Source organism: Vipera ursinii (genome assembly GCF_947247035.1).
Source record: "Vipera ursinii genome assembly, chromosome: 6".
Lineage (NCBI taxonomy): Eukaryota > Metazoa > Chordata > Lepidosauria > Squamata > Viperidae > Vipera > Vipera ursinii.
The window spans coordinates 34601990-35136465 of NC_139515.1; the positions used below are offsets into that span (position 1 = coordinate 34601990).

The following is a 534476-nucleotide window of genomic DNA, read 5'->3' on the forward strand; positions in this document are numbered from 1 at the left end:
CACTTTCAAATACCCAGATATGTTGGCTTGATTAGGAATAGTTTGTATTTGTATTAAAACTCATTGAGATGTTTTTATTTATGAATATGAACTATAAAATGCAACTTGCATTTTCATAATCTTATGTGATTTATACAAAAATGCTGCATTTGTATATTTTGCTAATATAGGTACAGCTATTCTCAAAATCATATGGTTATACAGCATTCTTACAGTAGCACATTTATCTCTCAGTCAGAAAACCAGAATATAGCTTTTAGCAGAGTATGAAACAGGGTATAGAATGCTACAGAACAGTTAACTTATTTAATAAATGCTAAGTTTAATTTTATTTAAATGGCCCCATCTATTAATTGCAAATTCCCTTTCATAAACACACACACAGATTATTATTGAAAAAGTTTATCTCCAAATATAAAATGTTATATAACAACCTATGGTTGAAGGAATGCTCAGTTTCATTTGCCAATAAATTGGTTTTTCATAACTTGCATCAAGTTTAATTTTAAGTAAGCTTTTATATGTAGATATTTTGTTGAATTTGTACATACACTTAGTGTAGATGCTGTATGCTACTAGGTGTTATAAATAAAAATGTTTTGGTTGTATTGTGTAAGAAGTACTCTAATAAATAAGGTGCTTCATATTTTAAAGCATCTATTAAATACCTATAAATTTGGGACAATAAAAATTTACTGTACCTGTTGCAGTTTTTAGGGTCATGTGCTAAGATTTATTACTGTGTGATGCTTCTGCTTTATCACAAGAATGATTAATGCCTTATTTAGAAATACAGAAATTGTACGGCATTAGTGTGCATCTAATATTTGAGATCACAATATATTTGCAACTTTGATACATATACTGTGTATGTAAAGCAGTTTGCAATGTCTAGAGTACCGAATTTCAAATGAGAGGATAGAAATGGATCCTGCAAATGTGAAAGCTGTATTGGAATGGCAACCCGCTCACAACCATAAACAACAAAAAGCTTTCTGGAGTTTGCTAACTTTTACCACCAATTTATCCTCTCTTCGCAAAGATAGCCATGCCAATAACCAACTTATTGAAAACAGGGAGTGGGGGGAGAAACCCTGACCTTGTCAGCCATTGCCATGGTCCCTAGAATGACAAGCGGCATTCAAGAACTAAAAAGACTTTGTAACTCTTAGGGGAGAACTAGCCTGGAAAGGTACTTACCTTTAAAGCCCTACATGGCTTAGGCCCGGGATACTTGCAGGACCATCTGCTGCCGGGAACGAATTCTCATCGCCCAGTACGCTCACACAGAGAAGGCCTCCTCAAGGTACCGTCAGCTAGGCAATGTCGGCTGGCGACCCCCAGGGGGAGCGCCTTCTCTGTGGGAGCGCCAGTCCTATGGAATCAGCTCCCCCCTGAGCTTCGGATGGCCCAAAATCTCCAATCCTTTCGCCGTGGCCTCAAAACACTCCTATTCCACCAGGCTGACCTGGACTGATAGGCATTTTAATTAATTATATTTACAATTTTTAATTTATTTTTAGTTTTTTAATTGTAATTTATTGCACAGATGATTTTAATTTTATTTTTATCTTAATTTCTGTACTTATTATATGTTTTGTTGTTAGCCACCCTGAGTCCTTCAGGAGATAGAGCGGGATATAAATCCCATTAATAAATAAATAAATAAATAAATAAATAATAAATAAATAAATAAATAAATAAATACATAAATACATACATACATACATACATACAGCCTGCCTGGGGCAGTCCAAGTGAGAGTGGCATCTGTCAGATTAGTCCATAAAATAGACAGTTGGGGAATGTTTGCCAGGGGTTTTGGGGGTTGGGCCAAGTTATTGGTACTCCACCAAAAGGATGCCGAGGTGTTTGCCTGCAAGAGGTGTTCACACCTAAGCTCCCCAGGGCTTTAACAAAACCTTTTCTTTTAAAACAAAGGTTTCCCACTATGGACATAGTCAGGGTCCACATAATGGGTCTATTATGACTTTCCAAGTGAGATTTTGACTGGCCAGGACAGTAAGATTTATTTCATGTGCTTCCCAAGGCCATTGTTCACCCATTTTAGTCTCCCCACAGACATAACAATTAGCTACATTTAGAGATGAAGCAATTCTTTCAGCCAGATTGATAAAAAGATTCTTTGTCACCAAGGGAATCTCAATTGTGGTTTCCAATTCATCATAGAAAGAGTGAAAAACTTGAAAGTGTTTCTGGGACAGTGGTATGATGGTATCAACCCATATTTGCACCCAGGGGCCTGCTCTGGTTCCATCAATAGCTAATCCAAATGATGCTGAGAAGTCCACTGGTCTAGTTATCTTGAAGCACACCAGGTTGCAGATTCAGTGTCATGCTGGGAATTGTGCCAGATTGGGTTACCCCTGTATACCACTTTACAATGCTCCAGGTCAGACACAGTGTAAGACTGTAGCCAAGGTAGGATGTACAGACATATTTGGCATTAAACAAATAGGCCTGTCTCCATCCCAGCGCTCCACACTTAGTCCACTTAGTTTGATTATAGTCAATAACTTTACATGCATCAAAGCAGACTCTGGCACTACCCAGAAGTCTTGTGTCATTGTTTTCCAAGAGGTGTTATCTGTGTGTCCATCCATATGCCCAGATTTTGAAGTTATTGGTAGGGCTTTACTATATTGATAGGATCATAACAAGTGACCCTATCTCCCATTTTGCAAGTGGAACAGGTCCGTCCCTTATACTTGGTGACTGTGATACATTGTTTACACCCTTGATTCTGCGAACCTGTTTTGGAACATCCTGAGGGTCAAACATATTAAGGCAAGTGTTGGACCCATGGTCTGAATCATCCCTCCTTCCAAAGAAGGTATGAGGGAAACAGCAGCAACAGAATGAAAATGTGGCAATACATAATCCAGATACCACAAACGCGACCTCCAGGATAGTCCAGTTCGTTGAAGCATTCTCCAACTCAGATAGAAACAGTTCAACAGGCGAGGCAGGTATTCTTCAAAGTTTCACTTTTAGGCCATCCAGCTACTGTGCTTGCCACAGGAGAGGGGGTGATGGAACTTTCTTGATTCTAGATCCGTGGACCTATGCCTTGATTTCTTCCACTTTCACTGCAGTTAGGGTGCTCAGAAGAACTTGATGGGGCTGGGACCACTTAGGACTGGTACTTATAAGTGACAGTTCTTTTACCAGAACCCACTCTCCAGGAACAGCGAGTGGTGGTGTTTCTGAGACAGGTGTAGGGCAGCCTGGGCCTGTACTTAGATAGAAGACAAACCTGTGCCAGATTATGCTAATACTGAGCAGTTTGAAGGCAACTGCTGCACGTAGAAAGGGCCTTCCTCAGTGACAACAGTGAACCCTGTGAACCATTTTCCACTCCTCACAAAAGAAGATCCATCAGTCCAGAATTGCACTTGAGGGTCTGAAAGTGATCATCCACTAGGACTCAAAAGTCCCTCTCACAGTTACTGTTTATAAGCCAGGTGTCAGGACTTACTTCAACTCACATCTTAAGAAAGCAGAACTCTTGGAGACAGTTTCTTCCAAGCAGGAACGTTTACTAAGAATAAGAGATAGCAGGCATAATAGACAGGATCTGAGGGACTCCCTTGCAGATCGATATTTTCAAAGTGTCCCCAAGCAAACCCTACTCCACAGTTCATCCAGGTAGTTCCAGACTGGCCACTCTCCAGGTGGTAAGTCCATCATGGGAAAGGAAAAATAACATCAATCCAGTTGTATTTGCAGCATGATCTTTCCACAGCTCTTCTCATCTCCTTTGGAGAAATAAACCAGATCCCGGAGGTTTGTGTCTCTTCCCCCACCCCTTTTCCTAGTTGCCCGGTAAGGGAGAAAAAGTTCAGAGAGATGCATAGTATAGAAAGCAATTTGTTACATTGTTATAGATAGCAGACCTGAAGGCGAATAACCAAAAGGTTGCATTTAATGGAGGAAGTGAAAGCAATAAAGCCCGCATGCCTATCCCCTCTCCTCCTTGGGAATATGACAGAATCCAGGGGAACATGAGATTTGGTTTTAGCTCAGAAGAAACAGTTAGAAATGAAATATAAATGGATTCTGACACCAAGTCTCGTCTAATCTGTACTTATACCTTTGATTTTTCCTGCCTAAATGTAAAACTTTGCCTTTCACAACCAGATCACTGGTCATGAAAGGAATGTGGAACTTGGCGAAATGGTTTCAGGACCAATGGGCCAGGTTGTTCATCTGGACCATAGGGCTGTTCTGCTCGCGTATGAGGAAGACTCAGCAAGGGGATCTTTGGCATTTTGGCACCCCCAACAGCCCCTCCCTCATCTTGCACAGGGATGGGGAGCAGAGCGAAGGCTAAATCCAGAGGATTTGGTGCCAGCTTTCTAGCCTGATGTCTTAAACACAACACCAAACTGGCTTTTCAACCTGACTGGTGACAGCTTATTATAACAATCTATAAAAAATACAAAATTATTGTGACTCCTGCAAGTAAAGATTATCTTTTTTACTAGTTTCAGTATTTTATCTTAAAGCACCAAAAGCTCCAATGGAAGGGGGGGAAAACTGACATAGTTTAAGTATGTATGCATATTGTACTCTATCTCTCAGTCTGTGTGTATCAGAATGTATGCATTTTTAAAAAACAAAATGATCACTAACAAAGAACATTCAAAATCCATCCAAACTAATAACAAATAATGTACATGGCAATCAGATATACATGGAATAATCTGCAAAGCAGTTAAGAAAGCAGTCCATATAGGCTCAAAATGCGCATCCACAGTTTTTGGAAAACAGTACATCTTTTAAATGATAATTGAATGGATAATTTACCACCAACATGTCACACTCATTTTGCCACCATGGGCTAGTACTGAAAACAAATATTTTGTTTGCAGTTAGTTCAGCTTCCAGATGGCTGATTGCTTTGGATGTGTCTCAGGTAATGTGAATGGCTAATTGTTCAACAACAACAACAATAACAACAATCACCAGCCTATATTTAAAACATGGTCAAGGCAAGAACAGAAGACTGGATCAATTTTCTCTTGCAGTGATGTGTTATAGAAATAAAGCTGTTCCTAGTTCCTGTCTCTGTTTTATTGTAGGAGAGGATGACTTTCCATTTCTATTTTAAGTTTGTGAATGCATTTCCTGTAGGATATATAAATTTGCTTCCAGTCTTCTGCTGAGCCTGGACATCTCGATTCATGTCTATCATATAAACAGAGCCTAGTCCCCATAGAATGCATCTTTCCCTTTTCCCTTAGCTGTCAAGTAAGTACATCTTAAAATATGTATGATATGGCATGTCCATAATCATCTATATATAGCATTACAATTATTTCTGCAGAAACAGAAACAGCATGGTGTTTGTGTACAATGTTGATACATTCACAGCAAATGGCAGATCATTATATCCTGCATGAAGGCACTGCATTGTATGTACTTGTCTTCTGGAGATTTAACAGTCTTTCGTATTTTGGGGGAGAAAAAGATGCTGGGATAAGTATGTGTGCAAGGTATGTGGGGCAAAGAAAGTCAATATCACAGATGATGGCAAAAAAATAAAAATAAAACCTGTCCTGTAAATTATTCTGCCAACCATCTTTACTCATGGCAATGAACTATTATTATGATAAGAGAGGCATGAAGATACAATAATGAGCATGTCTTTTTCTCTCTCTCTCTCATAAAAAGGAGAAAAATATATACAGAGTAATAATCTTTCTGTAAACCTGCACCATTCACATCAGATATATATTTTTGCAGAAAAAAATTACCAGGAAGTTTTCATCTAAAAGCTAGTGAAGAGAGAAGTATTGTTTTGTTTTATTTCTGGGATACAGTCCTTTACTAAAAATGTTTATTCACTATTTTCCACTTTCTCTCCCCAAGTCATGTGTTTGCATAATTGATATTTCATTGTACAATATATAAACATTCATACCCACTTCTCTCCATACATTTAGAGCCAAGAAGCTGTAAAAGTGCTCCACAATAGCATTTTCATATCAATATGGATATTAATGTGCATAAGGCTACAGAAGTAATTGGCCATTAAAATAAAAACTCCTCTTATGTCTAATCACAGGGGACATATCTCAAAGGACAGGGTGATTACTTAGATTTTCCCATCTGCAACAGCTTATCACTCTAAGAGACCAATTTAACTTCAAATACGTCTATAGAAGATAGTTTGCTAATTTCTTAAAATTACTGTTTTATTTCTGGGATACAGTCCTTTACTAAAAATGTTTATTCACTATTTTCCACTTTCTCTCCCCAAGTCATGTGTTTGCATAATTGATATTTCATTGTACAATATATAAACATTCATACCCACTTCTCTCCATACATTTAGAGCCAAGAAGCTGTAAAAGTGCTCCACAATAGCATTTTCATATCAATATGGATATTAATGTGCATAAGGCTACAGAAGTAATTGGCCATTAAAATAAAAACTCCTCTTATGTCTAATCACAGGGGACATATCTCAAAGGACAGGGTGATTACTTAGATTTTCCCATCTGCAACAGCTTATCACTCTAAGAGACCAATTTAACTTCAAATACGTCTATAGAAGATAGTTTGCTAATTTCTTAAAATTACTGTTTTATTGTATAAGTTTATTAATTAGCTCAGGGTCATTTTCTGAGTTCTTCAAATTCTGCATGTTTTCAACAATCTAAAATATGTCAGAGATAAAGAATGTGAAAGGCATGATAACATTCATTAATTTCACAACATATAGACAATTTAACCATAATTTCAATTGGGAAAATGTGATAATCCTAGACCAGGCCAAATCCAAAAATGCCAGGGAATTTGTAGAAGCCTGGCACTCTGACAAATCAGCCATCAATAGGCACATAGACATTAACAACATCTATAGATTATGCAAAAGAGACAATCAACCAGCCCAAAAGGTATGATTTCCATACCTCTGTGAGGAGATTGGTGGGGAAAAAGAAAAAGCGGCTTGGTGAAGTGAATTGTGGTTAGGATAAGAGAACAGTACGGTAAACCAGTATGGGTAATTCAGGAGGAAGAAAAGAAGAAATGTGTAAAGAAAATAAGAAAGAACCCCAAACTGAACATTGATCCGGGAAGTCCATTAGGAATCCTGCTGGCCAATTGGGGAAAAACCCCCTATAATAAGATCATTATTAAGTTGAATTTGACCAAGGAAGATATGGTAAATTTGTGTTGTTTTATTTGGCGGGAAGACAAGAGAATAGAATGGCCGTGTATGTTGCATGGCAACACTAGTATGAATATGTTAAACAAAAATCATGCAAGTCCTTAGACAATGAACTGCATTATGCCTTAATTTAGACCCCTGATAAGTAGGTAGAACCAGCAGATCTGGTGTATATCACAGTTTGTTTGAACCAAGAGGAAAAAGAAGAGGACAAAGAAGATAGGCAACACCGATATTTCCCCCCTCTATATAACCTGGACTTGTTCCAGAAGTTCAAAACATCCCACAAGGTCCACCCGCTTTGGCAGAGACCAGACCCGAAACTCCTCCAATTACTAAAAAGAAGAATTAAGAAGTATAAAAATCTTAGAAAGGAATTAGAATAGTTTAAAAAAGATATTGAAAATTTGCCCTTCGCTAAAGACAAAGAAATGGAGGACCCAACTTTGTTCCCTTTAAGTGAGGTACCCAATGGAATTGATGCTCAGGGGGTGCCCATAATTAGTTTTGTACAGAAACCCCTTCAGGCGTCTGAGGTATGGGCCTTTAAGACGGAACCTGAAAACCTGATAGAAGATCCCTTAGGAACAGCAGAACAGCTAGAGAATTTATTAGGGCCAAATATTTACATGTGGGATGAAATTATGGCCATTTTGAATACCTTGTTCTCTGCTGAAGAAAGACAACTCATTTGTACGGCAGCAATGAAGATATGGGACAGGAAACATCCCCAGGGAGCGAATAACCCACCACCAAATGGCGAAGCTAAATTTCCATTAATAAGACCAAATTGGAATAATAGTAATCCAGTAGATAGACAGAATATGGAAGATCTAAGAACTATGATTATACGGGGAATGAGGGAAGCTGTGCCAAAGGCACAGAATATATCAAAGGCACTACAAATAGAGCAAGAAAAAGAGGAATCCCCTGCTGCCTTTTTACAAAGACTTAAAGATGGCCTGCGGAAGTGGTCCAGAATGGATCCGGATGAAGCTGCAAATGTGCCACTAGTTAGGGTGCAATTTGTTACTAAATCTTGGCCAGACATCCGAAAGAAGTTACAGAAATTGGATAACTGGACAGGGAGGTCAATTGATTATTTACTGAAAGAAGCGCAGAAAATATATGTGCAGAGAAATAATGAAATTGCTAAACAAAAAGGAAGAATGATGGTTGCAACAGTAAATGAACTCTTAAAGAAGCAATCTGAAAGATCTCAGATGGACCCCTCACCTCGAGTCCCATATGGCAGGGGGAGAGGAAGAAATGGAAACAGAGGAGGACAGTATCAATATCTAAATGGAAGAGGTAGAGGAAGTTTTGGAACGGGATTCAGAAAACGAGCATGTTTTGAGAGTGGACAGAAAGGACACTTTAAGAAAGATTGTCCACAAGTGCAGAAGGATCAGCAAGTGTGTAAATTAATGGAGGAAGATGAAAGTCAATTTTAGGGGTGTCAGGGGCAATTTAGGTCCCACGATGTGCCCTTGATAAATTTAGAAGTGGGACCTGATAGAGAAGAGATAGTGTTTTTAGTTGATACTGGAGCAGCGCACCCCTCTGTGTCTACCTTAAACCTTCAAATGCAACTAAGTGAACAAACAATCAGTGTCAGGGGTAAAAGGGGAAGGCTTTCAATTATGGAAATTAAAATCATTACAAATGAAGCAAAAGATAAGGAGTGGGGAATTGAAATAGAAAGGTTGGGACTTCTTGTTTGGCAGCCGATGGGACGACTGGGAAAAGCCGGCGCCTCGGCTTTCCAGTCTGGTTTCTCTTCGCCTAGCGACCCTTAAAGGGTCAGAAAGTTGCCCTGGAGGGGCAATGAAGAAGGAGGGACACTTCAGGAGCTCAGATCAGGTGGTGACCAATCGGAGCTGACTGCAGTCCCCTCTGAAAAAGTGGAGGAAAGGCTGCTGGGTGAGCCTCCAGCAGGAAGAGAAGCACTGCAAAACAGCTGACTCTCAGCTGTGTGCCGAGGCTGGGTGAGCCAGAATTTTCTTTCCTTCTCCTTGAGGATTATAAATGGAAAAGGGCTGAAAAGTAAAGACCCCCAGAAAGACTAAAGTTAAAAGCGGCAAGTAATTATAAAGAAGGGGAAGTGCTCTTCGTTAAGAATATTGGACATTGATAAATAAGCTGAGGAGGACATCTAGTGGTGAAAGAAGAAACAACAGTACTAATAAATAGTGAGAAATGGAAAAAATGCTTTTACAACAGTGACCTTGGAGGAGACAGCTGCAAATAACAAAAGTGACCTGTTGTGAGATTGCAAGGGAAAAGACTTTTTAAAGTTACTTTTGTTGATTTTGGCTAAACTTAAACAGACACTGTTTTGGCCTTAGACTGTAAGCTGTAAAATGAGTTCATCAAACATTACCAGACTTATGAAAAAACCCCTCTTCTGCACCGTCAGTAGAACAATCTAGTCCAACAACACAGGGATCTATTGAAGCAATGTTGCAATGTGAAAAAATAAGCATTGCTCAAAGCAAAACACAGACTTCATTAAAACTGCTTCAAGAGATGATGCAAAGTAATCAAGAGATGATGCAAAGTAATCAAGAGATGATGCAGAGAAATCATGAAGAGGCACAAAAAACCCCCACAAGAGACACAAAGTAAACTTGAGAAAAGAGAAAAGTGAAGAGAAAAGTGAAGAAATCCTGGATATAAAGGGAAAATTTGAAGCTCAAAATCAAATGAAAATTAAAAATCAACAGAGTACAGAAAGTTGAAGAAAAGTCAGAGGACAATGATAAAAAGATAGAAATGTTATTACAAGAAAATGAAAAATTAGAGAATGCAATTACGATCTTAGAGATGGAAAAAGCAGAACACTATTTAAGATTTCAAAATATTCCTGAGGATAGAGAAGAAAATATAGCAGAGGTGATTATTGACATCTTGGAGGAGGCTTTAAAGGCAGATAGAGGAGAAATTCAATCAGAGGTTGATGAAATATTCTGCATGAACTCAAGCTATGCAAGAAGAAATAAACTGCCAAGAGAAGTACATGTACAGTTTATAAAGAAGACAACAAGAGATGAAGTACTACGGAAAGTTAGAGATGAGCCAATACAATATAAAAATAAAGAAACTGTGGTTTTAAAGCAGATACCCAAGAGAGTAAGAGATACTCGAAGACATTATCATTTCCTAACTACAAAGCTGATTGCCAATAGTATAAATTTTAGATGGCTGATGCTGGAAGGCATTTTAATAAACTGGAACAATACAAGATATCGATTGGATTCAGTCTGGAAAACAGAACATTTTGAAGTAAGGAATAGAGCAATTTTAGATGGAGTGAAACAAAGACAAGGGGAGAGTAAGGAGCAGAAGCAAACAGAAGAGATGACTCAAGAAGCAACTGCACAAACAGGAGATCAGAAAGAGAAAGATGATCAAGAGGGTGAAGGTGAAGGACTTGCCAGAGCACAGAGGACTACTAGATCCACTAGACATAAATATAAATAATGGAAATGGAAATGGAGAAAGAAAATGGAATCTTTTCAGTAAATATAAATGGACTAAATTCCCTAATCAAAAGAAATAAGGTTTTTAGGAAGTTACAGAAATTGAATATAGATATAATTTGTCTACAATAAACACATATAAAAGATCAACATCATAAATTATTGGAATATCCAAAAATTTGGAAACTTTACTATGCATCAGCGCATCAGAAAAAAGAGGGGTCAGTGTATATATTAAAGAGACAATAGATTCTAAATTGGTATATTCAGATAAAGAAGGAAGAATCTTAACGGTAGAAATATATCTGCACCAAAAGCAAACATTGTTAGTGGCAATTTACGCACCAAACAACAATCAAGAAAAAATTTATAAAAACCTACCTAGAAAAATAATAGAAATGGAGTACCCAAATATCTGCTTACTAGGAGATTTCAATCAATAATAGATGGAAAAATTGATTATAAAAGTAATAAAACAGGAAAAATTGGAAGAAGGTTACATAAGACATTTTTTGATATGGCGGAGGAAATTGGAATTCAAGACATCTGGAGGGAGATTAATCCACAGAAATTGCAATACACCTTTTATCCAAATAGCCAAAAATCTTGGTTAAGGATTGATATGATCTGGATGACTACTGACATGAGAATTGAAAATACAGGATATTGAGATAGAAATAGGCACATGGGCAGATCATAACCCTCTGAAAGTGACCTGGAAAAGAATACAAAAAAGACCAAGATGGACTTTAAATCAATCCATGTTAAAAGAAAAAGAATTCATAGAGTTAGCAAAAAAAGAAATTAAATTTTTCTTCAAAGAAAATAAAAAAGAAGATACAACAGTACAAAATGTATGGGATACAGCTAAAGCGTACTTTAGAGGCATAGCTATAACATATATGGCAAGGAAAAATAAACAGAGAAAATAGCAATATGTATTATTAAAAGAAAAATTTGAAAAGTTAGAATTAGAACTGCAAAAAAATCCACCAAAAAAGACTTTGAAAAGAGAAACGAACATAATAAAAGATAAACTAAATGTCAGAATCCATTTATATCCCATTCATAAAATCCTATATATATGTTCTAAAAATCTTACAACCCCACTGGATTCTGACATTTTTCCAAGGAGGAGAAGAGAAGATGTTATAGGCGCAAGGATGTTTATTCAGAATGCCAGGAGGCTGTCTTCAAAGACCAGGGGGAGAACCTTTGAACTAAAACAACAAAGGAAGGGGGAGAAGAGATCTGGTTTGTATCTCCGATTTAAATCTCTAAAGGAAGGGAGTAATTGTTGTAAAGACATGAGAGTTCCCTCTTTCCCCTGGAAGGATTTGACACCTGAATTTTAATTGATCCGGGACAAACCAGTTGGCTTGAAGGGGGGGGTTAGACCGGGGACTCTTTAAAAAGTACCAAACTATAACACAATTTCAGATCCTGTCTAGTATTTCCATCTCCAACATGTTTTAGTAAAAACTCCTTTTGGACAATTTCTGGTTCAAGAGTTCTTTCTTTCCTAAGATGTGGATTGGGGTGGGTCCTGACACTAAATCTGTTGGACTCAGAAAAAGTGGCAGAACAGATAAAGAGCGAAACAGAACTTTTTTGAAAATGCCAATAAACCGGGAAGATGGTTAGTTTATAAACTTAAAAAACAGAAAAAAAATGATACATAACTTACTAGATGGGAAAGGTCATTTATAATATAAAAGTGAAGAAATAAAAAAGATAATCAAAGGATACTATAAGGAATTGTACGATAAGGAGGAAACTTCAAGAGAGAAAAAGGCTTTAACAAGGAGCTACCTTTGGTGGCCAGGTTTAGATAAGGCAGTGGAAGAGCAGGTACACGGATGCTACACTTGTTAAGGGTCCAGATCTGAGATACCCCAAGCGCCTGTCCACAAATGGGAGGCAACACATACACCCTGGTCCAGGGTCCACATAGACTACGCTGGTCCATTCAAAGGACAGCTTTTCCTAATAGTAGTAGATAGCCACTCAGAATGGTTGGAGGTAGTGCCAGTCCCAAATATGACCATGGCCAGAACAATCCAAGTGCTCAGGAGACTTTTTGCCACACATGGTCTGCCTGACGTTTTGGTATCAGATAATGGGGCTCAATTTACCGCTGCTGAATTTCAGGCCTTCATGAGAGCAAACTTGATTAGACATGCCACATCCGTGCCCTTCCACCCGTCGACTAATGGGCAAGCAGAAAGGATGGTGAGAACAACCAAGGACGCACTCAGGCGCATCATCGTCGGTGACTGGCACCACAGGTTGGCAGACTTGTCTCAACACTCCACACCATGTACAGCCACAGGAAAGAGTCCTGCAGAGCTCCGTTGGGGCAGATGCCCCATTACCAAATTGGACAGACTTCACCCTGACAGAGTGGCTTCTGAGGCTGTGCAACCCCAAACCCCAAAACTACACCCTGGTGGCTTGGTTTGGGCCAGGAACTACGGTCCGGGACACTTGTGGATTCCGGGGGTGGTGGTCGACAAAACTGGGCCCTTATCTTACATAGTAGGGGTGGAGGGGGGTCGTCAGGTCAGACGGCACATAGACCAAGTAAGGAAAAGAATTCCAGAACAGTCACCAAGCAACCACAGGGAATATTACCCCTCATTGAGTTTTCAAGCTGGCACACAAGCTAGCTCACATCCTCCCTACCAGCACCACCAACAAACAACTGAGTCTGAGGAGGACCACGTTGACACAGAACTGCACCAAAAGAACCCTGATCAACCAGGACAACAACCCTCCCAGGACCGCTGCGTTAACCCTGCCACAGGGTCTGACTCTGGGGGGGGTGTCAACCAGAAACGGTCAGCCAGAACTTACCTACTGACTCTCCAGTTCAGGTGAACTTGGACTTCCAGGGGATGTTGAGTAAAGTGTTAGTCCACAAGGGGGAAGAACCCCTAAGACGTTCATCCCGGACTCATAAGCCACCCACGTACCTCACTGACTATGTGCGCAAATAAGGGGAAGCAGGATGTCAAGGTCCTTATTGGGCGCGTCTGTTGTCAATGTAATTTCTGGGAAAATAGGGGGCTGTCATAAACCTGAGGGAGGGGTCAATCCTCCAAACCGTTGCATGGGATGGGGAAGGAGAATATACATCTGTTGCATGAGGATAGAGTGTTTAATCCTTAAAGGGGGAAAGGGTGTTATGTATTAGGTTTAAAGGAACACCTAAAGCATTTGTATAACAGTCACCACCAGGATGCATTGAACTATAACTGTTTTGGCGGGAATCTGTTTCAACGGGAAACAGAGGTTCAGTCCGATTGGGCCAGGTATATAAAGAGTGCAGGTAACCCCTATTTCCCAGTACAGTCACTTCCACCTAATAAAGAATTGTTATGCTGTACTCATCGGCCTGGCTTCCTTCCTACTCTCCAAAACCCACAACACAACACAACACCCCTCACCCAAAAATCCAACACAGGACATAGTCCTCAGCCACAACCCAAGAAACAGGACATGACCTTCAAGACATAATAGGATTAACCCACCACCATGCAGTACCAGAAGAGCATACTCAGGCCTGGGTCAACGTTCATGCCACAGGAGCAGGAACAACTCCAAACACAAAAGCCCAAGAAGGTATGAAAACCCACCACTCCCAGCTCCATTTTGTCAGCCAATTCAGAAACACATGCTGTATCACTGAAGTTTCTGGCAACTCAATATACGACCGTCTTTCCTAAAGCAGTCTCCTTTTTCTTATTCCTGGTTTAGACTGGACCTGAAGATTTTTCTTTCAACACTTTTAAAGTAATGGCACAATAATATACAAGGTCGAATATTTAATTCTCACTCTTTATAGTTTTTGTCTCCCACTGCTCCTTTATTTTTCTATTCCTGACATTCGACGCGCAACCCTTCAAGACATTGTTTTTCTGACTCCCCTGCCCGACTAGTCCGCTGAGAGCCAGCAGCTGACTCGATTATTTATTGCCGTCGCTATCCTTTCCTCGCTGCGCGGTGAACTAAATTTCTACACGCCTTAATTCCTTAGGAACAACACTTAGATCGATGGCCGGTGCAAGGCAGATGCTTCGCTAGGGCTTCACTGTGCGACTGAGCATGTGCGAACCGCTGCCTCCCCCAGCATTGAGGCGGCGGGTGGAGTTGCTGCGTCGCTTTTGCATCTGCAATAATGTGTCACCGCGAATAGAGAAGGGATGGGCGGGTGGTGATGGAGTAGGGCGACTCTCTTTGCCATCGACGCGATCTCTCTAGGGGATCTAAGGGGCTGCATCCACGTTGTGCCGGCTGGTTTAATCCCACCACTTCCCACTGACTCCCCCGTCCATAGCTTTTTGCAACCGCCAAGCAGGTTGCAGCGGTTTCTTAGCCCGCAAAGTCCCACTCTGACCCAAAACCGCCGCTCCGATTGCCGGGTCCAAGAGTGACATCATCCTCGTCCAATCGGTACCGGCACTGCCTCAGTTCCCAGCCTCGGCCTGTTGCCCCGATCAGCTCGGTCCGCCCACAGCCCCTCCGGCAACTGTCAAGGCAGTAGGGAGGACGCTCTGGGCTGGAGAAGGCGGGCTGGACAAGCGTGCAGGCAGGACACTCCCAGGTGCTTGCGGTTGAGGCAGGAAGTCTTCAGCTGACAGCACAGCTGTGCGCATCCCTCTGTCAGCAGTTGCTACCTCGTAGGTAGGATATATACTTTTTTTGTTATTCGCTGCATAAATGGAGGTCTGAGGAGCCGCTTTAGTCAGCAGGTGGAAACCCTGCCCAAGGCCAGCGGAGGTGGTGGGTGAGCCAGGGTGAATAATGGTGCCTCAAGCTTTTTAGGGAATGCATGTCACTCGGAGGAAGGGTGTGTCTGAAAAGTAACCTACTAGGGTAAGGCAGAATCTGGTCGGGCAGGGCATCTTCTGGGGGAGGATAGAAGGACGGCAGGTCAACTTTGCCATTCAAAGTCGTCAAGGGTGGTGGTGATGCCAGGTAGATTTTTGCAGTGGGTGCTACAGCAGCAGCAAGAACCTGTGCCTGGAATAATAATCAGCTCCAGCCGGTTTGGGCTGTGAAAATTGGTCAGAGATAGATAATCTAGTGTTATTTCAAAAAAGGGGCTTCCTAGCCCCTTCCCCTTCATTTCCCTCTATAAAGCCTGTCTCTTTCCATATTAGAAGATTTTATTTCAAGGGCACATCATCACAGCCTTGCCACCAGATTATGCATATTTGCTTATTATTATTTATTAAGGAGGCTTGATGGAGCAGTGGGCTAATACCTCCTTAAGTAACACCAGCTGCCTGCAATTAGTGCAGGTTCGCATCCCACCAGGCTCAAGGTTGACTCAGCCTTCCATCCTTCCGAGGTACGTAAAATGAGGACCCAGATTGTTGGGGGCAATAAGCTGACTTTGTAATAATGCCGCTTTGCGAAAGCCCTAATAAGCAGGCATATACATAGAATGAAGGCTATTGCTAAGCACATTGGTTTGTGCTTAAATTGTAAGCCGCCCTGAGTCTTCGGAGAAGAGTGGGATATAAATGGGATTAAAATAAAATAATAAAAATAAAAAATTTCGTTCTATGCATCAAACTGGTATGCAAAACATGTTCTTGACATTTCCTGTCTTCTTTTCTCAATTGCTCATTTTTGCTCTGAAATAGTATCACAGACTGGAATAGCTAGAAAAAGAAAGGCAGGATTTCTCTTCTGCTTATTTGTAGAAGCATAAATATTGTTTGTTTATGATCATTCTCTCCTGCAACAACAAAGCTGTGAAGTTGGATTGGCTGAGGGACTGAAGCTCCTTAGTGGGTTTCCATGATTTGAACCTGAATCTCTGTGCTGCAATCTTAAACTTAGAGGTGACATTTTAAAGGAAACATCAAAACATGATTTAAAGAGAATTGTCTGAATACATAGGAGTTCTTATTGTGAAGATGCAACTTGACTATTTCTTTGAGGTATTTGTGACTTTCCACATCTATTAGAATATGTTACAGCAAAACAAGATGAAGGGTGAAAAGGCTTGTAAATCCTGTCAGAAAAGTATATATATTTTAAAGAAAATGTAATAATATACTAGTTCAGGGAGAAGGGAACGTGATCCAACTTTATAGTTTATGAAAATACATTAAAAAGATTTTTTAGTTTGTGAAAATACATTAAAAAACATTTTTTTAAACTGCAGACACATCTCAACATGAATCTTTAACCTAGATTTATCTATTATTTGCATATCTGTATTATTTGCATATCAACAAAAGGCTACATGGGACAGATAAATACACTTTCTAAAAAATCAGATTACCCAAAACTCTTGCAGAAATATTTGGATTAGAAAGCAGAAATATTTCATGTTTTTAAACCTAGATATTTATTGGCATATATATTTACAGGCATTAATAGTGTTGGTTATAGTTCACATATACATTTTCATATTACTCTTATGATTATGCAGGCGACAAGCATATTGGTTTTTCTGTTTGGTAATTTGTGTCCAATGTTTTATATATTTATAGAATAATTTACAGTTCTACATCTGAACAAAATACATTTGTTTCCTGTCATACTTATCTGAAATGCAAGTATTCTTAAAAATGTTCATACTGCATATGTTATACTTTTAAAGTAATTCCTCTTGATTGTAGTAGCATCTGCTAATAAGAAAAGAAAACTGGTCCCACAGCTACCATTGAGTTCAGAAGAAATGTCCTCATATTAATTAAAATATTATACGTAGGAATACTTTTCAATGCATTTAGGGGAAATGACTGCTTTGATGTGAATACAAGAACCAGTAAAAACATACGTCTTTAGCCATATTTATGTACCATTCAAATCAATAACTTATCAATAATGAACAAAAATAATCCAAAATCAATTATCCATACTGACCAAACACATTGTAGATAACTAAAGCCCACAACCTTTGACTAATACTTTTGACTAATACTATTGTGTTTTGTGGGCTTTAGTTATCTATACTGTTTTACATTATTTTACCAGTATTTGTGGTACAATCTATATGGTATTGACTATAGTGGTAGAATAGTAATAATCTAAGTTTGTTTTCTTAAATAAGGAACAAGTTAAAATTGTTAAATCCCACTTCAGATATTTATTTTTTCCACTGTAAATTGCATTACTGCTAATTACCTACTGAATCAAATAGAACAATGCTCATACAGTGTTCACATAAATTAATAGTTAAACACCAAATCTTTGATGGTTATCTTGATAACATCTGTGATGTATCTGTGATATAACTTTATTGGGTAATCTATCTCTCCATTTCAGAGATGGACAACCTGAGATCTCAGAACCAAGTGGGGCTAGATTCTACAGATCTCTAAATATTGTTATCCCAAATGGAGAATAATTACACTAAGATTGAATGGGTAATGTGGTCAACACTATCAAAAGCCAGTGAGAGATCAAGGGGTGCTAGGATAGATACACCATTCCCATGCTGCCTCTGCCAAAGGTCATTAGCAGGATGGTCAAGGCTGTCTCTGTATTGTATCCTGGCCTGAAACAGACTGAAAGAGATCCAGATAATTTTTAAGTTTATAAAGTTGCAAACTCAAAACAATATAAGTCTGGTGTATAACATTGTTGTTAGTTGCGAAGTCGTGTCCGACCCATCGCGACCCTATGGACAATGTTCCTCCAGGCCTTCCTGTCCTCTACCATCTTCTGGAGTCCATTTAAGCTCACGCCTACTGCTTCAGTGACTCCATCCAGCCACCTCATTCTCTGTGGTCCCCTTCTTCTATTGCCCTCAATCTTTCCCAGCATTAGGCTCTTCTCCAGTGAGTCCTTCCTTCTCATTAGGTGGCCAAAGTATTTGAGTTTTAGCTTCAGGATCTGGCCTTCTAAAGAGCAGTCAGGGTTGATCTCCTCTAGGACTGACCGGTTTGATCGCCTTGCAGTCCAAGGAACTTGCAGGAGTCTTCTCCAGCACCATAGTGCAAAGGCTTCAATTCTTTGGTGCTCAGCCTTTCTTATGGTCCAGCTTTCACTGCCATACATTGCAACTGGGAAGAACATAGCCTTGACTATACGCACTTTTGTTGACAGGGTGATGTCTCTGCTTTTTAGTGTGCTGTCTAGATTTGCCATGGCTTTCCTCCCGAGGAGCAAGCGTCTTTTAATTTCTTGGCTACAGTCCCCATCTGCAGTGATCTTGGAGCCCAGGAAAATAAAATCTGTCACTACCTCCATTTCTTCCCCATCTATTTGCCAGGAATTGAGAGGGCCGGATGCCATGATCTTGGTTTTCTTAATGTTTAGTTTCAACCCAAGTTTTGCACTCTCCTTCTTCACTCACAACAAGAGGCTCTTTAGTTCCTGTTTACTTTCTGCCATTAGAGTGGTATCATCTGCATATCTTAGGTTGTTGATGTTTCTTCCGGCAATCTTAATTCCAACTTTTGATTCATCTAGCCCTGCCTTTCTCATGATGTGCTCTGCATATAAGTTAAATAGGCAAGGCGACAGTATACAGTATACAGTATACAGCCTCCTTTCCCAATTTTGAACCAATCAGTGGTTCCGTGTCCAGTTCTCACTGTTGCTTCTTGGCCCGCATATAGATTTCTCAAGAGACAAATAAGATGGTCTGGTATGCCCATCTCTTTAAGGACTTGCCACAGTTTGTTATGATCCACACAAAGGCTTTAGCATAGTCAATGAAGCAGAAGTAGATGTTTTTCTGGAACTCTCTAGCTTTCTCCATGATCCAGCGTATGTTAGCGATTTGATCTCTAGTTCCTCTGCCTCTTCGAAATCCTGCCTGTACTTCTGGTAGTTCTCGATCCACATACTGCTGGAGTCTAGCTTGTAGAATTTTAAGCATAACTTTACTAGCATGAGAAATGAGTGCAATGGTGTGATAGTTTGAACATTCTTTGGCACTGCCTTTCTTTGGAATTGGAATGTAAACTGATCTTTTCCAATCCTGTGGCCACTGTTGAGTTTTCCAAATTTTCTGGCAAATTGAGTGTAGCACTTTTACTGCATCGTCTTTTAAGATTTTGAATAGCTCAGCTGGAATACTGTCACCTCCACTAGCTTTGTTGTTGCTCAGCTTTTCTAAGGCCCACTTAACTTCACATTCTAGGATGTCTGGCTTGAGGTCAGTGACCACCTCATTGTGATTATCAGGGACCTTAAGCTCATTCTTGTATAGTTCTTGTTAGGCATATGGTGTTAGCCTACAATGTTGGGTTGAAAATATATTAACCATAATGCTATGTCTTTAAGGAGTTAATTGGCCAATGGGTGTGTAAGTGTTCTCATGGCCATAAGAGGAAGCTAGGAACGTAGCTTCTCTCTCTCTCTCTGAATTCACTGATCTCTATTGTTACTGTTTTTGCTCTGCTGTTAGTTTACTACTGTTGTAACCTGAACTGTGTATTGACCTCTGGACTGGTAAGAAGACTTTGTTGTTTTGGATTACTCTTTGGACTGTTGCTATTGTTTATGACCTGGACTGTTTATTTTTTGGACTGTGCATTTTTGTTCTTACACCACCTCAAAGTAAAATACTTTTTGCTTTTAGAACTCAGTGTACTCCTGTGTGTGACTTTTACTACTCTCAGTACCATTCCTTGTCTGTGCAACTCTTTGGTAGCACAAGGAGACCTCTGCACATCAAATTCCTTAACACTGGTTATGGGCCCAGGCCTGTACTGAGAGTAAGTACACACAGTATTCCTAGCTGAGTTTGTGTTAGCTATTCTGGTGTACAATGGCACAGGAACTGTTGTCAGGCATCTCCTGGATAACCCGGTTGGATGGGACAAACTATGTTTCCTGGTCCACAAAATGCTGCTTGCTTTTGTGCAAGGAAGGGCTATGGACTGTTGTAAATAACCCACCAGATACCACTGTTTGGGATCCAGATGACGAAGAGGATGCAAAGAAGTTAGACAACTTTAAACGAAGCAACGAGAAAGCTCTTTGCATTATTGGGCTAACACTGAATGACCAGCAGCTTGTCCATATTCGTGGTGAGGAGTCTGCTGCTAGGTGTTGGGGCGTTTTGTGAAGGCTTTATGTTCGAGACAGTGTGGGTGCACATATACACCTTACACGTAAGCTGTTTAGGGCTCGTCTGCAGAAGAATGGAGATATGCTGACCCATTTAAATTACATGAAGGCAACTTTTCAAGAGCTTCATGAAAAGGAGCTGATTTTTTCAGAGTTGCATCAGGTCTACATTATTCTGTCATCTTTGGATGAGAGTTATGATGGGTATGTTTCTTCTTTGGAAGTCCTGACCAGAGAGGAACTGACATTGACTAACATTACTGGGAGACTGCTGGAAGAGTCCAGAAGAAGGTGTGACAGAGACCAGCTGAGAGAGACACAGCTACAAGAGGAGCAGCCATTTACCACTGCTTACAACGTCAAGAAATGTTTTTCTTGTGGGGCTAGAGGGCATATAGCCAAATTCTGTAGAAAGGGAAGAAAACAGAATGTTAATAGCAGTGGGAAGGCTAAGAAGGACATTGGTTTGGCTGTTTCTGGTGAACCAACATCCAGAAACAATGAATTGTGGGTTGTTGATAGTGGGGCTTCACAATGCATTACTAAAGAGAAAAAGAGGTTTGTTAATATGAAAAACAGCAACCAATATGTTTCACTAGCCAACGGTTGGAGGATGAAGGCCTCTGGTGAAGGTAATTCCTATTGTCCATGCATTGATGAACAGTTACCTATGTTGTATATACCTAAACTAAGATTCAACCTGTTATCTGTAAGGGAATTGGTTAAAGTTGGGTTTGTGGGGAGGGGAGCAATGCACTATTGAGAGGAATGGAACCTGTGTAACTGCTAATTTGAAAAATGGTTTATTTATACTCGTTCTCGTTCTCACAAGTAACCAGGTTAGTACAGTTAAAGCTAACTCAATATGTGAGAACAAGAAGCCACATGATGAATGTATACATTTATTGCATAGGCGGTTAGGGCATATAAACTTTAACTCACTACGTAAAACAGTTGAGTTAGTAGGAATTAAACTGAAGCCATGTAGTAAGTATTTGAATTGCAATGCCTGTAATCAGGAAAAGAGCAAGGCAACTCCTGCAAACAGGATAAACAGCTTCAAAACAACTGTTCCTTTGGAAGTTGTGTTTGCTGACTTAATTGGACCCATGAAACCAAGTTTAGGAGGATCATGTTATATTTTAAGTATCCTGGACCACTACTCTCGTTATGGTTTTTGTTATCTGCTTAAGTCAAAGGCAGACACTTTCCAACAATTTGCAAACTGGCTGAAGTTTGTAGAAAGAAAAACAAAGAGAAAGGTTCAGTGCATAATTACTGATAATGGTACTGAATTTACAAATAAGCGTTTTGTTGATATGCTAGAATCTGCTGGCATTGAGCATAAACGTTCAGCCCTTTATAGGCCTCAACATAATGCTTTTGTTGAGAGACGTGGGCAAACGTTACAAGCCATAATGAGAACCATGTTAAGAGATTCTGGCTTAACAGATAGACTGTGGGGGGAGGCAGCAAAATGTGCAAACCATGTTCTGAATATAGTTGTTAATACTTGTACTGGTAAAATACCATATACAATATGGCATGGTAGAAGACCAAACCTTGATTACCTGCACACATTTGGCACCCCAGCTTGGGTCCACATTCTTGCACAACTCAGGAGTAAAGGCCAACATAGGGCTAGGCAATTAATTATACTTCGTAGGTTATGAAGCTAACCATAGATCCTATCGTTTCTGGGAACGAGGCACAACTAATGTATATAACAGTGCGAGTGCAAAATTCCTTGAGCATGTTGGTTGGGATAGGTTAGAGCAAGAAACTGTTAATACTGATCCTCTAGTGTTTGAGGACTCCCATGATAATGTAACTAGTAATGATAATACATCTCCTGTAAATATAAAAGATGAAGAGGAGATAGGGGAGATAATAGAGGAATCAGAGGAAGGAAAGGAGTCAGAAATTCAAAGCCCTGTAATTCCTTGGCGTTCAACGCGCATCAGACATCCACCTGATCGCTATGAAGCCAGTATAATATGTCAAGTTAGTGTAGAGCCATCTAACTATGATGAGATCAGGATGTATCCTGAAAAGGAACAGGCATCATGGAAAGCTGCGATAAAGATGGCTAATAATGCTGCAGTAAGAACAAGATCTAAATATACTGATCTTCGTTATTTAAATGTCATACAATGTGTCAAAGATAAATTAATACAGCTAGAGTATTGTTCATCTGATGTAAATATTGCAGACCATTTTACGAAGGTACAAAGTGCTGTGAAACACAATGCTGATTGTGAAAGAATGTGCATAAGATTGTAAGAGTTATATATTATTCTACCCAAAGGGGAGAATGTTAGGCATATGGTGTTAGCCTACAATGTTGGGTTGAAAATATATTAACCATAATGCTATGTCTTTAAGGAGTTAATTGGCCAATGGGTGTGTAAGTGTTCTCATGGCCATAAGAGGAAGCTAGGAACGTAGCTTCTCTCTCTCTCTGAATTCACTGATCTCTATTGTTACTGTTTTTGCTCTGCTGTTAGTTTACTACTGTTGTAACCTGAACTGTGTATTGACCTCTGGACTGGTAAGAAGACTTTGTAGTTTTGGATTACTCTTTGGACTGTTGCTATTGTTTATGACCTGGACTGTTTATTTTTTGGACTGTGCATTTTTGTTCTTACACCACCTCAAAGTAAAATACTTTTTGCTTTTAGAACTCAGTGTACTCCTGTGTGTGACTTTTACTACTCTCAGTACCATTCCTTGTCTGTGCAACTCTTTGGTAGCACAAGGAGACCTCTGCACATCAAATTCCTTAACAGTTCTTCTGTGTAATTTTGCCACCTCTTCTTAATCTCTTCTGCCTCTGTTAGGTCGCTGCCATTTTGGTCCTTTATCATGCCCATTTTTGCTTGAAACGTTCCTTTCATCTCTCCAATTTTCTTGAAAAGATCTCTGGTCCTCCCTATTCTATTGTTTTCTTCTATTTCTTTGCATTGTTCATTTAAGAAGGCATTCTTATCTCTTCTAGCTATTCTTTGGAATTCTGCATTTAATTGGGCGTATCTTTCTTTTTCTCCCTTGCCTTTCGCTTCCCTCCTTTCCTCAGCTATTTGCAAAGCTTCCTCAGACAGCCATTTTGCTTTCTTGCATTTCTTTTTCTTTGGGATGGTTTTGGTTGCTACCTGTTGTACAATGTTGCGAACCTCTGTCCATAGTTCTTCAGGCACTCTGTCTATCAGATCTAATTCCTTAAATCTATTTGTCACCTCTACTGTATATTGAACAGGGATATGATTTAATTCATACCTGACTGGCCTACAATAATAATTATATAATGACAACAAAAACAAACCAACATATAAATGCAAAATGTAAAATGGCAACCAAGCACAATATCAAAGGGATATTCCCACTTAACCAATCCCTGATCCCTGTGGGAAAGTGAACTCTTATCATTCAGACTATTATAATAAACAGAGGTCAAGAACAAACCAAATTATGTACAGCCAATTACTATGTTAGTAATTTTAATTCAAATAATTTTTAAGAAAGCAACTTTGCGATCAGTTATAGATAATGTTACTAACATAACCATTAAATGATATTTTATAATTAGGATCTATCCATTATGTCACTGGTTTTTCATGTTTCTATCCTACAGTTGCTGCTGGTTCATTTAATTCTTGTACATCCATTGTTAATAGAAGAATCTAAAATAACCCATGAAGTTGTTTCTCTGATTGGCTTGGAGAGAAATCTTAGGCAGATGACACAATAAACATTAAATTAACAAGTTGTCCCAGACAGATGACAAATATTTTTTTCAAGTGGCAAAATAAAAAGGCATATTCAAAGAGCTTATTAACATTCATCTTTAAACATCTCTCAGCTCAGTCACAGTATAGAACAGGGCTTTTCAACTGGTGGTACACGTACCACCTGTGGTACATTGGCACCTGGCAGGTGGTATGCAATGATCCTAGAGAAATAGCAGGGGAGGGGAATGAGCTGAACCAGTGGCAGCACCGCACAAGCCTAAGCGAGAGACAGCTGGAGCTGCAGGGCTGTCAGGGCTCAGCAGAAGTGCCAAGATCAATGCCAGGGTCCAGCTGATTGGCACTTCTTCTGGACTCAGTGGAAACGCCAGTATCAGCACTGTTTTCCAGCTGATTGGCGCTTCTTTTTTTCTTAAAAAAACAAGTTTTTATTGGTTTTCCAATTTAAAGATTATATATTTAGAAAGCATCATGGTGCCTGGGTAATCATCAATTGAATAACAGAGTTTTCAATACATACAGTCATGGCCGAAATTGTTGGCACCCCAGAAATTTTTCCAGAAAATCAAGGATTTCTCACAGAATAGTATTGCAGGAACACATGTTTTGCTATACACAGGTTTATTCCCTTTGTGTGTATTGGAACACAACAAAAAAGGGAGGAAAAAAAGCAAATTGGACATAATATCAAACAAAACTCCAAAAATGGGCCGGACAAAATTATTGGCACCCTTTCAAAATTGTGGGTAAACAAGATCGTATCAAGCATGTGATGCTCCTTTAAACTCACCTGGGGCAAGTAACAGGTGTGGGCAATATAAAAATCACACCTGAAAGCAGATAAAAAGGAGAGAAGTTCACTTAGTCTTTCCATTGTGTGTCTGTGTGTGCCACACTAAGCAAGGACAACAGAAAGAGGAGAAGAGAACTGTCTGAGGACTTGAGAACCAAAATTGTGGACAAATATCAACAATCTAAAGGTTACAAGTCCATCTCCAGAGATCTAGCTTTGCCTTTGTCCACAGTGCGCAACATTATCAAGAAGTTTGCAACCCATGGCACTGTAGCGAATCTCCCTGGTCGTGGACAGAAGAGAAAAATTGATGAAAGGTTGCAACGCAGGATAGTCCGGATGGTGGATAAGCAGCCCCAAACAAGTTCCAAAGAAATGCAAGCTGTCCTGCAGGCTCAGGGAGCATCAGTGTCGGTGTGAACTATCCGTCAACATTTAAATGACATGAAACGCTATTGCAGGAGACCCAGGAGGACCCCACTGCTGACACAGAGACATAAAAAAGCAAGATTACAGTTTGCCAAAATGTACTTGAGTAAGCCAAAATCCTTCTGGGAAAACGGCTTGTGGACAGATGAGACTAGGATAGAGCTTTTTGGTAAAGCACATCATTTTACTGTTTACCGAAAATGAAATGAGACCTACAAAGAAAAGAACACAGTACCTACAGTGAAATATGGTGGAGGTTCAATGATGTTTTGGGGTTGTTTTGCTACCTGTGGCACTGGGTGCCTTGAATGTGTGCAAGGCATCATGAAATCTGAGGATTACCAAAGGATTTTGGGTCGCACTGTAGAGCCCAGTGTCAGAAAGCTGGGTTTGCATCCGAGATCTTGGGTCTTCCAGCAGGCCAATGACCCCAAACATACGTCAAAAAGCACCCAGAAATGGATGGCAAGAAAGCGCTGGAGAGTTCTGAAGTGGCCAGCAATGAGTCCAGATCTGAATCCTATTGAACACCTGTGGAGAGATCTTAAAATTGCTGTTGGGAAAAGGCGCCCTTCCAATAAGAGAGACCTGGAGCAGTTTGCAAAGGAAGAGTGGTCCAAAATTCTGGGTGAGAGGTGTAAGAAGCTTATTGATGGTTATAGGAAGCGACTGATTTCAGTTATTTTTTCCAAAGGGTGTGCAACCAAATATTAAGTTAAGGGTGCCAATAATTTTGTCCGGCCCATTTTTGGAGTTTTGTTTAACATTATGTCCAATTTGCTTTTTTTTCCTCCCTTTTTTGTTGTGTTCCAATACACACGAAGGGAATAAACCTGTGTATAGCAAAACATGTGTTCCTGCAATACTTTTCTGTGAGAAATACTTGATTTTCTGGGAAAATTTCTGGGGTGCCAACAATTTCGGCCATGACTGTAGTTCGGGTTACATTGTTATAGCATCCTTCTCTATTTCCCTTAACATTCAATGAAACGTATTTAACAAGTTTCTAAGAATAGTATGGTCAATTAAAGAAAAAAATTAGACTAGCGAAAATGTTTAAAAATACTCCAAATGTTTGTTGGAAGTGCAGCCAAAGACCAGGTACCTATTATCACCTCTGGTGGACATGTTCTAAAGCTAAAAGGTTTTGGTTTAAGATACACTTATGGTTGGAGAAGATGATTAAAAAACAAATAGAATTTAAACCAAAATTGTTCCTGCTAGGAATGATAGATCCCAATTATGATAAAGAGACTGGGTATTTAATATTACATGTAGTAAAAACAGCAAGAATTATGTATGCCCAATATTGGAAAAATGAGAATTTACCAACTGAAGAAATGCTAATTAAGAAAATATTAGATTGTGCAGAAATGGATAGATTAGAGATTAAAGAAAAAGAGCATTTAGTCTATTATAGAACTTAGAATAAATTTTATCAATGGCTAGATAAACGATTTAGAGAGAAAGGAATGTGACACTTATCTTTGACCTTATGTCACTAAGAAAAATATCATAGATTGAAAACTTAACATTGTTTATTATAATTTGCTATATCTATTATTGTTATCAATCATTATTCTTACTACTTCTATTGCTATATTCTACCCAGACAATATGATATTTGCTAAATATTGAATGTTATTGGGGGAAACCCCAAACCTTCTCCCAACTTTCCCGCTATTGCGACCCCACACCCTGTCCCTCCATTTTCCTCCCCACCCTTATAAAAACCAATAAAATTTATATATAAAAATCTGGAGGCAATGCAGGTCTGGGTATGGGAAGGAACAGGCTCAGGCTGAACCCCTCCAAGACCAGGTGGCTGTGCATACCGGCATCTCACATTGTCCAACATGTTCCATCTCTTTTGATGGGGGGAGAGCTCTTGCCCCCCTCAGAAAGGGCCCACAACTTGGGTGTCCTCCTGGATTCACGGCTTAACCTGGAAGATCATCTAACCGCTGTGATCAGGGGGGCCTTTGCACAGGTTCGCCTGGTGTGCCAGTTGCGCCCCTTTTTGGACCGAGATGCCCTATGCACGGTCACCCATGCCCTTGTCACTTCTTGCCTGGATTACTGCAATGCTCTCTACATGGGGCTGCCCTTGAAGTGCACCCGGAGGCTTCAGCTGGTGCAAAATGCGGCCGCATGGGTGCTTATGTGAGTATCTTGATACTCCCATGTTACACCTCTCCTGCACGAGCTGCATTGGCTTTTGGTTGCCCTCCGGGTGCGATTCAAGGTGCTGGTAATTATCTTTAAAGCCCTACATGGCTTAGGCCTGGGGTACTTGCGAAACCACCTGCTGCCAATGTCAACCTCCCATCGCCCGGTTCGCTCCCATAGAGTTGGCCTCCTCAGGGTGCTGTCGGCCAGGCAATGCCGGCTGGTGACCCCCAGGGGGAGAGCCTTCTCTGTGGGTGCGCTGACCCTCTGGAATGAACTGCCACTGGAGCTGCGGACGGCCCCTGACCTTTGATCCTTTCGCCGTGACCTGAAGACATGGTTGTTCCAACAAGCGGGCCTGGACTGACCATGGTTTTTAATTTGATTTTTATTGTGTAAATTGTCCCGTATTTCTTATATTCATTGTTTATTTTTTTAAAATTTTTGTATTTTATGTCTCTTAATTTTTATTGTTGTGAGCCGCCCTGAGTCCTTAGGGAGAAGGGCAGCATAAATTTAATAAATCCTAATCCTAAATCCTACTTAACCACATTCTAATTCTATCTTGTAAACATTTTCTATTTCAGATCCTAATAGGTCACAGATTACTAACAAAATGGCCTATAATGATTCTCTAGGCACATTTTTTAAATCTAGCTTTCTTTTTTTGCCAATCAGGTTTCCAGACCAAAGCCTTTAGATTGCCAGATAGGTCTTCCTTCACTCTCATGCATATTATTTCCACCAGAGGAAGCAATCCAACTATCAATAATGCACAAAAGTTAAACCATTTATGGCCATTATATTGTTGCCCTGTTGATTCCACTCTCTTTATTTGCTCTAATATATCTGTCTGCAATTTGGTCTGGATTCTTCTTCCATCTAGGTTCATCTGTTTTGAGTAGAAAGTCTTATCCAATTTTATAGTTAGTAGTTGACTGTCCGGGGTTTCCACAGGCTGTCTTTGTTGGTTTTCAGCGTCCTCTATGTTGACATTGCTATCTTGTGCGTAGTATATTTCTGGAATTGTAAGCCTTTAGAAAAGGTCAAAAGTTGAGTATTAAGTTTTTTCCATAGTTTGTTGTTGGTCTGTAGGGTTGTCTGTCTTAGTAATAGTTCCTTTTACTTTTACGATTGTAGGTTCTTTGAGTGGAGCCAATTTTTGGATATTAAATTTTTCAGTACCTTGTTGTTGCTTATATTCCTCTGTCTCAATAGTGGTTTCTTCCAATTTTGTTATATCCTGAATTGTGAATTATTTGGTTGGAGTCTGGGTTTCAGTTTGTGAATTAGAGTTGGCACCTAAACTTTTGAGTCTGGAGATAGACATCTCAGTGACTTTGCAGATTGTTTCGAGTATAAGCTTATAATCAAGTGAGGTTTGTGGATGATCAGTCTCCATTTTGTAGTAATTATAGATAGTCCCTAGTGGAGGCTAATTTTCAAACAAAAGTCAGAAAGTGTCCACCTCCACAGGTCTAGGCTAAATTCATCTCCAGCTGTTTCAGGTTTTTATCTTAATGCTAAGATCAGTTCCAAGGTATAATAAACAAGTTTGTTTGCCAACAATATTCACTTGCTGTATCAGGCTTGGGCACTAGATGTCCCCAGAGTACTTAAAATCCTTTTCAGACAGAGTACATTTTATCAATTTTTAGTCTTTTTATTTATTTCTTTTTTTCTTTTTTGTCCACTTTTTTAATCAAATAGGTAGAATAGTCCATTTCTGTGAGTTTAGGAATTTTGGGCCAAAAATAGAAAGGCAGTAAGTCCAATTAATTAGCATTATTTAATTCAAACCTTTTTTTTTCTTCTCCCATTCTCGGTGGGCGTGCCTGCCCTTTGGAATCAGCTGCCTGTGGAACTCCGGATGGCCCCCGACCTTCACTCATCTTGCCGGGATCTAAAAACCTGGCTATTTGAGCTTGCCAGCCTGGACTGAGGGTTTGGGTTTTTAGTTTTTAATTTTCGGGGCTATTTAATTTAATTCTATTTTAACTTTGTATATTGTATTGTTTTAATTGCCCTGTAAACTGCCCTGAGTCCTTCAGGAAATGGGCGGTATATAAATCCAAATAACTCAGCCAATTCAAGTAGTGTACTGGATCTCTTTTGTGTGTCTAGAGATAAGGCTGACCTCTTCTCAGAGGTCACAGTACACCTTAGCGACAATAGCGACCATCAGCCTGTAAGTGTGACATTGCGAGGCCGCTCAGATTTAAGACCATATAACATGGCTGATAGATGGCTCACCAAAAAGGTAGAGGTGACCCAAAATAAAAGGTTAATTTGGGCCAAAGTTGATACTAAGGCAATATTAGAATGCCTTAAAACAGAGAATGCTACTAAGTGGGCTAGAACAATACAGTCATCTACTACTGACTGGATGTCAGCCTTCAATGCATTCTCCAATCTTTGTAACATACTGAAGAAACACCAAACAGTTAAACCTACTACAAAAAGAGCCCAAGTGGGTAGACCTCGCTGGTTTGATCATGATTGCCAGCGACAGAAAAAGAAATTGAAGGCAGCCATGAAGCTTGCCCAGAGGAATCCTACTGCCCATATACAAGCTAAGATGCTGCACACAAGAAGGGAATATAAAAAAACTATAACATTAAAGAAAAAACGTTTTGCCATTTCAATCTGGTCAGAACTTGAGTTGGCTGCCAGAAGTCATAATTCAGTATTATCTTGGCACTCTGTAGCAGGTATCCTGAAAGAACGGAGATTTGCGTTTGACATACCAATCTCTGCTGAGGACTGGGAGAATTATTATCAGTGCTTGTTTGCCCCCACCAAACCGGTAAAGAAATTATTTTTAAACAGTGATTTAGTAAACCCTAGAACTCCCCCCCCCCTTGGCCACCAATCTCAGAAAAGGAGATACAGTCCATCATTAAAAGCTTAAAGAGCAATAAAGCCCCAGGAGAGGATTTTTTACCAGAATTATTTAAGAAATTTCCCAACTGGTGGGGCCCTGTATTAGCAGGTCTTTTTACACACATAAATAACACCTGCCATATACCAGACGGGTGGAAGATGGCAATAGTTGTCCCCATATATAAAAAAGAGAATAAAAAGGATCCTAGTAATTACAGGCCCATCAGCCTGATTGACATTGTAGCAAAAATATATGCTAGGTACCTTTTGAACAGAATTGAAATCTGGGTAGAGGAAAACAACATCCTCAGAAAAGAACAAGCAGGTTTTAGACAAAACAGATCTACTATTGATAACTGCTTTGTCTTGAACCATCTAATTACCAAATATGCCTATAAGAGGAGACCCCTGTTTGCTGCTTTCATAGACCTTACAGCAGCATTTGATATGGTAAATAGAGACGTACTATGGAGTAAATTGACATCTCTTAAAATAGAACCCAGACTCCTGGTTTTGATTAAAGCCCTTTACACAAGTACCTGTTTGAGGGTGTGGTATGGGGTTAATGGGGCCCTGACTAACAAAGGGTTAAGGCAAGGGTTATTATTATTTAAAATGGGATGCAGTGGCTCAGTGGGTTAGGATGTTGAGCCTGTTGATCAGAAGGTCAGCAGTTTGGCGGGTCAAATCCCGAGTGCCGCGTAACAGAGTGAGCGCCTGTTACTTGTCCCAGCTTCTGCCAACCTAGCAGTTCGAAAGCACGTAAAAATGCAAGTAGAAAAATAGGGACCACTCCGGTGGGAAGGTAACAGCGTTCCATGCGCCTTTGGCGTCTAGTCATGCCGGCCACATGACCACGGAGACGTCCTCGGACAAGCGCTGTCTCTTCGGCTTTGAAACGGAGATGAGCACCGGCCCCTAGAGTCGGAAACGACTAGCACGCATGTGAGGGGGAACCTTTACCTTTACCTTATTATTATTTAATTTATACATCAATGACTTGCCAGGGTTAATGAAGGATACCATGGTACACATGCCGATGATCCTAAATATTTACTGTAACAGCTTGCTTTATGCTGATGATATGATTTTATTATCATACTCACAAGTAGGATTATGTAGGCTATTAAGAAGATTCAGCTCTTATTGCCAGGATAACTCCCTAATCATTAGCAAATCTAAATAAAAAATAATGGTGTTTGGAAGAAACCATCAGAGACATAAGTGGCAATTGGATGGTGAACCAATTGAGCAGGTTAATACCTTTGTATATTTGGGCGTAACTTTTTCCAAGACTAGATCTTGGGCCTGCCATCATCAACGAAGTACATTTAGAGCAAAAGCCCGTTTGAATTTATTGCTCAAACTAAAGAACCATAGTTACCCAGGGTCCCAAGCCCCATTAATCAAGGTTTATAAGGCTAAGGTTACCACAGTGCTCTTGTATGGAGCAGAAATTTGGGGTCTTTACTACAGTCCTAGAACAAATACAGTCACAGCATTTGAGATGTATTTTGGGTGTAGACCCAAGAACATCTGCTGCAGCCGTTAAAGCTGAATTGGGAATTCATACAATTCATGCATTATCTAAAATTAGAGCTTATAATTACTGGTGCAAAGTTAATGAAATGGAGCCTGATAGACTCCCCAAATTATGCCTACTAGAGCAAATAAAACTACAATCACAAATCTCCTGGATCACCAAACTAACAAATTGTATAACAGGAGAACAATCTAAAAAAAAAGAGTTGCCCAAAGAATTAAGGGTTTAGAAGCACAAACTGATATAGCTATCCTTAGTAAGGTGGGTAACTTGAAATGGCTGAGTAAATACAAACGTACTTTTCAAGTAGACAGTTATTTGAAGTTACAACTCCCAAACCATCTTAGGGAGATATTTATGAGTGCAATATTTGAACAGCTTGACACAATGGTCAGATATGGGAGATTTCATGCTATACCGTACAATGAGCATCTCTGCATTTGCGGAGCGGCAGAGGTAGAGGACCTGGCTCACATCTATTTGACTGTAGCCTGTATAAGAGGGTGAGAGACAGGTATCTTGGTCTATATACCAAACGAATGACCCATTGGGATCCCCATATCAAAACAACTTACCTTATGTCCGGCCAGAACTTGAAAATAACATTTAATGTAGCACAGTACTTAAACAAAATGATCAGGTTGAGATCTGCATATGTGGGACCAGGGCTTTTTTTCTCATAGAACGCTCAGAACAGAGTTCCGGCACCTTTTTTAGATGGAACCTTGTAGGGTAGGCAAGGTGGGTTGTATGACATGTGTGAGTTCCGGCACCTTTTTCTTTTACAAAAAAAGCACTGTGTGGGACTGATTGGGGAGAGTGCAAGGGCGACTCCGAAATACAATGTTATCATATTTTATCTATATCTTAAATTGTATTTTATTTTAATTCCATTTTAAGTTGTATTTTATCAAATTCTGTTTTAAATTGTATTTTATCAAATTCCATTTTAAATTGCCTTTATCAAATTTTAGTAACACTTTGTTGCAAGAACTTTGCACTTTGATATGGCACAATGGCTAATCAATAATCAATAAGTAAAGAAGAGACTAGTTGTCTGAAATGGTACAGGTTGTCCTGCTTGAGCAAGGGGCTGGACTAGAAAACCTCCAAGGTTCTTTCCAGCTCTATTCTATTCAACAACTGCACAGAATCTGTTTTGCCATTTTGTTGTAAAAAAACATTTTGTTGTTAGTTGCAAAGTCGTGTCCGACCCATTGCGACCCCATGGACAATGTTCCTCTAGGCCTTCCTGTCCTCTACCATCTTCTGGAGTCCATTTAGGCTCATGCCTACTGCTTCAGTGACTCTATCCAGCCACCTGATTCTCTGTCGTCCCCTTCTTCTATTGCCCTCAATCCTTCCCAGCTTTAGGCTTTTCTCCAGTGAGTCCTTCCTTTTCATCAGGTGGCCAAAGTATTTGAGTTTCAACTTCAGAATCTGGCCTTCTAAAGAGCAGTCAGGGTTGATTTCCTCTAGGACTGACAAGTTTGAACTCCTTGCAGTCCAAGGGACTCACAGGAGTCTTCTCCAGCACCATAGTTCAAAGGCCTCAATTCTTTGGTGCTCAGCCTTTCTTATGGTCCAACTTTCACAGCCATACATTGCAAATGGTAAAACATGGCCTTGACTATACGCACTTTTGTTGGCAGGGTGGTGTCTCTGCTTTTTAGTATGCTGTCTAGATTTGCCATAGCTTTCCTTCCCAGGAGCAAGCGTCTTTTAATTTCTTGACTGCAGTCCCCATCTGCGATGATCTGGGAGCCCAGGAAAATAAAATGTGTCACTCCCTTCATTTCTTCCCCATCTATTTGCCAGGAATTGAGAGGGCTGGATGCCATGATCTTGGTTTTCTTAATGTTGAGTTTCAAGCCCACTTGTGGACTCTCCTTCTTTACCCACATCAAGAGGCTCTTTAGTTCCTCTTCACTTTCTGCCATTAGAGTGGTATCATTTGCATATCTTAGGTTGTTGATATTTCTCCCAGCAATCTCAGTTCCAACTTTTGATTCATCTAGCCCTGCCTTTCTCATGATGTGCTCTGCATATAAGTTAAATAGGCAGGGCGACAGCCTTGCTGGACTCCTTTCCCAATTTTGAACCAATCAGTGGTTCTGTGTGCAGTTCTCACTTCTTGACTTGCATATAGGTTTCTTAAGAGACAAATAAGATGGTCTGGTACTCCCATCTCTTTAAAAACTTGCCACAATTTGTTGTGATCCACAAAATCAAAGGATTTAGCATAGTCAATGAAGCAGAAGTAGTTGTTTTTCTAGAACTCCCTAACTTTCTCCATGATCCAGTGAATGTTGGTAATTTGATCTCTAGTTCCTCTGCCTCTTCGAAATCCTGCCTGTACTTCTGGTAGTTCTTGATCCACATACTGCTGGAGTCTAGAAAATGCAGTACAGTAATCCTACATATCTACATTTAGATAGACACCCATTAATACTTGAATGAAAAAACCCAGGAATTGCAGTGGCTGAAACTTAGATTGGAAGCTGAAAACAAATCCTGAAGAAAACAGTGGCAAATATTGTTGCCCACAGAACTACATGTAGTCTTCAGAAGTATAGTTCAGCTTTGAGGGAATCTTTACCTGCTTCAGGTAGATGATTTCTGAGAAATATATACACTGACCCAGTGAAAACTAAGGTTGATCAGTGAACAGGAATGTTAAGCTAGGGTAAATTTAAAAGAATAAAATAATTGAAAACTGACTATGTTGTTGACTTTAAAGGTACATGTATATTCTACAGCAGGGGTGTCAAACTCAAATTTCATTGAGGGCCGCATCAGCATTGTGGTTGCCCTCAGGGGGCCGGGTGGGCATGGCTAGGGTGGGCATGGCCTACTGGGTGGGCGTGGCTAGAGTGCGTATGGCATACTGGGTGGGTGTAGACAGCTCTACATCATTCGCATCAAGGGTGCCTATGGGGGCCTGGGCAGCAGTGGGACAGATCTGAGGGTCTCTGGCAGAAGGAGGGTCTCTGGGCCAGGGTCAAGGCAGTGGGGGCCGTTCCCTCACTGTTTCCAGGATGGCTTTGCGGGCCGCATGAAACCACTTCGCGGGCTGAATCCGGCCTTGTGTTTGACATGTCTGTTCTACAGAATAAAAAGGCATATGGATATATAATTTCAGTGTAAGATCATGAATATTAGATGTGTATATATATATGTTGTCTAATAATAGAGTATCACTAAAGCAACTTACTAGTGCCAAATCACTGGTTTTATCCCTTTCTTTCTTTATTAGTCCAGTTGTAAGGGACCTAAGGCTTGATATTCTGGAGGTCCAATAAGGAGCTTCTTTAGCTGTGGCCTCATGTGTTCTGATTTTACGTGCTATACTATGCTACGCTACGCTACGCCACGCCACGCCACATCATACCATCAATTAGGACCGTATAATATTTTGGATCTGATTTCATGTGCAAACACTGAAATAACATCTGTATGCAATCTTTTAAATCATATTTTAAACTGGTAAAGACTTTCACACAGTTGCTATTCTGAATTATCATTTTGGAATTAAATGTAAAGCATTGCGCAGCTCTAATATCTATACATGTAATATAAGCATTCTGATTTTTTATGTTTTAAAAAGGATAGCAAGTAATTGTACATATTGAACACTTGAGTGCATACCATAGTGAAATAAAAATGATTAGCCATTTTAATATAAATCTGATTCTTGTAATTTTAGCCCTGGAACCAGCCAGTAGACTACAAAAGTAAATATTTGTCTTGGTATTTCTTGGTTCTTTACTTTGAGGCAATATCTACAAGCATCAGCATCTGTTAAATTTAAAGTCAAACTACTTCTAGTTGTCTAGAAGCAACTTCACCAAGATGTATGTTGACAAATACCTGAAAATTCTGTAGTTACTTAGCCATGAAACACTAAGAATACCAATGATGCTACTTGGAAAACTATATTGGGGTGAGGAAGTGGCTTGCAAATCAGATTCACATAAACTGTCTTAACTGATGTATAATAATAATTTGAATAATTTCAAACAATTTTATAAAAATGTTAACTAAAAAGTGTCCAAGCCTTCGCAAGTACAATCTTATAACTGCATGTACATCGAATTTTTCTTCTCTAAATGGCAAAACTTTAATGTTATGAGTATCCTGCAATTTCCTAATCTAAGTCATTTATGAAGAGTACAGGGCTCAGGATATTTATGAAGTATTGCATGCTTCTTTCCATAACCCAGCGAGGACCACAACTTAGCTACGATTGTTCAGCCAATTAGGAATTCATCTAGAAGTGGCACCATCCATACCACATTATTTAAATTTTCAGAAGGAAGCTATGATCTATTTTATCAAATGTTTTTTATCAAATGTTTTATTATGTTGTGTGGATATACTACATTATACCCACAGTATTCACTTGGTCCACTAGTTTAGTCACATTGTTAAAGAAAGAAATAAGACTTTTCTGGCACAACTTGTTTTTAGGAAATCCATGCTGGCATCTTACAATTATTGTTCTTTTCTAAGTGCTTACAAACTCACTGCTTGATGACCTTTCCTAGATTTTTCCCTGATATTGATGTCAAGTTGATTGGTCTATAGTTCCCTCTGTCCACATCTAAGTTTCTCCTTAGATCCCAGTTGCTTCTCTCCTTGATCAGTTTCCAACCATTGTTTCTGCTGAACAACCTGACCCCCTCTACCTTGTGGCACCCCTCAGATACTGAAACACTGCTATCATGTCTCCCCTATTTCTTCTTTTCTTTAGACTAGCTAAACCCAAGTCCCGCAGCCGTTCTTTGTATGTTTTAACCTCCAGACCTTTGATCATCCTAGTTGCTCTTCTCTGAATTTTTTCCAAACTCTCAACATCTTTTTTGTAATAAGGTGACCAAAATTGGCTGCAGTATTCCAGGTGTGGTCTTACTAGGGCTTTGTAAAGCGGTATTAGTACTTTGCATGTTCTTGATTCTATACCTCTGTTTATACAACCCAGGATTGTATTAGCTTTTTTGGTTGCTGCTGCACACTGCTGTCTCATAGTCAGGTGATCGTCCACTAGAAAAGGGCTTTTCAACTTTTTCACCCATTGTACTATTGTTAAGATTATGGCAACATCCGAGTACCACCAGTCGCCTAGCAAGGTGTCAAAAACTTGATGACCAAAAAAAAAAAGGAAAAAAGTGATGAAGTACAGGTAGTCCTTGACTTACAACATTTCGCTTAGTGACTGTTCAAGGTTACAATGGCACTGAAAAAGTGCCCCCCAAGCCATGGCCGAGCAAGACACCTGCCTGCCTGCTCAGTGGCACTCTTCCTCCTGTCCAAGATTTTCATTGTTGTGACCTTTTCTGTTGAGGATTGGCAGCAGGGGGTGTGTGGGTGGTGTTTGGTTTTTATTCCCTCCCCATCTACTGGGTGGCTGAAGCAGGTTTTGGTCACTTCACATGATCCTGGGACACTGTGACCGTCATAAATATGAATCAGTTGCCAAGCATCTGAATGTAAATCACAAGACCCTGGAGATGCTGCAACATTCCAGCTGATCGGTGCTTCTTCTGGGCTCAGCAGAAGCGCCAGGATCAGTGCCGAGCTCCAGGTGATCCTGGCACTTCCGCTGAGCCCTGACAGCACTGCAGCTCTAGCCATCTCTCACTCAGGCTTGTGTGCGGTGCTGCCACTGGCTCAGCTCATTCCCCTCCCCTGCTACCACTTTTCTAGGATGATCACGTACCAACTGCTAGGTGCCAATGTACCTCAGGTGGTACCCGCACCACAGGTTGAAAAACCCTGCACTAGGACTCCAAGGTCCCTCTCACAGTTCCTGTTTTTAAGCTGGGATTTGCCCAATATGTTTTTGTGCCTTTGGTTTTTACTGCCTAAGTGTAGGACTTTGCTTTTCTCCATGTTGAAACTCATTTTGTTGGATTGGGCCCATTGTTCAAGTTTGTCCAGATGTTTTTGGATCCTGAGTTTGTCTTCTGGAGTGTTGGGTATTTCTGACAGTATGGTGTCATCTGCAAATTTGATTTCCTTGTCTAAGTCATTTATGAAGATGTCGAAGAGTACCGGACCTAAGACGGAACCTTGGGGTACCCCACTGCTTACTTCTCTCCATGTGTATGTAGTGCTGTTGAGTAGTCCTGTGGTTTGTCAGCCAGCTACAGATCCATCTGGTGGAGATGTTGTCTATTCCAGGTTTCCCAGTTTGTCAATTAGTAGGTTGTGGTCTACTTTGTCAAATGCCTTACTGAAATCTAAGTATAATACATACACTGCGTTTCTCTGGCCTACTAGTTTAGCAGATAATTTCAAATCTATCTTGGAATCTTCTCATAGAAACTGAGCTACTATGACTTCTCCAGTGATGCCATTTTTATTTTAGAACCAGATCAAACTAGATCAATATTAAGGCAAAGGATCTTAGACCAAACAGAAATTGTTGCTTTTTCTCATAATATAACTGTAAATAATAATGACACAACCTAGACTTATATACTGATCCATAGTGCTTTTAATTAGTGGTTTATAATGTCAGCATATTGCCCCCAACAATCTGGGTCATCATTTTACCAAGCTCAGAAAGATGGAAAGCTGATTCAGTGAGGATCAAGCCCTTGGCTGTGGGCAGAATTAGCCTGCAATATGGCATTCTAACCACTTGTGCCACCATGGCTCCTAAATAATCACATTTTAGAGGTTAACCCAGCTTCTCTCTTTCTTTCTTTCTCTGTGCATGTGCACTTACCCTTTTTTAAAAAATGGACTTTTTGATTAAATTTAAGGGCTTGCAACAAATATACACTGTTGAACTATAGAGTTAACTAAAGGCTAGCTATTAAAACTAATTTCAAGTAATTTAAATAATTTCTCACTTAATATAAAATCAGGGTTATGAATTATCAATTCATAAAGAAAAGATTAATTGTATGTATTTTTTCAAGTAATTATTCCTGCATTTTCCCCACAATTTGATTTACCCTACAATTGTATAATTATAGCTTCTGCCATATTTTAATTATCCAGTGAAAGTAGGCAGGTATTTCCTCTCTAGAGTAATATAGTCAGGCCTTTTTTTCTCATAGAATGCTCAGAAAGGCGTTACAGCACCTTTTTTTGCACACAAAAAAAACCCTTTTCCATAAGCTGCGCTACTTCCTCTATTGGCTTTCAAAAGCCAATAGGAATTGCTGCTGAGCATGCCAAAAGACAAAGGCAAGTTGTCTGCAGCGAAGGCAAGTTGGCAAGAAATTTGCACCCCTCCCTGCTCCCCAACTTTCACCATTTCAACTAGGTAAGTGAGGACCAGGAGGCAGGGGTGGTGGCACTGCTGCGGGCAGGGGCGTGGGGGGCGTTGGTGGTAGGCTGTCCCCTGGGGTTGGAGCAGCTGGTGCTGTGGGAGCCACAGGGCCTGCTCTACACGGGGCTGTGTGGAATGGGCGGCGTTGCTGGCGGGGCAGCTTGGGGTGTGTGTGGGGGTGGCGGTGGGTTGCTCCCCAAGGCCAGAGTCAGCACCAGAGCAGCTAGTGTGGCAGCCATGGGGCCCACTCTAAATGGCAGGGCAGGCGGTGCTGCCAGGGTGGCTGCAGATGGGAGCATGGAGGGTGGCGGCAGTGGGCTCCCCCCCGAGGCCGGAGTCGGTGCGAGAGCAGGTAGTGTGGCAGCCATGGGGCCCGCTCTACACAGCGGGGCAGGCGATGCTGCTGGGGCGGCTGCGGGTGGAGTGGCGGTCGGCTGCACCCTGAGGCTGGAGTCAGTGCCGACCTTCTGATCAACAAGCTCAGCATCCTAACCCACTGAGCCACCGCATCCCTTAATAAATATATAAAGTTATATAAATAAAAGATTAACAAGATGAGAGTTCTGGCACCTTTTTTTAGAAAAAAAGCACTGAATATAGTAGTCTGAAGTAGTAATAATTGTCAGTTAAGCTTTTTAGATTTTTATGCAAATTTATATGCTAGTGAGAATATACAAGCTTTAGATATAGATAAGTATCTACAGGAAGCACATATTCCTATGCTCTCAAATGAGCAACGGGAGGAGATGATTCGATTAATCACTTCTGAGGAAATCATTTCAGCAATTAAACAGTTAAAATTGGGTAAGGCTCCTGGTACAGATGGGTTATCATTTATTTATTTATTTATTTATTTATTTATTTATTTATTTATTTATTTATTTTTGGGACTTATATGCCGCCCTATCTCCCGAAGGACTCAGGGAGGCTAACAACAATAAAAATACAATAATACAAAAGTTAAAAAAAGAATTAAACTAGCAGCCCCAATAATAAGTTAAAAACATTTTAAAAATCCCTGTCAGTCCAGGTCAGCCTGATGGAAAAGAAATGTTTTAAGGCCGCGGCAAAAGGACCGGAGATCCGGGGCCATCCGGAGCTCCAGGGGAAGTTGGTTCCACAGGGCTGGCGCTCCCACAGAGAAGGCCCTCCCACTGGGGGTCGCCAGCCGACATTGTCTAGCCGACAGCACCCTGAGGAGGCCCTCCCTGTGTGAGCACACTGGGCGATGGGAAGTCGTTCCCAGCAGTAGATGGTCCTGCAAATATCCCGGAGATGAAAAGCTGGATATCATCAGCATATTGATGATACCTCACCCCGAAACCACGGATGATCTCACCCAGTGGCTTCATGTATATGTTGAACAGGAGGGGCGAGAGGACTGACCCCTGAGGCACCCCACAACTAAGGGGCCTCCGGGTTAACCTCTGCCAACACCGTCTGCGAACGGCCCGAGAGGTAGGAGAACCACCGTAAAACGGTGCCTCCCACTCCCAACCCCTCAAGACGTCGCAGCAAGATACCATGGTCGATGGTATCAAAAGCTGCTGAGAGATCTAATAGGACCAGGACAGAGGAATAACCCCTATCTCGGGCCCGCCAGAGATCATCCACCAGGGCGACCAATGCCGTCTCCGTGCTGTACCGGGGCCTGAAATCCGATTGGTACGGGTCCAGATACTCAGTTTCCTCCAGGACCAAAGGGAGCTGCCGAGCCACCACGCTCTCAACAACCTTCGCAAGGAAGCGAAGGTTGTAGACAGGACGAAAGTTACTTAAAATAGCTGGATCCAAGGCAGGTTTCTTGAGGAGGGGCCTCACCACCGCCTCTTTCAAGGTGGCAGGGAAGCACCCCTCACTCAAGGAAGCATTAATAACTGCCAGGAGCCAGCCTTGTGTAGCCTCCTGAGCCGCATAAACCAGCCAGGAAAGACACGGGTCCAACAAACATGCACTTAATTTCCCCATGATCCTGTCCACTTCATCTGGAGTCACAGGATCAAACTCCTCCCAAATGTTATCGGCCAAACCCATCGTTTCCCCTTCGTCAGACACTGCCCAGTCAGAGTCCAGACCAGCCCGAATCTGAGCGACTTTATCGACCAGATACTGACTAAACTCCTCGGCCCGTCCCCGTAAGGGGTCCTCCCCCGTCTCCTGATTTAAAAGGGAACGGGTCACCCTAAACAGGGCGGCTGGACAGTTATCTACGGACGCAATGAGGGTGGTGAAGTGAGCACGCTTCGTCACCTCCATTGCCACAAGATAAGATCTAGAAAAGGATCTTAACTGTGTTCGGTCAGACTCGGACCGACTGGACCTCCAAATGCTCACTAGGCCCCTTCTCCGGCGCTTCATCTCCCGCAGGTTCATGGATCCCAAAAAGTTGTCTAACATGTATCCTAACCTACAGTCTAAATGCTGGAGATGTGGTAGTTTAGATGCTACTTATTTTCATATGTGGTGGACTTGTAGAAATATAAAGCTTTTTGGATTAAAATTTGGTGGAACATTCAAAAGATTTTTAAGAGAAAGATAAAGTTTTCTCCACAATTGTTTTTATTGGGTATTGTTGTAGATTGTGATACTAAAGAAATCAATTTGATGTTGAACTTCATAACAGCAGCACGGTTACTGGTGGGACAATATTGGAAGAAGGATAGTTTGCCTACTATAGAAGAATGGGTACTTAAGGTATCGAATCTTGCAGAAATGTCTAAGATTTCTGCTTATTTGAAGGATCACTCGCAAGAAAGATATATTTCAGTTTGGAGGAGATGGATAGATTATATTCAGAATAAATATGGGACTAAAAAGTTCCATTTAGCTTATGAGTAGATTTTAGATTGTTATTAATTTTTGTATTAGTATTGATTATATTTTTGTTTAAGTTATTATTATTATGTTTTAAATAATTTGAATGTACCAATGTTAAAGGGGAGTTAAAGCACATTATGAATTTGGTTAATTTTATGATGGATAATTTTAGTTAGAATATGATTATTATATCTATGACCCTGTATTCAGCTCTGGGAAGTGGGGGGGGAAGGGGGGTGGTTGGGGCAGGTGGGTTTTGGGGATATGTATTGTAAAAAATTTTTGTAGAACTCTTTAATAATAATAAAAAAGAAAACCAAGGAGCCAACTGGGATCTGCGCCGGGTCAGAGGCCACAAAGGCACAATGCGGTCGAGAGCCTCTGAAGCAGCCTGTTGCCAGGCATCAACTCAGGGCTCGACCAGGCTGTGGGAAAGGGAGGTAGGAATCAATCCAAGTGCCGTCTGGAACCTATCCGGGTCCATCAGGCGCCTGGGGAAGAACCACCTGGTCAGTTTCGCCTCCCAGCAGTGGGGGGTGGCATGACGGAGGCCCAGCCGCAGGAGATAATGGTCTGTCCATGAAAGGGGTTGAGAGGTTGGAGTAACCCCACCCAGACCATTAAGCCACTGCCCAGAGATAAAAATAAGGTTGGGCGTGTTTCCCCCCTCGTGAGTCGGACTCTGAATAATCTGTGTCAGGTCCAAGGCCATCATGGAAGCCATGAACTCTCGGGCCACCCCCGACGCACTGCCCAGGGAAGGCAGGTTAAAATCCCCCAGAACCATGAGTCTGGGGAACTCAACCGCCAGCCTCAAGAGAGCATCGAGTAGCCCGGGCAGGGCTGTTGCCATGCAGCTGGGAGAAAGGTACGTGAGCAACAGGCCCAACTGACCCCCAGGGCTCCACCTCAGGAGGAGGGACTCACATCTGCCTATCTGAGGGGCAGTGGCCTCCCACGGACAAAGGGCCTCCTTAATAACAACTGCCAACCCCCCGCCCCTACACTGAGCCCGAGGCTGGTGAAGCACACGGAAACCTGGTGGGCATAACTCAAAGGGACTCCTCCCTCCAGGCCCAACCAAGTTTCCGTAATGCATGCCAGGTGTGCGCCTTCCTCCTCAATCAAATCCCAAATGAGGGGAGCTTTTTTCACCACAGACCTGGCATTCAAATAAACCAGCCTGAGCTCAGGTACCTGTCCTCCCCCACCCCCGGAAAAGCAGGATGATGCCAAAGGGTCGAAGCACACCACCGCTCGAAGACAGAGGGGCGCGATCCCAAATTTCGATATGGCCCTCTGTTCATCTGTCTACCGCCATTCCCAATCACCATGGGGATTGCTGTCCCCACCCCATCCCCTTGAGCCCCAAGACCCCCCACCCCACCCCCCTATCGCTGCGACCGTCTACCAACCTGGACTGAGAAAGGTCCAGCAAAATCCCCCCATCTTTCTGCTGGGCCTTACATCCCTCCCCCCTCCCTAACCCATTAAAAAGTTTAAATGAAAAATCCCTAAGCCTCCGTTTTGTGCCATGCCACCTCTCAGGATCCCAGGATCCGTCATTAAGGAACCGGCGGCATAAACCAGAGGGCCACACCTGGGAGAGGGGGGAATCTCTCAGGGCAAGCAGTTTGCCCGTGGAATAGATCATCAATAAAATAAAGGAAGATAAATAAAATAAAAGCAGGAGAAAATGAATCGGCTAGAATCAATACAATGAATATTAATAATAAGACGACAGAGCTGGACAGCGACTCCCGAGCAAGGTCACCCTCTCACAGTGACAAGATCTTCCAGCATCAGGGAAAGACCACTATCCAGCTCCGGGCAGGTCGCAGAGAGGGGAAAAATAAAAATGTCCGATGACTGGGTGGTAGTAATAGTCCATTTGTCGGTGAAGGCATCCATAGCAACTTATTATAAATTATTATTTGCAGAGATGGTAGAACCGTTAAAGGAATTATTTAACAATATCCAGGCTGGAGGGGTGGTGCCTCCGTCCTGGAGAAGGGCTTTTATATCGCTGATTCCAAAGGAGGAGCAAGATCCCACCCAACCAAAGAATTATAGACCTATATCGCTTTTAAATATAGATTATAAAATCTTTGCAAAAATATTGGCAAATAGATTAATGCAGGTTTTGAAACAAAAGATTCATAGTGATCAGTCTGGATTTATAACTGGAAGACATATGAAATATAATGTACCGTAAGACAAATTGTAAATTTAATAAAGTATTTGGATAAGAACAACCAAGTCCCTGCGGCACTGATATTTTTAGATGCTGAAAAAGTGTTTGATCAATTGAATTGGCAATTTTTATTGAAAGTTGTTGATAAGATGAATTTTGGGGATAAATTTTTGCAATCTATTAAGGTTATATATGAACAACAGTCGGCCAAATTATAATTAATGAGGGATTAACAGATGCATTTAAAATTGAAAATGGTACAAGACAGGGATGCCCCCTTTCACCATTGTTGTTTGTTTTAACATTGGAGATTTTATTGATTAAAATTCGTGTATCAACTAAAATAGGGAATAAAAATAAAGCAGAATGATTATAGGTTAAGAGCATTTGCGGATGACTTGGTTGTTACACTATCTCAACCGACTCAATCAGTTACAGATTTAATGGAAATTATAACTCAATATGGGAAAGTTTCTGGTTTTAAGATAAATAATTATAAGAGTAAAATATTATCTAAAAAATATGACTATGAATGAAAAAGAAAAGTTAGTAAAACTAACGGGTTTTGAAATAGTGAAAAAGGTTAAATATTTGGGAGTATATATTTCAGCTTCAAATGTGAAATTATATAAGAACGACTATGAGATATTATGGCAAAAAGTACAAAAGGAGTTAGATAGTTGGAAAAAAAATACAATTATCTCTGTTGGGGAGAATTGCAGCTGTTAAAATGAATGTTCTACCAAAGTTTCTTTTTTTGTTTCAAATGATACCTATATTGAAAAAGGATACCAATTTGGATGAGTGGCAGAAGGGTATTAATAAATTTATTTGGGCAGGGAAAAGACCGAGAGTTAAATTTAAGATCTTACAAGATGTACGGGAAAGAGGAGGACATAAAGTGCCTAATTTGAAATTATATTATGATGCAGTTGTTTTATCAGCGGTTAGTGACTGGCTTAATTTAACAAATGAAAGATTACTTTACCTTGAGGGATGGGACTTATTATATGGGTGGCATGCATATTTAGTTTATGATAAAAAAAGTGGATAAGGCATTTAAATCTCGCATTTTAAGAAGCGCCTTATTGCGCGTATGGAAAAAATATTATTATAAATTATATTATAAAATACCAATTTGGGGGATTCCTGGGCATGCGATAGAGGGTGTATCTGTGGGTGTGAGCTTGGATATGACTTCATATAAGGAGTTACTTAGAGGAATAGGGAATGGTTGGCAATTAAAATCATTAGGTGAGTTAAAACAAGAAAATATTATACAGTCTTGGTTTCAATATACTCAATTGCAAACAAGGTGGAAGATAGATCAGAAAATTGGTATTACATTAACTGATGAAAATTTGGTAAAACGAATTAAAGATCAAAACCGAGCACATATAAAGAGAATATATAATGCTTTAATAGAATTGGATTCTGAAACAGAATTAGTTAAAGATTGTATGATAAAGTGGGCTCAAAATATTCAAGAACCAATTTCATTGGATACATGGGAGGTAATTTGGGTTAGAAATGTGAAATTTACCCAGGCTCAAAATTTAAGAGAAAACTTTTATAAAATGTTTTATAGATGGCATTTGGATCCCAAAAAATTGTCCTGCATGTATCCTAGCTTACAGCCCAAATGTTGAAGATGTGGTCATTTGGATGCTACCTATTATCATATATGGTGGACTAGTACAAATGTTAAAGCTTTTTGGATTAAAATTTGGTGGAATATTCAAAAGACTTTTAAGAGAAAGATAAAATTTTCTCCACAATTGTTTTTATTGGGTATTGTTATAGATTGTGATACTAAAGAAACAAATTTGATGTTGAATTTGATAACAGCAGCAAGGCACTTGGTAGGTCAATATTGGAAGAAAGATAGTTTGCCTACTATAGAAGATTGGTCACTTAAGGTGTCAAATTTGGCAGAAATGGCTAAGATTTCTGCTTATTTGAAGGATCATTCACAAGAAAGATACATTTCGGTCTGGAGAAGATGGATAGATTATATTCAGAACAAATATGGGACTAAAAAGTTCCATCTAGCTTATGAATGAATTATAAAATGATATTATTAATATTAGTATGTTTTTATGGTATTTTTATTAGTTTTTATTATATTTTATTATTATTTTTATTATTAGTATTGTTTAATAATATGGATATTATCTTGTTTTTATGTTATTATTATTATGTTTACTTTTATCTTGTTTGTGTTCATGTTAAAGGGGAGTTAAAGTGCGTTAGGAACTTGGTTACGTATATAGTTGGTTAATGTTATTTAGATTTTGATTGTTATTTTTGTAACCCTGTATTCAGTTCTGGGAAGTGGGGGAGGGGGAGGGGGGTGGTTTGGGGTGGGTTTGTATTGTAACTTTTATTAAACTTTTTAATAAAAAATATAGTCCTTGAGAGATAAATTTTTGTTGTTTTCATTTTTTAAACAGTTTTTTTCCACAGAAGGATTAGGAATAGATACAAACAGTCACAATGCCTTGAAACTATATGAGCTTATTTAAACAAGCTGAACGTGGGTGGCTTTGCTCCTCTTTCTCTTGTGATTTTTTTTCCAGAGGGAGGAAGGAGAGATTAGAAATCTTCTATTTTATTCAGGCCAAATTTATAAGCAGCTTCTGATAAGGTTTATATACCTACAGGATTTTCTGCCAGCCTTTGGCCTTGTTCCTGTTCTTCCCTTGCTACCTACTTGCTGATGCCCTTCATGGCTATTCATATTTGAACGTATGAATAGCAGAGATAAGAACTTAATAATAGAGTAAAGATATTTCTCAGTTAACCCATTCATTCAGTGACCATTTGAAGTTGGACAGTACTGGACAAGGAAATGAAAAGGCTTAAGCCTTACCGTTCCCAAATACCAAGGTTTCCCCTGAGTTTTGCGCGGTTAAACAAACGGCATTTGCGTATTAATGTTTCTCCACGGAGCACAAAATTCGCCCGAATTAAGGAAAGTGGGGAGCTAAAGAATCTGGGGCTACAGGGAATACCTCTGGCATGACAGGCAACCCTGGGAAACACGAGGACAGTAGCGGCACCCTCAGTTCGCACAATCCGATCCAGAAAGTGCCCGGAGGCTCCTTCGTTACTTCTAACAGAATGTCTCCATGTCCCGCCCGCCTCGCCTTTTAAACCCCACCCCCTTTTCCCCTGTAACATTTCCCTGCTCCGACTGCTCTGTGATTTGCCCAGCTTTGCTCCTTCCCCGCCAAATGGGCGCCTTGCCTTCTTTCCTCTGAGCTCTCTCGCTTGGTGCACTGCTGCTCTCAGTTCCACACTCCGTGACCGGGCAAGCAATTCTTCTGGTCGGCGCAGGTCAGGCAGTGCCTTGGCGGGAACAAAGGTGCTCCCTTCCTACTGTTGAGCGGCGTGCCTCTGGGGACCGCCTGCCCGTCCTCTCGTCGGGGACCTGACAGCCAGCATTGGAAGCGCCAGCATGGCCAGTCCTAGAGAGAGCAATGGCGGCAACTGCAGCAGCTGCCCCATGATCTGATGAGAGTTTGCCCTCCATCACCCGTTCGCTGTTGGCCGCTTAACCACGGGTCGCCATCGCCTACCTCCATTCACCCAGCGATCCCACCATCCAGCAGAAAAGATCATAGAGGTGAATAGTATTTTCCAGCGTATAAGACAAATCGGCATATAAGACGACCCCCAACTTTTGAGAAGATTTTCATGGGTTAAAAAGTCGTCTTATATGCCGGAAAATACGGTATCTTTAAAGAATTCTTTAAAAATGGACTTTGTACTGATATGCAATGGAAAATAAAAAAAACACAATATGGCTCGTGTGCAATCAAGACAATATTCACTAACAGCAATCAAAAAGACCTTCTTCAGGGTCTGTTTCCAACTTGGCCCTTCAGGTTTTCCAGTAATATATGCATAGCCAGTGTAATAAAATATATCCACCCTTCAATAGATCTTCCTCTTCTTTCTCTTTCCTTCAAGCTTTCCCAGTATAAGTATTCTTTGTTTAATGACCAGTTGCTTAGCAACCATTCAAAGTTATGATGGACCCCCTCCACCCAAAGGTATTTATGACCCATTCCAGAGTTCTGACAGTGGCACCCACATCCCCAGTGGTCACATGCTACATTTCAGAGGCTTAGAAACCAGCTCACCTTTATGACTCGTTGCAGCATTCTGTGATTATGTTATGTGATTACAACTTTCTTGCACAAGAAGTGCCACCTCCAAGGGGGTGTGGCTGTGTGGCAGAGAGCGGCACAGATTGGAGTTAATGTGTAGAGGGTCAGTGCAGGTCAAGAAAGGTATGGAGGTCAAGGCATTATGTAAGAGGTGCCATGGAGGTCACCTAGTGCACAAGGGCATTGTAAGTTAAAATGAATGCATAGTGTTTGCAAGAATATGAGAGGAGTGGTTACCGATGGTAACACAGGGTGGGCTTGTGGGTTGAGAAGGGTGCCTGGAGGTACTTGGGAGTGTACAAGAGATACCATGCAGATCAGGGATGGTGCACAGGAGGGTTGGATGGATTGGAAAAGGTGTGTGAGAGTGCTGAAGAGGTGCTACATTGGTGGGGAAGGTGCACATGAGAGGTGTGGATTTGTAATGTGTGAGGGATCTGCAAAAGGTGCTGCAGGAGTTCGGAAAGGCCTATGGTGTGGCAAGTATTTGGCACAGGTGAGCAGACTATGTGGATATTGGTATAGGCTGGGAAGGATATATCAGAATTCCTTCCTCTAATTGAATTCTTTTTTGTTTCATGTCTATCAACAAAATCTTGCCAGATGGAGCATTCTGTTCTCCAGCATGACGAGTGGAGAATCCACAGATGGGTTGATCTTGCCTTTCTATCCTAGAGTCAATCAACCTTTGCTACGCCTCTTTTCCTCCGGCTAGGAATTCCCAGTCATGACTTAGTCTTAGCCCTTCCTGATATCAGCGCTGCAATTTAAACCACTGTGAGTCTGAGCAGTTTTTACAGGCTTTGGCTGAAGCTTCAGGATATTTTAGCTTCTAGGCAAGCCACACATGTAGCGGTCACCATTTTGGGCACCGCTTTTGTTGTTCTCAGGCGGATCCTCCCTTCCAGCGAGGGCAATTTAGCTGCAAAATACTTAATTTGGCACATTCAGCTAGCAGTCTTCTTGCCCTGGCCATTGAATCTACTGCCACAATCATTTAATTGTGTCTACCGTCAGAGCAGGAGGTCATTTTACTGGCGGCCACCATTTTGAAAACAGCACGGATCAATCTCAGGTCATTCAGAAGGCCAGAATCACGAGGTGTTTTCTTCAAGGGTGCTTATTCAATTTCAGGCTCCTTGGCAGCTCTTATTATAATCAGTAACAGCAACAACAGCCTCCAGCCTCACAGCTATTACGGAAGTTTTCAATCTCTCCAGGCATTTCCAAAGGCTTCAGGGCGTGGCTGGGTGCCTGCCTTAACTGCCGCCATTTTCTTCAGTTTTTTACTGCTTCTAGTGTGCTGGCTACCCCATTAACTTGGTCTTGCCACCACCAACAGGATTTGAAGTGTGCGGGATGTACCATTAAGTTGGTCTTGCCACCACCAACAGGATCATACGTGTGCTGGCCATACCATTAAGTTGGTTTTGCTGCCACCAACAGGTTCATACGTTTGCTGGCTGTACCATTAAGTTGGTCTTCCCATCACCAACAGGAACATATGTATGCTGGCCGTACCATTAAGTTGGTTGTGCCACCACTTCTAGCCACAACTTGGCTCTTTGCTACTGGGATCACCTCTCTGTTGCAAACACATTGAGATTGTCACTATTGTGATATCTCTGATTTTGCAATGGCAGATAAAACTACAGAAGCTCAGATCTCTCAAGGTGCCTCCAGCAGTTCTTCCAGGCACAAGAAATCCAGATCAGCCAAGCAGGAGGCTGCTGGGAAACTCAGATCCAAAGCTATCTCTGGCAAAAGGTCTTCCAAAGCTGCTGAGAAAGAAGCAAGCAGGAGGCACCAGACATTGGAAAAACAATTCTCCAAAACTGCAAAGCAAAAGAAAGATGCAAAGGTTGGTCAGTTTACTTCTGTTCCCATGGAGGCATCGGTTTTTGGCCCTCAGCAAGCTCCTTCAACCTCTGCTGCTCCAAGTGCCTGGTCTCCAGAAGGAGAAACAGGTCAGTTCATTTTTCCCATGGCAGAACAGGTGGAGATGGTTCCCCTGTCCAGTGAAGGGCTTGGCCTTCAGATCCCTGCTCCTCCCAATACAGCTAGACTTCTGGGCCAGAGGCCACATTCACTCCTATAATGTCAGGGGTTTGCCCTCCAGATGCTCAGGAGACAGAACTATCAGAATAAATGCAGTTTCTGATTTCTCAGGCTATTGCCCAAGGCATAGCTTTGACCCTACACCAGAGAGCTCGACTTGAGTCGATAGTATCAGAGGTTCCATCTCACAGCAATGTATCGTATCTCTCCCAGGCGGAAGCAGCCTTCCTCCAGGAGGAGAATGCCATTCATAGGGGACGAGGAGTAGAAAGAGCAGGGGATGTCAGAAGATGGCAACGTATCTCCTGACCCTCCCTCCATTCATAGCCCTGTTTAATCTGGCCCTCTTTAAATCCTTACTTCACAAGGCCAGGAGCACTGCTCAACTTGGTCCTGAAAGTGTCCCTCAGGCTAAATCTTCCACCAGCCAGGGACGTACCAGTAAGGTCTTTTCAGAACCAATGTTTACCCAACAAGACATTCCCTCTCCACCTCTTTTCCTCAATGTAGTCCACAGACAATGGGGAACGCCACGTACCTTTCCATCCCCGGGGGTGGGGGGGAACTGATAAAAAAGTTATTTGATATGGCTCCAGCACTGTCAGAGGTGCTAGCAGTCCCCACAGTAGATGAGCCCTTAACACCTTGGGTTTCCTCCGTCACTGTGTCTGGGGATATAGCAGAGGTTCTGGAGTCAGAGGATAAGAAAGCGGAGCTTAATTTCCGCAGGACCCATCAAGCCTCAGCATGGGCGGTAAAGGCAGATACATCAACTTCCTTTTTTGCTAGAATTTCACTTCTCTGGCTTCGCCAATTCCAGACTAGGGTCCCACCAAAAGATGTATGGATGCACCAAGATTTAAGCAAAATTAGTGGCTGTATCAGAATACATGGCTGACTCATCATTGCACAGGGCCAGATTTTTCTCCCGGGCATTAGCATCTAATGTTACCTCCTGCAGACTTCTGTGGCTCAGACAGCGGCAAGCGGATGCTAGGTCCAAGTGGTGGTTGGTCTCACCCCCTTACAAGGGAGGCCAGTTGTTGGGAGAGGCACTAAACCCTTATCTGATTGAGAACAAGAATAAGCATAAGGTCATGTCCCATCTTCTCAGGAGAGCAGACAGGTGAGCTACCCCTTATGCTCGCAAGCAGTCCTTTCGCTCAACTGACACCGGAACGGAATTTACTCATTGCTCCCACCCTTATCCTCCCAGAACAGAATGTCAATTCGACAGATCTGGTAACAGGGACAGACCCAGACAGCAATTTCAGGCCAAATGGCCCTTTCGAGGCACGGGAGGCCGTCCTTTCAGAAGGTACAAGTGACAGCAAAGGTACCTCTCCCATAGGTGCAAGTTGGCTCTCTTTGCACACAAATGGGAGAACACCACTACAGATTTCTGGGTCCTCAACACCATCAGATTCAACCTGACTCTAGAGTTCAGTTAACCTCCCTGAGACATTTTGTCTCTTGCCCATCATCCAAAAATCCGGTCAAAAGAAGCCTCATGAAAGAGGCCATTCGACATCTCCTGGAGATCCAGGTCATAGAACTGGTACCGGCAGGGCAGAAGGGATGGGGGTGCTCTACTATTCGGACTGTCATCAGCATTCACAAAGATCCTGGCAGCACTGGCTGTGCATCTGAGGACCATTCTGGTGCATGTCCAGTGTTATCTGGACGACATCCTCATTCAATCCTCCTCAGTCCAATTGGCTCAGTCAGAGCTGGCATTGCCCATCAAGACCCTCCAGGACCACGGGTTTTTAGTAAATTTTCAGAAAAGCCAGACAGTTCCCTCCACGCGCCTCCTTCACCTGGGCACTGCAATAGATACAAGGAAGTGCGAGGTCTACCTGTCTCAAGAACGTCGGGACAGTATCCGATCCCTAGTCACCCAGATTCAAAGGGAGCGAGTATTCACCCTAGCAATCCTTTCTCAACAGCTAGGAAAGATGGTTTCCTGCATAGCAGTTGTTCATTGGGCTCGACTCCATTCCAAAACCCTCCAATGGTTCTTGCTCCCGTTCCAGAACCCTCCAATGGTTCTTGCTCCCGTTCCAGAGACTAGGCACCAGTTCCTTCAACCACAGGGTAAGCATCCCATCACAGACCCTAAAATCCCTCCAGTGGTGGGTCTTCTCAGTGATGGCCAGGGGAACCTTATTCAAGGAGCCCAACTGACTCATCCTAACATTGGATGCCAGTTTGTTTGGCTGGGGAGAGCACCTGGAATTCCAGATGACCCAGGGTCAGTGGTCCCAGTCAGATCTGAAGCACAACATAAACTGCTTGGAGCTCAGAGCTATACATTACTATACATCAGAGCTCTACACTACTTTCACCACACAGTGGCAAGGCAACACATTCTAGTCCTCACGGACAACATCGCGGTGAAAGCCCATATCAACAGGCAAGGGGGTACCCACTCCAGATCCCTCATGGCTGAGGCTCAATTATTAGGAACCTGGGCAGAGACCAACCTCTCATCCTTCAAGGTGGAGCACATCTCGGGGGAGATGAACTGGCAAGCAGATTTCTTGAGCAGGGTAACAGTGGACCACTTCAAGTGTTCCAAGGGAGATATTGGAGAGGTTCAGTGATCCAGCGCTGGACTTGTTCGCTACCCCAACAGATTCCCAGCTTCTGGGATTCTTCTCCTGGTTCCCATCTCCAGGGGCAGAAAGGGTAGATGCCCTCTGCAGCCCATGACCCAGAGCTCCTATATGTGTTCCCTCCTCTCCCTCTGATCCAGGCAGTTATCCAGGAGATACTGCAGGAACGGGCAGAGGTGATACTCATTGCTCTCCACTGGCCACGACGGCCATTGTATGCTGACCTCATAGGTCTATCGATCTCTCCTCTGTGCAGGATACCCCAAGATCGAATCTCCCTCAGCCAGGGGGTTCTACAACATCCAGAGCCTCAGTGGCTCCAGTTAACCACCTGGCAGTTGAAAGGAGACTCCTAACAAAGGAGACCTACTCATCAGACATGATTACCATGATTCAGGCTTCAAGATGGCCTGCAGTTAATAGAATTTATGATTCCACATGGAAGAATTTCTGGTGTGGGAGACAACAATTAGATCCATCTACAAGTCCTTTTCCAGGAATTTTGGATTATTTACTGGAGGGGCTTAAGAAGGGCTTAGCGCCCAACACAAGTCACAGACAAGTTGCTGCCCTGTCCACGGTGCTCACATATGGAAACTCAGAACCCTTGGCTCAACACCCCATAGGTACGTTTCTTTATCAGGGGAGCAATCAACTGCAAACCACCCGTGGTTCATAGATACCCCTCTTGGGACCTGTCCAAGGTTTTACAGGCTTTCAATTCACCTCCATTTGAGCATCAGAACCTCCACTCTATGGTTCTTGACACTCAAGGTTGTCACATTGGCTAGGTGCATCTCGGCATTGGCAGCACTCTCAATTAGAGATGACATGTATTTTTCATAACAACAGGGTGGTCTTACGCTTAGACCCCTCCTTCATCCCCAGAATCAACTCATTGTTTCACAGGGCACAGGAGATTGTGCTGCCAGATTTTTGTCCTGAGCTGTCCCATGATTTGGAACATAAATGGCATACCTTGGCCATTCGTAGAGCCTTGCATCACTGTATTAAGCATCAGTCTTTCCGCAAACCTGAAACTCTATTCATTTCATTCCAGCCCTCTTCAATGGGTCAGAAGGTGACTGCCTCTTCCATCGACAGATGGATTAGGGCTTGCATAGCAGGGGTGAACCAGACGCACTCCTTCCCAGTCCCATGGTGAATTACCGCACACTCTACTCGCAGTGCTGCAACTTCAGCAGCGTGGGCGACACAGGTATCAATAGAAGAGATATGCAAGGTGGCGATGCGGTCGTCCCCTTCCCCATTTGTGAGGCATTATAAATTAGATAAGTTTGCCTCAACAGATGCTTCATGTGGCAGTGACAGTTAGTGGGACACAGGCACAGACTTCTTTCCACCCATAGGGACAATGAGACTTTGGTATGTCCCATCTGTGGATTCTCCACTTGTCATGCTGGAGAAGGGGCATTATCTTACCTGAACGCCTTTTCTCAGCATGACAATGGAGAATCCACTCCCACCCCTAGGATCCATTCGGTCCTGTGTCAGGGGAAATTGAGCCACCACCTTGAATACTCATCAACTGCTGCACCTTCGTTGTGACTGGGGATTCCTAGCCGGAGGAAGAGAGGGGTGGCAAAGGTTGATTGACTTAGTCTCTAGGGCAGAAAGGCCAGATCAACCCCTCTGTGGATTCTCCATCGTCATGCTGAGAAAAGGCTTTCAGGTAAGACAACGCCCCTTATCTGCATCTACAATATTCTGTGTAAACTATTAGGGTGGGGGATGTCTTCGCTCTCTTCCTCTCACACATAATATCTGGATGGAGTCACCTCTTACTCCACTAGAATGCATCCCCTCCTTCCTGAAAATCCACCTCCTCATTACATTCCATCACAAGATTGAATCATGCAATATTTTGAAACACAGAAATTGCTCATATACAATTACTAGACTGGCAGAAATGTAAACATAAAACTGATACAACTTTAGCTAATAGTTTTCTCTATAAAATGTACTGTACTTGGCTTCATTATCTGGATGGCAAATGCACTTGCCATATACAAAATACAATGACAAAGTGAATATTAAACAGATACTTGGGGAGGATGTGAAGAGTGCCATGTGCTATGTGGGCTGAAAATACATTAACAATTCAATCATTCAATTCAATCTTTGTCCGAAGCATATACAACAACTGATAATTGTAATTTATACATTTCTGTTGGCTGGAATATGAGTGGTCTCTAATAATTTGTATATTTTAAGGAAGAGCAATAATAAAATATAATTGGATGATTGTATGAGATGAAAATACAGAAATCATTGGTGATTTGAGAATTGATCTCAGCATGAAATGAGGCCTGATATTGTTGTGCCAAATTTAGGCTCAAGGGATAACCTGTGCACTCTCATCCATCCAGATTTCATAAGTGAAAGTCTACTGTTCTCTCCCCACACTTTTTTAGATTGTGTCTCTCTCTCTGTGTGTGCTTGTTTGTATACACATGACATGTGCATATTCGTGTGTGTGCCTTTGAGTCAATTGTTATTCATAGTAAGTGCCTGGACAATCCCTACAGGTTTTTGGCAACATTTTCCCTTCTTTCTAAAGTTAAAAGACAGTGCTTGACTCAAAGTCACTCAGCCAGCTTCATGCCTAAAGTAGGACTAGAATTTTCTGCTCTTTCTAGTTCAATGCCTTAAATACTAGACCAAACTGGCACTCTCATATGTCTTCTAGGAGATGTCTAATCACAGACAAATGGATGACCTGAGCAACCTCTGTTTCATGTCCTGTGGGTTTATCATTGGAACCAAAGGTCTGGTAGTCTTCTGTTCACTAATTTAGTCCTCCCAATTTCTTATTGAGCTATTAGTAGTGTTCTGTCCATGGAATGGAAACTACTAGGGTTTTGTTTTGTTTTTTAACTTTGGGATTATTTCTTCTCTCCAACACACTATTTTCTGTCATCATAGCTATGTCACAGGTCTTGGCCAAGTACAGATTATAGTCCCTTTTGCTTTTAAGAAGGTTGTGTCTACATCAGGATTAATCTTTTATTTCTTTATCAAAGGTTAGGAGGTTTAAATAAAATCAGCCATTACTGAGTTTACTTGAACTGCAACAAATAGTTACTGTATAGCTTGTAATACTTTAAATTGCAGAAGGGAAGACACAGGAAACAAAGGAAAGAGAAATATGGAAAATAAAAGTTTCTTAAAATCTTAATGATTCCATTAGACTGTGAATAAAATTTATTTCTCTGTCCATGGTTGATACATTCGTAAATGGGATTAAGTGTAGGAGAAAGAAGAAACCAGAAACTTTGGAAGAAATGAAAAATGAAGGGAAGGGAAGTGGCTGGAAATATATATATATATATATATATATATATATATATATATATATATATATATATATATATATATATATATATATATATATACCATATATATATATATATATATATATATATATACCATATATATATATATATATATATACCGTATATATATATATATATACAATACAGATACACATATGCAGTTATATCTTCTAGTGTCTTTTCCTATACCCAATTGAAACAAAGGGTTTGCTGCAATACTTTTTTATCATGGTTAAAAAAGCAGGTATCTTGTCTTATTAATACACCAGTGAGAGAGGAGTAGAAATGAACTACTTATGTCACTTAAAATTCCCAATATTTGTACTTTTATTTTGTTGAAAAAGCTATAGCTAGCTGGGAGTATACATTGTGCTAAGCTAAAAACCAAATGAGGCACATTGTGGGTTTTTCATATAGCATCAGTACACTTAAATTTGATTTATTTCATTGATATTTTAAAGGCCTATTACTGCTAGAGTGATTCACAAAATATAATATGGGTTTTACTTAATTATTTGTTACATGTATATTCAAACCAGTGAAATGCTGTGGACATAGTATACTTAGACTTCAGCAAGGCATTCAACAAAGTAGAGCACAACCTACTTCTTGGTAGGCTAGAAAAAGTGGGATAGATAGCATCACCATCAGATGGATTTGTAACTGGCTGACAAACCATATTCAACAAGAAGTCCTTAATGGTACTACATCTACATGGAGGGAAGTAAGCAGTGGGGTACTACAAGATTCCATCTTAGGCCCAGTATTCTTCAATATCTTCGTAAACGACTTAGATGAGGGAATAGAAAGGGAACTTATCAAATTTGCAGATAATACTAAGCTGGCAGAAATAGCCAACACCCTAGATGATAGGCTCAAGATCCAGATGGATCTTGACAGACTTGAACACTGGGCCCTATCTAACAAAAAAAAATTCTGTATAGAGAAAAGTAAAGTCTTATACCTAGGCAAGAAAAACCAAAACTGTGCATATAGATTGGGTGAAACCAGGCTTGATAGCAGTAACTGTGAGAGGGATCTTGGAGTCTTAATGGACAATCAATTAAACATGAGCCAACAGTGTGCGGTGGCAGCCAAAAAAGCCAATGCAATCCTAAATTGCATTAACAGAAGGATTCAATCAAGTTCTCGTGAAGTATTAATACCACTCTATAAAGCCTTAGTAAGACCACACCTAGAATGCTGCAACCAGTTTTGGTCACCACACTATTAAAAAGATGTTGAGACTAGAAAAAGTGCAGAGAAGAGCAACAAAGATGATTAGGGGCTGGAGGCTAAAACATATGAAGCACGGGTACAGGAACTGGGCATGGCTAGACTAGTAAAGAGAAGAACCAGGGGAGACATGGAAGCAGTGCTCCAATATTTGAGGGGCTGTCACAGAGAGGAGCAGGTTAACCTATTTTCCAAGCAGGTTAACCTATTCTCCAAAGCACCTGAAGGCCAGACAAGAAATAATGGATGGAAATTGATCAAGGAGAGATTCAACCTAGTTTGCTTTCAGAAGTTGTGGGAGCTTCATCACTGGAAGCTTTCAAGAAGAGGCTGGACTGCCATCTGTCAGAAATGTCTAGCTGCCGGTAGACCCTGAGGCAGCAAGGGCCCAGACCGTCATCACCCACAAAGGGGCGTTCCGGGTAAACCGACTGCAATTCGGGGTGAGCGTAGCTCCGGGGATTTTCCAGGAAGTCATGGAAAAAACGCTAAAGGGGATCCCTGGGGTTTGCCCGTATTTTGACGACGTCCTTATAGCGGCCAGCTCGGAGGATGTCCTGGCATCACGGCTAAGAGCGGTACTCGGTCGTTTTAGGGATGTAGGTCTAAGACTGAAAAGGGACAAGTGTAAAATTGGGGTTACAGAGACGGAGTTTCTGGGATTCAGGATAGACGCGCAGGGCATCCACCCGTCAGCCTCCAAGGTGATGGCTATCAAGGAAGCCCCAATTCCCAAAAACAAAGCGGAGCTGCAAGCGTTCCTTGGTCTCTTAAATTTTTATCATACATTCCTGCCGCACAAGGCGACCATCGCGGAGCCCTTGCACAGGCTCCTGGACAAACAAACACCCTGGGACTGGACTACCACACACACAAGCGCATTCAGGACCCTTAAGAACATGCTAGCCGGGGACGCAACGGTCACTCACTTCAGGGAGGACCAGCCCATCTGCCTAGCGTGCGATGCATCCCCTTATGGGATAGGGGCAGTCCTCAGCCACTTAAGGGAGGACGGCTCGCAGGCTCCCATAGCATACTATTCCCGGACCCTGTCAGCGGCGGAGAGAAACTACGCGCAGATAGATAAGGAGGCGCTGGCAGTGGTTGCGGGGGTAAAAAAGTTCCACGACTACCTGTATGGGAGGGAGTTCCTCAGTTACACGGATCACAAGCCCCTGCTGGGATTATTCACCATGGAGAAGCAAACGCCACAGATCCTTTCACCAATGATGCTCGTTTGGTCCATTTTTCTTTCAGCATACTCCTGTAAGCTAATCCATAGACCAGGAAAGGAAATGGGACACGCTGACGGACTCAGCAGACTTCCCCTAAGGGAGGCTGGACCGGATCCCGCTCCTGCTAATCAGATATTAGCAATACAGGAGCTGGCTGAGTGCCCATTAGACGCTAGCGACATAGCAGCCAAAACTCCCAGGGATAAGATTCTTAGCAGAATTCAGTCCTGGGTTAGCAGCGGGTGGCAGGACAAGTCACCGGGACCTGAGTTCACAGCATTTTTTACGCGGCGGCACAAGCTCTCAACCCATAAAGGCTGCCTGCTGTGGGGGAGCAGGGTCATCATCCCCACAAAACTTAGGGAGAAAGTCCTTCAGTCCCTTCACGAGGGTCACCCGGGAGTGGTAAGGATGAAGGCTCTGGCCAGGAGTTACCTGTGGTGGCCTGGGTTGGATAAAGAGATAGAGGGGTTGGTAGCAGGATGTTACACATGCCAAAGGTCTCACCCAGAGCAGGCACACGCTCCAGTCCACAAGTGTGAACAAACTCACACCTCCTGGTCCAGGGTCCATATAGATTATGCGGGGCCATTTCAGGGACACACCTTCTTAGTCATTGTGGATAGTCACTCCAAGTGGTTAGAGGTGGTACCTGTGTCCAACATGACATCAGCAGGCACAATACAGGCACTAAGGGGAGTGTTTGCCACACATGGGCTACCAGATGTAGTAGTATCTGATAACAGAGCGCAATTTACCTCCTCGGATTTCCAAGTGTTCCTGAGGACCTTGGGGATTAAGCATGCCACTTCAGCGCCCTTTCACCCTGCCAGTAACGGGTTGGCAGAGAGGTTCGTGCGGACTACCAAGGATGCACTCAAACGAATAGTACAAGGGGACTGGAAACAGAGACTGGCCACATTCCTCCTCCATCAACACGCAACACCCTGCACAGCCACAGGAAAGAGCCCAGCAGAGCTCAGGTGGGGCAGATGCCTCATAACTACGTTAGACAGACTCCACCGAGACAGGGTATCAGCAGACACAGAACCCCCAACCCTCAAAACCAATTTCAACATAGGGGAGCAGATCTGGGCCAGAAATTACAGCAAAGGCCATCCATGGGTGCCAGGTGAAGTGGTGGAATGGACAAGCCCCCTCTCCTACAGAGTAAGGGTGGAGGGGGGACTCCTGTGGAGGAGACACTTAGATCAACTAAGGAAGAGAGCCCCTGAGAGGACGGGTGGAGAATCAATGGAAACAGCAAGGGAGGAGGCAGAGCAAACACAAACACACACACAGCCACAGTCACAGTCACCCAGAAGAACAGCAGGAAGGGTTTTTGGGGCATCCATCTGCCTGGCAGGGAGCTGACAAGGAAAGTAGGCAAGAGCCTGAGGGCAGCAGGTCACAAAGAGCCAACACAGAAACACATGCACACACACAAATCAGACCAACACAACCAGACCAAGGAACAGGAAGCAGAACCGAAACCACTACAGAGCCAAGCCTGAGAAGATCAAACAGGACACACAGAGCCCCCAGCTACCTCAGTGATTATGTTCGCTCTTAAGCCTGGGGGGAGGTGGAATCTGGAGGGTTAAATGTAAAAATTGTAAATAAGCTGTATATAGTTAAGAAGGAACGACAGAGGATTATCCTCACTATGGGGGAAGGGGTGCAGTGTATGCCTCCCAGCATACACAAAGGACAGCACAGCAGGATGCTGATGGTGCAGATCAGCAGAGGGGCTGGACAGCTCCAGGAGATAACTGCTCAGTCAGGATAAGCCTAATGACTTAAGCTGTTGACAGCCCCAGGCATGGTCAGCCTGGTGGGAAGCTGGGATCTATACCCATTGTCACCTGCACTGGCAGGAAGCCCAGGTTTGAACTGATTGGATGCCATCCACCTGGGCAGGTACAAATAGACGCCAGGCTTCCCTGTTTTCCCAGTTCGTTCTGTTCAGAATAAACTCATCTTTACCCCAGCTCTGTGTCCGTCTCTATGTGAAGCATGCGACTTTACAGCTACCTTCTTTCCACGCTCCAAATTTGATGTTGTTCTATCAGTTTTTAAAAAGTAATTCTGTTAGACAGACAGACATTTGGGGCTGGGGGTTACTTTTCACACTGATAAAAGGAATACAAGAGGAATAGAAAGTGGACAAGAGTTTTACATCCTAAAATTGTCTAAATATGTATATCTCATTCACAAATACAGGACAACATTCCTGTATTGTAAATTTTATATTCCTTCTAATAAATACTTTTCATCAGAATTCTTGGATTCACTCTTCCATGCATTGATTATTTGCAGATCAGGCTGCAAGGAAGAAGATTGAGCCCTCTTACATAATTTCTTTTCAACATGTTTTTGTCACTCATTTATTTATTTATTTATTTATTGATGGGATTTATATCCCGCCCTATCTCCCAAAGGACTCAGGGCGGCTAACAACAAAACATATAATAAGTACAGAAATCAAGATAAAAATAAAATTAAAATCATCTGTGCAATAAATTAAAATTAAAAACTAAAAATAAATTAAAAATTCTAAATATAATTAATTAAAATGCCTGTCAGTCCAGGTCAGCCTGGTGGAAAAGGAGTGTTTTGAGGCTGCGGCGAAAGGATTGGAGATTTTGGGCCATCCGAAGCTCAGGGGGGAGCTGATTCCATAGGGCTGGCGCTCCCACAGAGAAGGCCCTCCCCCTGGGGGTCGCCAGCCGACATTGCCTAGCTGACGGTAGGAGGCCTTCTCTGTGTGAGCGTAATGGACGATGGGAATTTGTTCCCGGCAGCAGATGGTCCTGCAAGTATCCCGGGCCTAAGCCATGTAGGGCTTTAAAGGTAAGTACCAGCACCTTAAATCTCACCTGGAGGGCAACCGGTAGCCAATGCAGCTCATGCAGGAGGGGTGTAATATGGGAGTATCGGGGTGCTCCCATCACAACCCGTGCAGCTGCATTCTGCACCAGCTGAAGCCTCCGGGTGGTCTTCAAGGGCAGCCCCATGTAGAGAGCATTACAGTAATCTATACGGGAGGTAACGAGTGCGTGGGTGACTGTACGTAGGGCATCTCGGTCCAAAAAGGGGCACAATTGGTATATAAGGCGAATCTGTGCAAATGCCCCCCTAGCCACAACTCCAATATGATCTTCAGAACTGAGTTATGAATCTAGGAGGATGCCCAGATTGCGTGCTCTACCAATGGGAGGTAACATCTCTCCTCCTATAGTCAAAGATGGAACCTCTTGGACTAAACGAGCTGACGGTATGTACAGCCACTCTTGGCCGGGTATGTACAGCCAGTCTTGGCCGGGTTGAGTCGAAGCCTGTTTTCTCCCATCCAGATCTGTACCGCTTCCAGGCAACGGGACATCGAGGGCATCACTGGGTTGGTTCGGGTTGGAGATGAATAGCTGGGTATCATCAGCATATTGATGATATTTCACCCCGAAGCCACGGATGATCTCTCCCAGCGGCTTCATATAGATGTTGAACAGGAGGGGCGAGAGCACCGATCCCTGAGGCACTCCACAACTAAGAGGCCTAGGGCTTGACCTCTGCCCTCCTGCCAACACCGTCTGCGAACGGTCCGAGAGGTAGGAGGAGAACCACCGCAGAATGGTGCCTCCCACTCCCAGCCCCTCAAGACGACGCAGTAAGATACCGTGGTCGATGGTATCAAAAGCCGCTGAGAGATCTAATAGGACCAGGACAGAGGAATAACCTCTATCTCGGGCCTGCCAGAGATCATTCACCAGTGCGACCAATGCCGTCTCCGTGCTATGCCCGGGTCTGAAACCCGATTGGTACGGATCTAGATATTCAGCTTCCTCCAGGTTCAAAGGGAGCTGTCGAGCCACCACGCTCTCAACGACCTTCGCCAGGAAGCGAAGGTTGGAGACAGGACGGAAGTTGTTTAAAACAGCTGGGTCCAATGCCGGTTTCTTGAGGAGGGGCCTTACCACCGCCTCTTTCATTACAATAAGAACAACACAATGAGCCCAGACTGACGGGTTTTAATTAAGTTAATTTAATTGGGTTTTAGTTTAACTTCAGGGACTGTAATTTAATTATAATTTTAACTGATTTTAATTTTGTATGCTATGTATTTTAGTTTTCCCTGTAAACCACCCTGAGTCCTACGGGAATAGGGCGTTATATAAATTTAAATAATAAATAATAAATAATAAATTTAAGAGTCACGTGTTTGGCTGAAAAAAACAGCCATCACTATCTTCAACACCTGTTCATCTGTCAAAGCATCTTCAGTAAGTCAAGGGCCCACTGACTGTCAGAGGCACCAAGTGCAACATGATTCCCAAAATCTGATCCAAGGAGTTTGTTAAATGGGTTTCAGACTTCACAAATCTGTATTTAGAGCTGGATCAAAGTAGTAGGAGGTAAGGGCAGAAGTACTTCCTTTTTGAGATTGATGAAAAGAGCCAGACAAAGTCTTTACTGTGTTAAATAATGTGTAAATGAATGTCTCCAATTTCTTTGATGTACATTTATGATATTGGTATGAACAATATGTGGCAGCAATAAGATTATATTAAGACAATAATAAGATATATTAGGTATATATTAACTGCATTAGACCTTTACTTCATGATCAAAAACAACACAACCTTCCTGTGATGGCTCAGAATTCACAGGATAGGTGATATATTTATATATACATTTGTGCTAGTAGAGTTATGAAGCTTTCTCAATAGTCTAGTTTTATACAAGAAGAAAAAAGTGTAAATATGTTTGAGTATACAGTATACATATTTATTTATATGCCATCTAGAGTCTTTGCATAGAGATGGATAATAAATATTATGGCTAAATGCACTGGAGTGGCTTTCAGAGATGATATAGTGATACCACAGCATGCCTCCATAATAACAACTATGCAATTTATATGTATAGTTAGCTACTATTATTCTTAATGATAGCAGAACACAATGGGGTATGTTGGTGAAAAAACTCTTCATACATTTTAAAAATATCTCAAGAAAAAAAAACTGATTAGTGGGAAGTATTTTACATGTTTCCAATAAAATTAAGTAACAAAATAAACAATACATTAATAATGCATTTTAAGAATCTATTCTTAATTATAATAAGAACTTATTCTTTAGAATATTTAGTGGAGTGGCAAAGTTTTAAAAGTATACAAGAAGCAGTGGTAATTAGCTAAATACACATAAATAAACAGAAAATACATCTTTTATCTTTTGTTATCTCTAGAGTTTGAGTACATTTGCCTTTTCACTTATTTTCCCTTTCCTTGTCCACCTCTCGATCTCATTGCCACAATTGGTCATTTCTAAAAGTTTACCTTAGGGAATATCTGTTTGACTGAAGATTTATCTTATGGGATTAATTAAGGTAGTGCCTTGGCTTTTAGATTTGAATTCAGTGACCTTAAATGTTTTTGATCCTTTTAGGCTTTGAGATGGTGGAAAGTAGTACTGGCAATCCAATTAGAGCTTTTTTGCCATAAGCCATGTTAAAAATCAACAAGAACTATCTTACTTTTTTGTTTATTTCGGAGCTCTCTTAAGGTTAGTATTATAGACATTCCTATGTGCAAGAACAACTGAATAAAAAACAGCTACTGAACAACTTCTGTCTAGATTTTGGCTTTCTTCTCTTCCATAAAAAACTTTTGGTTTTTTGGCTCACGTTTCCAGATCTGAATGGAATGATAAAACAGCTTTTATTTATTGAAAATAATGTGAAATACCTTCATAGTAGTTAAACAATCCTAGAATAAATATATTTGAGTAAGGAGACACTGACAGAAAGCTATACCTGCTCCAGAGCATACCCTATTAGCATGGTTTATCTCTAACATTTATTTTCCTAGTATTGGGTGGCTACCATGTGAAAGGGGACGCAGTGGCTCAGTGGGTTAGGACGCTGAGCTTGTTGATCAGAAGGCCGGCAGTTTGGCGGGTCGAATCCCGAGTGCTGCGTAACAGAGTGAGCGCCTGTTACTCGTCCCAGCTTCTGCCAAACTAGCAGTTCGAAAGCACGTAAAAATGCAACTAGAAAAATAGGGACCACTACAGTGGGAAGGTAACAGTGTTCCGTGCGCCTTTGGTGTCTAGTCATGCCAGCCACATGACCACGGAGATGTCCTCGGGCAAACATTGGCTCTTCGGCTTTGAAATGGAGATGAGCACCGGCCCCTAGAGTTGGAAATGACTAGCACGCATGTGCGGGGGAACCTTTACCTTTAGCTTTTTACCATGTGAAAAGACTCAACTACTTTAAGGATATTCTGACTGGCACTGCTTGTATGCCCCTGCTCCCTTTGAAATATCTTATTTGCTTTAGATCTTACATGTTATCCTACAAAATTGTGTATCATTGGCACATTGAATATTTTTGTCAGTTATTCATAAAAATATTGAAAAGTTGCTATGGGATTCAATTATATTAACTATTGTTTAGATCAGGGGTTCCCAATCTTGGCAACATGTGGACATCAGCTCCCAGAATTCCCCAGACAGCATGGCCAGCATGGTTGACTGGGAAATTCTGGGAGTTAAAGTCCATGCACCTTAAAGTTGCCAAGATTGGGAACTCCTGGCTTAGACCAATGTTTTTCAACCTGGGCAACTTTTAAAATGTGGGAACTTCAACATGGGTGGCTGGGAAATTCTGGGAGATGAAGTCAACACATCTTGAAATTGCCAAGGTTGAGAAATACTGGCTTAGACATTTTGGTACAGTCTTCAAGCCAGCTTTAGATCTATTTAATTGTTGTCATCCAGCCCATATTAATTATCTTGCTGATCAGAGTGTCATAGGTATTTTGTCAAATGCTTTGTTGAAGTCCATATTTCCACATACTATCAAAGAATCATTCTGCTGTTGCAATTTCTTGGACTTCATTTTCCATGCTGATTAGCATAGCTAACCCTTTCATGCCTAAAAGAATGTTAATAAGACAAGTCAGAAATGTCCTGAAAGGCTTATATTTGATAGGTTTAATTTAATTTAATTTATTAATATTTCTATACCGCCCTTCTCCCTGAGGACTCAGGGCGGTGTACAGGGCAAGAATAATACACAGAAATGTACAAAAATTAAAAGATAATTAAATACATGCCCGATTAAAATACAGTTAATACATAATAAAAACCCAATAAAAATGATAAACCCCACCAATCCCCCTCATGCCAGGCCGGCTTGCTCAAACAAGTATGTTTTCAGATCGCGGCGAAAGGAGCGCAGATCGGGCGCCGTCCGGAGCTCAACCGGTAACTGGTTCCATAGCTCCGGGGCGCCCACAGAGAAGGATCTCCCCCTGGGGGCCACAAGACGGCATTCTCTGACCGGTGGCACCCTGAGGAGGCCCTCTCTGTGGGAACGCACAGGGCGCAGGGAGCTTGATGCCGGCAGCAGATGTTCCCTGAGGTACTCCGGCCCCATGCCATGAAGGGCTTTAAACACCATTACTAGCACCTTGAATCTCACCCGGAAGACAACTGGCAACCAATGCAGCTCACGGAGCAGAGGTGTCACATGGGAGTATCGGGAGACTCCCAACACAACTCTCGCGGCTGCATTCTGTACCAGTTGGAGCCTCCGGGTGGTCCTCAAAGGAAGCCCCATGTAGAGAGCGTTGCAGTAGTCTAGACGAGAGGTCACGAGCGCGTGAGTGACCGTGCACAAATCATCCCGGCTTAGATAGGGCCGCAACTGGCGCACCAGGCGAACCTGGGCGAAAGCCCCCCTAGTCACGGCCACCATGTGATCTTCCAAGGTAAGCCGTGAATCTAGGAGGACTCCCAAGTTGCGAGCCCTATCTACGGGGGGTAATAATTCACCCCCCATCGAAAGAGATGGAATATCCGAATAGACCCGGGATGAAGGTATGCAAAGCCACTCGGTCTTGTCGGGGTTGAGTCGAAGTCTGTTCCTCCCCATCCAGACCCGAACCGCCTCCAGGCAACGGGACATCACGTTGAGGGCATCACTGGGGTGGTTTGGGGTAGAAAGAAAAAGCTGGGTATCATCAGCATACTGATGATACCCAACTCCAAAGCCACGAATGATCTCACCCAGCGGTTTCATATAGATGTTGAACAGGAGAGGCGAGAGGACCGACCCCTGAGGAACTCCACAAACGAGAGACCTCGCGGTCGACCTCTGCCCTCCTGTCAACACCGACTGCGAGCGTCCCTGGAGATAGGAGGAGAACCACTGTAATACCGTGCCTCCCACTCCCAATCCCCTGAGACGCCGCAGCAAGATACCATGGTCGATGGTATCGAAAGCCGCTGAGAGGTCTAATAGGACTAGAACAGAGGAATGACCCCTGTCCCGAGCCCTCCAGAGATCATTCACCAGCGCGACCAATGCCGTCTCCGTGCTGTGCCCGGGCCTGAAACCCGATTGGTACGGGTCTAGATAATCCGCTTCATCCAGGACCAAGGGGAGCTGATGCGCCACCACACTCTCAACAACCTTCGCAAGAAAGCGAAGGTTGGAGACCGGACGAAAGTTGTTCAATACATCTGGGTCCAAGGCAGGCTTCTTGAGGAGGGGCCTCACCACCGCCTCTTTCAAGACGGCAGGGAAGCTACCCTCACTCAAAGAAGCTGATATAACTGCCTGGAACCAGGTGCGTGTCCTCTCCCGGGCTGCATAAACCAGCCAGGAAGGGCACGGGTCCAATAAACATGTGGTGGAGCTCAGTCTCCCCATAATCCTGTCCACTTCCTCCGGAGTCACAGAATCAAACTCTTCCCAAATGATATCGACAAGACCACCCGCATCCTGATCGCCAGACTCTGCCCAGTCGGAGTCCAAACCGGTCCGAATCCGAGTGATTTTGTCCGACAGATAATTGTTAAACTCCTCGGCACGACCCTGCAAGGGTTCCTCCCTCACCTCCTGATTAAGGAGGGAGCGAGTCACCCTAAACAGAGCGGCCGGGCGATTATCTGCGGACGCGATAAGGGTAGCGAAGTGATTGGACCTCGCCACCCTTATCGCAGCGAGATAAGACCTAATATGGGTTCTTAGTCGCAATCGGTCGGATTCGGATCGGCTGGACCTCCAACCGCTCTCTAGGCCCCGTCTCCGGCGCTTCATCTCCCTGAGCTCCGTGGAGAACCATGGAGCTCGACGGGATCTGCATTGGGTCAGGGGCCGCAAGGGTACAACTCGGTCAAGAGCCTCAGTGGCCGCCCTTTCCCAGGCTTCCACTAAGGCATCTGCCGAGCTGTGAGTGGGGGAGGCAGGTGGGGACCCCAGCGCTGCCTGGAATCTCGCGGAATCCATTAAGCGCCTGGGGCGGTACCATCTAACTGGTTCCACACACCCACGGCGGGGGGAGGCAAAACGGAAGACCAGCCGCAGGAGATGATGATCGGTCCATGACAGGGGCATAATAATTGGAGAGCCCCCACCAAGATCATCTAACCACCGACCAGATAAGAAAACTAGGTCAAGGGTGTGGCCTCCCTCATGAGTCGGTCCTGAAATTACTTGCGTCAGGTCCATGGCCGTCATGGAAGCCATGAACTCCCGAGCCAACTCAGATGATCCTCCCAGAGATGGTAGATTGAAGTCCCCCAAAACTATAAGTTTCGGGAACTCAACCACCAACCCAGAGAGGACATCGAGAAGCTCAGGCAGGGCTGCTGCTGCGTGACTAGGCGAAAGGTACACCAGCAGCAAGCCCAACTGCGCACCAGGGCCGCATCTCAAGAAGAGAGACTCACACCCGACTATCTGCGGAACGGTGGCCTCCCGCGGAGCTAAGGTCTCCCTCATAACAACAGCCACTCCCCCACCCCTACCCTGAGCCCGAGGCCGGTGTAGCACCCGGAAACCCGGTGAGCAGAGATCAGCCAGAGGAATACCGCCCTCTGGGCCCAACCAAGTCTCCGTGATGCAAGCCAGGTCTGCCTGCTCACCCTCGACCAAGTCACGGACGAGAGGAGCTTTATTAACGACAGACCTGGCATTCAGGTACACCAGCCGGAGCTCAGGAGGCTGCACATCCTCACTCCCGGGACCTCGGGGTAGAACAAGAGGGTCGGAACGCCTCACCGCTTGCAAGTAGAGGAGAGGCCTTCCCTGAGATCGATACGGCCCTCTGTTCCGACACCTGCTGCCATTCCCTAACGTCATGGGAATAGGCATTCCCACGACTTGCCCTGGAGCCCCGGGGGCGACCGACCCCCGCTCCTCCCCACCGCGATCAATCCCGGCCCTGGCCTGAACAGTGGTTGCTGGACTGCCCCCCATATCCGAACAACCAAAAGAAATTCCCACCCCCCTCCCTAACCTCCTAAAAAATTTAACCAAAAAACTAACCAGGGGCCTCCTATTTGGCTTATATCGGAGGTCCCTACCCATGCCCAGCCATCTCTCAGGGTCCCAACACTCGGGCCCTTCCTCAAGAGGAGGTGTAAACAATAAGGCGGGTCGCTCCCAGGATGGAGGGGCCCCCCTGAGAGCGTATAAGGTCGTGCTAGAATAAGTCAGACGCATGATCTTAACAAGTCCGACAAAAAAACAGTAAGGCAGACCAGATCAACATGGGAGGATCTCAAAATAAATAAATCGAAGGCAAATGACCAGAGAGCCAGCCCAGCTCCACTGCCACTAGAGCTGGGAAATCCCGGGACAGATCGAATCCCGCCCTCTCACGGCGGTCAAAGCCAGGGGGCAACCTGGTACATACAAACCGGGGGAGCAATACCCCCCAGAGCTCTCACCTCTGGGAGGCAGCAGATGTAAAAAACTTAACCACTCTCCCACAGTGGTTACAACCCGGGCCTTCTATTATAGGGGAGGGGGGAAAAGGGGAGGGAGCTAGAGCAAAGAGTCTATGAAATACATCAGGATTAATAAACCGGCATGGTCACAAAATGGTAGGAGAGATTATGATTATATAAGTCACTTCCATGTTGCAAAAAAAAAAAAGACTAGTTGATAGTCAGTCAAGAAGGGAAACCACAACATGGTCCAATGATTTCCTGGCGGTGCAGAAATTAAATTTTGCCTCACAAATGTCCGAGGCAACAGCGTCCGCGTTCCACCACCAGGCCAGGTCACCATATCAGAGAGGCCCACTCCCTTCACCGTCAGCCATCTCGGAAACCAGGTAAACAACTTCTCCACCACTCCAGCATTTTCACCCCCCCGCTGCTCCAAGCCGCGATTCATAGTCATTCCAACAACACGCGGCTCCCCAAGCAGCAGGAAGGCATTCCGGAGCATCACCGAGCTGTAAACAATTAATCCGGGCGTCACAGATCTCAGGAACACCACCAGGCTCCGTAGAAGGGGTCTCAGGACCTCCGTTACACAAACGGTCAGCCAGTCGGAGCCACGCTGAGCGAAGCTTCAGCAAAAATCAAGATCTTTCCAAATGCCTCAGCAGCCTCCACAGTCTCCATCGGGGCTCCGCCCACCTCCTCCGCCTCGAACAGCCTCCATCTGAGTTCGCCGGGTCCCTGCGGCACCGACAAACAGCTGATCGGCGCCATACAACACAGAGCTCTGCTCGGCTCCTCCGCGGCCACCAAGCCATCCAGGAACTCCCGAAACTCCTCCGGGCTCCTCCAGGCTCCCCCGGGCTCCTCCGGGCCCAGCCGACAGCCCCCAGAAGGTCCCCAGAGAGTCCTCGGAGTCCTCGGAACCCTCGGTGAGTCCAGGCTCCCAGAGCCAGGCAAACCATGTCGCCGTTCTCCAGGCAGGCACCAAAGGCGTTCTCAAGGCAGTTCTCAAAGCAGGCACCAAAGCTCAAAAGCTCAGCTCCCTCGTCCTCATCCTCCTCCTCACCTTCACAGGACCCAAATATCACTGTGAAGCTCCCCAGGGTCGCCACATTGTTAAAATTGCCGAAGGTCCTAACGGAGCTCAGCCGTGGACGTCCGCCATCTTGGGCAGGAAGCCAAGGGTTGTATCTCCTATCAGTTGGTGAAGGAATCAAAATGCCCCATCAAACTATTTTATGCTTATTTGAAAGCTCTACAGTCATCCACATCAACTCTCTGGTTAGGTGAACAGTAACAGACATAATAGACAGAACACATTTGAATTCAAAAACATTATTATATTGTATTGTGGAGTAGCAATGGTAGTATTGTCACAATTACGGTTATCCATTATTATGAGAAAATACATCTCACAGCTTTGGTGTTTTACAGTGACTCATGTCAAGTGTTTTATAAATAGGCTTGCAGTACTTGGACTCTACCAAGTGAGATTCCTTTGGATTACATTGTACATTCCTAACAAAAGTACATAAATTAAGCCATCTATTATTGCTACAGTATACAATAGATTTATAAGACAATCACACAAAGGCTGCTTAAGTTTTATTGAAATAAATAAAAATTAAACAGTCTAAATTTGAGCAAGATTGTCTTGCTTTAAGGACCCAAATTCCTCATGCTTACTGATGCTTATTTCCACTGGTGTGTATTGAAACCCACAGTTTCCACTGAGCATTTGATGGTCAGAAGCTCCACATCTGGGGAGCACAGACTTGAAACCACCTTGGCATTATTGCACCATCTGTCATTTATATAAAAACAGACACTCCCTCCCTGGGATTTGCCACTAAGAGTAAAACACCTGTCCAGCTGAAATGTTGAAAATCCCATCAACCTAACAGCACTATCTGGGACAGAGGGCTTTAATTAAGTTTCTGTTGCAATGATGACACAGCAATTTCTCACCTCCTGTTTTTGTTGTTAAATGCAGCCTCAAGTAATCCATTTTTGGTTCTAAGGAATGAGCATTTGCAAACAAAATAGATGGAAGAGACACTCTGTAGCTTTTAGCCTAGATGTTAGGCTTGCCACACTTCCTCTTACGGTCACACCTCCTCCTTTTTTCCGAGGATAGTCAGCAAAGGAGGGAAACTTCCTAGCTGCAATGGCTGCCCCGCCACTCTGCCCCTGTGGCCCGAAATACTGCCTTTGCTGCTCAAAACACTTAGCATGCTGCTGTTTCCACCTCCAGCAATTTCTTTTCTTCCTCTCCACTCCTACAGACATTGCAGCTGATCTCTCACCCTCCCGTGTCAGCTGCTGTCAACTCCGACGTTGATTTTATCCTCCGTAGTAATTCAAGGCCACGCAGACTCTCCCGAACAGTTTTCTCCAGTCTTTGAAATGGCTAAGGAGGATATCTTCTGGCCAGTTCAGCTTGCTGGTGATTGTTCTGTACCAGCCTGCTACCGGCCTTGCAGAAAAGGCAACCCCTTTACAGACGGCAAAAGGCTGGAATACGTCTGCCAAATTTATTACAAAAACAAACAAAACATGAAACAAGATACCGGAGCTTTGAAACACTATCGGAGCGGTTGCTTTCAGCAAACCAGCCCTCCCCCAAACATTCCCTTTATAAAGAGTTCAGGGCGTGGTCTCTCTTTGCCTCCTTCCGAGAAGTCCCACAGCCTTCCTCTGCTTGCTCCTACTTGACTGCCTCCTGCGTCGGGCGTCCTTGAACAGGGCCAGCTGTGGGTCATCTTCATCCACACTGTCAGGCTCACACAGCTGGGTCTCCACCAGGTAGGAGGGGCCTGGCTGGGGGCTCTGCGGAGCCTCAAAGCCATCATCAGCAAGTTCTTCAACACCCCCCTCCTCCCCCTCATCTGAGTCATCCGACCCAACTGCCGAACCCACAGGCTGACCCTGAATCACAACATTGATGGCTCGGAATACTTGGGTATATTCAGCCACCGCCCGCCTTCCCTGCCTTACTGTTTTGATTCTTTCCCAGGCTTCACGGTCAGCCAAAGGATCCTCAAACTGCCACCTCAAGGAAGACATGAATCGGTTGAAATCGTTGAATTCTGGGGCGTTGGAGTCATGCAGGTTCACCACCCAGTCTGCAGCTGGTCCGTCCAGGGCGGATTGCACAATTCGGATGTGGGTTTTATCACTGGGGATATCCCGTCTGTATTCTTCCATATAGCTGAGGACTTGGGTTAGGAAAAATCCCAACCGTGATGGCTCCCCCTTGAATTTTGCTTCCAGGGAAGGGAATCTTTGACTGGAACATTGTCTGCACCACGGTGGTATCGCTTCTCATCCTGATCCCCGTCTGTGGTTCGGGGGGGGGGTACTGCTGAGGCAATGACTTCTGTTCCAGTGGACGGCCCCGGGGTTGCAGGTGCTGGATCCCCTCCATTGCCTCTCCAGTTGCGGCCCCAAGCGCTGCCTCGGCTGCGGTATTCAGCTTTCTCCTCTCGTAGTTAGGTAAGGGTTGCCTTCATCAGGTCAATAGCTCTTTCTAGTATCTGCTCCTCTTCACCAATGTGCTGGGAGCTCTCCATCTCATGCCTCCATTCCGGTTGGTAGTCGCTCTGCCTCGGGGCCACTTCCCCCGATGCCTTTTCCCACTCACTTTTCCTTCCAATGCCCATCGACCACTGGGGTTTTCGGTCGTGCTGCTCCACCACTTCTTCCCTGGAGGAATATGACGCTTCAGCTTCCCATCGTTTCTGGGATTTTCTTTGGGAGGAAGACTCCTTTTCCATGGGGCTTCCCCCTCTCTTGCTTCATTGCCAGACATTGTATTTAGTGCTAAGTCCCCCGGTAAGGTTTTCCATTCCAGGTTGATTCTTGTAGCAGATCCTGTCTACTGTCAGGACCCACCCCAAGCCACATCTTAGGAAAATAAAGAACTCTTGGAGCCAGGGCTTGTCCAAAAGAAGGTTTTAGTAGGATGTGATCGGTTGTGGAAATACAAGACAGGATCTGGCATTGTGATACAACTTGATACTTTATAAAGAGTTCCCGGTTCAACCCCCTCCCCTCAAAACCCATTTGGTCAGACCCACATCCATTAAACTTCGGTGTCAACCCTTTCGTGGGAAAGAGGGAACTTCCCGTTTCTTTATGATTATTGCCTCCTTCCTTTTCAGATTCAAATGGAGATACAAACCAGATCCCCCCTCCCTTCCCCTCCTTTGTTGTCCTAAGATCAAAAGGGTTTTCTCTAGTCTTTGAATGCAGTCTCCAGCCAGGCTGAATAAACACCTTCTCCTCTCCCCCTCGGAGAAATGGCAGAATCCAGGGAAGGCACAGTATTTTAAACATACATTTATGAATGCTATATAAATGGATTCTGATACTACCTCCATTTCTTCCCCATCTATTTGCCAGGAATTGAGAGGGCCAGATGCCATGATCTTGGTTTTCTTAATGTTTAGTTTCAGCCCAACTTTTGTGCACTCCTTCTTCACTCGCAACAAGAGGCTCTTTAGTTCCTCTTCACTTTCTGCCATCAGAGTGGTATCATCTGCATATCTTAGGTTGTTGATATTTCTCCTGGCAATCTTAATTCTAACTTTTGATTCATCTAGCCCTGCCTTTCAAATGATGTGCTCTGCATATGAGTTAAACAGGCAGGGTGATAGTATACAGCCAAAGTGGTTCCATGTCCAGTTCTCACTGTTACTTCCTGACCCGCATATAGGTTTCTCAAGAGACCAATAAGATGGTCTGATACTCCCATCTCTTTAAGAACTTGCTACAGTTTGTTATGATCCACACAGTCAAATGCTTTAGCATAGTCAATGAAGTAGATGTTTTTCTGGAACTCCCTAGCTTTCTCCATAATCCAGGGTATGTTGGCAATTTGATCTCTAGTTCCTATGCCTCTTTGAAATCCTGCCTGTATTTCTGGTAGTTCTTGATCCACATACTGCTGGAGTCTAGCTTGTAGGATTTTAAGCATAACTTTACTAGCATGTGAAATGAGTGCAATGGTGCGATAGTTTGAACATTCTTTGGCACTGCCTTTGTTTGGAATTGGAATGTAAACTGATCTTTTCCAATCCTGTGGCCACTGTTGAGTTTTTCACATTTGCTGGCAAATTGAGTGTAATACTTTTACTGCATCGTCTTTTAAAATTTTGAATAGCTCAGCTGCAATACTGTCACCTCCACTAGCTTTGTTGTTGCTCAGCTTTTCAAAGGCCCATTTCACTTCACATTCTAGGATGTCTGGCTCGAGGTCAATGACCATCTCATCGTGGTTATCAGGGACGTTAAGCTCATTCTTGTATAGTTCTTCTGTGTAATTTTGCCACCTCTGCTTAATCTTTTCTGCCTCTGTTAGGTCTCTGCCATTTTGGTCCTTTATCATGCCCATTTTTGCATGAAACATTCCCTTCATCTCTCCAATTTTCTTTTTTTTTATTAAAGAGTTATACAGATACATTTTAAATATAAAACCCATCCCTCCCCCACCCCCACCCAATTTCTCCTCCCTCCCCCTCCCCCCCAACTTCCCAGAGCATAATACAGAGTATTAACCCTAACAATCTTAAACTATAATATGCTAACTAACTATAATAACACTTTAAATCCTATCGCACTTTAACTCTCCTTAAAAATAACTAAATAATAATAAATCTTGTAAATCTAATACATATTCAAATGCTAAATGAAACTTTTTAGTCCCATATTAATTCTGAATGTGATCAATCCATTTTCTCCATTCCAAGATATATCTTTGTTGTGAATGGTCTTTCAAATATGCTGAAATTTTTGCCATTTCTGCCAGGTTCGAAACTTTTAAAGTCCATTCTTCTATAGTAGGCAAATCCTCCTTCTTCCAATATTGCGCTACCAAAAGTCTTGCTGCCGTTATTAAGTTCAACATCAATTTAGTTTCTATAGCTGTACAGTCTATAGTAATACCTAGCAAAAATAATTGTGGAGAAAACCTTATCTTTTTCTTAAATATCTTCTGCATTTCCACCAAATTTTAATCCAAAAAGCTTTAACTTTTTTACAAGTCCACCATATATGATAATACGTTACATCATCACACCTCCAGCATTTAGGCTGATAATTTGGATACATACAAGCCAATTTTTAAGGATCTAAATGCCATCTATAAAACATTTTATAAAAGTTCTCTCTTAAGTTTTGTGCCTGTGTAAATTTTACATTTCTGACCCAGATTTTTCCCCAAGTATCCATCGTAATTAGCTCTTGAATATTCTGGGCCCATTTTATCATACAATCTTTAACAAGTTCTGTTTCTGAGTCTATTTCTATCAATGCATTATATATCCTTCTTATATGTGCAGGACTTTATTTATTTTTATTTATTTTAATTCCATTTATATCCCGCCCTTCTCTGAAGACTCAGAGCGGCTTACAAGCTTAGCAGTAGCCTTCATTCTATGTATATACCTGCTTATTAGGGCTTTCCCCCCCCCAGAGGCATTTTTACAAAGTCAGCTTATTTTCCCCAACAATCTGGGTCCTCATTTTACCTACCCCGGAAGGATGGAAGGCTGAGTCAACCTTGAGCCTGGTGGGATGCGAACCTGCACTAATTGCAGGCAGCTGGTGTTACTTAAGGAGGCATTAGCCCACTGCTCCACCAAGGCTCTAATCTCTATTTTGTTTAACCAAATTTTCATCTGCTATGGAAATACCAATTTTCTGATCCTGTTTCCATCTAGCTTGTAACTTCCCATACTGAAACCAAGTTTGTACTATATTTTCTTCTTTTAAAATATTAAATGGCTTTAATTGCCATACATTTCTTTCCAATCTAAGAATTTCTTTATATGTAATCACATCATACTTAAATCCCACATTTATGTTTTCTATCGCATGTTTAGGTATTCCCCAAATTGGAATTTTAAAATTCAACTTATAACGATATTTTTCCCAAACTCGCAACAGGGCATATCTTAATATATGTGTCTTAAAAACATTATCCACTTTTTTGTCATACTATAAGTAAGCATGCCAACCATATAACAAATCATATCCTTCAATATTCAATAATCTCCCTTGTGTTAAGTTAAATCAATTACTAATTGATGATAATGCTGCAGCCTCATAGTATAATTTAAAATTGGACATTTTAAGACCACCCCTTTCACGTACATCTTGCATTATCTTAAGTTTAACTCTCGGTCTCTTCCCTGCCCAAATAAATTTATTAATACCTCTCTGCCATTCCTCCAAATTTAAGTCTTTTTTTAAGTATAGGTATCATTTGTAACAAGAATAAAAATTTGGGTAAAACATTCATTTTCACAGCTGCAATTCTTCCTAATAAGGACAATTGTAATTTTTTCCAACTAACTAGTTCTTTTTGTATTTTTAACCATAACAATTCATAATTATTTTTATATAATTTTGCATTTGAAGCTGAAAGATATACCCCCAAGTATTTAATCTTCTTAACTATTTCAAATCCCGTTAGTTTTCCTAAAACTTCCTTTTGTTCTTTAGTCATATTTTTAGACAATATTTTAGTTTTTTGCCTATTTACCTTAAATCCAGAAACTTGTCCATATTGTAAAATTATTTCCATTAAATCAACCAATTGAGTTGGTTGGCTTAATGTAATAACCAAGTCGTCTGCAAACGCTTTCAATCTATAATCTTGATCTTTAATTTTAATTCCCTTTATTTTCTTTGAATCACGTATTTTTTTATTAAAGAGTTTTACAAAAAAATGTTACAGTACATATCCCCAAAACCCACCTGCCCCAACCACCCCCTTCCCCCCCACTTCTCAGAGCTGAATACAGGGTCATAGATATAATAATCATATTCTAACTAAAATTATCCATTATAAAATTAACCAAATTCATAATGTGCTTTAACTCCCCTTTAACATTGGTACATTCAAATTATTTAAAACATAATAATAATAACTTAAACAAAAATATAATCAATACTAATACTAAAATTAATAACAATCTAAAATCTACTCATAAGCTAAATGGAACGTTTTAGTCCCATATTTATTCTGAATATAATCTATCCATCTCCTCCAAACTGAAATATATCTTTCTTGCGAGTGATCCTTCAAATAAGCAGAAATCTTAGACATTTCTGCAAGATTCAATACCTTAAGTACCCATTCTTCTATAGTAGGCAAACTATCCTTCTTCCAATATTGTCCCACCAGTAACCGTGCTGCTGTTATGAAGTTCAACATCAAATTGATTTCTTTAGTATCACAATCTACAACAATACCCAATAAAAACAATTGTGGAGAAAACTTTATCTTTCTCTTAAAAATCTTTTGAATGTTCCACCAAATTTTAATCCAAAAAGCTTTTATATTTGTACAAGTCCACCACATATGAAAATAAGTAGCATCTAAGCTACCACATCTCCAGCATTTAGACTGTAGGTTAGGATACATGTTAGACAACTTTTTGGGATCCAAATGCCATCTATAAAACATTTTATAAAAATTTTCTCTTAAATTTTGAGCCTGAGTAAATTTAACATTTCTAACCCAGATTACCTCCCAAGTATCCAACGGAATTGATTCCTGTATGTTTTGTGCTCACTTTATCATACAATCTTTAACTAATTCCGTTTCCGAGTCCAATTCAATTAAAACATTATATATCCTCTTTATATGTGCACGATTTAAATCTCCTATTTGTTTTACTAAGTTTTCATCTGTAATTGTAATGCCAACCTTCTGATCCAGCTTCCACCTAGCTTTCAGTTGGGTGTATTGAAACCAAGAGTAACTTATGTTTTCTTGTTTTAACTCATCTAATGATTTAAGTTGCCAATTATTCCCTTCCAATCTAAGTAATTCCTTATAGGAAAACATATCCAAACTCACTCCCATAGATACACCTTCTATCGTGTGTCTGGGAATTCCCCAAATCGGTATTTTATAATTTAACTTATAATAATACTTTTTCCAGACACGCAGCAAGGCACTTCTAAGAATATGAGATTTAAAAGCCCTGTCTACCTTTTTATCATAAAGCAAATATGCATGCCATCCATATACCAAATCCCAACCCTCAAGGTGAAGTATTCTTTTATTAGTTAAATTAAGCCAATCGCTAACCCATGTCATCATAATACAATTTCAAGTTAGGCGCCTTGAGTCCCCGTCTTTCCCTAACATCTTGCAGAATCATAAATTTAACTCTTGGTTTCTTCCCCGCCCAGATAAATTTATTAATACCCTTCTGCCATTCATCAAGGTTGGCATCCTTTTTCAATATAGGTATCATTTGAAACAAAAAAAGAAACTTCGGCAGAACATTCATTTTAACAGCTGCGATTCTTCCCAATACAGATAATTGTAATTTTTTCCAATTATTTAAATCCTTTTGTATCTTCAACCATAGTGTTTCATAGTTATTCTTATACAATTTTGCATTTGAAGCTGCAATATACTCTCCTAAATACTTAACCTTTTTTACTATTTCAAAACCGGTTAATTTAATTAACATTTCCCTTTCACTCATAGACATATTCTTAGACAATATCTTAGTCTTATTACTATTTACCTTAAAACCTGAAACCTTACCATACTGAGTTATAATTTCCATCAAATCTATAACCGATTGTATCAGTTGAGATAATGTCACAACCAAGTCATCAGCAAAAGCTCTCAATCTATAACGTATCTTGATCAACAATATTTCCAATGTTAAAACAAACAATAATGGTGACAGCAGACAACCCTGTCTTGTACCCTTTTCAATTTTACAAGCTTCTGTTAAACTACCATTGATTATTATTTGAGCTGTTTGTTCTTGATATATTGCCCTAATAGGTTGTAAAAACTTATCACCAAACTCCATCTTCTCCAAAACTTTAAATAAAAAATGCCAATTCAATTGATCAAACGCTTTTTCAGCATCCAAAAAAATCAGCACTGCAGGGACTTGATTATTTCTTTCCAAATATTCTAATAAATTTACAATATGTCTCACATTATTTTTCATTTGCCTACCACTTATAAATCCTGTTTGATCAGAGTAAATCATTTGCTGTATAACCCCCATTAATCTATTTGCTAAAATCTTTGCAAATATTTTATAATCATTATTTAAAAGCGATATAGGCCTATAATTTTTAAGTTGAACAAGATCTTGATCTTCCTTCGGAATCAAAGTTATAAATGCTGTTTTCCATGATGGAGGCACTTCTCCTCCAGATTGAATTGTTCTAAATAATTCTTTTAAAGGCTCCACCATTTCTGATTGTAAATTTTTATAATAAATAGCTGTTAAACCATCTGTACCAGGTGCCTTACCCACTTTTAATTGTTTAATTGCTAAAATAATTTCTTCAGCAGTTATCAATTGATTCATCCCTTCCCATTCCTTTTGTGTAAGTATTGGGATATTCACATCTTGTAAATAACTATCCATATCTAAACCTTGCTTTATATCCCTAGCATATAATTTAGAATAAAATTCAACAAAAGCTTTTATAATAAGATTTTGCTGAAACACCTCTTTATCCTTATATTCTATCTTATCAATATTACGTGAAATTTGTTTTTTCCTTAATAAATAAGCTAACCACCTACCCGGCTTATTAGCATTGTTAAAAGTATTATGTTTGGCATATCGTAAATTAGTTGCTACTTGATCTGCCATTAACATATCAAACTGACCTCTTAGCAAAATAATTACTTCTTTCAACCTCTTACCAGATGGGTTCAAAATAAGAGCTTTCTCTTTCATCTTTATTTCCTCCTCTATTTCTTTGCGCTTATATTCCAATCTATATCTATGTTTATTATTCAAATATATTAACACTCCTCTCATATATGCTTTACTTGCATCCCAGACCATTTCAATGGGAGTACCCTTATGCATATTCATAATAAAAAATTATTGCATATGCTTTTTACATTCTACCACATTTTCTTCATATCTAAACAAATTTTCATTTAACCTCCATGATCTTCTATCCCCTTTGCCCTTGTCCAATTCCATCCAAACTGGACTATGATCTGATAGAGTTCTTGGGCATATCTTAATCTTAATCCTAGAAAAGAAATCATTAGTAGTTAATACAAAATCAGTCCTAGAAAAAGATTGATGTCTATCAGAAAAAAAAGTAAAATCCTTTTCTTCCAAATTTCATTCTCTCCAGACATCTCTCAATTCCAAGTCATCTTTCAAATCAAAAAAAGATTTTGGCAATCTAGCGTGGCTTGGAGTATTTTTAAAAGATCCTTTTTTATCTTTCTGAGTATCCAGCACTCCATTCCAATCTCCCATTAAAATACACAATTTATAATCCCATTGAATTATTTTGTTATGTAACAGTTTATAAAATTCTCCTTGCTGTTGATTAGGTGCATATACTCCAATTAAAAGTGTTTTCTTCCCTTCTATTAATAGTTCAATTATAATATATCTTCCTTGTTTATCTACTTCAATTAAATTAGCTGTTAAGTCTTTCTTTACATAAATAACTACTCCATTTTTCTTCTCTGGAGCAGATGCAATAAATTGTATACCCAGTCTAGAATTTATCAAATATTTTTGATCGGATGCACGAATATGCGTTTCTTGCAAACATATAACATCATTTTTAAATTGTTTCAAATACTGAAATACTTTCTTTCTCTTTTGTGGTGAATTTAATCCATTAACATTCCAAGTTAGAAACTTTGTTGCCATCTTTTGTGACTTGAAGCTTTCGGAGCATTTCTTGCAAATCCACAAGCATCTGCCTCTTTGGCCTAGCTCCTCACACTGCTTCACTAGAAGTAGATTTCTGACTTGTAGTTATAGAACACTGTTTCTGTTGTTGTTGTTGTTGTTGTTCCTTACGTCTAGATGCAGCCCGTGTCACTCTTTGAGTCTTAGATTCTTCTAATAAAACCAAGGGTTTCACGGTTTCCAAAATTTGCTGTATTTCTTGTAACTGTCGCTCTCCTTCTTCTTTTCCTCTTTTAACTTCTGAAGATGGCAATGAACCTGCTTTCAATACATTAGAATAAAAATCACTTGCCTTCAGGACTGTATTAAGACGATATCTTACTCAAGCATAATTCACCACAATCCCCATTGTTATCTCTCATCTGAACTGAAGTTGGTTTTTTTTTAATTCATCTGCCAGAAAAACAAAATCTTTCCTTTTTCTCAGAATTCTTGGGGGAATCTCTTTCAGAATCAGAACCTCTTGATTAGCCACTTTAAATCTATTATTGTAAAAAAGCTTGAATGATCTCATTTCTGATCTTTCTCTTTGTAAAATACACAACCACATCTCTTGGCAGTTTCCTTTGCCTAGCAATCCAAGAACTAACATGGAATACTTTATCTATCTCCACAAAAAAATCTTCTGGTTGAATTCCCAAAATAGGTGCCACCAACATCTCCTCCAGATTTTCCTGTGGATTTTCTTTTAAACCTCTTATCCTCAGGGCAAACTCCATGTCTCTATATTGTATCATCACCACTTCATCATCAATTTTATCCATTTTATTCTCAACTTCACACATTTTAGCCTCCACTTCACACATTTTAGCCTCCAGCATCAGATTGTTTTGTTTCACTTCTTCCACACGTTCATCCAGACTCTCAACACAACCTGAGAGCCCCTGAAATGCCAACAGAATATCCTGCCGTATTTCCTTATTTTTCTCTTCAATAGGTTCTGCCACCTGCTCAGATATTTTTTCAGACTGAAGTTTTAAAGCATCTTTTAAAGAATCTTGTAAATCTTTTAAAGTCAATACAGGTGCAGCAGCTGCAGAAGATGACATCAAAGATTGAATTCCAGATTGCTGAACAGGCAATGCCCCCAGACTTTTAGAAATGGGAATTCTAGGCGCTTTGGAAGCCATTTTAACACCTAATTAACTTTTGTTACACACTTTCACTTTTCCGCCCCACTTGCTATTGTAGTTTAACTGTTAAATATCCAAGTCTTATAATCACTTTTAAACAGCTCCAAAGTTTAACAAAATCTTTTAAAGTTTTGAGTATCCACTTTGCATATTCCTCCTCAATATCCAAACGATCACTTTCACTTTGAGAAAAAAACACACCAACCAAACACTTTCAATTCTTGTTACAAAAAAAATCACTCAGGCGCCATCTTTCCCTTCTTTTTTAAAACGATCGTTGAAACAGGAAAAAAGTTGAAGTTCCAGAGTTAAAGTCTTATACTTGCTATTTATACAGCTCCCGCATCCGCTCTGCCTGCTTCAGTTACTCAAGATAGCAATCAAATCCAGCAGGAGTGGATTCAGCATCTTGTTTTGCTTATAGCAGAGAAGTCCTCCCGATCCGGAGTATCTCCGAGCTTCGGGGGAGCTCCCACCCTTCAAGCCCCAGAATAAATATTCTAGGGCTCTAGGGGAGCTCTACCCCTACCCAGAGCGCTCCCCTTCCCCTCTTCGCCCGAGGGGAAGGGTTTTCAAGCCTCAGAACAGCTGATCGTTGCTGTTCTGTGGCTTTAACAAGATCGAGGGACTGGCGGTCGATCCCGACCGTCGCACCGCTGAAGAGCCACCCGGAAGTCCCTCTCCAATTTTCTTGAAGAGATCTCTGGTCCTTCCTATTCTATTGTTTTCTTCTATTTCTTTACACTGTTCATTTAAGAAGGCATTCTTATCTCTTCTAGCTATTCTCTGGAATTCTGCATTCAGTTGGGTGTATCTTTCTTTTTCTCCCTTGCCTTTTGCTTCCCTGCTATCCTCAGCTATTTGCAAAGCTTCCTCAGACAACCATTTTGCTTTCTTGCATTTCTTTTTCTTTGGGATGGTTTTAGTTGCTACTTCTTGTACAATGTTGCGAACCTCTGTCCATAGTTCTTCATGCACTCTGTCTATCAGATCTAATTCCTTAAATCTATTTGTCACCTCTACTGTGTATTCGTCAGGGATATGATTTAGTTCATACCTGAGTGGCCTAGTGCTTTTCCCTACTTTCTTAAGTTTAAGCCTAAATTTTGCAACAAGAAGCTCATGGTCTAAGCCACAATCAGCTCCTGATCTTGTTTTTACTGACTGTATAGAGCTTCTCCATCTTTGGCTGCAGAGCATATAGTCAATCTGATTTCTGTGTTGACCGTCTGGTGATGTCCATGTGTAGAGCCGTCTCTTGGGTTGTTGGAAAAGAGTGTTTGCTATGACCATCGTATTCTCTTGACAAAATTCTATCAGCCTGTGCCCTGCTTCATTTTGTACTCCAAGGCCAAACTTGCCTGTTATTCCGGTTATCTTTTGGTTTCCTACTTTAGCATTCCAATCCCCCATGATGATAAGGACATCATTTTTTGGTGTTAGTTCTATGAGGTGCTGTAGGGCTTCATAGAACCAGTCAATTTCATCCTCTTCAGCACCGGTGGTTGGGGCATAGACTTGGACTACTGTGATATTGAATGGTTTGTCTTGGATTCGAACTGAGATCATTCTGTCATTTTGGGGATTGTATCCCAGTATTGCTTTTCCTACTCTTTTATTGACTATGAAGGCTACTCTATTTCTTCTGAGGGATTCTTGCCCGCAGTAGTATACCTGATGGTCATCTGAATTAAATTCACCCATTCCTGTCCATTTTAGTTCGCTGATTCCTAAGATGTCAATGTTCAGTCTTGTCATCTCTTGTTTGACCACTTCCAGCTTGCCTTGATTCATGGATCTTACATTACAGATTCCTATGGAGAAAAAATCTTTATAGCATCAGACTTTCTTTTCACCACTGATACATCCACAGCTGAGCGTCCTTTCAGCTTTGGCCCAGTCGCTTCATTCTTTCTGGCACTACTAATACTAGCCCTCTGCTCTTCCCCAGTAGCATATTGGATGCCTTCCAACCTGAGGGGCTCATCTTCCAGCGTCATATCTTTTTTCCTTTTGGTACTGTCCATGGGGTTTTCATGGCAAAGATACTGGAGTGGGTTGCCATTTCCTTCTCTACTGTAGTGGATCACGTTTTGTCAGAACTCTGCTATGACCTGTCTGTCTTGGGTGGCCCCGCACAGCATAGCTCATAGCTTCATTGAATTACGCAAGCCCCTTCGCCACGACAAGGCAATAATCCATGAAGGGGTTTATTGTAGTAGATACAGTATATACATACCACCATATGGAGATATTTATTCATAAAAATAATTTATGAGAAAAAGATAAGTGAGAATAGAATTGTCATTGTGTTGTTTATAACCAAAAAGTTCATATTTGATGTCTACATCAGCGCTTTTCAACCAGTGGTACGCGTACCACTGGTGGTACACGAGCACCTGGCTGGTGGTATGCGGCACGACTCAGCTGATCCTGGGCTCCTGCCCAGCTCACTTAGCAAGCAGCCTCTTTTCTGCAAGCAAGTGAGCTGGGCAGAAGCCTGGGATCAGCTGAGTCGTGCTCAGAAATTACGCTCAGAAATGCTGATCCCGGGCTGCTGCACAGCTCATTTAGCAAACAGCCTCTTTTCCGCAAGCAAGTGAGCCGGGCAGGAGCTTGGAATCAGCTGAGTTGTGCTCAGAAGTCACGCTCAGAAATGCTGATCCCGGGCTGCTGCCCTTCTCATTTAGCAAGCAGCCTCTTTTCTGCAAGCAAGTGAGCCGGGCAGAAGCCTGGGATCAGCTGAGTCATGCTCAGAAATTACGCTCAGAAATGCTGATCCCGGGCTGCTGCACAGCTCATTTAGCAAACAGCCTCTTTTCCGCAAGCAAGTGAGCCAGGCAGGAGCTTGGAATCAGCTGAGTTGTGCTCAGAAGTCACGCTCAGAAATGCTGATCTCGGGCTGCTGCCCTTCTCATTTAGCAAGCAGCCTCATTTCCAGAAGCAAGTGAGCTGGGCAGGAGCTTGGAATCAGCTGAGTCGTGCTCAGAAGTCGTGCTCAGAAATGCTGATCCCGGGCTGCTGCCCAGCTCATTTAGCAAGCAGCCTCTTTTCCACAAGCAAGCAGGAGCCCAGGCGACACCAGCACTTGCGGCTTTTCCACAGCACAGACCCAAGGACTGCTTCATTCCCACTAGGCCTCTCACAGGACCCAGGCTGCCTGCACTGGTGGGAAACGTGGCCCTTCTTTTTCTGCAGCGGTGCAGCACAGGCATTGCTTGGGAAAGACTGTGAGACATGCCTTTGCAGCACGTTTCCCCTTCTATTATATATCAGAGCTGCTCCCAGGGCATAAAAGTAGAATCCAAATGTTGAGAGTGTCACAGCTCTCCGACTCTGCTTCAGGCTAAAACAGTCTTAAAGTTGGGTCCAGCGATTACTTGGTGGTGATGTGGGCTTGTTTCCTTTGGAGGTGGGAGAAAAGCATCGCTCTCTTCCTTCGGGCGGGTGCAAATGTAACTTAGGAATGGTAGCAATGTGGCCAGAAATGGGTATCTCTTGACAGCACTGGGGAGAGCTATGGGAAGAACGATGTACACGGAGAGGATTGGGGAACCTGGCTAAATGCTGGGCTCTGGTAGGGGGAAAAATGACTGGGAGAAGTAGCCGGTTCATAATGTAGGTGCCTGAAAACAGGAGGTGAACAGGTGACATCCCCACCCTGCCTGTGTGTGCGTGCAGAGGCTGAGGCGCATGTGCTGTCCTCTGCCTTTGTGCGTGCACAGGCAGGGCCGTGATATCAGTGGTTTTACTTTGCCTGGCCGCTCTGTGTGGAAGAGAATGTGCTGCTACCTGCCAACCAGGCTGGGATCTGGGCGGCATAGCACAGTACAATGGGAGGGAGGGAGGGAGGGAGGGAAGGAAGGAAGAAAGGAAGGGACAATGGGAGAGAGGGAAGGCACCCATCCCAGTCCCACTCCCCTCCACCAGAGACTCATGGATCCTCCCCACAGGCACCCCACAATCTGAGTGATGACCTGGCCATTGATCACATGACCCTGGGACACTGAATGTTATAAGTATGAATCAGTTACCAAGCATCCGAATGTAAATCACATGACCCTGGGGATGCTGCAACAGTCATAAGTGTGAAAAATGGTCATAATTCACTTTTCAGTGCCATTGTAACTTTGAACAGTCACTAAGCGAATTGTTGTAAGTCGAGGACTACTTGTACTTTATCATTTTTTCCTTTTTTTGGTCAAGTTTTTGTCACCTTGCCGGGTGACTGGTCATACTCGGATATTGCCTTATCCTAAAAGTGGTACAATGAGTGAAAAGGTTGAAAAGCCCTGATCTAGAAATACTAATCCAATTGTTTCCCTGGATGCATTTCATAATATTCCAATATGTCCATTATAAGTCTTAAATTATTTTTAATTTGTCTCTTTGGTAGAAATCCATTTTGATCTGGATGTATAAATTCAATTAGAAATCTATTCAGTCTCTCCGCTATTATTGAAGTGAAGATTTTTTTAGTCCACATTTAGTAATATCGAACTGAAATTTTTTATCTGTGTCAGATCTGAATCTTTTGGTATCAAAGTAATATTTGCTTCTTTCCGTGTGTTTGGGAGTTTTGCCTCCAATAAAAATTCATTACACACTGGACTTCCAGTGTGATGCCATGACCAGACAGGTGGAAGAAACCAGAGCTCCAGCTTCTTAGCCCGATTTCGCTCTGTCCAGCGATCCCAAGGGGTCGGAATGTTGCCCTGTGGAGGCAACAAAGAAGAAGGGAAGCTTTGGGAGTCTGGACTAGATGGCAGTCGGTCCAAATGAACCAAGAAACTTCTTCAAATGGATGGAAGAATGGCTCCCTGTAGGCACAGGCAGTCCAAGTCATTGTCAGCTGGGAAAAAAGCGGGGGGCCATGGCAAGCCATCAAACAGCTGATTGTCAACAACATGCTGAAAACTGGTTTAGATTGTTTTATTCCTGTTCCTTATGGACTTGGAAATAGAGATCCCCTGATTGAAAAAAATTCTGAAGCAAAGACCCTGGAAAGATCAGGGAAGAAGGGAGCTAAAAGCAGCAAGAAATTACAAATAGGGGGAAAAATTAAGGAATACAAAAGAATATACAAAATGGAATCTCGACTGATTTAAAGAAAACTTAGTTAACCCTTACAGTGTGGAAAATCTTTTCATATTTAATTTCTGTGATAAATAATTTAAAAAGAACTTTTTAAAAAACTTTTTTTTAAAAAAAACCCAATCTTCTAAGCCTGGATATAGACAATACAATAAATAAGGACATCTAGTGGTGAAAGCAGATATTACAACAATACCAAAATATCAAAAGAACTTGAGAAACTTGAAACAACACCTGGTGTAAACAAAAAGCTTTACATGACTCTATGTTAGAAAAGACTTTCCACGATCATATTTTCTGACCCTGGACATAACTACAACAGAAACTATTTGGAAACAGAGGGATTTTTACATCTTTAATCTAACTGGAACATTTGGATTAGCGAGTTGTGATGGGGGTCTCCTGATACTCCCATGTAACACCTCTACTCCGTGAGCTGCATTGGCTTCCGGTTGCTCTCCGGGTGAGATTCAAAGTGCTGGTGATGACCTATAAAGCCCTAAATGGCTTGGGTCCGGGATATTTGAGGGAACACCTGCTGCCAGCATCAAGTTCCCTTCGTCCAGTGCGCTCGCAGAGGGAGGGTCTTCTCAGGGTGCCGCCGGTAAAAGATTGCCAGCGGATAACACCCAGGGAGAGGGCCTTTTCTGGGGTGTGCCTGCCCTCTGGATCCAGCTGCTCGTAGAGCTCAGGACTGCCCCTGACCTACGCTCATTCCACCAGGACCTGAAGACTTGGCTCTTTGAGCTCTCTGACCCAGGCTGAGAATTTTAACTGGGTTTTATTTTCAGGGATAATTTAATCTTTTAGTTCTCTTTTAACTTTGTATTTTATATTGATGTGATTTTAAAATGCCCTGTAAACCGCCCTGAGTCCTTTGGGAAAGGGCGGTATATAAATCTAATAAAATCTAAAATCTAAAGTAGTCTGCTCATTTTACAGTTGGACATAGCCTAAGGCAGTTGGCTTTTTTTAATCTTGCTTTTCTCCTTGTGGATTTACAAAACTCACTCAAGTGAAAACTGAGTGCACCAAATCTCACTACAATTATGAAAAAAAAACTTCTTCTGCACCCCCTGCTGGAGCACCTAGTTCAGCAAGTCAGGGATCTATTGAAACAATGTTACAGCAAAATAAATAAATAAATACTGTTCAGAGATGCAAGCCACATTACGGCTAATTCAAGAATCAATACAGAAAAATCATGAACAGACAAAAAGCAACTTTCATAAATTAAATGAACCAACATTGGATATAAAGGCACAATTTGATGCCCATCAACAAATTATTACTAAAAATGAACAAAGAATTCAGAAAATGGAAAATAAGTCTGAAGATATTGATAAGAAATGGATGCATTAATGCAAGAAAATAAAAAATTAGAACAAGCAAATCAAAGCTTAGAAGGAGCAGTTGCAGCTTTGGAAATGGAGAAAGCTGTACACTATCTAAGATTCCAAAATATACTGTGTTAGGAATTGTTGTGCAGAGGTCTCCTTGTGCTACCAAAGAGTTGCACAGACAAGGAAAGGTACTGAGAGCAGTAAGAGTCACACAGTAACACAAGAGTACACTGAGTTGTAAAAGCAAAAAGTAATTTACTTTGAGGTGGTGTAAAGTCCAGGTCATACACAATAGAAATAGTCCAAGGAGTAATCCAAAATACAAAGTCTTCTTACCGGTCCAGAGGTCAATACACAGTTCAGGTAACAGAGCAAAAACAGTAACAGTAGAGAGCAGTGAATTCAGAGAGAGAAAGAAGCTACGTTACTAGCTTCCTCTTATGGCCATGAGAACACTTACACACCCATTGGCCAATTAACATCTTAAAGACATAACATCATGGTTAATATATTTTCAACCCAACATTGTAGGCTAACACCATATGCCTAACATTCTCCCCTTTGGGTAGAATAATATATAACTCTTACAATCTTATGCACATTCTTTCACAATTAGCATTGTGTTTCACAGCACTTTGTACCTTCGTAAAATGGTCTGCAATATTTACATGAGATTAACAATACTCTAGCTGTATTAATTTATCTTTGACACATTGTCTGACATTTAAATAATCAAGATCAGTATGTGTGGATCTTGTTCTTACTGCAGCATTATTAGCCATCTGTATCGCAGCTTGATTGTCCTCATATACAATGAATGGATCATTTACATTTAAATCCATATCTAACAATAATTGTTTGTACACTAACAGTTCTGTACATAACACTGATAGACATGAAAATTCAGCCTCCATTGTAGACAAGCTTATGTGTTTTTGTCTAATAGACTTCCATCCAATTAAAGAATCACCCAACATTACAGCCAACCCTGAAGTAGATTTACAAATGCTTGTATCAGAGGCAAAACTCGCATCTGCATATGCAGTGAGGATTAACTCATGATTTGGCTCTAAATATAACGAGTAGTGAATAGTCTGCTTCAAATAACTTAATACTCGTTTAGCTGCTTGCCAGTGTCTAACAGTTGGATCATTGTTGTACCTAGCTAATTGGTTTACACAGTAAGAAATATCAGGTCTAGTCCAAGTACTCAGATACATAAGACTTCCTATCAAAGATTGGTACATAGTCTTATCAAATACAGGACTCTCAACATTAGTGTCCTTAAAATCCATAGCCATCGGAGTTTTTGCTGGTTTACACATTTCCATATTGTATCTCTTTAATAACTGAGATATTTTACTGGCTTGTGAAACCTTAAAACCTCTATTTGTTTTCACAATATCTAACCCCAAATAGTGGCTTATTTCCCCAAGATTCCTAATTGTGAATTTATTTTGCAATCTTGAAATGATAGTTCGTGCTTCTAACTCATTTTTTGTTATTATTGCAATATCATCTGTGAATAATAAAAGAAAAGATAATGCTCCGTTGTGTTCTCTTCTAAACAAACAAGGATCAGCATTACTGGCTACAAAACCTATTGCACTCAACTCATTAACTATACATTTATTCCACTCATAGCCTGATTGTTTCAATCCATAGATGCTTTTCTTTAATTCCCAACAATCATGGTCTCTATCATTGGTCAATCCTGGTGGTGTTTTTAAATAAATAGTATGTTGCAATGGAGCATGTAAATATGCAATTTCAACATCTACATGGTTAACCATATATTGTTTTTTAGCCGCCCATACTAAAGCTGCTCTTAAAGTAGTTGCCCTCAGACTGGGTGCAAACACCTCGTCATAATCCTCAGTAGTTTGGGCAAAACTTTGTGCAACCAAACGTGCCTTATGGGTTACGGTCCCATCTACACCCTTCTTTATTTTATATATCCATTTGCAACCTATAGCTTGCTCACCAGGTGGCAGTTTTGCTTTCTCATAGACCTTAAGATCCTGCAAAGACTTCAACTCCCTGTTCATTGCAGCTTTCCATGATGCCTGTTCCTTTTCAGGATACATCCTGATCTCATCATAGTTAAAAGGCTCTAAAGTAACTTGACATATTACACTGGCTTCATAGCAATCAGGTGGACGTCTGATGCATGTTGAACGCCAAGGAATTACAGGGCTTTGAATTTCTGACTCCTTTCCTTCCTCTGATTCATTTATTTCCCCTATCTCCTCTTCATCTTTTATATTTACAGGAGATGTATTATCATTACTAGTTACATTATCAGAGGAGTCCTCAAACACTAGAGGATCAGTATTAACAGTACCTTGCGCTAACCTATCCCAACCAACGTGCTCAAGGAATTTGGCACTTGCACTATTATATACATTAGTTGTGCCTTGTTCCCAGAAACGATAGGATCTATGGTTAGCTTCGTAACCTATGAAGTATAATTGCCTAGCCCTGTGTGGGCCTTTACTCCTGAGTTGTGCAGGAATGTGGACCCAAGCTGGGGTACCAAACGTGTGAAGGTAATCAAGGTTTGGTTTTCTACCATGCCATATAGTATTTTACCGGTAGAAGTATTAACAACTATATTCAGAACATGATTTGCACATTTTGCTGCCTCCCCCCACAGTCTATCTGTCAAGCCAGAATCTTTTAACATGGTTCTCATCATGGCTTGTAACGTTTGCCCACGTCTCTCAACAAATGCATTATGTTGAGGCCTATAAGGGGCTGAACGTTTATGCTCAATGCCAGCTGATTCTAGCATATCAACAAAGCGCTTGTTTGTAAATTCAGTGCCATTATCAGTAATTATGCACTGAACCTTTCTCTTTGTTTTCCTCTCGACAAACTTCAGCCAGTTTGCAAATTGTTGGAAAGTGTCTGCCTTTGACTTAAGCAGATAACAAAAACCATATTGAGAGTAATGGTCCAGTATACTTAAAATATAACATGATCCTCCTAAACTTGGCTTTATGGGTCCAATTAAATCTGCAAACATAACTTCCAAAGATACAGTTGTTTTGAAGCTGTTTAACCTGTTTGCAGGAGTTGCCTTACTCTTTTCCTGATTACAGGCATTGCAATTCACATACTTACTACATGGCTTCAGTTTAATTCCTTCTACTAACTCAACTGTTTTACGTAGTGAGTTAAAGTTTACATGCCCTAACTGCTTATGCAATAAATGTATACATTAATCACGTGGCTTCTTATTCTCACATATCAAGTTAGCTTTTACTGTACTAACTTGGTTACTTGTGAGAACGAATAAACCATTTTTCAAATTAGCAGTTACACAGGTTCCATTCCTCTCAATAGTGCATTGCTCCCCTCTGAATGTTACCACAAACCCAACTTTAACCAATTCCCTTACAGATAACAGGTTGAATCTTAGTTTAGTTATATATAACATAGGTAACTGTTCATCAATGCATGGACAATAGGAATTACCTTCACCAGAAGCCTTCATCCTCCAGCCGTTGGCTAGTGAAACATATCGGTTGCTGTTTTTCATATTAATAAACCTCTTTTTCTCTTTAGTAATGCATTGTGAAGCCCCACTATCAACAACCCACAATTCATTATTTCTGGATGTTGGTTCAGCAGAAACAGCCAAACAAATGCCCTTCTTAGCCTTCCCACTGCTATTCACATTCTGTTTTTTTTCCTTTCTACAGAATTTGGCTATATGCCCTCTAGCCCCACAAGAATAACATTTCTTGACGTTGTAAGCAGTGGTAAATGGCTGCTCCTCTCGTGGTTGTGTCTCTCTCAGCTGGTCTCTGTCACGCCTTCTCCTGGACTCTTCCAGCAGTCTCCCAGTAATGTTAGTCAATGTCAGTTCCTCTCTGGTCAGGACTTCCAAAGAAGAAACATACCCATCATAACTCTCATCCAAAGATGACAGAATAATGTAGACCTGATGCAACTCTGAAAAAATCAGCTCCTTTTCATGAAGCTCTTGAAAAGTTGCCTTCATGTAGTTTAAATGGGTCAGCATATCTCCATTCTTCTGCAGACGAGCCCTAAACAGCTTACATGTAAGGTGTATATGTGCACCCACACTGTCTTGAACATAAAGCCTTCGCAAAATGCCCCAACACCTAGCAGCAGACTCCTCACCACAAATATGGACAAGCTGCTGGTCATTCAGTGTTAGCCCAATAATGAAAAGAGCTTTCTCATTGTTTCGTTTAAAGTCATCTATCTTCTTTGCATCCTCTTCATTATTTGCATCCCAAGCAGTAGTATCTGGTGGGTTATTTACTACAGTCCATAGTCCTTCCTTGCACAAAAGCAAGCAGCATTTCATGGACCAGGGAACATAGTTTGTCCCATCCAACCGGGTTATCCAGGAGATGCCTGACATCTCTTCTTGTGCCATTTTACACCAAATAGCTAACACAAACTCAGCTAGGAATACTGTGTGTACTTACTCTCAGTATAGGCCTGGGCCCATAACCAGTGTTAGGAATTGTTGTGCAGAGGTCTCCTTGTGCTACCAAAGAGTTGCACAGACAAGGAAAGGCACTGAGAGCAGTAAGAGTCACACAGTAACACAAGAGTACACTGAGTTGTAAAAGCAAAAAGTAATTTACTTTGAGGTGGTGTAAAGTCCAGGTCATACACAATAGCAATAGTCCAAGGAGTAATCCAAAATACAAAGTCTTCTTACCGGTCCAGAGGTCAATACACAGTTCAGGTAACAGAGCAAAAACAGTAACAGTAGAGAGCAGTGAATTCAGAGAAAGAAGCTACGTTACTAGCTCCCTCTTATGGCCATGAGAACACTTACACACCCATTGGCCAATTAACATCTTAAGGCTAACACCATATGCCTAACATTCTTGAAGATAAAGAAGAAGATATAGCACAAGTGATTATTAATGTCATGGTTCTGATAGATGATACCCATCAAAAGAACTTCAAGGCAAAGATCTTCCTTAAAGAATGTTTTATTCAGGAAACAAAGTATCAGCACTACATAGTTGAACCCAAAAACTAAATTCCCTTCCCTCATATACAAAGTAACAAAGTACAATTCCCATCCTCAATAAGCTGTCATAAATCACATTCCCCAATTAGCGAAAAGCATGGGCTTCCTCCCCAGCTCCTCAGCCCACCAAAACGTTATCTGCATGTCATTGGGTTCCCACAGCAGTATTATCATTATGGCTAGCTGATCTTTCATTCCAACCCCCCTCAGTGCTGCACCTCATTCCTAAAAGCAAGAAAAAGCATAGAAAAGGAGACGAGAGAACGGCTGCATTTTCCTCAGTTGTCAAAGTGGGAACATCCGATGTTAGCAGCATTGACATCCACCCCCCCCTTACAAAAAGGACAAGTCCTGCAATTCAAACAAAATTATAGGTTAGGGGTTGCCCCTCGGTTTATTAGGGTGTTTCTCATAGAATTTACTAATGAGCCTGTCGACGTTTACATCATTAGATTTTACCCATGTGGCTTCAGACAATGGATATCCTTTCCACTGCACTAAGTACTGTAACTTTCCTTAAAAACCCTAGAATCTAGAATACACCTCACTTCATAATGAATCTGTCCAGCTGCCACAAGAGGGCCTGATGCCTTCTTAGGGGGAGGTCATATGGTAGAACCCTGAAAAGGTTTCAATACGCTATAGTGGAACACAGGGTGGACTTTCCCTAAGAGTCTGGGAAGCTTCAACTCCACCGTGACTGGGTTAATGATTTTTACGATGGGGAAGGGACCTAGGTACTTTGGTCCTAACTTCTTACTAGGCAATTTAAGTCATAAATACTTCGTGGATAAGTAAACTTTCCCCCCAACTTGGAATGACCTTTGGGGGGGCTCTTTTTATTTGCTTGCTTTTTGTATGTCTCAGAAGCCTTTCTCAAAGCGATTTTTGTTGTTTTCCAAACCTCCTCCCACCCCCTCACCCACTGGTCAAGCGTTTGGTAAGCAGAAGGTCCCTGAGGATATTTGGGTATTGGGTTGAATTCTTTTCTCGTGGCAACTTTAAAAGGCATAAAACCGGTGCTGCTGTGAACCGAATTATTGTAAGCCACCTCTGTGGAGGTCAGACCAGTTCATTTGCTGATAATACACATAGCATCTGAGATACTGTTCCACCATTGAGTTTGCTTTTTCAGCTGCCCCAATTGTAGATTGGTGAAAAGCTGACTCCTTGTGGCGAGCCAATCAACTTGAAGAAACTCCTCCAGAACGTGGCCATAAACTGCACCCCTCAGCCTGAGATTATCCACTTTGGCGTGCCATGCAGCCTGTGAATATGCTTCAGAAACATCTTGGTTAGTCTTTAGGCAGACGGGAGTCCTTTGCAGGTGATGAAATGAGCCTGCTTTGAAAATAGATCTCTCACAGTCCAAATCACCATATTCCCCCTACATTCAGGATTTTACTTGTAAAATCCATAGCAATTTTTTGCCATGGCTGGGAAGGGTCTGCAACCGGTTGTTGTCCAGGGGTTTTTCCTGGAATTCTTTTCATGGTGGCACATACAGCACAGCTCTTAACATAGTTCTCTATGTCCCGTTTCAAACCTGGCCACCAAAATTGTCGATGAACGAGATGCAGTGTTTTTAAATATCCAAAGTGTCCAGCTTGTTTCACTTCATAACCGTGCTGGAAAGCGTTAAGGTGGAGGGTTTCGGGCAAATACAACTTCCCTCCTTTGTAAATCAAACCATCCCTGCACATCAAGGAGGTTTGATTTTCTTTGAACCATCGATCATTAAGGAGTTCCTGTTTTAATTTCCTTGTCCCAGGGTCATCGGGGTTTGGGACTTTCGAAGAGGGGGCTCTCCATGGCATTAGTTGAGAAGCAGCTTACAATATAGATATAATTGCTTCATTAACCTTTTCATGCTGGCTCTTGTATTGAGGTAATCTGGACAAAGCATTAGCTAAAAAGTTTTTTCCCCTGGTATGTACTTCAGGGTGAAGTTAAATTGGTTAAAGTAGTGGGTTACGGCGCACAGGTTGGGGACCCCTGATCAAGAGAACTGGGAGGCACCAGAGCTAAATTTCATGTGTTGTTGCAAAGGGTCTGAATACTTATGCCAATGTGATATTTCTGTTTTTTCTTTTTAATAAATTTACAGACATTTCTAAAATTCTGTTTTCATTTTGTCATTATGGGGTACTGAGTGCAAATTAATGACAAGAAAATGAATTTCAACAACTGTAGAATAAGACTGCAGTGTAATAAAATTGACAAAAGTGAAGGGAGCCTGAATACTTTTTGAATGCACTGTATATTTCTTCATTACCCTTTCCTCATTATTTAATTTATCCTCTTATTTAAAAGTTTAATACTTGAAATATATATACACTTGGAGTTTTATTTTTCCCTAATCTGTAACTGTATTTTGCCTTTTGTACCTGTCACAGTCAATTCTGGGAAAGAATTAATGGCTTAGTAACTTTTTTCTTAAATAAGTGTTTGTCATAAAGATGAGGTAGAGGTTTTCTAACATGGTTAGCTCAAGGGATGGGACTTTAAGTACCACTTGAAAAAGATGCTGGGTTGTTTTGGGGGGCGGATATGTGACATCAAGATCTGAATAAAAAGCATTTTTATTAGTGAAGTGTTTAGTCAAACTGTTACAGAAGCTTGAAAGAAGAAATTCTGACTCATTCTTCCCTGGATGAGTACAGGTCATCTTGAATAGAGTTGCTGAATGGCAAAAGAAAGGAGCAGTTCTGTACTAATGCTTCATCATTCTTATTAGCATAGAGTAGGCTCATACCTGTGTTTGATCATAGTCATTTCTCATCTTTCCTTCTCACTGCTCTAGAAATCATTTCTGCAATTTCATTTCTCAGAATTTTTATGATAAACCATTGACTCCAGAAACTAAGAGAAGCATTTTAGGAAACATTTAGTCCAGCACTATTGTAGCATCCTTATTCTACAGATAAACAAGGCATGTGTCAGCTCTGCCATCTTCGGCTTGGCACCTATCTAGCAGCCTGCCATAGATTGTTAGGAGGGAGGGGAAGGAGAGCAAATGGATAATAAATATGTATGCAGTAAATATGGGAAATAGGAGGGATGACAGTTTGATGGAGGCCAGAAACACAGGAAACCAGCCGGTGCCAGTCTTCAAGGACATGTAGCTTGGAAAAAGAATGTGGATTGCTCGAAACATCCCAGCTGTTTTCAAAATACCTATGCAGGTCGTCATTGGCCATAGATGAACTGTCAAGGGGGGAGGGCTGGGAAGAAGGGGAAAAGTTTGTAACCTTTTGCACAGGAATATTAGTTCTAGCCTGACTTTGCTGCAACCAATATCTTTTAGTAAAAGAACCTATCACTTCAACCAAATGGAGTTGAGGGTCTTTGTTTCCTAGGGACCTAACGGGCAGATCTGACATTATGTGGTAGAACTGCCCATGGTATAAATAAAAAAATATCAGAAACTTAAAAAATGTAAATGCAAAAATATAACAATAGAAATAGATGGTTGTATTTTGGTTTGCGTTATGGTTCAGGAGATACAAATTAGATATACAAATTATGTACATTAATGGTATTTGTAACATGAGTATATTTTTTCACAAAGAGGGTTAGGGATGCTATGCTAAATATTTTTAGATCAAAATAATATCATTAGTCTAGAAGCAGCATTCAATTTTAAGAGAGTCAGCTACAATCCCAAAAATAAGCCTTATGGTATTATTGGAAAGATTGGTATCTTATCTGTTTGAAGTTGGGAATCTGAGAGATTTTTTTGAGAGAGAGTTGAGAAAGAATATTTAAGGCTCAAAACTTGCTAGTCAAATTGTAAATCAATTTCCATCAAATCAATAATATTATAATTAAATTCTTCATACCGTATTTTCCGGCGTATAAGATGACTTTTTAACGCATGAAAATCTTCTCAAAAGTTGGGGGGTCATCTTATACGCCCAGTCGCCTTATACGCCGGAAAATAGTAAATCCTCGGGAGCGGAGCCGTTAGTGGAAACGGAAAAATCCAGTGCTCAAGAATGGCGAAAGACGGCCTCCTCATAAATAAACCGCCCACCCCACCCATACACGCCTACACCCGCCCACTCCCTTTTTCCACCCCACCCTTCCCTGACAATGCCTCCTGCCTCCCGGCATCTTCTGCTCGCCAGGTAAACTTCCATTGTACTCTGGGACCACCTCCTCGTGGCCCACCATTCCTCCCACCACGCCCATCACCCACCAGTGCATGGCCCCCTCCCAGCTCCAGTCCATGGACCCCTCTTCAGCCTTCACGGGCTCTGACGACGACGCGTTCCCAGCCAGGCTAGTAGGTGTAACGGGCACAGCCTCTATCACCGCATTCTGAAGCCGCCGCTCAGCCAGACTGTCGCCGCCAAATGACCCCTCCCACGTTGCGTCCAGGCTTGCTGCGACCCGGATGGGCCCGGTCCCGGGCAAGGATGCCGTGGAGCCCGCTGGCATCGAGTGAATCCCAGCAGAAACGTCCTGCGCATGCACGCGCTGGCCAGCTGCCGGGCGATCTCTAAGGCGGCGTCGGACAGTCGGGAGATGCAGCCGAAGCGCGGGAGAAGGCTGGCTCACAACAAGTCGAGGTGGGCCTGCGTCAGTGGTGTGCGGGGATGGCGGGGGTGGCTCCCGTAGTGAGGAAGGCGCGTCCATGGGGAGACGGGCGAGGCCCGTGCGTTGTGCTGCGAAGAGGGGCCCTGCTGAATGTCGCGCCCGTGGGCCGCAACACCTTCACCTAATTGAGAAGCAGCCCTGACTTCCTACTTACCCGTATTTTCCGGCGTATAAGACTTTAACCCATGAAAATCATCTCAAAAGTTGGGGGTCGTCTTATACGCCCAGTCGTCTTATACGCCGGAAAATACAGTATATCTGTCAAGTATTATGAGGTAATTGTTTCCTTGTGTCCCACATCTTTATTTTTCATCTACAGTATATTCTAAAATTAATTTTTGTTTTTTTAACTAATGTTTTCTTTAAAATTCAATCAGCACTTTATTACATTACATCTGTTTTACATTTGCATCCATTATTTATTTTTGCAGCATAGCCATGTGTCCTCAGTCTTATTGTGCCAAGCTGAAGTAAGTTATTTTAACCTCAGAGTACGTCTGGCTTAAAGCACTTGGTTCCAACCATACAAAGTCTGCTTCAATTGCCTTCTAAAAATTTTATTGCAAATGGAATGTACCAGCTCTCATGACTCCTAGGCTTAATCTCTCTCTCAGGTTTTAAATACTGATCTATTGTCATAAAACTACTCTTAATTCTGCAGTTGTTTTCATATCTCATAGTTACATGTAGGATTTTTTAAATAATTCATTAAAATATGACTCCCAAAAATATGCTTGTGAATTCATATAATATGTTCAGTATATTCATTAAGTATAACAACAGTGTCATTTTCTGGCTGAATAAGCCCAACCAAGCAAAACACTAGAGATATGATGAACTCCAAAGTTAACTTTATTAGTCATAAAACAATCTGGCAAGCTTGAAGGAAAGCTAACTCTGAAGAAATGGTGGGAAACATAATTAAAAGAGTAAAACTCTCCCCCCTCTCTCTGACAGTTCAGGTCACGTTCTCCAATATATCTTCTAGTAATTGTTATAAGAAGAAACTTTAGTTGCCAAAACAACTCTTCAGCTCTCACGGTGATGAGAAGGACCTGTGATTTTCTATTCTTTTCTTCTTTTTCCCAGTGATTTTTACTTCCCTCAGAGTCCTAATATCTGCCTCCTTATATTCTGTCTGTTATCTCAGAAGTATCAGTGTCTTTAACAACCTCTTTTGTAATTTTGTAAACAGGGTGAACTAGAAACACTAGTACATGAAGGCAGGTATGACAGTTGGCATTACAGAAACCTGGTGTGATGAAACCCATCACTAGAATGTACTGATGGATGGATACAAATTGTTCAAAAGAAATAGATCTACAAAAAGAGGAGGAGTTGCACTATATGTAAGAGAACACTACATATCTACAGAAATGTATGTAATCAAAGATAAAATCTCTCCAGAATGTATATGGGTCAGTATAAAAGGGGGAAAAAGTGACATTGCCATAAAGGTATACTACAGGCCACCCAACCAATCAGAAGAAATAGATGAACTCTTTGCCAACCTGTTAACAAATGTGTGTAGGAAACATACCACAGTAGCAATGGGAGACTTCAAATATCCAGATATCAACAGGGAGATGAACTCTGCAGTGAGTGGAAGATCGAACAGATTCTTAACCAACCTAGCTGACAACTTTATCATCCAAAAGGTAGAGGAGGGAACTAGAAGTAAAGCTATACTGGACCTAATCCTTACTAATCGAGAACAGGTGGTAGAGGGAGTTGAGGTTGCTGGAACCTTGGGTGAAAGTGACCATGTCATGCTGAAATTCAATATAATGCAAAACAAAGAATAGAAAATAATTGAACCAGAGTCTTAAACTTCAAAAGAGCTGATTTTAACAAACTCAGAACCTAGAAAAGATTCCATGGATGAAAATCCTAAAGGCGAAAACAACCCAAGAAGTATGGGAAACTGAAAAATGCGACAAGTCATTTGGGTCATTACTGATCTGTTCTCCAAATAGGCCCATTTTATCCTGTGTCAGAAGATCCCAACTGCAAAAAAGTGGCTAAATTGTGCAGCATATCTATCGACTACATGGGGCCGACAGCATATAATATCAGATAAAGTGTCCAATTCACTTTTAAGTTCTGGAAAGCATTTCTGGAATTTAATATAATGCAAACGCTAGCAATAGAAAATAATCCAACCAGTGTCTTAAATGTCAAAGGAGCTGACTTTAACAAACTCAGAGAGAACCTAGGAAAGATCCTATGGATGAAAATCCTAAAGGGGAAAACAACCCAAGAAGTGTGGGAAACGCTGAAAAATGCAATCATAAAAGCCCACACCAGCACAGTACCGTTGAGAAAGAAAAACAAGAAATTCAAGAAGAAACCAGCATATCTGCACAAAGCTCTCTCTGATAAACTGAAGGATAGAAAGGACAAGTACAAAAAATGGAAAGAGGGACACATAACTAAGGCTGACTATCAGCAGACAGCCAGAACATGCAAAGATGAAGTCAGGAAAGCAAAGGCTCAGAATGAATGAAGACTTGCAACAAAAACCAAGGACAATAAACAAAGTTTCTTTCAACATATTAATAACAAGAAAAAAGTTAAGGAAAATGTAGGTCCACTAATTAAAATAAGCAAAAAAAATGGTAAGAGAACACCTATCCAACCTTGCCGAATATAAATCACTGGAACCCAACAGATTAAATCCCAGAGTTCTTAAGGAGATGGCAGATGTTATCTCAGATCCATTGCGCCATATATTTAAAAAATCCTGAAGCACCGGGGAAATACCTGAGGACTGGAAAAGGGCCAATGTGATTCCCATCTTCAAGAAAGGGAAAAAAAGCAGACCCAGGAAACTACAGACCAATCAGTCTAACATCAATACCTGGGAAGATAATAATAATAATAATAATAATAATAATAATAATAATAATAATAATAATAATAATAATAATAATAATAATAATAATAATATAAGTTGGAAGAGACCTTGGAGGTCATCTAGTCCAACCCCCTGCTCAGGCAGGAAACCTTATACCATTTCAGGCAAATGGCTGTCCAGTCTCTTCTTAAAAACCTCCAGTGTTGGAGCATTTACCACCTCTGGAGGCAGGTTGTTCCACTGGTTAATTGTTCTAACTGTCAGGAAGTTTCTCCTTAGTTCTAGGTTGCTTCTCTCCTTGACTAGTTTCCATCCATTGCTTCTTGTCCTGCTTTCAGGTGCTTTGGAGAATAGCTTGACTCCCTCTTCTTTGTGGTATCCCCTGAGATATTGGAACCCTGCTATCATGTCACCCCTCACCCTTCTCTTCGTTAAACTACACATCCCCAATTCCAGCAACCGTTCCCTATATGTTTTAGCCTCCAGCCCCCTAATCATCTTTGTTGCTCTTCTCTGTACCCTTTCTAGAGTCTCGACATGTTTTTCACATCGTGGTGACCAAAACTGGATGCAGTATTCCAGGTGTGGCCTTACCAAAGCATTGTAAAGTGGTATTAGTACTTCACTTGATCTTGATTCTATCCCTCTGTTAATGCAGCCTAGCACTCTGTTGGCTTTTTTGGCAGCTGCAGCACACTGCTGGCTCATATTGAGGTGATTGTCTACTAGGACTCCGAGATCCCTCTCACAGTTACTACTATTGAACAAGGTACCACCTATACCAGGGGTCAGCAACCTGAAACAGTGAAAGAGCCACTCGGAACAGGTTCCCTCACAAAAGGAAAAAGTGGGAGCTGCAAAAAATGTGTGCGCATGTGCATACATGCACGCATGCGCAGAACAGGGTTTGACTGAAGAGTGGAGCCAAGGTGAGATATGCACCTACCCTGCATATTTGAACTGATTGGTTGAACTTTTTTGGTCCCACTTTTTTGGGGGGGGACTGCACATAGCAGAGGACTGGGAGCCACAGGAGACGGCTGAAAGAGCCACATGCGGCTCCGGAGCTGCGGGTTGCAGACCTGTGACCTATACTATACCTGTGCATTTGATTTTTCCTGCCTAAATGTAGAACCTTACTTTTTTCACCATTGAATTTCATTTTGTTAGATAGTGCCCAGTGTTTGAGTCTGTCCAGATCCTTCTGTATCTTAAGCCTATCTTATGGAGTATTGGCTATTCCTGCCAGCTCTGTGTCGTCTGCAAATTTGATGAGTTCCCCATCTATCCCCTCATCCAAATCGTTAATGAAGATATTGAAGAGCACTGGGCCCAGAACAGAGCCCTGGGGCACCCCACTACACACTTCCTTCCATGTAGATGCAGTTCCATTGAGGACCACATGCTGAGTACGGCCTGTCAGCCAGTTACAAATCCATCTGGTGGTGATGCTATCTAACCCACATTTTTCTATCTTATCAAGTAGTAGGTTGTGATCTACTTTATCAAATGCCTTACTGAAGTCCAAGTAAATTATATCTACAGCATTCCTCTGGTCCACTAGTTTTGTCACTTGGTCAAAGAATGTAATAAGATTTGTCTGGCATGATCTGTTTTTGACAAACCCATGTTGGCTTTTAGTGATGACTTTGTTTGCATCAAGGTGTTCGCTGATTTGTTTTTTGATGATCTTTTCCAGAATGGAAAAGATAATCAAAAAAGAGATCTGCAAACAACTAGAAGCAAACAAAGTAATAACCAGTAGCCAGCATGGCTTTGTCAAAAACAGATCATGCTATACCAATCTTATTTCATTCTTTGATAAAGTGACTAAATTAGTAGACCAGCGAAACACTGTGGACATAGTATACTTAGACCTCACTAAGGCATTTGATAAAGTAGACCACAGCCTGCAGCTTAGTAAGCTAGAAAAAGGTGGGATAGACAATAACACCATCAGATAGATCTATAGCTGGCTGACAAACTTTACGCAGTGAATAGTCCTCAGTGACACTACATCCACATGGAGAGAAGTAAGCAGTGGGATAATACAAGGCTCCATCTTAGGCCCAATATCTTCATCAATATCTTCATTAATGACTTAGTTGAGGGAATAGAATTGGAACTCATCAGATTTGCAGATGACACTAAACTGACATGAATAGCCAGTACTCCAGAAGACAAGCTCAGGATCCAAAAAGATCTTGACAAAGTTGAACAATGGGCCCTATCCAACAAAATGAGCTTTAGACAAGAAAAATCAAAGGTATAAGTACAGATTAGTGATACCTGGCTTAAAAACAGCAACTGTGAGAGGGACCTTGGAGTACTAGTGGACAATCACATGACTATGAGCCAGCAGTGTGTAGCAGCAGCCAAAAAAACTAATACAATCCTGGGTTGTATAAACAGAGCCATAGAATCAAGATCACACGAAGTATTAGTACTGCTTTATAAAACCCTAGTGAGACCACACCTGGAATTCTGCAACCAAGTTTGGTCACCATACTACAAAAAATATATTGAGACCTTGGAAAAAGTTCAGAGAAGAGCCACTAAAATGATCAAAGGCCTGGAGACTAAAACATATGAAGAATGGCTGTAGGACTTGGGTTTGGCTAGTCTAAAGAAAAGAAGAAACGGGTGACATGATAGCAATATTCCAGTATCTAAGGTGCAGCCACAAAGAAGTTGTGTAAGGATCTGCCTCAATTATACCTCCCAATAATGTAGAACTTCTGAAAGTGCATCATTTCAAAAGGAACTTTTATTGGAAGATGTTGACAGCAGGAATAGAAGGCAGGATCTGAGGATTTCACACACGAAACAATAGTTTAAAAGAAGCAGTAGAGACCACACCCCAAGTGTCCACCCAGCTGGTTCAAACAGGCCAATCCATAGGTGTGAAATTGTTATGGGAACGAACTGATAAGGCACCGCTTTCAAGGCTGTCAGGTCTCTCATGGCTCTGTTTTCCTGCCCAGAGATAAAGCAGATGGCCAGAGGCACATTCCATTCTCACCCCGAAGAATAGGCTTCAAAGAGGATAGAGCAAGGAACAAAGCAAAGGAAATACACTGTAACAAGTTGGATAGCTCCCCTCCCCCCTAGGAGAACGACAGAACCTGAAAGAGATGAAGACCCAGTATACCCATAGGAAATATAGGGTTCTGACAGGGTTGACAGCACCAAAGGGCAAGACAAGAAACAATGGTTGGAAACTGACCAAAGAGAGAAGCAACCTGGAATTAAGGAGAAACTTCCTAACATTGAGAACAATTAACCAGTGGAACAGCTTGCCTTTAAAAATTGTGGGCACTCCATCACTGGATATTTTTAAGAAGAGACTTGTCTGAAATGATATAGGTTCTCCTGCTCAAGCAGGGGGCTGGACTAGAAGACCTCCAAGGTCCCTTCCAGTTCTATTCTATTCTAAAAGCAATATTAATCTTCCTTTTCTTATATTTTTTTTAAAAATTACAAATCTATAAACTTGTAGTTAAAACTTCTTTTCTAAAAGGATTGAAGAAAATTTATCTAGCGAATTCAATAATACTTGCTATTGTGAAGGTTCTCTAAGCTTTTAAGAAGCAGTTGAAAAGATTAAATTCAAAGTGATTCAGAAGTGAACTTCAGTTGAGCCTAGAGCCCATATAGATTACTTTAATGGCTATAAGCTTGATGGAAACCACAGTTCCCAGCCAATTAGCAAGCCAACTGCAAAAATGTTGGTTTGTGCCATCTGATCACAAAAACAGCTGTCTGGAATACATGTGGGTAATCTTAAAATGTCTCTTTTTTCTGGAGAGATTTCAGCAGTCTGGATCCAGCAGTCGGTTGTCCCTCTATTTAGGACATCAGTTTGATATGGTCACAGGAAGTCTTTCCTTAAAATCACACTTTAAATGATTTCTTAAAATGTAAGACTGTAGGAAATGTCATTAAATATCAAAAGGAAGAATATCCAAGTTTCTTAGATGAAGTGGAAGTATCAAATAGGCTGTTTCCTGAGGCCTAAGGAGCACACTAGTTATTATAGTCAGGCAAAAGGATACGCTGAGAATTATCATCTTCAGATATTTTAAAAAATATTTATCACTCTTTTCCTGAAGGAGCAGGTTTGAGAATCTTGTTGGAATAGCAGATGGAACCCATGGCCAGGGAAACTCCACTCCAGTTCCATTTGATCTGCCTGTTATGATCATTCCTGGAACAAGAGATGCTGAAGACAGATTCATGACATCTTCACAGCAATATACTGAAATATGCTCTACATGGGTTTGTCCCAGAAGATAACCTGGAAGCTACAGCTGGCATAGAATTTGGCGGTCTTCTTGTTCCCGATGTTAAACAGTTCAGCTGAATAATATATTTGTAATAGGCCATGAGAATGTTCTGTGAGACAAGAAGAGGAGCTGCAACCAAGACAACAATTGGACAAAAGGTATCTTTGCTCACAGCTAGCATGGAGGTAAAGAAAGCATCTCAGAAAGGACTCTGTCTAATTCTCTGGAAAGTAAAGGCCAGGGCAGGAGAAGTGCTTTCAGACTTGCAAGATTCTGATATTGTAATTTATAATAAAGGTTTCGTGGTTTGATTTCTTGTCTGAGCTACCCAAAAGGGCTGATAATATTGCAGGAGCTTAGTAATTGTCTCTGGGATCACCTGTTCCAGATAAAATCTGCCCACTCAATATATGCTGGTTGGGAGGGATGTTGAGGATATTTGTCACCCCAAGAGATCCTGGAGCAAAAGTCTACTTTTTCTTTTCCTCACCTGGAGCAGCTTATTCCTCAGGATAAGGATGACCCTCACACTGTTGATATTCAGAAAAACTGTAAAAGTAGTGTTGTTACGCATAGCTTTCAGTATGGAGAATGTCAATTAAGCAGATAGCCAAGATAATTTTTAGTCATGAACTTATAGTATTGGTTTTATGATACTGTGTTTTATGATTTTGAATGTTTTGAGGAGGTATTGCAGCATATACATTACTTATGAACTTGAAATAGCAGTTACAAGTACTTGAAGCAGCAGTTACGAAAGGCAGTCCTGGTGGAGTGAAGTCCATTGGGATATTTTATGCATTTATTATTAGATTTATATCTTTCTTTTGTACTGTTCCCACCTCTTATTTTCCCCACAATAACAATACATGTGAGCTAAGGTGAACTAGGGAGAGAGACTAGCCCAAAGTCACCTATCCAGCTTTCATGCCAAAGAGAGACCACAGTCTCTTAGTTACTAATCCAGCACTTCAACCACTACCCCAGACTCGCTCTCATGTCATGAAAAATTGGAAGCAAATGAATAACCCAGCTTGCTAGAACAAAGAACAATAATGAGCAAAAACAAAGTAGTGTGAATTTGTTTAATAGCCTGAGTGAACAAAACATCCTTTCAGTGCTGTTGAAATTCTGACAGATAAGACAGCAAGTTCTAAATGTGTCAATTCATAGCTATTCACTTGGAAAATGTCCCATTGTCCTGAGTAACCTTGATGGTAAGCACAAACATCCCAGCAAGATCAACAGAAATGTTGTGTTCTGTAGCCAGAATTCAGACATAGTTTGTAAAATTCTGAGTGGTTTTAGGAGAAGACATAGAGAAATACTGAATTAAAGTATACAAATATTCCTTTTCCAGTACAAAGAACTTTTGGATAAATGTTTTATTTCATATTTCAAATGGAGTGTGATTAATATTTTAGGTAGATCTATTTAGATCTGCCTTAAATATTGATCATGTTCTCTATAAAACATCTTTATGCAGGGAAAGACTTAAAATTATTATTAAAATTTAAAATGAATCTGCATTCCCTTTCTCACTATATGTGCATATGCTGTGGCTGGCAATGACATCTACTTTTGATATACATTTTGTATATATTGTTTAGGGTTCTAAAACTTTTTCAAACACTTTTTCAAACACAGTATCTATGAAATAAATATACTGTACATATATAAGTCATTGCTGCCATAGAAAAGACGCCTGCCATGTCCCTCTTAATTTTTTTCAGTTCACAATTTTACTCCATAGGGATTAGATAGGTACCATAAATCCTCTTACAGCTATCTAACCTTACTTGCCCAGTACCGGTGGATTCCTATTCGGAAGGAAGGAAGGAAGGAAGGAAGGAAGGAAGGAAGGAAGGAAGGAAGGAAGGAAGGAAGAAGGAAGGAGGAAGGAAGGAAGGAAGGAACTCAATTATGGTAAGACCCATAGCAATGCTGTGAGAAAGTTGGAACCCCTGAGTTTCCTGTGATGCCTGAGTTGCAGAGGCTATGGGGAATTGAGAGGTATCTGATCCCATTTCAGCCTTCCTTCCAGGATCTGACTCTCTGCAGTGGATATAAGGACAAGACAGACAACAATGTTCCAAGCAATTCCGTAACTCTTCTGCCAGGAAACTATTTTTCCAGGACACACTGAATATCTAATCAAAAGCTAATTGTGTCTAGTATGATTTGGTTCTGTCAGTTCTACACTGATAGAGGTTCAATTTCATCCATTGCTTCAACTGCTTTGGTGAATTGTTTCTTTTTCCTCCCCAATATTCTTCTATCTTTATATTATGTGGTTCAGTATAATTTATTTTGTTAATCTAAGTGGCATTTAAATTAGGATTCCTAGAATATTCTGGCATATCTGATAATCTGAAATATTGTTGAAAGTTTATATTGTATTCATATCTGTACAATTTCTAAAAGTTTAGTGATTTCCTCATTGTTCTGGGACCAAGCTTTCCTCATGGATATTATAGATGGCATAATGAGTAACAGATTTATGGAGTCAATGACAAATACTTAAATCATTCTGCATAGGAATATATATATATAGCCATGTAGCAAATCATTTGTAATTGTTATAATATTATATTAGCATATTCAAGAGATTTACACAGGATTAATCTTTGCAGAGATAGAAGTGTAGTTGATGTAGAATGCTTGCAGAAATGCTAAAGAGGCATTCTGTGGTGGATCAATCAACCTTCTGTTAACTTACTAGCTTTTTAAAAACCTATCTAAGTTAGTAAATATCACTATCTTGTGGTAAAGAATTCCAGAGATAAGTAATCCACCACATGAAGAAATGTTTTATTTTGTCTATTCTCTTTCCAATCAGCTTAGTTTCTGGTTCATCCAGACGGTTATATTCTTTTTAATGTTTTCTTGTTTTAAGTGTAACACTTCAGATAACTTCCAAATCTAACAAACAAACAAATATAATTATTGTTTTTAATTATTGTTAGTTGCTCCAAGTCTGAACCTGAGATGGCTTTACAGCACTCTCTGACTAGTTTACAATGTCAGCATATTGTCCCCAACAATCTGGGTCCTCATTTTACCAACCTCACAGGATGGAAGGCTGAGTCAATCTTGAGTCCTGTCAAAATTGAACTCAAGGCTGTGAGCAGTTTGCCTGCAATACTGCATTTTAACCACTATATCACAATATTAAATTAAACTATGTCATATCTTAATATTAAAGTTAAATTGAGAATTGGACAACAATTGACTTCATTGTGTCATTTTTTTTCTATTACTGTTTTGATCTAATAATGATCAAAGATTATGGCTTAGAATTATGTGTTATGTCCAACCTACCAAAACCAGTGCCATAAAAAACAGAATAGAAACGCAAGTTAAGATAGGCAAGAAAATAGTAAGTGAACACCTATCCAGCCTAGACGAGTTCAAATCACCAGGACCAGATGGATTACACCCCAAAGTTCTCAAGGAACTGGCAGACGTGATCTCAGAACCACTGAACTATATTTTTCAAAGATCCTGGAGCACTGGGGAACTACCAGAGGACTGGAAGAGAGCTGATGTAGTTCCCATCTTCAAAAAAGGGAAAAAAATAGATCCAGGAAACTACAGACCTATCAGCCTGACCTCAATACCTGGGAAGATTCTGGAAAAGATAATCAAACAACAAATCAGTGAACACCTTGATGCAAACAAAGTCATCACTAAAAGTCAACATGGGTTTGTCAAAAACAGATCATGCCAGACAAATTTTATTACATTCTTTGACCAAGTGACAAAATTAGTGGACTAGAGGAATGCTGTAGATATAATTTACTTGGACTTCAGTAAGGCATTTGATAAAGTAGATCACAACCTACTACTTGATAAGATAGAAAAATGTGGGTTAGATAGCATCACCACCAGATGGATTTGTAGCTGGCTGACAGGCTGTACTCAGCGTGTGGTCCTCAATGGAACTGCATCTACATGGAAGGAAGTGTGTAGTGGAGTGCCCCAGGGCTCTGTACTGGGCCCAGTGCTCTTCTTCATTAACAATTTGGATGAGGGGATAAATGGGGAACTCATCAAATTTGCAGATGACACCAAGCTGGCAGGAATAGCCAATACTCCAGAAGATAGGCTTAAATACAGGAGGATCTGGACAGACTCAAACACTGGGCACTATCTAACAAAATGAAATTCAATGGTGAAAAAAGTAAGGTTCTACATTTAGGCAGGAAAAATCAAATGCACAGGTATAGTATAGGTGGTACTTTGCTCAATAGTAGTAACTGTGAGAGGGATCTCAGAGTCCTAGTAGACAATCACCTCAATATGAGCCAGCAGTGTGCTGCAGCTGCCAAAAAAAGCCAACAGAGTGCTAGGCTGCATTAACAGAGGGATAGAATCAAGATCAAGTGAAGTACTAATACCACTTTACAATGCTTTGGTAAGGCCACACCTGGAATACTGCATCCAGTTTTGGTCACCACGATGTGAAAAACATGTCGAGACTCTAGAAAGGGTACAGAGAAGAGCAACAAAGATGATTAGGGGACTGGAGGCTAAAACATATAGGGAACGGTTGCTGGAATTGGGTATGTGTAGTTTAACGAAGAGAAGGGTGAGGGGTGACATGATAGCAGTGTTCCAATATCTCAGCGGCTGCCACAAAGAAGAGGGAATCAAGCTGTTCTCCAGGGCACCTGCGGGCAGGACAAGAAGCAATGGATGGAAACTAGTCAAGGAGAGAAACAACCTAGAACTAAGGAGAAACTTCCTGACAGTTAGAACAATTAACCAGTGGAACAACCTGCCTCCAGAAGTGGTGAATGCTCCAACACTGGAAGTTTTTAAGAAGAGACTGGACAGCCATTTGCCTGAAATGGTATAGGGTTTCCTGCCTGAGCAGGGGGTTGGACTAGATGACCTCCAAGGTCCCTTCCAACATTATTATTATTATTATTATTATTATTATTATTATTATTATTATTATTATTATTATTATTATTATTATTATTATATGGCTGCTAAGTGTTATTTAACAAACTGTGTTTAAATTAACTATAATGTATTGCAAACAATAAACACAGACTGTGTGAAAATCAATATTTTGATGCTTGAAAAGTCTGTAATAGATGTATCATTGTAAGATACTTCATGTGTCATACTGTTTTAGCTGAAGAAAACAATTAATGTTAAGTGAATTCAGCTTTTAAGAAAAATATGCTTTTTTAAAATGTATCAAGAATCCCCAAAGCATTGCTTAACTGATATCCAGTAGACTGTGGAATGAATATCTTTTTTGTAAACAATAAAATAATACTGAAAGATAGACCTCTTTAATTATTTACACACTAAAAGTAATTTCTCTGAATACTGCATTACTGTTTAATATTTGCAGTTTAATATTTTACATTGAAGAAAACCCATGTATCCTATTAATTTGGATTGGAATGAGCTCTTCTGCTAACCACAGAAGAGAACATTCATACAACTTTTTTATTATGCAGTACTCCATATGCTTTGTGTTTTTTTATTGGCAAGAGACTAGTGAGTTTCAGTTTAACAGTATATAAAGTGCTTTGTTTTGGATAAAATTGCCATTACTGGAAACAAAATATAAAGCTAAGATTTATCTGTTAAGAGAGAAGAGACTTACTGTAAAAGAAAAACCCACAACATTTTAAAACAGTAATTGACTATTATACGAATTATACGAATGTGGACACTCAGGATTACTATTAAGAACTACCATCTTCTAAACAATCAGCATCCTATCTCCTCTGTCCTGATGACCACAATCCCAGAACCTTTGCATTGCTTACACATATTGATGTTGATTTGGGAACAACAACAGAAAACCCAGGGTGATATAGCTGACAATGGGGCCACCTCATGCAATATGGGAAAAGGCTAAGCTTTTTCACAGCTTCTTTGTTTTCCACACAAAGCCTCTATGCACCAGATTTGAGGTGCTGAAAAACAAAAGTGGAACAACAGAAAGACAGCTATAGGACTAGCTCCTTTTTATGGCTATTCCTGCATCACACTTTTTTTCTTGGATTACTGGCAACTGAACCATACATTTCCCAAGTTAGGACAAAATATTGGAGTGCAGTTAAGACAATTTATAATCATACCGATTGGCATAATTACAGATTGGAGTTATAATGCTTTTTCTTAACCATAAAACTTGATTCATGACCTGTTTGGATGACACAGAACATACAATTACAATTTGGCTTAGTGAATTATATAACTGTGTACAATAAGTCTATCTTGTGTAGGTTTAACTTTCCTACTCATTTTGTATTTTTCTCTATTTTTTATTTATTAAACATTCTTAACATTTCTAAATTATAGTGAATTGTTAGCAAGTTCACTGTTAAAAATATAAGGCCAATAGTCTATGCTTAATGAATGAATGATTTAAGGAATTATGCATTTGACTGAAGCTCCAGATCCATTGCAAACCATAATGTAATTTATTTATGCCCAACATAATGTGGAAAGAAAAATCTTCATCAGGGTCCAATCCAAGCCAGGAAAAATGGAGACTGCTTTAGAAAGAAGGTTGCAGTTTTTTGAAGAGGAGAGCCAGACAGAAAGATGGCTCAGGACCAAAGCAGGGAGTGGTGGGTTTTTATACTCTCTGGGGCTCTTGAGGCTGTTTCCTGTTTGAGGCTTTGTATTCCCTGTGTCATGTACTTTGGTCTGAGTCTGAGTGTGCCCTTTTGGTATTGGTTGGTTAATCCTATTATGTATCCTGTCCTTAGAATTTGGGTGAGGGTATGTAGATTTTAGGTGTCTTTGTCTTCCTAATAGCTTCCTGGTTCCTACTTTCCTGAATGGATTATTACTTCTGCATTTCTAAAAGCTGGCCTCTGCCTAGTTTCTGCTTGGGGGAGAGGGGCTGGGGCTGGTTTCTGTCTTTTTAAAGATCTTCTCCATTATTCCTTGGGGAAATATATTCTCTTTTTAATATTTCCCAAAATATTTATTTCTCTGGATTCTTCCCACAAGAAATTATATCAAAACTAAAATTATGTAGATATATGAAAAAGATCCCTGGACTCCCCTTGGTTTAAACAGCTCTGTACTATATTAGATTAAAACTACTTATTATATTTTTATTATAGTAATGTAAAATTCCCTGTCTCATGCTTCCATGTGCTGAGATTAGTTTACAGTAAACTCTTCCATATTATAATATATACTTGATGAAATTGAAAAACAAAGGCTATTCTCTATGAGGAGGAGGAGGAGGAGGAGGAGGAATGTCTATGGAGATTTAGCTCTGCTGAAGGAGGAGGAAGAGGATTGTTTTTTAAAAAAAACTTTTTTAGTGAAAAAATGTATAAACCTTTGAGTTTGTTTTGAAAGAATATTTACATACAGAGAAATCTTTGGAAAAAAGGGAACATAAGTGTGAAGAGGGCTGATTAACTGCAGAATTATTCTATTACATTTTCTACTAGAAAAGACATTCTTGATCATGGTGAGAAGTCTCATTTCCAGTTGGAAAGCAGATTTTTTTTCTTCATGTATTAGAATCAATACGAATCAGTTTTCTACAGTAGTTTCCTATTGGGAAGTGGTATTTTGGATGCTCTTGTAAATGTTGGAAAATAATTTTAACAGATATTTACTCCCATTTTACAAAATTCATGGCTATTGTTAATTAATATAGTATGATATAATAATGTTTTCATGTGCGATTATAGAGATTTGTTGACAATTTGAATTGTTCTTTCAAATATTTTATGATTAAAGACATGGAATTTATTGGAACAGGTTGAGACATTAAACTTTATTTGTTACAATGAACCTAATGTAATTTTGAGGATTAAAATGGATTCTGTTTTTGATGTCTTGTGACATTTCTGCAAGCCCTTCTTTTTATTTATTGGTACGTTGTATTCAATTTTAAAGTGAAGCAAATACTTATGTTTAGTGTCCTTAAACAGTTTTCATTTATCAAGCATATTTTTAGAAATGTATCAATTCCCATCTGAAAAGTTGTAACTTTAAAAAATTGTATTTAGAATCTATGTTCTAAAATTATTCCTATTTCATAATTTATTTGATTTGTAACCCATTTTATAAAATTCTGTTTTATGAAAACAGGAAGTTGCTAGGAATACTAGGAGCTACAGCCAACTATCATTAATTGCTGTCAATTTGATAAGGAAATTGAATTGAAGATTATTTAATTTTAAGTGTTGTAATTTTCAAGTCATTTAATCTATGTCTTGATTTCAGTGTAGCAACACAAGTTATAATATATATAAAATGATTAAAGTAACAAACAAAATCTAATGTTATTCTTGTTTTCTGGTCTTAGTAAAATATATCCCATGGCAATAGGAGAAAATCTTTATTCGATAGAATTGAGTATAGTTAATCTAGCAGGATTGATAATACATATTTAGAATAAATTGTGAAAGAAAAAAGAGTAATTGACAATGTATTTTTTCATCCAAAAGTAAGAACAATGTCAGAATCCATTTATATTTCATTTCTAACTCTGCAAATTTAAATCTCACCCCCTTACTGGATTCTGCCATTTCCAAGGAGGAGAAGAGAAGGCAGGGTTGTTAAGAGCCATCTCTATCCCTCAGATGCAAGGTTTGTTTATTCAGCCTGCCTGGAGGCCATCACAAAAGACCAGGGAAGAAACCCTTTGAACTAAGAAGAACAAAGAAAGAGGGAGATGGGGGAACTCTGGTTTGTATCTCCGACTGGAACGTGAAGGGGAGGAAATAATAATGTTGCAAATGTACTGGGGCTCTCCTTTCCCATGAGAAGTTTGACACCTGAAACTTGACCAAATGGACTGAGGGGAGGGGTTTTATTCGGGGACACTTTAAAAGTATCGACCTGTGAGAGAGTTTCCAGATCCTGTCTAGATTATCCACTGTCAACCATGTTTTAGTAAAAGTTCCTGTTGGACAATCTTGTCTCCAAGAGTTCTTCTTTCCTAGGATATGGATTGGGTGGGTCCTGACAGTTATTCTTGTTTTTTGGTCTTAGTAAAATATATCCCGTGGCAATAGGAGAAAATCTTTATTAGATAGAATTGAGTATAAATAATCTAGCAGGACTGATAATACATATTTAGAATAAATTGTGAAAGGAAAAAAGAATAATTGACAATGTATTTTTTCATCCAAAAGTAAGGACAATATATAAAATAAAGATGTGGGAAGAAATTTAGCTGTATCATGCCATACAATTCAGTGCTGCAAGCTGAACCAACTGTTTGCTGCAGTGAGTCAGTGCTTCTTGATTGTTTTAGTAATCTGATCAATATATTTCCATTATGGACTGCAATGCTAGTTGCAGGAAGTATCCTGATTATTTTAATGTATTCATTTTGCATTTTCTTGCTTTAGTCTGTAGACTGAATAATATGGATCTCATTATTATGAAATGATGCTTTGGAGAAAGTGACTGCAGACAAATCAGGCCAGAGCTGTGTGGGGGCTGCTTTTTTAAAAAGAAGATAAATCCTTGAGTTTACCATGCTTAGAACAGCTGATTTAAAAATGTAGCCATCTACAGAGCTAGTTTCCTGCCCCTAGCCTGTTTTCCCCAGAAGATTGGCTGAGAGACAATAGCAGCTGTGCTTTGCTCTGAAGTCACAGCTTAAAATCTCAAGTCATCTCATCTCCCTGTTCCAGTTTTCTCTTTTAATTTGCTTTCTGCCACAGAAGAGAATATGTGAAGTTTTGGGGTGCAGCTATCTGCGTTTCAGAGCATTTATTTAAGATATTTATTATGGACAAAAAGACAAAAAGAAATTCTTCAGCTAAGGTAAATGTGTGTGTGTATACATACTGTATATACACACACCCTTATATATCAATTTAGGAAGACAAAAGGGGTTGAGGCAAGCTTATGGTGATGCTAAGGGCATTTTGGGCATTTCTTTTGTAGCAGGCATCTGAAGAATGATTATAATGTGGAATGCTTCTTGATTATTATTTTTTTTGAAATACTGTTTGTAGTAAATTTGGATCTTTTATTGAAGTCTCACAGGAAGGGGGAATAGTATATTAAGCTGATACAAAAGATCATCTACATATTATCAATACCAGCAATGCTATTAATATTATCTGGACTTGTTGACTACATTGCTTTATTTTCATGCACACCAGGTAAACCATCACCATTTGTTGTTAAAAACATTTGTGGTGCTTGAGATTCTCAAATGGGCAGAGTTTGAATGATACAACTTAGGAAGCATATCTGTATATATCTCTACATAACTTGCAGTTCAGTAATATCTCATTAAAACTTATGAACACTTTCAGTACAATAAATAGCTTATTCTAACTTGAATTCTATTATGTGCAATGTTTTTATAGCTGTTCTTTTCTGTATAAATATTCATTGAATGTTTCTACAGGAACACATTTTGCTTTTACTTTCCTGTTGGAGTCCACTTTATTCTTACTTTCCTCTTATATGTTATTTATTTTATTTAATTGTTAGATTTACATCCCTACTTTTAGTTTAGGAGCTCAAGGTAGTATACACAGTGCTTCCTCTTTTCATTGTCCACCACACAGCATAATTTACTATTGCTTTAAATCCAACACAGAATTTTGTCCTGGGTTTTATATCTTTTCCCCATTTACCACCCTAAATTTGGTTTATTGCCATGTCATACATTTTTCAGTTACAATAGTGCAAAGCTCTAATCCCTTTGTTTCCTCACAATGTGTTAAATTCTGTTCTTCATTTTTTAGTGCACTCCAGTGTTATAAATTAATAGGTTGAAGATAAAATGAAATCTTACTGAGTACTCCTCCTTACATACAAACTTTATTAAATTGCTACAATGGCGTCATACTCCTTTCATAATCCCATAATTATCTGGTTGAGATGAGCAGCTATAAAATTTGAATACATAAGTAAAAATAAAGTTTCTGATAAATTCCTTTTCTCTTTCAAATGACAGCATGGACATCAATTATCTTACCAATCTTTGCCCAATGGAAATGTAAAAGCTGCAGAACAGTGTGAATGATTAAATTAATGTATGAAAGTACAATTTTGCAAAATTGCATGGGAGGAAAAAAAACCTCAAAAGTTTGTAAGAATGAGGTTTAACTCAGTTTTGAATCAATTTAGACATAATGGTCAGTATAAATTTTGACAATTTGCTCTAATACAGTAAGTTGATATGTTAAATACAGGGTATAACTGTACCTAACATATTGCATTTGTGTTTTATCCTTAAGAAATGTCATTTTTATAATAATTTTTTAAAAAACATCTAATTTGCCCTGCATTAAACAAATACATAATCACATTAAAGGTAAAACAAAAAGATTATAAACTTGATCTTTTCAAAAATTATCTTTTTTAAAAAATATGTTTTTAATCTTGCTTTCCACTTGATAAACATAGTACAGATGTTAGCAAAGTTATACTATCGAAATCTCAAATACTTTATGAATATTATTGGTTATTTATTTCAGAGTTATTTATCAATACAGGGATAGGAGGTAAAGTCTTGTTTGAACTGAGCTGATCTTCAAGTGACTATATACATAGAGTTTTCTTGGAAATACTACAGTGGCTTGCCAATATCTTATTCCAGGATTTTATTTTATTTTATTTTTTAATTTCCCAGTCTTGGCTTTTCCAATCAACTGTCATTAAAGTATTAGCCATTTCCAGCCCTGCATAGGTTTTTTTGAGATTAACTATGATATGCATGTGTGCATGCACACACACACGCACACACACACACACACACACACACACACACACACACACACACAGAGAGAGAGAGAGAGAGAGAGAGAGAGAGAGAGAGAGAGAGAGAGAGAGAGAGAGAGAGAGATGGTGTAATGAGGTTCTGGCAGGATATAAAAGGATATAAAGGGAGTAGTTTTAAATTGTCCATTTACTATCATACTGGGTTGTAAAAGCTTAAATCAATTGTCAGCTAATGGCAATGTTCAAGTCAAATGAAACTGCAAGATTCCAAAAAGCACTGCATCTCCAGTCATAGAGTTCAAAGGTCTAGCTCAGTGATGGCAAACCTTTTTGAGACTGAGTGCCCAAATTGCAACCTGAAACCCACTTATGCATCGCCGGGCGCCGGGGGCATGGTCACTGAGTGGGCATGGCCACTGAGTGGGTATGGGTATGGTTTTGCAAATTTGCAAAACCAGTTTGGCCTCTTCTACCAGCTACCGAAGAAGACTCTTTGGGATTTGCTCTTCAGAGAAAATTTCCCAAGTAATTAGTTGCAGGGCAGGGGCATGCAGTGTAAGCAGACAGCCCTTTGAATGTTTGTGTTAGGAAGGCAAGCTGTTTGGGGGGGTGAACAAGTTGGGCTGCCTTTCACGCCACATACACATAGCCTGAGAGAGGCTCACTCCTAAGGGGCAAACGACTTCGGAGGGGGGTGGAAAAAAACAACCAGAAAGGAGCTCCCACCTTTCACGAAGCAAGCTTACTGCCGCATATTCGTTTCTCCCTCCTGCCTTCTGCCAAGTTGGAGCTTTTTCTTTCTTTTTTCCCCTTTGAGGCGCAGATTTTCCCCTCCCAGTAAGGTGCGCATGTAGCAGATAAATCCAACCACTTCCTCGACTCTAACCTTTTTTTTACCACATGGTCTTTGGCCTACAGCCTTGCTCTGTGCAGAGGATGGAGCCCCATCGGAGGCTTCCTGACTGAGGCTGTGGAGGGCTGCCCAGTAGGGCAGGACAGCTGCCTGTGCCCAGAACCCCTGGACGGCCATGGGTGGTGGCAAGGAGACGGCCTGGCTTCCCCTTGTCGCTGCTGGCTGTCTGGGCTCTGCGGCCCATCGCCCCTCCTCCTCCCACAGCTGGTAAGGCCAGGGTTGCGGCTGGAGATCCGTGCTTCTTCTCAGCCTCAGCCCTGGCGGTGTGCTTTCCTCCTGCCGAAGTGCTGCCCACCTTGCCTAGAGCCGCCCCAGCTGGAGGCAAAGATCTGCACCATGACAAAACCGGCCATTAACTGGGACACACAAGGCATGACCCCGACCTTATGAGCTGTGAGGGGAGGGGAGGTGCTGGGCTGCAGAGCCCGGATGGCCAGCAGCAACAAGGGGACCCAGGCTGTCTCCTTGCCGCCACCTGGTAGCTATCCAGGTGGTGGCCTCCAGGCAAGGCGGGCCGTGTTTCGGCAGGAGGCGAGTGTGCTGCCAGGGCTGAGGCTGAGAGGAGGTAAAGATCTGCACCATGCCAAAACCATCCGTTTCCCCCACACACACATCTCCTTTCCCCCACTGCCATTCCTCCCCACCCGCCGCAGATACTCTTTCTCCCGCCGCCATTCCCCCCTTGCATGGATCGCCCTGCCTTCCTTCTGGAGCTCGAATCCATGACCATGGGGTAATTTTACAGCACCTCAGCAGCCCAATCCAAGCTCCAGAGGCTTGGAAAAGGCCTCTGCTGCCTGGATCAGCCATGGGGAAGCCCTGAAAAATCGCTCTGCAGGCTTACCTGGACTTGTGCTGGCAGCTGCCTCCACCATCCAGCCCTGCTCCATGCAGAGTGAGAGAAAGAGAGCACAGGTGCATGTGGACAGGCGGAGGGGAGGAGCCTGGCCCCGCCTTCTTCCGGGGTGATGGTGCGTGTGCCCACAGGTGGCACGCGTGCCATAGGTTCGTCACTCCTAGCTACTATCAAAATAAGAATATTGTGATAGCAAGAACTGAACTTTTAAATTGCAGCAGCTTTAATTACCTTTTTCTCCCATCTAAATGCAGGCTAAACAGCCTTATTTCTTCATCTAGTTAATTTCTGTACTCAACCCTCTACTGTGGATCTTCTGAAGAACTGTGAAGAAGATCATAATCCTCTGTATCAGAATCAGGCTAAGAACTTCAACTGCTCTTTCATGGCTCATACTCAGGTTCAAGAGTAACTTGCAGTATTTCTGGGTTCCCAGGTTCTTTGGCTTAATACTTGATAGATGCAAGTAGGAACTGATGGCTAAGGAGAAAAATTATCTTTATTGTCATTATTAATTTATTCAATTTCTTTATCCACCCATCTTAAACAAGATACTTTTATGTTATATTTAGGCTTTATATAGTGTTGAAAGAAAAATCTTCATCAGAGTCCAGTCCAAGCTGGGAATAAACATAATGGAGCCTGCTTTAGAAAGAAGGTTGTAATTTATTGAAGAGCAGAGACAGACAGAAATGTAGCTTTGGGAAAGCTGACCACATGTAGCTGGGAGTGGTGGGTTTTTATACCTTTGGCTTTTGTGTTTGGAGTAGTTTCCTGTTCCTGTGGCACAAACTTTGACCTAAGCTTTTGAGTGTGTCCTTTTAGTATTCTGGTGGTGGTGGGTTAATCCTATTATGTCCTAAAGGTCATATCCTGCTTCTCTGTGGCTGTGGCTAATGGCTAATGTCCTGTGTTGGATTATTTGGGAGAGGGTGTTGTTGGTTCTAGGGATCTTTGTCTTTCTATCCCATCAGCTCCAGGCTTCCTGGCTACAGTCTTTCTGAAAAGATTATCAAATCTGCATTTCTACAGACCTGGCCTCTGCCTAGTTTCTGCTTGGGGGAGGGAGCCTTGGGGCTGTCTTTGCTAAGATTTTTCATTATTCCTTTGGGGAAATATAATATTCTGTCCTTTTTAATACCCCCCCCCCCCAATATTTCCTTCTCTAGAACGGTGGATGGGTGCTGACTTCCATCAATAGCATAAATTTATAAAGAATAATTATTTTTATTATGTTAAAGAGTCTATATGAGTTCTATTTCCTGAATTGGAAATGCTTTATATCACTGTAACTTTTTAGATAGAATTTGCACTCAGTGTATCCTGTAGAGAATGTGTTAGCTGTCTATTTTCTGCATAGAGTTTCTGAACCAGTGTCAAAACCCATTCCTATTTTATTTTATTTCATTTCTATTTCACCTCACCTCTCCTGGGTTTTGCCATGCTTTCAAGGGGGAGGGGGGATGTGCCTGCAGGGCATTGCTTTCACTTCTTCCCCCTCACTACAATGTAATCCCTTATTTTGTTTATTGGGGGTGTATCCTGTTTCCTGCATTCTCTCTCTCTCTCTGAACTTTTTCTTTTAAACTATCAATTGAGAACAAAGGAAGAGATAGGGATCTAACCTCAGTGCCTGGATTTTGTCTACACTCCCAGAGAAAGGTGGGAACAAGTCGCCGACTCTCACATGAGCTGGAGACAGGCCAATATTATCTCCTCAGTTCCTATAACAGACTTAACACTTGGGGGTTGGCTATCCCACGGGGGGGTGTCGATCTATGGGGTGGGGTCCTGCTTGGGGACACTATAACCTACTATGTTGCGTGGGAAATCTCAGATCCTGTCTATTATGCCTGCTATCTCTATTCTTAATAAAAGTTCCTGCTTGGAAAAAATTGTTTCCAAGATTTCTGCTTTCTTAAGATGTGGGCTTGAATTAGGTCCTGACATTAGACAGGATCTGTAATAATAGCCAACCTGGAAGGAAGACCCTTACCAGGGGACTTTGCAAAAACTACAATGTCAGACACCAAGGCAGGGAAAAAGGAACCCACCACTAAGAGGGAGCCCTCCCTCCAGCCGGGACCCTGCCAGCTGTTGGGATCCAAGATATCCTACACCTCAGAAGAAGTGGGAGATATGTGCAGCCACAAACCTCGGTGGTCGATGGGCATTGGGAAGAAAGACGAGTGGGAGAAGAAATCAAAGAAGGTGATGCTGAGATGTGGCAGCTACCAACACGGATGGAAGCATGAAATGGAGAGATCCCTTCACTTTAGCGAAGAGGAAGGAGATCATGTGCAGCACTTGAAGTGGATCCTAGAGAAAGCTGTTGACCTGATGCAGAAAACCCTCAGCATTCTTGGGGATGAGAAACATGAACCCCATGGCTGCTCCACTACCTTGGACCGCAGCCAGAGAGACACTGAAGGGGAATCTGGTGCTGAAGTCCCGGGGACATCCACTGAGGCAGCAGCCACCATTTCAACAGCCCCCACTCCCCGCCAGCCTGCAATTGCTGATCAGGATGGGAGACAACACCGTTGGCAGCAAAGGTACCGGTCCATCCAAAGATTCCTGCCACTGAATGCAAAATTCGGGGGAGTCACAGCACTTGGGGTTCTTCCTAACCCAAGTCCTGAGCTACATGGAACAGTATGGACGAAACATCCCCAGTGACAAAGCCCGGATCTGTATCATGCAATCTGCTCTGGACGGGGTGGCCGCAGACTGGATAGTGAACCTGCATGATTCTGATGCCCCAGAGCTCCACAACGTCAACCACTTCATGTCCTCTCTGAGAAGGCAATTCGAGGACCCCCTGGCTGACCGGAAAGCCCACAAGAGAATCAAAACAGCGAGACAGGGCAGACGCCCAGTGGCCAAATACACACAAGAATTCCAGGCCATTGCCAACAAGTTGAACTGACCAGAAGACATCCTCCTTAGCCATTTCAAAGACGGCCTAAACTACGACCTGTATGATGTTTGCCTGCCTAGAGGAGACCCAGGGTGACTAGACAAATGGTATGTCCTAGCAGAGGAAGCAGAAATCGATCTACTGAAGAGACACTGCCGAGGAAGACCGTGGGCCCACTCGCCTCCTGAGCCATTGCGTGAACCAGCAAAACCACCAGCCACGGCCAAGAAATCAACAGGCTGCTTCAAATGCAGAAGAGAGGGGCATCGCACCCTAGAGTGTCACTCGAAAGTCCCTCCATGCAACCCAGACCGATCACCAGCCAGGAAGTCGGGGAAGTCCCCAGCCAAGCCATGAGAGCCCACCAAGAGGGCAACAGAGGCTGTAGAGCTCCCACCATCTGCAACGTGTGGGCAGGGAACTCCAGCCTACACCGCAGGGGGGGTGGATACCTCAGACAACAACTCAGAAGGTGAACTTCTGGTAAGTGGACCCATCACTCCTATCCTCAAGACAGTGGCCATATTAGCCCCCTCCATGCCCGAAGCTGTCAAAGTAACAGCTTTATTGGACTCCGGCTGCACCTGCTGTCTCATTAGCCCGACACTAGTGGGGAACTTGGGCATCCTGGTGAGGAGGCTGAGACAACCAATCTCATTCGGCCCATTAGGTGGGTCCTTAGCAGGGGGGTACCAGCTACCCTAGCCACTTTACCAATCCATCTATCCCTGGGGGACCAGGAAGAAGACATGATATTTGTAGTGACCCCAGGCATGGAATGCCCAATGGTCCTGGGATTGGAGTGGCTAAAGAGGTAGAACCCCTGGGCAAATTGGAGGATGGCAGAGCCAGTTTGGTGAAGTATTGAGGCATCAGTTTAGAAACAACGAGACCATGAGTTCTAGCTGGTGATCTTGAGTCAGTCAGTTTTTCTCAACTCTAGAAAGTAGGCAATGGAAAACCACATCTGAAACCTTGCCAAGGAAATTATAGGATAGTCCAGGCAGTCAATATTGTATTAAAAGCATCCAAACAAAAAAAGAGAACAATAAATTTCTCTTTAGATATTTGGTTAGTACTGACAAGGTTTCGAAGAGGCAGAGGAACTAGAGATCAAATTGCCAACATACGCTGGATCATGGAGAAAGCTAGGGTGTTCCAGAAAAACATCTACTTCTGCTTCATTGACTATGCTAAAGCATTTGATTGTGTGAATCACAACAAACTGTGGCAAGTTCTTAAAGAGATGGGAGTACCAGACCACCTTATTTGTATCTTGAGAAACCTATATGCAGGCCAAGATGTAACAGTGAGAACTGGACATGGAACCACTGACTGGTTCAAAATTGGGAAAGGAGTCCGGCAAGGCTGTATACTGTCACCCTGCCTGTTTAACTTATATGCAGAGCACATCATGAAAAAGGCAGGGCTAGATGAATCAAAAGTTGGAATTAAGATTGCCGGGAGAAATATCAACAACCTAAGATATGCAGATGATACCACTCTAATGGCAGAAAGTGAAGGGGAACGAAACAGCCTCTTGTTGTGATTGAAGAAGGAGAGTGCAAACGTTGGGTTGAAACTGAACATTAAGAAAACCAAGATCATGGCATCTGGCCCTCTCAATTCCTGGCAAATAGATAGGGAAGAATTGGAGGTAGTGACAGATTTTATTTTCCTGGGCTCCAAGATCAACGCAGATGGGAACTGCAGCCAAGAAATTAAAAACACGCTTGCTCCTCGGGAGGAAAGCCATGGCAAATCTACACAGCACACTAAAAAGCCGAGACATCACCCTGCCAACAAAAGTGCGTATAGTCAAGGCTATGGTCTTCCCAGTTGCAATGTATGGCAGTGAAAGTTGGACCATAAGAAAGGCTGAGCGCCAAAGAATTGAAGACTTTGAACTATGGTGCTTGAAAAGACTGCTGCGAGTCCCTTGGACTGCAAGGTGATCAAACTGGTCAGTCCTAGAGGAGATCAACCCTGACTGCTCTTTAGAAGGCCAGATCCTGAAGTTGAAACAAATACTTTGGCCACCTTATGAGAAGGAAGGACTCACTGGAGAAGAGCCTAATGCTGGGAAAGGTTGAGGGCAAGAGAAGAAGGGGACGACAGAGAATGAGGTGGCTGGATGGAGTCACTGAAGCAGTAGGCATGAGCCTAAATGGACGCCAGAAGATGGTAGAGGACAGGAAGGCCTGGAGGAATGTTGTCCATAGGGTCGCAATGGATCAGACACGACTTTGCATCTAACAACAACAACGAGAAGGTTATATTTGAAGAGTCAGATAAGCCACAGATAACTGCTTTTATTGTAGATACATCTACTCCTGAATATAGCAGTACAGCATGTTATATATTGCAGAGCCAGGGTTTAAATTTCACATTCCATTCTTATATGGTTATTGTCAGAATCCCCTTATATCCCATTCCTAAATCCCTATCTGTATACCCCCGAATCTCACACCCCTCACTGGATTCTGCCATTCCCAAGGAGGAGAAGAGAATGTGAAGTGAAATGGGCCTTTGGAAAGCTGAGCAACAACAAAGCTAGTGGAGGTGACAGTATTCCAGCTGAGCTATTAAAAATCTTGAAAGATGATGCAGTAAAAGTGCTACACTCAATTTGCCAGCAAATTTGGAAAACTCAACAGTGGCCACAGTATTGGAAAAGATCAGTTTACATTCCAATTCCAAAGAAAGGCAGTGCCAAAGAATGTTCAAACTATCGCACCATTGCACTCATTTCTCATGCTAGTAAGGTTATGCTTAAAATCCTACAAGCTAGACTCCAGCAGTACGTGGATTGAGAACTACCAGAAGTACAGGCAGGATTTCGAAGAGGCAGAGGAACTAGAGATCAAATTGCCAACATACGCTGGATCATGGAGAAAGCTAGAGAGTTCCAGAAAAACATCTACTTCTGCTTCATTGACTATGCTAAAGCCTTTGATTCTGTGGATCATAACAAACTGTGGCAAGTTCTTAAAGAGATGGGCGTACCAGACCATCTTATTTGTCTCTTGAGAAACCTATATGTGTTCTGAACCAGCCTGCTACCGGCCTTGCAGAAAGGCAACCCCTGTACAAACAGTAGAGACTGGAGAGCGTCTGAGGCTGGAAAGCGTCTGCCAAGTTTAATTCACAAGCAAAACAACAGAACATGAAACAAGATACCGGAACTTTGATCCTCAAACGGAACGGTTGCTTTCAGCAACCAGCCCTTCCCCAAACACTCCCTTTATTAGAGTTCAGGGCGTGGCCTCCCTGTGCCTCCTTCCGAGGAGTCCCACAGCCTTTCTCTGCTTGTTCCTGCTTGACTGCCTCCTGCGTCGGGCGTCCTTGAACAGGGCCAGCTGTGGGTCATCATCATCCGCACTGTCGGGCTCGCGCAGCTGAGAAGAGGGCCCTGGCTGGGGGCTCTGCGAAGCCTCCAAGCCATCATCAGCAAGTTCGTCTTCAACACCCTCCTCCTCCCCCTCGTCTGAGTCATCCGAGACATCCGAGCCGGCTGCCGGACCCACAGGCTGGCCCTGAATCACAACAATATGTGGGCCAAGAAGCAACAGTGAAAACTGGACACGGAACCACTGATTGGTTCAAAATTGGGAAAGGAGTCCAGCAAGGCTGTATACTGTCGCTCTGCCTATTTAACTTATATGCAGAGCACATCATGATAAAGGCAGGGCTAGATGAATCAAAAGTTGTAATTAAGATTGCCGGAAGAAATATCAACAACCTAAGATATGCAGATGATACCACTCTAATGGCAGAAAGTGAAGAAGAACTAAAGAGCCTCTTGTTGCGGGTGAAGAAGGAGAGTGCAAAAGTTGGGTTGAAACTTAACATTAAGAAATTTTTATTTTTATTTTTATTTTAATTCCATTTAATTCTCCAAAGACTCAGGGCAGCTTACAAGCTTAGCAGTAGCCTTCATTCTATGTATATGGCTGCTTATTAGGGCTTTCACACACACCCCAAGCGGCATTATTACAAAGTCAGCTTAATTGCCCCCAACAATCTGGGTCCTCATTTTACCTAACTTGGAAGGATGGAAGGCTGAGTCAACCTTGAGCCTGGTGGGATGCGAACCTGCACTAATTGCAGGCAGCTGGTGTTACTTAAGGAGGCATTAGCCCACTGCTCCACCAAGGCTCTTTGTAGTGACCAAAGATCATGGTATCCGGCCCTCTCAATTCCTGGCAAATAGTTGGGGACGAAATGGAGGTAGTGACAGATTTTATTTTCCTGGGCTCCAAGATCACCGCAGATGGGGACTGTAGCCAAGAAATTAAAAGAAGCTTCCTCCTGGAGAGGAAAGCCATGGCAAATCTAGACAGCACACTAAAAAGCCGAGACATCACCCTGCCAACAAAAGTGCGTATAGTCAAGGCTATGGTCTTCCCAGTTGCAATGTATGGCAGTGAAAGGTGGACCATAAAAAAGGCTGACCGCCAAAGAATTGAGGCCTTTGAACTATGGTGCTGGAGAAGACTCCAGCGAGTCCCTTGGACTGCAAGGCGATCAAACCAGTCAGTCCTAGAGGAGATCAACCCTGACTGCTCTTTAGAATGCCAGATCCTGAAGCTAAAACTCAAATACTTTGGCCATCTAATGAGAAGGAAGGACTCACTGGAGAAGAACCTAATGCTGGGAAAGATTGAGGGCAATAGAAGAAGGGGACGACAGAGAATGAGGTGGCTGGATGGAGTCACTGGAGCAGTAGGTGTGAGCTTTAATGGACTCCAGAAGATGGTAGAGGACAGGAAGGCCTGGAGGAACGTTGTCCATAGGGTCGCGATGGGTCGGACATGACTTCTCAGCTAACAACAACAACAACCACAAACTTAATGGACACAGCATTTATGGTCAAATCAGCTTTTTCCCAGTGCCCAGTGGAACTGCTGATGTTAGTGGAGACTATCCATGGTTGAGTGCTCCTGTCAGGGCCAATTAAGTCCGCCACACAACTGTTATGTATGGCCATCAGTTCTCATGAGGAGGCTATTCAGTTCTATATAACCTCCGACCCTCAGATTTATTGGTTCCAGAACTTGGTCACCTTCCAAAGCTTACAATGCATGAACCATACCCGCCATGTCTGTGTGGGCCAGGTGGAGGGTCCCACGGGAATCTCATTACCGTCCAAACTGGCAGATTACGCTGATGTGTTTAGCGAGACTGAGGCAGATCAATTGCCCCCACACAGGCCCTGTGACTGCCCCATTGATTTAGTCCCTGATGCGCCTCTCCCAGTGGAGCATTTGTATTCCATGTTGGACCCAGAGTTGGCCGTGTTGCGGGACTTTCTGGACAAGAATTTGGCTCAGGGTTTTATTCAGCCCTCATCCTCGTCAGTGTCTGCATCCGTGCTCTTTGTCAAAAATAAGTCTGGCTAATTGTGGCTTTGCTGTGATTACAGAAAATTAAACATCACGGTGAATAATCGATACCTGCTGCTCCTCATCCCTGAACTCCTGGAGCGGCTCCGGGAGGCAAAGATTTTCACGAAAGTGGACTTTCATGGAGCTTACAACCTTGTCAGATTTCAGTCAGGTGATGAGTGGAAGATGGCATTTGGTACTCGGTATGGGCACTTTGAGTACACAGTGATGTCGTTTGGGCTGTGTTTCAACATTTTATGAATGACATTTTCTGGAACTTGTTAGATCAGTTAGTCATGATCTACTTGGATAACATTCTGATCTACTCCCCATTGTGAGAGGCACACCATCAGCATATTCGTCTGGTCCTGCAGTGGCTCCAAGAATATCGGTTGTATGCCAAACTGGAGAAGTGCCAGTTCTACCTGAGGACCATTGACCATTGACTGGGTCACCACATTTCTCCTGAGGGCATCGCCATGGAGCCAAGTAAGGTTGAGTCTTTGTGGAGTTGGCAACCCCCACATCATGTTAAAGATGTCCAGCAACTCCTTGGGTTCACCAACTACTATCGGGCTTTCATCCACGGTTTTGCTGCCATGATAGCCCCCCTTCACTCGGCTCCTGCAGAAAAAGACTTGGTTTCAGTGGTCCTTTGCGTGACTTTTGCAGTGGTGGCAGTGCACAGCTGACCTGAGCAGGACAGCTACACAGGGCACAGGCACTGCCTGGGGCCAGAGGGGAGGCTGGGCAGATTGTGGGTGCCACCGCAGATGCCCACAATCTGCCTGGCCTCCCCTCTGCCTGCAGGTAGTGCCTTTGCCCTGTGTGGCTGTCCTGCTTGCACATGTGGCCTCTGCGCTGCTGCTGGTGCCCGCAATCTGCCTGGTTTCCCCTCTGGCCATGGGCAGCGCCTCTGCCCTGTGTGGCTGTCCCACTCGCATGTGCGGCCTCCGTGCTACCACCACTGCCAGCACCCACAATCTGTCCAGCCTCCCCTTCAACCCTGGGCAGTGCCTCTGTCCTGCACAGCTGTCCCACTCGTGGATGCATTCGACCTCTGTGCTGCTGCTGCATGCAATCTACCTGGCCTCCCATCTGGCCCCGGGCAGTGCCTCTGCCCTGTGCGCCTGTCCCATCGCACCTCCAAATGGCCTCCACGCCACCGCTGCTGCTGGTGCCTGCAATATGCCCAGCCTCACCTACATTTGCTTTGTGCAGCTCCTCCTGGCCCCCCCATGCCCACCATTAACCCTCCCACCACCATGCAGGGTTATGTTGCCGCCCTGCCCCTTCCAGATGCCCTCGCCTCCCCCAACCGTTTTTTTACTAACCTGCCTTTCAGCTGCATTCCGTTTCTCCATTTGCTTCTCAGCCTTTTCCTCGTGTTTGTGGGACCATCAGTAAAAAAAAGTTCCATGAGACTTCTAACATTTTGTGAGATCTCGCGAGAAGTTAGAAAGTCTCATGGAACTTTTTTTTGTCCCACAAACATATGGCAAAGGCTGAGAAGTGAATGGAGAAACGGAATGCAGCTGAAAGGAATTTACACTTAGGATTTCAAACATTAGAAAAATATGTAATTGTCATGTCCCCTCAAATGGATTTGCTTATTGCTTATTGCTTGTATTGCTTGTCTTGTATTCATTTTTGGGGCCTGCCATTCTGTTGGGAGGGGGGCTTGTTCATTGGGGAATGTAATTGCCTTGCTCTACCTTGCCCTTCCTTCATGTGGAATGAATTTGGCCTTATCTCCAGACAATGGATCCTGGGACCATTGGGAAATGAAACCATGAGAGACCTTGAGAAGGGCACTAAATTTCTAGGTTCTCAAAACAACATAGTACCTATAGATTGACTGGATTTCAAATGGACAGTTGGACACTGGGGGGAGGAGACCTGAATGGGCATTTTGATGTAATTTTTTGTGTGTGAAATCTTCAGACCTTGCTTTGCCTTCCTGCTATGACTAACTCTCAATAAAAGTTCCTTTTGAAACAATGTCTGTTTCAAGAGTTCTGCTTTCTTGGGAGATCTAGTTGAGGCATATCCTTACATAAAGCAAGTTCTGCAGTAGTGCCCAACCCAGAGATGTGTCTGCCCTACTGTGGAGGGCCGTGCGTGATATGTCTTTGCCTGGCAGTGACATGAGAGAAGCTGGAACCAAGAATTGGAGTGACTTGGCCACCCAGGCCTGTCCAGAAGAAGGCACCTCCAGGTGGTTGGAGGAATCAGCTGCCCAGGAACACTCCAAAAAGCTGAGATGGTCATTTGGCATCGGAAAGAAAGAGGACTGAGAATGAAGAATCCAAAGGGTAACCTTCACAGCATTGTTGGACTCGGAATGCACTTGGTGCCTAATAAGCCCAAACCTAGTCAGAAAACTAAGGGTTCACCTAAGGAAACTCAAAGACCCAATCACTTTCTGTCAACTCAGTGGGTTTGTGGCAGGGGGCATCCCAGTAAGTTTTGTCACTGAGCCCTTGGGACTAACCATGGGAAGCCACACAAAGACTTTAGCTTTCATCATGGTTCCTGGTATGGAGTGGCCTCTTGTGCTTGGGCTAACTTGGTTAAAGAAGTGGAACCACCTTATTGACAAGAGAGAGGGGCGACTAAAATTCCCAAATAAGAGAACTCCTACCCAAAGTATGCATGGTTATAAAGTAGAGGACTTGAAGCAGGAATTGGTGTCTGCCTTGAGCAAGCAAGAGCTGAAGACTATTCCAAAAGAATATCATGACCTGGTCAAGGATTTCAGTGTGAAGAGGTTGGATGAGCTTCCCCATCATCAACCTATTGAGATCATCCCAGGGGCCAAGCTGCCAAAACCGAAGCTATATTCCATGACTCCCAGGGAGTTAGTTGAGCTACGCAAGTTCATTGATAAGAATGTGGCCCAAGGGTTCACCCAACTGGCTAGACCCCGGATAGCAGTCCCTGTTCTATTTTGGGAGAAAAAGGACAGGTCTCTTCACCCTTAGATTATAGATGTTTGAATGTGGTGTCTGTGGAGAATGTGTACCCCTTGCCCCTCATGAGAGACATACTGGCTCACCTGCTGAAAGGGAAAACATTTTCAAAATTAGACCTGCGGGAGGCTTACTATCGTATCAAAATCAAGGAAGGGGATGAATGGAAAAAGGCTTTCAACTGCCCCCTGGGATGTTTCCAGTTAAGGGTGCTCCTCTTTGGAATACAGAGGGCACCAGAGGTGTTCATTAAACTGATCAATGAAGTCCTCCATGAACACCTGTATAAGGGTTTTTGGTGTACTTAGATGATATCTTGATATACACTGAAACCATGGCAGAGCATGTGAAACTGGTTAGAGTGGACTTAAAGAAACTCCACTCTGCCAAACTATGCCAAATTCTCAAAGTGTGAATCTCATAAGGATAGAATTGACTACTTGGGCTGCTGCATTTGGCATGAGTGGGTGGAGATGGATCCAGAGAAGATGTGGGCTGTCCTGGATTGGGCCCTCTCTGCACCAGAAAACAGTTACAAAGTTTTCTGGGGTTTGCCAATTTTTATAGACAATTTATCCCCTCATTTGTGCAGATTGCGCTCCCCATTACAAATTTGTTAAAAACTGATGGGAGAAAGTAAGCCAAAGCCTAACCAGCCATTAAAATAGACTGCAGAATGTCAAGCCACTTTTGAAAAGCTTAAGAGACTTTTTTCTGCAGAGCCGGTGCTCAAGCACCCGGACCCAGAAAAACTGATTGTGATTTGAGCTGATGCTGGTGATGTAGTGGTAGGTGCGGTACCACTTCAAAAGAACCAGGAGGGTCAGTTGCAGCCCTGCACTAACACATCCAAGAAATTAACTGAGACTGAACAGCAGTTTGGGAGAAGGAAGCTTATGCAGTGTGATGGGGTCTCCTAACTTGGAAGTATTTTTTAGAGGGGTGTAGGATCCCTTTTCAGGTCTGGACTGACCATAAGAATCTTGAAGCGCTGAAAACCCAGAGGATGTTGTCTCCGAAACAGGCACGCTGGGCCCAGCATTTCCACTGATTTAACTTCTCCATCCACTATTTGCCGGTGGGGGGGGGATTTCCTAGCTGATGCTTTGTTGAGAATGCTGCAATATAACAGTGTGAAGTCAGGATCGATTAAGCCTCTATTTTCCCTGCACCAACTGGCAGCCCCAGTCACAATGACAGCACAGACTAAGAGCTCTCTACCCTTAGATAATGAAGTGGTCAGGGAGTTCAAAAAGGCACAGGAGAACGATGAGTGGTTTTGGACCCATAAAAACCTCTTTTCAGTGCAAGACAGTTTCACAAGAGTTGGTGGGAAGCTATATGTTCCTGTGAATCAGAGACTAAAGATCATACAGGTATGTCATGATTCAAAGTTAGTGGGTCACTTTGAGTTTGCAAAGACCCTGCACTTACTTAAAAGACCATTTTGGTGGCCCTCTTTAAAAGAGGACATTGAAAGTTATGTGGCTATTTCCCATACCTGAACAGCGGCTAAACTTGCTGTCAGAACCCACTTCAATCTACATCTTAGAAAAGAAGGACTCTTGGAGACAAGGTTGTCCAAGCAGGAACTTTTACTAAGAAATAGAAGTTAACGGGTATAATAGACAGGATCTGAGAAATCCCTTCACAGATCGATATTTTTAAATGTCCCCAAGCAAGCTCCACCCCTCAGTTCATTCGGTCAGTTCTGGATCAGTCAAGTTCCAGGTGGCAAGCCCCTCTTGGGAAGAGGAGAGACATTAGTCCATTCGTAGCAGAATCATTTCCACCCCCTAACATTCCATCTGGAGAAACAAACCAGATTCTGGAAGGTTTCATTCCACCCCATTTCTTAGTTGCCCATAAGATGAGAGGGAAAATGCGTGGTGAGAGAGTAATTGATCTTATTGTGATAGATAGCAGGCAAAAGGTTGCATTTTAGGAAGGAAGTGAAAGCAATAAAACCCATGCTTGTTCCCTCTCCTCCTTGGGAATGGCAGAATCCAGGGGGTGTGGGGAGGTGATATTTGGGTTTGCACAGAAATGAAATATAAATGGATTCTGATACCTTCACAGCAGCTAAACAAAGGCAAGGGAAAACACCAGGGCTCCTACAGCCAGTGGCAACCCCTTCAGCACTCTGGAGAGAGATTTCTATGGATTTTATTGTGGAGCTGTCATTTGGGTCATTACTGATCTGTTCTCCAAACAGGCCCATTTTATCCTGTGTCAGAAGATTTCAACTGCAAAAAAATGGGCTAAATTGTGCAGCATATCTATCGACTACATGGGGCCCACAGCGTATAATATCAGATAAAGTGTCCAATTCACTTTTAAGTTCTGGAAAGCCTTTCTGGAATTTAATATAATGCAAATGCTAGCAATAGAAAATAATCCAACCAGTGTCTTAAATGTCAAAAGAGCTGACTTTAATAAACTCAGAGAGAACCTAGGAAAGATCCTATGGATGAAAATCCTAAAGGGGAAAACAACCCAAGAAGTGTGGGAAACGCTGAAAAATGCAATCATAAAAGCCCACACCAGCACAATACCATTGAGAAAGAAAAACAAGAAATTCAAGAAGAAACCAGCATTGCTGCACAAAGCTCTCTCTGACAAACTAAAAGACAAAAAGGACAAATACAAAAAATGGAAAGAGGAGCACATAACTAAGGCCAATTATCAGTAAACAGCCAGATCATGCAAAGATGAAGCCAGGAAAGCAAAGGCTCAGAACAAACAAAGACTTACAACAGAAATCAAGGATAATAAAGAAAAGTTTCTTCCAACATACTGTATTAACAACAAGAAAAAAGTCAAGGAAACTGTAGGCCCACTAAAGAGAAAAGATGGCAAGGAAATAACAGGCAACAGGGGGAAAGCAGAGCTGCTTAACTCATACTTTGTATCAGTCTTTACACAAAAGAAACTATAGCCCAACATACCAAAAAAAAAACCACTGCAAAAGACATACTAGAAACAAAATAAGCAAAACAATGGTAAGAGAACACCTATCCAATCTTGATGAATATAAATCACCGGGACCTGGCAGATTACATCCCAGAGTTGTGGAGGAGCTAGCAGATGTTATCTCAAAACCATTGCACCACATCTTTCATAAATCCTGGAGCACCGGGGAAGTACCTGAGGATTGGAAAAGAGCTGATGTGGTTCCCATCTTCAAGAAAGGGGAAAAAACGGACCCAAGAAACTACAGACCAATCAGTTTAACATCAATACCTGAGAAGATCCTAGAGAAGATAATCAAAAAAGAGATATGCGAACAACTAGAAGCAAAGTCATAACCAGTAGCCAGCACAGATTTGTTAAAAACAGATCATGCCAAACTAATCTTATTTCATTCTTTGATAAAGTGACTATACTAGTAGACCAGTGAAATGCTATGGACGTAGTATATTTAGATTTCAGTAAGACATTTGATAAAATGTACCACAACCTACTCCTTGGTAAGTTAGCAAAAGGTGGAATAAACAACATCACTACCAGATGGATCTGTAGCTGGCTGACAAACCATACTCAGTAAGTAGTCCTCAATGGCACTACATTCACATGGAGAGAAGTAAGCAGTGGGATACCACAAGGCTCCGTCTTAGGCCCAGTACTCTTCAATATCTTAATAAATGACATAGATGAGGGTATTGAAGGGGAACTCATCAAATTTGCAGATGACACCAAACTGACAAGAGTATCCAACCCCCCAGAAGACATACTCAGGATCCAAAAAAGATCTAGACAACTTGAATAATGTGCCCTATCCAACAAAATGAGTTCTTGAGCTGGAGGCTGGACCACCCTGAGTCCTTTGGGAGAAGGGCGGTATAAAAATTCAATAAAACTAAACTAAAACTAGAAGACTTGGAATGTTGCTTCCAGTTCTATTCTATTCTGTTGAAGATTAATTGGACAATGTGACCTGAACTGTCAGAGAGGAGAGGGAAGGTTTTATTCTTTTAATTAAATTTGTCCTGCCTTATTGCCAGAGCTGGTGTTCTTTCTACTGTATCGGTATGCTATGCCTAATAAAGCTTTACATTATTTATTTATTTATTTATTTATTTATTTATTTATTTATTTATTTGTTTGTTTGTTTGTTTGTTTGTTTTTATATACCGCCCTTCTCCCGAGGGACTCGGGGCGGTGTACAGAGCAAGGTAGGTATACAGTTAAACAAAAACAAATGAAACCCCAAGAGCTATCAGGCCAGGCCGGACTGCTGGAACAGGTAGGTTTTTAAGTCGCACCGGAAGGTGCGAAGGTCGGGGGCCATCCGGATTTCGGTAGGCAAGCAGTTCCAGAGGGTTGGCGCACCTACTGAGAATGCTCTCCCCCTGGGTGCCACCAGCCGGCATTCTCTGACAGGTGGCACCCTGAGGAGGCCCTCTCTGTGGGAGCGCACAGGACGGAGGGGTGTTGTCGCTGGCAGTAGGTGCTCCCGTAGGTAATCCGGACCCATGCCATGTAGGGCTTTGTATGTCATCACTAGTACCTTGAATTTCACTCGGAAGGCAACTGGGAGCCAGTGCAGCTCACGGAGGAGAGGTGTGATATGGGAATATCGGGAAGCCCCCAAAAGTGTTCGTGCAACTGCACTCTGCACCAGCTGAAGCTTCCAAGTGGATCTCAAGGGCAGCCCCATGTAGAGAGCATTGCAGTAGTCAAGGCGAGAGGTCACAAGTGCATGGGTGACTGTACGTAAGGCATCCAGGTCCAGATAGGGTCATAGTTGGCGCACCAGTCGAACCCGAGTGAAGGCCCCCCTGGTCACAGTTCCTATGTGATCTTCCAAGGATAGCTGTGAATCTAGGAGGACACCCAGGTTGCGGGCCTTATCAACGGGGGTAATAACTCACCCCCGATGTTAAGGGATGGAATGCTCTGAGTATCCTGGCATGCCGGTATGTACAGCCATTCAGTCTTGTCCAGGTTGAGTTGAAGCCTGTTCCTCCCCATCCATTCCCGAACCGCTTCCAGGCAACGGGAAATCACGTCGAGGGCATCACTGATGCAGTTTGGAGTCGAGATGAAAAGCTGGGTGTCATCAGCATACTGATGGTACCCTACTCCAAAACCATGAATGATCTCACCTAGCGGTTTCATGTAGATGTTGAACAGGAGAGGCGAGAGGACCGACCCCTGAGGAACTCCACAAACAAGAGGCCTCGGAGTCGACCTCTGTCCCCCTGCCAACACCGACTGCGAGCGTCCCAGGAGAAAGGAGGAGAACCACCGCAGAACCGTTCCTCCCACTCCCAATCCCCTGAGGCGCCGCAGCAAGATACCATGATCGATGGTATCGAAAGCCGCCAAAAGGTCTAATAAGACTAGGACAGAGGAATGGCCCCTGTCCCGGGCCCTCCAGAGATCATTCATCAGAGCGACCAATGCCGTCTCTGTGCTGTAGCCCGGCCTGAAGCCCGATTGGCACGGGTCAAGGTAATCCGCTTCATCCAGGACCTGAGGAAGCTGATGCGCCACCACACTCTCGACAACCTTCGCAAGGAAGCGAAGGTTGGAGACCGGACGAAAGTTAGCTCTCCTTTTCGCCCAATTTCAACAATGGGTGTCCTGAGTCCCTATGCCCTTTCTGGTTACCTCCAGAGGGGTGATGAAGACTCGGGACGATGCCTGATCCAGAGCAGCTGGCTATAGCTGGGTCAGTGTCAGTCAGTGGGACCCCGACCGGAGATGAAGGCAGCTTCAGAAATTCAGCAGCCTTAACCTGCCCCAAGGTACAAGAAGGAATGGAGGGGACCACCACCGATCCTGGAGTGGATGAGTGGAACAGCAGCGTTCAAGTGGCCTTTGCTGGGGAAGTGCCGAGAGGGAGAGTGGAAAGGAACTAGAGCCAAATTCCGTTCTGTACTATCCTCAACTTGAATGGGACTGAGAACCAGAGTGGTGAGAATGAAGGGCCTCGGAATGGGCAATACCTAAAGAGTGCTATTTGCCAACATACGGCAGTCAATCCGTGGAGCTACTGAGGCAGAGGTTCAGCAGCTTGGAGGTCCAAGGGGTGAAGCTGATGTGGAAGCCAGACTCAAGACTGTAGGTGGATGCTCTTCAATTTCTAGCACCAACGCTAGTCCCTTCACCCCAGCCCTTGGTGGAATTGGTAGCTGATGCAGCTGGAGGAATAACTAGCCCACAACCAGGGATATCTCTGCAGCCTGGTCCCAGCCCAGTACTAAGTGTCCATAGTCCACTATCGGCACCTGCCTCTCAACCTCGCAGTCCATGACTGATGCCTGCTCCTCAACCTGTAGCAATGGGCTAGCAACCGCCACTGGTCCCCATGTATGGAGCTCAGCCATGGATGTATCCCTTTGGTGTGGGTGGTGCCAGGACTGTGGCCTGCACTGAGGCCACCCCCACCTCCTCTGTTGAGAGCCACATTTGATGGGAATCCCAAAAAGCTGGTGTTCTTCCTCAAGTAGGTCTGGACACATCTAGACCAGCATGGAGGAGAGTATATCCAGATGGATGTTTTCATTATCATCCTTGAAGGAGAGGCAGCAGAGTGGATTGCAACTCTCCATGATGAAAGCACCCCTGATTTGACAGTTCCAGATGCATATCTGTATGAACTCAGAGCCCAATTTAGCAACCCCATGCAGACCCAACAAGTGGAGACTGAGCTTTGTAAAGTCAAGCACTGGTACCCCCCACCCACGGCTCCTTACCCAGGTTCTTAAGCTAAAATGCTTTTTAAAAAGCATTAAATACTTGCATGTAATACTTGTAGGCACCACAGGGGAATCTCTTGGAAGAGGCCCCAGAGATCTGCCACCTGTGGGTTGGCTGAAAGGTGGGGACCAGGAGGGGAAGCTTCCAAGACCCCCCAGGCTAGCAGAGGTGGTGGCAGAGCAGAGTGAGGGGAGACCCGCCGGGCAGGGAAGAGGTGGGCCTGGGGCACCCCAAGACTGGCCACCCCCACCCATGCAGCAGGTAGAAAAAGGGCCCACTCACCTTTCCAGTCCTCCCGTCTCTTCCTCCGCTGCCACCATGTGCAGTCCAAAGAAGCAAAGAGGTTTGTGGGCAATCCCACAAACAGCTTGTGGGCAGTCCCACAAACCAAAGAAGTTCAACCAATCAATTCAAACTTTGTGAGGTTTTTTTTTCCGTGAGAAGTTTGAATTGATTGGTTGAACTTTTTTAGTCCCACTTTTGGGGGGGGGACTGCACATGGTGGAGGAAAGAGCCACATGCAGCTCTGGAGCTGTGGGTTGCCGACCCGTGGGCTAGACAGTCACTTGTCTGAGATGGTATAGGTTCTCCTACTTGAGCAGGGGGCTGGACTAGAAGACCTGAAAGGTTGCTTCCAGTTCTATTCTATTCTATTGAAGATTAATTGGACAATGTGACCTGAACTGTCAGAGAGGAGGGGGAAGCAACCCCATGCAGACCCAACAAGTGGAGACCGAGCTTTGTAAAGTCAAGCACTGGAACAGGCCTCTAGCAGAGTATATCAGAGAGTTCAGGAAAATTGCAGGGAGGCTCAGACACTGGCCAGAGCGACTCCTGACTCAATACTTCTGAAAAGGGCTAAATCGTGACCTGTTCCATTACTGCCTAGCCCAAGGGATCCTGAACTGGCTTAATGACTGGTACCAGCTGGTGACTGTTGTAGAGCTTGACCTGGCAGAGTACAAGGGCAACAGAAGGTTAGAACCGCAGCTGAAGAGTTGTCAGGAAGTAGGCATTCAGTGAAAAAGAGTGCAATGTCCTACCCCCTCACCACCACACAGATCCTGTCCTATACAGATCCTGCCTGGAGTGAAGCTCCCCAAGCTGAAAATGTATTCCATGACTCTGAAGGAGATAAAGGAACTGAGGGAGTACATCAGGGCTTTTCAACCGGTGGTTCACATACCACTGGTGGTATGCAAGCACTGGGCTGGTGGTACACAGCGTCGCCTTCCTCCCCCCGATCACGCCCATGCACCAGCCTTGCTGCATCGACCCACTGGGAGCTCTCTGTGGACTGGAGCCCGTCAGCGGAGGTCGGGGCCGGTCGTACGCACTGATCAGCTGGCAACTCCATATGGCCGGCCCCAACCTCCGCTGATGGTCTCCAGTCCACAGAGAGCTCCCGGCAGGTCGATGGCTTCCCAGCAGCAGCCCTGGCCAGTGAGGAGGCTGGGAGGGAGGTGGCGGCCCAGCACTGGGGCTGCCAGGGCTGAAGCACCAGGATCAGTGCCGCTTTGCAGCGGTTCAGCACTTTTTCTAGGCTGCGAGGGCTCAGCAAGGATCAGCGCTGCTTTGCAGATGATTGGGGCTTTTTCGGGGCTGCCAGGGCTCAACCGCCAGGATCAGTGCCGCTTTGCAGCTGATTGACACTTTTTCAGGGCTGCCAGGGCTCAGCAAGGATCAGTGCCGCTTTCCAGCTGATCAGGGCTTTTGGGGGGCTGCCAGGGTTCAAGCGCCAGGATCAGTGCTGCTTTGCAGCTGATCGGTGCTTTTTTGGGGCTGCCAGGGCTCAAGCATCAGGATCAGGCAGCTTTCTAGCTAATTGACACTTTTTCGGGGCTGCCAGGGCTCATCAAGGATCAGTGCCGCTTTGCAGCTGATCGGGGCTTTTTTGGGGCTGCCAGGACTCAAGCGCCAGGATCAGGCTGCTTTGCAGCTGATTGGGGATTTTTCGGGGCTGCCAGGGCTCAGCAAGAATCAGTGCTGCTTTCCAGCTGTTTGGCGCTTCTTCAGGGCAGTCAGGGCTCAGAGGAAGTGTCAGGATCAGCACCAGGCTCCAGCTGGAGCTGCTGAGCCCCAAATAAGCACCAATCACCTGGAAAGCAGCACTGATCCCAGTACCTCTGCTGAGCCCCGAAGAAGCACTTATCACCTGGAAAGCAGCATTGATCCCTGCTCACACACACACACACACACACAAGCACTTACAGCTGAAGGCGTTTCAGCCTTCAACTACGGCTCCCAGTCCTCCACCATTTGCAGAGAGAAAGAGAGACAGAGAGGCACTCTCTCTCTCTCTTCATGCCGGCTTGCCCCCTAGCAGGGCTCCTGATTGGCCCTGCGCCCGCTCCTCTCCCATCGCCCTTTGCAGGACATGAAGCGCCCGGGGAAGGAGCCGTGGAGGCAGGCGGGCAGGTAGCAAGTTCCCTCCAAAGAGTTTCCTCCAGGCTCTGCTCCCACCCAACGCCTCCCTCTGCACGTCTCTGATAAGGAGCAAGGCCCCTCGCGTCTTCTGAGGCAGCCAAAGCCCACATGGGAAAGAACAATCTTTATGGAAGCAAAATAAGCCCAATTTTGGGACTTTAAGGGCAACTGCAATGGAAGCATGACTGTGTCTGATACCTCCCTATCTTGGACTTCAGAAAGCAGTTTTCCTAAACCGAGAGTGCCTGGTAGCAAGAGGAAATAATGGGGAAAGGAGATGAGGTGGGGTGGGAGAGTTGGATTAGTTGAAAGCACAATTTCTCGGAGAATGGAGGAGAAAAGAAGAGAAGAAGTGACTCAAAAAATCTTAGGGAAGAACTGGGAAAACAAAAAGGTGACAAAAAAAGAAGCCCAGAACTGTGAACTGCTGAGAATGAACCGAGGTTGGTGGAGGAATAAAAAGAACTTCTTCAAATACGATCAAGTTAAAAGGAAAAAAAACAAGGAAGGAAGGAAAGAAGAAAGGTAGGGACAGTGGGAGAGAGGGAGGGAAGGAAGAAAGGAAGGGAAGAAGAAAGGGACAAAGGGAGGAAAGGAAGAAAGGAAAAAAGGAAAAAAGAAAGGTAGGGATATTTGCCCTTCAGAGTATAAACAGTAACATGCCTACTGAAAAGTTTTGTTTCCCTCCTGCCCATTCACAATAGTAACCCATGGATTACACACACACACACACACACACACACACAGAGGCACCCTGCAACCTGAGGGAGGGTGGGAGGGACAATGGAAGGGAGGGACAGAAGGAAGGAGGAAGGGACAAAGAAGGAGGAAAGAAAGGAAGGAAAGAAGGAAGGAAGAGACAATGGAAGAGAGGGAGGAAGGAGGGCACCCATCCCAGTCCCACCCCCCTCCACCAGAGACCCATGGATTCCCCCCACAGGCACCCTGCAACCTGAGTGATGAGCTGCCCCCCCCGGCCATTGACTTCGCTTGTCAAAAAGTTGCAAAAGGTGATCACATGACCCTGGGACACTGTGACCGTCATAAGCATGAATCAGTTGCCAAGCATCTGAATGTAATTCACATGACCCTGGGGATGCTGCAACTGTCATAAGTGTGAAAAATGGTCATAAGTCACTTTTTCAGTGCCGTCGTAACTTCAAACAGTCACTAAGTGAATTGTTGTAAATCGAGGACTACCTGTATTTTATCATTTTTTCCTCTTTTTTTTTTTGGTCAGGTTTTTGACACCTTGCTGGGCGACTGGTGGTACTTGGACATTGCCTTATCCTAAAAGTGGTACAATGGGTGAAAAGGTTGAAAAGCCCTGGAGTTAGCAAGGAACATCCAGACCATGAAATCTTTAGTGGCCACACTGGTGCTGTTCAAGAAGAAAGATGGGTCATTGAGATTGTGCATTGATTTCTGTGGAATTAACAGTGTGTGTGTGGAAAATATGTAACGCTCCCTCTCATAAAAGTTGGGACATTTAGCCAAAGGGAAATATTTACCAAATTAGACCTGAGAGAGGCGTACTATCGAGTAAGGATCAAGGGAGGTGATGAGTGGAAAACTGTCTCAAACTGCCACCTTGGGAACTATCAATTTATGGTGATGACTTTTGAATACAAGGGGCCCCTGCTGTATTTATGCAGCTCATTAATGAAGTACTACATGAACATTTACATAAGGGGATTTTAGTGTACCTAGATGACATCCGCATTTACTATGAAAGAGCATGTGAAACTTGTGAGATAGGTGCTGAAAAAGCTGTTGGATGCTAAACTGTATGCTAAGCTGTCAAAATGTGAGTTTCACAAGATGAGCCTGGACTATTTGGGTTACCGAGTGTCATGCAATGGGGTGGAGATGGACCCAGGGAAGGTGAAGTCCATCTTGGAGTGGCAGGCCCCTTGTACCCACAAGTAGCTACAGAGCTTCTTGGGTTTTGTGAACTTCTACTGGCAGTTCATTCCCTCTTTCACAAAGATTGCCTTGCCTATCACTGAACTGTTGAAAAGAGGGAAAGGTTGGAAACTCTGGCTGTTGTTGTTGTTGTTAGCTGCGAAGTCGTGTCCGACCCATCGTGACCCTATAGACAACGTTCCTCCAGGCTTTCCTATCCTCTACTATCTTCTGGAGTCCATTTAAGCTCACGCCTACAGCTTCAGTGACTCCATCCAGCCACCTCATTCCCTGTCGTCCCCTTCTTCTATTGCCCTCAATCTTTCCCAGCATTAGGCTCTTCTCCAGTGAGTCCTTCCTTCTCATTAGGTGGCCAAAGTATTTGAGTTTCAACTTCAGGATCTGGCCTTCTAAAGAGCAGTCAGGGTTGATCTCCTGAAGGGGTTGTTTGTGACTGAACCAGTCCTAAAGCACCCAAACCCAGAGGAACTATTTGTGATTCAGGCAGATGCCAGCAATGTTGTTGTGGGTGCAGTTCTCCAGAAGAACAAGGAGGGAACCTTACAGTCATGCATGTACATGTCTTGCAAACTGAATGAAACAGAATGACAGTGGGCTGTTTGGGAGAAGGAGGCTTTTGCAGTACAGTGGGCATTTTTGACATGGAGGCAATTCCTAGAGGGGAGTAAAACCCTATTTGAGGTGTAGACTGACCATAAGAATTTGGAGGTCCTGAAGGTCCCCCATAGACTCTTATCCAAACAAGTCCAATGGCTGCAGTACTTCAATTGATTTGATTTTGAGTTTAAGAACATCCCGGGGGAAAAAATTCTTGCTGACGCCCTATCCCACATGCCTCAGTACAAGAGCACCCGGGAGGAGGTGGTGAGTTCCATCATTCCCACCAAGCAACAAGCGGTGCAAGCTATGACCCGGTGGAAGAGGATGAGCTCACCCCCACCAAAGTGTTTGCCCAAGACTTCCGGTTTGCCGAGCCAGGCAATATGGACATCTGGAGGACGGTTCTCATCTTCCACATCTAGTTTCGCATCGCTGGGGGGTCCTAAAAGGGCTGAAGAGTCGCCCTGGAGGGACTACCAGCAAGAAGGGGCTTTTGCAGAAATGCAGGGGAGCCACAACCCCCTCATTAGTGCCTGCATTCCCTTCGAACTGGTGGATGAAAGACCGGCCATAGCAACATGGCCGGTTACTAGGCTGCAGACAGCCAAAGTCACACTTACCACCAGGCAACATTAAAGCAGCATGGAAGAGACGGGGGTAAGATTCCTCTCTTATACCTTAATCTTCTTCTTTTCACCTAAATAAGCTGCTAAGTACCTTCCCCCCCTGTGGAGAGGGAGGGGGGAATTCAACCCTCCCTTCAAATAAGTGGCAAGCAAGCTCAGGGGTGGTTTTTTTTTAAAAAAAAAAAAGTTGAAAAAAATGGACTAAAAGAAAAGAACTTTCAAAGCACTGGGGGACACCCAATGGCTAAACCTGAAATTGCAATTTGACATTTTCTCTTAAAAAAAAATTAAGAAAATATTTAAGAAAAACAAGATAAGATTAACCTTGAACACGAGATGTGAAACTCCACCATGGAAGAAATACAAAAACAAATCTATGCTATGAGAGAAATATCCTACCAAACTTATCAGTTCCTTTCTACAGCCAGCAATGAAATAAGAGCTTTTGGAAAAGAATTAGAAAGCATCTTGAAGAAAGAAACCCAAAATGTGATTACAGCTAATAATTTATCGGGACAGAACATAACAGAAGAAATTGAATAATCAAATACATTGGCAGAAGAAATAACTACTCAACAAGCACAGACATTTGAAGATCAAAATGAGAAATAGATGGAACAAAGTTTATTCAGTCCAGGACAATTATATCAAGAGGTGAAAATAATGAGAAGATTTGGCACTGTTAATAGAAGCCTGAATCCTTAAAAAATGGAGACTGGAGGGCTACTTCAATATGATACAACAACACAAGATTTCTTTGATGACCCTGAAGCAAAGAAGCAAAAAATGACATGGCAAAGGAAGAAAGCAAGAATAAGATGGACATACTTAAGAGGCTTGAAATAGAATACACCAAAATAGATAGGATTGTAGTTGGATTATGAGAGATTGTTTTGATGAGTAGATAAAAATAATGACTAATTAAAAAAAACATAGATGCATGAATACTAACATTGAAATATTGAGCTGTTTAAATGAAATGGATTAAGATGTATATATATGTTAAGAATGATACAATGTAACTAATATACTTGGATGCAGTGATATGAAAGGATGTAGTAAATGTTGAAAGCGGTGAGGCGCTCCGACCCTCTGTTTCTTCCCCGAGGTCCCGGGAGCGAGGATGCGCAGCCTCCTGAGCTCCGGCTGGTGTACCTGAATGCCAGGTCCGTGCTTAATAAAGCTCCCCTTGTTCGGGATTTAGTTGAGGGTGAGCATGCGGACCTGGCTTGCATCACGGAGACTTGGTTGGGCCCAGAGGGTGGGGTCCCTTTGGTCGATCTCTGCCCAACAGGTTTCCGGGTGCTACAACGGCCCCGGGCTCAAGGTAGGGGCGGGGGAGTGGCGGTAGCTATCAGGGAGACCTTATGTCCGCGGGAGACCACCGTTCCTCAGATAGTCGGGTGTGAGTCTCTCTTTTTGAGATTTGGTCCGGGGGCGCAGTTGGGCTTGCTGCTGGTGTGCTTTTTGCCTAGTCGCGCAGCGGCAGCCCTGCCTGAGCTACTCGATGTCCTCTCTGGGTTGGTGATTGAGTTCCCCAAACTCATAGTTTTGAGTGACTTCAATCTACCATCCCTAGGAGGTTCATCTGAATTAGCTCGGGAGTTCATGGCTTCCATGATGGCCATGGACCTGACGCAAGTAATTTCTGAACCAACTCATGAGGGAGGCCACACCCTTGACCTGGTTTTCTTATCTGGACGGTGGTTTAATGATCTTGGTGGGGGCTCTCCATTTATTATGCCCCTGTCATGGACCGATCATTACCTCCTGCGGCTGGTCTTCCATCTTGCCACCCCCCGCCGTGGGGGTACGGAGCCAACTAGATGGTACTGCCCCAGGCGCTTAATGGATCCTGACGGGTTCCAGGCAGCGCTGGGGTCCCCACCTGCCTCCGTTGCTCACAACTCGGCGGATGCCCTAGTGGAAGCCTGGAAAAGGGCGGCCACTGAGGCACTTGACCGAGTTGTACCCTTGCGGCCCCTGACCCGGTGCAGATCCCAACAAGCTCCATGGTTCTCTGCATAGCTCCGGGAGATGAAGCGTCAAAAATGGGGCCTAGAGAGCTGTTGGAGGTCCAGCCGATCTGAATCCGACCGGTTGCGACTAAGAACCTACATTAGGTCTTATCTCGCAGCAATGAGGGTGGCGAGGTGTAATTACTTCTCTGCCCTCATCGCGTCCGCAGATAATCGCCCGGCCGCCCTGTTTAGGGTGACCCGCTCCCTCCTTAATCAGGAGGTGAGGGAGGAACCCTTGCAGGGTTGTGCCGAGGAGTTTGGTCAACATCTGTTGGATAAAATTGCTCGGATTCGGACCGGTCTGGACTCCAACTGGGCAAAGTCCAACGATCAGGACACGGGCAGTTTGTCGATGTTATCTGGGAGGAGTTTGATTCTGTGACCCCTGAGGAAGTGGACAGGATTATGGGGAGGTTGAGCTCCACCACATGTTTATTGGACCCGTGCCCTTCTTGGCTGGTCTATGCAGCTCGGGAGAGGACACGAGGCTGGTTCCAGGCAGTTATATCTGCTTCTTTGAGTGAGGGTAATTTCCCCGCTGTCTTGAAGGAGGCGGTGGTGAGACCTCTCCTCAAGAAGGCTGCCCTGGACCCAGCTATGTTGAATAACTTTCGTCCGGTCTCCAACCTTCGCTTTCTTGCGAAGGTTGTTGAGAGTGTGGTGGCGTATCAGCTCCCCCTGGTTCTGGATGAAGCGGATTATCTAGACCCGTCCCAATCGGGTTTCAGGCCCGGGTACAGCACGGAGACGGCATTGGTCGCGCTGGTGAATGATCTCTGGAGGGCCCGGGACAGAGGACATTCCTCTGTCCTAGTCCTATTAGACCTCTCGGCGGCTTTTGATACCATCGACCATGGTATCCTGCTGCGGCGTCTCAGGGGATTGGGAGTGGGAGGCACAGTTCTTCAGTGGTTCTCCTCCTATCTCCTGGGACGCTCGCAGTCGGTGTTGGCAGGAGGGCAGAGGTCGACCCCAAGGGCTCTCGTTTGTGGAGTTCCTCAGGGGTCGGTCCTCTCGCCTCTCCTGTTCAACATCTACATGAAACCTCTGGGTGAGATCATTCGTGGTTTTGGAGTTGGGTATCATCAGTACGCCGATGATACCCAGCTTTTCATTTCGACCCCAAACCAACCCAGTGATGCCCTCGATGTGATGTCCCGTTGCCTGGTTCAGGTCTGGATGGGGAGGAACAGACTTCAGCTCAACCCTGACAAGACTGAGTGGCTGTGCATTCCGGCATCCCGGGACATTCAAAATATTCCACCTCTTTCTATGGGGGGGTGAGTTTTTACCCCCCGTGGACAGGGCTCACAACTTGGGAGTCCTCCTAGATTCACAGCTTACCCTGGAAGACCATATAGTAGCCGTGACTAGGGGGGCTTTCGCCCAGGTTTGCCTGGTGCATCAGTTGTGGCCAGTATCTGGACCGGGATGCCCTGTGTACGGTCACTCCTGCGCTCGTGACCTCTCGCCTGGACTACTGCAATGCTCTTTACATGGGGCTCCCCTTGAAGACCACTCGGAGGCTCCAACTGGTACAGAATGCGGCCGCGAGAGTTGTCTTGGGAGTTTCCCAGTACTCCCATGTTACACCTTTGCTCCGCGAGCTGCATTGGTTACCAGTTCCGGGTGAGATTCAAGGTTTTGGTTATGGTCTTTAAGTCCTTACATGGCATGGGTCCGGAGTACCTCGGGGACCACCTGCTGCCGGCGTCAACTTCCCTCCACCCTGTGCATTCCCACAGAGAGGGCCTCCTCAGGGTGCCTCCGGTCAGAGAATGTCGGCTGGTGGCCCCCAGGGGGAGGGCCTTCTCTGTGGGCGCTCCGGCTTTATGGAACCAACTGCCGGTTGAGCTCCGGACGGCACCAGACCTTCGCTCCTTCCGGCGCGGTCTGAAGACCCATTTATTTGAACAAGCTGGCCTGGCCTGATGGGGGATGTTAGGGTTTTTAATGGGTTTTTATATTGTTACTGTTTTATCTGGGCAATTATTTAATTCTCTTTTAATTTTTTGTATTTTCTATTTATATATGCCCTGTTCACCGCCCTGAGTCCTTCGGGAGAAGGGCGGTATTCAAATTTAATAAATGAAATTAATGAAATGAAATGAATGAAATGGGAGAAATTTTGGTTAATTTTCAATATGTGGAAACTATAAATGAGAAACAAGAATATTATATTGTCCTCCTCCTCTTTCTCCTCCTTGCAATTGGTATCTTAATGACTACCATTCTTATATTGTATTACTAATTTGTTAATATGGAAATGAGATAAATAATAAGTGTATTCACATTACTAGGTATCGGAGAAAATTGTGTAAAGGGAAGGGAGGTCACCCAGAAATATGAAAATGAGAAACTTTAAATGTTAAATCTTCAAAAAAGGGGAAAAAATAGATCCAGGAAACTACAGACCTATCAGCCTGACCTCAATACCTGGGAAGATTCTGGAAAAGATAATCAAACAACAAATCAGCGAACACCTAGAGGCAAACAAAGTCATTATCAAAAGCCAACATGGGTTTGTCAAAAACAGATCATGCCAGACAAATCTTATTGCATTCTTTGACAAAATTAGTGGACCAGAAGAATGCTGTAGATATAATTTACTTGGACTTCAGTAAGGCATTTGATAAAGTAGATCACAACCTACTACTTGATAAGATAGAAAAATGTGGGTTAGATAGCATCACCATGAGATGGATTTGTAGCTGGCTGACAGGCTGTACTCAGTGTGTGGTCCTCAATGGAACTGCATCTACATGGAAGGAAGTGTGTACTGGGGTGCCCCAGGGCTCTGCTCTGGGTCCAGTGCCCTTCAACATCTTCATCAATGATTTGGATGAGGGGATAGATGGGGAACTCATCAAATTTGCAGACGACACCAAGCTGGCAGGAATAGCCAATACTATTCCTGCCAGCCAATACTGTCCAGATACAGGAGGATCTGGACAGACTCGAATACTGGGCACTATCTAACAAAATGAAATTCAATGATGAAAAAAGTAAGGTTCTACACTTAGGCAGGAAAAATCAAATGCACAGGTATAGTATAGGTGGTACCTTGCTCAATAGTAGTAACTGTGAGAGGGATCTCAGAGTCCTAGTAGACAATCACTTCAGTATGAGCCAGCAGTGTGCTGTAGCTGCCAAAAAAGCCAACAGAGTGCTAGGCTGCATTAACAGAGGGATAGAAACAAACTTGCAAGAAACAAATCCGAAATACATAGGCCCTTTCCCCAGTGTGAAAGTTATAAACCCAGTGACAGTAGAGCTCAAGTTGCCTAGGATACTAAGGAGAGTGCATCTGGTATTCCACTGTAGCCTACTGAACCCATTTCAGGGGTCCACTATGATGAGGCCAGTGGGAAAAGCAGCGTCCGCACCCATAATGATGGTAGGAGAAACACATTATGAAATCAAATGGATTCTGCACTCCAGAATTCATAAAGGGAAGTTGCAGTACCTAATACAATGGGAGGGCTATTCAGTGTCAGAAGCTACCTGAGTAAAGGCTCACAATGTAAGAGCAGATTGCTCAGTGAAGCGGTTCCACTCTAAATACCCCTGGAGGCCAGGACAAGATAAAGTTAACAATAATGTGTATTCATTTTTTTTCCAGGTTCCCCCAGCTCTCTAGGGGGGCAGCCTGTCAAGCTATGAAGATCCTTGCTTTAGAACTGCCATGCTGTTTCTAGCTTGCCTACAATCTGGGGGCAGGGGCGGAGAAGGTTTAATTTAGAGTGCACAGTTGGTTGCTATCAGTGTGAAAGCTGAGGTCATTGAAGAGATGTTTTGGCAAATAGAGGTTTTCTGAAGGGAAAAGAAAATCAGATGAAGGGAAAGGAATTCAGACCCAGGTCGATAGAGTTGTCCTGAACCAGCCAGGCAGCATTGTCTCCAAAAAGAACTCCCCCGAGCACTGCCCACTGAACTTTTATTCACCTCCATCATTACAAAAAATTACATCAGTCTCATACAAAATAGGATACATAGAAATAATTGGATTACTCAGGTGCCTATGAGATCATACAAAAACAAGATAGCATAAGATGTATGTGAAGTCTTTATCATAGCGTTTCCCAAACCTCCCACATGCTAGCCCCCCTGCCAGCCAGGAGAGTGTGCTCTCACTGAAGCTAACAGAGGGGCCCGCTAGGGGGGAACGGAACTGAAGAGTGAGAAACCAAATTCTTGAGAGACCAAATTCTGACCGTTCCCACATGTCCCCTTTTTTGTGTAATGACAGAAGCAGAATGTTTGAGATAAGCTTGCATAACGTGTGAATCTTTGGCCTTGAAGGTAGAGGTGTGAGATCGTTTTACAAAAAGCGAACGGCATAATGCCAGCAAAGAGGGAATACATTGAATACAGCAACACAAACTAATCAATATGACTATAGTTAAAATACCATAAACAAATAAATGCTTAAGCCAAGCAAAATCCGGTAGCCAAGATGTAAGCCACTGCCAAATACCCCATCCTTTGTCCTGACGAATTTGGTGAACTAATGTGTGCAAAGCAGATATATGGTTACGAATGGCATTAGAATTATCACTTATATTAAAACAGCACATTTCTTCCACTGCTTCACACCCTGTATTATGTAAAAGCATGAGATAATCTATAGCAGCCCTATTTTCTAAAATAGCATGGCGTAATTCCTTCTGTTCATCATTTAATTGTACAATAGCAGAGGAAGTATGGGTCAAGGCTTTAGCTACAAGACATGCAAGAGAATTAATATTTCTGCTATTTCTAGCAGCCAAAGCACGAGGAACAAACAAAGCTAGTGCTAAAATTTCCTCCTTGTTGAAAAGACGTGTGGATGAATCACAGGTGGAGTCTAACTCATCGCCACTGTACGCACGCCTCTTACAATTGACATGAGATGCTTGCCCGATGGTTTTACTGTCAGGGATGATGAGCGCTAGACGGCTCAAACAAAAGAAGGTTGGACTGGACAGATTGGCCGGAATATAATTAAATGTTCTCTGTCCACATGAAAAAAACCATCCACTGGGAAGAGGAATGTGACCTAGAGTGAAGGATACATTAACAATCTGAACACAATTAGTCAAAGCTGAATCACCAAAATTATAACAGTTATGGGTACAATTAATGATTCTAGCACAAGTGATATTCTCATGATGAATAACATTTGGAGTAATAATAGAAAAAGCATTTTTCCTAACTCTATAAGTTGGAAAGTCCCAAGAATACATTGTATCATAGGTAGTAGATATATTAAAATTGGCAAAAAGAGTATAATTTTGAATAGTAGTAGCTGGAGCACAGACAGCAACAATGCAAGAGCTAGTGACTTCATGAGCAGAGGCAGACATTTTTAAGCAAAAATTACTCTGACCAGAAATATTGGCCAGTTGTAGCCACAAATTAAATTGTCCTCTATTCGCTAAATCTTCATGAATTCCTACAGCTGAAAAAATAAAAATCAAAAAACACAGCAACAGTCCAAGTGCTGAATTGATGTTAAGTCATGTGATAAATGCCGACAGGAAAAGTTCTGGGGTCAGCTCTAGCTGCTCAGTAGTAAGGTCACAAAGGGCATCTGCACTGAATGTTTATAACATTCCCCATGTTACTGGTGGCTGAGTTCCTGCTGGCCGCAAAGGTCTTTTACACCTTCGTGGTGTTTCACCCATCGGGTTCGAGCTCAATGTCAGGGCTGGATTGAACTCTGGGAGTGGACTGCTCAGCCTCTGGTGCCAGCTCATGTTTGGCTCAGAATGGCTTCACACACCTGGCAGGCACCCACACCAGTCCTGTAGGAATAAGAACAGATGCAAAACCCCTTCCCCAAGTAATCAATTCAGCTGGTCCCTTCCAGGATGGCTCGGGCAGCTCCTTATATAGCACTTGTGGTCGTTCCAGGGGAAGCTCCTTCCTAAAATGTCTCTCTGCAGGAGTATAAGCTTGATTAGTGATAGTTAAATGATTCAAAGGAAACAACAATACTGGAATCAAGGTTTTAAGATCTGAGGGAGTAATTCCCCTTTCTTTTAAATGTTTAAACAACAAAGCTTTAAATGTACCATGTGCACGTTCCACTATAGCTTGGCCTGAGCTATTGTATGGAATGCCACGTCGGAGAGAAATATCCCAAGTTCTGCAAAATTGAGAAAAAGCATTAGAAGTATACGCAGGAGCGTTGTCAGTCTTTAAGACAAGTGGTCGTCCCATGACAGCCATGGCAGCGAGAAGGTGCTGAATCACATGAGAGGCAGTTTCCCCGCGAAGGGGGGTAACCCACACATAACCAGATTAAGTGTCTATGTAAACGTGAAGATAGGAAGCTGGAGAAAATTGTGGAACGTGAGTAACATCCATCTGCCAGAGGGCATTGGCTTCAGTTCCTCTGGGGTTAACAGCATCAAAGGGAAAAGAGAGGGGGGAGGAAGAGCAAGGAGGACAGGCTGAGATAATATCACGAGCCTGAGAAAGTGGAATGTTAAAGGTAGCATGAAGAGATTTAGCATTCTGGACTTCCAGGTGGCAAGGTTTCGCCGCAGGCTGCCATTCTGGCTGTCAGCCCCGCTGGCTCCGTAGAGCCGCTGAAAACAGCGCCAATCAGCTGTTTTGGTGGCTCTGAAGCCCCCTCCTCAGGAGAAGAGGAGGGGTGAGTGCACAGGTAGGGGTAGAGCTCTCCGGGGCCGCCAGAGCTAAAAGTTTTGGCGGCTGAAGGATTGAGCCCCCCCGAAGCCTGAGTTTGCTCCGGACTGCGGGGCGCCTCTGCTCTGGGTTTTTTGAAGCAGAGCAGGGCATCAGCAACCATCCCTGCCAGCAAGAGAGAACCTTTGAGAACTTGGATGCAGGCAGAGCGATACAGGAGATCCAGGTGAAAGTGAATTTATGATCTTTAACTCAATGGACTTTGTGGAGTTTGAAAGTGAAAGTGCGTAGCAGGCAATAGTGGGTGAAAATGGCTGCCAAATCCTCTAAAGTTCCTAGAAGCACGGGGGCTGCTCCGGTGCAGCAATCTTCGTTACAAGCTTTAATGCCCCCTCCCTCTGCACCTACACCTGCACCTGTACCAACTCTTACAGTTAAAGACTTGCAGGATGTGTTGCAAGAGGCTATGAAAAAGCAATCGCAACAATTAGCTGAGCTTATGGATGAAAAGCTTACAGAGCTTCTGGATGAGAAGTTAACAGAAATAAGGGCAGACATCTTACTTGCATTTCAAGGCAAGTCTATATGCATAGAGCGCTTGGACAAGAGAGTGGAAGATCCCAGCCAAAATAATATCAGATTAGATGCAAAAATGACAGACTGAAAATGTGGTGGAGAAAATTGATAGTGATTTGACCTTGGTACAGTATCATGAGATGCAGTTTGCTGTGAGAATCAGAGGCTTAAAAGAGGATCCTAAAGAAAATTTGAAGAAAATAGTCTCTGAGGCTTTGGAAGGTGTGCTGGGGTGACCAGCAGATGCAATTATGGAACATATAGACAAAATTTTCCGTGTTAATTCGTGGATTGCAAGACAAAGGAAATTACCCAGAGATGTGGTGGTTTATTTTACAAAGAGAGCAATTAGAAATGAGGTTATTCAAGCCTTTTACAATACTAAATTTGCAATTGCTGAGCAAGAAGTTTTGATTTTAAAAGAGATCCCTCCAAGAATCCTAAGGAGAAGGAAGGAATTTGCCTTTTTGGCACAAGAATTAAGACAACGTGATATTAAGTTCAGATGGGAGATACCAGTGGGTATGGTGGTGATGCACGAAGGCATGAGACATCGTCTTACTACAGTGTTGCAGGCACGTGGTTTTTATACTAATGTTTTAAAAGCAGTCCCCATACCACTTTTGGAATCTACAAAGAAGAATGGTGAGGGAGAGCCTCAACTACGCAGTGAGAATTTACAAGGTGCTGAAGGAACAACGCAGATAGATGAGAAAGTTACAGGAGTGGATCAAATTTCAGTATCATCGGAGGAGGCCAGAGACCAGAGGATGACGCGTGCTGCTTCGAGACGAATGAGATGAGAGCAAGAACAAGACCAGCAGAAAGTCATGATGGCACCTCCAAAAATTACTTATAGTGAAGCTGTGGGAGGAGCGCGACCTAAGAGAGTGCAGGTGATTTTGGAAGAAGCGCTCCAAAAGCTTCTGGTCGCGAAGGATGGCGACAAAGTTTCTAATCTGGAATGTTAATGGCTTAAATTCACCACAGAAGAGAAAGAAAGTATTTCAATACTTAAAACAATTTAAGAATGATGTTATTTGTTTACAAGAAACACATATTAGAGTTACGGATCAAAAGTACTTATTAAATTCAAGACTGGGTACACAATTTATTGCCTCTGCAATGGATAAGAAAAATGGAGTGGTTGTTTATGTTAAGAATACTTTGACAGCGGAGTTAATTGAAGCAGATAAACAAGGAAGATATGTTATAATTGAACTGTTAATAGAAGGCAAGAAAACACTTCTGGAGGGATTATATGCTCCTAATCAACAACAAGCAGACTTTTATAGTTTACTACACAGCAAGATTATTCAGTGGGATTATAAATCTCTTATTTTTATGGGAGACTGGAACGGTGTTTTGGATGTACAAATGGACAAGAGTGGTTTTCTAAAAAGTATTCCATGTCATGCTAGACTGCCTAAATCTTTTTTTGAAATGAAGGACGATTTGGAACTGCGAGATATCTGGAGAGAAAGAAATCTGCAAGAGAAGGACTATGCTTTTTTTTCCCGATAGACATCAATCTTTTTCTAGGATTGACTTTATACTAATTACTAATGATTTCTTTTCCAGGATTAAGAAGATTAAGATTTGTCCAAGAACTATGATCATAGTCCAGTCTGGTTAGAGATAGAAAAAGATAATAGAGATAGGCGCTCCTGGAGTCTAAATGAGAACCTGTTTAGAAATCAGGAAAATGTGGAAGAATGTAAAAAACAGATGAAGGATTTTTTTAAAATTAATATGCATAAAGGTACTTCTATTGAAATGGTCTGGGATGCTAGTAAAGCTTATATGAGAGGTGTATTAATATATTTGAATAACAAATATAGACGCAATCTGGAATTCAGGAGGAAGGAATTAGAGAATGAAATTAGGGAAAAAGAAAAGGCTTTAATTTTGAATCCATCGGATGTGAAGATTAAAGAGGTAATTAATTTATTAAGGGGACAGTTCGACAAGTTGATGGCTGATCAAGTGGCAACTAACTTACGGTATGCTAGACATAATACTTTTTGCAATGCCAATAAACAGGTAGATGGTTAGTTTATTTGTTAAGGAAGAAGCAAAGGGCTTCTAATATAGATAGAATAGAATATAAGGGTAAGGTAGTGTATCAGCAGAATCTTATTAAAAAGACTTTTGTTGATTTTTACTCTAAGTTATATGCTAGAGATAAGATTAGTGAGGCAGATATTGATGTATATTTGATGAATGCTAATATTCCTGTTCTTACACAAGAACAAAAGGAAGAGATGAATCAATTGATAACTGAGGAAGAAATTTTTTCAGCAATTAAACAATTGAAAGTGGGTAAGGCACCAGGTACGGATGGATTGACTGCTGTGTATTATAAAAATTTACAGTTAGAGATGGTAAAGCCATTAAGGGAATTGTTTCAGACAATTCAAATGGGAGGAGGGGTGCCCCCGTCCTGGAAAACTGCTTTTATTTCTCTGATTCCGAAGGAAGACCAGGATGTCACCCAAGCAAAAAATTATAGGCCAATATCACTTTTGAATACGGACTATAAGATATTTGCTAAGGTTTTAGCTAACAGATTAATGAGGGTATTGCAACAAGTAATTCATGGTGACCAAACTGGGTTTATAAGTGGTAGACAAATGAAGAACAATGTGAGGCATATAGTTGATTTGTTGGAATTTTTGGAAAGAAACAATCAGATCCCTGCAGCATTGATCTTCTGGGATGCTGAAAAAGCATCAATTGATCAATTGGATTGGCAATTTTTGTTGAAAGTATTAGATAAAATGAACTTTGGGGATAAATTTTTACAACCAATTAGGGCACTATATCAAAAGCAAACAGCTCGTATAATAGTTAATAATAGTTTGATGGAAGTATGTAACATTGAAAAGGGCACAAGGCAGGGGTGCCCGTTGTCACCTTTACTATTTGTTTTAACATTGGAGATAAAATACGGGATTCGGAAAAAATTAGGGGAATTCAAATAAGAGATCAGGATTACAGACTGAGGGCGTTTGCAGATGATCTGGTTGTTACGGTAACTCAGCCTGAAGATTCAGTTGTAGAACTGATGGAGATAATAATGCAATATGGGAAAGTTTCTGGATTCAAGGTTAACATACAAAAAACTAAAATGTTGTCTAAGAATATGACAGTATGACAAAAGGCTGTTTTAGAAGGGCTAACAGGATTTGAAATTGTTAAAAGGGTTAAATATTTGGGGATATATTTGTCACCCTCAAATGTAAAGCTATATAAAAATAATTATGAAAAGTTATGGGGAAAAGTTCAAAAAGAACTGGATAGTTTGAAAAAACTACAATTATCTTTATTGGGAAGAATTGCAGCAGTGAAAATGAATGTTTTGCCGAAATTTTTATTTTTATTTCAAATGATACCTATTCTTAAAAAGGATTCAAACTTGGAGAAATGGCAAAAGGGTATTAATAAATTTGTCTGGGCAGGGAAAAGGCCACGAGTTAAATTTAAGATTATGCAGGATACACGTGAGAGAGGTGGTCTTAAAATGCCTAATCTTAAACTATACTATGAAGCTGCTGCTTTGTCAGCGATAAGTGATTGGATTAATTTAACCCAAGGGAGATTATTAAATCTTGAAGGCCATGATTTGTTATTTGGTTGGCATGCATATTTATTGTATGATAAGAAGGTGGATAATGTGTTCAAGGTACATATTTTAAGACATGCTCTGTTGCGAGTTTGGAAAAAGTGTAGACATAAGTTAAATTATAAGATACCTATATGGGCAATACCGAAACACGCAATAGAAAATATAAGTGTTGGATTTAAACATGATGTGACTACATATAAGGAAATTTTAAGTTTGGAAAGGAATGTATGGCATTTGAAGCCGTATAATATTTTAAGAGAAGAAAAGATTGTACAAACTTGGTTTCAGTATGGGCAATTACAGGCTAGGTGGAAAGAAGACCAGAAAATTGGTTTCTCAATGACTGATGAAAATCTGGTAAAGCAAATTAGAGATCAAGGTCAAGCACATATTAAAAGGATATATCTTGCATTGATAGAAATTGATTCAGAGACAGAACTTGTTAAAGACTGTATGATAAAGTGGGCTCAGAATTTTCAAGAAGTTATTACAATGGATACTTGGGAAAAGATTTGGGTGAGAAATGTAAAATTTACGCAAGCTCAAAACTTAAGAGAGAACTTTTATAAAATGTTTTATAGGTGGCATTTAGATCCTAAAAAATTAGCAAGTATGTATCCGAACTGCCAGCCTAAATGTTGGAGGTGTGGTGGTGAAGATGCAACGTATTTTCATATATGGTGGACCTGTAAAAAGGTTAAAGCTTTTTGGATTAAAATCTGGTGGAATATGCAAAAGATATTTAAGAAAAGGATAAAGTTTTGTCCGCAATTGTTTTTACTGGGCATTATTACTGATACTACTGTTGTGGACACTAAGTTGATGTTGAATTTAATTACGGCAGCAAGACTTTTAGTAAGGCAATATTGGAAGAAAGAAGAACTGCCGACTATAGAAGAATGGACTTTAAAAGGTTCCAACCTGGCGGAAATGGCAAAGATCTCGGCGTACTTGAAAGACCATTCGCAACAGAGATATATTGTGGAGTGGAAAAAATGGATTGATTATATCCAGAATAAATATGGGACTAAAAAGTTTCACCTAGCATTTGAATAAGTATTGATGTGATATTTACATTGCTTGTAGTTATTTTATAAGAGTTAAAGTGTGATAGATTTAATAGTTTATTGTTGTTTGCATAAAGTAGATTATGATTGTATTTTTATACCCTGTATTTAGCTCTGGGAAGTCGGGGAGGGGGGAGGGGGAAGGGAGGGAGGTGTTGGGGAGGGTTGGGGAGAGGGGAGGGGGCTGGGAGGGGTTTTGTTTTGTTAAAAAAATGTATTGTAAAACTTTTCAATAAAAAAAGAGATTTAGCATTCTGGTGAAAATAGGAATGGCTAGTTAAAGGGTCAGTAAAAAGTGGAGCCATCTTAAGAGAATGTAAAGCAGCATCTGCTCTGTGGCTGCCATCAGAAATAGTATCAGAAAAACCTGTATGGGAGCGAATGTGAGCAAAAAAAAATGGAGTAGTTCGGTCACGCAGAAGAGTTTGAAAAGTAAGGAATAAAGAAAGTAAATTACAATCCAAAAGTGGAGACAGGTAAGCAAATGCCATATGATTAAAAAGATTATAAATATATTGGGAGTCTACAATAAGATTAAAAGGAATTGAATCATGCAATTGAAAGGCTAAAATCACTGCAGAAAGTTCAGCACACTGGGCTGAGGTTTGAGAAGCTGTGAACCTAGCTTGCCATTTGCCATCAACTTGCCAAACAAGCACCTCACGGGTACGAGATCCATCTGTAAATAATGTAATAGCATCAGGAAGAGGGGTAGAAACCTGTGCAGATTGATTAAAGGTAATCCCTGTAATAAAATCAAACGTTGGTCCTTGGGGGGATTAAATAATACAGCTCCCACATAATCTACAAAAGCAATCACAAAAGCATGAGACATTTGCATAAAGGAATTATGAAAGAGGGCTGCTGACAATAATCCTAAAAAGGAAGCTCTGTTAACCATAACTTTGTGAAGGGCAGAATTGATTTGATGAAGGCAATGCCGCATCGCCGTGGAGACTGGAATCTGTGCGTCAGGGGTTAAATGACCTTGCAAGGCAATAAAAAGTGGATGCAACAAAGCAGTAGTTAACCCTAAAAATGGTCTAGGCCAATTCAGATGTCCTAAAAAGCTTTGCAATTGTACCAGAGTAAAATGAGATGGAATGCACAGAGTTGAAACAAAAGGAGAAAAAGAAGATTGAAGCATCCGATCACCTAAATATAGAAAGGGAGGTTTATTTTGAACCTTCTCAGGGGCAATGACAAGTCCCGATTTAGCCAAGATTTCCTGTAAGGTTAGTAAACAGTTAACAGGTAAAGGCTTTCCAGTTAGCAAGTTATCATCCATAAAATGGTAAGCAAAGCATTTTTTGTCTTTGGCTGGATGAACTACAGCTGCAAGAGCTGTAGCTAAAAGTTCTGTCTTATGAGATTCAGTTTCAATGTTCTGACACAAATTAATCATTGGAGCAATGGTAATCTTAGGTTTGGAATAAATTGCTTTCAGGGCTGTTTTGCAGTTCTGATTAGTATTTTCAAATGCCAATTGTTTCATCAGAACGTCAGCAGCAGCTTCAATTTGAGCCTTCTCAGGGAGAAGCTCTTGGGTGAAACTGCTTTGCAACCCATTTTCTGTAACACTTCCTTTCAGCTCTTTGTGAACTGCAGATGGAACAGACTCATGGACTTGCTGATTTTTAGCGTTTTGGACCACGGGGCAGACAGCCATTAATGGCAATGCCTCCTGTACATCCTCTGAATTTCCAGAGACCAATGCAGACTGCACCATTTGCTGAAAAGCAGTCTGTGTTTGAGGCTGTTGAAAGTCCAAATTTTGCTGACTCTCAGAGCTCCACTGCCGGAAAGAATTATTATGAGACAGTGGTGGCTGAGGGTCTGGGGGATACAAGATTGGTGCCTCAGGAGTTATTAATTTTGGAGGGTACAATAGAGTATTGGACCACTCAGTAATAGCTTTATAGCAGAGTTGCCAAGTGTGTAGTACTGATACTGGAGTGGTTGCAGCCTGATGCAAATCTTTTCCATTTTCTTGCCAATCATTGGGATTAAGAGATCCATCTGCAGGATACCAAGGGCATAACTTACCAATAATCTTAACCAGCTCTTCTACACCCTCTTTATAAACTTTAACTGTTTGCGTAGTCCTTGTCAACAATTTCCAAAGGTCAGATACCTGTTTTTTCTGTCCTGTTGAAAGAGAAGTCCCCATACTTACCTCGTTGATTCCTCAGAGGGAATGAATAGTTGAACGCGTTCGTTTAGCTCCTGCCGAGCGAAGGTAAGCTAGAAGTTACAGTTGGCCTCACAGCCTCACATGCGGGGACACCAGATGAAGGGAAAAGAAAATCAGACGAAAAGAAAGGAATTCAGACCCGGGTCGATAGAGTTGTCCTGAACCAGCAGGGCAGCCTCGTCTCCAAAAAGAACTCCCCCGAGCACTGCCCACTGAACTTTTATTCATCTCCATCATTACAAAAAACTACATCAGTCTCATACAACATAGGATACATAGAAATAATTGGATTACTCAGGTGCCTATGAGATCACACAAAAACAAGGTAGCATAAGATGTATGTGAAGTCTTTATCATAGCGTTTCCCAAACCTCCCACATGCTAGCCCCCCTGCCAGCCAGGAGAGTGTGCTCTCACTGAAGCTAACAGAGGGGCCTGCTAGGGGGGGAACGGAAAGGCTGAAGAGTGAGAAACCAAATTCTTGAGAGACCAAATTCTGGCCGTTCCCACAGTTTTCTTCTCCTAAGAAATGTTCGAAGACTAATTGGACAATGTGACCTGAACTGTCAAGAGGAGAGGGAAGGTTTTATTCTTTTAATTAACATTTTCCTGCCTTATTGCCAGACCTGGTATTCTTTCTACTGTACTGGTATGCTATGCCTAATAAAGCTTTACATTAGAGATAGCAATTTCTCTGGTGAAATTACTTCGTTGGGCTTTTCAACTGGACCATGACAACAGCTGAGTCAGGCAAGATCTGAAGCAAAACCCCACAAAGCATCAAATTGAAACAAAATCTAGGCCCCACTCCCCTTGTAACTAGGCAATTAGAGTTTTCCAATATTACAATAATATCTTTAAAAAGCAACGTGGTGTCCGGGTTACGATAGTTCAATTTCAGACAAATACATATTATTACAAATCTCCAAGTTATTATAACCAATACTTCCTCTATCTTTATTCCTTTGATATTTTTATTTTATTTTATTTTAATTCCATTTATATCCCGCCCTTCTCCGAAGACTCAGGGCGGCTTACAAGCTTAGCAGTAGCCTTCATTCTATGTATATGCCTGCTTGTTAGGGCTTTCACACACACACCCCCAAGCGGCATTATTACAAAGTCAGCTTAATTGCCCCCAACAATCTGGGTCCTCATTTTACCTACCTCGGAAGGATGGAAGGCTGAGTCAACCTTGATATATACTATCTCTTATCTAAATTAACATATTTCCTATTGCTACCCATCAGTCATTTAATAGTTTTTTTTAATATATATCAATCTTTTAGTATATTTCATATTTTAACATTCCATCTTTAAAACATCAAACACCTTATCTATTTTTCTAGCTTTAATTTTACATTGATATTGAAATTAAAACATGTAAGATTTCTTATTTTCATATTACTATATAACCCCCTTTCACTTTACACAATTCTCTTCAATACCTAGTAATGTAATCCAATTCTTATATATCTCATTTCCATATCCATATCAATTATACAATATTTAAAATAGTAGTCATTAAAATACCAATCACAAGGAGGAGAAAAAAAGAAAAAGAAAAGAAAAAGAAAAAAGAAAAAGGGAGGACAATATAATATTCTTGTTTCTCATTTATAGTTCCCACATGTTAAAAATTAACCAAAATTTATTCCATTTCAACATTTAATACATCCTTTCATGCCTCTACATCCAAGTATATTAGTTACATTCTATCATTTTTAGCATATATACATCTTAACCCATATCATTTAAAGAACTCAATATTTCAATGTTAGCATTCATACATCTGTATTTTATTTTTATTTATTTTTTATGTTTTTGTTAATCAGTATTTTTATCTACTCATCAAAACACTCTCATAATCCCAATAAATTCCTGTCTATTTTAATATTATCTATTTCAGGCCTCTTAAAAATGTTCATATTTCTTCAATCTTATTCTTGCTTTCTTCCTTTGCCATGTCATTTTATGCTTCTTTGCCTCAGGGTCATCAAAGCATTCTTGTATTACTACATCATATTGAAGTGGATCCCCAGTCTCCACCTTTGAAGGATTGAAGAATCCTTCAACAGCACCAAATCTTATTATTTTCACCTCTTGATACAATTGTCCTGGTCCAAATAAACTTCCTTCCATATTTTCTCCATTACAATCTTCAAAAACCTGTATTTGTTGAATATTTAATTCTTCTGCCAATGTATTTAATTGTTCAATTTCTTCTGTTAAGTTCTGTCCCAGTAAAATATTAATTGTAGTCACAGTTTGAATTTTTGGTTTGTTACCTCAAGTTGCTTTCTAATTCTTTTCCAAAAGCTCTTATTTCATCGCCAGCTGTAGAAAGGAACTGATAAGTTTGGTAAGATATTTCCCACAGAGCATGAATTTGTTTTTGAAGCTCTTCCATCGTAAAATTTCACATCTGGTGTTCAAGGTTATTCTTATCTTGTTTTTCTTAAATATTTTCTTGGTTTTTTTAAAGAGAAAGTCAGAATTGCAATTTCAAGTTTAGCCACTGGGTGTCCCCCAAGTACTTTGAGAATTCCTTTCTTTTATTATTTCTTTCTTCAATGTTTTTTTCCCAAAAAACACCCCTGGGCTTGTTCGCCACCTTCCGAAGGGAGGGTTAAATTTCCCCATTCCTCTCCACAGAGGGAAAAATACTTAGCAGCTTAATTAGGTGAAAAGAAGATGATTAAGGTATAAGAGAGGAATCTTACCCCCGTCTCTTCCACGCTGCTTTAATGTTGGCTGATGGTAAGTTTGACTTCGGCTGTCTGCAGCCTAGTAACTGGCCATATTCCTATGGTCAGTCTTTCATCCACCAGTACAAAGGGAATACAGGCACTAATGGGGGTGGGGTTGCTGCTCCCCTGCATTTCTGCAAAAGCCCCTTCTGTCTGGACACCCCTCCAAGGCAACTCTTTGGTCCTTTTAGGACCGTCCCCAGCGATGCAAATCTCGACGTGGAAGATGGGAGCCGTCCTCCAGATGTCCATTGTCGGCTGTTGGCAAACCAGAAGTCTGCTTTTCACCTAGTTTCTTCTCTGCTCTCAATTTGACAACAATAGGGAGGGGGATGGTTGAATAATCTGGGGTGGAAATGGAATGCCAAGAACACATCTGCAGATAGTGAGGCTCTGCTCCCCCCTTCAAGGACATGCTGCGCAAGTGTTTGAATGATCCAGACAGTTCCCATAACAAATGGAACATAGGTGATTGGACAGTGCAATGGACTAAGGGGACCGGCCAAAGGGGGAATTCATGTTTAATTATAAGGACCTTGGAGCAGGAAATTCAGAACTGGTTTTGCTTCTTTTGTGCCAATGTAGCGTATTCAATGAAAGTATTACTTTTGGGAAGAACAATGCCCAGAAGTTCCTTTCTTGGATTTGCTAGCTGGACATCTGACAATATGTTTAAGATTCTTAGGCAACTCCAGTTGTACAGTGACTGGGTTAATTACTTTATCAATGGGGAATGGACCCACATATTTAGCACCCAGTTTCTTTAACTGTTGGGTGGACTGCAAATATCTTGTGGAGAGATAAACTCTTATCACCCACTTCAAAATATTTTGGCTTACACATTTTTTGTTGGCTAGATTCTTATGTGCCTGACATGCATCTTCCAGTGCTTTACAAGCAAGTGGCCAAGTATTCTGGACTTGTGTTATCCACTCTGCTAAGAAGGCTATTTGAGGTTTCTCTTAGGGCAGCTCTGGCATATCTACAAAGTTCTGACCAGAGGCCACCTTAAATGGGGTGTACCTTGTGCTACTCTGTACAGAATTGTTATATGCTACCTCTGCAAAAGGTAAGAAGTTAGTCCAATTATCCTGTTGGTAATTAATGTAGAAGTTGAGGTACTGTTCCAGGACTTCAGGTTTGCCATCACGGCTGCCATGGCCATTTGGAAGGCAAACTCTGTCTTCCATGTCCGATTTCACATTGCTGAGGGACCCTGGAAAGGGTTGAAAGTTGCCCTGTAGGGGTGACCAGCAAGGAGGGGATCCTCGCTTGATCATGGGAGGGCGGTAGCCCTTCCATTCAGTCCGGCGCAGCTCTCCAAACCGGTGGATGAAAGACTGGCCATAGAAATATGGCTTGTCACCAGGCTGCAGACAGCCAAAGTCAAACTTACCACCAGGCACCTACAAAGCAGCACAGATGAGACTGGGTGAGATCTGAACCTCTCTTCAATCCTAACTATTTTGTCCACCTGTATAAGCTTCCCAAAGTATTTTTTCCCCTGTGGAGAGAGGGAAGGGAAATTCTATCCCACTGTCAGAATCCATTTATATTCCATTCCTAAACCCCTATCTGTGCAAACCTAAATCTCATCCCCTTACTGGATTCTGCCATTCCCAAGGAGGGGAAGAGAAGATGTTAATTGGCCATCCCTATCCATTAGATAGGGACGCAGTGGCTCAGTGGGTTAGGATGCTGAGCTTGTTGATCAGAAGGTTGGCAGTTTGGTGGGTCGAATCCCGAGTGTCGCGTAGCAGAGTGAGCGCCTGTTACTCGTCCCAGCTTCTGCTAACCTAGCAGTTCGAAAGCACGTAAAAATGCAAGTAGAAAATAAGGACCACTACGGTGGGAAGGTAACAGTGTTCTGTGCACCTTTGGCGTCTAGTCATGCTGGCCACATGAACACGGAGATGCCCTTGGACAAGCGCTGGCTCTTCGGCTTTGAAACGGAGATGAGCACCGGCCCCTAGAGTTGGAAACGACTAGCACACACACACCTTTACCTTTACTTTTATCCATTAGATGCAAGGTTGTTTATTCAGCCTGCCTGGAGGCCATCATCAAAGACCAGGGAAAGAAACTTTGAACTGAGAAGAACAAAGAAAGGGGGGGGGAATTCTGGTTTGTATCTCCGATTGGAATTTGAATGGGAAGAAGCAAATGTTGTAAATGCATGGAAGATTCCTTTTCCCATGAAGGGTTTTGACACCTGAAACTTAATTGATCCGGGACTGACCAAATGGACTGAGGGGAGGGGTTTTTACTCAGGGACACTTTAAAAGTATCAATCTGCGACACAGTTTCCAGATCCTGTCTAGATTATCCACTGTCAATCATGTTTTAGTAAAAGTTCCTGTTTAGACAATCCTGTCTCCAAGAGTTCTTCTTTCCTAAGATGTGGATTGGATTGGGTCCTAATTTAAGAATTTGAAAGCATAATTTTTTTAATTGGTGAATGCATAATCCAGTATTAAAGGGTAGGATAGCTCAAATCATTTAAAGTAATTGCTAACAAATTATTTGTTTAGAAAATCAAAATAGTTTACTCAAAGCTTTGGCAGTTGGGCAATGTGGAGCTCATTCTTAATCTCCGGAATTTGAAATGTATATTATACATGAAATAATATTGTTAACAGAATATTGACATTCTGATTATATTAAGTTGTAAATAATACTAAAATTAATAAGCATATGTCATTCAGATCTTAATTCATAAACAGTGTGGCATCTATCCTGTTTTATGGATATTACTCAGGCATGCCACAGATTTTGAGATAATGCCAGGAGATGCTCAGAAACAAAATTATTTATTTCTCCCTTTTTGTCTTTATATACAGTTGCAGTCCATTCTTTGAAGTTCAGACATTCTTGTGAATCAACATTCCTGTGAAGATGAAGTTGAGGATTTCAACCAATCATTTTGTTGCATTTTTTTCATTTTTTTATCTGGCAGGTAAGATATATTCTAAATTTTATCAATAATAACTATTATTTTAGCATTTTAACAGGGCTGGAATTGACCCTGTGATCTACTTTCAAGTAAATGTGCAAAGTATTAAAAAGAAAGGCTATAATCCTGTATCAAAATGTTTTGAATATTAACACATGAACGGGTCCATTAGATTCAAAAGCATTCAGATTAATCTCCCTTTCAGAATTGTTCAAATAAAGTTAGAGAAAGAAATAGAATGAATTCAGCCTTGAAGTTTTAATAAATAATTAAATCCGTATAAGAACCAAATTCAACTACTAGAGCTCAAAACAATTATTTGTAATCTTGTCCTTATATGATTTGTCCTTTCTCCCACTAGATAAGTTTATTTTCTTTTAGTTGAACTTGGTCAGCATTTTGTATTCCAGGCAGGATTTGTAGGACCAAAGTGTGAATTTGGATACTTTATCTCACGTTGTAATTCAGGAATTATTCAGTCTCAAGCCTTAACCAGCAGTTTTATCATTTCCATTAATTTAAACCTTTTGATTGACTTGGTTTTTTAAAAAAGTCACTTAAGAGGCCTTAAGAGGCCTCTTCCTCTTGTTTCCTTTTTGTTTCATCTCCTGGACTATTCCTAGCAAGTTTAAAAATAATCAAGAGACTGCTTCTATTTTATAGACAAAATGCAACTGCTTATTCTAAAAAATCCTTTATTCTTCTTTTATTAAAAATAGGTCTGAAATACTCAATTGCTGTTGGAAGTAATGGTGAGTAATGTAGTACTTAGAAATGCCCAGCTTTGTTTTTCTGTAGATTGATGCAAGCATACATTTCAAAGGCATTTGAGGTTCAAACTTTGAAAAATTTGTGCTGGTAATGATGATATAAGCTTGATAAGTAACAATATTGATCATGCATCAAACTAAGCCATAATATAGTTATTGATTTTGGCTTCGTGTATTTTATGAAATAGTCATTGTTGTTTGCAAGCCATGATTTATGGATCAGAGAAAAATCCAATCAATTATTGTTCAACTATTGTTAAGAAACTTGTCCTGTGAAACCAGACTTTAAAAATTTGTAGCATTCTGGCCCAAAACTGAAATTAGCCTTTTTAACAACATCAAAAAACAACCTGAGAAGCAACAATCAAGTAGGATTCCTGCTTAGGAATATTTGTATTTTTTTGTGGCATGTGATCATTTAAGGCTGAATCTTTGCCTCTGATGTCCATGGAAATTTGGCATTTAAATACTACTTTTAGAAATATATTCTTGAATGTTTGATTATATGTAGCAAGGAAGAATCAGCATTCCATTTTCTCAAAGGTGTGATTCAGCCAGTGTCAGGACCCACTTCAATCCCACATCTTAAGAAAGCAGAACTCTTGGAAGCAATTTTTTCCAACAAGAACTTTTATTAAGATTAGTTGATAGCAGGCATAATAGACAGGATCTGAGATTTCCTGTGCAGAATGATAGGTTAAGCAAGCAAGACCCCACTCAATAGTCCGCCCGGCCAGTGTGGAATGGCCAATGCCCAGGTGTTAGGTCCATCGTGGGAAAAGGGGAGATAACATCAGTCTGTCTCCAGTTCACACAACAATGGTCAGTGGCTCTTCACACCTTCCTCTGAGAGTGTAGAAATAAACCAGGCATGGTTGTTACATCCCTAATTCCTTTGTTCTAGCTGACAGTTTAGGGAGAGAAAGTTCAGAGAGAGATATAATGCGGGAAAGCAAAATGTTACATTGTAGCAGATAGAGGAAGCAGAGGCAATAAACGAACCCAGGGAAAGGTGAGATTTGATTTTGGGTCAGAGGAGATAGATAGAAATGAAATGCAATGGGTTCTGACATCCTGCCCCCTTTAAAAATAGGAGAGATCCACCTGTAGAGAAACAAAACAGGTATAGAGGTTAGTTGGGTTTGTTGGGATATTCTGTATGAAACTTTTTTAACAGTTTGGGTGCTCTAATATGACATACGTGGACCCACACATTCTGTGAGGAGGGAAGGTGTTTCCACGCTACTAGGTATTGGGTCGCCCCATGATATTTTCTAGAATCTAGGATTTCTTTTATTTTGAAGTGTTGTTCTCCTTCAACCATGATTGGAGTTGGTGGTGGGGATTTTTGGCTGTAAGAGCGACCGTTGTTCTCGTTTCAGAAGGCTGCAGTGAAAGATTGGGTGTATTTGTCTGAGGTTCTTTGGTAATTCTAATTCTACTGTCACTGGGTTTATGATTCTTTTAATAGGAAAACATCCTATATATTTTGGACCAGGTTTTTTAGAGGTTTGTAGAGATTTTAGGTATTTTGCAGACAAACATACCATTTCTCCTACAGTAAATGGTTTAGGTTTGGCTCTTTTTTATCTGCTTGTGTTTTGTGTGCTTGTCTTGCTTCATCTAAGGCAGGGGTAGGCAACCTGAATTGGTGAAAGAGCCACTTGGAACCGGTTCTCTCACTAAAAAAACCCCTGGGAGCCACAAAATACGCGTGCGCATGCACACATGCGCAGAACAGGATTTGACTAAAGTGGAGCTTACCTAAGCGAGACATACACCGGAGAGGAGGCCGAGTAAATTTCCCCCACCTTGCCAGGCAGGCAAACGGAGGCTTCACACACGCGCACACACACACAAACACGAGGAAAAGGTGCAGAGCAAATTTCCCCCTCCATCCCCAGAGGCGGAACAAAGCAGAGAGGCGAAGAACGTGGAAGAAAAGGAAGGAAAGAAAGAAGATATAACCTTCAGCAAAGCAGCTTCCATGCAGAAGAAACACATTTGCACTTATGTGAGCAAGCATTATCCCCCCACAAGCAGCTCCCCCTCCCCCCAGCCTCCCCTGAGCCAAAAAACTCACCCTGTCTTAATTGCAGGCAAAACCTGCAGAAAGCCCAACCAGCCCATGCAGATGCGTTGCCTGCTTGCCTTTCCAAGGCACTCCAGCCCATATTCTTTGCTCCCTTTTAGCTGGACAACCTTTAAAATTGGCTCCCCCCTCCTTCTCCAAGGCAAGCTGCTCTCCTCTCCATCCTGCGCCCCCACTCCCAAAGAGTTTGGCTGGCAGTTTGTCAATCACAGCTCTTCCTCCTCCTCATCCCCCTCCCCAATCCGGCTTCAGCACAGAGTTTTTGCCTGAAGAAGAAATGGGGTGCTCCCCCCCTCTTCCCATCACTTCTTTGGTGCGTGTTTATCACTGCAGTTGATAAATTAGTATTCAGGTTGTTAAGTGAATCTGGTTTCCCCTTGTGACGGGTAGGTAGCCTTGGCTGTTTTGTGAGTCCTGGGCTTAAACTCCCAGAATTCCTGAGCCAGCATGGAAACCTCTCCATTTCTCCTCAGCATGGCTGGCTCAGGAATTCTGGGAGTTGAAGTCCACAAGTCATAAAAGAGCCAAGGTTGCCTACCCGAGTCCTTGGGGCTGGCAGCCCCACCTGCACCTCCTTACCCAGGTTCTTAAGGTAAAATCCTTTTTAAAAAGCCAGCTTTGCACACAGGTGGCTGTGAGCAGCTCCAAGACCATTTCCCCTCAGCTGCTTGGGAACAAGTAAATGCCCCTCCCATTTGGTGTCTGTTATTATTCATTTATAAGCAAAAGAAGAAGAAAAACAGAAAAATCGAAGAGATAAAAAGGGGGAAAAAACATAATACACCTTTGAAAATCTGAAAAGGAGGGGATGGGGAAGGGGTTCTTTGAAGGATTCCGAGGGCGGGGGAGGGGGGTGCAGACAGAGAAGAATGGGGAGACACCAAGAAGGGGAGATGAGAGAGAGAGAGAGAGAGAGAGAGAGGAAGGGGGGAAAACACCCAAATATCCCCACGGGGGTTACGGATCAAGGAGGGGGCGGCCTGTGCGCCTCTCCGGTCTATGTACAACGTACGTGCGCGCGTGCGCACACACACAGAGAGATCCCATGTCAGCTGCCAGGACTACCCAAAGCCATCCAGCCGAGCCTCGCAGCCTGATCCAAGAACAGAGGGTGAGAAGGAGGAGGAGAAAGAGGGAGGGAAGAAGCCAAGGGTCTTCCTGCCCCCCTCCCGAAGCTCACCAAGCAAGAGAAGCTGCAATTCGATCTCTTGGAGGGGCGGGGGGGGAGAGGAGGAGCTCCCCCTGCAGAGTCTGAAACATTTATTAGAGGGTTGCACAATCTGTGTGAAATATAAAGTCCCTTATAAAATACTCGGTTTGCAGCTCTCTAGAAATCCCGTTACCAACTCAGACCACAATCCCAAACAAGGATAAGCTCTCTGCAATAATAGTGGTAACTTGCTCGTAAGGTCTGCTCTAGAAGTTTCACAAGATAGGAATTTTATAGCTATGGAAACACTTGAAAACTGGACCTAATAAAAATATCAATCACATAACATTTGGATTTAAAATGTTAAGAAGTAGGTCCAGTAACCCAAAATACCAATGGAAAAGCTTTTAAGAATAAATGTGCTTTAGCTATACAACTAAATATAACAATAAACAGAAGGGAGGAATTAAAAGTAGTAAAGTCAGCTCAAGATCGGCTCCAAATATACATACAAATTTAATACAGTAATTGCACAAAATGAAAAAGCAATGTTAGCTGCTTATGATTATCAAAGTTAAAGTTACATGCTTCACAAATGAAGTTTAAATAAAACCCTTAAAATTTGGATATGTCTTTTTTGCTTCCTTAGTGGAAAACCAAGTGCAGAACATTTTTATGAAGCTAGAAACTAATGTGCAAACTAGAGATTAATGTATTAGTTTTTGTGAAAGAGTCAAGTAATGATTCGGTTACATGTTTATGGAGGAACTGTTTCAAGCCTCGCAGAGAGAAGGGGAGGAAAATCGCCCCTTTCTTCTCCCTGCCGGGGCTGCTAGCCACGGCAAGGAGAAGGGGGGAAAAACGGGGCTGCTAGCCACGGCAAGAAGGAGGGGGGGAAAATGCCGCTTCCTTCTCCCTGCCAAGGCTGCTAGCCAGGGCAAGGAGAAGGGGAGGGAAAAACACCCCTTCCTTCTCCCTGCCGGGGCTGCTAACCACAGCAAGGAGAAGGGGGGAAAATTGCCCCTTCCTTCTCCCTGCCGAGGCTGCTAGCCACGGCAAGGAGAAGAGGGGGAGAAAAACACCCCTTCCTTCTCCCTGCTGGGGCTGCTAGCCACGGCAAGGAGAAGGGGGGGAGGAAATCGCCCCTTTCTTCTCCCTGCCGGGGCTGGTAGCCACAGCAAGGAGAAGGGGAGGAAAAACGCCCCTTCCTTCTCCCCATCGGGGCTGCTAGCCTCGGGGAGGAGAAGGAAGGGGGGGGGAAACGAGCCTTCTCCCATGGCGAGGAGAAGGGCGGGAAAAACCCCACCCTACTCACCTTTTTAGTTTTCCCGTCTCTTCCTCCACTCTGCCAAGTGCAGTTAAAAAAACAAAGAGGTTTGTGGGTAGTCCCACAAACGGTTTGTCCCACAAACCAACCAATCAATTTAAACTTTTCAAGTTTTTTTGTGAGAAGTTTAAATTGATTAATTTTTTTAGTGCCACTTTTTTTTAAAAAAAAAAGGAGGAGGAGGCCTGGGAGCCGCATGGGACAGCTCAAAGAGCCGCATGCGGCTCCAGAGCTGTAGATTGCCGACCTGTGCTGTAATCCATGCACAAGCGCAAAGTGCTGTCCTTTTCTCTGAAAAGGACTGGGGTGGCTACTTTGGGCTTGGCATGTTCGATAAATCCCCTTTCTAGATTTTTGTTTATGAATCTTTTCATCTCCTCCTGCTATTTAGGGCTCATGGAGTACAATCTGGGCTTTGAGAGTTTTGCCCCAGTTTTGATTTCTGTGGTACAGTCCATGGGTCGGTGAGGAGGGAACTCATCTGCCCGTTCCTCACTGAAAACTTCAGCAAGGTCGCGGTATTCCTCTGGTATTTTGGGTAACCCCTTTTCCTCTCCCATTGATGCTTTCTCCACTCCTGGGTTTGGTAGGGCTCCTTGGGGTGTCGAGTTCGCATGGTCCCCTTTCAGGAATCTGAGCTCGGCTGTTCTCCAATCTACCCAGGGGTTCCACTTCTTTAGCCACACCAGCCCTAGGATCACTGGGCATTCCATGCCTGGGGTTACTACAAATGTTATGTTTTCCTCATGGTCCCTGAGAGATAAGTGGATTGGTAAAGTGGCTAGGGTAGCTGGCATCCCCCTGCTATGGACCCATATAGCTGACCGAACGAGATTGGCTGTTTCAGACTCCTCACTGGGATGCCCAAGTTCCCCACTAACATCAGGCTAATGAGGCAGCGGGTGCAGCCAAAGTCTATTAGGGCTTTCACTTTGACAGCTTCAGGTGTGGAGGGGGCTAATATAGTCACTGTCTTGAGGATGGGTGTGATGGGTCCACTTACCAGGGGTTCACCCTCCAAATTGTCCAAGGAATCTACCCCTGCAGTGTAGGCCGGAGTTCCCTGCCCACGCCTTGCAGAGGGTGGGAACTCTACAGCCTCTGTTGCCTTCATGGCAGGTTCTTGTGGGCTGGCTGGGGACTTCCTGACTTTCTGGCCAGTGATCGATCTGGTTTGTGTTGAGGGGATTTCAAGCATCACTCTATGCCATGATGTCCCTCTCTCCTACATTTGAAACAGCCTGTTGACTTCTTGGCTGTGGCCGGTGGTTTTGCTGGTTCATGTGATGGTTTAGGGGGTGAGCGGCCCCATGGTTTTCCTTGGCGGTGCCTCTCTGCTTCCTCTGCCAGGATGTTCCATTCGTATAGTCGGCGTGGGTTCCCTCAGGGTAGGGAAGCATCGTACAGGTCATAGTTTAGGCCATCCTTGAAGTGGCTAAGTAGGATGTCTTCCAGCCAGTTCAGTTTGCTTGCGATGGCCCGGAATTCTTGCGTATATTCGGCTACCAGGTGTCTGCCTTGCTTCGCTGTTTTGATCTTCTCACGGGCTTTTTGGTCAGCCAGGGGGTCCTTGAATCACCTTCTCAGTGAGGACATGAAGTGGTTGAAGTTGTGGAGCTCTGAGGCATTGGAATCATGAAGGTCCACCATCCAGTCTTCGGGCACCCCTTCCATAGTCGATTGCTCGATAGGGATATGGGCTTTGTTGTTGGGGATGTCTCATCCATATTCTTCCATGTAGCTGAGGACTTGGGTTAGGAAGAACCCCAAGCATCACGATACTCCCCCGAATTTCACGTCCTGCAGCGGGAATCTTTGGATGGATCGGTGCCTTCATCGTCGTCAGTAGCTGCTGGTTGGCGGGAAGTGGGGGCTGCCGAAGTGGTAGCTGCTGTCTTGGTGGTCTTGGCGGACGTCCCCAGGACTTCAGCTTCTGACTCCCCCTCAGTGTCTCTCTGGCTGCAGCCCAAGGTAATGGTGCAGCCGCAGGGTTCAGGTTTTTCATCCCCGAGAGAGCCGAGGGTTCTTTTCATCAGGTCAATAGCTTTCCCTAGGATCCAATTCGAGTGCTCCATGTGATCTCCTTCCACTTCACTAAGGTGAAGCGATCTCTCCATTTCTTGCTTCCATCTGGGTTGGTGGCTGATTTGTCTCAGGGTTACTTTTCTCGATCTCTTCTCCCACTCGTCTTTCTTTCCAACACCTATCGACCACTAAGGTTTATGGCTGCGCATTTCCACCACTTCTTCCGAGGAGTACGATATCTTGGATCCCAACAGCTGGCAGGGTCCCAGCTGAAGGGAGGGTTCCCCCTTTGCGGTGGGTTCTTCCTTCCCTGCCCCGTTGTCCGACATTGTGGATTTTGCAAAATCCACTGGTGAAAGTCTATCTTCCAGGTTAACTATTACTGCAGATCCTGTCTAATGTCAGGACCCACTTCAATCCCACATCTTAAGAAAGCAGAACTCTTGGAAGCGATTTCTTCCAACAGGAACTTTTATTAAGAGTAGTTGATAGCAGGCATAATAGACAGGATCTGAGATTTCCCATGCAGAATGATAGGTTAAGGCAGGGGTGTCAAACTCAATTTCATTGAGGGCTGCATCAGCATTGCAGTTTCCCTTGGTGGGCCGGGTGGGTGTGGCCTACTGGGTGGGCATGGCCAGCTCTACATCATTCGCATCAAGGGTGCCAATGGGGGCCTGGACAGGAGTGGGACAGATCTGACGGTCTCTGGCAGAAGAAGATGGGACCGGGGCAAGTGCCAAGGCATGGTCCACTGGAGGAGCCTCACTGTTCCTCTCAGGCCATGTGGGGGGGATTGGACGGTGGCACGGAGGTCAAATGCCCAGCCCAGCCATCAAGTACCCACGGCACTAAGCCCAGCCCAACTTCCCCAAGGTGGCGCCCAGCTGCACTTACTTCCTCCTCAAGGCTGTTGCTGCTGTGCTTGCTCTCCTTAGCCAGGTTGCTCATGATGGGTACAAGGGCAAAGTCAAGAGGGAGGCCCACTACCTCTCCATGTGCAGAGACCTGGCTTTGTATCCAAAGTTTCCTTAGCAATAGGATGGGAGACCCCCCCAGGAGGTCAGGAGAAGGGGGCAAAGGGATGGTGAAAGGGCAGCAGGGCACGAATAAGGCAGGACTTCCCTCAGACCCTCCCTCTCCTTCCTTCCCTTCTTCCTTCCTTCCTTCCAAGAACAGAGTGGTAGGAAAATATTTGAGATGAGGGAGGGAGAAAAACAGGCAAGAAACGCAGCTGCAGAAGTGTCATCCTTCGTGAGGCATGGCCCTTGCCTACTTCACATATCCAGATTGGTGGACGCTGGGAGAGGGGATGCCATGAGCAGCATGAGAGTCGATGTTACCTGCACATTGCTGCCCAGCCCCCAGCCTGCCCAGTTTTGGCAGGCAGTGGGGCACTTTCCTGATAGTACCGAGAGGCTGAGCCGGATGGCACGAATGTGAAGAGAAGCGCAACGCTGCCCAGCCCTAGCCTCCCAAAGTAGGCAGGGTTATATGTGGCCACTTCCAGGCGATGATGCATTTCTTAATTTTTCACAAAGGGTGATACCTCCACAGCGTGCGCCCAGGGGGCAGTGCCGATGCGGCATGGGCCGGTCCCTCACTGTTTCCAGATGGCCTTGTGGAGCTAAGACTGAATGTATTTCAGCATAGATGACCACCATGAAATTGTACATTGGCTCCCAGCTGGCCTGGGCCAGGGCCAAGGCAGTGGGGGCCATTCGTTCATTGTTTCCAGGATGGCTTTGCGGGCCACATGAAATCACTTTGTGGGCCGGATCCGGCCCCCGGGCCTTGTGTTTGACATGTCTGGGTTAAGGTATCCCCGAAGCAAGATCCCATCCCATAGTCCACCTGGCCAGTGTGGAACGGCCAATCCCCAGCTGTTAGTTCCATCATGGGAAAAGGAGAAATAACATTGGTCTGTCTCCAGTTCATGCAGCGATGGTCAGCAGCTCTTCATACCTTCATCTGAGAGTGTAGAAATAAACCCGGCATGGAGGTTATATTCCTTATTCCCTCCCTTGTTCTAGCTGACAGTTTAGGGAGAGAAAGTTCAGAGAGAGATATAACATGGGAAAGCAAAATGTTACATTGTAGCAGATAGAGGAATCAGAGGCAATAAACCTGCGGCGCGTCCCCCCTCTCCCTTGGGAGGATGGCAGAACCCAGGGAAAGGTGAGATTTGATTTTGGGTCAGAGGGGATAAATAGAAATGGAATGGAATGGGTTCTGACAGCCAGTATTAAATATTTTTTTAATTGAAAAGTTTTACAATACATTTTAAGCATAAACTCCTTCCCTCCCCTCCCCCCAACCTCCCCTCCCTCCCCCTCCCCCCAAACTTTCCCTCCCTCCCCCTCCCCCCCGACTTCCCAGAGCTGAATACAGGGTATTGCCTCTAACAAACTTGAGCTAAAATATGCTAACCATCTATAAATACACATTAAATCCTATCACACTTTAACTCCACTTGAACATAACTAAATAATAATACATCTTATAATTCTAATACTCATTCATATGCTAAGTGAAATTTTTTAGTCCCATATTTATTCTGAATATAATCGATCCGTCTTCTCTTTTTTTTATTAAAAAATTTAAATTTTATTAAACAAATTTTAAATAAAAAAACAAGAACATTATTACAAAGTACTAAAAAGTGCATCAAATAGAAAAACACCAAAACATCCTAGACACCAAAAAAAACAAAAACAACAACATTAGACAGGACCGGGGAGTGTAGTACTACCCCTAATTTCTTTTTCTCGTACATCCCAGGCTAAGTAACCTTTAATTACCAAATATTAGAAATCTATAATTGTGTATATCTCCAGATTCTATACCTCAAATAATAATACACAATCATCTGGTATTTCCCCCGTTGAGATTAAATATTCTATTTTGTAACCATGAATACCAGGAGTCCCAACTTTTATTGAAAAGTGATTCACTTTTCCCTTTGAGAATATATGTCATTCGATCTGACTCTGCGCATAGTAATACTTTCTCTATTACTTGATAGTCCATTGGGATTTCCATCGTCTTCCAATATTGCGCATAAATCATACGCGCCGCTTTTGTAATATGTATTACTAGATACCAAACATTTTTTGGTACTTCTTGTGGCTTCATCCCCAAGAGGAAAATAGCTGGGTCCAATTGAAGATCATATCCTGTTATTTGAAATAACCAATTTTTTATATTGGTCCAGTAACGCCTAACCTTTGGACAAGTCCACCATTGATGGTAGAAAGTGCCCCTGGCAGAATCACATTTCCAACATTTGTCATTTGCATTGGGAAACATTTTTGAAATTCGTGCGGGAGCTAAGTACCATCTATACAACATTTTGTACGTATTTTCTTTAAATGCTGTTGCTAACGTTAATTTTATATTTTTCTTCCAAATTTGTTCCCACTCTTCTAATTCTATAGTGCGACCAATATTTCTCCCCCAGGCAATCATTATGTCATTTATTGTTCCCCCTTCCATCCCATGGAACAAAAGTAGATTATAGGTCATAGATAGAAATTTAGCATCACTTCCCCATAAAATCTTGTCTAATTCTTGTGGGATTATATTGATTCCAAATTCCTGCTTATCCCTATTAAACCTTGAGCTCATTTGAGAATATGACCACCAATCCAACTCTATACCCCCAGAATGTAACTCCTTCTTGGATTTAAAATTGCCTCTCAGATCTATGAGATCTTTATACCTATAGTTTCTGTCTAGATTGTATAACGTTGAATAAGTTACAGCTTCCAAAGGAGTAAACCAGCCAGGTATCTTTGTATAGATCCACCCTCTCACCATACGCCAAGAGTTTATCAATACATCCCTAATATAATGATTAGAGAAAACTTTATATTGACTATCCTTCCTTGGCCAGAGATAGGCATGCCATCCCTGTGTTAAGTTATATCCTTCAATAGTTAACACCCTCCTTCTAGATAACACAACCCAGTCCCTAATCCAAGCCAAGGCAGAGGCATGGTAATACAGCTCCCAATGTGGGAGCCCCAGTCCTCCCCTTGTTTTGTGCTCCTGCAGCGTTCTTCTTTTAATATGCGGCTTTCGATTATTCCATATGAATCTACCAACTATCTGTTCTAGTTTTTTAAAAAATTTCTTATCTAGTTTTGCAGGAGCAGTTTGGAATAGGTATAACCATTTTGGCAAAATATGAGTCTTAATCACTGTGATTCGTCCTAGGATTGAGAGTTGAATGTTTTTCCAGCTGTCTAATTTCTTCTCCATCTCAGTCATCAATTTTTGATAATTTAATTCCTTTATAGATGGACACCTTGAAGATAGCCAAATACCTAAATATTTAACTTTTTTAACTATTTGGATCCCCATCACCTCTTGTAATTGTACCTTGGATTCAGTTCCAATATTCTTTACCAAAAATTTAGTTTTATCTTGATTAATCTTTAAACCTGCTACTTCTCCAAAAGCACTAATTTCCTCCAATAATTTAGGGCCTGATTCCAATGGGTCTTCCAAAATAAAAACTAAGTCATCAGCAAAAGCTTGAAGCTTATATTGCTGATCATTTATTTTTAATCCTTTAATATTATTATTTTGCCTAATTATAATCAATAGTGGTTCTAAAGTCAAAATAAACAGTAGAGGTGAAAGGGGGGCATCCCTGTCTCGTACCTTTTTGTATATCAATTTTCCCAGTCATTTCACCATTGAATAATACTCGGGCAGATTGCGTAGTATAAATTGTTTGTATAGCTCTTACAAAATTTGGTCCAAATCCCATTTTAATCATCTGACATATTAAAAATTCCCAACTAACCATGTCAAATGCTTTCTGAACGTCAAAAAACATCATTGCCAACTGTTTGCTAGGGTGCATCTCATAATATTCCAACATATTCATCACTATTCTCAAATTATCTCTTATCTGCCGATTTGGAAGAAAACCATTCTGATCTGGATGTATAAATTCTCTTAAGAAAACTTTAAGCCTGCCCGCCAGAATTGACGAAAAACTTTTATAATCTGCATTCAATAGCGAAATGGGTCTATAATTTTTAACCAAGGTACGATCTGAATCTTCCTTTGGGATCAAAGATATATAAGCCTCTGTCCATGACTGGGTATTTTCCCTTCACTCAAAACCTCATTAAATAAATCTTTTAAATGGCCACTAAACATTTCCAACATCTCTTTATATAATTCCGCCGGGAGTCCATCCGTTCCCAGGGTTTTCCCATTCGATTGTTTCCTAATTGCCTCCTTTATTTCCCCTTCTGAGATCTCTGAATTCAAAATTTGTTTTACATTCTTAGGAACCTCCTGTAAATCCACCCTTTCTAAGTAACTTCCAATCCTTTCTTCTAAAATTGGGTCTTTCTTATACAATGCAGTAAAAAATTCCTGAATCACCTTTTTCTTTTGATCATTTGATCCCACCATGTTTCCCATCCCATCCTGTAACCATTCTATTTTTCTCACGATTGCTCGCTTCCTAAGCCTATAGGACAACCATTTTCCAGCCTTGTTGGCATGTTCAAAAAAAATTGTTTATTCCTTTGAATTTTCTCTGCTAATTCATGTTGATCCAGGAGGGAAATCTCGTGTCGCATAATATCTTTTCTCTCCCTCGCTATTACTGAGGATGGGTCTTTCTGAAGAGCCTCCTCGGCCTCTGTCAACATTCCCATCAACTCCAATCTCTTAACCCTCTCTTTCTTCCACTTATATGCCGAATACTTAATTGCTATCCCTCGAGTCACTGCTTTCGCAGTGTCCCATATAATTTGAATTGGTGTATCTTCCCTTCTGTTCTCCTCAAAAAAGTGTCCCATTTCCTGGTTCAACAAGTTTTTGAATTGTTCTTCTTTTAAAAGAGCTGCTCTCATTGTCCATCTATACCTCTTCTTTTCTCCTTTCCAAACCAAGACTAACGGGCTGTGATCTGCCCAGTCATTAGTCGTAATCTCTATTTCCCTAACCATCTCTTTCAATTCATGGGATGCCCATATCATATCAATTCGGGTCCATGTATGATGCCTGGGAGAGAAATAAGTATATTGCCTCTCTTCCCTGTGAAAATCTCGCCATATATCACATATACCTAATTCCTCCCTTACTTGATCCCACACCTTAGGCAATGTTCTTCTTACCCCTTTAAGTAAACGTTGCCCCGGGGTATAGTCTTTATCAACGTCTACTATTGCATTGAAGTCTCCTACGATGCATATATGCTCGTATTCTAACCCTGCTATTACTTTATATAAACCTTGAAAAAAGGCACACTGATTACAATTTGGTGCATACACATTTACCAATAAGATCTTCTTCTGAGCCAATCGAAGTTCTACCATCACAACTCTACCTTCTGTATCTGAATACACCCAGTGGGCCTCAATATTTCGCCGGACGTAAATCACTACTCCCCTTTTCTTTTGTTCTGCCAGGGACACAAAAACTTCCCCCAATTTTGGACACGCTAGTACATTCTGTTGACTTTTAATGATATGGACTTCCTGGATACAAATTATATCACATTTTAATTTACAAAGTTTGGACCAAGTTTTTTTCCTCTTAGTAGGAGCATTAAGACCGTTAATATTAATAGCAGGGGTCTGGAGTACCTTAGGGAACACCTGCTGCCGGCATCAACCTCCCTTCGCCCTGTGCGTTCCCACAGAGAGGGCCTCCTCAGGGTTCCACCGATCAGAGAATGTCGATTGGTGGCCCCCAGGGGGAGATCCTTCTCTGTGGGCGCCCTGGAGCTATGTTACCGGTTGAGCTCCGGATGGCGCCCGATCTTCGCTCCTTTCGCCATGATCTAAAAACATACTTGTTCGAACAAGCCAGCCTGGCCTGATGGGGGATTGGTGGGGTTTTTTATGGTTGTTTTATTGGGGTTTTAATATGGTATTGATTGTTTTTAGTGGGCATGTATTTAATCTTTTTTTAATTTTTGTAATTCTGTATTTTTATTCTTGCCCTGTTCACCGCCCTGAGTCCTTTGGGAGAAGGGCGGTATAGAAATATTATTAAATAAATAAATAAATATTGACAGAAAAAGGCGAACCTCTTCCTGAATGTCACTGCTTCTCTGTATTCTTTATTCTTTTTGCTAACCGTGTCTCCATTTGAGGGCCCGAGCCTCCCAATTCCCCAGTATCTTCCTTATCTATACTCTTCTTTTCTTTTAATCCTCCACTTCTCCCCTTGGAATCCAATTGAACTTCTTCCTGGCTTTTGCCTTCTAACTCCTCCTCACTCTCCTGATTGAACTGAGATTCAAAAAATACATGGGCATCCTGTAAGTTATCAATATGATATCTCTTGTCCTGCCACATAAAAGCCAATCCTTCTGGAATCAGCCATCGGTAGCGAATGTCAAATTTCCTAAACTGACTTGTTAGGAAATCATATTTTTTCTTCTGATCTCTCACTCTTCTTGGTAGCTGCTTAAGAATAATTACTGATCTTCCTTTAAAGGATATAGTCTTCTCTCTTGCTTTCCTTAGGACCTGCTCCCGCACTGATGTTTTATTCAGTCGGACATGTATCTCTCTCGGGAGTTTGTTTCGACGTGCATAACTAGTGTAAACGCAAAATACGTCATCTATATCCCTCAACATCTCTTGTGGGTTCACCTCAAGCACTCCAGCCAAAATCTCTGTCACAATAGTTTCCAACTGCTCCTCTCGGTCCTCTTCAATGTTTTGTAAATGTAGGAAGAAGGCAGATTTATCTAATTCAAGGGCAATTATTTCATCCTCCAGGTGTTTATTAGCTATCACCAGCCGGTGTTCCATACTTTCCACTTTTACATCTGTCTTATCCATTCTCGTTTCTACCACCTGGATCCGTTCCTCTTGACTCACTACCATTGTCTGCATTTCCTGGAGCTTCGTATGTATACTCCTTATTTCTCCCTTTAAACCTTCCATCTGGTTACCCATCTCAGCCTTCATTTCCCTCTTTAACTCCTCAAATCCTATAGCTGTAGTTTCCTGATTTTTCAACATTAAGTCTTGAAGTGACTTAAACATATCCTGAACTCCCTGTATAGATAAAGCGTCCCTGTCACTGTCTCATCCGGAAATTTGCGAGCTGTCAGGGGTGTAGTTGACGGGGATTGTGTGGGCACAGGCACTATGGTCTTCTTCTTGGCAAAAGTTGTTATGGTCGCCATTTCTATTATTCTTTGGTGCTCTTCCAAAATAGCCTACACTTACTCAATCTCCAAGACTCCTCCCCATGCACCTTGTACTCTCAATATTATCCTAATCACCTAATTTCTTCTCTAAGTTTATTAAAGTAGGGGTTAAATATGTTGTTATTATATAAGGCATAAAAAGAAAAATATAGAAAGAATATAGTAAATAGGCCCTATCAATGGCAAAAAAGAAAGGAAATAAGTAATAATATGAATAAGCCAATATTCAAAAAAAGGGGGATGTAACCCAGTTCAGTATATTTAAATTCCTTATTCTTCAAGGGAACGTGGCAGTCCAATTCAGTTCAGTTCAGTTCCTCTTCTCTTCTCTGCTGACAAATGTTACGATGTTAAACCTCCAAGAAAGAAGCAGAAAGAAAAAAAAATGATGCCAGATCAAATAGAAAAGGGGGTCTCTAGGCTGTTATGCATTAACGAGTTAACAAGTCACCATCCAGATCCCAGATATTTCAAAAGGGAAAAAAAACACCTATCAAAATTTAAAGAAAGAGTCTGTCCATCGAAGAAGAACACCAAAGAAGTAACTGGAATCCTCAAATCAGCCTGTTAGTCTCTCTAAGGCGGCTATTGTTAAAAGCCTGTATTGTTGTCTGCCGCTTTAATCAATTAAGGCTGGATAATACTTCACGCTGCTCACCTCTCAAACGATCAACAAATGAAGGGGGGGATTCTCATTCTCTTTTGATATTCACTCTTAACTCTGCCTGGGACGTCAGTAGCTTCCTTCTAAATTGCTGAGTCACAGCTCCAGGGCAGCCATTCTTCAGGTGCCTTCTCTCAATACCGGCACCACGGGAGGATTTCTCACTGCGAAGCAGGGATTTTGCAGGTTCCCTGCAATTGCTAAGCGTCCTCTCTTCTTCGCCTGCTGATCCCCAGCTGGCGATGCCTATATAGAGCCGCACAGTATCGGGAAAACAAGCTGCGATCCGAAGAGATGTTCCAGGACCCACTTGTCTGCTGTGACCTCAGCCCCGGAAGTCCCCATCGATCCATCTTCTCCATTCCAAAATATATCTCTGTTGCGATTGTTCTTTCAAATATACTGAAATTTTGCCATTTCTGCCAGGTTTGAAACTTTTAAAGTCCACTCTTCTATAGTAGGCAGTTCCTCCTTCTTCCAGTATTGCGAAACCAAAAGTCTTGCTGCCATTATTAAATTCAACATCAATTTATTTTATTTTATTTTATTTTTTATTTTAATCCCATTTATATCCCGCCCTTCTCCGAAGACTCAGGGTGGCTTACAAGCTTAGCAGTAGCCTTCATTCTATATATATGCCTGCTTATTAGGGCTTTCGCCCCCCCCCCCCAGCGGCATTATTACAAAGTCAGCTTAATTGCCCCCAACAATCTGGGTCCTCATTTTACCTACCTGGGAAGGATGGAAGGCTGAGTCAACCTTGAGCCTGGTGGGACTCGAACCTGCACTAATGGCAGGCAGCTGGTGTTACTTAAGGAGGCATTAGCCCACTGCTCCACCAAGGCTCTATCTTTAGTTTGTATAACAGTACAATCTGTAATAATACCCAACAGAAATAACTGGAGAAAACTTTATCTTTTTCTTAAATATCTTCTGCATATTCCACCAAATTTTAATCCACAAAGCTGTAACTATTTTACAAGTCCACCATATATGGTAGTACGTTGCATCCTCACAACCACACCTCCAACATTTAGGCTGATAATTTGGATACATACATGCTAATTTATTAGGATTTAAATGCCATCTATAAAACATTTTATAAAAATTCTCTCTTAAATTTTGTGCCTGAGTAAATTTTACATTTCTGACCCAAAGTTTTTCCCAAGTATCCATCGTTATTGGCTCCTGAATATTCTGGGCCCATTTTATCATACAATCTTTAACAAGTTCCGTTCCTGAATCTATTTCTATCAATGCATTATACTGTATATCCTTCTTATATGCGCTTGACTTTGATCTCTAATTTGCTTTACCAAATTTCCATCTGTTGTCGAAATGCCAATTTTCTGATCTTCTTTCCATCTAGTTTGTTATCTGGCCATACTGAAATCAAGTTTCTACTATTTTCCCTTCTTTTAAATTATTAAATGGCTTTAATTGCTATACATTCCTTTCCAGTCTAAGAATATCTTTATATGTAATCACATCATGTTTAAATCCCAAACTTATATTTTCTATCACATGCTTAGGTATTGCCCAAATTGGTATTTTATAATTTAACTTAGATCGATATTTTTTCCAAACTCGCAACAGGGCATACCTTAATATATGTGTCTTAACAACATTATCCACCTTTTTATCATACAATAAATATGCATGCCAGCCATATAAGAAATCACATCCCTCAATATTCAATAATCTTCCTTCTGTTAAATTAAACCAATTACTAATTGACAATAAAGCTGCAGCCTCATAATATAATTTAAAATTGGGCATTTTAAGACCACCTCTTTCACGTATATCTTGTATTATCTTAAGTTTTACTCTCGGTCTTTTCCCTGCCCAAATAAATTTATTAATAGCTTTCTGCCATTCCTCCAAATTTGAATCTTTTTAAGTATAGGTATCATTTGAAACAAAAATAAAAATTTTGGTAAAACATTCATTTTCACTGCTGCAATTCTTCCCAATAAAGACAATTGTAATTTTCTCCAACTATCTAACTCTTTTTGTATTTTTAACCATAACAATTCATAATTATTTTTATATGATTTCGCATTTGAAGCTGAAAGATATACCCCAAATATTTAATCTTTTTAACTATTTCAAATCCTGTGAATTTTTCTAGAACTACCTTTTGTTCTGTAGTCATATTTTTAGACAATATTTTAGTTTTTTGCCTGTTTACCTTAAATCCAGAAACTTGTCCATATTGCAAAATTATTTCCATTAAATCTATAACCGATTGAATCGGTTGACTTAATGTAATAACCAAGTCATCTGCAAATGCTCTCAATCTATAATCTTGATTTTTAATTTTAACTCGCTTTATTTTATTTGAGTCACGTATCTTAATCAATAATATTTCCAATGTTAAAACAAACAACAATGGTGACAACGGACATCCCTGTCTTGTACCCTTTTCAATTTTGCAAGCTTCTGTTAAACTACCATTAATTATTATTTGAGCTGTTTGTTTCTGATATATTGCCCTAATAGGTTGTAAAAACTTATCACCAAACTCCATCTTCTCTAAGACTTTAAATAAAAATTGCCAATTCAATTGATCGAATGCCTTTTCAGCGTCCAAAAAAATCAGCACTGCAGGGACTTGATTATTTCTTTCCAAATATTCTAATAAGTTTACAATATGTCTCACATTATTTTTCATTTGTCTACCACTTATAAATCCTGTTTGATCACTATGAATCATTTGCTGCATAACCTTCATTAATCTATTTGCTAAAATCTTTGCAAATATCTTATAATCAGTATTTAAAAGCGATGTAGCTCTTTAATTTTTAGATTGGGTAAGATCTTGATCTTCCTTTGGAATCAATGTTATAAATGCTGTTTCCCATGATGGAGGCACTTCTCCTCCAGATTTAATTGTTCTAAATAATTCTTTTAAAGGTACCACCAACTCTAATTGTAGGTTTTTATAATAAATGGCTGTCAAACCATCTGTTCCAGGTGCCTTACCCACTTTTAGTTGTTTAATTGCTAAAATAATTTCTTCAGCAGTTATCAGTTGATTCATCCCTTACCTTTGCTCTTGTGTAAGTATAGGGATATTCACTTCTTGTAGATACCTGTCTATATCTAAACCTTGAGTTATATCCCTAGCATATAATTTGGAATAAAATTCAACAAAAGCTTTTTTAATAAGATTTTGCTGAAACACCTCTTTACCCTTATATTCTATCTTATCTATATTATGTGATTTTTGTTTTTTCCTTAACAGATAAGCTAACCATCTACCTGGCTTATTACCATTATAAAAAGTATTATGTTTAACATATCATAAATTAGTTGCCACTTGGTCTGCCATCAACATATCAAACTGCCCTCTTAATAAATTAATTGCTTCTTTCAGCCTCTTATTAGATGAGTTCAAAATAAAAGCCTTCTCTTTCATCTTTATTTCCTCCTCTAATTCTTTATGCTTATATTCCAATCTACATCTATATTTATTATTCAAATATATTAACACTCCTCTCATATAAGCTTTACTTGCATCCCAAACCATTTCAATGGGTGTACCCTTATGCATATTTATAATAAAAAATTCTTTCATTTGTTTTTTTTTTGCATTCTTCCACATTTTCTTCATATCTAAATAAATTTTCATTTAACCTCCAAGATCTCCTATCTCCCTTCCCCTTGTCCAATTCCATCCATACTGGGCTGTGATCTGATAAAGTTCTTGGACATATCTTAATCTTCTTAACCCTAGGAAAAAAATCATTAGTAGTTAATACAAAGTTGATCCTGGAAAAAGATTGATGTCTATCAGAAAAAAAAGTAAAATCCCTTTCTTCCACGTTTCATTCTCTCCAGACATCTCTCAGTTCCAAATCATCTTTCGTATCAAAAACGGATTTGGAGAATCTAGCATGATTTGGAGTACTTTTAAAAGGTCCTTTTTTGTCTTTCTGTGTGTCCAGCACTCCATTCCAGTCTCCCATTAAAATAAACAATTTATAATCCCATTGAATTATTTTATTATGTAAAAGTTTGTAAAATTCTCCTTGTTGTTGATTAGGTGCATATAATCCAATTAAAAGTATTTTCTTCCCTTCTATTAAAAGTTCCATTATGATATATCTTTCTTGTTTATCTGCTTCAATTAGGTTAGCTGTTAAAGTCTTCTTCACATAAATAACTACACCGTTTTTCTTTTGTGGAGCAGATGCAATAAACTGTATACCCAGTCTGGAATTTATCAAATATTTTTGATCAGATACACGGATATGCGTTTCCTGCAAACATATAACATCATTTTTAAATAGTTTCAAATACTGAAATATTTTTTTTCTCTTTTGCGGTGAGTTTAAACCATTAACATTCCATGTTAGAAACTTTGTCGCCATCTTTTGTGACTTGAAGTTTTCGGAGCGTATCTTGCAGATCCACAAGCATCTGCCTCTTTGGTCTCGCTCCTCCCACTGCTTCACTATTAGATTCTTGAGTTGTAATTGTAGAATACTGTTTCTGTTGCTGTTGCTGTTCCTTTCGTCTGGTTGCAGCCTGTGTCACCCTTTGAGCCTTTGATTCTTCTAATGGGACCAAGGGCTGCACAATTTCTAGAGTTTGCTGTGCTTCTTTTGGAATCAGCGAGGTGGTTTCTTCACCTCACTGTATACCTTCCGATTGTATGTCGCACTCCTTCTTCCTTCTCTCTTTTAAATTCTGGGGATGGCGGTGGGTCTGCTTTCAGTCTGTTACAATAAAAATCACGTGCCTTCAGAACTGTATTAAGACGATATCTTGTACCAGCATAATTCACCACTATCCCAGTTGGTATCTCCCATCTGAACTGGATCTGTCATTTTTTAAAACAAACTCTTTCCTTTTTCTTAAAATTCTTGGTGGGATTTCTTTCAAAATCAAGAATTCTTGATCAGCCACGTTAAATCTGTTATTATAAAAGGCTTGAATAATTGCATTTCTGATTTATTTATTTATTTATTTTATTACATTTATATACTGCCCTTTCCCTGAGGACTCAGGGCAGTTTACAGGAAATTAAAAATCAACAATACAAAAGTTAAAACCAATTTTAAAAAGATTAAACTTAACCCTGTGCAATTAAAACCCCAGTTAAAATAAGTTACTCCTCAGCCTGGGCCCAAGAGCTCGAAGAGCCAGGTCTTCAGGCCCCGGCGGAATGAACGGAGGTCGGGGGCAGTCCTCAGCTCCACTGGCAGCTGGTTCCAGAGGGCAGGTGCCCCCACTGAGAAGGCCCTATCCCTGGGTGTCACCCGCCGGCAATCTCTTACCGGTGGGACCCTGAACAGACCCTCCCTGTGGGAGCGCACTGGACGAAGGGCATTTGATGCTGGCAGCAGGTGTTCCCTCAAATACCCTGGACCCAAGCCATGTAGGGCTTTATAGGTAATAACCAGCACCTTGAATCTTACCCGGAGGGCAACCGGAAGCCAATGCAGCTCACGGAGTAGAGGTGTTACATGGGAATATCGGGAGACCCCCATTACAACTTGCGCGGCCGCATTCTGCACCAGTTGAAGCCTCCGAGTGGTCCTCAAGGGCAGCCCCATGTAGAGAGCGTTACAGTAGTCCAAACGGGAGGTCACGAGCGCATGAGTGATCATTCATGATCATGATCATTCTCTTTGTAAAATAATCAACCACATCTCTTGGTAATTTTCTTTACCTAGAAATCCAGGAATTAACACGAAATATTTTATCTATTTCCAATATAAAATCTTCAGCTCACCAACCCAAAATAGGCGCCACAGCTTTTGCCAATATCTCTTCCAAATTTTCTTGTGGATTTTCTTTCAAACCTCTTATCCTCAAAGCAAACTCCATGTCTGTATATTGTATCATTACCACCTCCTCATCAATTTTATCCATTTTATTCTCAACTTCACACATTTTAGCCTCCAATATCAAATTATTTTGCTTAACTCCTTCCACGCGTTTATCCAGACTCTCAGTACAAACTGTCAGTCCCTGAAATGCCAGCAGAATATCCTCTCATATTTCTTTATTTTTCTCATTAATAAGCTCTGCTATTTGCTCAGATATTTGCTCAGATTGAAGTTTTAAAGCATCTTTTAAATCTTTTAGTGTTAATGTGGGTGTAGGTGCTGCAGGGGGTGGCATCAATGTCTGAAGTCCAGATTGTTGAACTGGTGATGTCCCCGCACTTTTAGAAACAGTAAATCTAAGTGGTTTGGAAGCCATTTTAACACCCAATTAACTTTTGTTTCTCACTTTCACTTTTGCGCCCAAATTGCAACTTTGTTGCTTTACTGTTAAATATCCAAATCTTTTAAGTCTCTTTTAAGCCAACCTCAAATGTTTTAACAGTCTTTTACAGCTTTAAAAATCCACTTTCTGTCTTCCTCCTTGATCTTTTATATTATTTTCCTTATTCTTTTGTTCTTCCCTCTTTCTCCAAAAAAATTATTCCAGCACCATCTTCCTCCCCTTCTTTTAAGTTAAACCGGAGTTAAAGATCATATACTTGCTGTTTCAATATTCTCCTGCTCAGCTATGCCTGCGTCCAAGTAATCCAGAATACAATATTGAGTGCAGGGATGGTTGCAGTGTCCTGTTTTAAAACCTTAAAACAGAGGAGTCCCCGAGTCCGGAGTTAATTCAGGCTCTGAGGGAGCTCTCACCCTTCGACCCCCAGATTGAAATTCTGGGGGTCTAGGGGAGCTCTACCTCTACCTGAATGCTCACCCTCCCCTCTTCTCCCGAGGGGAGGATTCCCAAACTGCAAAACAGCTGATTGTTGCTGTTTTCGCGATTTGAACGGAGCAACGGGGATGACAGTCAAAAATGATCGCCATTGATGGAGCCTTGCCATCCGGAAGTCCCAGTATTAAATATTTTTGATGCCTACTAACTTGAGTAAAAAGTACTAAATACGTTTTAGATTTTCTTTACCTGAAACATTTAACTTTGGCTCAACTAGGTTTTTAAAGTTTAAGGAAAAAATGCTCAGATCAAATATAAATACTCAAAATATGGATAAACATCTTTTAATACAGGAAGCAATATTTAAAATATGCCAAACTAGCAGAGTTGAATATGTATTATTAACCCTGTCACTTCTGTCCTATTGCTGTTAAATACAAGAATAAATTTTCGTTCAATTTTCTTTGTCAGTAAACAATTTGGTAAAATACACTGCTGTAACATCTATTCTGATTAAAGTTACTATTTAGTATGCAGGATATTAAGGGTAATATATCAACCTGTATTTTTTTTACATGACCAATTTTTTGCTTATTGCTTTTCTCTTTTCACTGAACCCCAGATTTGTTTAAAATGTCTGGTGCATCCTTGGCAATAAAATAATACTGTATTAAATGATTTCTCTGTAAAGTAATAAACTTTGTTATGTCTTACAGTAGTAGTTATTGACATTTTTAACCTAGGAATTGCTGCTCAGAGGTAGGGGACTCACTGAAAACACTGAAAAAGATAATGTTTTCTTTTTCTATTCCAATACTTAAAGTTCGTGATATGATACATGGAATCACAGTTCACATACGAGGTAAGTGGAGCTCTTCTATTCTTATGGAAAGACTGCATAATTCAGTGAATGATTTTATATCTTAAAAAAAGTTAAAAATTACTAGTCTTGTTTTCAATTTAACAGGCAATAGTATATTCAATGGACAAAGTTGTCCAATTTAAACTGTATTAAATTAAATATAATTACTGCTTGTGAGCCCCAATGACACTCCAAGTAATTTACATGTAATAAAAGAGCAGTTGAAATGAAATGGATCACATTTTGTCAGAACTCTCTGCTATGACCTTTCCGTCTTGGGTGGCCCTGCACGGCATAGCTCATAGCTTCATTGAATTACACAAGCCCCTTCACCACGACAAGGCAGTAATCCATGAAGGGGGAAATAGTTTTAACAATAATTAAAATAAACATTTTTAAAAAACAAAGAAAAAAACTAAAGGTATATGAGACTTATTTTAATATGAGACAATTAGGTTACTTACCTAAGTAATTTCTATTTTGGTTGATAGTTTCTCTTTAGCATCATAGCATGCATTTCCCACTGAAAATTCAATAAATTAAACAGAGGCCCTTTGCATGGAAAAATATGTGTTTTATTTTATAAATTGAATACTTGCCATCATTTTGAAAAATTAATGTCAACCTGAGTTGAGTAGATGTGAGACATGACAAGTAAAAAGTCTCTGCTCTACACTAATAATCATTTGTAATCCTATCTTTGTCTTGAATCTGGAAAACAGAATGAATGCAGAGCTTTTTAACAGAGAACAGGATTAAGAAGATAGCTAGATAAACAAGAAGAAAAATAGTCAATAATATCTTTTGGATTCAAGTAATGTTTGGATGAAAACAATGTTAAAAGAGAATAATAAGGTTCATTTTATATTCTGCAATTCTATAAAAAGAAACCAGTCCACTCCTGCAGGTAGCATACGACTTTTACTGATTTTCCCAAGTGGCACTCTGTGGAAGGTAAACCACTTTTCAATCTCCATGTATTGTTTCTAAAACTCATGGGAATGCCCCGGGGCATGGGTCGGCAACCTGTGGCTCTTTCAGCCTTCTCCTGTGGCTCCCAGTCATCCTCCACCATTTGCAGAGAGAGAGGGACAGAAACAGAGAGAGGCACTTGCGCTTCCCTTTTCTCTCTTTCTCTCTCTCTCTCTCTCTCTCTCTCTCTCTCTCTCTCTCTCTGTGTGTGTGTGTGTAAAAAAAGAGAGTGGGCTCACACTGTTCTCCAACAAGCTCATTGGGTGGGGCTCCTGCCTTTGCTGCGTCTCCTCAGGAAGCAGAAGAAAGCAAAAAGCAGCAGCTCTCTCTCTCTCTCTCTCTCTCTCTTTCACACACACACACACATACACACACACTCACACTCACACTTAGTGGGGGAAGAGGACTGGCAGACCAAGGGCAGGAAAGCCAGCCCAATAAGAATGTGTGTCAGCTTGTTGGAGAACAGCGTGAGGCCAGCTGGCCAGGTGAGCAGAAGATCAGAGAGAGGGAGAGAGAGAGCTTGAGAGAGAGAGAGCTCATGCACAGCAGCCTCTATTTCTTTTTAATTAAACTTCAATCTAGCTTCCCCTCTGTCTCGCATGCACGAGAGAGAGTTTTGCGGCTCCCAGTGTTTTCTTTTCTCTTTTCTCTGGGAAAAGAAGTGGCTCTTTGAGTGTTTAAGGTTGCCCACCCCTGCCCGAGGGATTTAGTTCTAGTCATCATCTGGAAATGAATGGGGGCTGTGAACATTTGAATGGGGTCCTGGAACTATACCTGAGATGTTAAATCAATTATCATTAGGACAATTAGACGGACCTCCTGCCATTTGCTGAGATGGCTTACAACAACTCCGTACATAGCAGCACTGGGTTTCATCCCATTTAAAATGACTATGGGACAAGACTTTGTGTCCATACCCGAATTGCCCCTAGCCACCCCTCCTATCACATCTCTGAAGGATTGGGTTACTCAATTACAGAATACCTGGGGAGTGGTTAGAAAGTCAGTGGAGGAAACAAGAGAAACTTACAAAACACAAGCCAATAAAAAGTGAATGAAGCCCAAAGACTTTAAAGTAGGGACTGTGTTTACCTGTCTACAAAATACCTGCAGTCTGGGCAACCTTCCAAAAAGCTGGGACCAAGTATGTTGGCCCTTTCCCCATTAAGAGGATTATCAACACAGTTACAACAGAACTTGAACTGCCTAAATCACTTAGGCACATCCATCCTATTTTCCATTGCAGCATTTTAAGACCCAAAAATCTGTTCCCATTACACCCAACACCACCACCAGCACTAGAGCCACTCATGATTGAAGGGGAACAGCATTTTGAATCATAAACATTGAGTATTTTGTCACATGCACTTACCTCCCTCTGAAACTGAATGGGTAGACCTTAAACATGTCAAGGCAGCTAAGCTCCTTAAGGTCTTTCATAGCTAATATCCTGATAAACCATATAGCTTGCATACCTAACCATGCATCTGTATTATTTCTCTCTCTCTTTGTTTTTGTCTTGCAATAATAATACATATTAATATTTTTAAGCATGGAAGATGATTTCTTCCAAAACATGTAAATAGAGATAGTATAAAGCTACATCAGCTATTTTTAATTAGGAAAAAGAATTGCAACAAGAAAGTTTCAAAACTTTTGCCATATATTTATTCTGCATTATTTTCCAAAGCTTGCTTCATCATCACCACCTACCATCATCATATATTGTCTTTATATCTACATAGTCCAATAAAAGAACTGCCTAGGGAAAACAACAGCATTTTTGTAGTTCAAATAATTGTGTGTGTGTGTGTGTGTGTGTGTGTGTGTGAGAGAGAGAGAGAGAGAGAGAGAGAGAGAGAGAGAGAGAGAGAGAGAGAGAGAGAGAGAGAGAGAGCTGTGAGTTTTATCTATTCCAAATCCTCAAGAATGAAAAATAAGCATGCTTTACAGCCAAAGAATATCTGGGTGGCACTAGAAGTTACATTGAACATAAGCAAAACATTCCAACCCTACAGATACTTTATGTACATTTCTAGCAGAATTTGTTTTAAATAGTATAATAGTCATTATTTCTTTCTAACACTCCCAGAATTTTTGGCCATTTTGTCTTCCTTACTGCTGTAAAAAGATTGCAGGATTGGTTAAAGGAAATAAAGATCAGATGAAAATAAAAGGACAAAAAAGATTACTATAATTACCTATTTAATTAATTAAGGTATTCTAATTTAAATGCAGTCTTATTTAAAGTACACACATTTTTTTATTGAAAAGTTTTACAGTACATTTTTGAATACAAAACCCCACCCCTACCCCTCCCCTCTCCCCAAACCTCCCCAACTCTCCCCTCCTGTCCCCCCCCCTCCCCGACTTCCCAGAGCTAAATACAGGGTATAAAAATACAAACAAACATAATCTAAAATATGCAAACAACAATAAAATATTAAATTCTATCGCACTTTAACTCTTAATAAAATAACTACAAGCTAGTTATACATCATATAAATCCACTACTTATTCAAATGCTAAGTGAAACTTTTTAGTCCCATATTTATTCTGGATATAATCAATCCATCTTCTCCACTCCACAATATATCTCTGTTGCAATTGGTCTTTCAAATACGCTGAGATCTTTGCCATTTCTGCCAAATTGGAAACTTTTCAAGTCCATTCTTCTATAGTCGGCAGTTCTTCCTTCTTCCAATATTGCGCTACTAAAAGTCTCGCTGCCGTAATTAAATTCAACATCAACTTAGTGTCCACAACGGTAGTATCTGTGATAATACCCAATAAAAACAGTTGCGGACAAAACTTTATCCTTTTCTTGAATATTTTTTGCATATTCCACCAAATTTTAATCCAAAAAGCTTTAACCCTTTTACAAGTCCACCATATATGAAAATACGTTGCATCCTCACAACCACACCTCCAACATTTGGGCTGGCAGTTCGGATACATACTTGCTAGTTTTTTAGGATCTAAATGCCACCTATAAAATATTTTATAAAAGTTCTCTCTTAAGTTTTGAGCTTGCGTAAATTTTACATTTCTCACCCAAATCTTTTCCCAAGTATCCATTGTAATAACTTCTTGAAAATTCTGAGCCCACTTTATCATACAGTCTTTAACAAGTTCCGTCTCTGAATCAATTTCTATCAATGCAAGATATATCCTTTTTATATGAGCTTGACCTTGATCTCTAATTGCTTTACCAAATTTTCACCAATCATTGAAAAACCAGTTTTCTGGTCCTCTTTCCACCTAGCCTGTAATTGCCCATACTGAAACCAGGTTTGTACAATCTTTTCTTCTTTTAAAATGTTATATGACTTTAATTGCCGTACATTCCTTTCCAAACTTAAAATTTCCTTATATGTAGTCACATCATGTTTGAATCCCACATTTATATTTTCTATTGCGTGTTTAGGTATTGCCCAAATAGGTATCTTATAATTTAACTTGTATCTGTACTTTTTCCAAACTCGCAACAGAGCAAACCTTAAAATATGTATCTTAAACACATTATCCACCTTCTTATCATACAATAAATATGCATGCCATCCAAATAACAAATCATGACCCTCAAGATTTAATAATCTCGCTTGTGTTAAATTAAACCAGTCACTTCATAATACAATTTAAAATTAGGCATTTTAAGACCACCTCTTTCACGCGTATCTTGCATTATCTTAAATTTAACTCGTGGCTTTTTCCCTGCCCAAACAAATTTATTAATTCCTTTTTAGGTTTAGGTTTTATTAAATTTTTATACCGCCCTTCTCCCGAAGGACTCAGGGCGGTGAAATTTTGCCATTCCTCCAAATTTAAATCTTTTTTAAGTATAGGTATCATTTGAAACAAAAATAAAAATTTTGGCAAAACATTTATTTTCACTGCTGCAATTTTTCCCAATAAGGATAATTGTAATTTTTTCCAACTATCTAATTCTTTTTGTACTTTTCCCCACAACCTTTCATAATTATTTTTATATAACTTCACATTTGAGGGTGACACATATATCCCCAAATATTTAACCCTTTTAACTATTTCAAATCCTGTTAGCTCTTCTAAAACAGCCTTTTGTGATACTGTCATGTTTTTAGACAACATTTTAGTTTTTTGTATGTTGACCTTAAATCCAGAAACTTTCCCATAGTGCGTTATTATCTCCATGAATTCTACAACTGAATAGTCAGGCTGAGTCACTGTAACAACCAGATCAACTGCAAACACCCTCAATCTATAATCCTGGTCTCTAATTTGAATTCCCTTAATTTTATCCGAATCACGTATTTTATTCAGTAGTATTTCCAATGTTAAAACAAATAATAGAGGTGACAACGGGCACCCCTGCCTTGTACCTTTTTCAATATTACATACTTCAGTCAGACTATTATTAACTATTATGCGGGCTGTTTGCTTTTGATATGTTGCCCTGATTGGTTGTAAAAATTTATCCCCAAATTCCATTTTCTCTAATACTTTCATCAGAAATTGCCAATCCAATTGATCAAAGGCTTTTTCAGCATCCAAAAAGATCAACACTGCAGGGATCTGATTGTTTCTTTCCAAAAATTCCAACAAATCTACTATATGTCTCACATTGTTCTTCATTTGTCTACCACTTATAAACCCAGTTTGATCACCATGAATTACTTGTTGTATTACCCTCATTAATCTGTTAGCTAAAACTTTGGCAAATATCTTGTAGTCTGTATTCAAAAGTGATATTGGCCTATAATTTATTGCTTGGGTGACATCCTGATCTTCCTTCGGGATCAAGGAAATAAAAGCAGTCTTCCAAGACGGAGGTACCCCTCCTCCGATTTGAATTGTCTGAAACAATTCCCTTAAAGGCTTCACCATCTCTAACTGTAAATTTTTATAATACACAGCAGTCAATCCATCCGTACCCGGCGCTTTGCCCACTTTCAGTTGTTTGATTGCTAAAAAAATTTCTTCATCAGTTATCAATTGATTCATCCCTTCCTTTTGTTCTTGCGTAAGAACAGGAATATTAGCTTTTACCAAATAATTATCTATATCTGCTTCTCTAATCTTATCTCTAGCATACAACTTAGAATAAAAATCAACAAAAGTCTTTTTGATAAGACTCTGCTGGTACACTACCTTACCCTTATGTTCTATTCTATCTATAATAGAAGCCCTTTGCTTCTTCCTTAACAAATAAGCTAACCATCTACCTGGTTTATTAGCATTACAAAAAATATTATGTCTAGCATACGTAAATTAGTTGCCACTTGATCTGCCATTAACTTATCAAACTGACCCCTTAATAAAGTAATTACCTCTTTAATCTTCCCATCAGATGGATTCAAAATTAAAGCCTTTTCTTTTTCCTTAATTTCATCCTCTAATTCTTTCCTCCTAAATTCCAATTTACGTCTATATTTATTGTTCAAATATATTAATACACCTCTCATATAAGCTTTACTAGCATCCCAAACTATCTCAATAGAAGTACCTTTATGCATATTAATTTTAAAAAATTCCTTCATCTGTTTTTTACACTCTTCCACATTTTCCTGACATCTAAACAAATTTTCATTTAAGGACCGTCTATCCCTATTATCTTTTTCTATCTCTAACCATACTGGACTATGATCAGACATAGTTATTGGACAAATCTTGATCTTCTTAATCCTAGAGAAAAAATCATTATTAATTAATACAAAGTCAATCCTGGAGAAAGATTTATGCCTGTCGGAGAAAAAAGTATAGTCCTTTTCTTGCAAATTCCTTTCTCTCCAAATGTCTCACAATTCCAAGTCATCCTTCATCTCAAAAAAAGATTTAGGCAGTTTAGCATGACTTGGGGTGCTTTTTAAAAAAAACCCTTGTCCATTTGTACATCCAAAACACCGTTCCAGTCTCCCATCAAAATACAAGATTTATAATCCCACTGAATAATCTTGCTGTGTAATAAACTGTAGAAATCTCCTTGTTGTTGATTAGGAGCATATAGTCCAACCAAAAGCGTTTTCTTGCCTTCTATTAACAGTTCAATTATAACATATATTCCTTGTTTATCTGCTTCAATTAAAGCCGCTGTCAAAGTATTCTTAACATAAATAACCACTCCATTTTTCTTATCAGTTGCAGAAGCGATAAACTGTGTGCCCAACCTTGAGTTTAACAAATACTTTTGATCCGTGGTTCTAATATGTGTTTCTTGTAGACAAATAACATCATTCTTAAATTGCTTTAAGTATTGAAATACTTTCTTTCTCTTCTGTGGTGAATTTAAACCATTAACATTCCAGGTTAGAAACTTTGTCGCCATCTTTCGCGACCAGAAGCTTTTGGAGCGCTTCTTCCAAAATCACCTGCACTCTCTTAGGTCGCGCTCCTCCCACTGCTTCACTGTAAGTAAGTTTTGGAGGTGCCATCATAACTCTCTGCTGTTCTTGTTCTTGCTCTTGTCTCATTTGTCTAGCAGCAGCACGTGTCATTCTCTGGTCTCTAACCTCCTCTGATGATACTGAAATTTGATCCACTCCTGTAACTTTCTGGAATTCTCCATCTTTCATGTGCGTAGCTCCTTCAGCACCTTGTGCATTCTCACTTTGTGATTGACACTCTCCCTCACCATTCTTCTTTTTGGATTCCAAAAGTGGTATGGGGACTGCTTTTAAAACATTAGTATAAAAATCATGTGCCTGTAACACTGTAAGAAGACGATGTCTCATGCCTGCATACATCACCACCATACCCACTGGTATCTCCCATCTGAACTGAATATCCCGTCTTCTTAATTCTTGTGCCAGAAAAGCAAATTCCTTCCTTCTCCTTAGGATTCTTGGAGGGATCTCTTTTAAAATTAAAACTTCTTGTTCAGCAATTGCAAATTTATTATTGTAAAAAGCTTGAATAACCTCATTTCTAATTGCTCTCTTTGTAAAGTAAACCACCACATCTCTGGGTAATTTCCTTTGTCTTGCAATCCACAAATTAACACGAAATATTTTGTCTATATCCTCCATAATTTCTTTTTTTTATTTTTTACTAAAGAGTTTTACAAACTACACCGGCCACGAGCTCAAGGTAGCGGTGGAGGTGTGGCGGTGATCATTAGGGAGACCTTATGTCCGCGGGAGACCACCGTTCTTCAGATAGTTGGGTGTGAGTCTCTCTTTGTGAGATTTGGTTCTGGGGCGCAGTTGGGCTTGCTGCTGGTGTACATTTCGCCTAGTCGCGCAGCGGCAGCCCTGCCCGAGCTGCTCGATATCGGGGTTGGTGGTTGAGTTCCCCAAACTTATAGTTTTGGGAGACTTCAATCTACCATCCCTGGGAGGCTCATCTGAGCTAGCTCGGGAGTTCATGGCTTCCATGACGGCCATGGACCTGACGAAAGTAATTTCTGAACCAACTCATGAGGGAGGCCACACCCTTGACCTGATTTTTTTATCTGGACGGTGGTTGGATGATCTTGGTGGGGGCTTTCCATTTATTATGCCCCTGTCATGGACCGATCATCACCTCCTGCGGCTGGTCTTCCATTTTGCCACCCCCCGCCGTGGGGGTACGGAGCCAATTAGATGGTACTGCCCCAGACGCTTAATGGATCCTGATAGATTCCAAGCGGCGCTGGGGTCCCCACCTGCCTCCATTGCTCACAACTCGGCGGATGCCTTAGTGGAAGCCTGGGAAAGGGCAGCCACTGAGGCACTTGACCGGGTTGTACCCTTGCGGCCCCTGACCCGGTGCAGATCCCAGCGAGCTCCATGGTTCTCCGCGGAGCTCCGGGAGATGAAGCGTCGGAAACGGGGCCTATAGAGCTGTTGGAGGTCCAGCCGATCTAAATCCGACCGGTTGCGGTTAAGAACCTACATTAGGTCTTATCTCGCAGCGATGAGGGCGGCGAGGTGTAATTACTTCTCTACCCTCATTGCGTCCGCAGATAATCGCCCGGCCGCCTTGTTTAGGGTGACTCGCTCCCTTCTTAATCAGGAGGTGAGGGAGGATCCCTTGCAGGGTCGTGCCGAGGAATTTAGTCAACATCTGTCGGTTAAAATCGCTCAAATTCGGACCGGTTTGGACTCCAGCTGGGCAGAATCTGGCGATCAGGACACGGGCGGTCCTATCAATGTTATCTGGGAGGAGTTTGATTCTGTGACCCCTGATGAAGTGGACAGGATTATGGGGAGGCTGAGCTCCACCACATGTTTATTGGATCCGTGCCCTTCTTGGCTGGTTTATGCAGCTAGGGAGAGGACACGAGGCTGGCTCCAGGCGGTTATATCTGCTTCTTTGAATAAGGGTTATTTCCCCACCGTCTTGAAGGAGGCGGTGGTGAGACCTCTCCTCAAGAAGCCTGCCTTGGACCCAGCTGTATTGAACAACTTTCGTCCAGTCTCCAACTTTCGCTTTCTTGCGAAGGTTGTTGAGAGTGTGGTGGCGCATCAGCTCCCTCTGGTCCTGGATGAAGCGGATTATCTGGACCCTTACCAATTGGGTTTCAGGCCCGGGTACAGCACGGAGACGGCATTGGTCGCTCTGGTGAATGATCTCTGGAGGGCTCGGGATAGGGGATACTCCTCTGTCCTAGTCCTATTAGACCTCTCGGCGGCTTTCGATACCATCGACCATGGTATCCTGCTGCAGCGTCTCAGGGGATTGGGAGTGGGAGGCACAGTTTTTCAGTGGTTCTCCTCCTATCTCCTGGGACGCTCGCAGTCGGTGTTGGCAGGGGGGCAGAGGTCGACCCCTAGGACTCTCGCTTGTGGAGTTCCTCAGGGATCGGTCCTCTCGCCTCTCCTGTTCAACATCTATATGAAACCGCTGGGTGAGATCATTCGTGGTTTTCGAGTTGGGTATCATCAATATGCCGATGATACCCAACTTTTCATTTCGACCCCAAACCACCCCAGTGATGCCCTCGCTGTGATGTCCCGTTGCCTGGAGGCGGTTCGGGTCTGGATGGAGAGGAACAGACTTCAACTCAACCCTGACAAGACTGAGTGGCTGTACATTCCGGCGTCCCGGGACATTCAAAATGTTCCATCGCTTTCTATGGGGGGTGAGCTTTTACCCCCTGTGGATAGGGCTCGCAACTTGGGAGTCCTCCTAGATTCACGACTTACTCTGGAAGATCATATAGTGGCCATGACTAGGGGGGCTTTTGCCCAGGTTCGCCTGGTGCGCCAGTTGCGGCCCTATCTGGACCGGGATGCCCTGTGTACGGTCACTCATGCGCTCGTGACCTCTCGCCTAGACTATTGTAATGCTCTCTACATGGGGCTTCCCTTGAAGACTACTCAGAGGCTCCAACTGGTACAGAATGCAGCCGCGAGAGTTGTCTTGGGATTTTCCCGGTACTCCCATGTTACACCTTTGCTCCGCGAGCTACATTGGTTACCAGTTGTCTTCCGGGTAAGGTTCAAGGTCTTGGTTATGATCTTTAAGTCCTTACATGGCAAGGGTCCGCGATACCTCGAGGACCACCTGCTGCCGGCATCAACTCCCCTCCGCCCTGTGCGTGCCCACAGAGAGGGCCTCCTCAGGGTGCCTCCGGTCAGGGAATGTCGACTGGTGGCCCCCAGGGGGAGGGCCTTCTCTGTGGGTGCTCCGGCATTATGGAACCAACTGCCGGTTGAGCTCCGGATGGCATCTGACCTTCGATCCTTCCGTCGCGGGTTGAAGACCCATTTATTTGAATTAGCTGGTCTGGCCTGATAGGGGTATATGGGTTTTTTATTGGTTTTTATTATTTTATCATTGTTGTATTTTAATTGGGCATTGGTTTAATTTTCTTTTAATTTTTGTACTGCTATTTATATATGCCCTGTGAACCGCCCTGAGTCCCTTAGGGAGAAGGGCGGTATAAAAATCTCAATAAAATAAAAAATAAAAATAAAATAAAATACAAAAGCAAAATTTTACAATATATCCCCAAATCCCTCCCACCCCAAACCCACCCACTTCCCAGAGCTAAATACAGGATTATAGTTACAATAATCATATTCTAAATAAAAATTATGCATAATATACAATTAACCAAATTCATAATGTGCTTTAACTCCCCTTTAACATAACTACAAACAAAGTACCAATAACAATATCCCACTAAAATCTACTCATAAGCTAAATGGAAGTTTTTAGTCCCATATTTGTTCTGAATATAATTTATCCATCTCCTCCAAACTGAAATATATCTTTCCTGTGAATGATCTTTCAAATAAGCAGAAATCTTAGACATTTCTGCAAGATTCGAAACTTTAAACACCCATTCTTCTATAGTGGGCAAACTATCCTTCTTCCAATATTGTCTCACCAGTAACCGTCCTGCTGTTATCATGTTCAACATCAAGTTAGTTTCTTTAACATCACAATCTACCACAATACCCAATAAAAACAATTGCGGAGAAAACTTTATCTTTCTCTTAAAAATTAGGATACATTTTGGACAACTTCTTGGGATCCAAATGCCATCTATAAAACATTTTATAAAAAATTTCTCTTAAATTTTGAGCCTGAGTAAATTTAACATTTCTAACCCAAATTATCTCCCAGGTGTCCAACGAAATTGGTTCCTGAATATTTTGTGACCACTTTATCATACAGTCTTTAACCAGTTCCGTTTCCGAATCCAATTCAATTAAAGCATATATCCTCTTTATATGTGCACAATTTAAATCTCTAATTTGTTTTACTAAATTTTGATCTGTAATTGTGATGCCAACCTTTTGATCTGACTTCCACCTAACTTTCAATTGGGTATATTGAAACCAAGAGTAACTTAGGTTTTCTTGTCTTAGCTCCTCTAATGATTTAAGTTGCCAATCAGTCCCTTGCAATCTAAGTAGTTCCTTATAAGAAACCATATCCATACTCACTCCCATAGATATGCCCTCTATCGCGTGTCCAGGAATTCCCCAAATCGGTATTTTATAATTTAACTTATAATAATACTTTTTCCAGACACGCAATAAAGCACTTCTAAGAATATGGGATTTAAAAGCCCTGTCCACCTTCTTATCATAAAGCAAGTATGCATGCCATCCATATACCAAATCCCATCCCTCAAGATGAAGTATTCTCTTGTTAGTTAAATTAAGCCAATCACTAACCCACGTCAAGGCAACCGCATCATAATACAATTTCAAATTCGGCGCCTTGAGTCCCCCTCTTTCCCTAGCATCTTGTAAAATCTTAAATTTAACTCTTGGTTTTTTCCCTGCCCAAATAAATTTGTTAATACCCTTCTGCCATTGATCAAGGTTGGCATCCTTTTTCAATATAGGTATCATTTGAAACAAAAAGAGAAACTTTGGTAGAACATTCATTTTAACAACTGCAATTCTTCCCAGTAATGATAATTGTAATTTTTTCCAATTATTTAAGTCCCTTTGTACCTTCGACCATAGTGTTTCATAATTATTCTTGTACAATTTTACATTTGAGGCTGCAATATATACTCCTAAATATTTAACCTTCTTCACTATTTCAAAACCTGTTAATTTAGATAACATATCCCTTTCACTCATAGATAATTTTAAAGGTCTCTGTTAATCCCCCGTTAACTATAATTTGTGCAGTTTGTTGTTTATATATAACTTTAATAGCATGTAGAAAACCTTATCCAAAATTCATCTCCTCAACAACTCTTAATAAAAATTGCCAATTCAATTGGTCAAAGGCTTTCTGTGCATCCAAAAATATCAATGCTGTGGGGACTTGGTTGTTCTTATCCAAGTATTCAAGCAAGTTAATAATTTGTCTTACATTATATTTCATATACCTCCCAGATATAAATCCCGATTGATCACTATGAATCATTTGTTTCAAAACTTGCATTAATCTATTGGCCAATACTTTAGCAAAAATCTTATAATCTGTATTTAAAAACGATATAGGTCTATAATTTTTAGGTTGAGTAAGGTCTTGATCCTCCTTTGGAATCAACGATACAAAAGCTGTCCTCCATGATGGAGGAACTACACCTCCAGTCTGAATTTCATTAAACAAAATCTTCAAGGGTTCAATCATTTCAGGCAACAACTTTTTATAGTAAATTGCTGTTAAACCATCTGTTCCCGGAGCCTTGCCCAATTTCAACTGTTTAATAACTAAAGAAATTTCTTCTGATGTAATTGGGCAGTTCATCTCAAGGTGTTGTTCTTTTGAAAGTCTTGGAAAATGAGCTCCCTGTAAATACTTGTCTATGTCTAAAGCTTGTATATTTTCTTTAGAATATAATTTCGAATAAAAATCTAAAAAACTCCTCTTAATCAAATTTTGTTGGTAGACTTCATTTCCTTTATATTCTGTTTTATCTATAGTACGTGATTTCTGTTTTTTCCTTAATTGATAAGCCAACCGTCTACCAGGCTTATTGGTGTTACAAAAAGTATTGTGTTTGGCATAGCACAAATTAGTTGCTACTTGATCACCCAGTAGCATATTAAATTGTTGTTTCAATAAATGTATTGAGATCCTTAAATTATTATCCAATGGATTCAAAATGAGCTTTTTCTCCTTAGTTTTAATCTCTTCCTCAATATCTAAACGTTTTTGCATTTGCTTAGGTCCAGAGCAAACTCAGGCTTCGGGGGGGGCTCGATCCTTCAGCCACCAGAGTTTCAACTCTGGCAGCCCGGGAGAGCTCTACCCCTGCCTGGGCGCTCACCCCCTCCTCTTCTCCTAAGGAGCGGGCTTCCGAGCCACCAAAACAGCTGATCGGTGCTGTTTTTGGTGGTTCCACGGAAACAACGGGGCTGACAGCCTGAATGGCTGCCGGCGGCAGAGCCTTGCCACCCGGAAGTCCAAGTACACACATTTTTTTAAATCAGCTGCATTGTATATCCAGAGTGTCAGCAGACTCACTTGAAAGGTTCTCTGATACAGTACAGGACATGCTTAGTTTCCAAAGATACTGGTTATTAGCCAAAATGAAACAAAACAAAAACCGTGTTTCACATTAATACTAGTTTGGCAAGTCACAGTAACATAAGAAAGACAAATCTTTACTGAAGAAACAAACAGCACAATCAGCATTGAAAGCTTTGATTAGGTGTCACAATTTTGTACAAATCATTTGTAATAAGTAAATTATTTAGAGTAAATATAATACTCTCTCAGCTTTTTATGGTTTTAAACAATCTTACCTTTCACCATCTGGATCAGTATTTCTCAATCCCAGCAACTTTAAGTTGTGTAGACCTCAACTCCCATGTTTTCTGGAGAACTGTGGAAATTAAAGTCCCATATCTTAAAACTGCTGAGGTTGAGAAACACTGTTTTAGATGCTGGGATGTAAGTCTTAGAATTCTTACAAAAGTCTGGCCAAGATAGAACATGAGAACCAGTTTATTAACTTTGGGCCAGTCACTGTCCCACAATCCTCACAGGATTGTTGTTCTGGGAAAAATAAGAGAAAGGAATATTATGTGTGTTTGCTACCTTATTTGTAAAAATAATAAAGGCAGGATATAAATAATAATAAAAACATTGTTTCATGCATATTTCTTAGAATATACAAGACTTTTATTTCATTTTGTAACAGAAGTGGTTTTAATCTTTCATATCTGAACCAATTAGAGAATGCAGAGAATGATACTGTAATGAAGAATAATCCTGCACAAGAGAAATCATTTGTAAATGTTTTGAAAATTAAATGATCAAATGATGTTCACTTTATTTGTTTGCATGATGCACAAGATTCTCAAAACTTTTTTTCTATTTTTTCCATACAATAACCTAAGTTTTGAATTTCCTCTTCTAAACATGAAATAAAGAAAATAAACTCTATTGCTTTTAATGGATACCATTTTTCATTTTAATTCATAGATAGCTAGGGAGATTTCACTTAATTGAGAAGCAGTTTAATTGGTTTTCAAGATCAAAACTTTGGAAGCAATCTTTTTAAAAAAATTTTTATTAATTTTCTAAAATTGCATTAACATATTTGAAAAGCAATGTGGCGGCTGAGTACAATAATTTCATTACATTTAAGTATCATCAATACAGATCTCAAAGTGTTACAACAGCTAATTCCCTCTCTTTCCCCCTTTATTTATACTGTCTCATATTCAAGCCAACACAGTTCTTATTCTATCAATCAAACAACAAATAACTTTCTAATATCATCAATAATCTTCAATTTATGTATATTTTAATTAATTTAACATTTCATCTTTTAGACAGTCAATGATCTAATAATTTTTTTTAATTTTAGTTTTCCATTATATTTTAAAATTAACATTTATTCTTTATCATTTGCAAATTTTAAATGACCCCAATTTTTATCACGATTTCCCCACAGTCTAAAGTTCTGTATACACTTCATATCTATATAGGCTTCTCACCATCTACATCAACCAATTAACAATACAAGGTAGTATTCTTATTTTCTAGTAATTCTCAAGTATCTTAAAATCTCCAATTTAATAGCCAAGATTACTTTTATTTCCACACTCATTTCCTCTTTTTTCCTCTTATAGTTTACTATCTCATATTTGATTCAAATCATTTTTAACTATTAACATTTATAACACAAACCAGTATTCAAATTTAATTCTTAGTATTTGTATTTCTAGGTTTAATTTAACCAAATATTTTCTGTCTCAGCTCATTACAATATCTTATATTCGAATCTTAATTATTTTTAACATTCAATCTTTTAACCCATCAGTGACCTAATAAGCCTTTCCCTTAATACTGAAATTTAACATTTAATATTTAGTTTTTCCAGATTTTTAATTGTCCACAATTCCTTTATCATCATTCCTCACAAAATCTAGTATTTAAGATACACAACAATATAAAAATTTTATTTTAATATTTGTACTTCTAAATTTTGCATGACCAAAATCTTCTTTATCTCACACCATTACAATGTCTTATGTTCAGAATACATGTTTTATCTATTTGTGTATATTCTACTTTAAATCTCATGTGTAAATCAAAACCTTATTTATTTTCAGTCTTATTCTAGCTTTTTTCTTAGCCAGATCATCTTCTGTGTCTTTGCTTTTAAATCATCAAGCAGAACTCCTTGTGTTGTTGTAGCTCTTGTTTGGCATTGAAAATACCATCCACTTGCCATTTTTTTTAACAGGACTAGCTGATCTAGCAGATTGTCTCCTTGTTTTTCCATCTGAACGTGGTTGTCCCAAAGTATTTATCTGTTTTTGAATCTTCAGATTCCTTCTGATTTATAAGAAAAGTCCTTTCCTGTTTCTCTATTATCAATTTCTTTTCTGTATCTTCCATTATCTATATTTGTTGAATAGTTGAATCTTTTGTCGTAGCATTTAATTGTTCCACTTTTTTTGTAGACTTCTGTATAGATAATTCTTTAGTTGAAATCATAGTCCAGGCTGCTTTCTTGTTTTTTCTTGCCATTTCTTATTTCATCTCGAGCTGTAAGGAGAGTTTAGACAATCGCTTTTAAGATACAAAGAGTTTGTTGCTGTTCTTCCTTATTAAAACTGAAAGCTTACAGTCAGAAAGTCCACTAAGTGAAAAACAGATCTGAATTTATTACGGCTGATATTTCAAGGTTGGATATATCTTACCTCTTTTCTAAGCTATCAACAAGTCTCTCTTAGACAATAACAGGTTGCAGTCTCAAATTCAGCCAGCAGATGTGACCGTAGAGTTAGTTTGATCTTCAGTAAAAGTAAGGAATAAAAATCAGGGGAAAAATAGAAAATTAAAAATCTTATAATCCACGAATTTTAGAGAACAGAGTTCCAATTAGGATCCTAGTATTTTTTCAACATTTTAAATTCCCCTAGGTAGTTAATCACTGCTATTTCTGGAGGGAGGGCTAAAGTCTCCCTTCCCTCTCCACAGGGGGAAAAATACTTTAGCAGCTTATGCAGCTAAATAAGTAATTAGGATACAAGAGGGGTAGATCTCACCCAGTCTCTTCCACACTGCTTTAAAGATGCCAGATGGTAGATGCGACTTCGGCTGTCTGCAGCCTTGTGGCAGACCATATCTCTATGGTCGGCCTTTTGTCCGCTAGTTTGGAGAGATTCGCTGGCTCTAGCAGGAGCGTTGCCGCTCTCCCGTGATCCAGCGATGGCACCTTCTTGCTGGTCGCCTCTACAGGGCAACTTTCGATCCTTTTCAGGGTCCCCCAGCAATACGAAACTGGGCGAGGGAGACGAGAGTCGTCTTTTACATGTCCATGGCAGCTGCGCAGCGAACTGGAAGAGAACTTTAGAAGCAGTCTCATTGTCTACTGGATTAAAATAAAAACAAAGATTATAATGAGCAATTTATGGGTTGACTATAGGTAGTCCTTGAGTTATGAGTATAATGGAGCCTGCCCATTCCACTCATAACTTGAAAACTTGTGGGAGTGAATCTTGTACCTAAAATGAGGTAACTCACTTGCTCATTAAGGCACATGCTGGTTAAGTGATGAGGTATCTCAAGGTGGGGAAGGCCATGAATGGCCAAGTGATGGAAAGCCTTCCCAACCCACTAAGATACTTCATGCTTCCCCCTCCCTTCCTGCCGCACTGGACTCACCTTTAAAAGATCCATCTCCTCTCTGCAGCAGTTCCTGCTGCTGCCCAGATCTGAAGCCAGGGGACACTTTTGCATGCCTCCGGAGGCTGGATCTGGGCACCAGATGCCTTTTCCAGGCTGCTGCCACCCAGATCTGAGGCTGGGGGACATTTCTGTGGCCCTCCCACTGGTCAGTCACTCACACGGCCTAGTGGCCAATAGTAGTGGGCTCCACCCCACAGGTTGGAGACCCCTGTTCTAATGGGTAGTATACTGACAAGATAAAATAATGAATTGGAAGTTGCAGCCTGTAGTTGTTCCTGTGTTACATCTCTAAAAGAATTTAGAGATGTTTAAACTTTCTGCATTATATACGTACTAATTGGATGACATTATTCAATTACCTTGTCATCTATTTGCAGATGAACTAAAAGGTTACGGACCAATTTTTGAAGAGCAGCCCATTGATACGGTATATCCAGAAGAGTCTCCAGATGCAAAAGTGTCGATGAACTGCAGAGCCAGAGGAATCCCTACACCTACTTACAAGTAACTTGGGTTACTCTCTTAATGTTATATTAATAATACTAATTGTACTAATTCAGTTTAGATCTGAGATTTGGTCCAAAAATAACCCTAGTCAGTTTGGAAAAGTCAGTTTACTAACAACTGCAGAAAACTTAATGATTTAGTTCCAAAGTTTTGTTACTTTTTCAGAAAGGACAGTTTAATTTACAGCCACCTATATCGTTGCTACATGAGTAGCAATGCAAAGTAGCATGCAACGTCAATTGGGAAGCTGGTAGGAAGTCAGAAGTCATGCTAATGATCATGTGAGAACCACACTTAATAATCCACACAATCTTCAGTTAACTAAAAGTAATTGGGGACTGCCATAACTGCTGTTGCTAACTCACATGGTCAAATATCATGCTTTATGACTGCTTCATTTAGCAATGGAAGGTGTCAATTATTATTACTGAGACCTACCTGTATATTATTTTTAGCAAATAAAAGTATACTGTAAAAATGAATAGAAAGCAAGCTGTAAGAGATGAGCAGTGCTGAAATCAATCTGCCCTGCTAAAACTGTTATCTTTCTCCTTTTTTTACATTTATAAATAACAGTACAGTAGAAATCATAGTACTAAGTATTAAGCTCAAAGACTGAAACCTTTTTCAAATGATGAAATAATTCAGTTACATTTTGCTTCTATTTATCAATGTGTCGGATCTACCAGCTTCGGCTTGGCACATTGCTGGTGTTCTGTCATCAATCAGGTAAGGGAGGAGGAACAAATGGGCCATAAAGCTATATACTTTTATTATGGGAAATTTGGAGAGGGGGAATTGACAGTTGAGGAAGAACAGAGCATTTTGGAATCCAGTTTGTGCTGGCACACTGGCATCTTTAAGGCCGTTTGCCCTGAGAGTAGAATTTTACCAACTCAAACACCTCAGCATTTTCCAGAACATTTTGGTGGTGCCAGATTGGCCAGACACGGACAGACCATGGAGGGAAGGCTAGGAGGAACCAGGAGTTTAGTTCTGTACTGGTGCATGGGAATTTTAGATTCCACTTGACTTTATTGCAATCAGCATCTCTTAGTAAAAATGCCTTTTCATTTCAACCAAATAGAGTTGAGAATTTTACTTTCCTAAGAGATCAGACTGGGGCAGGTCTTATATTAAGCAGAATCTGAAATTGTGGTCAACCCAGAAAGGGCATTGCCTGTACCATGGGAACCATGCATGCAATGTCAGCTCAAGGGAGTGACCAGGAAGAAATTGAATGATGGGGAGAGCCTTCATCCAGGCCTGCACAGGCTGGATCTCTCCAAATGGACTAGAGACAGAGAGAGCTGCAGTGACCCACCAAGACCCAGGTGTTCCCTAAGTGTTAGAGAGAAGGAGGACTGGGAAGAGAAGCCAGTGGAGGTGACTTACTTGTGGAAACTGCGGAAGCTTCTGATGGGAACAGAGAATGGAGCTGAAAGAACTGGAGAAGGAGGAGGAGGAGGTGGAGAGCATGGCCAGGGAGGGAGCAAGCCATCAAGTTTATGTGGGGGGTGGATGGGTTGAAAAACCTGAAGGTGCACAAAGCCCTCAACCTCATCTTGCAGCCAGACGATCAGCCACATCCAGCCTCAGTGAACAATGGGGCAAACACATCCACTGCAGCTGGCAAACTGGAAGCTGGATCCGCAGCTCCAGCAGCCTCCACAGCCCCAGCACCTGGAGGGGCAGCCCAGTGTGGGGGCCCTGCAGGACTAGCTCCAGCAAAGAGAAGGAGCTGCAAGACCCCACTACTGAGCGTGAAATTTGATAGTGGTCCTCAGCAACTGGGGAATTTCCTATCCCAGATTTGGACCTTTAAGCAAGAATATGGTCCCAAAATAGCTACAGAGGGCGGCAAGGCAAGATTTGTCATCATGGAAGGGGCTGCAGCAAGGTCACCCTCCATAATGATGACACCATGGAGCTGAGGAACTTCAACTGTTTCATGGCAGCACTTTGAAAACATTTCAAAGACCCCCTTGCTGACCACAAAGCCAGGAACTGGAGGAGAATGGCTGAGTACACCCAGAAGTTCGGCAACATAGTCTGCCAGTTTCATGATTGGCCACAAGATATCTTGATTAGCTGTTTCAAAGACAAGCTAACTGATGAAGTCTACAACCCCTGCATCTCCAGGGACAACCCCCCCCCCTGCTCCGTGGCTGGTATATCCTGGTTGAGGAAGCAGAGATTGATCTTGCCCAAAACAAGCATCTCCCAGGGAGGGGATGGCAAAAATCCTTCCCGGAGAAGAAGGAAACTCCAAAAGCACAAATGGGTGTCCAGAGGCCTCAGCGATGCTCTGCAGCTTGCTTCAAGTCCAGAAAGGAGGGGCACCAGGCCACTAAGTGCAGGTCCAATCTACAGGCCCAGAAAACAACCCTGCAGCTCACCAAAAAGTCTATCAAGCTACTGCCGTGGGTCTGTGGGACAGCCCTGGAAGGAATGGAGGTCATAGAATTCACACCTCCCCCAGGGATGGCAAGAAAACTCTGATTAGAGGTCCAGGGGAGAGCAGTACTGACAATGACCCCCTGGTAAGTGGCCCAATCAGCTCAGTGACAGTCCCCATTAAACTGATAGTCCAATCTTTGGAACATAAAATCAGCCTGATGGCCCTTCTGGACTCAGAATGCAACAGATGTTTGGTCAACCTTGTCCTAATGGAGAAACTGGAGATGAGACTTAGACCACTCAAAGTTCTGGTGGTATTCTTCCAGTTAGATGGCTCCATAGCAGGGGGGATCTCAGCAATGTTTGTCATCAAGCCAGTAGAAATGTGGATGGGGGCACAAATATAGACTCTGAGTTTTATTGTGGCCCCAGGCATGGAGAGACATTTGGTGTGGCTACGGAAATGGAACCCCTATATGAACTGGAGGAGGGAACTGTTAAAAATCTGGCAGGCTGAGGCTAAAATGAAACCAGGAAAGAACTTAGAGATCCCAACCCTAAGGCAAGAGGTGGGAGCTGGTCTACCTGGTTGACATACTGATTTATACTGAGATGATGATGGAGATATGAAGCTGTTTAGAATGGTGCTTAAAAAACTTAGGGCTGTTCAACTATATGCTAAACTTTCAAAATGTGAGCTCCACCAGAGTAAAAAGAAAGAAATTATAGCAGAACATACAAAAAAATACTGCAAAAGACTAGAAACAAAAATTAAAATAAGCAAGAAAATGGTAAGGGAGCACCTATCCGACCTTGTCACTGGGACTGACAGATTACATCCCACAGTTCTGAAGGAGCTGGCAAATGTTATCTCAGAATCATTGCACTACATCTTTCATAAATCCTGGATTGGAAAAGGGCTGATGTGATTCCCATCTTCAAGAAAGGGGGAAAAACAGATCCAGGAAACTACAGACCAATCAGTCTAACATCAATACCGGGGAAGATCCTGGAAAAGACAATAAAAAAACATATCTGCGAACAACTATCTTCATCAATGACTTAGATGATGGAATAAAAGGGGAACTCATCAAATTTGCAGATGACACCAAACTGTCAGGAGTAGCCAACACCCGAGAAGACAAACTCAGGATCCAAAAAGATCTTGTCAAACTGAAACAATGGGTCGTATCCAACAAAATGAATTTTAATGTAGAGAAAAGCTAAGTTTTACATTTAGGCAAGAAAGATCAAAGATATAAGTACAGATTAGGTGAGACCTGGCTCAAAAACAGTAACTGTGAGAGGGACCATGGAGTCCTAGTGGACGATCACTTGACTATGAGGCAGCAATGTGCAGCAGCAGCCAAAAAAGCTAATACAATCCTGGGTTGTATAAACAGAGGCATAGAATCAAGATCATGCGAAGTATTAGTACTGCTTTATAAAATCCTAGTGAGACCACACCTGGAATACTGCAACAAATTTTGGTCACCATATTACAAAAAAGATGTTGAGACCTTGGAAAAAGTTCAGAAAAGAGCAACTAAGATGATCAAAGGCCTGAGGACTAAAATATATGAACAGCTGCAGGACTTGGGTTTGGCTAGTCTAAAGAAAAGAAGAAACAGGAGTGACATGATAGCAGTATTCCAGTATTTGAGAGGCTGCCACAAAGAAGAGGGGGTCAAATTATTCTCCAAAGCACCAGAGATCAGGACAAGAAACAATGGTTGGAAACTGATCAAAAAATAGAAGCAACCTGGAATTAACAGTGGGGACAATTAACCAGGGAAACAGCTTGCCTTTGGAAATCGTGGGCACTCCATCACTGGACGATTTTAAGAAGAGACTGGACAGTCACTTGTCTGAGATGGTATAGGTTGTCCTGCTTGATCAGGAGGCTGGACTAGAAGACCTTCAAGGTCCCTTCCAGCTTCTATTCTATTCTATTCTATTCTATTCTATTCTATTCTATTCTATTCTATTCTATTCTATTCTATTCTATTCTATTCTATTCTATTCAAATTGACTACTTGGTCTACTGCAGTTCACATGAGGGAATAGAAATGGACAGTGAGAAAGTTAGGGCAGTGCTGGAGTGGGCTCCAACCCCACACCAGAAAGCAACTGCAAAGCTTTTATGGGATTCTCAAATTTTTACCGCCAACTTATCCTATTGTTCTCCCAGATCTCCCTCCCCATTATCAACTTAAGATGAAAGGGAAGGGGAAACCCAAACTAAGCCAGCAACTGAAGTGGACAATGGAATGCCAGGTAGCTTTTGAAAAACTCAAATTATTGTTTGCTGCCGAACCAGTGCTAAAACACCCAGACCCTAATGCCTTGTTTATTATTTAGGTGGATGCTAGTGATGTGGCAGTGGGGGCAGTTATTTTACAAAGGAACATCCAGAGTGCCTTACAGCCATGTGCATACACCTCCAAGAAATGAACTGACACTGAATGGCAGTGAGTGGTTTGGGAGAAGGAGGTTTATGTGGTGTGCTGGGCAGTCTTAATGTGGAGGTGTTTCCTGGAAAGGTGCAAGACCCCCCAAAACCTAGAAGCCCTAAAAATGCCCTGGAGACTATTGCCCAAACAAGTTCAGTGGGCTCAGTATTTTAATCGATTTAACTTCACTCTCCGCTACCTCCCAGAATTTTTTAGCTGATGCACTATCCAGAATGCCCCAATACAACAGTTCCAAACAGGAAATAGTCAGACTGGTTATTCCGTCTCACCAGCTTGCGGCACCAGTAATCATCTGAGCACAGGCAAAAGAAAAACCCCAAATTGGGGAAGGCATAGAGGATACTCTAAAAGCAGCATTAGAAGGAGACAAGTGGTTCCAAGCTCACAAAAATGAATGCACAATGCAAGGAGGCCTAGCCTGGATGCAGACCAAGCTATATGTTCCAGAAAGCCAAAGATTACAAGTCCTGGAGAAAAGCCTAATTCAGACTGCAGGACATTTTGGTTTTATAAAACCGTTACACTAGTGCTAGTTCTGGTAGCCTTCAGTTAAGAAAGACATTTAAAGTTATATGACCAGCTGCCCAATTTGTGCTTTAGCCAAGTGGCAAGGGAAAACAACAGGACTCCTCTAACCAGTGGCAGAGCCTTACACTCCCTGGAAGGAAATTTCTATGGACTTCATAGTACAACTACTGGAAAGCTCAGGAAACACAGTAATTTGGATGATCACTAATTTATTCTCTAAACAAGTGCATTTCATGCCCTGCCATACGATCTCTTCCACCCATACCTTGGCTATGTTGTTCATCCACCACATCTATAGGTTGCATGCCACTCCGCAATGGATAATTTCCATCTGTGGAGCACAATTCACTTCCAAATTCTGGCAGGAGATTTTAAAACTTCTTGGGACATCCCAAGGGCTTAGTTCCAGTCATCATCCAAAATGAATGAGGTGTGTGAACATATGAATGGGTTTCTAGAACAATACCTGAGGTGTTACTTAAATTACCAACAGGACATTTGGACAGACTTTCTTCCATTTGCTGAAGTAGCCTACAATACCTGGGTTTACCCCTTTCAAGTTGGCTATGGGACAGGACTTTGTACTCATGCCTGAGCTGCCCCTGGCCACCACCACCCCATTCCATGACTGGGTTGCCCAGTGGAGCTTGAGCTGCTGAAATCCCTTAGACACATTCACCCAATTTTTCATTGCAGTTTTCTAAAATCACAAACTCAGTCACTTTTACATCCAACACTGCCTCTGCCACCCAAACCACTCATGACTGAAAGGGAACAACATTTTGGAATGAAGGACATTTTAGACTCTCATAAACACTGAGGAAAACTTCAGTATCTAGTGGCAGTATCTAGTGGCCTCCTTTTGAGACTGAATGGAAACATAAGCACATTAAAGCAGCCAAACTTGTCAAGCTCCTCCTTTCCATAACTAATATCCTGATAAACCAAAATAGTTCCCTATTCTAACCATATATCTACCTTGTTTTTCTCTCTCTCATTGTTGGGTGTTTCCTTTTGTTTTGCAGGACTGACGTCCTTGTCAAGGGGGGCAGCATGTCAGATCCACCTTCATTGGTTGGTCCTTGCTGGTGTTCTGCCATTAGCCAGGGAAGCAAGAGGGGAACAATTGGGACATAAAGCTGAATTAGTTTATGATAGGAAATTGTGAGGTGGGATAGACAGTTGAGGGAGAACAAATTGCTTTGGAATCCAGTGCTGTCAGAATCCATTTATGTTTCATTTCTAACTCTCTATCTGTGCAAACCTAAAACTCACCCCCCCTTATTGGATTCTGCCATTCCAAGGAGGAAAGAGAAGACAAGGGTGCTAATTGTCCCTCTCTATCCCTTAGATGTAATGTTTGTTTATTTAGCCTGCCTGGTGGCCATCACAAAAGACCGAACAACAAAGAAAGGAGGTTGGGAGGGAATTCTGGTTTGCATCTCCAAATGGAATGTGAAAGGGAGGAAGTAATAATGTTGCAAATGTACTGGTGATTCTCCTTTTTTCCCCACGAGTGGTTTGACACCTGAGACCTGGCTGATCCAGGGCTGACCAAATGGACTGAGGGGTGGGGTTATTACTCAGGGACACTTTAAAAGTATCAATCTGTGAAACAGCTTCAGATCTTGTCTCCAAGAGTTCTTCTTTCCTAAGATGTGGATTAGGGTGGGTTCTGACATTAGACAGAATATGCATTAAGAGTCAGCCTGGAAGGAGAACCTTACCAGGGGACTTTGCAAAAAATACAATGTCTAACAATGAGGCAAGGGAGGAGGAAAGCCCCATGGAAAGGGAACTTTCCCCTTGAACAAAACCCCACCATCGATCAGAAGCTGAAGCATCATATTCTCGATGACTGGTATGTCCTGGCAGAGGAGGTAGAGATAGACCTACTAAAAAGGCACCACCGGGGAAAACCATGGGGCCGCCCACTGCCTGAGCAAACACGTGAGCCAGCGAAAGCACTGTCCACGGCTAAGAAATCAACAGGCTGTTTCAAATGCAGGAGAGAGGGCCACTGTACCGCAGAATGCTGCTCAAAAGCAAATCAGAGACATCACCCTCCAGGAGAAAAGGAAAATCCCAAGGCAACCCAAAAGAACCTGCCATGAGGGGGACGGAGGCTGTACAGTCCCCAAACCCTGCCAAGCAGTGGACACCTCAGAAGACAGCTCATAGTGAGAAACATTGGTAAGTGGATCCATTGGTAAGTGGATCCATCCATCCATCCTTAAGACAGTGACTATATTAGCTTCCCCCCTTCATGGATTACTGCCTTGTCGTGGCGAAGGGGCTTGCGTAATTCAATGAAGCTATGAGCTATGCCGTGCAGGGCCACCCAAGACGGACAGGTCATAGCAGAGAGTTCTGACAAAACGTTTGGCCTTGGAGTGCAAAATGAAGCAGGGCACAGGCTGATAGAATTCTGTCAAGAGAATACAATGGTCATAGCAAACACTCTTTTCCAACAACCCAAGAGACGGCTCTACACATGGACATCACCAGATGGTCAACACAGAAATCAGATTGACTATATGCTCTGCAGCCAAAGATGGAGAAGCTCTATACAGTCAGTAAAAACAAGACCAGGAGCTGACTGTGGCTCAGACCATGAGCTTCTCCTTGCAAAGTTTAGGCTTAAACTGAAGAAAGTAGGGAAAAGCACTAGGCCACTCAGGTATGAATTAAATCATATCCCTGTTGAATATACAGTAGAGGTGACAAATAGATTTAAGGAATTAGATCTGATAGACAGAGTGCCTGAAGAACTATGGACAGAGGTTCGCGACATTGTACAACAGGTAGCAACCAAAACCATCCCAAAGAAAAAGAAATGCAAGAAAGCAAAATGGCTGTCTGAGGAAGCTTTGCAAATAGCTGAGGAAAGGAGGGAAGCGAAAGGCAAGGGAGAAAAAGAAAGATACACCCAATTGAATGCAGAATTCCAGAGAATAGCTAGAAGAGATAAGAATGCCTTCTTCAATGAACAGTGCAAAGAAATAGAAGAAAATAATAGAATAGGGAGGACCAGAGATCTTTTCAAGAAAATTGGAGAAATGAAGGGAACGTTTAATGCAAAAATGGGCATGATAAAGGACCAAAATGGCAGGGACCTAACAGAGGCAGAAGAGATTAAGAAGAGGTGGCAAAATTACACAGAAGAACTATACAAGAATGAGCTTAACGTCCCTGATAATCACAATGAGGTGGTCACTGACCTCGAGCCAGACATCCTAAAATGTGAAGTGAAGTGGGCCTTAGAAAAGCTGAGCAACAACAAAGCTAGTGGAAGTGACAGTATTCCAGCTGAGCTATTCAAAATCTTAAAAGACAATGCAGTAAAAGTGCTACACTCAATTTGCCAGCAAATTTGGAAAACTCAACAATGGCCACAGGATTGGAAAAGATCAGTTTACATTCCAATTCCAAAGAAAGGCAGTGCCAAAGAATGTTCAAACTATCGCACCATTGCACTCATTTCTCATGCTAGTAAAGTCATGCTTAAAATCCTACAAGCTAGACTTCAGCAGTATGTGGATCGAGAACTACCAGAAGTGCAGGCAGGATTTCGAAGAGGCAGAGGAACTAGAGATCAAATTGCCAACATACGCTGGATCATGGAGAAAGCTAGGGAGTTCCAGAAAAACATCTACTTCTGCTTCATTGACTATGCTAAAGCCTTTGATTGTGTGGATCATAACAAACTGTGGCAAGTTCTTAAAGAGATGGGAGTACCAGACCATCTTATTTGTCTCTTGAGAAACCTATATGCGGGTCAAGAAGCAACAGTGAGAACTGGACACGGAACCACTGATTGGTTCAAAATTGGGAAAGGAGTCCGGCAAGGCTGTATACTGTCGCCCTGCCTATTTAACTTATATGCAGAGCACATCATGAGAAAGGCAGGGCTAGATGAATCAAAAGTTGGAATTAAGATTGCTGGAAGAAATATCAACAACCTAAGATACGCAGATGATACCACTCTAATGGCAGAAAGTGAAGAAGAACTAAAGAGCCTCTTGTTGCAGGTGAAGAAGGAGAGTGCAAAACTTGGGTTGAAACTTAACATTAAGAAAACCAAGATCATGGCATCTGGCCCTCTCAATTCCTGGCAAATAGATGGGGAAGAAATGGAGGTAGTGACAGATTTTATTTTCCTGGGCTCCAAGATCACTGCAGATGGGGACTGTAGCCAAGAAATTAAAAGACGCTTGCTCCTGGGGAGGAAAGCCATGGCAAATCTAGACAGCACACTAAAAAGCAGAGACATCACCCTGTCAACAAAAGTGCGTATAGTCAAGGCTATGGTCTTCCCAGTTGCAACGTATGGCAGTGAAAGTTGGACCATAAGAAAGGCTGAGCGCCAAAGAATTGAGGCCTTTGAACTGTGGTGCTGGAGAAGACTCCTGCGAGTCCCTTGGACCGCAAGGCGATCAAACCGGTCAGTCCTAGAGGAGATCAATCCTGACTGCTCTTTAGAAGGCCATATCCTGAAGCTAAAACTCAAGTACTTTGGCCACCTAATGAGAAGGAAGGACTCACTGGAGAAGAGCCTAATGCTGGGAAAGATCGAGGGCAAGAGAAGAAGGGGACGACAGAGAATGAGGTGGCTGGATGGAGTCACTGAAGCAGTAGGCGTGAGCTTAAATGGACTCCAGAAGATGGTAGAGGACAGGAAGGCCTGGAGGAATGTTGTCCATAGGGTCGCGATGGGTCGGACACGACTTCGCAGCTAACAACAACAACATATTAGCTTCCTCCATGCCCGAAACTGCCAAAGTAAAAGCCCTAATAGACTCTGGCTGCACCCGCTTCCTTATCAGCCCAACGTTGGTGGGGAATTTGGGCATTCCAGTGAGGAGACTAAAACAACCAATCTCCTTTGGCCAGTTAGATGGGTCCATAGCAGGGGGGGGGTCTCAGCTACCCTAGCCACCTTATCAGTTCACCTGTCCCTGGGGACTCATGAGGAAGACATAATGTTTGTGGTGACCCCAGGCATGGAATGCCCCATGATTTTAGGACTGGAATGGCTGAAGAAATGGAAACCCTGGGTAAACTGGAGGACAGCAGAACTCAACTTCCTGGAGGGAAAGCATAGGAATGTAAAACCCCAAAGCACCCCCCCAACTGGAGGAGACAGCATCAGTGGGGGAAGAGAAGGGGTTACCAGAAATACTGGAGGAATACAGGGACCTTGCTGAAGTTTTCAGTGAGGAACAGGCAGATGAGCTTCCCCCTTACCAGCCCACAGACTGTGCTATAGAATTCAAAACTGGGGCAAAACTCCTGAAGCCCAGGATGTACGCCATGAGCCCAAAAGAAATAGTGGAGATGGAAAGATTCATTTTAAAAAAAACCTAGAAAGGGGATTTATTTATTTATTTATTTATTTATTTATTTTTGTTTTTATTACATTTATATCCCGCCCTTCTCCGAAGACTCAGGGCGGCTTACAAGCTTAGCAGTAGCCTTCATTCTATGTATATGCCTGCTTGTTAGGGCTTTCACACACACCCCAAGCGGCATTATTACAAAGTCAGCTTAATTGCCCCCAACAATCTGGGTCCTCATTTTACCTACCTCGGAAGGATGGAAGGCTGAGTCAACCTTGAGCCTGGTGGGATGCGAACCTGCACTAATTGCAGGCAGCTGGTGTTACTTAAGGAGGCATTAGCCCACTGCTCCACCAAGGCTCTTATTGAGCCTGCCAAACTCAAAGTGCCCACCGTGGTCCTGTTCAGGGAGAAGAAGGATGGCACTCTTCATTTGTGCGTGGATTATAGATCCCTTAATGCAATTAGTGAAATAATCTGTATCCCCTACCCCTAATGAAGGATATGCTATCCCACCTAGCAAAAGGAAGGATTTTTACCAAACTAGACCTGAGAGAAGCATACTACCACATTAGGATTAAGGAAGGAGATGAATGGAAGCCTGTGTTCAATTGCCCAATGGGTTGCTACCAGTTCAAAGTCCTGTCATTTGGACTGCAAGGGCCCCCCGCAGTTTTTATGCAATTAATTAATGAAGTGCTAAGATAGTGCCTATATAAGGGGGTCCTGGTTTACCTAGATGACATTCTTATCTTCACTGAGACCAAAGAGAAGCATGTTAACCTAGTCAGAGCAGTTTTAAAATAATTGTGGGCCACCCACCTATATGCGAAATTATCGAAATGTGAATTCCACCAGGAAAGAATAGAATAATAGAAGAATAAGCAATACCTGGGGTATTGCTTATCCCCACAGGGCAGTATTAGAATGGGCACCCTCCTGTACAAGGAAGCAATTGCAAAGTTTCATGGGGTTTGCAAACTTCTACTGCCAATTCTTCCCTTCATTTGCACAAATAGCTCTGCCCCTCACAAACTTGTTGAAAATGAAGGGGTGGGGGTCCCTCAGTGAAACCCAGCCAGCCCCTGAAGTGGACAATGGAATGTCAAGCAGCATTTGAGAGGCTAAAGAGACTGTTTTCTGCTGAACCTGTCCTGAGACACCCAGATCCTGATAAACCTTTTGTAAAACAGGCAGATGCTAGCGATGTAGCGGTGGGAGCCGTATTATTACAGGAAAATGATGAGGGGGCATTGCAACCATGTGCATATACATTCAGGAAACTTGTGGAGACAGAACAACATTGGCCCATGTGGGAAAAGGAGGCTTATTCTGTGAGATGGTCATTACTTACATGGCACCAGTTCCTGGAAGGAAATAAAATCCCCTTCCAGGTCTGGACAGACCACAAAAATTTGGAAGCACTAAAAACACCAAGGAAACTCACTCCTAAGTAAGCCCGCTGGTCCCAACATTTTCATCAATTCCGTTTAACTCTCAAAGAAATTCTTGACGGATGCATTATCTCTCATGTCCCAATATAACACCACACAGGTCACTGACTCTAAACCACTTATGCCTGAACAACAACTGGCAGCACCAGTCACCACCAGGACCCAAGCTAAAATGAAGCTGCGGGTGGAGAGCCAAACTGGAATAGAATTCCGAAAGTCTTTGGAAACTGATGAATGGTTCCAGAAAAATAGACATATGTGAACAATCAAAGATGGACTATCCTGGGTGGGTGAGAAGTTATACATACCTGCCACCCAGAGGATCAATTTCATGCAGTACAAAATCAGCAGGACATTTCAGGTTTGTAAAAACCCTACACTTAACTAAAAGGCAGTTTTGGTGGCTATCCATGAAAAAGGACATGGAAAGCTGCCAAACTTGCGCAACGGCTAAGAGGCTGCAAGGGAAATTGCCAGGAATGTTACAACCAGCCCCATGGAAAGAGATAGCCATGGATTTTATAGTGGAATTACGGAAACACTGTAGTCTGGACAGTCACTGACTTGTTTTCCAAACAGGTGCACTTCATCCCTTGCCAAAAAATCCCCACTGCAAAAGCCTTAGCAAAACCTTTCATGCAGCATATTTACAGATTGCATGGGGCACCACAACACATCATAACTGATAGGGGGTGCAATTTACGTCGGCATTTTGGAAAGAATTTTTATCCCTTTTAGGAACCACCCAAGGACTGTCATCTAGTCATCATCCTCAAATGGGAGATTCGGCTGAATATTCGAACTCAGTACTTGAGCAGTATTAATTTCCAGCAAACAAATTGGACGGACCTACTGCCTTTTGCAGAAGTGGCATATAATAATGCAGTCCACTCCAGCACAGGTTACACTCCTTTTCAAGTAGCTACTGGTCAAAGTTTCAACCCCATGCCAGAACTAACCCCAAATGAATCCCAGCATTGAAGAAATGGATTGCACAATTATAAAACATTTGGCCAATCATTACGAAAGTTTTAGATGAAGCTACACAAGCATACAAAGCACAAGCAGACAAAAAAAGAGTCAATCCCAAACTATTCAGGGTGGGAGAGATGGTATATTTATCCACAAAATACCTTAAATCCCTACAACCCTGTAAAAAACTAGGACCAAAATATATTGGACCTTTTCCAATTAAAAGAATCATAAACCCAGTAACAGTAGAATTAGAATTACCCAAAAATCTTAGGCAGATACACCCAATTTTTCACTGCAGTTTACTAAAAAGAGAACAACAGTCACCCCTATGAACAACCCCCCCCACACACACACACACCTCCTATCATGGTGGAAGGAGAACAACACTTCGAAGTAAAAGAAATCCTGGATTCTAGGAAACACCATGGAGGAATTCAATACTTAGTAGCTTGGAAATACCTCCCCTCCTCAGAAAATGAGTTGGTCAATAAACATCACATTAGAGCACCCAAGTTACTTAAGAAGTTTCCTATAGAATATCCTAACAATCCGGGCTAACAATTATATTTTGTTTCCTCTACAGGTGGACCTCTCTCTCTTTTAAATGTAGGGCAGAATGTCAGAATCCATTTATATTTCATTTCTAACTCCCTATTTGTGCAAACCTAAATCTCACCTCCCCCCTTACTGGATTCTGCAATTCCAAGGAGGAAAGAGAAGACAAGGGTGCTATTTGCCCATCTCTATCCCTTAGATCTAATGTTTGTTTATTCAGCCTGCCTGGTGGCCAAAACAAAAGACCGAAAGGGGGTGGGGAGGGAATTCTAGTTTGCATCTCCGAATGGAGAGTGAAAGGGAGGAAGTAATAATGTTGCAAATGTACTGGTGATTCTCCTTTTTCCCCCACAAGTGGTTTGACACCTGAGACCTGGCTGATCCAGGACTGACCAAATGGACTGAGGGGTGGGGTTATTACTTGGGGACACTTTAAAAGTATCGATCTGTGAAACAGCTTCAGATCTTGTCTATATTATCCACTGTCAACCATGTTTTAGTAAAAGTTCCTGTTTGGACAATCTTGTCTCCAAGAGTTCTTCTTTCCTAAGATGTGGATTGGGGTGGGTTCTGACAAGTGCTTTGGAATCCAGTTCATGCTGACATGCTGGCATCTTCAAGCATTTTCCAAAACATCTCAGTGGTACCAGATTGGCTACACACAGGTGGACCATGGGGGTGGGGGGGCTAAGGGAAACCAGGGGTTTAGGTCTGTATTGATGCATGGGAATTTTAAATTCTGCTTGACTTTACTGTAATTAGCACCTCTTAGTAAAAGTGCCTTTTCACTTCAAGCAAATGGAGTTGAGAGTTTTACTTTCTAAGGGATCAGACTGGGGGAAGTTTGACACAAGCTCATACTTAGCATTAATTATATATTTCAAGCAATCTTATGTTAATTAACATTTTACGAATTCTATTTAACATTGATATAGCTTTTGTCCTCATTTTTAAAAGTTTAACTTACCCAAAACATCATAGTGTTAATAAGTTCTATTATAAAATATCATCATATTCTGCTATTATCTATATTCTACAGAACATTTTTTGCCTATTATAATGCAATCAAACAATTAATTTGGGCAAAAACTTTTCAGTGTTCATGGAGCATTCTAAAAATTGAATCAATAATATATTTATCTGTTGTATGGAGGAGATTAGATGCTCACCCTGGTGACTAATATCTAAGAAACTACATTCTTAATTCAATTTCAGTAGGAGCAAGTTGATGGTAGTATGATTGAATGAACTGTAAGAAACATTATTTTTGTTAAATTCTATGTATCTCTGAAAAGCATTTAAATAATTATTTTCAATTCTATAACCATATTATTTAGGAATCCCTGTTACTCTGTAACTAGCAGAATAGATTTATTTTGAGGAATCTGTAATTAACACCTAGGAATAGTAGTATGCAATAAGATCAGATTTGTATTGTCAATTCAGATCAATTCAGGTCAGATATCTAATTCAATTTAGAAAATTAGTTTGATGCTTTAACTAATAAAATTATGTCATTTGGAAACCCAGTTTGATATTTTTTCCTGCATGCACGGAAGATCGTCTAAATTATCAAATTGGATTCAATTCAAACTGATTTAGAAACACAGTCAAATTCAAACTGAATTTACAATTAAAACTTTGCACTATTCAATGAAAGACATACTCTTATTGCCATAATCTCATTTTGTAGGGATAAGATACCATGTTTTGGAGGCAATGTGTATTAAGGCAATTGAAGTGCTGACATATAAGGTATTAATATTTTTTTAAATAAATATTTTCCTTGAATAGGTGGCAACGTAACAACTGGGATGTTGATATCAAACTGACAAAAGAACATTATAGTATGGTAGGAGGTAACTTGGAAATCAATAATCCTGAGAAGTCAAGGGATGAAGGAACATATGTTTGCATAGCATACAATATACATGGAACTATTAGGAGCCGGGAAGCAACTTTAAACTTTGGATGTAAGTGGTTTTTACATGAACCTTTACCTTTACATGAACTCTTTGAAATGGTGTTCAGTAGGTTGGTATGTTACTGACTTAGTTTAGTTTGGCTTATTGTCATGATCTATGTTGATTGGAGCAGTATGAAAAAGACACCTTCTCCAAACATAATCACTATTTTTTACTGTGATTAGAGTGAGAAAAGTGGATGAATATGAATGGATCATTTTCTTCTAGATGAAAAATATTTGGGGACTTTTATTATATCTTTTAGATAAGCCTATCTGCTTATATTTAATGATGAATGTTATCAGTGCTGGTCTGTTATATAACAGTTTATTAAAATAAACCTTGTCTTCCATAAAATAGTAGATGCCAAAATAATGGTATATTTGCAACATGACTTTAATATAATAAAAACATCTTATTTCAGTTTTTTACTAAAACTGTAAAACTTCCCAAACTATATTGCTTTAGGATCATTGTCACAACTTTCTAGTACAGTTACCCTGTCTTCATGATATATCCGTGCTTTCTTACCAGCCTATTGATAAGATGGCATGATACTATCTTCAGATATTTTAGCCTCAAGGCATGGTTTTGTTTGCATTCACAAAAGTAGATCTCCCATGAAGTCATATTAGTGCTCCTGATGTTGGAATTCAGCTTTGCATGCATGGATCTGAAGCTGTGAATTTGTTAACTGTGAGGAGTAAATAGGTACAGTTAGCAGAGGGACTTGCACTTTTATCTGCCTTTTTTGTTTAAAAGAAGTGCTTTGTATGTTTCTATATAGTATTCCTCCTATTGGAGTAGCAGGTGTGGAAGTTCTTTATTTATTGGAGCATTATTGAATTATGTGAAAAGTGGGATTTTTTAACAGCGAAGTCTCCCAGTTACGAACTATTTCTCTGCATTATTGAGTGAAGGCAGCAATACTGTTGGCCTTGTTATTGAGACAAGGCAAAATAATGATTGTGCATGATTTCTTTTTTAGTGACATACTTTTCTTCAGTTCAAAGAGGAAAACATATTATCAGTGCTGTGTAAATGAGAGTGTAAGGACCTACCTCAGCTAAGCCACCCGAGGAAGCAAAACTCTTGAAACAGGCATTGTCTCAAAAGGAACTTTTATTAGGAGCTAATGATAGCAGGGAATCAAGGCGAGATCTGAGAGAAAAACCCATGAAGTGATATATTTTAAAAGCAACATTTCATACTCCTCCCCCCAAGGTCCCAATGTTCTTTTGAATTCCAGCCAATTCACAGGTGGCATCGTATTTTGGTAACCAGTCTTTTCAGCAGGCTCCTCAAGGTCTTTCTCACTTTCAATTTCTTCTGGCTCCAAGCGCAAACCATCTTTTAGATAAGGAAGAGACATTCCATCCCCTGGGGGAAGGGCATTTTAGCAGACAGTATAAAGCATTCCAAAAAGCTCCCCCCCCTCCCAATAGAATGGCAGGACACAAAGAAAGGCTGTAGAAAATAGTAGAACCATTTTTTGGGGGACCTGACATATGGACCCCCTAGAAAAATGGATAATCCATTTGTAAAACAGAAAAAAGGAAAGGGAGAGAAACAAATAGAAGGACCACATTAATCAGGCTTATCAGGATATTTTGCGTAAAAATGCTTAACTAGCTTAGTAGCTCTAACATGCTTTTTATAAACCCACTCGTTTTGAGCAGGGGGAGTTTTTCCAAGCTACTAAATATTGAGTGGAACCATGATGTTTGTAAGAATCCAGGATGTCATGTACTGTATTTCAAAGTGTTGTTCCCCTTCCACTCAAACTGGTACAGGCACAGGAGGGGCTGGAGGCCTAAGGCTAGATGTAATTTCAGGTTTAAGTAAACTACAATGAAAGACAGGATGGATCTGTCTTAGGCTTTTAGTGAGCTCTAGTTCCACAGTCACTGGGTTAATAATGAGTTTAATGGGAAAAGGTCCTACAAATTTAGGCCATAACTTCTTTGAAGGCTGCAAGGATTGCAAATATTTTGTAGCGAGATAAACTTTATCTCCAATCTTAAAAGGTTTCTGCTCAACTGTTCTTTTATCAGCTTGAGTCTTATAGGCATTTCTGGCCTCATCCAGCAGTTTATGCACTACTGGCCAGATGTTTTGTAATTGTTTGATCCATTCCTGCAAAGAGAGAATGTCAGGTTCTTTGGAGGACAATTCTGGAATGGGGACAAATATCTGCCCATTAACAACCTGTAAAGGGATATAACCAATACGGGAATGCACACCATTATTATATGCAACTTCTGCAAATGGCAACAGGTCAGTCCAATTATCTTGCTGATAGTTGATAAAGCATCTAAGGTATTGTTCTATAACTGAGTTCAGTCTCTCTGTCCCCCCCCAATTCATTTGAGGATGATGACTAGATGATAGTCATTGTCTAAAACCCAAAAGGTTCAGAAAAGCTTTCCAGAACTTAGAGATGAATTGAATCTCCCTGTCCAAAATGATGCGTTGCAGAATCCCATGGAATTGATAAATATGTTGCACAAACAGTTTAGCTAACATTTTAGCTGTAGGGATCTTTGGGCAAGGGATAAAGTGGGCTTGTCTAGAGAACAGGTCTGTAATCACCTAAATAACTGTATTCCCAGAACTTTCAGGGAGCTCTACAATAAAATCCATACAGAACTCTCTCCAGGGTGCTGAAGGGCTTGCCACCAGTTGTAAAAGTCCCGGCGTCTTCACTTGCCTCTGCTTAGATGGAGCACGTGGGAAAACTCACCACTTAACATTCTATGTCCTTTTTCAAGGAAAGCGACCAAAATTGCCTTTTTAGTAGGTGTAGGGTTTTTACGAATCCAAAATATCCTACAATCTTTGAATCATGCCCACCTTGCATTATTCTGTCTTAAGGTTGCTTGCACGTATAGTTTTTCCCCTACACAGGCTAGGTTATCTTTGACTAAACATAAGTTCTTCTGGCTCTGAAACCACTCATCAATTTCTAATGCTTTTTTGAAATCCTGGCACGCTGTTCAGTCTTTTGACATCATGGCCTTGCTTTGTGCTCAGGTAGTGACAGGTGCTGCAAATTGTTTAGGAGGCATAAATGGTTCAACTATTTCCAATTTTACACTATTATATTGTGGCATCCTAGATAGAGCATCTGCTACGAAGTTCCTCCCCCCAGGAAAGTAATGGATTGTAAAATTGAATCAGTGGAAATGTTGGGACCACCATGCTTGCTTGGGGGACAACTTCCTAGGGGTTTTCATTGCCTCCAGGTTCTTATGATCAGTCCACACTTGGAATGGTATTTTGCTCCCCTATAAGTAATGTCTCCAGATTAGAAGTGCCCATCGTACAGCATAGGCTTCCTTTTCTCAGGCTGCCCATCGCTGCTCAGTCTCAGAGAGTTTTTTAGAAGTATAAGAATGGGGTTGCAGTTGGCTTTCCTCATTCCTCTGCAGCAGGACTGCCTCTACAGCCACATCACTAGCATCGGCTTGAATGACAAAAGCTTTCTCTGGATCTGGGTGCTTTAAAATTGGCTCCACAGAGAAAAGTCTCTTTAACTTTTCGAATGCGGCTTGACACTTCCCTGTCCATTTCAGCAGCTGGCTGGGTTTTGGTTTGTCTACTCCCTTAGTCTTTAGTAGGTTTGTGATAGGGAGTGTGATTTGCGCAAATGAGGGAATGAACTGCCAGTAAAAGTTCACAAAGCCTAGAAAACTTTGCAGTTGCTTTCTAGTACAAGGTAGGGCCCAGTCTAATACTGCTCGTAATTTTCCCAGGTCCATCTTGACACCCTTACTCGAGATGCAGTAACCCAAATAGTCAATATGATCTTTGTGGAATTCACATTTGGAGAGTTTGGCCTATAGCTTAGCAGAGCATAGCTTATTCAATATTGCTTTAACTAATTTAACGTGTTCTGCCTTGGTTTCAGTGTAGATTAAGTTGTCATCAAGGTAAACTTTGTAGATGTGCTCATGCAGAACCTCATTAATTAATTGCATAAACACAACAGGGGCCCCTTGCAGTCCAAAAGGAGCACCTTAAATTGGAAACAATCCATAGATCAATTAAATACAGTCTTCCATTCATCCCCCTCCCGTATTCTTATGCAGTAATATTTTCTCCACATTAGAGAAAAGTTTTCCTTTTGACAGGTGTGCTAACATGTCATTCATAAGTGGAAGGTTTTCTATGCACACAGCATTCAGGCTTCTATAATCTATGCAGAGATGAAGCGACCCATCCTTCTTTTCCCTTAATAGCATGGGGGCTGCCACCCAGAGTTTTGCAGGTTGGATGAAAGCCCATGCTAAGTTCTTTTCAATGAACTTTTGAAATTCATTTAGTTCTCGTGGGGTCATGGAGTACATCTTCAGGTTTGGAAACTTCACCCCTGGGATAATTTCAATGGCACAGTCTGTGGGTCGGTGGGGTGGAAGCTCATCCTACCTGTTTGCTGAACACTTCATCTAGATCTCAGTATTCTGGTGGGAGGCTCTGCAATTCCTGATCGTTGAGGGTGGAAGCTAATTCGTGACATAGTCCATGCCTCCTTCCCTTCCCTTTTGATGGGGGAGGGGCTCTCTTCTTCAGGAATTTCAAGTGCCCTTCCCTCCAATCTACTATGGGGTTCCATTTCTTTAGCCACACCAAGCCTAATACTAATGGCCACTCCATGCTAGGAGCTAAAGTCTGAGTGGTCTCCCATAGAAATATGCAATGCTCTGGTAGCCAAACTGGCAGGAACTGCCCCTGCGATGGACCCATCAAGTTGGCAGAAAGTTATTGGGATCTTTAGCCTCCTGAGGGGTATTCCCATTCGTCCCACTAGCTCTGGGCTGACTAATTGTACTGCCTTCTCGGCATCCGGTATGGACAGTTCTAGGGGCATGGTTATGGAATCAATTGGGCCACCTACCAAGTGGTCGTTCTCATAGTCACTCTCAGCTCTCTCGGAATCATAGTTGGCAGGGGCCAGAACTCGACTCTTATCCTATGAGCTTGGGGAGTTCAACAGTCTCCTCGACTGCCATCGCTGGCTCTCTGGGGCGTGGTGTCATTTTTGTAGGTCTGCCGGTGGATTGCCAGTCTCCTCTCTTGGCTGGTACCTTGCTGCGACAGTCAACTGCTTGGTGCCCCTCTTTCTTGCACTTAAAGCATGCAATAGAATGGGGTGTGGTTGGTGATGGTTGGGCCATCTCAGCTCTCTTCTCCAGGGTTGGCTTGAAGGTGGGTTTCACTGAATGGTGCTGGTGCTTGCGTTGATCTATTTCCACCTCTTCTACTAAGATGCACCAAGTGTACAATTGCCCTGGGGCCCCACGGGCTTCACAGGTGTTGTAGAGGTCTTCATTTAGGCCATCCTGGAAGCAACTCACCAGGATGTCCTCTAGCCAGTTTAATCAGCTGGCCAACTCCCAGCTAATTAACGACTCAGTTACTGGTCATCGCCCTTGCTTCACCATCTTCATGCGCTTGTGAGCTTTTTTGTCTGCCAGATGGTCTTCAAAATGATGTCAGAGGGCTGCTATGAACCGATTGAAATTTCTCAGCTCCAGAGCATTGCAGTTGTAGAGGGTCACCATCCAGTCTGCCACTGCGTCTTCCAGCACTAGAGTGACCACTCTGACTTTCTCCACATCTGTAGGCAGTGTTCTTCCATATATTGGCATGTATATGAATAGTCGGACCAGGAAGAATCCCAACCTTTTGGGATTCCCATCAAATTTCATCCCCAACAGAATTGGCTTCAGCTCCACTGGTTGGGGTATGGCCCCTATGGGTCTCCTCAGGCACCATTAGCTCTTCTTCACCTGCTTCCTCCTCTGCTTCTTCCTCCAATTCCTATTGCTCTTTTAGCTGAGCTTATTTAAGTCAAATCAGAGACTTTGCTATAAATTAAAATGAATTGAATATTTCAAATTTAATTACCCATACATGTGCACATGTGACCACCTCAGCTTTTTTTCAACCTCTATTTCTTGCAAAAGTAATCCCACTCTAAACTCATTCCTGGAAACAGAAGAAAAAGCCAAGAAATATACAGTAGTTGCAGCCTTTTCTTTTAGAAGATTTGTTGTTTGTTTGTTTAGTTCAGTGAATAGAGATAAAAATACGAGAGCTTTCAAAATGGAAAACACTTTCAAGGCAGGCTTGATTCCTCATGACTGCATGGGTATAGCCACACAATTCTCTGGGAAGCATGTGTGAGTGGCTTGCTGTTGCCTTTTTCCAGAATTTTCTTTTCTTTTTAATTTTCCCATTTAGTCTGTAGCCCTGATTATCTCATAAATATTAATCAAATCCCAAATTTCTTGGCTTCTAAACAATACCTTAGCAAACTTTAAATTCTAGCAGTGGTGGCTAAATAGAGTAAAGTATCAAATAATTGATGGACATATGTTAAAATAGTTTGATGTATAGCATAATCTTACAGACTATCTTCATCCATCTTTTAATTTCTGAGCTTTCATGAACCGTTCCTTTCCAGATAACCCAATAAAGTTCTATTGGAATCTTAAATTCACCTTAATCTTATTTTCTGCCCACCTTTTATTGAAACTTGAATTTAAGATTATAATATTATGGATGATTTGCTTTCCCGTGCATATACACATCAATACTAGGCTATTGAATTGTCAGCCTTACAATTTTATCCATGTTCCAATATTGTATATTGAAATTGGCTGTTCATCTGCTCAGTAACATAGGTGCTGATCCCTATAAAACAATTCCCTAAATAGATATCTAGAATGTTTTTACAGCCCTATATACATTGAGACATGTGGAATGTTTGTGGAATGTTTCTTTCCATTATTAGCAAGTATTTTCCAGCTTGACCTAAAAAAATAAACATGAGGTCAGAAACACTCCCTACAATATAAAAGCATCAACTTCTGTTATTATCTTGCATAGATTTATATCCTTTTCCTCCGGAAGAGAGACATGCAGTAAAAGTACGAGAAGGTGTAGGTGCTGTTCTTCTCTGTGATCCTCCACCTCATTATCCGGGTAATTAAATTTATATATTTCAGTTTCAATTGAAACAATGAAATAGGAATTAATATAATTAGAATAGTATTAATGTTGACTGTGACTAAGTTACCTAAGCCCCTTGAGCCTTATAAAAAAAGGAATTGTTCCTGCTTGACATGTGAAAATAAAATTCCTTACAGTATGGTTGTCTTCCTTCAGATTATAAAGATTATAAAGTAATTGAATCTATTTACTATTATAAGGTTTGATTGTTCAAAGTTGAAAACCATTAAAAACTTTCAGAGAATTACTGTGCCTATTTTACAAATGGAAATCAGTTTTTTCAGGTATTTATTTAATCTATTCTGTACTGTTCCCTAGCCTAAGCTACCGTATCATAAATATAGGTCACATGTCGTATTTTAAAAAAACTTGACAATTTAAGAAATGTGGATTTCCACACCCACTTGCCTGATATATACAGCATGGAGTGATGAGTAAAGGAAGAAAAGTTGTTCCAAAGTTCTAACAGCTGCCCCCACCCTTGCAGTCATGTGATCTCATTTTGGGCACTCAGTAACCAGCCCGCATTTATGGCTGTTTGCAATGTCCCATGATCATGTGACTGCTTTTTACAACATTTTTGCTGAAAACTGGCATTTACTTCTGTTTTTTGGCAAAAATGGCCCATTGCAAACAATGGATTCACTTAACAACCACAGCATTTGAATAATACAATAAAGGTAGTAAAGGTGAACTGCTTTGTGACCATTATGACTTATGACCCTATTGGGCAGGCTCCATTACGGTTGTAAATTGAGGACTATCTGTATAGCCAAGAGCACTTATATTCACTGGTAATCCCTCATCAAAGACTAACTAGTGCTTATCTCACTTACAGTAGCTTCCATGAGTGAACAAAATTAACTAGGTGTTATCATATCCTTTAAGTATCATCTCTATTAATAAATTTTAAATACATTTTTCTATCTCCAGATGATCTAAGTTATCGATGGTTTCTGAATGACTTCCCAGAATTCATTACTTTGGATAAACGGCGATATGTGTCACAAACAAATGGTAATCTTTACATTGCTAAAGTGGAACCTAGTGATAAAGGCAACTACTCATGCTGTGTGACCAGTAATTCAATTACTAAGAGTGTATTCAGCAGTTTCATTCCACTTATTCCTCAAGCAGATCGTAAGTATTGCTCTAAAATCTTATGTTTGTTAGATGTTTTTGTTAAATAGTGTCTCCTTTCCTTTTGTACATTTTATCCAGTTCAGTGAAACAGTATATGAAAGAAATGTTTGGCCTAGATTCTCTTTTCAGCTTGTTTTCTATTTCTGAATTTTAGATTTTAGACCTTATTTCATGAATTCAATTGTTTTGTTTTTGTTATCCAACTCTCTATCTCTCTCTCTCTCTCTCTCTCTCTCTCTCTGTGTGTGTGTGTGTGTGTGTGTGTGTGTGTGTTTGTTTGTGTGTGTGTGTGTGAAACAGAGGGAGAGACACAAAGAGAGAGAACACTACAATTGTAAATAATTGGGGAGCCAAGTTTGACTGTGGCATACCTTCAAATTTAACTTAATTTGCTTGACTGAATAATGTGTGTCTCAGAAATGTATGATATAAACCATGTAAACTATAAAAATAGAACTATATAAAAGGATACCAAACAAAGATTGCTTTTTCCATCTTTGGAAAATCAAATATGAGTATGTTTACATTTTTGACATGTGAAAGATAGGAATACCAGATGCAATATAATAGTTAATTTTCTCAAAACATTTTTGGTTACCTGGTAAGAAATAGATTATGTAAATGTTAAATGAAATATTGGGATTGACTTTCCTATTCTGTTCTGGTTAAATGTTTCAACTTGCACATTATGTAAATTTATACAAGTCTATCAAGAAAGCAGTTAGAATTTCTGTAATCTATTAGCCTCCAGCATTGTCCTAGGTGTGGTAGTGATATTTTATAACAAATTAAATCCATTTTTAATTGATAGTAGAATAGGTGTGTGTGATCCTTTCTTCCTGCTTCCTACAATTATTTCATTTTAGAATTGCATTTCTGTTCACATTCTCTCCAAGTTTTTTTAAAGCAAATAATCTTTTCAAATATTATATGTGCTAAGTATTCATTTTCTAGCAATTTATTTATTTTATTGCCTTTTCTTATTAGGATCAAAAGGCTATGTGCCAGATATCAGAGTGAAGTTCAAAGATACATATGCGCTTTTAGGACAAAATGTGACACTAGAATGCTTTGCGCTTGGAAAGTACGTATGCTTGAATTTAGTGATGTACATGCAGAAGTAATCCCAAAACATGAATTTGAAAGAGTTCTCAGTGCTCCCTATCACTCATTCTTTGCACAAGTCAGCTTTATATATAACCTTAACATGTTTCTCCTCCATGCATATGGCTCCCAATGTGGTATGGCTTAGCATTACAGCTACAAAAAAGCATTGAGAGTGACAATGAAATTGCCCTTAGTGAAAACTAGCCAAGCATTCTCCAGTTCATTATCCAGTTATTATGAATTCAATTTATTTTGTGATTCAGGTTCTTGTACAAGAATATCACTAAAACAACATTGTATAACCTGCTTACTTGACAAAAGGAAATATTGTTTCAATATATTATTGGCACTAGAGGTATGTACAGGCAATGCAGAATTTACTCATTCTGTCTTAGACAAGTGAAGGAAGCAGATTGAGAAGGGGAAGGGTCATGTCAGTGGGCAATGAAACAACAGCTAAGTGAAATTTCAGCTTAAGAAACTCTCTTCATAATTATGAAACATGAAGAGGAAAGCAGAAGCTGAAGTGACCTAATAAATGAAAGATCCAACAGCTAATCAAAGCCGAATTAAAATATGTTCTATTTTCTTTAAGCCCTGTTCCTGAGCTTAGATGGAGTAAATATCTTGAACCAATGCCAAGCAGTGCAGATATAAGCATGTCTGGTGCAGTCCTAAAGATCTTCAATATTCAGTTTGAAGATGAAGGAATATATGAATGTGAAGCTGAAAATTACAGAGGAAAAGATAAACATTCAGCAAAATTGTATGTTCAAGGTAAGTAGAATTTCTTCATGCATTTCATCACCGAAAAATACATTTATACATATTTATCCCATATCATTTTAGAGGGTTGGTTTTTCAAAATTTCATAAATTAATGCAACATTTTGCACTGTGACACAATTCAGAACCACATACAGATCAATTAACTAAAAGTAGGATGAGCAATAAACTGAACGAGCAAACATTATGCCAATTTTTATTAGCCACATATGACTTAAGCATTACTTCTAATGGCAAGTATAAAAAATTATTTCTTTATGGTAGCATAGAACATACAGTAGAGATTATTTCTAGTCAGTTCTTCATTCTGTTATTGACTTACGCTTTTTCTGTTTCTTGTATATTCATTTATAAAAAACAATTTATCCTATTTCTGTATTAATCTTTACTTTAAAAAAATTCATAGACTATATAAATATATGCATTTTGAAAACATTTTCTCCCAAAATATAGTGTCTCAAAATACTCAGCATGCTTTACAGTATCATATTAATTTAGCATTTTAAAAAATACTTTGAAGAAAAAAATGCACTATGAAATACAAAGAAGAGGGGGGGGAGAATAGGTACCAATCAGCATATGCCAAAGATGGTTTTTTTTCAAGAGGGAACTGGACTTCTGTGTTTTTCTTTAAAGACATTTTACTTCTCATGCAAGAAGCTTCTTCAGCTCTGACTGGATGGTGGGGAATGGAAGGATTTATATCTTTGCAGACAGTTGGCCATTTGCATTTTTAGAGAGTCATTGAGGCCACTTGGAGGGTTATCTGTGTTCTCAGGGTCACCTGAGTTATTGAGAAGTTGGAGCTGTGCTTTCTGCAGGATGTTTTCTGCCCTGTGTCCGTTCACTGTTGAACACAGGCACAGGTTGTCTGTATTGTCTGCATCTCAAATGGAAGCAACAAATGGTTTCTGTAATCAGCAAATTTTCTGGAAATCCATTCATATTTCTGCATCATTCGGAGGGTGTTCATCCCAAAGTGCATACCTAAATGTCTATGGAGATTCTCAGTCATCCAGTTGCCTCTTGAAAAAAACACCTTTGGGACAACCATGACCTGGATGACTGAGAATCTTCAGCAATAACCAACTAGCATATTATAGAACATCTCCTTAATATAGAAACTGAGTGCCACGTTTCGAAGCACGGTCTTACTGGTGCAACAAATATTGCTTCTCAGCTTGCCAACAAACTTGGGAGGAGGGGAGAGGTTATTTATTTATTTATTATTTATTTATTAATTAGAATGCAGGCTTCAAAGATTAAGAAGCCAGACTGTGAGAATCAAGAACATTATACCAGGTTTTGGGCTAAGCCTAAAGATGCTTTCTAATAACAATATTTTTCTACTTGATTGGGCAACATGACCTGACCCAGGGGGAGGAGGGAGAATTCAATGCTTTTACTATATAGGTTTGGGAGGGGTCTTGCCAGAGCTGGTTTTGCTTTCATTAGTGCCAAAGTGATGGACTCAATAAAGTTTTACATTAAGAGATTGGAATGTCTTGAAGGTGTTTGCTTGGTTGGGTTCATCATTCAGAACCTTGACACTGAGGTTATGTCAGCTTTAATCAACATTCACCAAAATCTAATTCAACAAGTATGCCTAGTTGGGATAAAAAGTTTTGCTTAAGGAGATATGTATGTTAACCAGTGTGACAGTAACTTCAATTATGCTATCAAATCTTAACTAGATACTTGCAGGACTCTCTTCTCCTACTGAACCAACTTGTACTTTTGTCTAGGATAAGGCAGGTTATTTCCCAATTTCATAATGTGAAGAAGGATAAAACTAGAAGGCCTACTTCTTTTGTATGATCCTAATTTATGGAATAGCTTCCATTAAATCCACAATTAGCTTCTCTTTCAGATCTTTCTAGTATATGGCGTCCAGAAAGCATTTGCAAATTACCTTTTTTCCACCATTCTTAGTTCTATTGCTGTGATTCTTACTGGGCTGATTTGTTAATGTTCTGTCTATTAAGGAACTATGTTTAAAATTCATAATTTTAATTAGCTTATTGACTGTGGGTGTTTTAAATGTATTTGTATAATGAAAACTTTCATTTCCATTTGTTAACTGTCTGGGATCTGTGACAGATTTGGTGGGATAGAAACAGAAATAAAAAGGACATGTCATTAAGCATGCCATTAGATCCCATTTGTTAACATGCAGTCACCAGACCTGGTTTGGATAAAATAGGAAATCATAATTACCCACTGTGTGAATGAGCATCAACAAGACTCAAACTCATATATTCTTTATTCATTCTTTGATGTGCTTCAAGGGAAAAACATAAAAATGTGCTTTTAAATGAACTATTGTTACAGTCACAACAAAATTCTGGGAATGTTGGTTTTTGATGTGGTCTTATTTATTTATTAGAGTTTAATATAGTGAGTAGGAATGAAGTTGGCTATTACGGTTAGAAAAAACTGGTTTAAGCATATATATAATACAAGAAAAGCTATTTCTCTCATCTTTCAGCATATCCAGAATGGGTGGAACATATTAATGATACCGAAAGAGATATTGGCAGTGAATTCTATTGGCCATGTATAGCTGCAGGCAAGCCTATTCCAACAATTCGGTGGCTGAGAAATGGATTACCGGTAGGTTTAACTTATTTATGAGTCACAAAATACTATCTTTAATGGTTAAAAAGCATGAATAAATTGATACAGTTCTTTTGTTAAATAATGCCAAAGTAAAATAGATTTCCAAAAATGAACTTTTACAGCATAGATATTGTTTTAGAAACACATGTACTTGTATTTAATTTATTTTTGAAACCATGTTTATAAAACTCTTTATTATGGCTTTCTGTGATTAGGTTATTATGCTAGCTGTGATGGAAACCACAGACTTTTAAGATATTTCATAAGTTGGCCAAGAAAGAATGTCTTAAGTACGGTATACATTGGATTGTCCCTTAATCCACAGAATTTGAAAAACAAATAAAAGAAACATGGTAATGATCACTGTAGGTTATTAAAGCTGTTATACAAATGAAACCAAACTAAAAAAAAATCTATGTTTGCCTAAAAAAATTAAGGTAGGGTAAAATGTAAGGAGAAGAAAAAAATTACAATCTTATTCTCAACAACAATCGTTATTATCTTGAAATACATCATTATCTATTTTACTATGTGTTTTACTCACAGTATTGGAAAGGAGAATTGAGATTTTCTAGCCTGAAGCTTGAAGATTCAGGCATGTATCAATGTGTAGCAGAAAATATACATGGAATGATTTATTCAAATGCTGAATTAAAAGTTATTGGTAAGTGTATTATACTACATTATTATAAAACATTTTAGGAAGAAAAAGCAATAATTGCATTCCAATTAAGTTTCATCAGTAGTATCTACCAACTGATAATATCTGTGTTCGATTCTAATTGCTAGTTTTGAATTTTAAAGTAGTTTAAATTCATTCAACTATTCAAACTATTAGGGTCAAAGGAATAGCTCATCTTAAATATGTTTAGAAGGATCTGAATATTTTGAACTACAGGTAAATCACTTAGCAATCATTCAAAGTTCTGACAGCTGCCCGCTAGTCATGTGACAACATATCAGGTGCTCAGCAACCAGCCTGCATTTATGGCTGTTTGCATTTTCCTACAGTTACATGACCATGTTTTATCTTTTTGAATAATTTGAATATATTTTTCTGTTATGTTCTTGGTTCGATTAGGCACTGATGAGGCAGAGTGGTGAAACAGCAAACATGTTTATTAAGTAACAACAGAAGCAGCCCTAATGACTGCTGAACAGCTATATATACGGTTCGCCTCTAGGCAGCAGCCAATAGATTTAAAGTAACAATTCCCACCCAAAACATAGTTAAAAGCTTGGAGACAGGCAGTCTGGATTGCAGCAACAAGAACCATTTAAGCAATCATTCACTTAAGTACATCAATTAAGGACACTACATTGTGCAACTGATTGTAGCAATTAAGGCCAATACATTACACCCCTTCCCCCTAGATAGCTCATACTCTCAAATGCTTGACATAGTCCTGCAAATACTTAGGCAGTCGTCGTGAGCTTTCCGAATGTCTAGTGGTCACTTGGGACGCCCAGTCTACCCACTCACCTGCCAAGCTGGGTAGACCAGGACTCTGATATCCGGTGGATTCGGGTCGACCCAAATCCCTTTGGCTAGCCTGTCCCGGTAGGCCCAAGCAAAGTCCATCTGGGGAACAGAGTCCGTCAGCCCGGAATCCAGAGCCGCTTGCTGGTGCGGCTCAGTGGGTGCAGTCTGTGTGACCAGAGGGATTTTACTTACAGCCGATTTGCCGTCTCCTCGGCTGAGAATCCTGTCAGAGCATGCAGGCTCTGCCATCGGGCCGCTGCCATACTGTCCTTATGGTTGGCCCTCTTGAGAGCCCTGAGCCAGTGACTGGTTCGCTAGCCTTTGATGCAGTTGGTCAATGTGCTGCTGAATTACTCGAATTACATCTTCCAAGGCCACTTCGTACGAAAGTGGCCCTGACACCTTAGCAACCACAGCTACCACCCAGAAAGCCCCTTGACTGTAATTCTGTGCCCAAACCCGGTCACCAACTTGCAGACTTCGCGGTGGTTTTGGCTGTGCTGTGTCCGAGGCAACTCAGGATGCAGCCAGACCAGCTTCGTAATTAAGCGCTGGCCTCATCTGAATTCAGCTGGGCTTCTTTCCCTGGACATGCAGGAAGTTGTGCATTGTGAGTTGTGCGTAAGAAATCTGCCAGCCTATGGTGCCAGTTGCCAGTGACTATTCCTTTGAGGGATTCTTTGGTCGTTCGGACCATGCGTTCCACTTGGCCGTTCGAAGCTGGGTGAAAGGGAGCTGAAGTGGCATGCCTTATTAGATTAGCCCTGAGGAAGGACTGGAATTCTGTCATGGTGAAGTAGGCCCCATTGTCTGAAACCAGCACGTCTGGTAACCCGTGCGTTGCAAAGATCCCGCGCAGTTCCTGGATTATCCTGGCAGTAGTCATAGTTGGGACTGGGGTGACCTCTAACCATTTGGAGTGGCTGTCCACCACAATAAGGAACAACTGTCCCTGAAATGGCCTGGCAAAATTGACATGGATTCTTAACCATGAGGAATGTGTAGCTTCCCATCGATGGACAGGGGCTTGAGGCATTTCTGGCCTTGATTCCTGGCATGTGAAACAGCTGTGTACTTGGGTCTCGATATCTTTATCCAGCCCAGGCCACCAAAGGTAGCTCCTCATGAGTGCCTTCTTCCGGACTATTCCCGGATGTCCCTCATTCAGTTACTCTAGTACCCTGGCCCTTAACAAGTTCGGGACTATGACCCGACTCCCCCAAAGACTCCCCTTATGAGCTGAGAACTCATCTCTCCTCATGAAGAAGCTCTGGAATTCTGATCCTGGACATTTGTCCAGCCATCCTGTGTGCACCCAGTTTAACACGTGACTAAGCGTTTTGTCAGCAGCTGTCTCAGCAGCCACGTCCCCAGCGTGAAGGAGAGACTCCTGTAAATCCTGGATAACCAGGATGCGTGCAGCCGGAGTGGGGTCTGGCTCTACGTGAGGCAGGGGCAACCTGCTAAGGTCATCTGCATGGGCCATTTCCTTGCCCGGTTTGTGAATCAGCTCGTAGCTGTAAGCTGAAAGGAAGATAGACCACCTCAGCATGTGTGGGGACAGAATCTGAGGTGTCTGGTTGTTCGTGGTGAACAACCCTAGAAGTGGCTTGTGGTCCGTGAAGACCGTGAAATGGCAGCTATACAAGTAATCATGGAACTTTTTTATGCCGGCCACTATGGGCCTCTTGTTGTGACTCAGGGCCAGCCTGTGGTTTCGGCAGCCGGCTCAGATGTGTCGGATGACTCAGATGAGGGGGAGGAGGACCGTGTGGGAGACGAACCGGTTGATGATGGCGTGGAGGCTTGGCAGAGTTCCCAGCCGGGGCCCTCTTCTCAGCTGCGTGAGCCCGATAGTGCGGAAGATGATGACCCACAGCTGGCCCTGTTCAAGGACGCCCGACGCAGGAGGCAGTCGAGCAGGAACAAACAAAGAAAGAATGTGGGACTCCTCGGGAGGAGGCACAGGGAGACCACGCCCTGAGCTCTCTATAAAAGGAGTGTTTGGGGAGGGGCTGGTTGCTGAAAGCAACTTTTCCGCTTGAGAAGACAAGCTCTTGTGTTTTTGTTAACTGCGTAATTAAATCTTGGCAGATGCCTTTTAGCCTTGGAAGCTCTCCAGTCTCTTCTTCCTAAATAGGGGTTTGCCTTTACAAGGCCAGAAGAGGGCTGGTTCAGAACAGTTTGCTTTCAGCCACCCACCCCTTATTACTACGATGGAGCAGCTTCTTGCCGAGAATGCCCAGCTCACCCAGCAACTCACTTTGCTGGCAGCTCAGGTGGCACAACTGCAAGCTCAGGTACATGCTGCACCCCCACCCAGGAGGAAATGTCAGATAGCTATGCCGGATAAATTTGCTGGTAAACCAGAACTGTTTCCTGCCTTCCTGGGACAATGCCAGCTTTATATCAGCGTGAGAGCAGCTGATTTCCCCACTGACCGAGATAAGGTGGGATTCATGTTGAGCCTTCTGTCGGGAGATGCAGCTCGTTGGGGCACGCCTCTGTTGGCACAGCCTAGCCCTTTGTTGGATAACTTTGGGGGGTTTTGTGACCATATGCGCCTCATGTACGAGGACCCGATTAAGGCGCAGACTGCCACCCGACGCCTGAAAGCTTTGAGGCAGGGTCAGCGCCCTCTACAGGCCTATATCAGCGATTTCCGGCTGCTTAGCCAGGATTCCGCCTGGAATGAGGCTGCGCTCGTGGATGCCTTTCAGGATGGCTTGTCAGAGGAGATGTTGGATGAGCTGGCCCGCGTGGACATTCCCTCAGACCTGAATGGGCTGATCCATCTTTGTCTGCGGATCGATGCCTGGCTGCAGCAGCGTAAGAGTCGCCGTGCCACCCCACAGACCCCTGCCGCCCCTGTTGTGCGTGAGCCCCCAGTCCAGAGGGAGGAGCCAATGGAGCTGGGTGCCGCCAGGTCCCGTCTATCGGTGACGGAAATGGACAGACGACGATCGGAGGGGTTGTGTTTTTACTGTGGGGACCCTGGACATTTGGCTGCTTCTTGCCCGAAGAAGCGTCAGCGGGCATCAGTGACCAAGCCTGCCCCGAGAAAGTCCCCTGCTTTGCTATCGGGAAACGGCCCGAGCCCGATCTAGACGGTGTGAAAGATCGGGCGACCCACAACGACCACGCCGAGCGACGCCGTTCCGACGGTGCCTGTGAACCTCCATGGCATTTGATTTTGGAGGCACGACTGATCCTTCCTGGCAAGCCAGAGGGGATTCCGGTCCATGCCTTAATTGACTCTGGGGCTACCACTAACTTTATGGATTCGGCCTTTGTGGCCAAATGGGCTGTTCCCCAGTGTCCAGTGGATCCGCCCATGCTTGTGGAGACCATCGATGGTCGAGTGCTCCTGTCCGGGCCTATCACGGCCGCCACGCAACCCGTGTGTATGGCCATCAGTACCCATGTGGAGGCCATTCAGTTTTACGTCACTTCGGATCTGCACTTCCCCGTGGTCTTGGGACTGGCGTGGCTCCGGGCGCATGATCCACAGATCTATTGGTCTCAGAACTTGGTCACCTTCCCAAGTTTGCAGTGCGTGGACCACACCCGCCATATCTGTGCCGGCCAGGTGGAGGGTTCCTCAGGGGTTTCCTTGCCTCCCGAACTGTCCGACTTTGCTGATGTGTTCAGCGAGTCAGAGGCGGACCAATTACCCCCACACAGGCCCTATGACTGTTCCATTGATCTAGTCCCTGATGCGCCTCTCCCAGTGGGGCGTTTGTACTCCATGTCGGAGCCCGAGTTGGCTGCATTGCGGGACTTCCTGGCAAAGAATTTGGCTCGTGGTTTCATCCGGCCCTCGTCCTCGCCAGTGTCTGCGCCCGTGCTCTTCGTCAAAAAGAAGTCGGGCGAGTTACGGCTTTGCTGTGACTACCGGAAACTCAACGCCATCACGGTGCGTAACCGCTACCCGCTGCCCCTCATCCCCGAGCTCTTGGACCGACTCCGGGAGGCTAAGATCTTCACGAAACTGGACCTGCGTGGAGCTTACAACCTCGTCAGGGTTCGGCCGGGTGATGAGTGGAAGACGGCGTTTGGTACTCGCTATGGACATTTCGAGTACACGGTGATGCCGTTTGGTCTGACCAACGCCCCCGCTGTGTTTCAGCATTTTATGAACGATATCTTTCGGGATCTGTTGGACCAGTTTGTCGTGATTTACCTGGACGACATCCTGATTTACTCCCCATCGCGTGAAGCGCATCATCAGCATCTCCGTCAGGTCCTGCAGCGCCTCCGGGAACATCGGCTGTTTGCCAAGTTGGAGAAGTGCCAGTTCTACCAGGTGACCATCGATTTCCTGGGTCACCGCATTTCTCCTGAGGGCATCGCCATGGAGCCGAGTAAAGTCGAGTCGTTGCAGAGTTGGCAACCCCCGCGTCGCGTGAAGGACGTTCAGCGACTCCTTGGATTTGCCAACTACTATCGGACATTCATCCCTGGCTTTGCTGCCTTGACAGCCCCCCTCACCCGGCTCCTGCAGAAGAAGACTCGGTTCCAGTGGAACGCCCCCGAACAACAGGCGTTCCAGGCTTTGAAGGACGCCTTCATGAAGGAGCCCATCTTGAAACATCCCGACCCGCAACGGCCGTTTGTCGTGGAGGCGGACGCCTCCGACATTGCCATTGGGGCCGTGTTACTCCAGGCAACGACGCCCAGCGGTACCCTTTTCCCTTGCGCGTATCACTCTCGGAAATTGAACCCCTCGGAGCGCAACTATACCATCTGGGAGAAGGAGCTGCTGGCCATCAAGGCGGCGTTCGAGGCTTGGAGGCATCATCTGGAGGGGGCGCGGCATCAGATCGAGGTCCGGACGGACCACAAGAATCTGGAAAGCCTGCAGACCGCTCGGAATTTGAATCAACGCCAGATCCGGTGGTCCCTCTTCTTTGCGAGGTTTGACTTCCGGGTGCGGTACATACCAAGCGGGCACAACCAGAGAGCGGATGCTCTGTCCAGAAAGCCCGAATACACCCGAGCGGAAGACAAGCTTCCGCCCAGGACAGTGATCCCCGTCGAGTCTTTTGCTGCGGTGCGGGAGCCGGTGGATATACGGGCTCGGATCCGGGAGGCGCAGCAGCAGGAGGCGTGGGTGGCTCAGCGGAAGGAAGAGGTGGGGCCAGATTCGCCTTGGTCGGTCGCGGATGGACTCCTGTATTATCGTGACCGGCTCTATGTTCCAGGAGGGCCACTCAGGGGACTCGTCCTCAGCCAGTGTCATGATAACCCGGCTGCGGGGCATTTTGGCCTGTTCAAGACTCTGAACCTGGTCTCCCGTACCTTCTGGTGGCCCCGAGTCCGACACGATGTCCAGTCTTATGTCACCTCCTGCATTCCTTGCAGGCAGGCCAAGTCAGCGACAGGGGCCCCGCCTGGTTTACTGCAGCCCTTGCCAACACCCAAGAGACCCTGGGGGGCTGTGTCCATGGACTTTCTGATGGATCTACCCCCATCCTCCGGCTTCACGACAGTGTTTGTGGTGGTGGACATGTTGACCAAGATGGCGCACTTCATCCCCTGTCGCGGCTTACCGTCAGCTCGCGCCACTAGTCGCATGTTCATCCAACAGGTGTTCCGGCTGCATGGCCTTCCCGATAGAGTCGTCTCCGATAGGGGGGCCCAGTTTACAGCCCGCTTCTGGCAGGAGTTGATGCGGGCGTTGGACATTAAGGTTTGCCTCTCGTCCGCGCATCATCCTCAGACCGACGGGGGTACCGAGAAGGTCATCGGCATCTTAGAGCAGTATCTGCGCTGCTACGTTAACCTGCAGCAGGACAATTGGGTGGACTATTTGGCCATAGCCGAGTTTGCCTTTAACAACTCGCAGCACACCTCCACGCAGATGACACCGTTCTTGGCCAACGTGGGTTATCACCCCAGGTTTTTCCCCCTTTCTCCCGTGGACTCATCGGAGCTGGCAGCGAACGAATTTATGGCGGAGTTACAGGCGATCCATCGGTTGGTGCGACGGCAGCTGGAGAAGGCCAAGGCCGACTACAAGAGGTTCGCCGATCGGTCGAGAAGGGATACGCCTCCACTATCGGTGGGGGATCGGGTCTGCCTGTCCACCAGGAACCTACCATCCACTCGGCCGGCGAGGAAGCTGGACCACCGTTACCTTGGACCGTTCCCAGTCGAGGCCGTCATCAATCCGGTCGCCTATCGTTTAACTCTGCCACGTTCCCTGCGCGTGCACCCCGTCTTCCATCGGTCCTTGTTGGTCCCCGAACAACCGGCCTGTCCACTTCGCCAAGCGGAACCTCCCCCATCAGGAACTCGTGATGGAGGCAGCACCCCCGAGTACGAGGTCGCCAGCATCAGGGATTCCCGCTGGCTGAAAGGTCGCTTCCAGTACCTAATCGAGTGGAAAGGGTACGGGCCGGAGGACTTCACATGGGAAGACGCGACCGCCGTTCATGCCCCTGCGTTGGTGACTGCGTTTCACGAACAGTTCCCATCCCGACCGCATCCGGATCGGCAGACCCGGGGGAAGGGCCCTGCGGTGCGGGATAGTGTTGTGACTCAGGGCCAGCCTGTGGTTTCGGCAGCCGGCTCAGATGTGTTGGATGACTCAGATGAGGGGGAGGAGGACCGTGTGGGAGACGAACCGGTTGATGATGGCGTGGAGGCTTGGCAGAGTTCCCAGCCGGGGCCCTCTTCTCAGCTGCGTGAGCCCGATAGTGCGGAAGATGATGACCCACAGCTGGCCCTGTTCAAGGACGCCCGACGCAGGAGGCAGTCGAGCAGGAACAAACAAAGAAAGAATGTGGGACTCCTCGGGAGGAGGCACAGGGAGACCACGCCCTGAGCTCTCTATAAAAGGAGTGTTTGGGGAGGGGCTGGTTGCTGAAAGCAACTTTTCCGCTTGAGAAGACAAGCTCTTGTGTTTTTGTTAACTGCGTAATTAAATCTTGACAGATGCCTTTTAGCCTTGGAAGCTCTCCAGTCTCTTCTTCCTAAATAGGGGTTTGCCTTTACAAGGCCAGAAGAGGGCTGGTTCAGAACACCTCTCTGTCGATTTGAGCAATGGGAGTCTGTTTCTCATCAGGCCTCAAATGGCTCAACACTGCCCCTACCCCATACAGCGATGAATCACACATGATGCAGACAGGCAGCATTTCACTAAAGTGAGTGAGTACTGAGTTTGAAGACAGCAGTGATTTGACTGCTGTAAAGCTTTTCTCGTAGATGCTCATCTACTGCCACTGGGACTTTTTGTCCAAGAGTGGTGTAATGGCTCTGTCACTGTGGCCTTGTGTGGGAGGAAGGCATGGTAAAAATTCAGGAGTCCCAAGAAGGCCTGAAGCTCCCCCTTAGGCTTAGGGCTGAGAGCCTGCTGGATTGACTTTAGTTTTGAATCCACCAGGTGAATGCCAGTGGCATCTATGCGGTAACCGAGGAACTCGGTCGAGTCTACCCCAATCTTGCACTTCTTTTTTAATTTCAGCCCCACTTTGTGGAACCACTGAAGGGCAGCCTTGAGCCGTTCTGCTAGTATCTCCCCTGACTCCCTGGTGATGAGGACATCATCAAAGTAGGGGCACACCCCTGGGATTCCCTTGAGCATATGCTCCATCACTCCCTGGAAAAGCCCGGGGGCAACACTGACCCTGAACTGGAGGTGCTTAACCCTGAAAGCCCCCCTGCGGGTAACAATTGTCTGAGTGTCTGCTGTGGTGTCATCCACAGGCAGCTGCTGGTAGGCTTGTGCCAAATCTAATTTGGCGAAGACGTGACCCCTCCTATAGGGATGATCATGCACTTCTAGTCCGTGCATATGCGCACCTCCCCATTGACCTTAAGTGGCGTAACTATGGGAGTCTCCCACACCCCACTATCAACTGGTTGTAACACTCCTTGGTTTTTTTAGTTTTTTTAATTCCATTTATATCCCGCCCTTCTCCGAAGACTCAGGGCGGCTTACAAGCTTAGCAGTAGCCTTCATTCTATGTATATGCCTGCTTATTAGGGCTTTCACACACACCCCCAAGCGGCATTATTACAAAGTCAGCTTAATTGCCCCCAACAATCTGGGTCCTCATTTTACCTACCTCGGAAGGATGGAAGGCTGAGTCAACCTTGAGCCTGGTGGGATGCGAACCTGCACTAATTGCAGGCAGCTGGTGTTACTTAAGGAGGCATTAGCCCACTGCTCCACCAAGCTCTTGTTGCACAAGCTTGTCCAGCTCTGCGTCTATTTTGGGCTTGAGGGCAAAAGGCACTCTTCGAGGCTTAATCCATATCGAGGTTACTGTAGGATCAAGGTGAAGGGCAATAGGCAGCCCCTTGTATTTTCCTAAACTTAGGCCGAACACATCAGCAAACTTGTGGAAAACTGCTGACAAATCTGCAGCTTGCATTTTATGGATGCTGATCACTTGGATGCGCAAGGCATCAAACCAATCTAAGCCAATGAGGCTTGTGCAATGTCCTTCCACTGCTACAACGCCTAGTGGACCCTCAAACCCCTTGAACTATACATGGAGTGAGGCCTCACCATTGACTGCCACTCAGGAGTTTTGGAAGTCTGTAAGCAAAAGGTTTGATGGCCTGAGCTTGGCTCATCTGCCACTGCAGCTGCAAATGTGCTGAAAGGTCCCTTTTGAGATTATGGATAGGCTGACCCTGTTGAAGCTTGACCTTGAGTCTAAACTTCTGCTTAAGGGGGTGGTGGGCACCAGTCCTGAACACACTCTTCCAGCTGGAGCAAAACCCTACTCTGTGTTGCCCTGGGGCCCCGGTACCTCTCCTGAATGCATCGTCTGGCAGACCATCCCTCAGGCAACCTCTACAGACGGCGGCAATGTGGCCTGGTTTGCCACATGCTCAGCACGTTGTTGCTCGGAACTGGCATTCCGAGTGTCTATGGCTGCCTCTGCAGCCCATGCATCTAGGGAAGGGAACTGCCTTGTCAGGTGTTCTCTGTCCCGTCTTTGGTTGCTTTCACAGCTGATTGACCTCAAGGTCCAAATCGGAGTCTTCCTTGCACTCAGCGTCCTCGTGGTGGACAGCTTCTGGGTTGGGCATGCTCTTGGAGGGCTGCAACACTTTAACGGCCCCTCTGGCGGCTTCGTCAGCCATCACCTCCTTCAAGGCATCTTGTAGTGAGAGGATCTCCTTTGTGAACAGCTTCTGCTAGAGCTCTCAATTTCTCAGTCCACAGACTAAATGGTCCCTCAGCCTTTCCTCCAAGTCTGCAAAGTTGCAAAGCTGAGACGCCTGTCAGAGAATGGTTATGAACTCAGTTGCAGACTCGCCGGACTGTTGCTCCTGCTGCTCAAATGCATGCCTAAATGCTATGATGGATAGTTTTGGCTCGAAGTGGTCCCTGAGCTTCTTCTTCAGATCCACGTAGGTGACCGACTCGAGCAGAGCAGGGGCGACCAGATTCTCAACTATGTCGAAGGTAGCCGGGCCGCACACACACAGGAGTGTTGCAGCCTTCAACCCGTCTTCACTAACCTGGTTAGTGCGGAGGTAATTCTCAATGTGAGAGATGTAAGAACTCCACCTCTTGAGGTGCACCACATCAAATTCCTCCAATTTTCTGACTTTTGCCATGCTGAGTTGCTTCTTGCTTTCAATGCCTTGTTCTTCTGGCTTCTGTGCTGGCCCTAGGATGGATCCTTAGGGTGTGGTGGTCTCCAGCATGGCTGGCTGGCAGACCGAGGTGGGGGCAACGTAGTTGCTGCCAGGCTCTGGTGCTGGCCTCATGCCCTAGTGATTTCAGACTCTCAGTTAAGCAGCACATCCCATCCTCGTTGCCACTTATGTTCTTGGTTCAGTTAGGCATTGATGAGGCAGAGTGGTGAAACAGCAAGCATGTTTATTAAGTAACAACAGAAACAGCCCTAACGGCTGCTGAATAGCTATATATACAGTTCACCTCTAGGCAACAACCAATAGATTTAAAATAACAATTCAACCCAAAACATAGTTAACAGCTTGGAGACGGGCAGTCTGGGTTGCAGCAACAACAACCGTTTAAGTGGGGTGGGGTGGGGCGGGGCCAGCGCTGTGGTGGGACAATGCATCCTTTGGGGGCTCCTAAAGGATCGTCACTTTTTAGCTGTTTGGGGGGGGTCTGTCTGGGTTTCAGATAGACCAGAGCTGTCCTGTAGGGATGGTGAAGAAGGGAAGTACAGTTTGGCAGCACAGGAGGGATCACAACCTCCTGGAGAGCCAACAGAAGCTTCCCAAACCAGCAGCTGTCAGATAGCCATTGTAAGCCATCACAAGCCAGGCAGCCACTTGGAAGAATTAGAAAGTAAAATTGGAGGATTGCCTGGGTGAGTCGATTAAGAGACCATAGAAGGGAAAAACTTTCTTTTTTAAATGCTGGAAATTGTGGCGAGGGGGAGAGAAATAAGAAGAATTTGAAGCTGTGAAGAAAGTGGGTGGGAGCGGGCTTTTAAGCTGCTCCTCTTCTGGAACTGTAGCGGCGGAAAAAAGTAGAAGGCAAGAGCAGGCAACAAATCAGTGTAAAAACAGTGTGGAATTTGAAAAGCCTGTGGAAAATAATTGGATTGATGGAATAGATGATAGTAAATGACTGCTGGAGGTGTAGGTTGCTTATTCTAAGTGACTTACCTCTTTTTCTTTTACTATTCACTTTGTATTTTTTTTTGTATTTAGGCTGGGAGTACTTTTGAAGATGCAATGCTACCTAGAGACACCTGGGTGTTAGTTGATTTGGTAGACTTACTAAATAAATAGAGGAGATGACTTAGTGACCTTGAACATCTGCTGGCCTTTTTTTAAAGTTTTTTTTATTTTTTATTCTCTACATACATATATTAATTTTTCAAACAACATGCTGATACATATACAGATTTTACTGTTTGGTTCTCTCTTCTAACCATTTGTAAAATAGATTCCAGCTTTTATAGTATTCTGTTTCTTCTTTTTCTTTTAATCTCATTGTTAATCTGTCCATCTCTGCGCATTCCAATATCTTCTTTATTACCTCTTCTTCTGATGGTATTTGTTCATTTTTCCAGCATTGTGCATACCGGTAACATATTCTTGCTGCAGTTACAATATGTAAAACCAAATATAAATTTTGTTTGTTAGTCTTTTCTGGTACAATACCTAATAAAAAAAATCAGGTTTAAATGCTACACGTTCTCCTAATATTTTTTTCTAGCCAAGTATGTATTTTTTTCCAATAAGCCTTTACTTTGTCACATGTCCACCAAATACGATAATATGTACCTAAATTATGTTTACATTTCCAACATTTACCTGATACATTTTTAAACATTTTTGCTAATCTAGCTAGGGGTAAATGCCATCTATAAAGCATTTTATCCAAATTTTCTTTGTATGCAGTTGACATTGTCAATTTATAATTTCTCTCCCACAATTTTTGCCATTCTTCTAGATCTACGTTGTAACCAAAGTTTTCCGCCCACCTTGTCATTGTCCCTTTAACATGTTCACTTTCCATCTCTAAAGTTAACAAAAAATTAAACAATTTTTTAATTAATTTCTCATCAGAAGTTAATATCTTATCAAACACATTTTGTTCTTTATAAAATCCATACATTTTCATATCTTTTTCATATCTATTTTGTATTTGTAAGTGCACCCACCATGACATGTTGATACCCTGATGTTCCAGTTCTTGTTTAGATTTTAATGTCCCATCAATATTTTAAAATATCTCTGTACGTCCAAGTTTTTTCAAAATCTAACAAGTTTACATGTGAAAAAGCTTCAATTGTTGATAACCACCCTGGAATTTTTACATATATTTTCATTTTAATTTTTTCCCACACTGTTATCAAAGGATTTCTAATAAAATGGTTTTGAAAATATCCATGAATTTTGTTTTTCCCATACCACAAAAACGCATGCCATCCCAATTGTAAGTCATGTCCCTACAAGCATAACAAACTTTTATTCCTAAGCATTATCCATTCTTTCACCCATGTCAATACAGATGCTTGGTAATACAAAGCCCACTCAGGTAAACCAGAACCTCCATTTTCTTTTGTTGTTGTTGTTGTTAGCTGCAAAGTTGTGTCCGACCCATCGCGACCCCATGGACAACGTTCCTCCAGGCTTTCCTGTCCTCTACCATCTTCTGGAGTCCATTTAAGCTCATGCCTACTGCTTCAGTGACTCCATCCAGCCACCTCATTCTCTGTCATCCCCTTCTTCTATTGCCCTCAATCTTTCCCAGCATTAGGCTCTTCTCCAGTGAGTCCTTCCTTCTCATTAGGTGGCCAAAGTATTTGAGTTTTAGCTTCAGGATCTGGCCTTCTAAAGAGCAGTCAGGGTTGATCTCCTCTAGAACTGACCAGTTTGATCGCCTTGCAGTCCAAGGGACTCGCAGGAGTCTTCTCCAGCACCATAGTTCAAAGGCCTCAATTATTTGGCGCTCAGCCTTTTTTATGGTCCAACTTTCACTGCCATACATTGCAACTGGGAAGACCATAGCCTTGACTATACGCACTTTTGTTGACAGGGTGATGTCTCTGCTTTTTAGTGTGCTGTCTAGATTTGCCATGGCTTTCCTCCCGAGGAGCAAGCGTCTTTTAATTTCTTGGCTACAGTCCCCATCTGCAGTGATCTTGGAGCCCAGGAAAATAAAATCTGTCACTACCTCCATTTCTTCCCCATTTATTTGCTAGGAATTGAGAGGGCTGGATGCCATGATCTTGGTTTTCTTAATGTTAAGTTTCAACCCAAGTTTTGCACTCTCCTTCTTCACCCGCAACAAGAGGCTCTTTAGTTCTTCTTCACTTTCTGCCGTTAGAGTGGTATCATCTGCATATCTTAAGTTGTTGATATTTCTTCCGGCAATCTTAATTCCAACTTTTGATTCATCTAGCCCTGCCTTTCTCATGATTTGCTCTGCATATAAGTTAAATAGGCTTTGCCTATACAGCCTTGCCAGACTCCTTTCCCAATTTTGAACCAATCAGTGGTTCCATGTCCAGTTTTCACTGTAGCTTCTTGGCCCACATATAGGTTTCTCAAGAGACAAATAACATGGTCTGGTACACCCATCTCTTTAAGAACTTGCCACAGTTTGTTATGATCCACACAGTCAATGAAGCAGAAGTAGATGTTTTTCTGGAACTCTCTAGCTTTCTCCATGATCCAGCGTATGTTGGCAATTTGATCTCTAGTTCCTCTGCCTATTAGAAATCCTGCCTGTACTTCTGGTAGTTCTCGATCCACATACTGCTGGAGTCTAGCTTGTAGGATTTTAAGCATAACCTTACTAGCATGAGAAATTAGTGCAATAGTGTGATAGTTTGAACATTCCCATTTTCTTTAGTATCTTGCAAAGTTTTCCTCTTTATTCTAGCTTTTTTCCCTTGCCATACAAACTTCAAAACTAAAGAATTCAACTCTTTAAAAAAAAATTCCCCCAAGTTTTATCGGAATTGTCCGGGGAAAAAAACAGAATCTTAGGCAATAATATTCATTTTAATTGTAGCTATCCTTCCTAATAGAGACAATTTTAAATTCTTCCATTTTTCCAGGTCTAACTTCATTTGTTTCAATAACCTTGTATAGTTATCTTCTTTTAATGTTGAACATTTAGCTGATAAATATATACCCAAATATTTTACCTTTTTCACTATCTGTACCTCTGTCACTTCTGATATTCGACTTTTTTGTTTATCCATAACATTTTTAACTATTATCTTAGTTTTTTTCTTGTTTATTTTTAATCCTGCTACTTCACCATATTGTTCTAATTTCCCCCACAATTTTGGAATCATCTCCAAGGGCTCTTCCAAAATAAATACCAAATCATCAGCAAATGCTTGTAATTTATATGTTTCACCCTTTACCTCCAAACCTCTAATTTCTGCATCTCATCATATTCCAATTTAAAACCTCCAAGGTGAAAATGAATAACAGAGGAGATAGAGGGCATCCTTGCCTTGTGCCTTTCCTTATTTCAAAACTCTCAGTACAATCTCCATTCACAATCACTTTGGCGGTTTGTTTATTATATATTGTCTTTACCATATTTATGAAGTTCTGTCCAAAATCCATTATTTGTAATTGATGAATCAAAAACTGCCATGAAAGATTGTCAAATGCCTTTTGAGCATCTAAAAATATTAATGCCAATTGTTTCCCCGGATGTAATTCATAATATTCCAATACATCTAGTATCATTCTTAAGTTATTTTTAATTTGTCTTTTTGGTAAAAAGCCATTTTGATCCAGGTGGATAAATTCAACTAGATATTTTTTCAGTCTCTCTGCCATTATTGAAGTAAAAATTTTATAATCCACATTAAGTAGTGAAATCGGTCTTAACCTGAGTCAAATCTGAATCATCTTTTGGTATTAAGGTAATGTTTGCTTCAATCCACGTCATCGGCATTTTAGCTTCTAATAAAAGACCATTGCAAACATCTTTCAACAGATCACTTAATATCTCTTGTAGACTTTTGCATAGTTCTGCCGGGAGTCCATCTGGGCCAGGAGCTTTATCATTTTTTTTGTCTCTTTATAGCCTCTGTTATTTCCATCATTGTAACTCCTTCATCTAGCATATTTTTAAATGTCTCTGAAACCTTCTGAAGGTTACTATCTTTCAAATATTTTACAGTTTTCTCTCTTGAAGTCTCCTTTTTATCATACAGATCCTTATAGAATTCTTTAACTATCTTTTTTATTTCTTCATTTTTATATTGTAAATGACCTTTCCCATCCAATAGATTATGTATCATTTTTTTTCTTTCTGTTTTTTAAGTTGGTAAGCTAACCACCTTCCCGGCTTATTGGCATTTTCAAAGAAATTCTGCTTCGCTCTTTTTATCTGTTCTGCCATTTTTTCTGAATCTAACAAATTTAATTTATGTTTTATCATATCCATATCTCTTATTAAAGTCTTTTTTTGTGGATTCTTTTGCAATTCTGATTCTAACTTTCCAAATTCTTTTCTTAATAATACATATTGCTGTTTTCTCTGTTTATTTTTCCTTGCCATATACAATGTAGCTATACCTCTAAAGTATGCTTTAGCTGTGTCCCATAGATTTTGTATCATAGTATTTCTTTCTTATTTTCTTTTTAAAAAGTTCCATTTCTCTTTTTTATTAACTCTATGAATTCTTTTTCCTTTAATATGGAACAGTTTAAAGTCCATCTTAGCCTTTTTTCTATCCCTTTCCAAGTCATTTTCAGAGGGTTGTGATCTGCCCATGTGCCTATTTCTATTTCAATGTCCTGCACATTCATTCTCAAATCAGCAGTCATCCAAATCATATCAATTCTTGACCCGGATTTCTGGCTATTTGAATAAAAAGTATATTGTAATTTTTGTGGATTTATTTCCCTCCAAATATCTTGAATTCCAATTTCCTCCACCATATCAAAAAATGTCTTAGGTAGTCTTCTTCTACCATTTTTCCTTGTTTTGTTACTTTTATAATCAATTTTTCCATCTTTTATTGCATTAAAATCTCCTAGTAAACAAATATTTTGATACTCCATTTCTATTATTTTTCTATGTAGATTTTTATAGAACTTTTCTTGATTGTCATTTGGTGCATAAATTGCCACTAATAATATTTGTTTTTGATGCAGATAAATTTCTACCATTAATATTCTTCCTTCTTCATCTGAATATATCATTTTCGAATTTATTGTCTCTTTAATATATAGAGCTACTCCTCTTTTTTTCTGTTGTGCTGATGCATAGTAAAGTTTTCCAATCTTTGAATATTCCAATAGTTTATAATTTTGTGCTTTTATATGTGTTTTTGCAAACAAATTATATCCAAATTCAGTTTCCATAGTTTCCTAAAAATCTTGTTTCTTTTAATTGAGGAGTTCAATCCATTTATGTTTACTGAAAAGATTCCACTTTCTTTATCCATTTCCATTTACTTATATTTCAGTCTAACCGATCTAATAGTTCTTTGTTCTCTAGCTGGTCTCTCATCCTCCCCCTTTTGGAGACCCTCCTCTTTCTGTTTTTTTGTTTGTGCAGTAGCTCCTTAAGTCTTCTCTTCTGTTTGTTTCTGCTCTTTATTTTCCCCTTGACCTCTTTTTATTCCTTCATCCAAAATTGACCTATTTTTCTCTTCAAAGTCTTCTGCTTTCCAAATTGAATCAAGTCTATATCTTGTGTTGTTCCAGTTTATTAAGATGCCTTCTGGCATCAGCCATCTGAAGTAGTCAAGAAATGATACTGTCTTCGTGAATCTCTAACTCTCTTAGGTATCTGTTTTAAGACCACAATTTCTTTATCTTTATATTGTATTGGTTCATCTCTTACTTTCTGCAGTATTTCATCTCTTGTTGTCTTCCTTGCAAACTGTACATGTTCTTCTCTTGGTAACTTATTTCTTCTTGCATAGCTTGAATTGAAGTGGAATATCCCATTTAATTCAAGTTGAATGTCCTCTCTATCCGCTTTCAGAGCCTCCTCCAAAATGTCAATAATCACCTCTTCTATGTTTTCCTTAGGGTGTGGTGGTCTCCAGCATGGCTGGCTGGCAGACCGAGGTGGGGGCAACGTAGTTGCTGGCAGGCTCTGGTGCTGGCCTCACGCCCTAGTGATTTCAGGCTCTCAGTTAAGCAGCACATCCCATCCTCGTTGCCACTGTTATGTTCTTGGTTCAGTTAGGCATTGATGAGGCACAGTGGTGAAACAGCAAGCATGTTTATTAAGTAACAACAGAAACAGCCCTAACGGCTGCTGCATAGCTATATATACGGTTCGCCTCTAGGCAGCAACCAATAGATTTAAAATAACAATTCCCACCCAAAACATAGTTAACAGCTTGGAGATGGGCAGTCTGGGTTGCAGCAACAACAATCGTTTAAGTGGGGTGGGGCGGGGCCAGCGCTGTGGTGGGACAATGCATCCTTTGGGGGCTCCTGAAGGATCGTCGCTTTTTAGCTGTTTGGGGGGGGGTCTGTCTGGGTTTCAGATAGACCAGAGCCATCCTGTAGGGATGGTGAAGAAGGGAAGCACAGTTTGGCAGCACAGGAGGGATTGCAACCTCCTGGAGAGCCAACAGAAGCTTCCCGGACCAGCAGCTGTCAGATAGCCATTGTGAGCCATCACAAGCCAGGCAGCCACTTGGAAGAATTAGAAAGTAAAATTGGAGGATTGCCTGGGTGAGATGAGTAAGAGACCATAGAAGGGAAAAACTTTCTTTTTTAAATGCTGGAAATTGTGGCAGGGAGGGAGAAATAAGAAGAATTTGAAGCTGTGAAGAAAGTGGGTGGGAGCGGGCTTTTAAGCTGCTCCTCTTCTGGAACTGTAGCGGCGGAAAAAAGTAGAAGGCAAGAGCAGGCAACAAATCAGTGTAAAAACAGTGTGGAATTTGAAAAGCCTGTGGAAAATAATTGGATTGATGGAATAGATGATAGTAAATGACTGCTGGAGGTGTAGGTTGCTTATTCTAAGTGACTTACCTCTTTTTCTTTTACTATTCACTTTGTATTTTTTTTGTATTTAGGCTGGGAGTACTTTTGAAGATGCAATGCTACCTAGAGACACCTGGGTGTTAGTTGATTTGGTAGACTTACTAAATAAATAGAGGAGATGACTTAGTGACCTTGAACAACATCTGCCGGCCTTATTGATAAGAAGTTTGACATTTATTACAGAGACTGTTTTTTCTTTTGGTGAATGGTGGATTGTTTTTACTTTGGAGGCTTTACTTTTGATTTCCCCTTTTTCTTTTTGGATTAAGGCACGAAGAGCCTTAAACAAAGAAGTGTAACCTTTGTGGATTAATTTTTTTTCTTTTTTCTTTCTTTTTCTTTCTCTTTTTTTCCTTCTTGGAGCACATTTAGATATAGTATTTCACTGATATTTGTATTATAAATCATTGAGAAGATGAAAAAGACTATAGCACATTTACCAACAGCTGCCTCAACATCACAGAGCACTGTGATGCAGAGAACACTGGACACTACAACACAGCAAGATAACTTCAACTTGGAATTGAAAAACATGATACAGGCACTTCACACAGACTTCAAGGAAGGGATAGGCAAACTAGAAGAGGAACTAAAAGAGGTCAAAGAACTGATGGAGAAAACAAACAAAGACTGCAACAAGCGGAAGAAAAAAATTGAATCAACAGATAAGAGAGTAGAGGAGATGGATAATCGACTTACATTAAGAGATAGGAATCAGGGGGGGAAATGATTATCTCTTTAGAGATGGATAGAGCTGATTATTATTTAAGATTCCAAAATGTTGAAAAAGAAAAGGGAGAGAACTTAGCAGATGTGATGGTGGAAATATTAGCAGAAGCATTGGAGGAAAGCAAGGAAAAGATAATGATATAGACGAGATATTTAGAATACATACTAGATACACAATGAGGAATAATCTTCCTAGAGAAGTTCATATAAGATTTACTAAAAAAAGCATTAAGGGCAGATATATTACAGATGCTGAGAAATGCCACAGTAAAATAGGAAGGAAGAGAGATAGTGATATTAAAACAGATTACAAGAAGAGTGAGAGATTTGAGAAAGGAGTACCATTTTTTGATGAAATAATTAAAGAAGGAATAAATTTTAGCTGGTTAATACCAGAGGGAGTACAGAGACATAGACTGGACACATTAGAGAAAGCAGAACTTTTTTATGATTATTACTTTGGGCAGCAAGAAGAAGAAAGGCTGAGAGGGGAAAGAGAAATTAGAAATTAGATATCAGGGAGATGAGACAGAGAAGCAACGGAGTGAGTATAGTAAAGAACAGGAGGAAAGGGTGTTGAGAGAAAGGATAAGAGCAAAAGAGGCAAAAGAGCATAGAGAGATGAGAATGACGAGATCAGCTAAAACTTTAAACAAATAATCATGGAAGAAGAGATAAAAGCAATTTTGATAAATATAAATAGACTAAACTCAGCCATAAAAAGGAAAAGAACACTAAATAAACTGGAGAAATTAAAAATGGACATAACTTGTTTGCAAGTTCATATTAGGAAACAACATAAAAATCTATTAGAATATCCATAATTGGGAGAATTATATACCTCACTTGCTGATCAGATTAAAAGAGGTGTGGCATTATATATTCAGAAAGCAATACAAACTAAATTGATATACTCAAATGAACAAGGATGAATCTTAATTGTGGAAGTTACTATGAATTGTAAAAAATCATTATTGGTAGCGATTTATGCACCAAATGAAAACCAAGAAAATTTCTATTCAGAATTACACAAGAAAATAATAGAATTAGACTATGAAAGTATATGTATGATTGGTGGTTTTAATGCTATTGTAAAGGCCGAGCTGGATTATAATACAACAAAAAAATACCCAAGACCCTAAGGAGAACACTTCCAAAATCTTTTCATAATATGGTGGACGAATTAAATATATTAGATGTTTGGAGAGAAAAATACCCAGAAAAGAAGCAATATACATTTTACTCTAACAGACACCTGTCCTGGTTGAGAATAGATATGATATGGATGTCAACAGACTTATTTATAAATATGCAAAATATAGCCATAGGAACAAGCACATGGGCGGATCACAACCCAGTTACAATCATATGGAAAGGACAAAAAAGAGAACAAGATAGACATTAAACCAAACTGTATTGAATGAAAAAGACTTTCAGCAATATATGGAAAAAGAAATGACTTTCTTTTTCAAGGAAAACAAAATAGAAGATACCTCACTCTAAAATGTTTGGGACATGGCAAAAGCGTATGTGAGAGGACTTGTTATGACTTATTTGGGGAAAAAGAATAAACAGAAAAGACAAAATAAGAAAAAACTGGAGGAAGAATATAAGACACTTGAGAAAGAATTACAGAAAGATACACAAAACAAAAAGATTAAAAGTTTAATGGAGCTGAACAAACATAAAATGAACCTAATAGATAATGAAGAAGTAGCAATGAAAATAAAGGCAGCCAAACAAACCTTTTTGAACATGCAAATAAACCAGAGAGATGGTTAACAGAAGCAATTAAAAGATGAAAAAATGGCAAAATACTAGGACTGGATGGATTACCAGCAGAGCTATATAAGACATTGCAGGAAGTGCTAGGCAATGTAATGCTGGAACTCTATAATGAACTTTTCTCTGTAGCTAAGATACCAGATTCGTGGTCAGAAGCACTTATTACCCTGATACCAAAGGAAGAAACAGAAATGCAGAAAATAAAGAATTATAGACCGATTTCCTTACTGAATGTGGACTATAAAATATTTGCATCAATAATGGTGGAAACATTTTTAAATGAATTTATACATTTGGATCAAAATGGTTTCCTACCTAAAAGACAGATTAGAGACAATATGTGAATTGTATTGAACACATTATTATGAAGCACACCCGGAAAAATAGATGGCATTGATGTTCCTTGATGCACAGAAGGCATTTGACAATGTGAACTGCCAATTCATGATAAGGCAATTGCAGACTATGGACTTTGGGGAGAAATTTATAAATGTAATTAAAACAATTTACAATAAGCAATCAGCCAAAGTAATAATAAATGGAGATATGACTGAGAAAATTAATATTTTGAAGGGAACAAGACAGGGATGCCCTCTATATCCATTATTGTTTGTCTTGACATTAGAGGTACTAAACAGAAGTATAACACAGAATAATGACATAAAAGGTATGAAAATTAAGAGGGAATAATATAAGCTATAAGCTTTTGCAGATGATTTAGTATTTATCTTGGAGGAGCCACTAGAGACAGGACCTGTATTAATAGATCAAATAGAAAAATAGGTGAGGTAGCAGGATTGAAGATTAATAAAAAAATAAAACAAAAATGTTAGTGAAAAACATTACTGAAAAAAGAAAAAATATATGGGAAAGCTAGATATACAGATTGTAAAGAAGGTAAAATATCTGGGGATTCACTTGACAGCAAAATGTGAAACAATTAAAGAGGATAATTTTATTATTATTTTTTTATTTTTTATTTTAATCCCATTTATATCCCGCCCTTCTCCGAAGACTCAGGGCAGCTTACAATTTAAGCACAAACCAATGTGCTTAGCAATAGCCTTCATTCTATGTATATGCCTGCTTATTGGGGCTTCCCCCCCCCAAGCGGCATTATTACAAAGTCAGCTTATTGCCCCCAACAGTCTGGGTCCTCATTTTACCTACCTTATCACAAATTGAAAAGACAAATTGAAGTAGATTTGGATAAATGGAAAAATGTACAATTATCATTAATAGGAAAGATTGTAATAATCAAAATGAATATATTACCATGATTGTTGTTTTTGTTTTCAGCAGTACCAATAAGATTGGAAATGAAATATTTCGAGGGGCTTAAAAAATAATTCTGAAGTATATTTGGCAGGGAAAAAAGGCAAGGAATAATGTAAAGATGTTATAAGATGCAAGACTCAGAGGTGGGTTTGGTCTACCTAATTGGGAATTATATTATCAGGCTGCAGCACTATCATGGATGAGAGAATGGATCTTATTGAGGAACACGAGATTATTGACATTAGAGGGACATGATTTTCAGTTGGGATGGCACACTTTTATTTGGTATGGGAAAAATAGAATATGTTATATAGCTAAGCTGGACCGCGTGGACCGCATGGACGACTCGGACAACTGGTTACAGCATCAGATCACTCTTTATTGAATGGCACACCGGACTGAGACAAAGGCCACTGTTGGTCCCTCATATACACCTAGCCAGGTGAACTAGGGACCAATCTGTTCATCTGGATTTCTCGTCGTGGACTATCCAGCCAATCCAGATAGAGTATGTCGCCACCTGGTGGTGTCAGTGGCTCACTGCTGTAACTATATACATAACACCCCTTCCCCTCATACGTAATAAAAACACAACAATTGACAATACACAATGATTATCTGATTGTTTTTTTACACTGCTGAACCTAAGAATACCCTTGCCTCAAAACCTCACAAACTCCTCTAGATACATCGGTGGCCTATGAGATCTGTTGGACCGTTTCGGTGTTTGTTCCTTGTTCATGTCAATTGGGTCCGCAATTTGGTCATCTGTTTTGCCCTGATCCCCTGCCCTATTGACCCCCTCATCTCTTTGGACCTGGGCCTGTTGTTACTCGGCCCCACCAACGCTTCTGGGTAAATGTCTACTGTCAGTATGTTCTTCCACCTCCTCCCGACCTGAAGGAAATGAAGAAGATGAAGATGGCAGGCCATGTTGAGGTATCAGAGATTCCTCAGGAGATGGCAGGTCATGTTGAGGTGTCTGAGATTTCTCAGGGGCCCGCCTCCTCAATTGATCCAGATGCCTTCTGACCTGGCGGCCCTCCTCCACCTCTACAATGTATGAAACAGGGCCCATTTTATCAACCACCACCCCTTGAATCCACACGTGCCCAGGACCATAGTTCCTGACCCAAACCATATCACCTATGTGCAGTTCTCTCGGAGTGTCAGGTTGCTCCGTTTGTGCAGCCACTCTGTCTGGGTGCAGTCTGTCCAACTTAGTGATGAAGCGATGTCCCCAACGTAATTCAGCAGGACTCTTGCCCGTAGATGTGCACGGTGTAGTGTGTTGTGCTAAAAGGAACTGAGCCAACCTTTGGTGCCAGTCTCCACTGATGATGCACCTCAATGCGTCCTTAGTCATTCTCACCATTCGTTCTGCTAAGCCGTTAGACAACAGGTGGAAGGGCGCTGACATGACATGCCTAATCAAGTTGGCCCTGGTGAATGCCTGGAAATCAGCAGATGTGAATTGTGGGCCATTGTCAGAGACCAACACATCAGGTAACCCATGAGTTGCAAATAGTCCCCTGAGCACCTGGATAGTCTTAGCCATAGTCATGCTAGCGACAGAAACTACTTCCAGCCATTTTGAATGACTATCCACTACTACCAAAAACAGCTGACCCTGAAAGGGACCCGCATAATTGATGTGTACCCTAGACCACGGAGTATGAGTTGTTTCCCACTTATGTATAGGTGCTTGCAGCTGTTCCGGCCTTGACCTTTGACAAGTATAACACCCGGCTACCTGCTCTTCTATCGCTTTGTCAAGACCAGGCCACCACAAGTAACTTCGAGCTAGGGCCTTCATCCTGACTATGCCTGGGTGACCTTAATGTAGTGACTGCAAGACTCTTTCCCGCAGTTTCTCTGGGATGATAACTCTACTACCCCACAACAGGCATCCTTTATGAGAAGACAACTCATGCCTTCTCATGAAATATGCCTGAAACTCTGGGCCAGGACTCTTTTCTTGCCACCCCAATGTCACCCACGAGAGGACTCTGCACAATACCTTGTCCACCCTGGTGCCAGCAGCAATGTCCTTCACCTGAAGAGGACAATCTGGTAGATCTTGGATGGCTAGGATCTTCTCCGCAGGAGCTGGGTCCGGATCCATGGTCATTAATGGTAATCTGCTTAATGCATCAGCGTGGCCCATATCCTTCTCTGGTCTGTGGACCAGTTTGCAAGTATAGGCAGATAAGAATATAGACCACCTTAGCATTCTTGGGGAAAGAATTTGTGGTGTTTGTTTATCAGTGGTGAACAACCCTAACAATGGTTTGTGATCTGTAAAAATAGTGAATTCTCTACCATACAGATAATCATGGAATTTCTTGACTCCTGTCACTATTGCTAAGGCCTCCTTGTCAATTTGAGCATAATTCCTTTCTGCCCTTGACAGAGTTCTGGAATAATATGCAATAGGCCTTCGCTCCCCATTTTCTTCTATGATGCACCCACGCCATAAGGGGATGCATCACAAGTGATGCATATGGGCTTATTTTCCATAAAATGCGTAACAGTTGAATCGCTGGACAATAGCTGTTTAAGATTCCTGAAACACTGTTCATGGATTAATGTCCAGTTCCATGGGGATTTCTTATCTAATAATCTATGTAAAGGCTCCGCAATTGCTGCCTTGTGTGGCAGAAACGCATGGTAGTAATTAAGTAACCCCAGGAATGCTTGCAATTCAGCCTTATTCGTTGGGGTTGGAGCCATTTTTATTGCTCTCACTTTAGAGTCTGTGGGGTGAATTCCCTTGGCATCAATCCTGAACACTAAAAATTCAGTGGATGCCACTCCTATACTGCACTTACCCCTTTTTAGCTTGAGCCCAGCAGAGCAAAATCTGCTTAAAACAGCTTGCAGCCTGTCAGCCAAGATCTCCTCAGATTCTCCAGCAATCAGAACATCATCAAAATAAGGACATACCCCAGGAATTCCCTTGAGAGTCCTTTCCATCACTTCTTGGAATATCCCAGGAGCTGCAGAGATGCCAAACTGCAAGCGCTTGACTCTAAAAGCTCCTCTATGTGTCACTATTGTTTGAGCATCCGCCGTTTCCTTGGTGACTGGGAGCTGCTGATATGCCTGCGCCAAATCTAACTTAGCAAAGATGGTGCCGCCCTGGACTGCAGAGAGGATGTGTCAGACCATCGGGACCGGGTAAGCATGCGGATTCAAGGCCCGGTTTACCGTGGCCTTATAATCTGCGCATATTCTTACCTCCCCATTTGCCTTCAGAGTGGTCACTATAGGGGTCTCCCATTCTCCCGCTTCCACGGGCTCTAGCACCCCTTGTTCTACAAACCTGTCCAATTCGCTCTCAATCTTATGTTTGAGAGCGAATGGGACTCTTCGGGGCTTGATTCGTACCGGTAGGACACTGGGGTTTAGCTTGAAGTTAATAAGGGGGCCATTGTACTTGCCCAGCTTTTCCTCGAATACGTCTGCAAACGTTTTGCAGATGGATTTGAGGCTTTTGGGCTGGATGCTATTTACACCCCCCCAGCCAAATACCCAGAGCATCGAACCAATCCAGCCCCACTAGACTAGTCCTTTTCTCCTCTGTTACCAGTATGTCCAAAGGACCCTGGAAATTCTTGAACCCCACTAGCAAGGTAGCCTTACCCCTGAGTTTAGTGGGTGTGTGCTGAAAATCCGATAACTGCACATTTTTGGGCTTAAGAGGAACCCGCTGCTTGCTCCGGCTGCAAATGCCTTTAAATGTCTCATACGAGATTATTGAGACAGTGGAGCCGGAGTCGAGCTCCATCGTGCAAGGAACACCTTGCAGATGCTCTATCGTGATTTTTGGTTTAAGCAATTGATGGATGTCCGTGTGCGACACGGTTCCTCGGCTCCCCCCTGACTTTGGTGACCTGTGCTGCAGGGGCCCAGTACCTTCTAATGCCGATGCCATGGCTTGGAGTTCATTCAGGCTGTCTCTGTTGCGATTCCAGCAGACGGCTGCGATGTGCCCCATCTTGCCACAGGAGCGACACTTCGCGGAGCGGAATCTGCATGTTGCTCAGTGATGGTGCCCTCCACAGCTGGCACATTTTTGGTTGGAGGCGCTGGACGGTTTATGTTCTCTGCAGCTGCAGTTGCAGCTGCACACAGTGTTTCTGCTGGCCGCTGGGGTTTTCTGATGGCTTTCTTCATAGTCCTGCCGCGTCGGTTGTCTTCCTGGCTTATGATGCACTGCATCCACTTCTGCCTCTTTGTCCATCTGTCTGCTTCTGCCAAACGCCATGGACTCCCAATGGACTGTCCCACCTGGGCTGCTGCTGGAGCGGTGTATTGGTTTGCCGGGGCTGGTGGCCGTCTCGTGGGCCATAACTTCATCTAGGACCTCTCGCAGGTCCATTGGATGTTTTGCTAGGATTTTCTGACGGAGCTGATGATCTCTTAGCCCAAATATGACCTGATCTCAAATTCTATCTTCGAGATTGGTGAACATGCAAGAACGGGCAGCCTGTCTCAGCGCCACAACATATTGTGCTGTTGTCTCCCCCGGATGCTGGATACGTTGGTTAAACTGGAAACGCCAGTAGATTGGAGCCCTCGTTGTCATGAAATGGCTCGCCAGTTTTGCTTTAGGTTCCATGTATGGAACGGTCATGATGGTAGTGGGAGCACACAATCCGATAGCTATATCATAAACATCCTGACCGCTGAGGCACAACAGGGCTGCCGCTTTCATCCGGTCCTCCGTGACCCAGTTGATCAACAGGAACCCTTCGATCCGCCCCAGGTGCGCTTCCCATCTTTCGGGCTCGTCGATATTGAAACAGAATTCACTTATATGCCCAAGTTTTGCCATGATGCGTCCGGTCCAGCAGTGCTACCTCGTAGGGAAGATGACTTCTGCTATAAAGTCAACGCAGATGGGAACGGGAATCCCTCCTTTGTTGCCACTGTTATATAGCTAAGCTGGACCGCGTGGACCACATGGACGACTTGGACAACTGGTTACAGCATCAGATCACTATTTATTGAATGGCACAGGTGAACCGGGGAACAATCTGTTCGTCTGAATTTCCCGCCATGGACTATCCAGCCAATCCAGATAGAGTACGTCACCACCTGGTGGTGTCAGTGGCTCACTTCTTTAACTCCATATACATAACAGAATACATAGCTATTATTTGAACATTATTTGAAGATTCCAAATTGGCTCTCAACTATGGAAGCGCTAATACACCCCAATATCTTTAATATGGGAAATATTATAAGATATAAAGACTTACTAACAGACACGGGGGAGCTGAAAACCAAACAACAATTAGAGGAACAAGGAATAAAGATGGATTGTTACATGAGAATGCAAATACAATCTAGATATGGAAAAGATGTTAAAATAGATGGTTTTAATTTGGGGACAACTAAGGAATTAGAGGAGGAGCAAGTTAAGGAGTCAATGATAAAATGGTCAAGAAATTTTGGATATATGATTGAATTAGATAGATGGCAGCAATTGTGGGAAAGAAACTATAATCTGACAATGGTGACAGCATATAAAGAAAATATGTACAAGATGTTCTACAGATGGCATATGTCTCCAGAAAAACTAGCTAAAATGTTTAAGGACAGATCTATGAAATGTTGGAAATGCCATCAAATACCAGGCTCTTTCTATCATATGTGGTGGACGTGTGCAGAAGCTAAAACCTATTGGAATATAATCAAATTATGGATAGAAAAGATGATACAACAATGTATAGAATTAAGACCAGAAATATTCCTGTTGGGTATTTTACCAGAGAAATATAGTAAAGAGAACACATATTTGATTATTCATATAACCACTGCAGCTAGGATTGTCTTTGCAAAAATCTGGAAGTTACTGAAAGCTCCTCCAGAAGAAGAGGTGATCAGGAAAATAATGGAATGTGCAGAAATGAATAGATTAACAATGAAAATTAAAGATAAGACAAAGTCAGAGTATTATGAAATTTGGGGAAAATTTTATGAGTGGGTGAAAAAGAGAATATGCTTAAAAGACAGCTAACACTAATTTAGATGGAAGAAAAATGAGGAGATAAGGATATTATCATACCTAATATAGCGACTGAAAATCCAGGGAGAGGAGCTGCTCAGACATCACCCCTGAATTGTATCGGAAGAGGAATGGGAGGGAAGAAAGGAGAGGAGAGAGGGAAGAGAGTAGAGGAGGGGGAAGGAAGTAGGAAGGTTGGAGGGAAAGAGGAGGAGAAGTGGGGAGAAACGGGAGGGGAGTGGAGAGGGAAAGTGGAGAGGAGAGGAAGAAGAGGGAAGTAGGAAAGAAAGGAGAAAGGGAGAAAGAAAGTAGAGAAGAGGGAAGAGAGAGAAAGAGGGTGGATACAGTGAAAGGGGAAATGGATGAGCAGCACCCAAACTTACGTGTATGTATTTATGTATGGTGATATATACCTACAGCATTACTGATATAATAAATGTTTAATACCTGTAAAAATGTTTATATTTCATTGGTTAGTTTGTGGTATATTAAAGGAACTGTGAAAAATAAAAAAATAAAAAAATGACTCTCAATTTGGGGACAACTGAGTTAGATGGAATACTCACGGGAACTGAAGAAAAATGGATTAAAAATGTGCAGTCACTTACTATATATGGAATTAGAGGAGGAACAAGTGAAAGAGTCAATAATAAAATGGACAAGAAATTTTGTATATATAATTCAATTAGATAGATGGCAGCAATTATGGGAAAGAAACTATAAACTGACAATGGCGACAGCGTATAATGAAAATATATACAAAATGTTTTATAGATGGCACATCTCTCCAGAAAGATTAGCTAAAATGTTCAAGGATAGATCTATGAAATGCTGGAAATGCCATTAAAAACCAGGTTCTTTTTATCATATGTGGTGGACGTGTGTAGAAACTAAAACTTATTGGAGTATAATTAGAACATGGATAGAAAAGATGATACAACAATGTATAGAACTAAGACCAGAAACGTTCCTGTTGGGTATTTTACCAGAGAAATATAGCAAAGAGAAAACATATTTGATTATTCATATAACCACCGCAGCTAGGATTGTGTTTGCACAAAATTGGAAAGCGCCGAAAGCCCCCCCCCAGAGGGAGAGGTGATCGGGAAAATATTGGAATGTGCAGAAATGAATAGACTAACAATGATAATTAAAGATATGACAGTCAAAGTATTATGAAATTTTGAGAAAATTTTATGATTGGATGAAAAGAGAATATGGTTAAAAGATAACTAACACTAATTTAGATGGAAGAAAAAGGAGGAGATAAGAAGGGAGACCCAGGTGACACAGTACTGCAGGGGTGTCAAACTCAAATTTCATTGAGGGCTGCATCAGCATTGCGGTTGCCCTCAGGGGGCCGGGTGGGCATGGCCAGGGTGGGCGTGGCCTACTGGGTGGGCATGGCTAGAGTGCGTATGGCCTACTGGGTGGGTGTGGACAGCTCTACATCATTCGCATCAAGGGCGCCTATGGGGGCCTGGGCAGGAGTGGGACAGATCTGAGGGTCTCTGGCAGAAGGAGGGTCTCTGGGCCAGGGCCAAGGCAGTGGGGGCCATTCCATCACTGTTTCCAGGATGGCTTCACGGGCCGCATGAAACCACTTCGCGGGCCGGATCCGGCCCCCGGGCATGTCTGCAGTACTGGATAACCGGAGCTAGTATAAATATTTATAGAAGTATATACCAAGAAGGTCAGATTTATAGAAGTATTAATGTAATAGAAAATTAATGTTATTATACCTAATATAGATATTGAAAATCTAGGGAGAGGAGTTGCTGAATTGTATCTGAAGAGGAATGAGAGGGAAGAAAGGAGAGGAGAGAGGGAAAAGAGTAGAGGAGATATCAGAATCCATTTATATTTCATTTCTAACTCTCTTTCTCTGCAAACCCAAATCTCACCCCTCCTTGGATTCTGCCATTCCCAAGGAGGAAAGGGAATAAACATGGGAGTTTATTGCCTCTATTTCCTCTCCTTAGATGTAACTTTTTCTTTATCTAGCCAGCCTGTTGCCCATCACAATAAGATCGATGAGAGGCATTCTCTCTTCCTTATCTTACAAGCAACTAAGAAAGGGGGTGGGGCAACTCTGGTTTATTTCTCCAGATGGAATGTAAAGGGGAGGGAGTGATTGTGCTATGAATGGATTGATGGTTCTCCCTTTCCCACGAGGGGCTTGCCACCTGAAACTTGACTGATCCAGAACTGACCAAATGAACTGAGGGGTGGGGTTTTGCTTGGGGACACTTTAAAAATATCGATCTGGGAGGAGATTATTTAGATCTTGTCTATTATACCTTCTATCATCTATGTCTTAGTAAAAGTTCCTGCTTGGACAATCTTGTCTCCAAGAGTCTTTCTTTCTTAAGATGTGGATTGGAGTGGGTTCTGACATTAGACAGGATCTGCATTAAGAGCCAACTTGGAAGGAAGAACCTTACCAGGGGACTTTGCAAAAAATACAATGTCTAACAATGAGGAGGAAAGCCCCATGGAAAGGGAACTCTCCCCCCAACTGAAATCCCACCAACTATCAGAAGATGAAGCGTCATATTCCTCTGGGGAAGAAGTGGTGGAGACGCATGACCCCAAACCGCGGTGGTCAGTGGGCATTGGAAGGAAGAGCGAGTGGGAAAAGGCATCCAGGAAAGTGACCCTGAGGCGGAGCAGCCGCTAACCCGAATGGAAGCAAAAGCTGGAGAGCTCCCTGCACGTCAGCGAAGAGGACGGGAGTTATGCACCACATGCAGAGTGGATGCTAGAAAAAGCTATTGACCTGATGAAAAAAACCCTTGGCTCTCTAAGAGAGGAGAAACCTGAATCCCGCAGCCACAACAGCGCCTGGAGCTTCAGCTGGAGAGACAGTGGGGGGGATCCAGAACCTGTAGCACCGGGGACATCCGCTGAACCCGAAGCTACCACCTCAGCAGCACCCACCCCCAGCAACCCACAGACAGGGATCAGGATGGGTGGCAATATCGGCCGCAGCATAAGCACTGATCCATTCAAAGACTCCTGCCCCTGGAAGTGAAATTCACGGGGGAGCCACCACAATTGGGGTTTTTCCTAACTCAAGTCCTCAGTTATATAGAAGAATATGGACGGGACATCCCCAGTGACAGAGCCCGAATCCACATTGTGCAATCCGCCCCGGATGGACTGGCTGGAGACTGGGTGGTGAACCTGCATGACTCCAACACCCAAGAACTCAACGACTTCAACCAGTTCATGTCATCCTTTAGGAGGCGATTTGAGGACTCTTTGGCTGATTGTAATGCGCAGGAGAAAATCAAAATGGTGAGGCAAGGTGCAGGGGGGGTCTCAGCTACCCTAGCCACCTTATCAGTTCACCTGTCCCTGGGGGCCCATGAGGAAGACATAATGCTTGTAGTGTCCCCAGGCATGGAATGCCCAATGATTTTAGGGCTGGAATGGTTGAAGAAATGGAACCCCTGGGTAACTTGGAGGACAGCAGAACTCAACTTCCCAGAGGGGGACCATAGGAACTTAAAACCCCAAAGGACCCCCCCAACCCAAAGAGAGGAGAAAGCGTTAGTGGGGGAAGAGAAGGGGGTACCAGAAATACTGGAAGAATACAGGGACCTTGCTGAAGTTTTCAATGAGGAATGGGTGGGTGAGCTTCCCCCTCACCAACCCACAGACTGTGCTATAGAATTCAAACCCGGGGCAAAACTCCCAAAGCACAGACTGTGCTCCATGAGCCCCAAAGAGATGACGGAGATGGAAAGATTCATAAACAAAAACCTAGAAAGGAGATTTATTGAGCCTTCCAAACCCAAAGTGGCCACTCCAGTCCTGTTCAGGGAGAAGAAGAATGGCACGATGTGCTTATGCGTAGATTACAGGGCTCTAAACACAATTAGTGAAAGTAATCTGTATCCCCTACCTTTAATGAAGGATATGCTATCCCACCAATTGAAAGGAAGGATTTTTACTAAACTAGACCTAAGAGAAACATACTACTGCATTAGGATTAAGGAAAGGGACGAATGGAAGCCTGTGTTCGATTGCCCAATGGGTTGCTACCAGTTTAATGTCCTGCTGTTTGTACTGCAAGGGCCCCCCGCAGTTTTTATGCAATTAATGAAGTGCTAAGAGAGCATCTGTATAAGGGGGTCCTGTTTTACCTAGATGACATCCTTATCTTCACTGAGACCAAAGAGGAGCTTATTAATTTAGTCAGAGCAGTTCTGAAAAAATTGCAGGCCACCCACCTATATGCAACATTATCAAAATGTGAATTCCACCAAGAAAGAATAGACTACCTGGGATATTGCATATCCCCACAGGGCATCAAAATGGACCCTGAGAAAGTCAGGGCAGTATTAGAATGGGCACCACCCTGCACAAGGAAGCAACTGCAAAGTTTCCTGGGGTTTGCAAACTTCTACTGCCAATTCATCCCTTCATTTGCCGAAATAGCCCTGTCCCTCACAAACTTGTTGAAAACAAGGGGTGGCAGTGAAACCCAGCCATCCCCTGAAGTGGACAATGGAATGTCAAGTGGCATTTGAGAGGCTAAAGAGACTTTTCTCTGCTGAACCTGTACTGAGAAATCCAGATCCCGATAAACCTTTCATAATACAGGTAGACGTTAGTGATGTGGTGGTGGAAGCTGTATTATTACAGGGAAATGATGAGGGGACATTGCAACTGTGTGCATATATGTCCAGGAAACTCACGGAGACAGAACAATGTTGGGCTGTGTGGGAGAAGGAGGCTTACGCTGTGAGGTGGTCATTACTTACATGGCGTCATTTCCTTCAAGGAAATAAAATCCCCTTCCAGGTCTGGACAGACCACAAAAATTTGGAAGCACTAAAAACACCCAGGAAATTTGCTCCTAAGCAAGCCCACTGGTCCCAACCTTGTCATCGAATCCGTTTCACTCTCAAACACATACCGGGGGGGGGGGAAGAATTTCTTGACAGATGCATTATCTCGCATGTCCCAATATAACACCACACAGGTCACTGACTCTAAACCACTTATGCCCAAACAACAACTTGCAGCACTAGTCACCACCAGGGCCCTAGCCAAAATCAACCCACAGGTGGATAGCCAAACTGGAATAGAATTCCGAAGGTCCTTGGAAACTGATGAATGGTTCCAGAAAAATAGACATGTGTGCACAATCAAAGACGGACTACCCTGGGTGGGTGAGAAGTTATACATACCTGCCACCCAGGGGATCAATTTCATGCAGTTGTGCCATGATACAAAATCAGCAGGACATTTTGGGTTTGTAAAAACCTTATACTTAACTAAAAGGCAATTTGGTGGCCATCAATGAAAAAGGACATAGAAAGCTACATGGCTAGCTGTCAAACGTGCATGATGGCTAAGAGGCTGCAACCCCTCAGCCTCCTGGAAAGAAATAGCCATGGACTTTATAGTGGAATTACCAGAAAGCAACGGGAACACTGTCATCTGGGTGGTCACAGATTTGTTTTCCAAACAGATGCACTTTATCCCATGCCAAAAGATTCCCACCGCAAAAGCCTTAGCGAAACTATTCATGCAGCACATTTACAGACTTCATGGAGCACCCCAATGCATCATATCTGACAAGGGAGTACAATTTACGTCAAAGTTTTGGAAGGAATTTTTATCCCTCTTAGGAATTACTCGGGGACTGACATCAAGTCACCATCCTCAGGGGAATGGTCAAATGGAACGGGGGAACTCAGTACTTGAGCAATATTTAAGATGCTTTATTAATTTCCAGCAAACAAACTGGACGGACCTACTCCCTTTCACAGAAGTTGCTTACAATAATGTAGCACAGGCTACACTCGTTTTCAAATAGCTACCAGTCAAAGTTTCAACCCTATGCCAGAACTAATCCCAAATGAACCGGAAATCCCACCACTGAAGGAATGGATTGCACAATTACCAAACACCTGGTCAATCATTAGGAAAGCTTTAGATGAAGCTAGACAAGGATACAAAGCACAGGCTGACAAAAAGAGAGTTGATCCCAAACCATTCAGGGTGGGAGAGACGGTATATTTATCTACAAAATACCTAAAATCCCTACAACCTTGTAAAAATCTCAGACCAAAATATATTGTACCTTTTCCAATTAAAAGAATCATAAACCCAGTAACAGTAGAATTAGAACTATCCAAAAATCTTAGGCAGATACAGCCAATTTTTCACTGCAGTTTACTAAAAAGGGAACAACAGTCACCCCTACGACTAAACCCCCCTCCACCTCCTATCATGGTTGAATGAGAACAACACTTTGAGGTAAAAGAAATCCTAGATTCTAGGAAACACCACAGAGCAATTCAATACTTAGTAGCTTGGAAACACCTCCCCTCCTCAGAAAATGAGTGGGTCAATAAACATCACATTAGAGCACCCAAGTTGCTAAAGAAGTTTCATACAGAATATCCCAGCAAACTGGGATATTTATTTATATTTATATTTATATTTATATTTTTGTTTTCCCTACAGGAGGAGCTCTCCTTTTTTAAAAGGAGGGCAGGATGTCAGAATCCATTTATGTCAGAATCCATTTATATTTCATTTTTAACTCTCTTTCTGTGCAAACCCAAATCTCACCCCCTCCTTGGATTCTGCCATTCCCAAGGAGGAAAGGGAATAAACATGGGAGTTTATTGCCTCCATTTCCTCTCCTTAGATGTAACTTTTTGTTTATCTAGCCTGCCTGTTGCCCATCACAATAAGATCGATGAGAAGCATTCTCTCTTCCTTATCTTACAAGCAACTAAGAAAGGGGGTGGGGGAATTCTGGTTTGTTTCTCCAGGTGGAATGTGAAGGGGAGGGAATGACTGTGCTACAAATGGACTGATGGTTCTCCCTTTCCCATGAGGGGTTTGCCACCTGAAACTTGACTGATCCGGAACTGACCAAATGAATTGAGGGGTGGGGTTTTGCTTGGGGACACTTTAAAAATATTGATCTGTGAGGAGATTTTTGAGATCCTGTATATTATGCCTTCTATCATCTATGTCTTAGTAAAAGTTCCTGCTTGGACAATCTTGTCTCCAAGAGTCTTTCTTTCTTAAGATGTGGATTGGAGTGGGTTCTGACAGGAGGGGGGAAGGAAGTAGGAAGTTTGGAGGAGAAGAGGAAGAGAAGTGGGGAGAAATGGGAGGGGAGCGGTAAAGGAAAGAGGAGAGGAGAGGAAGAAGAGGGAAGTAGGGAAGAAAGAGAAAAAAGGGAGAAAGAATCTAGAGAAGAGGGAAGAGAGAGGAGGAGTGTGGATACAGTAAAAGGGGAAATGGATGAGCAACACCAAAATTTATGTTTATGTATTTATGTTATTAAGAGTATCTGGTAGATAAGACTGTAAAAAGAATGTATGTTAATACTTGATAAAATATCACGGAAAATTTGTTGATATGTATGGGGGAGAGTTGGAAAAAATAAAAATAAACACTTTTTAAAAAAGAACCATTTAAACAATCATTTACTTAAGTACAGCAATTAAGGACACTACATTGTGCAACTGATTGCAGTAATTAAGGCCAATACATTACATTTTCTATTGTGGCTTTACATTTAAATATAAATGTGTGATATTTTATTGCATTTCATGCTGTAGGATTGTTCCATTGAAAACAAACTGATTCCTCATTAGCTTTATACAAACTCCATGTTTGATCTGAAGAACTCTGTTACATACTTAGAAGTTTGTGGATTGTGGAAAATGTATACAAATGCTGGTTGTACATTTGCATAATTTGTAGTGTTTTAAATTGTTATTGTGTTGTCTAATTGGTGTAAACGTCTTTGGAAATATTTGAAGAATTAGAATGAAACTTGTAGAAAATGTTGTGGCATATATTAATTCAAGATAGGGAGAGAGAAATAGAGAGAGACAGACAAATAGACTTTTTCTCTCTCTTTTGATTCTAGTGAGTTACAGTAAGGATGGAAAACTTCTGTCAACTAATAGTATTTTAAGCATTGGTGTTGATTTTAGTCTGCTATACCAAATATATCATTTGTTTCTTTTGAGTCTTTCAATATGTAGAAGAAATACATTTCTTCTGTTTCTTAATTTCTAGATTAAATATGTTTTCTCAAGTAGAATTAACGCATAAAATTATTTATTTACTTAAACTCTCTATTTTGAGAATAGATGAAACCATAATGTCTTACAAAGTCAACATTATGGTTCAAGTTTATTTCATTCTGCAGAATTTCTCTAGGTTTTCAGTACAATTGACTATTATATGCTATTGTCAAAAGGAGTGTCTGCAGTAGACATAGGAATACACTGGTAGCATTGCAAGAATACATGTCTAATAATTATGTTTTTCTTCACAGTTTTACCTCCAACTTTTGAATTCTACCCAATGAAGAAAGAGGTTTTGGCTGCAAAAGGAGGGCAGGCTATAATTGAGTGCAAGCCTAGAGCAGCTCCTAAGCCAAAAATTACCTGGAGTAGAGGGACAGAAATTCTTAGAAACTCCACCAGGTTAGTATTACTACTAAATATAGTAAATAATCTATAAAGCATTATTTAAGAGTTCAGTATCAAATTAAAAAACCCTGTGTTTCTGCATGGTTTGGCCTGAATATAAGTGTACCACAGAAATGGGAAATTTTGTTAATAAATCAGAAAATTTTTTTAGGCTAGCTGGTCATATTGGTCTTCTTCATGGTTAAGTTGTGTGAAGAAACATTGTTAAAGGAAAACAGGATCATGCATTTTTTTTCTTCAAATTCTCCAGCTCCATCAGTATAGCTGGTTTATTCATTTGAGCTTTGTTTATTGCACAAAGATAGGCAAGAGTGACAAGAAACAAATGAACCTGGTGGTTGCTTTTGAATGGTGGTTGCTTTTGTACGAATCTAAAAGGTGTACAACTATTTTAAGGAGTCTACTCCTTATGGGCAATGCAACCTTTAAAGTAGCTGCAGCTTTTTCATTACACCTCCCCAAACACACTGTGTCTCTCTGTGTACTGGGATTAAAACAAAGCAAACCCTTCTGTGTCCTACTGGTGTCATCTGCTTCCTAGAAAGTGTTTTTCCCCCTCCAATAACAGTAGTTAAGCATAAGCTAGATGGTTGCCTAGATAAAAAGTGCCAAATTTTTGCCCCCATTCAACTGCTGTGTAATATTGGAAGATAGTTTGTTTTGCATGGGCAATTGGGTAACTCTCCCCCTTTCCTGGAGTTAAGCAGCACAAAGTGATCAAATGGCAATGATTATTATACGTAGGTATGAAAAGACTATGTATAACTGGCAGGAGAAAAAAATATGGAATGTATAATGCCATGCTTCCATTTTCATCCACATTTTCTTATTATGCTATTGTTGATTCTCAATTTTCTTAAAAATATCTTTTTTAATAGGATACATATATGGTATGATGGCAGCCTAGAAATTATTAATGTTACAGCAGCAGATGGAGGCAATTACACCTGTTTTGTGGAAAACAACAAAGGGAAAGCTAACAGTTCTTCTGGTCTTATAGTCACAGGTAATTCTCAAACTTCTCTACATTCTCAAAGTTAAGTATAGCATGGACTTCAGATTCCGTATGTTGAAATCATTTTCAATTTTCTAAATAAATTTGAGTTAGTTTGATAAGCCTATTAATTTAGTCATTGTATATAACAAAATAATATACAGTATATTTCTTATATCTTGTCTCTGATTCTGATTACTGACTTTGTATGTGGGTCACTGAGCTTACACTTTACAGAAGTGTAGCTGTATTATCTAAAGCAGCAGTCTGCAATCTTTGTGGCCTGTCTGCAGGGGGAGAGGGGATCTGGGCTGTGTGAGTGGTGGGCCGGTGTGTATACACATGGATGCAACCCTTGCACGAGTGGCAGGCCAGTGCATAGTTGAGCAGCTTGACTTGTGTGAGTGATGGGCTGGTGTGCAAGTGAGCAAATACCACCCGGCCCGCTGCTCTGCAAGTTGAACTGCGCATTCATGCATGCTCTGGCCAGCACTCTCACAGCCCAATTCTGAATAGGCTACAGCCCACTAGTGGGCTGTGGCCTGGGAGTTGGGCAGTGCTTTTTTTGTAAAAAAAAAAAAAAGGTGACGGAACTCACGCACAGCTCTGGCTCCAGTTGAAAGCCCTTTACAGAGGGGGGGGAACTGCTTTAGGGAGCTTCCGAGGTGCAGTTCATGTGAGCAGCATCAGCTGATGGATGCCATTGCCATGGCTTTTCAGAGCAGGCATGTCTTCTGCCACTTCGTCCTCTTCCACCTCTGATGACACAGATGCTTCCTCCGGAGCCAGAATGACCGAAGTGGCAGCAGCTCTGCTGCTTTGGGAGTGCATCTGGTCCCTTGAAGAGATTCGCTCTAGGTCAGTCCTGGTCCCTGGTGGCCAACACGGGGGTGAGGACAGGCAGTGGTGGTGGGGGAGCCCCATGAACCAAGGCAGAGAAGAGGGTCTGCTTTCAGGGTTGTGGAAGTGTTTCCAGGTCGACCTTTGATACCCCCAATTTCCCCAGGCAGCTGAATGATCTAAAACATTCAGCAAAGAGTATTGTGACAATTGACACATTTATTAGAGCATAAGCTTTCTTGAGCTATAGGCTGCTTCATTAAATGCATAGTTACTCATATATTAAAAGTTAAAATCAAGTACATACATATTTATTTGTACGTAAGTGAGAGAGGAAGAATATATCAGATACATAATAAAAATGATTTGTGCTTCGTCCGCAGAAGAAGTACGCGAGACAGCTGGCTAACGAAAACCTTTTATTGACAAGAACCGGGCGAGGAACAGTCTCGCAATGCCTCTATTTATATTCCCAGCTGGCCGACTAGCGACCAATCAGGGCTGTGCCGGTTTCCCGCTAGTCAGCGTGGACCAATCGGCGATGGTGAGCTTTGACAGCTCGGAGCTGTCAAGCTATCTTGCGCCTGCGCAGTTACAGGCGGTTTTGACAGCAGAGAGCTGTCAACGGTAGCGTTTGCGCAGTGGCTGTGGCAGCTTTTGACAGCTGTCAAAAGCCACCAAAGGGTTTTACCTCATAACTGTTAACATGTGAACACAATCATTAAACATAACGTATTAATACACAACACCCCTTACCCCTCCCCCGAATTGGTGGGGTAATCCTTCTGGTTGTTTCTTCGTTGAGTGCCCCAATCATAGTCACTTAAGTAGGCCGGGGGTTTCCTGGTTCTATTTGAACGCCGGAGGGGCGTTGCTGTTGTTGGCTCCGCTTCCGCAAGTTCTGGACTTGGACCTGGTGCGGGAGCTTCGAGAGTCCCTTTGTTAGAGGTGCTGGGTGGGGGGGTGTTTGTTCCTGGAGTGGTGCATGGCATTAGATTTTCCCCGCTTCCCCTTTCCCCCCAGTTTTGCAGGCTGCATTGTCGCAATTGATCGATGTGTCGACGTAGGTGGCAGTTCTTACCGGCATCAATTATGTATGATAAGGGTCTGGTTTGTTCGATTACAACCCCCTGAATCCATTTGTTTCCTGCCCCATGGTTCCTAGCCCAGATGGTTTGGCCGTTGGCCAGGGTTCTGTGAGGAATGGGTTGGACTGGTTCTGCCGTTGTCTTGTCCGGGTGTAATCTGTCAAGTCTGGTCATAAGTCGTTTCCCCCAATGCAGTTCTGCCGGTGATTTTCCGGTGGACGTGCAGGGGGTGGTGTGTTGTGCCAGTAAGAATTGCGCCAACCTGCGGTGCCAGTTTCACATGACGATTTTTCGAAGTGCATCCTTGGTGGACTTTACCATCACCTCAGCCAAGGCATTCGACGAGGGGGGGAATGGAGCCGTTGTGATGTGTCTAATAGAGTTCTCTGTGGTGAAAGTCTGGAATTCACGGGAAGTAAATTGTGTGCTGTTATCGGATACCAAGACATCGGGCAGGCCGTGTGTGGCAAAAAGCCCCCTTAGTACCTGTACTGTGGCAGTTGTAGTTATGCTACTGACTGGCACGACCTCCAGCCACCTGGAGTAGCTGTCAACCACTATTAAAAATACCTGTCCTTGAAAGGGTCCCGCAAAGTCTAAGTGCACCCGGGACCAGGGATTTTTGGTTGTCTCCCATCTGTGGACGGGGGCTTGTGGTTGTGCGGGTCTGCCGACCTGGCAAGGGTAGCAGCCAGCTACATGTGTCTCAATTTCTGTATCTATGCCTGGCCACCAGACGTAGCTCCTAGCTAAAGCCTTCATTTTAACTGTACCAGGGTGTTCGTCATGTAATGTGTTCAAAACCTTGGGTCTATGTTTTTCAGGCACTACGACCCTATTCCCCCACAGTATGCACCCTAGGTGTGATGAAAGTTCCGTTCTCTTCGAGAAATATGCTTGGAACTCTGGACCGGGGGATTTGGATTGCCATCTAGAGGCAATCCAGGTTAATATTCTGCTCAGGGTCTTATCTTTAGCTGTGGCGGCAGCTATGTCTTTAGCTGTGAGGGGGCATTCTGGTAATTCTAAGATTGCCAAGATGTTGCCGGCTGGAGCGGGGTCGGGGTCTATTACCAGTAGGGGAAGTCTGCTTAATGCGTCCGCATGCCCCATTTCCTTCCCCGGCTTGTGGATCAATTTAAATGAATAAGCAGATAAAAAGGTAGACCATCTAAGAATTCGGGGGGATAGAATTTGGGGAGTCTGCTTATCCCATGTGAAAATCCCCAATAGAGGTTTGTGGTCTGTGAAGATGGTGAATTGCCGTCCGTAGAGGTAGTCGTGAAATTTTTTCACGCCGGCAACTATCGCTAAAGCCTCCTTGTCAATTTGAGCATAATTGCGCTCTGGTTTGGAAAGCGTTCTGGAGTAAAACGCTATTGGAATTTGGGTTCAATTTTGAGTTAAATGATTTAGAACCGCCCCGATCCCATAAGGAGAAGCATCACATGCTAAACATAGGGGCATTTCCTCTTTGTACAGTGTTACAGAGGAGTTACTGGTCAGCAAACTCTTAAGGAGCTGGAAACTGGAGTCATGCTGAGGAGTCCAGGACCATGGGGTACCCTTGTCAAGTAGTCTGTGCAGGGGTTCAGCGATGGTTGCTTTGTGGGGCAAGAAGGCATGATAAAAATTTAGTAGCCCTAGAAAGGCTTGTAGCTCCTGTTTGTTTTTAGGAGTGGGAGCAGTTTTTTTTTAATTGAAAAGTTTTAACATACAGTTTATCTTTAACAATCCCCCCTCCCCCTCCCTTCTCCCTCCCCCCTCCCTCTCCCCCCTCCCCCCCTCCCCCCCGACTTCCCAGAGCTAAATACAAGGTATATATAAAAAAACAATCATAAACAACCATATACTAAAAACCATAAACTCTAAAATCCATCACTCTCTAGCTTATATAGGATAAAACAAACCTTAGTAATATTAAATATATAGAGAGAAGCTAAAATAGAAAAAGAAAAAAAAGAAAGAAGACTTATTCAAATGCTACATGAAACTTCTTAACCCTATACTTGTTCTGGATAAACTCAATCCATTTTCTCCATTCCATAATATAACGTTCTTGCGAGTGATCTTTCAAATAAGCCGAAATCTTCGCCATCTCTGCCAGGTCAGAAACCTTTAAAGTCCACTCTTCTATGGTCGGCAGTTCCTCTTTCTTCCAATACTGACCTATCAAAAGTCTTGCTGCCGTAATTAAATTTAACATCAACTTAGTGTCCACAACCGTAGCATCCGTGATTATTCCCAACAAGAATAGTTGCGGACAAAACTTTATCCTTTGTTTAAAAATCTTCTGCATATTCCACCAAATTTTTATCCAGAAAACCTTAATCTTTTTACAAGTCCACCATACATGAAAATATGTTGAGGTGTGGGAGCAGTTTTGATGGCTTTGATTTTTGAGTCAGTGGGATGAATTCCCCCCGAGTCAATTTTGTATCCCAAAAACTCTGTTGATGGTACCCCAATAGAGCATTTATCTCTTTTTAATTTAAGTCCTGCTGCCATGAACCTGCTTAGAACTTCCTGCAATTTGATTGCCAAATCCCCTTCAGATTCTCCTGCGATAAGCACATCGTCGAAGTAGGGGCAGTCCCCAGGAATTCCCTTAAGGGTTTTTTCCATAATTTCCTGGAAAATTCCTGGGGCTGCGGATATGCCGAATTGTAAACAATTCACTTTGAAAGCTCCGTGGTGCATGATGATGGTCTGTGCGTTTGCAGTTCCCGGGGTGACAGGTAGTTGCAAATACGCCTGCGCCAAGTCTAATTTTGCAAAAATGGCACTGGATCTAATGGCTGCTAGGACATCTTTCACTGCTGGGACGGGGTAAGCATGCGAATTCAACGCCTGGTTTAGGGTGGCCTTATAGTCGGCGCAAATTCTTATTTGGCCGTTAGATTTAATTGGGGTCACAATTGGTGTTTCCCATTCACCCCCTTCGACTGGTTCTAAAACTCCTAGATTAACGAGTCGGTCCAGTTCATTCTCAATTTTGCTTTTGAGTGCAAACGGAACTCTCCTAGCTTTTATTCTTATCGGTAATATCTCGGGGTTAATTTTAGTGATACTGGGGGGCCTGTATATTTACCTAACGAGCCATCGAAGATGTCTGCGAACTGCTGGCAGACAGCTTCAAGGCTGGTGGACTGGGTTGTGTTAATTCCTGTTAACGCGATTCCTAATGCTTCAAACCAGTCAAGACCTAGCAGACTGCTTCGGTTTCCCTGCGTAACTAAAATCGTTAGGAATCCCCTGAACTGCCTAAATTCCACCGGAATTTTGGCTTTACCCTTAAGTAGGATCGGGGTTTTTTGGAAGTCGGCCAGGTGTATGCTGGTAGGTTGCAGGGAAATTTGCTGCCGGCTGCGGCTGCAAATGTTTTTATAAGTCTTCCACGAAATAAGGGAGACCGAGGAACCTGAGTCAACTTCCATTTCACAGGGGACCCCGTGTAACAGGACATTAATTTTGACCTTAGGTTTTAATACTAGGTGGACCGCCCCCACCCCCTTATTCCTACCTGCAGCTAGTACCAGGGACCTAGGGGGCTTTTTCCCGTTGGTCGTGGTCGGACTCGTACCTGCGGATGTCACCTCCAATTCATGCAGGTTCTCCCAGTTCTGGCTACGGCATACGGCTCTGAGGTGTCCAGTTTTTCCACAGCCATGGCATTTGGCACTGTGGAAACGGCAGGACGCTCTTGGGTGGTTGCCACGACAGCTGGCGCATTTGGCTCAGATGCCTTGCTGAGTGGTGCTTTTGCTGTTTGGAGGGCCCCCTCGGTTGTCACGTTGGTTCTTGAGTTTTTCAAACCTCCGTTGGATGGCGTCTATGTCGGTGGAGACGTCGTTCTCTCCAAAGTCGCTGTGGGTGATGTCCTCCTGGTGCACAGACCTGTATGGTCCATTGTCCGGTGGTTCCGGATTCTCGCAGTGGCTATCTTCATGAGCCACTACTTCCATGGAGACCTCGGCCAAGGTCAAGGTGGGCTTAGTGATCAGCTTCTTCCGTAGGCGCTTGTCCTTCAGCCCGATGACTACCTGGTCGCAGATCCGGTCCTCCAGATCCAGGAACCGGCATCGGCGTGCGGCATGCCTGACTCTTGCTATGAAGTCGGTGGCGGATTCATCGGGGAGTTGACAGCGCCGCACGAAGTTTACGTGCCAGAATAGTTCAGATTTGGTCGGCATGAAATGCTTACTTAGTCCTTCTGTTAGTTCAGCATACGGTATGGAGGCGATGGGCTCTGGACTGAAAAGTCCTATGGCCACATTGTACATGGCTGGTCCTCTGAGGCAAAGGAGCGCCGCTGCCTTGGCCCGGTCGTCCATGATCTTGTTGACCAGCAGGAACCCTTCTACCTGGCCCCAATACGACTCCCAGTACTCGGGATGGCGAATGTTGAATTCGCGGATGTGACCGAGGTTGGCCATGCTGTCCCGGTTGTGGGTACTGCTTTGCAGCGTGAGGAAGTTGAACTTCCCACCGGTGACTTCAGCTGTGACTAGCTCTGAACCATGGAAAAAAAGTCTCTTTTTTCCCTCGGCTAGTGACTTCAGCTATGCGAAGCAGTATATCCCATCCTTGTCGCCAGTGCTTCGTCCGGAGAAGAAGTATGCAAGACAGCTGGCTAACGAAAACCTTTTATTGACAAGAAACGGGCAAGGAACAGTCTCGCAATGCCTCTATTTATATTCCCAGCTGGCCGACTAGCGACCAATCAGGGCTGTGCCAGTTTCCCGCTAGTCAGCGTGGACCAATCGGTGATGGTGAGCTTTGACAGCTCGGAGCTGTCGAGCTGTCTTGCGCCTGCGCAGTTACAGATGGTTTTGACAGCAGAGAGCTGTCAACGGTAGCGCTTGCGCAGTGGCTACTGGCAGCTTTTGACAGTTGTCAAAAGCTGCCGAAGGGTTTTACCTCATAACTGTTAACATGTGAACACAATCATTAAACATAACGTATTAATACACAACAATTTGTATTGGAGTACAATTTGCACTAGTCAAATAGAAGTGATATAATTATTTCCTCAGAGTAACACATATCATAACATTATACAGTAGTATTTTATATAACTTTAAACATGATTACATTCAAATCATAGGCACCTAATCATTTAACTAATGACTGTTTATAGCACTATTATTCAAATAATATTGGAACATTTCATAGAAGTTACTTTAAATATTATTGAGGAATAGGAAATATTTTGTGCACATTCTTTATACTACTAAGAATAGAATCTTATACAAAAAGTAACAATTTGAGTATGTTATTTTTAGGTAATTTCATTTAATTCTGAACTTCTGTGTTATACTAATTACAATGCAGATACTCAACATGTGATTTACTTTTGTACCCTGCAGTAAGTTTACATGGTACTAACATGAGTTCACACCACCAAATTTGGTTTGAGGAGGATTTCAATATAATCTAGCCTTCATTTTTATTGCAGAAATATTACCTCTGTTGACACAAATGCAAATTTTCTCCCACACTTTATTAAAGTCCCCATGAAGATTAAATTTCTAGAAGTAACCTCTTGCAAAATTTTAAATATCTGCTGCTTGTATTTGCTGCTACTAGTCTCAGTTGTGATCTGGGACATTATTCTAAAAGAATTCCTGACAAGGAATTGGTAATTGCATGGTAAATTCACATGATACTCTCACCGCTGGATCATTCTCTCATTAGTAGGATACAAATAGGGTATATTATTTGGGTGGGTCCCCAAATAGCTCTCTTATGAATAATTTTTTCACATAGGTTGTCACAGTAAATTTTCACTTTTGATCCTAAGATTGGCCTAGAACTGTAAATATTATCCCTTAAAGGCTAAGTAAAAATAATTTCTACCTTTGTTCAGAAAATGAAAACTACCAGAATTTGCAAAGTATGAAAAGAAAGACCTACCAAAAACCCCACAAATTTTAAAAATCTTTTTACTTTTATCTCTTTTGCTATTGAAATACATAGTCATCCATAGTAAAGTTGTATATTTTTCAGGTTTTAAGTACATCAGAGCTTCAATTGTTGTATATTTTATGATTTGCTAATATATAACCACAATTTTTTTTTCTGTTAACTGCAAAGCTGCAACAAGGATTACTTTAGCACCAACTAATGTTGATGTCATTGTTGGATTGAATGCTACCATGCAATGTCTTGCATCTCATGATCCTTCTTTAGACCTGACTTTTATTTGGCTCTTAAATGGATATCCAGTAGATGTTGATAAAGAGAATGATTATTATGAAAGATCTATCATGGTGAGTTGCCTCATATTTTTCTGTTGACATATTTACATTTGGATTATTTTTTCTTGGTATTTTGGGGAAAGGAAAAAAGGGAATAATTATTATGAAGTGTTTCTTTTCCCCCATATTACAGTTTACTGCAGAAGAAAGGAAAGTTACTGTCTAGAAGAAAAAGTTACTATCTCATGAACCACAGTGTTATAACCTCCTATAAACTCATTATTTGTAAATTCCTTAGTAGCACTCCAACATCAAAACAAGTTATTCCAAAAGTTGCATATTTTCATGTCATGACTTCAGGCAATATAGAATGTTGTTTATCCATAGCAATGACTTCTTTTGAAGTTCTTCTTGTAACTAAAAACAAAAAGACTGCACTTAGGTCACAGAATGAATCATTGATATAAATAAGCCCTACTATGATGAATCCAGCTTACTGTGTTCAGTGTCAGACCACATATACTATTTATTTATTGCATTTATAGTATCTGGCATTTTTTTTAGGCAAAACCTTAAAGCATCCATTTCTTGCATTTCCATGGCTACTAAAGAACCTCTCAAAATACTGCTTTGAGTACTCTATGACTGGGTCTTTCAAACAGAACTGCCTCATCTAGTTTGTTTATTTCAAGCCAAGATATTAAAATTCCCCTCACAAATGCATAAGAATGGGTGGGCAAGCAGAGTTTCTTGTTTAGACACTCCCCACCCTGTGGATTACTGTGTCTCCAGAAATATGGATGACCTCCTCCCTAACAATTCTTCAGAGTCAAAAGGGAGTGCCTCACAGTTTTAAAGAGATAATTCTATGAATTATATTAAAGATTTAAATGTAAATGTTGCTTACTTGTAGCCTGGATTCTTTGATGTGTTTTTAGTGATAATCGATTCAATGTGTGTTCATATAAACCACTGGGAGACTGTGGAACTAGCATATATAAATAGCATAAATTAATTGAGAATCAAGCTATATATTATATTAAATAAAAAGTGCTATTTTCAGGACTATACATTGAAGGTATCCTTTCTTTTCAACCACTTCTCTTTTTTTGCAAAATCACTTCCCCATTTAACTTAACAGTTAAAGAAAGGTAGACCAGTTGAAGCATTTTTCTTGACTACAGTGATCACAGGGAGGGAGTCCATTTTTGGAAATGAGCATTAAAATATTAATTCTATCTGCACAGTGGTTCCAGTGCAGATTTGAACCTGGGCTTAGACCTGGGGCAGGCAAATTTATTGTGATGGAATTTCAAGGGGGATTTTTTTTTAGCAACATGTCTGCTGGACTTACGATAAGAAGTAGAATTTCCCAAGACAGGAAAATAAATATAACATAGAACATACTGTGTGTTATTGCGTGTGAACGTGTGCTCACACAGCACACCTTCCCTATGTTATTAAACTAAGTTATTTTAAACTAAAACAGTAGGAAGAGAGGTGGAGAGGGAAAGATAAGTCAGAAAAATAAAAAAGACTGGGGGGGCAGCTGTGGGGGAGGGGCCAGCTGTCAAGCTGACAGGTTGTGTTAAACAGCTGGCCAAAATACACAACCACTTTACCAGCCACTTGGGCTGGCTTTTCGGAGCCACGGTTCTTGGAGGGGAGCCAAGAAGGAAGGATGACCTGCAGTGTGAATCCAGGTGGCGACCGGAGCGCAACAGGAGGGAAGAGCCTGGCAGACCAAGCGAGGAAGAAGATGGTCTTCAATGGCCAACATAGAGGCTTGACAGAGGGACAACGCAGGCGGTGAAGTAGCTGAACAACAGGTGACTGGAACTGGTCGAGAATTGGTTCTGATGGAGGAACGGCATGAAACTGGAAAGGAAGAGTCCTTTGGAAGTTTTCCCCAGGTAGCACAGGTCAGGAGGATCCCATGAAAAAAAGGGGGGAGTTTTTTTTCCATCCCCCCCACCTGCGAAAGCAGCGAGAAAGGCTTTTTTGGGGAAAAAATACAAAAAGTCCCAAAATTGAATTTGGAATGAGATAGAGACGCGCTAGCAGGGAAAGAACAGCGATAATGAGAAGGGAACCTACACTGGAGAGCTTTGAGGACTATATGAGATCAAATTGGCAGTAGAAGAGAGAAAGAGAAGGTGATCTGGAAGAACGAGCAGAAATTTTTGAAAGTGACATTTTGAAAGTGACAGCGCATTCTGTATGTGGAGCTGAAGTTAAAAAAAGAGCAAGAGGGACATCTAGTGGCTAAAATAGGAATTTTTCTTTTTTCTTTTTCTCCTTTCCTTGGAACTTATTGACATTGGACACATCTCCTTGGAAGTCTTTCTTTTCTTCTTTGTGGGATTATCGATAGTCTTTGGATACAAAAGACTGTTTGGAGTAATAGATAAGATCTAATTGTGGCTGTGGTTTATATAGTTTAGGCTGTGTACTTGTATATATTATTGCTATTATAATTAAGAAACAGTGAATTTGTGCTCAGAAATTAATATTTAAAATTATAGATATTCTATTTACTGCTATTAATTACCTATCTTATATTGCTATTTATATTGTTATTACTATTGTTATTTTAGGTATAATTAAGCTAAGTAGGTTATTCTATTGATAGAAATAGGGAGAGATATAGTAAAGGAATAAAGGGAGGGGTGCGTTGGTTTAAAGAATTATTCAGAAAGATGAGTATTCTGAACCTATTCAAGGTAGGGATAGCGAAGAAGGGGGCACAGATTGCCTCAGCTACCTCAAGTCCATCGAGTCAAAAATCAATTGATGAGCTTCTGCAAAGAGAAAGGTCTAATTCATTTAAAGACCTACAGGCCATGTTACAAATGATGCAGGAGTCCATGGCTAGAAATCATGAGGAGTTGAGGAAAGAGATTGGAGAGGTGAGGAACGACACAAGCGATCTCAAAGAATGGATGCAAGTAATGCAAGAGATGCAAGAGATTAAGAAGAGATGGCAAAATTACACAGAAGAACTATACAAGAATGAGCTTAACATCCCTGATAATCACAATGAGGTGGCCACTGACCTCGAGCCAGACATCCTAGAATGTGAAGTGAAGTGGGCCTTAGAAAAGCTGAGCAACAACAAAGCTAGTGGAGGTGACAGTATTCCAGCTGAGCTATTCAAAATCTTAAAAGACGATGCAGTAAAAGTGCTACACTCAATTTGCCAGCAAATTTGGAAAACTCAACAGTGGCCACAGGATTGGAAAAGATCAGTTTACATTCCAATTCCAAAGAAAGGCAGTGCCAAAGAATGTTCAAACTATCGCACCATTGCACTTATTTCTCATGCTAGTAAAGTTATGCTTAAAATCCTACAAGCTAGACTTCAGCAGTATGTGGATCGAGAACTACCAGAAGTACAGGCAGGATTTTGAAGAGGCAGAGGAACTAGAGATCAAATTGCCAACATACGCTGGATCATGGAGAAAGAAAAACATCTACAACATACGCTGGATCATGGTTCCAGAAAAACATCTACTTCTGCTTCATTGACTATGCTAAAGCCTTTGATTGTGTGGATCATAACAAACTGTGGCAAGTCCTTAAAGAGATGGGTGTACCAGATCATCTTATTTGTCTCTTGAGAAACCTATATGCGGGCCAAGAAGCAACAGTGAGAACTGGACACGGAACCACTGATTGGTTCAAAATTGGGAAAGGAGTCCTTCAAGGCTGTATACTGTCGCCTTGCCTATTTAACTTATATGCAGAGCACATCATGAGAAAGGCAAGGCTAGATGAATCAAAAGTTGGAATTAAGATTGCCGGAAGAAATATCAACAACCTAAGATATGCAAATGACACCACTCTAATGGCAGAAAGTGAAGAGGAACTGAAGAGTCTCTTGTTGCGGGTGAAGAAGGAGAGTGCAAAAGTTGGGTTGAAACCAAACATTAAGAAAACCAAGATCATGGCATCTGGCCCCCTCAATTCCTGGCAATTAGATGGGGAAGAAATGGAGGTAGTGACAGATTTTATTTCGATGGTTGATTCCAGAGGGTATACTGATTTTGTGGCAGGACAAGAAGATTAGAATAAATAGTCCAGATAAGGTGGAGGAGTTTTATAAGCAAAACTTTAGCAGTGAAGAAGAACTAGAGAGAAATGTTGAAGAAGTGAGGGAGTCAAGGTTGGCTAGAGCAAAAGAGGAGGGACAACAGGGAAAAACGAGAAGCGAGAAGAGAGAGGAAACAGTAAACTATGAAAGGAAACAACAAGAGCTGAGAGAGGAGCCAAGGGAGACTAGAATAACTAGGGGTATAAAAACTAGATATAAGTAGAAACATGATGGGAGAACTCCAAATCCTATCTTTGAATATTAATGGCTTAAACTCTCCTCAAAAAAAGAAAAAAAACTTTTAATAAATTGATCAGAAGTAATTTAGATGTTATAGTTATCCAAGAGACTCACATAGACAGGTGTTGGAATGCCCTAAAATGGGGAAGGTGTTTGCATCTTTATCACAGCATAAAAAAAGAGGAGTAGTGATATATATCAGAGAGTCAATCTTAGCCAAGCAAATTTATAAAGATACAAAAGGTAGGATTTTGGTAGTGGAGATGACAATTAACCAAAAACAGATAATATTAGTAGGAATCTATGCACCAAATGGGGGGCAAGAACAGTTCTATAGGAAATTATATAATACACTACGGGTGATACATTGTGAGAACATCTGTATTATGGGCGATTTTAATAGACAGGAAGCTAGACTATAAAAGCAAGGAAGAAAGAGAGGAGAAAGATGTGAGCCAGTGATATAGTAGAGCAGGAAGGAGACAGCCAGGGAGAGGAGAGGAGAGTTTACTGTGGACCATCCAGCCAGCCCGATGGACTATCAAATGAGAGCTATGTGGCTGTGGAACTGTTGGTGGGGGTTGTGGAACATTGCAGCACAGCAGACCAGTAGACTGGGTAGTGCAAATGGCAGTAGACCAAGTAGTGTGAATGCCAGCAGACCAGTAGACCAGGTAAAGTGAACGGCAGCAGACCAGCAGACCAGATACTGTGAAGAACAGCCGACCAGTAGACTGGGGACTGCAAAGTGCAGCACACCAGTATACCAGATACTGTGAAGGGTAGCACAGCAGTAGACCAGGTACTGCAAATGGCAGCAGACCAGTAGACCTGGTACTGCGAATGGCAGCAGACCAGTAGACCAGGTACTGTGAAGAACAGCATACCAGTAGATTGGGGACTGCAAACAGCAGAACACCAGTACACCAGGGACTGTGAATGGCAGCAGACCAGAAGACTGGGGACTACGAATGGCAAACACACAGCAGACTCATAGAAAAAGAAACTGATGCTATTGTGATCTGCAAAACATAGGTCAGAAAAAGGCATAATTACTTAGAGCAGAGAAGGTAGAAACAAGGTTAACAGCAAAGCACATCCACCAACAAAAAAGAGAGATTTTCAAACAATAAACTCATGGAGCAGGTAACTGATACTATTGTGGTATGCAATACATGTTCCATGTATGTGCTTACGCCCAAAGAACACCCATGCATTATATGTACATGCATTAAATGTAAACTAGAAAGAAGAAGTAAGGGACTTAGAGGCAACTCTAGCCAAACTCCAACCTACACAAAAAAGTTATACCCAAACTGAACTGAATAAAGAACGAATAACTCCCAGAGGATTTGACCCTACTGATAAACCCTTGGAGGAAGATAAATGGATGTATATCACACATAGAAGAAAACACAATACTCAAAGAAAGAAGCAGCATACATCTATCAAACCCCTACTGCCCAATCTAACCCAACCAGAAGCAGCCCCATTAAAACTGAGCAATCAATTTCTCCCCTTAGGTCACGGGTCGGCAACCTGCGCCTCTGGAGCCGCATGCGGCTCTTTCAGCCATCTCCTGCGGCTCCCAGTCTTCCTCCGCCATGTGCAGTCCAGAAAAAAAAGTGGGAATACTGTAAAAAAGTTCAAGCAATCAATTCAAACTTCTCATGGGAAAAAAAGTGTGAAGTTTGAATTGATTGGATGAAGTTCTTTGGTTTGTGGGGCTGCCCACAAACCTCTTTTCTTTTTCGGACTGCACGTGTGTGTCGGACCCACGGGGAATGGCTGGTAGAGGCAGCGGCAGTCTGGTGTTGTTTCTCCCATGTGTGTTTGTGTGTGTGTGTCAGACCTGTGGGGAACGGCTAGTAGGGAGGTGGTGATGTGGCCTTGTTTCCCCCCTCATTTGTGTGTGTGTTGGACCCGCGGGGAATGGCTGGTAGAGGCGGCGGCAGTCCGGCGTTATTTCCCCCCTCCTGTGTGTGTGTGTCAGACCTGCGGGGAACGGTGGTCCGGCCTTGTTTCCCCCCCTCCTGTGTGTGTGTGTCAGACCTGCAGGGCATGTCTGGTAGAGGCAGCGGCAGTCCGGCATTGTTTCCCCCCCTCCTGTGTGCGTGTGTTGGACCTGCGGGGCATGGCTGGTAGAGGTGGTGGCAGTCCGGCATTGTTTCCCCCCCTCCTGTGTGTGTGTGTCGGACCCACGGGGAATGGCTGGTAGGGAGGCAGCGGTCCAGCGTTGTTTCCCCCCTCCTGTGTGTGTGTGTGTTGGACCCATGGGGAATGGCTGTTAGGGAGGCGGCGGTCCAGCGTTGTTTCCCCCCTCGTGTGTGTGTATGTCGGACCCGTGGAGAACGGCTGGTAGGGAGGCAGCAGTCCGGCATTTTCCCCCACTCCTGTCTGTGTGTTGGGCCCACTGGGCTTGACACAGAGAAAGATGCAAATGCCGGACTGCCGCGGCCTCTACCAGCTGTTCCCTGCTGGTTGGACACACACACACACATGAGGGGGGGAAACAATGCCGGATCACCGCTGCCTTTACCAGCCTGTTGTGCTTCAGTGTCAGCCTGTGCTCCCAGCAGCTGAGTCTGAGGAATCTGAGGAGGAGGAGGAGGGGTTTGGAGAGCCTTCAGTGTCGGAGGGAGGCTCTGATGCACTGCAGGACTCTCAGCCTGGCCCCTCAAATCATGTTCCTCATGAGGCTCAGCTGTGTGAGGAAGAGGTGTCAGACTCAAAGGAGTCACAGCTGAATCTGTTCAGAGATGCTAGAAGCAGAAGGCAATCCAGCACAGCAGAGCAAAGAAAATCTATGAGGCAACTCAGTGAAAGGAGGAGAAGGCATTGAGAAGCCATGCCTTGGGACAGACAATAAAGGGGAAGGTGTGGGTGGTGCTAGTTGCTGAAGGCAACCATTCGGAAACATTCAAAGAGAATCCTGGTCTGCTCTTCCTAATCTGTTTGATTCTTGTTTGACTCTTTTGGGATGTTTTGAATCATGTATTTTTGGTTGAAGAAAATATTCTGCTACTTTTTGTTTGAAAGACTTTATTACTTGGAACTGTAAATAAATTTGGGTTGGGTTTTTTCCAGCCTATTGATTGTTAAAAGGAAAAAGGGGTTGTCCCTTTTGTGTGTACAAACAGGGCCGATTGTAGGCTGGAACAGAACAGTTTGCCTTCAGCCTTCCATCCCTTACTATTATGGAGCAGTTACGTGCTGAGAATGCCCAGCTCTCCCAGCAGCTCACTTTGTTGGCAGCTCAGGTGGTTCAATTACAGGCACAGGTCCCTGCTGCTGCTGCACTACCACCACCATCATCACCACCACCCAGGAGAAAATGCCACGTTGCGATGCCAGACAAATTTGATGGCAATCCAGATATGTTTCCTGCTTTTCTGGGACAATGCCATTTGTATATCAGCGTGAGAGCAGCTGATTTCCCCACTGACTGGGATAAGGTGGGGTTTGTGTTAAGCCTTCTCTCTGGTGCTGCAGCTTGTTGGGGCACACCCCTGCTAGCCCAACCTAGTCAATTGTTGGACAACTTTGTGCAGTTTTGTAATCATATGCGTCTGATATATGAGGACCCCATAAAGACACAGACTGCTACCCGATGCCTGAAAGCTCTGAGGCAAGGCCAACGCCCCCTACAGGCTATGTCAGCAATTTTTGGCTGCTTAGCCAGGATTCAGCCTGGAATGAGGCTGCGCTTGTGGACGCTTTCCAGGATGGATTGTTGGAGGAGATGTTGGATGAGCTGGCCAATGTTGATATTCCCTCAGACCTCAATGGGCTGATCCATCTCTGTCTGCAGATCGACGCTCGGCTGCAGCAGTGAAGGAGTCGCCGTGCCACCCCAGAGACCTCTGTGGCCCCTCTTGTGCGTGAGACCCCAGGTTCAGAGGGAGGAGCCAATGGAGCTAGGTGCTGCCAGGCCTCATCTATCGGTGGCAGAAATGAACAGGCGATGTTTGGGGAGGTTGTTTTTTTACTGTGGGGACCCTGGGCATTTGGCTGCCTTCTGCCCAAAGAAGTGATGACAGGCATCAGTGACCGAGTCTGCCCTGAGAAAGCCCCCTACTCCTCTGTCGGGAAATGCTCCGAGCCCGATCTAAAAGGTGTGTTACGTCGGGGATCCCACAACACCGAGCAACGTCTTTCTGATGCTGCCTGTGGACCTCCACAGCATCTGATATTGGAAGCACATCTGATCCTCCCTGGATAGCCAAAGGGGATTCCAGTCCATGCCTTAATTGACTCCGGGGCCACCACAGATTTTATGGACTCAGCATTTGTGGCCAAATGAGCTGTTCCCCAGTGCCCGGTGGAACTGCCCATGTTAGTGGAGACTATCGATGGTCAAGTGCTCCTGTCTGGGCCAATTAAGGCCGCCATGCAACCATTATGTATGGCCATCAGTTCCCATGAGGAGGCCATCCAGTTCTATAACACCTCAGATCTGCATTTCCCCGTGGTCTTGGGAGTGGTGTGGCTCCAGATGCATGACCCACAGATCTATTAGTCACAGAACATGGTCACCTTCCCAAGCTTACAGTGCATGGACCACACCCGCCATATCTGTGCCGGCCAGGTGGAGGGTTCCCCAGGGGTTTCCTTGGCTTCCGAACTAACTGATTATGCTGATGTGTTCAGCGAGACGGAGGTGGATCAATTACCCCTGCATAGGCCCTATGACTGCCCCATTGATTTAGTCCCTGACACACCTCTCCCAGTGGGGCATTTGTATTCCATGTTGGACCCCGAGTTGGCTGCATTGTGGGACTTTCTTAACAGAATTTGGCTCAGGGTTTCATCCGGCCCTTGTCCTTACCAGTGTCTGCACCCATGCTCTTTGTCAAAAAGAAGTCAGGCGAACTGCAGCTTTGCTGCTATTAAAACGCCATCATGGTGTGCAATCAATACCTGCTGCCCCTCATCCCTGCCCCTCCAGGATGCACAGATCTTCATGAAACTGGACTTGCGTGGAGCTTACAACCTTGTCAGAGTTCAGTCGGGTGATGAGTGGAAGACGGCATTTGGTACTCGATATGGACACTTTGAGTACACGGTGATGCCGTTTGGCCTGACCAACACCCCTGCCATGTTCCAGCATTTTATGAACAATATTTTCTGGGACTTGTTAGATCAGTTTGTCGTGATCTACTTGGACAACATCCTGATCTACTCCCCATCGTGAGAGGTGCACCATCAGCATCTCCATTAGGTCCTGCAGCGACTCTGAGAACATTGGCTGTAAGCCAAATTGGAGAAGTGCCAGTTCTACCAGGTGACCATCGATTTTCTGGGTCACTGCATTTCTCCTGAGGGCATCGCCATGGAGCTGAGTAAGGTTGAGTCTTTGCAGAGTTGGCAACCCCCATGTTCAGTGGGATGCTCCAGAACAATGGGCTTTCCAAGCTTTGAAGGAAGCCTTCATGAAGTAGCCCATCTTGAAGCATCCTGACCCGCAACGACCATTTGTCGTGGAGGCGGATGCCTCCGACATTGCCATTGAGGCTGTGTTACTCCAGGCAATGACACCTGGCGGTACCCTCTTCCCTTGCGCGTACAATTCGCAGAAATTGAGTCCGTCGGAGCGCAACTATACCATCTGGGAGAAGGAGCTGCTGACCATCAAGGTGGCGTTTGGGGCTTGGAGGCATCATCTGGAAGGGGCGCGGCATCAAATTGAGGTCTGGACGGACCATAAGAATTTGGAAAGCCTGCAGACCGCTCAGAAATTGAACCAACGCCAGATTCGGTGGTCTCTTTTCTTTGCGAGGTTCAATTTCCATGTCAGTCGCAACCAAAGAGCGGATCCTCTGTCCAGGAAGCCCAAATATTCCCGAGCAGAGACAGTGCTCCCCATCGAGTCTTTTGTTACGGTGCAGGAGTCGATAAATATATGGGCCCAGATTTGGGAGGCCCAGCAGCAGGATGTGTGGGTGGCTCAGCAGAAGGAGGAGGTGGGGCCAGAGTCCCCATGGATGGTCACGGATGCACTTTTATTCTATCATGACCGGTTTTATGTTCCAGGAGAGCCACTCAGGGGACTCATCCTCAGTCAGTGTCATGATAATTCGGCGGCGGGGCATTTTGGCCTGTTCAAGTCTCTGAACTTGGTGTCCTGTACCTTCTGCTGGCCCTGAGTCCAACACGACATCCAGGCCTATGTCATGTCCTGTATGTCATGTCCTATGTCATGTCCTGTAGGCAGGCCAAGTCAGCGACGGGGCCCCCACCCGGATTACTGCAGCCCTTGCTGACACCCAAAAGACCCTAGGGGCCTGTGTCCATGGACTTTCTGACGGATTTACCCCCGTCTTCTGTTTTCACGATGGTGTTCGTGGTGGTGGACATGCTGACCAAGATGGCGCATTTCATCCCATGTCATGGTTTACCATCAGCCCGCGCAACTTGTATGTTCATCCAGCAGGTCCACTAATTAAAATAAGAAAAAAAATGGTAAGAGAACACCTATCCGATCTTGAATATAAATCACCAGGACATGACAGATTACATCCCAGAGTTCTGAAGGAGCTGTCAGATGTTATCTCAGAACCATTGCACGATATCTTTCAAAAATCCTGGAGCACTGGGGAAGTACTTGAGGATTGGAAAAGGGTCGATGTGGTTCCCATCTTTAAGAAAGGGGGGAAAAAACAGATCCAGGAAACTACAGACCAATCAGTCTAACATCAATATCTGGGAAGATCTTCAAAAAGATAATCAAAAAACAGATCTGCGAAAAACTAGAAGCAAACAAAGTTATAACTGGTAGCCAGCCTGGGTGTTAAAAACAGATCGTGCCAAGTCAATTTTATTTCATTCTTTGATAAAGTGAACAAATTAGTAGCGAAATGCTGTGGACATAGTATACTTAGACTTTAGTAAAGCATTTGACAAAGTAGACCACAACCTGCTTCTTAGTAAGCTAGAAAAAAGTGGGCTAGACAATAACATCATCAGATGGATCTGTAGCTGGCTGACAAACTATACACAGTGAGTAGTCCTCAATGGTACTACATCCACATGGAGAGACATAAGCAGTGAGGTACCACAAGGCTCCGTCTTAGGCCCAGTACTCTTCAATATCTTCATTAATGACTAAGATGAGGGAATAGAATGGGAACTCATCAAATTTGCAGATGACACTAAACTGGCAGGAATAGCCAACACCCTAGAAAACAAGCTCAGGATTCAAAAAGATCTTGACAAACTTGAACAATGGGCCCTATCCAACAAAATGAGTTTTAATGTGAAGAAAAGCAGTTTACATTTAGGCAGGAAAAATCAAAGGTTTAAGTACAGATTGGGTGAGACCTGGCTCAAAAACAGCAACTTGTGAGAGGGACCTTGGAGTCCTAGTGGACGATCATTTGACTATGACCCAGCAGTGTGTAGCAGCAACCAAAAAAGCTAATACAATCCTGGCATAGAATCAAGATCACATAAAATATTAGTACTGCTTTATAAAGCCCTAGTGAGACCACACCAGGAATACTGCAACCAATTTTGGCACTGTACTACAAAAAAGATGTTGAGACTTTGCAAAAAGTTCAGCGAAGAGCAACTAAGATGATCAAAGGCCTGAAGTCTAAAACATATGCAGGACTTGGGTTTGGCTAGTCTAAAGAAAAGAAGAAATAGGAGTGACATGATAGCAGTATTCCAGTATTTGAGGGGCTGCCACAAATAAGAGGGAGTCAAATTATTCTCCAAAGCACCAGAGGGCAGGGCAAGAAACAGTGGTTTGGAAACTGATCAAAGAGAGAAGCAACCTCAGGGGATTGGGAGTGGGAGGCACGGTTTTTCAGTGGTTCTCCTCCTATCTCCTGGGACGTTCGCAGTTGGTGTTGGCAGGGGGGCAGAGGTCGACCTCAAGGCCTCTCGCTTGTGGAGTCCCTCAGGGGTCGGTCCTCTCGCCTCTCCTGTTCAACATCTACATGAAACCGCTGGGTGAGATCATTCGTGGTTTTGGAGTTGGTTATCATCAGTATGCTGATGATACCCAGCTTTTCATTTCGACCCCAAACCACCCGAGTGATTCCCTCGACGTGATGTCCCGCTGCCTGGAGGCGGTTCGGGTCTGGATGGGGAGGAACAGGCTTCAACTCAACCCTGACAAGACTGAGTGGCTGTGCGTACCGGCATCTCGGGATATTCAGGATATCCCATCTCTTTCTATGGGGGGCGAGTTATTACCCCCCGTAGATAGGGCTCACAACTTGGGAGTCCTCCTAGATTCACAGCTTTCTTTAGAAGACCATATAGTAGCTGTGACTAGGGGGGCCTTCGCCCAGGTCCGCCTGGTGCGCCAGTTGCGGCCCTATCTAGACCAGGATGCCTTACGTACGGTCACGCACGCGCTCGTGACCTCTCATTTGGACTACTGCAATGCTCTCTACATGGGGCTACCCTTGAAGACCACTCGGAGGCTCCAACTGGTACAGAATGCAGTTGCGAGAGTTGTGTTGGGAGTTTCCCGATACTCCCATGTTACACCTCTGCTCCGCGAGCTGCATTGGCTTCCAGTTGTCTTCCGGGTGAGATTCAAGGTGTTGGTAATGACCTACAAAGCCCTACATGGCATGGGTCCAGAATACCTTAGGGAACACCTGCGGCCGGCATCAACTTCCCTCCGTCCAGTGCGCTCCCACAGAGAGGGCCTCCTCAGGGTGCCACCGGTCAAAGAATGCCGACTGGTGGCCCCCAGGGGGAGGGCGTTCTCTGTGGGCGCGCCGGATTTATGGAACCATCTTCTGGTTGAGCTCCGGATGGCGCCCGACCTCCGCTCCTTCCGGCGCGATCTAAAGACTTAACTCTTCGAACAAGCTGGCCTGGCCTGATGGGATGGGGTTGGGTTTTATTAATGTGTTTTAACTTATTTTTAATGTGTTTTAACTTATTGTAAGAGTTGTGGGCATTTTGTTTAATCTCTTTTAATTTTTGTATTTTGTCTTTTAACATGCACTGCCCTGTTCACCGCCCTGAGTCCTTCGGGAGAAGGGCGGTATACAAATAAAATTAATAAATAAATTAATAAATAAACCTGGAATTAAGGAAAAACTTCATAACATTGAGGACAATTAACCAGTGGAACAGCTTGCCTTCAGAAATCATGGGTGCTCCAACACTGGAGGATTTTAAGAAGAGACTGGACAGTCACTTGTCTGAGATGGTATAGTTCTCCAGCTTGAGGAGGGGGCTCTACTAAAGACCTCCAAGGTCTCTTCCAGTTCTATTCTATTCTATTCTATTCTATTCTATTCTATTCTATTCTATTCTATTCTATTCTACAGAATTGAGATTAGTTTTTGATTAATACATTAGATTAGTTTTTGATTCATATATCCATATGACTCAGCTAGTTACACAAAGGTTCTTACATTTTTTCCTCTTTTAATTTATTCCCATATAATAGTTCTGAAGAACTATCAACCCAAACCACATCATATTGTGAGTTTAGGATTCTGCATAAACATTTACTACTGGATCATCTGACTATTATGACATTCTTGCTAAATGGAAACTTGACAGATTACTTACTATCCTCCTGCATAAAGACTTTAAGGCTGGATTTTCCTATGCAAACATAATAGAAAAATTATTGATAATAACTTTTGGAACAACCACAGTTGTGAAGTTTGGAAGAGGTCATCATTCTCTCATAGAGAATTATTGCTTTAAATTCTTTTGATGCATGCCTTGAGCCAAACAACCTTCAAAACTTGGTTCATAAAGCAAGGGTACTCTCCCTTGAAACAGCAGATCAGAAGTACTGTATTGCTTTTACTTTGAATTCTCCAGCTGTCTCTTCCAGTGTATCTAATGCATGCCACAAGTCCACAAATCTTAAAATTGTCAAGGTTGAGAAATACTAGTATAAAAAATGGATAAGATAATTCTTAGTCAAATGACATCAACTATGTATATGCTGAACTTTTCATCTTGGTTAAGATACCAGGGGGAATGTGGTCAAGTAAGTAACAAATACTTTTACATAGAAAGGAAATATTATGTGGGTTTAAGGAATTTCTTTCTGAAGTCTAAAGTCTTGGAGCTAGTTTGCAAATTTTGAACAGGTTTCTTGAATTTGGAATCCACAAATTCATCCTCCAGCCTAAGTTTAGACATTTGATCATCTTAGTGCAAGAATGGGTAATATTTGGATTGATCACCAATCTTTTGGATGATCAAACCAGAAGAAGAGAAGAACAATATTATTTAGTACCTGCAATCCATGGTCCATAGGATACTCTTTTATGCCTATAAAGTGAATTAGGTGGAAAATCATGCACATACGTTTTTTCCCCAGGAAATTCAACAATTGCAGTTACAGTCAGGGACAATCTGAAATTTGACAAGCCAATGAATGGTTTGACTTTCTGCCTGATTTTTTTCCACAAAAAGTAATATCTTTATTTATAATATATGAATAATATATGCAGTATAATGCAGTATTTACTTTAAGAAAGTATAATTGCTTGCACCTTCATATAGAAAGTGATTCTCAGATAAGTCATGTTTAAGAAAAAATGTTACTTATTAGTAGTAACATTTAAAAGGATGTTATATAATCAGCTGAGTTGTTTTTTTAAAAGTTGGTTTAAATATCAATAAACTTCTGAATGCTATTTGAGTATATCCTTTGGGAATATATCTGAAGCAACTATCACAGTTTCCACTTCAAACTTCAGTTCTTGTAGTCTGTAATCCATCCACATTGAGGTTTCCAATGGAAACAACTGGGCATGTATTTCTGTGTTGTGGATAAAACATGCTGCTGACCATGCTTGTTACTTGCTTGGTAAACTTTCATTTTATTGCGAGAACCCACAGAGGATTGGATAGCTGGATTATAAAGCATTAAACGTTGTTTTCTTCCTTCACTACTGCTGCATAGTTTTGACCCAAATTGATACAGCTATGCATGATTTCTGTCAAGTGGGCACTCATATAATTGTCAGCATTTTAAACAACCAAAGGTAGAATGAATGAATGAATGCAAGATTGCAATTCATCTGGTAGGGCTGCTCAGTTGCAGGTCCAAGGAATGAATGAACCTCTATTGTCAAAGTACAACCATGTATTCATTGAGATTGGCTGAGCCTGCCCTCATCCCAACTTACAGTGACAACAAACCCACCATCTTGTTACAGTTTTTTTAAAAATGTATTGATTTATATTAGCAACATGGTTATATGAAACATTTTTAGTAAGAGTTTTTCTAAGCTATTTTTCCAATATAAAAAGTAATCATGGTAAAGAATTGATTTACTATATAAGAATAGAAGCATATATTATGTGTGGGTACATACTTTGTGTGCTTTTACCATGATACAATATGTGTTTACCATGGTTATTATTGAATGAATCAGAATAGAGCTAGAAGGGACCTTCAAGGTCTTCTAGTTCAACCGCCTACTCAAGGAGGAGACCCTATACCATTTCAGAAAAGTGACTGTCCGGTCTCTTCATAAAAACCTCCAGTGATGAAGCACTCACAACTTTTGATGGCAAGCTGTTCCAGTGGTTAATTGTTTTCCCTGTTAGGAAGTTTCTCCTTAATTCCAGGTGGCTTGTCTTCTTGATTAGTTTCCATCCAATGTTTCTTGTCCTGCCCTGTAATGCTTTGAAAAATAAGTTGAACCCGTCCTCTTTGTGGCAACCTCTCAAATACTGGAATACTGCTATCATATACCCCTTAGTCCTTCTTTTCTCTAGACTAGCCAAACCCAAAACATGCAATCATTCTTTATATGTTTTTATCTCCAGGTCTTTAATCATCTTAGTTGATCTTCTTTGCACTTTCTCCAAAGTCTCAACATCTTTTTTGTAATGTTTGTCTGCCCCACTGCTTTCAGCCCCTGCTGATCTGCATTGCTCTCAGTTGTTGCTGCTCCTCTGCCACTTAGCTTTGCACAGCTGCTGCTCAGCGTCCAGCACACTGTTCTCAGCTGCTGGTCTGCTGCCACCTAGTTCTGTTACACCTCTGCTCAGTGGCCTCCGTTTGCACCTTACTATCTCCATCAGCTGCCAGGCTGGGTCAGTGGGCTGCCTCTCCATCTCTCAGCTGGGCTGCTGGGCTCTCAGGTGGGACACTGGGGCTCCTCACAACTGGGTCACCTCTCAGCTGTGATATCTTTCACTTCACTTTTTCAATATGGCACTTAATCAGAAATAAATATGCTTCATAGACTATGATACATTTTTTCAATTTATTGTTGTAGTCAACAGACTGTACTCCTGCAATCTTTTCAATTTGTATTTTAGCACATGAATTTTAAAATCTATTGTTGAGCATAGGCGGAGTATAAATATTTGAATAAATAAACAGAACATGGTGGCCTCGTGAATGAATATTTATAGCCTTGACATGGTCAGTTACTTTTCACTGTTGAAAAACATTAAGGCTCCTCGTGATGAAAGTTTTTAAAAAACTTGCTCTAAAAATTGCTGTATTCTTTTCTAATGTTTCAATAAACAAATTTTAAAAGAACATTACAATAACCCCAGAAGAGCTTTTATCTCCCTGTTCCTCACTAGGATCCTGAATATCTTGAAATAAGTGAATAATCTGGAATGAATTAAGAATAATGAAGCAAAAATTAACTATCCCAGAATAGTAGTTAAAATATGTTTTATTTTGCTACATTTCTAAATATTCTCTGTATAAATTAGAATGTGATTGAGGAGCTTATTAAAATGCATATTTAAGCAATATATAATCTATACTTTTTATATGGCTATGAATTATAAATATTGGTTACTCTGTTTCCAATTAATGGATGGTCAGTATCAGATTTAAGGTTACTTCCATACATTTAAGTAGACTGTAATTGAGACAGCTACAGAAATGAAATTTTCACTATGTCAATATGTCCTTTGCAACAAGTAATACAAATACTTAAGGCTGGTATTCTGCCAAAAAGGGGAGAGAATGATTTTAAAAGTAATTTCATTGTTTTAATACAAATTATTAGATTGATACATAATATCAGTTTGTTCCAAGATTAAATACTGCTGCATTTGTGATACTTGATTTCACATTTTTTTGTATTTTATATACAATATAATTAATTGATATAAGAGATACTTATATTATTTTTAATAGCTATAGGCAGTTCAGAAATTATTTTACTGATTTATTTTTAGAAAGCTTTATTTTTAGGAGTATTTTTACTTCTATATGAAATTTAAATTTAAAGGACTGTTACAGATGTTTTTCTGATTTATAGATAAAAGGTAATGGTGAACTTATTGTCAAGAATGCTCAGTTGCGGCATGCTGGAAGATACACATGTGTTGCTCAGACAATTGTTGATAATGCTACAGCTTCAGCTGATCTTGTTGTGAGAGGTAAAATATTTTCTTGATTTTTTAAAAAATTAAGCTATTCCAACATTATTCATTATAACACTATCACATAAAATTTGGGGAGTGGATGTATAAGATTTCCAACAGAGGTTAACAACATATAAGTATCAGATATTCCTGTTCCCAGAATTAATCATCTCTAAAAATATGACCAAGGGGAGCCAGTCTCACAATTATATTTTACTTTCCAAGTTCCAATGATTTGAAAAGAATTTTGAAAGTTTATTCCAGCTGGATTTCAAGAGAAAGACATGGTGGACTAAAGACAGCTCTACAAAAATCAGAGTCAACAATTGCGGTGGAATGAAGAGCCAGTGAGTAGACCACCTCTCTGATAATTCTTCTCCAGAAAAAGAGAGGATTTGAGATCACCCACAAGTATTCCAGACAGCTGCTCCTCACAAAGACAATGCAAGACTTGTCTCTGGCAAGTTTAGAATTCAGGGAGATGAGAAAATAGCCATCTTGCTCAAACCATAGTTAGCATCTTTCAAATACACTAAGTTGAAATACTTTTTCTAATCACTTTTGAAAACTGAAACTTTTGGAAAATTATTAGAAATGCAATAGTGGCAAATATCTGTAGCTTAAATGTAGGATGAGGGTGAAATTTCATTCTCCAAGCTTGTGGGTTGGTTTCTGAACATTTCATTACCTGGCTAGGTAACATCTTCAGTGGAGTTTAGGGGATGTCAGTGTCAGGGTTCTGTTTATAAAGGCTTAAAGTGTGGGTGTGTCAAGTGAGCCTCTTGTGATGGGTGAGGCTTGAGTCATCAATGAGAGGCTAGTGATGGGTCTTGAGATACGGAGATTACATCAGGTCAGGATCATTGGGAGATGAACTGCAGGTGGGATGGGGAGGGGGGCTTGAATGGGTTGGTTAAGTGTCATGCTGTCTCTGGCTGGCTCTGCAGTTGATTTGGATTCTGAGGGGTTCATAATCTGGTTGTAGGCCGAGGTGTCTGTTGATGGAATGGCTTGTAAAATACTGTGATTTGATGAACTCACGAGCATGGCGAGTGGTAGCATGGCTGATGATTTTAGTGTTGCTTCAATTGAACTGGTGTTGTTTGATGTTGGTGTGGGTATAGATTAAGGATTTGGGATCATGGCATTTGACTGCTACCCAGTGTTCATGGATCCTAGTTTTTAATTGATGTGATGTTTCTCCCACATAGAATTAGTTGCAATCATTACAGTTTATTATGTAGATTACATTGTTTCTTTCATTCTTCTGTATCTTGTCTTTGGTTCTGGATAATTCCTGGAGGAGTGTGGCTGTGGGTTTGTGGGCTATTGCTATTCCTAGGGATTGGAGAATTTTGGCTGTCATTTCTGATACCCCTTTTGTGTAAGGTAGGGTTAATTTTTGTGTGGTGGTTGGCTGTGTGGTGTGTTGTGGTTTGGGTGCTATGTGTCAGAATACGAATGTCAACACTACAAATGAGCATGGCTGCAGCCATTTTCCTTCCCATTCTAGGTTGTCACATAGAATGGAGGGAGGGGGGTTGCCCAGGTGTTTCGCTAGTCAAAATAATCTTTTGTCCCATGGGAACCAAGGTCATTGGCTACTCCTGAAACTAGGGACTGGGCATTTCATATAAAGCTTGCCAAATAATCATATTGGGGAATGTAGTTGCTTACATAGCTTTTGTGGATAGGACATTTAACTTTGTATTGGGAAATTGTTACTTGTGTATCCAAACTTGGTTTCACTCTTGACCTTGCCAATACTTTATAACTAATAAACATGTTCTTTGAGGAACTTGCAAGCCTTGGAGTTCTGCTTTATTCATCTCTGTTGGAACCATGACATTAAACCAAGTCTGATAAAACTTTGTTTTCTCAGTATGCTGGGCCCCAACTGCCTGCCCACTCACTTTTAGGAGAGTTGTAAAGACTCAGCGAAGATTTGAAATGGAGGAGAAGAGTGAAACCGCTGCTAGGTGCAATGGAACTCCAGCTGTTGGAGTGCAAACTGGCACTCCAGCCACTGAGGAGGCGTCACTGGCAGGGGCTCAGCTGAAAGTCAGATTGTCTAACCTGGAAGACTGCTACTGCAGGAAGGAGCTACAATCCTGGTAGACCTCTATCAAGCCAAGGCTGCCCCTCAGTGCAGGAGCACTCCTGTAACTGCTGGAGAGGAGCTTCTATTGCTACTGTCCCAGGGTTCTTCATCTGTGGATAGCAAGAAAGGAAAGGGGTCGATGGGATGGGATGATTCTGGAGAGTGGAGGTTTCAGTCTGCAGACAACAGCCCCTTGCTTGAGCAGCTGAAGGAGAAGTTTGGCAGGCTGGAGGTAAAGGATACGATTCCTGTTGCCCAGGAGATGGGTGCCATGAAGGGGAATGCCAAGAACTACCCATCGCCAGAGTCCCAGCCCAACTGCTGGAGCCCGTGCCACTTCACCCATCCCCCAGCCAGCTGTGATACCAAGCCCTGTATCCAAGCCAAGCCCACTGCCGTGGCCTCAGGATGCCAGTCCCAGAGCCCAGCCAAGAGAAGTCCAGAGAGTGGTTCGGTCACATCCCCAGGACCAGCAAGCTGCCCAAGCCCAGCAGCAGATACAGGTGGCTCTGCTGAGGTTTGAGCTGCCTCCCATCAAGGCCACCTTTGATGGGGACCACGAGAAGCTAACCTTCTTCCTAAACCAGGTGTGGGCTCATTTACATTGCTAAGCTTATGCCTACCTGGATGAGGCTATGATGGTGAATGCTGTGGCGCCAAATTTAGAGGGGAAAGTGGCCGACTGGGTGACCAACCTCCATGATGAAGGGGCTTCTGAATTGCATGATATTATTCTATTCATGGAGCAACTGAGGGGCCATTTTGAAGATGAATCCCGAGCCCTGCTGGCCGAGAAGGAGATCCACCACCTGAGGCAAAGAGGTCGCCCCACTATGGAGTACATTTGTGAATTCAGGAGAGTTGCTGGTCGGCTGGGGCAATGGCCAGAATGGTCACTGATCAACTACTTCAAGCAGGGGCTAGATCGCGACTTACTTCAAGCCTGCATTATTCAGGGTTTTCCTAACCTATTGCATGAGTGGTACAGCATGGCAGTGGTGCTGGACATCGAGGTGGACCACTCTAGAAAGTCAAGCACCGCTGAACTCAAACTGCCACGCGTCCAGGAGAAACACGTTTATGGCCATTTCCAAGCCACTGCAGCCACCAGCGTCTCCCAAGTACCAGCCAGGGCTCTAATCAAGTGCTACTGGGTGTGGTCAGATGGGCCACTATGGTGTGGAGTGCCCAGATCCTAACCCTCAACCCAGGAACTTGCCAGTTACCACTGCAAAGCTGTGAAAAGCTCCCAGAGGGGGAAGAGAAAAATCAAACTGGGCATGTCAGGACCCAAGTGTCGAGGCCTCCCTTCCCACTGAGCTCGAGGCTAAAACCTGATCCAAGCCATAGCAGATGCCAGCATCTTACGACTGTGATGAGGAAGGTGAGAAGGATCCAATGGTGAGTCAGTCCATTCCCTCCTTTGCCATTCCTGCTAGGCTAGTAGTGCCCCAAACAGGGGGCCGCATGAATTTGAATGTCCTAATAGACTCGGGGTGCACTCAGTGCTTAATTAACTTACCCACTGTACTCAAACTGGGCATCTGAGCCAAACTACTGCCCCTACCCATGAAGTTTGAGCAAGCCGACAGGTCCCTCATCAGAGGTACCCCTGCCACGCACCTAACAGAACCTGTGTATTTGGAAATGGGTCAGCATTGGGAAATCATCCATTTTGTGGTGGTTCTGAAGATGACTGAAGCAGTAATTTTGGGACTACTGTGGCTTGATAAATGGTGTCCCAACATCTGGTGGGAGGAGGGAATGCAGAAGTAAGACTGGGGACAGGACCCGTCTCACCTGCTGCTGACAATAAAATAAAGACACTGGCCATCAGCAAGATTCAGGGGGAGCCCCATAAAACCTTAAAGACTGTAGCCAAAAAGCTGCTGGGGATTTAACTTGTCCCCACAGAGTACCATGATTTGGCGGAAGCATTTAGTGAAAAGAAATATGACATCCATCCCCCACACTGGGCTATGGACTGTGCTATTGAAATTCTGCCCAGTGCCAAGCTCCAAAAACCAAAGATGTCCTCTATGACTCCCAGAGAGATGAAAGAATTGAAAGAATACATTGATAAAAATTTAGCTCAGAGTTTCATTCAGCGAGCCAAATCATGCATGGATGCTCCCATGCTATTCAAGGAAAAGAAAGATGAATCTCTTAGATTATGTGTGGATTTTAAATAATTGAACGCAGTCAGTATAGAAATTATTTACCCCTTCCCCCTGATGAAGGACATGTTAGCCCACCTGGCTAAAGGAAAAGTTTTTACCAAGCTGGATTTAAGAGAGGCTTATTACTGGATCCAAATTAAGGAGGGGGAAGAGTGGAAAATCACCTTTAATTCCCCTTTGGGGAGCTTCCAATTTAAAGTGATGTCTTTTGGACTGCAGGGCCCCCTGGCTGTGTTTATGCATTTGATAAATCAAGTGCTCCATGATGATTTATACAAGGGGGTTTTGGTTTATCTTGATGACATCCTTATTTACACTGAAACCATGAAAAATACATCAAATTGGTCCGCCAGGTGCTAAAGAGACTGTTAAAAGCCAAACTGTATGCAAAGCTGTCAAAGTGTAAATTTCACCAGACAGATCTTGATTATTTGGCGTATCAGATTTTAAATGAGGGGATAGAGATGAACCCCACCACACTAAAAGAGGTTCTAGAATGGCAACCCCCATGCACCTGTAAGCAGCTTCAAAGCTTTCTGAGTTTTGCCAACTTTTACTGTCAATTTATTCTCTCTTTCACAAAGATAGCCATGCCAATCACCAATTTACTTAAAACAGGGGGAGGGGGAAAACCCCAACCTTGTCAGCCCTTGCAATGGTCATTATGTGCCAAGCTACATTCAAAAAACTAAAGATTCTTTCCAGCTGAACCTTAAGCACCCTGACCCTGAACAACAATTCATCATTCAAGCTGATGCGAGTGATGTGGCCGTGGATGCTGTTCTCTTACAAAAAAAACCACAGAGGGGAATTACAACCCTGTGCTTACACTTCCCGAAAATTAACAGACACCAAAAGGTGGTGGGCTGTTTGGGAGAAAGAGGCTTTTGCAGTTTGTTGGCCATTACTAACATGGTGCCACTTCTTGGAAGGTGGCGGGGAATACCTTTTGAGGTGTGGAGTGATCACAAAAATTTGGAGGCTCTGAAAACCCCCCCATAAATTATCCCCAAAACAAGGTTGGTGGGCTCAGTACTTCAACCATTTTAATTTCACCTTAAAATATTTTCCTGGGGGTAAGAACCTTTTGGCTGATGCCTTATCTAAATGCCCCATTTCAAGAGCCACTGAGAGGAAGTAATTAACTCCATTATTCCTCTGCCACAATCCGCTTCTCAAATAACAACCAAATCACAATCATAGAGACTCCTTGCTGGTCCTGACAATTGCCAGTGGTTTTCCAGTGGTTTTTCCAGTGGTTTTCATCAGCTTTTCATCTGATTACTAATGGAGCTGCTGAAAAAGCTAACACAATGGTGGAACAGTACCTCAGATGTTATGTAAATTACCAGCAGACTAATTGGGCTGATCTCCTACCTTTTGCATAGGTAGCCTACAACAACATTGTGCACAGTAGCACTGGACTCACCCCACTTAAAATAATATGGGTTGAGATTTTGTGACATCCTCCCAGGGGGGTTGGGTGAATGTGAAGAAAGCATTGACCAAGGCCACCAAGGTTTACAAACAGCAAGCAGATAAACGATGCTCCCCTCATTAACCTTTTCATGTTGGGCAATTGGCTTATCTTTCAACAAAATATTTCAGGTTAAAGTTACCCAGTAGAAAATTGGGTCCAAAATTCCTTGGTCCTTTCCCCATCACTAAAATCATAAACCCTGTTACAGTGGAATTGAAACTTTTGATTGTTGGGAAAAGTTCGTCCTGTGTTTTATTGCAGTTTATTGAAACCTTTGTCAGAATCCTCTTTCAGACCTGTCCCAAAGAAGCTGCTGGGTCCAGTAGTGGTAGAGGGGGAGACACATTATGAAATAAAATGAATTTTTGATTCTAGGTTGTACAATGAAAAGTTACAGTACCTCGTTCAGTGGAAAGGCTATCCCCTTTCAGAAGCTACATGGGTGAAATGTACCTATGTGAAAGCAGATAGATTAATAAAATAGTTTTACAATAAATATCCTCACAAGCCTCGAGGAAATACTTAACCTGCTTTTTTTTTAAGAGGGGACGACTGTCAACTCTAGAAATGAGCATGGCTGCAGCCATTTTCCTTCTCTTTCTAAGTTGCCACATAGAACAGAGGTAGGGGGGTTGCCCTGGTGCTTCACTACTAAAAATAATCTTTTGTCCCAGGGGAACCAGGGTCATCAGCTGCTCCCGAGACTAGGGACTGGGCATTTCATATAAAGCTTGCCAAATAATCATATTGGGGGATGTAGTTGCTTACATAGCTTTTGTGGATAGGACATTTAACTTTGTATTGGGAAATTGTTACTTGTGTATCCAAACTTGGATTCACTCTTGACCGTGCCAATACTTTATAACTAATAAACATGTTCTTTGAGGAACTTGCAAGCCTCAGAATACTGCTTTATCCATCTCTGTCTATCAGAACCATGACAATGACATTTTTTGCATATCCATTACGGAAAAAGATGTCAAGCAGCCATTTCTCTTCTGTTTTTCTTAGTGTTGTGGTGCTGCAGTGTGTGTTGGCCCTTCTTTTTTATATAAAAGTTTTTATTGAATTTTATAAGGTTGGGGAAGGGATAGAACCAGGGTAGGGATTAAGGTTCAGGGTGGGGTTAGGATCAGGATTGGGGTAGGGACGGGGTTGGGAACAACATTGGGGTTTCTCCCCAATAACATTTTCAAGCTTTAGCAAATAGAGTATTGTCCGGGTACATATGTTCAATTAACACTAATTAATATAACAGTCCCAGTTGCAATGTATGGCAGTGAAACCTGGACCATAAGAAAGGCTGAGCGCCAAAGAATTGAAGCCTTTGAACTATGGTGCTGGAGAAGACTCCTGCGAGTCCCTTGGACTGCAAGGCGATCAAACCAGTCAGTCCTAGAGGAGATCAACCCTGACTGCTCTTTAGAAGGCCAGATCCTGAAGCTGAAACTCAAATACTTTGGCCACCTAATGAGAAGGAAGGACTCACTGGAGAAGAGCCTAATGCTGGGAAAGATTGAGGGCAATAGAAGAAGGGGACGACAGAGAAGGAGGTGGCTGGATGGAGCCACTGAAGCAGTAGGCGTGAGCTTAAATGGACTCCAGAAGCTGGTAGAGGACAGGAAGGCCTGGAGGAACATTGTCCATAGGGTCGCGATGGGTCGGACACGACTTTGTAACTAACAACAACAACAAATATAACAGTAAATAGCTGTAATGTATATGCTAAACAATAATCATAAACGGTATCAGTTAAGCAATACATATCATTCTCCTTACTAAAATATATTCAAAATAACATATCACATTCATTTCTCGCTAGTTCATTTTCCTAACCATTGGTAAAATTTATCCCATATTTTAAAATAAATTGAATCCTCTTTCTTTTTGATCTCTAAGGTTAATCTATCCATTTCTGCACACTCTAAAATTTTCTTGATTAAGATCTCTTCAGTTGGTAGGTTTTCATTTTTCCAGTATTGGGTAAATACTATTCTCACTGCTGTCAGTACATGCAATATTAGATACTCATTCTCCTTCTCATACTTAGCTCCTAACAGAAACAGTTCTGGTTTAAGTTCTATCTGTATTTTAGTCATCTTTTTCAGCCATGTATGTATTTTAAGCCAGAACTTTTTCGCTTTAGGGCATACCCACCAGATATAGTAGTAAGTACCTGGCCTTTGTTTACATTTCCAGCAATTATCTGAAGTATTTTTGAACATTTTAGCTAATCTTACTGGTGTCATATGCCATTTATAAAACATTTTATACAAATTTTCTTTATATGAAACTGCCTTAGTCAATTTAACATTTCTATCCCATAATTTTTCCCAGTCTTCCAAATCTTTGGAATATCCAAAGTTTTTTGCCCATGTTATCATTGTTTCTTTTACTTGTTCTTGTTCCATCTTCAAGTTTAGCAGAAATCTGTAAAGTTTCTTAATAAGGTTTTCATCTGTTTTTAATAATATTTGATCAAATTTTGTCTGTTCTTTATAAAATCCCATTGTCTTTGCCTCTTTTCTATATCTTGTTTGAATTTGCAAATATGGCCACCATACTAAGTCAATACCTTGTCAATATAAGTCTTGTCTTTCTTTCAATTTTCCTTCCTTATCGAGGATATCCTTGAAGTAACGACTTTGTCATAGTTAATTAAGTTTGGGTAAGTAAAAGCTTCCATTGTTGAAAGCCACTCAGGTAGTTTAATATAGATTTTCTGCTTTATTCTTTCCCATTCTGAAAGGAATACATTCCTTATAAAGTGATTTTGGAAGTATCTATGTGTGGTGGCTCAGTGGGTTAGGACGCTGAGCTTGTTGATCAGAAGGTCGGCAGTTTGGCGGGTCGAATCCCAAATGCCGCATAACAGAGTGCCTGTTACTTGTCCCAGCTTCTGCCAACCTAGCAGTTCGAAAGCACGTAAAAATGCAAGTAGAAAACTAGGGACCACTACGATTGGAAGTTAACAGCGTTCCGTGCACCTTTGGCGTCTAGTCATGCCGGCCACATGACCACGGAGACGTCCTCGGACAAGCGCTGGCTCTTTGGCTTTGAAACAGAAACCGGCACCTAGAGTTGGAAACGACTAGCACGCATGTGCGGAGGAACTTTTACCTTTACTTTTTTATGTGCTTTACTTTTCTCGTACCATACAAAGGCACGCCAACCAATTTGTAGGTCATGCTCCTCTAGGTACAATAGTCTTTTATTTCTCAGTGTAATCCATTCTTTAAGCCATGGTAGAATGGCTGCTTGATAATATAGTCTCCAGTCCGGGAGCCCAAATCCTCCACTATTTTTAGCTTCTTGTAACATTTTCACTTTAATTTGTGCATTCTTCCCTTGCCAGATAAATCTCAATATTGTTACATTCAAAGAAGACCTTTCCCAATTTTACAGGGATTGTTTGAAATAGGAAGAGTACTTTTGGTAAAATAATCGTTTTCATTGTAGCTATTCTTCCTAACAGCAACAGTTGAAGATTTTTCCACTTTTCCAAGTCCAATTTTATTTGTTTCAACAATCTTTCATAGTTATCTTCTTTTAATGTTGTACATCTTGCTGTTAAGTGGATTCCTAGATACTTAACTTTTTTAGTTATTTGTAGGTTTGTCTTTTTTGTAAGTTGACTTTTCTGTTTGTCTGTTAAGTTTTTTATTAATATTTTGGTCTCGTCTCTATTTATTTTCAAACCTGCCAGTTCTCCAAACTTTTCTATTTTCTCCAACAGTTTAGTAGCTGTTTCAAGTGGCTCCTCCAAAATAAAAACCAAGTCATCCGCAAAGGATTGCAATTTATATTTTTGTTCATTTATCTCCAATCCTTTAATTTCTATGTCTTGTCTAATATTTCTGGTCAATGCTTCCAATGTTAATATAAATAACAGTGGGGATAGTGGACATCCCTTTCTTGTACCTTGTTTGATATCAAAATTTTCTGTATAATCTCCATTTAGAATTATTCTAGCCATTTGTTTATGGTAGATTGCTTGAATTGCATTTATAAAGTTTTTCCCAAAGTTCTTTTCCTTTTTTAAAATATATATTCAATTTTATTTTCCCATTTCTTCCACAAACAAGTCAACAAATATATTGCCATACATAAATACATACACGTAAGTTTGGGTGCTGCTCGTCCATTTCCCCTTTCACTGTATCCACCCTCCTTCTCTCTCTTCCCTCTTCTCTACTTTCTTTCTCCCTTTTTCCTTTCTTTCCTACTTCCCTCTTCTTTCTCTCCACTCCTCTTTCCATCTCCACTCCCCTCCCATTTCTCCCCACTTCTCCTCCTCTTTCCCTCCAACCTTCCTACTTCCTTCCCCCTCCTCTATTCTCTTCCCTCTCTCCTCTCCTTTCTTCCTTCCCATTCCTCTTCCAATACAATTCAGGGGTGATGTCCGAGCAGCTCCTCTCCTTGGATTTTCAATGTCTATATTAGGTATGATAATATCCTTATCTCCTCATTTTTCTTCCATCTAAATTAGTGTTAGCTGTCTTTTAAGCATATTCTCTTTTTCACCCACTCATAAATTTTTCCCCAAATTTCATAATACTCTGACTCTGTCTTATCTTTAATTTTCATTGTTAATCTATTCATTTCCACACATTCCATTATTTTCCTGATCACCTCTTCTTCTGGAGGACTTTTCAATGCCTTCCAGTTTTGTGCAAACACAATCCTAGCTGCAGTGGTTATATGAATAATCAAATATGTGTTCTCTTTGCTATATTTCTCTGGTAAAATACCCAACAGGAATATTTCTGGTCTTAATTCTATATGTTGTTGTATCATCTTTTCTATCCATGATTTGATTATATTCCAATAAGTTTTAGCTTCTGCACACATCCACCACATGTAATAGAAAGAGCCTGGTATTTGATGGCATTTCCAACATTTCATAGATCTGTCCTTAAACATTTTAGCTAGTCTTTCTGGAGACATATGCCATCTGTAGAACATCTTGTACATATTTTCTTTATATGCTGTCACCATTGTCAGTTTATAGTTTCTTTCCCACAATTGCTGCCATCTATCTAATTCAATCGTATATCCAAAATTTCTTGACCATTTTATCATTGACTCCTTAACTTGCTCCTCCTCTAATTCCCTATATAATAAGTAGCTATACATTTTTTTAATCCATTTTGCTTCAGTTCCCGTAAGTATTTCATCTAACTCTGTTCTCCCCAAATTAAAACCATCTATTTTAGCATCTTTTTCATATCTAGATTGTATTTGCGTTCTCATGTACCAATCCATCTTTATTCCTTGTTCCTCTAATTGTTGTTTGGTTTTCAGCTTCCCCGTATCTGTTAGTAGGTCTTTATATCTTATAATGTTTCCCATATTAAACATATTGGGGTGTATTAATGCTTCCATCATTGAGAGCCAATCTGGAATCCTCAATTAATGCTTCCTCTTTATTTTCTCCCAAACCATCAATAAAGAATTCCTGATATGATGTCTCTGGAAATAGCTGTGTATTCTATTTTTCCCATACCATATGAACGCCATCCCAACTGTAAATCATGTCCCTCTAATGTCAATAATCTAGTATTCCTTAGTAAAATCCATTCTCTCATCTATGACATTACTGCAGCCTGGTAATATAATTCCCAATTAGGTAAGCTAAACCCACCTCTGAGTCTTGCATCCTGTAACATTTTTAAATTAACCCTTGCCTTTTCCCCCTGCCAAATATATTTCAAAATTATTTTATTTAGCCCCTCAAAATATTTCTTTCCCAATCTTATTGGTATTTTTGAAAACAAAAACAACAATCGTGGTAATATAAATGGAATTAAAATTTAAAAAATTTAAAAAATAAATAATATATTCATTTTGATTATTGCAATCCTGCCCATTAATGATACTTGTACCTCTTTCCATTTATCCAAATCTACTTAGATTTGTCTTTTCAATTTGTAATAGTTCTTTAATTGTTGTACATCTTGCTGTCAGGTGAATCCCCAGATATTTTACCTTCTTTACAATCTGTATCTCTAACTTTCCCATCAATTCTTTTTTTTCAGTAATATTTTTCACTAACATTTTTGTTTTATCTTTATTAATCTTCAAACCTGCTACCTCACCATATTTTTCTATTTGTTCTATTAATACAGGTCCTGTCTCTAGTGGCTCCTCCAAGATAAATACTAAATCATCTGCGAAAGCTTATAGCTTATATTCTTCTCTCTTAACTTTTATACCTTTTATATCCTTATTCTGTCTTATAGTTCTATTTAGTATCTCTAGTGTCAATACAAACATAATGGGGATAAAGGGCATCCCTGCCTTATTCCCTTCATAATGTTAATCTTTTCAGTCATATCTCCATTAATCATTATTTTAGCTATTTGCTTATTGTAAGTTGCTTTAATTGCATTTATAAATTTCTCCCCAAAATCCATAATCTGTAGTTGTCTTATCATGAATTGCCAATTCATATTGTCGAATGCTTTCTGCGCATCCAAAAACATCAATGCCATCTGTTTTTTGGGATGTGTTTCATAATATTCTAATGTGTTTAATATAATTCGCATATTGTCTCTAATCTGTCTTTTTGGGCAGGAACCCATTTTGATCCATATGTATAAATTTGTTTAGGAACTTTTTAAGCCTTTTGGCCATGATTGATGTGAATATTTTATAGTCCACATTCAGCAAGGAAATCAGTCTATAGTTCTTTATTTTCTGTATTTCCATTTCTTCCTTTGGTATCAGGGTAATAAGTGCTTCCGACCACGAATCTGGTATCTTAGCTTCAGAGAGGAGTTCATTATAGAGTTCCAGCATTACATTGCCTAACAGTTCCTGCAATGTTCTATTTCAGTTGTTTAATCCATTTCTTCTCTTTCTCCTTTTTAATTTTATATGTCAACCATCTCCCTGGTTTGTTTTCATGTTCAAAAAAGGTTTGTTTAGCTGCCTTTATTTTTCTTGCCACCTCTTCATTTTCTATTAAGTTCATTTTGTGCTTGTTCAACTCCATTAAATTTTTTATCTTTTTGTTTAGTGTATCTTTCTGTAATTCTTTCTCAAGAGTCTTATATTCTTCCTGCAATTTTTCCCTAATTTGTCTTTTCTGTTTATTCTTTTTCCCCATATAAGATATAGCAAGTCCTCTTATGTATGCTTTCGCTGTATCCCAGACATTTTGAAGTGAGGTATCTACTGTTTTGTTTTCCTTAAAGAAGAAAGTCATTTCTTTTTCCATATATTGCTGGAAGTCTTTTTCTTTCAATACAGTTTGATTTAATGTCCATTCTGGTTTGTTTGTTTTTTGTCCTTTCCATGTAATTGTGACTGGGTTGTGGTCCGCCCATGTGCTTGTTTCTATGTTTATATTTTGTGTACTTGTAAATAAGTCTATTGATCTCCATATCATATCTATTCTCGACCAGGAAAGGTGTCTGTTAGAATAGAATGTATATTGCTCTTTTTCCGGATATTTTTCTCTCCAAACATATAGTATATTTAATTTGTCCACCATATTATGAAAAGATTTTGGAAATGTTCTCCTTAGGGTCTTATTTTTTTTTTTGTCGTATTATAATCCAGCCTGGCCTTTACAATAGCTCTGAAATCTCCAATCATACATATGCTTTCGAATTCCAACTCTATTATTTTCTGGTGTAATTTTGAATAGAAATTTTTGTGGTTTTCATTTGGGGCGTAAATTGCTACCAATAAAGTTTTTTTTACAATTCATAATTACTTCCACCATTAAAATTCGCCCTTCTTCATCTGAATATAACAATGTAGTTTGTATTGTTTTTTGAATATATAATACCACACCTCTTTTAATCTCATCTGCAAGTGAGGTATATAATTCTCCCAATTTTGGATATTCTAGTAGATTTTTATGTTGTTTCTTAATATGAACTTCTTGTAAACAAATTATATTCATTTTTAATTTCCCCAATTTATTTAGTGTTCTTTTTCTTTTTATAGCCGAATTCAGTCCATTTATGTTTATCAAAATTGCTTTTATTTCTTCTCTCATTATTATTTATTTGAAGTTTTAGTTGCTCTTATTGCTCTTTTGCCTCTTTTGCTCTTGTCCCTTCTCTCAACACCCTTTCCTCCTGTTCTATGCTATACTTACTGCGTTGCTTCTCTGTCTCATCTCCTTCCTGTCTGATTACTCTTTCCCCTCTCAGCCTTTCTTCTTCTTGCTGCCCAAAGTATTTATCATAGAAAAGTTCTGCTTTCTCTATTGTGTCCAGTCTATGTCTCTGTTCTTGCCAATTTATCATTACTCCTTCTGGTATTAACTATCTAAAATTTATCCCTTTTTTAATTAAGCATTTTGTCAGAAATTGATACTCCTTTCTCAGGTCTCTCACTCTTCTTGGGATCTGTTTTAACATCACTATCTTCCTTTATATTTTATTTTAACATTTCTCAACTTCTGTAGTATATCTACCCTTAATGCTTTTTAACTAAATCTTATATGCACCTCTCTTGGGAGAGTATTTCTCGTTGCGTATCTAGTGCATATTCTAAATATCTATATCATTAATTATCTTTTCCTTGCTTTCCTCCAATGCTTCTGCTAATATTCCCGCCATTACATCTGCTAGGTTCTCGCCCTTTATTTCTTCAACATTTTGGAATCTTAAATAATAATCAATTCTATCCATCTCTAAAGCAATGATCATTTTCTCCTAGTTCCTGTCTGTTAATGTAAATCGGTTATCAATCTCCTCTAGTCTCTTATCTGTTAATTCAATTCTATCTTCCGCTTGTTGCAATCTTCGTTCATTTTTCTCCATCAGTTCTTTGACCTCTTTTAGTTCCTCTTCTAGTTTGCCAATCCCTTCTTTGAAGTCTGTGTGTAGAGCCAGTATCATATTTTTAAATTCCATGTTGGATCTATCTTCCTGCATTGTGTTGTCCAGTGATTTCTGTGCCACCGGACTCTGTGATATTAGGGCAGCTGTTGCTGGGTGTGTACTCAAAAAAAAAAACACGAAAAATTTCAGCGACAAGTAAAGGTGAGTATAAAGGGAAAAGGAAAGGAAAAGAGAAGGAAAAAGCCAAATATCCTTATATCTAAAAAAAAGAAATTAATCCATACAGGTTATGCTCTTTGTTCGTTTCAGAGTCTCTGTGCCTTAGTCCAAAAGAAAAAAAAAATTAAACTAAAAAACAATCCACCATTCCGCAAACTAAAAAAAAACAGACTCTGTAAACTTCTTATCAGTGAGTTCAGCAGCTGTCATTCAAGATCACTTACTCTCCCTTTTTTTCTTAAGCTTCAAGGGTATTCTCAGCCGAGATACAGTACTTGATTCATTGCCTTCTTTTGCCTTCCATTGTTATCCGCCGTTGCAGTTCCAGGAGAGGAGCAGTTTAAAAATCTGCTCCCCTCCCCCACTTCTCCACGGCTTCAATTTCTTCTTATTTCCCCCCCCCCCCCCACACACAAACAGTTTCCAGCATTTAAGGATTGTCAATCTTCTCACCCAGGCAATCCTCCAAACTTACTTTCAAGATCTTCCAAGTGGCTGCCCTGGCTTGTGACGGCTCACAATGGCCGTCTGACAGCTGCTGGTCCAGGAAGCTTCTGTCGGCTCTCCAGGAGGTTGCGATCTCTCCTGTGCTGCCAAAACTGTGCCTCCCTTCTTCACCATCCCTACAGGACAACTCTGATCTGTCTGAAACTCAGACAGATCCCCCAAACAGCTGAAAAGCGACAATCCTTTGGGAGCTTCCAAAGGATGTCGTCCCGCCACGTCACTGGCGCTGACCCCACCCCCCCCTGAAGTTCTTTTCCATTAGCTGCTGGAACATAAATTGCCAGTTTAAGCTGTCAAAAGCTTTTTTCGTTTCAAAGAATATTAATGCCATCTGTTTCCCTGGGTGATTTTCATAGTATTCTAAAACATCCAAAATCATTCTTAAGTTATTTTTTATCTGTCTTTTCGGTAAAAAGCCATTTTCGTCTGTATGTATGAATTCAGTCAAGAATTTCTTAATTCTTTTTGCCATTATCAAAGCAAAAAATTTATAGTCCACATTTAATAACGATGTTGGTCTATAGTTTTTTATTTATGTCAGATCAGTATCTTCTTTGGGTATCAGAGTAATATTAGCTACGGTCCATGACTTTGGTATTTTAGTCTCCAAAAAGATTTCATTGCACAGTTCTTTCAACCTCGGACCTAATACATCTTGTAATACTACATAGAATTCTGCAGGAAGTCCATCTGGACCCGGAGTCTTATCTTTCTTTTGTCTTTTTATAGCTTCTATAATCTCCATAATTGATATTTTCCTGTTTAGTATATTTTTGATATTCTCCGGGATTTTTGGCAAGTCTGTTTCTTTTAAGTAGAACTGTATTTTCTCTTTAGGAACTTTCTCTGCCTTATAGAGTGCCTCATAGTAGTCTTTAATGATTTTTTTCATTGCAACATTGTGGAACTGTAATTGTCCTTTTGAATCTTGTAGCTTATTTATCAATCTTTTTTCTTTTTCTTTCTTCAATCTATATACTAGCCATCTCCCCGGCTTATTGGCATTTTCAAAAAAATTCTGTTTAGACTGTTTAATCTGTTGTGCCATTATGTCCATCTCAGCCAGGTTTAGTTTATGTTTTATTATCTCCATTTGTTTCTTGAGTATTTTCTCTTGTGGGTCTATTTCTAACTCTAGTTCAGTTCCAATTTTTAAAGTTCTTCTCTCAGCTTTAACTGTAATTGTTTCTTTTCTTTATTCTTTTTAGAGGTGTAAGTTATTGCCAACCCTTTAAAATATGCTTTAGCTGTATCCCATATGTTTTGGACTGATGTTTCTTTTTTCTTATTTATTTTAAAAAAGAATTCCATTTCCTTTGTTGCTAGTTGTAAAAATTCTTTTTCTTTCAATATAGATTTATTCAGAGACCATCTTAGTTTTTTCTTGGTTCCTTTCCAAGTCATTTTTATTGGGTTGTGATCTGCCCAAACATTAGTTTCTATCTCCCCTCTTGTATTATCATTTTCAAGTCAAAAGATGTCCATATCATATCAATTCTAGAACATGATTTATGCTTATTTGAATAGAATGTGTATTGTGGGTTTTTCTGGGTTTCTCTCTCTCCATATGTCTTGAATACACCATTTTTCTTTCATTTTTGAAAACGCTTTCGGTAGTATATTTCCTACTTTTCTTCCTTGTTTATGGCTTTTGTAGTCCAGAGTCGCATCTACTATTGCATTAAAATCTCCCATTATACAAAGATTTGGGTAATTTAACTCCAATATTTTATTGTGCAGTTGTTGGTAGAATCGCTCTTGCTTGTCATTAGATTGCTACCAACAATATCTGTTTTTGATCCATCATGATTTCCACCATTAATATTATCCCCTCTTCATCTGCATAAATTTGTTTGGGATTCATGTTTTCTTTAATATAAAGGACTATTCCCCTTTTCTTTTGAGATACAAGTGTAAAGTAAAGTTTGCCCATTTTCAGTTCTTCTAGGATTTTAAAGTGTTGTCTCTTAATATGTGTCTCTTAGAGGCAAATTATATCCATTTTTAATTTCTGTAGTTTTGTAAAAATGTTCTCCTTTTTAAAGGAGAATTCAGTCCATTTATATTTATTGATAAAATTCCAATCTCCTCCATAACTTTCAATTATATCTAGGTCTCAGTCTTCTAGTCGATCTGATCTGCTTCTGGTCTCTCAGTCTTGCACCTTCTTCTAAGCATGAGTTTTTATCTTCTTCCTCCTCTGTTTGTTTGGCCACTCCTTCAGCTACCATTTCCTCTTGTTTCTTGGGTTCAGAATCGCCTTTTTCCAAGAATGTTCTGTGAGTGTCAAAAAATTCCATTGCTTTAAGTGGGTTGTCCAATCTATATCTTTTCATATCCCAATAGATTATGATCCCTTCTGGGATCAACCATCTAAAATTCACTCCTTTTTCAACCAATTTCCTGGTTAAAAACTGATAATCTCTTCAAGTGTCTTTTATCCTTCTAGGAATTTGTTTGAGAACAACTACTTCTTTGTCTTTGTATTTTAACGGTTGATCTCTTACTTTTCTCAAAACCTTATCTCTTATGATCTTTTAAGAAATATAACATGGACTTCTCTAGGGACTTGATTTCTTCTAGCATAGTTTGAGTTAACTCTGTAGACCTGATCCAATTCTCCTTCGATTTGGATCTTCCCCATTCTTAGAACATCTGCAAGTAGGTCAGTTATCAGGTCTAGGAGGTCCTCTTCCTTGTCTTCTATTATATTTTGAAATCGTAAAAAATATGATGCTCGCTCCATCTCTATCACCGCCAGAGAATATTCCAATTCTCCATTTATTTGGATTAATTTTTCATTTTCATCTTTTAAGGTTTCTAATTTTTGATCAACTTCCACTGACTTGTCTTCTATTTTTTGGATCCTTTGTTGATTATCTGTAATTGTTTGTTTAAAATTTTCAATTTGAGAATTATCAAGATCATTTTTCAAGTCTTCATAGTTTTTTGTTGAGGATGCTGTCTGAGCTGCAATTGCCTGCAAAATTGCCTGAGTGTCTTTTTGTTGGGCATCCATTTTATCTTGCTGCAGCACTGTTGTGATTGATTTTTGATATACTGGACTTGAGAGGTCAAGGCAGGGGCAGAAGATCCTTTTCTCCCAAGTTTAGAAAGGCTTGAAGCGCTCATCTTTGTCTCTACATATTATATTGTAATCCACAGGGTAGCCAAATGGCCAGCTTTTATAATATAATAAGCTCCTATTAGTAGGAGGAAAAACCCACAAAAATAGGTAAAATAAAAAGAAAAGAAAAAGGTAAAACATAGCAACAGGAGAAAAAAAGAGGAAAGGATAATGAAAAGAGGAGAAAAAGGAGAAAAGAAGAAAAAAGAAAAAAGAAAAGAAAAAAAGAGAAAAGCTCCCAGAATAAAAAGGATAAAAAGAAAAAGGCAAAAATATCAGGATTATACTTCACCAAAATCTATTCAAAAGAAAAAAGAAAAAAAGTTCTTAATTTCCAGCTCTTCTAAGATAGCTTGTTATAGTTCCAAAACACAATAGTTATAATCCAAGGGAGCAGCTGGCTCCAAGTACCATTTATTTATCAATATAGTCTGTCTTGTGAGGCCAAATAAAGCAAAGGCAAGTCTTTTCTCAAAAAAGTTTCAAGGTCTTAGATAAGGAATGTCTGGGCATACAGCCAAATGTCTAGTCTAAATCAGCACCAGACAAAAGAGAGTGAAAAAAGATTCTCAATTTAGCCACCAGGCAACACAAAGTATCCATTCCCAATCCATTTGAAAGGGAAAAAGAAAAGAAAAATAGCCAAAAGAGAAAATGAGTTTAAAAGGTAAAAAATAAAAGCTGCAGTGGCTTCCAACAAGAAATCAAAAAACAAAAAGCCTCTATAAGAACAGTAGCTTTCCAAAAAATTCTCTTGAGCCTCAGACAACTTGCTATATAAAAAGTTCTTAAGTTGCACAAAAGCTTAAACTGCCACTGGAGTTCAGGAGGGGGAGGGGAAGTAAGGAATCCCACCCCTCCCTAAAGTTGAAAGGCTTTGCTCTGACCTGTAAAAGAGCTATTTGCCAATAAATCCACCTCTACCAAGAAAGAAGAAGGCGTTCTCAGCTGTTTGCTGTCATTCTGAGCTCCTCCATCTCCGACAATCTCCTGGTAATGGTGGATCGCATGCGGTCTGCCTTTCTTCTGCCAATTCCAGGGGCTCTTTTGACTGAGGATCTGGTCCATGTGCATAGGTTTATGGAAGAGGCAGGTTTCCAGTTCTCTATTGTCCAGTTTCCTTATGTCAATGTCGAGGAACGGGAGTCTGTTGTCTGTTTCCTCTTCAAGTGTAAACTTGATCCCAGGTAATATGTTATTAAGTAGGTGATGTGTTTTTTCAATTTGTTAGCATTTGATGATGATGAAGGTGTCATCGACATAGTGTGCCCAGAATTTTTGTTGGATGATGGGTAGAGCTATGGATTTGAGTCATTGCATGACTGCTTCTGCTATTAGGCCCGATATTGGTGATCCCATTGGGGTACCTTATACTTGCTTGTACATTTTCCCACTGAACGTGAAGTATGTGTTGAGGCCTAGATCCAGGAATTTCATGATGGTTTCTGTGGACATGGAGTGTTCTGTAGTAGCACCATCCTTGTGGGTATGGTGTTTAGTGAGTAGGTGATGAATGATTTATTTAGCCAGGTCAATGTCAGTTGAGGTGAAAAGGGTAGTGATGTCGAAGGAGACCATAATTTCTTCCTTTTTTCCACAAAATGGTGGCATGTTCACACACAGAGACCCTGAGCTCCTGGTACTGGTGTGTGGTGATTAGAATAATGTGTGTATGGATGAGTGTGCACAGTGTAGTTCAAGGGGCTAAATTAGCCTATGAACGCATAGAGCTGCTAAACATTGGGCTTGCAAGGTAATCCGGAATTACCAGCGATTTTCAGCAGTCCCACAACATACCAAACTGCATAGCGAGGCCTCCAGGATCTCTGTGGATTGTCTTCAGGCCAGGGAGGAGCCGACGTAAGCAAAAGAGAAAGGAGCGAAAACAAAAACGTGGCTACAGAGTTGGGATACTGGCTCGGCTCAGAAAGCAGCCTCATAGACCAGCACTGCCGAGTGTCTTCTTGAGTAATGCCAGATCCCTCATCCATAAAATTGATGAATTACAGCTGCAGTTGGCAGCAAGCAGGCTTCTATATGAATGTTGTGTGATGGTTGTCATGGAGACCTGGCTACATTCAGATGTACCGAATGCAGCAGTTGGGGTTTGGGTTAGGGTTAGGGTTTTTGTTCATTACAGCTCAGCTTTCAACACCATTTTGCCGAGCACTCTCATTGAAAAGTGACTGACTTGAATTTTTTCCCCTTCATCTGCAATTGGATTCAAGACTTTCTCAGGGACTGGTTACAAACATGAGGGTTGGGTCTGTTTTATCCACCCCCCTGAAGCTTTGCACCAGCTCGCCACAGCTTGCCCCTTGTAAGTTTTACTTACAAGTTTAAGAACTTTAAAAATTTGAGAGGGCAAAAAGCAGCAAAAGGGTTATGTTTTTATTTCAATTAGTTAAAAATGGACTATCCAGATAACTTTGAAATAAGATTCTGGATTTAATTACTGTATAAAGAATTCTTCCTAGGGGAAATACTTTTGTTTTGAATTTTCTTTTTAAAAAACTAAAATGAAAATTTAAAAATTAGAGAGTCAAGGGACTAAATATCACAATTACAAAAATTACAAAGAACTCATCAACTGAACTTACAATTACAGAATGAAACAAAATATTCTAACATTGGACATATTGATGAATATTTTTGAACAATGAACTCAGAAGTTTTAATGGTGCCCACAGAGACATCGGCCTCAATGGAAAGACTATGTCTAAGAGATATTATGGAACAGGAACATATTCTACCTGACAAGATAAAGACTGATTTGAAAGTTGATTTACAGATGATATGCTACAAGAATGACATGGAAAAAGATGCACATTTAAAAGAGAGCGGTTGATGTCTTAATATTTGAAGGAATGTACAAACAATAAATGAAGAGAGTGACTTACCTAATTTTCCTGTAATGAATTTACAAAATAGGCTTATTAAATTTTGTGAGAGGAGATAAAGAAAAATGAAAAGGTTAAGATCTTTAGAAGAAAATACAGGAAGGAATATAAAATTGGCATACCTGATCAAGGTTAAAATAGATATATTGGTATCTCTGGTAAACCTAAATAGATTTTTCCTGATCATGACTGAAACGCTGAGGCTTTAAGGACTTGTTTAGAGATAAGAGGATTCAAGAAAAAGATATCATATTCTGTATTTTAAGACTGCGGTTTCCAACCTTTTCACCTTGGCAGTCCAATCCAGTGAAGGGGAGGCTTGTGAGTGGCAGGCATATGCACATGTACAGCTCCATTGTTGTGAGTAGTGGGCACATATGCCCTCCACTTGTGTGAATGGAGCTTTGTGGACAAGTTTGCTCAAAGCTTGTGCTTGCGCTTGCACATAAAGCTCCACTTGCACAAGCAGCGGGCACAAAGGCTCCACTTGTGCAACCAAAGGGTGCTTGAGAAGAGGGTGCTTGTGCTCGCATACGAAGCTCAACTCACATGAGAGGAGGGTGTTTGTGCTCATACACAAAGTTCCCCTTGTGTGAGCAGAGAGTGCTCACATGCAAACTTCATTTGCATGAATGGAGCTCTGCCCACAAGCACCCTCTGCTCAAGCACCCGCCACTCACATGAGTGGAGCTTCACACACAAGCCCAAGTGCCCTCCACTTGTGTGTGAAGCTCCATTTGTGTGAGAGGAAGGCATGCACATGTGCTACTCACACCAATGGAGCTGTGCACATGCATGCATGCCACTCACATGCCCCCCATCCCTTGCTCGCACAACTGTATGAAATTTGTATGAGACCAAAACTATGATATTACTAAATAAAATGCCCTTTTCAATCTAGTATTCCCTAGTATTATTCAAAGGTCAACTCATTTGCCCATACTACCTGAGGATTTGGAGATTAAATTTTAATATGTGAAAATAGTAGAATACAGAAAGTTATAATGAAATAATTTAACTCAGTTAAATATGATGATAGTTTAAAACATTTTATTTTTTTTAACATTGGTTTACTTTTTGGCAAGGTTGTGTTATAATTTTTCATGGAAATATTTTTCAGGTCCCCCAGGACCCCCAGGGGGACTCAAAGTAGAAGACATTAAAAATACATCTGTATTTCTTACATGGAGCCGTGGGATAGAAAATCATAGCCCTATATCAAATTACACTATTCAGTCAAGGACCTTTCTGTCCGAGTATTGGAAAGACATGAAAACAGGTAAGGAACTTATTAAAAATATTAGCTTGGGGCCTAAATAATTTATTTTATTTTATTTATTTATTTTAATTCCATTTATATCCCGCCCTTCTCCGAAGACTCAGGGCGGCTTACAAGCTTAGCAGTAGCCTTCATTCTATGTATATGCCTGCTTATTAGGGCTTTCACACACACCCCAAGCGGCATTATTACAAAGTCAGCTTAATTGCCCCCAACAATCTGGGTCCTCATTTTACCTACCTCGGAAGGATGGAAGGCTGAGTCAACCTTGAGCCTGGTGGGATGCGAACCTGCACTAATTGCAGGCAGCTGGTGTTACTTAAGGAGGCATTAGCCCACTGCTCCACCAAGGCTCTTTAATAATAAAATATCATTCTTGGTATAGTTTCATTCATGAGACACTTTTATCAGCAGAAAACAGTTTTAATTACGCCTGATAATGTGCTACAAACTAGAAACAGCAACAAAATGAATCAGTTTATATGGTAGTACTCAAAGTGTAGCAGGTTTTCATATGATTTTCTCAAGCCTGTTAAGTGTCATAAAATATTACATTACTGCAACAACAGCAAAATAATTTTGTTAAATTAGCAATTATTTTGCTAAATATTACATCTTAAGACAAAATTGCTATATTTGCACAGCACACAAGCCTAGACTTTTGTCTAGCTCAGCATGTTGTATGTACCTGGCCATTTTTCTAGCATGCATTAGCAAGATGTGTTCAGTGAAGGGCAGTATATTTATTTGGGTGTAACATGTTACAAGAATATAAAAACTGTCTGTTTTAAATCCAGAATTATGGCTTATTTTTAAGAAGGATTGAATATTTCTTCCCTGCCATGATTCTTTTGCAAATCCCCTCCCAACCTGTACATTTTACAGTTTGTACATCCACAATCAACTTGTCCCAAGCAAAGGTCTTCCAGGTGATCTTCAAATCTATCCAACTTACTAACGTGTGTAATGTGTTTATACTTCTGCTGCTTTAATTTATTCCATTGTTATATGGATGTAAGATGACCCCCTCAATTTATAAAATTAGCATTGGTTAAAATACATAACTTACTTTAACTACCATACACTAGGCATGTTAGAATATAAATTAGGAAAGTGAGATACGCATGAAAAATGGGAAGTAGTGTAAGGAACAGATGGACTGGTGTGATACTAATCATCATTATACAGATTTTAAAGTAAAGTGTAATGCAATATATTTGCATATGCCCTTTATATTCCTTAATGCTTATGCCTGTTACTGGCAAGACTGTATGTATGTAACCATAGAGTACAACTCTGTTTTATACTAGATGTAGCATGGGTATATCTCCTTACAGCTAAATTAGAAGAACTAGTTCATAATTTGCTCTATTGCATCTTATCCATTATGCTTAAATTGTTGCTGTATGTGTTGTAACTCAAATTACTCCCAACTTATTTGTTGTTGTTTAATATGAATGCACAATTTGGATTTGTGTGGGTCCATATTCTATGGATGTCATTTCTCTTATGAAACCATGTTAACTACAATGGTATCCTTCTCAGCTTTCTATTTATATAAGGCTTGGGAACCATAGTTTTGAGATCATGGTTGGAAGAATAACTTTCAGAATTATCAACATGAAGATTATCATTATCAGTGTGCAAATCACACACAGGTCTAATTTACACTAGTCTAATGCAGTCTAATGACTGCAAGGCATTCAAACCGGTCAGTCCTAGAGGAGATCAACCCTGACTGCTCTTTAGAAGGCCAGATCCTGAAGCTGAAACTCAAATACTTTGGCCACCTAATGAAAAGGAAGGACTCACTGGAGAAGAGCCTAATGCTGGGAAAGATTGAGGGCAATAGAAGAAGGGGACGACAGAGAATGAGGTGGCTGGATGGAGTCACTGAAGCAGTAGGCGTGGACTCCAGAAGATGGTAGAGGACAGGAACGTTGTCCATGGGGTCACAATGGGTTGGACATGACTTCACAACTAACAACAACAATGCCTGAGAGAAACTAAAAATACTGAATCATTTTTTTAGTCAACTTTGTATAGATGACAGAGAACATCTAAGCCAGTGTTTCTCAAACTTAGCAACTTTAAGATGTGAGTACTACAACTTCTGGAATTCTCCAGTCAACAGGCTGGAGTTGAAATCAAAACAATTTAAAGTTGCCAAGATTGAGAAACACTGATTTTAGGTGGTATGAAAATATTCTCAAAGAAGGATGAAATGAGCTCGTCAAAGATTCTACTAGACCTATTATTAATAGGATGTTCATGTAAGAGCAATATCAAAGAAAAAGCTTGTAATATCCAAAGAATATTATTTGCAGGCTACTTTTCAAAAAATTATATCAGCAAGCACAAAAACATTATCTTAGCACTGGTTTGGGCAATTAGTTCTTGTGTAATATTTATTACACCAATCACACTGATTACCAATGTGCCTCTGATTAATATTTCAAGTAATTGTTTTACCCACTAAATACTATAATATCCTTTTAAAAAGTCAGTCCATTATTATATAATTAGGTATTTCCTAAAGGATGTGCAACTATGAATGCAGTTATCTCTTGATATTCACACTGTTCAGAATTTTGCACTTCTTTTCAAAAGGTGCATATAAATGTATAAAAATAATACCTACATTAGTAAAAAATGTATAAATACATATATGGAATGTAGCTTTTAAACTGTGGCTTTTAAGAAAAAGGAAAGTTCTTTTCAAAGAAATGTGTTACATACACATTTTATTAAAAAAATTACAACCAGCTGAATAAATGAACAAAAACAATTCAAAGTAGGCAAAATGAAAAACAGAAAAATCATCCTGGCAGATTTCTCCATCCCTATTTCTGGATTCATTAGAGAAATTAAACTTGTTTATTTAACAATTAAAATAATTTGAGCAAGCCAATATTGGATGTTATGATATTTTTGTTGTGCTGTTTTTAATTATTGTCTCTTCTTGTATTTAGATCCTTCCATTGTTGATGGAAATGCGGAATTAGCAAAAGTTATTGATTTAATTCCATGGATGGAATATGAATTTCGTATAATGGCCACTAATATTTTAGGGACAGGAGATCCTAGTATACCATCACAGAAAATTAGAACAGAAGGATCTCGTACGTACAAAAAATGTTGCATTTGATTTAATTGTTTTGAAGTTCAGAATGATTATTTGATTATTTGATAACTTCAGTGAATTATTACGTATGCAAAATTGAAAACATTTTCTACATATTTAAACATTTGTGTTTCTGAAATTTTTCTATACTAGAATCACTTTAAAAACCTTTACCTGAAGATATAACGCCAAACACATCTTCAAACACATCTACAGATAGTCCTCGATTTACTGTTCATTTAGTGACCATTCAAAGTTACAATGGCATTAAGAAAACTGACTTACAACCATTTTTTACATGACCATTGCAGCATCCCTGTGGTCATGTAATCACCTTTTGTGATCTTCTGACAAGCAAAATCAATGGGGAAGACAGGTTCATTTATTAGCCGTGTCAATAACGGAACAAATGCAGTGATTCACTTAACAGCTGTGGTAAGAGAGGTTGTAAAAGGGGGCAAAGCTTACTTAACTATTTCACTTAGAAACAGAAGTGTTGGGCTCAGTTGTGATCATAAGTTAAGGACTACCTGTATTTGATTTCCATTATATAGAGAGTTCTCTTAAAGCACATTATATTCTCCTTTACAACTTTGAACTTTCCAAAATATCCTAGGGTAGGATTGCCCAGAACTGGACTATTCTGGCTGCTCTACACAAAGAAATACATCCAATAAGAGATGCATTTTAACTAAATATGAGAACTTTTAGATAGTATAATATACTGAACTTAATCATGTTCAGTATATTATAAAGTTATTTTTAATAACTTAGAAATAAAAAATAATGCATCATTTTTATATTTTTAAAAACAAATATATCTTAACTTTTCACCAGTTCCTCTGGTACTTAAGTCAACTTTAGATTCCTACAATTGCTAATTCATTAAGTGAATTCTGAAGTCATTAAGCAAATGTTGTGATTAAGCAAATACCATGGGCATTTTTCACTGGACGCTAGAAGTAAATAACAGAAAACAGAAAAAATGTCACAAATTATGGTCATGAAAGTGTGGAACATGCAAACAACCTTAAAAGTGAGCCAGTTGCCAAGCACCCAAAATGCACTCACATGACCACAGAGATGTGCAGCTGTTGTAACTTCAAAAATGGATTATAAGTAGATTTTGGGGGAGTCAAGCATAACACCAAACAGTTATTAAGTGATCAGTTGTAAACTGAGAACTATCTGTACAATGAGCACTTTTTATGTTTTGCCTGCCAACCAAATATTTAAAGATTTATGTTCTCAGGTGCAGAATTTACAGATCCAATTGATGGACAATAATAAACATACCTCTTTTTTAGCCAGACAGGTAGATGCATTTGATTTAAAGTGTTGGCACTTACTTCCCTTTTGCTTGATTGGAAAGGGAAACATTTGTATCTTTTCTCCTGGAATGTAAACCAAAACCCACAACAAAGATAGAAAAAAATACAATGAGCAATTTTAACATTATTATGGAAAGTAATGAAGTTATTGTATACCCCACAGACATTTCTGGGGGTTTGTCATAATTGAACAATTCATCACATGCTCAAAATAGATGTAATTAATGTTGACATCCTGACATAATTGGTAGACAATAGTTGCCATGTTTGTAATCTTGATCCTATCAACTCCTTTGGTTTTCCCAACACTAGCTCTTTTCTTTCTCTGGGAGCTATTGTATTTCTAGTTTAGCACTTTCCATAATTATTGATCTGCTGCTGCTGTTTTATCTTCCTTTGTTACTTTAGGGCAGACATGTCAAACTCACGACGTCACATGACGTCGTGCAACATATTGGAACAGTTTTGCCATTGCCGGCAATGGAGTGGGTGCAGCTTCTGCGTGACGTGTCTGGCCCATGGGCCGGCAGTTTGACACCCCTGCTTTAGGTCTTTGGAATTAAATAAATACATCCTCTGGGATTAATTTTATATTAACTAATATTGTTTTGTTAGTTTACCACTGCAGTCAAAGCACTGTGAGTGGCCCTTGGTGCTCTCTGAGCTTGTTTGTTTTCTTGCAGACGTTTCATTACCCAAACTAGATCATCAATGCTAGTAAGGAGTGCAGTTTGCTGTCAGTTTATATTCTAGTGGCTTGCCTGTTGGTGCTGGTGGGGGTGGTCTTAGACATTGTTTGATTGGGCTGTTTGCTGTTGACTTCTTTGGCAGTTTCTTGATTGGGGTATTATCAGCTAAGACACTGTATAAAACTGCCAAAGAAGCCAACAGCAAACAATCTTATCAAAGAATCTCTAAGCCACCCTCACCAATACTGACACGCAAGCCACTAGAATATTGTATAAACAGACAGCAAACTGTACTCCTTACTAGCACTGATGATGTTACCCAGTTTGGGTAATGAAACATCTGCAAGAAAACAAGTAAGCTCAGAGAGCACAAAAGACCCCTCATATCAACCTTGAGCTACAAATATTCTCCTCTATTAGTATCAAAGCACTGTGTAAATTGTGATTGTGAAGGAATTATCTCGAAGGAGATGATGATTTTATTTATCAAACATTACATTTCATTAGATATAAAATGTATAATATATATAATCGGATATTATACATTGGAAATTATATAAAAACATAAGAAAAATAAGCATTTGACAAAACAAGCAAAAAATTGACACACTTGCCTTTACAGCAATAGCAATAGCATTTAGACTGCCCCATAGTGTTTATAGTACTGGGTGGTTTACATAGTAGGTATTATTTGCATATTGCCTCCAAAATATGGATCCTAATTTTGGAAGGATGGAATGGTGAATCAACCTTGAGCTCTGTCTGGATCAAACTCCAGGCTGTGGGCAGAGTATGCTTGCAATACTGCATTCTAACCACTGTGCCACCAGGATTTTCTAATATATTTCAATCAATTAGAATAAACCTGGAAGTAGTCACTGTAGTAAAAGCACCAACAACTAGCAAGCCTTCCTATTCATAACAGTTCATGAACTGTAGCCTATCATTAATGGTCATCAACATATTAAATAAATAAATCATTTTTAGGAAAACAGAACCAATTCCTTGGTGATGGCTGCTTCTTTTTTAGAGTTGGGGTTATAGCACAGTATTACAATGCTACTAAAATTTTTGGACTTTTTTACATTTTGAGGCTTTGGAGAGAGTTAATCCATGTATATTTTTCTCAAAGTCCTGTATGGAGAAGGTTTTCTTTGCAGGTTTAGACTTTTTAAGCAGTTCTATGAGACTTTAGCCTTGGCAATGTTTATTTGTGCAGCATGTGTAAGCAGAAAGATATATTATAAATATAATAATAATTATTATTTATTAAATTTTTATACCGCCCTTCTCCCGAAGGACTCAGGGCGGTGTACAGGGCAATAAATATCAAAATGTAAATACAAAAGTTAAAAAAGAGTTAAAAAGAATTAAATAATTATGCCCAATATAATACAATAATAAAAGTGTGTTAAAACTAAATCCAAACCCAAACCCATCAGACCAGGCCAGATTGTTCAAATAAATAAGTTTTTAAATCGCGCTGGAAGGAGCGAAGGTCGGGGGCCATCCGGAGCTCAACCGGCAAGCGGTTCCACAGGTCTGGCGCACCCACAGAGAACGCCCTCCCCCTGGGGGCCACCAATCGACATTCTCTGATTGGAGGCACCCTGAGGAGGCCCACTCTGTGGGAGCGCACTGGACGGAGGGAAGTTGATGCCGGCGGCAGGTGCTGCCGTAGGTAATCCAGACCCATGCCATGTAGGGCTTTGTAGGTCATTACCAACACCTTGAATCTTACCCGGAGGGCAACTGGCAGCCAATGCAGCTTGTGGAGCAGAGGTGTAACATGGGAGTATCAGGAGACCCCCAACACAACTCGCGCGGCTGCATTCTGCACCAGTTGAAGCCTCCGAGTGGTCCTCAAGGGCAGCCCCATGTAGAGAGCGTTGCAGTAGTCCAAACGAGAGGTCACGAGCGCATGAGTGACTGTACGCAAGGCATCCTGGTCTAGATAGGGCCGTAACTGGCGCACCAGGCGAACCTGGGCGAAGGCCGCCCTAGTCACAGCTCCTATATGATCTTCTAAGGAGAGCTGTGAATCTAGAAGGACCCCCAAGTTGCGAGCCCTATCTACGGGTGTAATAGCTCACCGCCCCATAGAAAGAGATGGAATATTCTGAATATCCTGAGATGCCAGCACGAACAGCCACTCAGTCTTGTCAGGGTTGAGTTGAAGCCTGTTCCTCCCCATCCAGACCCGAACCGCCTCCAGGCAATGGGACATCATGTCGAGGGCATCACTGGGGTGGTTTGGGGTTGAAATAAAAAGCTGGGTATCATCAGCGTACTGATGATAACCAACTCCAAAACCACGAATGATCTCACCCAGAGGCTTCATGTAGATGTTGAACAGGAGAGGCGAGAGGACCGATCCCTGAGAAACTCCACAAACAAGGGGCCTCAAGGTCGACCTCTGCCCTCCTGCCAACACCGACTGCGAACGCCCCAGAAGGTAAGAGGAGAACCACTGAAGAACTGTGCCTCCCACTCCCAACCCCCTGAGGCGCTGCAGCAGGATACCATGGTCGATGGTATCGAAAGCCGCTGAGAGGTCTAATAGGACTAGGACAGAGGAACAACCCCTGTCCCGAGCCCGTCAGAGATCATTCACCAGCGCGACCAATGCCGTCTCCATGCTGTACCTGGGCCTGAAGCCCAATTGGTACGGGTCTAGGTAATCAGCTTCCTCCAAGAACAAAGGGAGCTGATGTGCCACCACGCTCTCAACAACCTTCGCAAGAAACCGAAGGTTGGAGACCGGACAAAAATTATTTAATACAGCTGGGTCCAGGGCAGGCTTCTTGAGGAGGGGTCTCACCACTGCCTCCTTCAAGGCGGCGGGAAAACTACCCTCCCTCAGAGAAGCAGTTATCACTGCCTGGAGCCAGCCTCGTGTCCCATCCCGGGCTGCATAAACCAGCCAGGAGGGGCACAGGTCCAACAAACACGTGGTGGAGCTCAGCTTCCCCATGATCCTGTCCACATCTTCAGGAGTCACAGGATCAAACTCCTCCCAGATAATATCGACAAGACTGCCCTCGTCCTCATCGTCAGACTCTGCCCAGTTGGAGTCCAAACCTGTCCGAATCCGAGCGATTTTGTCCGACAGATGTTGACTAAACTCCTCGGCATGACCCTGCAAGGGCTTCTCCCTCACCTCCTGATTAAGGAGGGAGGGAGTTACCCTAAACAGGGCGGCCAGGCGATAATCTGCGGACGCAATGAGGGCAGCAAAGTGATTAGACCTTGCCGTCCTCGTCGCCGTGAGATAAGATCTCGTAAAAGACCTTAGTCACAACCGGTCAGACTCAGATCGGCTGGATCTCCAACAGCTCTCTAGGCCCCGTCTCCGACGCTTCATCTCCCGGAGCTCCATGGAAAACCATGGTGCCCATTGGGATCTGCACCAGGTCAAGGGCCGCATGGGTACAACCCAGTCAAGTGCCTCCATGGCTGCCTTTTCCCAGGCTTCCACTAGGGCGTCGGCCGAGCTGTGAGCAAAGGAGGCAGGTGGGGACCCAAGCGCCGCCTGGAACCGCTCCAGGTCCATTAAGCACCTAGGGCAGAACCATCTCATTGGTTCAACCACCCCATGACAGGGAGTGGCAAAACGGAAGACCAACCGCAGGAGGTAATGATCGGTCCATGACAGGGGTATAACAATTGGAGAACCCCCACCTAGATCATGTAGCCACCGTCCAGATAGGAAAACCAAATTGAGCGTGTTGGACCCTGAATAACTTGCATCAGGTCCATGGCCGTCATGGAAGCCATGAACCCCCGAGCTAACTCAGATGATCCCCCCAGGGATGGTAGATTAAAGTCACCCAAAACCATAAGTTTGGGGAACTCAATCACCAACCCTGAGAGGATGTCGAGAAGCTCAGGCAGGGCTGCTGCTGCACGACTAGGCGAAAGGTACACCAGCAGCAAGCCCAACTGAGCTCTAGGGCCACATCTCAGGAGGAGGGACTCACACCCAACTATTTGGACAACAGTGGCCTCCCACGGACATAAGGTCTCCCTCACAACTACCGCCACTTTTCCACCCCCTACCCTGAGCTCGAGGCTGGTGCATCACCCGGAAACCCGACGGACAAAGATAAACCAGAGGGACACCGCCCTCTAGGCCCAACCAGGTCTCCATGATGCAAGCCAGGTCCGCATGCTCCCCCTCGATCAAATCACGTATAAGAGGAGCCTTATTAGCTACGGACCTGGCATTAAGATACACGAGCCTGAGCTCAGATGGCTGCTCATCCCCACTCCCGGAACCATAGGCTAAAACCAGGGGGTCGAAGCGCATCACCGCTCGGAGACAGCGGGGACGCACTCCCAGATATTGATACGGCCCCCTGTTCATACGCCTGCTGCCATTTCCAACTGCCGTGGGAATAGACAAACCCACACCCCGCCCGGGGTCCCGGAGGCATCCAACCCAAGTCTCATCACGGCACGATCAATCCCAGGCCTGGTCTGAGTAACGGTTGGTGGAACCCCCCCAGTCTCCAACCAAACCTTTTGAGAACCCTCCCCCGTCCCTAACCCCACAAAAATTGAGCTAAAAAGTGCACCAGGGGCCTCTTATTAAATTTGTGATGGAGGCTCCTGTCCTTGCCCAACCATCTCTCAGGGTCCCAATAATTGGGCCCGTCATCAAGAGGATAGGTTAAAATAAAGGCGGGTCACACCTATTATGATGATAATAGTTCCATCTCCTTCCCACTTATCCATTTGCTTTGATTGATACAATCTGTAGGGCTATAAGGACCACAAGTGAGAAGTTAGTAGGGCTTCGTGTAGTCTGTAGGCCTTGAGGTTCTCACATTGATTTTAGCTGCAATAAATACCATAGTTCTCTGCCTCACAATATTGCAAATTACTTCTAATGAGAAATAAAATATTTTGGAGGAAAATCAGAAGTATATAGTATTAACACTAATACATGCATAATTGAAAAAATGTATTGAAATAGAATGCTGTCATATCTAGTATCCCCTTCATGGATTACTGCCTTGTCGTGGCGAAGGGGTTTGCGTAATTCAATGAAGCTATGAGCTATGCCGTGCAGGGCCACCCAAGATGAACAGGTCATAGCAGAGAGTTCTGACAAAACGTGATCCACTGGAGAAGGAAATGGCAACCCACTCCAGTATCTTTGCCATGAAAACCCTATGGACAGTACCAAAAGGCAAAACGATATGACGCTGGAAGATGAGCCCCTCAGGTCGGAAGGCGTCCAATATGCTACTGGGGAAGAGCAGAGGGCTAGTACTAGTAATGCCAGAAAGAATGAAGCGACTGGGCCAAAGCCAAAAGGACGCTCAGCTGTGGATATGTATGGTGGTGAAAGGAAGGTCCGATGCTGTAAAGATTTTTTCTCTATAGGAACCTGGAATGTAAGATCCATGAATCAAGGCAAGCTGGACGTGGTCAAACAAGAGATGACAAGACTGAACATCAACATCTTAGGTATCAGCGAACTAAAATGGATAGGAATGGGTGAATTTAATTCAGATGACCATCAGATATACTACTGCGGGCAAGAATCCCTCAGAAGAAATGGAGTAGCCTTCATAGTCAATAAAAGAGTAGGAAAAGCAATAATGGGATACAATCCTCAAAATGACAGAATGATCTCAGTTCGAATCCAAGGCAAACCATTCAATATCACAGTAGTCCACGTCTATGCCCCAACCACTGGTGCTGAAGAGGATGAAATTGACCGGTTCTATGAAGCCCTACAGCACCTTATAGAACTAACACCAAAAAATCATTTCTCATGCTAGTAAAGTTATGCTTAAAATCCTACAAGCTAGACTTCAGCAGTATGTGGATCGAGAACTACCAGAAGTACAGGCAGGATTTCGAAGAGGCAGAGGAACTAGAGATCAAATTGCCAACATACTCTGGATCATGGAGAAAGCTAGAGAGTTCCAGAAAAACATCTACTTCTGGCCCTGGCCCTCTCAATTCCTGGCAAATAGATGGGGAAGAAATGGAGGTAGTGACAGATTTTATTTTCCTGGGCTCCAAGATCACTGCAGATGGGGACTGTAGCCAAGAAATTAAAAGACGCTTGCTCCTCGGGAGGAAAGCCATGGCAAATCTAGACAGCACACTAAAAAGCAGAGACATCACCCTGTCAACAAAAGTGCGTATAGTCAAGGCTATGGTCTTCCCAGTTGCAATGTATGGCAGTGAAAGTTGGACCATAAAAAAGGCTGAGCGCCAAAGAATTGAGGCCTTTGAACTCTGGTGCTGGAGAAGACTCCTGCGAGTCCCTTGGACTGCAAGGCGATCAAACCGGTCAGTCCTAGAGGAGATCAACCCTGACTGCTCTTTAGAAGGCCAGATCCTGAAGCTAAAACTCAAATACTTTGGCCACCTAATGAGGAGGAAGGACTCACTGGAGAAGAGCCTAATGCTGGGAAAGATTGAGGGCAATAGAAGAAGGGGACGACAGAGAATGAGGTGGCTGGATGGAGTCACTGAAGCAGTAGGCGTGAGCTTAAATGGACTCCAGAAGATGGTAGAGGACAGGAAAGCCTGGAGGAACATTGTCCATAGGGTCGCGATGGGTCGGACACGACTTCGCAACTAACAACAACAACAAGTAATTTTTTACTTGAATTTATGTAAATCTCTACCTGCATGTTTTCTAAGTTTTTCAAAATGTTATTGCATCTTCTTCAGTAGTGGGAAGGTTTGTGCATTCACAGCTGCTTGACTTCTTTTGAATGAGTAACACATACCAGGGGCAAGTACAATAGTGTAACTATATGTGTTCAGATGTTGCTGTTGTTTAAAAAACTTGTTCTGAATCTTCACAATTCTGCTTCATTGGATGACCAGGATTTTTCTACTCTTCATAATTTAAGCATGTCACTAGCCTTTTCTCTAAGCTAAAAACTATTTTTTTTACCTATTGAAGAATAATTTTGGTCTTTTAAATTTCATTTTATGAGGTATGCTGAATAGGTTTGTACCCTACACTGTAAGTATATAATTGTTCTGGCAAATGATAAGTTTTCTTTATTTAAAATTCTCATGATAATGGTAAAACAAATACAAACTGATCTCAGAAAGAAAAAGAGGAAAAAAAGAATAAAAAGTGGAAGGAAGGAAGGAAGGAAGGAAGGAAGGAAGGAAGGAAGGAAGGAAGGAAGGAAGGAAGGAATCCCACAACAACATTTGGATAAATTAAAGATCAAGAAAGTTAGAAGTAAAAGGAATAATATAGAGCTTGTTTGTTTTACCAAAGATACAGTATTTTTTCTTTTCCCCCATCACAAAGGTTTCTTTAACAAAAAAGTCTTTAACAAACCTCTTTAATGAATCTAATAAAAAGTCATCATCCAAGTAATTCTCTTGGTTTATGATTTGTATTTCCATCTTAACCAATTAGTTTTGTATAGCCAGTAAAAAGTCCTTATCCCAGTAATTCCCTTGGCTGGTCATTTGTGTTTCCAATTTAGCTATTGTCAGGACCCACTTCAATCCCACATTTTAAGAAAGCAGAACTCTTGGAACCAATTTCTTCCAACAGGAACTTTTATTAAGAGTAGTTGATAGCAGGCATAATAGACAGGATCTGAGATTTCCCATGCAGAGCGATAGATTAAAGTATCCCCAAACAAGACCCCACCCCATAGTCCACCCGCCTGGTATGGGACGGCCAATCCCCAGGTGTTAACTCCATCATGGGAAAAGGGGAGATAACATCGGCCCATCTCCAGTTCACGCGACGATGGTCGGCAGCTTCTTCACACCTTCCTCTGAGAGCATAGAAATAAACCAGGCACTGGGTTATGTTCCTTATTTCCTCCCTTGTTCTAGCTGACAATTTAGGAGATAAAGTTCAGAGAGAGAGATAACGCAGGAAGCAAATTGTTAGGTTGTAGCGGGTAGAAGACAAAGAGGCAATAAACGAAGCAAAAGGTTACATTGCAGTGGATAGAGAAAGCAAAAGTAATAACCCCGCAGGCACATCCCCCCTCCCCCTTGGGGTATGACAGAACCCAGGGAAAAGTGAGATTTGATTTTGGGTCATAGGGGATAGATAGAAATGAAATAGGAATGGGTTCTGACATCCTGCCTCCCCTTAAAAATAGGACAGATCCACCTGTAGAGAAAACAAAATAGGTATAGTGGTTAGTGTGGTTTGTTGGGATATTCTGTATGAAACTTCTTTAGCAGTTTTGGTGCTCTGATGTGACGTTTATGGACCCACTCATTTTCTGAGGAGGGAAGGTGTTTCCATGCTACTAGATATTGAGTTGCCCCATGATACTTCCTAGAATCTAGGATTATTTTATCTTGAAGTGTTGTTCTCCTTCAGTCATGATTGCAGGTGTTGGGGGATTTTTGGCCGTAAGGGCGACTGTTGTTCTCGTTTCAGCAAGCTGCAGTGGAAAAACTGGGTGTATTTGCCTTAGGTTCTTGGGTAGTTCTAATTCTACTGTTACTGGGTTTATGATTCTTTTAATTGGAAAAGGTCCTATACAGGTGAAACTCAAAAAATTAGAATATTGTGCAAAAGTTCATTTATTTCAGTAATGCAACTTAAAAGGGGAAACTAATATATGAGATAGAATCATTACATGCAAAGCAAGATAGTTCAAGCCGTGATTTGTCATAATTTTGATGATTATGGTGTACAGATCATGAAAACCCCAAATCCACAATCTCAGAAAATTAGAATATTGTGAAAAGGTGCAATATTCTAGGCTCAAAATGTCCCACTCTAATCAGCTAATTAAGCCATAACACCTGCAAAGGGTTCCTGAGCCTTTAAATGGTCTCTCAGTCTGGTTCAGTAGGAATCACAATCATGGGGAAGACTGCTGACCTGACAGTTGTGCAGAAACCCATCATTGACACCCTCCATAAGGAGGGAAAGTCTCAAAAGGTAATTGCAAAAGAAGTTGGATGTTCCCAAAGTGCTGTATCAAAGCACATTAATAGAAAGTTATGTGGAAGGGAAAAGTGTGGAAGAAAAAGGTGCACAAGCAGCAGGGATGACCGCATCCTGGAGAGGATTGTCAGGAAAACGCTATTCAAAAATGTTGGGGACTTTCACAAGGAGTGGACTGAGGCTGCAGTCAGTGCATCAAGAGCCACCACACATAGACGGATCCTGGACATGGGCTTCAGCTGCTCCTGAACAACAAACAACGTCAGAAGCATCTTACCTGGGCTAAAGAAAAACAGACCTGGTCTGTTGCTCAGTGGTCTAAAGTCCTCTTTTCTGATGGGAGCAACTTTTGCATCTCATTTGGAAACCAAGGACCCAGAGTCTGGAGGAAGAATGGAGAGGCACAAACTGCAAGATGCTTGAAGTCCACTGTGAAGTTTCCACAGTCTGTGTTGATTTGGGGAGCCATGTCATCTGCTGGTGTTGGTCCACTGTGCTTCATTAAGTCCAGGGTCAATGCAGCCATCTTCCAGGAGATTTTGGAACACTTCATGCTTCCTTCTGCAGACGAGTTTTATGGGGATTCTGACTTCATTTTCCAGCAGGACTTGGCACCTGCCCACACTGCCAAAAGCACCAAAACCTGGTTCAATGACCGTGGGATTACTGTGCTTGATTGGCCAGCAAACTCACCTGACCTGAACCCCATAGAGAATCTATGGGGCATTGCCAAGAGAAAGATGAGAGACGTGAGACTGAACAATGCAGAAGAGCTGAAGGCCACTATTGAAGCATCCTGGTCTTCCATAATACCACAGCAGAGCCACAGGCTGATAGCTTCCATGCCACGCCGCATTGAGGCAGTAATTGCTGCAAAAGGGGCCCAAACCAAGTACTGAGTACATATGCATGCTTATACTTGTCAGAGGTCCGATATTGTTGTATGTACACTCCTTGTTTTATTGATTGCATGTAATATTTTAATTTTCTGAGATTGTGGATTTGGGGTTTTCATGAGCTATACGCCATAATCATCACAATTATGACAAATCACAGCTTGAACTATCTTGCTTTGCATGTAATGAGTCTATCTCATACATTAGTTTTCCCCTTTTAAGTTGCATTACTGAAATAAATGAACTTTTGTACAATATTCTAATTTTCCAAGTTTCACCTGTATATTTTGGACTAAGTTTTTTACAGGGCTGTAGGGATTTTAGGTTTTTTTTAGACAAATATACCATTTCTCCTACAGTGAATGGTTTAGGTTCGACTCTTTTTCTATCCGCTTATGCTTTGTGTGCTTGTCTAGCTTTGTCTAAGGCTTTCCTAACCACTGGCCAGGTGTTTTTTAATTGGGATAACCATTCTTTCAGAGATGGGATTGCCGGTTCGTTTAGTTCTGGCATAGGGTTGAAACTTTGGCCGGTGGCTACTTGAAAGGGAGTGTAGCCTCTGCTGGAGTAGACTGCATTATTGTAAGCAACTTCTGCAAAAGGAAGTAGGTCCATCCAATTCATTTGCTAGAAATTAATAAAGCACCTTAACTATTGGTCAAGTACTGAGTTTGAACATGCCATCTATCCATTGTACTGAGGATGATGACTAGATGATAGTCCCTGAGTGGTTCCTAAGAGTGATAAAAATTCTTTCCAAAATTCTGATGTAAATTGCACTCCCCTATCTGATATGATGCATTGGGGTGCCCCATGTACTCTGTAGATGTGTTGCACAAATAGTTTTGCTAAGGTTTTTGCGGTGGTGATCTTTTGGCAAGGGACAAAGTGCACTTGTTTTGAAAACAGGTCCATAGCCACCCAGATAACAGTGTTTCCATTGCTTTCTGGTAATTCCATTATAAAATCCATAGATATTTCTTTCCAGGGGGCTGAGGGATTCGCCACTGGTTGTAGCAGTCCAGGCGATTTCCCTTGTAAACTCTTAGCAAGTGCACAAGTTGTGCAGCTGGCCATGTAACTTTCTATGTCCTTTTTCATGGACGGCCACCAAAATTGCCTTTTAATTAAATGTAATGTTTTTACAAATCCAAAATGCCCTGATGATTTTGTATCATGGTATTCTGGGTGGTTGGTATATATAACTTCTCCCCCACCAATGGTGGTCCATCCTTGATCATGCACTCATGTCTATTTTCCTGGAACCATTCATCTGTTTCTAAAGTTTTCCAGAATTCAATTGTGGTTTGGCTACCCAGCTGTGGCTTTATTTTAGCTTGGGCCCTGGTGGTTACTGGCGCTGCCAGTTGTGGTTTTGGCATGAGTGGTTTAGAACTGGTGGTTCGTGTACTGTTATATTGGGGGATGCATGACGCTGCATCTGCCAGGAAGTTCTTTCCCCCTGGCAAGTGTCTGAGCATAAAATGGAATTGGTGAAAGTGCTGGGACTAGCGGGCTTGCTTAGGAATGAGCTTTCTGAGTGTTTTTAGTGCTTCCAAGTTTTTGTGGTGTGTTCAGACCTGAAAAGGGATTTTGTTCCCTTCAAGAAAATGGCACCATGTAAGTAACAACCATCTCACAGCATATGCTTCCTTTTTCCACACAACCCAGCATTGTTTTGTCTTAGTGAGTTTCCTGGATATGTATGCACATGGTTGCAGTACCTCTTCATTGATTTCATGTAATAGTACAGCTCCCACCACCACATTGCTTGCGTCTTCCTGTATTACGAAGGGTTTATCTGGGTCCGGGTGCCTTAGTGCAGGTTCGGCAGAAATGAGTCTCTTTAACCTCTCGAATACCACTTGGCATTCCATTGTCCATTTCAGTGGCTGGCTGGGTTTCACTGAGGGTTCCCCCTTCACTTTTAACAAGTTCATGAGGGGCAGGTTGTTCTGTTCCCCCTCCCTCAAGGTACAAACAGCCAGACAAGCAGGTACGAAACAAAAGGGTTAATTCTTTATACTACAATATAATTGCTGTCCGATAAAGTCTTGGCAGCAAGCTACCCACAGTCAGCCAAAATAAGCTAGTTATCTCAAACGTTCGCTGACATCAGATAATTGCCAACAAGTAATTCCAAGAAAGTCCAGACAAACAAACCCAAAAGCAGAAATGAAGAAGCATAGTCACGAAATCCAGACCAGGGATCACACAGGTAGAGAAATCTGACAGACATGACCAGAAGCTGTGGTGAATTAATTGTTCATCACAAAGTTTTGAGAGAAGCCACACCCCCTTTTGTACCTTGTGGGGTGTGGCTCACTGACTCAGCTACTCCCTGGCCCTCCTACTCATCCTACGTTGCTGCAAACGCTGGGCCCTGCGTCTTTCTCGAGGGTCTAGCCATGAGTCATCTTCACTAGACTGTATTTGCTGCAGCTGCTCAAGCCCCGTCCCAGCCTGGCTCCAAGCCTGGCTACTCCCAGGGTGCTCCTCTTGGCCTTCAGATGGAGACGGAGGTCTTGCCAGAGAGGAGGGTCCCGGAGAGTGAGGCCTTGCCAGTTCCTCCCCATCATCCTCAGAGTCCTCTTCCATAGTTAGGACAGGTGCGGGGGTCGGGGCCACAACACTGGGCTATTTGGGCAAATGAAGGGATGAACTGGCATTAAAAGTTTGCGAAACCCAGGAAACTTTGCAATTGCTTATGTCAGTGCTGCAAACATTGACATGTTTTTGCACTGACAATATAAGAGACAGCCTGTTATTTTAATTGCTTCATTTGGGAGGGAGGAATCACCCAGAAGTTGTGATAAGATTGCAAAAAGCCGCGTACAGAATGGGAAGTGAACCCTCATATGTAAAACTAATTGGATAATGTGATTTATGACGTGTAGATAAGGATGGGGATTGTATGTGTGTTATGATGGGTTTGGGGGGAGGAGATTTCAGATTCTGGCATCCCTCCATGAGTGCCGATGTTTCATTTCATTACTAAGACTTTTTAGATAAATAATATGCCTGCAATCTGTTTGATTTGTCTCATTCATTGGAACCATGACATCATGTCAGAATCTGCTTTCTTTCAAAGGGGGGTCCTGAACCCCTGCCACTGTCTCTGGTAAGAGAGATAACCTGGCAAAGATTCAGGGAAGAATCCTCAAAATGGAGAATGAAAGCCTGGTTATTAGCGAAACTTCTGAAAAGGAAATAATAAATAGTTTTCTGTGGGAAGATGAATTTGGGCTGATCTCCAAACAGCAGCAGATAAATTCTCTCCAGTGGAGAATACTGTACAGAGACCAGACTGTGCGGCAAGAGGCTTTAGAACCAGAATGGGGAGGAGATGTCATATTGTCAACCACTGAGAATCTTGGTGAGTGGAAAAACCTGTCTGCAGATCAGACTGCCTGCCAGACCCAGGAGTCCCCTGACAAGCCCTCCAGACCCATAGAGACAGAGGAACCCAGCCTGGGGCCTCTGCAGCAATGGGAGGTTGGGAAGCCCCCACAAGTGAAAGGCCATCAACCTCTGAGCTTGCCCCAGCTAATAGAAGCCTTGCAACAGCTGGGGGTGGTGCAGAAGCCTGGAGATCAGGAGCTGGTGGAAGGACAACAGCAAGGGTGGCAGCAGCAGGACCCAAACGTGCAACCCCTGAATGTACAGCAGGACCAGTGGGGCCAGCAGCAGTGGGGGCCTTGGCAGCCATTAAATCAGCAACCAGAGTGGGGCCAGCAGCAACTGGAGACACAACAACAGCAGTGGGGGCCCCAGCAACCACTAATGAGCCCACCCCTCAGAGCAACCTTTGATGAGGACCCAGAGAAATTGATTTTCTTCCTCAACCACGTACGCTCTCATTTGAATAGCTGGGCCCATCTCTACCCGGACCCAGGTGCTATGGTCAATGTGATTGCATCCAGCCTAGAGGGAGAAGCATCCAAATGGTTGAACAATTTATATAACGAACAGGCCCCTGAATTGGAGGACCCCCCCACCTTTTCCTCCTGGGACAAAAGGAAAGATTTGAAGACCCATCCGTCGCCCTCAGAGCAGAAGAGCAAATTCATAAGATAAAGCAAGGTGAACAACCTGCCCTGGAGTACATGTGGGAGTTTCGAAAGCTGGCCGGTCGGATAGAGAGATGGCCTGAGCAATACATAATTCATCTTTTTAGAGAAGGGTTAGATGACTACCTTTCTCTGGCATGTATCTACCGAACTGTGCCTGACCAATTGCATAAATGGTACCAGGCAGCGGTGAAATTAGTTGTTCAGCTCGCCCGCTATAAGAAGCCTCTCCTACCTGAACTTGAACCAAGGTCAGAGCAACCTGAATGGCAATCACCCCCATGAAGATCTCCAACTACTGTAATGGCTAAAAGACCTAAGCCACATCTAGACCCAGCAATTAAGTGTTTCCGATGCGGACAGCAGGGACATCAAGCAGCGAAATGCCCAGTACCCTTCCCCCAACAGCAGAGCAGACCAGGACTAGCAGTGAGAAAGACACCTGCACAGCAGCTAAAGGGAGAGAAATCCAACCGGAACTTGTTATCCAGGTCACATCCACCACAAGGGAGGACACCAGAATTCAGACTGGATCCACCCCCGTTCTACCCTCTTTTGACAATCACGACAAATGGAAGAATGACCCGATGGTGAGTCGACACATTCTATCCTTTGTATTGCCTGCTAAACTCAAAATCCCTAAGTCAGGGGCACAAGTAGACCTGAAAGTGCTAGTTGATCCTGGCTGCTCCCGATGCATCATTAGCCTGTCCTGTGCCTTAAGACTAGGCATACGGGCTAAGCCGCTCTCCAAACCTGTGAGGTTGGAGCAAGCTGATGGCTCCCTAATGGGAGGGACTTTAGTCACACAATTAATGGAGCCCTAACACCTGGAAATAGGAGGGCACTGGGAGTTTATTTGCTTCCTGGTAGTTCCAAAGATGTCTGAGACTGTGATCCTAGGACTAGCCTGGCTACACAATGGAAGTCATTTATCTGGTGGGAAAAAAGAATGAGAACTCATAGGGCCTGATCCTTCCATTGATTCAACAGATGTTACAGGGGATTTTAGCCCACCCAATGAGCAAGCGTACATGGCTGCCCTATGGCCACCTGGCAAGCCGCTCATCCCCAGCGGCTTGTGAGTACCAGGACCTAGCGGAGGCGTTTAGTAAGAAAGAATGTGATACCTTGCCTCCTCACCACCAGAATGATTGCTCCATTGAACTGTTACCAGGGGCCAAACTCCCCCGACCAAGAATGTACGCTATGTCCCCCCTTGAAATGGAGGAGATGCAGCGATATGTGGATACAAACCTAGCAAGGGGATTCATCGAATGGGCAAACTCTACTGTGGGAACCACTGTGTTGTTCAAAGAGAAAAAAGATGGGTCTCTTCATCTCTGCGTGGACTATAAAGGCCTAAATGCTGTGAGTGTGGAAAATAAATACCCTCTCCTCCTCCTGACTTCCTAACCCACCTGGCGAAGGGGAGCGTCTTCAGCAAGTTAGACCTGAGAGAAGCATATTACCAGGTAAGAATAAAGGAGGGGGATGAGTGGAAAACAGCCTTCAACTGCCCCTTGGAAAGCTACCAATTCAAAGTCATGCCTTTTGGACTACAAGGGGCCCCAGCCGTATTTATGGAGTAGATTAATGAGGTCCTACACGAACATTTATACAAAGGGGTTCTGGTGTATCTTGATGACATTCTGATATACAGTACGAATATGACTGATCACATAAGACTGGTCAGAGAAGTGTTAAAGAAACTACTGAATGCCAAACTTTACGTCAAATTGTCGAAATGTGAATTTCACCAAACCTGATTAGATTCGCTTGGCTATAGAATTTCCCATGAGGGCATCAAAATGGACCCAGCCAAAGTGAAAGCTATAATTGAATGGCAGCCCCCAAAGACTCGCAAACAGCTCCAGAGCTTCCTAGGGTTTACCAATGTCTACCGTCAATTCATTCCCTCTTTTGCCGAGATTGCTCTACCCCTTACAGAACTACTCAAAACAGGTAAGGGAGGGGGAAAACTGCAACCTGGTCAACCACTAGCATGGACTATGAGTTGTCCGAAACCTTTTGAGAATTTAAAAAGACTATTTGCAGCTGAACCAGTCCTAAAGCACCCCTGCCCCGGGGAGCCCTTTGTAACCCAAGCAGATGCCAGCGACGTAGCAGTCAGAGCTGTGTTACTACAAAAGAATAAAAGTGGAGTCCTACAACCTTGTTCCTACACCTCTAAGAAATTCAGGGAAGGCAAAAGGAGATGGACAGTCTGGGAGCAGGAGGCCTTCACAATTAGGTGGGGGCTATTAACCTGGCGACACTATTTAGAAGGGAGCAAGGTGCCTTTTGCAGTATGGACAGTTCACAAAAATTTAGAGGTACTAAAAACTCCTTGCAAATTGTCCCCAAAGCAAGTGCGATGGGCACACTACTTTAACCGTTTTAACTTTACTTTAAAGTACATACTGGGAAGGAAAAACTTCCTAGCTGATGCGCTATCCCAACTACCACAGTACAAAAGTGAACGTGAAGAGGTTATTGAGGCAATTATTCCCAGTTCACAACCTGCAGCACAACTCACACCTCGCAGAACCCCTAATCTTGATGACCCGAGAGTGAAGAAGATAAAACGAGAGCTCGTTACCGATCAATGGTTCAAAGATAATCAAACCTCCCTAATATGCAGGGATGGTTTAGCATACATGGGGGAAAATTGTATCTACCTGAAGCCCTTCATCTCAATGCTCTCAGACACAGCCATGATGTAAAGCAGGCTGGACACTTTGGATATTTAAAAACTCTACACCTCATCTGCCAGAAATTTTGGTGGCTGGGGCTAAAATGTGATGGGGAAAACTATGTCAAGAGTTGTACTGGACTTCCGGTAGCGCTGCCGCGCCGAATGGCAGCATTTTGAAGCCGCCCAATCCTGAGAAGCATCAAAGCGCTCGGAGGCAGCGAAAAACAGCTGTCCCGCGGCCCTGGAGCTTCTCCCTCGGGAGAAGAAGGAGAGGCGAGCTTGCCTGGGTAGAGGTAGAGCTCCCCTGCGATTCTCTCAAGTAGTTTGGGGGATAACAGGGTGAGCCCCCTCGGAGCCCAGGCTCTCTCCGCTCTCAGGACGTTTTCGCTCCAAAAGGAGTGGAACCAGACGCGACAACTGCACCTGCTGCTTAGATGGGACTGTGAGTATTTTGTTTCTTTGAGAAGCAGGCAGAGCAAAGCAGGAAGATCTGAATTTTCAAGTTGGATTTTAACTTTAACTCAGATTCATTATCTTCTTCAAGTTTTAAGTTTGAAATGGAGTAAAAATGGCGCTGGAATGTTTCTTTCCTGTGTGAAGTGACTGCATTGGAAAACTGTTATATTTTGCTACATAGCAAGAGATACAATTTGCAACTGACTTTACCCAGTACTGGATTTTTTTTATTTGAAAGCTTGTTCCCTTTTTTCTTATTGAAGGTTAAGGAACTTTGGGAGAACTTTTATTTTTTCTTTCCTTTCCCTTCTTCCCCCCCCCCTTTTTTTTGAACTTTGATTCTGCTGGGTGAAAGAGGAAATTGAAACCTAAGAGATGGCTGCGAGACGTGGGGGAGGGCCTCCAATTTCTAAGAATGTTATTTCTTCACCTTTACCACAAGCTGTAGGGCAGACTTCGATGAAACCTGCAGTACAACTACCCTCCCCCCCCACCTCCTGCATTTACACTGACAGACATTCAGCGAGTTGTGATGCAGTCAACACAAGTTTTGCAGCAAGAAATAAAGGAAACAAGGGAAGAATTTGTTAACCAAAACAACCGAGGGAAGATATAGTGCTTGCACTCCAGGGTTTGGCTTCACATATAGAACGCCTGGATGTTCATGTGGACTCAGTTATGGAGTATGTGGAGAATTTGGAAAATAAAATCATTGATGCTGAACAGAAGATTGATAGAGCAGAGGCTAAGATTGACAGAACAGAGGACGAAGTTATTATATCACAATATAAGAACATGGAGTTTGCATTGCGTATCAGAGGCCTTAAAGAGAATCCTAAAGAAGATTTGGAATGGGAAGTAGCACAAGCAGTGGCTCCTGTTTTGAAATGTGAACCTGAAGAACTACTTAAAGAAATGGATAAGACATTTAGGGTTAACTCCTGGATTGCTAGGCAAAAAAAATTACCTAGAGATGTAGTGATTTATTTTTCCAGGAGATCAACCAGAAATTCTATTATCCAGGCCTTTTATCGGGAAAGATTTCAAATTGCAGGCCAAGACATTATGATTTTAAAGGAGATACCTCCAAAAATTCTTAGAAAAAGGAAAGATTTTGCCTTTCTGTCCGATGAGCTTAAGAAGCGACAAATCCAGTTCAGATGGGAAATACCTAATGGAATTGTGGTAAATTACGCAGGGACCAGATACAGATTGGATACAATTTTAAAAGCAAAAGATTTCTATACTAAGGTCCTGAAAGCAGGCTCACCACCGTCTCGTCGAATCAAAAGAACAGAAGCAAGACAAGAAGATAAACAATTGAGTAAAAGGGCAATGTCATTGCCTCTTGAGGAGATACAGCAGGCGGAGGTTATGGAGCAGAGTTTGGCATTAAAGGAAGACCCAAAAGAACAGAGGATGACAAGGGCTGCATATAAGCGTATGGAAAAAGAGCAAACACAGAAGCCTGTATCTGGTCCAACTACGCAAGACGCGGCTGTCTCAGAGCCTGTGGGAGGAGCACGTCCGAAGAGAGCAACAGCTGATCTTCAGGTCATGTTCCAAAGGCTCCTGGTCACCAGAGATGGTGAAGTTCCTGACATGGAATGTTAATGGCTTAAATTCACCACAGAAAAGAAAGAAAGTATTTTTTTATCTGAAACAACATAAAAATGACATTGTTTGCTTACAAGAGACACATATTGCATTAAAAGACCAAAAGTATTTGATTAATTCCCGATTGGGAACACATTTTGCATCTTTTGCTCCGGACAAGAAGGCTGGAATGGTCATTTATTTAAGAAAAGATTTTTCGGCAAGATTGATTGAATCGGATGAGGATATATAATGCTTTAATTGAATTGGATTCGGAAACGGAATTAGTTAAAGATTGTATGATAAAGTGGGCACAAAATATTCAGGAACCAATTTCGCTGGACACTTGGGAGATAATTTGGGTCAGAAATGTTAAATTTACTCAGGCTCAAAACTTAAGAGAAAATTTTTATAAAATGTTTTATAGAAGGCATCTGGATCCCAAGAAGTTGTCTAACATGTATCCTAACTTACAGTCTAAATGTTGGAGATGTGGTAGTTTAGAAGCCACCTATTTTCATATGTGGTGGAAATATAAAAGCTTTTTGGATTAAAATTTGGTGGAACATTCAAAAGATTTTTAAGAGAAAGATAAAGTTCTCTCCGCAATTGCTTTTATTGGGTATTGTTGTAGATTGTGATGTTAAAGAAACCAATTTGATGTTGAATATGATAATAGCAGCACGGTTACTGGTGGGACAATATTGGAAGAAGGATAGTTTGCCTACTATAGAAGAATGGGTGTTTAAAGTTTCGAATCTTGCAGAAATGTCTAAGATTTCTGCTTACTTGAAAGATCATTCACAGGAAAGATATATTTCAGTTTGGAGGAGATGGATAGATTATATTCAGAATAAATATGGGACTAAAAAGTTCCATTTAGCTTATAAGTAGATTTTAGAGGGATATTGTTATTGATCTTAGTGTTGGTACTTTGTATGTATTTATGTTAAAGGGGAGTTAAAGCACATTATGAATTTGGTTAATTGTATATTATGCATAATTTTTATTTAGAATATGATTATTATAACTATAATCCTGTATTTAGCTCTGGGAAGTGGGGGGGAAGTGGGCGGGTTTGGGGTGGGGGGATTTGGGGATATATTGTAAAATCTTGTTTTTGTAAAACTCTTTAATAAAAAGAGTTGTACCATATGTGCCACCATGAAAAGAATTCCAGGGAAAATCCCTGGGCTACTGCAGTCGGTAGCAGGCCCTTCCCAACCATGGAAAGAAATAGCTATGGACTTTATTGTAGACCTACCCAACAGTAGAGGAAATACTGTCATCTGGACTGTGATAGATCTGTTTTCGAAGCAGGCTCACTTTATCACCTGTAAAGGACTCCCATCTGCACAACGATTGATTAAATTGTTCCTGAAACATATCAGTTGCCCTCTGCTTGACACTTGATCAATGGGTGAGGGGGTGGGAAGAGGTTTGGAGAAACACAAAAATGGCATTAAAAAAGACTTCTGAGGTTTATAAAAAACAAGCTGATAAAAAGAGGGCTCCCCAAAGAACATTCCAAGTGGGGGAGAAGCTTTTATCTGTCAACTAAATATTTACGTCTCAAATTAACCAGCAAGAAATTGGAACCGAAATTCTTGGGGCCTTTCGCCATTGTGAAAATCATCAACCCAGTCACAGTAAAATTGAAACTCCCCAGTCTTTTGGGAAAAATTCACCCGGTGTTCCATTGCAGCTTACTGAAATCTTTTCGAGCCTCCACTTTAAGACCTCCCCCTAAGAAAGCACCTGGACCCCTCGTCGTAGTGGGTCAGACCCATTATGAAGTGAAATGTATTCTTGACTGTAAAATCTTTAAGGGAAAATTGCAGTACCTAGTGCAATGGAAGGGATACCCATTGTCTGAAGCCATTTGGGTGAAATCTAGCGATGTGAAAGCTGACAGACTTATCAAAAGGTTTTATGAGAAACACCCCAACAAACCAAAAGCCAGCTCCTAACTTGTGTTGTTTACATTACAGGATCTGTTCTTTTGTAAGGGGGACCGAATGTCAATACTGCAAACATTGACATGTTTTTTGCACTTAAAATATAAAAGACAGCTTGTTATTTTAATTGCTTCATTTGGGAGGGAGGAATCACCCGGAAGTTGTGATAAGATTGCAAAAAGCCATGTGCAAAATAGGAAGTGAACTCTCTTATGTAAAACTAATTGGATAATGTGATTTATGCCGTGTAGATAAGGGCGGGGATTGTGTGTGTGTTATGATGGGTTTGGGGGGAGGAGTTTTCAGATTCTGGCATCCCTCCATGAGTGCTGATGTTTCGTTTCATTACTTAGACTTTTTAGATAAATAATATGCCTGTAATCTGTTTGATTTGTCTCATTTATCGGAACCATGACAGCTTCCTTGTGTGAGGTGGTGCCCATTCTAGCACTGCCCTGACCTTCTCAGGGTCCATTGCAATGCTCTGTGGGGATATGCGATAACCCAGGAAGTCTATTTTTTTCTGGTGGAATTCGCATTTTGATAGTTTGGCATATAGGTGGACAGCTCGCAGTTTCTTTAAAACTGCTCTGACTAGGTTGACATGCTCCTCTTTAGACTCGGTGAAGATAAGGATATCATCTAAATAAACCAGGACCCCTTAAATAGGTTCTCCCTTAGCACCTTCTTGATTAATTGCATAAATATTGCAGGGGCCCCTTGTAGTCCAAAGAACAAAACTTTGAATTGGTAGTATCCCATTGGGCAATTAAATGCAGTTTTTCATTCATTCCCTTCCTTAATCCTAATGAGGTAGTACGGATCTCTTAGGTCTAGTTTGGTAAAAATTCTTCCTTTCAATAGGTGGGATAACATGTCCTTCATGAGGGGTAGGCAGTACAGGTTACTTTCACTGATTGCATTCAGGGCACGGTAATCCATGCTCAAGCGCAAAGTGCCATCCTTCTCTCTAAAAAGGACTGGGGCGGCTACTTTGGGCATGGCAAGCTCAATAAATCCCCTTTCTAGGTTTTTATTTATCAATCTTTCCATCTCCTCCTTCTCTTTATGGCTCATGGAGAGCAATCTGGGCTGCAGGAGTTTTGCCCCAGGTTTGATTTCTATGGTACAGTCTGTGGGTCAGTGAGGAGGGAGCTCATCTGCCTGTTCCTCGCTGAAGACTTCAGGAAGGTCTTGGTATTCCTCCGGTATTTTGGGTTACCCCTTTTCGTCTCCCACTGACGCTTTCTCCACTCCTGGGCTTGGTAGGGCTCTTTGGGGTGTTAGATTTGCATGATCCCCTTTCAGGAATCTGAGCTCAGCTGTTCTCCAATCTACCCAGGGGTTCCACTTCTTTAGCCACACCAGCCCTAGGATCAGTGGGCATTCTATGCCTGGGGTCACTACAAACATTGTCTTCCTCATGGTCCCCCAGGGATAGGTGGATTGGTAAAGTGGCTAGGGTAGCTTGAACCCACCCTGCTGTGGACCCATCTAACTGGCCAAACGAGATCGGCTGTTTCAGCCTCCTCACCAGGATGCCCAAGTTCCCCACTAGTGTTGAGCTAATGAGGGAGTGGGTGCAGCCAGAGTCTATTAAGGCTTTCACTTTGACAGCTTTGGGCATGGAGGGGGCTAATATAGTCACTGTCTTGAGGATGGGGGTGATGGGTCCACTTACCAGGGGTTCGCCCTCCAAATTGTCGTCCGATGTATCCACCGTGCCTGCAGTTTAGGCTGGAGTTCCCTGCCCATGCTTTGCAGAGGGTGGGAATTCTACAGCCTCTGTTGGCTGGGGACTTCCCTGACTTTCTAGCCAGTGATCGATCTGGGTTGCATTGAGGGACTTTCGAGCGGCACTCTACAGCGTGATGCCCCTTTCTCCCACATTTGAAACAGCCTGTTGACTTCTTGGCCATGGCCGGTGGTTTTGCTGATTCATGCAACAGCTCAGGAGGCAAGCGGCCCCACGATTTTCCTCGGCAGTACCTCTTCAGTAGATCGATCTCTGCTTCCTCCACCAGGACATACCAACAACAACTTTTATTGATTAGCCCTTGGGCCATATCAAAGTACAAAGTTCCAGCAACAAACCGTCACCAAAACTAGATAAAAGCAATCCGAAATGGAATTTGATAAAATACAATTTAAAATGGAATTAAAATACAATTTAAGTTAAAATAGTAATAAAATGCAAATTTAAGATATAGATAAAATATGGAAACATTATATTTCGGAGTCGCCCTTACAATCTACCCCAATCAGTCCCACATATGCAGATCTTAACTGGATCATTTTGTTCAAATACTGTGCTACATTGGATGTTATTTTCAAGTTCTGGCCGGACATAAGGTAAGTTATTTTGATATGGGGATCCCAATGGGTCATTCGTTTGGTATATAGACCAAGATACCTGTCTCTCACCCTCTTATACAAACAACAGTCAAATAGGATGTGAGCCAGGTCCTCTACCTCTGCCGCTCCGCAAATGCAGAGACGCTCATTGTATGGTATAGCATGAAATCTCCCATATCTGACCATTGTGTCAAGCTGTTCAAATCTTGCTCTCGTAAATATCTCCCTAAGATGTTTTGGGAGTTGTGACTTCAAATAACTGTCCACTTGAAAAGTACATTTGTATTTACTCAGCCATTTCAAGTTACCCACCTTACTAAGGATAGCTATATCAGTTTGTGCTTCTATATCCTTAATTCTTTGGGCAACTCTTTTTTTAGATTGTTCTCCTGTTACGCAAGAAACAGGAAGGCCACAGCTTCTTACAAAATTTGTTAGTTTGGTGATCCAGGAAATTTGTGATTGTAGTTTTATTTGCTCTAGTAGGCATAATTTGGGAAGTCTATCAGTCTCCATTTCATTAACTTTGCACCAGTAGTTATAAGCTCTAATTTTAGATAATGCCTGAATTGTATAAATTCTCAATTCAGCTCTAACTGCTGCAGCAGATGTTCTTGGATCTACACCCAAAATGCATCTCAGATGCTGGGACTGTGTTCGTTCTAAAGCTGTGGTTGAATAAAGACCCCAAATTTCTGCTCCATACAAGAGCATTGTCGTTACCTTAGCCTTATAAACTTTGAGTAGTGGAGCTAGGGACCCTGGGTAACTATGATTCTTTAGTTTGAGCAATAAATTCAAACGGGCTTTTGCTCTAAATGTACTTCGTTGATGATGGCAGGCCCAAGATCCAGTCTTGGAAAAAGTTACTCCCAAATATACAAAGGTATTAACCTGTTCAATTGGTTCACCGTCTAATTGCCACTTATGTCTCTGATGGTTTCTTCCAAACACCATTATTTTCGATTTGGATTTGCTAATAATTAGGGAGTTATCCTGGCAATAAGAGCTGAATCTTCTTAATAGCCTACGTAATCCTACTTGTGAGTATGATAATAAAATCATATCATCAGCATAAAGCAAGCTGTTACAGTAAGTATTTAGGATCATCGGCATGTGTACCATGGTATCCTTCATTAACCCTGGCAAATCATTGATGTATAAATTAAATAATAATGGGGCCAGGATACACCCTTGCCTTATCCCTTTATTTGTGTGAATCCTATTGGTCAGGGCCCCATTAACCCCATACCGCACCCTCAAACAGGTACTTGTGTAAAGGGCTTTAATCAAAGCCAGAAGTCTGGGTTCTATTTTAAGAGATGTCAATTTACTCCATAGTACGTCTCTATTTACCATATCAAATGCTGCTGTAAGGTCTATAAAAGCAGCAAACAGGGGTCTCCTCTTATAGGCATATTTGGCAATTAGATGGTTCAAAACAAAGCAGTTATCAATAGTAGATCTGTTCTGTCTAAAACCTGCTTGTTCTTCTGTGAGGATGTTGTTTTCCTCTACCCAGATTTCAATTCTGTTCAAAAGGTACCTAGCATATATTTTTGCTACAATGTCAATCAGGCTGATGGGCCTATAATTACTAGGATCCTTTTTATTCCCTTTTTTATATATAAGGACAACTATTGCCATCTTCCACCCGTCTGGTATATGGCAGGTGTTATTTATGTGTGTAAAAAGACCTGCTAATACAGGGCCCCACCAGTTGGGAAATTTCTTAAATAATTCTGCTGGTAAAAAATCCTCGCCTGGGGCTTTATTGCTCTTTAAGCTTTTAATGATGGACTGTATCTCCTTTTCTGAAACTGGTGGCCAAGGGGGGAGGGTTCTCGGATTAACTAAATCACTGTTTAAAAATAATTTCTTTACCGGTTCGGTGGGGGCAAACAAGCACTGATAATAATTCTCCCAGTCCGCAGCAGAGATTGGTATGTCAAATGCAAATCTCCGTTCCTTCAGAATACCTGCTACTGAGTGCCAAAATAATACTGAATTATGACTTCTGGCAGCCAACTCAAGTTCTGACCAGATTGAAATGGCAAAACATTTTTTCTTTAATGTTATAGTTTTTTTATATTCCCTTCTTGTGTGCAGCATCTTAGCTTGTATATGGGCAGTAGGATTCCTCTGGGCAAGCCTCATGGCTGCCTTCAATTTCTTTTTCTGTCGCTGGCAATCAGGATCAAACCAGCGAGGTCTACCCACTTGGGCTCTTTTTGTAGTAGGTTTAGCTGTTAGGTGTTTCTTCAGTATGTTACACAGATTGGAGAATGCATTGAAGGCTGACATCCAGTCAGTAGTAGATGACTGTATTGTTCTAGCCCACTTAGTAGCATTCTCTGTTTTAAGGCATTCTAATATTGCCTTAGTATCAACTTTGGTCCAAATTAACCTTTTATTTTGGGTCACCTCTACCTTTTTGGTGAGCCATCTGTCAGCCATGTTATATGGTCTTAAATCTGAGCGGCCTCGCAATGTCACACTTACAGGCTGATGGTCGCTATTGTCGCTAAGGTGTACTGTGACCTCTGAGAAGAGGTCAGCCTTATCTCTAGACACACAAAAGAGATCCAGTACACTACTTGAATTGGCTGAGTGGTATGTATAAGGGTATGTATAATTCTTGTCATTACCTCCCAAAATTTGGAGATTACCCTTAAAAATTAAGGAGACTAGGAGCAGGCCAGCGGCATTACTTTTACAGTCTCTTGAGAGCCACTGAGGATGGTTATCAAAGAACTCCCCTGGGATTCCCTTCTTCTGGGCAAGCTCATACAGAGAGGGACCCAGTCTAGCGTTCAGATCTCCTAATAATACCACTATGGACTGAGGGTACAATATAGATAAATCTTCTAAGATAACTTCCAAGCCCATCCAATATTCAAAATTATAGTGCTGGGATGTGCTTGGAGGAATGTACACATTTACCAATATTAACTCAAACTGGTCATATTCAAATTTGACAGCTAGAAAGTACGGATACTTATCTTCGTTATATAATTTCTCTCCCTGCCATTGCAACTCTTCCTTTATAAGAATGCATAGCCCACCAGAGGGTCTCCCTTTGTTCTTTGTTTTTAGGGCTGGGGAGGCCCATCCCTGAAAGCCTGGCAATTGTACTGGTTCATCCACTTCGGTTAGCCAGGTTTCTTGAAAGGCTATTACGTCAAATCTAGAAAGAAAGCTCATTAGTCCACTATCAACCATCCTTTTCCAGCCAGCTATGTTCCAGGTCATCAACTGTATGGGGTTCTCAGAAGCAACGTGGTCTGACTTGGTTAATTGGCTAGATGGTGGAAATGCCAGATGTCAACTTGACATTGGAGTCGGGTCAATATCATCTATGCTTCCCATATAAACACAGTTGTTGTGAGGTTCGATATTTCTCCTTGTGGATTGCAGAACTTGTTGTTGTTCCTCTATATCTCGGTTGCCAGTGTGCCTCTGCTCTTGCTCCAAGAATGATTTTTTTTCCAAAGAGCAGGTACTCTGGCTTAAGTCAATAAATGTAGATTTATGTCCATTTTTGGAGGGGCATGGCTGAGGGTTCATCTTGTGGAGAGATGTTGTGGGAACTTCTAAATCAAATGAGGATGGAAGCTGGATTATGTCCTTAGTTTTTGTCAGCTTAGGGGGCACTGTGTGATGAAGCCCTTTGTCTTTCAGTTGTTTCTCAGAGGCTGGGTCAGTCAGTGCAGTTACTCCACTCTCAGCCTGTGTGACAACACCTTTTTTTACTGTTGAGGTAAAGGCAGATTGTTGATTAAATATCTTGTCACAAGGTTGCGTGTTTAGTGGATCCAAATTAAATAGAGGCTTTGCTGTAGATTGGGTTGTTGTCAGTGCCTCTTTTAGGTCGTCCAATCTTTGAATGATGTTAACTTGCTCAGGTTCTGGCAATGCACTGAATAGGTCAATCAACATTTCCTCTGGCACATCCTCAGCAGTTCCTGCAGCTGTGGGTAACACAGTTCGTGTATTGCTTCTTTGCTTTCTCAGGGTCAGTTCAGTTGCAGCAGCCTCAGGCTTAGTAGTGTGAGGGCTGTTGCAGCCTAGATTTAAAGCGACAGTTCCCTCTTGGTGACGCTGTTTCAGGAGTGGGCACACTTTTTCTGAGCAAAAGACCCTTATTGGAAATATAGAGAAAAAGCTCAGAAAGGGCTTCATTCTGAAGAGCATGGAGGGAATTGTGGGCTGCTTGAATGATAGGAGAATTCTCATACATTGTGTTCTTGCTGGCAGCCACTCTACATGTAGTAGATCTATCAGAGTGGATTCACAGCGGAGCAGCTGGCTCAGGGACAGCCTAATAGCTTTTCTATTGCTCCAACGCCCTCTGTTTACTCTCTTGTCATAAATTTGCAAAGTAACCTGGTTAGTTTGCAGACTGTAGTTATATTGGTCATCTCTTAGACCTTTGCCTGATTGAGTGTTTTCTCTGTAGGTGTTCAAATTTTTGGGAGGAGAACAAGGTCCTTCTCTACTTTCACCTTCTGAGTTAGCCATCCCATGTCTGTCCATGGTTATCCTCCCAAGTCCTTCCACAGTATTTGGGTGGCTCCTAACAAACTCTGCAAAAGACTCTTTCAGACAATCAACCTTATCCATGACAATTGACAAGAGATTATATATTGAGTTTACAGTTTGGGCTGTAAGCAAACATTGTCTAGAGAGGAAGTCTGTCACATTTTCCCCCTTCAAATTTGCTACATCTCCCTCCTGTGTAAAAGAGGCTGTTGCCAGATTCCAAGGAGGGGAGCCATTCTCCAAGAGGGAGGAGGACAACTCCACATGCTGTCTGCTCTCCAGTTCAGTTTGTAAGTCCCATTCCGATGAGTCACATAAATTAAATTTATCTGATAAGGTGCCTGCGAATGAGTTACTTACTGGAGCAGACTGTCTGTTTGCAATATAATCCTCCATTTTCTGCTGCTTCAAAGGCTTGGATATACTTTCTGCTGCAGAGTGCTGTCTGTTCCTTCTTTTCCCCATTCAGGTTTGTTAAAACAGGTTTAAAAATAAGTTTAAAACTATGGTTTAAAAAGTTGAAATGGGTTAAAAATGGGTTTAAAAAGTTTAAAAGAGGTAGGTTAAAATACAATATTAAAAGAGGTTAAAAAGTTAAAATAAAAATAAAGTAAAATAAAATAAAACCTTTACTTTTGGAGGAGCTCTTTACAGCCTTTGCTGCCTCTCCACCATCTTGGCTCCGCCCTCTTTTTCCACCAGGACATACCATTCATCGAGTTGGCTTGGCTCCCCTTGAGGCAGGCAAACATCATACAGGTCATAGTTTAGGCTGTCTTTGAAGTGGCTAAGGAGGATGTCTTCTGGCCAGTTCAGCTTGTTGGCGATGGCCCAGAATTTTTGTGTATATTTGGCTACTGTGTGTCTGCCTTGCCTCACAGTTTGGATCTTCTTGCAAGCTTTTCGGTCAGCCTGGGGGTCCTTGAATTGCCTTCTCAGAGAGGACATGAAGTGGTTGAAGTTTTTTAGCTCTAGGGCATTGGAATCATGCAGATTCACCATCCAGTCTGCAACCACCCTGTCCATAGCGGACTGCACAATACAGATATGGGCTTTGTTGCTGGGGATATCTCATCCATATTCTTTCATGTAGCCAAGGACTTGGGTTAGGAAGAACCCCAAGCATTGCGACTCTCCCCTGAATTTTGCATTCAGTGGTGGAAATCTTTGGATGGATCAGTACCTTCACCGCCACTGGTGTTGTCTCTCATCCTGATTGACAACTGCATGTCAGCAGGTAGTGGGGGTTGCCAAAGTGGTAGCTGCTATCTCGGCAGTCTCAGCGGACATCCCTGGGACTTCAGCTTCTGATTCCGCTTCAAGGTATTGGTGCGGCCGCGGGGTTCAGGTTTCTCATCCCCGAGAGAGCCGAGGGTTCTTTTCATCAGGTCAATAGCTTTCTCTAGGATCCAGTTTGAGTGCTGCACACGATCTCCTTCCTCTTCACTAAGGTGAAGCAATTTCTCCATTTCTTGCTTCCATCCGTGTTGGTGGCTGCCTCGTCTCAGGGTCACCTTTCTCAATCTCTTTTCCCACTCATCTTTCTTTCCAATGCCCATCGATCACCGAGGTTTGTGGGTGCATGTTTCCACCCCTTCTTCTGAGGAGTAGGACATCTTGGATACCGACAGCTGGCAGGGACCCTGCCAGAGGGAGGGCTCCCCCTTTGTGGTGGGTTCTTCCTTTCCTGCCCCATCGTCCGACATTGTAGATTTTGCAAAGTCCCGCAGTAAGGGTCTTCCTTCCAGGTTGACTATTACTGCAGATCCTGTCTAATGTCAGGACCCACTTCAATCCCACATCTTAAGAAAGGAGAACTCTTGGAACCAATTTCTTCCAACAGGAACTTTTATTAAGACTAGTTGATAGCAGGCATAATGGACAGCATCTGAGATTTCCAGCTCAGAGCGATAGATTAAAGCAGGGCTTTTTAACCGGTGGTACGCATACCATCTGTGGTACTTTGTCAGGTGGCAGGTGGTACGCAACTGCTACCCAAGTGTAGCAGGGGCGGGGAACGAGCTGAAGCGAGCCAAGCCTGAGGGAGAGGTAGCTGTAGCTGCAGAACTGTCTGGGCTCGGCAGAAGCCCCAGCAGCTGGCAGGGCTCCAGCTGATTGCCTCCAGCTGATTGGTGCTTCCGGAAGCTCCATGGAGCTGGAGGTGAACTGAAGAAAAAAAGGGGGGGAAGCAGAGGACAGGCTATAAAAGGAGGTGGTTTGTGTAGGAAAGGGGGAAAAAGGACAACAGGGAAAGAGAGGTCAGCCGGCAGGGAGGAAACAGGGACAGAGAAGCAGCAGCTGTTGCTGGAAGAAAAGGTCCCCTGGTTTGTTTCTCCATCCAGAAGAATGCAAACAGCACTGATGAAATGAAAAACTGGCATGTCAGAAAGGAGGTGGGTTTATTTAGTTCTGGATCAGCTGGCAGCTTGATTAGTTACCATAAGGATTTTTGTACAGTGTTTTGTAATTCAGAGGCTCCTTTGTGTGCTTTTGGTTATTGGAATATTTTAGTCTGTATTTTAGGCTAGCAATGAATCCAAAGTGTTGACTTCTGTACATTTAATCCCTTTAAACAAATGTAATTAATTTTACCCCCTTATCTTGAGTTTGTCTATGGTAAACAGGTTTAATTTTAAAGCTAAAGCTTTTCACAATTGTTGGAGCCTTTCAGTCTTGCATTGCAACATTGTGACATGTGACAGGCAGCTTAAAGAAAAAAAACCTAGAGTTTATGTGTTTATTTTGTGAGCCTTTTTTGCTTTGCACTTGATTTCTGTGTCTTTAAGGTTACAGGGAAGGGATTGGGGTGGGTACATTCTTATTACACTGTGGCAGGAGAGCTAAGAAGGGCCGACCAGCTGGCTCACGGGTCTATAAACTTAGCAACTTTAAGACCTTTGGACTTCAACTGCCAGAATTCCTCATCCAGCCATGATGGCTGAGGAATTCTAGGAGTTGAAGTCCACAAGTCTTAAAAGTGCAAAGTTTGAAGACCCCTGAGCTAGCTGGTAGTGGTGCATATTAATAAACATGGATAAATTCATCATACATTTGTCAGTGCAAAGGGAAAGTGATTCAGCAAAGGAACAGCCACCAAAGAAATTAAAACTGGTACTTTTTTACTTTTTTCCTGCAGTTTGTAATATTTGACTAGATTATAGAATAAAATACAAAAATACAAAAGCAAATTGTAGGACACAGTGGGGAGGAAAAAGGGGAAAAGTGAGGGGGAGAAGAGAAAAAGAACAGACTTCCTCTGTTGCAGTAGAAGGAAGCATTAACATTGAACCTCAATTTTTTTTTACTTTTCTATAATATTATAAACTATTTCTATAACAACAAATGAATCTAATCAGTAAAACCCAAAATCCCCCCTTTTTTTAGTCATCAAGTTTTTGACATCTTGCTAAGCACTAGTGGTACTCAAATATTGTCATGTCCTAAAAGTGGTACAATCTGTAATAAGGTTGAAAAGCCCTAGATTAAAATATCCCCAAACAAGACTCCACCCCATAGTCTGTCCACCTGGTATGGGATGGCCAATCCCCAGGTGTTAAGTCCATCATGGGAAAAGGGGAGATAACATCAGCCCGTCTCCAGTTCACGCAGCGATGGTTGGCAGCTTCTTCACACCTTCCTCTGAGAATGTAGAAATAAACCAGGCACTGGGTTATGTTCCTTATTTCCTCCCTTGTTCTAGGTGACAGTTTAGGGAGATAAAGTTCAAAGAGGCAGATAACGCAGGAAGCAAATTGTTACATTGTAGCAGGTAGAGGACACAGAGACAATAAATGAAGCAAAAGGTTACATTGCAGTGGATAGAGAAAGCAAAAGCAATAACCCCGCAGGCACATCCCCCCTCCCCCTTGGGAGTATGGCAGAACCCAGGGAAAGGTGAGATTTGATTTTGGGTCATGGGGGATAGATCAGGGGTCAGCAACCTGAAACAGTGAAAGAGCCACTCAGAACCAGTTCCCTCACAAAAGGAAAAACTGGGAGCCAGAAAAAAATCTGCGTGCATGCGCAGAACGGGGCTTGACCGAAGAGAGGAGCCTAAGGTAAGACATGCACCCACTCTGCCCACTCTGCTCTCATTCACTCGCCTTTGCTTGGAAAAGCTTCTCTCTTGTTCTCATTCACTCACATTTTGTTTGCAAAAGCTTCTCTCTTGCTCTCTCAATCACACTTTGCTCAAAAAAGCTTCCCTCTCCCTCTATTCACTCACACTTTGCTCAAAAATGCTTCTCTCTCGCTCTCACTCACCAACTTGAAAGGCCAGCCATGGCGCCTCCATTGACTTCCATGGGGATGCTTTGCAATGAAGGGGATGATTGAAACCACTCCCAGTAGTGCTGCTAATGCTAACTTTTCCACTTGCTGCTTGGTTCTGATGAAACTGGAGAATCCCTGGATGCCACTGCTGGGGGTGGGGGTGGGGGAGGCTGCCCAGGTTCGGCCGTAGTGGAAGCCAACAACAGTAGCAGTGGAGGCAGTGGTTAGAGAGACACTGGAGCTCCGCCGGATCTCCCCCACAGAAACACTGCACACACACACACACACAGAGAGAGAGAGAGAGAGAACCCCCCTGCATGCCCCCTCTGACCGACCCACTCACCTTTCCAGCAGTCCTCCTGTCTCTTCCTCTGCTGCTGCCACTTGCAGTCTGAGGAAGAAAAGAGGTTTGTGGGCAGTCCCACAAACAGCTTGTGGGAAGTCCCACAAACCAAAGAACTTTTGATTGGTTGAACTTTTTTAGTCCCACTTTTTTTTGGGACTGCACATGGCAGAGGACTGTGAGCCGCAGGAGACGGCTGAAAGAGCCACATGCAGCTCCGGAGCCGCGGGTTGCTGACCCGTGGGATAAATAGAAATGAAATAGGAATGGGTTCTGACTGCTATCTTCCCTTTCTTCTATTCTACACTTTTTCTATTATCCAGTATTTCTGGTTCTAATATTTTTACATCAGGCAAAAAAACCCATCTGTTTATCCTGTAAATTTCTAAAAATATTTTCTTTTATACCTGTCATACCTTCATTAACATCTTTTGGACATACTCTAGCCACAGGAGCAGACATCATGGCTGACATTATAACTGCTAATTTCAGACCCAGTTTTTCAAAAATCTCCTGAAGTATTTCAAATGTCATAATGTTTTGTATCATTTTATAAATTCTGGCACTAACAAAAAGCATTCACTTTTTTCCCTTTCCCTTTTCTTTATTCACCTCTGATGACCAATTTCCAAAAGCATGAGGCCCTGAATGTCTGTTAGGACTCTGGATAGACAAAACAATGTAGGAATGTGTGTGTGTGTGTGTGTGTGTGTGTGTGTTTGTGTGTGTGTAATAAAATATTCTATATTTTTCTGGCTCCTTAATTCAACTTTTTTGGATCAGAGTATTATATAGCTTTCTGCCATTTATTTCCAATTTTTAAATTGTTTATGGTTAATATTTATTTTATTCAAAAGTGAAGATTAAACTCACTAAGCAGCTTTTGAAACTTGTCATTTCAAGGATCTCTAATAGCCTTAAGATAATTAAATAGGTGATTTCCAAAAGTGATTAGAAAGTGAGGTTACAGAACCCAATATCCTTTAATAGGCTCTGCCGTGGTTGAGACATGATGGCTTTTTCCTATGTCTCCCTGCACACATATCTGTGGGAGATTGCTGTCCTATGGATGTCTGAAGCACTTGTGGGTAATATGCCATCCTCTCCTTATCTGGAGAAGTTTTGTAGAACCAATCAACTCACCTGTTCTTCAGTCTTCACCTGGTCATCATCTCCATTCATACAGAAATGTGGTAGTTCACCATACTTCCCCTGGAAATCTGCTGGCAAGTGATAAGCTTTCTTAGCAGCCTTACATAGAAATGTGTAAAACTATTTTAGTATTGCCAGTTCTATTTTTATCCTTTTCAATGATTCCCTATATCAAACTTGATTTTAAGGTACACCTACTAAACCTTATTTACTCAAGCTACTATCAACCTCTGAATCTCCTATTTCTGGTTTCCTTTCACTAATATAGATCCTATCAACACACCCTGATATATTTAAAATTAGGATTTTTTAAATAAATATTCATCATTTACTCTTACATATTAAATCATTTTAGAAATATATAAAGATTTATAGCCTTAATGGGTTTGATTTCTTAATTGTTCCTTTTCATCACTGTATATCTGCATTACTACAAAACCGGTCATTTCTTGACTTAGCCTGACTTAAAACTATTTGACTTTAACATCTCTTTAAATCTTCTGATCTGAAAGTTCCCTGCAAAAAATTAAATCTGAGATAATGTACAAATGCCTATAATCTCTAATGTAATGATTTTTATGGTTTCCTGAAGTTTCAATCAAAAACATATGTCAATCACCTCCTAGCTGAAAATCAGATACAGTATTTATGCTTTGTAAGACATTTGGCACCTTTCTAAATGATTTTTCAGATAATTGGAAGCTTTTTTCTATTTAAAGTGAAGAGGATACATTGCACTAACACTTAGCTTTTATATTAGTTTGGCAGTGCAAGAACACAAAACGTAGATGTAATTGCTAAATTATGACCATAAGAAAATATGTCAAAACATTGGATTAGATAATGTAAATGTACACCTAATTGAAAGTTTTTAACTCTAATTTTCTAAAGTCCAGTATCAGACGCATGACCTTATCTTCTGCAACACATGTCCTGCTTTGTTTAATTGTTTAATTTAGATCTTAGCACCTACAGTAGTTGAATGTCCATATTATTTTGCCTCCAACAGGTATTTCTTTCTCTACATGAAGAATTAGCACTGCTCCTATTGTTCAAGATAATGCATGCTGTTTTGACTATATGAAGGAGATAACAGAATTTCTCCAGGAAGTTATATATCATTGTAAAATGTCTAGAAAAGCTTGAATATTATTCTTCAACAAAGTCTAAATTATTCTTTGGTACTTGCTTTTTAGTGCGTTGTTGAGTGTAAATGCTTATGTGAAATACAAATTGGCACTGCTAAAACAACCACCAGTCTTCTATTGAATTGCTTTAAGGATTAAGAAAGCTTTAGCTAGACAGGCTAATCAAAAATTCAGGAAGAAAATCTGTATAATTCCAAGTAAAACAGAATGTAAGCCAATAAGCCAAGCTAATGTTTTTTTATATTTCCTTTTTCTACATTTGTTTTAATGTAAGAGTTTAAATATTAAATACAGGATACATAACCTTGTAAGAGTGGTTATGTGAAAAATAAGTGCTTGTGATACTTTGATGAATAGAAAAAAGCTTTATAATGCATGAAGCCTTTTTAACAAAATAGTGAAGATTCATTTGTGGTACAACTTAAGCAAAATTAACACCTAGTATCATTGACTGTTGGCAGTCATTTGTAGGTGAAGCTTACACATAATGTAGCAGATTGTTGCTACTTTTATAGAAATAAATAACAAATAACTGCAAGATTATAGCATTTCAGAAAACCTGTTTATTACTTATATTGCAATATAGTTTGATGGACAAGGATTATAAGAGAACCAGTGAAAACAAAATTTGAGAACATTGTAGAACAGAAACAATGGCTATAATGTCATCATCATTAATCCTATCAAATTTTGCTAAGGTGAGCTATTTCCATAATTTAATATTTTGTTCTGCTAAGTGGATTGAAGATAAGCAATTGAAGACTTTTTAATATATAAATTCTTAAACTTAGTTCTAACACAGTTGTGGAGAAAGCCAACTACATTATTATCTGGATCATGACTTAAATTTAAAGTAGTATGTTTAAGACAGTGACATCCTAATACTTCCTAAGGGCATAAACTAAACTTTAATGTGTCTTAATATTAGCGGAAACAAAGAAAATAACAGGTTGTTTTCTGTAATGGCCTAATTTTACAGTTTTAATATGTTACATATAGAAATAATGATACAACTCATTTAGTTTTTCTATATCTGTCCATATCAGTATGAACTGCCTTTCTTTGTCATGTCCATAAATATCAAACTTTGTAATAAAATACTGAATGTTGTCCTATGATGTTCAGAAATGTTTATATCCATTTACCCTTGTAGTGACTGTTATGAATGGTTGTGGATTTGACCATAGATTCATCTGCCTAGTTTATAACCACACTCACTCACTCACTCACTCACACACACACACGTATTATTTTTTGCGTCTGCATTAATTATTGTAGTGATGAATGCATATAGTGTAAACAACTGATATTTGGCCTATAACAAATGTGCTTTGTGTTTATGAACATTTAGCTTAGCAATATGCATGCCACCATGCAGACTTTGGAGCATGATTTGAACACTGACAAGGATGACAGACAACAACAGTTAGTAATACAGACCACTGAAATGGTTCTTCTAGACCAGACATCTCAAACTTGTGATGTCATGTAACGTCGCACAACGTGTGGCTTCCGGATGATATGTATGGCCCATGGGCTGGCAGTTTGACATCACTGTTCTAGACTTTGACACTACATTTAATTAGGCAGAGCTTTTATACCCAATGAAAATGGTTGTGAAACTAATGACAATGATTGTAACCAAGTAATAAAGCCTATTTAGGCAGGCATTGCCAGAGCTGAGGTGGGCGCGGCCTCCACATGATGCAACCAGTCTGTGAGCCGGCAATTTGACACCCCTGCTCTAAAGGTTAAGTTCTCCAAATCGAATCTTTGACTGATTTATAGCTTATTTATAGCCAACTTAACTATCTCCCTTTATTGTTTTCTATTTTCTTGAGGTGGAGCCATGGTGGCTCAGTGGTTTAAAACACAGAGCTTGTCAGCTGGAAGACCCAAATGCTATGCAATGGTTCAACTCCTGTTATTTGCCCTAGCTCCTGCCCACCTAGCAGTTCAAAATCATGCAGATGTGAATAGATAATAGGTAACACTTCTGTGGGAAGATAACAGCTTTCTGCACACCTTGGCATATAGTCATGCTAGCCAAGTGACCACAGAAATGTCTTCAGACAACACTTATTCCCTTGGCTAAGAAATGGAGATGAGCACCACCCCCTAGAGTCAAAAACAATCGAAGAGGAGAAACTTTTACCTTTATTTTATGTTCTTGAAAATGACAAACCCTTATAGTTCCAGATACAAAAGCTCAAGTTAAGATTCAGAAATGGTGGGATTTCTTCTAAGGATAGTGACATATTTGGCATACAGCATTTCCTCTGCTTTTGAATGTAACCTGGTTTTTTTGAGTACCATTTATGAGGTGTTGGGCATTCTTATCTTTTTTTCTAAGATTTCTAGGATTTCTCTTCTGACCAATAGTATTCCCAACATTGTAACCTCCTTCCCCTATAGAGATAGGTTTCTTATCTCTACAAACCCAAGATCATATTCACCTCATTTCCTCTTGCTACTTGACCTGGAATGGCAGTGGTGGTGATCATACAGGATGGGGTATGTTGAATGCACTAGGTAGTTTGGGAAGAGAAAGATATGGTATAATATGAATAATGTAGAACAACAGCTTGAATTCCATGGGATTGACTTGAGCCATGAGAGAGAATGGTATGATGTATCTAAGTTCTATGCCTGACTTCATCTAAGTTCATTTAGGTTCTGTTCTTGACTCTTCACAAGCACATACACACTTTCTGGTCCATAAGAAGGCATAATTATTTCTATCAACAATCTGCAAAGCTGTTGTAATTGTGCTCTGCTTCAATTTTCTTCAATGTGAACAACCTGAAATTCCTGGACTAATTTGTCCACATAAGTACAAAGGAGATGATTATACAGGGATACAAAAACAACTGATGATAATATCTGTAGTTGAAATGGTAACAGACACAGCATCTTAAGTACTGCTCAAGGTTGTCTTTGATTTGGTCAGTTTGTGCCATTTGATTTGGGAAAATGGACAGTGCAAAAAGCAACAGAAGTTTTCCTAGAATCACACAGTGAACTATGCACCCCTATTCAAATTATGAGATCTCATATGACAACATTCTCATATATTTCATAGTCTACAAACATTGTGAAGTAATAATTGACCTAGTTTCTAAGATGACATATGATCAAAGAAGAAAGAAAATGACTCATTTTTAAGAACAGGTTTATGATAACTAGAAAGTAATGTATGTAAGAATGTAATCGTTTGCACATTGGGAGAACTCCAAAATGATTACCTCCCAGGGTTCCAAAAGAGTTGACATGACTATTAATAAATTTGTAAAGTTAAATGGTGAGTTCTTTGATCGCTTGTATGTACATAAGGTATATTTCCATGTAATGTTGCACTTCTCAGAAAATGTGTTAAATCTTGAATGAATAAAAATGTTGTCCTTGATATATTGATAAAACACACCTGCATGACATACCCTCTAAATTCATTGAATGGTAAATAGATTCAACCTCATTGAAGCATTCTTCCAGTTAATAGAATTTAGGGTGGGGGGGAAGTACGACAAATCAGTCTTGAATGAGTTTCTTTATAAAAGATATTCCAAGGTTTGGTGTGATGAATGGGGCTGCTTGGGGTTCTTTGCTCACTCTCTAAAGTTTCTTTAATAACTACAAATTCCTTATCCTTATTAGAAGTTCACTATGATATACAGTCAGGAACTAATCTATGAAGTCTCACAACATATTTTTTTTATGAAGTGTTGGAAGTTGACCGAAGTGTCACATAGTCCAAAATCTCACAATATATTCAGATAAAGTATATCTGATCTGAAATTTGGTTTTCCATTTGCCTCCTTTTATACAAATGATGTTGTACATATGTTTGCACATATAATTTAATAAAGCTAGTAGATGCAAAATTAATGGGTACAAGAATTAGTAATTTGATACCTGGTAATTGTTACATCAGTACATTTCTCCTGACTGCCTTTTGACAAACAAAATTGGATGTGAAAGTAATGGGCAAAATGAACTCCTTTTTCTACAGCTGTGGGACCTACATCTCTAATTCTGGGAGAAATAAAATTGATCAGTTGGTATATTAGTCCTAAGATCAGTTTTATGGCACATACATAAAGCTGGGAGGAAAGGAAAGGAATGGATCTTTTCTTTTAATTTCAAAATATTTGGTGGGTAGAGTGATCTGAATATCTTTCTCTGTGGATTAATGTACTAGTATCTGAAGTTCATTATGAAGGTTCCTGAACCTTCTGAAACTATCAAGGCTAAGCAATAATTGAAAGTTGTTCATCTCTCTAAGTATTACAGGAATAGAAAACTGCAAATATTAACAAGAAAGAGGACTTAACTTGAAGATGTTGTCAGTATTTCTGCTTTCCTGCTCTCTGGCACTTCCATTTCCTGACTTAGCTGAGTTAAAATAAAAGAATCATATCTTTCTGAAAGACAGAGTACAGTTTGTTCTGGCAGCCCATAGTAAGACACATACTTCCTTTTCAGGGCCACATCTTTTCTTTTTTGGGAAATCATAGGTGTGTTCCACCCAGCATCATGGACTCTGTTACTGCAGACTCAGATGCAAAGTTTTAAAAATAAAAATATGTAGGTATGTGTTATGTATCCAGGTGCAGGCATCTGCATAGCCGCGGCCACTAGGGGGCGTTGGCCTGGACGGTTTTGGCGGGAAACCCAGTTTCGGTGGGAAACCTAGGGCCAACCCCATTGGCTAGCTGCCTACCTGGCCAGGTATATAAGGAGGCCAGGTTGCCCTTGTTCTTCAGTACACACACACACACACAATAAAGAGCTGAACACGTACTCCGGCTGGCGTCTCTTCCTTGCGTAGGACCCACTACATTACAGTGACAATGAAGGTGGGATCCTGCCGACAGAAGAGCTGAAGTCACTAGGGGAACGCACTGCGTGCTGAAGGAAAAGAGGAATCTTTTCCTTTTCCCCAATGCGACCGCCAGCCACCACGACCGGCCACCGTGAGAGACCCAAGACCGGCTCCGGCCACTGCAACAAGCGACTCGAACCACACGCCGCAGCAACCGACGGAAGGGCGATGGCACGAACAGGGCAATCCCGCGAGTTCGACACCCGCCACCCAGAGAAATGGGCCCGATACCTGTCGCACATGAGATTTAATGAGATCTCGGAGGACGGCTCAAAGGTGGCAGCCCTGCTCTGCATAGGCAGACCCACACTCCTTGAGGTCACCACAAACCTGTTCGCCCCAGAGGCCATAGAAACCGTCTCTTACCGGGACCTAGTCACCAAGCTAAACGCGAATTTCCGGCCCCGCATGTCCAAACTGGCTTCGAGGTCGCAGTTTGAAAAGAGGGACCAGCATCACGAGTCCAGGGCTGACTACATCGCTGCCCTGCGAGAAGCCGCCGTCGCCTGCAAATTTTTGAACCTGGAGGAGCGGCTACGCGACAGGCTGGTTTGCGGCCTACGAGACACGAGGCTGCAGGAGCGCCTGTTCGCGAAAGATGAGATCTCGCTCCAGGAGGCCCAGGATGCTATCCTGGCCCATGAAGCGGCCTGCGGGGCTGTCCAGGCTGTCCAGGAGCCCAGAACCGGCAGCCAGATGGGCAGCATCCACCAGCAGGTCATCTCAGCTGAGGACGAGGAGGACGAACAAAGCATTGACCTCCTCTGGCGGAAGTCGACCCCCAACCAACAAGGTAGGCGCCCGGACAAGCCTAAGCCGGCCAACAACTCGCAGAAGTGCGCAGGCTGCGGTGGAAACCACGTGCGCAGCCTCTGCAAGTTCCAGTCAGCCACGTGTCGGGCCTGCAAGAAGACAGGCCACATAGCCACAGTCTGTCATAGCCGCCGCCCCCAAGAGGAGATCCACGAGCTGCACCGGGAGGAGTCGCTGTTGAGAGGTACTGGGGCCCCGATCCAAATTAAAATTGGCTATGTCGAGAGCCGGCTGGGCATACACCACATGGGTAGCCGCTGGCTGCTCAGATAAAAAATTAGATTAACAATCCGCTTGCAGAGTGTTCCCTGCAACATGGAACTTGACTCCGGCTCTGTGGTCTCTGTCATTTCTGACGAGACCTTTAATTACATTAACAGCCGGAGCAAGCAGCGGATTCAATTATGGCCCTCAAATTTAGCGCTGACCGACTTCCAAAACACGCCGGTCAAGATAAAGGGGGAGGCCACCCTTTCCGTGGGGTTTAAGAGTCGCGAGGAGCACCTGGAGGTAGTGGTGGTAGAGGGCCGGAGAGCCAGTCTAGTCGGCCTAGACTGGTTTGAGGCCCTGGGGATTGCGGTCACGGGGATCCACCGGATCCAGGGAGAATCCATCGAGGCTGTCTGCAAGGAGTTTGCAGACGTCTTCGATGGAAAGCTGGGGAAGTACACAGGGCCCCCATCTCGTTCAAATTGAACCCGAGCATCGCCCCCATTAGGGTCAGGCCACGGTGAGTACCCTTCGCGCTCAAGCATAAAATCGAGCACAAACTGGTCAAGCTGGTGGCCCAGGGAATCTTAGAGCCCATAGATGGGGGAGAGTGGGAGACCCCAATAGTCACCCCACTTAAACCCAATGGGGAGGTGAGGATCTGCGCTGACTACAAATGCTCGGTGAACCGCGCCCTAAACCCGCACGCTTACCTGGTCCCCACAGTCAGCCACGTTCTTGCTTCCCTCCAAGGCGGCGCCATCTTTGTGAAGCTTGATCTTGCACAGGCATACCAACAGCTCACAGTCACCAGGGCAATGGCTGACACTCAGATGATAGTAACTCACAGGGGAGCCTTCAGGGTAAACAGACTGCAGTTTGGGATCAGCGTAGCTCCTGGCATTTTCCAGGAGATCATGGAAAAAACCCTCAAGGGCATCCCAGGAGTCTGCCCCTATTTTGATGATGTCCTGATTGCAGGAGCATCAGCTGAAGTATTGGCAGGTAGGCTTAGGGAGGTTCTAACCAGGCTGCACACTGCTGGCCTCAAAATGAAGAGGGAAAAGTGCAGCATCGGTGTTCCTTCCACAGAATTTTGGGGGTTCAGGGTAGATGCCAAGGGAATTCACCCCACAGAGTCCAAGGTAAGGGCAATCAAGCTGGCACCAACACCTAGGAACAAAGCAGAGCTACAGGCATTCCTGGGTCTGCTCAATTTCTACCACACCTTCCTTCCACACAAGGCAGCAATAGCAGAACCATTACACAAGTTATTGGACAAGAAGGCAGCATGGACCTGGACCCCCATCCACGACCAGAGTTTCAGAGCCTTAAAAGCGTTCCTGTCAGACAAATCCACAGTAACACATTTTATAGAGTCCAAGCCCATTTGCATCGCATGCGATGCATCCCCTTACGGCGTGGGCACTGTCCTAAGCCACCTGGAACCTTCAGGGGTCCAAATTCCAATCACCTACTATTCCAGAATGCTGTCTGGAGCAGAGAGGAACTACGCCCAAATAGATAAGGAAGCCCTGGCAATAATGGCAGGGGTAAAAATGTTCCACGATTATCTATACGGCAGGGAGTTCACAATTTACACAGATCACAAACCACTGCTTGGCCTGTTCACAACAGACAAGCAGACCCCCCAAATTCTATCTCCCAGAATGCTCCGGTGGTCCATCTTCCTTGCAGCATACAATTGCAAGCTGGTGCACAAGCCAGGGAAGGAGATGGGCCATGCAGACGGCCTAAGTAGGCTACCCATAGACACCCCAGAACCAGACCTGCCCCCAGCAACACAGATCCTAGCCCTGCAGGAACTACCAGAATGCCCAGTACATGCCAAGGACATTGCAGCCAAGACAGCCTCAGATAACATCATGAGCAGGGTACACTCGTGGGTTTGCACAAGCTGACAAGTCCCTGGGACCTGAATTCCAGGCATACTTCACCAGGCGACATGAGCTATCCACACACAGGGGTTGCCTCCTTTGGGGTAGCAGGGTCATCATTCCCACAGCATTCCGGGACAGAGTGTTGGAATCCCTGCATGAGGGGCATCCGGGGGTGGTCAGGATAAAGGCACTGGCCAGGAGTTACCTCTGGTGGCCAGGTTTGGACAAGGACATTGAGGAATGGGTCAAGGGCTGTTACACATGCCAGAGATCCAGGCCAGAGATGCCACTCGCCCCCGTGCACAGGTGGGAGGCCACACACACACCCTGGTCCCACATTCACATTGACTATGCGGGGCCCTTCCAGGGCCAACTGTTCCTAGTGGTAGTGGATAGCCACTCTAAGTGGTTGGAGGTAGCTCCTGTCCCCAACATGACCTCAGCAAGGACAATCCAGGTGCTCCGAGCCCTCTTTGCCACACACCGCCTCCCCGATGTAATTGTGTCTGATAATGGGCCTCAGTTTACCACTAATGATTTCCAGGCATTCTTGAAGGCGAACTGGATTAGACACGTCACCTCCGTGCCCTTCCACCCATCGACTAACGGGCAAGCTGAACAGATGGTAAGGATGACCAAGGACGCACTCCGGCGCATCATCAGCGGGAACTGGCATCACAGGCTGGCAAAATTTTTGCTCGCACAACACACCACACTGTGCGTTGCTACCGGAAAGAGCCCAGCAGAACTACAATGGGGACGGTGCCTCATCACCAAGCTTGACCGGCTGTACCCTGACTGGGTGGTGGCAGACACTGAGAAGCCACCTGCACATAGGGTGCTCAACGTGGGGGACCCATTTTGGGTAAGGAACTACGGGGCAGGACATACATGGATTCTGGGGACAGTGGTTGACAAAACGGGGCCTCTATCCTACATCGTAGGGGTGGAGGGGGATCGACACATCAGGCGACACATAGACCAGCTCAGAGGAAGGGTCAACCTGACAATCACACCCCAGAAGAGGCCAGGCCAACTGGAAACCACACGGACCCTGAACTAGAGGAAGATGGCCTCCTGCAGCCAGCCCTGCAGCAGCAGCGAGGCATCATCAGTGGCAGGAACCTGGTGGCCAGACTTAACCCAGTGCAGGAGCACCGCGAGCCAGGGAGAAGCCACACCCTAACAGTCCAGGTTGCCCTTGTTCTTCAGTACGCACCCCCCACACACAATAAAGAGCTGAACATGTACTCCGGCTGACGTCTCTTCCTTGCGTCGGACCCACTACATTACAGTATGTACATATGTTTGTATATATTTATGAGCCTTGGTGGAGCAGTGGGCTAATGCCTCCTTAAGTAACACCAGCTGCCTGCAATTATTGCAGGTTCGCATCCCACCAGGCTCAAGGTTGACTCAGCCTTCCATCCTTCCGAGGTAGGTAAAATGAGGACCCAGATTGTTGGGGGCAATAAGCTGACTTTGTAATAATGCCGCTTGGGGTGTGTGAGAAAGCCCTAACAAGCAGGCATATACTGAAGGCTACTGCTACTGCTACTGCTAAGCTTGTAAGCCGCCCTGAGTCTTCGGAGAAGGGCGGGATATAAATGTAATAAAAATAAATAAATAAATAAATATAGGCATTTTCTCATTGGGCACTCCAACCCTCCAGCTGATCTTTACTACAAACACAACCATATGAGTAGTTAAAATGTGGGTGTTGTCTTTCCTTTTCCTAACACGTTTCATCAATTAGGCCTTCCTGAAATTGGACCACTAATGGATCACTCATTCAGCTTTTAATCTAAAGGCACAGATATACAGTAGTTCAACACAGACTTGTGCCCCTGTTGTAAACATTGAAGGTATTAGCCTTTGAGGAAGAATCTTCAAACATTCTTACAAAGCCAGTGAAATTTGTTAAATAAGGAAATGCTTATTTAGTTCCCAAACTGGTTAAACACCCAAACCAATTAGTTATCTGGGAATACATCACTTAATATTAGAAATGTAGTAATGTAAATATCATTTCCCAACTTTTTTTGTAAAAAACCTGGTATTTAAGATAAGTAAGAGAATGAGGCAGGAGGAGTTTAAGCATTAAGCTGACTCAATGGATGCTGCATTGTATGACAAGTGCTGCTGTTCCAAAGAATTTGATTTTCTTGTATTTGCCCCAACACACTAACTTTGAGTTTGGCTAAAGAAGTTCTCACATTTTACCAAATTCTGACAGGGTTAAATGGAATAGCAATTCAGTCAGTCAGTATCAAGCCAGGTTGTAAAACCATAAATTAATCCAGAGTTGTTGAATTAGTGTTGAAAAAAAATAGACAAAAATAGTATTTCAATTCCAGCAAAGAATCAGTATTTCAAGGAGTGAAATTTTGCAGTAATCAATATCAGCTCAAGTATCAGCAATGCTGAAAAGACTTTGCGCACCATAGATAAATTTGCTCCAGCTAGGCATGAACTGTCTAGGCAACCTTAACACAATCCCTCTATATTCTATGTATATCCAAGTACAGCTAAAAGTGTACAGCTTTGATTTGGTCAAGGTTCATCTCCCTGCAGGGACATGGTGGCTCAGTGGGTTAAGACACTGAGCTTGTCGATCAGAAGGTTGGCAGTTTGGCGGATCGAATCCCGAGTGCCATATAACAGAGTGAGCGCCTGTTACTCATCCCAGCTTCTGCCAACCTAGCAGTTCTAAAGCACGTAAAAATGCAAGTAGAAAAATAGGGATCACTACGGTGAGAAAGTAACAGCGTTCCATGCACCTTTGGCATCTAGTCGTGCCGGCCACCTGACCACGGAGACATCCTCGGACAAGCGCTGGCTCTTTGGCTTTGAAACAGAGATGAGCACCAGCCCCTAGAATTGGAAACGACTAGCACGATGTGCGGGAGAACCTTTACATTTACCTTTTACATCTCCCCGCATCAGTCTTTTTGAATATTATCTCTCCGTAGTGTTTATAGCATTGTCAGGGCTGGCAGAATTTCTGTCTTAGTTCCAGATCTAAAAAACATCTTTTGCAGTCACAAATAGTAAGACTTGCATATGCCTTCCAAAGATATATGGGGCTTGACTCTATCATTTGAAATATCAGATTTCTCAGTTGGATTTTCTTGTAGGGATGATGACAGTGGTGGGATTCAGCCGGTTCACACCACTTCAGCAGAACCGGTAGCTAATTTTTTTGTTGCCCAGGCCCAGAATGGACTTCCAGAAGTGGCATCCACACAGAGAACCAGTTGTTCACATATTTGAATCCCACCACTGGATGATGATATGCCTGACTGGAACTGACATTTCAGGTTGTATCTTGCTTTTTCTAGTTGGACTCAGCTTTAGTATAAATAAATTGTTACATTGCCTAGGGCTGACCTGGTTTTCAATATTCTTTAGTCAGGCTCTTAACCTGTGAAAATGATACACAATTTCTCTTTTTCTAGCCTACCACCCTGGCTCTTGTCTGCAGACTTTTTAATGACATTTTTATTTGCAGGATAGTTCAAAGCAGTGCTTTTTTTGTAAGAAAAAAGGTGCTGGAACTCACATCTTGTTAATCTTTTATTTACCTTTCACATGTACATACACTGCACACACACCCACACATGTCAGTTGTGTAATGAAACATAACAGTTGCTGCCCACAGTAAGCACTCAGTGTGCAACCACATGACCAATCACAAGCTGAGCAGTGCCACAAGCCGAGCAGCCAGACAAAGTATGCATGCATCGGACTCAACACACAAGCAGCCCGCATGCACCATTTTAATGATTTTGCTGCTGACCTGCTACGCTCGACAGGGCTACTCAAGTCCACATGGACCAAACATCAAATTTTCAAAAGTTACTTTTAAAACTTGGATAATCTGTCAAAAAAAGGTGCCAGAACTCTTTTCCGGTGAGTTCTATTACAAAAAAAGCACTGGTTCAAAGTGTATCTAGAATCTAGTGCTTAAATGTAGCATTTCCAGATGTGTTGAATTACAAAGTTTTCATGAGTAGAAGGCGGGGCGCATCAGAGGCAAGTAGGCATAGCAAGTTCAGCTTTCATTCTTTATTATGTATATTACAGTAATCATAAATAGATTTTTAGCAATCCATATATTTCAATTTCAATTTTCTGCATTAATTATAAACATTTTTGAGAGTTTCTAACCCATGTCTTTTCTGAGTTTTCTAATTAATCTTTTTTCCCTTTTACTATTTGCTTTATGGTTGCATTTGTTTTATTGAATGTAGTCTGTCTATAATAGATTTTAAGATGGGCGGTTATACAATAAATTAAATAAATAAATATTATTCGTCAAATGACAGATATAATGCAAACCATCTTGTGAATCAAATTTCTCCAATTCTGTGTTCCCAGATGGGTGAAACTAAATTTCTCATTAGGCACATTCTATATTCATACTGATTGAAAATGTCTACTTTACTCCTTCAGGATAATATTATTTTGAGGGGAAGGCTACTGTAAGCAAGATATAAGCATGCACTTATCTGACTCCCAAATATTATCCATTAAGTATAAACTCTTGAGCTAAGAACAATATATCCTTCTAGTATCTACCTACCCATGATCTCCAAAGAGAAACTATTCACTGTGGAAAAGTGTGAATTCAGTATCTGAAGAAAATTGGCAGGTTTCTGCTGGTAGCAGTCTATATTTCATTATTTAAGGCCTGAAATTGTGCAAGCCTTATCATCTCAAATGCATATAATTAATAAATGGAGAAATTAAATAATGTTTTTTTTATTTCATGGAAGCAGAGAAAACATGGATCTTTATTATCATTATTTTTTATTATTCAGCTCCAAATGTGGCCCCTTCTGAGGTTGGAGGAGGAGGTGGAAGCAATAGAGAACTGACAATAACATGGGTGGTAGGTATTATCCAGTATATTTATTTATATTATAGAAGAATGTTGTAAATGTAAACTGTCCAGTGTCACTTAGGTGAGATGGTCAGTGTAGACATTAAATAAATAAAAAGAAGTTTCATTCCTCTGCTGAAGTAAGTGGGTTTTGTGCATATAAAATAAATCACTATAGAACGTAGGTTATTATAAATATTACTAAATAATTTGTGTACATACATGATGAGTTTTTATACTCATACTTATGTTTTTAAGATTTAAAATTCCTTTTCAAAGTGGTCTTAAAGGCTAATTGGAATAAAATGAACAACGGTGATGATATACCATATTTTTCGGACCATAAGACACACCTGACCATAAGACGCACCCAGTTTTTGGAGCAGGAAAACAAGAAAAAAAATGTTCTGAACCAAATACTACCGGTATACTAAAACAGGGCTTTTCAACCTTTTCATCCATTGTACCACTTTTAGGACAAGGCAATGTCCAAGTACCACCAGTGGCCCAGCAAGGTGTCAAAAACTTGACCCCCCCCCCAAAAAAAGGAAAAAAAAAATGATACAGGTAGTCCTCGACTTACAATGATTCACTTAGTGACTGTTCAAAGTTACGACAGCACTGAAAAAAGTGACTTATGACCATTTTTAACACTTATGACCATTGCAGCATCCCCAGGGTCGTGTGATTTACATTCAGATGCTTGGCAATCAATTCATATTTATGATAGTCACATTGTTCCAGGGTCATGTGATCGCCTTTTGCAACCTTCTGACAAGCAAAGTTAGTGTCGGGCCCGGTATGCCCGACATCCAGAGAGGCCGCGGAGCGACCCACCGGCCCCCGAGACCAGCCGCCGGCGCCCGCATCCCACTGACAGGCCGGGGAAGAGCGCGGCCGCCGACGCGGCCCAGCAGCCTCCGGGGCTGTCCGGAAGGCCAGGGAGCAGCCGTACGGTGGCGCGTTCTGACGACACGTTCCAATGCTCTGCCGGCCTCCTTGCTTGCCAGGGGACTGCGTGACAGGCACCAGTGGCGGACGGTCCAAGCGGCACAACTCACGGTGCTCTGGGGACCTGAGGGGGGAGGCGAGGTTGTGCGGCGCTCTGGGGAAAAGGAGGGCGGTCTAGGCTGGGGGGTGGCTTATCAGCTGCAATGGTGGTGGGACGGGGACGGGGAGGATACGTACCTGGGGGCGGGTGCCAAAGGGCAGAAGCCAAGGGGGGCGGTAGTTAAGTAGGGTGAGGGCGTGGTTAAGCAATTAAGCGTGTGGTGGTGGGTGTCAGCTCTGCCGGCTATTTAGCAGCGTTGATTGTGTTGTGGAATCAACGCTGACTTCGTCTGTCTTCGAGTGACTGTTTGTGAAGGCAATAAACGTGGCTCAGGAGAACCAGCTCTCATTCCGGACTCATTCTTTCTGGTGATTCGTCGGACAGGGCTGAAAGTTAGTGGGGAAACCAAATTCACTTAACAATCATGTTACTAATTTAATTTTTCTCTCTCCTTCTCTTTCTCTCTCTCCCCCTCCCTCTTTCTTTCTCTCTCCTCTCTCTCCCTCTTTCTCTCCCTCTCCCTCTTCCTCTCCCTATTTTTCTCTTTCCTTCTATTTCTCCCTCTTTCTCTCTCTCCATTTCCCTCCCTTTCTTTCTCCTTCTCTCTCTCTCTCCCTCTTTCTCTCCCTCTCTATTTTTCTCTTTCCCTCTCTTTCTCCCTTTCTCTCTCTCCCTCTATTGCAGCAGCGCGAGATCGGCTAATTCGCGTTCCTGGCAATCTCCCTCGCTCCGTTTCAGCCTGCTTTCTCTTGTAGCAAGGGTAGCTGAAACCGAGCGAGGGAGATTGCAGGAGTGTGAGATCGGCGTTTCTCAGCACGTGCCGCTTCGCGCTCCTGGCAATCTCCCTTGCTTTCCACTTGCGGAGGTTGGGGCTGGCCATACGGATCACCTTTGGACCATAAGACGCACCCTTGTTTTCCCCCACACACTTTTGGGGGGAAAAAGTGCATCTTATGGTCTGAAAAATACGGCATATTGAATAAATACGGGGCATTTCTTTCTTAGGCCAGAACATTAAATTAGAATCTACACATAAACTTTTAGCAAGCAGGGTGCAGACCAGCTACAATATTGATTGCTAAAAAGTAGAGTCACATTATATTTTTTCTTGATGAACATTCCATTTGGGTCAGTTAGGTTTTTTCAGATCACTGCTTAAAGCATTGTTACTTGGTGTGGGGTCTGAGATCTGAAAAAAGTGCATCACAAATGATACCACACCTTTTAAATATCAAGTGATTGCTAGAACCTAGCAGATGCTTGAAAAAGGCTTGCTTTAGTAACATATTAATTCCACCTGACTAAAGGAGTTGCAAATCTAAACAAATATGAAGCAGTGAGAGCAGCAGAGAAATGCCCATGTGGCAGATAATGTGCATTCTTTCTCACCTAGTGTCAGGACCCACCCCAATCCACATCTTAGGAAAGAAGAACTCTTGGAGACAGGATTATCCAAGCAGGAACTTTTACTAAAACATAGTGGATAATCTAGACAGGATCTGGCAACTGTGTCGCAGACTGATACTTTTAAAGTGTCCCCGAGTAAAAACCCCTCCCCTCAGTCCATTTGGTCAGTCCCGGATCAGTTAAGTTTCATGTGTCAAAACCTTTCATGGGAAAAGAGAACTTCATGCATTTACAACAATTGCTTCCTCCCCTTCAAATTCCAATCGGAGATACAAACCAGAATCCCCCCTTTCTTTGTTCTTCTCAGTTCAAAGGTTTTTTCCCTGGTCTTTGATGATGGCCCTCAGGCAGGCTGAATAAACAACCTTGCATCTAATGGATAGGGAAGGCCAATTGACATCTTCTCTTCCCCTCCTTGGGAATGGCAGAATCCAGTAAGGGATGAGGTTTAGGTTTAGAAATGGAATATAAATGGATTCTGACACCTAGTACCTTGTTTCCCCTCACTTTAAATCACTTAAACTTTGGTGCCCTTTCTACAATGCCCTAAGATGTGCTTTGATTGCACCAATCATTTCGAACTATGAGGGCCATGCAGATAAATTTTATTATTTTTAAGGGACACTTACATGTCAGAAGGCCAATTTTTTCCCCAAATCACACAACTGCAGAAAATTTTTAATTAGGCATGCTACTTTATTTTTCCATTGTTTTTTCTCTTCTGTAACAACTAATTGTTCTATTAAACTGCTCTTTCTTTTACTGTGTTTTTTTAAAATTGTAAATGCTAGTCAAAGACCATAATAAAGACTTTTGATTTACAGTTTATTCAGAAAGTATTCAGACCTCCCTTCATTTTGTCAATTTTGTTATGCTGCAGCTTGATTCTACAGTTGTTGAAATTCATTTCTTTTCTCATTAATCTACACTCTGTACCCCATAGTAGCAAAGTGAAAACAAAAGTTTAGAAATATCTGTAACAGTCTGTTAATGTATTAAATGGCTGATTTTTAAGAAATGCCTGAAGATGGCTTTGTTAAATACCAAACACTCTGCTATATAGAGTTTGACCTGACCTAGTTTTGAAGGCAAAGGACCTGGACAGGTATTTATAATATGTAGCAGAGTTTGATTAAATAATCTTTTAAAACTTTTATAAGCATATAGCATTTCTAAATGAATCCATTTTCTAATTTAAAAGTGATATTTTTACGAATAATTGTAAAACATGACTGCTGAAGGACTGTATAAGACTTAATTGCAAGCCCCTCCCATGTTTGTTTTAGAATTAATATGATTTTTATTTTTTGCTGATAAAGTGAGTAAGAAGGCAGAAAAAGATTGCTTGTTTATATGAGGTCTCCCATAGCTTGCAAGCAGTGGTGGGATTCAAATATGTGAACTGGTTCTCTGTGTGGATGCTACTTCTGGAAGTCCATTCTGGGCCTGGGCAACAAAAAATTAGCTACTGGTTCTGCCAAACTGGTGCAAACTGGCTGAATCCCACCACTGCTTGCAAGCCATAAGGGTGTTTTATGGTTTGCAAGCAATAAGGATATTTTATAAAGATAGCTTTTCGATAAAATGAAAGCAAGATTCCCCCCACCAAAAATCCTTTATGATTCATATACCTTGTACAGATCCAACATCATCAGCATGAAAAAAATTCTGCTTAGAAAATAGTTTTCTTTCCTAAGTAGCACCTGCAAGTATCTTCTCTTAAAAAGAGTAATTGACCATTTTATTACTTCCACTATTCAAAGAGGATATTTTTTGTTTCTTTTGTTTTAGCTCTTATGTTTTGCCAGAATAAAAAAATACCTGGCATGTCATAAAAAAATCATAAATATCTTGCAGCTTAGAGTTTACTTCCTGTAATCTCTGAAAATGTCAGTATAATGGAATTAAATGTGACATGACATGTTTTATTTTTTACTTTTTTTATGCATGATCTTACAACTTAAAAAACAAGAATTCAGAGTCTAGCTATTAGATATGCTGCATATATTATTTACATATAACTTATCAAATATGAGTGACATACCACATTAGAAAATTGTCATATATTCCATACTGACCCAAATACTATTCAATCTTTTTTAAAAAAATTTTTTATTGATTTTTAACATAATCACCTTAATATTTGATAAACAGTATGTTGTCTGGGTTAGTATTATAAAAACAATCAATAACAATTAATTTCTATAATTCTATAGTCCATATAATGGCTTTACTTGATTTTCTCTTCTTCCAATAATATCCTCTTTTGCCAACCTTAAATTAATACAGTTCTTATTATTTGAAAAAATGACAATTAAATATAGACATTTTTCTTATGTTTCTGCAAATAATAACCACAATCAATATAAGGCTTCTTTTCTAATTGCCTTGTCATAGATCCTGTTACAGAATTCTTATTTAAATTTGTTTTCCCCACAATATTCAAAGCATTCTTACTGGTTAAGATTTTCTCGAAATTAGTTACACTTAAGTATTTAAGTCTTTTTTCTCATACAAGCCGTCCCAACACTTTTACATTTTTCATATCTTAAAAAAAAGGGGAGGGAATCAGAAAACATTTCTTTTATATAAACCATCCCAACATTTTTATATTTCTCATATTAAAAAACAAAACACAAAGGAAAAAAGAAAGAAAAAATACTATGTTACTTGAGGGCTTCGTCCCTCTTAAACTAATCTTCATTTATATCCAAAATCTTTCTATTTCAAACAGATGCTTAATTGTTAAATATTCCCTCTGGTAAATTCCATCATCTAATTTCTTAATTCTCACGTTAGCCTTTTTTTTTTTGCCAAACATTTTCCTGATCAATATGCTTTGCTGAGTCAAAGAATCTTTCCATAATCTTAAAAATGTTGTTGCAGGTACAAAAGGCAAAACAGGTAAGATGTTTTTATAGGAAGGATTCACCCCTTTGTATTCATTGAAAATCTTTTCCTTTCTTTCTTTCCTGATTTTATTTAACATTTTTTACCTCTCAACTTCTTGTACTTCTCCTGGCAGAATCCATTTTGTCAAATGTTTTTTTCTTGTCCTCAAACTTATTTTGTAATTGTAGAGCAGACATGTCAAACACAAGGCCCGGGGGCCAGATCTGGCCCGCAAAGTGGTTTCATGCGGCCCGCGAAGCCATCCTGGAAACAGTGAGGGAACGGCCCCCACTGCCTTGGCCCTGGCCCAGAGACCCTCCTTCTGCCAGAGACCCTCAGATCTGTCCCACTCCTCCCCAGGCCCCCATAGGCACCCTTGATGCGAACGATGTAGAGCTGGCCACGCCCACCCAGTAGGCCATACACACTCTAGCCACACCCACACAGTAGGCCACGCCCACCCTGGCCATACCCACCCGGCCCCTTGGGGGCAACCGCAATGCTGATACGGCCCTCAATGAAATTGAGTTTGACACCCCTGTTGTAGAGTATAGGTTACCATTTCCATGTCCAGTATTTCCTGTAAAAAAAAATTTCCATCTGGGTTAAGTCATACTTTCTTCTATTGTTAAGTTCTTTTTGAAATCTCTCTCCTCTGTCTTGTATTCAGTTGTCTGTTTTTTATGCTCACTCTGTTTTTATTTTCTGACAATTTGTGTGTTGTAAAGTTAAATTGGAGATGCGTTCATTTATATTTTCAAAGTTATTTTTAATTTCCTTGTGGTTTGAAATAACTGTTGTTTGGATTAGTTGCAACATAGTATAGATCTCCTTCTGGAAAGTATTCATTTTTTCTTGGTATATTCTTTGTGCAGATCTCTGGTTTTCCATGATAGCTAAATATCAGGGTTTTCCTTTCTCTGCAGACAGCTTTAGAGTCACAGTCAAGTTGGTATTTGTAATCCTGAAAGGTCAATTCTTTTTTTTAAGAGTTCATAATTCTCACTTTGTAAATAGCCCAAAACATTTTCTTTCTTCTTTTGTCACAGCTGTACTCTGTTATTAAGACATTAAAGGTCACCAAAACCAAGTTATCTTTTCCTGAGCTTTGCCAGTCCCTGTAAAAAGCAACTGCTGTTGTATATTTTCATCCACTGCTAGATGTCAGCACTAGTCAGTAATAGACAATTGTTTACTTCTATTTTCATGATTTAAAAGGAAAATCTTAACAGATTCCACTGATTTTAAACTTATTCAAATAAAGTATTTTATTCATTTCATTTCAGTATATTTCTGTTCCCCCTGAAAAGTTTAATTTGCCACTTCCATCTGTAGGAGGGTGGGGCAAAGATCTCTTCCCCCCTCTTCTCACTTTCAGAGACTTTTTGCTTCTTGGGTTTTTTCTTTTTTCTTTTCCCTCCAGGAAATCAATTTTCAATTAGAAGAGAGAAAGTCACTGTTCTTACCCTGTTCCAAATACATTGCTTACAGTCAGCTTAAAGTAGTGCTTTTGGGCTTTGGCTGCTTGTAGCTTGGGCTAGACTCTGAAATTAAGCTAGCCTTTCTCCTGTTGGTTTCTGGAGGGCTTTTCCCAAACTGATTGGATCGACCACCGTCTCTCTGTTATCGGTGGGACTTCCTTCTTTGTTGCCTCCACAGGGCAACCTCAGGCCCATTTAGGGTCCCCTAGGCCTAGGAGGCAGAAATTGGCCATAGGGTGCAGAGTCCCCCAATCCCTTGGCTGCTGCGGTACTGTGCAAAACCGGAAGCCACTACTAGACAGTCTTTATTCTGTATATATCTGAAAGCTACATTTTACAATTTTAAATAATTTTAAAATTAAGGATGCTTTTAATAAAGAATTAGTAAAAATTAATACCAATAAAGTTACTACTAGTGTTCATATTTCTATTTGCTCTGTGCTTGTTAACTATACAATTATATCTGTTCAATCAATCATAATAGAGCTGGAAGGGACCTTTGATAGCCAAATCTGACCCTAGGTTCTGCCTCGGTTTACCTTCTCATTAAGCAACCGAGTTGGAAGATCATTTAAAAACAGTTTATTAGAGTACTGTGATAAAGTGTGGTCTCTCTATGAAAAGGAGAGAGAACCTCAAGCCCCATGTTACTTTTGTTTTTATAGGTAACACAACAAAGAAAAATGAAGGAAAGTTGATTGAACAGGGTAAAAGTAACCTCCCCTTTGCATAGGAACTCAGTTATATGTAGTCAAACATGTTACATATTTGCATCCCATAATATCTCACATGTTCATTAAAATGAGGTCTGACATCAGAAGGTGCGTAAATTGTAAAGAAAAAGTTTGGAGTCCACAAAAGAGATAAGCCAGACCCCAATTTGTATTCCAGCCTGTTTATCAGTTTAGGAATGTTAAAAGCTAATAAACCTAAGCATCATTTTAAAAGAGAGAAAATAAATCAAATTAAAATTCAAAATAACTGTGTAAGTTAACAAAGGCCAACAACCTCTGAGCTTCCCACAGCTAATAGAGGCCTTGCAAAAGCTGGGGGTGGTGCAGAAGCCTGGAGATCAGAAACTGGTGGGAGGAAAACAACAGCAAGGGTGGTAGCAGCAGGGCCTGAACGTGCAACCCCTGAACATACAGCAGGACAACTGGGACCAGCAGCAGTGGGGGCCCTGGCAGCCATTAAATTAACAACCAGGATGGGGTCAGCAGCAACTGGAGACACAACAACAGTTGTGGGGGTTTCAGCAACCATTGAACAAACAACCAGGGTGGGGCCAGCAGCAATGGGGGCCCCAGCAACCAATGATGAGCCCACCCTTCAGAGCAACCTTCAATGGGAACCCAGAGAAACTGATTTTCTTCCTCAACCAAGTACGCTCTCACTTGAATCACTGGGCCCATCTCTACCTGGACCCAGGTGCTATGGTCGATGTGATTGTGTCCAACCTAGAGGGAGAAGCATCCGAATGGTTGTACAATTTATATAACAAGCAGGCCCTTGCATTGGAGGACCCCCACCTTTTCCTCCTAGGGCTGAGGGGAAGATTTGAGGACCCATCCATTGCCCTCAAAGCGGAAGAGAAAATCCACAAGATAAAACAAGCTGGCCGGCCTGCCCTGGAGTATGTGCAGGAGTTTCAAAAGATGGCCAGTCGGACAGAGAGATGCCCTGAGCAATCCATAATTCATCTTTTTAGAGAAGGGTTAGATGACTACCTTTCTCAATCATGTATCTACTGAGCTATGCCTGACCAGCTGCATGAATGGTACCAGGCAGCGGTGAAATTAGATGTTCAGCTCGCCCACTATAAGATGCCTCTCCTACCTGAAGTCAAGCTGAGGTCAGAACAACCTGAATGGCAATCACCCCCATGAAAATCTCCAACTACTGTGATGGCTGAAAGACCCAAGCAACCTGTAGACCCGGCAATTAAGTGTTTCCGGTGCAGACAGCAGGGACATCGAGCAGCGAAATGCCCAGTCCCCTTCCCCCAACAGCAGAACAGACCAGGACAAGCAGCAAGAAAGAGACCTGCACAGCGGGTAATCGGAACAAAATCCAACCGGATGACACAGGAACCTGTTGTCCAGTCACATCCCCACATGAGAGGACGCTGGAACTCAGACTGAATCCACCCCCGTTGTACCTTCTTTCGACAGTGACAACGAAGGAGAGAATGACCCGATGGTGAGTCAACACGTCCCACCTTTTTTACTACCTGCCAAGCTCATAATCCCTAAGTTGGGTAGGCAGGCAGATTTAAAGGTGCTAGCTGATTCTGGATGCTCCCGATGCATCATTACCTTGCCATTTGCCATGAAACTGGACATACAAGCAAAACTGCTCTCCAAACCTGTGAGGTTTGAGCAAGCTGATGGCTCCTTGATGGGAGGGACTTTAGTCACGCAATTAATGGAGCTCCTATGCTTAGAAATAGGTGAGCACTGGGTATTTATTCGCTTCATGGTGGCCCCAAAAATGACTGGGACTGTCATCTTAGGATTAGCCTGGTTGGACAAATGGAAACCATTTATCTGGTGGGAGAAAGGAATGAGAACTGTGAGACTACCTATAAGGCCTGATCCCCCCACTGATTCCACAGATGTTACAGGGAATTTTAGCCCACCCAATGAGCGAGCACACATGGCTACCTCATGGCCACCAGGCGAGCTGCTCATTCCCAGTGAGGAGCAGGACCTAGAGGAGGCATTTAGTGAGAAAGAATGCGATACCTTGCCTCCCCACCAGCCCAATGATTGTTCCATTGAACTGTTGTCAGGGGCCAAACTTCCATGACCAAGAATGCACGCTATATCCTCCCTTGAAATGGAGGAGATGCAGTGATATGTGGATACAAACCTAGCGAGGGGATTCAATGAATGGGCTAAGTCTACTGTGGGAGCCCCTGTGTTGTTCAAAGAAAAAAATGATGGGTCTTGTTGTGATTCAGGGTCAGCCTGTGGGTTCGGCAGTTGGGTCGGATGACTCAGAGGAGGAGGGGGGTGTTGAAGACCTTGCTGAGGGGGTTGAAGATCTTGCTGATGATAGCCCTCAGCCAGGCCCCTCCCACTTGGTCACCACAGAGACCCAGCTGTGTGAGCCTGACAGTGTGGATGAAGATGACCCACAGCTGGCCCTGTTCAAGGACGCCCGACGCAGGAGGCAGTCAATTAGGAGTAAACAGAGGAAGGCAATGGGGCTTCTCGGAAGGAGGCAGAGAGAAGCCACGCCCTGAACTCTATATAAGGGGAATGTGTGGGGAGGGCTGGTTTGCTGAAGGCAACCGCTCGGATAGTGTTTCAAAGCTCCTGTTTCTTGGTTCGTGTCTTGTTTGTTTTTGTAGTAATAAATTTGGCAGGCGTAATTCCAGCCTCTTGCTGTTTGTAAAGGGGTTGCCTTTTCTGCAGGGCCGGTAGCAGGCTGGTACAGAACAGTTTGCCTTCAGCCTCCCACCCCTTACTAATATTATGGAGCAGCTACGTGCTGAGAATGCCCAGCACACCCAGCAACTCACTTTGCTGGCAGCTCAGGTGGCTCAACTGCAAGCTCAGGTTCATGCTGCACCCCCACCATCACCCCCACCCAGGAGAAAATGCCAAGTTGCAATGCCAGATAAATTTACAGGCACTCCAGAACTGTTTCCTGCTTTCCTGGGACAATGCCAGCTCTTTATCAGCGTGAGAGCAGCTGATTTCCCCACTGACCGGGATAAGGTGGGGTTTGTGTTAAGCCTTCTTTCGGGTGATGCAGCTCGTTGGGGCACGCCTCTGCTGGCTCAACCTAGCCCATTGTTGGACAACTTTGTGGGGTTTTGTGATCATATGCGTCTGATGTATGAGGACCCTATTAAGACGCAGACTGCTACTCGACGCCTGAAAGCTCTGAGGCAGGGTCAACGCCACCTACAGGGCTATATCAGCGATTTTCGGCTGCTTAGCCAGGATTCCAACTGGAATGAGGCTGCGCTCGTGGATGCCTTCCAGGATGGATTGTCGGAGGAGATGTTGGATGAGCTGGCCCGTGTGGATATTCCCTCAGACCTGAATGGGCTGATCCATTTCTGCCTGCGGATCAATGCTTGGTTGCAGCAGCAAAGGAGTCGCCATGCCACCCCACAGACCCCTGCAGCCCCTGTTGTGTGTGAGCCCCCAGTTCAAAGGGAGGAGCCAATGGAGCTGGGTGCCGCCAGGTCTCATCTATCGGTGACTGAAATGAACAGACGACAATCAGGGGGGTTGTGTTTTTACTGTGGGGACCCTGGGCATTTGGCTGCTTTTTGCCCAAAGAAGCGACAGCGGGCATCAGTGACCGAGTCTGCCCCGAGAAAGTCGCCTACTTTTCTATCGGGAAACGCCCCAAGCCCGATCTAGACGGTGTAATAGATCAGGCGTCCCACAACAACACTGAACAACATCTTTCCGATGCTGCCTGTGGACCTCCACAGCATCTGATTTTGGAGGCACGTCTGATCCTTCCTGGCAAGCCAGAGGGGATTCCAGTCCATCCCTTAATTGACTCTGGGGCCACCACAAATTTTATGGACTCAGCATTTGTGGCCAAATGGGCTGTTCCCCAGTGCCCGGTGGATCCGCCCATGTTAGTGGAGACTATCGATGGTCGAGTGCTCCTGTCTGGGCCAATTACGGCCGCCACACAACCATTATGTATGGCCATCAGTTCCCATGTGGAGGCCATCTAGTTCTATATCACCTCAGATCTGCAGTGGTCTTGGGACTGGCGTGGCTCCGGACGCATGACCCACAGATCTATTGGTCACAGAACTTGGTCACCTTCCCAAGCTTGCAGTGCGTGGACCACTCCTGCCATATCTGTGCCGGCCACGTGGAGGGTTCCCCAGGGGTTTCCTTGCCTCCTGAACTGTCTGACTTTGCTGATGTGTACAGCGAGACAGAGGCGGATCAATTACCCCGGCACAGGCCCTATGACTGCCCCATTGATTTAGTTCCTGATGCGCCTCTCCCAGTGGGGCGTTTGTACTCCATGTCGGACCCCGAGTTGGCTGCATTGCGGGACTTTCTGGAGAAGAATTTGTCTTGCTGTTTCATCCAGCCCTCGTCCTCGCCAGTGTCTGCACCCGTGCTCTTCCTCAAAAAGAAGTCGGGCGAATTGCGGCTTTGCTGCGATTATAGGAAACTCAACGCCATCACAGTGCACAATCGTTACCCGCTGCCCCTCATCCCCGAACTCTTGGACTGACTTCGGGAGGCAAAGATCTTCACGAAACTGGACCTGCGTGGAGCTTACAACCTCATCAGGGTTCAGCCGGGTGATGAGTGGAAGACGGCGTTTGGTACTCGCTATGGACATTTTGAGTACACAGTGATGCCGTTTGGCCTGACCAACGCCCCCGCTGTGTTTCAGAATTTCATGAATGACATTTTCCGGGATTTGTTGGATCAGTTTGTTGTGATCTACTTGGATGACATCCTGATCTACTCCCCGTCGTGTGAGGTGCACCATCAGCATCTCCATCAGGTCCTGCAGCGACTCCGAGAACATCGGCTGTTTGCCAAGTTGGAGAAGTGCCAGTTCTACCGGGTAACCATCGATTTCCTGGGTCACTGCATTTCTCCTAAGGGCATCACCATGGAGCCGAGTAAGGTTGAGTCTTTGCAGAGTTGGCAACCCCCGCGTCGTGTGAAGGATGTTCAGCGACTTCTTGGGTTCACCAACTATTACCGAACTTTCATCCCTGGGTTTGCTGCCTTGACAGCCCCCCTCACCCGGCTCCTGCAGAAGAAGACTTGGTTCCAGTGGAACGCTCCAGAACAACAGGCTTTCCAGACTTTGAAGGAAGCCTTCATGAAGGAGCCCATCTTGAAGCATCCTGACCCGCAACGGCCGTTTGTTGTGGAGGCAGACGCCTCCGACACTGCCATTGGGGCGGTGTTACTCCAGGCAACAATGCCCAGCGGTACCCTCTTCCCTTGCGCGTACCATTCACGAAAACTGAACCCTTTGGAGCGCAATTATACAATCTGGGAGAAGGAGCTGCTGGCCATCAAAGCGGCATTCGAGGCCTGGAGGCATCATCTGGAGGGAGCACGGCATCAAATCGAGGTCCGGACGGACCATAAGAATTTGGAAAGCCTGCAGACCGCTCAGAATTTGAACCAACGCCAGATCCGGTGGTCTCTTTTCTTTGTGAGGTTTGACGTCCAGGTTCGGTACATACCTAGCGGGCACAATCAAAGAGTGGATGCTCTGTCCAGGAAGCCAGAATATTCCCGAGTGGAAGACAAGCTTCTGCCCAGGACAGTGATCCCCGTCGAGTCTTTTGCTGCGGTGCGGGAGCCGGTTGATATACGGGCTCGGATCCGGGAGGCACAGCAGCAGGAGGTGTGGGTGGCTCAGCGGAAGGAGGAGGTGGGGCCAGATTCTCCTTGGACGGTCACGGATGGACTCTTGTATTATCATGACCAGCTCTACGTTCCGGGAGGGCTACTCAGGGGACTCATCCTCAGCCAGTGTCACGATAACCCGGCGGCAGGGCATTTTGGCCTGTTCAAGACCCTGAACCTGGTCTCCCGTACCTTCTGGTGGCCCCGAGTCCGACACGACGTCCAGTCCTATGTTACCTCCTGCATCCCATGCAGGCAGGCCAAGTCAGCGACAGGGGCCCCGCCTGGATTACTGCAGCCTTTGCCGACACCCAAAAGACCCTGGGGGGCTGTGTCCATGGATTTTCTGATGGATTTATCCCCATCCCCTGGTTTTACGACAGTGTATATGGTGGTGGACATGCTGACCAAGATGGCACACTTCATCCCCTGTCGCAGCTTACCGTCAGCCCGCGCCACTAGTCGTATGTTCATTTAGCAGGTGTTTCGGCTGCACAGCCTCCCTGATAGAGTCGTCTCTGATAGGGGGGGGCAGTTTACAGCCCGCTTCTGGCAGGAGTTGATGCATGCGTTGGATATCAAGATTTGCCTCTCGTCCGTGCATCATCCTCAAACTGACGGGGGAACCGAGAAGGTCATTGGTATCCTGGAACAATATCTACGCTGCTATGTCAATCTGCAGCAAAACAATTGGGTGGACCTTCTGGCCATAGCTGAGTTTGCATTTAACAATTCGCAGCACACCTCCACACAGATGACACCGTTCTTGGCCAATGTGGGATATCACCCCCGGTTTTTCCCCCTTTCTCCTGTGGACTCACCGGAGCCGGCAGCGAACGACTTCATGGCACAGTTACAGGTAATCCATCAATTGGTGCGACGTCAGTTAGAGAAGGCCAAGACGGGATACGCCTCCACTATCGGTGGGAGATCGGGTCTGGTTGTCCACCAGGAACCTACCGTCAACACGGCCGGTGAGAAAGTTAGATCACCAATATTTAGGACCGTTCCCAGTCGAGGCTGTCATCAATCCGGTCGCCTATCGCTTAACTCTGCCACGTTCCCTGCGCGTGCACCCAGTCTTTCATCGGTCTCTGTTGGTCCCCGAGCAACCGGCCTGTCCACTCCGCCAAGCGGAACCTCCCCCATCAGGACCTCGTGATGGAGGCAGCACCCCTGAGTACAAGGTCGCCAGCATCAGGGATTCCCGTTCGCTGAAAGGTCGTTTCCAGTACCTGATTGAATGGAAAGGTTACAGACCAGAGTACTTCACCTGGGAAGACGCGACCGCCATTCATGCCCCTGCGTTGGTGACCGCTTTTCATGAACAATTTCCATCCCGACCGCATCCGGATGGGCAGACCCGGGGAAAAGGCCCTGCGGTGCGGGATAGTGTTGTGATTCAGGGTCAGCCTGTGGGTTCGGCAGTTGGGTCGGATGACTCAGAGGAGGAGGGGGGTGTTGAAGACCTTGCTGAGGGGGTTGAAGATCTTGCTGATGATAGCCCTCAGCCAGGCCCCTCCCACTTGGTCACCACGGAGACCCAGCTGTGTGAGCCTGACAGTGTGGATGAAGATGACCCACAGCTGGCCCTGTTCAAGGACGCCCGACGCAGGAGGCAGTCAGTTAGGAGTAAACAGAGGAAGGCAATGGGGCTTCTCGGAAGGAGGCAGAGAGAAGCCACGCCCTGAACTCTATATAAGGGGAATGTGTGGGGAGGGCTGGTTTGCTAAAGGCAACCGCTCGGATAGTGTTTCAAAGCTCCTGTTTCTTGGTTCGTGTCTTGTTTGTTTTTGTAGTAATAAATTTGGCAGGCGTAATTCCAGCCTCTTGCCGTTTGTAAAGGGGTTGCCTTTTCTGCAGGGCCGGTAGCAGGCTGGTACAGAACAGGTATCTTCATCTCTGTATAGACTATAATGGCCTCAATGCTGTGAGTGTGGAAAATAAATGCCCTCTCCCCCTCCTCAAAGACTAACACACCTGGTGAAGGGGAGTGTCTTCACTAAGTTACACCTGAGAGAAGCATATTAGCAGGTGAGAATAAAGGAGGGGGATGAGTGGAAAACGGCCTTCAACTGCTCCTTGGGAAGCTATCAATTCAAAGTCATGCCATTTGGACTGCAGGGGGCCCGAGCCGTATTTATGCAGTTGATTAATGAGGTCCTACATGATCATTTATACAAAGGAGTTCTGGTGTATCTTGATGACATTCTGATACAGTACGAATATGACTGACCGCATAAGACTGGTCAGAGAAGTGTTAAAGAAACTATTGAATGCCAAACATTATGTAAAATTGTCGAAATGTGAATTTCACCAAACCTGATTAGATTATCTTGGCTATAGAATTTCCGACGAGGGCATTAAAATGGACCCAATCAAAGTGAAAGCTATAATTGAATGGCAGCCCCCAAAAACTTGCAAACAGCTCCAGAGCTTCCTGGGGTTTGCCAACTTCTACCATCAGTTCATTCCCTCTTTTGCCAAGATTGCTCTATCCCTTACAGAACTAATCAAAACGGACAACAGAGGGGGAAAACTGTGACCTGGCCAACCAGTAGCATGGACTATGAGTTGTCAGAAAGCTTTTGAGAATTTAAAAATCCTAAAGCACCCCTGCCCAAGGGAGCCCTTTGTAATTCAAGCGGATGCCAGCGATGTGGCAGTCAGAGCTGTGTTACTGCAAAAGAATAAAAGTGAAGTCCTGCAACCTTGTGCCTACACCTCTAAGAAATTCACGGAAGGCAAGAGGAGATGGACAGTCTGGGAGAAGGAGGCCTTCACAATTAGTTGGGGGCTATTAAACTGGTGACACTACTTAGAAGGGAGCAAGGTGCTTTTTAAAGTATGGACGGATCACAAAAATGTAGAGGCACTAAAAACTCCCCGCAAATTGTCCCCAAAGCAAGTGCGATGGGCACAGTACTTTAACCATTTTAATTTTACTTTAAAGTAACATACTGGGAAGAAAAAACTTCCTAGCTGATGTGCTTTCCTGATTGCCACAGTACAAAATTGAATTTGAAGAGTTATATGAGGCAATTATCCCCAGTTCACAATCTGCGGCACAACTCACACCTCGCAGAACCCCTAATCCTGATGACCTGGGAGCAAAGAAGATAAAATGAGAGCTCCTTACCGATCAATGATTCAAACATAATCAAATCTCCCTAACGTTCAGGGATAGTTTGGCATACATGGGGGGGGGGAAATTGTATCTACCTGAACCCTCCATCTCAATGCTCTCAGACACTGCCATGATGTAAAACAGGCTGGACACTTCGGATATTTAAAAATTCTACACCTCATCTGCCGGCAATTTTGGTGGCCGGGACTAAAAAGAGATGGGGAAAGCTATGTCAGGAGTTGTACCGTATGAGCCACCATGAAAAGAATTCCAGGGAAAACCCCTGGGCTACTGCAGTTGGTAGTCGACCTTTCTCAACCATGGGAAGAAATAGCTATGGACTTTATTGTAAACCTACCCAACAGTAAAGGAAATACTGTCATCTGGACTGTGATAGATCTGTTTTCAAAGCAGGCTCACTTTATCGCCTGTAAAGGACTCCCATCTGCACAACGACTGACTAAATTGTTCCTGAAACATATCTACCGACTGCATGGTTCCCCTAAGCAAATAATTTCAGATAGAGGAGTGCAGTTCACAGCGAAATTTGGGAGGAATTTCCTTAAATTAATTGGATCATCTTAAGGCTTATCATCTGCTTTTCATCCTGCTACCAATGGGGCTGCAGAATCCGCTAACAAAATGGTGCTATGTTTCCTACCAACAGACAAACTGGACTGACCTCCTCCCTTTCGCCGAGGTGGCCTACAATAATTCTGTTCAGAGCAGCACTGGCTACATGCCTTTCAGATTAGCCACAGGAAATGAGTTCAGCTTGATGCCTGACTACCCTCAGTTGCCCTCCGCTTCCCAGACACTTGATCAATGGGTGAGGGGTGGGAAGAGGTTTGGAGAAACACAAAAATGGCATTAAAAAGACTTCTGAGACTTATAAAAAAACAGGCTGATAAAAAGGGCTCCCCAAAGAACATTCCAAGTTGGGGAAAAGGTTTTTCTGTCAACTAAATATTTATGCCTCAAATTACCCAGCAAGAAATTAGGACTGAAATTCTTGGGGCCTTTCCCCATTGTGAAAATCATCAACCCAGTCACAGTAGAATTGAAACTCCCCAGATTTTTGGGAAAAAATCACCTAGTTTTCCATTGTAGCTTACTGAAATCTTTTCGGGGCTCCACTTTAAAACCTTCCCCTAAGAAGGCACCTGGAACCATCGTAGTAGCGGGTCAGACCCATTATGAAGTGAAACATATTCTTGACTCTATAATCTTTAAGGGGAAATTGCAGTACCTAATACAATGGAAGGGATACCCATTATCTGAAGCCATTTGGGTGAAATCTAGCAATGTGAAAGCTGACAAAAGCTGACAAAAGCTATCAAAAAGTTTTATGAGAAACACTCCAACAAACCAAACGCCAGCCCCTAACTTCTGTTTTATTTAGAGTACAGGATCTGTCTTTTTTGTAAGGGGGGCTGGATGTCAATGCTACAAACATTGACATGTTTTTGCACTGACAAAATAAGAGGCAACCTTTTGCTTTAACTGTTTGGGTTTTGAATCACAAAAAAGTGGGTGGAATGTAATCGAATGTTTTGACAAGATAAGAGATAGTCGCTTCAGAAGGGAAGTGAAACTTTGTGTGTTAAATTAATTGGTAAATGTGATTCATGACATGTAAATAAGGGAGGGAAATTCTGTATTGATGTGGTGCGTCAAGGGGAGGAGAATTCAGATTCTGGCATCCATCCATGAGTGCCGATGCTGCCTTTATTAAAACTTTTTAGTTAAAAAAAGCCTAAATTTTGTTTGAACTGTCTCAATAATCAGAACCATGACATGTTTATTAGGAGTTGATCTTTTGTTCCTCTGCTATTGGGGTGGTTTCTTTTCTGCTTGGGTGGAAAGAGATTGTTTTCAACTAAATGCTGTTGTACTGCATCAGCTACCACACCAGTTAGCAATTTGAAAGTTGTTGGTAAGCAGGTAATTGGCCTGTAGTTGCCTGGCGTTGCCCCTTTTGCTGGATTTTTCACTATTAGGTAAGTTTTCCCAGCTGTTAGCTACTTTTAAATTTCTCCTCCTTGTAGTATATTGTTGAACTGCTTAGCAATGAGTGGCTATATAACAGTTAGATGTTTCAAACAAAACCTACGCAGTTCATCTTCACCTGGTGCTGACCAATTTTTGAGATTCCTTGCTCTTTTTTCTACCATTTTTGTTGTTATTACTAGTTCTTTCATTTCAACTTCTGTTTTATTTGCATCCACCTCTTTTAACCAAGACACATCCTTGTTGTGTTTCTTTGGGTTATCCCGTATCTGCTTCCAGAACTCTTTCTTCCTTGTCAGATACTGACTGATTCATTTCAGTTTCTCCATTGATGGATTGGTAGAAACGTTTCTGATTGGATTGAAATTGGAGGTTCTGCCTATAGTTTGCAATTCAAGCTTTATATCTACTGATTTTCCTGGCTATAGCTGTTATTTGCTGCTTTATTATTTCCAGTGCTTCCTTGATCTTCCTTGTGGTATTCAAGTGGTATTTCTTGATTAGGTATTCTTTGATCTTCTTGTTCTTCAGCTTCTTTTCTTTCATCTGTTCTAGCTTGCTTGCATGTGATCTTAATTTGCTGATCTTATTTTCTAGTCTAACCTTCCATTTTTGTGGTGCACTGTTTGTTTTTCTTTGTTGATTTTGCATCCCAGGTATTCAGTTATAACTGCAGCTGTGCTGTACATTAGTTGGTTTGTTTCTTGCAGTGAATTGGTGCTTATACTTGATATTGCAGTATTTGCATCTTTTAATGCTTGTGCTAGCTGTTTCTTTGGAACAAGCTTCAATGCAGGCAGCCTTATTTTGTTGTTTTTGTGCTGTTTTAGATGCTCAGTTATTCTTTGTTTAAATTATTTTATTTCTTTAGTTAGAGGGCTTTGTCCTTCCTGAGGAAGAGGTGCCTGGTTTTCAAATGAGAGCAGTTGTATATCTCTGCTGGATTCCTTCACTGCCAACTCCCCCTGGCTTGCCTCTACATTCTGAATTACTTCTGGCAGAGCTTTGATTTCTTTGCCCTGGGTAAACATTTGCAGTTCATCCATTACTGTTTCTGTGAATACTTTATTATAAATCGGCATTGATCTGCTAGTCTCTGTTCTGTTATTTCTGATTCTGGATGTTGTTCTTTCCAGAACTGGTGCATTCATTTTAGATATCCTCTTCTTGTTAGACTTGATCTGTAATAACAGATCATTATTTCTTTGTTTTCAATCACTGTATATTTGCGACGGGTAAACACCTTTTCTTCCCGTAGTTCTGCAGCTGCTGGCCCTGGTTGCTTAGCCAACAGTCCTGAGTCCTGTAACCCATTTTTCACCAGATATCCAGGAACTCCAACATCTAGTGCAGACCTTGTTAACCCGGGCAACATCTGAGCCGGTATGGCATTCTGAAATTTGCGTCTCACCATATTTTTTATGGGAGAGACACTCTTTGTCTGACTCCTCTAATGAGACCTGTCCAGTATGGTTGAACTTCTGGCATAGCTCTCATCTTCCTCAGAGTACACAAGCCCCACAACCACGTCAAGGTAGTGCCTCACTGGGGCAGGGGGGTTGTTGTTGTTAATTATTGTATGTTTAAGTGATCGCCCACTAAGACTCCTTTCAGAGTTCTTGTTTTTGAGCCAGGTTTCACCTAATCTGTACTTGTACCTTTGGATTTTCCTGCCTAAGTAGAAAACCTTCCTTTTTAAATTTCATGTTGTTAGATAGGGTCCATTGTTCAAGTCTATCAAGATCTTTTTGGATCCTGAGTTTATCTCCTGGGAGTTGGCTATTCCTGCAAGCTTAGTGTCATCTGCAAATTTGATGAGTTCCCCTTCTGTTCCCTTTTAGTGACTAAAATCCACATGGAATTTAACATATGGAACTATTTTAGAAAAAGCAAACAGAAATGTGTCCTATCTTTGGGGTATAATTTTTAAAAAAGAACTATTATATTTTGGGTCATACAAAGTCACTTAGTACCACACTTTATTTAGGTACTCAATATGTGCCTTCAGGTTCTAAGGGCACAAACCATTGATACTATTTTTTGTTATATAAAGAGATTTCAATTTATTTCCATTCAAAATCTATATATTATGAGATAATGGCTAGGTGAAGGAAGGGAGAAAAAATTAGGGCAACTAAATAGGCTGATATTGCAGAAGGCATTTTATAAAAGTTATTCTATATTTAGAAAGTATTTAATCTGTGATATTAAGCTGTTTTCAGATTATCTGTAAGAAAGAAGAAGACAAGCCTTGTGTGGGGAAAAAATGTATTTCCTTACTTAGACTCTTCATGGGAACATTTCTTCAAATAGACTAATATAGATTTAAATTTTATTTATACTCATTCAAACAAAGAACAAAAATAAAAAGAACACATAATTCTCATATTTTGTCTTATAGCCTTTGCCAAAAGAGTATCACTTTGGTAATAATTTTGGATATGTGGTAGCTTTCAAGTCCTTTGATCAAAATGATTGGAAAATTGTTACAGTTCCTCAACCTGATATTGGTCGGTATGTTCATAAGGATGAATCAATGCTTCCTTCATCAAAGTATCAAGTAAAGGTGAAAGCATTTAATAACAAAGGAGAAGGACCTTTTAGTCTTACTGCTATTATCTATTCGGCAGAAGATGGTGAGTAAAAATTCTGTGATGAAAGTTAAGAGTAGGTTTTGATAAGCTTGCTGTAATGTACTAAAAAAATTGTCATGTAAACAGTCTAATTCCTAAGATCTATTTCCAAGAATATTTAAGTTGATCCAACCAGCCTGTTTAGCACATTGGCTGCCCACATATCATCTAAGTCAATTCTGACCTGTGATATCAGAGCAATCCATTTTTCTTGGATGAATTGAAAATAGAATGAGCTCAAGGTTATCTGCCATGAGAAAAAGCAAAATTCAGGAAAGCGCATGTCATGATAATTCACATTCTAAGTACCGTGTTTTCCCAAAAATAAGACCTCACCAGAAAATAAGCCCTAGCCTGATTTTTTAGCATGCTCCTAATATAAGCCCTACCATAAAAATAAGCCCTGGAGGATGGGCATGGCCAGCACAGGAGGTGGTGAGTTGTGTGTGGGCCAACGATGTCTGGCAGCAGCCACAGTCTGCATAGCACAGGGAAGTCTGGGTGCTGCGACCACCAGGCTGGCCCTCCAAGCAGAGGCACGGAGGGGGGGGCAGGTGATCCTGACATGCAAAAGCACTGGCAGCAGGTGAAGGCTGGGGCACAGAGGGAGGCAGGTGATCTGGAAGCACTCTGCAGCCCCCTGACTCCCAGGAGGCTTGTGGAAGGCTCGTGTGGCAGCACCAGCAGCAGGTGGAGGCTGAGGCATGGGGGAGGCAGGTGTATCTGATGCACCACCCAGTCTGTCCCACTGTCTCTGGGCTTGCCTGCCCATGCCTCGGCTTCCACTTGCTGCCAGTGCTGCTGTGCGGCGCATCTGGATTGCCTGCCTCCGCCCCCATGCGTCTGCCTCTGCCTGTTGCCGGTGCTGCCATGCAAGCCTCCTGCAAGCCAGGTGGCCGCACACTGCATCCGGATTCCCTGCCTCCCCCCGTGCCTCTGCCTGCTGCTGGTGCTGCCACACAAACCTCCTGTGAGTCTTCCCATGAGGCAGGGGGTGATGCAGTGCATCTGGATTGCCTGACTCCCACCTGCACATCTGCGTCTGCCTACTGCTTGGACAGGTACTCAATTCACTTGCACTGTGTGAGCTGCACAACCCCAGAGTGTGTGGCCAAGGACTGGCAGACTGTGGCTGCTGCCAGACACCATCGGCCCCATTGTGCTCACTGCCTCTTGTGCACACACTGAGGGGTGGGGTGCCTGGCCGGGCTGATCACCCTGATACTGTGCTTCCCTGAAATTAAGCCCTAATGCATCTTTTGGAGCTAAAAAAAAAGTCCAGGCCTTATTTGGGGGGAAACCAAATATATACCAAATATATACCAAATAAAGAAATGTATTATGAACGTTTCAGATTGTTAGGCCATCTCAGGTTAATTAACATTTCTATGTTAAAAAACATCCATTTTCTGTTATTTTACTGAGCATTTAGTAATGTAGGCCAAGCTTCTGCATTTCTGGCAATACACTAAAATTCTAAATTTAATAAAATCACTACCATAAAGTGTTAATTTAAATACCTTTCCATAAATGATTATTCAATGTTATTTGAAAATTTTTATCCAATATATAATTGTTTCCTCTGAACAGTAACCACTTGATACATATTTGACTGAGTGCCCAGTTACAACATTAAACATATGAAAGGGGTTTTTTGAGCTTTTATGTTGCAACTTGCTGAAAAAGATCTTGAAAAGAGCATTGATCTTTGCCTCACCAATGAATTTGTATAGACATTTGTATAGCCTTCAGTTAATTGTGTTTACAAGCCCAATAGGTTAATATTTTTTTTAAAATTAAACAGAGCAGCATCTGTTTAATTCAGTTAATTTTGAATTAATCAAAACACGATAACAAGCAATTCAAAAACTAGTTTTATGTATGTATGTATGTATGTATGTATGTATGTATGTATGTATGTGGCATCTAGTCATGCCGGCCACATGACCATGGAGACGTCCTCGGACAAGCGCTGGCTCTTTGGCTTTGAAACGAAGATGAGCACCGGCCCCTAGAGTCGGAAACGACTAGCACGCATGTGCGGGGGAACCTTTACCTTTTTATGTATGTGATGAATGACCTAGTAAAGTCATACTCTCAAAATTATAAGATACCAAAACTGTTCGCATTTATTCTGTCAATAACAAAAAAGAAACTGCACATTTTAGGCATTTGGGAAAATTCACTAATTGCAAGAAACCTAACCACGACTGCACATGCAGTTACATAATTTGGATACTAAGAAAGAAGATAATTAGTAATTTGATGCCTAATATGGTTATTTCATAAAAAAATCTACTATACATCCTTTCCCTGCAATATACTAGTACTTTGATTCTTTATAGTATTAATTAGAAACTATCTGAATCAGGATTCTTTGTGAATTTATATAGTCACACATTGATGATTTTAAATGGTTCATAAATCTCCTTTTCAGAGTTGAAGGCAACTTGTTTAAGTAAAAACAAAATGAAAGATAAAACTGAAAATATTGCCATAGCTAAAAGGATTATGCAACAATTATTTAAGCACATAATTTGTATTGCAAATGTAGATTAAACTGTAAAACATTACTATGTAAAGTATTCCATTTGAATTAATTTTTACTATTCTAAACTGCATATAATATGTGGGGTGTGTGTTTGCGTGCGTGCGTGTGTGTGTGTGAGAGAGAGAGAGGGGGGGGGAGGGAGAGGGAGGGAGTGTGTTCTGGAGACTACCTGAACTAGTCTTTGCAGTTTTCTTGCCAAAATTTCAAAAACAGTTTTCCATTGGTTCTTCCTAGGACTGAGAGAGAGTGACTGGTCCAAAGTCACCCAGATGACTTAATCTGGTGTAGTTACTAAAGGAACCAACTAGAAACTTGAAGAAATATTGACCATGCTGCCAAAGAAAGCACCAAATTAAATAACTGGAAATCCTTGATTATTTTACTCTACATTACTCAGAATATCAGATTCACAATATTAATACTCCATTCAATTTTTCAGCTCCTACTGAAAGACCTAGAAATGTGAAAATAAAAGTTCTGTCATCCACAGAAGTATCTGTTTCCTGGGAACACATTGTAAATCCAGCTGTTACTGGCTATGAGGTGAGCTTAAAAATATATTCTCTTTGAAGATAAGATAAGATAACCTTTATTGACATTTTTTTTTACTGTGGACACAACGGCACATATCAAAAATGAAATTTAGTTGCCTGCTCTCTAAGTGAAACACATACATGACACACACCTATATACAACATATGTAAAGACCCATAGCCCAACATATACATAACAAATGAATATTAAATACTGTCCATCTTGAATATATAATGGAAGGAGGAATCTTGAGAGTTCTCAAGGTTAATGCTGTATGGAATGAAATTATGGCTGAACCTGGATGTTCTGCTACGGATATCATGAAGTCTCCTCCAAGAAGGTAACAAGGAAAACAGGTCGTGAAGAGGATGCGTAGTGTTACGGACCCTGCTCAAGCAACACTTGAGTGCTATGTCCTGGATGGAAGGGAGGGAACTGCCAATGATCTTTTTGGCCATCCTCACCACTCTCTGCACTGCCTTCCTGTCTGAAGCAGTGATGCTTCCAAGCCAGACTGTGATGCTGTATGACAGGATGCTCTTGATTGTCCCCCTGTAGAAAGTGGTAAGGATAGGAGAAGGAAGATGTACTTTTCTCATGCAATGCAGAAAATGCAGGCACTGCTATGCCCACTTCACCAGTGTCTTACTGTTGAGCGACCAAGCCAGCCTACTCGTTAGCTGCACACCCAGGAATTTGATGCTGGTAACCATCTCCACAGGTGAATCATTAATGCACAGAGAACTGTGGCTTTTCCTACCTTTTCTGAAATCGACAATGATCTCTTTGGTTTTTCCAGTATTTAAAACTAAGCTGTTTTTCTTACACCAGTTCACCAACCCCTCAACCTCCTGGCAGTAAGCTTCCACATTGTCATCATGAATAAGGCCCACTACTGTTGTATCATCTGCAAACTTCACAATATAGTTGGTGGCAAACCTAGCACATCAGTCATGGGTCAACAGGATGAACAGAAGTGGACTTAGGATGCAGCCCTGAGGAGAACCTGTGCTCAAGAAAATGTTATTATTGGTATTTGTTCCAACTCACACATATTGGGGCCTGTTGGTAAGAAAATCAAGAATCCAGTTGCACAAAGGGGTGTTTAAGTCTAAAAGGCCTTGTTTGTCCACTAGATGCTGGGGAATGATTGTGTTAAATGCCAGACTAAAGTCGATAAACAGCAAACGCACACGAGTATTTCTTTCCTCTTAAGTGCTTCAAGCTCAGATGGAGAATAGAAAAAGTAGCATCCTCCATAGAGCGATTTGGTCGGTAGGCAAACAATGCTTTTCAGGACACAGACATCTTCTATGCACTTTTGGATATATGCAGACACCGTGGTGGCATACTCCTCAACATTTGGATGTTGGTTTCAGTAGCTGCTTTCTTAAACATGCCCCAATCTGTGCACTTAACGCAGACTTGTAATGCTTCCATAGCTCCCTCTGACCAAACCTTCACCTGCTTTACTGTAGATTTCACTCTGACTAATAAAGGTTTATATGCTGGAATAAGCAGCACTGAGAGATGGTCAGAGGAGCCCAGGTGATAGCTTTGAAAGCCTTCTTGATGTTGGAATAAGCAAGATCCAGTGTATTGTCCCCTCTGGTTGCAAAGTCCACATATTGGCATATTGATGGAAATGTGGGAGGGTAGCTTTCAAATCCACTTGGTTAAAGTCTTCCACTGCAATAAATGCACCCTCTGGGTGAGTAGTTTGTAAGTCACTGATGGTATGACAGAGAACCTTCAGGGCCTCTTCTCTGCTTGCATCAGGGGGGATATACACAGCTGTGATAATGGTAACAGAGAATTCTCTAGGCAGATAGAAGGGTCTGCATTTGATGATCAAAAGCTCTATATCTGGAGAGCACAGACTTGAAACCACCTTGGCATTATTGCACCATCTGTCATTTATATAAAAACAGACACCCCCTCCCCGGGATTTGCCACTAAGAGTAAAACTCCAGTCCAGCCGAAATGTTGAAAATCCCATCAAGCTATCAGCACTATCTGGGACAGAGGGCTTTAACCAAGTTTCTGTTGCAATGATGACACAGCAATTTCTCACCTCCCGGTTTGTTGTTAAATCCAGCCTCAAGTAATCCATTTTTGGTTCTAAAGAGTGAGCATTTGCAAACAAAATAGATGGAAGAGACACTCTGTAAGGTCTAGCTTTTAGCCTAGATGTTAGGCCTCTGCATTTGCCATGCTTCCTCTTATGGTCACACCTCCTCCCTTTCTTCTGAAGATGGTCAGCAATGGAGGGAAACTTCCCAGCTGCAATGGCTGCTTCCCCTCTCTGCCCCTGCAGCCTGAAACACTGCCTTCGCTGCTCAAAACACTGAGCACAATGCTGTTTCCACCTCCAGCAATTTTTTTTCTTCCTCCCCTCTCCTCCAGACATTGCAGCTGAACTCTCACCCTCCATGTCAACCATCGGCATCTCCATCGTTGATTTAATCCTCCGTAGTAATCCGAGCCCATGCAGACTCTCCCAAACAGTTTTCTCTACCATACCTCTTCTGCTGAATTTCTTCATATCCAATATAGACTGATGTTCATATGAAAGTTTAGCAGTCCAACTCTGCTTACTTGTCCCTATTTCTAAAACGTGCTTCAGTCCGGATCGTTCATTTCCCTCCCTAACCCCCACACTTTTGAGAGCTGAAGCAGCTGCAGCCAAGCAAGGTGCCGCCATGTTGAAACTTAGTAATTTTAGTAATCATACCACAAGATACAAAAGAACTGAACATGGTGTTGTACACATATTTATTTTTATAATCAAGAAGTGTATCTGAGTTTGAAAGAGATTATAAATACAAGAAATAAATATAAATAAATTATCAAACAATTACCAGAACATGCAATAATAGTAAGTACCGTAGTTTCCGGCGTATAAGACTACTTTTTAACCCATGAAAATCTTCTCAAAAGTCAGGGGTCGTCTTATACGCCGGGTGCTGAAAATTTAGGGACAGGGCTGGCTGGAAAACCTGGAGCGGATCTCCAATTTAGTCTGTGCAGGGAAAGCGGGACCAATTGGAGAACAAGCTGCAGTCTGTGATTTTTTACAGGCTGGGGTCTGGGCGTCTTTCCTTCTAAAATTGAAGAGCAGCTGTAGTATATCCCAACTTGAAAGGCAGGTGGGGAAGGCAGCAGCCAGAGCAGCGGCTTAGCTCTAAGGACACATTTGACTCAGGAATTGGGCGGGCTGGCTGGAAAACCTGGAGCGGATCTCCCATTTGGTCTTTTTTTTAAAAAATCCCATTTATATCCTGCCCTTCTCCGAAGACTCAGGGTGGCTTACAATTTAAAGCACAAATCAATGTGCTTAGCAATAGCCTTCATTCTGTGTATATGCCTTTTTATTAGGGCTTTCACCCCCCCCCCAAGCAGCATTATTACAAAGTCAGCTTATTGCCCCCAACAATCTGGGTCCTCATTTTACCTACCTTGGAAGGATGGAAAGCTGAGTCAACCTTGAGCCTGGTGGGATGCGAACCTGCACTAATTGCAGGCAGCTGGTGTTACTTAAGGCTCTGCGCAGGGAAAGCTTTAGAGTGAATTAGGAAAAGTGAAAAAGTGACTTAGGAAAATAGGGAATGGTTGCTGGAATTGGGTATGTGTAGTTTAACGAAGAGAAGGGTGAGGGGTGACATGACAGCAGTGATCCAATATCTCAGGGGCTGCCACAAAGAAGTGGGAGCCAAGCTATTCTCCAAAGCACCTGAAAGCAGGACAAGAAGCAATGGATGGAAACTAGTCAAGGAGAGAAGCAACCTAGAACTAAGGAGAAACTTCCTGACAGTTAGAACAATTAACCAGTGGAACAACCTGCCTCCAGAAGTGGTGAATGCTCCAACACTGGAAGTTTTAAAGAAGAGACTGGACAGCCATTTGTCTGAAATGGTATAGGGTTTCCTGCCTTAGCAGGGGATTGGACTAGATGACCACCAAGGTCCCCTCCAAATACTTCTTCTTCTTCTTCTTCTTCTTCTTCTTCTTCTTATTATTATTATTATTATTATTATTATTATTATTATTATTATTATTATTATTATTATTATTATTATTATTATTATTATTATTATTTAATCCACTTGCACTGTTTTATGTTTACATGTTTGATGACAAACAGCCTTATGTTTATAAGTGATAGTTTTCCTACTAAGCACCTGCATGTCATAAGCATTTGAATTAAAATTACCATATTAAAATAAAATCTGATGTTTTTTAATTTTTATTTGGTGTGCGTTGGAAGAGGGGTAGTCTTATACGGCGAGTATAGCCCAAACACTATAATTTAACAGGAAATGTAGGGGGTCGTCTTATATGCCCAGTCGTCTTATACGCCGGAAAATACGGTACCAGTAGTTCTTGACTTATGACCAGAAGTAAGCCCAAAATTTCTGTTGCTGAGATATTTGTTAATTGTTAAATGAGTTTTGCCCCATTTTATGATCTTTCTTGCCACAATTGTTAAGTGAGTCATTGTAGTTTAAGTTTGTAACATAGTTGTTAAGTGAATCTGGTTTCCCCATTGACACTGCAACCATCATAAATATGAGTTAGTTGTCAAGTGACTAAATTTTGATCATGTAGCCATGGGAAATTCTGGAATGATCGTAAACATAAAAAACAGTCATAAGTCCCTTCTATCGAGGACATAGCATATAAGTGTTGCTTGAGCAGGGTCCGCAGTGTTATCTGGGACACTACACATCCTCTTCACAACCTTTTTTCCTTATTACCATCTGGGAGGAGGCTTCATGGTATCCAAAGCAGAACATCCAGATTCAGTCACGGTTTTGTTCCATACAACCTTGCAAACTCTTAAGCTTCCTCTTTCCCCTATGTATTCAAGATAGAAAGTGATTAATGTTTATATGTATTTATATGTAAGGGTGCAGGTATACACACATGTATGTATGTAGCATGTTTATATGTGTGTTATGTAAGTGTACACTTTTAAGAGCAGGCAACAGAATTTCATTTTTAATGGGTGCCAGTGTGCCCACAGTAAAAAATGATAATGAACGTTATCTAAAAGAAAAGCCATTTGTAACTTCAAGCCGTTATAATTCAAGGGCTATTTGTACTACTACAAAAGGAACAGATTCTGTCAAAGTACTTCAGAAGGCAGAAGGAAGATACATCTTTAGATTTAGAAGAAAGCAACACCAGGATTTCCTTCTTTTGCATGGAAGTGATTTGAAATAGTGTTAATTGATGATAAGAAGCAAGTCCAATGTTTATTTAATATTGATTTGCTAAAACTTCCTTTGCTTTGTTTTTTCTTTTAAACCTACACATAGTTAAACATACACCAAACATATCTAAATCAAGGTTACATACATGTAATGGGAAATAGGAAAGTGATGGATTTTAAAATCAAAATGACCAAGACAAGATTTTGGTTGTTGTTGTTGTTAGTTACAAAGTTGTGTCTGACCCATCGCGACCCCATGGATAATGTTCCTCCAGGCCTTCCTGCCCTCTACCATCTTCTGGAGTCCATTTAGGCTCATGCCTACTGCTTCAGTGACTCCATCCAGCCACCTCAATCTCTGTTCTTCTCTTGCCCTCAACCTTTCCCAGCATTAGGCTCTTCTCCAGTGAGTCCTTCCTTCTCATAAGGTGGCCAAAGGATTTGAGTTTTAGCTTCAGGATCTGGCCTTCTAAAGAGCAGTCAGGGTTGACCTCCTCTAGGACTGACCAGTTTGATCGCCTTGCAGTCCAAGGACTCGCAGGAGTCTTCTCCAGTACCACAGTTCAAAGGCTTCAATTCTTTGGTGCTTAGCCTTTCTTATGGTCCAACTTTCACAGCCATACTGTACATTGCAACTGGGAAGACCATAGCCTTGACTATACGCAGATTTCAGTAATATTGGCAATTGCAGTAGGGACACTCCTTCACTTAAACCACATAAAATGAGAATCATTGGGCATGTGAACCATGCTGAACTGCCCCTAAATATTAGATTTGTAATAAATTGTGAAACTGTTTCTTAATAATTTAATAAATAGTATAAATAATTACAGTGATTGTATGACTCTCTCCATTGAGAGGGATAGCAAATAAATTGGAATTCATAAAACATGACCAAGATGGCAGAACACTGCTATTTAGAATGGAAGGTTTCTGTTTATTAGAGTAAAGTCTAAAAGGAATATCCTACTTTCATCTGATTATCTTATTTCTGTCTGATGGAATGGTTCCTTTTTCACATAGTACAGATAGTCCTTGACTTACAACAGTTCACTTAGTGCCCGTTGAAAATTACAACTGCACTGAAAAAGTGACTTATGGCTGGTTTTCACACTTACAACCATTGCAGTATCCCCATGGTCATGTGATCAAAATTCAGATGCTTGGCAACTGGTTCATATTTATGATGGCTGCAGAGTCCCGAGGTCATGTGATCTCCTTTTGCACCCTTCTGATAAGCAATGTCAATGGGGAAGCCAGAATCACTTAACAACAGTGTTACTAACATAAAAACTGCAGTGATTCACTTAACAACTGTGGCAAGCAAGGTCGTAAAATGGGCCAAAATTCATTTAACAATGATCTCATTTAGCAACAGAAATTTTGGACTCAATTAGTCGACTACCTGTATACAGTGTTCAGTATCTGTACTGAAGGAAGCACTGATTTCAGGCTGAAATTTATTCAATTTCCTAATTATTTTATATGTAGTGCTCATTATAAGAATTCTAGTTCTTATACTTCAATTTATTTATTTAACTGATGTAGTATCAACTATCAAAACCCCTGGTGGCCTACAATAAGAACAAATTGAAAATGGAAATATTAAAACTTAAATTGCAATATTAAAATTGTTCAAATTGCAATGGAAATAAACAAGCAAAATAAGTTGGCTTAATACTTAAAATTAACAGTTAAAATCATTTAAATGTTTGTAAAAAAATATGGTTTAAAGATCTTGTCAAAAGCTAGTAAACCTGTTTGGACACCTCTACTTTGCTAGGAACACAGAGTTAGGTTGCAGTTGAATGAGTCCAGTCTTGAAGCTACCAGAGAAGCTTGAACAATATTAACCTCCAAATCTCACCAGTGGCTTCAGACAGTGGTGGGATTTAGCCAGTTTGCACCAGTTCGGCAGAACCGGTAGCTAATTTTTTGTTGTCCAGGCCCAGAATGGACTTCCAGAAGCAGCATCCACACTGAGAACTGGTTGTTCACATATTTGAATCCCACCACTGGCTTCAGATAAATATTAAAAAGCATTGTGCAGAATGCTGTCTTGAGGAATGCCACAAAATAGTTCCCATTTTGAGCTGTCTTCATGTAACCATCTGAAAGCTTTCTAAAAGATAGGAAGGGAACCCCTGCATAAGCTATATCTCCTATCCCAAAATCTTCTAGAAGCTTCTGGAGGATGCTATGTTCAATAATATCAGTTTTTGAAGATTGAAAAACGAACTATATGGATCCTCAAATAAATATATTCAGTCAGCAAAGGAAGTCTCAAAGCCTTAGCATGCTATGGAGTCTGTATGGACTAAATCATAAATATATGCTTTGTATATAGTTGAGCTCAGTTGAAAAGCCATTACTCTTTCACTCATGTTACTCAATCATAGGGAGAAAGAGGGAGACACTTCCCTACAATTCTGAAAAATACACAATGGGCTTCTTCAAAAGAGTTTTAATATTTTCTCCCTTAAACAGAGAAGTATTTATGATATTAACCAATGCACCTCTAATAATTTCCCAACTAGAAATTAAAAACCAGATTAAGTAAGGAAGCAGAGAATAAGTGGTACAACATACATCTCCAAGCAGCTTGTTGACAACTTTGGATATTATGAACTGAAACTGATCCATTTTCACTATTCAGAAGAAATTACTTGACATGTCCATAGTTGACGTCTAGACATGCTAAATATGAGAGGTTTTACCTGTAATACCTGATTGAAAGGATTAGTACAAACCACTGTGAGTCCTGTAGCAAAAGGGGTATGAGTCAAACTATTCTCAACCTGAAACAACTGTCAGGAGGAGGAATAGTTTTTAAATGTATAAACTTTTTTCTCCTGTCAACCTGCCAAAACCCCATCACTTCTGAGATTAATAAATTCGTAAAATATTTTAAAAGGATGCAGGTAGTGCTTGACTTACAACCACAATTTGGACTTACAGCCCAAAATTTCTGTTGTTAAGTGATTTTTATCCCATTTCTTGCCATGTTAAGTGATTCACATGTTAAATTGTTAAGTTAGTAATCTGGAATGAAAATCACTTCCCTTTGACTATCTCTTCCCAATGTTCTATCTCTCTTTAGGAAGCCTTTAGTGACTTTCTCCCAATTGCCCCAGATTCTTGGTTTGGGAAAATCCCCAATCATTGGCTCATGCACAAATGTACATATACCCCTCTAACAAGGTCATAGTGACTCCTCTAAAAGGATTCCTCCAAAAGGATTCAATCTAAATAGTGGAGTTACAAGGAGTGAATGGAGTATTTTAAAAAAATGTGCTTCCAGTTTCTCTGGCCCAAAGGTGCTGTTTAAAAGGCAAATGGACCTTCTTGGTTTTCCCTTGAAAATGTTTTGCTTCTCATCCAAGAAGCTTCTTCAATTTTGAAATGAAGAAGTTTATTGGATGAAAAGCACAACATTTTCAAGAAAAACAAACAAACAAGAAAAATTAGTTGCCTTTGGAACAGCAACTTTGGGACAACCATGACCTGAATGACTGAGAATCCATAGATACCAGTTTTTCTGTTTCTCCTGCTGAGTTAGTTCTGAAATAATTAAGAGTAATTATATTTCCTTTTACATTTGACCTTTTTTTCATTTTTACAGATCAGTTACTGGTCCAGCGGTGAAAAAGAAATAGCTGCAAATAGAGTGCAAGTGAGCAGTCAGAATTTTTCAGTAATATTAGAAAACCTGAAACCTTATACAAAATACTATACAAAAGTGGCAGCTTTCAATGCAGCTGGCATTGGACCTTACACTTATCCTTTGGATTTTGTTACAGAAAAAGCACGTAAGCATCTAAAATAGAAGATGGAGATGAATACTAAAGATAAGGTCAGATGGACATAGAATAAAGGAGACTTATATCTGTAGACTTCATCAGACACAATTTGTCTTAAAACTCTTTGCTCAAGGATGAGCTCAATGTAAAATGCCCTACGAGCTTGAAATATTCCATTTCTGGTTTGTGGATATTGTAATGTTTTAATTACCTTAAATTATTTTTTTTCATATGGAGTCACCAGTTTGTCTAAATGTACTCAGTCATTGCTGATAAATTATACATATTGGTAGATAGACAGACCTGTGGTGTGAAGTTGTTAGATCCTGCAAAGTTTTGCTTCTCTCCATAGATCACTGTGACGTGGTCTGCAAATGCTGGACAGTAGCTACATAACATTTGGTGACAATTTTTAAGCAAGAGGAATCTATAAATAATTGTATAAATCAGAATGGGAAGTAGATAGTAGATGATACCATTGGTGAATTTTACTTGGGGACATAAACAAATGTGTAGGAATGAGAAAATAATGTTTATAAAATTTAATTGTACTGGTTAGAATAAAGGGATATGCTATTTTTTTTAGCTCCAAGGCAGCAACCAAGAATTATTGATGCTGTAAGGTCCGGTTCAAAGTACATTATCACATGGGAGCATGTTAAGTCACAGTCCAATGAATCCACTGTGAAAGGATATAAAGTAAGATTGATATTTAAGTCTTTTGGGCCTAACTGAATAATATTGGCTGTTTTGTTGCCCTATTTGAATTGTGTGTTAGTAAATTGCTATTTAAAAGGAAGAGAGGTGATATTTAAGAAAGGATATCTTAGACCATAAAAAGAAAACCTTACGTAATTTCCCTCAAGATCTATTATACTGATAATTCAGCTAATTCTTAGAAATTCTCTTCTAATATGAGCCATGATATCTATATCCCCCACTAATTAAGGTTTATAAGGCTAAGATTACCACTGTGCTCTTGTATGGAGCAGAAATTTTGGGTCTTTACTCAACCACAGTACTAGAACAAACACAGTCCCAGCATTTGAGATGTATTTTGGGTGTAGATCCAAGAACATCTGCTGCAGCAGTTAGAGCTGAATTGGGAATATATACAATTCATGCATTATCCAAAATTAGAACATATAACTACTGGTGCAAAGTTAATGAAATGGAGACTGATAGATTTCCCAAGTTATGTCTACTAGAGCAAATAAAACTACAATCACAAATCTCCTGGATCACCAAACTAACAAATTTTGTAAGAAGCTGTGGCCTTCCTGTCTCTTGCGCAACAGGAGAACAACCCAAAAAAAGAGTTGCCCAAAGAATTAAGGATATAGAAGCACAAAATGATATAGCTATCCTTAGTAAGATGGGTAACTTGAAATGGTTGAGTATATACAAATGTACTTTTCAAGTAGACAGTTATTTGAAGTTACAACTGCCAAAAAATTGCAAGAGAGATTCGAACAGCTTGACACAATGGTCAGATATGGGAGATTTCATGCTTTACCCTACAATGAGCATCTCTGCATTTGCGGAGTGGCAGAGGTAGAAGACCTGGCTCACATCCTATTTGATTGTTGCCTGTATAAGAGGGTGAGAGACAGGTATCTTGGTCTATATACCAAACGAATGAGCCATTGGGATCCCCATATCAAAACAACTTACCTTATGTCTGGCCAGAACTTGAAAATAACATTTAACGCAGCACAGTACTTAAAATGGTTCGGTTGAGATCTGCATGTGTGGGATTGATTGGGGTAGATTGCAAGGGCGATTCCAAAATATAATTTTATCATATTTTATCTATATCTTAAATTATTGTACACTATTACAATTTCATTTTAGATTGTATTTTATCCCCATTTTATTCTAAATCATATTTTATTCTAATTCCATTTTAAATTGTATTTTATCAAATTCCATTTTAAATTGCTTTTATCAAATTTTAGTAATAATTTGTTGCTGGAAGTTTGCACTTTGATATGGCCCAAGGGCTATCAATAAAGACTTATTATTAATAAGATAGCTATAAGACAGAGAAACACACCTGTGTAGTTCTTATTTTCTTACACAAATAAGTGTGCCAATCAGTCAACTTTTTTTATTGAAAAGTTTTAAAATACATTTTAAAAAACATAAACTCCCTCCCTCCCCCTCCCCCCACTTCCCCTCCCTCCCCCTCCCCCCCAACTTCCCAGTATAAACTTTAACCAACTTAAGCTAAAATATGCTAACCAACTAAAAAAGACACTTTAAATTCTATTGCACTTTAACTCCTCTTAACATAACTAAATAACTAAATAATAATAACTAATTAATAATACATCGTATAATACTAATACTTATTCATATACTAAATGAAACTTTCTAGTCCCATATTTATTCTGAATATAATCAATCCATCTTCTCCATTCCAAAATATATCTCTGTTGCGATTGTTCTTTCAAATATGCTGAAATCTTTGCCATTTCCGCCAGGTTTGAAACTTTTAAAATCCATTCTTCTATAGTAGGCAGTTCCTCCTTCTTCCAATATTGCGCAACCAAGAGTCTTGCTGCCGTAATTAAATTTAACATCAATTTAGTATCTATAACAGTACAATCTGTAATAATACCCAACAGAAATAACTGTGGAGAAAACCTTATCTTTTTCTTAAATATCTTCTGCATATTCCACCAAATTTTAATCCAAAAAGCTTTAACCTTTTTACAAGTCCACCATATATGATAATAGGTTTCATCATCACAACCACACCTCCAACATTTAGGCTGATAATTCGGATACATACATGCTAATTTTTTAGGATCTAAATGCCATCTATAAAACATTTTATAAAAATTCTCTCTTAAATTTTGTGCCTGTGTAAATTTCACATTGCTGACCCATATCTTTCCCAGGATATCCATCGTTATGGGCTCCTGAAAATTCTGGGCCCATTTTATCATGCAATCTTTAACAAGTTCCATTTCTGAATCTATTTCTATCAGTACATTATATATCCTCCTTATATGCGCTGGACTTTGATCTCTTATTTGTTTAACCAAATTTTCATCAGTCATCGAAATACCAACTTTCTGATCTTCCTTCCATCTGGCTTGTAACTGCCCATACTGAAACCAAGTCCACACTATTCTTTCTTCTTTTAAAATATTAAATGGCTTTAATTGCCATACATTCCTTTCCATTCTAAGAATTTCTTTATATGTAGTCACATCATGTTTAAATCCCACACTTATATTTTCTATTGCATGTTTAGGTATTGCCCAAATTGGTATTTTATAATTTAGCTTATATCGATATTTTTTCCAGACTCGCAACAGGGCATACCTTAATATATGAGTTTTAAAGATATTATCCACCTTCTTATCATATAATAAATATGCATGCCAGCCAAATAATAAATCAGATCCCTCAATATTCAATAATCTCCCTTGTGTTAGATAGTCAACTTTTGTATTAGTATCTACTTTGCTCAGAACTGATTCATCTACTGTATGATGGCATGCGTGTTGCTTCTTTTCAGTGGTGGAAAGAAGAAAGCAGATTGGAGATCAGTGTAGGCCGGGGTGCTGGCTGGGGAATTCTGGGAGTTGAAGTCCACAGATCATAAAGTTGCCAAGGTTGGCCATTCCTTGCAGTGTCTAAGCAGTGATCACTGACTGAGGAAATCTATTTGGCACTTTCTTCATTTCAGCAAGATGGAAACATTAGGAATAATGGTCTACAGAGCACAGAAAAAGAATGAGACAGGGCACGATTGCTTCCATCTTGTATAGTTCTTCATATGAAGTATGGAAATGTTGCTGATTACTTCTCGTATGCCTATAATATGGCTACTGTTTCCTATTCCTATTCCCTGTGATCATATAAAGGAAATTAATGATTGGATTTCCTGCTTACCCCATAGAAACAACAGAAAATATAAATATACAGGTTACTTAGCTAATGTTCTCTCTCTAAATCTTAAATAGGGAGTAGGAGCTTTTCACTTTTATTTACAAAAATGTATATAAAATGGATAATCATATTGATTCAAGACAGCATTTATAAATATTTTGCCTTGATTTTTTTATAATGACCTGGACTATTAATTTATTGTGAACTTACCTTGCTATGCTATTTTTTATTATTCTCTAAAAGGTGCTCTATAGACCAGATGGTCAATTTAATGGTACACTCTTTAAGACTGGTAACCATTATATAGAAGTTCCTGCACCTGATAAAGGTCAGTACATTGTTGAAGTTCGGGTCCACAGTGAAGGGGGAGATGGAGAAGTAGCTCTTGTAAAAATTCCAGGTATGTCTATGAAAAAAACGAAACTGAGTATGAAAGATGTTATTTCTTTCTATAGTTTAAATATGTTAATGTTTAGCTAAGTTTAAGGTATTTTAAATGTGTTATCAATGTGTTTCCTTGTGTTTTTTATATCCAATGGAGATAGTTAAGAAGTATGAAATATAAAAATAAATAAATATACACAGTAGTCATTTTTTTTTCAAATCATTGAGACAAAAATGATTTTATTTGCTTTCTAGTTATTCAAATAGTAAGTATATCATAAATATACATTTTAGTGGTTGAGAGAAGCAAATTATCCATTTCTCACTAGCAGTCCCCTTCCCCAAATCTTGCTATTCTTCCTTATTGTGGGGCTGTTCCTGGAAGGGATGAACAAAGAATGCTGAGGGTATAGCCACCAGTAGAGTCCCACAAAATGTGAAAGTCATCCCAGCTAAAAGAAGTAATCACCTATATTGGGCAGCAATATAGAAAGTATTGGAGATGGATGATCACTTTAGGGGCAATAACAAAGGCATTATTTCATACTACATGGGATAAATTACTTTCTTTCCTAAGAAAATCATATGAACAGATTATAAAATAAGTGATGATGTAATGTTGGATGATAAGCCCCCAAGTTTGATAGGGATCCACGTTCTACAGAGGAGCTGAGGATCTTTCAGAGTATTAATGGTGTAATAATGGTTAGATTTAAATCTTGACAATGTTCTGCTGCTACTGATATTCAAGAAAAGAAAATCCAAAGCTGACAATTTGATATTGATAGTTCATTATTGATATTGATATTGATCCTGGTACAGTCACTCTTCTCAGCCCTAGAAAGAAGGCAAAGGCAAACCACATCTCAAAAATGTCAAGAAAAACAAACTACAGGAGCTTGTCTGTGACAGGAGTAAAATCTAATCTGAAGTCTAATAATAATAATAATAATAATAATAATAATAATAATAATAATAATAATAATAATAATAATAATAATAATAATAATAATAATAATAATAATTTATTTATATACCGCCCTTCTCCCGGAGGACTCAGGGCGGTGAACAGGGCAAGCATAAAAAATACAGAGATATAAAAGTTAAAAAGGATTAAATGTGCCCACTAAAAACAGTAAATACAAATATTAAAATAACAATAACCCCCCCCATCCCCCATGAGGCCAGGCCGGCTTGTTCAAATAAGAATGTCTTTAGATCACGACGGAAGGAGCGAAGATCGGGCGCCATCCGGAGCTCAACCGGTAACCGATTCCATAGCTCCGGGGTGCCCACAGAGAAGGACCTCCCCCTGGGGGCCACCAATTGACATTCTCTGATCGGTGGCACCCTGAGGAGGCCCTCTCTGTGGGAACGCACAGGGCGGAGGGAAGTTGATGCCGGCAGCAGGTGTTCCCTAAGGTACTCCAGACCCATGCCATGTAGGGCCTTAAACACCATTACCAGTACCTTGAATCTCACCCGGAAGACAACTGGTAACCAATGCAGCTCACGGAGCAGAGGTGTAACATGGGAGTATCGGGAGACTCCCAACACAACTCTCGCGGCTGCATTCTGTACCAGTTGGAGCCTCCGAGTGGTCCTCAAGGGCAGCCCCATGTAGAGAGCATTGCAGTAGTCTAGACGAGAGGCCACGAGTGCGTGAGTGACCGTACATAAGTCATCCCGGTCTAGATAGGGCCGCAACTGGCGCACCAGGCGAACCTGGGCGAAGGCCCCCCTAGTCACAGCCACTATGTGGTCTTCCAGAGTGAGCCGTGAATCTAGGAGGACTCCCAAGTTGCGAGCCCTATCTACGGGGGGTAAAAACTCACCACCCATAGAGAGAGATGGAATATCCTGAATAACCCGGGATGCCGGTATGTAAAGCCACTCAGTCTTGTCGGGGTTGAGTTGAAGTCTGTTCCTCCCCATCCAGACCCGAACCGCCTCCAGGCAATGGGACATCACATCAAGGGCATCACTGGGGTGGTTTGGGATCGAAATGAAAAGCTGGGTATCATCAGCGTACTGATGATAACCAACTCCAAAACCACGAATGATCTCACCCAGCGGTTTCATATAGATGTTGAACAGGAGAGGTGAGAGGACCGACCCCTGAGGAACTCCACAAACGAGAGACCTCAAAGTCGACCTCTGCCCCCCTGCCAACACCGACTGCGAACGTCCCAGGAGATAGGAGGAGAACCACTGAAAAACCTTGCCTCCCACTCCCAATCCCCTGAGACGCTGCAGCAAGATACCATGGTCGATGGTATCGAAAGCCACTGAGAGGTCTAATAGGACTAGGACAGAGGAATATCCCCTGTCCCGAGCCCTCCAGAGATCATTCACCAACGCGACCAATGCCGTCTCCGTGCTGTACCCGGGCCTGAAGCCCGATTGGTACAGGTCCAGATAATCCGCTTCATCCAGGATCAGAGGGAGCTGATGCGCCTCCACACTCTCAACAACCTTCGCTAGAAAGCGAAGGTTGGAGACCGGACGAAAGTTGTTCAACACAGCTGGGTCCAAGGCAGGCTTCTTGAGGAGAGGCCTCACCACCGCCTCTTTCAAGATGGCGGGGAAACTACCCTCACTCAAAGAAGCAGATATAACTGCCTGGAACCAGCTTCGTGTCCTCTTCCGGGCTGCATAAACCAGCCAGGAAGGGCACGGGTCCAATAAACATGTGGTGGAGCTCCGCCTCCCCATAATCCTGTCCACTTCCTCCGGAGTCACAGAATCAAACTCCTCCCAGGTAATATCGACAAGACCGCCCATGTCCTGATCGTCAGACTCTGTCCTGATCGTCAGACCGGTCCAAATCTGAGCGATTTTGTCCGACAGATGTTGGTTAAACTCCTCGGCACGACCCTGCAAGGGTTCCTCCCTCACCTCTTGATTAAGGAGGGAGCGAGTCACCCTAAACAGGGTGGCCGGGCGATTATCTGCAGACGCGATAAGGGTAGCAAAGTGATTAGACCTCGCCACCCTTATCGCAGCGAGATAAGACCTAATGTAGGTTCTTAGTCGCAATCGGTCGGATTCGGATTGGCTGGATCTCCAACCGCTCTCTAGGCCCCGTCTCCGACGCTTCATCTCCCGAAGCTCTGCGGAAAACCATGGAGCTCGATGGGATCTGCATCGGGTCAGGGGCCGCAAGGGTACAACTCGGTCAAGAGCCTCCATGGCTGCCCTTTCCCAGGCTTCCACTAAGGCATCCGCCAAGTTGTGAGCGAAGGAGGCAGGTGGGGACCCCAGCGCTGCCTGGAACCTCTCAGGGTCCATTAAGCGTCTGGGGCGGTACCATCTAGTTGGTTCCAGACGCCCATGGTGGGGAGTGGCAAAACGGAAGACCAGCCGCAGGAGATGATGATCGGTCCATGACAGGAGGCAAAATGATGAGAAACATGAATATAAAATATTTACAATATGACAAGTTTTAGCAAATAATTAGAGAAGACAATTTGGGAAAGAATCTTTAGAACATCTCTGTTTGACTTGAGGTCTTGCTTAATCTTCAGTCTTTTATATAAAATGCAAACTTGTTTGATTTTCCAGGAGCTGCTGCTGGAATATTACCTAGCTGTCTTGGTTTGTTGTTGCCTGCTCTTGGTATCCTTACCTTTTTGGAATTCTGAATGTACCTGAATATGTCCTCAGTTTAGTGCAAAGGACTGAACCTAAAAGGAATTCAATTCTTTTTTTTTTATTTCTTGAGGCATCGTCCTAAGCCAAATAAATTACACTTCCAAGTAAATTATCTTCCTGACTTAACTATGGACTTCAAGAATCGAGACACCCAGAAACTCCTTCATCAAGCAACTCAAGTTTTGAAAGTTTGAGGAATACTTTTTAACATGTTCAATTATGCCTTATGAAACACTTGTGTTGATCTGCAACAGTTGCATGATTCGGTCCAATGAGCAAGTTACAGTGTAGTATTAAATAAAATAATGTAAGCTGTACGTAAAAATAAAACCACCACACATAGGTGCTTTAACTTTCATAATAAATTGTGAAAACATAATAGAGATTGAAAAATTGATTGTATGTGGTATATGTAGAAGCAATTACATCTGTCTGTAGTTTTGTGTACTCTCTGTTTTGTGTGCTGAATTTTTTTTAAATGGCCCTTGTCATTTATGACTTTTCAGGTTTTTAAAGATACAGTCAAAGCAAAAGCATTGCACTCATTTTACAGCTTTTGTACATGAAGTGAATAAATGAATTGAAAACACTAGAATGCAAGTGAAGGAGTAAAAGATTTTATTTCTGTATCCATTAAGTATTAAGTATTAACAGCAAAGGATTCCAGCACCTTCATTATAAAGTGAGAATTTAACTCAACATGTTGTTTTAAATAATGCAATTCAATTGGGGTTTATCTCAATCACAGAGAAGTTTATTTTGCTGTAAATAATCCTAGTAGATATATACACAAATTTACTTTTAGTATTTTATTCTATCTAAATGTAATTGCCACATTTGAGTAAGTTGACTTTCATCAAAATGACATAATTTAGACACCTTGTTTTTTTTATTAATTCATTATAAATACAATGGAAATTTGAAAAGTAATTACCTGATTGCATAATTATTGACACAAATATAGTATTTAAAATAGTATTTAAAATCAAAGCAAATGCTGTAATATAAAATAAATATGCAATAAAAAGAAAACAAATTAGCAGTTAAAAATCTATCTGAATGGATTTGTTTCCTCTGAGACACATATTGCCTTCCTTTAGGAAAATGATTTGCATTTTTCAATGAATTAATATTGTTTTACTTTCTAGAATTGTAAATAAGAGTTGTAAAGTCCTAATCCAATTTTTCCTATTTAATGATCCCAAGAGATAGATTTATTACAATTCAAAAATGGAGCTCAATTATTAATTATTCCTTATTAAATGTGTTTTCAAATGTGGTGGTCCCACAAAAAGAATGTCTTTGTTCTGACTGTTTCTATGCTGTATTCAAAATTTTTAAAAAGGAATACTTATTTCTTTCAGAAGCTATGATGTATTGAGAATTTGGTATGAATTAAAAGGGGAAAAACACTGCTCAAGTTATATTGAATCACTGGCTCAAGTAATAGCGCAAATGTCTGATGCTTCCAGAATTATAAGCTTGGAGTCATATTTTATTAGCAGAGCCTTGCTAGCTGCTTTAGAAATAGAATTTAACTTTTTAAAACTGATATTGTAGATGCCCATAATGATACCATCCATGTGAACCAAGAACAGATCTGTCATACTTTACACTCATTCTTTAATTTGTATGACTTTGTATTATATATTTACATTTTAAAAGGCTAAACTCTTCATGCAAAATATCAATAATACTGTTTTACTTTTGTTACAGTTTGAAAGTTTTTAAATAGTAGGTCAAAGGATAATTTCTTTTTAATTCATAGATGTTATTTATAATTATATACTTATTTTAAGAAACTAAAGTATCTTCATGCAAAAGAAATAATGCCTTTGGGAGTTTTCTATACGTTTGGATTTGGTTCACTTTTATGTAATGTAACTCATATTTTATATAACCTACATTCACAAGTTTTGTTTTTCTTTTTTTGCCAAAATGCATATTTATGCATGGATAACATTTGAAAAGTCAAAGCATATGTATTTAATTTAAGCTGTAATACAGCTGTGTGAGATTTCATCACTTAGACTAATGAACTAATCCCAGGTTTTCATTGTTCTATACAGCTGTACAAATTTTACTGAAATATTCAGTTACCAACATGTGTTGGCACAACTGATTATATACTGTATCATCTGGTTTACAATGCAAGGTTCTTAATTAAAGTTTATATAGATACATTCAGTGCTTTTTTTCTAAAAAAAAAAAAAAGGTGCCGGAACTCTCAACTTGGCGGGCACAGGAGGCAGGGGAGTGGGGGAGGCGGTGCTGCTGTGGTCACGGGTGCAAGGGGTGTTGGTGGCGGGCTGCTCCCCAGGGCCGGAGCCGGCATGGCTGGTGCTGTGGGAGCAGTGGGGCCCGCTCTATATGGCAGAGCTGCGCGGTGCGTACAGCGGAGGCGGTGCAGGCCAGGCAATGCAGGGCAGCCACTTAGGCACGCAGGGTGAGGTGACGGTGGCACAGGTCCAGCATCAGGTAGGTCACCAGCCTGTCTGACATGGGTGAGCACAAGGAAGGAGTGCACATGGACTCCGCAGAACCCACCTCCCACTCCTTGTCCTCTCTTACTTACCTAGTTGAGATGGTGTAGTTGGGCAGCAGGGAGGGATGTAAAGTTCCTGCCAACTCACCTTCACTGCAGACAACTTGCCGGTGCAATGTTTGCCGGCCAGGTCTTTTGGCACGCTCAGCAGCAATTCCTATTGGCTTTCAAAAGCCAATAGAGGGAGTAGCATAGCTTGTGCAAAAGCCTTTTTGTGTGTGCAAAAAAGGGTGCCGGAACGCCATTCTGAGCGTTCTATGAGAAAAAAAGCGCTGCTTTTAAGTTTTAATCTTATGATTTTAAAAATATTGTAAGTTGTCCCAAACCTCGCCATGTGGATTGCATACAAATATTATATAATCGGTAAATAAAGGTAGAACATATGTTAAATATATATCAAATGATAATATGCTTCCCTACAAAGTCAATTCTTGCTCAATGACAGACCAAGGAGTTAACTCAGAAAGGCAAGAGGAAAATCTAGAAGAGGTCTGTGCAACTTGTAGAAGGGAAAGGCCCACACTGATAAATTAAAAATCTTTGTGGTCTGCAAAGGAATGCTTGTGGGCTAATCAATGGTTTGGTGACTAGAGGAGCATCTACAGTGTTGGAGTTCATGGTCATGGTAAGCCATGGAGGCACTAGGTAACATGACGTTCAGGGCAGGGGTGGTGATTTTATTACCTTTTTTTTAAAAAAAGTCTGTGCTCTGTCCAAGGGTGCTTTGTAGGCTGCATGTACAGGCCTGGTCTAGAATTTATTTTGGAGCATTCAACTATCTAGAGCAGGCATGTCAAACTCATTTTGTTTGAGGCAACTTCTTATAAAAGAATTGCCATTAATTTGCTTTAATAAAATAATTTAAATCAATTTTTCACTTGATTTCAAATTAAATGAATTATATTGGTTGACAATGAGATATTTTTTTAGTACAATTGACAAATGCAATAAACTGGTTTTAGGTATATCTGTGCACTAATTATTTCAACACCAATACATTTTAACAACATATTCTATTTGTAAATTAATGCAAATGCAAATTATACAATTTTTTGTGCAAAAATAAAACAAAATAACAGATTTAAGAGCTGTTATCATTAGTTATCCTTAGATAAAAAATAATTCCATCATCTAAAATTTTGTTATACTGTATTTAACGAACAGATGCTTTGGGATTAAAAAAAAAGACTGACTATATTTGATTGTGTATCACCATTGCATTAAAACAAAATTTGAACAGTGTATGAAAAATAAAGGTTCCCTAAATGTCTGCTGGCTATATCTATACATTTTCCTTGATAGCACTCTATTGCCTTCTTTTTAGCCTTTTTTTTACAACTTCCCAACTTAAAAAAGGCAAGGCACCAGGAGCTGAAAGTTACAGAGACTGTTTAAGCAGGTTGCTAAGCAGCCAGTTCACACTTGGCCCTTCTTTCCCTCCCACTTTTAAATTAGCCTGTACGGATTGCATTTCTTTTGATTTGAGCCATCTGAAGGCCTGTTGCTGTGATGCATTCTGGTGCTCTGCAACCTGGCTGCCTGAGGAGAATTTGGCTCTCTGGAACAGTTTCCTTCAGCTTTGTGTGTGTGTGCAAAAAAAGGTGCCGGAACAACATTCTGAGCATTCTATGGGGAAAAAAGCCCTGGATATATCACATATAATTGAAGATTGTAATTAGTTGCATGTGCACATTCAGCAAGTGTGATGTATTTGTGCTGGCATTTCTAGGCCTCTTTCCAACCACATCCATAAAAATTTGTAACAGACATTGGAATTCTTAAGGCCATGTTTGGTATTTCCCAGCAATCTGTTACTGGAAGGAAAAAGCAATCCCTGCTGCTTTACTGATCCCAGAGAAGCATTTGTATGTATGCAGGTATCCTTAAGGTGCCATAGTTATGGATGAGAAATATTGCTTACAAAGTTGGCATTTCTCAATGTAATACAGATATTTTGGACTTATTTTTGTTTCTTTGCATGTTTGATATTTTTAAAAAGGCATATGCTACTGACTACGCTTATGCACATATGTAACATATTTTGCTAGGATACATGACCACTGCTTTTCCAGAAGGTGAAAAGTGAAAGATTGTGACTAAACAAAATTTAAATGTACAGATAATACCACCAGAAATTATTTTAGCCTTTTTAATAAATGTTGTTATTGATGTTAAGCTCACCATGGAAAACATCGTATATTGTTATGTATATACTAGGTTGATTATTTAAAGACTGAAGTGCAACATAACTAGATTCTAAATAATCTATTTTTCAAAACACACAACAGTCCAAACAGTAAAAGTCCAAATTAAGAATATATCATTCTTAAGAATTGTTTAATTTAAAGTGGTTTAGTTGTAATAGATGGTTAGATTCAAAATAGTTTTCAAGAGCATGTACAAAAGATACTATTTTTTTTCTAGCATGAGCTAAATTAGACATATTACATTGAGAAAAATGTTTCTCATTTCTTTCCTGTGGCCTTTATTGATTTCATTGCAGAGATGTTAACATAGGAAATAGATTATTTTGTTATCTAATTTTACCTTCCAAAGGACAGAAGCAGATGAAAAATGTGAGGTCCTTTCCTGTTGGCTTTTTTTAATTAGCTTTTTTAGATTCTAAAAGTTTAGTTCCTAAAGAAGTAACCCTGTAAATAATTTTAATGTCCTCCTCTAATGCAGGCTCTTTTATGACTCAAGGTCTTCAACTCCCAGAATTCCTGAGCCAGCATGGCTCAGCTTGGCATCTCCTGGTACAGTGATATCAATCAGCTGTACGCTTTGGTTCTCTACAACTAGCACTCTGCTTAAATCCTTGTCTGCAGCAGTTTCTGCAGCCACATCCCCTGCATGGAGGGGAAACTCAGGCAAGTCCTGAATAGACAAAATGTGAGCTGCTGGAGCTGGATCTGGCTCGATTTGAGGCAATGGAAGCCTGCTGAGGCCATCTGCATGGCCCATATCTTTGCCGGGTTTGTGAATTAGCCTGAAACTGTAGGCCGATAAAAAGATGGACCATCTTAACATCCTAGGGGACAAGATGTGGGATGTCTGTCTGTCAGTAGTGAATAACCCCAATAGCAGTTTATGGTCTGTGAAGACCATGAAGTCCGTGCCATACAAGTAGTTGTGGAATTTTTTTACTCCAGCTACAATGGCCAATGCCCCTTTATCAATTTGTGCATAATTACATTCTGCAGAGGACAATGTCCTCGAATAGTAAGCAATTGGACTTGAGTCCCATCGCTCTCTAAATGGCTTAAAACATCCCCCACCCTATATGGGGATGTGTCACATGCAAGGCACACCAGCATAGACTCTTTAAAGTAGGTGGTCACTGAACTGGAGGACAGTAGGGCTTTCAAAGCCTTAAAACTGCTTTCATGGACCTTAGTCCATTTCCAAGCAATGTTTTTATCCAAGAGCCGGTGTAACGGCTCTGCCACTGCAGCCTTGTTAGGAAGGAATGCATGGTAAAAATTTAGGAGGCCTAGGAATGCCTGAAGCTCTCCTTTTGTCTTGGGACTGGGTGCCATCTGAATGGCTTTCAGCTTCGACTCAGCAGGGTGGATGCCATTAGCATCAATACAGAACCCCAAGAACTCAGTTGAAGGAACTCCTATACTACACTTGTTTTTCATAAGTTTAAGGCCCACTTCACGAAGCCATTGAAGGACAGCTCTGAGCCTCCTTGCAAGCACCTCAGTGGACTCACTGGCAATGAGCACATTGTCGAAGTAGGGGCAGACCCGCAGAATGCCCTTGAGTGTACGCTACATAATGCTTTGGAAAATGCCAGGGCCTACACTAACCCCGAATTGCAGGCGTTTTACTTTAAAAGACCCTCTGTGAGTTACAATAGTCTGTGGCCTTGTCCACAGGAAGCTGTTGGTAGGCCTGAGCCAAATCTAACTTTGCGAAAACTGTACCCCCTTGCAGTGATGCCAGGATGTGGCTCACTGCTGGCACCGGGTATGTGTGCTGTTTAAGTGCACAATTAATTGTGCACTTGTAATCCGTGCAAATCCTGACCTCTCCATTGGCTTTTAGTGGTGTGATGATTGAGGTCTCCCATTTGCCCCCATCTACGAGCTGTAGTACCCCCTGTTCGACTAGCTTATCCAATTCAGTATCTATCTTGTGTTTAAGAGCAAATGGCACTCTATGAGGTTTAATCCTAACAGACATTGCAGTAGGATTGAGTTTAAATGTTATTGGTGGGCCCTTGTAAGTCCCTAGGCTTGAGTCAAACACATCTGCAAACTCTTCACATACTGTCGCTAAACTCATGACTGGCATCTGGTTGATACCGGTGACTTGGATGCCTAATGCATCAAATCAATCGAGCCTGATCAAGCTCGTTCGCTGATGTTCTGTTCCAGCCTACAACCGGCCCTGTTTGAATGTCAGGGACAACCGCTTTTTATAATCAACAGGCTGGAAAAAAAACCCAACCAAATTTATTTACAAAGAGTTCAAACAAAAGTTAAACGAAAAGTTAAGGCACAACCAGATCTCTGCAGCGCTAATCTTTTTAGATGCTGAAAAGGCCTTTGATCAATTGAATTGGCAATTTTTGTTGAAAGTTTTAGACAAAATGGATTTTGGGGAAAATTTCTTACAACCGATTAGGGCATTATATCAAAAACAAACTGCCCGAATCATAGTTAATAGTAGCCTGACAGCAGCATGTAATATTGAGAAGGGCACAAGGCAAGGGTGTCCGTTATCGCCCTTGTTATTTGTGTTAACATTAGAGATATTATTGGTTAAGATTCGGAATTCGGAAAAAATTAAGGGGATACAAGTTGGAGATCAGGACTATAGATTGAGAGCATTTGCAGATGATCTGGTTGTTACAGTGACCCAGCCAGAGAACTCTGTTGTGGACCTGATGGAGATAATAACACAATATGGGAAGGTTTCTGGATTTAAAGTAAATATACAGAAAACTAAAATTTTGGCTAGAAATATGACAGTTTCACAGAATGCTCTCTTAGAAGGATTAACTGGATTTGAGATTATTAAAAGGGTTAAATATTTGGGGGTGATTTTGTCGCCCTCTAATACAAAGTTATATAAAAATAATTATGAAAAACTATGGGGGAAAATTCAAAAAGAACTGGAGAGTTGGGAAAAATTGCAATTGTCTTTGTTGGGACGGATTGCAGCAGTGAAAATGAATGTCCTGCCCAAATTTTTATTCTTATTTCAAATGATACCGATTCTTAAGAAAGATTCTAACTTGGAGGAATGGCAGCGTGGTATCAATAAATTTGTGTGGGCAGGGAAAAAGCCACGAGTTAAACTTAAGATTATGCAGGATACTCGTGAGAGAGGTGGCCTTAAATTGCCTAATTTTAAACTATATTATGAAGCTGCTGCATTAGTAGGAATAAGTGATTGGATTAATTTGATGCAACCGAGGTTATTAAATCTTGAGGGCCATGATTTGTTGTTTGGCTGGCATGCATATTTGTTGTATGATAAGAAGGTAGATACTGTGTTTAGGATGCATATTTTAAGGCAGGCATTGCTGAGAGTTTGGAAGAAGTATAGACATAAGTTAAGCAGCAAGATACCATTGTGGGCAATTCCAAAACACGCAATAGAAAATATACATGCTGGTTTCAAACATGATGTGACTACGTACAAGGAAATTTTAAGCTTGGAAAGGAATGTTTGGTGTTTGAAATCATATAGCCTCTTGCGAGAAGAGAAGGTTGTTCAAACTTGGTTTCAATATATTCAGTTACGGGCCAGGTGGAAAGAAGACCAGAAAAATGGATTTGCAATGACTGATGAAAATTTGATAAAGCAAATTAGAAATCAGGGACCAGCACATATAAAACGGATATATCTTGCACTGATAGAGATTGATTCAGAAACAGAGCTTGTTAAGGATTGTATGATAAAATGGGCCCAAAACATTCAGGAAGTTATTACAATGGACACGTGGGAAAAGATTTGGGTGAGGAACCTAAAATTTACTCAAGCTCAAAATCTAAGAGAGAACTTTTACAAAATGTTTTATAGATGGCATTTAGATCCTAAAAAGCTTGCAAGTATGTATCCGAATTATCAGCCTAAATGTTGGAGGTGTGGTGATGAAGATGCAACATATTTTCATATATGGTGGACATGTAAAAAGGTTAAGGCTTTTTGGATAAAAGTCTGGTGGAACATGCAGAAGATCTTTAAACAGAGGATAAAGTTTTGTCCGCAACTTTTTTTGTTGGGAATAATTACAGATGCTACAGTTGTGGACACCAAGCTGATGTTGCACTTAATTACGGCAGCAAGACTTTTGATAGGTCAGTATTGGAAGAAAGAGGAACTGCCGACCATAGAAGAGTGGACTTTAAAGGTTTCCAACCTGGCAGAGATGGCGAAGATTTCGGCCTATTTGAAAGATCATTCGCAAGAACGTTATATTATGGAATGGAGAAAATGGATTGAGTTTATCCAGAACAAGTATAGGGTTAAGAAGTTTTATGTAGCATTCAAATAAGTCTTCTTTCGTTTTCTTTTTCTTTTTCTATTTTAGTTTTTTATATATATTTAATATTGCTAAGGTTTGTTTTATCCTATATAAGCTAGAGAGTGATGGATTTTAGAATTTATAGTTGTTAGTATATGGTTGTTTATGATTGCTTTTTTTTATATATATACCTTGTATTTAGCTCTGGGAAGTCGGGGGGGGAGGGGGGGAGGGGGGGAGGTAGGGGGGGAGGAGGGAGGGGGGGAGGGGGGGAGGTAGGGGGGAGGAGGGAGGGGGAAGGGGGGCTTTTTAAAGAAAAACTGTATTTTAAAACTTTTCAATAAAAAAAAAAGTTAAACGAAAAGTTCAAACAAGACTTAAACCAAAAGGTTAAACAAGAGTTAAACAAGGATAACAGACCAGGACTCTAGCAGAAGATCTTCAAACAGATGCCTTCAGCAACCAGCACCTCCCACACATTCCCCTGTTATCAGCAGTGCCAAGGCGTGGCTTCTCATTGCCTTCTCCCAAGTTGCCTCATTGCTTTCCTCTGTTCTGCTCTGCTAGATTGTCTCCTGCTCCTAGCATCCCTGGACAGAGCCAGCTGTGGATCATCTTCTTCCAATTCCTCATGATCACACAGCTAAGTCTGAGGAGAAACAAGATGGGAGGGGCCTGGCTGAGAGTTCTGCAGTGCATCAGAACCTTCCTCTGACACCAAACGCTCTCCAAACCCCTCCTCCTCCTCCTCTTCAGAATCATCAGACTCAGCTGCCAAAAGCACAGGCTGACACTGAATCACAACAGCTGACCCCCTACTACGTCAACGTCCAGGTGCCCAGAAAACCCCTTCAATTTGACGGCCAATGTGGCCTCACCCTTGACTGTGACTCTAGCATTCTGGAAGTCGGACAGTATAATGTCAGATGGCCTAAGCTTGGCCCATCTCTTGCTGCGATTACAGATGAACTTAAATGTTTCAAGTGATATAATGGACACGGCTGACCCTGTGTCTAGTTCCATTTTGCAAGGCACCCCTTGCAGCTCAACCTGAAGTTGAAATTTCGGCTTAATGGGACGGCGAGCTCCTGTGTGGCAAATACTTCTGCGGCTGGAGCAAAACCCTACACTAAGTTGCCCCTGATCAGAATGTCCAACTGGCAGTTTGATTGTCGGTCCTTCTGGCGACCTCTGCAGATGGATGCGATGTGTCCGGTCTTCCCGCAGGCCCGGCACGTGGCTGTCTGGAACTTACTGTCCATGCGTTGGTGGCGGCCGCCACACACTGGGCACATAAGGAAGGGACCTGCCTTGTAAGTTGTCCCATGTTAATTGTCACTGCGACATTGTTGCTCATCGTGCCATTGAAGCTTGTCAACTTCGAGGTTGTCGTTGGAGGCTTCAGCATGTTCGGTGTCTTCGTGGTGGATGGTGTCCTCGTGTTGTGCGTTTTTGGCGGGCCGCATGGCTTTTACGGCCCCACCGGCAGCTTTGTCTGCCATGATCTCCTTCAACGCATCTGGAAATGACAGAGTGTCTCTGGCAAAGAGTTTTTGTTGCAACTCTCAATTTCAGAGGCCACAAATGAGCCAGTCCCAAAGTCTCTCCTTCACGTTGTAGTACTGGCACAGGCATGCAGCCTGCCTCAATGCTGCGATGAATTCGGATGCTGATTCACCCGGCTGTTGAACCCTATGTTTGAACACGTGCCGCCAAGCTATTACCAAAAGCTTGGGCTGGAAATGGTTGCCAAGCTGTTTCTTCAAGTCTGTGAACGTTTGTTGGAGCAAACAAGTTCTCTGCGATGTTGAATGTGACTGGGCTGCAAACACACAGGAGCATTGCGGCCTTCAGGCCATCTTTGGCAACTTGATTGGCGCAGAGATAGTTCTCGACCCTGGATAAATACGAAGACCATCTCTCTCAGTGAGCTAGGTCAGATTCTTCCAGCTTTCCAACTTTCACCATTTTGGTGAAGTCTTCACAGCTGGGGCTCGTCATCTTCTTATCCTGCTCCTCTGTATGCCCAGGGACTGTTCCACAGGGCTCGTGGTCGCTAGCGTGGCTATGCTAGGCCGACCCTAGGGGGGGAATTGCTTTCCCACCAGGCACGTTCTGGCCTCACCCCTAGTGACTCTCAGCTCTGTGGAAGGAGCAGGATCCCACCTTCATTGCCAGTATTGTGTACTGGGTTCATTGTTTGAGAGAAAAGATGAGGCGAGTGAGTTCAGTCAGGAACATTCTTTATTTGCTTGCAGGAACTGAACTGGGAAACAGGGCTGTGAATGCAGCTATTTATACCCTGGCCTCTAGGTGGTGGCCATTAGGTTTGAAGCAACCTATTGTTGCCTTAGAGGCAGCCAATGGTGGTGCTGGAGATGAGTTGCCTGAGGAGCTGGGAGCCGTTAGCCAGCTCCCTGCTTAAGCAACCTTCCAGCATTCAAACCCACGTGGTACACTCAGTAAAACAAGGCCCAATACATTACATCCAGAGTTCCAGAACAGGCTGATCCACTCCCTAAATGGGAAGGTCTGTGAAAGGAATACAAGTATTATTCAGAAATTTCTAATGAGTCTAAAGGTTGAAGTAGAAGCCAACTGAAGATCCGAAATAATATTTTATCTAAGTATTGACAAGTACAAATGTGAAAAGCAGAAGTTACAAATTGTAAGAAGAAATATAAACAACTATAGGAGACAGACTGTGGTAACAGAAAATTAGATGGTGAAAGATAGGATATGGACAAAGGGGCTTCCTGGAACATGGGAAGGACAGTGGTTTTAGGCGGTCTGGAAAGTTTATCGGATGATTAGGGAAGGGGCGTTGAGTGCAATAGGGGAGTGGGAATCTGTGTCGGGGATAGGATATAAAAATGTATCAAACAGCTTTGTAAGGTGTGGCTGAACTCCTGTGTGTTTTTCAGTCCACCAAGCCTTTGCAAACACTTCTTTTGAAATAAAACTTTGTTGCTGGAATTCCAAGTGAGTTTGTTTTGTTTTGGATCTTGAGCCACATTCCAAACACCATGGGGGGCTCATCCTGGGATATCCAAACGGTCCCTGGATCACCGGGAGTGGCCACCCCTAAGGGGACAGGTGCCATGTCTATTTTGACGGTTTCCTGAAAGGTGACCACCTCCGGCCCAGTACCCGTGAAGAACCGGATGCTAAATAGTGGATTCCAGGAACAAAGGAAGTCAGGTGAAATTTTTTTTGGGTATCCTGGAAGACTGGCAAGACATATATACACTAGGTGTGAATGTCCCAAGGGTTTGAAGGACTGGCCAAGCAAGGAGGTGGGTCAAGTACCAACTGCCGGGAAACTCTGTGCACAGACCCAGGTAAGAAAATCAGGGCATTTTCACAGTTACCTGGGTGGCTGGGTGGGTAGGCTGGTGTGAATCTGAGACCTGTGAGAGTGTGACTGAGATGCCCCGAGAGCCATAAGGGTTGGCAAGGCAAAGTGAGAGCAGACTCCTGAGTGAAAAGGAGGAAGGTTAAGAGAACTAGACGGTAACCACTGATGGGTAAGAGACCTTCCAAGGGGCCACAAAAGGATCAAAGAGCGGACTCCCAAGGTCAGGGAAAAGGAGATAAAGATGTGGGAAAGGGAGAGAATGTATTCATCCCTCCTCACAGTCCCCTGGGAAAGATCCTGGCTGGATGGAATCATCCTCCTTATAGTAGAATTGTAAAAGACTTAGATAGTTCAATACTGTTATTTTATTTGGGGACAAAAACAAATAGATGAGGGAACTCAGTGGCCACAGTTAGGTAGTTTTAATTACTTCATTTGAGGGCAAGGTTGGCAGAATAAACTTGAGGTAAAAGTAAAAGTATTATGATAAAGTATTGCTGTTTTAAATGTTAGCAGGATGGGATGGAGTCCTCTGGAAAATACACCTGGGATAAGAGTAAAGGTATCATGACTCAATATTGTTATTTTGAGTGGCCAAGAAATCCTATTAAAAGCACTAGTGCATTTTGCTCAAAATATGGAAGTTTTAAAAATTGGCTATGTCAAGCACTAAACATATAGGTTAATAAAAGAAGTTTATATGCCTGTTGGATCAGAGGCAACATATAGTCCATTTTTTAGAGGAGTGTGGAGGTAGTGTATGTGTTTCTGTCTCTGTTGTGTCTAATAATAATAATTAATAAAAAGGCCTTATTTACAAACAAAGAAAGAGATTAAAAAACAAAGGAGCTCTGGCTTGTGAACAGCTCCTTGTAATTATAATAGTTATTGATTTGTCAGAAGAAAGTATGAAATAAAATATCTGTATGTGAAATTGTTTATGCAAGCAGTTTGAATGGAAGTGAATGTATGGATATGCTAATCCTCTGTCTGTGTGTGTGAGAGAGAGTTTCTCCCCCACCAGACTGTGAAAGAAACAGTAAACTGCAGAATTTTTTTTGTTTGTTTATTGTTGCTGTAAAAGTGAAATGAAAAAGCAATATAAGCGTTTTCATGAGAAGAGTCTCATGGAAGATGTGTGAGAGAATTCATGGAAATGCATGTGAAGAAGAGAAAATTATTTTGTTAGTGGTGAGATTTTTGTGTAATTCTTCTTTTTCTGTATCCTCCCCCCTTGCTGGTTGTGTTGCTTTAAGAGCAAGAGAGAGAGAGAGAGAGAGAGAGAAAGGAAAAGGGGGGGTGTCTGATCTTTTTAACTATTTTTTTCTGTTTAGAATTCTGGCTTGAGGAAGCTGGGGTGGATGTGAAATTTAATGTTTTAACCTACTTAATGGAAAATTGTTTCCATCTGAATGGAATCTGATTAAATTGGAATTTGATTAAATTTATATTAAAAGCAAAGAGTTGATACTAGAGTTTGATACTATTATGTATTGGGTTCTGACACATAGAGAAGACGCCAGACAGATGAGTACAAACAAACTAGTATTTTATTGGCAGTCATTATCTGTACTGAGGGGTTAGGGCGTGCAAGCAAGCTTATATACTATCATACAACCAATCAGATTGAACCTAACAATGCCGCCACTAAAACTCCCGCCAGAACTGTTAGAGTTCAAACATGTGAATAGCTGTTATCCTAAAACCTAATACACAACACCCCTTTCCCCTTCCGAGGAACAGACTATGCTCTCATAACATTCCAATTGTACATCTCCCATTTCCGCTTCTAATACATAGTTGAATGATGGGTTCTATTCAAGGTTATAAAACTCACTCCCAACCACCAACATTAATTCTGAGTGATTGACCTCACTCAAGGTAGTAGTTTGTCCAACGCGACCTTCTCGGACATGTACTCACAGGTTGCTGCCCGTAAGATCACAGGCAGACCGTTCTGCTGTTCTGCCAGTATCCCTGTACTAACAAGTAGTACACAGTGACCCAGTATATGTCTAAGAGTAGACTTCTCCTGTAAGTACCCTTACAAAAATGAAATGCACACATAAATTAACAAAACCCAAAAAACAAGGCATGTCTTTCCCACTAGTAATTCTTTACATACTTCTTCCTCTTAACTGACCACATAATCAAGAGAGATATGCAGGTGGCCTATGAGGGCGTGAGGAACGTCTCTGTGGTTCCCTCACTTTGTAGTCTACCAACTTATTAGGCATGCCCCGTGAACCAGTGTCCCTCTCAGTTGGAGACTCCGAAGAATTTCTCTGGCTGGCCTGGTCCGGTAGGCCCACCCCAGAGTGAGATCCTGAAACAGGATTAGCACAGTGATCACTGGTGATGGGCTGATCCGATTGTTGCAGAAGTTCCTGTTGCACCTCTGTGTCCTCTGGATCCTCCTCAGACTGGAACTCAACTGACTGCTGAAATTGCTGGTAGGGTGAATAGGAGCTAACCTGTGTGTCAGCTTGAGAGCTATGGGAGGGATTGTCACCTTTACTTACACTTAGTGAACTTTCTGCAAATCTTTTCCTTAATTGATCTATGTGCCGTCTCACTATATGCCCTCCCTCCACCCCTACTGTATAAGATAGGGGCCCCAATTTGTCAGCCACCTCCCCAGGAACCCACAAGTGTCCTGGTCCATAGTTCCTGGCCCAGACCATGTCACCAGGTTGTAGTCCCCTTGGGGGCTTGGGTTGAGCAGCATCAGATGCCACTCTGTCAGGGTGAAGTCTGTTCAGTTTGTTGATGAGGCGTTTGCCCCAGTGCAGCTCCGCAGGGCTTTTTCCCGTGAAAGTACAAGGTGTGGAGTGCTGACAAAATAAGAAGTCTGCGAGTCTGTGATGCCAGTCACCTGTGATGATAGGCTTGAGTGCATCTTTGGTTGTTCTCACCATCTGTTCTGCTTGTCCATTAGACGACGGGTGGAAGGGCGCAGATGTGGCGTGTCTAATCATGTTTGCTCTCAGGAAGGCCTGAAATTCAGCAGCGGTAAATTGAGTCCCATTATCAGAAACTATGACATCAGGAAGCCCATGAGTGGCAAAAAGTTTCCTCAGTACCTGGATTGTTTTGGCCAAAGTCATGCTAGAGACTGGAACAACTTCTAACCATTTTGAATGACTATCTACTACAATTAGAAAGAGCTGCCCCTGAAATGGGCCAGCATAATCGATATGGACCCTGGACCAGGGCGTGTGAATTGGTTCCCATCTGTGAACAGGTGCATTTCAGGTCTGGACCTTTGGCAAATATAACACCCATGTACCTGCACTTCAACAGCCTTATCTAATCCAGGCCACCACAAGTAGCTCCTGGCTAACACTTTCATGCGCACTATGCCAGGGTGTCCCTCATGTAGAGAATGTAGTACCCTATCTCTTAAAACGAAAGATATGATAACCCTATTTCCCCATAGTAAACACCCCTTGTGAGCTGATAACTCATGCCTTCTTAAAAAATAAACTTGGAATTCAGGACCTGGACTTTTGTCTTGCCAACCTGTGAACACCCATGATAACACTCTGCTCAGAATCTTATCCGAAGCAGTTTCAGCCGCTATGTCGCCTGTGTGGAGGGGAAATTCAGGTAACTCCTGAATGGACAGTATTTGTGCATCAGGGGCTGGATCCGGATTGATAGATGGTAAGGGAAGCCTACTTAGACCAGCAGCATGGCCCATTTCTTTCCCAGGTTTGTGAATCATTTTAAAGCTATAGGCAGATAAGAATATGGACCACCTAAGCATCCTTGGTGAAAGTATGTGAGGGGTTTGCTTGTCAGTTGTGAATAAGCCTAAGAGAGGCTTATGGTCAGTAAACACAGTGAAATTCCTACCTGTTCTGTACCAACCTGCTACCGGCCCTGCAGCAAAAGCAGGGACGACCCCTTTACAAACGGCAAGAGGCTGGAATAAAGCCTGCCAAATTTATTCACATAAAACAAGAGCAAGACAAGACACCAACCATAAAACACGAGTTAAGACGCAGGAACAATCCAAGCGGTTGCCTTCAGCAAACCAGCCCTCCCACACATTCCCCTAAAATACAGTTCAGGGCGTGGCCTCTCTGTGCCTCCTTCCGAGGTGCCCCATTGCCTCCCTCTGTTTACTCCTGACTGACTGCCTCCTGCGTCGGGCGTCCTTGAACAGGGCCAGCTGTGGGTCATCTTCATCCACGCTGTCAGGCTCACACAGCTGGGTCTGCATCGTGACCAGATGAGAGGGGCCTTGCTGGGGGCTCTCATCAAGCTGTCCAATCCCCTCAGCAAGCTCTTCAACACCCCCCTCCTCCTCCTCTGAGTCATCCGACCCAACTCCCGAACCCACAGGCTGACCCTGAATCACAACACTACCATACAGGTAATCATGGAATTTTTTGACCCCAGCGACAATAGCCAAAGCTTCTTTGTCTATCTGTGCATAATTCCTCTCAGCCTTTGATAGGGTTCTTGAGTAATAAGCGATGGGGACTTGCTCCCCATTCCTTCCCAAATGGCTTAAAAAATCTCCCACTCCATAGGGGGAAGCATCACAGGCGATCCAGACAGGCTTGGATTCGATATAGTGGGTGACAGTGGATTTGTCAGATAACGGGCTCTTAAGTTTTTGAAAACTTTTCTCATGTAAACTAGTCCACTTCCATACAACTTTTTTATCTAGCAGTCTGTGAAGTGGCTCAGCTATTTCAGCTTTGTTAGGCAAAAATGAGTGGTAGAAGTTTAATAACCCTAAAAATGCCTGAAGCTCTGCCTTATTTTTAGGACTGGGGGGCCATTTTAATCACCTTGACCTTAGACTCTGCAGGGTGGATTCCACTGGCATCAATTTTAAATCCTAAAAACTCTGTAGAAGTGACCCCAATGTTACATTTGTCTCTTTTCAGCTTGAGACCTGCAGAGCGAAATCTGTTTAACAAGGCTCTGAGTCTATTTGCTAAGACTTCCTCATTTTCCCCTGCAATTAAAACATCATCAAAATATGGGCAAATGCCCGGAATGCCCTTTAAAGTACGTTCTATTACCTCTTGAAAAATCCCAGGTGCCACACTCACGCCGAATTGTAGACGATTAACTTTGAATGCTCCTTTGTGTGTTACTATGGTCTGGGCTGCCGCTGTCTCCTTGCTAACAGGCAGCTGCTGGTACGCCTGCACAAGATTGAGTTTCACAAAAATGGTGCCGCCTTGCAGGGAAGCAAGCACATGGCTGACCATGGGGACCGGGTAAGCATGCTGATTAAGGGCTTTATTCAGGGTACACTTGTAATCAGCGCAATGTGAATTTCTCTGTTCGGTTTGAGTGGGGTGACTATAGGGGTCTCCCATTCTCCGTTCTACTAATTTATCCAACTCTGCTTCAATCTTATGTTTAAGAGCGAATGGGACTCTTCTGGGTTTTACTCTAATTGGCAAGACGTTCGGGTCCAACTTAAATGAGATAGGGGGCCCAGTGTATCTCCCAAGCTTGGAATCAAATACGTCTGTGAATTCTTCACACACAGATTCGATGTTAACCCCCTGAGTTTGGTTTATGCCAGTAATTGCAATTCCTAGCAGTTCAAACCAGTCCAATCCTATTAAACTAGTTCTTTGGCCTTCGACCACAACAACATCCAGGTGCCCATGAAACTTTTTGAATTTAACAGACAGGGTGGCCTCCCCCTTAGTTTTTACCTGGGCATTTTGAAAATCAGTCAACAAAATGCTAGAAGGTCTCAATTTAGCCCAATGCTTACTGCAGCCGCAAACAAATTTAAAAGTCTCGTAAGAAATAATTGAAACCGCAGACTCAGAATCTAACTCCATCTTACAAGGAATACCTTAAAGATGAATTTCAAGTTTTAACTTAGGTTTTAAGGGGCAACAGGCCCCGGTTCGGCAAATATTTATTTATTTTTATTTGTTTATTTGTTTTTATAAACCGCCCTTCTCCCGAGGGACTCGGGGCGGTGTACAGAGTAAGATAGGCAACAAAATGAAACAGTATTGAAAAACAATAATCAAAACAAAACAAACTGGGACCCCAATTAGAGCTATCAGAGCTATCAGGCCAAGCCGGACTGCTGGAATAGGTAAGTCTTTAAGTCGCGCCGGAAGGTGCGGAGGCCATCCGGATTTCAGTTGGTAAGCAGTTCCAGAGGGCTGGCGCACCCACTGAGAATGCCCTCCCCCTGGGCGCCACAAGCCGACATTCCTTGAGCGGTGGCACCCTGAGGAGGCCCTCTCTGTGGGAGCGCACAGGGCGGTGGGGTGTTGACATTGGCAGAAGGTGCTCCCGCAGGTAGTCCGGACCCATGCCATGTAGGGCTTTGTATGTCATTGTTAGCACCTTGAACTTCACACGGAAGGCAACCGGAAGCCAGTGCAGCGCACGGAGGAGAGGTGTGATATGGGAGTATCGGGAGGCTCCCAAAAGTGTCCGTGCCGCTGCACTTTGCACCAGTTGAAGCTTCCGAGTGGATCTCAAGGGCAGCCCCATGTAGAGAGCGTTACAGTAGTCTAGGCGACTTCAGCTTTCACAAAACCCCACACTGGTCGGGCTCAGAGCCTGGGTACCTTTCCTTGGCGAATTTCCCGGTTGTTGTTTGTGTTGGCTGTCTCTAAAACGACTTTGGCATACTGTTGCGATGTGCCCCATTTGACCGCAGGCCCGACATGTGGCCGACCGGAACTTGCAGTTCATTCTTGCATGGTTGTCACCACAACCCCGCACCTAGAGAAGAAAATGGCCTTCTGGTTGCTCTCTCTGTGCTCGCGTCCTTGTTCTCGGGGCTCTGTCTTCTTCCGAATCTCGTCCACTTCTGTTTCCTCTTCAACTGCGTTCTTGTTGTAAGAAACGGCCTCATGGTGTATTGTTTCTTCCGGCTTACTGGGTTTGGACATCTGAACCACCTGGACTGCGCCTCCGGCTGCGTCGGCCATAATTTCATCTTGCGCATCCTGAAGGGTTAGATTGGGCCTAGCGAACAGTCTTTGTTGCAACGCCTTGTCTCTCAGGCCACACATGAGCTGGTCTCGAAGACGCTCATCTAGGTTGGAAAACCTACAGAGTCTGGCGGCCTGGAGTAAGGCCACGATGAATTCTGATGCAGTTTCCCCAGGGCATTGCACTCGTTGATCAAATCTGAACCGCCAGGCCATCTCCAACATCCTGGGCTTGAAGTGAGCGTTCAGCTTTTGTTTAAGATTGGTGAACGAGACGGTTTCAATTGGTGTAGGGGCGAAAAGGCTTTTGGCCAGGTCGAATGTTGCAGGCCCGCTTATGCAGAGTAATGTCACTGCTTTCAAGCCATCCTCTGCGATCTGGTTCACCCGTAAGTAATTTTCTATTTGTCCGAGGTTCGGTGGCGGATGTCGAATTCATGAGGCTGGCCGACTTTTGGCATCTTCCTTCTTCTGATCTAGGATCCTGCTCCGCAAGCTCAGATGGGTTGTTCTGAGCATGAGGCCGCTAGCGTGCTGAACTAGCTGGCCGATAGAGAGGGGGAAAGATGCCTCTTTCCTCCAGCACATGAAGCCATCCCCTCGTGACTTCAGCTCTCAAGCGAAGCAGGATCCCACCTTCGTCGCCACTATTATGTATTGGGTTCTGACGCGTAGAGAAGACGCCAGACAGATGAGTACAAACAAACTAGTATTTTATTGGCAGTCATTATCTGTACTGAGGGATTAGGGCGTGCAAGCAAGCTTATATACTATCATACAACCAATCAGATTGAACCTAACAATCCTGCCACTAAAACTCCTGCCAGAACTGTTAGAGTTCAAACATGTGAATAGCTGTTATCCTAAAACCTAATACACAACAGATACAAAACTATTTCAGTAACTCAGAATATCTTATTAATTAATGTTTTTATGTTTTTGTGCAGGACACACTGATAGAAAATAATATCTAAGAGAATTGAAGAAATTGTAATTCAACCCTTGTTTAAAATGAAGGAGTTGACAAAAAAAATGGGATTATATATGAGCTATGTTGTTTTAAGTAAAGATTTGTGTGCAAACAAACTCAGGCAGAGTTTGGTGAGCATTCCTTTGTTGGCTCTTTACTAAGCAAATTGTTTGTAAATACGGACAAAGGAATGGCTAGAGGAAGGGGTTTTTACCCAGAAGTGGAAGAAAAAAGGCAGCCAGTGGTATTTTTGTCTAAAATTGACATTTAGGGAAGTCTTGGTGGTTAGCATTTCTTATCAAGTGTGTGTAAACACTTGTTCATACCAAAGTAGTTGGGGGAATAAAGCAATAACTCGGATACAGAAGCAACCACTGAAGGAGGGATGATTGATACTTTTCTATGGTTAATACATGGTTGGTTATATGATAAGTATGATATGTAAATAAATACATAAAATGTTCTATAATATCTAGTGGTGATGCTATTTCAATGCATTCAAGTTGATTTAAATTACCTCAAGTGGGAAATTCCACAATATGAAACTAATGACATGTTTACAAACAATTAGATACTGGGGCTGTTTTCTGTTTTGTCTTTTCTCAGCAAGTAAGGATTGTTAGCCCAGACACCTCCATTGGAGTTTGCTGTCCAGAAGTTTCAGCCTGGTGATTGGGTCCTGATAAAAAGCTGGTGTGAAGAAAAACTTACATCAGCCTGGGGTGGTCCCTACCAAGTCCTCCTAACAACTGAAACAGCAGTTCAAAAGAAAAGAAAGGGTAGAGCCAAAAGAGTGGAAAATAATTCCTGGAGAAGACCCGCTTTGAATAAAAATTTACAAAAACTGATGTGGTCATTGTGGGGTGAAGAAATAATAGCCTGGGTTTGTTTGTGATTTTTCTCATTGCAGGAGTAGCAGCTTTCTGGCTTTTTCAATCTGAGTGGTGGCCTATGTTAATCCATCCAAGGACTCCAGAAGAAGCTGTGGACCTCCACATTCTACAAACTTCTACATAATGTGTTGGTTCTGTGATTGCAATGGTGTCACTGAATGTTCTTGTCAGATTCGTCCCCTCCTGCTTATAGCTTATTTTATTCTTTCCATCCTATTGATGATCTATTCCGCAGGCACTTTGCTTGCCCTGAGAGATTCCCCCCTCTCCCAGGTGTGGCCCTCTGGTTTGTGCCGCTGATTCCTTAATGACGGATCCTGGGATCCCGAGAGGTGGCATGGCACAAAGAGGAGGCTTAGGGGTTTTTTATGTAATTTTTTTAATGGGTTAGGGAGGGGGGAGGGATGTAAGTTCCAGCAGAAAGTTGGGGGGACTGTGCTGGATCTTTCCCAATCCAGGTTGGTAAATGGTCGCCGCGGTGGGGGGGAGGGTCCTGGGGCCCGAGGGGATGGGGTGGGGACATTGATCCCCACAGTGATTGGGAATGGTGGCAGACAGATGAACAGAGGGCCATATCGAAACTTGGGATCGCGCCCCCGCTATCTTCGAGCGGTGGCGCGCTCCGACCCTCTGACCTCATCCTGCTTTTCCGGGGGTGGGGGAGGACAGGTGCCTGAGCTCAGGCTGGCTTATTTGAATGCCAGGTCTGTGGTGAATAAGGCTCCCCTCATTCGGGATTTGATTGAGGAGGAAGGCGCAGACCTGGCATGCATCACTGAAACCTGGTTGGGCCTGGAGGGAGGGGTCCCTCTGATTGAGTTATGCCCACCAGGTTTCCGTGTGCTTCACCAGCCTCGGGCTCAGGGTAGGGGCGGGGGTGGTGGCAGTTGTTATTAAGGAGGCCCTTTGTCCGCGGGAGACCACTGCCCCGCAGATTGGCGGATGTGAGAGTCGGTGGCGGTGGGGTCCTGGGGGTCAGTTGGGTCTGTTGCTCACGTACCTTTCTCCCAGCTGCGTGGCAACAGCCCTGCCCGGGCTACTCGACGCTCTCTCAGGGTTGGCGGTTGAGTTTCCCAGGCTTATGGTTCTGGGAGATTTTAACCTGCCTTCCCTGGGTGGTGCGTCGGGGTGGCCTGAGAGTTCATGGCTTCCATGATAGCCATGGACCTGACCCAGATTATTCAGGGTCTGACTCACGAGGGGGGAAACACGCCCGACCTTATTTTCATCTCTGGGCAGTGGCTTAATGGTCTGGGTGGGGTTACTCCAACATCTCAACCCCTTTCATGCAAGCTTATATACTATCATATAAGAGATAACGAGGAGGAAGAACAACATCCCAGACCCTTTTATAACTGGGATCATTATAGCTTAAGCTTCCTTACCAACATATAAATATAAAACGTAGCTCATATATGCAAAGTGTATTTTTGGGGGGGGGTTGCTTATAAATTTCTGAAAGGATAAAGAAAAGAAAGGGTGGATTGAAAGGAATAAAAGTATTATTCAGAAATTTCTGAGTCTAAAGCAGAAGCCAACTGAAGATCCGAAATAATATTTTATCTAAGTATTGACAAGTACAAATGTGAAAAGCAGAAGTTAAAAATTGTAAGAAGAAGTATTGAAACAACTATAGGAGACGGACTGTGGTAACAGAAAATTAGATGGTGAAAGATAGGATATGGACAAAGGGGCTTCCTGGAACATGGGAAGGACAATGGTTTTAGGCGGTCTGGAAAGTTTATCAGATGATTAGGGAAGGGGCATTGAGTGCGATAGGGGAGTGGGAATCTGCATCGGGGATAGGATATAAAAATGTGTCAAGCAGCTCTGTAAGGTGTGGCTGACTCCTGTGTGTGTTTCAGTCCACCAAGCCTTTGCAAACGCTTCTTTTGAAATAAAACTTTGTTGCTGGAATTCGAAATGAGTTTGTTTTGTTTTGGATCTTGAGCCACGTTCCAAACATCTGTGTTCCTCGCCCCATGAGGCCAACATTCCTGCAGCATTCAGAATTCATCAGGCTGAATTACAAGCTCCGTGATGATTGGCTGCCACTGCTGCCTTCATGCCCCAATCCCTGCTTTGCTAGCCTCCCAGGTTCCATTTGCTTCTCTCCATCCCATTTCTGATGACTCACTTACTCTTTTGAAGATCTCCAGCATTCCAGAACAGGCTGACTCACTCCCTGAAGCTGCTCATTCAAACCAGCCATCCAGCAGCCAGCAGGAGGCTGCTGTAGCCCCACCCAGGCCTTTTATGCCATGAGGACTGCAGGAACACTGGCTTCATGGCGGAAAGGCAGAAGTCTTTTACTGATGCTATTGAAGCTGTTTTCCTTAGATCTCATATTCTTACAGTTTCATCAGCACATGAGTAAAAGGCTGCTGCTTTTCTGCTATGAAGACAGCATTCCTGCAGGCCTCATTTGGTCCCAGCCTGCACGGCACCACAGCAACCTCCTGCTGGCTGCTGGGTGGCTGGTTTGAATAAATAGCTTCAGGGAATGAGTCAGCCTGTTCTGGAACTCTGGAGATCTTGAAAAGGGTAAGTAAGTCATCAGAAATGGGATGGGAAGGAGCAAATGGAACCTGGGGGGCTAGCAAAGCATGTCCAATGCCTGTGCAGACACAAAAGGGAAGGATGTGGGGGGAATAGGCAAGGGGCATGTTATAGAATCTCTGTGGTCGATCATAAGGGTGAATGACCATTGTGGTGCTGCATCATATGTAACTTCAGGACTGGGTCATAAGTACTTTTTGGGGAGGGGACAGTAATTTTGAATGGTCACTAAGTGAATTGTCATAACTTGAGGAATACCTGTATTGCAGACCAACTCTGCCCACAGTCTGGAGTTTGTTCCTGACAGGTTAAGGTTGATTCAGATTTCCATCCTTCCACAGTTCCAAAATGAGGACCCAGAATGTTGGGGGTAATATGCTGGCTCTGAAAATTGCTCAGAGACTGCTATATATCGGTCTAAGTGCTATTGCTATTCTAAAAATCATATTACTTGTTTACTGCTAGTATAATAAATATTTGCCCTGTCTGCTGCTTGAGAATATTCAAACATGCATGTAAGGACCTGCACCAGCCGAAAAGCAAGACTCTTGAATCTATTGAGTTGAGTCAAAAGAATTTTTACTGATAGAAAGTGGTTGCAGTAAAGTAAGGCAGAATCTGAAAGTCCCACACAAAGAACAAAGTTATTATTTCATTTTCCCCAAGTCCCAATCCCCCCCAACCAATCCACCAACAGCCAATACGATGCTGAAAAGATGTTTTAGAATGCTGAGGTGCTAGGCAGATAATAGGTCACTCTCAGAGCATAACGGCCTAGGAATCAGGCTGGAACCAACTGGGGGGGGAAGTCTGCCCTGTTTCTGAGAGCAATCCCTCTCCATATTTCACAAGCGTGCAGCAAAAGTGAAAGCATCCCACAAATGCCAACCTCCCTCCACTTCCAACAGAATGGCAGGACACGTTGGTGGACCTGACAGTGCATATAGATAATATAATTGTATTGGATTGTTTAGGGGAAAATTAGAATGACCTGAAGCCATATGATAATTTCAACACAGCCAAAGATATAAAAATTTAGTAATTAATTCATCTTCTCTTTATGAATATTAAGTATATTTCGTGTTGTTTCTGACTTCTGGTTTTGCAAAGTAGTGTAGCAGCTGAGGGATCGTGAGGCTCCACTCCATAGGGCTGATTTCTGTCTGCCAGGGAACCCTAAATGGGCCTGAAGTTGTCCCATAGAGGCAACACACAAAGGGGGAAGTCCCGCCGATTGCGGAGAGATGGCGGTCAATCCAATTGGTTTGGGAAAAGCCCTCCAGAAACCAGCAGAAGAGACTAACTCAACTTCTGAGTCTAGCACAAGCTACAAGCAACCGAAGTCCAAAAGTACTCCTTCAAGCTAACTGTAAACAACGTGTTTGGAATTGGGTAAGAACAGCATTTTTCTCTCTTCTATTTGGAATCTGATTTCCTGGGGGGAAAAACCCCCAAGAAGCAAAAAGTCTCTGAAAGTGAGAAGGAGGGGGACTTTTGCCTCACCCTCTTGCAGGTGGAAGTGGTGAATTAAACCTTTCAGGGGGAATAGAAATATATTGAAATAAAAAGAATATAAGACTTAATTTGAATAAGTTTGAAATCAGTGGAATCTGTTAAGATTTTCCTTTTATATCATCAAAACAGAAGTAAATAAGTGTTTATTACTGAAAGAACTGATGCTGACATCTAGTGGTAGATGAAAATATTACAACAGCTGCTCTACTAGAGAGGCTGGCAAGGCCCAGGAAAATCTTGATGACCTTCAATGTCTTAATAACAAAGAACAGTTGTGACCCCCCCCCAAAAGGAAACATCTTGGGCTTTCAATAAAGTGAAAATTATAAACTCTTAAAAAAAAGAACTGACCTTTCTGGATTAGAAATACTAAATCAACTGTGATTCTAAAGCCATCTGCAGAGAAAGGAAAACCCTGATTTTTGGCTATCATGGAAAACCAGAGATCTGCAGAAAGAATATACCAAAATACCCCAAATACTTGCCAGAAGGTAAAGGTAAAGGTTGCCCCGCACATGCATGCTAGTCGTTTCCAACTCTAGGGGCCGATGCTCATCTCCGTTTCAAAGCCGAAGAGCCAGTAGATAAACTCGTAGAACAGGGGGTGCTTCATCCCGTAGATAGGGGTGAATGGGAAACCCCAATCATCATGCCACTAAAAGCCAACAGAGAGGTCAGAATCTGTGCTGATTACAAGTACACAATTAATCGTGCACTCAAACAGCATGCGTACCCGGTACCAGTAGTAAGCCACATCCTGGCATCCTTGCAAGGGGGTACAATCTTTGCAAAATTAGATTTGGCTCAGGCCTACCAACAGCTTCCTGTGGACAAAGCCACAGTCGTGGCACAGACGATTGTAACCCACAGGGGGGCGTTTAAAGTAAAGCGTGTGAAATTCAGGGTCAGCATAGTCCCCAGCAGTTTTAAAGGCATTATGGAGTGGATGCTCAAGGGCATCCCGGGGGTTTGCCCCTATTTCGATGACGTGCTCATCACCGGTGAGTCCACTGAGGTGCTGGCAAGGAGGCTCAGAGCCATCCTTCAAAGGCTTCGTGAAAAAGGCCTTAAGCTTAAGAAGAATAAGTGTAGCATTGGAGTCCCTTCAACTGAGTTCTTGGGTTCCCGTATCAATGCCGATGGCATCCACCCTGCTGAGTCAAAAGTAAAAGCCATTCAGATGGCACCCAGCCCCAAAACGAAGGGAGAGCTTCAGGCATTCCTAGGCCTCCTAAATTTTTACCATGTGTTCCTTCCTAACAAGGCCATAGTGGCAGACCCGTTACACTGGCTCTCGGATAAAAATACTGCTTGGAAATGGACTAATGTTCACGAAAGCAGCTTTATGGCATTGAAGGCCCTACTGTCCATCAGTTCGATGATCACTCATTTTAAGGAATCGCTAGTGTGCCTTGTGTGTGACACATCCCCATACAGGGTGGGGGCTGTCCTAAGTCACTTGGAGAGCAATGGACTCAAGTCCTGATTGCTTTCTATTCCAGGACACTGTCCTCAGCAGACCGTAATTATGCACAAATTGATAAGGAGGCATTGGCCATAGTAGCTGGAGTAAAAAAAATCCATGACTACTTGTATGGCAGGGAGTTCATGGTCTTCACAGACCATAAACTGCTATTGGGGTTATTCACTACATACAGACACCTCACATCTTATCCCTAGAACGTTAAGATGATCCATTTTTTTTTACTGGCTTACAGTTTTAAGCTAATTCACAAACCCCGCAAGGATATGGGCCATGCAGATGGCCTAAGCAGGCTTCCACTGCCTCAAATTGAGCCAGATCCGGCCCCAGTGGCCCACGTTTTGTCCATTCAGGACTTGCCGGAGTTTCCCCTCCACGTAGCTGCAGAAACAGTGGCAGATAAGCAGAGTGATATCTTGGGTCCACAGGGGGTGGCTGGAAAAAAGCCCTGGACCTGAGTTCCAGAGCTACTTCACATGTAGACATGACCTCTCAGCTCATAAGGGTTGTATTCTATGGGGGAGCAGGGTCATTGTTCCCATCTCATTAAGGGACAGGGTATTGCTTCATGAAGGTCATCCAGGTATTGTTCGCATGAAAGCATTGGCCTGAAGCTATTTGTGGTGGCCAGGATTAGATAAAGCCATTGAAGCTCAAGTACACAGGTGTTACACATGTCAGCAGTCTAGGCCTGAAATGCCACATGCTCCTGTCCATAGATGGGAGGAGACTCACACTCTCTGGTCGAGGATTCATATCGACTTCACTGGGCCCTTTCAGGGACAGCTATTTCTTATAGTGGTTGACAGCCACTCTAAATGGCTGGAAGTTATACCAATCGCAAATATTACTACTGCTAGGACCATCCATGTGCTTAGGAAACTCTTTGTAACACACGGGCTACTGGACATCATAGTGTCCGATAACGGGGCCCAATTCACTGCAGCAGAATTTCAGGCCTTCTTGAGGGCAAACCGCATTAGGCACGTGACATCGGCTCCATTTCATCCATCTAGTAATGGGCAAGCCAAATGAATGGTACACACCAAAAAAGAATCACTGAAGCATATAGTGACTGGGGACTGTCACCACAGACTGGCCAACTTTTTGCTCTGCCAGCATACCACACCGTGCACGGCAACAGGCAAAAGCCCAGCAGAGCTGCGCTGGGGGAGGCGACTAATCACGAAACTGGACAGGTTGCACCCAGACTGGGTGGCAGCAGATGCCTCTCGCTCAAGAGGGGGTTGCAAGTGGGTGATGGGGTGTGGGCCCAGAACTATGGGCATGGGAACTTGTGGGTGCCAGGGAAAATCACCAAAACATTGGGCCCTCACTCATACGAAGTGGGCCTAGATGGTGGGCAAGTCGTTTGCCGCCATATCGATCAGCTGAGGAAGCGTTTTCCAGAATGGCCACAAAATGAGCACTTCATCCCACTTCATCCACAGACCTCAAACTGGCAGCCAGGCTGAACAATCCACATGCTCTGAGGTCCCTAGCAGTCAGAGCAATGGGAAGGTGGTCATAGAGGGGCAAAGCCCAGGAGTGCAACATAGGTCCCCTGATGGAGAAAGTCAACCAGAACACTATAGCCGCTGTGCTAACTCTGCGGAAGAAATGGACTCTGGGGTGGGCCGACCTGGAATGGCCAGCCAGAGAAACTCAACTCAGCTACTCTCTTGGACTCAAGGACCCTGGTCTACCCAGTCCGGTGGGCCAGCTGGTAGACAGGAGGATGCCCGGCTCTTCCAGACGTTCTACAAGGGTTCACAAACTTCCTGCATACTTACAGGATTTTGTTCCAAAATAATTGAGCTGTAATGTTTAGTTTGTCACTGAAGTGACAAAGTGTGTACTTATGCATGCTACTATTTGCATTCCTGTAAACTCTGTAATTGCTGTAATCTTTCCTTTTGTTGCTATAGTGACCAATGATTTTAGGACTGGAATGGCTGAAAAAATGGAACCCCGGGATAAATTGGAGGACAGCAAAACTCAACTTCCCAGAGGGGGAGCCTAGGAGCTTAAAACCCCAAAGCACCCCCTCAACCCAAAGAGAGGAGTCAGCATCGGTGGGGAAAGAGAAGGGGTTAACAGAGATACCGGAAGAATACAGGGACCTTGCTGAAGTTTTCAGTGAGGAACGGGCAGATGAGCTTCCCCCCACCGCCCCACAGACTGTGCTATAGAATTCAAACCCGGGGCAAAGCTCCCAAAGCCCAGGATGTATGCCATGAGCCCAAAGGAAATGGCAGAAATGGAAAGGTTCATAAAGAAAAACTTAGAAAGATGATTTATTGAGCCTGCCAAACCCAAAGTGGCTGCCCCAGTTCTGCTCAGGGAGAAGAAGGACGGTTCTTTCCGCTGTTGTATAGATTACAGGAATCTGAACACAATTAGTGAATGCAATCTGTACCCCTTACCCCTAATGAAGGATATGCTATCCCACCTATCAAAAGGAAGGATTGTCACTAAACTAGACCTGAGGGAAGCATATTACCGCATTAGGATTAAGGAAGGAGATAAATGGAAGACTGCTTTCAACTGCCCATTGGGTTGCTACCAGTTCAAAGTACTGTCATTTGGACTGCAAGGGCCCCCTGCAGTCTTTATGCAATTAATTAATGACGTGCTAAGACAGCACCTATATAAGGGGGTCCTGGTCTACCTAGATGACATCCTGATATTCACTGAGACCAAAAAGGAACATATCAACCTAGTCAGAGCAGTCCTGAAAAAGTTGCGGGCTGCCCACCTATACACTAAAGTATCGAAGTGTGAGTTCCACCAGGAAAGAATAGACTATCTGGGATATCACATATCCCCAGAGGGCATCGAAATGGACCCTGAGAAAGTCAGGGCAGTATTAGAATGGGCACACACACACACCCCGCACACGGAAGCAATTGCAAAGCTTCCTGGGATTAGCAAATTTCTACCGCCAATTCATCCCTTCATTTGGACAAATAGCCATGCCCCTCACAAACTTGTTGAAAATGAAGGGGGGGGGGTCCCCAGTGAAACCCAGCCAGCCTCTGAAGTGAACCATGGAATGCCAGACAGCATTTGAGAGGCTAAAGAGACTTTTTTCTGCTGAACGTGTCCTGAGACATCCAGATCCCAATAAACCTTTTGTAATACAGACAGATGCTAGCGATGTAGCAGTGGGAGCTGTATTATTACAGGAAAATGATGAGGGGGCATTGCAACCATGTGCTTATACATCCAGAAAACTCATGGAAACAGAACAACGTTGGCCCATATGGGAAAATGAGGTTTATTCTATAAGATGGGGATTAATTACATGGTGCCAGTTCCTAGAAGGAAATAAAATCCCCTTCCAGGTCTGGACAGACCACAAAAACTTGGAAGCACTAAAAACACCCAGGAAACTCACTCCTAAGCAAGCCCGCTGGTCCCAACATTTTCACCGATTCAATTTCACTCTCAAACACTTACCGGGGGGGGGGGGGAATTTCCTGGCAGATGCATTATCTCACATGCCCCAATATAACAGCACATGGACCACTGACTCTAAACCACTTATGCCTGAACAACAACTGGCAGCACCAGTCACCACCAGGGCTCAAATAAAAATGAAGCCGAAGGTGGATAGCCAAACTGGAATAGAATTCCAAAAGTCTTTGGAAAGTGATGAATGGTTCCAGAAAAATAGACATGTGTGCTCAATTAAAGATGGACTAGCCTGGGTGGGGGAGAAGTTATACATACCTGCCACCCAGAGGATCAATTTCATGCAACTGTGCCACAATACAAAATCAGCAGGGCATTTTGGGTTTGTAAAAACCTTACATTTAACTAAAAGGCAATTTTGGTGGACATCTATGAAAAAGGACATAGAAACCTATGTGGGCAGCTGTCAAATTTGTGCGATGGCCAAGAGGCTGCAAGGGAAATCCCCCTGAAGGCCCTCCCCCTGGAGGTCGCCAGCTGACATTGTCTAGCCGACGGCACCCTGAGGAGGCCCTCCCTGTGTGAGCGCACTGGGCGATGGGAAGTTGTTGCCGGCAGTAGACGGTCCTGCAAATATCTCGGGCCTAGGCCATGCAGGGCTTTAAAGGTAAGTACCAACACCTTAAATCTCACCCGGAGGGCAACCGGTAACCAATGCAGCTCACGCAGAAGGGGTGTAATATGGGAGTAACGGGATGCTCCCATCCCTACCCACACGGCCGCATTCTGCACCAGCTGGAGCCTCCGGGTGGTCTTCAAGGGCAGCCCCATGTAGAGAGCATTGCAGTAATCTATACGGGAGGTAACGAATGCGTGAGTGACCGTATGTAGCGCATCTCGGTCCAGATAGGGGCGCACCAGGCAAACCTGGGCAAATGCCCCCCTGGCCACAACTCCTATATGATCTTCAAAACTGAGTCATGTATTCAGGAGGACGCCTAAGTTGTGCACCCTATCAACGGAAGGTAACACCTCTCCTCCCATAACCAAAGATGGAACCACTTGGACTAAACGAGATGCCGGTACCTAAAGCCACTCAGTCTTGGCCGTGTGGAGCCTGTTCTTCCCCATCCAGATCCGTGCCGCTTCCAGGCAATGGGACATCACATCGAGGGCATCGCTGGGTTGGTTCGGGGTGGAGATGAAAAGCTGGGTATCATCAGCATATTGATGATACCTCACCCCGAAACCACGGATGATCTCACCCAGTGGCTTCATGTATATGTTGAACAGGAGGGGCGAGAGGACCGACCCCTGAGGCACCCCACAACTAAGGGGCCTCCGGGTTAACCTCTGTCAACACCGTCTGTGAACGGCCCGAGAGGTAGGAGAACCACCGTAAAACGGTGCCTCCCACTCCCAACCTCTCAAGACGATGCAGCAAGATACCATGGTCGATGGTATCAAAAGCCGCTGAGAGATCTAATAGAACCAGGACAGAGGAATAACCACTATCTCGGGCCCACCAGAGATCATCCACCAGCGTGACCAATGCCGTCTCCATGCTGTACCCGGGCCTGAAACCCGATTGGTACGGATCCAGATACTCAGTTTCCTCTAGGACCAAAGGGAGCTGCCGAGCCACCACGCTCTCAACAACCTTCGCAAGAAAGTGAAGGTTGGAGACAGGACGAGTTAAAATAGCTGGATCCAAGCCAGGTTTCTTGAGGAGGGGCCTCACCACCGCCTCCTTCAAGGCGGCAGGGAAGGACCCCTCACTCAAGGAAGCATTAATAATTGCCAGGAGCCAGCCTCGTGTAACCTCCTGAGCCGCATAAACCAGCCAGGAGGGACACGGGTCCAACAAACACGTGGCGGCACTTAATTTCCCCATGATCCTGTCCATTTCATCCGGAGTCACAGGATCAAATTCCTCCCAAATGTTATCGGCCAAACCCATCGCTTCCCCCTCGTCAGACACTGCCCAGTTGGAGTCCACACCAGCCCGAATCTGAGCGATTTTATCCACCAGATACTGACTAAACTCCTCGGCCCATCCCCCAAGGGGTCCTCCCCCGTCCCCTGATTTAAAAGGGAATGGGTCACCCTAAACAGGACGGCCAGGTGGTTATCTGCGGACGCAACGAGGGTGGCGAAGTGAGCACGCTTCGCCACCTCCATTGCCACAAGGTAAGATCTAGAAAAGGATCTTAACTGTGTTCGGTCAGACTTGGACCGACTGGACCTCCAAATGCTCTCTAAGCCCCTTCTCCGGCGCTTCATCTCCCGCAGGTCCATGGAAAACCAAGGAGCCAACCGGGATCTGCGCCAGGTCAGAGGCCGCAAAGGCACAACACGGTCGAGAGCCTCCAAAGCAGCCCGTTGCCAGGCGTTAACTAAGGTCTCAACCAGGCTGTGGGAAAGGGAGGCAGGAATCAATGCAAGCGCCGTCTGGAACCTATCCGGGTCCATCAGGCGCCTGGGGCGGAAGCACCTGGTTGGTTCCGCCTCCCAGCAGCGGGGGGTAGCATGACAGAGGCCCAGCCGCAGCGGCATTATGGCAGCGGCATTGGATGCAACGCGTGAGGCGGCAAACGGCCAGGTTCGACGTGACGTGGCCATTTGCCACATCACACATCGCGCCCAATGCTGCTGTGATGAGGCCTGGAGGATCCTCCCCCCTTCTGACCCATGTGCTGTTATACCAGTTCCTTACCTCCGCCCAGCTTGTTCCATGGCCTCATGGCAGTGCCATTGGGCAGGAGGCAGCAAATGGCCGATTTCGGCAGGCCATGGCCATTGGCCACCTTGAGCATTGCGCCCAGTGCCACTGCCAGGCCTACTGTATGTTAAATCTAACCCCTACTGCCCGTCCAACCCTAACAGGAGATGGGAAACCCTGGGGGAAAAAACGGAAAAATCTGGGTGGGAAAAAAGAGTTTTTCCTGTTTCCAAACTCCTTTGGAAGCAAATAGGAAAAACTGTTTTCTTCCTACCCAGGTTTTTCCATTTTTCCCCTCAGGTCTTCCCATCTCCTGTTAGGGGTGGGGGCAGTGGGGGTTAGAGTTAACATACGGTAGGCCTGGCTATGGCTTCGCATGAGTCAGATGGGGAGGGGGGAATCTGCCAGGTCTCATGGCCAGGTCGTTGGCAAGTGTAGCATGGCTCGGCTGAAAGCAGTCGTGGAACAAGTGGGGCAGGTTCCCCCCTCACCTGCCCATTCTCTTCTCTGTCACTCCTGAGCCACACTTCACAGTTCTACCTATGAGCAACCAAAGTGGCAGGTTGAGCATCGGAGGATTGGGGAGGGAGGGTGGTGGGACATATGCTCTTCCCATGCCAGGCCAGCCCCTGCAGTCCTAGGGTGGCCGGGGCTGGGAGGTAGCAGGAAAGGTGCTGTGGGGCCTGCCAGGCCGACCAAAGCGGCAGGTGGAGCAGCAGAGGCTCTGGGAGGAAGGGTGGTGAAGCATGCAGGCAGGCCATTGGCGAGCACAATGCAACTCGGCTGAAAGCAGCCGCGGAACAAGTGTGGCAGGTTCCCCCTTCACTTGATGGCAGGGAGAGTGCCAGAGGCTCAGGGAGGAAGGGTGAAGCACGCGAGCATCCATGCCAGCTGCCCCTTCCCCATGGATCCAGAGAGCTTGGCACAATAACGCCCATATGCCCTATCTCCCCCCAGGAATTGCATTTCTTTGCTTACCTGACTCCCAGCCCTGCGCCGTTTCTCCTTCGCCATCCGCTGTGGCTGCATGCAGGGAAACAAAAGAAGTTTTTTTTGGGAAAAAAGTCAATTAATCAATTTCAACTTATTTTTGCGAGAAGTTGGAATTGATTGATTGACGTTTTTCCCCCAAAATAAACCTTGTTTCCCTGCACAGTGGCAGCAAATTGCGAAGGAGAAACGGCATGGGGCTGGGAGTCAGGTAAGCAAAGAAATGCAATTCCTGGGGGGAGCAAGGGCATCTGGGCGGTGTTGTGCCAAGCTCTCCAGCTCCACGGGGAAGGGGCAGCTGGCATGGGTGATGGCAAGACACTCGCCTGCTTCACCATCCTCCATCCCCGAGCCTCTGTCGCTCCACCTGCCACTTTAGTAGCTCTGTAGGCAGAGCTGTGAAGTTCTCTTCTCTGACAGAGAAGAGAATGGGCAGGTGAGGGGGGAACCTGCCCCACTTGTTCCGTGGCCGCTTTTGGCCAAGCTGTGTTGCGCTCATCAATGGCCCGCCCACCCGCTTCACCACCCTCCTTCCCCGAGCCTCTAGCACTCCACCTGCTGATTTGGTTAGCCTGGCGGCCCCAATCTCAGCACCGTTTGCCACTGCCCAGCACAGCCGCCCTGGGGCTGCAGGGGCTGGCATGGCATGGGAAGGGCATGCATCCCGCCCTCCCACCCGCTCCAGTACCATACCTGGTCCGCCATCACACTATCACCGCCACTTTGTTTCTCCACCTCGTGCACAGGCCCCACCCCACTCCTACATGCTTGCAGCCTACTGCTGTAGTAGTGGCAAAAAATAAGCCCACCCTGAAAGTAAATCCTAGTGCTTACTTCAGAGCCCAAAAGAAAATAAGACTGGGTCTTACTTTCGAGGAAACTTGTTGCCTAATTTGTAATAAATACCAAAGTATGCTAAAAAATGTAAAATGAAGTTCAGTTCTAATACTTTATTTAGTATTATACTATTACCCACTCAGATGGTAAAGTATCCAGACTGCCCATTATGTGGTTTCCATGTAGACTCTGCACACTTTCCATTACAGGAAAGAGAAGTTAGCATGTCCAGAAACTGACAATGTAAGTTACCATGGGGAACTCATGTTAAGCACTCTAAAGTTTTTCACCCATTGTACCACTTTTAGGATATGGCAACATCCGAGTAGCACCAGTTGTCTAGCAAGGTGTCAAAAACTTGATGACCCCCCCAAAAGGAAAAAAAAGTGAAGTACAGGTAGTCCTCGACTTACAACAGTTTGCTTAGTGACTGTTTGAATTTACAATGGCACTGAAAAAAGTGTCCCCCAAGCCACAGCCGAGCAAGACACCTGCCTGCCCACCCAGCAGCGCTCTTCCTCCTGTACAAGGTTTTCATTGTTTTGGTCACTTCACATGACCCTGGGACACTGTTACCGTCATAAAAATGAATCAGTTGCCAATCATCCAAATGTAAATCACAAGACCCTGGGAATGCTGCAACATTCCAGCTGATCGGCGCTTCTTCTGAGCTCAGTAGAAGCGCCAGGATCAGTGCCGAGCTCCAGCTGGAGCCTGGCGCTGATTTTGGCGCTTCCGCCGAGCCCTGAGAGCCCTGCAGCTCCAGCCATCTCTTGTGCATTGTGCGGTGCTGGCACCAGTTCAGCTCATTCCCCTCCCCCGCTACCACTTCTCTAGGATGGTCGCGTACCACCTGCCAGGTGCCAATGTACCTGGTGGTACCTGTACCACTGGTTGAAAAGCCCTGCTCTAAACATTGTAATGCCTGAAGAGGGCTAGGATGTAAGTAGATTTTAGTGAACTGTAAGAATTCTAAGATAATAGTTCATAAGCATATATTTTGCAGTGATTTTTCCTCCTTTAATAACTAAATCAATCATCAAAGTTGTATTGAGAGTTATGTGTATCAAATTGAACCTCAGGTTCAATAAAAATCCAGCCACATTTTGCCACTTTATTATGATAATTTGTTTTTTGCATTTAAGATACTTTAGGCTTTTTGTTCTCTATGATACATAGCAAAATGTGCTCAGAACTGCAGGAAATTTGAAAACACATTCGTGACATAACAATTCACTTTAATTTAATGCTCCATTATTGAAATATAGGGGAAATATATGAAGATCTATTGAACATGACCATCCCAAACTTTTTATTCTGCCATGAAGTTCCTTAGATGTATGCTGTTGCATATAAGTACCCGATGTTCTCCAGTATGGCCATGCTGGCTGGAATTGAGAAAAATTACAATTTAGAACTGTTATAAAATATCAGATTAATGAATTATTTATAGCAACATATAATAAAATACTGAAAATCTTAAATTTGTTTCCATTAAGTAATCTTGCGTTGAGTGGATATTCTATTTGTCATGAGCAGTTTACAATTAAATATATGTAAAACATGATTGTCAAATCTTCTAAAATATAAGACATGAAAACAAAGGCACATAGATTGTCAATCATCACCTATTTCTTTGAAACAAGGTAACTTGTCAGCTTTGTAAGCAATGTATTTTTATACAGGTGAAACTCGAAAAATTAGAATATCATGCAAAAGTTCATTTATTTCAGTAATGCAACTTAAAAGGGGAAACTAATATATAACATAGACTCATTACATGCAAAGCAAGATAGTTCAAGATGTGATTTGTCATAATTGTGATGATTATGGCGTACAGCTCATGAAAACTCCAAATCCACAATCTCAGAAAATTAGAATATTACATGCAATCAATAAAACAAGGAGTGTACATAGAACAATATCAGACCTCTAAAAAGTATAAGCATGCATATATACTCAGTACTTGGTTTGGGCTCCTTTTGCAGCAATTACTGCCTGAATGCGACGTGGCATGGAAGCTATCAGCCTGTGGCACTGCTGAGGTGTTATGGAGGACCAGGATGCTTCAATAGCGGCCTTCAGCTCTTCTGCATTGTTCGGTCTCATGTCTCTCATCTTTCTCTTGGCAATGCCCCATAGATTCTCTATGGGGTTCAGGTCAGGTGAGTCTGCTGGCCAATCAAGCACAGTAATCCCACAGTCATTGAACCAGGTTTTGGTGCTTTTGGCAGTGTGGGTAGGTGCCAGGTCCTGCTGGAAAATGAAGTCAGCAACCCCATAAAGCTCGTCTGCGGAAGGAAGCATGAAGTGCTCCAAAATCTCCTGGTAGACAGCTGCGTTGACCCTGGACTTAATGAAGCACAGTGGACCAACACCAGCAGATGACATGGCTCCCTAAATCAACACAGACTGGAAACTTCGCACTGGACTTCAAGCATCTTGCAATGTGTGCCTCTCCATTCTTCCTCCAGACTTTGGGTCCTTGGTTTCCAAATGAGATGCAAAAGTTGCTCTCATCAGAAAAGAGGACTTTGGACCACTGAGCAACAGACCAGTTCTGTTTTTCTTTAGCCCAGGTAAGACACTTCTGACGTTGTTTGTTGTTCAGGAGCGGCTTGACAAGAGGAATACGACATTTGAAGCCCATGTCCAGGATCCGTCTGTGTGTGGTGGCTCTTGATGCACTGACTCCAGCCTCAATCCACTCCTTGTAAAAGTCCCCAACACTTTTTTTTATTAAAATGTTTCAAAGTACATTTTTGAACATAAACCCCATCCCTCCTACCCCTACCCCTACCCCATACCCTAACCCACCCAATACCCCTACCTCCCCCAGCCCCCCCGACTTCCCAAAGAAGAATACAGGATATTATTTTCACAATCTTAATCTAAAATATACTAACTATAATTTTAAATCCAGTCGCGCTTTAACTCTCCTTAAACACCATAATATATCTCCATTACAAATATTATTCACATATTCCAAATTCTACCATTACTATCTAATTCAAAACTTTCAAAATCCATTCTTCTATAATAAACAAATCAGCCTTCTTCCAATATAACAGTACCAAAAATTCTACTATAGTTATTAATTATAAATATCTTTTTCTTAAAGATCTTACATATTCCACTGAATTACTTTAACTTTTAAAATTGTAATCTTTTACAATTCAACCATACATAATAATACATTGCATCATCACAGCCACCTCTTCAACATTTAGACTAACGGTTTAAATACACACATACTACCGTAATTTTTAAGATCTACTGTAAATACCATCCCCAAATATCCACCATTATTAAATCTTAATTATCCTACGATCTTTAACAAGTTCCATTTCTAAATCTTATTTCTATCAAAGTCCTCCATTAATCTCTATTATTATTATTATTATTCCTTAAATCTAAATGCAGCCCGTGTCATTCTTTGAATCTTAAGATCTTTAAGTAAAGCCAAGGATTGCACAGCCTCCGAAACTATTTCTTGTAACTGTCACTCTCCTTCTTCCTTTCCTTTTTTTTCTTCTGAGGATGATGGTAAGCCTGCTTTCAATACATTAGAATAAAAGTCACGTGCCTTCTCTACTGTATTAAGACAATATCTTTCTCCAGAATAATTCACCACAATCCCCACTGGTATCTCCCACCTAAACCAAAGCTGTTGTTTCTTTAATTCATCTGTCAGAAAGAAAAAATCTTTCCTTTTTCTCAAAATTCTTGGAGGAATCTCTTTCAGAATCAAAACCTGCTGATTGGCCACTTTAAGTCTTTTATTATAAAAAATTTGAATGATCTCATTTCTAATCTTTCTCTTTGTAAAGTATGCCACCACATCCCTTGGCAGTTTCCTTTGTATGGCAATACAAGAATTAACACGGAATGCTTTGTCTATCTTCCAAAAAAAAATCTTCAGGTTGAAACCCCAAAATAGGAGCAAGAGCATCCACCAACGTTTCTTCCAGATTTTCCTGCGAGTTCTCTTTCAAACCTCTGATCCTCAAAGCGAATTCGATATCTCTATATTGCATCATCACTTTCATCTTCAAGTTTTTCCATTTTATTCTCCACTTCACCCATTTTAGCCTCCAGCATCAGATTATTTTGTTTCACTTCTTCCACACGTTCATCCAGATTCTCAATACAGCCTGAAAACACCTGAAGTGCCATCAAAGTATCCTCCCTTATTTTCTTGCTTTCATTTCCAATAAATTCTGCCACCTTCTCAAATATTTTTTCAGACTGAATTTTTAAGGCATCGTTTAGAGCATATTGTAAATCTTTTAAAGTCAATACAGATGCAGCAGCTTGGGGAGGTAACTTCAAAGACTGTGTTCCAGATTGCTGAACAAACAATCCCTCCACACTTTTAAAACGGGTCTATGCGGTTTGGGAGCCATCTTTGCAACTAATGATTTTCAATACACACTTTCACTTTCTAGTCCATTTATTACTTTGTAGTTAAACTGTGAAATAACCAAATTTTAAAAATAACTTTTTAGCACCTCCAAATTATAAGTAGCTCTTTTAAGGTTTAAAAGTCCATTTTACATATTCCAACTCAGTTCAAACAGTCACTTTACTTTAAAGAAAAACACTTTCGCTTCTTGTTAAAGAGAAAAAAAAATCAGTTAGGCACCATCTTCCCCTTCTTTCAAAACGATTGTTGGAGCAGGAAAAGAGTTTGAGTTTCAGAGTTAAAGCTTTGTACTTGATATTTATCTTGCTCCTGCATCAGCTCTGCTGCTACCATCACTCAAGATGTCAATCAGATCTGGCAGGAGTGGATTCAGCGTCTTGTTCTGCTAAAGCAGAAGAGTCCTTCGTCCGGAGCATTCCCAGGCTTTGGGGGGGCTCTCACCCTTTATGCCCAAGAACAAATGTTCTGGGGCTCTAGGGGAGCTCTACCCCTACCTGGAAGCTCCCCCTCCCCTCTTTGCCTGAGAAGGGTTTTCGAGTGGTGGAACAGCTGATTGTCGGCTATTCCGCCGCTTCAAAAGGATCGAAGGGCCGGTGGTCGAATCCGACCGTCCTTGCCGCTGAAGCGCCACCCGGAAGTCCCTTAGTCCCCATGGGGGATACGCCCAAGATGGCAGACGTGCTGGGCTGAGCTCCATGAGTTCCAGCTGTTAGGTGTCCCTTAGGAGCCCCTCAGGGATGCTCTTGGGCCCTCTGTGTTGGGGATTAGCGTTGATAGGCAATGAGGCAGACAATGAGGTAGGCAGGGGTGCTTTTACCATGCCGGTCGTCCCCCGTCTGCTGGTTTGCTGTCTCCATCCGTTTGCCTCGCTCGACCTTGCCTGCTTGCTTCTGCTGTTCCCGGCGTCTCCGGGCCGTTCTCGGGCCGTTTGTGGCTGGCGCCGGCATTTTGTGTCACTTTGGGCCGCCTTGGGCCGCTTTGGCAACGACGGCGTCTTTGGGCCATTTTCGGTGGCGTCTTCGGGCCGTTTTTGGTGGCGGAGGGGACGTCAGTGGGTCATTTTGGCGGTGGTGGCGTTTTCACGTTGCTTCGGGCCGCCTCGGGCCGCTCTCGGCGTCGTCGTCGTCTTCGGGCCGTTTCGGTCATCTTGGCGGCGGCGGCGATGTTTTTGGGCCGCTTTCGGGCCGCTTTCGGCGGCGGCGTCTTCGCTCCTTGCTCGAGCTTGCGGTGGTCAGCAGTGTTTTCGGGCCTTGGATCGATTGGCGGCGACGGCGTCTTCGGCGACGGTGGCAGCGGCGCTGCAGCGGCTGGCATTCTTGTTGGCAGCGGAAGTGGCAGCGGGTCCTGTGACGGTGAGGCCCTCCGCTCGCCCCGGCTCCTCGCTCCTCCCCCCTTGAAAACTTGGGGCTCCTGTACTTTGGGGGGCTGCGCTCTGGATGGCCCAATTTTGGGGGCCTATGGAGTTGCGGCCGGGAACGACAACGGCAGTGTGGCGAAGGAAATGTGGGGGCAATTGGAGTGGCCAGCCGGTACTAGACAAGAATTCACCATCTTGTGGCCTAGCCAGTCCCTCTGCCCTGGATATATACCTACCCGCTTATAAACTCTTTGCCTGCCTCCCTTTCCCCGTAGGATTCAGATGGACCTGGGTACAAGCCACGGTGGGAGAATGGCTTGAACTTACATCTGCAGCCCCATAGAGGTGGGAGCTCTATGGGGTATGCCCTACCCAGGGTGCATATCTTGGACCACCCCCGGGAACAGAGTTGCAACCCGTTGTGAGAGGATGGGGGGTCGCCTGTTCCTGGGGGCACCCAACTGAGTGGCAGTGAAGCTGGGTGATGGTCCAGATACTCACTTCCTCTGATTGATCCTCCTACTGAATTTATTAATCATGGGACTGCCTCTCCTGGACTCTCTTGGACTTGTATGCATTTTCGTTACACTAGCACAGACTTGTTCGCCCTCAGGGGTGCCCCCCTCTCCTGGGTGTGACCCGCCTTTTTTACCACCTCCAACCTCGATGAAGGGCCCGATTATTGGGACCCTGAGAGATGGCTGGGCAGGGGCAGGGGCCTCCAATATAAATTTAATAAGAGGCCCCTGGTTAACTTTTTAGTAAAAAATTTTATGGGGTTAGGGGGCGGGAGTGGGTTATGGTTGTTCGGCTATGGGGGGTGGTCTATCAACCGCTGCTCAGGCCAGGTCTGGGTCTGATCGCGTGGGGGGAGAGTGGGGTGTGGTTGCCTCCGGGGCTTGGGAGCGGGTCGTGGGACTACCGATTCCCACAACGTTGGGGAATGGCAGCAGGTGTACGAACAGAGGGCCGTATCATTATCGGGGGGGGTCGTCTCCGCTACTTACAAGTGGTGAGGCGCTCCGACCCTCTGTCTCTTCCCCGAGGTCCCGGGAGCGAGGATGTACAGCCTCCTGAGCTCCGGGTAGTGTACTTGAATGCCAGGTCCGTTGTTAATAAAGCTCCCCTTGTTCGGGATCTAGTTGAGGGTGAGCATGCGGACCTGGCTTGCATCACGGAGACTTGGTTGGGCCCAGAGGGTGGTGTTCCTTTGGTCGATCTTTGCCCACCAGGTTTCTGGGTGCTACACCATCCTCGGGCTCAAGGTAGGGGCGGGGGAGTGGCGGTAGCTATCAGGGAGACCTTATGTCCGCGGGAGACCACCGTTCCCCAGATAGTCGGGTGTGAGTCTCTCTTCTTGAGATTTGGTCCTAGGGCGCAGTTGGGCTTGCTGCTGGTGTACCTTTTGCCTAGTCACGCAGCGGCAGCCCTGCCTGAGCTACTCAATGTCCTCTCGGGGTTGGTGATTGAGTTCCCCAAACTCATAGTTTTGGGTGACTTCAATCTACCATCCCTAGGAGGTTCATCTGAGTTAGCTCGGGAGTTCATGGCTTCCATGACGGCCATGGACCTGATGCAAGTAATTTCTGGACCGACTCATGAGGGAGGCCACACCCTTGACCTGGTTTTCTTGTCTGGACGGTGTTTTGATGATCTTGGTGGGGGCTCTCCAATTGTTATGCCCCTGTCATGGACCAATCATTACCTCCTGCGGCTGGTCTTCCGTTTTGCCAACCCCCGCCGTGGGGGTACGGAGCCAATTAGATGGTACCGCCCCAGGCGCTTAATGGATCCTGATAGGTTCCAGGCAGCGCTGGGGTCCCCACCTGCCTCCGTTGCTCACAACTCGGCGGATGCCTTAGTGGAAGCCTGGGAAAGGGCGGCCACTGAGGCACTTGACTGAGTTGTACCCTTGCGGCCCCTGACCCGGTGCAGATCCCAGCGAGTTCCATGGTTCTCCGCGGCGCTCCGGGAGATGAAGTGTCGGAGACGGGGCTTAGAGAGCTGTTCGAGGTCCAGCCGATCCGAATCGGACCGGTTACGACTAAGAACCTACATTAGGTCTTATCTCGCAGCGATGAGGGCGGCGAGGTCTAATTACTTCTCCGCCCTCATCGCGTCCGCAGATAATCGCCCGGCCGCCCTGTTTAGGGTGACCCGCTCCCTCCTTAATCAGGAGGTGAGGGAGGAACCCTTGCAGGGTCGTGCCGAGGAGTTTAGTCAACATCTGTTGGATAAAATCGCTCGGATTCGGATCGGTCTGGACTCCAACTGGGCAGAGTCCGACGATCAGGACACGGGCGGTCTTGTCGATGTTATCTGGGAGGAGTTTGATTCTGTGACCCCTGAGGAAGTGGACAGGATTATGGGGAGGTTTAGCTCCACCACATGTTTATTGGACCCGTGCCCTTCTTGGCTGGTTTATGCAGCTCGGGAGGGGACACGAGGCTGGTTCCAGGCGGTTACATCTGCTTCTTTGAGTGAGGGTAATTTCCCCGCCGTCCTGAAGGAGGCGGTGGTGAGACCTCTCCTCAAGAAGCCTGCCCTGGACCCAGCTGTGTTAAATAACTTTCGTCCGGTCTCCAACCTTCGCTTTCTTGCGAAGGTTGTTGAGAGTGGTGGCGCATCAGGTCCCTAAGGTTCTGGATGAAGCGGATTATCTAGACCGTACCAATCGGGTTTCAGGCCCGGGTACAGCACGGAGACGGCATTGGTCGTTCTGGTGAATGATCTCTGGAGGGCCCGGGACAGGGGATATTCCTCTGTCCTAGTCCTAGTAGACCTCTCAGCGGCTTTCGATACCATCGACCATGGTATCCTGCTGCAGTGTCTCAGGGGATTGGGAGTGGGAGGCACAGTTCTTCGGTGGTTCTCCTCCTATCTCCTGGGACGCTCGCAGTCAGTGTTGGCAGGGGGGCAGAGGTCGACCCCAAGGTCTCTCGTTTGTGGAGTTCCTCAGGGGTCGGTCCTCTCGCCTCTCCTGTTCAACATCTACATGAAACCGCTGGGTGAGATCATTCGTGGTTTTGGAGTTGGGTATCATCAGTATGCCGATGATACCCAGCTTTTCATTTCGACCCCAAACCACCCCAGTGATGCCCTCGACGTGATGTCCCGTTGCCTGGAGGCGGTTCGGGTCTGGATGGGGAGGAACAGACTTCAGCTCAACCCTGACAAGACTGAGTGGCTGTGCATTCCGGCATCCCGGGACATTCAGAATATTCCACCTCTTTCTATGAGGGGTGTTTTTACCCCCCGTAGATAGGGCTCACAACTTGGGAGTCCTCCTAGATTCACAGCTTTCTCTAGAAGACCATACAGTAGCTGTGACTAGGGGGGCCTTCGCCCAGGTTCGCCTGGTGCGCCAGTTGCGGCCCTATCTAGACCGGGATGCCTTACGTACGGTCACTCACGCGCTCGTGACCTCTCGCCTGGACTACTGCAACTCTCTCTACATGGGGCTACCCTTGAAGACCAGTCGGAGGCTCCAGCTGGTACAGAATGCAGCCGCGAGAGTTGTGTTGGGAGTTTCCCGACACTCCCATGTTACACCTCTGCTCCGCGAGCTGCATTGGCTTCCAGTTGTCTTCCGGGTGAGATTCAAGGTGTTGGTAATGACCTACAAAGCCCTACATGGCATGGGTCCGGAGTACCTCAGGGACCACCTGCTGCCGGCATCAACTTCCCTCCGCCCTGTGCATTCCCACAGAGAGGGCCTCCTCAGGGTACCTCCAGTCAGAGAATGTCGGCTGGTGGCCCCCAGGGGGAGGGCCTTCTCTGTGGACGCTCCGGCTTTATGGAACCAGCTGCCGGTCAAGCTCCGGATGGCACCGGACCTTCGCTCCTTCCGACGCGGTCTGAAGACCCATTTATTTGAACAAGCTGGCCTGGCCTGATGGGGGATGTTAGGTTTTTTAATGGGGTTTTTTACATTGTGATTGTCTTTATCTGGGCTATTATTTAATCCTTTTTAATTTTTGTATTCTCTATTTATATGTGCCCTGTTCACTGCCCTGAGTCCTTCGGGAGAAGGGCGGTATATAAATATAATAATAAATAAATAAACACTTTTGAATGGACTTTTCCTGACAATCCTCTCCAGGATGCGGTCATCCCTGCTGCTTGTGCACCTTTTTCTTCCACACTTTTCCCTTCCACATAACTTTCTATTAATGTGCTTTGATACAGCACTTTGGGAACATCCAACTTCTTTTGCAATTACCTTTTGAGGCTTTCCCTCCTTATGGAGGGTGTCAATGATGGTTTTCTCCACCACTGTCAGGTCAGCAGTCTTCCCCATGATTGTGATTCCTACTGAACCAGACTGAGAGACCATTTAAAGGCTCAGGAACCCTTTGCAGGTGTTATGGCTTAATTAGCTGATTAGAGTGGGACACTTTGAGCCTAGAATATTGCACCTTTTCACAATATTCTAATTTACTGAGATTGTGGATTTGGGGTTTTTATGAGCTGTACGCCATAATCATCACAATTATGACAAATCACGGCTTGAACTATCTTGCTTTGCATGTAATGAGTCTATCTCATATATTAGTTTCCCCTTTTAAGTTGCATTACTGAAATAAATTAACTTTTGCATGATATTCTAAATTTTCGAGTTTCACCTGTACTTTTAAAGTGAAAACAGTGCTGACTTCCTTCATTCACAGTTTAGTAAAATTGAGATTAGCAATGACAATATATTTTGCCATTCCTAAAACATAAATGCCTTCATATTTATGATTCTTTTCAGGTTTATAAGCAACTGAATAATGAATAATAAACCTGAATACAAATATATCTCTCCTAATTCACTGCAGTAATGTGTATTAATTCAACTTCAAAGATCCCTACTAAGTAAAGAAAAGTTCTGTAAAGAATAATTCAAGATAAAACCATAAAAATCTGGTACAAAATATAATAACCAACCCCGCCCCCCCATCCACATCACTATGCAAATCCTACCCTTTTTGAACTTGTACCCAATGTCAGATGCGGCCTACTACTGGGTCATGGCGTATTCGAAACTGGGCTGTGCAAAGCAGCACACATACGAGTAGCAGACAAGTGCACGCGAAACTTCACTTGTGCAAGCGGTGGGCCCTTACACTCAAGCACAAAGCTCCATTTGGACAAATGCAGCTTTGCACATGAGCATTCTCCGCTCATGCAAGTGGAGCTTCACGCGCAAGCACAGGTGCCCTCTGCTCAATTGCCCTCCACTTGCAAATGAAGCTCCATTTGCACGAGTGGAGGGCCTGAGTGCCTGTCGCTCACACCAATGGTGCTGTGCCCACATGCGTGCACCTGCCACTCATACCTCCCCTTCTGCACAAGGCAACCAAGGTGGAAAGGTTGAGAACTGCTCATGTATGATACATGTGGTTTCATAAGTCATGTTCCATTATTATTCCCAACCTTCAACTTGTAGTTGCCTAAGATGATCACTATCTTTATTTTGTCCTCAATGGAAGATAATGCAGACTTCAAATAACAGCATACTAGAGCACACCATTTCTTTAGGAATGATCTTCAAGCATCAAATATTCTGCTACAATGGTCTGTTCAATATGAAAGTATGGAGAGCAAAACTTGCAATAATCACCTTTCCTTAGTTCTTCTGATACTAAGGTCCCTTATACTTTTTGTGAGTTGTTTTATGAACACTTTGTATATTCTTCCACAGTATGTATGTTGTGTCTTTTGTAATTCCTGTTCAAGAGGTAGAAGCAATGCATGTAGAAGGTCGTCTTCAAATGAATACTGGAAAAGTATTAGAAACATTGTATTGACAAGTCAGATTTGCCAATGTCATTCCAACAATGCCAGGTTTTCTGATGTAGTTCTGAAACTACTGTTATACTGCATTTTATAAACATGTTTTTCTAAGTAAAATAATCTAGGTCCAGTAAAAAACCCGCCCCTATTTTTAATATTCTTAATCCTCATCAGGCAAGGCAGCAATATCATCTGATTTCATAATGACCAGTTACTATCATTTTAAATGAAATTTAAAAACATGTAAAGAACACAAATATTCACACAAGATACATAAAAATCATACTAGCACTTAAATTAATGTATTAATTTTTGTAGACCATATTGTTCTGATAAAGTGGTTTTAGTCTGAAATACAGATAACTTCCCCCAGGATATTCAAGTGATATATTAATATATAATATATTAAGTAGAAATAGCATAAAAATAGCAATCTATAGAATCATTAAAGAAAGGGTACTTTCATTAAACTGAATTATAAACACACACAGACAGTATATAATGCAAACCTGAAGTAGAGGGTTTTACTCTTCGGTTACAGGTTTGTTTAATGTGTTATAAATGAAATAATATATGCAAACACAACATTACTAATAAAATAACTTTGCTAATTTGCTGGAATTGTTCTGCATAATTTATGTTTATGCAATTGTTTTGCATAAACAAAATCTGATCATAAATAAAGCCAACAGTTTTCTTCTCTTAATATTTTTGGTAATACTCAAAGGAATTAAGAAATGATCTTTTGTCAATTGTTATAAATAAGGTTGACTGCCTGAAAGAATCTTTCACAAAGTTTGTTAGGAGCCACCCAAATACTGCAGAAGAACTTGGGAGGACAAGTTAGACATGAGATGGCTAATTCAGAAAATGAAACTAGAGAAGGACCTTGTCTTCCTTCCAAAAATCTGAACACACATAGAGAAAACATTCAGTCAGGTAAAGGCCTAAGACAGGGGTAGGCAAACTTGGCTCTTTTATGACTCATGGACTTCAACCCCCAGAATTCCTGAGCCAGCATGGCTCAGCTTGGAAACTCTCCCTTTCCCCTCAGCATGCCTGGCTCAGGAATTCTGGGAGATGAAGTCCACGAGTCAAGGTTGCCTACCCCTGGCCTAAGAGATAACCAATATAACTACAGTCTGCAAACTAACCAGGTTACTTTGCAAATTTATGACAAGAGAGTAAATAGAGGGTGTTGGAGTAATAGAGAAGCTGTTAGGCTGTCCCTGAGCCAGCTGCTTCACTGTGAATTCACTCTGATAGATCTACTACATGCAGAGTGGCTGCCAGCAAGAACGCAATGTATGAGAATTCTCCTATCGTTCAAGCAGCCCACTATTCCCTCCATGCTCTTCAGAATGAAGCCCTTTCTGAGCACCTTTTCAATATTTCCAGTAAGGGTCTTTTGCTCAGACAAAGTGTGCCCACTCCTGAAACAGCATCACCAAGAGGGAACCGTCACTTTAAATCTAGGCTGCAACAGCCCTCACACTACTAAGCCTGAGGCTGCTGCAACTGAACTGACCCTGAGAAGGTAAAGGAGCAATATACAAACTGTGTTACCCACAGCTGCAGGAACTGCTGAGGATGTGCCAGAAGAAATGCTGATTGACCTATTCAGTGCATTGCTGGTACCTGAGCAAGTTAATGTCATTCAAAGATTGGATGACCTAAAAGAGGCACTGACAACAACTCAATCTACAGCAAAGCCTCTATTTAATTTGGCTCCACTAATCACGCAACCTTGTGACAATATATTTAATCAACAACAGCAAAGCCTTTACTTAATTTGGCTCCACTAATCACGCAACCTTGTGACAATATATTTAATCAGCAATCTGCCTTTACGTCAATAGTAAAAAAAGGTACTGTCACACAGGCTGACAGTGGGGTAACTGCACTGACTGACCCAGCCTCTGAGAAACAACTGAAAGACAAAGGGCTTCATCACACAGTGCCCCCTAAGCTGACAAACACTAAGGATATAATCCAGCTTCCATCCTCATTTGATTTAGAAGTTCCCACAACATCTTTTCACAAGATGAATCCTCAGCTATGCCCCTCCAAAAATGGACATAAATCTACATTTATAGACTTAAGCTGGAGTACCTGCCCATTGGAAAAAAAATCATTCTTGGAGCAAGAGCATAGGCACGCTGGCAACCGAGATATAGAGGAGCAAAAACAAGTTCTGCAACCCACGAGGAGAAATATCGAACCTCACAACAACTGTGTTTATATGGGAAGCATAGATGATATTGACCCGACTCCAATGTCAAGTTGACATCTGGCATTTTTACCATCTAGCCAATCAACCAAGCCAGACCATCTTGCCTCTGAGAACCCCATACAGTTGATGACCTGTAACATAGCTGGCTGGAAAGGGATGGTTGATAGTGGACTAATGAGCTTTCTCTCTAGATTTGACGTAATAGCCTTTCAAGAAACCTGGTTAACCGAAGTGGAGGAACCAGTACAACTGCCAGGCTTTCAGGGATGGGCCTTCCAAGCCCAAAAAACAAAGAACAAAGACCCTCTGGTGGGCTATGCATTCTTATAAAGCAGGGGTGTCAAACTCAATTTCATTGAGGGCCGCATCAGCATTGCGGTTGCCCTCAGGGGGCCGGGTGGGTATGGCCAGGGTGGGCGTGGCCTACTAGGTGGGCATGGCTAGAGTGCATATGGCCTACTGGCTGGGCGTGGCCAGCTCTACATCATTCGCATCAAGGGTGCCTATGGGGGCCCGGGCAGGAGTGGGACAGATCTGAGGGTCTCTGGCAGAAGGAGGGTCTCTGGGCCAGGGCCAAGGCAGTGGGTGCCGTTCCCTCACTGTTTCCAGGATGGTGTCGCGGGCCACATGAAACCACTTCGCGGGCCGGATCCGGCCCCCGGGCCTTGTGTTTGACATGTCTGTTATAAAGCAAGAGCTGCAATGGCAGGGGGAGAAATTATATACCAAAGATAAGTATCCGTACTTCCTAGCTGTCAATTTTGAATATGACCAGTTTTGAGTTAATATTGGTAAATGTGTATAATCCTCTAAGCACATCCCAGCACTATAATTCCAAATACTGGATGGGCTTGGAAGTTATCCTAGAAGATATATCTGTACTGTACCCCCAGTCCATAGTGATATTACTAGGAGATCTGAACACTAGGCTGGGTGCCTCTCTGTATGAGCTTGCCCAGAAGAAGGGAATCCCAGGGGAGTTCTTTGATAACTATCCTCAGTGGCTCTCGAGAGACTGTAAAAGTAATGCCGCTAGCCTGCTCCAAGTCTCCTTAATTTTTAAGGGTAATCTCCAAATCGTGGGAGGTAAGGATAAGAATTACACATACCCTTATACATACCACTCAGCCAATTCATGTAGTGTACTGGATCTCTTTTGTGTGTCTAGAGAAAAGGCTAACCTCTTTTCGGAGGTCACACTACACCTTAGTGATAATAGCGACCATCAGACCTCGCTGGTTTGATCCTGATTGCCAGCGACTGAAAAAGAAATTGAAGGCAGCCATGAGGCTTGCCCAGAGGAATCCTACTGCCCATATACAAGCTAAGATGCTGCACACAAGAAGGGAATATAAAAAAAACTATGACATTAAAGAAAAAAAGTTTTGCCATTTCAATCTGGTCAGAACTCGAGGTGGCTGCCAGAAGCCATAACTCAGTATTATTTTGGCACTCTGTAGCAGGTATCCTGAAAGAACTGAGATTTGCGTTTGACATACCAATCTCTGCTGAGGACTGGGAGAATTATTATCAGTGCTTGTTTGCTCCCACTGAACCGGTAAAGAAACTATTTTCAAACAGTGATTTAGTAAAACCTAGAACTCATCCCCCCTTGGCCACCAGTCTCAGAAAAGGAGATACAGTCCATCATTAAAAGCTTAAAGAGCAATAAAGCCCCAGGTGAGGATTTTTTACCAGCAGAATTATTCAAGAAATTTCCCAATTGGTGGGGCCTGTATTGGCAGGTCTTTTTACACTCATAAATAACACCTGCCATATACCAGATGGGTGGAAGATGGCAATAGTTGCCCCATATATAAAAAAGGGAATACAAGGGATCCTAGTAATTACAGGCTCATCAGCCTCATTGACATTGTAGCAAAAATATATGCTAGGTACCTTCTGAACAGAATTGAAATCTGGGTAGAGGAAAACAACATCCTCACGGAAGAACAAGCAGGTTTTGGACAAAACAGATCTACTATTGATAACTGCTTTGTCTTGAACCATCTAATTGCCAAATATGCCTATAAGAGGAGACCCGTTTGCTGCTTTCATAGACCTTACAGCAGCATTTGATATGGTAAATAGAGAAGTACTATGAAGTAAATTGAATCTCATAACATAGAACCCAGACTCCTGGCTTTGATTAAAGCCCTTTACACAAGTACCTGTTTGAGGGTGCGGTATGAGGTTAATGGGGCCCTGACTAACAGGATTCACACAAATAAAGGGATAAGGCAAGGGTGTATTCTGGCCCCATTATTAATTAATTTATACATCAATGACTTGCCAGGGTTAATGAAGGATACCATGGTACACATGCCGATGATCCTAAATACTTACTGTAACAGCTTGCTTTATGTTGATGATATGATTTTATTATCATACTCACAAGTAGGATTATGTAGGCTATTAAGAAGATTCAGCTCTTATTGCCAGGATAACTCCCTAATCATTAGTAAATCTAAATAAAAAATAATGGTGTTTGGAAGAAACCATCAGAGACATAAGTGGAAATTAGATGGTGAACCAATTGAACAGGTTAACACCTTTGTATATTTGGGCGTAACTTTTTCCAAGACTGGATCTTGGGCCTGCCATCATCAACGGAGTACATTTAGAGCAAAAGCCCGTTTGAATTTACTGCTCAAACTAAAGAACCATAATTACCCAGAGTCTCTAGCCCCATTAATCAAGGTTTGTAAGGCTAAGGTTACCACAATGCTCTTGCATGGAGCAGAAATTTGGGGTCTTTACTCAACCACAGTCCTAGAACAAACACAGTCCCAGCATTCAAGATGTATTTTGGGTGTAGATCCAAGAACATCTGCTGCAGCAGTTAGAGCTGAATTGGGAGTTCATACAATTCATGCATTATCTAAAATTAGAGCTTATAACTACTGGTACAAAGTTAATGGAATGGAGACTGATAGACTCCCCAAGTTATGCCTACTAGAGCAAATAAAACTACAATCACAAATCTCCTGGATCACCAAACTAACAAATTTTGTAAGAAGCTGTGGCCTTCCTGTCTCTTGCATAACAGGAGAACAATCTAAAAAAAGAGTTGCCCAAAGAATTAAGGATAACTGATATAGCTATCCTTAGTAAGGTGGGTAACTTGAAATGGCTGAGTAAATACAAATGTACTTTTCAAGTGGACAGTTATTTGAAGTTACAACTCCCAAAACATCTTAGGGAGATATTTACGAGAGCGAGATTCGAACAGCTTGACACAATGGTCAGATATGGGAGATTTCATGCTATACCCTACAATGAGCATCTCTGCATTTGCGGAGTGGCAGAGGTAGAAGACTTGGCTCACAACCTATTTGATTGTTGCCTGTATAAGAGGGTGAGAGACAGGTATCTTGGTCTATATACCAAATGAATGACCCATTGGGATCCCCATATCAAAATAACTTACCTTATGTACGGCCAGAACTTGAAAATAACATTTAACGTAGCACAGTACTTAAACAAAATGGTTCGGTTGAGATCTGCATATGTGGGACTGATTGGGGTAGATTGCAAGGCTGACTCCAAAATATAATTTTATCATATTTTATCTATATCTTAAATTATTGTACACTATTACAATTTCATTTTAGATTGTATTTTATTAGCATTTCATTTGAAATTGTATTTTATTCTAATTCCATTTTAAATTATATTTTATCAAATTCCATTTTAAATTGCTTTTATCAAATTTTAGTAACAATTTGTTGCTGGAACTTTGCACTTTGATATGGCCCAAGGGCTAATCAATAAAGACTTATTACTAATTACATGCATTTATCAAAACAACATATTGCATGGAATTTCTTAAACATAGTATTGTTCTCGTGAGTCAAAATAATCTATCTCACCAGGTCTTGATGAAATTTAAAATTAAAAAGCTTAATACTATCGAGTTGTTCAGTGTCTCACTGAAATCAATACTGTGATTATGTCACTTCTGCCCTTCTGCATAGGCCAAAGCTTTACTTCTTTCAAAGTCTATTTTATTCTTGAATATTTCAGAACAGATTCTGGAGTGTGCACTTTCAATGTCTTTATTTTAAAAAATAAAATAAATAAAATTTATTGTATAACATGGTTATAGATTTATTGGAAGGCTTGAGGTAAAGTTCTCAGAATTATTTTTAATTTTAAAAGTTCAGATTAAAATGTTTACTTACATTTTTAATTGCATCATAAACAGCACGAAATGTTGGCTGCTTATCATCATGGTAAACTCCTCTATTTCCATGAAGAATGAATATTCCTTCCTTTTCTGCCTCCTGGCAATTGCTCCCATAAATACAATGGTCAGGCCGATAGTTCCATTGGCAAGGAAAAATAAAAAGGCTTTCTATAGTGAACAACAAAAAATCCTCCATTATAATGTTTCGAGGCAAACTGTTCATTGAAGGACTTAGGTTATCAAGTTCAAGCCCTTATTAAATAGAAAAATCAAAATTAAACTATATCTAACAGATTGCTGTTCAGACTTCACCTGAATATATACAACAAAGTGAAACTTACACCCTCATTTGATAACTGGTTCAACTGTTGAAATGTGTTACCATTACAAAACTTTCCCTAACATTGAACTGAAATGTCTTCCTCCAACTTACCGGTAATACCATTATTCTGTGTCTAGCACTATAGGATATTAAAGAAAATGTAATGGCTTTCCTCTGTACTAATTGAAGAGAGCTTTATTTCCTTGTGTCAGTCATTTTCTTTTAAAGCAAAAAACACCCTGCCTCCTTGAGGTTTTTATAGGACTTAAGTGTCTAATCCCCTAACCATTCTTCTTGCTCTTCTTTTTACTTGTCTGTTTGTCTAAACTCAACACAGTAACAAGGTGAGGTGCAACAGAACTTTTCCCAATTATTTGGATTTGAAAAATATAATTCCCAATTATACTTTTATTAATGTAGTGGCCTGCCTTCCCCTAATAATGCAGTTCCCAATCACTGTTACAACTTTTATAAAACTTTAAATCATGTGACTTACTATGTGACCTGCTATTTCGGCCAAAACAAATAGCGACTTATGAGGCAGCCAACACAAGCAAGTTCTTGCTTGCGTGTCAACTATCAGAAGAGCACCAGGACAAGATTTTTGCTTCAAAATGCATTGAATACTGAATTTGACAAGTTTTGAAGCAGTCAAGAGCCGAGGTATGACTGTATATGATTAGCATGGGAGCACTTTAAAACAGAGTACATTTGTATAACACAAATAGCAATATCATTTTAAGATTAAAATTAAAATTGCATTTTTAAAAGCAACTTACCAGGATTATGAAAAAACATAATGTTCAAAAGATCCTGATCACCCCATGTTATATTCAACTTGTATTTTTTCAGTAGCGGCATGAGAATTTCTTCCCAACGTAATTGTGCTGATGTCATATCATTCTTCAAAATCAAAATACCAGAATTAGAAGTAAGAGGATCTAGATCCTACTTTTTATGATAAAATATATGCTTCTTTAATCTTTATCATACAATACCTCATTTTTATGCAGTATTATGTCATGGTAGTAAGTCTTTCTGATTTAAATAGGCAATGTTTTTTAATTATTAAATATTTATAAAAAAATAAAACCAAAAGCATATTCAGTTTAGATTCTACCAGATTAAACTACAAACTTCTATAAAAACAAGAAATATACACAAGGCTCAATATAAAGTACTTTCCAAAAATGAGTAAGAAAGTATAGGCAAAAACAGAGATTTATGTGTTTTAATGTTGTCTATCAACACACAAAACATTTCTAGACTAAACAAAATAATGTTCAGCTAACCTCAAATACCTAAATTTGAAAATGGCACACATGAGTCTAAAGAATAGTTTCAATTTTCAAATACAAAGTTAAAACCTGGCTTTTCCTATTGCTTTTTCTTTCTTTAATAAAATCTTTCAAGGTACAAATTACACATGGAATCCAAAAGCATGCTAGAAGGCACCTGAAAGTCATATTTTCAGTTCAAACATTCTAAAATTAAAAATTGGAAAGGGTAGTAGATGTTGTATTTCCGCACCCTGATTTGGAGTTTATATAAAGAGTAAAAAACTAGACTACAGTTTTTTACATTGGAATGAATGTAAGGAATTCTTTTGCAGTAATAGACTGCCACATTGCTGGCATCAGCTTGAATTACAAAGGGCTCCCCTGGGCAGGTGTGCTTTAGAACCGGTTCAGCAGCAAATAGTCTTTTTAAATTCTCAAAAGCTGTTTGGCAGCTCGTAGTCCAAGCTAGTGGTTGGCCCACTCATGGCTTCCCTCCTCCTTTGCCTGTTTTTAGTAGTTCTGTAAGGGGCAGGGCAATCTCAGCAAAGGAGGGATGAATTGATGTTAGAAGTCGGCAAAGCCTAGGAAACTCTGGAGCTGTTTGCGAGTCTTTGGAGGTTGCCATTCAATTATAGCTTTCACTTTGGCTGGGTCCATTTCAATGCCCTCATTGGAAATTCTGTAGCCAAGATAATCTAATTGTGTTTGGTGAAATTCACATTTTGACAATTTGACATAAAGCTTGGCATTCAATAGTTTAACACTTCTCTCACCAGTCTTATATAGTCAGTCATATTCGTGCTGTATATCAGGATGTCATCAAGGTACACCAGAACCTCTTTGTATAAATTATCATGTAGGACCTCATTAATCAACTGCATAAATACAACTGGGGTCCCCTGCAGTCCAAATGGCATGACTTTGAACTGGTAACTTCCCAAGGGGCAGTTAAAGGCAGTTTTCCACTCATCTCCCTCCTTTATTCTCACCTGGTAATATGCTTCTCTCAGGTCTAGTTTAGTGAAGACACTCCCCTTTGCTAGGTGGGTCAGTAAGTCCTTCAGGAGGGGGGTATTCTCCACACTCACTGCGTTCAGACCTTTGTAATCAACACAGAGACGGAGAGACTCTTCTTTAAACAACACAGGGGCTCCCACTGCTGACTTGGCTCATTCAATGAATCCACTCGCTAGGTTTGTATCCACATATCGTTGCATCTCCTCCATTTCAAGGGGGGACATAGCATACATTCTTGGTCATGGAAGTTTGGCCCCTGGCAACAGTTCAATGGAACAATCATTGGGTCATTGAGGAGGCAAGATATTGCATTATTTCTCACTGAATGCCTCGGCTAGCTCCCGATACTCACTGGGGATGAGCAGCTCGCCTGGTGGCTGTGAGGCAGCCATGTGCGCACACTCATTGGGTGGGCTAAAATTCCCTGTAACATTTGTCAGCCATGTGCGCACACTCATTGGGTGGGCTAAAATTCCCTGTAACATTTGTTGAATTAATGGGGGGCTTGGGCCCTATAGGTAGTCTCACAGTTCTTATTCCTTTCTCCCACCAGATAAATGGCTTCCATTTGTCCAACCAGGCTAATCCTAGGATCACAGCCTCAGTCATTTTTGGAGCCACTAGAAAATGAATGAACTCCCAGTGCTCACCTATTTCTAGGCATAGAGGCTCTGTTAATTGCGTGACTAAAGTCCCTCCCATCAGGGAGCCATCGGCTTGCTCAAACCTCATAGGTTTGGAGAACATTTTTGCTCGTATGTCCAATTTTATGGCAAATGGCAAAATAATGATGCATCGGGATCATCCAGAATCAACTAGCACTTTTAAATCTACCTGCATACCCGACTTAGGGATTATGAGCTTGGCAGGTAGTGAGAAAGGTGTGACGTGTCAGCTCACCATCGGGTCGTTCTCTCCGTCGTTGCTTTCGAAAGAGGGTAGAGCGGGGATAGATCCAGCCTGAGTCTCTGCATCCTGCTGTGTGGGGGATGTGACTTGGGCAACAGGTTCCTGTGTGATCTGCTTGGATTTCTCTCTCATTGGCTGCTGTGCAGGTTTCTTTCTCGCTGCTGTTGGGGGTAGGGGACTGGGCAGTTCGCTGCTCGATGTCCCTGCTGTCTACATCAGAAGAACCTGATTGGCAGGCCTGCAGGTGGCCTGGGTCTTTCAGCAGCTGCAGCAGTTGGAGATCCTCGGGGTGGTGGTTGCTGTTTGGGTTGCTCTGGCCTCGGCTCAGCTTCAGGTGGGGGAGGTTTCTTATAGTGGGCAAGCTAAATGTCTAGTTTTACCGTCGCCTGGTACCATGCATGCAGCTCATCAGGTACTGTTCAATAGATTGAGGCCCAAGAGAGGTGGTCGTCCAACCCTTCCCTGAAATGATGGACTATGGATTGCTCAGGCCACCTCTCTATCTGACCAGCTATCTTACGAAACTCTCATACATACTCCAGGGCAGGCTGGCCGGCTTGCTTTATCTTATGGATTTGTTCTTCTGCTTTGAGGGCAATGGATGGGTCCTCAAAACTTTATCTCAGTCCTTAGGAGGAAGAGGTGGGGGTCCTCCAATTCAGGGGCTTGCTCATTGTATAAATTAATCAGCCATTCAGATGCTTCTCCCTCTAGACTGGACACAATCATGTCAACCATAGCGGCTGGGTCTGGGTATGAGAGCGCACTTGGTTGAGAAAAAAAATCAGTTTCTCTGGGTTCCCATCGAAGGTTGCTCTGAAAGGTGGATCAAACACTGGCTGCTGGGCTCCCCACTGTGACAGTTCCCCCCACCCACCCCAGTTGCTGCTGGTCCCATCCTGACTGCTGCTGCATGCCCAGGGGTTGCACATTCAGGGGCTGTGGCCACGCCCCCTGCTGTAGTTGTAATATCTGCAGTTGAAACCTTGTAGGTTTCCAGGGGTCTCCCAAAGACAGCTGCCTGGGTGGGGGCTGTTGTTGAACTTCCTGCTGCTGGTTAGCATAGAGTTGTGGTGACCTCTGCTGCTGTAGACCCCTCAATGGTTGCTGGATGGATGGGATTGCTGCTGGTTCTCTCTCATTTGCGGGCCCCTCAGCAGTTGCTGTATGTTCGGGGGCAATGACCAATCTCCTTGCTGTGGTCGTCCTCCCACCAGCTGCTGATCTCCTGGCTTCTGCACCACCCCAAGCTGTTGCAAGGCCTCTATTAGCTGTGGCAAGCTCAGAGGTTGCTGACCGTCTACCTGTGGGGGCTGCCAAACTCCCCATTGCTGCAGAGGCCTCAGACTGGGGTTCTCTCTGTAGGACTGGAGGCCCTGGCAGGGGAAGACAGGGTTTGGAAGGCTGTCTGATCTGCAATGTAGGGGCTGTAGGCTCCTCTCAGTAGTAGTTGATTTCTGTTTCTCATCTCTAGCTTTTCAAATCTTTCCAGTGACTCACCCGAACCTTCAGCGGCAGACGATCTGGTAGCTCTCCACCGGTCTGCTTTTGAAACCTTTGAGGGTGGAAAGGTAGTCTCAAGGCGTCTGGAGTCTCTACTGGGCTGGGCCTGCTCTGAGGGCCAGATCAGCTCTCCTAGCTAGGAGACCTGCCAAAGTTTTTCTTCCCCATTTGTTATCTGTTGCTTCCCCCCTGGGATAGCAGCTGCTGCTGGGTTGCTAGCTTCAAGCAGTTTCTCTTTTCCCATGATGAAATCTTCTCTTGAATCTCTGCCAGCTCCCCTCAAGTCTGGAAAGAGCAGCTGCGGTTCAAGACCCCAAAATAGTTTAAAAAGCTTTAGATTTTGGCTTAATGTCATGGTTCTGACAAATGCAGTACTTCAAAAAACTTCAAGGCATTGTTTACCTTAAAGAATCTTTTAATATAGTTGCATAGCTTCAGCACGTACATATTGGAAGCCAAAATCTGAATTCTCCTCCCCTGAACACATCGTATCAAGCACAATTCTTTTCCTTAATTAAACGTCATAAATCACATTCTCCAGTTAATTTAAAATGCAAACTTTCCCTCCTGTTTAACAACCGCCAAATTCTTATCTTCTCTTATTACAAACAGTCTTGAGATATATTCTCACTACTCCCCCCAGCGTCCACTAATTCTAACTCTAAAAGTAATATACAAGTTAAAGGAAGGCTACATCTCCCTATGTTGTCAAGCAAGAACATCCAATGTTAGCAGCATTGACACCCTACCTTGAAATATTTTCTTCTAATGCGGGTCATGTTCATTAACATTACTCCAGAATTTATTCCAGTTTTTCCATAATATGGGTGCCTAGCAAAGCGATTATACCACCCAATACGAGGTTCTTCATGCTCTGGTGCCATAGCAGCAATCTGAGTAGAATTGAATTTTTTCAGGAAAGACCAGATATCATCAACAGGTCTTAAGAGCAAGATGTCTGTGTCAACATACAATAGAGAATCCACATTACTGAGGATTAACTGTAAAAGAAAAAAAATTGAAACAAAATTAACATCAAACACTGACATTTAATAGCTATTGTAAAGGTTTTATTGAACTACAAAAGTAGGCATTTAAACACCTCTTTTTTAAATTATCTATTTTTATGCTGATGAACTGAAGAATAAAAGCACAAGATGATTCCCTACAGGCTGAATTTAATTTTTTAAAATCAGCTGCTACATTAGCATTCGATTATATTTTTGAAGCCTTTTCCTACTTTTAATACTGGAAGCTGTTAGAGCACCCTTATAAAAAAAGTTGCTTAATCTTTGTTTTCCATTCAATATAAGGCTCAAAAAAGACAGAGGCCAGACAAAGAAAGAGGAAAGCAAAAGTTACCAACATATTCCCCCTATGCACCCTCTCCCCCAATAGAATGGCAGGCCCGAAAAGAAGACAAAAGAGAATAGGTCAGGGGTTTGGGGTTCTGACAGAAATAACCAAACAAATCAATGTTATATTGTACATTAAAACATTTTGTGTCAGAATCCATTTATATCCCATTCATAAATCCCTATCTGTATGTTCTAAAATCTTACACCCCTCACTGGATTCTGCCATTCCCAAGGAGGAGAAGAGAAGATGTTAATTGGCCATCCCTATCCATTTGATGTAAGGTTGTTTATTCAGCCTGCCTGGAGGCTGTCATCATACCAGGGGAATAAACTTTGAACTGAGAAGAGCAAGGAAAGGGGGTGGGAGAGATCTGGTTTGTATCTCCGATTAGAATCTGAAAGAGGAAGGAAATGTTGTAAAGGCATGGAAGATCCCTCTTCCCTTGGAAGGTTTTGACACCTGAACCTTAATTGATCCGGGACTGACCAAATTGACTGAGGGGAGGGGGTTTCACTCGGGGACACTTTAAAAGCATCAATCTGTAACACAGTTTCAGATCCTGTCTAGTTTTTCCACTGACAATCATGTTTTAGTAAAAGTTCCTTCTTGGACAATCCTGTCTCCAAGAGTTCTTCTTTCCTAAGATGTGGGTTGGGGTGGGTCCTGACATTATGCTCATGAAGCCCTGATTAATTTTATATTCTGATACAGGATAAATCTTCATTCATTTTATCCTCCCCGCAACCTTAATAAAATAACTAGTTTTGATTGCTTACTTTTTTCAAATGGAATGTACTATAATAGTCCAAATGTAAATGCCCATGAGAAGGACTTTTCACTCAAGAAAAAGTAATTGTTGCATCAGATGAAACTATTAAAAGTCCTTGTGACCACAACTGTCAGTTGCTCTTTCAGCAGGAGCTGTGAATTTAGGAAAACCTTATTATGAATCTGTTCAGTACAGGGATCAGAACTCCATTCAGAACCAGAGATGAAATATCCCTTTCACCAGATAACTTTGAAATACCAGGCTACTCTGTATTTATTCTTCTCCTTCCTGGTCCTTACAGCCTCTAAGCAGTGCAACTGCAGAACTGTATCATCTGTACATCCTAAGGATACAGCACACCCAGATATTATCAAAGTAAAAAGGCTGATCAGTAAGCACACTGTACACAATGCAGTAATTACTAAAAGGCAACACAGATGTATCAAGAAGTCATAATTGATTCTACCCCACCCCATCTTTTTAAAACTTGTACAGGTAGTTCTCAACTTACAGCCATTCTTTTAGTGATTACTCAAAGTTACAATGGCACCAAAACAAGTTATGACCGGTTTTCACACTTATAACCGTTGCAGTATCCCCATGGTCACGTGAGCAAAATTCAAAAATTGGCAACTGGTTCATATTTATGACAGTTGCAGTGTCTTGGGGGTCATGTGATCACCTTTTGTTACCTTCTAACAAAGAAAGTCAATGGGGGAGCCAGATTCTCTTAACAATCATGTTACTAATTTAACAATTGCAGTGATTCACTTAACAACAGTGGAAAGAAAGGTCATAAAATGGGGCAAAATTCACCTAACAACTGAAAATTCACCTAACAAAGAAATTTTGGCTTTAATTGTGGTCATAGGTTAAGGACTACCTATAACCTCCTTAGATTGTGGCAAAGCTGTTGTTATTATCAAAATATCTGATAGAAATCCCACATTATTCTGGATAGCAATTAGGAAGTCAGTCTAAATTTAAAGAAATTCACAATATTTAGCATCAAACACAGAAAACATGGGGAAGATATGGTAGCACTGTCCATTTGGAAGGAGAGAGACAAAAATGGCAAGATTGTTTGAGAGAGTGTGAATATTATACAGAAAAAAATGAGTTGTGGGAAGGCATGTTGCAACTGAATATTAGAAAAACCTTCCTAACATTCAGAGAAGTCTGATAGTGAAGCTAATTACCAAGAGAAATGGTGAGTTCCCTTTCATTAGATGTGCTTAGGTACAGAATGCAAAGTATTTACTCAGAATACTTTAATTTGAATTTCTATATTGGGCAAAATTTTGGACTGAAAATCTAAATTGCTCTTCCCAACTCTATGATGTTATTTCGTTTAACATAAAATTTGTGCTAGTGATTTTATAATTGGCAAATATACTGAATACACAGATATGCTTCAAATTTCTGTTGGTTGGTAAGTAAAGTTGGTTTTACTTGGCTTATTAGAATCTTTAATTTTTTTATCACTTTATTCATTAGGGAGGAAACTGCAAGGAGGTACAACCCTACCAATCAGAATTCTAGTAATACTTCCAAGCCATACTTTAGTGTGGAGTAACCGGAACATAATACTGAAACAGGAATTTCAGCCTACAAGTAATGACCTACCTCTTCATACTCAATCTGATTATACTTCAACTTGGTAGTGCTGCTTACTTTTGAAAGGGCAGAGACAGTCCTCCACATTATTTTATTGTCATAATATGTCAAATAAATAACTGAAGAGATTAGGTTTTATGTTCATTCAAAGAGCAATAGCTTAACAAATAACTCACTTTTTTCTGGAAGCATATTTATTTATTACATTTATATTTATTTATTTATTTATTTATTTGTTTGTTTGTTTTTATAAACCGCCCTTCTCCCGAGGGACTCGGGGCGGTGTACAGAGTAAGGTAGGTATACAGATTGAACAATAGTGAAAAAACAATAGTAAAAACAAACTGGGACCCCAATTAGAGCTATCAGGCCAGGCCGGACTGCTGGAACAGGTAAGTTTTTAAGTCGCGCCGGAAGGTGCGGAGGTCGGGGGCCATCCGGATTTCGGTTGGCAAGCAGTTCCAGAGGGCTGGCTGAGAATGCCCTCCCCTTGGGGGCCACCAGCCGACATTCCTTGAGCGGTGGCACCCTGAGGAGGCCCTCTCTGTGGGAGCGCACAGGACGGTGGGGTGTTGACATTGGCAGAAGGTGCTCCCGTAGGTAGTCCGGACCCATGCCATGTAGGGCTTTGTATGTCATTGTTAGCACCTTGAATTTCACTCGGAAGGCAACCGGAAGCCAGTGCAGCTCACGCAGGAGAGGTGTGATATGGGAGTATCGGGAGGCCCCCAAAAGTGTCCGTGCCGCTGCACTTTGCACCAGTTGAAGCTTCCGAGTGGATCTCAAGGGCAGCCCCATGTAGAGAGCGTTACAGTAGTCTAGGCGAGAGGTCACAAGGGCATGGGTGACTGTACGTAAGGCATCCAGGTCCAGATAAGGTCGTAGTTGGCGCACCAGTCGAACCCGGGAGAAGGCCCCCTTGGTCACAGCTCCTATGTGATCTTCCAGGGATAGCTGCGAGTCTAGGAGGACACCCAGGTTGTGGGCCCTATCAACAGGGGGTAGTAACTCATCCCCGATGTTAAGGGGTGGAATGATCTGAGTATCCTGGCTTGCCGGTACGTACAGCCATTCAGTCTTGTCCGGGTTGAGTTGAAGCCTGTTCCTCCCCATCCATTCCCGGACCGCTTTCAGGCAGCGGGACATCACGTCGAGGGCATCACTGATGCTGTTTGGAGTTGAGATGAAAAGCTGGGTGTCATCAGCATACTGATGGTACCCTACTCCAAAGCTACGAATGATCTCACCCAGCGGTTTCATGTACATGTTGAACAGGAGAGGCGAGAGGACCGACCCCTGAGGGACTCCGCAAACGAGAGGCCTCGGGGTCGACCTCTGTCCCCCTGCCAGCACCGACTGCAAGCGACCCTGGAGAAAGGAGGAGAACCAACGCAGAACCGTGCCTCCCACTCCCAGTCCCCTGAGGCGCCGCAGCAAGATACCATGGTCGATGGTATCGAAAGCCGCCGAAAGGTCTAATAAGACTAGGACAGAGGAATGGCCCCTGTCCCGGGTTCTCCAGAGATCATATGCTGCCCATCTCACTCTGAAAAATGACTCAGATGTCAGAACCCATTCCTATTTCATTTCTATCTATCCCCTATGACCCAAAATCAAATCTCACCTTTCCCTGGGTTCTATCATACTCCCAAGGGGGAGGGGGGAATGTGCCCCGGGCTTAATGCTTCTGTTTCTTCTATCTACAATTTAACCGTTTGCTTTCATTTATTTCCTCAGCTTCCTCTACCCGCTATAATGTAACATTTTGCTTTCCTGCGTTATATCTCTGTCTGAACTTCCTCTCCCTAAACTGTCAGCTAGAACAAGGGAGGGAATAAGGAATGTAACCTCCTTGCTTGGTTTATTTCTACACTCTCAGAGGAAGGTGTGAAGAGCCGCCGACCATCGCTGTGTGAACTGGAGATGGGCCAATGTTATCTCTCCTTTTCCCACGTTGGACCTAACACCTGGGGATTGGCTGTCCCACACTGGCCGAACTATGGGGTGGGGTCTTACTTGGGGATACCTTAAGGTATTGCTATGCGTGGGAAATCTCAGATCCTGTCTATTATCAACTACTCTTAATAAAAGTTCCTGTTGGAAGAAATTGTTTCCAAGAGTTCTGCTTTCATAAGATGTGGAATTAACTTCTGGGTGGCGCTTCAGTGGCGTGGATGGTCGGATTTGACCGCCGGCCCTTTGATCCCGTTGAAGCGGTGGAATAGCCAACGATCAGCTGTTCTGCCGCTCGAAAACCCTTACCCTCAGGCAAAGAGGGGAGGGGGAGCTTCCAGGTAGGGGCATGAAGGGTGAGAGTTCCCCCGAAGCCTGGGAATGCTCCAGATCGGAGGACTCTTCTGCTTTTGCAGAACAAGACACTGAATCCACTCCTGCCGGATCTGATTGTCATCTTGAGTGGCTGTAGCAGCAGAGCGGATGCAGGATCTGTATAAATAGCAAGTACAAGGCTTTAACTCTGAAACTTAAACTCTCTTCCTGTTCCAACGATCATTTGAAAGAAGGGGAAGATGGCGCCTGTTTTTTTGTAACAAGAAGCGAAAGTGTTTTTCTTCAAAGTAAAATGACCGTTTGGATACTGAGTAGGAATATGTAAAATGGACTTTTAAAACTTTAAAGGAGCTAGCTAAAATTTGGAGGTGCTAAAAAGTCATTTTTAAGATTTGGTTATTCCACAGTTAAACTACAAAGTAACAAATGGACTAGAAAGTGAAAGTGTGTATTGAAAGTTATTAGCTGCAAAAATGGCCCCCAAACCGCATAGACCTGTTTTTAAAAGTGTGGAGGCATTGCTTGTTCAGCAATCTGGAACGCAGTTTTTGAAGTTACCCTCTGAAGCTGCTACATCTGTATTGACTTTAAAAGATTTACAATATGCTTTAAACGATGCTTTAAAAATTCAGTCTGAAAAAATATTTGAGAAGGTGGCAGAATTTATTGAAAAGGAAAGCAAGAAAATAAGGGAGGATACTTTGATGGCTTGAAGTGCCATCAAGTGTTTTCAGGCTGTATTGAGAACTTGGATGAACGTGTGGAAAAAATGAAATGAAACAAAATAATCTGATGCTGGAGGCTAAAATGGGTGAAGTGGAGAATAAAATGGAAAAACTTGAAGATGAAAGTGATGATGCAATATAGAGATATCGAATTCACCTTGAGGATCAGAGGTTTGAAAGAGAACCAGCAGGAAAATCTGGAAGAGATGTTGGTGGATGCTCTGGCGCCTATTTTGGGGTTTCAACCTGAAGATTTTTTTTGGAAGATAGACAAAGCATTCCGTGTTAATTCTTGTATTGCCATACAAAGGAAACTGCCAAGGGATGTGGTGGCATACTTTACAAAGAGAAAGATTAGAAATGAGATCATTCAAATTTTTTATAATAAAAGACTTAAAGTGGCTAATCAGGAGGTTTTGATTCTGAAAGAGATTCCTCCAAGAATTTTGAGAAAAAGGAAAGATATTTTTTTTCTGGCAGATGAATTAAAGAAACAACAGCTTCGGTTTAGGTGGGAGGTATCAACGGACATTGTGGTGAATTATGCTGGAGAAAGATATTGTCTTAACACAGTCTGGAAGGCACGTGATTTTTATTCTAATGTACTGAAAGCAGGCTTACCGTCATCCTCAGAAGTTAAAAAGGAAAGGAAGAAGGAGAGCGACAGCTATAAGAAATAGTTTCGGAAGCTGTGCAATTTTTGGTTTTATTAAAAGAACCTAAGACTCAAAGAATGATACGGGCTGCGTCTAGATGCAAGGAATAATAATAACAATAACAGTAGAGATTAAAGTCAAGCGTATATAAGGAAGACATTGATAGAAGTAAGATTTAGAAATGGAACTTGTTAAAGATCGTAGGATAATCAAGACTAATAATGGTGGACATTTGGGGATGGTATTTATAGTAGATCTTAAAAATTAATGTATGTATTTAAATTGTTAGGTTAAATGTTGGAGATGTGGTGGTGATGATGCAATGTATTATTATGTATGGTGGAATTGTAAAAGATTACAATTTTAAAAGTTAAAGTAATTTGGTGGAATATGTAAGATTTTTAAGAAAAAGATAAGTTTTTTTTCTTTTTATAATTATTTTTGTAGGGTATTACTATAGACTGTATTATTATAGAAACTAAATTTAATAACTATAGTAAATTGTTGGTAGTGTTATATTGGAAGAAGGCTGATTGGTTTACTATAGAAGAATGGATTTTGAAAGTTTTGAATTAGGTAGAAATGGTAGAATTTCGAATATGTGAAGAATATTTGTAACGGAGATATATTGTGATGTTTAAGGAGAGTTAAAGTGCGATTGGATTTAAAGTGTAATTATAGTTAGTTAGTATATTTTAGATTAAGATTGTTAGAAATAATACCCTGTATTCAGCTTTGGGAAGTCGGGGTGGGTGGGTGTGGGGGAGGTAGGGGTACTGGGTGGGTTAGGGTATGGGTTAGGGTTAGGGGGGATGGGGTTTATGTCTAAAAATGTACTTTAAAACTTTTCAATAAAAAAAAATAAGATGTGGAATTGAAGTGGGTCCTGACATCAGGGCAGTTCTTTAAATGTAATAGATTTAATAAAATAGCTTTTCACTTATGACTCGAATTATTAATTTTGCTTAACAACTACCATTGCTACTTACTGGTAGGAAAAGTCTTTGAGAAGCACAGGGCTTGAATAATTTCTTCCATTCTGCTGCATTCTCAATTGGAAATGAGATGGGGTAGAGAGTATAATTAAATTTTTCATTATATGCCAAATTATCAAGCTGGAAAAAAACAACATATTTTAGTATTTTTGTATCAAAAGCAAGATTAACCAATTTCTAACTACTCTATTTCTCACTTTGGTTATTAAACAGTATGTTTTCAAGTGTATAAAATTAAATTAAGATTTGTGAAAGAATAGATAATACTAACAATTGTTTCCCTATTTTATTGGATTTATATGCTACCTTTCTAAAACAAATGTACTCATATTTTACAAAGAGGATGAAAATATCTTGCATCAGTCACTACTTGAAATTCATGAAAAACACATAGAAAAACAAATCAACATAAAATGTATTTTAAATGCAAATAACTTGTGTTTTAGAAAACGGTGTTTAAAAAAACTCTTTATGCAAATAGTTGGGAATACCAAATAACCAAACGCAAAACTTATCACAAATGCATTTTCTATGAAAAGCACCTTGCCTGTTTTTCAATTTCATACAAGACAGCTAGCATGTGTACTGTATATTTAAGGTAAAAAATATGTACAGTTCAGCAGGATACTAATGTTGCCAAACTCAGGTTGTATCAGAGGATAACTGAGACAAATGCAATTCATAGGATAAACATTTCTTTATATTTAAGGCAAGTCAAGAATTCACAATCTCCTGGTTTTTAGACCAGCATCTTAAGCACTACACCAAACTGGCTCTACGTTTTATATAAATTTAAGAGGCTATGTATAAGACTACACTTCTATCATGGTGTAAATATTAAAATATGTTATATTTTATAAAGGTAGTCCTTAACTTATGACCACAACTGAGCCCATAATTTCTGTTGCTAAGAATAGAATAGAATAGAATAGAATAGAATAGAATAGAATAGAATAGAATAGAATAGAATAGAATAGAACAGAATAGAATAGAATAGGAGCTGGAAGGGACCTTGGAGGTCTTCTAGTGCAGCCTCCCGCTCAAGCAGGAGAAGCTATACCATCTCAAACAAGTGATTGTCTAGCCTCTTTTTAAAAATCTCCAGTGATGGCGCGCCCACAATTTCTGAGGGCAAGCTATTCCACTGGTTAATTGTTCTCACTGTCAGGACGTTTCTCCTTAATTCCAGGTTGCTTCTCTCTTTGATCAGTTTCCAACCAGTTTCTTGTCCTGCCCTCTGGTGCTTTGGAGAATAATGTGATCCCTTCTTCTTCGTTGCAGCCCCTCAAATACTGGAATATTGCTATCATGTCCCCGCTATTTCTTCTTTTCTTTAGACTAGCCAAACCCAAGTCCCACAGCTGTTCTTCGTATGTTTTAGTCTCGAGGCCTTTGATCATCTTAGTTGCTCTTCTCTGATTTTTTTTCAAACTCTCATCATCTTTTTTGTGATATTGTGACCAAAATTGGCTTCAGTATTCCTGTGATCTTACTAGGGTTTTATAAAGTGGTAGTAATGCCTCATGTGATCTTGATTCTATGCCTGTTTATACAACCCAAGATTGTATTAGCTTTTTTGGCTGCTGCTGTACACTGCTGGATCATGGTTAAGTGATCGTACACTAGGACTCCAAGGTCCCTCTCACAGTTACTGTTTTCAAACCAGGTCTTGCCCAATCTGTATTTGTACCTTTGGTTTTTCCTGCCTAAATGCAAAACTTTGCTTTTCTCCATGTTGAAACTCATTTTGTTGTATAGGGCCCATTGTTCAAGTTTGTCAAGATCTTTTTGGATCCTTAGTTTGTCTTCTGGGATGTTGGCTACTCCTGTGAGTTTAGTGTCATGTGCAAATTTGATGAGTTCCCTTTCAATTCCCTCATCTCAGTCATTTATGAAGATAATGAAGAGTACTGGGCCCTTGTGGTATCCCGCTGCTTACTTCTCTCCATGTGGATGTAGTGCCACTGAGAACTACTCATTGAGTATGGCTTGCCAGCCTGCTACAGATCCATCTTGTGGTGAAGTTGTCTATTACACCATTTTTCTTGCATACCAAGGAGTAGGTTGTGATCTACTTTATCAAATGCCTTACTGAAGTCTAAGTATACTATGTCCACAGTATTCCACTGGTCTATTAGTTTAGTCATTTTGCTGAAGAATGAAATAAGATTGGTTTGACATGGTTTTTAACAAACCCGTACTAGTTATAACTTTGTTTGCTTCTAGTTGTTCTCAGATCTATTTTTTTATTATCTTTTCTAGGAACTTCTCAGGTATTGATGTTAAACTGATTAGTCTGTAGTTTCCTGGGTCCATTTTTTCCCCTTTCTAGAAGATGGGAACCACATCAGCCCTTTTCCAATCCTCAGGTACTTCCCTGGTGCTCCAGGATTTTTGAAAGATGTGGTGCAATGGTTCTGATAACATCTGCCAGGTCCTTCAGAACTCTGGGATATAATGTGTCAGGCCCCAGTGATTTATATTCATCAAAGTTGGACAGGTGTTCTCTTGTCATTTTCTTGCTTATTTTAATTTTTGTTTGTAATTTGTCCTTTGCAGTGTTTTTTTTTGGTATGTTGGGCTATAGTTTCTTTTTGTGTGAAGACTGATGCAAAGTATGAGTTAAGAAGAAAGAGAAATAGTTGTTAGTGAATTTTACCTCATTTTTCTTGCCAAAGTTAAGTGAATCACTGCAGTTGCTAGTTAGTAACACAGTTGTTAAGTGAATCTGGCTTCCCCATTGACTCTGCTTGTAAGAAAGTCACAAACAGTCATTATCTGACCCCGGGACACTGTAACTGCCATAAATGGGAGTTGCCAAGTGTTTGAATTGTGATCACATGACCATGGGAATGTTACAATAGTTTTAAGTGTGAAAAATGGTGATGAGTCACTTTTTTCAGTGCTGTTGTAACTTTGAATGGTCACTAAAACAACTGTTGTAAGTCAAAGACCATCTGTATTGGATAGCCTGAACATCTTCTATAACAATTTCTAATTACTCATTTTCTTTTCAACTTTAGAGTTCAAAGAACTGGAGACCATGCAATTGCTGAATACTAGCTCCACTTATGATTGAGAAGGTAGTAGGGGTTCAACACATCCACCAGAAGGTCACACTATACCAAAATTACATGCTTTTTGCTCTTGGAAATATATTGTTTTCCAGTTATAAAGTAAAAAAAATACTTCACAGAATATAGATCTTGGCAGATTTAGATACTGAAAGCAGGCAGACTTAAGTTTAATGGAAAAATACAAAAAAGTTAGCTTAATCCAAGCATACATTCTTTTATGAATACTTACTATTTCTCTGAAGTCACTGTGTAATGATTCCTCAGCAAAAATATGAAACTGAAGACTTTTGATGCTGAAAATAATAGCTGATTTCAACATAGTAACAGTTTCCTCCAATCTTTCACCACAGGCTACCACTGCCAAATGCATCCTCTCAGAAACCTGAGGCTTTGGAAAATCATATCTGATGCAAAAAATACAATAAACATTTCCATGGAGACAATATTAAATGTAAATATTCTATATTACATTTGAAACAAAGATTCTTTGTTCAAGTTAGTCATTAATATTACTTAACCTTATCACAATTTGAGAAAAAGTAGTTATGACAATCAAATGAATGACAAGGATGTATTTCCTACCTGTTATTAAAGTTTTTAAGTCACTTTTTTGTAGTTTTAATTCTAAATATAAAATAAAAATATATTTTCTTACCTTATCTGCTTATAAACTTTTATTTAAAAAAGCAACTCATTTTTGTCAAAGAACGTTTTCTTTTAATAAACACATTTGGTTGAGAATGCAGCCCACTTTTCCATCTTGCAAAAATTTTAATATTTTCTTATATTATTCCTCACTAGCTTTCATTACTATGTTCTTTACAGCCTATACCAGGGGTCAGCAACCCGAAACAGCAAAAGAGCCACTCGGAACTGGTTCCGTCATACACACAAAAAAGTGGGAGCCGCAAAATGTGTGCGCGCATGTGGGCACGCACGTGCATGCGCAGAACAAGCAAAAACATACATCACCCTGACGCCCGCACCGCATCCTGAGCTGCACGCACCTGTCGCTGCCCAGTGCCGCCAGCTTACAGGGGGGAGGGATGGACTCGCAGGCCGAGTAAGGAAATGGCCTTCCAGAGGATCCCGCCCAGCCCCCCTCGGAGGCAACGGGCCCTTCCCCGGCCGAAGGAAGCCTCGCGAGCGTCTCCTGCAGTGTAGCTCCGAGCTGTGAGGCACCTGTGCGACGGCGGTGATGGGTCTCCCTGGAGACAGGCACTGGGTTGCGGCAGCACCTTCAGCCCGGGCGCCGCCAGAGCCACCCGAGTGCCTTGCCCCTCTCCTGGGACCTCCAAACCTCTGCGTTTGATGAACGCAGCAGCTCTCTAAACGTGGAGGCGGAGGTTTGGAGAGCTGCGCAGCTCTCCAAACCACCGCCGTTTGCAGAGCTGCTGCATTCCTCCGTGTTTGAAAGAAACATGGACGAACGCAGCAGCTGTGCAAATGGGACAGTGGAAGTTTGGAGAGTGCGCGCGCACCTCTCCAAACCGCCACCACCAGTTTGGAGGTCTGCCGTGTTCGTCAAACATGAACAAACGCAGCAGCTGTACGAACGGGACGGCGGCGGTTTGGAGTGCGCGCACACCTCTCCAAACCTCCACCGCAGGGAACAGTTCTGCAAACGGGGCAGGGGCGGTTTGGAGAGCTGCCGCCGCCTGTTTGGAGAGCTGCTGCCTTCATCAAACATGGACAAAGGCAGCATCTCTGCAAACGGGGCAGTGGAGGTTTGGAGAGCTGCGTGCACAGCTCCCCAAACCTCTGCTGGTGGAGGACTGGGAGCCGCAGGAGATGGCTTAAAGAGCCGCATGCAGCTCCAGAGCCGCAGATTGCCGACCCGTGGCCTATACCTAACAATGTCATTTTCTGCTCCTAACTTAAATGCTTTGCTTTAAAGGAAATTAATCAAGAAGCAAATGCAAATTCAATTGCAATACTAATAGCCAGAAAAAAATTGTCAATGTACACACTGTAGACACATGAATCTTTTGTAATACCGGTATCAAAATAAATTCCAATAAAAATCAAAATGTTTCAGACAATAGTTTATTAACATTAAGATGTAAATAGTAAATATATAATTATGTGCTATTAAATTGAGTAGATATATCAATTGAAAGGTAGTCGAATTCCAGTACCAAAATTTCACTAGTATGTGAATACCATAAGAGAGTCCTGGATGCAATCTATCAGTTCAATACTAGATACTTCATTCTTTTTAAACTTAATTTATTCTTGAAACTTTAATGAATACCTCACCATGTATTTTACAGATTAGAATGTTTTAAGAATTAATTTCTAGCACCTTCTATTTATACACATAAGAATAGGGGTATAAAAATAGTTCAAATACTTTTTCTTTTAAAAATTTGACTGCTTAACTGTTGCATTGAATTGAATTCAAATATAAAGTACTCTGTCTTGTGGTAAAATGTTAATTCAGTTCCTGAGTTATCTAGATAGCTCCCAAGCTGTTGACATTAAGGGAGCTACTGAAGACTTGGCTGTATCTCCCAGACTTTGGGGTAGATTTATGGTGTAACTCATTATATGGCTTCTTTGTTCATATATCTTCATGGTGTTTATTTTTGTATTGTTCTCATCTTTTTTAATTGTAAGCTGTCCAAAGATTCAGGCAGCCTTCCTTCAAACTGCTAAATGAATGAATGTGTCAGGACCCACTTCAACTCCACGTCTTAAGTAAGCAGAACTCTTGGAAACAATTTCTTCCAATAGGAACTTTTAGTAAGAGTAGTTGATAGCAGGCATAACAGACAGGATCTGAGATTTCCTGCACAGCGCAGTAGATTATAGTATTCCCCAAGCAAGACCCCACCCCATAGATCGACCACCCGATGGGAGATGGCCAATCCCCAAGTGTTAAGTCCGTTTTGGGAATCGGGGAGATGACATTGGCCCGTCTCCAGCTCACGCAGCGAGGGTCAGCAGCTTCTTCACACCTTCCTCTGAGAGCATAGACATAAACCAGGCACTGAGGTTGCATTACTTATTTACTCCTTTGTTCTAACTGACAGTTTAAAGAGTTCAGTTCAGTGGGCAGGTTGAGGATACAGACCCAATAAACAAAGTAAAGGATTACGTTGTAGGGAATAGAGGAAGTGAAAGTAATAACCCTGCAGGCACATCCCCCCTCCCCCTTGGGAGTATGGCAGAAACCAGGGAAAGGTGGGATTTGTTTTTAGATCAGAGGATAGAAATGAAATGAAATAGGAATAGGTTCTGACATCATGAAATCCCTTTAGCTTGATAATAAATCTTAGAGAGCATGAAACCATGGTTCCTTAGAGGAAAAGGTTACAAAGAATGCAGTAAAGAACAGGATCCAACCAAACTTACTCTCATGAAAGAGCTTTGTAACTCATGTAGTTTCTGGCTTTTCGGTTAGTCTTGGCCCAACTCTGCTAGAATCAGATTTTAAAGACAAAATAAAATGCTGCTCCTTTTTACTGGTTTTATTGTTTTGTGAGCTGTCCAGAAATGTGGTTCCAATGTGTGTGTGTGGGAGGTATGTACTGTATGTATGTATGTATGTATGTAACAGTACAAACAGGAAACCCTAGCAGCAACACAACTTATACATACTGTTTTAAGTGTACTTGAACACTGTTGGTTACCCTTAAATAGATAAACATCTGAGATACAGTGAAACCTTTTGGGTTTTTTTCTGAAAGGAACATTTTTGGCTTCCAATATCCCTGTATTCCTGCCAGCATGATGCAAGATATCATCAATATGTTGACGATATCTGGCTTTACATCTTCCACCAAAGCGATACCACAGAGATTCTGTCTTAGTGTCTGGACGTTATGGGGACTGGATGGGGAAGATCTGGCTTCAAATGAATCCTAGCAACACTGAGTGGCTTTGGGTATTACACTTTCTTCCAAGGATTTTCCATCTTTAGTTCTGTTTGGGGGCCACACTACCTCAAGCAGAAACACTGCACAATTTGGGGTTCCATCTGGACCCCAAGCTCCTGTTCAATGAAAAGGCAGCAGCTGGGGGAGGGGGCTTTCCACAATTTTCTGCCAATTTGACTCTTTCTTAAACAGCAAGGCCCTTCTCACAGCAGTTCATGCCTTAGTCATGTCCCAAATGGACTTTTGCCATATACTTTATATGGAACTACCCTTGAACAGAATCCAGAAGTTATAGTTAGTAGATAACAATTCAGCAGTTATGTACCTTCCTTAATCAGTGTACATTACACCTTTGTTCTGTGAGCTGCATTGGCTGTCAGTATGTTTCTGGTGCTGGTTGTAAGCTTCATGGCTTAATCCAAGTATATGAGAGACTGCCTCTCAGGAGGGATTGACCAATCCTATTAGATCTAAAAGGAAATGAATTCTCTGGGTTTGATTTTTAAGCAGTGCCAATTGATGGGGGCCAGGAAAAGAACCCTTTCTGTTGTGGTGCCCACATTTTGAAATATCATTTCCACTGGCCCTGATCCTGTTGTCCTTTTGCAACAGTTACAGACATGATTTTGTCACGGGGCATGGGAATCAGTGGGTGTGGGTGAGTCTGTGCAATGATTGTGCTGATTTGTTATTGGTGATTTTTTTTTACCCCATTATGTTGTTGTTTCTGGTTTTCATGCTGTTTTAAATATTATCTGCCCAGATCTATTCCTCACAACTCTGTTAGAGCAAGGAAGAAAATAAAGGATGTATGTATGACACAACTAAACCACAGTTCCACTATTAAGCACCCAATGTTATATAATTAACCAGAAGTCATATTGTGCGAATCACAGATTAATATGATGTCCAAAGTGGCCTATAAATATGAGTGTTGAAATAATCGTCATATCCCTAAAATAAGGACACATCATAATAAGCCAGAGTAATTTTAATGCTACTACAATATTTTTGAAACTTACAAATCTTTAGTATTCCACTAACCAAAAATGGTGACATTCTATAGAAAAATATAGTTCTGAGTTTTGTCTATTAGTTTTGCTTCAAGCACATTCATTACATTTACAGCTAAAGACTTTGTATACTTATCAACAGGTACACCTCATTTGCTTTTAAAAAACTTTTGTTCCTATGTAAGCATGTACAGAATTACAGCTTCAAAGCCAAACTACATAGTATGCTGCATGATTTTTTTTCAAAACTGAGGAAAGAATTCAAATACCATTTATTAGTCAAATCTCTATTTGTTTTCATGACAGCCCAGACAACTGTCCACTCTCATTTGGGGATGAAACAGGGAATTATGTCAGAATCCAATTATATTTCATTTCTATCTTCTCAGATTTAAAAACCAATCCTCCCTATCTCCTGGATTCTGTCATACTAAAAAAAGGGGAGGGGGTATGTATGGGGGTTTTACTACTTTCACTTCCTGTCTTCACTACAAAGTAACCTTTTGTTGATTCACTTCGAGAGGCAAACCATAACAATTTAGCCATCTGCCTTTCATCCTATGCCTCTCTGAAACTCTTCTCTTCACCGACAGCAAGGGAAAAGGGGAGGGGGAAAGAGAAGAGGATTGAATGATCGTGCCGAGGGATCCGGACTGATGTTATTTTTCCTGAAGCAACACCTAGAAATCTGCTGGTTTGGATCACCTGGAAGAACTGCGGATGGGGAGGAGCTGCTTGGAAACACTTTAAAACATTAAATGGTGGGGAGGGGGATCCCCCAGATCCTGTCTAGCATACCTTCAGTCAGTCTCTCTTAATAAAGATTCCTGTTGGAAGAAACAGCTTCCAAGAGTTCTGTTTTCTTAAGATGTAGACTGAAGTGGGTCCTTACATATTATTTATTTTCTTATTCTAATTATAATGCAATATGAGTCTTTTAGAAGCTGGGTACTAATACTGGGAGTTTTTCCATAGGCAGACAAGGAATAAGCAATGCCCTAGTCTCAGATTTGGGCTTTAAAAATCCAGATAAACACAAAATGAGAGCAAAGATAGATTTTACCATTTCAGTCTAAAAACTCAACGTGAACAGGAAATAGAAATGAGACACAGATGTAATGTATCACAGGGAAAAGAGAAAAAAAGAGTTGTCCAGCTCTGCCAGGGCTAATGTTTTTCTGTTCTATGCTAAGCTTGTAAGCCGCCCTGAGTCTTCGGAGAAGGGCGGGACATAAATGGAATTTTAAAAAAAAAATTATACCTCTTTCTGTTGATGTCCTACCAATGGGAAGAAAACAAAGGATTCTATTTTTTCCTCAAAAAACGTATTTCACTATCTTAAATTTTGACTAAAGTTGTCAGCAGCAAATTTTCAATTAAAAAATTAAACAGTCACATAATTAGAAGTATAATTACATAATTAAATATATTGCAGACTTTATTGCTTTATGATATTTATTATTGGGATGTATATGTCGCCCTATCTCCCGAAGGACTAAGGGCGGCTAACAACAATAACATACAATAATACAGAAGTTAAAATAAAAATTAAATTAATGGCCCCTGTAGAATAAATTAAAATTAAAATTAAAATAAATTTAAAATTAGAGTTAAAAATTAAAAACATAATTAAAATTTCTGTCAGTCCAGGTGGAAAAGGAGTGTTTTGAGGCCGCGGCGAAAGGACTGGTGATCTTGGGCCATCCGAAGCTCATGGGGGAGCTGGTTCCACAGGGCTGGCGCTCCCACAGAGAAGGCCCACCCCTTGGGGGTCGCCAGCCAACATTGTCTAGCCGACAGTACCCTGAGGAGGCCTTCTCTGTGTGAGCGTACTGGGCGATGGGAAGTCGTTCCCGGCAGCAGATGGTTCTGCAAGTATCCCGGGCCTAAGCCATGTAGGGCTTTAAAGGTAAGTACCAGCACCTTAAATCTCACCCGGAGGACAACCGGTAACCAATGCAGTTCACGCAGGAGGGGTGTAATATGGGAGTATCAGGGTGCTCCCATCACTACCCGTGCGGCCGCACTCTGAACCAACTGAAGTCTCCGGGTGGTCTTCAAGGGCAGCCCCATGTAGAGAGCATTGCAGTAATCTATACGGGAGGTAACAAGTGCGTGGGTGACTGTACGTAGGGCATCTTGGTCCAAAAAGGGGTGCAACTGGTGTACCAGGCGAACCTGGGCAAATGCCCCCCTAGCCATGACTCCAATATGATCTTCAAAACTGAGTCGTGAATACAGGAGGACGCCTAGATTGCTTGCCCTATCAATGGGAGGTTACACCTCTCCTCCCATAACCAAAGATGGAAACTCTTGGACTAAACGAGATGCCGGTACGTAAAGCCACTCAGTCTTGGCCGGGTTGAGCCAAAGCCTGTTCTTTCCCATCCAAATCTGTACCGCTTCCAGGCAACGGGACATCACATCGAGGGCATCACTGCGTTGGTTCGGGGTGGAGATGAAAAGCTGGGTATCATCAGCATATTGATGATACCTCACCCCAAAGCCACGGATGATCTCACCCAGCGGCCTCATATAGATGTTGAACAGGAGAGGCAAGAGTACCGACCCCTGAGGCACCCCACAGCTAAGGGGCCTAGGGGTTGACCTCTGCCACCCTGCCAACACCTTCTGTGAACGGCCCGAGAGGTAGGAGAAGCACTGCAAAACAGTGCCTCCCACTCCCAACCCCTCAAGACGATGCAGCAAGATACCGTGGTCGATGGTATCAAAAGCTGCTGCGAGATCTAATAGGACCAGGACAGAGGAATAACCCCTATCTCGGGCCCGCCAGAGATCATTCACCAGCGCGACCAATGCTGTCTCCGTGCTATACCCAGGCCTGAAACCCGATTGGTATGGATCCAGATACTCAGTTTCCTCCAGGACCAAAGGGAGCTGCCGTGCCACCACGGTCTCAACAACCTTCGCAAGAAAGCGAAGGTTGGAGACAGGATGAAAGTTATTTAAAATAGCTGGATCCGATGCAGGTTTCTTGAGGAGGGGCCTTACCACCGCCTCCTTCAAGGCGGCAGGGAAGTACCCTTCACTCAGTGAGGCATTGATAACTGCTAGGAGCCAGCCTCGTGTAACCTCTCGAGACGCATAGACCAGCCAGGAGGGACACGGGTCCAACAGACATGTGGCGGCACTTAATTTCCCCATGATCCTGTCCACTTCATCCGGAGTCACAGGATCAAACTCTTCCCAAATGTTCTCGGCCAAACCCATCATTTTCCTCTCGTCAGATACTGACCAGTCAGAGTCCAGACCAGCCCAAATCTGAGCAATTTTGTCCACCAGATATTTACTAAATTCCTCGGCCCGTCCTCGTAAGGGGTCCTCTCCCGTCCCTTGATTTAAAAGGGAGCGGGTCACCCTAAACAGGGCGGCCGGGCGGTTATCTGTGGACGCAATGAGGGTGTTGAAGTAAGCACGCTTTGCCACCTCCATTCCCACAAGATCTAGAAAAGGATCTTAACTGTGTTCGGTCAGACTCGGACCGACTGGTTCTCCAAATTTTATTTTATTTTTTAATTTTAATTCCATTTATATCCCGCCCTTCTCCGAAGACTCAGGGCAGCTTACAAGCTTAGCAGTAGCCTTCATTCTATGTATATGCCTGCTTATTAGGGCTTTCACACACCCCCAAGCGGCATTATTACAAAGTCAGCTTAATTGCCCCCAACAATCTGGGTCCTCATTTTACCTACCTCGGAAGGATGGAAGGCTGAGTCAACCTTGAGCCTGGTGGGATGCGAACCTGCACTAATTGCAGGCAGCTGGTGTTACTTAAGGAGGCATTAGCCTCTAGGCCCCTTCTCCGGCGTTTTATCTCCCGCAGGTCTTTGGAAAACCAAGGAGCAAGCCGGGACCTGCGCCAGGTCAGAGGCCGGAAAGGCACAACACGGTCGAGAGCCTCCGAAGCAGCCTGTTGCCAGGCATTAACTAAGGACTCGACCGGGCTGTGGGAGAGGGAGGTAGGAATCAATCCAAGCGCCGTCTGGAACCTATCTGGGTCCATCAGGCGCCTGGGGCGGAACCATCTGGTCAATTGTGCCTCCCGGCAGCGATCTTAGTAACATTATACATTTATAGAAACAATCCTCCACCCAAATTTGGGACCCTTTCTTAGGCTGATTAGATTATAATTACAACAACCAATTAGTATGCATATTTTAAAGCAGAGGTCTCCAACCTTTTTGATTTGGTGGCCTGGAAAAGGAGGCAGGCACTGCTATATGTGCACAGACAAATGGGCCACACGTGAGCACATGCAAATGGAGCTGCGCAGGCGCAAGTGCTGCAAATGGGGTGGCACTAGTGCTGGCGGGATGCTATGGACGGCACTAGTGCCAGTGGGACACTCTGGGACGGGGCGGCACTAGTGCTGGTGTGATCCTCGGGGTGGGCTGGCGCTAGCAGGATGCTCGGGGCAGCACTAGCACTGGTGAGACGCTTGGGGTCAGGAAGGCACTAGCAGTGGCAAGATGCTCAGGATTGTGCTAGCATAAGTGGTACGCTTGGGGCAGGGTGGTGCTAGCACCGGCGGGAACTCGCGTGTCCATGTACACTCATGTGCGCATGCACTGGCCATCCCTTCATGCCAGCGGCCTGGTAGTGGGCTGCAGCCCACAGGTTGGGGACCCCTGTTTTAAAGTATATATTATGTAAAGAAATGCATAATTTAAAAATGGGAACCTTTTAAAAATAAATTAAATAAAAATAACTATGTCTATTAAATGCAATGTGACAGAAAAAATGCTAAAGAGTTGGGTAATTGCTTCAGCATTTTTCTACTTTCTGCAATACTTATTAGCATGTCTAAAATTAGCTAATTGAGTAATTAAGATTGTGGCAAAGCCTACCTATGGGCAGCTTCCCAAAAGCAGTTCTTTCCACAAACATCAGAGGGCAGTATCCAATAGGAATTCCAGTAACATACAGAAATATTCTTACACCTAACAGGTTCAGATAGAAACAATCCTGTATGAATATTGTGTTTTATCATTAGAGATCGCTGTGGAATATTTTACTTGCTCCTTATAAAAACAGTAATTACTAAATGATAATGCTGGTCTGTGACTGTAATAAAGATTGAGTGATTGATTACTAAATGATCTGTTCCACTCCTTGAAGACATAACTTCCCCTATGATAGTATCAAGATAAATCTAATGGGAGTAAAAAGTTTAACCGAAAAGCCTAGTATCAGTGAAATGCCAAATTTTACAAAAATTAAATCCAGTGGTACTTAATAGAGAAGTATGAACAATTCCTTATTATCTGCCATATCAAATATTTACTATGTTTGCTATTAAACTTGTTTTTATATTAAAATATTTGTACAGAACAGATGCTGCCTATAAATAATAAAGTCAGTGACATAGAAAAGAAGAGAAAAAAATTAACTTTTAAAGGACACTCCAATAAACATGGATTTATGTTTTAGTGCTATTTTTGCAGTCATTTCTATTTATTGCTTGTGAATAATTTACTTTCTTCTAATATTCTATTTGCACATTTTGGCTAGCGTCTATTTTTTTCTATTAGGAACCACTTACATTTTAAAAATCATGTATTTCATAGGACAATAAGTTGCAAGTTGCTAAGCCAAAAACTAAACATATTTGTAAGAAGCACCTATTTCTTCTTGAATGTTCACCAGGCTAAATTAATATATACAGTATTTAAATTGTAAATAATTTTAAATTTTAAAAATAAGCTTGAATTGCTATGTAGCCAAAGTAGCATTGTTTATACCTAAGACTGAATGGGTACTCCCCATTTAATGTATTCTTCATGAGAGGAGTTGCTGAGAGTTCCCAATGAAGTCAAGTGGATGGATCTCAGAATCTATGCGTTTTGGGATCTTTCATCTGTGAAATAACATGCATGTAAAAAGCATGTTGGTGATTAATAATGGATGGGAAGTATCACAGCTTGAGTTTTTAACAGATTATGCTTTATTATATTTTTATGAAAACTAGATGGGTTAATATAGATATTGCTTACTTACACTAATACTTTTATGATGGTAAACAGCCCAAATTCTTTAATATTTAGGGTATACAAACTGCTATATGAATAAATAAAATGCTGGAGTACTTAGGAAACATTTTTATAAAAACACCAAGATAAACACCAAGTAAATACACAAGCAGAGTTAAAATGCTGACTATGGGGAAAGAGATGAGGAACAGAACCAACAGGAAACTGATGCAAGTGAAAGTGGAAAGGGATATTATTATGAAGATATTGCACAATTGAATGAAATATTACTGTGGGACAATCACACTTGTGTATAATCCATATTAAATACAGCTAATTCTTGTTTAACAAATTATGTGCATATTAATTATCTACATAAATTTGATAGGATAATTAAAAATGAAAAATAGTATTAATATCAGGACCCACCCCAATAGACATCTTAGGAAAGAAGAACTCCTGAAGACAGGATTGTCCAAGCAGGAACTTTTACTAAAACATGGTTGACAGTGGATAATCTAGACAGGATCTGGAAATGTATTACAGATTGATACTTTTACAGCGTCCCTGAGTAAAACCAGTTAAGTTTCATGTGTCACGTGGGAAAAGAGAAACTTCATTCATTTAAAACATCACTACTTCCTCCCCTTCACATTCAGTTGGAGATGCAAACCAGAATCCCGCCCTCTTCCTTTTGTTCTTTTCAGTTTAAAGGTTCTTCCTCTAGTCTTTGATGATGGCCTCCAGGCAGGCTAAACAAACAACCTTTCGTCTAATGGATAGGGGTGGCCAATTGACATCTTATCTCCCCATCCTTGTGGATGGATGGCAGAATCCAGTAAGGGGATGATATTTAGGTTTGCTCAGATAGGAAATGAGGAATGGAATATAAATGGATTCTGACAATTGCCTCAATATGCTTTTTCTTATGATCAACACACTTAATCATGTGGAAATCATGGGGAAATTAAGTTCCGCCACATGTCTGTTGTACCCGTGCCCCTCCTGGCTGGTTTATGCGGCTCGGGAGGTTACACGAGGCTGGCTCCTAGCAGTTATCAATGCTTCACTGAGTGAGGGGTGCTTCCCTGCCACCTTGAAAGAGGCGGTGGTAAGGCCCCTCCTCAAGAAACCTGCACCGGATCCAGCTATTTTAAATAACTTTCGTCCAGTCTCCAACCTTCGCTTTCTTGCGAAGGTTGTTGAGAGCATGGTGGCACGGCAGCTCCCTTTGGTCCTGGAGGAAACTGAGTATCTGGACCCGTACCAATCGGGTTTCAGGCGTGGGTATAGCACGGAGACGGCATTGGTCGCGCTGGTGGATGATCTCTGACGGGCCCGAGATAGGGGTTATTCCTCTGTCCTGGTCCTATTAGATCTCTCAGCAGCTTTTAATACAATCGACCATGGTATCTTGCTGCGACGTCTTGAGGGGTTGGGAGTGGGAGGCACTGTTTTACGGTGGTTCTCCTCCTACCTCTCGGGCCATTTGCAGACAGTGTTGGCAGGGGGGCAGAGGTCAACCCCTAGGCCCCTTAGTTGTGGGGTGCCTCAGGGGTCGGTACTCTTGCCTCTCCTGTTCAACATCTATATGAGGCCGCTGGGTGAGATCATCCGTGGCTTCGGGGTGAGGTATCATCAATATGCTGATGATACCCAGCTTTTCATCTCCACCCCGAACCAACGCAGTGATGCCCTCGATGTGATGTCCCGTTGCCTGGAAGCGGTACAGATTTGGATGGGGAGGAACAGGCTCCGGCTCAACCCGGCCAAGACTGAGTGGCTTTACCTACCGGCATCTCGTTTAGTCCAAGAGGTTCCATCTTTGCTTATGGGAGGAGAGGTGTAACCTCCCGTTGATAGGGCAAGCAATCTAGGCGTCCTCCTGGATTCACGACTCAGTTTTGAAGATCATATTGGAGTCGTCGCCAGGGGGGCATTTGCTCAGGTTTGCCTGGTACGCCAGTTGCGCCCCTTTCTGGACCGAGATGCCCTAAGTACAGTCACCCACGCACTCGTTACCTCCCGTATAGATTACTGCAATGCTCTCTACATGGGGCTACCCTTGAAGACCACCCAGAGACTTCAGCTGGTTCAGAGTGCGGCCGCATGGGTAGTGATGGGAGCACCCCGATACTCCCATATTACACCCTTCCTACGTGAGCAGCATTGGTTACCGGTTGTCCTCCGGGTGAGATTTAAGGTGCTGGTACTTACCTTTAAAGCCCTACATGGCTTAGGCCCGGGATACTTGCAGGACCATCTGCTGCCGGGAACGACTTCCCATCGCCCAGTGCGCTCACGCAGAGAGGGCCTCCACAGGGTACCGTCGGCTAGACAATGTCGGCTGGCAACCCCCAGGGGGAGGGCCTTCTCTGTGGGAGCGCCAGCCCTATGGAACCAGCTCCCCCCTGAGCTTCGGATGGCCCCAGATCTTCGGTCCTTTCGCCGCGGCCTCAAAACACTTCTTTTCCATCAGGCTGACATGGACTGACAGGGATTTTAATTGTTTTTAATTTTTAACTTATTTTAATTTTAATTTATTCTACAGGGGGCATTAATTTAATTTTCTTTTAACTTCTGTATTATTGTATTTTATTGTTGTTAGCCGCCCTGAGTCCTTCGGGAGATAGGGCGGCATATAAGTCCCAATAATAAATAAATAAAATAAAATAAATAATTCTTTAGTGCTTTTCATACCATATACAATATGGTACTAATAAAATAGTTTTAAAAAGTGAATCACATGGAATATACAGACATACAAAACCCTCAAAGTTACAGATTTGACTTTGTAAAAAAAATGAATTTGAAATTATATTGTATGGTAATGCCAAAGTGTATAAATTGTTATTGTCATTGAAATTGAATTTGGAGAATGAATATATTGAAGCATAGCATGATCCAATGGGTAAAATATTTTGAGTTATAATATAATAATTGCACAATTTTAAACATGTGGACATGTGGATGAAGGGTTTAAAATTTACATTAAATTATAATTTAAAAGAAAATTTTTATAAAATAATGTGCCATTTAACATTTATTGCGTATTTAACAACCGATAAAACTGTCAAAGATGTATGAAAGTATTTCATATGTATGTTGGAAATGTAAATGTAAAGAAGGAACTTTTGATGGTCTTTTGACAAAGCAAAAAAATTCTGGGGTAAGATTTATATTTTGATACAGAAGGTTCTTAAAATGAATATAAAAATCAAGCCAGAAACTTTTCTTTTAGGCTTGATGGACAAAGAACTTTAAAAAAGTCTGGAACTTTGTTGTTATATATGTTGATAGCACAAGAATGCTTTTATGCACAAAATGGAAAGATACTTTAATTCCCACAATGGATGGATGGCTGAAAAGACTGATGGAACTAGTAGAGAAGGCTAAATTAATTGCCTTAATCAAAGAAAATAATTCATCCAGCTTTGTTTTTACATGGAAACCACTTCTGGATTTTGTGCTTGAGATGGGGAAAAAAATGAAACATTGACTTTTGGTAAATGGCAAATACATATTAAGTGTGTAAAAGTAAAGAGTTAAGGCTGTTATGCTGCTATCTTGTTCTACTGTGTTAAAGAGTTGGAAGTCAATGCTTTTTTTTTTTTTACCCCACACAACTTTCTCTTCTCTGCCCTTCATTTTCCTGCTATTTTCATTTTCTTTTGCATTTATATAATGATAAGCATAATAAATTAAAAGAGAAATATATTTTGTTTTTCTTATGATCAACATACTTAATGCCTTAGTGCTTTTCATACAAAAGTACATCATATGATACAAATAGTTTTAAAAAGTTAATCACATGGAATATGGAGACATACAAAAACCCTATGTTCATTAGGAATTGCTAATATGCATTACCCCTTCATGAATTACTGCCTTGTCGTGGCGAAGGGGCTTGCGTTATTCAATGAAGCTATGAGCTATGCCGTGCACCCAAGATGGAAAGGTCATAGCAGAGAGTTCTGACAAAACGTGATCCACTGGAGAAGGAAATGGCAACCCACTCCAGTATCTTTGCCATGAAAACCCTATGGACAGTACCAAAAGGCAAAACGATATGACGCTGGAAGATGAGCCCCTCAGGTCGGAAGGCGTCCAATATGCTACTGGGGAAGAGCAGAGGGCTAGTACTAGTAGCACCAGAAAGAATGAAGCGACTGGGCCAAAGCCGAAAGGACGCTCAGCTGTGGATATGTCTGGTGGTGAAAGGAAAGTCCGATGCTGTAAAGATTTTTTCTCCATAGGAACCTGGAATGTAAGATCCATGAATCAAGAAAAGCTGGACATGGTCAAACAAGAGATGACAAGACTAAACATTGACATGTTAGGTATCAGCGAACTAAAATGGACAGGAATGGGTGAATTTGATTCAGATGACCATCAGGTATACTACTGCGGGCAAGAATCCCTCAGAGGAAATGGAGTAGCCTTCATAATAAAAAAGTAGGAAAAGCAATACTGGAATAGAATCCTCAAAATGACAGAATGATCTCAGTTCGAATCCAAGGCAAACCATTCAATATCACAGTAGTCCAAATTTATGCCCCAACCACCGGTGCTGAAGAGGATGAAATTGACCAGTTCTATGAAGCCCTACAGCACCTTATAGAACTAACACCCAAAAATGATGTCCTTATCGTCATGGGGGATTGAAATGCTAAAGTAGGAAGCCAAAAGATAACTGGAATAAGAGGCAAGTTTGGCCTTGGAGTACAAAATGAAGCAGGGCACAGGCTGATAGAATTTTGTCAAGAGAATACGATGGTCATAGCAAACACTCTTTTCCAACAACCCAAGAGACGGCTTTACACATGGACATCACCAGACGGTCAACGCAGAAATCAGATTGACTATATGCCCTGCAGCCAAAGATGGAGAAGCTCTATACAGTCAGTAAAAACAAGACCAAGAGCTGACGGTGGCTCAGACCATGAGCTTCTTGTTGCAAAGTTTAGGCTTAAATTAAAGAAAGTAGGGAAAAGCGCTAGGCCAGTCAGGTATGAATTAAATCATATCCCTGCTCAATATACAGTAGAGGTGACAAATAGATTTAAGGAATTAGATCTGATAGACAGAGTGCCTGAAGTACTATGGACAGAGGTTCGCAACATTGTACAACAGGTAGCAACCAAAACCATCCCAAAGAAAAAGAAATGCAAGAAAGCAAAATGGCTGTCTGAGGAAGCTTTGCAAATAGCTGAGGAAAGGAGGGAAGCGAAAGGCAAGGGAGAAAAAGAAAGATATGCCCAATTGAATGCAGAATTCCAAAGAATATCTAGAAGAGATAAGAATGCCTTCTTAAATGAACAGTGCAAAGAAATAGAAGAAAACAATAGAATAGGGAGGACCAGAGATCTTTTCAAGAAAATTGGAGAGATGAAAGGAACGTTTCATGCAAAAATGGGCATGATAAAGGACCAAAATGGCAGGGACCTAACAGAGGCAGAAGAGATTAAGAAGAGGTGGCAAAATTACACAGAAGAACTATACAAGAATGAGCTTAACGTCCCTGACAATCACAATGAGGTGGTCACTGACCTCAAGCCAGACATCCTAGAATGTGAAGTGGGCCTTAGAAAAGCTGAGCAACAACAAAGCTAGTGGAGGTGACAGTATTCCAGCTGAGCTATTCAAAATCTTAAAAGACGATGCAGTAAAAGTGCTACACTCAATTTGCCAGCAAATTTGGAAAACTCAACAGTGGCCACAGGATTGGAAAAGATCAGTTTACATTCCAATTCCAAAGAAAGGCAGTGCCAAAGAATGTTCAAACTATCGCACTATTGCACTCATTTCTCATGCTAGTAAAGTTATGCTTAAAATTCTACAAGCTAGACTCCAGCAGTATGTGGATCGAGAACTACCAGAAGTACAGGCAGGATTTCGAAGAGGCAGAGGAAGTAGAGATCAAATTGCTAACATACGCTGGATCATGGAGAAAGCTAGAGAGTTCCAGAAAAACATCTACTTCTGCTTCATTGACTATGCTAAAGCCTTTGATTGTGTGGATCATAACAAACTGTGGCAAGTCCTTAAAGAAATGGACATACCAGACCATCTTATTTGTCTCTTGAGAAACCTATATGCGGGCCAAGAAGCAACAGTGAGAACTGGACACGGAACCACTGATTGGTTCAAAATTGGGAAAGGAGTCCGGCAAGGCTGTATACTATCGCCTTGCCTATTTAACTTATATGCAGAGCACATCATGAGAAAGGCAGGGCTAGATGAATCAAAAGTTGGAATTAAGATTGCCGGAAGAAATATCAACAACCTAAGATATGCAGATGATACCACTCTAATGGCAGAAAGTGAAGAGGAACTAAAGAGCCTCTTGTTGCGAGTGAAGAAGGAGAGTGCAAAACTTGGGTTGAAACTAAACATTAAGAAAACCAAGATCATGGCATCTGGCCCTCTCAATTCCTGGCAAATAGATGCGGAAGAAATGGAGGTAGTGACAGATTTTATTTTCCTGGGCTCCAAGATCACTGCAGATGGGGACTGTAACCAAGAAATTAAAAGACGCTTGCTCCTCGGGAGGAAAGCCATGGCAAATCTAGACAGCACACTAAAAAGCAGAGACATCACCCTGACAACAAAAGTGCGTATAGTCAAGGCTATGGTCTTCCCAGTTGCAATGTATGGCAGTGAAAGCTGGACCATAAGAAAGGCTGAGCGCCAAAGAATTGAAGCCTTTGAACTATGGTGCTGGAGAAGGCTCCTGCGAGTCCCTTGGACTGCAAGGCGATCAAACTGGTCAGTCCTAGAGGAGATCAACCCTGACTGCTCTTTAGAAGGCCAGATCCTGAAGCTGAAACTCAAATACTTTGGCCACCTAATGAGAAGGAAGGACTCACTGGAGAAGAGCCTAATGCTGGGAAAGATTGAGGGCAATAGAAGAAGGGGTGGACAGAGAATGAGGTGGCTGGATGGAGTCACTGAAGCAGTAGGCGCGAGCTTAAATGGACTCCAGAAGATGGTAGAGGACAGGAAGGCCTGGAGGAACATTGTCCATAGGGTCGCGATGGGTCGGACACGACTTCGCAACTAACAACAACAATATGCATTAAAATCAGTGAAGCTGATCTTTAGTAGTGTAATATATCAGGAAATGTAGGCTTTCTACAGATGGTTACTATATTCACATCCAAAACACATTTTAAATATTTAGAAATGCAGTTGCAATAGACTATACACTGTCAAACTGTACTTTATAAAAAATGCTAATAAGAATACAGGCACTAAAAATATAATTTAAATTCTCAGTATTTCACAGAGAATTTTAAAATTCATCCCTGTGTAAACAGAAAGCAGCTGCATAGTTTATTTTAGATGACAATTTCTGTGATGTAAAACAACTGTGCTTCCACTAATTAATGCCAGAATTGCATATTCCACAAGAAATAGTGATGAGAAATCTATATGGAGTTTTTGTTCCTCCCGTTATATAGTTATACTTAAATGGCGACACCAAGCTTCATTTCCCCACAGGAACCCTTTAATCAAATAAAAGATATTTCTGTCAAATCTGGCTTCCCCCATTGACTTTGTTTGTTGCAAGCTAGCTGGGAAGGTCCAAATGGTGATCACAAGACCCTGGGAGACTGCAACTGTGATAAATATATGTCGGTTGCCAAGCACCTGAATTTTGATTACATGACCATGGGGATGCTGTGATGTTGCAAGCACGAGGACCAGTTGTAAAATCACTTTTTCAGAGCCACTGTAACTTCAAACGGCCACTAAATGAATGGTTGTAAATCAAGGGCTACCTGTACTGGAACATTGTGCCCCCCCCAACGTGAAATCTGCAGCCACCCTTTTAGCCTTGCAAAAAGGCCTGAAAACTTGGCTCTGCCAAGTGGTCAGGGACTCTGGTGGTGGTGTGTCATTCGGGAAGTAGTTAAGAACTAGATTAAGACTCCACCTTTTCCCATGTGCATCTTGCTTTCTTCTTCCCCAGTTCTGTCAGTTTTAAATCAAGTTTAATATTTTAATGTTTTACATTGATGTTTTGATTGTAAGCTGCCTAGAAAGCTTTTGTGAGATGGGTGGCATATAAACTATAAATAAAGGGATCAAGAGGGGGTAAGAGAATGATTACTGATAACTCTGCATATTAATCAGAACAAATTTGTAATCATTTGTATTTTTATTTTCAACTTCTCCTGCGAGTCCCTTGGACTGCAAGGCGTTCAAACCAGTCAGTTCTAGAGGAGATAAACCCTGACTGCTCTTTAGAAGGCCAGATCCTGAAGTTGAAACGCAAATACTTTGGCCACCTAATGAGGACTCTCTGGAGAAGAGCCTAATGCTGAGAAAGATTGAGGGCAACAGAAGAAGAGAAAGACAGAATGAGGTGGCTGGATGGAGTCACTGAAGCAGTAGGCATGAGCTTAAATGGACTCCAGAAGATGGTAGAGGACAGGAAGGCCTGGAGGAACGTTGTCCATGGGGTCGCAATGGGTCGGACACAACTTCGCAACTAACAACAACAACAAATATTCAACTTTGCTACAGATAGTGATGCTACTGAATATTATCTGTGGAAGATATAACATTGTACTGATTAACAATTAATTCCAAATAAAACTGTAAATTCTAATAAAACAATCCTTTATATGAAATACTGGACATAAATTAACTGGCTTGGGATAGTACTGTGAGCACATTGGCAATTACACTTGGGAAAAGTGGGGGGGGAGTATTTGATCCCATGCTGATTTTGTACATTTATTTATTTATTTTATTTGTATACTGCCCTTCTCCCGAAGGACTCAGGGCGGTGAACAGGGCAATACATATTAAAAGACAAAATACAAAAATTAAAAAAGATTAAACAAAATGCCCACGAATAAGTTAAAACACATTAAAAAGTAGGTTAAAACACATTAATAAAACCCAACCCCATCCCATCAGGCCACGCCAGCTTGTTCGAAGAGGTAAGTTCTTAGATCGCGCCGGAAGGAGAGGAGGTCAGGCGCCATCTGGAGCTCGACCGGAACATGGTTCCATAAATCCGGCGCGCCCACAGAGAATGTCCTCCCCCTGGGGGCCGCCAGTCAGCATTCTTTGACCGGTGGCACCCTGAGGAGGCCCTCTCTGTGGGAGCGTACTGGGCGGAGGGAAGTTGACGCCAGCCGCAGGTGCTCCCCAAGGTATTCCGGACCCATGCCATGTAGGGCTTTGTAGGTCATTACCAACACCTTGAATCTCACCCGGAAGACAACTGGAAGCCAATGCAGCTCGCGGAGCAGAGGTGTAACATGGGAGTGTCGGGAAACTCCCAACACAACTCTCGCGGCTGCATTCTGTACCAGCTGGAGCCTCCGACTGGTCTTCAAGGGTAGCCCCATGTAGAGAGCATTGCAGTAGTCCAGGCGAGAGGTCACGAGCGCGTGAGTGACCGTACATAAGGTATCCCGGTCTAGATAGGGCCGCAACTGGCACACCAGGCGAACCTGGGCGAAGGCCCCCCTAGTCACAGCTATTGTATGGTCTTCTAGAGAAAGCTGTGAATCTAGGAGGACTCCCAAGTTGCGAGCCCTATCTACGGGGGGTAATAACTCACCCCCCATAGAGAGATGGGATATCCTGAATATCCCGAGATGCTGGTACGCACAGCCACTCGGTCTTGTCAGGGTTGAGTCGAAGCCTGTTCCTCCCCATCCAGACCTGAACCGCCTCCAGGCAGCGGGACATCACGTCAAGGGCATCACTGGGGTGGTTTGGGGTCGAAATGAAAAGCTGGGTATCATCAGCATACTGATACCCAACTCCAAAACCACGAATGATCTCACCCAGCGGTTTCATGTAGATGTTGAACAGGAGAGGCGAGAGGACCGACCCCTGAGGGACTCCACAAGCGAGAGGCCTCGTGGTCGACCTCTGCCCCCCTGCCAACACCGACTGCGAACGTCCCAGGAGATAGGAGGAGAACCACTGAAGGACCGTGCCTCCCACTCCCAATCCTGAGACGCCGCAGCAAGATACCATGGTCGATGGTATCGAAAGCCGCTGAGAGGTCTAATAGGACTAGGACAGAGGAATATCCCGTCCCGAGCCCTCCAGAGATCATTCACCAGAGCGACCAATGCCGTCTCCGTGCTGTACCCGGGCCTGAAGCCCGATTGGTACGGGTCTAGATATTCCGCTTCATCCAGAACCAGAGGAAGTTGATGCGCCACCACACTCTCAACAACCTTCGCAAGAAAGCGAAGGTTGGAGACCGGACGAAAGTTATTTAAGAGAGCTGGGTCCAAGGCAGGCTTCTTGAGGAGAGGTCTCACCACCGCCTCCTTCAAGGCGGCGGGGAAACTACCATCACTCAAAGAGGCAGATATAACCGCCTGGAACCAGCCTCGTGTCCCCTCCCGGGCTGCATAAACCAGCCAGGAAGGGCACGGGTCCAATAAACATGTGGTGGAGCTCAGCCTCCCCATAATCCTGTCTACTTCCTCCGGAGCTACAGGATCGAACTCCTCCCAGATAACATTGACAAGACCACCCGTGTCCTGATCGTCCGACTCTGCCCAGTAGGAGTCCAAATCGGTCTGAATCCGAGCGATTTTATCCAACAGATGTTGACTAAACTCCTTGGCACGCCCCTGCAAGGGTTCCTCACTCACCTCCTGATTAAGGAGGGAGCGGGTCACCCTAAACAGGGCGGCCGGGCGGTTATCTGCGGACGCGATAAGGGTAGCGAAGTAATTAGACCTCACCACCCTTATCACAGCGAGATAAGACCTAATATGGGTTCTTAGTCGCAATCGGTCGGATTCAGATCGGCTGGACCTCCAACCGCTCTCTAGGCCCCGTCTCCGACGCTTCATCTCCCGGAGCTCTGCGGAGAACCATGGAGCCCACTGGGATCTGCGCCGGGTCAGGGGCCACAAGGGTACAACTCGGTCAAGTGCCTCAGTGGCCGTCCTTTCCCAGGCTTCCACTAAGGCATCTGCCGAGATGTGAGCAGAGGAGGCAGGTGGGGACCCCAGCGCTGCCTGAAACCTCTCAGGGTCCATTAAGCGCCTGGGGCGGAACCATCTAGTTGGCTCAACACACCCACGGTGGGAAGTGGCAAAACAGAAGACCAGCCGCAGGAGATGATGATCGGTCCATGACAGGAGCATAACAATTGGGGGCCCCCCACCAAGATCATCTAACCACCGTCCAGATAGAAAAACCAAATCCAGGGTGTGACCTCCCACATGAGTTGGTCCATGAATTACTTGCGTCAGGTCCATGGCCGTCATGGAAGCCATGAACTCCAGAGCTAACTCAGATGATCCTCCCAGGGATGGTAGATTGAAGTCACCCAAAACCATGAGTTTGGGGAACTCAATCACCAGCCCCGAGAGAATATCGAGAAGCTCAGGCAGGGCTGCTGCTGCGCGACTAGGCGAAAGGTACACCAGCAGCAAGCCCAACTGCGCCCTAGGACCACACCTCAGTAAGAGAGATTCACACCTGACTATCTGAAGAACGGTGGCCTCCTGCGGACATAAGGTCTCCCTTGCCCACTGAAAAAGTCTATAATTTTAACTGCAGGCTTATTTTAACAGTGAGACACAGAATAACAATAAAAAAATCCAGAAAAACACATTTCAAAAATGTTATAAATTGATTTACATTTTAATGAGTGAAGTACGTATTTGATCCCCTATCAAACGGCAATATTTCTGGCTCCCAGGTGTCTTTTATACAGATAATGAGTGGAGATTAGGAGCACTCTCTTAAAGGGAATGCTCCCAATCTCGGCTTGTTACCTGTATAAAAGACACCTGTTCACAGAAGGAATCAATCAATCAGATTCCAAACTCTCCACCATGGCCAAGACCAAAGAGCTGTCCAAGGATGTCAGGGACAAGATTGTAGACCTACACAAGGCTGCAATGGGCTACAAGACCATTGCTAAGCAGCTTGATGAGAAGGCGACAACAATTGATGCAATTAGTTGCAAAATGGAAGAAACACAAAATAACTGTCAATCTCCCTAAGTCTGGGGCTCCATGCAAGATCTCACCTCGTGGAGTTTCAATTATCATGAAAACGGTGAGGAATCAGCCCAGAACTACACAGGAGGGTCTTGTCAATGATCTCAAGGCAGCTGGGACCATAGTCACCAAGAAAACAATTGGTAACACATTACGCCATCAAGGACTGAAATCCTGCACTGCCTGCAAGGTCCCCCTGCTCAACTTCCCAACTGAGTTTGCCAGTAAACATCTGAATGATGCAGAGAACTGGGTGAAAGTGTTGTGGTCAGATGGCATCAACTCAACTCGACATGTTAGGAGGAATGCTGCCTGTGACCCCAAGAACACCATCTCCACCATCAAACATGGAGGTGGAAACATTATACTTTGGGGGTGTTTTTCTGCTAAGGGGACAGGACAACTTCACTACATCAAAGGGATGATGGACAGGGCCATGTACTGTCAAATCTTGGGTGAGAACCTCCTTCCCTCAGCCAGGGCATTGAAAATAGGTTGTGGATGGGTATTCCAGCATGACAATGACCCAAAACACATGGCCAAGGGAACAAAGGAGTGGCCCAAGAAGCAGCACATTAAGGTCCTGGAATGGCCTAGCCAGTCTCCAGACCTTAATCCCATACAAAGTCTGTGGAGGGAGCTAAAGGTTCAAGCTGCCAAACATCAGTTTGAAACCTTAATGACTTGGAGAAGATCTGCAAAGAGGAGTGGGACAAAATTCCTCCTGAGATGTGTGCAAACCTGGTGGCCAACTACAAGAAATGTCTGACCTCTGTGATTGCCAACAAGGGCTTTGCCACCAAGTACCTAGTCCTGTTTTGCAAAGAGGTCAAATACTTATTTCACTCATTAAAATGCAAATCAATTTATAACTTTTTTGAAATGTGTTTTCTGGATTTTTTTGTTGTTATACTGTCTCTCACTGTTAAAATAAATCTACCATTAAAATGATAGACTGATCATTTCTTTGTCAGTGGGCAAACGTACAAAATCAGCAGGGGATCAAATAATTTTTTCCCTCACTGTAAAAGACACACTGATGTAGGAGAGGGACTAAGATGTAATTAAGGAAGCTCTTGGTCGAAACAACCTGGCAGTAGCCATAAGCAAGTATTTCTCCTTCATTCTCTCCCACTCTATCTATAATTATAGGGTTATTATAATTATCAATGCATTCCAAATTGCTAAAAGCACTGGACAAATGCCACACAAGTCCTATTTCAAATATTAAGACAGACAATACCAAATTCATTTCTACTACTAGATAGCACAGTTTGATCCTGGGATGTTGCAAGAAATAAGAAAGATTAGTACTGTATCTGGATCTTCATTAATTCCATTTCCAACATAATTGAAATTAGGCTAGGAAAAACTACGAAAAACTAAGACTCATTATGCTTGACATTTATTGTGTCAATTAAATATAAGTTGATTCTTTTCATTCAGTTTGCCACAGCTACTTTATTTAGTGTGCTTTACCAATGTTTTGTAAAAAGATGTATTTTTGCTTTTATGTCTTGGCGCAATTATGGTGGAAAAATTAAGGTAGCAATTGTATTTTGGTAGCACTATCTCCCACAATTTGGCCTTATATGTGAGAAGAAAATATTACAAAATGTATAAATTAAGGCAGAAATGATCAATTAAATGTTATTCATGCCAATCCTGCTCGATTTTACTATCAGGAACAATTGTCATTTTCAGATGTCAGAAACCCATGTCATAGAAAAGATAAACATACAGGTAGTCCTCGAGTTACGAGTGTAATGGAGCCTGCCCATTGCACTTGTAACTCAAAAACTCATAGATTAATCTCATACCTCAAACGAGATCATTCCCTTGCTCGTTAAAACACACACGGCTCGTTAAGCGAATATTAGGTATCTCAGGGTGGGGAAGGCCATGGAGGGCCTAGTGATGGAACAGGCCCCCAAGGCCTCTCTGACCCACTAAGATACTACATGCTTCCCCCTCCCTTCCTGCCGCACTGGACTCACCTGAAAAAGATCCGTCTCCTCTCTGTTCTGGTTCCTGTTGCCACCCAGATCTGAGGCTGAAGGATGTTTCCACGTTCCCCAACCCCCACAGCCCAATCTGGGCTCCAGAGGCTTTTTCCAGGCCACTCCAGCCCAGATATGAGGCTGGGTAATGCTTCTGTGGGGCCCCCACGGCCCGATCTGGGCTCCTGAGGCCTTTTCCAGCCCTCTGCCACTTGGATTTGAGGCCGAAGAATGCTTCCACAGACTCCCCCCTGCGGCCCAATCGGGCCTGGAAAACACCTCTGAAGCCCAGTTTGGCCTGCTGGGGGGGAGGGGCAGAAGTATTCCCTGGTGTCAGCAGTGGCCTGGAAAAGGCCTCCAGAGCTCGGATCAGGCCACGGGCGGTGGGGATGTAGAAGCATCCCCGACCTTAGATCCAAACGGCAGCGGCCTGGAAAAGGCTTCTGAACCCTGATCTAGCCTCTGGAGGCACGTGGAAGCATCCCTCAGCTTCGGTTCCGTGCTCTGTTGCAGAAAACAGAGGCCTAAAGTATCATGAGATCATGTGAGATCAGTAGCGTGAGATCTTGCCTCACTGATCTCGCATAATCTTACATTACTTTAGGCCTCCATTCTCTCTGAATGTACCAAAGGCCTGGAGCAGCCAAGAAAGCAAAGGATCTCGATCTTCATAGGGTGAGTATTGAAGGCCTGGTGCCTAGGGAGATCCAGGGTGGGGCTGGGGGAGGGAGGGAATAACCAGGATGAATGTTGCAGTCAATGCGGTTGCTCGTAAGGGCGAACAACTGCTGTGGTGCTGTAATATTCGTAACTTTGGGACTTGCTCACAAGCACTAGGGGGCGCTCATCATGTAACTTTGAATGAGTGTTAAGTGAACGCTCGTAACTCAGGGATTACCTGTAATGTTTTTCCAGCATTCTTAATAGAAAGCAGAGCAATTTTTAGTAACAGACACTGCAACTAGTATAAATGCCAAAAGCCTGAAATGCAGTCCCATGAGTGCAGGGGTGGCGTGGCAGTCATAATTTCAAGGATGGGTTGTAAATAACTTTTCTTAAGGCTGTCATAACTTTAAACAGTTGTTAAGTGACTGATCATAATTCAAGAACTACCTGTATTACGCTGTCCTTTATTCCACTTAACAACATACATTTATTTATTAGTATCCCTTTATTATTTTTAGAAAATAATTCAAAGCAGTGAACATATCCCACACACCTTCCTCCTATTTTCCCACAAAAACCCTATGAGGTTGATTGGGCTGAGAGTGACACTTAACTGGCTTTCATGGCTAAGGAGGAACCTGAACTCATGGCCTCCCACTTTTCCAGCCTGGTGTCTTAACTACTAGACCAAACTATACTAGAGTTCTGTCTCAGCCTGATTTTCTGTTTCTTCAGTTCACTTGTTCCTTGTCCTATTGTATCAGAGGTCCTCAATCTTTTGGGCACCAGCGACTACTTCTGTGGAGAAAAGTTTTTTCACGGACTGGAGAGTACATGGCTTTGTGTGCTGCCTGCATCCCACAGATGGGGCTTTGCTTGTTTGTGCAGACCGGTTGCTGACATGCTGTGGCCTGGTACCAGTCCACGGAGAGGGGGTTGGGGACCCATGTTATATGATGAGAACTTGTTTATAATTATTAAATTTTAAGATGTAAATAGTCCAACTGCTATCTGTGATGCAGAATGCAGACTACAGATAAAGTATTGTGTCATAATACCTACTTTGAATGATTCGAAACTTCAGGTTGACAGCTACAAGTTGGAGATTCTAGTATTGCACTATACCATCTAAAGTGATGTTCAGATCACGTAGCGACTATTTTGTAAGTTAAAAAATACATTTATTATGTCATAAGGATGTTATAAACATATCCTACTTAAATCTGATCATTGGTTATACATTAATAAAAAACTTGACCAAAAATGGACCTAGGAACAAACTGTGAATGGATTCAGGTATATTGAATTATATCTGAAAGGGGGGGTGCATTTAGGTGTTTGAGTTCAGCATCCAGCTCAGTACAGGAATGAAAATGATGGAAGAATTTTTTAGACACAAGTCATAACATACAGAAAAGGTTATGAGTATATGTTTTCTTAGGCTGGCACGTACTTTGACAGAACAAAAAAGCATGCATTAATTCACAATTAGCCATTAATGACCTAGCTGTATTTTTGTTCAGTATGAAATGTGTGAGAAGTAGAAATGGTGTTGGAAAAAAAGAGAGGCGTATATCTGATAATACTGTCTTGTCATATATTATTACCGGTAATTTACATTATGAACAAAAGTCATTTTGAATTTTTTAACAATACCAAAACTATACTTGGACTATTCCTTGGACATATGATTATAGACAAGAATATTTGCATTTATTTACAGATAAACAAGAGAAGGGATAATGTGTAATGTTAAAAACATTTTTTCTGTATTATGATCCTTTACTTTGGAAGGCTGTAATCTTTCTCACTGATTAAATCAGGGAGCATAACTATTTTCAGAGAATACTATATGACAGTGGTGGCGAACCTATGGCACATGTGCCAGAGGTGGCACTCAAGAGTCTGTGGGCACACACACCACCACCACTAGCAGCTCACGCAGGTCCCTTAGGGTGCTGCTGCTGCCACCTGGAGCAGTAGCCCTGCACAGCACAAAGCAGGCAAAATGGCCAGCTAGCAAGCTTGAGTAGAGGTATTAGAGCAGGGGTGTCAAACTGCCGGCCTATGGGCTGGAGCATCACGGAGAAACCGCGCCCATCCCATTTTCGGCAATGGGAAAAAGTTCTGATACGTCGCGCAACGTCACGTGACATCGCGAGTTTGACTATGTTAGAGCATTGAGGTGGCTACACCTACCTGGCTACACCCACCCAGTCTGCTGTGACCACCCTGGCCACACACACCACCCTCCCTGAGGGAACCACAATGCTGATGCGGCCCTGGCACTTCGCAATAAGTAAGTGGATTTTGGGTTGTGGTTTGGGCACTCGATCTCTAAAAGGTTCGTCATCACTGCTATATGAGATCTCTATATAATGCAGCAGTAATCGCACAAAGGGAGGGATCAGGTATCATGTATTTTCCTTGGACATATGATTATATCACTGTAATAATGTCCTTTTAAGTCATATTTAAAGCTACATTTTAACAGCAAGTTGGAAGAATATGCATGTGGTTTTGTGGCCACTGGATGTGTACTACAGCTTTGCATAACACTATGCATTCTGACAGTCATACCCAGAAGACCTTGGGGGGATGCCCTGAAGCAGTCTAAACATTCAAGTAGTTGAGGTTGCTTCAAGGAATTGATCCAAAACTAATGGCCTTGCTTAATTATTTACACCATCCTATCCTGCTGCCATGGTTTTAATGAAAGAATTCAGGAAATTACTGAAACTGGTGCCAGGTTCTTTCCTACCAAAATTGTAATTCAAAGATGCTAGATTGGAACATTATTTTTGAAAAAAGCAGCTATGGGACAACCATAACCAGGATGACTGAGAATCTCCATAGACACTGCCTTCTTCCAGCATGTTTTTTCATGTTTCAATTTAAGTTTCCTAATGGCCTCCCATCCATCTGATCCCTGCCTAGCTTTTCAAATGAGTCAAATTATTTTTCAAAAACATATGACTTTTATGGCATTTCATATTACCTGAGGAATTATTATTCTTTGCAGAAGTTTTCCAGTAGTAAAGCTACAATCATATACATGCTGATCTTTCTACACATAGAAATGTATAGAACACTTGCCATTCATGACTTTGCCACCTATACTAATTCTTATCTCAATTTTCCATTGATCCTTATTCAAATCCTTACATAGACAAAATGGATCTATGAACATTATTTGCTGGGGAATCACTATTGAGAGTGATGAAAAAAGAGACTGTTTTCATTGCGCTCATAAGGAAAAAAATATTGAGGAAGAGGAAATAAGTTTAAAAAAATTGGAGGATGTTATGATGAAATCCTGACTAGGAAGATTTCTACCTGATTTTATCAATGCCACCAAACAAAACAAGACCCCTGCCAAATGCTTACCTTAGGTAGGATTCCGCAAAATGTTTAATATGGATCCCCAAGGTCGATGGGAGAACCCGAAAGTTGATAATATTCATGTTAATATTATTATTCATAGTCTATTAGTCATAGTGGTATTTAATAAATTATTTTCATATAACAAATGTTTGGAGGTCTTCATGAAGGGGTCGATAGTACATCTTTGCTAGGATCTATTACTGCAGTAGCAACTCTTAGCAAGGGACCACTTTAAGAGCTTTCCTCTTTCTTAGGTCCACCGCTCATAAAAGAGGGAAAATCCCACCTATTTTAGGAAGAAAGGAAGAGTCTCTCGGGGGGAAGAGACCCTTTTTCCCCTCCCCAAGCTTAAGAGCCGAGCTATATACCTCTCCGGCCCCGACCGCCGCTCACTCTCGCCGCGGCCTGCGCTTCCCGCCACAGGTCCCCAGCGTGTGTCGCCGCCACTTAGTTGCCTCCGGACTGGAAAGGCAGAGTCCCCATGGCGTCGGGGCGCCTCCTGTTCCAGCGACAGATCCAGTTGGCTGAACGCGTACAGCAGCGAGCACAAACCGCAGCCCAGGCACAGCAACACCACCTGCGCCAGCCGCCGCATTCTCCCGCGGCCCCGGCCGCCAGTTGCAGCCGGGGCCTCGCCAGGAAGCGCCAATCCCAGCTGCGGCTGGCAGCGGGAGTTCCGCCGCAGAGCGACGGTGCGTCCCCACCCGCTTTGAGAAACGCGGGAAAGGCGGCCGACGCAGCAAGAACGATGACGGCGCCACTTCGTTCCCCCACGCTAGAGGAGGAAGAATGGGGAGCACTCCGTGATGGAGGATGGCGGCGCCAGTTAGGAGGCTCGGCCTAAGCGAGGAGGAGCCGAGCGCCTAAGGCGGTTTGGAGGCGGTGGCGGTGGGTGGGGTCCGTTGGGCCTTGTGTCTGGCTGCTTGGATGAAGTCACGAAGGCTGCCGAAGGCTCCTCCTGGGAGCGGGGACGTTAACCTAGAGCAGGGATGGGAAACTCATATTTCATTGAGAGCCACATTGACTGGAGGAGAACCGAGGGGCGGCAGGACTCCTGCCGGACGGGGCTGGTGTTGCTACCAGTTCCACCGCTGTGTCTTTGTGGGGACGTCTGTAAGGCGAGGCAGGTGGCTGGGCGGGGCGGCCTGGCTGTGGAGCCCAAGGTTTGCAAGTGCGGTGCAGAGCGCGGCTTATTGGACGCCTCGTGCTCGCATCCAGCTGCCCGTCACTGCCAGCCAATGAGCGGCAGAGGGGCCAATGAGCGGCAGAGGGGCCAATGAGCTGCAGCTGCTGCTGGCCATTGCCAGCCTCCCCCCCCCCCGCTCGACGCCTAAGGGGAGCGCCGGGGTGGGCTGGGGCTAGCTCCTAGCGATCTCCAGGGTGCCCTACGGGCTAGATGGAAACGGGCCGGATCTGGCCTGAGGACCTTTAGTTTGACACGTCTGAACTAGAGATTCCCTGAGCGAGTGAGAAACGCTTCTGGCGGGAATGGGACAACTTGCCGCAGCCAACTTGCTGTGGCAAAGTTGCCATGGACAACTCGACGTGGGACAATACTGTGGGACAATTACCAATTCTATTTAATTATTTAAAATATATTTAAAATTATTTTAATTTTTACTATTTCCATTTCATTCTGTCGTTCCTTTTGCATCCTTTCATCAGTGATTCTTTTCCATTTCTTTAATAGTGTAACTTTTGTCTCGCAACAAGTGGCAAGTTGTCCCACAGTGAGTTAGCTGTGGCAAGTTGGCCATAGCGAGTTGGCTGTGTTGAGTTGGCCATGGCGAGTTGGCCATGACAAGTTGGTTGCGGCATATTATCATAGACCTCTTTGGGCATCCAAGGATTGATGTTAATTAAAGCAAAAATGGCAGAGGAGCTTATGCTATCTATCCACAACTATTGCCTTTATCCTAAGAAACAGTGCCTAAAGCGAAAGTTCTGCTTTCAGCCCCCAGTGCAGTTACTTGGAAGCCGATTGATCCGAATTAAAATTAGGCAGTGCTTTTTTTGTAAAAAAAAAAAAAAGTGCTGGAACTCACACATCTCATACAACCCACCTTGCCTACACTACGAGGTTTACCTTTGTAGTTGAAAAAAAAACCCCTTCTGTTTTTAGTGTATCTAAGAGTAGGATTTTGTTCAAGGTAAGTTAATACTATTAATGTTACCATGTACGGTGTGGCTTTAAATTTTATTAATTTTAATAAAATTTTATTAATCTTTGGGGACATTTACCATTGGCATACCCATTTAGTTTAATGAGTGCAAATGTTAGCTTTCTATGTGGAATGAAATTGGCCCAATTAAAAAAATGGTTGCTTGTAAAAGATTGAATTATTTTTAAGAAGTTGTCAAACAAGGTGGAAAAATTTACATGTGGAGTTTAATATGGATATTGAATTAAAGTTGAAACTTTGTCCGTGAGCAGATTACTTTTAATTTACCTTTAAGTTAAACCCAATTTAATAAATACGTCTGATTAAACCTCATACTGTAGGTCTACCTTTACATCTGACCAATACATAATTAATATATATTATTAATACCTCCAAACCACAAGAAATTGGCTTTATTCTTATTCTTCCCCTCTGCAGTTTGAATATAAAGTATAAAAGACTAAAAAGATTTTTGTAGACATCCCAGCCTTTGAACTACCCATGGAACTGAAATAGCAAAGTTTTGCTTTCAGGCAAGCTGCCACACCAGCAGCCTTTCTTTCCTCTTGCTTCGCCTCTTTTTCGCCTCACACCCCACCTTCTGTAAGGGAAGACAAAAGGTTCACTTATCCTCTTGTGAAAATGGCTTCCATGTTTATGTGTCTCCCACCACCACCATCGGCTTCCACACCACATGGTCCGACCCAGCCAATCAAGCCATTCTCTGGCTGTGATGCTCTGGCGCCTCATGACTCCTTTTAGAGGAGGCAGATAGTGCTGGAGGGGACCCTGCTTGCACTATACCACCAGCAGGGCATTTTCAAAAACAAACAACGATAGGAAAGAAAACAATAGGAAAAGAATGCAACTCTGGAAAATCCATTGAAAAAAGAGTGCCGGAACTCCATTCCGGTTCACTCTATGACAAAAAAAGCCCTGAAATTAGGAGATGCTATGTTACAGCGTTCATAATGGGTTGCTTTTGTTTTTGTTATAGGTTTTATTAATTTTTTTAAATTACAACCTTTAAAGCTTAGTAAACTGACTTGTCGCACCGAAGGGGATTGTGTAACTCAATGAAGCTATGAGCTATGCACGCAGGGCCACCCAAGATGGACAGGTGATAGCAGAGAGTTCTGACAAAATGTGATCCACTGGAGAAGGAAATGGCAACCCACTCCAGTATCTTTGCCATGAAAACTCTATGGACAGTACCAAAAGACAAAAAGATATGACGCTGGAAGATGAGCCCCTCAGGTCAGAAGGCGTCTAATATACTATTGGGGAAGAGCAGAGGGCTAGTACTAGTAGTGCCAGAAAGAATGAAGTCACTGGGCCAAAGCCGAAAGGACGCTCAGCTGTGGATGCATCTGGTGGTGAAAGGAAAGTCCAATGCTGTAAAGATTTTTTCTTCATAGGAACCTGGAATGTAAGATCCATGAATCAAGGCAAGCTGGACGTGGTCAAACAAGAGATGACAAGACTGAACACCGACATCTTAGGAATCAGCGAACTAAAATGGACAGGAATGGGTGAATTTAATTCAGATGACCATCAGGTATACTACTGTGAGCAAGAATCCCTCAGAAGAAATGGAGTAGGCAATAAAAGAGTAGGAAAAGCAATACTGGGATACAACCTGCAAAATGACAGAATGATCTCAGTGCGAATTCAAGGCAAACTAATATCACAATACCACCGGTGCTGAAGAGGATGAAATTGACCAGTTCTATGAAGCCCTACAGCAGGGCTTTTCAACATTTTCATCCATTGTACCACTTTTAGGATATGGCAACATCCGAGCACCACCAGTCGCCTAGCAAGGTGTCAAAAATTTGATGACCAAAAAAAAAAAGGAAAAAAGGGATGAAGTATAGGTAGTCCCCGACTTAAAACAGTTCGCTTAGTGACTGTTCGAAGTTACAATGGCACTGAAAAAAGTGCCCCTCAAGCCACAGCCAAGCAAGACACTTGCCTGCCCGCCTGGTGGCACTCTTCCTCCTATCCAAGGTTTTCATTGTTGTGAGCATTTCTGTTGAGGATTGGCAGTGGGAATGGGGTGGGGGTGTCTTTGTTTTTTATTCCCGCCCCCCGCTGGGTGGTTGCAGCAGGTTTTGGTCACTTCACAAGACCCTGAGACACTGTGACCACCTGGAGGAAACTGATTACCTTGACCCGTACCAATTGGGCTTCAGGCCCGGGTACAGCACGGAGACAGCATTGGTCGCGCTGGTGAATGATCTCTGGCGGGCTTGGGATAGGGGTTGTTCCTCTGTCCTAGTCCTATTAGATCTCTCAGCGGCTTTTGATACCATCAACCATGGTATCCTACTGCGGCGTCTCAGGGGGTTGGGAGTGGGAGGCACTGTTTTGCAGTGGTTCTCCTATCTCCTGGGCCGCTCGCAGTTGGTGTTGATGGGAGGGCAGAGATCCGCCCCGAGGTCTCTCGTTTGTGGAGTTCCTCAGGGGTCGGTTCTCTCTCCCTTCCTGTTCAACATCTATATGAAGCCGCTGGGCGAGATAATTCGTGGTTTCGGGGTGGGGTATCATCAGTATGCTGATGATACCCAGCTTTTTCTTCCCACTCTGAACCAACCCAGCACTGCCCTCGCCGTGATGTCCCGTTGCCTGGATGCAGTCCGGGTCTGGATGGGGAGAAACAGGCTTCGTCTCAATCCTGCCAAGACTGAGTGGCTGTGCGTACCGGCATCTCGGGTTAACCAGTCTATTCCACCTTTAATGATGGGGGGTGTGAGGTGTTACCCCCGTTGATAGGGCTCGCAACTTGGGCGTCCTCCTGGATTCGAGGCTCAGTTTTGAAGATCATATAGGAGCCGTGACCAGGGGGGCCTTTGCCCAGGTTCGCCTGGTGCGCCAGTTGCAGCCCTATCTGGACCGAGATGCCCTACGCACAGTCACTCATGCGCTCGTGACCTCCCGGTTGGACTACTGCAACACTCTCTACATGGGGCTGCCCTTGGGGACCACTCGGAGGCTTCAGCTAGTGCAGAATGCAGCCGCGCGAGTTGTGATGGGGGTTTCCTGATACTCCCATGTAACATCTCTGCTCCGCGAGCTGCATTGGCTTCCGGTTGCCCTCCGGGTGAGATTCAAGGTGCTGGTGATGACCTATAAAGCCCTAAATGGCTTGGGTCCGGTATATTTGAGGGAACACCTGCTGCCGGAATCAAGCTCCCTTCGTCCTGGGCCTTCTCAGGGTACCGCCGACAAAAGATTGCCGGTGGGTAACACCCAGGGGGAGGGCCTTCTCTGTGGGTGCGCCTGCCCTTTGGAACCAGCTGCCCATAGAGCTCAGGACTGCCCCTGACCTTCGTTCATTCCGCCGGGACCTGAAGACCTGGCTCTTTGAGCCTTCCGGCCAGGATTGAGAATTTTAATTGTAATTTTATGTAATTGGGTTTTAATTGGAGTTTAATAGGGGTTTTATTTTATTCAAGGACTAAATTTAATTATTTTAATTGTTCTTAACTGTTGTAATGTGTATTGTTATTTTAAATTCCTTGTGAACCGCCCTGAGTCCTACGGGAGAAGGGCGGTATATAAGTCCAATAATCATAAACATAAATATGAATCAGTTGCCAAGCATCTGATTGTAAATCACAAGACCCTGGAGATGCTGCAACATTCCAGTTGGAGCCTGGCACTGATCCTGGCACTTCCACTGATCCCTGACAGCCCTGCAGTTCCAGCCATCTCTCACTCAGGCTTGTGCGGTGCTGCCACTGGTTCAGCTCATTCCCCTCCCCTTTCTAGGATGGTCGCGTACCACCTGCCAGGTGCCAATGTACCACAGGTGCTACCCGTACCACTGGTTGAAAAGCCCTGCCCTACAGCACCTTATAGAATCAACACCAAAAAAGGATGTCCTTATCATCATGGGGGATTGGAATGCTAAAGTAGGAAGCCAAAAGATAACTGGAATAACAGACAAGTTTGGCCTTGGAGTACAAAATGAAGCAGGGAACAGGCTCATAGAATTTTGTCATACCAAACAATCTTTTGTCATACCAAACAATCTTTTCCAAAAACCCAAGAGACAGCTCTACACATGGACATCACCAGATGGTCAACCCAGAAATCAGATTGACTATGTGCTCTGCAGCCAAAGATGGAAAATCTCTATACAGTCAGTAAAAACAAGACCAGGAGCTGATTGTGGCTCAGATCATGAGCTTCTTGTTGCAAAATTTAGGCTTAAATTGAAGAAAGGAGGGAAAAGCACTAGGCCACTCTGATATGAACTAAATCATATCCCTGATGAATACACAGTAGAGGTGACAAGCAGATTTAAGGAATTAGATCTGATAGAATGCCTGAAGAATTATGGACAGAGGTTCGCAACATTGTATAAGAGGTAGCAACTAAAACCATCCCAAAGAAAAAGAAATGCAAGAAAGCAAAATGGCTGTCTGAGGAAGCTTTGCAAATAGCTAAGGAAAGAAGGGAAGCGAAAGGCAAGGGAGAAAGATACGCCCAATTGAATGCAGAATTCCAGAGAATAGCTAGAAGAGATAAGAATGCCTTCTTAAATGAACAGTGCAAAGAAATAGAAGAAAACAACAGAATAGGGAGGACCAGAGATCTCTTCAAGAAAATTGGAGATATGAAGGGAACGTTTCATGTAAAGATGGGCATGATAAAGGACCAAAATGGCAGGGACCTAACAGAGGCAGAAGAGATTAAGAAGAGGTGGCAAAACTACACAGAAGAACTATACAAGAATGAGCTTAACATCCCAGATAACCACGATTGGGTGGTCACTGACCCCGAGCCAGACATCCTAGAAAGTGAAGTGAAATGGGCCTTAGGAAATCTGAGCAACAACAAAGCTAGTGGAGGTGACAGTATTCCAGCTGACCTATTCAAAATCTTAAAAGACGATGCAGTAAAAGTGTTACACTCAATTTGCCAGCAAATTTGGAAAACTCTACAGTGGCCATAGGATTGGAAAAGGTCAGTTTACATTCCAATTCCAAAATGTTCCAAACCATTGTACCATTGCTTCATTTCACATGCTAGCAAAGTTATGCTTAAAATCCTACAAGCTAGACTCCAGTAGTACATGCATCTAAAACTACCAGATGTACATGGAAGATTTTGAAGAGGCAGAGGAACTAGAGATCAAATTGCCAACAGACGCTGGATCATGGAGAAAGCTAGGGAGTTCTAGAAAAACATCTGCTTCATTAACTATGCTAAAGCCTTTGATTGTGTGGATCACAAGAAACTGTGGCAAGTTCTTAAAGAGATGGGACTACCAGAGCATCTTATTTGTCTCTTGAGAAACCTATATGCAGGTCAAGAAGCAACAGTGAGAACTGGACACGGAACCACTGATTGGTTCAAAATTGGGAAAGGAGTCTGGCAAGACTGTATACTGTAGCCCTGCCTATTTAACTTATATGCAGAGCACATCATGCGAAAGGCAGGGCTAGATGAATCAAAAGTTGGAATTAAGATTGCCGGGAGAAATATTGACAAACTAAGATATGCAGATGATACCACTCCAATGGCAGAAAATGAAGAGGAACTAAAGAGCCTCTTGATGTGGGTGAAGAAGGAGTGTGCAAAAGTGGGCTTGAAACTAAACATTAAGAAAACTAAGATCATGGCATCCGGCCCTCTCAATTCCTGGCAAATAGATGCGGAAGAAATGGAGGTAGTGACAGATTTTATTTTCCTGGGCTCCAAGATCACTGCAGATGGGGACTGCAGCCAAGAAATTAAAAGATGCTTGCTCCTGGGGAGGAAATCTAGACAGCACACTAAAAAGCAGAGACATCACCCTGCCAACAAAAGTGCGTATAGTCAAGGCCATGGTTTTCCCAGTTGCAATGTATGGCTATGAACGTTGGACCATAAGAAAGGCTGAGCACCAAAGAATTGAGGCCTTTGAACTATGGTGCTGGAGAAGACTCCTGTGAGTCCCTTGGATTGCAAGATGTTCAAACCGGTCAGTCCTAGAGGAGATCAACCCTGACTGCTCTTTAGAAGGCCAGATCCTGAAGTTGAAACTCAAATACTTTGGCCACCTAATGAGAAGGAAGGACTCACTGGAGAAGAGCCTAATGCTGGGAAAAATTGAGGGCAAGAGAAGAATGAGATGACAGAGAATGAGGTGGCTGGATGGAGTCACTGAAGCAGTAGGCGTGAGCTTAAATGGACTCCAGAAGATGGTAGAGGACAGGAAGACCTGGAAGAACATTGTCCATGGGGTCACGATGAGGCGGACACAACTTTGCAACTAACAACAAAAAACATCATGTTTGTGTTCACATTTTTAACATTAACCTCTTCAATACAAATCTATTCAGTACTGCACAAGCCAGTATTTTTTCCTTGATCTTTCTTTCTTCCCCATATTTTTCCCTTTTTCCCTTATTAAACAATTACAATTCTTAGATGTATACAAAATTAGATATAGACATCTTCATCATAGTTTACTAATATTATCAAAGTAACAATATCAATTCATAAGTCAATATCCTGTTTTTTGTGCTCTTATTAAAGTTTGATGTCCCATATTTAAAGTATCTTTGTCAGTTATGATTTTCTCAATATTAATTACATTTATATAGCTAAAATATTTTATTGATAGCAATCCTCTTATTTTCAAATTTCCCATATGAAGAGAAGAAAAAAAATGCTATTTTAATTCTAAATCATATCTTCCATTATAAAAATCTAGTTATATCTAAGGGTCATCCATTCTTTTAATCATGTTCAAACAAGTACCGTATATTAAATAGATAGTGCCCCCTCTGATAGATCAAATCCTCTGTTTATTAAGTCTAATTCTTGCTTTCTTTCTTCACCAAGCAGCTTTCCAGGCCTGGGTAATTAAATCACCCAAAAAATTTCTTTCCTTTTTTGTGAAAGTTGCTTAGCATGAGAAAGACAATTAGGTAGAGTATTTTTGGGGGGGAAATCCGCCCATCCACATTCCCTAGACATTTCCCCTGCCCACTCTATGTTCCATTATCTACAATCTTCTTCCTTGTCATCAGGTGTATTTGGGAGAAAGGGTCTTTTGTATTTTCATTGTTATAAGTAGGTCTTGGAGTATTTTATTTGTGTATGGCAGTCCATATTTCCCTTCTCCTATTTCCTCCATCTGTAGGTCCATTTCTTTTGTTTCACCCTCTGATTTCTGGTTTATTTGTTCATACTTGGCAGTTGTTGTCTGGGAGTTTTCCAGTTGTAGCTTCAATTTGGAGATTTGGTCCTTTATATCACCTAGGTTATTTTTAGTCTCAGTATGGTTTCTTTTTATGTCCTCTTTGTGTGCAAGAATTGTTTGATGAATTTGCTGTAGCATAGAGAGTATTTCCTTCTGAAAGGTATTTGTTTTTTCTTGGGGCATCATTCCTAGAAATCCTCTAGTACCATGGTGGCATGGGGGCCAACTGTGTCCATCAGCAGCCACAGCCTGTCAGCCCTTTGGTTTTGGCGCGTGGCCGTTTGCCGCCGTGCATCACATCCAATGCAGCTACCATGATGCCGTGGAACAAGCCGGGCGGAGAGAAGGTATACCAGTTTCTTACCTCTGCCCGGCTTGTTCCATGGCCTCATTGCAGTGGCATTGGGTGTGATGCGCGAGGTGGCAAATGGCCGCGGCTGGAGGCAAACAGCCACATCATGCTGAAACCGGCCATTTACTGCCTCCTGCCCAGTGCCACTGCCATGAGGCCATAGAACAAGCCAGGCAGCAGTAAGAAACTGGTATCCCAGTTCCTTACCTCAACCTGGCTAGTTCTGTGGCCTCATGGCAGCCGCATTGGGTGTGATTCACGAGACGGCAAACAGCCATGTTGTGCCAAAACCAAGGGGCCAGCAGGCTGTGGCTGCTGATGGACACAGTTGGCCCCCATGCACTTGCTGTGTGCAGGGGCTGATGCTGTCAGGCAGCAGCTGCCCCAGCCCCTGCCTCGCCTTGCCCTGCGGCAATGGCACTTCTGCCCTGCCCCTCAGGATGAGCCTCCCCACCATCCCACCCACCAGAGACCCCCTGGATCTTCCCCAACTCTACCTGGCCCCCACAGGCATCCTTCCCCACGAGCAACATCAAGGTGGCCACACCCACCCAGTCTGCCATGACCACTGCAGCCACATCCATCCAATGGGCCACGCCTGTTCAATGGGCCACGCCCATCCAATGGGCCACACCCACATGGCACCTGACGATACATAAGTGGGTTTTGGGTTGCAGTTTGGGCACTTGGTCTCTAAGAGGTTCGCCATCACTGTGCTAGTCTCAATAAGAGTGGAACAAAATTTCCTCTAGTTTTCTGGTCTTTATATATAGCCTTTATATATAGCCTTTATATCTAGTCATAATAGCACTATTTTATAGTAATCCTTTGTCTGAAGTATCTGAAAATTATCAGTCAAATTATCAGTCAGGCAAGGTTGTAATCCACAATGTTCCCAGTGTTCAAAATGTTCAACCTCCCTGCAGCCAGACATATTCAAAAGTCAAATTTTTCTTTTTTCCCCACTAGCTCTTAAGATTAAAAGTCCAAGCTCAGTAGGTATATATAGTCAATGAAGGTCAGGATGATAAATATGCCAAAATATTTTCCTTTATTGCCAGCTGTTCTCCTTTAAGCTAAAAGACACCAAGCAGCAAAGGAGCTAGTTATAGTGCTGTACTCAAATCCACCACTAGATGTCATTCAAAGTCCATTTTCCACTCTTAAGGGTTGATTTTTTATATTTCACCTCAAGTTTTTTTTTTTCAAAGAAAAACTTAACAATTATCTCAGTTCTCAGATTTATCAAAACTGTAGCCTTATATTACTTTCACTTCAGTATTTCTGTCCCCCATAAAAAATTTTAAACACCGCTTTCGTTCACATCCGAAGGTTTTAAGCTTATTTGGGTGCCTTTCCCAGGAAATTCAGTTGTAAAATAGTAAAGAAAGGATCAATATTCTCAGCCAGTCCAAACATGCTGTTTACGGTGTGCTAATTCAAGCTTTTATTCTTGAATTTTATTGTCAACAGCTAATGGCCTGCTACAGAGGTGTGTCCGGTCTTTCACCTGCCGGTTTAGAAGGTGTTCCTTGGATCGAATGGAGAGACCGCCGACTGTCTGTGATTGACAAAGTTGCCATCTCTTCGGGGCAACTTTAGGCTCTTTTCAAGGCCCCCAGCAGGGCGAAATCGGAGGTCTGCCTACCTGCATCCTGTCTCACCGTGACACAAAACCGGAAGTCCCATAGTAGGTTGCTTTTGATCTAGTTCTAGTATTTTCAACCTGATCAGCAACAGCTCTAGAATTTCTGGTAGGGTTATTTTTTTCTTTCCAGGTGGCAAAGATTGAGTTTAGATTGCCTGCATGCAAAACGTGCTGTACTCTTGAAATAGGACTTCCCATCTAACTAGGTCTTACTTTAATATGTTGTGGCATTTTTATATTCTGTACACATGCATCATGCAATAAGAAATGCTCGAAACAAAATTGTGAAGAAAGTTATTGTTATCAAGATGCTCTTGTGCCACACATTATCTATCTGGAAGATAAGAACATAAATTAACAAAAGACAGTAAAATATAATACGATGTCACTGCCCAACATCTCTGGATGGCTGTTTTATATTTTATGATAAACACAATATCTTGATTTATTTTTGTAAATTAGTAATTTGATTGAGAACCTTTAATCCTTGGAAAGAGGGGAGCTACATAAACTGGCTTCCTTGGCATTACAAGAACTGATAAGTAGAAAGTTGCAACCTTTGTTGAACATTGTGTTACAGTAAACTTTAAAGGAGAGGATGATTACTGATTACAATCAACATCTGTCTCTGAAATATGTTGAACCTGAAACCTATTGTACAAAGTTGCTAAACATCTTTGGTTTTTTCTCCCTCTATTTGTTGTCAGAATACAAGATCAACTGATTGTTTTAGAAAAACATTTAAAGGTGTACTCTTTCAAAAGAAACAAATTATCCTATTTCCAGTAAAACCAAAATTGCATCATCTTATCAGACTGGCATGTTAAGCAATTAGTCAAAGAGGAATTATTATTATAATTATTATAATTATAGAGGAATCATAATACCATTTTCCTTATGTTTTATTCCATTAAAAGCTGTGTCATGGTAAAAGCCTTCAAAAACTTACTGATGTCTCATGAAGTTCACTAATTGCTGGGTGGCTTTGGGAATGGGCACATTGGCAGTTGACAAGCAAACTGTTGAGTGGGAGCAGTTTCAGCAAACAAAAATGAAACCTGTTTAACAATAGAATGAAGCTTTCATCAAATATATGCCAAAGAACCAAATTTATTTTTAATGATTGTTTAATAAATTATGATGCTTTCATAATATTTCTTCTATTTTAGAATAAAATTAGATATGTTAGCCTTATAGGTAATAAAAATCAATATTCTCCATGATTGGGTAGAGAAAGTATAGAGAATAAAAATAATAAAATTTTAAAAGACTATCTTCTACAGCAAGGGATTCTCTTTTTTATTCTTACATTATATTTTTGTCTCCTGGTTCATTTAAGAATATTTTTAAAAACAAGTAATTTGATCAGTCTATAATTTTAATCATAGGTTTATTTTAACAGTGAAAACAGAATAACAACAAAAAATCCAGAAAAATGCATTTTTAAAAAAGTATAAATTGATTTGCATTTTAATGAGGGAAATAAGTATTTGATCCCCTATCAATTAGCAACATTTCTGGCTCCCAGGTGTCTTTTATACAGGTAACAAGCAGAGATTAAGAGCACTCTCTTAAAGGGAGGGCTCCTAATCTCAGCTTGTTACCTGTATAAGAGACACCTGTCCACAAAAGCAATCAGTCAGATTCCAAACTCTCCACCATGACTGAGACTAAAGATCTGTCCAAGGATGTCAGGGACAAGATTGTAGACCTATACAAGGCTGGAATGGACTACAAGGCCATCACCAAACAGGTTGGTGAGAAGGGGACAACAGTTGGTGTGATGATTCGAAAATGGAAGAAACACAAAATAACTGTCAATCTTCCTTGGTCTAGGGCTCCACGCAAGATCTCACCTCATGGAGTTTCAATGATCATGAGAACAGTGAGGAATCAGTCCAGAACTGCATGGATCTTGTCAATGATCTCAAGGCAACTGGGACCATAGTCACCAAGAAAACAACACTACGCCATCAGTGACTGAAATCCTGCACTGCCTAAAGGTCCCTCTGCTCAAGAAAGCACATGTACAGGCCCATCTGAAGTTTGCCAATGAATGGCTGACTGATTCTGAGGAAAACTGGGTGAAAGTGTTGTGGTCAGATGAGACCAAAATCGAGCTCTTTGGCATCAACTCAACTCAACATGTTTGGAGGAGGAGGAATGCTACCTATGACCCCAAGAACACCATCCCCACCATCAAACATGGAGGGGAAAACCTACTTTGGGGGTGTTAAGGAGACAGGACAACTTCACTACATCAAAGGAATGAGAACCTCCTTCCCTCAGTCAGGGCATTGAAAATGGGTTGTGGATGGGTATTCCAGCATGACAATGACCCAAAACACACGGCCAAGGCAACAAAGGAGTGGCTCAACAAGAAGCACATTAAGGTCCTGGAGTGACCTAGCCAGTCTTCAGACCTTAATCCCATAGAAAATATGTGAAGGGAGCTGAAAGTTCAAGCTGCCAAACGTCAGTCTCAAAACCTTAATAATTTGGAGAGGAGTGGGACAAAATCCCTCCTGAGATGTGTGTAAACCTGGTGGCCAACTAAAAGAAACATCTGCCTTCTGTGATTGCCAACAAGGGTTTTGCCCACAAGGGTTTTGCAAAGGGGTCAAATACTTATTTCACTCATTAAAATACAAATCAATTTATAACTTTTTTGAAATGCATTTTTGTAGATTTTTTTTGTTGTTATTCTGTCTCGCACTGTTAAAATAAATCTACCATTAAAATGATAGACTGATCATTTCTTTGTCAGTGGGCAAACATACGAAATAAGCAGGGGATCAAATATTTTTCCCCTCACTGTACAAAGTGTGCTTTGATAGCTTGTGCATAATTCAGTTTAATGAAGCAAGTTCTTTCTTCTCATCTATTTGGAAGAAATATTCCATTATTTAAAAATTAAATAAAGGTATTTCTTGAAGAAAAGTTAACATATTACCTGTAAGTGTTATATTCCAGCTGAAAAGCCCAACCAAGCAAAACACCAGAGACATTATGAACTCCAGTGTTAACTTTCTTAGGCATAATTAATACAGCAAGGTATAATGTAAGCTAACTCTAAAACTATGGTGGGAAACAGATAATTAAAAGAGTAATCCACCCACCCTGACAATTCAGGTCACGTCCAGTAAATCTTCCAGAAATTGTTATGAGAAGAAACTTTGTTCTGTCAAAACATTCTCTTCCTTCCCCCTCCCCCGTAATTGTTGGCAAGCTAGCGGCACTACGGTGGTCTTAAGGACAGTAAGTTTCATAGGTTGACAGGCTGGCCCCCTAAAGGGGAAAGGGCACCTGGAAAACAAAAAGAATAATTATTGCTTGTTAGTTCCCCCTTGTGTTGGCCCCAGCTTCCGGGGTACCTAATGTGGAATTGCTTCACAATTGCTTCACAATTTATCCACTTGTACATGCTGGGCTTTCACCCATCTAGTTTCTGATATCAGGGAAGCCTGCCATTGGATTAAGTACTGCAGCTTTCACTTGTGGATTCTAGAAACAAGGATTTGTTTGACCTCATAGTGCATTTCCCCTTCTACCACTATTGGGGCTGGGGCTGTTTCCCCTGCTGGTCTCATTGTGGATCCCCTGTGTAGCTTCAATAAACTGCAATGGAGTACTGGGTGCACTTTACCTTATAGCCTCGGTACTTTTAATTTTACTGTCACAGGGTTTATGATTTTTATGATAGGGAAAGGACCTACAAACTTCAGCTCTAATTTTTTGCAAGTTTGTTTTAACATAAGATTTAGTAGACATACAATTTATCTCTTACATGGAGGATCTCCTGTGGAGCTTGTTTCTTATCCACTTGTTTTTTCTGGCTTTCGGCTGCCTTATTCAAAGCTTTCTTTCAATCGGCTCCATCAGATGGGAAGCAGCCTTGCCTCCTATCGGAAGGCCATCAACCTGTTCAAACTTCACAGGTATCTTAAGCTTCCTCAAATGTAGTCCTAGCCTCTGCACTGTGGCTTGACTAATTAGGCAACGGGAGCAGCCAAAGTATATGAGGGCCGTAAGCATCCCCCTCGCCCCCCTCATGGGATGCCTTGATGTCTACCCTAACTTCAAGGTGGTTGTCAGGTCCACTCACGAGCAGGTCATCTTCTCCCTTGCACTCGCTGTCGGAAAGGGTCATCGGTGGCTTCTCTTCGATTGGAGTTCCATCCCATTTGCGCTCTGGAGGGGAGACCTCAATAACCTGTGTTGCTGCTCGTGGCCTCTCTTTCCCGTTCTTTGGCAGCTTCAGCTTATAGGGGGTCAATACCGTGGAAGCCATTCGAGGGGTCAGTGCTGGGCTGCCTAGTATCCCTTGTGGCCACAGCAAAAGCACATGATAGGAGTGCAGCTGGACACCCCTGCATAAACTGGGGACACTACTGCTGGCTGTTTTCCCCCCAGTGCACACCTCTCCTGGCTCTTCTTCGATCACAGTCCGAAGCTCTCCCGGTCCTTGTATACCACCAGGTATAGCTCTATGGTGGTGACTAGTGGTACCAATCACTAAGCCAATTCGGGAACCCTCAGGCCAGGCACATGTGAAATAGGTTATGGCTCAGCCCCTCTCAGAAGTATTGGGTCAAGAGCTGCTCTGGCCAGTACCTCAGCCTCCCTGCAACCCTCCTGAAGTCTCTAATGTATTCAGTCACAGGTATACTCCCCTGCTTCATCTTCCGAACCTCCACCTCCACCCATTGTGTGGGATCCCCAAATTGGTCTCTGAGGCCACAGAGTAATGTGTCTGGGTCTAGAAAATTGTCACCCACTCGCTTCTCCTTCGAGGTTGGTCACTATGACATCCACCTAGGCCTTGTCATCAGGTTATTCTGCTCCATGTCAGTTGAGGTGGGTTCAGACTTGATTGAAAAAGAACACCAGCTTCTTGGGGTTCCTGTCAAATGTTACGGGGGTGGAGGTGGCCTTGGTGCTGGCCTGGGTCTCGGCATCCAGCCCCCACCATATGGGTACTTCCACAGGTGAACTCCATACCTGAGATCTGGTGACGGTCTGATTGCAGAAGCAGGGCCGAACCCCTTCAGGGTCTAGGATCCAGCCATAGGACTGGCTCTCCTCCACGAACCTCTAGGCTGTTAAACTTCTGCCTCAGTTGCTCCACTGACTGGCTGCTGCACCTTGGCCAGTAGTGCTTCCACTCCGAGGTTCCTCACTCCCACCACTCCAGCTTTCTGCCCCATTCGGGCTAAGGGCAGTACGAGAATTTGGCTTCAGCAGCTCTCCATAACTCCTCTTGCCACTTTTCCAACTCAGGCCAGTTGAACGCCACTGTTACACCCATCCATTCCAGGGTTGGGGTCAGCTACTTATGTTCAACTCACTTCTTAGGTTTGTCAAGGCCGGTGTGGTTACAAAGCTGCTTTTGGCCCCAGCCAGAGTCCTGCTGATCGATCCTGACCCAGCTTCAGCCAGCTTCTTCGTTTCAGGCATCTTCCCAAGTCTTCACTACCCCTCTGGAGGCCTAAATTAAATTAATTAATTTAGGAAATTTTGGTGAGTTCGCTTAGTGTCAAATTCCAGCTGAAAAGCCCAACCAAGCAAAACACCAGAGACATTATGAACTCCAATGTTAACTTTATTAGGCATAATCAATCCGGCAAGATAGAATGAAAACTAATTCTGAAACTATGGCAGGAACCAGATGATTAAAAGAGTAAAATCTGCCCCCCAACAGTTCAAGTCACATTGTCCAATAAATCTTCCAGCAATTGTTATGAGAAGAAACTTTGTTCCGTCAAAACATTCTCTCAACCATTTCGGCTCTCACACTGATAGGGAGCATCTGTGAATCCCAAACTCTTTCTTCCTCCTCCCCCATAATTGTTGGCAAGCTAGCGGCACTACAGTGATTGTAAGGACAGTAAGTTTGACAGTAAATGGAATCAGTTATATTCAACTTTTTTTGATATAACAAAATGTTTCAGATATTATTAGTGATCATTTATAATTCTCAGTACTTACCATATCAGTTAATCATTTAAAATATACTCATTTCTAATAATAAGATTATTTAAATCCTGAAATAATCATTTTAAATGATTCATTGATTTTGGGTTCCTTTGAATTAGTGTTGACTTTTAGTGACAGCCTGAACTAGTCATTGCAGTATTTTTGGAAAGAATTTGGAATTGATTTGCCATTGTTTCCTTCCTAAGGGTGGGACAATTGTTAAGTGTGAGGACCAGCTGTAAGTTGCTTATTTCAGAACTGCTGTAACTGGATCATGAAATCTGAATGCATGGGATACAGAATAAAATGTATTTGTTTGTGAGATTAATATCCTACCTATCCTCCCAGAGCCCAAGGGAAATTCAGGAATTTTCCAGCGATGGAAATGCTTTCTTTCTGCAACCAGGAGGGAAACAATGCCTCCTCTTCTCTGCATTTTTGAATGATATTCTGTATGTATTTTGTATCTTAGGTTACATGGAGAGCAACAGTCTTTTACATGGCACAGTATTGGATCATAACTCATTCAATGGGATAGGAACTCAGAAAATAGCATTTGCTGTGGCAACTCTCTCATTACATCGTGTCTCCCACCAAATTAGGTTGGTCATTCCCTTGTTATCTTTTAGAACAGAGGTCCCCAACCTTTTGGCCACAAGGGACAGGTTCCATGGAGAGAGGTTTTTCCACAGAACAGAAGGTGCGTGGTTTTGTGTGCTTCCTTCATCCCCCGGATGGGGCTTTGCTTGTTTGTGCAGACCGGTTGCTGGCATACCGCAGCCCGGTACTGGTCCACAGACTGGGCGTTGGGGACCCATTTTAGAACAGCAAAAACAGTGTTTGCATGAATTTTAATTGTTGATAGTGATATTTGAGATGTTAGAGAAATTTATTTCTCTTTATTTTTCTCGACCTAAGTCAAATATACTATCTGTAATAAATCAGATAGTATATACATTTCTGTAATAAAGCAACCGAGTGCTTCTATATAGTAATAACTTATTGGAAGTAGCCCATGGAATTTTTTAGGATTGTATTCTGACTTAATGAGAAAGCACTCCTAAGAAATGATGTTTATGATCATTTTCAAAATTAATTTGATACAGATGTCATACATCTTAAATAATATGTTACTGATATTTATAAATAAAATGTGTACAAAAGAAAATACTCTAAAGATGGATTTGTGTAAAGAAATTATGTAGAAGTTTTGAAACACATACTTTGCATGAAAGAATCCAGTTCCTGCCATCCACAAATTGAGCTAGCAACCCTTGAGAGTTGCTGCCCGTCACTGTCAAAATGACTGAATCATATGGACTGATTGGGTGTTTAAAGTAGCTTCCTAAATATTTGTGACAAAATGAATAACTAGATATGCCAATTATGTAGTTATATCACTTGTAGATTTCAGTCTCTCCCCCAAGTGGATACCACCTTTATATTGTTTATCTATTGGGAAATTACCTCTAGAACAGACATGTTAAACACAAGGCCCGGGGGCCGGATCCAGCCCGCGAAGTGGTTTCATGTGGCCCGCGAAGCCATCCTGGAAACAGTGAGGGAACAGCCCCCCACTGCCTTGGCCCTGGCCCAGAGACCCTCCTTCTGCCAGAGACCCTCAGATCTGTCCCACCTCTTCCCAAGCCCCCATAGGCACCCTTGATGTGAATGATGTAGAGCTGGCCATGCCCACCCAGTAGGCCATACACACTCTAGCCACGCCCACCCAGTAGGCTGCACCCACCCAGGCCACACCCACCCAGCCCCTTGAGGGCAACCGCAATGCTGATGTGGCCCTCAATGAAATTGAGTTTGACACCCCTGCTCTAAAAGTTTATTTTAAAAATTGGAAAAAATATTAAAGGTTGCAGAAAAATTAATTGCATTGTTCCCCAGTAATTTCTGTCTAGAATCCAATAAATGACCAAGCAGTACTTCGTAACATAAAAGTAGTCTATGAGGGAGATGGGTGGTTCAAAAATGAGATAAATAAAAAATAAAATAATTATCCTAATTTCAGCCTTTTCAGTCCATATTCATTTAGGGAACAGAGTCAATGTTAACTTGTTAGACAGCAAAAGTAAGAAATGACATATGCAAGTTTTACATTTCACATCAGACTGTATTTCACATCTAAAATGTTACAAAATAGACAGTACTATTATGCCTGTAGAAGTACTGGAGTTAAAAACAAAAAAAAATACATTACTGCAAGAGACCAACAAACATCACCATTAGCAGAGCTACAAAATTCAATTCTAGCTGAAAGGCTGTCATTATACATATTTAATATTTTTATTTAGAATTATTACCAAAATCCTATTTAATTTTTCATAGTTCACAAAATAAATATTTTAAGTGAAAAAAATAGTTATTTCCTAGCTATTATGTGAAGTGTTCCCTTCAACAATACAGGTGAAACTCGAAAAATTAGATTATCGTGCAAAAGTTCATTTATTTCAGTAATGCAGCTTAAAATGTATGTATGCATCTGGACTTTTTACCAAAACAAATAATATTAACAGCCTGATCCTATGTACATTTTCCCAGAGTTAAGTTTCACTGAATTCAGTGGGATCTATCCAAGTAAGTGTGCATAAGATTAATCTAACACAGAAAACACAAATATATACATTGACTAGACTTTCTCTTCTAGCTCATTATTTTAAGATCCTTCACTATGAGAACCTTAATTTTTAGTAACTCTGCGTCTGAAGGACATTTTCATGAGGATGTTTGTCGGTACAAAAATGCTAATATTGGCAACTAGTCCAAGCAACAGAAAAATGCAAAAAATTTGGAAAAATGAATTAGAATGCTTTTACTACTAATATTTACTTTGTGCAATGCAACTCTATGCATGTTTATTTGGAAGTAAATTCCAAATAGTACAGTGCCTCTTAATACATGCGGCTCTTTAAGCCGTCTCCTGCAGCTCCCAGTCGCTCCTCTGCCATTCTGGAAAAAAAGTGGGAGTAAAAAAGTCCCATTGAGAGAATGGGGTGGCGGGGGTTTGGGGAGCTGCGCGCGCAGCTCTCCAAACCTCCACCACACCGTTTGGAAAGCTGCTGCCTTCGTCCATGTTTGACGAAGGCAGCAGCTCTCCAAACGGGCAGCGGTGGTTTGGAGAGCTGCGTGCGCAGCTCTCCAAACCTCCACTGCCCCATTTGCAGAACTGCTGCCTTCGTCCATGTTTGACGAAGGCAGCAGCTCTCCAAATGGGGTGGTGGAGGTTTGGAGAGCGGCGGGTTGGAGAGCTGCACGCGCAGCTCTCCAAACCTCCACCACCCCGTTTGGAGAGCTGCTGCCTTTGTCCATGCCACCTCTGCAAGCCTCCGCCGAGAGAATGAGGTGGTGGAGGCTTGCCGCCCATTCTCTCGGCGGAGACTTCTTTCAGGGGATCCAGCCTCTTTCACCCCCTTCTCTCAGCTGCCCAGGGGGCGGCAGAGCTGGACAGCTGAGAGAAGGGGGTGGCAGAGGCTGGATCCCCCGAAATAAGTCTCCGCCGAGAGAATGGACGGCAAGCCTCCACTGCCCCATTCTCTTGGCGGAGTGTTCCACTGCCCCATTCTCTTGGTGGAGCGCTCCACCGCCCCATTCTCTCATCTCAGCGGAGACTTCTTTCGGGGGATCCAGCCTCTGTCGCCCCCTTCTCTCAGCTGGGCTCTGCCGAGACGAGAGAATGGGGCGGCAAGCCACCAAGAGAATGGGGCAGTGGAGCGCTTCGCCGAGAGAATGGGGCAGTGGAGGCTTGCCGCTCATTCTCTCAGTGGAGACTTCTTTTGGGGGAATCCAGCCTCTGCCGCCCCCTTTTCTCAGCTGCCCAGGCAGCTGAGAGAAGGGGGCGGCAGAGGCTGGATCCCCCAAAAGAAGTCTCCGCCGAAATGAGAGAATGGGGCAGTGGAGCGCTCCACCGAGAGAATGGGGCGGTGGAGGCTTGCCGCCCATTCTCTCGGTGAAGACTTCTTTCGGGGGATCCAGCCTCTGTCACCCCCTTCTCTCAGCTGGGCAGCTGAG

General features: G+C 42.2%; 2 protein-coding genes and 1 long non-coding RNA gene across 3 annotated transcripts; 2 read left to right on the top strand and 1 right to left on the bottom strand.

Annotated features, from left to right (window-relative positions):
* Positions 1-164887: 164887 nt before the first annotated feature.
* CNTN1 (contactin 1) lies at positions 164888-414950 on the top strand (the record flags this gene model as incomplete). Its single annotated transcript, XM_083365212.1, has 24 exons — positions 164888-164948; positions 165665-165697; positions 188675-188713; positions 206596-206722; positions 222245-222423; positions 229309-229404; positions 230365-230571; positions 231562-231658; positions 232277-232458; positions 234955-235079; positions 235632-235749; positions 272148-272298; positions 273183-273310; positions 281323-281498; positions 298998-299118; positions 321542-321700; positions 324673-324822; positions 373880-373950; positions 394685-394919; positions 397907-398010; positions 406839-407025; positions 407603-407715; positions 411166-411322; positions 414871-414950. The coding sequence occupies 24 exons, from the start codon at positions 164888-164890 to the stop codon at positions 414948-414950; spliced, it is 3096 nt and encodes a 1031-aa protein (XP_083221338.1).
* Positions 414951-450745: 35795 nt separating this feature from the next.
* Positions 450746-513888, bottom strand: GXYLT1 (glucoside xylosyltransferase 1). Its single transcript, XM_083365225.1, has 8 exons — positions 513486-513888; positions 484408-484582; positions 481096-481221; positions 473441-473692; positions 468762-468885; positions 467656-467828; positions 461066-461223; positions 450746-451065 (listed from the first exon to the last, which is right to left on the bottom strand). Exons 1-8 carry the CDS (start codon positions 513710-513712, stop codon positions 450990-450992), a joined length of 1311 nt encoding a protein of 436 aa, XP_083221351.1. The 5' UTR covers positions 513713-513888; the 3' UTR covers positions 450746-450989.
* A 9673-nt stretch (positions 513889-523561) lies between these two features.
* On the top strand, positions 523562-527224 carry LOC310641907. The gene is made up of 2 exons (XR_014492795.1): positions 523562-524522; positions 526317-527224. It is a non-coding gene; the product is annotated as an uncharacterized lncRNA (long non-coding RNA).
* Positions 527225-534476: the final 7252 nt, after the last annotated feature.

Excerpts from the sequence above, each read along its gene's own strand:
- GXYLT1 (XM_083365225.1), bottom strand. The coding sequence starts at position 513,712 with ATGCGGCGGCTGGCGCAGGTGGTGTTGCTGTGCCTGGGCTGCGGTTTG. Across the intron at positions 481,222-484,407 it reads ACAGTGACTTCAGAGAAATA|CTTGATAATTTGGCATATAA; the intron begins GTAAGTATTCAT and ends GTTTTTTTCCAG. Across the intron at positions 461,224-467,655 it reads TTTATGATGCAATTAAAAAT|TATTCATTTGAAGACGACCT; the intron begins GTAAGTAAACAT and ends ATACTTTTCCAG.